The 411,642-nt window shown below is 36.6% G+C and overlaps 1 protein-coding gene across 2 annotated transcripts; it reads left to right on the forward strand.

Annotated features, from left to right (window-relative positions):
• Positions 1-79,424: 79,424 nt before the first annotated feature.
• Positions 79,425-384,532, forward strand: mahj (LisH and WD40 domain-containing protein mahjong). 2 transcript variants are annotated; one of them, XM_090369657.1, is made up of 39 exons: positions 79,425-79,505; positions 115,678-115,828; positions 128,678-128,754; positions 143,919-143,992; positions 161,330-161,443; positions 161,846-161,983; positions 163,165-163,383; positions 164,816-164,911; positions 170,891-171,097; positions 175,816-175,917; positions 180,340-180,498; positions 192,194-192,234; positions 200,936-201,074; positions 202,506-202,715; positions 217,779-217,945; positions 230,466-230,585; positions 231,910-232,012; positions 238,467-238,586; positions 244,998-245,069; positions 258,129-258,210; positions 262,579-262,718; positions 266,122-266,203; positions 272,972-273,096; positions 282,964-283,170; positions 296,342-296,586; positions 300,612-300,687; positions 308,385-308,446; positions 311,766-311,832; positions 319,641-319,712; positions 325,465-325,521; positions 330,982-331,064; positions 331,176-331,260; positions 340,423-340,656; positions 345,971-346,064; positions 351,174-351,272; positions 354,907-354,980; positions 369,155-369,241; positions 374,992-375,088; positions 384,324-384,532. In XM_090369657.1, exons 2-39 carry the CDS (start codon positions 115,731-115,733, stop codon positions 384,440-384,442), a joined length of 4,443 nt encoding a protein of 1,480 aa, XP_090225783.1. In that variant the 5' UTR covers positions 79,425-79,505; positions 115,678-115,730; the 3' UTR covers positions 384,443-384,532. The 2 variants fall into 2 exon arrangements, with proteins under 2 accessions (XP_090225783.1, XP_090225784.1); XM_090369658.1 differs by having other exon boundaries at positions 331,212-331,260.
• The last annotated feature ends 27,110 nt before the right edge of the window (positions 384,533-411,642 follow it).

Genomic DNA, 411,642 nt, shown 5'->3' on the forward strand with positions numbered 1-411,642 from the left:
CAGCTCTCAGTATAGAATGCACTCGTGCATTCTATATCAGCTTTGTGACTTATCATCATTAGTGCTCTGTCAAAGGGAGGCCAAGGTATACGCTCAGCAATTACATCTCCATATTCTCAGGTCTTCCTCTTCATCTCCCCAAATCGACCATCCAGTCTAAATTCATTTCTTAATCTACCTTTGGGGCTCTTCCCTCTCAACTTTTCCCTCTATCACATCCTTCATCAACCCTTCAACCCAGAACACGTCCAATCCAATCCCTCGTCCGCCATCCGATTATTTCACTCAAACTTCTCATTCCCCCTTCTCAAAACCTCATTTCTTACTTTACAGAGTAATCTTATCTTTTCCATCCTCCTCCATATCTTTTAATATCTTCCACTCGCAATGTCCACATTTCTGCTACATAAAGTACCATACTACATATCAGACATCTTACGAATCTTTTATTTAAAGCAATCCCTAATCTCCCACATACTGTTCTTTTTCACACTTTCAAAAGCTTTTTTTTTATCCATTGTTATTCGTTTTCCTCTGTTCTTTGCAGTGGCGCCTCCGTAGCCAGGTGGGCAGGAGCAGCAGTGCGTAGCACACGCTTCTTGATTAGACCGGCGTTCGAGCCCGTGACCACCAAATACGGAGGATGCGGAAAGGTCAGGGAATGACCACCGCATATCCCCGGAGCAATATGGCCTTAGTTGCTAATGCCTCCTAAAAACCAAATAACAAACCATCTGTTCTTTGCTTCTTCACGATTAGGTTTCCGAAATATTAGCATTAACATTAGCTGAGGCATACAATGCAAGAAAGCAAGCTTATTATTATTATTATTAAAATCAGTTTATTTCCCAAGAAACCTTGAGTCACCCCGGGACGGCTCTGTGCCAGAGGGGTGTGAATATTTACAGACTAAGGTGCGAGGAACACAATCTACAATAAACAAGAGTACATGCGTGCTCGACCCGAGACATTTTACAGGATTAAATGTACAATAATGTACAAAATATACAGTAATATACAAAATATATGATTGCATGAAGACAAAAAGTCTTTGTCAAATACAAATAGGCAAGTTAAAAAAAAAAAAAAAAAGCTGCTCTCTGTCCAGGAGCAGGTGAGTATAAGTTCATAATCTTGTAGCAGTTCTTGAGGATTTCCTTCCTGTAGGGCTTGTCTTCACAGAACCTATCAGGGTGGGTCTTAAATTTATTAAAGATCCGAAGACAATTGGCTGGAAACATGTTCCTCAGGGAATTTATGTTTGACAGCGTAACACGTAGAGGGAGACAGGAGTCGGGGTGCTCCCCTCTTGCCCTCCTAGGGCTAGAGATTAATGTGGATACCGATGGAGTATCAATTCGCCTCGTTATAAGCCGTGCAAGCGTGAGGACATTTTTTGTCATGATGATATGTCTCCAGGGAGTGGTGCCCACATTTGCTTATAGGATAGACCTGGAGATAGTTAGGGGGTGACCTACCACCCTGTTCATCCATCTAAGCAACCAGTACTCTAAACTGAGATACTTCTGAAGGTATGAGGCAGGGGCAGATGACCAAATTTCTGAAGCATAGAGAGGAATCGGCGTAATTCATCTCAGGATGTGCCGAACAAGCAGCGCTGGCTGATGCACACCAACGAGCTCTTGACGCACTGCCCAAAGAGCAGCGTACGTCTTCTGCCTCATCCTGGCAAAGTGAGGCTGAAATGTGAGCCCAACATCCCAGGTGAGGCCAAGATCAGTATGAGAGCATTAGCATTTTAGCATTAGCATTAGTAGAGGCATTTGATGCAAGAAAGCAAGCTTATGCAGCATCACCAAAAAAAAAAAAAAAAAAACCCACTTCCACTTTACCCCTCTGTTCGTTCAAAATACCTGTCCAGCTGAGCCTTAAACTTATTTAGGCTATCAACCTCCACCACAAGGGATGGAAGTCTGTTCCACCAACCAACCACCCGCTGGCTAAAGGCAAATTTCCGCACGTCTATCCTACATCTGTCTTTCCTCAATTTGAATTTATGCCCTCTCAGGTGATTATTCTAAGCTAGAGGAAGAATCCCATCAGCATTGAGCATGCTCACACCATTCAAGGCTTTATACACCTCTATCAGATCACCTCGCTGGTGCCTAGTCTCCAGACACTGTAATTTGCAAAACTTAAGCCTTTCTTCGTAAGAGCACCCTTTTGTTCCATTCACTAATCTTGTTGCCCTTCTCTGTACTCGTTCCAGCAGCTCTACATCCTTCTTGAAATGAGGCCTCCACACCTGTATACAGTACTCCAGGCGTGGCCTGACCATCGCCTTATACAACGGAATAATCACCTCCTTATCCCTGCTGGAAACATTCCTGTATATCATTGACAATACTGCATGAGCTACTCTTGCAGCCCGTCTGCACTGCTCAGAGAACTTCATATCCGCCTGAACAACCACCCCCAAGTCCCTTTCATTCTCTACCACTGTCAGTGTAGTACCACAGAGTTGATACGATGCTCTGGGGTTGCTGTTTCCCATGTGTAGTACTTTACATTTGTCAATGTTAAACTTCATTTGCCACCTCTCAGCCCATCTGCTCAACCTATCCAGATCCTGTTGCAGCAGCATAGTGTCAGTAGTGTCCTTGACAACCCTGCCAACCTTTGTATCGTCTGCAAACTTGGACATTAAGCCCGATATACCATCATCAATATCATTTATAAATACAGAAAACAATAATGGACCCAACACTGAGCCCTGATGGACTTCCACTAATAACATCAGTCCACGATGAGCAGTGTCCATTGATTACCACTCTCTGTCTTCTCCCCCTCAACCACCCCTTTATCCATAGCAGCAATTTGCCTCCAATGTCACACTGCTCCAATTTGTGTAGCAGTCTTCCATGTGCAACAGTATCAAAAGCCTTTCTAAGATCCAAGTATATAATATCAAAGTTATTCCCTGCATCCAGTTCTTTTGTGACTGCATCATAGTATCCAATCAAGTTGGTCAGGCAAGACTTCCCCTTAACAAAACCATGCTGTGTCTGAGCTATAACTGAAGTCTTGTCTAAATGATCCTGCAGTGCTTCTTTAACCAGTGCCTCCATTAATTTTCCTGGAACAGAAGTTAAGCTCACAGGTCTATAATTACTTGTGTCAGCCTTTGATCCTCCTTTGTGAATTGGGGTCACATTTGCACATTTCCAGTCTATGGGTACCTCCCCTGAGTACAAGGAAGCTCTCATAATTATGGCTAAGGGTTTGCTTACTTCCTTTGCTGCCTCCTTTAATATAACTGGATAGATCCCATCCACCCCGGGTGCCTTTCTTGTGTTTATCTTCAACAGTTTCTCCTCCACTTTACTCCCAGTTATTTCAAGATTCTGTAACTTACTGCTAGAGTTGAATACACCTCTGGCATTCCGCTCGCTGAATAACTCCTCATGTGTGAATGTCGATGCAAAATATTCATTTAGTTTGTTAGCTACCTGAGCAGGATCATCAACACTTGACCCATCAATATCAAGTAGACCAATCTGATTCATCCCCTTCCTTCTAGAGTTTACATAAGTAAAGAACTCTTTGCTGTTTTTCTTTGCATCCCTTGCCAAGGATTTCTCGTAATCTGACTTCTCGCCTGCCTAACCTCCTTTGTAACTTGGTTGCATATCAACTTGTATCTATCATAGGCTTCTGTGTCATGTGTTAATTTGTATGTATCCCATGCATTTTTCTTCTCTGCCATATGCCTCATTAGTTCATCTGACATCCATTTTGGCCTAAACCTTGAACAATATTTCTTAGTTGGTATGTAAAGCCTAGTAGCTTCCAAGATAAGTTCTTTGAATGCTTCCCATTTTGAATTTGCTGTTGGTAACATCATCAGTTGGTCCCACTGTATAGAATTTAAATACTGTCTCAGTCCATCGTAGTCGCCTTTACGGAAGCAATAACCCTTCCCTTTACCCCTAATGGTAGTTACCTCTTTGAGTAAATCCCACTCCAGCACACTGTGATCACTGTCACCTAGTGGTTCATTTATCTGCAGATTCTTAATGCATGAAGAATCACTGCTGATAATCAAATCAAGAGTATTACTCCCACTAGTTGCCTCCCGAACATGCTGATGTAGAAAACAATCATCCAATAAATCCACAAAAGCCCTGCTAGTGTGTGAGTAACCCGCCCCCAAATTCCAGTCAATATCTGGGAAATTAAAAATCTCCCATTATAAGACTCTCTGATTTACTGGCCCACTATTTCCCTGTACAGTTCCTTATTATACTCATCAGAGTCATTAGGCCTATAGCACACTCCTACTCTCAATTTTGATCTCCCAATGTTTATGTCACACCAAACTGACTCAACACTGCACTGTCCAGCGATGTCGACTGGCTTCACTTCCTTGGTTTTTATGTGTTTCTTAACTAATAGCATAACCCCTCCCCCCTTCCTATCCTTGCTGTAGACGTTGTACTCCCCAAACTGCCGTTCTGCATCCCTTATATCTGTGTGACACCACGTCTCTGATATCCCAACAATATCTGCCTTCGATGTTTTGAGCAATACCTCAAATTCATCAAATTTATTTACTAAACTCCTAGCATTGGTGTACACGCAAGTATACCTGCACCTGTTTCTATTCTTAGCTACCCTAACACAACCCATGTGTTTACTTGTACCGCAATGGCTCCCAGCAGTCTCTGAAATACCATGCATCTTGTGTTTCAGGCTTCTGCTCATTCTCATAGAAGCAGTGCAAGAATCTCTTTCACCTCTGCCAGTGGCTACTGTCAATCTATTGGTCTTTGTCTCCCCCCCCAAGCTAGCAGTTTTCCGACCCACCTAACACTGCCTCGATAGCATCAGCAAATATTCTTGCACCCTTTCTATTTAAGTTTATCCCATCCCTGTAGAAGCAATCTCTCCTGTTAACAAGTACAGTCCAGGCTGAAAAAAATTCTACCCCTTGAGCCTTGCACAATCTTTCCAGGGCCGAATTGATCGACAAGGCTCTCATCATATACTCCCTCCTATCGTGTCTGGGCAGAATTGCAGACACTTTCAACTTCAACCCTAATTCTCGGCTTTTGTTCAACGGTGACCTGTACTTGTTAAGTAATTCTGCCGGTCTCCTACTCTTAATATTATTAGTGCCACCGTGTACAACTATATCACCTTTTGTGCCCTTAAAAAATGATATTCGCTCTACAACGTCCTCAACCTTTGCCCCCGGCAGACATACCCTGGTCCTGTTCCACCTATCTTTTTTACAAAGCATGTTCCCCGTTTCCCTGACAATAGCCACCAACAACTACTAGTTCCTTCGGGACCAGCGCATTCTGCCTTGGGGGTTGTCTCTGTGTCACGCGATGCCCAAGTGCAAGCTCTGGCGTTGATGTGGGCAGCTGAGAGCTTGATGGACCCCTCAATTTAGTTTCTTCGAGGGCATCCACCCTGTCCTTCAAGCTCTCATATAGGCCCACAAGAACGCCGAGTTGTTGCCTGATATCCCCCTTGGCAGTATCATGTCCCGTACCCGATTGCTCTGCAAACATCAAGCAAACAGTGCATTTTATAAGGCTGTGAGTCAGAGGACAACTGGCCCCCTCAGTTCTGCTCTGAGCCCCAGCACTTCCATTAGCTTGAGCCTTTTGCTTTGCTGCTCTGGTCTGAGTCATGATTCTATTAATTTATTAATTAATTATACTTAATTATGTTATGTTATTAATTATGTTAAATATAATTAATTATATTACGTTTGTAATCTAAGTCGTTATATGTATTTATTTAAACGTACAATTCAACTGCTAACGAAGTTCAACTAACGCTATCTAGTACGGTATATAACTATCATATCACAATGGCGGGAAAATTACGAACGGTAGCGGTAGTTACGAACACGTGGAAACCCTTACCGATACTTTTATGCAATTAAAGAGGTCACCTTTTGCACCAGTTCCCCACTAACAAAGATTTGGATATCATTTTTGACTTTCTTCTTGGTTATCGTCAGTTGCGCTGATTTGGAAGGGCTCAGATGCAGCCCTATTGTGGCAAGATAATTTTCCAAGCTCAATATCTGCCTAGAAGCTTGTTGGTTGATATCTTGAATCTGATGATTATGATCTGAGCTCACGTAGAACTTCAGATCGTCGGCATAAGAGACAAAGTTCGGATTCTGAGCAAGGAAAGGCTCCAAAACTGCTGCAAACAGGATAGCTGACAGTACGCTTCCTTGTGGGATGCCTCTTGAGACGTCAATAGTTACTTGAAAGTCATTGTGGGTCACAGACAGATGTCTAGGGAGTAAAATAGACTTCAAAATTTGAAGTAAGGTATCCGGCAGGCCGAAGTAGTGTTTCACTACTTCGGCCTGGCGGATACTGTTTTTTTTTTGGCTGATGCTTATGCAGCATCAGCCAAAAAAAAAAAAATCCTCCCAATTCACCCATCCATTCACTCCAAATGCCTGTCTATCTCAGGCTTAAATTTACTTAGCTATCAACTTCCCCAACAAGAGATGGAAATCTGTTCCAGCAATCAACTACCTACTGGCTAAAGGCAAATTCTTGCCCTCCTAGGGCCAGAGATTAATGTGGATACCGATGTAGCATCAATTCGCCTCGTTATAAGCCGTGCAAGCGTGAGGACATTTTTTGGATACTGATGTTCAATTTGCCCTCTCGATGTTCATCATTGCCCTCTCAGGTTCGTAATCTGAGCAAGAGGAAGAATCGCATCAGAATTGAGCTTGCTCAACCCGTTCAAGGACTTATGAACCTCAATCAGATCGCCTCGCTGGTGCCTAACCTCCAGGCGCTGCAATTTGCAGACCTTAAGCCTTTTTTGGTAAGAGCACCCATTTGTTCCCCTTAACAATCTTGTTGCCCTTCTTTGTACTCGTTCTAGCAACTCTACATCCTTCCTAAAATGAGGCCACCAGACTGACCACCTGTGCACAGTACTCAAGGTATGGCCTGACCATTGCCTTGTACAATGGGATAATCACCTCCTTGTCCCTGCTAGCAAAATTCCTATATATCATTGACAACACTCCATGATCTGCTCTGGCAGCCCATCTGCACTGCTTAGAGAACTTCATATCTGACTGCACAGTTATCTCCAGGTCTTTTTAATGTCCTACACTTGCTCCAAATTCAATACTTAACTGGCACCTTTCTCTATCCACTCTCATAACAGTTTTTTTCAATATTTATTATCATCGTAAATCAACCACAACCCTAATTTTTAATCAATTAAGGAATATCTGTAATCCTTCCTCAGAAGCTGTCACCAATGTCACATTATATGAAATATAACACTCTAAATATTGTTTCCGCCATTCAATTCTCTCTTATCTGCACAGTCCTGACTAATTTTCGTTGAAAACACTACCAAAGAAAATCAATTCCATGATTTTTGACGCATGAAACGTCTTCGGGTTATCCAAAACCGATAAGGTTACCTGAAAGGGCGCGGCCAGCACGGTCCTTCTGCAGCTGAATTGGTGGCTGCAGTGAAGAAGAAATGGACACAAATTATTGCTACTTGTCACAAGGAACTGGTCAAAAGTATTCCATGACGGCTCGATGCTGTCACTGGAACCAAAGCTGGGCTTTTAATTTATTGAAACTCGTTTTCTTGAAAAGTGAGTGTTTAGAATACTTTTGGTAGGGTGACCTATGTGATCAGCAGTACAAGGGTCCATATTTTTATGCACAATATCCTCACAGACTATGAAAAATTTTCACAATGCAATACCATTAATCTCTCATTCTGCAAGGATATCACAACGAATTTCTTTGGCGTTGCACCACAAATAACATCACTTATCACATGAAAGCAACTTGCAATGCTATTTTTGTATAATACCTTCTTCAGACAGTCGTTTCGGTGGTTACACTACATCTGCATAACACCTAATAACACTACGGCGCCTCCGTAGTCAGGTGGACAGGAGCAGCAGTGCGTAACACACGCTTCTTGGTTAGACCGGGGTTCGAGCCCGTGACCACCAAATATGGAGGATGCGGAAAGGTCAGGGAATGACCACCGCATATCCCCGGAGCAATATGGCCTTAGTTGCTATTGCTCCTGAAAGCCAAATAACAACAACAACCTAATAACACTGGCCATGATTTAACTTACAAAGTGAGAGATGAAAAATGGTGGTAAGTACTATTCAGTTGTTGGTGTTCTTGGAAATTACTGGCTGGCGCGCAACTACTCAGGCCAGAATGTCCCAATTCTTGTAATACTCCAGTGCACAGAGAAATATCTGTGCAAATGTGCGTCCATGGACCGATCTCTATGTTGTGAGAAAAGAAAAACTCGGAAAAAACAATCGAGAAAAATCTTCTTTCTCAGTCTGAAATTGGATAACTTCAATGCCGATTGAAGAGGCCTCTGTCTCCAACGGGACTCGAACCTAGGCTTCTCCTGACATGCGGCAGAATCACTATACTGTCACAGACTAATTTTGAAAAATAACGGTTGACTTTATTTAAAACATGAAATGATAAACAATAAAACAGAATAATTTTTCTGAATTAGACTTCCCACGCCATTTCTCGTCCTGTCCGTTAAGTTAAAAATTATCACTAGGTTGTCACGTGCTGCCCTGATAAGTGACTGGCGTTCCATAAACAATGTAGCAATATGCACTGAAACAGCAGTATGGTGGAACTAAGTTTCAAATACCATTTATACTTCCATTACGAGAACTAATTTTACTTTGTAATGTAACTCGTTGCAATAACCTTACAAAACGAAATAAACTTCATCTCCAATAGGAAAAGTTATCTACCTTTTCATTTTCACGACCATTTTTTAAGGCAGCACAAAAGGAAAAAAAAAAAAAACCTTTCCTTAGCGTTCATCTTTATTTTAATGTTCTTAGCATTATTCTGCGCATAGAGTTAGGTAAAATGAGTCAAGTACTTTTGAAGGTCATCAAAAAATAATAAATATATAAATAACAATAATTAATAATAAAATAAACAGAAACTGAGACAGAAAATTGGATAGAATATATAAACAAAACATTACAAAATCTTAACTATGTGGCCATACACTTCAATTTGCCATTAGTAATGGTAAGGGAGCACATAAAGACGATAGAATGTAGTTTATATTCCCTGTCGTGAGGGCATACATAAACACAGCAGTGCGTCTCAAATTTATTTGATAAAGTTAGTTTTGTAAGTTAAAACAGTAATTAACTTTAACTTTTTTCTATGTGCAATAATAAATGTATTAATACAGCAGATATACTTAAACATAGTGATTTATTTATTAACAAAAACTTTGCACCTCCCGCCACCACATGAATTTTAGTTTGCGCCCCAGGTTTCTGGTAATGGCGTTAGCGAATAATAGCTTGACTAAACATTGAATTTTTTTTTATTACTATATTTATCAATCATATTTTTTATATATGATTTTTTTTTATCTTTTTATATATATATTGTACACTTCAATTTGTCTTCATTGATATTGGGCCTAAATAAAAATCAAGTTCCCGATTAGGTATTATTAAACAAGAAAGTAAAACATTAATAATTTTATACGGAAAATTTTCGCTTGCCTTCTTTTTGTTGCTTGTGTTTCTTATCACGATAGTGGAAAAACTAGTCTTTAAAATAAAACAGATTCACTAACATAAATATCGCGCTGTGACTACAACCCACTTGTCAGACGACACACTCGTAAAACACAAATGTTAAAATGAGAAACAGTGCCCCCACTATAATTTACATTAATTGATATTCGTTAATTTTTTATTAAATTATAATTACTAATAAAAATATAATAAATAAAATGATAATTATATCAAAAAGCTGATACCCATTTATTATTATTATCCAAAATCAGTTATTATAATAATTGAATAAAAATTACAATCGTAGTTATAATTTCTTTGGAGAAGAAATTATGAATACGGTTTCTTCTTATTAGAATTAATCGTAGTTATGTATTTAAAATAAATTATAAATTTGCTTTCAGTCTTTTTCTTTAAATTCATTAGGTGCCTATGGCAGGAGCCATATACATCTGATCAGCGGCGTACCCATATCCCATTTATGCCATTGATTTGATCAGAGATGCTCGTAAATATTAATTGGAAAATAAAAACCAAATTTGCTGAGAATAAATTTGATGCACTGTATTATATTATATTTGGTAAAGATCACTCATACGACGCAAAAGGTCACATCAGTAATAGTAGTGGCAAAAATGCACATGCAACTTACAACATCAACGAAAAAAAAAAAAAAAAACACCCACATTATCCATTCCTTCTAATAATTAAATACATTCTCAAATTTATTCAACCTACTCACTTCTGCAACACCAGGTCATTTCGGGTAGCGTAATGGTTAAAATCACCATCCTCCCCACACCGCATGGAAAAGGTACAGTTTCGAATTCTGTTAATGATGGCAAGTAACTTTTACGTGCTTTTTTTTACTCCTTGAGAGTTAGTCGCTCTCAGGCAAGGATAGCAAGGTTTTGTTTTTCTCTCGGAAATTCGGGGTTTTTTCCCCTTCAGCAAAGCAGGCAAACCGACAAGAGAACAGTGTAATTTCTAGACCTCAGATATTCTTATTCTCAGATAGCCCTAATATGACGAGTTTTGTGGGTTTTTTTAACCACAAAACCTGACGTTTCAACAATCATTTATTACTCCCTTCCATTATATCAGATGGTAGTTTGTTCCAAGAGTTAATTACTCTCTGGTTGAAAGCAAGTTTTTCGCACGTCAGTCATGCAACAACATTTTCAATTTAAATTTATGCCATATGTGTCATCTCAGAAAGAATAAGGATGCCATTAGCATTTAGTTTATTTATTCTCCATTTAAATCTGGTATTCTTGCAGAACTGAAAATTCTTATTATAAGGGAGCACCGACTAAACTCTGCGCCTTTCCCGACAGATTCACGTCCTTCCCAAAATGAGATTCCCAGATCTGTTGTTGTAGTACTGAAGGTGAGAAAGAGATGACATCTGATGTCCTCAAAGAGGGGACAATCGTGCATTAGGTGTGACCATGTTTAGTTTTCTCCGCAGTGGCATAATGGGGAATCCCCGATGCCGAAAGTTGACAGCTTGGCATTAAAAGATCCATGCCCCGTTAGAAGAAAGGTGGTGTAGAGCCCCGGTGAGAACCAGTTTGGCTGTTTGGGATACACTTGGGTAATGTCCGAGATGAACTTCCGGGTTATCTCACCTTTAGTGGAGTCCGCCCATCGAGACTGCCAGGTTTGTTGAAGATATTTGGTTAGTCGTTTCTTTTCTGCGTTGCTGTTGTTGGTCGGGTATGTGGTTGAAGCCAATGCAAGTTACGCTGTTCCCTCTTGATAATTGATATAGTATGCCACAGCGGACAATCTCCAGGTCCAAGGGTAGGAGCCCTACAAGGGCCTGCAGTGCGTGTGAGCTGATCGTGCAGCATGCTCTGGAGACGGTGAGTGAGATGCTGTGCTGTATCGTTTCTAGCTTTCTTTTATTGACTGCGGTGGTTGCTTTTTTAAACCAGATCCGTACTGCATAGCTGATGGCTGGGATGAAGAAAGTCTTGTAAAAGAGGTCCAGGGTTCTTTTCCCTAAGCCCCAATCCTTTCGCGAGACTCTTGCTATGAGGGCTGAGTAGTTTTTGATCTTTTTTTGTAGATATACGAGGTGTGGGGTGAATGACAGTTTTTTGTCAAAGTTGATTCCCAGGTATTTTAATTCCGTGGTCAGTTTTATGTTGTTTCCTTCTATTTTTATCTGAGGTGGTCTCCTGATATCAAGAGAGCCTTTTAAAAGTGTTGAGGATGTCTCATCAGGTGATATTCTTAAGTGATTATTTTTTGACGATTCTTGGAGGGTGTCTATGGCCCGGTTTTCAATTGCCTCAAGTTGTGCACGATTGTCCGCCTCCAGCATCAGGACCAGGTCATCTGCGGAGGCTTGAGCATCTGCTCCGTTAAGATCCTGGTTGAGGAAGCCGTCCAACACCAGGTTCCAGAGGAGAGGCCCTCAGGACTGATCCCTGTGGGCACCGCCGGAACACCGATCGGGTGAGTTGGCTATAGGGTGTAGATACTGAGATCGTCTGTCCGAAAGATAGGTTTTAATGCATTGGTATAAGTTGCTGGGAATGTTTGCCTCCCGGAGTCTGCCGAGGACACGGCCACCAAAGTGAGTCAAATGCCCCAGCAAAGTCGATGGAGATAATAAGGAAGTATTTACTATTGCTGTGTGTAGCTGCATTTATTATACGTTTCAGGGCATCCACGGTAGAACATCCTCGTCGAAAACCAAATTGCTTGGGAGAAGGGAGGCCTGCTTCTTGGTAGTGAGCTTGTATCCTGCTGTGTAGAAGGTGTTCATACAATTTACTTAGTACTGGCAGTAGGGCTATGGGTCTGTATGACTCTGGGAGTTCCTGTGGTTTCTTCGGGTTCTTCAGTATTAGTCTAATTCGTGCGGCTCTCCACTCATGGGGAAAATATCCTGCAGATAGGCAGTGGTTATATAAGTTTAATATATTTGTTGGGATATATTCCACGGCCTTTTTTATAATTTCTGGCTCCAGGTAGTCTTTGCCGGGTGTTCGCTTATTTTTGCTGTTGCCAGATGGAGGTCTTCAAGTATGAACGGGTCCTCCCGATGTGCTGGGCAGTAATTAGTCTTTTCTTCACAGAGCTGAAGTTGCTCAGGAGTGTGGTCTGAGGGGAGTTTCTGGAAGGTGGTATTCAGGATATTGTCTATAGATGGTGCCAGGATGTAGTATAGTGGCCATCGGGTGTCTTCGTCGAAGTTATAACTTCTCCTTTTGGTAATTTATTAGTTGCCACTTTGTATACAACCCGCCAGGGGTCCTTATTTCCTGTTGTTGAGACTAGCGCCTCCCATGAACATTTTTTCCGGGTTCTTATCAGGGCTGTGTATTTGTTTCTGACCTCACAGTATTGTTGTCGAAGGACTTCTACCTCTGCCGCCGGCCAGGATCTTCTCGCTCGCTGGAAGCTTTTACGGCGTGTATTTACTTCATTCAGCAGTCTCAGAAGCTCAGGGCACCACCACGGGACTGAATCTGCGGATGGTTTCTTTATTTTTATAGTTATGTTTGAAGCCTCTGTGATTAGACCTACTATAGCACGCTAGTGCTGGTCCGGGGTGAGGTTTGTGTTGTTGAATGCTTCAACAGAGTATGTCGGTGCCTCCTGAAATTGTTCTCAGTTTGCCTTGGCCATAGCAAATCTGTTGAGGATTGTTCTGGGTGTGGGTGGTCTATTGAGAGCACGGTCCATCTGGAAAGTTATTACTCTATGGTCAGAGGTTGTCCAGTCCTCTCTGACCTTCCATGAGGATATGTATCCTGCTGTGGAGCGAGTGGCTAGGCTTATGTTTATTGTCCCCTCCCAAAGAGTACTTGAGAAGGTCGGTAGATTATTTGGCTGATCCAATACTGTGAAGCTGCTATTGGTCAGGAATTCTTCCAAGCGCTGTCCATTGGCAGTTCCTCGTCAGTCGGGAGTTGTACTGTGCCAGGCTGGTGATCTGCAGTTTGTATCTTCACAGACGATTATATTAACATTAGGGAGCTCGTGGAGGACATTTTGCAGGTATTGGGTTGAGGGGAGAATATCTTCGCTGAGTCGGCAGTATAGCGATATGGCATAAAATTCTCCCAATGGAGAGATGATCTGGGCACAGGCAGCCCATTCGTTGCAAAAGTAGGTTATTTTAGTAACCGTGAGGTCAGGGTTGCAAACGACCAGGGCCGCCCAGGGGGTGTTGCCGTTATGTTGTGCAATTTTGTACGTGGGTGGGTATCCTCTCGCCTCTTTCTTGTGCGTGTAAGGTTCCTGGAGGAAGATGATGTCAAGGTTGTCCTTGTCTACCTTTTTCTTTGGTTGTGCATTATGCTGTGCAAATTTCACCGTGTTAGAATCGTTATATTTACATCGAGTTCCCATAATCTGTTCTTTGTTGTTGAGTGCTTTTGGCTTTTAAGTACACGGGACAGTTACTGTCTCTGACAGAGTGGTCTGCTGGTAACTTTAGGGCTTTGCAATTTGCGCACACTGGTGGAGCAGTTTTGTTTGCGCAGGAGTTGTAATTATGGCCTACTTCTGCGCAGTGCCCACAGGTTGGAGAGGTTTGCGGTTGGGTACACGTGTGTGTGGTGTGGCCAAATCGGCAGCACCTAAAACACTTTGGAACGGCCACGTGATCTCTGAAGCGATGACTGCCCCAATTGATGTAGATTCTTGCCTGCTGCGTTAGTACTTTCCACGCTGTGGGGGCTAATTCTACCACCCAGTTAGTTGAGTTATTATTTCTGGGTTCTGTCTGATATCTGGGTTTTATCAGATTCGACGGGTCAGTATCCGGGAATGCTTGCTGCAGGTTTTTGTGATATATTTCCTCTTGCAATTGTGTTGGGGATAGGTCATTTCCTGTGTTAAAGATTACAATGCTTGGTCCTTTTTTCTTGGGAGTTTCTGCTTATAGGCCCAGGGACGGCACTTTCGGGTAATTACAGTCTTTACTTCTTCACTTGTGTGAAGGGTCTCGGTGTTTGTTGGCTTCAGTATGACCAGGTTGGGTCTTGGTAGTAGTAGTGGTATTTTCTTTTTGCTGGGAGCAGCGAGGGTTAGTGGTCGCTCTGTTGTCGTTGTTGTCCTCAGTGCTCGGGCATATGTGGGCGCGCGCTGTGGCATTTGGTTTGCCCCACATTCCATGTATGCTTGGAGGTTTGTATTGGCTCTCTCACTCTCGAGGTAAGTTTCCGTCAAAAGAGTGTCCAGCTTGTTCCACAGGTTCACGATTTGTGTCCTTAGCACTGTGGTTACCCTGTTAGATCGCTCCTTAAATAATGTTTCCAAGGCAGCCTTGAGGAACAGAGACTTCTCGTGAACTGTACCCCCTGGCAAGGAGGGATCAAGGGGAGACTCCGGTGGCTTCTCCTCGCTGGTTTGTTTGGTTTTCTGTTATGTCTTTTGATTCAGTTTGGGAGCGCATCTCCCGCTCCGGATTAGGTGTTGGCTTTCTATACTTGCGTTTTCCTGTTAGCGGGGTTCCTGAATGGGGTTCTGACGTCTCCTGTTGCTGGTCTATGACGACGGGGTCGTCATTTTGGCTCTGATGCGCGGCATCTGTGGGTTTTTTCAACCATATTTGTATGCGATAAATGTCGAATTGACAAGTCGCAATATAACACTTCATAAAAATTTTATGAGGTGCTTCGTGCATTGACTTTTCTAGATACATTTCGTAATGCATATTTTGCCGAACACACAGAAGTGCAGAAATGACTCATGCACGGTTTCTAAATTTAAGCAGCTCTTTGCCCTTTCGAGAACGCAACAAAATTTTCTCACGTACATATTTCGCTTCTATTAAAAGCAATCCTGATACACAAATGTGTGTTCCAAGTTGTGAACAAGTTCAAGGACTGAATTTGTATCTTAAATGTGGCGTCATAGTGAGTTAGAAGAAGAAGAACTTTTTATTGCATACAAAACGCACATGCCGTACACAATACCCTTCACGGCTAAAAGCAAGGGGTTTACAGTAAAGGCTAATACAAGGTTACAAAGTCTAATATAAGGTTACAGAGGTTAATACAATATTATAGTAAAGGCTAATACACTGTGATAAACAAGGATGAGATAAGAGAAAAAAATATTACTAATTATACAAGTGTAGGAAACCGAATGAAAAATTTACCTATGAACATATATACACAACAGATGTTAAATTTACATATGAGCATATATACACAACAGCATGTTATGTTCAATTATTCTCCAGGGAGCAGTCCTTTTACAGTGCTGGATTCATCTGAGCAGGCGCAGACAGTTGGAACATTTAGTGAGGGATCCACGGAGTGATGGACAGGTCCTTGGGAGCAGGTCCTAGTGTCCTGTGAAGTGGTCCTGAGAAGGAAGTGGATGGAGTAAGTTCTGCCTGTATTTTTTATCCAATGCGAACTTGTAGAGGTCGCCATCCAAGGAGTATATGTACTGCAGCATTTGCACGGGTAAGAAGCGATCGGATAACTTTAACCGGTTTGGGGTGGCCTGGAGGACTGGATTGGCCCGAAGGCTTGGGACTGGGATCCTCCAACCGCAGTTAGCCCAGAAGTCTGGTTCCGAAATAATGCCAACCATCATTTTTACAGAAAAGAAGAGTCTTTTCTCATGGATAATGGCAGGAAGACGTCTGATGTTTAGAGCTGCTGCCATCTGGGTGGTCCTTTGTGCAGGGGGAAGCCGGAATTTCCATGTGGCCCACTTCAATAGCCAAAATTCGCCTGCAAAAATCCGTCTTAGATGCGTTGCGGCAGTTGAGGTCCAGACTTCTGCTCCATAAAGAATGACCGGATAGACACATGTCTTGTATACCTGTACCCAACGGCCTGGTCATGGACATGCATAAGTTGTTGCTTAAACATCCACCGGAGTCGACAGAATGTTTTTTGCAGGTGGTCTGTGTGTGGTAGAAAGGAGAGCTTCGGGTCAAAAATAACGCCCAGATCTGTGTGTTGCTGAACAGCAGAAATCGCGGATCCTCTTATATTGGGTTGCACCATCGTTGGGTTACGTTTGAGCGGGAAAGTCAACTGTTTCGACTTCCCAGGATTGATGTGAAGGCCGAAATCGGAGAGGAAGGCCTCGAGGTTCTGGATTTTATGCTCGATTAAGACATTTGTGTAGTCAGCAGTGTCTTCGGGGTTGATAGGAGTGAACAGCTTTATATCATCAGCGAAGGTGATAATATCAGTTCGGCCCGTCACGAAAGGCAGAAGAACAGCTGAGAACAGAATACCAGAGAGGACCCCACCTTGTGGGACTCCAGCTGTAATAGTTCTGGTGTAGCGCCGATTGGCATCGCGAACAATAATAGTCCTATTCCCAAGCATTGACTTATCTCATCAAGATATAGTGAAGCATGCATCACACCATTAACGCGCATTCAGTCTGAATTAGCATGCGTTGAATAGAAGTTATGTTTTCCATGCAATTTAAAATGAGTGATTTTTCTGAGTCGTGAAATTTCGCATTTTGTTTCAAATTAGGGAAAGTGCAACAGAAAACCCATAAAAAAAAAAAGAAACAGCTTTCAGGGATGATGGTACGTGTCGTTCACAGACTTTTCAGTGGTTTGCAAAATTTAAAGAATCTGATCAGAAGTGATCAATGTTCCAAATGACTAGAGAGAAAGAATGGAAATTTTCTCAGAAATCATTTATACTAAAGAGGCAATTTTCAGATAGAACAGTCAAGCCAATCTCAAAAGTTGTTTATTGGGCACATAGTAATCAACATATACAAAGTACAGTCGATTAAATGCTTCTGAAAGGGTGCCTGGGAGAGGTAATCTGTTCGAAGAGACCGATTGGATCATTGATTTTTTTTTTAAGGTACTTTGACTGCAGCGAGATATCTTTCAATGTTATAAGAATATGCTGATCCGAGACTAGAGAGAAAGGCACTACATTTAATCAGGATGGTGCTACTACACACACACTATTTTATAATTCTAAAAGAATTTCTTAACGAGGAATTCTTAAACAAATGGATAGGTTGCTTCTCACCCTGTGAGGGGTCTCCAAAATCTATCGATTTAACCGCTGAAGATGTTTTCTTTGAAAGAAACGGTTTACAGCGCTATAAACCCAGTTCTGTAGAAAGCTGAAACCTTTTATTGCTGAGAAATATATTGAAATTAATATTGTCAATATTAAGAACATGTTGAAATCATTATTTGAAAATTGTTTTGAATAAATATTACTAAAATGTATTTAAATATTTTTTGGAATATTTCATTAGTTATTTTTTATTATCGTGAAAGGGCTCCTGTTTCTCTACTGTACCAGACAGAAGAGGAGAGACAGGTATCCCTCTGGATTTTTGAAAAAAATACAGTGAGTAGCTTAATATTAGTTTTTATTATCATCGTCAGTAAATTTTATTAATAAAGTTTAAATGAAAATATGCATGTAGCAGTCAATTTTTAATATCTTTAAAACTGTCATCGAAGGTGAATGTAACAGATCATGCAGGATCTGTGTTAACATAGAAGCCTAAACGCAAGTGCATCTAGGCACTAATTTCCAGGGCAGAAAAAATTAATATCAATGGATAATGGCGTAACTAGGATGAGGCAGTGGGGCATGTGCCCTCGGCGCCAAATTTGGGGTACCCCTTTTTATGGTTAAAAATGCAAAAATTCGAAAAGAACAGTTTTCAAGGTGCGCCATTTTTTTTATTTGCCTTGGGCGCCATAAACCCTAATTATGCCACTATCAATGGAATATTTCATTCAGTGGAAAAATTAATACAGTATTAATGAATCTTTTCATGTAGTGCAGAGTAGAAGAATTTTCTTGTTTGCATCTAAGTGCGTCAGAGTCTTGACTTGAAACCTACGTAATCTCTGTCAGAGAGGGGATCATACAGATAGATATAATGAATAGTTCAGACCTCGCTCAGTTGGCATGCGAAGACAGAAAAAGACTTCATATTCATTTCTCAAATTGGACCTGAACGCTGTTCCAGTTTATAGCTTAAGCTTTTTTTTTTTTTTTTTTCATTAATATTGTTGTACTTCCCAAAAAAAGAATCCAAAATGATAACATGGTCGTTAGCAATACAAATTAGAGCTATCTACCTTTTTTCAGCTTGCATAAATCAACTAATCATTTGTCCCTCAATGCGCTAAAGTGAAATACGCTTAGCCATTGTCTTTCTGTGACTGATCCAAAACCTTAGTTAATTTGTTATGTTTATTTAATTAATAGCGGTGGCAGATTTCTGATTGTTGAACTAAAGTACGCACAGCACCTTATTGGGCTTGCTAAATTACACGGTTTTTTTTTTTTTTTTTTTTTTTGGCTAATGCTGTAAAATCTGGCTTTCTTGCATCGCATGTCTCTACTAATGCTAATGATTTTCCTTTTGCCATTATGCTGCCATCTACTGCCGCACGCTGATTTTCAGGTTGGTGAATAAACCTTTAAGATATCTTCTACCATCTGGAATTGGTTTCAGGTTTGTATCATACCCTATATCTGTACAATAACATTTTACACTGAAAGGACAGAATTCATGGGACACCTGGATCCTGGTCAATGCTGTCACCCCTCTTGCTAGTGGACGAATCTACCGCTTGGCAGTTATACAGGTACACTGCAGTCACGAAGACGATAATTCGATATCAGTATGGATGAACCTCGTGAGTTAGCATTAGTCGAGGCATACGATGCAAGAAAGCAAGCTCATGCAGCACTACAAACAAAAAAAAAAAAAAAAAAAAAACTTCCCATTTCAGCCATCTATTCACTCCAAATGCTTGTACAGCTCAGCCTTAAATTTATTCAAGCTATCAACTTCCACAACAAACGATGGAAGTCTGTTCCAGCAATCAACTGCCCGCTGGCTAAAGGCAAATATCCGCACATAGATTCTACGACTGGCTTGCCTCAATTTGAATCATTGCCCCCTCAGATTCTTAATCTGAGCAAGAGGAAGAATCGCATCAGCATTGAGCTTGCTCAAACCGTTCAAGGCCTTATACAGCTCAATCAGAACACCTCACATGGCCTAGTCTCTAGGCGCTGGAATTTGCAGAACTTAAGCCTATCTTAGTAACAGCACTACTTTGTTCCCCTCACCAACCTTGTTGCTCTTCTTTGTACTTGTTATAGCAACTCTACATCCCTCCTAAAATGAGGCCTCCAGACCTGTACACACAATATTCCAGGTGTAGCTTGACCGCCTTGTACAACGGGATAACCACCTCCTTGTCCCTGCTAGTAAAATTCCTATTCATCATTGACAAGACTCCATGACCTGCTCTGGTAACCTGTCTGCACTGTCAGCGAACTTCATATGACTGCATAATTACCTCCAGGTCTTTCTCACTCTCCACTTCCCTGAGTGTAGTACCACACAGTTAGTACGTTTCTCTTGGGTTACTGCTACCCATATGCAGTACTTAACATTTTTCAATGTTAAACTTCAGTTGCCACTTCTCAGCCCATTTGCTCAACTTATCTAGATCCAGTTGCAGTAGCATACTGTCTTTACTCTCATTAACAACCCTGCCAACCTTTGTATCATCTGCAAACTTGGATATTAAGTCTGATATACCGTCATCAATATCACTGATGAATACCCAAAACAACAATGGGCCCAGCATCGAATCATGGAGAACTCCACTAATAATATTATTCCAAGAAGAGCGGTGTTCATTTATTACCACTCTCTGTTGTCTCCCATTCAACGATCCTTTATCCTTTGTAGCAACTTACCCTTAATGCCATACCTTTCCAATTTGTACAGCAGTCTTCCATGTGCAAAAGTATCAAAAGCTTTCCTGAAATCCAAGTGTATGATATCAAATTATTTTTTTGCATTAAGTTCCATTGTGACCACATCATAGTATTCAATCAAATTGATCAGACAAGGCCTCCCTTTAACAAAGTTAACCGACTTTGAAAGATGGATGATAGTGGATATCCGACGCATGGGTCACTCTATCGTGGCGGTGGTACAGAAATTGTACTGTCTCCGTTCGACAGTATCAATAGTGTATCGGGAATACTCCAATTTCGGAATAATATCTGGTCGTAGACAACGCTATGGGTCTGTGTTGGGTTGCTTGAGCGGAGCCCAGAGTTTCCCCCATTAGCCGCTTCATTTCTTATTGTAATATGGCATCTCTCTTCTGGCCATTGTTCTGTTGTGTGTAGTGGCCGGACTGACAACCTAGCAGGTGGGGGGGCAGAGACACCAAGTCGCCGCCTCTCCCCAGCCCTGCCACGAGAAGGCGTGCTGGGTTCTACTATCGTCATGCTGAGCACTCCTAAAGTCCTTTAGGAGTGCTCTAGGTAGAGGAAGGAGAAGGAGGGGGGATAGAAATGGGGCAGGTCTAAGGGAATATCGGCCCTAGTTAGAAGGAATGAGTGTTAAGCGACTAGAAAGTTTTCCCCGCTCAGGAGGGTGGGGGAGTAGAGGAAAAGGTGAGATTTGTCGTTGTCGTCATTTAATTATTGTCCATAGGCGTGCCACGTTTTATTTTCATCATTCTGAGCACTCCTAGAGAACTTTAGGGGGGCTCAAGGTAGAGGAAGAAGGGGGATAGAAAGGGGGCAGGTCTAAGGGAAGATCTGTGCTAGATAGAAGAAATAAGTGTTAAGCAAGTAAAAAGATTCCCTCACTCGGGATGGTGGGGGGGTAGGGAAAAGGTGAGTTTTGATGTTGTCCTCGCTTAATTATTGTGCATGAGTTGGCAATTGTAAGGTCCAGTTCGCGCATCCTCTCTTCTAATAGCCTCTCTTCTTTTGAAGGTCTTGGTGGCAAATGTGTTAAAGGGCTTGAAGTTACTTTCTGTTGCAATCAGGTTTTCTTTATTCATTGGCAGTATTACATCCGCCAAGGAGGAGAGCTCCTGTCTGAGGTCTTGATCGTAATAACATTCATCGAGGATGTGGTCAGCTGTTTTTATTTCACCGCAATATCAGTGCGGTGCTTGAGCCAGTCCTAGTTGATGCAGTTTGGCATTTATGCTACCATGTCCCGTCATAAGGAATGTTGTGTGTAGGCCTCGTGCCATCCATAGCTTTTCTTTCTTGGACAACGCTGTGGCTGTAAAGAATGTTGATGTCAAACGACACCAGGGGTTTCCCCCATCTCCGCGTTGCTTTCATTGTAGGTGAACCAGTTCACTGGGAAGGTCATAGATTTAAAAGTGTATGGATATTGTAAATGTGTAATGTCATGTACCATTGTTCCTCTGGCCATTTAGCTGGTAGACCCCTACTGAGGCCCAACGTTGTCCACACTTTGCCCTGTGGAGGCAGACCAGGTACACCAGTATTTTAAGTAGGTATTCTGGCAGGTCCTGCTGCCTACGATCCTGAAATTTCAGCGGGTAGGACCTAAAAAAAATAAATAAATAAAATAAAATATAAATAAAAAATAAAAATATTGATTGCGTTGGGATGTCGCTTGAAATGAATAGGCCGAGATTAGGCGAGACTCTAAATTTGGTCGAGATTAGATTTAATGTGTGGGGCATTCGCTTGTGTGCAGATAGTGGGGGAGCGGAGGCAGAAGACTAGGGGGGTTAAGGCAGAAGGATGGGGACGATAGAGAAGATGTCCCCAGATGATCAGTGGGGCATACCCATGCCCCACCAGGAGAAGAGAGGATCGGCAGGGGAAGGGGGAGCCAGGAGACTGTCTTCCCCTTCCCCACCGGGGAGTGTGGTTTAAAGTGAAACGGGCTAGAGTGCTCGATTCAGGTTGCCAATAAGGCTATTGGCAGCAAGCTGCGTAGTCCAGGCTTAGTGTGTAGCAGTCCCGTCCTAGGATTATGGTCATTCATGTGGCATGGTTCCACGTCCATGTTGTCTTCAGTTAAGTATGGAGTTGTGCGTCGTTTTAGAGTGTCCAGTTAGTTAGTCTCTTGTTGTGGCTTGGATTCTGTTCTCCGGAAGGGTGAGTTTTAGTCCACCTGCCATATTTTGTAGTTAAATCAGTTGAGCGTTTTGTTTGTGGTTGTTCCTTGCCTCAGATTGGTTGTTGTCCAGATCCCTGTGTCGGATTTCTCCTATTCCTCTTGGTTAGGTTGTTTGGCTTGCTTGTTGGGGTTGCAGGGTTCGGCGTCTTGCGAATAGATCCTGTGAATTTTCAGAAAAGGCGATGTATGTCTCCTTGCCTTCTAAGAGACGTTGGTCTTTCGGACAGTATTGTATACTTGTGACTATTTGGAAGCGGAGGTCATCATATTGGTGGCAGTCATACATAAGGTGCTACCAGGTTTCTTGCTCACCGCAGGTACAGTTGGGATCGTCTGTAATTCCGAGTGGGGTCAACTTGGCCTTGATGGCACCATATCCTGTTAATAGGTAGGTCGTGAATAAGCTTAGTGAGTACCAGATTGGTGTCTTCGGCTGAAATCTGTCAATTTTGAGGAGGAATTTTTTGGTGATTTGTCCCTTTCTGGAGGCATCCCAGCGCGCCTGCAGCAGGTGAGTCTGGAGCCTTCATTTTTCTGCAGCGTGGTTGTTTGCAGGGTTTGCATTGAAACCTGGTGTGTGCGCAGGCTGTACCCCTGGCGAGCTCATAGAGCATGCCTATTTCGACCAACGTGTTTATACACTTAACTTAACTTAGATTATGAACTTAAAAATTTTTTTTTTTTTTTTACTTTACTTCTCTTTTCAAAAATATGTTTTGTCTTCTTATTTCTTAGCTATCTTTTTATTTATCAGGTCCACTTTACAGATTTTCTGTTTTAAATGATTTAGGTGGAGATGGGCATTTGCCTGTGAACCAGTATACACACACACGTGCTTCAGGCGCGGGTAGCGGATATAGCATAGTTCTGTGGGTTGAATACAGGATCCTTGGGATGACTGCGGTGCTGGCTTTTTTATACCATGCACCCGCTGCATATGTTGCTATTGGCAGAAGTGCTGCCTTGTAGTACAGCTTCATTGTGCATTGGTTTAATCCCCAGCCTCCCCTGCCGATTCTTTTAACCAGAGCAGTGCAGAAGTGTATGTTCCTTCTCAGGTGGTTGAGGTGTGGTCTGAACGACAGTTGCGTGTCGAGTATGACTCCCAGATATTTGAGTTCTTTGCTAAATCTGATGGTTGTATTGCTTATTTTTATCTGGAGAGGTCTGCGTATATCCAGCGTTCCCTTGAGGAGTATGGCGTTAGTTTTAGTGGGTGAGATTTGGAGCAAGTGAAGTCCAACCCAGTTTTGTAGGTTTTGTATGGCACGGTTTGCCTGGGTCTCCAGCTGTAGTCTGGACTTGACTGCAATTGTCAAGACAAGGTCGTCCGCGAAAGCCTGCGAACGAACTTCCTCCAGGTCCTTGTTCAGGAAATCCATCAGCAAGTTCCACATAGTTGGTCCCAGCACTAAGCTTTGTGGACAGCCTCTGTGGATTTGTCTCTGTATTGCCTTGTAGGGGGTATTGACGATGATCGTTCTGTCGGTGAGGTAGCTCCGGATAACGTTGTACAGGTTGCCAGGGACTCTGGCTTCCCGAAGCCGGCCCAGGACGCTCGGCCACCATAGGGTGTCAAACGCCCTGGCAAAATCTATGGAAATAACCAGAAGGTATTTTTTTTATCCGTCTCCTGTGCTTGTGTGATTAGGCTTTGAAGGTCGTCAACAGTGGAGCGACCTTGTGGGAATCCATATTGGTTGGGTGAAGGTAGGTTTGCTAGTTGGTAGTAGTGTTGGATTCTTGCTAGTAGTAATCTTTCAAAATGTTTACTGCAGCTGGTGAGAAGGGCGATTGGTCTGTATGAAGATGATTGTTTAGGTGGTTTGTTCGGATTTTTGATTATTAGTTTTACATTGGCTATTTTCCAGTCGAGTGGGGAAGATCCGTCTAGCATGCATCGGGTGAACAGTTGGAGTAATAGACAGGATCAATTTCAGTGACCTTCTTAATGATCTCCGGCTCAAGGAGGTCCGGGCTTGGGCATTTTCTAGCAGTTGTAGCTCCATATCGTCAGTTTGATAAGCGTCGTTTCCCGACATGTCCTAATCTGTTCCTTTGTTTCTGGGTCCACATGAGGGCGGAAGGCAGTATCCAGGATGTTATTTGTTGATGTGTCCCATTAACACGTTGCAACACCTTCTGGGGGTGATCGTGGTTGTTATTACCTCCCCCTTGGGAGTTTGTTCGTGACGATTTTATAAACGGTGCCCCAGGGGTCAGTAATCCCCGTGTTAGTCCCAAGTCGTTCCCATGATTCTTTGTTTTTCCGTATGAGAGCAGTATGAGTTCCGTGCCTCTCTATAGAGTTTCCTGTGTGTCTCCACTTCCTGCGTGGGCCAAGTCCGTCTCCCTCTTTGGAAGTTTTTCCTCCTGTTTTGGACTTCTTTCCAGAGTCGTTGCAACTCATGGGTCCACCACGGTATAGCGCCAGGTTTAGGTCGTTTTCTTTTTATTGCAGTGTTGGCAGCATCGGTGATGATATCTGTGATTGTCCTTTGCAATTCGTCTGAGCTTCTGGCGTTTTCTAGGTCCATCGTTCTTCTGTTTTTGTTAACAGTCAGGGTCTCCTTAAATAGATCCCAGTTGCAGTATGGAGCGCATAGCGGTGGAGCATCCGTCCAGCTGTTGGCTGCCTATGGAGGTTCCTATTGAGTTGGAATGTGAGGACCCTGTGGTCGGACGTGGTCCAGGCATCTTGCACCGTCCAATCAGAAATGTTACCTGCTATATTTCGAGTGGCGAGGGAGACATCGATGGTCGCTTCCCATCTTAGATTACAAAATGTTGGCAACTGGTTTCGCCTGTTTAGTACAGCAATGGAAGCGCTTGCAATGTACTTCTCCAGTCGCTGTCCATTACTGGTGCCCTGCCTGTCAGGGATGTAGCTGTACCAGGCCGGGGATCTGTAATTAGCATCCGCTCCGATGATAATTTTTTCTCCTTGGAACGTGTTGGTGACGTGGTCCAGGTATCTGGTGGCTGTAGTGATGTCTTCTCCAGGCCTGCAGTACAGGGAGATTATGTAGAAGGCGCCGATTGCGGTTATAACTTGGGCGCAGGCCACCTAGGCTGTGCATAGATGGGAGACTTTGATGGCTGTTATATCCGGGTTTCTTATGAGAATTGCAGCCCATGGAGTTGTTTCCTCTGTCTGTATTATTTTGCATTTTAGGGGATATCCCCTGACCAGTTTGGAGTGGGTATATTGTTCCTGTAGGATGATGTCAGCATTTACTTCATCTTTCAGCCTGATTTGGTCTGTTTCAGACCTTGCCCTTTGTGCTTTGTGTTGGAAGAATTTGGCAATCGTGGCGTTGTATTGCTTAGGGTGTGGTGCCATAGTCGATTCTGGATTGGTTCAAATTCTTAATTTTTATGTTGATGGGACACTTATTAGCTGCGTCGAGTTTTTGGCCCGTGCAGTTGGCGCATATTGGTTGTTCATCTTTCTTAGGGCAGTCCTTGTAGTCGTAGCCTTTTTCGGCACAGTGGCCAGATGTCTGGACTGTTTGGCTGCAAGTATGGATGGTGTGGCCAAACTTGCAGCACCTATAACATTTGGAGACCACGATGTGTTCGTCAAATCTGTGGCTGCTGCAGTTTACAAAGATCCTTGTTTGCTTGGCAAGGACTTGCCATGCCGTGGGGTTAAGGTCCACGACCTAGTTCTTGGAGTTTCCTGTCATGGGTTTAATATCTCGTTGTGACCAGTTCTTTCATGTTGGTATTTGGGAGGGACCTCTGCAGGTTTCTGAAGTATATCTCAGAGATCAGTTCTTCTGGCGTAATATTGCTATTCAGGTCGTAAATTTTGATGGAGGGTCCTGTTTTCTTCGGTGATTCTGCCTTCAATCCTATAGTTGTTATTTTGGGGTTAGTCATAATCTGGGTGGCTTCTTCGATTGTTTCCGTCTCTATGACGATTGACGATTCCCGGATTCCTCGTTTTTCTGATTGTTTTTATTCTTGTCGATTTCAGATCATCAGATAATTCTTGTATAAAGTGGGTCTTTATACTTTCACTGGAGGTGGCGTCGTCAGCAGTGAGTGGTCGCAGCATAACAATATTGGGAGTTGGCACAAGAGTTTTTTTCTTTTGGCAGGTTGGTTTTTGGTTTGTATATTGTCGTGTACATTGGAGGAATTCCTTAGCGTTTCTGCATACGTGGGTACACGCTGTTGCATTTGTTTCGCACCACATTCAATATATGCCTGGAGCTTGGCTGTTGCTCTTTCGCTCTCAATGTATGTTTCGGTTAGTAGCGTATCTAGTTTTTCCAGAGGTTGATAATTTGCCCTCTGAGAGCTGTAGTTATCCTGTTGGTCTGTTCCTTGAACAGGGTTTCAAGGGCGGCCTTGAGGAACATCGCCTTCTCGGGAACGGTGCCCTCCGGAATGGAAGGGTCCAGAGGGGGTTCCGATTGTTTTTCGTCGCTGGCATCGCTCTGGCTTGGCTTGGCTGGTTATTTTGGATTTCTTGCGGTTTTTTCAGTTCTGTTTGTGAGCATGTCAGCCGCTCCAACTTGAGCACTGTTGGCTTTATATATTTCCTCTTGCCAGTCTGTGGGGCTCAAGTCAGAGGGCTGCCGGTTCATCCTGGTTTTCTGTGATGATGGGGTCATCGTTGGGATTCAGGTACGTAATGTCCTTGGTGTTTTCAGGCTTTGCCTCAACGTTGAATCCGGATTTTCGAGTCTGTCCGGTTTAGCGAGGTTTAGTGGGTTTCCTGATATAGAGCCCGTAGCTCGGTGGAGATTGACACAAGTCGCGTATTTCTAAGTGAAATAGGGGCTGAGCAGTTCGTCAGCAAAAATTTAGGCTGACCCCTACATATTCAGATGGGGGAGCAGCCAACAGTTAAGATTCACCTAATTCCCTGTAACGTTTCTAGGGGTGGCAAGAAACAATGGTGACATCTGATATGCTGTATTATACACTTGGGAAAAGTTTGCATAACACCATGGAAAGTTTATGATGGAGAGGGGGAAACACAAACATCGTCATTATTTGGCAGTTTTGTGCTTAATCGGCGAATTATGGGACGCTGACTTGGTCCAAGGTTACTCACAGTTCGGAAGCACCCCAGTCACGCTCCAGACTTCAGCGCGGCAGCCGCGTTTTATCGGTGCACTTCCCCATGTCCTCGTTGTGAGCCTCATGGTGACCATGCTGTCTCACAAACAAAGGAAATAGTGAAAAACGTTGAAATCTGGGAAATACCCCAGGAATTTCAGAAAACTATGCTCTCCACATGTTGATAACTTATTGTGTGCAGAAAACGTTTAGCTGTATACTGGGAAAAATACACATTTTAGAACTAAAAATCAGGAGCGCGAAATAACGTGTCCATCCATAGATACTCTCAAACCGAGTCCCCGCTGTGGGTGCAAAGTGCAAATGTGTTAAGTGTCTAACGGCACCAGGGGTTCCCCCCATCTCCGCGTTGCTTTCATTGTGAGTGTACCAGTTCACTGGGAAGGCCAGAGATTTAAAAGTGTATGGATCATGTGAGTGTGTTGTGTTATGTACCGTTGTTCTTCTGGCCATTTAGCCGCTGGACCCCAGCTGAGGCCCAACGTTGCCCGCACTTCGCCCCGTGGAGGCAGACCAGGTAACCACTAGTTTAAATTTGCACTCTGGCAGGCCCTGCAACCTAGTTTCCTGGGATTTCAGTGGCTAGGACCTTAAAAAAAAAAAAATTTGCATGGGAATATTGCGCTAGAATTAGAAAAGCCAAAATGGTGGGCGAACAGCGTAATTTAGACACGGTTATTTTTGGCGTGTGGGGCATTCGCTTGCATACAGATAGAGTTGGGTAGGGAGAATGAAGACTGGAGGGATAAAGACAGAAGAATGGGGTCAATAGGGGAGACGACCCCAGGTAGAATCAGTGGGGCATGCCCATACCCCACCAGAGGGAAGAGTGGGGTCGGCAAGGAGGGGAGGAGACAGGAAAGCCATCACCTCCCCCCCACTGGGGTAAGGGAGAAGAAAGGGCCGAACAAGGGAACCGGCTCAGATCACTAACATGGCGTGTATGTAGCAAAGCTGTGGCTTCGTCAGGTCCATGACAGTGTACAGTCCATTAGTTGGTCAGTGTTGGGATAGGATCTCATCCACTGCTGTTCCAATAATCAGGGTGTCAGTGTGGGATGGTGTCACTAAGGGGATATAGGTCTCATCCAGTAAAGTTCTAGTCATTGTTGTCCGCTTCAGTTGACAGAGTTCCAGTGTAGAGTTTAGGGAAGTTGTGGTAATGCTCGTAGTCTGCTGAACAGTTCGTGAGCAAATTTCGAGAGGGCTCTATAGTACTCCTCCTCCGACAGTACAAGGTGTTCCCGATCCTTCGGGTTGAAACACTTTTTTGTTTTAAAGTGACATCTTATATCATCAAAGAGGGGGCATTCATGCATCAGATGTGTCCATGTCTGATTTTCACCGCAGTGGCATAGTGGTGATTCTTTTATTCCGAAGGTCGAAAGTTTGGCATTAAAGGAACCATGTCCCGTTAGAAGGAAGGTGGTGTAGAGCCCCGGTGAGAACCAGGCCGGCTGGTGGGGGTAGACTTGGGTAACGTCCGGGATAAATTTCCGGGTTATGGCGCCTTTAGTTGATTCTGCCCATCGGGACTGCCAGGTTTGCCGGAGATGGTTGATAAGACGTTTTTTCTCTATGTTGCTGTTGTTGGTTGGATCGGTAGTGAAGCCGATGCAGGATACACTTTTACCTCTGGACAGTTGAAAGAGCATGCCACAGCGGACAATTTCCAGGTCCAGGGGGAGTGATCCTGCCAGGGCCTGCAGCGCATGAGAGCTGACAGTGCAGCATGCTCTTGTGATGGTGAGCAAGATGCTACGCTGTATTGATTCTAATTTCCTTTTGTTCACAGCCGTGGTTGCTTTGTTGTACCAAATCCCTGCAGCGTATGAGACGGCAGGGATGAAAAAAGCCTTGTAAAAGAGAGACAGGGTCCGTTTCCGTAGTCCCCAATCTTTTCGTGTGACTCTTGCTATGAGGGCTGAGTAGTTCCTGATCTTTCTCTGGAGATAGATGAGATGTGGGGTAAAGGATAAGTTTTTATCCAATACGATTCCGAGGTATTTTAGTTCTGTAGTTAGTTTAATCGTGGTTCCTTCTATTTTGATTTGTGGTGGCCTTCTCGTGTCGAGAGAACCCTTGAGGATGTCTTGGTTGGTGATATTGTTAGGTGGTTCTGTTTCGCCCACGTTTGCAGGGAGTCAATTGCCCGGTTTGCAGTGGCTTCCAGTTGTGCCCGGCTGTCCTCCTCCAGCATCAGGACGAGGTCGTCTGCAAATGCTTGTGCATCTGCCCCATTGAGATTCTGATTGAGGAAGCCGTCCATCACCAGATTCCAAAGGAGGGGCCCTAGGATTGAACCTTGTGGGCACCCCCGGAAGATAGGCCGAGTAAGTTAAGAGTAGGGAGCACATACTGAGATCCTTCTATCAGATAGGTAGGTTTTGATACAGTGGTACAGATTATTGGAGATATTTGCCTCCCGGAGTCTGCCGAGGACACTTGGCCACCAGAGTGAGTCAAATGCCCCGGCAAAATCGACAGAGATCATTAGGAAGTATTTGCGGTTACAGTTTTTAGCTGCGGTTATTATGCGTTCCAAGGCGTCTACAGTGGAGCAGCCTCTACGAAAGCCAAATTGTTTGGGGGATCGTAGCCCTGCTTCTAGGTAGTGGGTTTCTATTCTGTTGTGGAGTAAGTGTTCAAATAGTTTGCTCAGTACCGGTAATAGTGCTATAGGTCTGTACGACTCCGGAAGTTCCCGTAATTTTGTCGGGTTCTTCAAGATCAGTCGGATCCGTGCAGATCTCCAGTCGTGAAGTTGGTGGATGAGCGTGGCCGTCGATGTCTCGCATTGTTTCAGCCAACCAGAGAGAGGGACAGTGGCACAAATCACCGCTGACTTGAACGAGAAAGGTGCCAGAAACATCTCCACCAAGACCATTAGGCGATCATTAACCGCCAATAGGTTATGGAAGCCGCCCACCCACCAGAGTCCCATTGCTAACACCACAACGCTACACCTGAACTGTGGAAAGAATATCAGCATTCGACCTTGGATGATTGGAGACGGGTCTCCTGGTGCAATGAGTCTCGTTCCAGTTATTTCGAACGGACGGGATGGTGTGTATCTGGCGGAAACCGCAGGAAGCTATGCATCTGTCATGTCAACAAGGAAGTGTTGAGACAGCTGGACGGTCGTTAATGGTCTGGGGCATGTTCAACTTTCATACGTTGCCACCTCTGGTATATCTAGATATATCTCAAAACCGTCCAGGTTATGTTTATCCTTGCAGACCATCGGCATCCTCTCATGGTCATTGTGCACTCACAATGCAATGGTCTCTTCCAGCAGGACAATGTGCCTCCTCACAGAGCCGTGGTGACTAGAAAATCTTTCGAAGAGCATGCCGTAGATTTTACCACCATGGAATGGCCTCCCCATTCACTGGACATGAACCCTGTCGAGCAGCTTTTGGATGCCATGGAAAGGTCCATTCGAGCTTTGGATCCTCCGCCCAGGAATGCGACGAAATTATGGACAGCGGTGCAGGAAGCATGGATGGAAATACCTGTGGAACGCTTTCGTGAACTAGTCGATTGAATGCCTCGCCGTGTGACAGCCCTTTACGGGCAAAAGGGTGGCCTACCCGTTACTAGGTAGGTATCCCATGATTTATGTCCAGTCAGTGTACTTTTGTAAAGGAAGTTTGTGGACACCCAGTATATTTTAACTTTTTTTTTTATCATCCTGCTTCTGAACTGCACTCTTCTCGCAAGGTTTCAAGATTAAAAACAGAAACTTGACTTAGGATTCTACGGTAAACTTGACAGAGCTGGACCGATTTCACGGAGTGCAGCAGGTACAGTGCCCTGAGCTTACTTGAAGAAGCCCTACACTAGTAATAAAAGCATGAAAGTTTCAATTATATGTTGGAACATAAACTAAACAAAGCCCTAATTAGCAGAACGGTGATAAGAGCGAAGCCTTAATCAACTGTATCCAAGTCCCAGCTCTTAGGAAGAGTATATATAAAAAAAAAAAAAAAAAAAAAAAGAAATGAAAAGACGAATACTCTGTTATAATGGAGTTTGGAAAGTTGCCTCATTAAAGAAACAACAAGGACATTCCAATAAGTATATTAAAGTAAAAACAAGAAGACTGAGCAGCAACTGATGTTCTATTAATATTAATAATATACTCTCTTCAATACATCTAAAAGTAATCTTATTTTAAATTAAAAAGTTATTTTTAAAAGTTATTTTTAAATTTAAAAAAAATTTCCACCTTCAACCATCAAATCAAATTCTTACAAAAATTCGTTCTTACCGGCCGAATATTTTCACCTTCGACCTTGCTGTAGCTTTTAGTATATTTTCAAACGTTTCAATAGCAATTTTCGGCACTGCCGCAATAAACTGAATAACACCAAAAAATCATCATTGAGGAACATTAGCCATTCCAACACATTCAGAAATTACAAAACTGTTGTTTTGGTTCTTATTATATTATTATTTTCAGTTTTATGAAAAGTGCATCTTTGCAAATTAAAAATTCGCAGTGTATAATCGGTTGTGCATGCGCCACTTAGCATATGCATATTGATACCAAATAAATAGTCACTATTCTTACCGTGACAATGCGCCCCCCCCTCAACCTTAGAATTTGTCGACTGGGTGCCTTTGCACACTCCTTGGCGTGTCAATGCTCTTATACTAATTTTTTGTACTTTACTCTGCAATCTGAAAGTCGTCCAGCCCATCAACGTCTGTATTTGGCTTTGGCACGTTTTTCGTTGTTCCCCCATCGGCAAGATATTCTTCGTATTACCTAACTACATATTATTCACATTAAAAAAATACTTGAATCGAAATAATTCCTAATTAAAATGCATATGACTCAAAAGCTTTTGAATTTGGCATATATCCTGCGAAATATATACGTATTCTCAACGTAAGGTGATAATCAGCAACATGACTGAGTTCATAGGATAGAGAAACACCTATTTCTTTTTACCGAAGAATTCTTTCTTCCCTAATATGAACGCTTTAAAAAAAATCAGAAAAAAACCCCCGCAGTTCGTTGTTTTAATAAAAACTTAAGGTAGTCTTAGTCACTAATGCAATCAAATACAGACCAAAACTTAAAAAAAGAACCACGTGTGTCGCTCAAATTCAGAGATCGCATATTCACCATACGTAAAATATTGCTAAAAATTTTTGAATTATTACATCAGATAATTTCTCGGTTTCAATAAACTGTAGTAGCTTTTCCATTGTCAGTAGCATTTTTCATACATTTATATTTATTCACTTACTCCAAGAAGCACATATCACGTGGCGGGGAATACAAGGTTACTTAAACTGTACTTCCGCTTCCGGAGATGAAAGGCAGTGCATAGTTATAATTAAGTTTAATCTCGAGAAAAGCTTATGGAAAATATAATACTACTTCAATCACTTAAAATACAGGCAAGAATTTAATTTGGCATGCGAGGGAGATAGTCGCAGACACTTTCCCATTTAATTTTAACACAAAAACAAACAAAATCAATGTTTTCCGCTAGGTATCGCATGTGTGTTGTCTTCAAAATGGCGTAGAACATGTGCTTTAGAGTTCTAGAATAAAGTTTTGGAAGTGATATTATGTGTGACGGATTTTGTTTGTGATTTTGCAAGCTACTGAAGGATAAAATATTAAATAAAAAATCAAGTAATATACTAATAATTAGTAGATAATAAAGGCTTTCACTTAACGTCAATTACTGAAAGAGTGCAAGACCGGTAAAACTGCCACGATCACGGTTAGTATTAACGCTTGGTTTGCTAGCGTTCGTCATTGTAATAGACATTTTAGATCCCAGGTGTATCAATTTCCGGTGTAACGTTACACAGCTGAGTATTAACGTAATTCTTTTTTCGAATGTATTTATTTTATGCAATAAGTTGTTAAATATAAGGTATGTGAGAGATAGCATTCGTAAATATAATTCATGGTAATAATAACCTGTTTTATTTTAAACGAACTTTTGTTTTTGAATGACGTATGTGTGCCTATTTGCTTGCTGTGTGTTATATTTTTTCTCAAGCTGCAGATCGTATATTTTTTGTTTCAATCAGTAATTTTGTTAGAATGTTATGTGATGTAGTCAAGCATTCAGGTTAGCCACTCAAAATATGAACGTTGCTAGTACGAAGGGGGAAATCAGTGGCTATCTGAATGGCCAGTTACTCCCTCTACCGTTTTCTCATTAATGATGGACGGAAGTACCCATAAATTATTTAATTGTAAATATCGTCCGCAGTGTGAAATGCCAGCTGTTTTGTGTCTCCCCCCCTAGCTATTAAGATATCGTTCTACTTTGTCCTGATCATTATTTTCTATACTTGTGATACGATAGTTGTATGCCGTACTAGATAGCGTTAGTTGAACTTCGTTAGCAGTTAAATTGTACGTTTAAATAAATACATATAACGACTTAGATTACAAACGTAATATAATTAATTATATTTAACATAATTAATAACATAACATAATTAATTAATAAATTAATAGAATCATGACTCAGACCAGAGCAGCAAAGCAAAAGGCTCAAGCTAATGGAAGCGCTGTGGCTCAGAGCAGAACTGAGGGGTGCAGTTGTCCTCTGACTCACAGCCTTATAAAATGCACTGTTTGCTTGATGTTTGCAGAGCAATCGGGTACGGGACATGATACTGCCAAGGGGGATGTCTTTGTGTGTGCGCGATGCAAGGAGTGTATCGATATCAGGCAACAACTCTGCATTCTTGTGGGCCTATATGAGAGCTTGAAGGACAGGGTGGATGCCCTCGAAGAAACTAAATTGAGGGGCCCATCAAGCTCTCAGCTGCCCACATCAATGCCAGAGCTTGCACTTGGGCATCCTGTGACACAGAGACAACCCCCAAGGCAGAATGCGCTGGTCCCGAAGGAACTAGTAGTTGTTGGTGACTCTATTGTCAGGGAAACGGGGAACATGCTTTGTAAAAAAGATAGGTGGAACAGGACCAGGGTATGTCTGCCAGGGGCAAAGGTTGATGACGTAGAGCGAATATCATCTTTTAAGGGCACAAAAGGTGATATAGTTGTACACGTTGGCACTAATAATATTAAGAGTAGGAGACCGGCAGAATTACTTAACAAGTACAGGTCACTGTTGAACAAAAGCCGAGAATTAGGGTTGAATTTGAAAGTGTCTGCAATTCTGCCCAGACACGATAGGAGGGAGTATATGATGAGAGCCTTGTCGATCAATTTGGCCCTGGAAAGATTGTGCAAGGCTCAAGGGGTAGAATTTTTTTACAGCCTGGACTGTACTTTTTAACAGGAGAGATTGCTTCTACAGGGATGGGATACACTTAAATAGAAAGGGTGCAAGAATATTTGCTGATGCTATCGAGGCAGTGTTAGGTGGGTCGGAAAACTGCTAGCATGGGGGGAGACAAAGACCAATAGATTGACAGTAGCCACTGGCAGAGGTGAAAGAGATTCTTGCACTGCTTCTATTAGAATGAGCAGAAGCCTGAAAAACAAGATGCATGGTATTTCAGAGACTGCTGGGAGCCATTGCGGTACAAATAAACACATGGGTTGTGTTAGGGTAGCTAAGAATAGAAACAGGTGCAGGTATACTTGCGTGTACACCAATGCTAGGAGTTTAGTAAATAAATTTGATGAATTTGAGGTATTGCTCAAAACATCAAAGGCAGATATTGTTGGGATATCAGAGACGTGGTGTCACACAGATATAAGGGATGCAGAACTGCAATTTGGGGAGTACAACGTCTACAGAAAGGATAGACAGGATAGGAAGGGGGGAGGGGTTATGCTATTAGTTAAGAAACACATAAAAACCAAGGAAGTGAAGCCAGTCGACATCGCTGGACAGTGCAGTGTTGAGTCAGTTTGGTGTGACATAAGCATTGGGAGATCAAAATTGAGAGTAGGAGTGTGCTATAGGCCTAATGACTCTGATGAGTATAATAAGGAACTGTACAGGGAAATAAAGTGGGCCAGTAAATCAGAGAGTCTTATAATGGGAGATTTTAATTTCCCAGATATTGACTGGAATTTGGGGGCTGGTTACTCACACACTAGCAGGGCTTTTGTGGATTTATTGGATGATTGTTTTCTACATCAGCATGTTCGGGAGGCAACTAGAGGGAGTAATACTCTTGATTTGATTATCAGCAGTGATTCTTCATGCATTAAGAATCTGCAGATAAATGAACCACTAGGAGGCAGTGATCACAGTGTGCTGAAGTGGGATTTACTGAAAGAGGTAACTACCATTAGGGGTAAAGGGAAGGGTTATTGCTTCCGTAAAGGCGACTACGATGGACTGAGACAGTATTTAAATTCTATACAGTGGGACCAACTGATGATGTTACCAACAGCAAATTCAAAATGGGAAGCATTCAAAGAACTTATCTTGGAAGCTACTAGGCTTTACATACCAACTAAGAAATATTGTTCAAGGTTTAGGCCAAAATGGATGTCAGATGAACTAATGAGGCATATGGCAGAGAAGAAAAATGCATGGGATACATATAAATTAACACATGACACAGAAGCCTATGATAGATACAAGTTGATATGCAACCAAGTTACAAAGGAGGTTAGGCAGGCGAGGGCAGATTACGAGAAATCCTTGGCAAGGGATGCAAAGAAAAACGGCAAGGAGTTCTTTACTTATGTGAACTCTAGAAGGAAGGGGATGAATCAGATTGGTCCACTTGATATTGATGGGTCAACTGTTGATGATCCTGCTCAGGTAGCTAACAAACTAAATGAATATTTTGCATCGACATTCACACATGAGGAGTTATTCAGCAAGGGGAATGCCAGAGGTGTATTCAACTCTAGCAGTAAGCTACAGAATCTTGAAATAACTGGGAGTAAAGTGGAGGAGAAACTGTTGAAGATAAACACAAGAAAGGCACCCGGGGTGGATGGGATCTATCCAGTTATATTAAAGAAGGCAGCAAAGGAAGTAAGCAAACCCTTAGCCATAATTATGAGAGCTTCCTTGGACTCAGGGGAGGTACCCATAGACTGGAAATGGTCAAATATGACCCCAATTCACAAAGGAGGATCAAAGGCTGACACAAGTAATTATAGACCTGTGAGCTTAACTTCTGTTCCAGGAAAATTAATGGAGGCACTGGTTAAAGAAGCACTGCAGGATCATTTAGACAAGACTTCAGTTATAGCTCAGACACAGCATGGTTTTGTTAAGGGGAAGTCTTGCCTGACCAACTTGATTGGATACTATGATGCAGTCACAAAAGAACTGGATGCAGGGAATAACTTTGATATTATATACTTGGATCTTAGAAAGGCTTTTGATACTGTTGCACATGGAAGACTGCTACACAAATTGGAGCAGTGTGACATTGGAGGCAAATTACTGCTATGGATAAAGGGGTGGTTGAGGGGGAGAAGACAGAGAGTGGTAATCAATGGACACTGCTCATCGTTGACTAATGTTATTAGTGGAGTCCCTCAGGGCTCAGTGTTGGGTCCATTATTGTTTTCTGTATTTATAAATGATATTGATGATGGTATATCAAGCTTAATGTCCAAGTTTGCAGATGATACAAAGGTTGGCAGGGTTGTCAAGGACATTACTGACACTATGCTGCTGCAACAGGATCTGGAAAGGTTGAGCAGATGGGCTGAGAGGTGGCAAATGAAGTTTAACATTGACAAATGTAAAGTACTACACATGGGAAACAGCAACCCCAGAGCAACGTATCAACTCTGTGGTACTACACTGACAGTGGTAGAGAATGAAAGGGACTTGGGGGTGATTGTGCAGGCAGATATGAAGTTCTCTGAGCAGTGCAGACGGGCTGCAAGAGTAGCTCATGGAGTATTGTCAATGATATACAGGAATTTTTCCAGCAGGGATAAGGAGGTGATTATTCCATTGTATAAGGCAATGGTCAGGCCACACCTAGAGTACTGTATACAGGTCTGGAGACCTCATTTCAAGAAGGATGTAGAGCTGCTGGAACGAGTACAGAGAAGGGCAACAAGATTAGTGAATGGAACAAAGGGGTGCTCTTACGAAGAAAGGCTTAAGTTTTGCAAATTACAGTGTCTGGAGACTAGGCACCAGCGAGGTGATCTGATAGAGGTGTATAAAGCCTTGAATGGTTTAAGCATGCTCAATGCTGAAGGGATTCTTCCTCTAGCTCAGAAAAACCACCTGAGAGGGCATAAATTCAAATTGAGGAAAGACAGATGTAGGATAGACGTGCGGAAATTTGCCTTTAGCCAGCGGGTGGTTGGTTGGTGGAACAGACTGCCATCCCTTGTGGTGGAGGTTGATAGCCTAAATAAGTTTAAGGCTCAGCTGGACAGGTATTTTGAACGAACAGAGGGGTGAAGTGGAAGTGGTTTTTTTTTTTTTTTTTTTTGGCTGATGCTGCATAAGCTTGCTTTCTTGCATCAAATGCCTCTACTAATGCTAATGCTAATACTACCCGCACTCGTATATTTTTGTGGGGGTAACCAACTGTAAATAAAACAGCGAAGCAGATGCTCTCCTTTTCAGCAAGACTGTTCGCGGGCCCTCAACCCCGCAATTCACGCGTTGCTAGATCGGGTCTAAGAACATTGCACTTTTTTGTGCTTTTTTTTTTTTGTGTGTGCTTTTAATACTACTGGTAGCTTTGGGGAAATGAGTAGTTATCCAAATGACCAGTTAATCCCTCTGCTGTTTTCACAATTTTGAACCTTTTAATGATTGACTGTACTAACTTTAATTATATAATTAAATATTATTTGCAGTATTTTCCTAGCCTTCAGGATGCTGTCCAATTTATTTCTTTCAGTTTGGGCATTGATTGCCCCCCCCCCCCTTTTTGGGACAATCACAACTAGCTGTAAATTAAACAGTTTAGATGTTGTTCCCAGCAGTAAGGCTATTTCATGGGCCATGCAGATCCCCCTTCCCCCATGTAATTTCTGAATTTGATAGATCTTTCCTAAGAACGTTTTTTCTGCTCTGAATTGTAGATTAGCAGTCAGAGTTTGGTCTGTGCATTATTATTTAACTTGCATTTTGGTAAGTAATATAATGATACATTTATAATCTTTTTAAAGATTACAAATAATCTTAACTTGGTTAGTGTTACCCCTGACAGGCCCACAGGGAAAACATTTAATTGTGGGACTCATTAGTTAGGGATTAGTAGTTGATTCTTTTTGTACCTTCCTAATGGTGTGTTTATTACTGTATGTTCAGCTTTTTTGGCCATTTATATTGTTTTCCACTTTGTGAAAGTTGACTGACCCTGAGAGGTTATGCTGCATTGTTTACATTAATCCATTGTGTTTGTCATGTAGCAAAACACTGATTTTCATCACAGTGAAATGTTTTTCATTATCCAAAAGCTTATCAAAGTTCACCACTTGTCTGTGTAGGAATTGTTATTGAAAACAGACTGGTATGGTTTGTGGCCACGAACAGTAAACCAGTTAATCTCAGAATATTTACATTACAGGAATGTATCATATTAGCAAAAAAAAGCCAAAATGTTATTCTGATAGGTAGTATCATGGCAGTAAAACTGGTATTTCAACAGGAGGGACAAAAAAAAAAAAAAAAAAAAAGCCATAGATCATTACATTTTATAATTCTACAAAAGGGGTAGGATTAATGTAGTTGGACTAGTCATGTAATATCAGCTAGAATAATATACACTAATCCATGGTGATTTGTCCCTCCCAATGGATTTAGCAGACATCAATTTGCAAATGATGTGCAGGTGTTAATATCCAAAGAAGGCTGAAAAATAAAAATGATTATGATAAAATATGGGCATATAAAGCAACATGTTTTAGTTATTTTCGTATTTTAGCCATGCAGAATTTTCATGTAGTACAAGAACCTTGAGAATAAAAGATATGAAAGATTTCATGTTACTGTTCCATGCTTATAATATACATTACATACATCGGCAAAATTAATAGAATTTATTTTTTTTATTGAAATATATTAATTTTGAAGTGTTTTTCGTAAATGTCATAATTTGTCGTGTTGGAGTAATGCCAAGGTTTTGTGCAGTTAATGCCTCCAAACTTAAATTTGGCAGAGATTAATTCTTTTCATGTTTCTTTTTCATATTACCAACATTTTTATGGAAATTTAAGTATAATTAATAAACTTTTATTCATTAAAACTAATGAGTATTTTAAATGCAAAACAAAGTTTTTTTTTCAATTTTTTTTTTTTTAAAAATGGATGGAAATCAGTAAACATTACAATCTATTTGGTAAAAAAAAAAAAAGCAGAATTAAAAAAAAAAAAAAATTCAGATACTTTTTCAAATATTGAAGCTTAATCTAGGCCAGTCAGGCTATTGATATCACACTCTTTACAAAAGGATTAATAATGCTACCAAGTTAGCAATAACTATTGTCTAAGAAATTTTTAAAGGTGTTTCAGTTGGGCTGTAGTTGACCAATATCATGCGGAGAGAGAGTGTAGGATTTCTGTTCAGAGTTACTCTGGGTTTCTTGGTTCTCACAACAGGGCCGAGTAGGCACTGGCCTAGGGGTGCCAATGCCCCCAAACCTTGCCAGAAATTGGTAAAATTAATCATTCTAAAAATTAAAATCTTTACATTAGCAGAAAGGGGTGCCATCAGTCAGTATGGCCAAGGGTTGCCAAATACCCTTGAGTCGGCTCTGCCTCAACATGCAAGTAGCCCGTAAACCATATTTACAAACATAATACACTGGTGCAATATGGCCTAAGGTACTGATGCAATATAACAAAAACAGCTAATATGCCAAAAATTCCTTAGAATAAGTGGAGTATATATGAAAAGAAGTTATTTGGTGAGTACAATGTGTACAGAAAGGACATACAGGATAAGAAGAGAGGAAGGGTTATGCTGTTAGTTAGGAAACACATAAAATATAAGCCAGTGCAATGCTGAGTCAGTTTAGGGTGACATAAGCACTGGAAAGCAAAAATGAGAGTAGGAGTGAGTTATAGGCTTAATGACTGAGTACAAAGAACAACTGTACAGAGAATACAGTGGGCCAGTAAATCAATGTTTTATAATGGAGGATTTTAACTTTGCAGATATTGATAGTGAATTGGTCATTAGCAAAACTTGTGGATTTATTGGATAGCCCTTTTCTACAGTAGCATGTCTGAGAGGCAATCAGAGGGGGTAATGTTCTTGATCTGATTATCAGCAGCGATTATTCATGCATTAAGAATCTGCAGATAAAGGAACCACTAGGTGACAGTGAACAGTGTACTGATGTTGGATTTACTTAAAGATCTAACTACCATCAGAGGTAAAGGGAAGGGTTTTTGCTTTCGTAAAGATGTCTGTTGTGGTCTCAGACAGTATTTAAATTCTATACAGTCAGACAAACTGATGATGGTACCAGCAGCAAACTCTAGATGAGAATCATTCAAGGAATTAATCTTGGAAGCTACTAGGCTTTTCATATCAACTAAGAAATACTGTTCAAGGTCTAAGCATAAATGGCTGTCAGATGAACTAAGATTCATGGCAGACAAGAAAAATTCATAGGATGCATACAAATTATCAGGAGACACTGAAGCCTATGGTAGATATAAGCTAGTCGGTAATCAAGTCACAAAGGAGGTTAGGCAAGTGAAGGCAGATTATGAGAAATCTTTGGCAAAGGATGCAAAGAAAAACAACAAAGGCTTCTTTACTTATATAAACTCTAGAAGGAAAGGGATGAATCAGATTGGTCGTCCACTTGATATCGATTGTTTGACTGTTGATGATTCTGCTCAGGTAGCTGACGAACTGAATGAATATTTTGCATCTGACATGAGGAATTCTGTAAGGAAGTGGAAGAAGTTTATGAAACTGTAACAGGGAGCTAAATGATTTTGTAATAACTGAGAGGGAAGTGTAGGAGAAATTGTTGAAGTTAAATGTAAGAAAGGCACCTTGGGCAGTTGGGATCTGTCCAGTTCAATTAAGGGAGGCAGCAAAGGAAGTAAGAAAACCTTTAGCCATAATTATGAGAGCATCCTTGGATTCAGGGGAAGTCCCCATGAATTGGAGATGTGCAAATGTATCCCCTGGTAGTTTAACTTGTTCCAGGGTAAATAATGGAGTCACTGGTTAAAGAAGCATTGCAGGATCATCTAGACTAGACTGCAATTATAGTTCAGACACAGCATGGGTTTGTAAAGGGGTAATCTTGTCTGACAAATTTGACTGGATACAATGATCTGGTTACAAAGGAACTGTGTGCAAAAAATTATTTTGATATATACTTGGATTTCTGGAAAGCTTTTGATACTGTTGTGCATAAAAGACTGTTTTACAAATTGGAGCAGTATGGCATTAAGAGCAAGTTGCTGCTATGGATAAAGGCATGGTTGAGTGGGAAAAGACAGAGTGGTAATCAGTGGATACTGCTCTTTGTGGAATAATGTTATTAGTGGAGTCCTCCAGGTTTTGTGCCCATTGTTGTTTTCTGTATTTATCAGTGATATTGATGAAGGTATACAGGGTGATTCAGGAGGAATAGTAAATATTTTGGGAGGGTATAGTATTGATTATTCTGAGTGAAAAACTCATAAAAATGTGTCCAATTCTCAATGGACACAGAGATACAGCTGTTTGAAACTGGCACGCACAGCTTACTGAATCAGATGTAACCAAGAAGCAGTTATAACCTGACGCTGTTTGGTGTTAGAAGTGTTGTTAAGAATGCTGCCAATCGTCACACATGCTGAATATGTTGATGTGGTGTTTGTCTTTGGTGTTTGTGGTGGAAGTCTTACTGCAGCTTGTAGAGAATACCAGATTCAAGAGCGTTTACTAGTGTTTACATCAAACTGCATATGACTAGTACAGTTCCCAGCACTCATATTTCTTCCAAACCTGCAAATGAACAAAATGTGGATGAAATAAAACACAATCTTCAGTCAGTAGAACGTAGTCCTACTGCTCTGTTCTGTTTTTCTTGCCAAAGGAAGAAGAGTGAGTTTAAAGAATAACACCGTGATTGGGTTAGGTTTAAATGACTCTTTTATACGCAAGCTTATGTGCAAACCCCTCTGGGGTTTGCACATAAGCTTGCATATAAGAGTAGTACAGGGGGCAATTGTAACTTGTAATCAATTCAATAAATAAATAAGTGAGAAGGAAATAAATAAGGTGCTTGCACCAAAAGAGGTGTTTGTGGTTGTTGTTTGGAGAGGTTGCAGACTCCCAGTGGTAGTTCTGGGTTCAGTTCGGATCCTGTTCTGGGAGTGTCCAGCTGAAGGGTTCCGCTCGGCATGTTCCTGTACTGGAATTTAATCCGGAAGTTGAATAACAAGCTAGTCAGATGGTGCCCTGGCTTCTACTACTGCTGTGTGTAATTTCCTTCAGTATTAACAGAGAACTGTTCTCAAAATCCCGAAATAAGACAGTACTGGAAGAGCTATACAGCAGAGATGCAGAGTTCAACTAAGGAGAAAGAGAGAGATCACTGCACTCCATGGAAGGAATCCCACCGTGAAAGAGAAGGAAGGTAAATCTCCTGAACTGTGTTGTTTTGGAAATGGTACTTAGATAAAGTGGGAGATTATTTTAAAGTAAGGTTGAAGAAACACGAGAAATTAGGAAATGTTTAGTATTGATTTGGTATATTGGTTGAAGTTGTAAAGAAAATTGATATTGCTAAATTAAGAGAAATTACATGGAATTTTTAGCATTAAGTTAGTGACTTTTGGATTGCTGTTGTGAAAGGAATTGATATTGATGATTAAGAGAAATATGAGGAAGTGATTAAGATTTAACTAGTTTAGTGTTTGAAGCTGTAGAGAGAGTTGAGATTGTTAATTGAGAGAAATTTCATGGAAATTATAGCACGTATTAACAGATTAAATGAGAAAAATGAAAAGATTTAGATGTAAATGAATGCCAGTTGCGTATTGTAAGTAGATTTGTATGATAAATGACTTTTGTTTTATATTTGTATCATTGCTCTTTAGAAACTGACAGCTCACATATATATACACAATATATAATATATATACTCGTGTGTGTGGGGGGGGGATATCCCTCAGCTCCTGGAAATTCTCATTTTTTAACGTAGTCAGGTAGCTTGTGGGGCTTAGTGCTTGAAGGGAGCTGCTGTATGAATATCATAACAATAGCCACTGATGGCAATACCTAAGGTATAGGGAAATTAATAAATAAATAAATAACCCCCCATAACTTAGATTTGGTTTCCTCACCAAGCTTAACTCTCAGTTCTTTTCCATCGTTAATATGGATATAGTGCCATAAAAAGTCAAAAAGGAAATAAGATTTTTTGAAGATGAGGGAATAAGGGGGGGGGGGGTTAAACTGCAACTTGTCTACAACTATCTCAGTATAAAGCACCAACCAGCACAGAATCCAAAAGGACGTTTTCTGCCACTAATTAAATATGTACCAAAATTAGATCCAGTTTAAATGATAACACTTGAGTTTCTTAAAAGCTCACTTTATTTGGACAGGTAGTGTGGATGCTTATTTTTTTTGTTTTTAGAATGACTATGTTTAATAATTTTTGCTAGAATATTTATTATTGTAATAAAAGTTTGATTTATAACGTGAATTCAAGTAATTACTTGTTTTTTTCCTTACTTTATTGCACCTAATTGTCATCAAAATTTATTGCAAAAAATGTTTTTTTTTTTTTTTTTAAATACAGGTATCCTGGTTTCATAAATTAAAAATACTGAAATATTGGTATAAAGATTTTGACTGGTATTGTGAGCCCTAGTTAACACGGTATATTACCATCTCCCCCTTTTTTGGAGAGGTCTGGGTTCAGTTCCTGTTGACAACTAGAGGAATTTCTAAAGTCCTCTTCAACAAGGCTGTAATCAGCCAATCTCAGGTTGAGAGTTGGGTTCCTCCTCTTGGTTATTTTTTATTTTTCAGCCATCACAACATGCAAATTAACTCATGAACACATACATACAGAATAAGTAACATGGATTAATGACAAGTTTAAATGCTTTCAAAAGTAATAATTATTTTGTGGTTTGTGGTGACATTTTAAAATCACTTGGCCTATATGTAATGAAACTGCTGGCAGCTTTGCAAAAGCAAGTATATATAGGGTAAGTGGAGAGGCTTTGAAATGCATTCACAGGCTTCACTTTGAAATTAAATTGGAACATAAGAGTACCTGTTTTTATTTGTAATGACCACATGATTTTGCCTTGTTGGGATGATTAAATAAAATTGCTTAACTGTGGCATTCTGAGTAGTCTAGTGCTGCCACCTTTAAATAACTATCATAGGTTATTAACCCTGTATTGAAGTTATTGTAAAAATATTTTATTTATTTTGTTTATAAAAATCCCAAACATGAGAAGCATTAGAACCTATAGCACTTTAGTACTGTGGATGGGTTGAAGGTTGAGAAGACAGACAGGACTTGTTGACATCAGACTGATTTTTGTAGATTAATTTTTTGGAAATACACATGCAGGAAGGTTGTTCCAATAACAGAAATAGGAATGTTAAATGGATAAGAGAAAAAATTAGTCCTGTGAGTTTGGAGTTGGACAATGAATGGATGTTGAATGGTTGAAGTATTTGTTTGGAAATATAGTACACAGATGCCAATTCAGAACAGTGCTGATGTAAGTAGCTATAGAAAACGTATGCAGAAGAAACTGAATGTCTGTGAAACAGATTGGAGTGATATTGCTATTAATTGGATCATTAATTAAACTAATTACCCTCTTTTGAAAACAGTCAAGGAACTTGAGAGAAATTTTGGGGACCATCTCAGATTTGGGAATAATATTCCACAGTAGGGCAGATTTTGGATTCAGATTGTGTCAGTAACTGTTTAGAAGAAGAATAATTCTGAGAGCAAAATAAAAATCCAGTCTTTTGGATGCAGAGGAAGCAATATTTGTGCTGTGCTTATGACCTGAGTTACTGATATAACATAACAGCCAATGTGCCAAAAATTCTCTAGAACAAATGGGGTAGTTATGAACAAACAATATTGGGTATGTGTGAGGAGGAGGTGCTCTCTCTCTCTCTCTTTTAGAGCAAAAGATGTTTGGCATATAAAATGTTTCAGGAAGAAGGTGTTTTTTTTTTTTTTTTTTTTTTTTATAATCACCAAACACAAAATGTATTAAAATCCATTGTACTTAGTACTGTGCATGATTCTGTTTGTTCAATAAAATTTTTAAGTTTGGTGATTTTGTATAAGATTTCTTCAAAAAAAAAAAAAAAAAAATTATATCACACTGGTTACATTAAAAGAGTTGACATTGAAGAAAATTCTACAACTTATCCAAAAAAACAGATAAACCGTACTTAAATTTTATTTCTCTAAAACTGATATTTCATTGAATTGGACTTAAAGACAGTGTGCAGACTAAGAAGTATCATTAGACGAATTTAATGTTTGACAGTTTTGATAGTAAGGGGAGGAAACGATACATAGTTTGAAAATAACTATAGTTATTAAAAAAAAGGAATTTCTCAATTACATGAGTTTGTGTAAGTTATGTTGTTAAGTTGATTTGTAATAATCTCAGTACATACAAGATATTTTTTACTACTTTTCAGGCTTTAACTAAAATCTATCTTCAGGCCTAATGGGTACAAAAGTTTTTTTTTTTTTTTGCATAAATTAATTTGTATAACAAACTTAATATGAATTTAATAAGAACTAATAAAAAAATAATTAAAATGAACAAAAGGAGATAAAGATAATCTTAAATAATAGCAATTAACTTGAGATAAATAAATTGATTTAAAAAAGGAAGAAAAGTAGAGTGAACCCCCTTAGTCTCAAAAACCACAGGATGTTGATAGAATATTTGCTTAAGACCTCTCGTCCCTCAAACTTCTATGAAATAATGACCATTAAATAAATTAGAAAAACTCAGAAGTATCATGGCATACAGAAAAAAAAATTTTAACTTTATTAAAAAACAAAAAAAGAAGCTTACCTAAAAGAGTGCTAATGAAGATGGCTGAAGGAGGCGTGGAACAATAAGAGCTGAAGCACAATAGTGTGCCCCTGGTGATGGATCAATGACAGCAAATTGAAAAGACATCTCAGTGAGAAATAAGGTGGTCTCATCCCTTTATTTTTCCCTTTTTTAATCAGTTTCTTTATTCAAAGTTAATCTTAGTCTTTAGTTTAGTCTTTATTTAAGCTTTATTTATTTATTTAAGCTTGAGCAGAAGTCAACAATTGCAAGATCAGTGTATATTTTAGAGCGATAAGCATACTGTTGTTGATGGATGAGCTGATTTTCTTCAAGAAAACCCATGAGTCTGCTATGAAGAATTTTTGCAAATAATTTTGCAAAAACTGAGTAGAGCTATTGGGCGAAGTTGTTGATAGAGTTACAACAGTTTTCCTTTGGAACAGGGATGATTATTGCTTTTTTGAATTGAGAAGGGAATTTACCAGATTGAAAGGAGAGATATAATATATATTTCAGTGGCGTAAGAATTGAGCTAAGGACCTTTTTCAGCAGATGGAGATATTTCATCAAAGCCAGGGGCTTCCTTTTCTTTCAATTGATTACCTGCCTCTAAAATCTCTTGATTCGAGAGAGAAGCGACAAAAAAAGTTTCTGATTGAGTACTTGGTAGATTCTCTCATTTCGTTGTCTCTGAAGTCAAGTTCGTCTTGAAAGAGGTTATTCACACTTGAAATAAATTGGTTACAGAAGGCAGTAGCTTTTAGCTCGTCATCTGAAATGAGTACCTCGTTTTCAACTGCATCTCCAACGTAGCTCCGTAATTTCAGTTTCCTTCCTGGTAATAGTTTGTTCAAAACTGTCTATTTTTTTTCTTGCTTGTTATGATACCTGTAAGTTGAGAACTATAGTATTTTCTTTTTTCTGACCAAATGCAGTCAGTGACTGTTTCTGTATGTTGTGTATTTAATTTTATCTGCCTCGATTCCTGTTGCTATAGCAATTCTTGCAAGGTTGTCTCTTTTCTTTAACATATTACAAATCTTGTTTGAGATGAATGGGCATATTTTCCCTCTTGTCCTGGTGGCCTTTTTATTTCCTGGACTCCTGATATATGACACCTATTTTTCATAGCTATTTAGGATATGCTTAAAAAAGCAGTTAGTTGCAATTTCAGGATCACTCATAGCAAGCACTCCATCCCACGTTGACTGCTGCAGGTCGTGACAAAGCTGATTGAGAGAGTCTGGAGTGGCAGATTTGAAAGTGTGCATGATTTCTGCTTCATTTATATCATTTTTGATTACCATTAAGATGGTACAATGATCCAAAATAGTTGTATCAAGTATTGCATACGTGAGAGAGCATTCCCCAATTGCGAAGTCAAGAAGGGAATCGTGGGACTCTCCCATTCTAGTCAGGATATCTCCATCAGTAAGAATAGAGAAACCATTTGAAGTAATGACATCTAGGAGGTCTTGCACCTGAGAGGAAGAGCTTTGAAGAATGTTAATATTAAAGTCACCAATCAGTAGAAGGCTTAGGGATTTGCTTGTGAAATGAGATACTGTTGTCAAGAGTTACAAGAAAGCTGTTAACTGAAGCTGAGGGAGGTCGTTATAGACACCTGATCACCAAAGAGGCAACGCGGATAAAAGTGAATTCACAAGCTTGATCAGGCAGATTTGAGATAGGAAAGGCAGAGCATCGCAGATGATTATGAACATAAATAGCAACTCCACCACCTTTTGAATCACCTCTGCAACTTTGAAAAAGAGAGTAGTCTGGAATTTGGATTGACACCTCAGGATCGAACCAGGTCTCAGTAAAAACCATCAGGTCTGGATGCAGATTCCACGATGTCAGTTGAGCGAGGATTTCATCATTGTTTTACAAGACTATGTGCATTCATATAGAATACAGTAATTGCATCTTTTGATGCTGCAGTAAAGCATAAGTTGTTTGCTTAATTGTTGGCCAGTGACAATAGAAAGATGTTTTCGCAAGAGTTAGTGTCATTCAAATTCTTGTAGGTTGAAGAGAAAGATGAATCATTTGTAGACATTATTTTCTGTAGAGATTCCTGAATACCTAAAAAAAAAAAAAAAAAAAAAAAAAAAAAAGCACGGATTGTCATTCATGCTCACTTGTTTCGATAGCTAAGTCACTAGCTGGTAACCTAGGGCCAGGAAGAAGGGATCGTCCATAGAAAGGCCGAATGATAGTTCCCACAGGCTAACAGTGGTCCTTCAGTAATTCATCAAAGTCAGTTTTCTGGCATTGAATGTAGAAAGATCTGTACGACTCGTGTTTAGAAATAATTTTTATTACTTTTGTTTCTATCTGCAGCTGTGTTCTGATGTGCTGCTCTACTTTTCTATCGCAGAGTTGGGGTTAGAGTCTCGAGACAAAAATACCCTTGGTCGAACTTTTGGTTCTGGGTATTGCTCTGATTGTAGGGTTGGTGGCTGTTCCCACAACAGGAGGAGGATGTTGATGTCTGCCTGTGTGATTAAAGGCAGATAGATTCTGCTGTCTTCCGATGAGATCTGTCCGCCGCCTAGAGGAAATGACATCTTCTAGGAGTGGATTTGCAGTTCGATTGACATCCTTAGATGTTTTCTGAGACTGACTGGCGACTGGAGCATATACTGGAGGGTATGGAGGTTGCTTTATAATGGATGCGTAAGTGGCTTCTGCAACAGGAGCAGGGATTGGCTGGAAAGTAGAATTTTCCATGGGTTTCATCCAATTGTATGTAGGACTTAATGATCTGCTGGACTTTTGAATAAGATCTGTCAGATCCAAAATTTTCTGTAGGAAAATATAATTAAATTCACGTAATTGCGTGTTTTCCAATCTGATTTTTTTAGTTTCATCAAGAAGAGAGACCATCATGGATTTGTGAGTGTCCAAGATTTGAAAAATGAGTTTTGTGGTCAGCTCATTTGTATTTTCATCTTGTGAAACTTCTTGGTTAAGGAGGTGAGAGAAGGAGCAATTTATCTGCTCTGATGCCACGTAATGAGGTATGGCCTCGGATGGCCCACTCTGCCGAGTATCCATTGATGATGAGGGACAGTTGAAACACTGAGGTTCACCGTCGGGAGGGCTTGAGGGATCAGCTGGGCTGGAGCCTGAGTTATTTTCATGTTTCATCTGCTTTTTCTTTGATTGCCTGTGATTTATACAACAAGGGCCGTTCCACGAGTCGATCGCTGCCTGTGACAAATGACATCTTTTTACAGTTCACAGTTGACATATCTATGCATTTGATGCAGTACACAAGGCCGCATTCCACATTGCATTGAAGGAAGTCTTTGCATTTCTTTTTGCACAATTGGCAAATAATTTGCACTTGCGGAGCCATTGTAATTAACAATAAGTAGACAGAATTTCTTTTGAGATTAAACAAAAAAAATATACAAAATATGAGATATACAACACAGAATTATTGCTATCTGAAATAATTTTGTACTAAATGTATCCGTGAACTTTGGTTAAAATTCTTCAGAATTCATTACAATTCATTCAAGAGCTAATTTTAAAGATTTGCTTAGTAGATTCCTAATTTAAGCAACAGGCATTCCTAGCAACATTCCTAAATTTAAACAACATTTAAGCAACAGTTCTGGATTTCATACCACTGCAGAAGGCGCCTCCGTAGCCAGGTGGGAAGGAGCAGCAGTGCGTAGCACACGCTTCTTGATTAGACCGGGGTTCGAGCCTGTCACCACCAAATACAGAGGATGCGGAAAGGTCAGGGAATGACCACCGCATATCCCGGAGCAATATGGCCTTAGTTGCTAATGCTCCTAAAATCCAAATAACAAACAAACCACTGCAGATTAACTAGCAGAGGGTCTTTTGAAAGGCACAGTCCTCTTCATAAGAACAATGGCAGGTGACCTTGTGTGCTATTATCGGACAAAAACAGTAAAGTGACTGACCTTGGTTATACTGCGAGGGAGTAATCCTTTCGTTGATACTTCCCAGCTTCTGGGGCACCTGTGGAAACGATCTGAGATGCCTTGTAGAAAGGAAGCATAAATTTCATTCGTTATAGCATGAAAACTATCTTTCCAAAACCTCTTCTTTCTTGATGGATGTGACGAACATAACTCGCTGATTCAGACAGTATAAAAATGTTGGAGCAGATTCGTCAGAAACCATTCATATTGCTCACTTTTGCAGGAGCACAAAGACAGCACAACCATTCGCAATTGCTTCTTCTATTCTGTAGATTCTGAAATCTATGGTGGTCCAATTAAAATAGTTTCCATATAATGAACAGATTTCGAGAGACTTGGGTATGCATTGTTCGCACCTTTAAGTAATAGAGCTGCCGCCATAGAATGCATGAATTAAGAACTAAAGGGATTGCTGTTCCACAATTTAGTGTCCATAACACATTTTCAACTGCCTCTCCCACATACTGTATCAGTTAGTCGCATTGGCGAACTACTTTCTTGTGTTCATAGCTAGTGGGAAAGATTAAGTGCATATTCCTGATGCAGATAATGCACTGTGTTCTACTGTTATGCCCTATTAGAGAATTAGGGAAGAGCGATTTTTCTTTATTCTGGAAATTAGTCTGTACTTTCACAGAAATGAGTCATCCACACTTTCAGTAAATTTCACCTGTCTCTGTTTACATTGTAGGTCCAAGTGGACCCTAGTTTAGATCGGACCATTAAAAAAAGAAATTGCTTTAAAAATTTGAGATTACAGAGGCCATGCAAGGTCTGTAATCTCATATGCCTGTTTATAAGTATGGCCTAGCCTCCATGAGTGGTTGAAGCTTGACAGCTTGGGCAAATTCAGAGGTTAGCTGGAGAGATACTTTATATGCAGAGAGAGTGAAATAGATATTTTATTTAATTTATTTATTGTTTTTATTTTTTTGCTGGTGCAGCAAAAGCCTAGGCCTGCCTTGCAACATATGGCTAATACTAAATGAAATGTGATTCCTGTCAATACCTGGAAAGTTTAAAATCCCCATTAATAGTCATTCTGATTTACCTTAAAACTTTCTTGTACTTGCTCAGTAGTTGCTGAAGATATAATTGATTGTGACCATCCACTGCATGTTGCATCCTCATCAGAAAATCAGGTAACAAACTTCCAAATAACTGAATGTGCTGGCACTGTTTAAGTTTAAATGTTGGTTTAGACTCAGTCTACGTGATGGAGCAGTTGTTTCTAAAGTAAAACCTACCACTTTTTCTTGTTGCTAAACATGTAGTTTTTCATGGTTCTACATAGTTTTACAAGGACCATATACCTGAAAAAAAATTTTTCTTTAAATGCTTAAAAATAAAGGTGTTAGTCTTTTTAAATGGATAAGGGACTTTGGGTTTGTGTATATCATTTTTTCTAGTTATTGATCATGAAACTTGGCTTTTCTTGGGTATTTCTGTCAAGCATTTATTATAATAAATGCTGCTTTCTAGGTGCAGTGCACCTAGTATGATTTTATGATATAATATTTTAAAGTTAATTTTATTTAAAATCAAATTTCGTACGCATTAACTTATTATCAGTTTTTATTGTGGAGAGATTTTCTTCTCTGACTAAAGCACTGAGTATTTGGTGCTAAGGCTTAGGCTTAATTTTCAACTTAGACAAATACCATTATCCATGATTCTACTGAAGTTGCTGATATTCTTTTAAATTGTATAGCATCACCTGAATAAGCGAGTCTGCTGTTTTGAACAGGAGAGCTGTTTTGAACAGCTTCCTTCAATTAAACCTTAATGAAAAGAAGTTTTTTACTTCCATACACTACTTGACTGTTTACTTAGACCAAACACATTTCTGATTTTACTGATCAGCCCAGTGACTGTAAGGTTGAACTGAGAATCCTTTGTTTTAGGATTGCTGGGTTCTGTATCTTGTCAAGGATTGGATTGAGTTTTGACAAAGGCAATGGCAGTCTCAAGATTTCCTAAAGGTGGGGGGTGCTAAAGGAGTTTTCCCCAAAATTGTGATTTTTAAAGGAGGGAGTTAACCCCTGCCTGAAACTGCCATTGAAAGGTCAGTCCAGTGGACTCTTAGTACCGATGCTAAACTATGGACACATTTATCCATTTGTATTTGATCATAATACATATTTGAAGATTGTTCATTTGTGACACCATTATACTGTTTATATTATGTAGTTTTGTTTGTATACACAGTTATCAGCACATGCCATAACTTTTTCTTCTTCTGACTTTTGTTGCTTTGATAAGCTGCTGGTAATGATTAATTTAACTAATAACCAAAATATACTACAGTTTTGTGCCAAAAGCAAACTTAGGATTAGAAGGTGGTAGATGACTTTCATCAACCGGTGAAATACCACCACTTTGCTTATTGGAGGCTTGAAGTGGTGAAACCCATGTTTAGCCTCTAGAGCAAAGTTTCTGGCATACCCCCCTCCCCCATACTTCTCCTTCAACCCATGCACGGTACTAAGTACTATAGGTTTTGATACCTTTTCATGTTTGGGGTTTTCATAAAAAAAAAAAAAATTTTTTTTTTCTCCCACAAAATTCAACAGAAAACAAGTTGGAGGAACACTCAAGGCCACTTATCAATAATTTACTGTATATTTACTAATTATTAATAGAAAAAGTAAAACTGTAGAAATTGGAAGTTATCACAGTCTCTTAATGGACTTAGATTTAATCACCAGTCTACTAAAAATTTAAAAGATACAAATAAAGATATTACTGAAAGATACAGTCGGTAATGATTCAATAAAAATAATATTTTTTGGAAAACATATTTTGATACCATATTATGATATCAAAATATGTTATCCAAAAAGCTAGACATGCCAGAAGACAAAGATGTTGAAAAATGGAGAAGATTGGAAATTGGAAACAACTTAACAGAAGTGGCAAAAGAAGCACTAGGAATAAAAACATCACAAAGATCAAACTAACAAAAATGAATACCTCGTACTAGTAGGAGATTTTAAAGCAAGAGTTGGTGCTCAATCAATAGACAAATGTATAGGATCAGAAGGCGAACCTGTGGTCAACAATAATGGAAGATGCTTGATAGACTTCTGCATTTTTAATAAACTAAAAATTACAAATACTTTTTCTCAGGCACAAGAATATCCATAAATTCACGTGGGAAGCAAGAAACACAAAGTCTATAATAGATTATATTATCATTAATGAAAATTTAAATGACAAAATTAGAGACACTAGAGTATTCAGAGGCAGTGAAATTGACATGATCACCTAGTAGAAACTACTAGGTGATCTACCTAGTAGAAAGCACTTTCAAAATAAAAAGAAATTATCTTAATAAAAAGAAGAAAATACCAACAAAAACTACTAAAAAATTAAAAATACATTTGTTGGAAAATGAAAGCACTAAATTCCTGTATGAAAAAAGTCGATTGAAAGGTAAACTCAAATCAGATGAAAGTGATAATGTTGAGGAAATCTGGCCAAACCTGAAAAAATCAATTCTGGGAACTGCTGAAGAAATTCTTGGATATAAACCTATAAAAAATAAAAACTGGCTAAGAACTTGGAACAAAGAATTGAAACAATCAATGAGGAAAAAAAGACCTATAAACTAAAAAGCTTAGAGCAGAAGTCAGAAAACCAACCAGAAGAATCCGACGAGATGACTGGGATAAATTTGTTAAATCCTTAGAATGTGATGTCACAAGCCCACAGAGAAGAGGTTTTAAAATTTTTAAGAAATTGCAACTAGACACAAATGATCAAATAAAAACCAACTCCATCTCTCAAGCAGAATGGAAGCAATACTATTCCAAACTATGGTATAACCCCAGCACTAGGGAATTGGAAGATGAATCTGTGGTAACCGAAGATGAAGAAAATATAACAATGGAAGAACTAGAGTTAATATTACAAAAATCAAAAAAAACCGAAAAAGCCCAGGCATAGACAATTTGAGTGTAGAACTATTTAAACATGGTGGCACCTTATTAAAAAAATGCACTGTTAAAATTACTTTAACATCATATGGCATAAGCAACAGATACCCAAAGATTGGGAAACAGGAATAGTAATCAATTTACTCCAGAAAGGCTCCAGAAATAACCCAAACAACTACAGAGGGATAACACTGCTATCAACTGCTTCAAAGCTGTACTCTAATATACTAAAGAATAAAATAAATACAGTGAACAATTCTTAGAAGAACAATGTGGGTTCAGAAAAGGGAGAAACACAATACAGCCAGGCCCTCGCGAGTTCGATTAACGCGTGTTTCAGTTACCGCTATTTGAAAAAAATATACCACTGTTCACTTTACACAATGCAAATTTCCAGTTAACGTAATCTTTTTTTATGTGATAGTTGAAAAAGATTTGAATCGTGCGTTAAGCTTACTGTGCATCGGACGGGCAATAAACAAATGTGCCTGCTGCCCGCCTCGGTGTGTTCTGTTAGCCATCGGAAGAAGACGTGTTACTCGTTTGTCTCCCGCTAATAAAGTCAATGCAGACTTGCATTTAAAAATTCAACTTTTTAAATGAGCCAGATGAAAATGTTACCGCAAAGGAGATAACCGTAAAAGAACTTGATGAAATCTTTCGTATCGCAGAGAACCTCAAACAAAAGGTTTGAGGTTCTCTGATGAGTGAGTTGGAAGACACTACCATCTGTATATAATGAAATATAATAACAGTTCCGTTTAGTAGTTAGGTCCAAACAACTTAATAAGAAATGTTGAAACTGTGAACTACCTCTAGCTAGTAGTTCGAGCAGTGTCCGACAGATGTCGAGTATCGCTGTGTTTCCCTTGAACATTTAAAATATTCCACGGCGCACAGTTTGGGAACTGCTGTTTTATGCAATAAACATTTAATTTCATAATTATTTTCATTATATTTTACATTGTATACAGTTAAAAAAATTATTTAAAAGGTATTTTTAAAATTCTTTATAGACATTTCAGAAGGTCAAGGATCAATTATAATTTTTCCTATTGACTTATATTCGATTAATGCGTTTCCGTTTTGTGCGATGCGCTCGCGGAACGAATTAATCGTGTTAATCGGGGCCAGCCTGTAGATGCCATTTTCTCATTACAACAAATTTTGCAGAAAAGAAGAGAATTCAACCTACCAACATTTCTGCTGTTTATTGATAATGAAAACAGGGAAAAACTTTAGCAGATTCTACATGAAGAAAATATCCCAACCCAACTCTGGAAAGCAATGCAAAGCCTATATAAAAACTCAAGTCTGCATAAAATATTCTAATGGCCAACTATCAGACCCAATTAACACCAATAAAGGAGTCAAACAAGGATGTGGACTCACCAAATTTATTTAATATCTACATCAATAAAATTATTAAAGAATGGAAACAAACAATTAACAACGGAATACATTTAAACAACAGGAATAAAATCCAAACTATATTATATGCTGATGATCAAGTTATAATTGTAAAATCCAACAATGAACTACAGATAGCAGCAAATGAACTGAATAAAAAGTATGAGATGAAAATCTCCACCTCAAAAACAAAATCAATGGAATTTTGTGGGAAAAATATACAGAGTCAAAATTGTTATTGATGACAAAATAATAGAACAAATATCTGATTTCACTTATTTTGGAAATTTAATATCAAATGAAGGGAAAGACATCCACACTAAACTACAAAAGTATAATAAAATGAACGGAACGATTAAACACACTTCAGAAAACAAATGACAACTGAAACAAAATTACGACTGCACAACATCACTTCAAAATCAGCCCTCTTCTACAGCTGTGAGACTTGGGTCATAAATAAGAAAGATGCACACAAACTAGAAGCAGCACAAATGAGATTTTTAAGACCATTATTAGGCTTTACAAGACTAGACCACCAAAGAAATTTAGATATCTGTGAGAAATTAAAAGTAGATAACATAGTAAATGATGTAAAACTGTATCAGAAAAAAAGTGGATCAGCCACATAGAAAGAATGAACCCAGAGCGGATCCCAAAATTAGCCTTTAACTACAAATCTACAGGCAAGAGAGATGTGGGTCGATCAAGACCACCTCCAAAAGCTACAACAGAGCAGGTCATGAAAGACCTAAGCTGGACCAAGTTCTTGATGATGAGTAAAAAATTCAGATATTGGACACCCTGGCTTAATCAGGAGATAAAAGAAATGACTGCAATTAAGAATAAAATCTACTTGAAATATTTAAAAACAAAAAGGGAAGAAGAATATAAAAACCAAGTAGTTGCTGCAGTAAAGCAAGACTTTTGGAATAATTATTCTCACCGATTACAACATGACTTTTATGGCATGCAGAAATAAATATGGAGATTTATCAGAGAAAAGATATGAATGAATACATTAACTTGGCTGATTTATTAACATTAGAATTGTAAACATATTTTCAGACTTTTTATAGAGGATAGGAAAATAACACAGCATAGGGAACAAAGTAAAAATTAAAACAGGTTTTATATCTCTGAAATGGAAGTACAAAAACATAGAAAATCTAAAAAAATTGGAAAACAGCATTAATAACAAACATTTCAAATATGAGGGCTCTAAATTATTAGAAGAAATAGTCAAACTTTTTACAGTTATATGTAACACAGAAATGATACCTACCAAATGGAAAAAGAGTATCACAACACCAGTTCTGAAAAAAGGAGAAAATTATAGAGGACTAAATTTATTATGCACTACATTGAAATTATACACAAAAATAGTGTCAGAATATCTTATGAATAATTTGGAATTTCAAGATGAACAACAAGCCTTTAGAAAAAGGAAGGCCATGTAATAATGCAGTATTTATTCCTATGCTTTGATTTGGAAAAAACATTTGATTGGAAGGCATATTAAACATATTAGAAAGAAGAAGAAATAATGAAATTTATATGTAAAATCAGACACTAATCAATAACTGAAAATATGTAAAGAAGTACCAATTAGAAAAGGTATAAGACAAGGTGATTCATTGAATCCAACCCTTTTCATTCTTATTATGAATGAAATTATTAGAGAAATAAATTTAAAAGTTAAGAAAGGAGTTAAAATAGGAAATAAAAAATTAAAAATGATAAATTAGGCAGATGACACAGCACTTTTTGCACAAAAGGTTATTTACAAATATTGCTGCACAGATTTAAACTAATTGCAATATAATATGGAATGCGACAATCGAATTTCATATACAGTAAACCCTCACTAATGCGGATTAATTGGGGGGGAGGTAATCCTGATTAAGTGATAGTCCAGATTAATGAAGCAAAAGATGAAAAACTTAGAAAAAATTTAATGGTATACTTAGTGCTGATGAAAATGAATAAAAAATATCACTGTAGAGCCTTTATTTAAAAACTAAAAAGACAATACATTCATCCATCAATAGAAGACTTAGAAGTTGTACTTGTTTTTGCAGGTTTGAAGAAACTGTCAAATTCTGTCTGAACAGACATCTGCCGCTGATCTTTAATTAGGATCTCCCTAGCAGTTTTTAGGTGTTAATAATACCCCCTGCAATTTTTTATTTGTTGGAGGCCACATCATTATTTATGCATCAGTGCCATCTCTTGCAGAGCTAAGAAGTTTCTTCTTAATTGTGGATTCTTGTAGTTCGTTATCTGATTCTTCTTCCATAGCAGAATCCTCATATCATCTACAGCAATTTCTTCCTCTGTCAGAAGGTGAAATCCAGGATCTCCTTCTAGTTCGCCGACCGGGCTAGCCGAGTGGGTAAAGTACCTGCCCGGCAACCCCAAGGTCGCGGGTTCGATTCCCGCCTCGGGCTTGGATCAAAGTACTGCAAAAACCTTGGGAGGTGCAATATGGCCACAGAAGCCGATGCGCCAACAACTACCAAATCAATCCTTCTAGTTCAAGCCAGTCTTGAATATTTTCTTGCATTACTTCTGTCTCTTCAGCTGCCCTCAAGACAGTCTGAAAGTCTTCTGGCTCTAATCAACTTAGTCAATTCTTTGTAATCTGTCATTTGCAAGAGTTTTTTTACCAGCCATTCACTAAAGTGCCCTTTATAGTGTCCCTCCATGCATTGGCCCAGTTGAAGATAGCAGACTTGATATTGTATGATTTGATATTTTCCAGAGTTCTTCCTGCTCTTGTGTTGTTATCTTTATCCATTCTGTCTTCCAACACTACCATCACCTCATCAGAGAACTTTCTCTTGTAGAGCCTCTTGCAGGCCATAATGATGCCTTGGTCCATGGGCTGTATTCAGGCAGTTGTGTTTGGCAGTAAAGCTAAGCACTTTATTTTACAATCCTTACTGGACATATTTTCAATATCTGGATGTGCGGGGGCATTGTCAAGTATTAGAAGTGCTTTAATCTGAAAATTTCAGTTCTTCTTTCTGGTACCTCTTGACTTTGGGTACGAAGTGATTATGGTACCAATTCTTTGTAATTTCTTGTATGAACCAAGCATTTGTGGGTTGTAGCAGACAACAGGCAATATGTGCATATGGTCTTTTAATGCCCTTGGCATTAAGACTGTATGTGCATATTGCCTATTGGATTCTTAGCCTTGCCGACCACAACAGACTTTAGCCAATGGTGCCTTCTTTGTGCCATCTGCATTGGCACAAAGAAGTGCTGAAAACTTCTTGCTGTTTTGCACAGTCAATTAACGTGCAGTCAGAGTGACTCATCTGCCTTCCTAAATCTCGTGTGTCTTTGAAAGTACTCGACTGTGAACAGTCGAGTACTTTCAAAGACACACGAGCGAGAATTTACTGTATTTTCAAATAAAATTTCAGTCAATAAAACAAAATTGTTAAGAGTTTTTAAGAACCCTTTAAGGGTTACATTGGAATTACAGTAAAAGTCCGAAAATTCATATGCCAAAAATCCGGACCCACCCAAGAATCCGGACTTTTCAAAAAATCACAAACTTTTTAAATTTAGTGGACCTTTGTGTGCGTGCGCCGCATGCATGAGTGCCACAAATGCCCAGCGACAACAAGCAAGCTTGCGGTCGCCATTTTGAAACGAGCAATCAAACCGTGACAATGCTATAATTTTTGTCCTGTTTCTTCCATTTACCATATATAGCATACGTATTTACAAGCCCATAATAATGGCTCCTAAAATAGATAAACTTCGTGGTGTGAAGAGAAAGAAGAACACATTGAAATTATTATTAGCCTGAGGAAGCCTAGGCTTATGCTGCATGAGAAAAAAAAAAAAAAAATTCCCAAGTTACCCTGAGAGAGAGAGAGAGAGAGAGAGAGAGAGAGTGTCAAAAAGTAGAAGGGAATCACCAAGAAAGAGAAGAATGATGATATCCAAATTGAGCGACAAACTTGAAATAATTAAGAAACTAGAAAGTGGTGTGAGCAATACTGTTTTAATGGAAACATATAACATCGGAAAGTCTTCCATTTACGATATAAAAAAGGCAAAGAATTAAATTCTAGAATTCACAGCCTCGTCTGAGCCTTACAATAAAATTGCTGAGAGAAAAAGTTTACATCGGCCAAAATTAGAGAATCTCGATAAAGTGTTGTACGAATGGTTTTTGCTAAAATGATCGGAAGGTACAGCAATTTCTGGGCTGATGCTTATTGCCAAAGCAAGGTCTTTTAAGGAACATTGAATCAGACTGCACATTTAGTGATGGATGGCTTAGGAATTTCAAGACTTGTCATGGTATTAGACAGATATTGCTGGAGAAAGACAGTTGGCTGATACACAAGCAGCAACAAAATATAGTGCAATGGTTGAAAAAATTGTATCTGACTATGACCTTACAGCTGATCAAATTTATAATGCTGATGAAACAGAGGTTTACTGGAAGTGTTTGTCTATAAAACTTTGCTGGAAATCAAGAATGAAATGCAATAGGGTTTAAGCTTAATAAGGAAAGAGTAACCGTCCTTATGTGTGCCAATGCTTCAGGTGAACATAAAATTAAGCTTTTGGCGATTGGTAAATTTCAGCGCCCACAGGCCTTTAAAGGAATTGTGCACTTACCTGTAACCTAGAAAGCCCAAAAGAATGCTTAGACAGACAAAGATATATTGGTTTGTTCATGATTTTGTTCCATCAGTTCATCAGAACTTGAGAAAATTGGGGAAGCCTGCAAATACAAAGTGCCTGCTACTTCTCAACAACTGTAGGGCCCACCTGCATGAATCAAAATTAGCGTCCGATTGCGGAAATATATTTGCATGTTACTTACCACCAAATGTAACACCATTAATTCAACCCATGGATCAATGAGTCATTAGAAACTTTAAATGTCACTATAAAAATGATTTTATGACAAAAATGATGCATACGAACGTTGACCCTTCAGAATTTCAACATAGTATTATAATCAAAGATGCAACATTTTCACTCACAACTGTATGGAATACAGTCAAGCCTGTAACTCTTTTAAGAACGTGGTGAAAGTTATGGCCAAACGTGATGTTTGCAGACCTACAATCTGATCGAAACAAAGATTTTGAAGGATTTCACATAAAGCTGAAGGCATCTGAAATGAAAGAACTGATGGATTTCTGTTAAATTATGTATGAAAGACAATACTCTCCACAAACTTAATGCTGATGACATAGAAGAGTGGGTACACAGTGTAGACGATGTTGAAGTTGCAGTGACTTTCACTGATCAAGAAATTATTCAAAGCACTAATTCCTGATAAGATAGAAGAAAATTATTCAGAAGAATTTGGTGATGAAAACGACAAAGTTAAAGAAGAAAAGATATCTTGGGCTACTGCAGAAAAGTCCATTGGAATAGTTATTAAATTTATGGAACAGAACCATAGCTTCAGTCTTCAGGATGTCATGCATGTGCATATGGTGCATAATAATTTTATCACAATGAAATTACAAAGTCGTAAACCAGATGATATACAAAAGTATTTAAATAAAGCAATAAAAGCATCAAACAGTGCAGCAGATAGAGAAGAAGCTGCAAATGTTCCATCCACAAGCAGTGCAACAGATGCAACAGAAATCGTAGAAAAGAACGAATAAATATTTGTTTTTCGAACTTTGTATTTTATATGAAAATGTTTCATTAATAAACTAAAACAAATAATTAATTTATATAAAATATGTATCTTCTGCTTTCATTTATGTGCTGTATTTTTCTTTTACATTGTTTATTTTTAAACATGATTTCAAGCATTACACGCTTTTTTTTTTTTTTTTTTCATGGTAAAAATTTTTATGTTTACATCTTTGTCAGGTGTTGACTTTTATTTTTCTTTAAAACTGCTCATTTTGATAAATGAAGCATGCTTTATTTGCTAATGAATAATTGTCAAAATTTACCTGGTCATCTCTTCTTTATTCCATCTTAAATTTGAATTTTAAAAGTACTGCCTGAGAATCTGGAAAAACCGGATCGATCCAGTTCCCGAGCAGTCCAGATTTTTGGACATTTACTGTAAAAGGAAAAATAACAGAACAGGTAGTGAAGTTTAAATATTTGGGCATAGAAATTAACAGCAGCAATAGAAATAGTGGACAAAGTCATAAACCAGGTGAACAGTGCTAACAAAATTTCTCGATGCTTACATACACTGCTCAACAAAATGCTTTTTATGAATATTTTATTGTGAACAGTGCTGCCAAAGATGAATATTTGATATGATAGGCATCCTGGTATGCAAATTCTGAGTATTCAGTAGAAATCTATCTACCACCTTACAGAGCCACACATTATACAAATTATTCATGCCTATAAAAATACGGATTGTGGCCACATCACTTCATTCTCCTTTTTTTGGCTTGCTCAGTGGGATAGCCACATGTGAGGTTTGCTTTTGGGAATTGCATTGCATGCTGACAGCCAACTCCTCGCTTGGTGATCTAAGGTTCGTGCTGGCGGAAGAATGGGATTTGTTGCTACAGAATCTTATAGACACCCTTATATGGAGCATGGTTCACCACTCTCATGCCTGTTTAACTGTTGGAGGGGATCATATGCCATACTGATGTCATGTGATCATATTTTTGAACATCTTGTATCAACTTCTGTAATCTGACCTTTTTGGTAAATGTCCTTATAAATGTCCATTTATACCTGTCCAAAGTTTCTCACCATCTCCTCATTTCATCATTATTCCATGGTACATCACTATACCAAATTTTGACCCACTGCATTGCAAGCTGCATGAGTTACACCACATTTTCTACATGTTCTGTTAATTTTGTCAAGCAGTGTAGTACTATTATGGTGGAAGGATGCAATCAGGCTGTAAAGTTGGATGACACGATAAGCTACAAGCTTAATGCAGAAAAGAAGACGATGATAACTAAATAAATTTAAAAGCTTTCAATTTTCATTGATTTAAATAATCAACAGGTTGTTCAGTGACATAGCACAGGTTTGATATTGGCTGCTTTGGGAAGTTGGCGTTATGAATTTATTACTAAGAAACAAAGAAATGGGTATTTTACCCTCTCACACGACTGAAGGGGAGTGGGCAAGTTGTCTCAGTAATAACTGTTCCAGAAACTGTATTCTTTAGTATACCGCTCTTTCCTCCAACCTGGCCAACAACTTTTTGCAGGTGACCGTTGGACCGTGAACGTATTTATTGAGGCCTGGTTCGGGAAATAAGAAAATAGCATATGGCAGGGCTGATTTGTTACTACCTTATTAACCTGTACATCCACTGGATATAATAGATTTGATGGCAATGATCTTTATTTGATAAATTTTTTCTTACCATCAAATTTCACATCAATAATATTATGTTATATTATATTTCAGTAACTGATTCGTAGTAGTCAGTTCAATTTATAAAATAAATGCAGGTGTAAAAGTACATTGAATCATGGCTATTTTCCTTTCTAAAACCGATTGTGTCATTTGTGGATAACATTTACCTAAGTATTAGATGAGTGCATTATAATTACTTATTATTTAAGATATATTACAAAGAAATAAGTAATAGAGCAGTTACTCATCAAGGGAGTAACTATAAAGCATAAATGGGTATGCTGGGTAAAAGAGAGGAGCCATGTATAGGCATGGATGGGGGGAGTAAATGGTCTTGAGAGGCCAAAAAGAATTAACTTGCTCTCTGTGATATTGCTCTATACTGCTATGTTTCTAGATCCTGTTTGTGGCTCTCCTTTTGATTTTCTACTTCTCAGCCTGAGAACATACATCATGTGCTTCCTCCCACACTCAAGAAAAAATTGAATCGTGTGTACCCTGTATGCACGAAAGATGTTTTATGTGAAAACATCCTTGGCTTGGAAAAGGTTAGTGAAATCCATTTGTAGAATAGAATGACATGCAGCTAAAGAACCATTATGATTTTTGTGACCTCATACTTCCTTAGTATGATTGCAACAATACAAATATTTGACCACAACAATACACATCCATCTCGCATTTCTGTTACATTCCATTGTTAAGTGCTGCTAAAGATGTTTTCATATCAAAAAGGCATAATGATGCCTATGCAGGAAGTATGATTGCAACAATACAAATATTGGACCACAACAATATACATCTGTCTCACATTTCGGTACATTCCATTGTTAGGTGCCACTATAGATGTTTTCACATCAAAATCACTCTGTTTGCTTATTAGTAACTTAACAGTAGCATTCAAGAAATTTTTTTTCCCCTAGTTTCTCTATTAAAGATTGAAAAAATTGCATTGAAGAGGTTAAAAATGACAAGGTACAACTAGTGTGTGCAGGTGAAAATATCTTCTTTTTTATATTCCTTGATCAACTTTTGTATTGTGCAGTTTTCAGTGGTACATTCTTTAGTATTCACAGATTTTCTTCAACAAATAACAAATGGTAGCCTTTGGAAAGCCCATGTACTTATCATCTGACCTATGATTCCTGCACATGGAGTTTTTGTTCTCATAATTTTTGTTTTTCTTATGACCACTTTTGAGTAGTTTTTGTTTAGCATTAGTTGTTCCAGAAACTTTTTTTTTTTAGCATGCTGCTCTTCCTTCCACCACATGGTAACCAACTTTTTGCAAGTATCTCCTAGGTCTTGAACATATTTATTGAGGCATGGCTCAGGAAAAAGGATACAATTGAGAAAATAGTGAATTGAAGGACTGATTTTTACTACAATAATAACCTGTACATCCACCGTGTATAATAGATTTGTACGATGACAATGATATGAGGACTTACTTAACAAGTACAGACAATGTTGAAAAAAAGTTGGGAGTTAGAATTGAATTTGAAAGTGTCCTGCAATTCTGCTCAGACACGATAGGAGAGAGTGTATGTTGAGAGCCTGGTGAATCAATATGGTCATGGAGAGAATGTGCAAGACTCGTGCGGTAGAATTTTTCTCAGTGTGATCCGTGCTTATTGACGGAAGAGACTGTTTTTACAAGGATGAGATAGATTTAAATAGGAGTGCAAGAATATTTATTTGATGCTTTTGAGGCAGTGATAGGTAGGTTGGAAAACTGCTAGTTTTGGGGGAATACACAAACTAATAGATTAACTAGAGCTGCAGGTAGAGGTGAAAGTAATTCTTGTATTGCTTCTATTGGAACATGTAACAGCTTGGAAAGCAAGGTGTCTGAGATTTCAAGCCCTGTTGTGGGTCATCATGGAACAGTAAATACATGGGCTGTACTATGGTAACCAAGAGTAAGAACAGGTGCATGTACACTAATGTTAGGAGTATTGTTGATGAATTTGAAATACTGATTAAGTTGTCAAAAGCAGACATTGTAAGAATAGCGGAGACATGGTGTCACTCAGATATAAGTGTTGCTGATTTTGAATATGGGGAGGACAATGTATACAGGAAAGACAGACAGGATGGGGGGCCGACCGGGCTAGCTAGGTGGATAAAGTGCCTGCCTGGCAACCTAAAGGTCGTGGGTTCGAATCCCGCCTCGGGCTTGGATCAGAGTAAAATGTGAAAACTTTGGGAGGTGCATTATGGCCACAGAAGCCGATGCGCCAACAACTAACAAAAAAAAAAAAAAAAAAAATAGGATGGGGTGAAAGTATTCTCTTAGTTAAGAAGCATACTAAATTTAAGACAGTGCATCCAGTTGACATGGTTGTCCAATGTAATGTCTAGTCAGTTTGGTGTAACAAAATCACTGGAAAAATGAATGAGCGTAGGAGTGTGTTAATGCCTAAAGGACTATGGTGAGTACAGTGAACATTTGTTCAGATAAATAGAATGAGCCAGTAAATCAGACTGATTTTTACTACGATAATAACCTGTACATTCACTATGTATAATAGATTTGTACAATGATAATGATATGAGGATGATCTGTAGGTGGTAGATGACTTTCATCAACCGGTTAAATACCACCACTTTGCTTATTGGAGGCTTGAAGTGGTGAAACCCATGTTTAGTCTCTAGAGCAAAGTTTCCGGCATTCCCTTCACCCCCATACTTCTCCTTTAACCCATGCACAGTACTAAGTACTATAGGTTTTGATACCTTTCGTGTTTGGGGTTTTCATAAAAAAAAAAAATCAGAAAACTTTTGAGGGATTTTAACCTTCCAGATGTTGACTGGAATTTGTGGATTGGTCACTTGCACACTAGCAAAACTTTTGTGGATTTATTGGTTCACTGTTTGCTACAGCAGCATGTTAGAGTGCAACAAGAGAAAGCAGTACTTGTGTTCTGGTTATCAGCAGTTGATTCTTCATACATTAAGAATCTGCAGGTAAAAAACACACTGGTGGCAGTGATCACAGTGTACTGTTTTGGAATTTACTTAAAGACAACTACTGTCAGGGATAAAGGGGTAGGCTTTCGCTTTCATTAAGCATGACTACAGTAGGCTCAAATGGTTTTTAAATTCTAGTGATGATGTTATCAACATCAATGCTAGAACCAGCTGATGATGTTACCAACAGAAAATTCTAAATGAGAATCATTCAGAGAAATAATCATAGAAGCTACTAGGCTTTTCATACCAACTAAGAAATACTGTTCAAGGCCTACACCTAAATTTTTGCCAGATGAACTGAAGAGACTTGTGGCAGAGAAGAAAAATGCAGGGGATTCATATCAGGTGATACAGAAGCCTATGGTAGAGTGAAAAATGGTACCTAATTGCAAAAAGTTGAAGGAAAATCACAAGGTGAAAGCTTGTTTAGAACTCTATTCCAAACATGATTGGAAGCATTGGAAATGTCAAGAGCAATTGTGTTTTGCCAAACTTTTTTATTGAATTTGCCCAAAGATGAGTAATGCAAGCAAGATATCACCAGGATATCGACATCGAAAACTGTTGATCAGATGGAATGGTTCAAGGTAGATTTTGAGATTACCTGCAAATATTGAGGAACATTGAAAATTACAATTGAACACATAAGTAAATCGATCTGTTACTAAGAGAGAATATAAGATAAACAACTTGCCATGTACAGCTAAGCATTACCTCACACTAAGATCAAAACTGAAATGTGAAGTGAAGGGAATGATAGAGCTCTTGTATGGCGTGGCGTCTCCATAGCCAGGTTGGCAGGAGCAGCAGTGCATAGCACACGCTTCTTGATTAGACCGGGGTTCGAGCCCGTGACTACCAAATACGGAGGATGCGGAAAGGTCAGGGAATGACCACCGCATATCTCCGTAGCAATGTGGCCTTAGTTGCTAATGCTCCTAATAACCAATATAACATAACAAACTTGTATGGCGGTCAAAGAAAACAGCAGTTACATTTTAATGCTGTTAAATGTAAGTTCCACATTTAGGAAATAATAACCTGAGATAACTTACAAGTTGGGTAGAGCTGAAAAGTGTAAATTAGTCGGTGGTGAGATCTTATTTGGAATATTCTGTTTGTTTGCATGTTGTATTTAAGGAAGTACATTATGATTCTTGAAAGCATCCAGTGACAGGTGACTTGATTGATGAGAACAGCGAAGTAGTAGTAGTAGTGGCGTGTGATGCAAGAAAGCATGTGTATAAGCTTATGCAGCATCAGCCAAAAAAAAAAAAAAAAAAAACACACACACCATTCCCTCCAAATGCCTATCCAATTCCTCCTTAAATTTATTCAACCTATCAACTTCCACAACGACAGATGGAAATTTGTTCCAGCAATTAACCATCCGCTGGCTAAAGGCAAATTTCCGCACATCTATTCTATATCTGTCTTTTCTTAATTTGAATTTATGTCCCCTTAGGTTCGTAATCTGAACAAGTGGAAGGATCCCATCAGAATTCAGCGTGCTCAACCCATTCAAGGCCTTATATACCTCAATCAGATCACCGCACAGGTGCCTAGTTTCCAGCCACTGCAATTTGCAGAACTTAAGCCTCTCTTGGTAAGAGGATCCCTTCATTCCCCTTACCAGTCTTGTTGCCCTTCTCTGTACACGCTCAAGTAAATCTACATCCTTCCTAAAATGAGGCCTCCAGACCTGTACGCAGTACTCAAGGCGTAGCCTGACCATTGCCTTATACAGAGGGATAATCACCTCCTTTTCCCTGCTAGCAAAATTCCTATATATCATTGACAAAACTCTATGACCTGCCCTGGCAGCCTGTCTGCATTGCTCAGAAAACTTCATATCTGCCTGCACAATTATTCCCAGGTCTTTTTCATTTTCTACCACCTTAAGTGTAGTACCACACAGTTTCTCTGGGGTTACTTCTACCCATATGCAGTACTTTGCATAAGTCAAAGTTAAACTTCAGTTGCCACTTCTTAGTCCATCTGCCCAAATTATCTAGATCCTGTTGCAGTAGCACATTGCCATTACCGTCATTAACAACCCTGCCAACCTTTGTATCATCTGCAAACTTCGACATTAAGCCTGATATACCTTCATCAATATCATTGATAAATATACAAAACAACAGTGGACCCAACACCGAACCCTGTGGGACTCCACTAATAACATTAGTCCACGAAGAGCAGCACCCATTGATTACCACCCTCTTGTCTTCTCCCACTTAACCATCCTTTTATCCATTGTAGCAACTTACCTTTAATACCATTCTGCTCCAATTTGTATAATAGTCTCATGTGCAACAGTGTCAAAAGCTTTCCTGAAATCCAAATAGATGATATCAAAATTATTTTTTGCATCCAGTTCCTTTGTAACCACATCATAATATCCTATCAAATTTGTCAGACAAGACTTTCCCTTAACAAACCCATGCTGTATCTGAATTATTGCTGCAGTCTTGTCTAGATGATCCTGCAATGCATCTTTAACCAGTGACTACATCATTTTACCCAGAACAGAAGTTAAACTAACTGGTATGTAATTACTCATGTCACCCTTCGATCCCCCTTTGCACATCTTCAGTCCGTGGGAACCTCCCCTGAGTCCAAGGATGCTCTCATAATTATGGCCAAGGATTTGCTTAGTTGCTTTGCCGCCTCCTTTAATATATAACTGGATAGATCCCATCCACCCCAGGTGCTTTTCTTATGTTTAACTTCAAAAATTTCTTCTCCACTTTGCTCTCAGTTATTACAAAATCATTAAGTACCCTGCTACAATTTGATAACCTTCTGCCATTTCCAAACCTTAATAACTCCTCGTGTGTGAATGTAGATGCAAAATACTCATTCAGTTTGTTTGCTATCTGGGCAGGATCATCAACAGTCGATCCATCGATATCAAGTGGACCAATCAGATTCATCCCCTTCCTTTTAGAGTTTATATAAGTAAAGAAATCCTTCCTGTTTTTCTTAGCATTTTTTGCCAAGGATTTCTTGTAATCTGCCTTCGCTTGCCTAACCTCCTTTGTGACCTGATTACAGACTAGCTTATATCTGCCATAGGCTTCTGAGTCGCTTGATAATTTATATGCATCCCATGCATTTTTCTTCTCTGTCACGAGTCTCATTAGTTCATTTGATAACCATTTAGGTCTAAACCTTGAACAATATTTCTTAAAAAAAAAAAAAAAAAAAAAATAATAGGTATGAAACCTTTAGTAGCTTCCACGATTAATTCCTTGAATGCTTCCCACTTAGGATTTACTGTTGGTAACATCGTCAGTTTATCCCACTGTACAGAATTTAAAAACTTTCTGAAACCACTGTACTCACCTTTACGGAAGCAAAAACCCTTTCCTTTACCCCTGATGGTAATTATATCTTTAAGTAAATCCCACATCAGTACACTGTGATCACTGCCACCTAGTGGTTCCTTTATCTGCAAATTCTTAATACACGAGTGATTACTGTGAAAGTGTCTGTATGAGGAAAAGTGTGAGCTAGAGCTTGGTACCAAAGCATCTTGGAGCAAGGGGAGATTTAATTGAGGTGTGTAAGGACACTGAGGAGCAAATTGAAATGGGACACAAAAACCAGTGGTCAAATATAAACTGGGAAAATTAGTAATCGAACCTCAGGAAGGTTAAGTTTGGTCAGTGTGTTGTGTTTGCAGTGGAATAAATGAAAATAAACCTTCCTGAGTGGTTGGGGTTAACAGTCTGAAATTTAAGAGGCAACTGAATTGGTACCTTCTGGTAGTGGGAAGAGTATGATAATAGGAATACAGGTTATATGGACAGTTTTTTTTATTATTATTTTTTTATTTCTGTCAATATTTACAAAAAAGTAAAATGGAAATTATTGGTTATCTTTATTAAAAAAAGTGCAACAGAATTTATGATATATTTTTTAAAATAATTTTCAGCAATATTCATAATAATGACATTTCAATACAGTGAAATGATTCATGCACCCCGTGAAGTTTTTATTGTATTTATAAATCAAATGGTTCATTGATTGTTATCCACTGGTAGAAAAGAGAATTTCCTACATAAAGACACTTTCAGTTAACTAAATTAAATTGCAATCGATGTTAAAATTTTGGACACACCTCTGAGATGTGTGCTCAAGATAAAAATAGCAGCTTGTTTTGAGAATGGAGATCCAAGGGTAGATCTGAAATACATTGGATTCTGGTTATTTGGGCCACTGGGGCAGCCATTTATTTGGGGCAAATCTTAAAAAACAGAACCCAATCGAGAAAATAGCCAGGGTTTACTTCGCTTAACTGGGACAAAATGCTGTTTAATCGGGGCAGGAGACCGCAGCACTAAAGATTACCCCATGATTGTCTCCAACCGTACTACGTAATTCGTTCGGATTTCTGGAGGTCACAACCATAAAACAATTAGCAGTCACCTTTTATTGGGCTTTTGTGTTAGTGAAATCTGTCATAAACTGATAGTAAACTCGATCTTATCGAATTTGCGATAATACCGACAGCTGGAATACTGTGAGTTATTATGGTAAAATGTGTTTACACTTCTGTGGAATCTTCAATCGTATAAAAAAAATAATTTTCATAATCTTCTCTTCATTCCTATTTTTAAAGCTTAGTAATTTGTTACTCCGTTCTCACTTGCAATTTGTGTGTGCCGTGTTCTTTGTTATTGATTGCTTATCTTTTTACTGTTTTAAATTTTAACCCACCCACAAATGACAGTGAACAGAAATGTCAACTAGTTTAGTTAGTATATACATATTACAGTACGTATTAATTCTTCCAATTATCACGTATATTCTTCCGAATTTCACGTATCATTTAATTTTTTAATTGGTAAGGTGATAAAGAGTAAATTTGCACTTAATATATCTTTACTCTTATAGCCTGTGGATATTATTCCTCCTATTTTTGCTAATTAGAATCACTGTTTAATTGAATTAAAATTCAATTCACAAATGTGATCACAATGACTGGCATTTATTACACATTGTATAGTGGACGGTACTTTACAATGGCGACTCCATCGTAACGTGATTTGATTGTACAGTGAACCAATTGTAAAGGGGGAGCATTGTATTTTTAACTGTTTATGTGAAACTTCGAATAATTGGGGCATCCCCTTAATTGGGCCAAAATGCACTAGTCCCGATGTGTCCCAGATAACCGGAATCGACTGTATTGATATCAGTTGCAATTTTATAACATTTATGATTGAGTGAAATTAATTTTTTGTAGCACTCACCAATCTTTTTGATCAAACTTTGTACATAGCTCTAGCATGCCCTTCATTTAGCATATATACACTGGGTATTTCATACTTTCAGGATTGATTCAGAATCTGAAAACACTGAAATAAAAGTTTATATAAACATATGCCCAAAAATTGCTCTGTTTCTGAATTACAACCTATTTTATATTATAACAGTTATCCACCTTACCTTTAAAAGGCTTTTCATACTCTCTCTCTCTCTCTCTCTCTCTCTCTCTCTCTCTCTCTCTCTCTCTATATATATATATATATATATATAATTATATTTAAATAATGTTGGAAAAGAAATATTACTTAATAAAAATAAAAAGGAGGGTACAGCACACATCATTTTAAACCTTATTCTAATTTGTATGACTATATATATATATATATACACATACATATATATATACACATACGTACATATATATATATATATATATATATATATATACACACACACATACAAACAAACAACAAACAGGGTGTCTCAAAAATATTGGTACAAACTTTTAGGGGAGGTAGGTAACATCTAAAGGAATGTGAATCACATAGGAACCCTTAACTGGAAATGTCTGTAAGTTGGTACACGGCGCTGTTCATCAGTTTGCGAGAGGGAAAATTTCAGGTTTACTTATTCAAGCAGTAGTTGCCGCACGAAGAGCATACATTGATATACGAACTGCGAGCTGGCAGACGTGCACCTAGTGTATGGATTAGCAGATGGCAATGGACGAGCCGCTCAACGAATTTATGGAGAACGCTTTCCAGACAGACATGTACTGGACCACCATTTGTTTGCACGTGTGCATCAAAATTTGTGCGATTATGGGTCATTTAGAAGTAACAGGAGTAGTGCGGGCAGACCACGTTCGACGTGAACTCCCGCCATGGAAGAAAGTGTATTGGATGCTGTCCAGAATAATCCTACTACCAGCACACGTGCTGTTGCCTCTGCCTTAGGAATGTCTCGTTGCAGTGTACAGCGTGTCTGGCACGACGATTTCATCTCCAAAGGGTTCAGTTACTGCTCCCCCAAGTTCATCCTGCACGTGTGGCTTTTGCGCAGTGGTTTCTCCAAGAAAGTGTTCAAGACTTGAATTTTACAGCCTATGTTTTGGTCACAGATGAGGCTTGTTTCACTCGGGAAGGCTTATTCAATCAGCACAATGCTCATGACAACCCACACGGTGTGTGCCCCCCTCCCCATGCGGGAGCCTCCGTAGCCAGGTGGGAAGGAACAGCAGTGCGTAGCACATGCTTCTTGATTAGACCGGGCTTCGAGCCTTTCACCACCAAATACGGAGGATGCAGAAAGGTCAGGGAATGACCACTGCACCGGAGCAATATGGCCTTAGTTGCTAATGCTCCTAAAAACTAAAATAACAACCCCCCCCCCCCATGCGACACAACATCGCTTCGCAATAAATGTGGGGAGGTATGGTCGGTGACTGATTAGTTGGCCCATACCTGTTACCATCCCTCATGAATTCCACTAGGGTTACTTGACGATGTTCCAGCAAATGTGAGATGCAACATTTGGTTTCAACATGACGGGGCACCTGTCCATTATTAAAGGTCTGTTTGTGACCATTTGAACAGGCGTTTTGGGTATCGATGGATTGGCTGTGGTGGACCCGTTGTCTGGTCCCCATGCTCACCTGATTTATCGAGCCTTGATTTCATTCTTTGGGGAGCCCTCAAATCTATCGTGTATGAATCGCCTGTGGAGATGGAAATGGATCTCGTGGCGAAACTCATCTGCACTGCTGCTACTGTCAAAGAAACTCCAGGTGTGTTCAACCGTGTCTGCCAATCCATGCTGCGTCGGTCTCACACATGCATTGCGTCTCATGGTGGAACCTTGGAGCATTTGTTGTAACATCATGAAATGCATCCATCTCGTACTCCATTGTTAATATTATGTCAAATAAATGTTTGCCACTAATGACTGTCTTGTCATTTCTGCTTCTTGTGCCTCTGCTACTACTTTCCCATGACGTTTCCGGTTATGGGTTCTGGGTTCCTATGCGATTCACATTCCTTTAAATGTTACCTCCCTCCCCTAAACGTTTGTACCAATATTTTTGAGACACCCTGTATATATATATATATATATACACGAACACTGGGTTTCCTGAAAAGAAAATTCAAAGATTTATGTGTGAAACAACTCAACTCTATTCTTATTTTTATACGGATATATAATAATAATGGTCCTTGAGGTTGTCACAGACATTCTCTCAGATATGCCAGACATGCTGTACTTGCTACCTGGGAGTCTAAAACACTGATGGAACTGATATTCGGGTGACACTCAAGTCAAGTGGACCCAATTTTGGCAAAGTCCAGATGGTCTGTGACAGCCAGATCCTCTTCTTGCACCTTCACAATGGTGGGACTGTTAGTAATCTTGGGTATAACCTCCATGCACAAGCACACCATGGGTGACCACCCAGGTGTGAACCAACAGAAGCAGGGATCGAGGTGTGACACCCACGTGTATGCGATATCCAAAAATTTCATTACTTCATACAGCATGTCCCCCCTCCCCACTTCTTACTATTGAATACATCATGAATAGTCAAACTAATAGAGTAAGCTTATCTGCAAAAAAGAGCTAAACCTCCCAAACACTTCCTAGTTCATTTCACAAATATACATGGTCTCAATTCTAATCTCAACGATGTCCATTTCCACTTGCAGTCTGCCAAACCTCATGTACAGTCAGTCCTCGTATAACACATGTTTACACTACATGAATTCGATCATACACGATTTATAAATAGGGGAACGATATCTTATATAACACGAACCGAATTCGCTTATGCACGATTCGCCTTTGTGTTTACAAGAAATGGCAGTCGAACGCAGAATCACCTCAATGGAAAGCAACACGATAGGAATGAAGAGAAGATTCTGAAAATGTATTTATGTTTTTTATATCAGTGAAGGGGAAAGACATTTCACCATAATAACCTTAAAACCGACACAATTCCAGCTATCGGTATTATCGCAAATGCAATTCGATCGAGTTTACTACCAGTTTATAACAGATTCCACTGGCAGAAACGCAACTGGAAATTGTTTTTATTGTTTTATGGTAGTAACCCCTAGAAATGTGCTTTAGTAAAATGTGAGGTGTTAATAGTGTATCTCTGCCTTTACGGTGTTGTTTATTCAGTTGCTACACGTGCGCCGCTTTATTTATGTGTATCAAGCTTGCCTCTTCATTTTGTAATTGTGCTTTATTCCCTAAAAATGAGTAAAATTCTTAAAAGGTGTGAACAGGAAGCGTCCTGGTGAAGACACTGCAGATTCGGAGAGAGAAAAAGAAAAGCAATATCGATAAACAGAGGCGGACTTGGTCAAAAATTCTTAGCCGGGAAAATTTGTAGTGGCCTCATACTAGCGTTTATGGCCAAAATCACACCGGCCTCCTGCCCACAGGGGTTTCTCCGGTAAGGCTTATGGCCAGTCGGCCTCTGTCGATAGAGAAAAAATATGAAATTGTGAAACGCTTTGAGCGAAATGAAAAACCATGTGATATTGCATGTGCTACAGGCCTAAATGAGGCAATGCAGAGAAAAAAAACTTTCATAGCAGGAACAACTCAAAGTAGTGTAATTAAAATCCATTAGATTAAGACAAAGAATTGGAAGAGATGGAACAGCTGTCATCTGTTTGGATAGAAAATCAAACAAAAAACAAGTTGGCTTACGATGGAAGCAAAAGCAGTAGCAGTATTTTATTACGACTATTTATTGTATTTGGTAATGTTTTGGTTACAAATGTGTGTTCATTCTTGGGTGGTCGGCACCTAACCCTATTTTTCCCATAGGGCCTGTTGTTTATATTGCACGAGGGTTCTAGGAACACAACTATCGTGCAATACGAGGACTGACTGTACTTCTTTTGACAGAATCTCATTTATCAGTTGATTCAACTACTGTTTGTCTCAGTTGCCCAAAGTGCCTCCGTAGCCAGGTGGGCAGGAGCAGCAGTGCGTAGCACACGCTTCTTGATTAGACTGGGGTTCGAGCCTGTGACCACCAAATACGGAGAATGCGGAAAGGTCAGGGAATGACCACCGCATATCCCTGGAGCAATATGGCCTTAGTTGCTAATGCTTCTAAAAACCAAAATAACAAACATAACTAACAAACAGTTGCCCAAATTATCTGCTGTATGATTCCTTTTGCCTCAAAGGTGGTACTTGTGCATATGTCCATTCCGATATTCCCTGTCAGAGACTTGGTAATTTGGAATCTCCTCTTTTCGAGCTTCTCTGGTTTAAAATCTCTCAACCTCATTCTGTGAAATTCATATGTTGTCTCTACCATTCTCCCAGATCTACTAATCACTTGGAGCTCTTTGACTTCCTCTCTTTGAAGCTTGACTTTCTGCAGTCCAACTTTCCTAGCAGTGAGGTAATTTTTCTTGGCAATTTTAATGTTCACATCTCCAGCTGGCTTCCATTTTCTAGTCACACCAACCCAGCTGGTCGAGATGCTGAGGCTTTTGCAATTTCTAATGACCTTGCACAGATTGTTCATTTACCTATAAGGTGACTGGACAATCTTAACCATATAGCCAACATGCTTGATCTTTTTTTCACAAAAAACCCTTCTAAGTACATGGCCGAAGTGAGTGGTCCTTTAGGCACCTCAGATCGCAAATTGGTGATTGTCTCTTCTCCAATGGAGCCTTTATCTCATTCCCAACCTCTTATTGTTTATCATTACAAGAATATAAAATGTTGCTAATGCTCCTAAAAAAAAAAAAAAAAAAAAACCCAAAAAACCAAAACCAGCCAAGCATTCTGGCCTCTTGCCAAAGCCCATCTCTGCTCCCACCTCAGTCAAAACCAGATGGTTCTGTTGTCACTTCAGCCAATGATAAAGCTGACCTGCTAGAATCCCATTTTTCTTCCAACTCATGTATTAATGATCTTGTTAAAACACCTCCCACCATTCCCAACATGCTCCATTCAATGCCTCCTGTGGTCTTCCGTCAGAAGGATTTTGACGAATCTTGATGCTAAGCAAGCTACAGGTCCTGATGGTATTTCTCCACTTGTTCTCAAAACCTGTGCTCCTGAACTTACTGCTGCTCTCTGCCTCCTTTTTTCACATTCTTATTCCAAAGGTGTTTTTCCTTCTGCTTGAAAATTTGCTCATATCCAGCTAGTTCCTAAAAAGAGTGACAAATCCCTCCCATCCAATTATCGTCCCATTGCAATTACTTCTAAAGTATCTACCAACTCTCTAAACTGCCTAGAAACCTTCCGTCTGGTTAACTATCGCCTGTATGGATTCTGTCAGTGTCAATCCACTGGTGATATTCTGGCTTATATTACCCATTTATGGACAAATTCAGTGGAAAAGTTTGGTCAAACACAAGCAGTTGCTCTTGACATCTCAAAGGCTTTTGATCGTGTTGGGCATAAAGGTCTTCTAAACAAGCTTCCATCTTATGGTTTGCCAACTGTTTTTTGTAATTGGTTATTCAGTTTTCTCTCTGATCACTCACTGAGGCTAATGGTAGATGGCTGTCGGCTGTCTCTCTCTCTCTTCTCCACTAATGCTGGTGTCCCCCAAGGTTCAGTTATTTCCCACACTCTTTTCCTCTTTTATATTAACGACCTTCTTCCATTGACTGGAAATCCTTTCCATAGTTTTGCTGATGATAGCACATTGCATTCCACTTTCCATTTTGAGAAACCTTGCCCTGCTCAATCAGCTTCAACTTCTCAAATATCTGCAACCAATTCCTTAAATGCCAATCTCCAGTGGGACAAAGACAACTTAGTTGATTTCAATCCTTCTAAATCTTGTTTTATATCTCGCAAAAAAGGATTCTTCTGCTCTTATGCTTATCTTTGGTGACACTCAGATTTCTAGGCAAGATGATATATCTCTTTTGGGGATTACCCTGACTTCTAATCTCTCTTGGGACAAGCACATTAACAATACAAATATTGCTTCTTCTGCATTTAAAAAACTTGGTTTTCTCTTTCGCTCTCGGCATTACTTTTTTTACGAACAGCTGTTCATTCTGTACAAATCACAAATCCGCCCTACCATGGTGGAATATTGTTCCCACATCTGGGGCGATGTCCCCAAAACCTCTCTCAGGCTTCTAGATTTCATTCAGAAGAGGGCAGTTAGGTTAATTAATGACTCATCTCTAATGGAGTCTCTCCATTCGCTGTCTCATAGACGTACTGTTTCTGTTGCATGCTTTTTCTACAGATACTTCCATGGGCACTGTTCTTCTGAATTGGCTTTTATAATTCCTGCTCTCTCTTTCAAAACAGTTCGCACACATGCCGCCAACATCCATTTACTGTCCAACTTCAAATTTACAGAACCAACTTTTCATCTTCCTCGTTTATTCATTGAACTGCTGTTTTCTGGAACAACCTTTCTTCATATGTATTTCCTGAAAATTATAGTCCAGAAGTTCAAGTCTAATGTCAACAAATATCCTCTCTTGTCTTCTCAACCTTCAACCCAAGCACGGTACTAAGTACTATAGGTTCTAATACCTCTCGTGTTTGGGGTTTTCATAAAAAAATAAAATAAATAACTTTATTTATCATCAATTTTCTATACAGAGAACGAATAATTTGAGATATGTATACAATTCTCTATACTAATCTTATCGAAAATAAGTAATGTTCTATAATTAAATTCGTTGCAATTCTCTTAGTATATGTTTTAAGAAAATAAACACACATTACTTGATACATTCTGGATGTTTCGCAGACAACTCCCCCTTCCCGGAACTGGTCTACAGATCCCCTGAGGTCCGTGGACCCCAATTTGGGAAATGCCGCTGTAAAGTATTTGTTAATGTGAGATGTTTGTTGGCTGCAGTTGGCTAAGGCCTCCTGGAATTTTAGCTAACTCTATGTTTAATTCTGCAACTGTGTTTTTTTGTTGCCTCTCTTACATGTGATCTGAAATGATCATGCAATAAGAGTTAGCTTTTTAGTTTTGCACATGCTGGAGACAGTATGTGTAGAAGTAAGTTTATATATTCTACACTGTTGATGAGTTATAATATCCTTTACTTGATATGTTTTAAAACTTTTTTTTTATTAGGAACTATATTATTGAAGATTAATTACTATATTTAATAACCACTCTTATACCACAAGAAATTAATAATATAGTTTCTGAACATTACACATTACATTGTACACTATACATTTAAGGTGACATTTCAGACATACCCATTATCAGACCTTGCTGTTGACAGACTGCTGCTTCCTGATGCTACTAGACCCTGATCTGCATCTATGTGATTGTCTGATAGCTTTGGCAAGCAGGAGTTTGTCAGCTGCATGGTCTGATGATGGGTATCGGTAAGATTCCTGAAACATCACCTTTAACGGAGAAGTGGTTTGGGCTATAAGCTTAATAAAGTATTTATTAATTTCATGTAGTGTAAGAGCAGTTATTAACTATAGTATTTAATATTCATGGAAAACAACCATGTAACGTCCTTCCCTACCTATATGTAGAACTATATTATTATTGAAATATTTATTAAAACTTTCTTTAATTTTTTTGCTTTTTTTTTTCCAGGTTATGCGTTTGAAAATTTGAATTTGGCAATGCATGCAGATCAGGAATTTTGAAATGTATGTGGAAATCTACAGTATTTATAAGAAATATGTAAAGAACTTCATTTAAAAAATTAAGTATGTATGATCTACAATGGAAATGTCAAGAACTGAAGAAGTGTGAACAGTTTTAGTAAATCAGTCAATATATATTACTTACCTGTCAGAAAATTAACAGCAGAAATTCTGTGTAAAATTGTTTATAATTTAGATCTCATTTGGAAGACGAAGCTTCCCCCCCCCCCTTATTTTTTTCCCTCTTTTTTTTTCTTTTCTTTTTTTTTTCTTTTTCTTTTTTCTGAAGCTTGGTGTAACTAGACATTTCAATAGTTCTACTTGACTGTCAAACTGAAATCTCTGATAAATATGAAGAATACAGTTAGGAGGATTATCTAAAAGTTAAGTGTAGGTATGTTGAAGTTTTTAGCAATTTTTTTTTTTTTTTTGCTGTTTTTGATGAGAATACTTCTAGAACTCAAAGGATAAAAAAAAAAAAAAAATCTTTATACCTTGAAAGAGCAGGTTCATAATACTACGACTATTTTTAATTATTAATAATTTGTTTTATTTTGAATCTATATTAGTTTTGCATTTCCTAAAATGTTATGTTGTTGTTTTTTTAGTACAGAGATCTGTAAGCAGTTTTTTAATTGATTAATGCAGTGTATTTCAACATGTGCCATCAGCCTGTTATAAAATACACAACTTTTTGTTCAATTGAATTTATTACCTGTTCTTTTCTATTTATATTGGATAGGATATTTTATTGTATAGGATATTTTACTTTCATAGGATATTTTACTTTCACTTCGAAATTTAACTTTTTACATATATATGTATAGTACAGGCACATCTCTAAAAATATTTTCATAGGTAAGGGAACTTTTGGAATATTACTAATTGCTGATATCTGAGATAATTATTAGTATCCCTTGAACCCAAAGAACTGGCCATCACATATCTTGACTGCTGAATGTTCTCCAACCCCATGTCCACATCTTTTTTCTCCCCCCCCCCACTTCACTCTATCATATTACAGCTCTTGAGTGACACTACATGAGAACTAGTAAGGGCACTATATATTGTGATTATTTTTCCATTATTTGCTAAGGGGCAAGATATTATTAGCTATCTGATGTAAAGCTGCTAATAAGGATTAGCCACTTACCCTCGGGGAAACTCAAGTGAGTATCATGAGTCAACTTGGAACTGGTCCATCCCTATATGGACCTGGGTGTCATCTTGACCAAAAACTATCCCTTCATATGACATGGCAACAAATTAACAGCTAAATTCTGCATCCTGATGGCAACTGAGATGGGGCCAAGCGGGTCTATTATTACAAAGTATTGGCTTTTAAAATGGATAAATTGCATATTCCATCTTCCTTCTGCAATACGGACTGTGGATTCTACTAAAACTCTATCTGAAGGCTGTGCTCCTCTTATGCTGTAAAAAGAGGACTGATTTTCACAAGAGATGATTTCTGTGCTGAACTTGGCCTAACATGTGAGAGAATGCTCCAGGAGATTCTTCCTTCTCCCACCATCCCTGAAATTTAAATCTACCCTTCTTTTGCAGTGTAATAGGCTAAAGATTTCGGACAGATTCTGAACTGAAACCACTTGTCAGATGACTCTAGGAAAATGGCTTCCGAATTGGGGTTAAATTTGAAAGTGTCTGCAATTTTGCCTAGACACGATAGGAGGGAGTATATGATGAGAGCCTTGCCAATCAATTTGGCCCAGGAGAGATTGTGCAAGACTCGTGGGGTAGAATTTTTTTCAGCATGGTCTGTGCTTGCTAACAGGAGAGACTGCATCTACAGGGATGGGATACACTTAAATAGAAAGGGTGCTGTCGAGGCAGTGTAAGGGGTGGGTTAGAAACTGCTAGCTTGGTGGGGATTCACAGACAAAGATTAACAGTAGCTGCAGGCAGAGGCGAAAGTGATTCTTGCACTGCTTCTATTAGAATGAGCAGCACCTAGAAAGGTGCTGGGAGATTTCAAAGGCTGCTTGGAGTCATCATCGAATAAGTAAATACACGGGCTGTGTTAGAGTAACTAAGAGTAAGAACAGGTGCATGTATACTTGCATGTACACCACTGCTAGAAGTATAGTAAATGAATTTGAAGTGCTGGTCAAGACATCAAAGGCAGATATTGTTGGAATATCAGAGACATGGTGTCTCACAGATATAATTTGGGGAGTACAATGTGTACAGGAAGGATAGGAAGGGAGGAGGGTTATGCTGTTAGTTAAGAAACACATAAAATCTAAGGAAGTGCATCCAGTTGACATTGATGGACAGTGCAATGTTGAGTCAGTTTGGTGTGACATAAGCACTGGGAAAGGGAAAATAAGAGTAGAAGTGTGTTTTAGGCCTAATGACTCTGACGAGTACAACGAACAATTGTGCAGAGAAATAGTGGGCCAGTAAATTGTAATGGGTGATTTTAACTTTCCAGATATTAACTGGAGCTTGTTGGTTGATCATTCACATGCTAGCAAGACTTTTGTGGATTTACTGAATGATTGTTTTCTACAGCAACATGTTTGAGGAGCAACCAGAGGGAGTAATACTCTTGATCTGATTATCAGCAGTGATTATTCATGCATTAAGAATTTGCAGATAAAGGAACCACTAGGTGGCAGTGATCAGTGTACTGATGTGGGATTTATTTAAAGATGTAAAGGGAAGGGTTTTTTCTTTTGTAAAGGTTACTACAGTGGTCTCAGACAGTTTTTAAATTTTATACAGTGGGGTAAACTGATAATGTTAACAACAGTGACTAAATGGGAAGCCTTCAAAGAATTAACCTTGGAAGCTACTAGGCTTTTCATAACAACTAAGAAATCTGTTCAAAATTTAGACCTAAATGAATGTCAGTTGAACTAATGAGTCTTGTGGCAGAGAAAAAAAAATGCGTGGGATGCATATAAATTATCAGGCGACACAGAAGCCTATGGTAGATATAAGCTAGTCTGTAATCAAGTCGCAAAGGAGGTTAGGCAAGTGAAGGCTGATTATGAGCAATCTTTGGCAAAGGATGCAAAGAAAAACAACAAAGACTTCTTTACTTATATAAACTCTAGAAGGAAGGGGATGAATCAGATTGGTCCACTTGATATCAATGGTTCAACTGTTAATGATCCTACTTAGATAGCTGACAAACTGAATGAGTATTTTGCATCTACATTCACACACGAGGAATTCTGTAAGGAAGGGGAGGACAGACGTTTACTTACTAAACTCTAACAGAGTTTAGTAAGTAAACGTCTGTCTAAATGATTTTGTAATAATGGAGAGCAGCAAAGTGTTGGAGAAATTGTTGAAGTTAAACATAAGAAAGGCACCTGGGGTGATTGGAATCTATCCAGTGAACGAGGGAAGTAAGCAAACCATTAGCCATAATCATGAGAGCATCCTTAGATTCAGTGGAGGTCCCCATGAATTGGAGATGTGTAAATGTATCCCCAATTCACAAAGAGGTTTCAAAGGGTGACACAAATAATTATAGACCTGTTAGTTTAGCTTCTGTTCTGGGAAAAATATTGGAAGTCACTGGTTAAAGAAGCATTGCAGGATCATCTAGACAAGACTAGTAATAGTTCACACAGCACGGGTTTGTTAAGGGGAGGTTTTGTCTGATGAGTTTGATTGGATACTACCATTTGGTCACAAGGTAACTGGATGCAAAAAATTATTTTGATGTCATATACTTGGATTTCGGGAAAACTTTTGATACTGTTGCACATGGAATATTATTGTACAAATTGGAGTGGTATGGCATTAAGAGCAAGTTGCTGCAATGGAAGAAGGGATGACTTAGTGGGAGATGACAGAGAGTGTTAATATATGGACACTGCTCTTCATGGACTAATATTTTTAGTGGAGTTTCCCAGGGTTCGGTGCTGGGCCCATTGTTGTTTTGTGTATTTATTGATGAAGGTGTATCAGGCTTAATGTCCAAGTTTGCAGATGATACAAAGGTTGGCAGGGTTGTTAATGACCCTGCCAACTTGTAGCACACTGTAAAGACAGTGTGCTACAGCAACAGGATCTAGAAAAGTTTGGCAAATGGGCCAAGAAGTGGCAACTGAAGTTTAACATTGACAAATGCAAAGTACTGCATATGGGTAGCGGTAACCCATATGCAGTACTTTGAGAAGAGAAATGTACCAACTGTGTGGTACTACACTCATGAAAGTGGAGAATGAAAAAGACCTGAGGTAAATGTGCAGTCAGATATGAAGTTCTCTGAGCAGTGCAGATGGGCTGCCAGAGCAGGTTAATGAGTTTTGTCAATGATATATAGGAATTTTGCTAGCAGAGACAAGAAGGTAATTATCTCCTTGTATAAGGCAATGGTCGGGCCACTCTTTGAGTACTGCATACAAGTGTGGAGGCCTCATTTTAGGAAGGATGTCGAGTTGCTAGAACGAGTATAAAAAAATGGCAACAAGATTGATGAGAGGAAAAAAGGGGTACTCTTACCAAGAAATGTGCAAATTGCATTGTCTGGAGACTAGGCACTTGCATGGTGATCTGATCGAGGTGTATAAGGCCTTGAATGGTTTGAGCAGGCTTAATGTTGATGGGATTCTTCCGCTTGTTCAGATTATAAACCTGAGGGGGCATGGATGCAAATTGAGGAAAGACAGTTGTAGACTAGATGTGTGGAAGTTTGCCTGGAGCCAGCTAGTAATTGATTGCTGGAACAGACTTCCCTCTGTTGTTGTGGAAGTTGAAAGTTTAAATAAATTTAAGGCTGAACTAGACAAGCATTTGGAGTGACTGGAAAGGGGTTTTTTTTTTTTTTTTTTGGCTGATGCTGTATAAGCTTGCTTTCTTGCATCATATGCCTCTACTAATGCTAAAACAGTTAGTGCAGCATATAAGTGTTCGAGTTTTCTTTATTGATTACACTATTATTATTTTATGAACTATTATGCTACCATTATCAGTCTTGAGTTCAGCTAATTAAAATTTCAACAATTTAAATCTCATTAATGCATAACTTTAAACCAGTTCAACATCTTATAACACTGCAATGTAAGCCCCAGTGATGTGATGAGTAGTTGTACTATATGGTAATACAATAAAGATCATTTATTTATTTATGTATTTATTTATTTATTTATTATAAATAACACTATATTACAAATTTTAAAAAAGGTTCTACAGGAACTCTCCGACTTAGGTAATACTCAACTTTACGTAAGTTTTTGCCAGCCTTGCAAACTTAAAAAAATTGTGCAAATGTATTTTGCATCCCATAGGAATAAAAGGCAGTATCGTGAAAATATTGTAATGTGAGCCCAATAACACATTGTTTTTTTTTTTTTTTTTTTTTTTGTAATTCGTTCCAAGTTTTTGGAAGTTGAAAAATTTGCTATATTACTAAGCTATTTATCTCTAAAAGGTCATATTTATAACGGAAATTGCACTACACTTTCATTGTTATCATATGTTCCTGCTATAAGAATCAATTTGAATGGCTTCGTGATATTTTTCTAAAGCATGTTTGTTGTGGTCACGACCATAAAACAATAAAAACAATTGCACTTTCTGGTTTATTGGGCTTTTCTGTTAGCACAGTCTATTATAAATGGGTAGTAAACTCGATCTTATTGCATTTGCGATAATACTAATAACTGCAATTGTGTGGGTTTTTACGCTATTATGGTGAAATGTGTTCCCCTTCACTGAAATCTTCAATCATATAAAAAACAAAATTTCAGAAATTTCTCTTCATTCCTCTTTATGTATTATAATGATGAAGGGAAAGCGACCAACTGAAAGTGCAAGTGGTGATAGTGCCAGGAAACGAAACAAAATTGATTTAGAAGTGAAGATGAAAATGATTAAGAAGTACGAAGTAGGACAGAGTTTGTCATTGCAAGGAAATTAGATCTCACTGCTTCAACAGTGAATACTATTTTAAAGGACAGTGCGTGTATAAAAGAACATGTCAAAGGATCAATGCACTTAAGATCAACGGTGATCACAAAACAGCTGTTAATAATATGAATGGAAAATTAGTCTAATGCCTGAGTCTAATGACCATTCAAGCAAAAGCAACAAGTATTTATAAAGATATTAAGGATAAGTGGGTGAACCCCAACCCAAGTTTGTGGCAAGCAACGGATGGTTTAATAGGTTCAAGCATCGCTCTGGTTTCCACAACGTTAAATTATGTGGCGAAGTCGCCAGTGCTGATTCTGCAACTGCAGAGAAATTTTGTGATGTGTTGGAAAAAATTATTGATGAAGGCGACTATTCAACATAGCAAATTTTTAACATTGACAAGACTGCTCTGTATTGGAAAAAAAATGCCGGATCGAACATAAATTGCCAAAGAGGAAAAGACTGCCAGGTTTCAAGGCTTCAAAAGATAGGGCCCGGGAGATGTACAAATTAAAACCACTGTCTGTGTACCATTCTGGAAATCCTCGTGCATTTAAGGGTGGCATCAATAAAGCCACCCTTCCCGTGCATTTCTGATCGAACCAGACAGCATGGATAACAGTATCTCTCTTTGAGGATTGGTTTAAATGCCACTTCATTCCCAAGGTTGAAAAATATTGTAAAGACAATGATGTTCCTTTCTTGCTTCTATTAGATAATGCTCCTGGACATCCAATGCATCTAGATGATTTCAATTCAAATGTGAGGGTCATATTTCTACTGCCAAACACTACTTCATTCATCTAACCTATGGATCACGGTGTTATTTTGAATTTAAAAGCATACTATTTACATTGAGACTTTTGGAAATCTTACAATATTTACCATGCCATCTTATACATTAATAAGGCCTGGGTGGAAATTACTAAAAGTTGCTTAAATGGCACATGGAAGAAAATATGCCCATGGCATGTAAAAGGCTTCGAAGGATTTGAAAAAGACAAATCATATGAAGAGGTTACAGATAAGATTGTAAAGGTTGCAAAGGTACTTCATTTGGAGGTTGATGCCAAAGACGTGGAGGAGTTAATAGAGGAAGAAGAGAAGGAATTATCTAACAAAGAACTTATTGACTTGCAGGCAGCGATAGTAGTGAAAGAAGAAAATGCTGACGAAGCTCAGGATGAACCAAATGAGCAGCGATAGTGAAAGAAGAAAATGCTGACGAAGCTCAGGATGAACCAAATGAGAAGTCAAGATGCTTCATCACCAGAGAGATGGCAAGGTTTGAGAAGATGGATCCTGACAGCGAACAAGTCTTAAAAATTAACAGATGGGTGAATGATATGCTTGCTTGCTGCAAAGAAATCTATGGTGAAAAGAAAAAAGTCTTCCCCCCAGTCATTCATTAATATGTTCTTTTGTAAGGTTGAGCGGCCGACCCCTTCTAAATCTCCACAGCCCTCAACCTCCGCAGTGGCATAATTATCAGCTGAAGACGTCGATTCTGGCAATGATGCTTGAGAGGCAAAAAATTACTGACATTACGCCTGTCTCCTCCCTTTTTTGTAATTTTATAATTGCACACTTTTGTAATTTTATAATTGTACACTTTTGTAATTTTTCCTGTGCATGAAATAAAAAATTGAATAAATACAATAATTCTATTTACATGTTCGTCAAACATTTATTTTTTGATTCAATCAATTCAGTGAGCACAGTTGCGAGTGCTGCACAAGCATGGGGGAAATTTCGACTTGCATAGCATTCTGCGGAACGCAACCCTTATGTAAGTCGGGTTGTTCCGATATTTATGTGCATTTCTTAGTGTTTATGAATCTGGGTATGCTGGTTCTGAATATGACCTTAGTTTTTCTGTAGGCATCATTAGTTACCCATAAATTAAAGAAAAGTGAATATGTATAGCAAATTTAATAAGAATTTTTAACTTCTGTATACAGAATAGAATATTAATCTTTACTTCCTTAAACAACAAGCTAAATTTTTTCTTAAAACTGTATGCTTGAACATCTGTTTTTTATAGTCAGTGTGATCATCCTAAACCAAAAACTTTATATAGCTGCCCATCATAGCTTAATCTCACCTTCCATGTTACAACTTTTCCATTAACTGTATTTCCTATTGGAGTCTCGCTGTGCCCTTGACTAACATTGCTTAGATTTGGTCTGAAATAATCCAGGTGAGAGTACAAGTAATGGAGCTTGGTTGATATTCTGTATCTCATTTTTACATAATCTACCATCAGTTTGTCAGCTAGTTTTTTGTAATTTTTGCCTTTAATGCTACCAAGAAAACTATTTACTACAGGGCAAAATTATTTGTTTTTTGGAAACAAGGGATTATTCACTACATTGTGTATGCGCATGCCTGCATGCAACTCAATTTGGGTAGACTTTTCTGTTCTCCTTCATTGCTGATATACTTCCCTACTATCCCAGAGGCACAAAAGCAAAGGAACTTTGTAATCACCATGAAAACCCCAGCATCTTTAAGTACCCACAAATATGGGAACTTTAGATGCCCCCGTGTCCATAGAAACGTGTTAGAGAAGGTAAAATATAAATATTATTAAAATAATTTATTTGGAAATATGATGTAGCACAAGCATGGCATAATTAATAGCTGTAAGAACTAGTTTGGAAGAAAGTGAAATAGGCTAGGAAGCATTATCCAATAACAGTTATGTAGATTAAATGTAAAATGGAAGGTTTGCGATTGACTTTGTTTGTTTATATGGCCTGTTTGAAGGATCAAAACAAAGAAGTTCCCCCCCCCAAAAAAAAAAACAATGAAAGGATTTTCAAATTCATTTATTGCATGTATAATTTGTTCTCTGACTCTACAAATTACTCAGAATTTTTGACTTTCTTTTTTTTTTTTTTTTTTTTTATTAAATTTGACATTCTCTCTATTCTAACTTTCCTAACAGCACAGTAATTTTCCTTAGTGATTTTTAATGTTCACAACTCTAGATGATTTCAGTTTTTTAGTTAACTGATGGAACTGGTCAAGATTCTGAGGCTTTTGCAGTTAATAAGGACTTTACACAATTTGCTTGTTAACCTACCAGAATACCAGATTCTAACCATGCACCCAACACTCCTGATCTTTTCATCACCTGCACCCCTTCAGAATATATAGTGAGTGTCAGCCTTCCTTTAGGTACCTCTGATCACAACTTGGTGATGTTCTTTTCTCCACTGGAAGCTCTTTCGTAGCCATTCTCAGTCTCACGTTGTTTGGCATTACAGAAGTATGAAATGGGATGATCTGTGCAAATTCTGTTCCTGTTTTCTTTGGTCAGATTACAGTTTTAAATCTTGTGATCCTAATTTCTGCTCAGATCTTATCAGTGAAATTATTTTTATAGGAAAGAAATCCTTTATTCCGTATTTCACCCTAAAATCTTGTCCTTTATCTAAACCTTTATTTAACTATAAAAGGGCTAATATTATTCAAGATTAAGAACACAGCATATTGCAATTGTATCCAAATCTCTAGCTCTGTTTTTTACCTACACCAAAGCTTTCAACAATTGTGAAACAATCAGTCTAAACTCTACTTTGAACAGTGCTAATTGTAAAAAATTTACTTTTTGTCCAAGCGGTAGTCGAGCCTTCTCATCTCTTGACAAAGCTATTGGCCATACTTTCTGCCCATGTATACTTTAACCACTCAGTTCCTCAACCAAAGGTAAACTGACTTATTAGCATCCTGTTTTACTACTAACTCTGTTGATGAGCTTGGCAAATTGCCTCCTGCCATACTAAATACATTCAATCTAATGCTTCCCATGATCTTTCAACAGAAGGATGTTAAAAGAATTCTGAACAATGTTAATGTCAAAAAAAGTTCCAGGTCCTGATTAGCATTTCTCTACTTGTTCTCAAAAGCTATGCTCCTGGGCTTGCACCTATTTTGTGTTGACTTTTAACACTTTCTTATTCCACTGGTGTTTTTCCTTCTGCATAGAAATTTGCTCACATTCAGCCAGTTCCTAAAAAGAGTGACAGAACCTTTCCTTCCCATTGCATTTACCTTACACTTTCTAAGTAATGGAAAAACACACCAACCACCAACTTTTTTTGGTGGATCATTTGGATCGAATTGAAATTCTCAAGGATACTCAGCATGGTTTCGTAAAGGGAAAATCATGTTTAACAAATCTGGTTCGCTATTTCGAAAGGGTCACTCACGAGCTGGATTTAGGGAATAATTTCGACATTGTTTATTTAGATTTCAGCAAAGCTTTTGACTCAGTCCCACATGAGCGGTTGCTTTATAAGCTGGAACAGGTTGGAATCACTGGGAAAATCCTTAGATGGATAGAAGGATGGCTTCAGGGCAGGAGGCAGAGGGTTGTGATAAATGGCTATTCCTCAGATTGGGTTGATGTAAGAAGTGGGGTTCCCCAAGGATCAGTATTAGGACCACTGTTGTTTTTAATTTTCATAAACGACATTGATGAAGGGATAGAGGGCGTGATGTCTAAATTTGCAGATGATGTTAAAATTGGGAGAGTAGTTAATGATCACTGTCAAGCTGAGCTTCTTCAGAGAGACCTAGATAGACTTCAGGAATGGTCAGAAAAATGGCAGCTGTGCTTTAATCCAACAAAGTGTAAGGTATTACACCTGGGAAACAGTAATCCCAAAAAAACTTATTCACTTGGTGGAGTTCAACTAAAGCCAGTACTGGAGGAAAGGGACTTGGGTGTTACGATATGGTCAGACATGAAATTCTCTGAGCATTGTAAACAGGTTGCAAGGAAGGCCCATGGTGTCCTATCGATGATCTATCGAACTTTTGCAAGTAGAGATAGGGACGTGATAATCCCATTATATAAGGCTTATGTTAGACCACACTTGGAATACTGTGTTCAAGTATGGAGACCGCACCTAAAGAAAGACATCGAGCTTCTTGAAAGGGTGCAAAGAAGGGTAACTCGCCTGGTGAGATCGGCAAAAGGGCGTCCTTATGAAGAAAGACTTCGAATATGTGGGTTGCAGAGTTTGGAAACTAGACACCTTAGAGGAGATTTGATTGAGGTGTTTAAGGCTCTGAGAGGCATCAGTAAAATGAATGAGGACAAAATTTTCAAGATTATAAATGATGCTAGAACTAGGGGACATAAATTCAAGTTACGGGGGGAAATGTTTAGATTGGATTGCAGGAAGTTCTATTTTAGCCAGCGAGTTATAAATTACTGGAATAAGTTGCCTTCATGGGTGGTAGAGGCCGACAGTTTGGGGAAATTCAAAGGTCATCTGGATAGTACTTTCGGGTAAGGGAAGCACATAGGATGATAGGTTTAATTTCCTTTTTTTTTTATTTTTTATTTATTAATTATTATTATTTAGTTATTTATTTATTTATTTTTGTTTTTATCATTGTTTTGTTCGGATTATTTATTTATTTATTTATTTATTTTTTTTTTTTGGCTGGTGCAGCATAAGCCATAGGCTTTCTTGCACCATGCGGCCGTTACTAATACTAATACTAACTCTTACACTATATTGAAACCTTGCTTCTGATCAGTGATCACCAGCATGGATTCCCCCAGTATTGACACATTGGAGATGTTACTCATCTTTGTACAGATTTTATGGAAAAGTTATTCTTGACATTTGTAAGGCTTTTGATCATGTGAGTGGCATCATCTAAACAAGGTGCCATCTTATGGATTGCTTGCCATCTGTTTCAATCGTAATTGCGTAGCCAGCTTTCTCAGTTATATCAAATAAGGCACAAATAAAAAATAACAAGTAAATAGAAATCAAACATGAACCACAGTCATTCAGATGAAATAGACAGGAGTAAGTAGTACAGGTAGCCCTTGATTTAAGCCGGGGTTAGGTTCATGAGGGGACAGGTGCAAATGGAACCCTTTATATAATGGAGTTAATGGGAAATCACAGGATTAGGTTCCGGGCACCAAAAATTTTAACTACCCATTTCAATATTGAAGTATTTAAAGTTCAGAAATAAACTTTTTTAATTAAAAAAAGTGTTTTATTTTTAACCTAAATAAATACAGTTACATATAATAAATAAAAAATAAATTACAAAACATTTTGACAGTGAAAAACAAATTCGGCGTAATGCTGAATTTTTAGTTGGTTTTTGAATGTCCTGGTTGAGGAGGTTGTCTTTTTTGAAGAAATAGCAAGTTTTGATTGTCTGGATTTCTTCCTCCTTTCTTTAATAATTTCAAAATAACCGGCCAGGGTTGATATGACACCCCCTCTTAACTGTGGCACTGCTCTCTGAGTCGTGATCAATATCTTGCAAGAATCGATTGTAGATCACTTGTCTTCATAATTTTTAGAGGAGGATCTTTTTTCTCTTCCTCCTACTGTTGGCTAAGTTCTACAACTTCAAGGTGTTCATTTGAAAGAGTCTGTGCATGACTTTTCAAGAGCTCAGTTACATTTTAAACTGTAACTTCTTCTAACTCTGCCTCTTGTGCCAACCTGCTGATGTTATCTACAACATTATGTTGTGGATCAAATCCTTCGAAGTCATGCATGAAATCTGGGAGAAGTTTATGCCACACTCCATTTAGACAATTGACAGTCACTTCTTGCCATACATGTTAATGTGATTGATGCCCTTTAAGACATTAAATGACTGTCAATATTCTCTGATGGTAATGTTGGGCTCGCTAAAGCTTTTACCATTTCTGTAAATTTTTGCAGTAGGTAATAATCCATCAGTTTCAAAACTGATGTTGTATTATCTGTGATTGACCCAGTTGTCCTTGATCATGTAAACAGTGCATGATATATAGTATGGTACGATGCCGATAAATTTTGTTTGACGATTTAAACTTTCAATTTATAAAAAAATTTCAAAAATAAATATTCATGACCTTGTGGTTAGTGATCAGTGTAAATCAGACCAGAACAAAATGAGAGTTAACCCTTTCACAAGTGTACACATATACATTTTTCAAGTATAATTCTGTGGAGTACATATGTGCATATTTTTCATGTTTGCACTCTGTGGAGTACATATGTGCAGTTCAAGCCCATGACCACCAAATACGGAGGATGCGGGAAGGTCAGGGAATGACCACTGCATATCCCTGGAGCAATATGGCCTTAGTAGCTAATGCTCCTAAAAACCAAATAACAACATATGTGCATATTTCATGTTTGCACTCTGTGGAGTATGTATATATATTTCAAGTTCTTTGCAGATAATGTATCCATTTATGTACGAATGGCCAATAATTTTCAAATAAGTGTTTTTGAGTAACAGTGAGAAATCTTATCATTGACTATGGTTGTTATTGTTGAAATAATGCAACACCTAGTGTATGCACAGGCAGCTTACTACATGTTTGTACACAAAAACGAATAGATTGCCATTTCTGTAGCTTGTTAGTGGTTAGTATGTACACAGAGCACTGATAAAATTCATACTCACTAGCAAAATTACAGAAACATGAACTAGATTGGGCATAAAAGTGATTGGGGGCTGTTTTCTTAATCAGCAGATAATAGCTTCATATTACCGAGTATTAATTTTTATAGAAAAAATGTATAATTAGAAATAAATTTAAAAAAAAATAAATATATATATAATGTATTAATAACAAGTGGTTGTAGTGAATAGCAACTGCTTGTAAAGAATGATAATTAAAAAATTGGATTGGATTATATGGACATGGGACAAGTTTATTTTACAGGTACCTATTTAATTTTTTCCATTGTTACTACGTCTGATGTGGTCAGCATTTCTCCATTCATACTCAAATCTACTTATATATATATATATATAATTAATAATAATAGGTTGTAATGATAAAATGGAATGTCTAAAAAATAATGAAACATAATAATAATATATAATAATGGATTATGGATCTGGGACACTGCTAGTGATAGCAGAAATGCCCAGCAACCATAAAAATATAGGCATATGGATGAGTGCCAACCTGACAGGTGTTAGATACAATGAAGAAAATTAAAAGTGCCTGAAAAATAAAAGCAGATTACCTAAAAAAATTATATAAATAAAATTAAATGGTAATGGTAATTGCCTATATAGAATATAAACATATATGAAATTAGTGTTAAAATGTAGAAAAATGGAGAATTTGAAAATGTGTCAGATTAGCATAGCTGTTTCTGCATGATGTAATGAATCTAAATCTGATGGGAACTTTGTGGAATTTCGGTATCCGGTGTACGTAAGGAAATTTTAGTATTAGGGTTACCTAATTTAAATTTTTTGCACATAGCCAGTAGCTTCTTAATGATAATTATTATTATTAGCATTAATAATAATGCTACTATTAGATGTCTCAAATTTATAGGTGGAGCTACTTTTACTCTGAATACCTATATTCCATATTCTAGGAATATTTTTTGTCATTTGATTCCCATAATATACTGGAATACACACACACACACTGGTGTTCAAAGAAAGTGCATCACCTAGGAATTTCACATTTCTTACCCTTTTTCGTGATGGTATGTTACATTAATGAATAGAATCACAAATAGAGATATAAACAAAAGATATTTATTAATAGTTAAGGCAAAGCTAAGTAATATTTGACAGATGCTCTCAAAATATTCCAAAATGAGCATTTACAACCTTTATACAACAGTTTTGATAAATATGACAATTATGGCTGAAATGTTATCAGAAGCCCTGAATTTGCTTCAGTTTATCATTTTAAATGGAAAACAATATGAAAAGTTCACCAGGTGTAAACTAATATTTAGTTATTATTATTATTATTATTAGCTATATGGTGCAAGGAAGCCTGAGGCTTATGCTGCACCAGCAAAAAAAAAAAAAAAAATTTCTGAATTACCCCGAGAGAGAGAGAGACCAGTTCAGGACCCTGGGTGTGCCAAGCCCATACTGACCACATGTGAGTCCCTAGGGTTAATTTGAACCGCCTCTGACCCTGATGACAGCAGCACACCATCGAGGCATTGACAAGATCAAGTTCTGAAGATAATCAACTGATAGTTCGTGGTTTCAAACACGGATTATGACTTCCTGAAGTTCACAAAGGGTCTTTGGTTTCTTTCTGGCAACTACAGATTCCACACGATGCCAACAGTTCTCTATAGGATTCGAGTCGGGCTGTTTCCTGTCCAGCTAAGAGTTATAATGGACTGTTCTTCCAACCATTTTTTCACCTGTAACAAATGTAAACACATTATTGTTGACCCTCTAATGCAGAAATGAAGCTAAAGTAACTACAGAAGTGTCTACTTACACTTTTTGCCGGATGACAAGGAGCAGAGTCATCCTGAAAGATGCAGTTACTTGGCAGGTTGAAATGGTCTCTAATGGTTGGCAGCAATTTGCCTTCCAATATAGCCAGGTATCCATTAGCATTTACGGAACCTTTTATAAACTGCAGGTGACCTACTCTGCTATAGTATTCTTCACCACATCTATGGCAAATCGTTTGTCTCCCATCAGAGCCATGCAGGTTGAATTTCTTCTCATCTGAGAAAATAACTGACTTCCATTGCTCGGGGGTCCATTTGACATGCTCCTTACACAAAATTAATCGGATCTTTTTCATTTTTTGTGTGAGGAGGGGCTTCTTCTTAGGACGACAGGCTATAAGTCCATTTTTGAAGAGGTGTCTTCTGACTGTTACTGCACTTGCTATGACTCCTTCTTCCCATTCTCTTTTCTGCTCAGACAAAGCAGCTTTACAATTTTTAAGGCATAAGCACTTCAAAATGCTGCCCTGATTTGGCGTAGAGACTCGTTTGCATCTGGTTCCTTTTTTTCCTGTCAACAGAACCAGTATTCATGAGTTCGGAAAGAAATCTGCTCACTGTTAATTGACTACAAGACACTCTGTAAGCAATATGATGGAAAGAACATCCTTCCTCACATAAAGCAATAGTAGCACTCCTTCTTCGTGGCGTCAACTGCATGTAACTTGCCATCCTGACACAACAATGAATGACTGTAACTCTTGCAGAGTGTGCTTATATAGCTGAAAGTAACAGCTGATGTAATATTACGTCATCACTTACGCATGTCAATCTTTCTGATGAAATCTGTAAGAAATATTGCCATGTACTTACGCTATTCAGAAAATTACAATTTTAAGGGGTGTTACACTTTCTTTGAACACCAGTGTGTGTATATATATATTTGTATATATATATATTTGTGTATATATATATATATATATATATATATATGATGAAATCCATGAATTCTTTGTAAAGCCTGATACATGGGTCCAGTCTTTGATTTGAAATAAAGCACTTTACCCAATGTAGATTGTAAAATCAGAATTTAATTTTTCTCCTGGGTTTAGATGGTGAAATAAACTTGTAATATGCACATTGTTTTTCATGTGTAATTCCTAATGCTCTTCTGCAGTGTGAAGTATAAAGGTAGGTGTGTTTTATGTGTGAAAAAAACACTACATTGTGTGCAAAAACTGGATTTATTAAAATTTTGAGATCTAAAAAAAATATAAACACTTTGAAATTAAATAAACATTTAAAAAAGGGTGTAGGTTACAGCCTATTTCTTTGAGATCTTCATTTGTGTTAAAATGACCAAAAAAATTGCTTTCACTTTTGCCTGCAGTTTTGTGCTGATTTACCGCATCATTATTGTCTGACCTTGGCACTGGTGATCTGATAGGCAAAGTTACCAGAGATGTGGTTGTCACTAGGTCTCAGAAATTTGGTAGCTGTCTGTTTTATACTGGGCATGAGCACAAGTGCTGGAAGAAGCTAATGAATGGTTGTATTGGCATGGAAAAAGCATAATTTAGCTTCCTTTCCTTGCCACAATTTTGAGACTTCTTGGGTTTGGCATGCCTATAGATGTTATTTTGATTAGTTTCCTCTCCTCTTCATCCCAAACTAGTCATCATCACTTCCTCCTGGGACTGTGGTGAGATTTAGGAATAAGGATAATTGGGAGGGGAGGATAAGGTTTTTACTCATTGTTTGATGTGTGTAAACACTGTTTTGGATAGTCTAAACCTCTAAATTCTTTCCTTCTCTTGTTGTGACTGATGGTGAGAATGTCTTTGGGCTTTTGAGAGTGTTGCTTGCCTACCATGCCTTTGCTCGGTGTCACTGGAATCTCTCTCCAATTCTGACATAAACTTACATTTGTACTGTTCAATATGGTACTTCTCGAGAGTGCAAATACTACTTTAGGGAGTCAGCTATGTGTGCGTGCTCATCTGCAGAAGAGAAGAAACCATTCTTCACTTGCCATTCTGGGTAAGGGAAGTGATTTCAAGAATTGCCAAGAGATGCTAAGTCTGGTATGTTTTGGCAATAAAATCACTCTTGGAAATAAAGTTTGATTGTACTTTATAGTAAAAGAAAACAGATTCTGAGAGTCACCTTGTCTTCATCACAGCCCCCCCCCCCCACCAGCAGTTTTAGGGGTTTTAGAATATAAAGGGAACGTTGGGTTTTAGATGCATTTGTGACTTGGGCCATATTATGCTATGATATTATGTTATGTGGGCTGAAAAACCCAGAATAACTTGGGGTGGGAGAGAGTGCTAAGGACATAATTCAAGAAATTATCACCTGAGGTCAGCTAGCTGAGGCCTTGGTTGAAGAAGCCTTTTGAAATTCCTCTAGTCATTGACAGAACTTGAGTGCAACCTCTTCAAGTGTGTGAAAAGTGGAGAAACCACTATGCTATCATGGAGGACATAAAGTAGACAAAGTTTGGAGATATACATGGTTTGCTCAAAAAAATATATACCTTAGTAATAAAGAAACAATATAGCCTAATTTTATTTTATTAGTGTACATCTCCTTCAGTTCAATATATGCAGTATATATATAAAAAATAGGCGGTGTTGTTTCTTTATTTATAGTAACATCATAGTAAGTTACTTAATCATTCTGTTAAATTACTATGATATCATTAAACAGTTTGATGCAGGTTACAGTTTTAACATTATATTCCTAGACTTTAGTAAAATATTTAATACTGTTTCTCATTGAAGCCGCCCTATAAACCAAAACAAACTGGGATTTCTAATAAGATCCTATGCTGGATCACAGTCTGGCTAAAAGATATAGGAGACAAAGTTGTCATAACTTGTCAATCTTCCAAGTGGGCCAGTATAACAGGTGGGGTTCCTCAGGGCTCTGTCTTGAATTCCCTTCTGTTTTTCATCTTAATGAATGATATTAACAAAGGTACCAAGAGAAGCTGTCAAAGCTTGCTAATGATTTGAAGGTGCTTGCTAATGATTTGAAGGTGGAAAGGATGGTTAACAATTTGAGCTAAGCCATGATACTTCAAAAAGGCATGGATCAGTTGCATATATGGTCTGAAAAATTACAGTTGAAATTTACTGCTTTTAAATGTAAGACTATGCATTTAGGAAAACAAAAAATTCTGGAGTCCCATATAAGATGCACTAAAGGAGCTAAAAGTTGTTCAAGACAGAAAAGGACAGGTGTTAACAATTCAACCTAACATGAAACTTTCCATGCAGTGTAAACAAGTGGCTAGGTAGGCATATGGTGCCTCTCTGTTATTTTTATAGGACTTTTGTTAGTAAGAAGGGCATCATTATCTCTCAAGATGTTGGTTATACTGCATTTGGAATATTGAATTCAGGTCTGATGACTGCACCTAAAGAAAGACAACTTTTGTAGAGGGTGTTTAGAGAAGATGGACCAGATTGGTGACAAGGGCAAAGTGATGGACTGCAAAGTCTGACAGTTAGACATCTTATGGGAGATTTAGGTGTGTATAGTGCTAAAGGGAAATAAAATTAATTAAGAGGGTCTGTTCTCCTTGTAGGTGAGACAAGAACCAGCAGACTCAAATATAAAATCTCATGAAATTCACTTATGGGCAATGGGTTATTGAAAACTGGAATAAGTTGCCTCCCAACTTGGTAGAGGCAGTGTGTCTTTCTTAAGATCAAAGCAGAATTGGATAATTATCTTTGGGAATGGGACTAGTATGAATATTCCTTTTTGTTTTATTAGTTTATTTTATATATATATATATATATATATATATATTTTTTTTTTTTTTTTTTGGCTGATGTGATGATTCCGTCACTGATGATTCCTTTTTACCTCAAGGAAAATTTCCTCACTGTTGGGAAAGTTGGACCGGATAAAGTTGAGTTTCAAAGAAAGGATGTCAAAGCCACTTCCTTGAATCATTTGTCCTTATTGATATTAAAAAGAAGTCTTTGTTGTAGTCTCTGAAAAAGCCATTTACAAGTTTCCTTGAGATTGTTATCACTTGAAAATTGATGCCATCTTTCTCATGAAGAAATCACCTGCATGGGCATTTTTCATTCCTGAATTTTTTTCAATTATCGTGATCCACTGTGTTTCTTTTGCATGACTCCTGGTTTGTTTTTAGCATTAGTAGAGGTATGCGCTGCAAGAAAGCAAGCTTATGTAGCAAAAAAAAAAAAAAAATTCCCATTTCACCCATCACCAGCTACAATTCTTGGCAGAAGACCTTAAGTGGATCTGCATTGTGCATGTATAAAATTTCCTACAGATTTTAACCTTGCACTGTTTATAAGAGTTCTCTGAGCATTCTTGACAGTCAGCAAGACATGGACAAGTGTTCATGGAGGATGGCCAGTACTGATTCCTCAAAAATATCACATTTTGCATAACCAGGTCTTCAATTTTTTGGTATAATTCTGTAGTTATCACATCAGTTGATCATCCTGTCCCAAGCAGGCATCTTCTGATGATTATTGATCCCTTAAACTTCTTAGACCAAAATTTTATTTGGTATTCAGTAGGGAAAAGCATCACCATATCCAGTTTTTATGCATTTATCAATAACTTTTGATCCATACCCTTCTTTTGTCAAAATGATGGCCTAATTCTCCATTTTCATGACATCCATGTTTTTTTGTGGGTTGGTTACTTTAAGTTTCTTCTGTCCTCCTATAGTTTGTTATCTTGAACTGTTTTTGTGAAAATAAGATACAGACATTAATAAGGGTGTCGTAAAACAGTTTTTTTATATATTAAGCATATTTAATGGTAGGACAGTTTAAGGTAGATAACTTATTGAATGCTTATTGTAAATGTAATAATAAAGGATGGTCAAAGATGAAGGTCTAAAAAACCTAACCTCTAACTTTTGAAGGTTAAAAGTTAGAGATGTTAGAGAGCATACTTGTGAGGTACATCTTAAATGTATTTGAGAGTCATGTGGATTTACATACTGCTTTGCAGATATGTTTGGGGATGCCTTAGAAGCATATTGTTCCAGGATAACCTAACTGCAGAGGAGGTGGGGTATAGCAGTTAAAGAGTTTATTGGAGGAGGAGGATTAACAATATTTTGTGAGTCTTTAAACTTCTGCACAGCATCAAAATTTAAAATGTTTGATGCTGTGCTGTTGCCTTCACCTTAACTTTGGTCAAGACCAAGGACTATGTTCTTAAAATTGTGCACATGGTTGTTTCCTTTTTGGTTTGTATTGTTATCAGTTACATTAATAAAAAATGCTTCCTCATACATTTTCCTTTTTTTTTTTTTTTTTTTTTTTTTTTATGAAATTCCAAACAGAAATAGTATTAGAATCTATAGTACTTAGTATCATGTGTGGGTTTGAAGGCTGAGAAGAAAAAGAATATATCTATTAACATTATACTTGAATTTCTGTAGATTATAATTTTCATGAAATACATGTGAAAGAAGTTGAAGGGATAAATGAGGAAGAAGAAAAATTGGTTCTGTGATTTCAAAGTTGGACAGTAAATGGATGTTGATTAGTTAGGAAAATGTTCAGACTGGTTTGGAAGAGGGGGAGTTAAAGAAGCCAATTAGAAGAACAGTGCCCATGGAAGTATCTATAGAAAAGGCATGCAGCTGAAATACAGCATCTATGAGACAGAGTAGAGAGACTTTGTAAGAGATGGGTCATTACCCCCCTTTTGAATGGAGTTCAGAAGCTTGAGGGAGGTTACAGAGGCACTGTCCCAGATGTGGCAACAATATTCCATAGTGGGGCAGATTTCAGATTTGTACAGAGTTGAGTAGCCATTTAGAAGAAAAGTAATGTCGAGATTAAATGAAAAAACCCGGTTAATCACTACCAAGAGATTCATCAGATAGCTTTGATAAACAGAAATGGATTAAGTAAATATTTTCTGAGTTTGGCTGCTGTTATAACCAATTTATTTTTATTAATATAGAGAATACAATAAAAAATGCAACTTAACAGGTATTTTAATCAAATTTATCACCTTTTTTAACATAGTATAAAGTAAAATTTATTACCTTTTTTAACATAGTATTTAAAAGCATTCATTATCCTTTACATAGTATAATGGGAAAAAAAAGCAAAAAGTAGCTTTACGCAGAGTAATCAAAATTGAATATTCTTAAATTTTAATGCAAAAAAATGAGTTTTCCCATTTTCAGGACATACAAATTACCACCAGTAGTAAATATTCTTTCGCTTTCAACTGATGAAGCTGGTGCACTTGAATATTTTAAAGCCAGTTTACTAAGAAGAGGTAGTTTGTTTCGCATGTTTTTCCACCACAGAAATGGGCTATTATTTCTAGGCAGTAATGGCAAATTTAAATACTGATTGAATTATTCAGTGCAACACTGAATAACGCTTGTTCTTTTTTTTGAGGATTGCTTCTCTTTTGAACTTACTCTGGGTGACATTTCTTCTGTTCCTTCATTTTGAACACCATCTGTCTTAGCAGCAGCTAAGACAGATGGTGATTAAAGCTCCTCAAGTGTGCTAAGAATTCTACTGAAATTATCATTTTGGACAGCTTTGGACAAAAATAAATTGAGTCAAAATTGTAGGTATTATCATTGAAGTCAAAATTGTAGGGATTCTCTTTTACTAGCTACATTATTGATTTCTTCAAATGAACCCAGGAGTTGGACAATTTTTTCTACAAGACCCACTGGTATGAACTTAATGTTGGAATATCATTATCCACAGCATATGTTGTTAAAGCTTTTTGCTGTTCTTTGTTTCTTTCCCTCATGTAATATGTTGAATTCCAATGAGTGGATACATCTTGAATTAATTTATTCTTCTTTAAATTTAGCTGCTCATGTATTTCCATTAATTTGTTAACTGGTGAAGCAGAATGACTGAAGTACAGCAACACCTTGCTTAGCACGGCTTCAAACAGCATGGGTTTCACTATAACAGTTTTCAATTAAGCTTAAGTTGAAAATTTGCTGTACATAGTAAAACTCATTTAATAGCCTAGACACGTACTCTACATATATATACTGCGTTGTCATAGCCTAAGTACGCGTACATATATGCTGCAGTGCCAACTCTATTGTCTCACATGCATGTGTCAACAGCTCCCTTCAGGCAGTGTGCAACTGTGTTCAGTATTCTTAATTCCATTCTGATGAGACGACATGATAGCTTTTCATTTCACAGTTTATTTTTTACCCCTTTAAATATGATTGAAAATATATCTGCATCTTGGCTAGAAATCACTGCCAACAACATCATTCTGTTTGGCAATGTGTTTTACACCATTTGATAAATGATTTCACTGGTTTTGATTTGCATGTTCAGACAATTGTGGAAGACATTGTGAAGATTAGAAAAGATTTGGGATTCGAAACTTTAGACACTGCCAATATACGTGACTGCATTGATGAGCAAACTGCATATGAAAAAGAGGAAAACTATTCTGAAGTGGCACCAGAAGAATTGGAGAAAGTTTTTTGGGAGGTTGACACGGCCTGTGAGGCGATTATAAATGGAGATCTGGATGTTGAATGTAGCATCCAGATATGGCAGCTCTACAAGATGGGATTCAATGCTACAGAGACTTGTACGCCGAGAAAAAGAAGAGACGACTTCACCAGACTTTATTATTGAAAAACCTAAATAACACAATAAAACTTTTTTCTCATCTCTCATGATGTTACCTTTCATTACTAAAATTTTTTTTAATTTAAAATCCTTTTAATTGGCTATCAAGAACATTGTTTATAGATTTATAGCCAATTAAAAGGAGTTGAAATAAAAAATATTGGACACTGCCATTATACGCGGACTGTTTCTCTGGTACGCATTCAATTAAAACTTATTATAATTATACCTCAATCAGCACGGTTTCACATAGCATGGAACAATTTCTGTACCAATTATCAGTGCTATACCTTCTATGGTAGAGGGTATTGCTGTATTTTACAGTATTCCTATTAATAGTAACAGCAGTCCTTACAGCCTGCTGGGAAAACATGGAGTGTGTATGAAACATGATTGTGACTGTAAACCACTACCAGTGACACCAGCTACCATATTTTCTCTAGAATCTTGCATTTTTGAGATCTTATATTCTTCTAGCACATTGTTTAACCCTTCACTAAACTGTATCCCTGTACGAGAGCCTGAAAATGGAAGAATTCTTAGGACAGCCCTGTGTTGTTCAAACTCATTTGGAGCCAGTGGCCTCTAATACTCAGAAATGGAGAATTATTTGTAATACCTGTCCAAATATCAGTGGTTAAAGAAATATTGGTGGCTCTATCAAGGGATGTTTGAAGTTTTGTTTTTACCTTCTGAAAAATATCTGGAATGATTTTATCAGTGAAATATTTTCTACTTGGAATATTGTAATTTGGGCAAATTTTTTAATGGCCTTTGGAATCTAATGTCATATGTTATAGAATATGATTGAAGGCCAACAGCTATCATTTCTCCAGTTAAATAATGGATCTCTTTGGCCTTGTGGTCATTAATATCCCAAAAGCTCCTTTGTTAATACTGCTTCTATAGTAATTTTCACTTTAGCAGGAGGTTCAATGGTGCTGCTATTTCCTGAACATTCAGCATATGTCCTTTTCAACTAATCTGATGCTTCTGTTTCTTTTTCATTTCTTCTGGATGGAACTTTTTGAGATGATTCATCATATTTGTAGTTGTAAACATTTTGGCTGTTTTACCACCCCTTAATATGATGGTATCACATAAATTACATATGCGAACAGTTTTTCCCTTTGGATTTATTGTAAAATACTTCCATACAATACTTGGTGCCATAATGGTCACTCTGGCAATTACTTAAATCCAGGGCTGTAGTGGAGGGTATACACCATATACTCTGAATTTTTTTAAGATGAATAGCTTATACCTTCTGGTTTTTGAAAGACCTGAAAAAGCAAATATTATTAAAAATACAGTCGGACCTCTATATAACGAAATCGATTGTTCCTTTGAAAAAATTCGTTATACAGAAATTTCATTATAAAGAAATATGACCTTTTCAACAATGAAAAATACAATTCAGAAATATAGTAAAAGATGGGAAATAAATCAGAAATAAGTGGGAATGGTTACGTTTTCTAACATTTTAAAACAATTTATCAATACACATATTAAGAAATGACTACGTATGTGATGCACAAAATATATTAGTACGCTTTTTAAGAATTATGTCATAAAATATTTGGTTATTTTTTGTTGTACACTGGATTCTACTGTACACCGATCATAAAAATGTTTCAATTTGTTTAAACATTAACCACTGAGATATATTTTCTGTTACATTTTCTTCCCACTGAAGGCCTCAATGCAAAGTTTCAAATGCTGCCGTTTCTTGTTTGGAATGTTTAATATCTTCATCCATTTTCATCCAACTCATCGTTGATATTGTCACTAGTTCTTTAAATACGCTCCAAAATTTTGGAGTCACTCAGATATTCAGCTACTATGACGTTATCAACTCCTAAAAATTCGGCAAGAACAATTTCTCCACTGATCAAACCTTGCTTGGAACTCTTCTACTAGTTCATCTCTCTCATCTTTGTTAATTAGCATTTTACCAAAACCTGCTTTTGTGAAACAATTCTTAATTGTTGTTTTCATCACATCTTAACTCCACACTTTCCCCAACTCTGATATGCACATCCACAAATCTATAACAGAATCTATAGGTTGGTTGGTTTCTATTCTCAGTATAATTTTTTTTCAGTATGAGCCTTTGGTAGTGCATTTTCAAACTCTTGATAATTCCTTGGTCCATTGGCTGCAGTCATTGCCGGATTTAAACTTTTTGCCCTAAGCTATAACATGTATGAGGCCCTTTTCTCCCTTACTGTTCATCTGTGACAATATTAAAAAAGGATTTTTTAAGATGGAGTGAGGTCCCTTGGAACATGAGACCCTAAGCTGTAGCTTGTTTAGTTTATATATAAATCTGGCACTGGCTTAAGTTTCGAAATTACCAAGTGAAGGTGGGCAGAGCAGGGCAGTTGTTGATAATCAATGCAATTTTTCTGTTTTTTTTCGTCATCTTTCTATCGAAATTTAAAATCCACTGCTCAAAAATTTCGCTTGTCATTCAAGGTTTTTTGTAGTCCAACTCTAATGACTTTACTCCTTTGAAAGATAGGGGTTGTTTACTTTTTCCTATTAACAAAAGCTTCAGTTTTTCATTAATAGTCATTTGCAACCAAGAGTAATTCTCTCCTTACTATTTTTACCACCTATGCATTTATGACCTTTTAAAAGTCTGTTAAAAGACTTATGACCTTTAAAAGTCTGTGTCTTGTTCGGCAAACATTTAAAAAATAGACCTGTTTCATCAATGTTGAATATGTCTTTAGACTCCGTAATCCTCAATATTTTTCAAAACTCTTTCTTTCCAATGGCTATAGTCTTCGATTGCAACTCCACTTTCATCAGAAATAACTTTTTCGAGTAAGCTATGACACTCTTTAAATTTGTCCAGCCAACCAGAACCGGCTTAATGTTTTGTGCCCCAGAAAATATGCGTACTCTATAGCCTTTTCTTTTATTAATAGTCCTGATATCGGCATGTTTTGGTCTCAAATAAACTTCATCCTCTTAAAACTGCTTCATATACACCTTCCCAAAAGCATAATTTTGAACCTTCTGATGGGGTCCCGTTTCCTCAAACAGTTTGAAAATCGAAACACTGTTTTTCAGAATGGTTGACACTACTGGCAAGGATACCAAATTTTAAAGTGATTTCTTTTTTTTTTTTTTTTAATGCTCTGATCTACACTGTTAAGAACTTCCACTTCATCACACTACACTCAAGGATTTCCTCTTAGACACTGTAAGGTTACTTGAACAGCAGTTAAAACAAAGCTGAAATTAGGGACCACTTGTAGTTACCATGTAAACAGAGACAGGTGAAATTTAGTGAAAGTGTGGATGACTCATTTCTTCGAAACAAAAGATGAATTTCTGAGATAGAGGGAAATCACTCTCTCCTAATTCTATAATAGGATGCTTATGGTAGAAAATAGGTTGATCAGAGCCGATGCCCGTGTCAAGAATATGCCTTAATCTTTGCCAATGGCTGTGGATAGCTGACCAACACGACCTCTCTGTGTAGTAGTGTATAAGTTGTATAGGTTTTGCTTTTTTAGCCATTGCTGACACTCTGCTGGGCAAAGGCCTCTCCCAGAACCTTGCATCTTTTTGTATCCTGCACCGTGGTTGGCTAGTTTCCTCCTGCAGGTTTTACAGTCATCATTAAATTGTAAAATGTTTTTATTTGTGTTAAATTCCACAAATTAAAGCTTGGGTTAAATTCCACAAATTAAAGCTCTTAATTCGTGGAATTTAATGCCTTCAGCTATTAAAACTAAACAGATTAGCTCTTAATTTGTGCTTTCTACAGCATCAGCTCTATTGCCTGAAGGCCAGAGGTGCAAACAATGCGTACCCAGGTCTCTCGAAATCATTTCATTATACAGAAATTTTATTCATTATATGGAAACTATTTTCAATGTAATGACCAAGGGGAAATCAAAAAAATTCGCTACATAGAAAATTTTGCTGTGTGGAAGTTCGTTAAAGAGAGGTCTGACTGTATTTACTGAAAATTAAAAAATAAATTTATTAGAATTTGATTCCTAGGTAATACTGTACTTAGTTTTATGCAACTTCTATGTGACCAAAGCGAATTCGATTAATAAACCTGATATGCACAGCATACTCTCTGCTTTTCGTAACATTCATAGAGTATACCTTCTGCTAATTTTATGACTACAGTACTGCTTAAGTCTTAATAAAATGTAATATGAAAAAATATTAAGAGAAACACATTATGGATTAATAAGATATTGTGTAGCAATGATACATGATTAATCCATAATTAATCCATTATGGATTAATAAGATTAGAAACACATTATGGATTAATAAGGTGTACAAACAAACTGAATACAACATGGGGCAAAGGTAAAGAAAGCCGACATGAGAACCCCAAGAAACTAATCGATAACACACATCATCTGTACATGAGAATGCAGTGAGAAACTGCAGTAGCGGCAAAGCAGTTTGTCGGGTTAGTTTTCTATAATTTTCTGTGGTTCTTGTGTTGGCTTTTGTTCCAAATTTCCAGCATCCCCATCGTAAATTACATTTTTAAGTCCCAAGTTTGACAAAAATAACCATCAGTATGTATTCTAATGCACATGATTAATACTGAACTATTTCTAGCTGGATATAATAGCAACACAAATAATTCCTTTATGTGTGTCCTCTACATGCAAAGAGAGTAAAGAAATGAAAAGAGTGGATGCTTTTGAAGATTAAATCAGGGTGACTCATCAGGTACTAAGAGATTCAACACAAGGCTGATGCCTACTTTCATGCATTTGACTTTAAGGTGGTGTCCCTAGCGATGAAAGACACTCTCTACAGTGGTAAAAGTTATAATTCTGGGCACTTTCAGTTGTTGAAGAAACAGGGAATATATTGTGTAGCAATGATACATAAATCAAAACTATGTTTGCTAAAGTTAATGATTTGCAGAACATTTATTATCTTCTAAGTATAAAAAAAATGATCTTGTTATATACAGGTTGTTTCAAAAATGATGGTCAATAATTTAAAGGTGAAAAGTACAAACTAAAATAAGCAAAAAAGTCCCAGTGAACATCAAGCCACAAATGAACCTTTTTCGAGATAATGCACATTTTTTGTTAAGATCCGCCACTGATTATGGGAGCACTAGTTTAGTAAAAAGCTGTGAATCCTTTGCTAAGGATGGTTTTATTAAACTTAAGATAATACATTTTTAATTTTTGGTTTCAACACCACAGGATTTTAGAGATTGTACATGTTACAGGATGTTCTTTCTAATACCCTTTCCTCAACATCAGGTGTTATGCTTCTGGGCCTATCTGCTCATACTCCATGTGTGAAGCGCCCATGTTCTCTGTGTTCATGTACCCTGATGAATGTGTGCCTGTTGGGCTGCCTTTGGTGGGGAAATGCTTCTTGGTACAAATGTGCAGTCTCAAGTGCACTGCTGTTGGCTTTACCATACATGAAGTGCATGTCCACATACTCTTCGTTGCTGTAACCTCTTTCTATGTTGACTATCCTTTGACAAGTACTAGTATGCCTGCTACATCTCAGAACATTGAGAGAGGGGAAAGGGAGAGAATGAGCATAACCTAACCTAAAGAAACAAGTTGGTGGTGGATCCCAACTAGAATTGTTCAATATCTTGAAAATCACTTAAGGACCCATGTTTACTAGGCTCTTTGCATATTGTAGTCTGTTACAGTTCACCTTTAAATTATTGACCATCACTTTTGAAACACCCTGTATATTAACATTTTACTTTTCCTCTAACTTTTGCTACTTGATAAAGCCCCTCCTTCCATACTTGAACACATTCCATTCTATTTCACGCCTACCTTGGTCTTTCAACAGAAATTCAGTTATCAGTTTCATGGTATCAAAGTTGTTTAGCAACCTTGATAAGATAAATTCTCAATAGAAGCTGGTTGTTGCAGTATACTCTGTCTAGCCGGTTCAGGAATCAGTTGAAAAAATCTTCAGGTAATTCATTTGAACTCAAATCTTCTGGATCAAAATCTTCAGGAAGTTCTTGAATATAATTCATGATGTTGATGGTATAGCTTCTTGATGAAAAGTTGATGTAGAAGGTCGACATTGATTAAAATCTTGAGAAACAGGATCTGATTAAACTCTGCATTTTTTTTTTTTTGTTCTCTATGTATTTGATTTCTTTTGTAGACATAGGAGGCTTCTTCGGTGGCTTTGAAGCTTTTATTCTTGCATAATTCTCTCAATTTTGCTCAGCTGGAGTGTTAGCCGTCTTTGAAATAATCTTATAGGTTGATAACTGAAATTAGATTTGGTATTTTTACAATTCAGTAGTTAGCAAAATCCATTTGTAGAATAGTTTGATGTCATAACCAAAAACTACTGCAAGAAGTGATTGTTGTTTGTTGAGGTGATTATTTTATTGATGCATTCTTAAATCAAAACTGTTTAAATTTTTAAATGGTTTAATCAAACAGCTATTAAAATCTGACAGCCACTAAAGTTATGAACAATGTACCATTTTATGTTCATTCCCACTACTTATGCTACATGAAAGGTTGATGTAAATCAAAATCTTGAGAAGCAGATTTCATTAAACTATTTTTTTGGTTCTCTATGTTTTTGAACCCCTTCTTTTGAGACATGAGAGGTTTCTTTGGTGACTTCGAAGCTGTTGATTCGGTCAAGTAAGTGCCCACTGCTTACTTGACCAAATCAACATTATTGGGAAGTGAAGTCATTTCTGGCTCTTAGTATGAACGATGTAACATTTTATTCTCTGTTGCACATAAAAGACTGCTGTACAAATTGGAGCAATGTGGTATTAAGGGCAAGTTACTGCTATGGATTAAGGGATGGTTAAGTGAAAGAAGACAGAGTTATTATTAATGGGCACTGCTCTTCATGGACTAATGTTATTAGTGGAGTTCCCCAGGGTTCATTGCTGGGTCCATTGTTGTTTTCAATATTTATCAGTGATAGCGAAAGCTTAAAAAATGGTACTCACCTTGAAATTAATCTGCGATGGTTTACTTAGGTAGCGTGGTTAATGTTTACATTGAATTGTTAAATTGAAAAATTAAAAGGGAGGGAAGTAAGTAAAGGTTGACTGAGTTAAATGGGCCCAAGGAAACAGAAGTGTACACATCCAATCCTTGGTTGTCATCGAAATAAAAAAAAGAAGAATAATTAAAAACTATGTAAGTGAAGCCAATAGTCTTTACGAGGACTTTCGTTAGTTAAAGAACGTCTTCAGTTGGCAATGTGTGGGGAGAGAACGCGTATGGTATTTTAAGAATAAAAAATTATACTCTCGTGATGCCTTTTTTGACATGTGGGAACTTTAATCTCGAGAGGTTCCAAATTGGGGAAAGATTGAAGGGGAGTTTAGAATTCAGAATTTGGAGGTTAGAGTGGTGCTTGTACCATTCAATAACTAGAGCTTCATATTGAAGTATTCTGTAGCTGGATTTTAGTTTAATGATGGAAATGGCAGAATCGATGAGCAGGTTGTGGTTGTGAGTCTGGGCATGAGTTGTAAGTTCTGTCACAGTTCTGTCAACCAATCTGTCACAGAACTTACAACTCATGCCCAGACTCACAACCACAACCTGCTCATCGATTCTGCCATTTCCATCATTAAACTAAAATCCAGCTACAGAATACTTCAATATGAAGCTCTAGTTATTGAATGGTACAAGCACCACTCTAACCTCCAAATTCTGAATTCTAAACTCCCCTTCAATCTTTCCCCAATTTGGAACCTCTCGAGATTAAAGTTCCCACATGTCAAAAAAGGCATCACGAGAGTATAATTTTTTATTCTTAAAATACCATACGCGTTCTCTCCCCACACATTGCCAACTGAAGACGTTCTTTAACTAACGAAAGTCCTCGTAAAGACTATTGGCTTCACTTACATAGTTTTTAATTATTCTTCTTTTTTTTTATTTCGATGACAACCAAGGATTGGATGTGTACACTTCTGTTTCCTTGGGCCCATTTAACTCAGTCAACTTTTACTTACTTCCCTCCCTTTTAATTTTTCAATTTAACAATTCAACGTAAACATTAACCACGCTACCTAAGTAAACCATCGCAGATTAATTTCAAGGTGAGTACCGTTTTTTAAGCTTTCGCTATTCTTTTCTAGTCTACTAACACGGTACTTGAAGATTTCTAAAAATTTCGTATTATCAGTGATATTGATGAAGGTATATCAAACTTAATGTCTAAGTTTGCAGATGATACAAAGGTTGGCAGGATGGTTAACAATAGTCATAAGGGTGAGCTACAACAAGATCTGAGAAAATTGGGTCAGTGGGCTGAGAAATGGCAGCTGAAATTTAACCTTAACAAATGCAAGATACTGCACATGGGTAGCAGTAACCCCAGAGTAACTGATCAACTGTATGGTAGTACCACACAGTTGATAGGATTCGTAGCTTGGCATTCATAGTGAGCGAATGCATTTCTAAAGCGCAGGGAGTGCATGGTGCTTAGAGAGGATTTGATTAAGATTGAGAGGTTAGATAATTGCATTTAAAGAATTTATTTAATATATTGTTAACTTTATTTTGATATAAGTTTTTTTTTTCCTGCAATAGTTTGTAAATTTAATTTTTATAATATTATAAATATAATTTTTACTTTCTGTGATATTTAGTAAATTTAATGAAGGTTGTGTCCACCTTGAACACTTTCAAAGAATATCATGACTCACACAGAAATAGTCGATGGCTATTTCCAGGTGAATCATGATTTTATCACTTGCAGAATCTCTGTGGGCATGTATTCCAAGGTCAACCTAGTAGATAATCATAGCTCACCTGGCAATTCTTTTCTTTGTCACTATTGTACAGAGTGTACCGATCTAAAGTTAAAATTTTGTGCATTGCTAGAAGAAGCTGAGTCACTGAAAAAAAAAACAGGTGCTTGCCCTTGAGAATAATGTAACTGGGAGCTCTTCAGGGATTCAAGGCTCTAGCAACCCACCAAATGATGCACACCCGATTCGGGCCCAGAGCAGAATAACCAGGTGCAAATTGCACTTGTTCAGAAGGACTTAGTTCTATTAGGAGACTCCATTGTTAGGGAAACAGGAAATATTTTTTGTAATAAGGATAGGTGGATTAGAACGAAGGTATGTCTGCTGGGAGCAACAATTAATGCTGTCACAAACAGATTGTCAGCTTTTAAGGGTGGTAAAGAAAATATTATTATGCATGTAGCGACTAATGATATTAAGCACACACAATGTGACAATTTGTTAGACAAATACATGACCATGCTGAAGAAATGCTGTGAATTAGGTCGGAATGTCTATGTGATTGCAATTCTGCCCAGGCATGATAGGAGAGATTATATGCTAAAAGCCTTATGGATTAACTCAAGACTTGAAGGACCCTGCAAAGCTTTTGGGGGGAAATTTTGTATCAGCTTGGCCCACACTCGTAGGTAGAAGGAATTTGTTTTGTAGAGACAGGATACATTTAAACAAAGGTGGTACAAGGGTTTTTGTCTGTATTATTGAGGATACCTTAAAGGTTCAGGGAAACTGCTAATTTGTGGGGACAAGGGTAATACAAATATGCATTTATTTGATAATATTGGTCCAAGTAACACTTGCACATACCTCAAGAGTTCTTGTTTGTTTCTGCAATACATCATATTGGCAGGAAAGTTTCAAATGAACGTTCCAGTGATAGGGAAGCTAGCTTAAATAATTTGAATGGGTGTGTCAGGGTAGTTAACTATACAAGAACACTAAGTCTTAATTGTTTATATAGTAATGTCAGAAGTGTCCTCAATAAAATGAGCAAATTCGAACTGCTGGTTAGGATAAGTAATGCTGACATAATAGGGCTTACGGAAATGTGGTGCCACCTGGAGATAGGGGATGATGAGTTTCAGTACGATATGTACAATGTATTTATGAAGGATAAGGCAGACAGAAGGGATGATGGGGTCATGCTTCTTATCAAAAGCAGCCTGAGTGTGGCAAAAGCTTTCCTGTATTCAGACATTTTGCCCGATAGTATAGAATCCATATGGTGTGAGATAGTTGGAAGAAAGGTATAAGTGGGAGTAATCTACAGGCCAAGTGATTGCGAAGATTATGATGAGAGCCTCTACATGCAAATGGAATGGGCAATTAAGCGAGAATGTCTTATTATGGGTGATTTTAATTTGCCTCTAATTGATTGGAGCAAATGTGGAGGAAACTTGAAATGGGGAACAAAATTTTTAAATCAACTAGATGATTGTTATTTGTATCAACATGTCAGGGAAAGTACTAGAGAAAAGAATATTCTAGACCTGATCATCACCCACGAACCAGATACATAATACGGCTAACAGTACAGGAACCAGTAGCAGGAAGTGATCATGGAGTTCTAAGGTGGATGATGAAGAGAGAGGTAGCAGTAGTTAAAGGCAAAGGAATGGGTTATAATTTCAAAGAAAGGAAATTACAATGGCTTAAGGTGCAACATGGCCTCTATTAACTGGATAGATATCTCACAGAGAGTGAATACAATTGAATTATAGTATACCTTTAAAACATTAATCACAGAAACCTTGAATTCTTATATACCATTAAAAAATACTCCATGAGGAGGATTTCAAATTGGATGAATGATGAAATTGCCAGATTACTTGAGCAGAAAAAGACTGTATGGAAAAGTTACAGAGCAATAAAAAGTACTGAAGCCTATATTAGCTATGAATTGATCTGCAATAATGCCACAGAAAAGTTTAGGCTGCCTAAGGCAGATTACAAAAAATCTCTGGTGAAGAGTGGGGATAAGGAATTCTGCACATATATAAATGCAAAGAAGGGAAGGACAAACCAGATCGGACCCTTATGTAATGGATGTGGGATAGCATTAGATACCCCAGTTGATGTTGCAGATGAACTCAATAGTTACTTTGCATTGATATTTACAGAAGAAAAACCCTTCCCATCAATGAGAAATTATGAGAGTGAAGTTGAAAATATGTAATTGATGTTATTGAAATTTGAAATGATTATTTAATGAAAAAATGCTCAAGCCTACAGGTGAGTAAGGCTTCTGGTGTTGATGGCACATACCCTATAATTTTAAGAGATGTTGCAGGTGAGCTCATTGAACCATTGAGGCTAATTATGAGAACATCAATGGACTCAGGAGAGAGGGAAATTTCTAGTGGGAAATCACCGACCGGTTAGTCTAACTTCAGTAGTAGGGAAAATCGTGGAGGCAATGATCAAGGGTGGAATTCAGGATAATTTGGATAGAAATGGAAGTCTGAAGGATACACAGCATGGTTTTGTAAAGGGAAAATCATGTTTAACAAATCTGATTAGCTATTTTTATAGGGTCACCCATGAGCTGGATTTAGGGAATAATTTCAACATTGTTTATTTGGATTTCAGCAAAGCATTTGACTCAGTCCCAAATGAGCGGTTACTTTATAAGCTGGAACAGGTTCGAAACACAGGGAAAATCCTTAGATGGATAGCAGGATGGCTTCAGGACAGGAGGCAGAGGGTTGCGATAAATGATTATTCCTCAGATTGGGTTGATGTAAGAAGTGGGGTTCCCTGAGAATCAGTATTAAGACCACTGTCATTTTTGATTTTCTTAAATGACATTGATGAAGGGATAGAGGGCATAATGTCTAAATTTGCAGATGATGTAAAGGTTGGTAGAGTAGTTAATGATCACTGCCAAGCAGAGCTTCTTCGGAGTGACCCAGATAGACTTCAGAGATGGTCAGAAAAGTGGCAGCTATGCTTTAATCTATCAAAGTGCAAGGTCTTACACCTGGGAAACAGTAACCCCAAAATAATTTATATACTTGGTTTGTTTGTTTGTTTGTTTGTTATTTGGTTTTTAGGAGCATTAGCAACTAAGGCCATATTGCTCCTGGATATGCGGTGGTCATTCCCTGACCTTTCTGCATCCTCCATACTTGGTGGTGACAGGCTTGAACCCCGGTCTAATCAAGAAACGTGTGCTACACACTGCTGCTCCTTCCCACCTGGCTACGGAGGCGCCTTATATATATATATACTTGGTGGAGTTGAACTAAAGTCAGTAGTGGAAGAAAGGAACTTGGGAGTTACGATACGGTTAGATATGAAGTTCTCCGAGCATTATAGACAAGTTGCAAGGAAGGCCCCAGTGTTCTATTGATGATTTATCTAACATTTGTTAGTAGAGATAAGGACGTCATAATTCCATTATATAAGCCTGTTGCTAGACCACACTTGGAATACTGTGTTGAAGTGTGGAGACTGCATATAAAAAAAAAAAAACATTGAGCTTCTTGAAAGAGTCCTGAGATCAGGCAAGACTGGCAAAAGAATGTCTTTATGAGGAAAGACTTCAAATATGTGGGTTGCACATCTTGGAAACTAGGCACCCTAGAGGCGACTTGATTGAGGTGTTTAAGGCTCTGAGAGGCAATAGTAGAATGAATGATTATGAAATTTTCACGATTATAAATTATTCTAGAACCAGAGTACATAAATTCAATTTATGTGTAGAATTGTTTAAATTGGGTTGCAGATAGCTTTATTTTAGCCAGTGAGTTATAAATTACTGGAATAAGTTACCTACATTGGTGGTAGAGGCTGATAGTTTGGGGAAATTCAAAGATCGGCTGAATGGTTATCTATTCAAAGGTCAGCTGGATGGGAGGAGTGAACTGCATAGGTTGTCTGTTTCCTTTTCTCTTATTATTATTATTATTTTTTTTGGCTGGTGCAGCATAAGCCTTAGGCTTCCTTGCACCATATGGCCATTACTAATACTACACTCAGAATAGTGGAAAGTGAAAAAGACCTGGGGGTAATTGTGCAGCCAAATATGAAATCCTCTGAGCAGCAATTGACAGAGAATATTTAGTCATTTGAAAAGAAACAGTTGAAGTCCTTGTCAGTAATACTGATCTAACATTAGATATATGTCTTGTTTTATGATTAGACTAATAGTTTCTCTACAAATTGAATCTGAAATGCAGGATTTGCTTCACTATTATGAAAACCATAGCTGATAAAGTTAGCAGTTTTAACATGTAATTTTTAAAAGTATGATGATTCTTTATCACACATTTTGTCTGGGCTATGTACACACAGAAAGTAGTGCAGATTGTTAGTCCTGGGCAATTGCATTAACCTGCTTACTGACTATGGACATACAGGTTGATCAGCATTTGTTGTTAGTTCCAGGAATATGTAGTTGAAGCTGTCACACATCCCAATCTATACATGTGAATTGAGTGTTTGTACAACTTTGAAAAACTTTTAGTTATATTTTAAAAAAGGTGGATAGTTAATTAACAAAGATGCTGACATAAACAGCAAAAACTACCAGAGAAGAGGCTTGCACTAATTGAGAACATTTAATTTTTGTGCATTCACCATATTGTCCATTCATTCTACCAATCAGCACATAGCAACAACACAATATCTACTGATTCACCCACTGACAATCAGCAAGCTTAAACTAAAATTTATTCCAGTAAGTAGGCATATTAATGCATCCAGCAAAGATCAGTCCTGACACAAGGGATTAATGCACTTTCGTGTAGCTTAATGGGAGCACACATACACAATTATTGTGCATGTGTGTGCTCCCATTGATTTTCATGAAGGTTCCCATTTCTGGAAAGTGGACCATGTGTTCTACATGTAGGAACCCTATTATTTGACAGTAATACATTGAAATTTTACTGTTCTCATATTTTATATATATATTATATTTGATTTGCGTATATAATTATTTTTAGATTTCATCACATGAAATTTATATTGTAATTTTTTTTTCTTTCAGTTCATTTCTAAAGAAGAACATTATTTATATATTACATCAAATGGTATGACAGAATGGCAGCCTTGGATTCAACAACCGAATTAGGGCAGTTGTTAGATTCGTGGGAGAGAGATAATGGCAGTGGTGCGGATCCAATCCCAGTTCTTACAAGGTATATAAGATAAAATTTTGGTTTCATGGCCTTTTTTTTTTTTAATCTGGCAGACATTTATAATATGTGAGCTGTGGGATTTTAGTATAACCCCATTTTTTAAATGCTAATTATTTTCCTGAACAGTAATATGATAAGCACTGTAAGGATAAACCATGTTATTCATAATTTCAAGGATTGCAATCATCCATGCAAACTTTTTGATTATGACTCTATATATGGTTTACATTGTAACTGCAATGATCAGTTGTCTTTTGATTGCAACTTTGTATCCTAGTTTGTGATGTATTTATAGTTTGCACTCTGGCCAGGAGTGGATTGGTATATTGAGACATGAAGAAATTTCCCAGTGCCACCCCCATACATGGACTCCAGTGTCAAAACCTATTGAATATATAGTTGCACAAATTTTAAATTTCATATCTTACTTTATTCTTAAATTTATGAAAAAAAAATGCTGATGGAAAGATACAAATTTATTACAGTTTTTTTTTTTTTTTTTTTTGTTTTGTGGATATATGATGCATCAATTGTTTTAGTCTTGGTGCACTTTTCACTGACTTTGCCACATGTGGTAGCAGGCTTGGCGTAGCCAAGTAGTCAGGAGTGAGAGTGCAGTAACACATGGCGCCTCCGTAGCCAGGTGGGAAGGAGCAGCAGTGAGTAGCACACGCTTCTTGATTAGACCTGGGTTCGAGCCCGTCACCACCAAATACGGAGGATGCGGAAAGGTCAGGAATGACCACCGCATGTTCACGGAGCAATATGGCCTTAGTTGCTAACAACAACAACAACAACAGTAACACATGCTCTTTGAATAGACCATGGTTCAAGTCCCTATTAAATGCGATTAATGATTGTATTCATGATTTATTGTAAACTCCTCTGATCTGGTGGTCTTGCCAAAGTATAAACAAGAACATTTTCTTTGCTATGTTCATAGGCCGATTTTATCACTTCCACTCATCAAGCTCCATTGCATACCTCTTCATCTCAGGAAAAAATAAAAATAAAAAATTCTGTTTATACCTTAGTGTGCTGAAAATACATGTGTAGTTCCTGAAAACTATAATCTTAAAATTTACAGAAATTCAAGTCTAATATCAACAAGTATCTTCAATATTCCCAACCTCCAACCCAAGCACGGTACTAAGTACTATAGGTTCTAATACCTCTCATGTTTGGGGTTTTCATAAAAAAAAAAAAAAAAAAAAAAAAAATGTAAAACTGTCTAGCAAGATGGGTGCCTCGAATGGTGACACTCAATCAGAAGTACTCATAGGCCTTGGAAAGTCAGTATGGCTAATATGGTGGACTTCAGACACACTTGAAAAAGGCTCTCCTGATTCCATGTTTACTCATTGCCATATTCACATTCTTATGGCAGATATTAGCATTAGTAGAGGCATATGATGCAAGAAAGCAAGCTTATGCAGCATCAGCCAAAAAAAAAAAAAAAAAAAACCCTCCAATTTCATCCCTCCATTTGTTCCAAATGCCTGTCCAGCTCAGCCTTAAATTTATTTAGGCTATTAGCTTCCATAACAAAAGATGGAAGCCTGTTCCACCAATTAACTACCCGCTGGCTAAAGGCAAATTTCCGCATATCTATTCTACAACTATCTCTCCTCAGTTTGAAACTGTGCACTCTCAGGTTCTTAGTCTGAGCAAGACGAAGAATCCCATCAGCATTCAGCTTGCTCAACCCATTCAAAGCCTTATACACCTCAATCAGATCACCTCGCAGGTGCCTACTCTCCAGGTGCTGCAGTTTGTAGAACTTAAGCCTTTCTTGGTAAGAGCACCCCTTTGTTCTCCTCACCAATCTTGTTGCCCTTCTTTGTATTGATTCTAGCAACTCTACATCCTTCCTAAAATGAGGCCTCCAGACCTGTACACAGTACTCTATGTGTGGCCTGACCATTGCCTTGTATAACAGGATTATCACCTCCCTGTCCCTGCTAGCAAAATTCCTATATATCATTGACAAGGCTCCATGACCTGCTCTGGCCGCCCATCTGCACTGCTCAGCAAAATTCATATTTGGCTGCACAATAACCCCCAGTTTTTTTTTTCACTTTCCACTTCCCTGAGTGTAGTACCACCCAGTTGGTACATTTCTCTTCTGTTATTGCTACCCATATGCAACATTCGGGAGATGCATAGAAAATTGGACTGTTCACTCCTCTTGGTCGGTAAGCGATCACAATGTAATAACCTTTGACATAATATCTAATGAAAATGCAGCAGCTTTGAGTGGCACTCATGACTTCCCCAGATACAAAACTTGACAAGTCAATTGGAATCCTTTTGATAAACGTCTTAAGGAAAAATTTACAGATGAAAAACTGACAAATATGACAGATCTTACTTTGGACTAACATCTAAAAGAATTGATGGCAGTTCACCGAAATATGTGACGAGATGATTAAGAAGAAACAGAGAAGACAAAATTCGGTTCCTTGGTTGTCCCAGAACCTTTCTACTCTAAGGAATCATACAAAGAGCATAAGATGAGATGTTCAGAGAGCTAAGAGAGATGGTAGACCCGAAGATGAGATAAACCGATTGAATGAAATATAGAAAAATGCGTGAAGGACATATTTCAACAATATTTACAAAGAAAAATGCTCCGCTTGGGAACGCTTAGTTAAACAAACTATGAACCAGGAGCCCTGGGGCTTGATCTACAAGCTGACTCTAGACAAAATTCGTCCGGGGGAATATTCTCCTCTGTACTTAGACCTGATAACTCCGAAACTCTGACATGGGCCGAGACTATGGAAACAATTTTGGATGAATTGATTATGCAGGATGAAACTGTACCAGAAAGTCCGGTACAAACAGGCATTCGTTTAGAACATCTTTCCTACTTCGGCCAAAGCCACGAAGATGATTTTTACAGACACGAGGTAGGTCTTGCTGTTGCGACTTTGCGTGATGGCAAATGCCCCGGACTGGACCTATTAGAAGTTGCCATAGTTAAAAGAATCTAGAGCACCTAATTCTGTTCATCATCAGTTGTCCCCAACTGATGATGAACCTCTTTAATGCCTGCCTACAATATGGATCCATCCCCTCTCCTTGGGAAAAATGCAAATCTTAAATTACTCATTAAGAATCCCAACTAAACAGCAAATCAGGCAAATTCATACCGCCCAATCGCTCTACTTCCGGTCTTCGGAAAAATACTAGAGATGCTGATTGTAGTGAGATTAAGAAAGAAATAAAGAAAGAAACCTAAACTACAGATATCAGTTTGGCTTCACTGCTGGGATGTCTACAGTGGATGCCATTAACCTAGTTATTAATAATGTTTCAGCCTCCAATGAAAAGTATGTCCTCGGCCTCCTTGTGGACTTCAAAGGGACCTTTGACACTGTTTGGTAGCAAAGTGTCCTGGAGAGGTTCCGAGAGGCCGGGGTCTCCGTGCCTATTTATTGTCTCATCACGGATTATTTCCAGAATCGCTCACTTGTGGTCTCCAGTGGATCCTGCTCTGTTGCGAGACCTGTGACTCGCAGTTGCCCTCAGGGATCAGTTCTCGGACCAATATGCTGGAACGTGGTCCTTGATGGGTGGCTGGCTACCGAACATAATTGCATTACTAAGATTGCTTATGCAGACGATTTAATTATCTTTTTTTTTTTTTGTTTCTGGAAACTCCAGACTACAACTTGAAATCCGTGCTAATGAAGTCCTATCAGACCTAGATGAGTGGTGCAGTACACATAAATTAATTATTTCTGTTCCAAAAACAAAACAAATTCTTCTCAAAGGAAAATTAGACCCAAATAGACCTCCAAGTATTAAGATTAAAGAACAATCAATAAAATTAATTAACTCGTACAAATACTTAGGAATTATGTTAGATAACAAACTTCAATTCCTTACCTATGCTAAATATGTACCAAGCAAAATCAAGACTTTGACAGGCAAAATAATCAGACTTACCAAAGGTTCTTGGGGTCTGAAACCTTCCACTCTCAAGCTGTACTACAAATGTATATTTATTTCTATTGTCTGTTATGCTGCTGGCACTTGGGGCCCCAGTATACGCAGAGTCATGGTGTAAAAAATCTTGACTCAAGCCCAGCGTTTCTTCCTGATTGCAACTTCAAGAGCTTGTCGCACGATTTCAGCATCGGTACTACAGGTAATCAACGGTAAACTACCAATTAAATACGAAGTGCTGTACAATTACTTTCAGTATTGTAGAAGGAAGGGTATTGCAGCACAGTTCAACCAGTTTTCTGTTAACCTGGACGTGCCAGTGAAAGAAGACAACACTAGATTAAGAAACCAGTTCCTCCAGGAATGGCAAAACGAATGGACTAATGCCAACACTGGAAGAATTACTACCCTTTTTATACCTCAAGTTGCTGAATTTGACAAAAAAACATTGGCCCTGGTTTAACCCGGGTCTTCACCTAACTTTCCTTCTATCTGGGCATGGCAGCCTAAACTCAAAAGTTATTTACTCTGGGTTTGGCTGCATCTCCTTTTTGTAAATGTGGCTCAGAGGAGACAGTCCAACATATAATCTTAGAATGTCAATATTATGTAGACATTCGATTTGAACTTCAGGCATTGACTGAAGTTTACGATGTAAATAACTTCACCAAGTTTTTTACTTGGTGAAGTTAATGTAAAGAAAATTATCAGACACTGGCTAACTTTGCAGACAAGGCTTTCCACAGAAGGAAAGGACTTGCCGACTGAGAATAATTATGTAATAAGGGTACTACCACTATATATAGTTGCCCCCTTGGTATTAATCGTATTGTTACAGGACCTCTGATGAGGAAATTTATTTGTATTTATTGCCGGAAGGCAATATTAGCGTTTAGAATATATAAGTTGGGTGGACGGTGTCCTGGGACTTCAGCCTGTAATAAGGTTACATAAATTGTATAAATTGTAAATCATAAATTGTATAAATTGTAAGATATATGTCGGACCTCATTGTAACCGAAGTAGTAGGTCCTAACTATCTGTATAGTTGTATGAGTTGTGAAGGTTAATATAGAAATTGGTGTCTTCAACAAATTGTAATAACTGAATTGCAAGTGTTATGGATATACAGTATGGTCGAATGTGCAGCTATACTACATTGAGACATTGTTTGTAATCATTCCTGTGAAGATGCTTTGCTAAACCACAAATTGTAAATAATGTACAGTTACTCTTCAGCGGCAGATAGGGGAAACCCTGGAGCCCCCAGAAAATAATAAAATACTTTGAATACCCATATGCAGTACTTTGCATTTGTCAATGTTAAACTCCAGTCGCCACTTCTCAGCCTATTTTCACAACTTATCTAGATCCAGTTGGAGTAGCATACTGTCATTACTGTCGTTAACAACCCCGCAACCTTAGTATCATCTGCAAACTTGGACATTAAACCTGATATACCTTCATCAATATCATTGATAAATATGCAAAACAACAATGGGCCCAACACTGAATCCTGGGGAACTCCACTAATAACATTTGTCCATGAGGAGCAGTGTCCGTTGATTACCACTCTGTTGTCTTCCACTCAACCATCCCTTTATCCATTGTAGCAGCTTCCCCCTGATGCCATACCTCTCCAATTTGTACAGCAGTCTTCCATGTGCAACAGTATCAAAAGCTTTCCTGAAATCCAAGTATATGATATCAAAATTATTTTTGGCATTCAGTTCCTTTGTGACCACATCATAGTAACCAATCAGATTGGTCAGACAAGACCTCTCTTTGACAAATCCATGCTGTGTCTTAACTATTACTGCAGTCTTGTCTAGATGATCCTGCAATGCTTCTTTAACCAGTGATTCCATTATTTTCCCTGGAACACAAGTTAAACTAACAGGTCTGTATTTACTTGTGTCACCTTTTGAACCTCCTTTGTGAATTGGTGATACATCTGCACACCTCCAGTCCATGGGGACCTCCCGTGAGTCCAAGGAAGCTCTCATAATTATGGCTAAGGGTTTGCTGCCTCCTTTAATATAATTGGATAGATCCCGTCCACCCCTGGTGCCTTCCTTATTTTTAACTTCAACAATTTCTCCTCCACTTTGCTCTCAGTTATTACAAAATCACTTAGCTCCCTGTTAGCGTTTGATAAACATCTGGCACTCTCCTAATTGAATAATGAAGATGCAAAATACTCATTCAGTTTATCCGCTTTCTGAGCATGATCATGAATAGTCAACCCATCTATGTTAAGTGGTCCAATCTGATTCATCCCTTTCCTTCTAGAGTTTACATAAGTAAAGAACTCCTTGCTGTTTTTCTTTGCATCCTTTGCCAAAGATTTCTCATAATCTGCCTTCGCCTGTCTAACCTCCTTTGTGACTTGATTACAGACTAGTTTATACTTGCCATATGCTTCTGTGTCGCCTAATACTTTATATGCATCCCATACATTCTTCTCTGCCACTAGCCTCATTAAGTCATCTGACATCCATTTAAGCCTAAACCTTGAACAGTATTTCTTAGTTGGAATGAGTCCTCTAAAATTAAGTCCCTGAAGGCTTCTCATTTAGAATTCACTTATGGTAACATCATCAGTTGATCTCACTGTACAGAATTTAAAAACTGTCTGAGACCTCTGTAGTCACCTTTACGAAAGCAAGAGCCTTTCCCTTTAGCCTTGATGGTAGTTACATTTTTAAATAATTCCCACATCAATACATTGTGATCACTGTTGCCCAGTGGTTCCTTTATCTGCAGATTCTTAATGCATGAAGAATCACTACTGATAATCAGATTAAGAGTATTACTCCCTCTGGTTGCCTCTCGAACATATAACAATGTGTTGTTATATCTGCTGTAATCGACATTATAATTTATGGTGTGAAATAGTATCTAAGCAGCATAGAATGAATAAATTAAGGTTTATTTCTAAAAATTGGTAACACATAGTAGAACTGCAACACTAACATCTGTTTTTGACAGTTTAAATGAAGAACACTCTAACAGGCACAGATATAACCTGGTTGAAATTCTTCATACTCTGGAATAACAATGCAAATATTGATTCAAAAACTGCTAAATTAGCAAAGGGCTTATTAGGGACTTATTCAAGTAAATTAAAGCTTACAACTTTTCTTTACCTGAAGTTTTTAATATTTCTACTCCTTTTTATCAGAATATTTGCAAATCAAAGGCTTAGACTATTTGGCTGCTTAGAACAAATTTATAAAACTTTCATGAAGAATATTAAAATTTGCTTTATGAATATGAATATATTTATAATAATGTAGAAAATCTTGCAGTGGAAATATATTCTCAAGTAACTCAGATAGAACTGGACAGTGTTGAAATTAGAAAAAAACTTGGCTGCTAAAAAAAAGAAGAAAAAAACATATGGGACGGGCTCGTGAAACTACAAGTAATGAAAGTGAAAACATGGGGCCTGAACAAAAATTTTTCATTGAAGTATTTACATATATTTATGATATAGTTTTGAGAGCTGTTGATAATAGATATCTATTATCAATAGATATTGATAAAGACATTTATTTTAAATAATAAATATGTTTAAAAACCTGGCTTTGTTTGACCCTTGCAGATTTGAATATTTAAACTATGGAAAGCTTGCTGCTTCTAACAAATTTTTTACAGTTTATTTCAACAACTTCAGAAGCTAATTGTGAACCATTTTGTGAAATGTTATCATAATCTAGTTAGTTTGTTTGCTTGTTTGGTTTTTAGGAGCATTAGCAACTAAGGCCATATTGCTCCGGGCATATGCGTCCTCCATATTTGGTGGTCACGGGCTCGAACCCCGGTCTAATCAAGAAGCGTGTGCTACGCACTGCTGCTCCTGCCCAATTGGCTACGGAGGCGCCAATCTAGTTAGTGCTGAAAATATAATTATAGTGCATAACTGTAAAATGTGTGTATCATGTGCATTTGAAATGATATAATTTTTATTCTATTGCATACACAAATTTATATATTGTTTATAAATATTTACTGATATTGGCCTATACCCAAATGAACTGTGAAAGAACATTTTCTAAATTAAAAATTATTAAAAATCTGTTATGATCAACAATGACCCAAAAAAGAAATATTGGAATCGCTTTTAATTGTCAATGGAAGAGAACATAATACCACCTGTGGAAGAAATTATAGAAAAGTTCAGCAGGAGTTCCAAGATACTGAAAATAAATTGTTTATTTAAGTGGTAAGTACAATCTGTTAAGTAATATTTTTATATAATTTTACAGTTCAGTTTTTATTCCCCTCATGTGTAGGCATAGTAGTTATGATTGCTGTTCTTCCATGCAGTGTGGAAAAGTCCTGGATTCCAGTCCTGTGAAGATGGTTGAAATTTTGATAACTTTTTTTTTTCACACTGTGGCCAAGTTAGTTAGTCTCAGGAGAAGGTTGCATGGTTTTTCTTCCAGTAAAACAGGCAAACGGTGACCTTATAACAGATGCAATTTACAGACAATGCACTGAAACCTAGAGTAAGCTACCTTATTGGGATTCAGAAATGTCATGTTTGGGTTCTGAATTTTGTTGTCATTTTTGGGTTCTGAATTTTGTCGTCATTTTTCTGGGTAATAGAATAGTAGAGAAAATAAAATTTCCATTCCATTTTGAGGTGAATATAATATAACTGTACATATGCCTATTTTAGAATACACAATTTACAAAACTGTTGAATACCTGTATCACATACCACAATGTCAAACCAGCAGCAGGCAACATTTTTACCCATGATCCAATAGTTAACATTTTTGTGCGACTCCAGCCTGTTTTACTCATTTTATTAAGTCTGATTTTTCTGTTAATTTTCGAATTTGAAATAATTACAAAAATCTTTAAACCCATGTATTTTTTTTTTATTTTCAGGAAAAATTATTAAAAATTCAGTGTGAAATTGGATATTGGATATTATTATTTTCACCAAAATAACATTTTAAAACATTCTTTTTCACAAGTATTACTAGGAAAAATAAAGTTTTGGAAGGGAAGGCAAAAAAACTGTACAGCTGTCTGTAATTCCAAGAGTGCAACAACTGTGCCATCAATAATGTCTTATAATATAAATTAGAAATCTGTACTAAATAGATATCACAAAAGAAGTCCATGCATTTATTAGGGAAAAATTAGTACCATTTGTTGTTTGATTTACAGTCGAACTTGGTTATAACGAGCACAGAAATAATGAGATCACAGCTGTAATGAGCAAAAAGCCATAATGATTTTAATTTACGTGTATTCCCATACAATTTGCTCACTGTTATAATGAGCGTACTACACAGATATACTGAACAAATTTTGGTAACTATGCAAACATTCTTAATTGCTCAGGTAGTCAAAAAAACCAATTCTTGGAATAGATGAAAATGAAAAGAGCGACTTAGCTTTTATGACTACCTGCATCGGATTAGTGGCCAGTTTATGACCTTGTCCTTCCGGGAATGGGGATTATACAATAGTGCATTGACGTTCTGTTTGTCGCATTACCCTATTTACAGATTTTCTTGTATTCACTAAACCATAAAGTTATTTTGGGACTTCTAAGGACTTTGTATGCATTTCGGGACTTCTAAGAACATTGTATGCATTTCTGGGTTTCTAAGAACTTTGTATGCAGATCACTTTATCATTTTAAAGTAAAATCAGTTAGAAATGAACCCTTCCGTCGGAAACATGTCTACTAACAAAAGAAAGTGTCTCGATTTGCGAAAAAGTCTAAATTATTTGCGAGTTAGAACGTGGTGCAAAAAATATTTAAGTGTGTAAAAAAGTTTTCTTTGTCCTCTTCAAGAGTATCGACATTGTGGAAGAATAAACATGTTTACACGTCGGCACTGGAAAAGAACATAACCGAAAAAAAAAAAAATTTTTTTTTTAGAAAGTACGAGGTTACAAACGTTGATGAAGCATTGCTTCAATGGTTCACTACACAAAGAAGTGCTGGATTTTCAGTATACGGTCTGACATTAAGGGCTTAAACGGAAAAATTTGCTAAACAATTTGGATGTGACTATTTTGTATGTAACAATGATTGGCTGGATCGATTTAAAAACCGACATAACATCATTTATTCAAAAATTAGTGGAGAATCTCGATCTGCAGATCCAATAATGGCAAATGAATGGATTGACCGTGTTTGGGCAGAAATCAGGAAAGATTTCAATGACGAAGACATCTACAATGCCAACGAAACAGGACTTTTTTATAATTTTACACCTGACAATACATTTAAATTCAAAGGGAAAAATGTGTTGGTGAAAAAAATCAGACTCGTTTGACGGTGCTCATGTGCAGATATGACAGGAACTGATTTAAAAAAAAAAACTCTTTGTTATCGGAAAATCGTTAAAACCTAGGTGTTTCAAAAACGTAAGGAAACTTCCTGTGGATTACACTGCAAACAAGAAAGCGTGGATGACTTCGGATATTTTTCCAGCAATACATACAAAATAAATACAAAAAAATACATACAAAAAGAAGAAAAATATTTTTTTGTTAGTTGATAACTGTCCTGCACATCCCCAGATTCAAAATTTGTCCAACATTAAGCTGTGTTTCTGCCTCCCAATGCGACATCAATTTTACAACCAATGGACATAGGTGTAATCAAGAGTTTGAAAGGATTTTATAAAATATTTCTAGTTCTACATCTGATTAGTCAAAGAGAACAGAAACTTACCAAGTCTATATCGATATTGGATGCTATAAATTTATTGAATGATGCATGGAACAATGTTACTTCAACAACCATATCGAATTGCTTCAAGAAATCAAAATTTAATTCAAATGAAATTTCAATCGTAGATAAAGATGATGGAAACGAAGAAAACAACTTACCATTATCCGAGTGGTTGTTACATAACAATGTTGTAGATTTTAATACAGATAACATCGATGAATTTGTGCGAGTCAATGACAGCTTGTTAACTAATGGTCTTCTTACAGAGAGTGACGTTGTAGATGCTATGCTCAACAAAGATTATAAAGACAATGATTGTGATGATGATAAATGAAAGTGAATCAAAAATTGGTGCCGACAATCTCACACGCTCAAGGTGCAATGGACACAGTCAAATTTTTTGAAGGAACTGAGGCAAGTAATGAGACTTTTAATGCATTGTGTTTTTAGGGGAAACTTAAGAAATATCAAAGTGAAATCTTTAAAACAAACATCAATTTTAAGATTCTTAAATAAAGACTAATTGAAATAGTGTTTATTATTAAATAGTATTGTTTTTAATTACAGAGAAATAAATTGTGTTTAGTATTAAGTGTATGGTTTTAAAATTACAGACAAATAAATTGTGTTTAATATTAAGTGTATTGTAGTTTATACAAGCATATTAATACAAATAATATGTAGGTATATTATTTTTTTCTCTCTAATATTTCTTTTGTGTTTTGAATCTTTTTATCAAGTTATTGAGAATTTGTTCATTGTCTAACGGCTCCAGGGGTTTCCCCATCTCCACTATCACTGATACAGCGAATAATGGTTATAACAATGAAATTTTGTCGGTCTCTTGATGCTCGTTATAACTAGGTTTGACTGTATTAGTATATCAGCAGCTAAGGTCTTAATGCACCTATTAGTCTTAGAGTGTACGTAAATAATATTTAACATATTAAGTTTTTAATTACAAAGTAATATTGCATGTGTTACTTTGAAAAAAAAAAAAAATTGGAATTTTCTTCGTGACCTTCAAAAACTCCCAAAATTCAACTTCTGATTAGAGGTTTTAAAAAGGTGGGAGCTCTGTTGATGCTTCATAGCCTTAGTTGCTTTGGCATAAAAACAGTTTTTTATTATAGGCTTCCTCTTAAAAGATGCATTTCTTTCAAGAATTCAAGTCGAACAGATATTATGGAAGCATACCTGAAGTGAAGCTCAGAAATTTTGGTTCTTTCTTGAAAATCTCAGGTATCTGTGGTAATTAAAATTCCATTTAATAGTCTTCAACTGAAAGAGAAATAAAAGAATTTTATTTTACCTTTGACCTTTCACATCTCTAAATGGAACAAACCCTGTTGCATGGTATCTGACAGATACCTCTCTTTCTTTCTTTTTTTTTTATAACAATTTAATTTTTAGTTTTGTTGTTGAATTCAAGTTGTTTTATTAATTAGGATAATATAATTTATTTCACTTTATGTTATTTGAAATTTCTTGAACTATATGCTTTTCTTACTCATGTTTTTTGTTATATCTCCATCTCTCCCAATTTCTAGCTTTTAATCTGTCAAACCTTCTCTCCTTAAAGGAAGAGCAATTTTTCAGACCCATAATGAATTTAAAAAAAGGCCAAATTATAATAATGCCAGTGATGGAGATGTTACCTGTAATTACATATCCCATTTGTGCACCATTCATCCAGCAAACAGGTGCAATTCCAGGGATGAGAGGGGGGGGATGAAGTAATAAGTAAATAAATTTTCTGTTTATGCTCCGGGACGACCAAACAGTCAGAGGAGTTAAAAAGATAGACAGAATACAAGAAACAGCACCGTATTCAGCAATCACGGGCTTGAACCCCGGTCATTCAAGGCGCGTGTACTTATGCACCCGCGCGCCTGACCACTAGGCTACGGCGACCCTCAAGTGAAGTATATTCACTTGCATGGCATTTTTCAGGCACCAAGCAAAAAGTGAACTTCTTGTAACTCTAGTTTGCCAGATGCCATGCAAGCATCCTAGGATTAATATCACAAAAGTTGTGTGTTTAAAATTGCAGCATTTTATTTCCCAGGTTGTATACTGCTTTGGAGGGTTACTTAACATTATTAAATAAACCACTTTTATTTAGACAAACTTATAAAGGGAAGTTATCTTTATTTGTCAGCATCACCATTTTATTATTTCAGAGTTGCAGAACTTGTGGAAAAGGAAACAGAAGCTTATTTGAAGATGGATCCTGATCCATTTGATGACCGCCATCCCAGTAAGTTAGCTTTAGCCTTTAATGTTCCTTTACTCTAAATATTTATCATATAACCACTCGTGAATTAATTTATATCATTTTGACTTTGTTTTTCACAAATACATTTGTTGTTTCTCCACTGCAATATTTTCAGAATATATTTTTAAACACAGAGAGAGTAATTTTTATTGGTATCCTTCAATTACTTCTATCACTAGTGGGCATAACCTTATATGCTGTATTTATAAATAATGCTTCCTATTAGAATGAGTTTGTTCATAAACTTATATACATACAGTTACATATGAATATAGCATATTGTTATTTAACAATATGTTGTTTGGCCAAAAAGCAGTAGAGTGAAATAAGTGCAATGGGATTCGCACGTTGAAGCAAAAGCTTCACTATAAAAATTAATCATAAAAAATATTGATAATTTAATGTTAAATAATATAATCTATATATAAACTATTTTCATTTGAGAAGAAGCCTTTCAAAAATATGTAGGCATTGACCCTAAAAATCATGGTCATCTGAAATCTACTTTAGATTTTTTTAATAAAATTACTTGATGTTATTAATGCCTATCCACTCATAGTAAATGATTTGATTGAAAGTGTAACACCTTATATAATAAATTTTATTACTTGTGTTTCACACTATATAAGTAGCTTGTTCAGGGCCAGCTTTAAGGTAAGGCTGACCTGGGGACTTTAATACCTCCCTCATCAGAGGGAGGGGGCACCATCAGTCAGTGTAGCCTAGGGGTGCCTTATACCCTTGAGCCAGCCCTGGGCTTGTTAATGTGTAATATGTAAAATATGGCCCTTGGACATATTTTACACAATATAATTTAGTCAATATAAGCAGCATGAATAGTCTTTGCTTTTTGAGGCAGTCCATTGAAATTCATTTCAAACTGTCACTTGAAAATACAAATGAAAATCCTAATATACCCTAGGGGAGTGATTACAAAAATACTAGGAGCTAGTCTTCTTTGACTCAAAACGAGTGACAGTGGTCACTTGTTTCGAGAGGTCTGGGTTTTATCTAAATGCTTCTAATTTAGATAATACCTTCTGGGTTTCATCTAAATTTCTAAATGCCTCTTCAGTGGGTGCTATAGTTAGCCAATCTTTAAAGGGGCTAGGAAGGTTTTATCTTGTGAGTTATTCTGGGATTTTTTAGCTTCACAGTAAGCAAGCAAGAAAGTCAGTTTGTGAACACAAGTTTCTACTATTGTTAGACACGATGGTGCAATATGGCCAGAGTTGGTGATGTACTTGAACATTCAAGAACTGCCACTAGCAGCCAAATATCCAGAATACTGATGCTTTGGTTGATACATTGGTGGTCGTGGGGACCTGCAACATAGTTAAATTTTTTAAAAAAAATTAAAACTGCTTGTATATGCCCCTAATTGTGACGTTAGTGAGTCATCTACTTTGCAGGTTATTTCTAGTTAGAGTTAACTACTGCTTAATATAGAGTAAGGTCTGGGTATTTGGATCACTTAGAACTTGTAAGCAATTTAATCCTATTTTAGCTTGCTCGAGAATATGTTTATTATTTATAATAAATAAATTTGTTTATTATTTAAAAGAGTAAATTGTGAAATAATGAAAGAGTAAATGGCCTGAAATTGTTAAAAGAAAACATGAAGAAGAAAAAAGAAAGAAAGAAATAAATAAACAGCGCTCTTGTCTCTGAAAAATTAGAAAATAGAGACTGTTATAAAATGATTCCTTTATCCCTCTGGTTGGTATAAATAAATAAATAAAAAAAAGTATCTAGCTTTGAATTATTGAAAATTTAAATCCAGTTCACTTTTCTACTCGAGGCGCCTCCGTAGCCAGGTGGGCAGGAGCAGCAGTGCTTAGCACACACACTTCTTGATTAGACCGGGGTTCGAGTCCGTGCCCACTAAATATGGAGGATGCGGAAAGGTCAGGGAATGACCACAGCATATCCCCGGAGCAACTTGGCCTTAGTTGCTAATGCTCCTAAAAACCAAATAACAAACAAACAATTTTATCACTTTTGCTAGCATTCAGGTCCCCACCCCCCCAGTGCTATTACCAAGTTAATAGCCTCTGAGGGATATCAGATGACCAAATTTATTATATTTATTTGTTCTTTTATAGGAGTTAATCCTAGGTGAGGCAGGGGCGAAATAGTCAGAATATAATTTTTCTGTTGAGATTTTTAATCTTGTTTTTATTTGTATTTAATATCGCATGGTTTTGTTTACCTCTTAATTGTTGTTTCATTTACTACAGGTGCTTAACTGCATGTGTGTTGTTTTATATACATTGAAGATGGTTGTAAGTTTGTCATCACCTTTTTAATATCCTACAGCTTGTGCCATCCAAATATTATCAATATTATCAGACCTTAGCGCTTGTGGTTTAATGGCCTCAGATGATAACAATTCAATTATCTGATATTAGTTCATTCAAAATCTTTAACTGCATTGCCTACCCTTGCAGCTTTATACCAAACACTTTAAACTTCCTGATGATAAAATGTTTTCAGTAGCTTAAACACAGAACAGTCAAGGGGTTGGAAAATATGAGTTGTATGTGTTGGCAAGCAAAGAAATTCAATTTAATATTGTAGGCTGATAAAAAAAAGAAAAAAATGTTATTGCAGCCCATAATCATAAGATTTTTCTGGTGTTTTGTGTTTGGAGAAATGTTTTAATCATAAAAGAAAGGAATATTCAATGATATAGCAGTTTTTGTCATAATTCACTCGAAGGTAATAAACCATCAGTAAATTCCTCAGGTGGTATAAATTATCATTATATTTCATATTAATTTTTAAATTTTACGATACATTATTTAATACGCTGAAAGACTGTAGACTCGGCGACAATGACAATTTATTCTCACTAGATGTTACCTCATTATATACGAATGTAAACGTTGAATACACATTAGATATTATTTGGGATATGTTAAATAAAAACTCGACACCGATTAATTATACGAAGCTACCTATTAAGGAAATTTTTCACTTAATTAAACTGTTAGTTGAGGCCAACTACATCACCTTTCGAGACAAGGTATACAAACAAATTTTTGGATTACCAATGGGTTTGAGCCTGAGTGGCTTAATGTCAGAGATCTATCTCTCAACGATTGAGCAGATACATTTGACACCTTTTCGAACCCATATCACATACTATGGGAGGTATTTAGATGATGTTCTAGTTATTACCGATAGTAATACTATCCAAGACATTTTACATTTGTTTAATAATATTCATTCTAGACTCAAATTTACATTGGAAAGGGATGATACGGATACTAAGTCATTAAACTTTCTAAATTTCACGCTTACCCGGGACTCGAATAGAATACAATTTAGCATCTATCGAAAACCTACAAACACCGGTATGCTTCTACATTATAATAGCTATCACCCGTTCACCTACAAAAGATCGATTATCTTTAATCAATTTCTTAATGCCTATAAATATTCAACGACGGAATCTGCTTTGGACTCAGAAATACAAATATTAACTAGCAGATTCTTAAACAGGGGTTATTCCATTACCACAATAAACCGAATTAGGGTACAAGCTAAGGATAGGATACAAAATACTACACCAATCAACAATAGTAACATCAAAAAATACTTTATTTCTGTCCCATATGTTGAACAGTGGCACACAAACAGCTTAACAGATTCTTTAAAGATACCGAATTTAAAATTGTAGCTAGGCCAATATGTAAGTTACACACTATATTGAACAATCACTCGGTTCTTTCAGCGTTCGCAACACAAATTAATGATCTGGTATACAACATTTCTTGCAGTGATTGCGACTCGTCTTATCAGGGTTCGACCCGATTTTCTCTTAATATTCGTGTAAATCAACATGAAGCCATAGTTCGTGCTTCTCGTTCAGCAGCGTCAGAATTAGCCTTTCATGCCATTAACGAAAAACATACTTTTTTATTTAACGAAGCCAAAATACTTAACGTTCAACGTAATTATACGCGACTATTAATTGCAGAAACCGTTGAAATTAAATTACACGAGAATTCTGTTAATGTTCAGCGGCCATATTTGATCTCCGATTCGAGGACCTTTACGCGCATGCGCGAAGACAAATAATCTCTATTTAAGTAACAGGTTTAACCCGATTCGGTAATTTTCATTCCTGTGATCACGACATACGGTCGAAAAGCGTTGTCAGCTTCAGGAAGGAAAATCGTTTTGAATATTTTCGTTTGATTCTTTTAATTGCGTTAATTTGATTTTTAATTGTTTTAAATTGATTTGTATTGTGTTAATTTGATTATTTAATTATTTATTTTTTACTCTAATGTACCGGTAAGTTTGCCAATTTTTTCGTTTTTTTTCCGTTTTAATTTCTGGAGGGTATCATACGGAAGGGTTCTACGCACTATATTGAGGTATACTCCTCTTATTATTTTACTAATATTAATTTTTAAAATACTACAAACAAATTATTACTTAATTAATTTTACTTTATCCACTATAATTTGACCCAAATAGTTTGATTTCTATTATTTAGATTAATAGGGGAAAAAAGAAAAAAGAAATTAGTCAATAAAGCAAATTGCAAGTGGGCCCATCCATTTTTGAATACACTTCTCCCAAAGTTAACTTTTTTAATTTCCAGTACTACTTGTAGATTCATAATTGTGTAAATCTTAAGTTGTAGAAAGGTGCCTTAAATGTATTCACTTGCCTTTAAAAAAGATTTTCCACTAGAAGGTTCATATTTATGAAACTGGTCTGTCACCTTAACATTCGTGCATAATGTTGGCCTACATGGATCTGATTATATCCGTTCTCTCTAGTGAGAGAATAAAAGGGGGAGAGCTTAACTTGATCCAAATATATTTAGACTTGACCTTACTTATTACACCATGATAATTACATTTATTATTAGCATTACATTCTGAAACCATGCTGGTTCCTTGGTTATGTGCATAATTTGCCACAATAATTAAGTTATCAAAGTATTGTATTTGATTATATTACATAAGAGAAATAATCAGTGAACCAGTGGTTAAGCAGGCAGTCAAAGTATAACCTCAACTCTAACACCTGAAGCCTAATTTGTTATATTTAATTATATTATCATTATATACTGTGATTTCAATCCTTAACAAAAGAAAAGTAAAAAAATTCAAAATTGTATTGTTAGATTCTTTTAATCAGCAAGTTCATCAATAATACTTCTGTAATCCCCCCAAAGATTTCTTTTGATGAAAATCTCCTTGCTCCACGAGTTTTTAAATAATTTAAATTGAAATCATAATGGCATTCATATGCATATTCTGCTACCTCTGATATTTTTCACATTTCCCTTTTCAACCTGTTGCCAACAAGCCCTGCTGCTCTGATTTTGAACCTCTTATACATCTTGCTTATGCACATTTTTCTGCAATTATAAGTATTTTCATAAATAAATTTTGAATAAATTTAAAAAATAAATATTATTATTATTATAAAACTTTTCTCCTTTTATGGGATTTTTTTCTACCCTGCGATGGATACTTGCACCAGGTGCATGGAGTCGTTGATTGTGTCCAGTTTTTTTTTTTTTTTTTCAGGAGCATTAGCAACTAAGGCCATATTACTTCGGGAATATGCAGTGGTCATTCCCTGACCTTTCCGTATTTGGTGGTCACGGACTCGAACCCCAGTCTAATCAGGAAGCATGTGCTATGCACTGCTGCTCCTGCCCACCTGGCTATGGAGGCGTCTGTGTCCAGTTACTATTATTACTGTTATTACTCTTGGTTGAGGAACTCTCTTACCATCCTAAAGCTGTTCAAGATTGTAGCTTTCTGGAGTTTCATTTATTATTAATATAAGCTTTTTCTCCTCTGTGGGATTTTTTTCTACCCTGTGATGGGTACTGGTACCAAGAGCATGGGGTAGTTGGTTATTATTATTGTTATCGCTGTTTGTAGAGGAACTCTTTTACTGTCTTACAGGTGTTCAGTATCACGGCTTTCTGGAGCTCTGTTTAAGTGTTCTCTGGGAAGCCTGTTTGTTGCCAGGTTCTTATGGAGGCTCTTTAGCACCATGCCTGGTGGTTGACACAGTGACCAGAATGCTCATTACTTGTTCCACATGCCACATCTCTTTGACTTACTGTCTAAGTTCTGTGTACTTCCTGATCTTTTCCTCATAGGTTTTCTGGAGGTGTTGTTAGCTGGGCACCATTATGTCGACCAAGTAGGTAGCCCTTTCCTTCTTGTTGATGATGTCTGGTCTGTTCTGTGGGATCGTCTTGTCCATTATTATGGCATGGTCACCAGAATAGTTTGTGACTAGAGGTCTCTAGTGCAGCCTGAGGTTTGTACTTGTAATACGGTACACTTTCTTTGATCAAGTGATATTTTTGCATTAGCTCATTGTATTATCCTGGTGACGACCTGGTCTTGTCTGTGAATGCACTCCATTTGGGTGATCACCATGCATCCCATGGTGATGTGCTGAATTGTTTCTGGGGCCAGGTGGCCTCATCGTCTATCATCTTTCACTCCAGGATCCCTGGTGATGTATTTTCAATAGTTCCTAGTGTTGATTACCTGGTATTGGATGGCAAACATAAATCCTCCAATCTTGATGCAGGGCTTCCTGTTCCTGAGCCATTTGTTGGATGTTACTTTATTTGTGTCGTCTTGATGGAGGTCATTGTAGTGTCTGCCGTGGAGTGCTGTCTTTGCACACCTTTCTGTCTGTTTCTTGTCTGTTTGAGTAGGATCTCCTTGTTAAGGTTGAGTGTTGTGTGCCATTTGTTTATTTTTCTTATAGTTTGGTAGATTGGTGCTCTGTTTTCCTGGAAGTAATCCCACAGGTTCTTAATTGCCTTCTTGTCTTGTTCAGTGAGGTCAGTCAATCCTCTCCCTTCTTTCCAGGCTATGGTCAGTCTCTCGATAGCTGACTTTAGGTGTTGTTGGCAGCTCTTGGTTATCGTTATCCTGGTCAATCTCATAATTTCTTCCAACTCAGTGTTGGTTCAATCTGTGGTCCTGGTGGAGTATATTAGTACTGGGACTGCATAAATTTTTATGCCTGTGACCACATTCTCACCATTGAGCTTTGATTTTAGCAGACTTCTCAATCTCTGATGGTATTTCTCAGTCAGGCAGGCCTTGATCTCATTGTGTTCTAATTGGTGGGCCTGCATCATTCCCAGATAATTTGTCTTCACTGTTCTTCAGCTGGTACTTACACCTGACTGGATGTCCATGGATCTTGCATTTGTCTAGGCAAAATTTCATTCTTAAGTCAATACTGAACTTTCCAGTAGCTGTTTGAGTTGATTCTCGGTTTCAGCATAGAGTTTGATGTGATCTATGTACATCAGGTGAGAGAGGGTGTACAGATTCTTCCTCCCTTCTTTTAGTGTATATCCATACTTGCTGTTATTGAGCATGATGGACAGTGGATTAAGTGCTAGACAGAACCATAGTGGTCTCAGGGTATCTCCCTGGAAGATTTCTCTTCTGGTGGGTATTGGTCTAGTCGTGATGCTCTTGACCTTGATGGTGGACCTGCATTTTTGCCATGGTTGCTTCTAGGAAGTGTATCAGTGTCAGGTTGACTTTGTAGATATTCAGTGTCTCTATCAGCTAGCTGTTGGACACGGAGTTGAAGGCTTTGCAGTAGCCAATGTAGCCTGTGTACAGGTTGTGGTGCTTGTTGTAGGCTTGCTCCATAACTGCAGCGTGGCCTTGTATTATCTGCTTACATTCCTTCTGCTGCTTGGCCCATGATGTTCTAACCAGTTGCATAACTAAGAAGATATCAGTCCACTCCAAGTGGACTGATATCTTCTTAGTTATGCAACTGGTTAGGATCATGTACATTGTTGGGAGACAGGTGATTGGTCTGTACTTTTGTGTGTTTGTGGTGTCTTTGTCCTTGGCCTTCAGGTAAGTGATTCCTTGAGTCAGAGACTCTGGGATTGTCTCAGGGTGCATTATTATCTGGACAAACTGCTCCACTATGTGGCTATGTGCAGCTGAACTTCTTGTACCAGTAGTTGTGGATGTTATCTTTTCCTGGGGTTTGCCAGTTGTGGGACTTCCTAATTGACTGCTGTACATCTTCCTCCTGAATTTCCTATTCTGTCATCTCTTGTATGTTCTTGGTTTTCTTCCTTTCTAGACTATCCAGGGCACACCGCCGTTATAGCTAACTTTGCCGTTCCACAGGTTTCCCCAGAATTACTTGAGTACCTTCTGGTTGGGGATCTATTACCTTCCTTCTCTAATTGTCCAATTTTCCTGTAGAAGGTGCTCTGGTTTCATCAAATGTACTGTTGTCTGCCTTCTTTTGGCACTCTCCCTGTAATGGCAAAGCCTCTTGCTGAGTGCCAGGAGTTTCTGCTTGTGAGGGTCAAAGTATTCTTCGATCGTCTGGTTCTAGGTCTTGTGTTTACTATGGATGTTTGTCTTTCTTTAGAATGGCCTTCACTTTTCTGATCAGCTTCTTACTTCTGTTACCCCATCGGTATTGGGTCAGTTGGTTTATATTCACTCTTATCTCTTCTATCTTCTGCCGTAAACTTCTTTCCCAGGCTGGTGGTTCTTTGTGTTTTGTGTTATGTATGTTGATCTCTAGTTTTCCTTCCATTAATCCTGGTGGCTGATGCAGTGGCACAGTAAATGGCTGTGAAGATGGTGCAAATGTGTTACTTCATTGTTGTTAGATGGTGCTAGTGTTACTTCATTGTTGTTGAGATAATTTAGTATTATTCACTTATTGAGGTGGTCTGTGACTTGCCACAAGATTCTGTTGGGTCTCTGCATCAGTATAGTGTGGGTTTTTGTGGATCCATTCTCTTGAATTCAGCTAGGGCTTTCTTCCACTCTTCCTCTATTCTGGATATTATGATCTCATCTGTTTCCACTTCAGCTGCTCCAGATTGAAATTCTTGTACTCCTCCTCCAGTTCTGATTCTGTTGTGTCTATATCCGTTGTTGTTGTTTGTAGTTGGTCACTCACATCGTGCCTGGTTTTTTCTTTGCAGGAGCTATCAGGTTCTTCTTAACAATGATCCACTCTTCCACTCTTCCTCTATTCTGGATATTATGATCTCATCTGTTTCCACTTCAGCTGCTCCAGATTGAAATTCTTGTACTCCTCCTCCAGTTCTGATTCTGTTGTGTCTGTATCCGTTGTTTGTAGTTGGTCACTCACATCGTGCCTGGTTTTTTCTTTGCAGGAGCTATCAGGTTCTTCTTAACAATGATCCATCTCTGGTCTACTATTTGTTGTTTGGTGACCTGAACAGTCAGGAATTGTTCCAACCACTTAATGTGTAGTTTCATCCTGTACACTTTTATGCCTGTCTCTAGCTTCGTTACTTTGTAGTATGCTTTCATGATGAACGTGTTCATTTCGATGCTCCATTTCATGCATTGATTTCTTCCCTCCTGAGTGGTCACTAGTGCAGTTGCACAGGAAGTGCTTCCAGTTGATTGGGCTGGATGCTCTTGCCCTTCAGTTCTGATAGCCATAAGGGAGACAATGCCACTCGTTCCACTGTCATCTGTGGAAGACTGTCTCCAACTTTTCGAACCAATCCCTCTGCCTAAGGCCTGAACGTGAGTGACTTTATTCTGTGCCGAACTTGATGCAGTATGTTCAATATTTCTACAACATATATATTTTTCTAGCTATGGAGGTGGACATGTTTTAGCTTTGGCTTTTGCATCCAGTGGTGGGCGGTAGTTATGGGAGTGACACCAGATGGTGCCACTCTCTGCCCCTCAGCTGTAACTTTGACCTTGGGTAGGTATGTCCTATGAAGCGACTTTTGCGATTTTTGTTATTATCATTATTAGCAGATAATAATGCAAGGAAGCAAGCTTATAAAGCATCTGCCAAAAAGAAACCCTCCCATGTCATTTGTCTGCCCCTTGCGATATTTTTTCTGGTTCTTCCTTCAATTTATTCAAACTGCCCACCCCCACAACACCAGATCGAAGTTTGTTCCAACAGTCAACCACCTTCTGGCTGAAAGCAAACCTCCTGACATCTGTCCTGCAACCACACTTCCTCAATTTGAATGTATGCCCCCTCTTGTGTGTAGTCTGAGCAAAAGGAAGAATGCCATCAGTATTGAGCTTGCTCAATCCATTCAAAACCTTAAAAATCTCAATCAGATCACCTTGTGAAGGTGGCTAGTTTTAAGATTCTGCAGTTTGCAGAACTGAAACTTGTCTTGGTAAGACCACCCTTTCATTCCCTTTACCAGTCTTATTTCCTTTCTCTGCACCTGTTCCAGCAGATCTACATCCTTTCTAGATTAAGGCATCCAGACCTGTATGTAGTACTTAAGATGATTAGTCTAACCATTGCATTATACAATGGAATAATCACTTTCTTGTCCCTGCTAGTAGAGTTCCATAGACAAAACTCAATGATTTTTCTTGGCAGCCTATGTGCACTTCTCAAAGAACTTCATTTTTGACTGCACTTCTACTTACCTTAGGACTCGCCTTTTAAAGTTAATCTCTTTCACAATTGTCGAAAAATATAAATTGGCAAAACAGGTTAGAAGGTTTAAAATGATTAGAGCATTTGAAACAGGTCACAATAGGAAATGTGAAGAAATTAAGAGGCAGCAGAACATTAGCATTAGTGGAGGCATATGATGCAAGAAAGCAAGCTTATTCAGCATGAGCCAAAAAAAAAAAAAAAAAAAAAAAAAACACTTCCCATTTCACTCATCCATTCTCTCCAAAAGTTTGTCTACTTTTTCCTTGAATTTATTTAAGGTATCAACTTCCACAATAACAGATGGAAGTTTGTTCCAGCAATCAACTACTCGCTGGCTAAAGGCAAATTTCCGCACATCTATTTGGCAACTGTCTTTCAATTTCAGTTTATGCCCCCTCAGGTTTGTAATCTGAGAAAGAGAAAGAATCTCATCAGCATTGAACCTGCTCAATCCATTCAAGGCCTTATACACCTCAATCAGATCACCTTGCAGGTGCCTAGTCTCCAGAACTTATGCCTTTCTACGTAAGAGCACTGCTTTGTTCCTCTCACCAGTCTTGTTGCCCTTCTCTGTACTCATTCTAGCAACTCTACATCCTTCCTAAAATGGAGCTTCCTGACCTGTATGCAGTACTCAAGGTGTGCCTGACCATTGCCTTATACAAGGAGATAATCACCTCCTTATCCCTGCTCGCAAAATTCCTGTATATCACTGACAAGCCCCCATGACCTACTCTGGCAGCCTTTCTGCACTGCTCAGAAAACTTCATTTCTGACTGCACAATTATCCCCAGGTCTCTTTCATTCTCTACCTCTCTGAGTGTAGTACCACAGTTTCATTTCATTTCCAAACCATTTCTCTTGGGTTACTGCTACTCATATGCAGTAATTTGCATTTGTCAATGTTAAACTTCAGTTGCTACTTCTCAGCCCATCTGCCCAACTTTTCCAGATCCTGTTGCATTAGCATATTTGTCATTATTGCCATTAGCAACCCTTCTAACAACCTTTGTATCATCTGCAAACACCGACATTAAGCCTGATACACATTCATCAATATCATTGATAAATATACAAAACAATAATGGATCCAACACCGAACCCTGGGGGATTCCACTAATAACATTAGTCCCCAAGGAGCAGTGTCCATTGATTACCACTCTGTTGTCTCCCACTCAACTATCCCTTTATCCATTGTATCAGCTTCCCCCTGATGCCATACCTCTCCAATTTGTACAGCAATTTTCCATGTGCAACAGTATCAAAAGCTTTCCTGAAATCCAAGTATATGATATTAAAATTATTTTTTGCATCCTGTTCCTTTGTGACCACATCATAGTATCCAATCAAATTTGTCAGACAAGACTTCCCCTTAACAAACCCATTCTGTGTCTGAATTATTACTGCAGTCTTATCTAGATGATCCTGCAATGCTTCTTTAACCAGTGACTCCATTATTTTCCTTGGAACAGAAGTTAAACTAACAGATCTGTAATTGCTCATGTCACCCTGTGAAACTCCTTTGTGAATTGGAGATACATTTGCACATCTCCAGTTCATGGGGACCTCCCCTGAGTCCAATGATGCTTTCATAATTATGGCTAAGGGTTTGCTTACTTCCTTTGCCGCCTCCTTTAATATAACTGGATAGATCCTATCCACCCCAGATGCCTTTCTTATGTTTAACTTCAACAATTTCTCTTACACTTTGCTCTCAGTTATTAACAAATCATTTGTACATGAGTATGAATGTACTTATGCTTTTAATTTAAAGAATTTCAAAATAATTAAAAGAGGGAGAGAGATTACGTCAAAGGGATATTTAAGGAAGCTACATGTATGAGGAAATTCAATGAAGAAATATAATCACAGCATGATAAATAGTAATGTGGAGAAGGTATTGAAGTATTATGGATGAACTTATTCGATATTGAAATTTAGCATTAAGATGTAAGAATTTTTTTTTTTTTTTTATTATTATTTAAAAAAATTTATTATTTGTGTAAGAAATTTCTTCAACATACATGACATAGTAATGTAATTAAATATAACAGATCATGGTTTAAATGCTTATGGTTAACATCTCTTTCCTTCACTTACCATACAGTACTTAGTATCCTGATCATTTTTTTTTGTGTATGTGTGAACAAGGAGAGGTTTTAGAATACGATGGTAATTTAAATAAACGGTTATTAATCGGTAATTAACTCCAAAGAATTCACTTTGCCTAGAATGCAGCAAAAAAGTTGCTATTTGGACAAAAAAATTTATAGATGAATTTTTACTCTCAGTTGATATAACTTATCATTCTGTTATGCAAATAAAACTTATGATAAATAAGTTTTATTTAGTAGGAGGTATATGATTAAGTTGTGAGGTATATGATGCAAGTCTTCAGTCAAAAAAAAAAAAAAAAAAAATCTACCACTACCCATCTCATCTATCCATCTCCTAAGTTTCTAATTCTTCCTTAAATTTGTTCAGACTACCCACTTCCACAACACCAGATGGTAGTCTTTTCCAACAATCAGTTACTCTCTGACTGAAAGCAAATTTTTGCACATCTATCCTGCTTTTATCATTTTTTCAATTAAGTTTGTCTCTTTATGTGTGTTACCTAAGAAAGAGTAAGGATGCCGTCAGCATTTAGGATAACATAAAACTTCTTTTATATGTTTAAAACCTATTGTAATATACAAGATCATCTTATAATGTCATAATATCTTATGATATTATAATTTTTAAAATGTAAGTGGTAGCATTTAAATTGCCAAGAGCAATTACAGATCATTTCAATTTCATTTACAGGGCATACCCAAATGACAACAGTTTTCTTGAAGACCAGTCCGCATTAATATCGTATTAATATATTTATATCAATCATGTTAAACAGCCATTGTTTTTGTCTTGTCTTTATCTCTATAATTTTATATTTTATCTCATTAGTAATTAGATTATTATTAATCATGTTCAACCGATTTTTTTTCTTGTGTCTTTTATCTCTGTTTCCTTCCATAATTCACTAGAAAGTTTATTGCTAGGAATAATTTGATATTAAAAAAGTTGAATAAATTTAATTTCCTTATTAAAAAATTTGAAAATTACTGAAATTAGAAGCATGAATGTTTATAATAAAGTTCAACAGCATTTTACTTATATAGTGATTAGCTGAATAGTACCATGCTGCATTTTGTTTTTGAATAGCTAAAATACAAATTTTTTTTTTTTGTTGAATTTCCCATACAAATTCAAAAATTGAATTTGTATGGGAAATTCATTTGTATGGGTGATTCAAAACGAAATACATACTTTCAAGATTTTATTAAAGCGCTAATTACATTATAACATGATAGATTCTCAGATACCAAGCAATAGATAAAACTCAGAAATCTTTTTTAATCCTTACCTGAAGTATAAATTTTTATTGTGTTCATCAGTGAGAATTTGTTATTAAATTACATCTCCACAAAGAAAAAGCATTTTGTTTAATACAGTTTGGAAAGACTAATTCAGTGACTAGTGTAAATGACTTTCATACTCTCTACAGAAAGGACACACCACAACATACACCAGTTTACAATTGATCAAAGTAGTTCGAAAGCAAAAACTGTATCTGCAAGGGGAAGAGTTGAGGTTGCCCTGATGGGACAATGCAATATATAAAAGAAATCTTACAAGAAAGCTTGCAAGTCCACTTACAGACATAGTTGTGAGGTTGAATATGCTTAAAACAACAGGTGGGTGTATTCTTCAGAAGCAGTTACTTTTTAAAGCTTACAAGTTTTAGTAAGTGTAGATGTTAAAACTAAATGAAAACTACAAGTGATTCAAATTTTGCTGTGACTTTCAACAGAAAGTGAAAGCAGATGATATGACAACATGGTTTATTTTCAGTGATGAATGCACTTTTAATTTGAGTGGGAAAGTTGATCACAACATTCAGGTAGTGGGCACTGAAAATTCTTAGCAAGTAATGGAGCATTCCAAAAATAAATGTGCTTTGTGCCATTTCACATTATAAAATTTATGGCCCATTCCTTTTTTTATGCAAATGACAATTAATGAGAACATTTAGCAGGACATTGGATAATTTACTTAATTTACTTAAATATCATAAAGACCTGCTTGATTTAGTTTTTCAGAAAGATATGCAAATCTCATCACTTTCGCACAAAAGTCAGATTATGTCACTACCTCAGTAATGGATGCAATGAGGTAGTGAAGAAAAGTTGTGCTTCTGCCCCCCCCCCAGGTCTCTGAACTTAACACCACTTGTCCTCTTTTTATTGAGCTGTGTAAAAGATGCAGTATCTGTACCACCATTCAACATTCTTTCCTGAACTGAAAAACCAGATCACTCAGGCAGTGGAATCAACTACCACAGAAATACTTATTAGTAGAGGTCTGGACAGAAATAGACTACCAAATCAGTGGGTGTCATGTCTGTAAGGTCCATAGAAAACTTCAGAAACTGTCTATTTGCTATATGTCTCAATATAAATATTAATTTTTCATTTCTGTGGTTTTCTGAAACTGTTTACTTTTTGAATTATTTTATTTTGAAAATATAAAGATCAGGAAAGATGGTAATGAAAGAAATTTAGGTACTGAAACCAAAAATTTTTTTTTTTTTTTTGCTTTTATTGCTATTTTCTTAAACATGATTTGTACTTTAGGTCGAGCTCATCCAGATTGTACTTTAGGGCATCTTTTGAAAACACTGTTTAAAAATGATGATTTTATGAATAAGGTAAGTGCTGCAGTAACATAGTGACACAGAATTCAATGTTTTTTTTTTGTTTTTGTTTTTTTAGTTAATTTTTATTAGCAGTGAAATGCATAGGATATGTTAATCCTCTAAATTTCAAAAATTAGACTTTCTCTCTCTCTCTCTCAGCATTATGTTACTTTACTTCTAAACAGCTGCCAACTCTGTAAAAATCACATATCCACCTCACTAGGGAATATTGTTCCCATATCTGATGAATCCCAGAACCCCCTCTTAAACTCCTAGCCTTGCTGAAAAGAGAGCAAAGAAGATCATTAATTAATTATCTATGTCTTACAAACTCTCTCCACTCCCTACTACTCAGATTTTCAGTTTCTGCTTTATAGTGGGGACTGTAGAATAGAAACTCTTTCCATGGGGACTGTTTTCTCTGAATTAGCATCTGACATTATATTTCTATTCCAAACCATTTCAAAATGTTCATCAGATGGTCAGCCATTCACAGTTCTCAGAACCCACTGAACTAATGTTTCCTCTTCATTTATCCCTTATACTTATGGTCTGTGGAATAATTTTCATTCTTATGTATTTCCTGAATTACAATATACAAAAATTCAGTTACAATGTAAAATGCCTTCTCCCCTCCAACCCATACACAGTATTAGAGTGCTACTCTGCATGTTCCAGGAAACTTTCATATTTAGTTACCATTAAAAAATCTATTTATGCACAAACAGTATGTACATGCGTAAAATTCTGGGACACATTCTAGAATCCAAAATAAAGATTGTACAAACATATATCTAAAATCTGTATTTCAGTGTTATTTTGCATGCAAATGATTTACAAGAATCTTTTGAAGTTATCTAAGATGAAGAGAATTGGAGTTGTGAATGTGTCAAAACAGTAGTAAATAAAACATTGATATTCTTGCTTTGTTCAAAAGAATGTGATCCCAAAATTTGCATTCTTTCATTTCTCCACTGTCTAAGAGCAAACATTTCAGTACATCTGCTCCATTTATAAGATTAGTCCTTTACTAGTGTGTGTTCAGTGACAGCATTGCTTCATTTCACGGTAGTAACTTTATTTTCCAATATTGAGTATGCAGATATACACCTCATCTAGTGTCTTGCTGGAGTAAAATTCACTTGAATCAAGGTGATTATACCACAAGCTTTTATATTAGATTACAAAACTGTTAACATTTGTGGCCATTGACATGCATTTAAGGGAAAGTGGTACATTTAGTTGTGCTGCAAGGCTTCTGGGTAACTGAAAGCCCACCATCAAGATGTTGAAGATAGAAGATATGCAGATGAATACCCAATAAATTGGTGTTGCTCTATGGGGTCCCCCCCCCACATCTGTTTATAGTTTTCTTCAGTAATAGCAATTGATCCCTTCATCTGTAGATAGTTCATTTACTTTCAATAGATTACCCTTAATGATAGTTCTGTCCATGACTCCTCCATTAACATGCCCAAGACCTTGGTTTTGTGAGTCAGATATTGTTCACTGAGGAAGTGAACTTTGTATGGGATGGGGAATCATCAAATCATACAAATAGGTGGAAGGATATCCATATAGTGTAATGTTGGGTCATTTCTTCCTGAGGGATCAATTTGGGTAATGGACCATCAAGAGAAATTCTCTGTTAACATCTGGTGTGGTATTCTTGGTGATTTGTTAATAAGACCATGTGTTTTTCAATGACATCTTACCAACACATTTTGGAAGTTGTTTTGCCACATTTACTTGAAAATCTTCCTTTCCAGACAAGACTGACATGTGGTCTATGCACAGTGATGCTCCTTTCCATTTCAGACAGGTGAGGGCTCACCTTGATGCTACTCATCCACTCAGATGGATAGGTCAAGGAAGCCCCGTTGCTTGGCCATTACATAACTACTTCATATTGAGATCATTTAAAGAGCTTGACTTTTGAAACAGAAGTTTCAGATATTGTAGAATTGCAACAATGAATTGAATGTTAGAATGTGGTTGTGAAGCAATTTTTGTGAACCACTGTTTGAGATTGTTCAGCAGTCACTAATTCAACGAGCTGATGTCTGCCTTGACATTAATTTCTGTTTGTTTTAATTTTGTTTTTTCTCTGTGATATTCAGTGGTATGGCATGCAGATATCTTTTCACATTAATAAAAACATAAAAAAAAAAAAAAAAACATAAAAGAACATGTAAGACCATAATGAAAGAAACCTTAAAAATATATTAATGATTCTAAATCACACTCGAGAAACATTCTCATAAGCATTTCACCACCCGTTTGTCAAAAAAACATTTAGATTGCACTAAAATTGAAACATTAATTACTGAAAATCAATAAGTTACATATGTTTTGTATATTTCTGAATGTTTGTTGTTTGTTATTTGGTTTTTAGGATCATTAGCAACTAAGGCCATATTGCTCCGGGAATATGCGGTGGTCATTCCCTTGACCTTTCCGCATCCTCCGTATTTGGTGGTGACGGGCTCGAACCCCGGTCTAATCAAGAAGTGTGTGCTATGCACTGCTGCTGCTGCTCCTTCCCACCTGGCTACGGGGGCACCACATTTCTGAATGTGGTTTGTTAAGATGTTATACAGTACTGCATTTTGAAGACTAAATGAACAAGGAATAGTATGTTATGGATTGAATTTAACTATATAATATTGGTGTAAATACACCATAGTTTACCCATAAGTTTAACTATATAAGTAGTGTAAAGGTATCACTTGATTTTATCTCATATTGTGGCTGCCTTCACAACGAGATACCAGGCTCTATTAGAGTAGTGTTGTCTATTCGAAGTAGTGAAATACCTGGTATCTCGTTGAAGGCAGCCACAATATGAGATAAAATCAAACGATGCCTTTACACTACTTATGTAGTTAAAATTATGGGTAAACTATGGCGTATTTACACCAATATTATATAGTACTGCATTTTATAAAAATAAAATGCACTCTCAAAAATCAGTATAAATATTTTACTTTTGTAATAGGCATTTTTCCATTTTATTTATTGAGTTTAAAGTAAATTAAGTAAAATCAATCAGAAAGTACTACTTTCTGCAATAATTTTCTCTGCAATCTTCCAACTTTTCTTATTAACTCATAATCATGTAATTTATTATGCAGATGAGGATGTTAAAATCTTTGCTACCTCAAATTCAATTCAATCATCTATCATTACACAAAATCTTATCTGTAATACTCTCAAAGAATTTTCTTCATACCTTAACTATTTTAATCTTTCCCGCACTCCTCAAAATCTAGTCACCTTCAATTTTCTCTCAGAAAGAACATCTTTCCTATCACCGCCTTGCTCAGTTGTCAAACTATTCCTCTTCTACCTGACCATAAGGATCTTAGAATTTTCTATGACTCCAAATTCAATTTCTCCACTTATTTAAATTACCTTTCGAAACAACTCAAAAGCTATTTGGTCGGCAAAACTAAAAACCTGAAACAAATCCACTCTACCCATATTATCATCCAGTTCTTCTCTGAAATGATCAAGCCAAAAGTTCTTTATGCTTCTCCTGTCTGGGCTGGTGTTGCCAGTGCAAATTTCAAAAAAAATCTCTTCTCTCTAATACTGGTTTCTCAAAATGGACATTTTTAAAGTCCCACTGTTCTGTCCCAGTCTTTCATGGTTGACTGTCTTAACAATTCTGATTTCTCTCTTTCTTTGCCAAATTGTATAACTCTGTCATTGATTGCCCAGAAAATTAGGAAATTCGTGGCATGGAAAATTCCTAGGAAGTCTTCAAGATCTAATCTTTCCCCTTTATTAACCAGACTCCATTTGACTGAAAAGCACTTTCCCTTCAATACTCTTTTCTTTGTCAACTCATTGAATTTAGACCTTGTCTTAATAATTCAAAACGAAACTCTTCTATCCCAAGCTGCTAAACTAATACAGGTCGACCATCATTAATCCGGCAGCATTGGGACCTGTGGGTTGCCGGATTACTGAGTTTGCCGGATCACCGGTGGTTATTTTAGCACATACAGTTTACCCAACTGCTAACCACCTCATCCTACCACAGGGCCAAAAAATATTTAGCGAATAATTTGATTAGTAATTCTAAAATAAATATTGTAATGTCAGTGTTGTCGTTTTTCGCATATATGTGGCTGACGTGGCCCAGTAGGTTACTTTATTTCTTGAGAAGTCGTTTCGGCCACATACATGTGACGCTATTATGGCATACATAAGAAGGTCATTTGTGATTAGTTTATTGCATGTGCGGCGAGCGCTGCAATAAAACTAATTGCAATAAAATAAACTCTCAAACGTTGCAATAAGTTTGCCAGTATTGTTAGAGATTTTGTGAAAACAAGTTCGTTAGCACACTATATTATCCATCATATTGTGTTGTGTTTTTCTGCAAGTTTGTACAAGTGTGTTGTAAAAAAAAATCTAAAAAGAAATGGCTAAAAGAAAATTACTAAAATAAGAGGAACTGAGAGAAATTGCTGGAATTAACAATTAAGCAGAGTTAAACTTCTCACAGACACACTGCTGTTAAGTTTTTTCAGAAGTTCAACTTTATCTGTTATGGACAACATACAGTGTTTGCCCTTTACATCACAAGAGGCACTTCCTTTATGCATTGGAACCATGGCTGGGGCTAAATGTGAGCAGGTTATAATAATAAATGCAGAAAAACAGGTGGGAATGGCTTGCCAGTGTTTATGAGTTCGCGCCAACAGCTGATGCTGTAACGAACGTCACCAAAACAGTAGCGGCAGGTCAGTGTGCCGACCTGGGAAATTCAAAATTCATTCATGGAAATTATGTCCGAATTAGTGGTGGAACCGGATTACCGATGGCTGGATTAGTGATGGTCAACCTGTACTAACAAAGCTGAACCAAACAAAAAATAACCTTTACGTTGCATCTTTTCTCTCCTTCCACCAGACTGTGCAGTTTAGATATTGATTTAGTCACTTACCTTTTCCATATTATGTCATTCTTTAATTTATCTTTAATTCCATTTAATTTATTAACAGTTTTAAACCAATTTTAAGTATCTTGAGAATGTTGTTTCAGTTATCTTATTTCATTATTATTTAGCAGAGATGGGGGGAACCCCTGGGGCCATTTGACAACTAACACGTCATTATTATTTACTTGTATTATTACTATCAGTTTATTATTATATTCTAAGTTTGTTTTCTATTATCTTGTAAGCCCCTATAGCTGTTTCATTGGTTGTCCCGGGGCATGCTTGTCATTGTCAGTGTAATTCTGGTCATTACAGGTGGTACATCAAGGACAAGGCTACACCGGTCTGTCACTTTGTCTGGTATGCTACTGGACAAACCTCCGACCAGTGATCTATTTTTATGTTGCCTCTCTATATTGTATGGTACTCCTGACAAATAGCTAATAAATGGAATTTATTATTACTTCTATAGTGCAATAGAATTTATTTGATCAAATGATGATTCTTTTAATTTTTTTTTTTGTAATTTGCATTAGAACGTAATTCCTCTACAACAAAATTTTGTCCCCACCAGGGGCAGATTTTGGCCTAGGCAGACTAGGCAACTGCCTAGGGCCTGTAATTTTTTGGGCCCCATAAAACGGTTTTATTATACATTTTTTATAGTATAAATTTTTATAGGCAGATGACTCTTTTTAGCTTTCAACATAATACAAGACCTGTATTTTTATATTTAATAATAGAAGACCTTTTTTAACCCATTCAACTGTGTCTTCCATTACAATTTCTGAAAGGTGGAAACCCTAGGTGGGGCCCGAAATGAGAATCTTGCCTAGGTCCCAATTTTTCCTTAGTCCACCACTGGTCCCCACCCCACCTTCCTCTGAAAAGTTTTCTGTATTTTCTTTCTATTTTTGCCTGTTCATAATGTTGCACTCTCTCATTGCTGTTTTATGTGTAAAAGTGACAGAACTTTCTTTAAATAAAAACTTATATATATTGTAACGGAGATAAACTTTTGAATTTAGTTATAAAACAATTTATTAGCAATTCCTAATACCATTGCCACAATTAAACATTATGCAATTGATGTGCGTATTTTAATTTAAATGTCAGAATTGCATTTTCAAGCCTATATTTATCATTCATGAATCGGAATAATGTCAGTTAGTATTATAGTAAAACAGTGATTGTTGATATTAGGTAGTAATACCCACCACCAAAATGTAAAAACAGCATGACATCAAAAAATCTATTTGTACTAAATAAACAAGCATAAGACAATTTAAAAATAATTTTAAAACTAATGTTATTCAGTCTCTACACTTTACACATAGGACCTCTCAATGTACGAAGATGGTAATTACCGTACTCTCGGCTTATAAGACGCTGTGGCGTAGAAGATGCACCCTAATTTTGGAACAGTAAATTTAAGAAACAAAATTTTTCATAACGCGTCTTTTCACGAAGCAATAACACCAAGATTCAGTTCCTTTAAAGTTGTGTATCCCAATCTCAGCTGCTCGTTTCCGTGCTTCTACTATTATCATTTTAGTTCTTGCTGCCATACCCACTTCTCTAAGTTCCATTATCCAACTACACAAGTTTTCTTCCAAATTTGGCCATCTAGGTAGAATTTTACAAAGGCTGTGCTTTGTTTTATCAGTTTCTTGTAATAAAACTTTCTGCTTCCTCCATTGATGAACCTTCTCAGTAGCGGTGATCTGAAACTTTGTTCTGCTGCTCTGTTCCCCTGTACTTTGACATATTGTACTACTACTTTTAGCTTAAATCCAATAGTATAATTCTGCCTTCTTGATGTGCCTGCCATTGATTAGGTCTTAAATGTATAACTGTAATTCACTTGTTACTCCAACAACAGCCTGGTAATTGCTGAAAAGTGTATTAACGTGGTAGTTAACTATCCGTTAACTACTGTACATTAACTCTCGGTTTTGTGCATGTGTTGTATTGCCACTTTCGGCTTCTAAGATTCAGGGCGCTTTCTTAAGGTATTTATAAGGGAAAAAAGTGTCTTATGAGCCGAAAAATACAGTAGTTAGTTTTATAATTAGTTTTAAATTTGCCTTTATGTTGCTCATATAATACAAATAGAATTCCAGATGTCATGTTGTTATTTTATTAGTATTAGTAATGGCAAATGATGCAAGAAAACAAGCTTATAAAGCATCAACAAAAAAAACTGACATCACCTGTCCATCCCCTTCAATAATTCATCCAATAGTTTACTTCTTCCTTGAATTTATTCAAAGTACCCACTCCCGCAACAATAGATAGAAGTTTGTTCCAACAGTCAACCACCCACTGGCTGAAGGCAAACTTCTTCACATCTATCCTGCAACCATTCTACCTCAATTTGAATTTATGCCTCCTTGTGTGTATTCTGAGCAAGAGGAAAAATGCCATCAGTATTATGCTTGCTTAATCCATTTGAAGCCTTAAAATCTCAATCAGATCACCTTGCAGGTGCCTAGTCTTAAGATGCTGAAATTTGCAGAACTGAAGCTTGCTTTGGTAAGACTACCCTTTCATTCTTTTCACCAATCTCGTTGCCCTTCTGTGCATTCGTTCTTACACCCTTCCTAAAATTAGTTCTCCAGACTTGTATGCAGTACTCAAGATGCGGCCATTGCCTTGTACAATGGGATAATCACCTACTTATCCCTGCCAGCAAAATTCCTGTAAATCATTGACAAAATCCCATGAATTCTAATGGCAACTTGTCTGCACCGCTCAGAGAACATCATATCTGACTACACAATTACCCCTAGGTTTTTATCATTTTCCACTCACCTGAGTATAGTACTTCATAGTTGGTATGTTAATCTGGGATTACTGCTACCCATCTGCAGAACTTTGCATGTAGTATTAGCAGTGCTGGCTCGTGACTGATGTTTGGGGGTGCTACATCTTAAAGTTACATTAAATTGCCTTGGTTATAAGACATGTAGACATACACAGTAATAATAATAAGCAAGTTAAAAATACTACAAAACATTAACTAAACATTTACCATTAACAGACTGGAACTTTTATTTAAAAACAAAATCCATTATTCGGTTTTTATTTGTTGAAAATAGATTAATAACTTTTTCATTCAAGTTTGGTGCACTGTTGAACCCTGGAAGACTCCACTAATAAATTAGTCCACCAAGAGCAATGTTCATATTAATAACCACTCTCTGTATTCTCTACCCATCCCTCTTCTCTCTCTGTCTCTGTAATTTCTGCATTCCATGACTTAATCAATACTTAAAATTCAGCAAATTTATTTACCATGCTCTTAGGTTCAGTGTGCATGCACATATACATGCACCTGCTCTTACTCTTAGCTATCCTAACACAAGCTCCATGCTCCAATAGAAGCAGTGCAAGAATCACTGCTTCTATTGGAACATGGAGCAATAGAAGCAGTGCAAGAATCACTTTCACCTATGCCTACAGCTCTAGTTAATCCATTTATCTGTGTACCCCCATCCCCCCAAGCTAGCAGTTTTCTGGACTGCCTAACACTGCTTATATAATCAGCAGGTATCCTTACATCCCTTCTATTTAAGTGTATCCTATCTCTCTGAAAACAGAGAACATCATATCATTCAAGTTTAGTGCACTGTTGAACATTGGAAGACTCCACTAATAAATTAGTCCACCAAGAGCAGTGGGCTAATTTATTAGTCCTCCACTAATAAATTAGCCCACCTCTCAGCCCATCTGCTCAACTTTTCATTAGTAGAGGCATATTTACTCCAAAAGTTTGTCTAATTCAGCCTTGAATTTGTTTAAGCTATCAACTTCCACAACGACAGATGGAAGTTTGTTCCAGTAATCAACCAGCTGCTGACTAAAGGCAAATTTCTGCACATCTATTCTACCACTGTCTTTCCTCAATTTGAATTTATGCCCCCTCAGGTTGGAATCTGAACAAGAGGAGGAATTCTATCAGCATTGAGCTTGCCCAAACCATTCAAGGCATTATACACCTCAATTAGATCACCTCAGAGGTGCCTAGTCTCCAGACGCTGCAATTTGCAGAACTTAAGCCTATCTTGGACAGAAACCCTTTGTTCCACTCACTAATCGCGTTGCCCTTCTCTGTACTCATTCTAGTAGCTCGGCATCATTTCCTAAAATGAGCAACGGGAGCACCAGGTGTCAGTTTTCTTTGATATGAAAAAGCATACGACACGGCTTGGAGATATGGAATTTTAAAATATATATATAACTTTGGTCTTAGAGGACACATTGCCCTCTTTATCAAAAACTTCCTTACAGACTGGTCTTTCCAAGTCCGTGTAGGATCCACCCTTTCCCGGCCATTCTGCCAAGAAGAGGGAGTTCCACAAGGATCAGTTTTAAGTGTTACGCTTTTTGCAATCAAAGTTAACTCTATAACCAAACAACTTCTCCTACCGTAAACAGTGCCCTCTTTGTAGATGACTTTAGCATCTTTTTGCAGTCATGCAATATGAGGGTCATTGAAAGACAATTGCAGCATGCCATAGACCACATCAATTCTTGGGCAGTGACTAATGGTTTTAGGTTCTCGCCACAGAAGACTGTCTGCGTACACTTTTGTCGCAAACAGAACCTTCACCCTGAACCAGAACTTAAACTCGGACAAGACATCATTCCAGTAGCACCCGAGACAAAATTCTTGGGGCTCATTTTCGACAAGAAGTTGACATTTTTACCTTATATTTGTCAACTGCGGACAAAGTGCACAAGAGGGTTGAATCTCCTACGATCTATTTCCTCCAATAAATGGGGAGCAGACCGCTCCACTTTGCTCAGCCTCTATCGCGCACTTGTCCGATCTAAACTAGACTATGGGTCCCAAGTGTACACATCGGCTAGAAACAGCGTACTTAGATGGCTGGACCCAGTCCACCACCAAGCCATCTGTATTGCTACTGGAGCATTTAGAACATCCGCTGTCCAGAGTTTATATGTTGAAGCATCTGAACCACCACTGTCATTGCGACAAAAGCAATTGTCTTTAAAATATACTGTTAAATTAAAATCCCTGCCAGACAACCCTACGTGGACGTCCGTTTTCAAGCCACAGTAGGAAAACTTATATAACACTCGTCAGACTGCCAATCGGCCTTTTGGTATCCGTGTCCAAGACCTGCTCAGAGAGCTCGACATCATGGTAGACAATGTTGCCCAGTCACCAAGGCAATCACTTCCACCCTGGCATGCTCGCATTCCATCATGCGACTTCTCCCTTAAAAAATGGGGTAAGTCCATAACTCCATCTTCTGTCTACCACCAACTCTACGCTGCCCACTGGACCGAATATTCCGACTTTTTGCCTGTCTTCACTGATGGCTCGAAGTCGGAGTTGTCTGTTGGATGTGCTGCTACCTTTCCAGATCGTTCTATATCTGGAAAGATTCCCCAAGAATGCAGCATATATACAGCTGAGTTGAATGCTATAGTGTTGGCCTTGGATCACATTAAAACCCATAGATATCAAAAGTGTATGGTGTACACTGACTCTCTAAGTACACTGCAGGCTTTATCGGGTATGAGGTATAATCCTCATCCATTTGTGACCTGGATTCAGCAGACGCTACACTCTCTGTTTGAGTGTTATTTCGACATTCATTTCTGCTGGATTCCAAGCTACATTGGGATCGTGGGAAATGAACTGGCAGATGCTGCAGCCAGGTCACCAGAACCCCACAACACTTATTGCCTGTTAGTAGTCCCCTATACAGACTACAGGCAGCTAATACATAATAAATTACTGTCCCGATGGCAACAATCCTGGCATGAGCAAGTCACAAAACAAGCTCTATCAGATAAAGCCTGTAATCCGACATTGGCAGTTTAGTCTGCGCAGGAATTGCAGAGAGGAAGTTGTTTTAGCTTGCCTCCGCAAAGGACACAGTCATCTTACACATGCCTTTTTGCTGAGGGCGGATGACTGTCCTATGTGTGAGAACTGTGACACCTATTTAAGCATACACCACATTTTAACTGAGTGTCCACGTTTTAGACACGAACGTGATTTTTATTTTACCGCTTTTAGTCATCTGGCTGAGCCTTATACACTCAGTCAGATTTATCCGACAATGAAAATGTGTCTGCTGTTTTTAACTTTTTAAAATCAGTAAACCTTTTTACCCGTATTTAAAATTGATTTGTCATTCCGTTGTTCATATGTTTTGTACTTTTACTCATTTTATATCTCGACATGGTGGCCAAACTACTTGGGTCACTGAAGGTTTTAACTTTTTATATATGACCGGTATTTGGTGCATTATAGCCTCAGTTGCTGATGCGCCAATAAAACCCAAACCAAACCTAAAATGAGCCCTCTGGACCTGTATGCAGTACTCAAGGTGTGGCCTGACCATTGCCTTATACAGGAGGATAATCACCTCCTTATCCCTGCTAGCAATATTCCTACATTGACAAGACTCCATGAGCTGCTCTTGAGTGTAGTACCTCACAGTTGGTATGTTACTCTGGGGTTACTGCTACCCATATGCAGTACTTTGCATGTCAATGTTAAATTTCATTTGCCACATCTCAGCTCATCTGCTCAACTTTTCTAGATCGTGTTGCAGTAATGTACTGTCCTTACTGTCATTAACAACCCTACCAACCTTCATATTGTCTGAAAACTTGGACATTAAGCCTGATGTACCTTCATCAGTATCATTGATAAATACAGAAAACAACTAATAACATCAGGCCATGAAGAGAAGTGTCCACTGATTACCACTCTGCCTTCTCCCATTCAACCATCCTTTTATCCATTATAGCAAGCACAGACCATGCTGAGAAAAATTCTGCCCCATGAGCCTTGCACAATCACTCCAGGGCCAAATTAAATATTGACATGACTCAACATGTATTCTCTCCTGTTATGACTGGATAGAATTGCAGACACTTTCAACTTTAATCTTAACTCAGCAACTTTTTTTCCAATGATTGCCCTGTAACTCCAAGTCTCCTACTCTTAATATCATTGGAGCCAATGTGTACAACAGTATCACATTTTGTGCCCTTAAAGCAGGCGTGTAAAACACGTGGCCCGCACTCTTCCTGTGGCCTGCCGAGATTTCTTGAAAATCTTTTTTTTTTTTTAATTAAAAGAAATGGAAAAAAATACTAATCAAGTTTATTTTTATTTTCACATAATTTATTTTGAATTTTACATTTAAGCAATTTTCAATGCAGCGTTTGAAAAAGAGAGAAAAGATAGGACATAATGTTTCATTTTTAAGACTACCTGCAGCTTTGAGTACTACAGACCACAAAGTGTTTGCTCAGTTGTATATATTGTGAATTATATTTTTACCTGTGTGCAATTAATTTTTTTGTGTTTTATTTGTATTAAATTAAAAAGATGCATAATAATAAACATTATGTGAACCCCTAGTACCAGTATAAGTAAGAAAAGAACAATTGAAGAAGAACGCCGTAACTTCCAAGAGAAATGGGAGCTAGATTATTACTGCATCCAGAAAAAGAGCAAAATAGTATGCTTGATATGTAGTAAATCTATTTCAGTCTGCAAAGAATACAATATCAGGAGACATTATGATACACATCATAAAGAAATCTATGATAAATACGTTGAGAAACATCATGAAAGTAAGCTGTTAGAATTGAAATCAATTCTTAAAAAACAGCAAAACATGTTTACCAAACCTTCTGAGAAAAATACAGCAGCTGTAAAAGCAAGTTACTTGTTATCACATTTAATTGCAAGCAAATCAAAACCTTTTACAGAAGGAGATTTTATTAGTGAGTGTTTAATTAAAAATAGCGGAAGTGTTGTGTCCAAAGAAAGTAAAAAGCTTCTAAAGTGTAAGCTTAAGTAGAAACATAGTAGCTAATAGGGTCGATGAAATAGCTGAGTATTTAAGAAATCAGCTCAATTCAGTGATATCCACATTTGAAGCTTATTCTATTGCAATTGATGAAAGTACAGACATTCGAGATATTGCTCAACTGGCCATTTTTATTTGTAGGTTTGATGTGAATTTTAAAGAAGTGAAGAACTTTTAGAAATTATTCCTATGCATGATACAACCACTGGAGCTGATATTTTTGGTCCACTTTTGGAAATTCTGAATAAATATAAATTACCATTGAACAAGTTGGTTTGTCTTGCACCTGCCATGATGGGTATTACTAAGGGTGTCGTTGCAAAACTAAAAGAAACATGCAAACAACATGGTAATAATCATTTCAAACATTTTCATTGCATTATTCACCACAAGTTCCAAGGTTTTAAATATCGGACATGTGCTAAAAAAAAAAAAAAAATCTCCAAAATTATAAATTTTATTTGAGCATGCAGACTTAATCATCAACAATTTGTTTCATTTCTGGAAGACATAGAAAGTGAACACACTGATCTACCCTATTATACAGAAGTTCAATGGATTTCAAGTCATAAAGTCTTAAAATGATTCTTCGAGCTGGTGGATGAAATCGTAATGTTCTTGGAAACAAAGCATCATGAATGTACTGAATTAAAAGATGTACAATGGATAAAGGATCTGGCCTTCTCAGTTGACATTACAATAATCCCAGGGGCTCACATCTGGTGAGTATGGGCTTGGCACACCCAGGGTCCTGAGCTGGATATCATTATTCTTCTCTTTCTTGGTGATTTCTCTCTCTCTCTCTCTCTCTCTCTCTCTCTCTCTCTCTCTCTCTCTCTCTCTCTCTCACTCACTCACTCACTCACTCACTCAGGGTAACTCAGAATTTTTTTTTTGCCTGGTGCAGCAAAAGCCTCGGGCTTCCTTGCACCATATGGCTGATAATAAAGTCATCTTAACCAACTTAATTTAAATTTCAAGGAAAACATCACATTGTTGCAATGTTATTTGATAATATTAATGTTTTCAAAGAAAAATTACTTTCTTGCAAACAAATAGAAAAAGAAAACTTATCTCATTTTAAAAGTTGCCAATCTCTGTTGTTAAAATCACCTGACTTAAAATTTAATGAATATACACACCAAATTAAGTTGTTAGAAATGGAGTTTGATAGAAGATTTTCTGATTTAAAAAACTGTGAATTACAGTTCCGTCTTTTTACTTCGCTATGTTTATTTATATTGAAATTGTTGATGAGAGCTTACAAATGGAATTAACCGAAGTCCGATGTGACTCTTTGCTAAAGCAAAAATATACAGAATTTGGAATTCCAGACTTTTACACTTATTTACCCGCAGGTTAATTTCCAAAAATGTTATCTTTCGCTATGAATATACTGGCTATGTTCGGGAGCACTGATATGCAAAACTTAAGGACCAACACTATTTCTAAAGGTTACAACCACAAAATCAAACGAAACAGCCTGTGGCGATTTTCACAACTGTGGCCGTTCAGTAGAAAGCTGGTGCACGTGCAAAAATTTGAATTGTGATGAGAGGGCTCACATAAACAGATAAAAGCAGCAGTTATATGCAAATTACCGAATGGTGAGCACAATTGTTACAGACGTTCGATTGGTTTCATACAGTGCTACAGACAGTGAAATGCCCAGTAGACAACATCTGGATGACTTTACCCGGGGTCGAATAATGAGGAAGGTCGAGGTGCGAGGAGTGTGGCTGCAGAGTTCGGTATCGCCCATAGCATTGTCTCACATGCATGGTTGGCCTTCAGAATGACCGGTACAGCTGTTCGAAGGACCAGTAGTGGTCATCCACAAAAAACAATGCCCTATTACTGCTATATACTCCTACAGACCAAGAGGGACTGGCACCAGAGAGCGGGATCCATTGCAAACCGACTGCACAGGATATCACGGTTTACTGTGGCCAGGCAATTCCACAAAGATGGACTGTTTGCCTGACGGCCAGTACGCTGTCTCTCTTTAACACCTGCCCATTGGAGACACCATTTACAGTGATGCATCGAACACAAGGACTGGACAGCAGCGCAATGGGGTAAGGTACTCTTTACTGATGAGAGAAGATTCAGTCTCAGCAGCGATTCTGGACTTCAGCTAATCTGATGAGAGGTTGGCACATGGTATCACTCCGCAAGTATCACTGAAAGGGATCAATATGGTGGTTGAGGTGTTCTCGTCTGGGGAAGCATTGTCTTGGATGGATACACAACTCCAGATAGTGGAAGGCAGTACTGTAACCGGTGCACGCTACTGTACTGAGGTAATCCTTCACCATGTGCATCTGTTCTAAGGTGCCATTTGCCCCGAGTTCGTATTTAACGCCACACCCCAGCGCACTGCAGCTGTTGGTATGCTTTTGGGAAGTGAGGACATTGTTCGTATGGATTGGCCTGCCTGTTCCATTAATCTAAATCCCATCAAACACATATGGGACTCTCTATGGAGATGCCTAGTGGCACATCCACACCCACCTGAAGATGGCGCTGACAGAGGAATGTGTGATGTTACCACAAGAACTTATCAGCAACATTGTTCTAAGTATGGACAGGCGGTGCAAAGCCTGCATCGACATTAGGGGTGGCCCTATCTCCTGCCGAGGACCACCTCTTCCCTTTGTTCTATCTTTGGCAGTGATGCATCTGTATCATGGCAGCCAGTGCTATGTTGCCATTTTTGAATAAAGTCCCTCTGTACCATTTTGTTTCCGTTGTTGTGTCGGCGTTGTTTCCTTCATCATTTCTGTACCTTACGAGGTTCCTTTGGTATGCTTTTCCCATATCCAGGCCACTCCTATGAGAAACTACAGGTGAGAATCTGGCTGGTCCTTAAGTTTTGCACACCAGTGTACTTATGCGAGCAACTTTTTTCTTCGATGAAAAATAACAAAACTCGAGAAAGGTCAAGATTTAACCGATCACCATCAATCTTAAAGATTACATCAGCTCAAGACATTCAACCAAATTTTGATGATCTGCTTTGTGGAAAATGATGCCAAGTGTCCTCTAAAAAATGATATAATAATAAATTGTAGTTTTATTGTTTATTTTTTATTGGGGTGTTTTTTTACTAGGACTGTTAAACTATTTATTGAACACAAGTTAATATGGTAATTAAGTAAAAAAAAATCGTTTATATGGGGTGCTAACCCCATATAAACGTGGGAAGAAGGCGAAGATAAAGAAGAAGAATTGTTTATTTTTTATTAAATTTTGTAAAGTATTTTTAATTTAAAAACTAACATATTTTACAAAACGGGTTATCTATATACTAAATACAGTAATTCTAAAAATCGTATTTTGTTTATTTTTTGAGTATTGAAGGCATGTGGCCCTCAGCCTAATGCAAAGTAGCTTATATGGTCCATGTTGCAAAACGAGTTTGACATGCCTGCCTTAAAGGATGATATTTACTGTACAATGTCATCTTCTTTTGGCCTTGGCAGGCATACCCTTTTCCAGTCGTCCTCTTTTGCACAATATATTTCCTGTTTCTCTGACAATAGAGTTGTTGACAATAACCACCTCCTGTGGAACCAGCACAATTCTTGATTGGGAATTGCCGTAAGCTCTGCCATTGAGTTGGGCAGCTGAAAGCTTAATCGCCTCCTCCCGTTTTAATTCTTTTGAGGGTATCTATCCTATTCTTCAAGCATATGTATTACGCTGTCAAGTTTGTTATATGTATTACACTGTCAAGTTTATGTTATATGTATTACACTATACTATTATGTTCGTAGAGTTTTAAATTAGTTATAGCCTTACTAGAAATAAAATTTCTTAGCTACTTATGTGATTGGAATCTTTGAGCTACTTATTTACCACAATTAAAACTCTACAATTCTATTACTATGCACTGCACTACACTACTAGTTACTTGATACTGTGTTCATAGCAAATCACCGATGCAAAAGCTCTATGAATATTAAGTTGTAACTTCCAAAAGTTCTACAAATATTAAGCTGTAACTTACAAAATCTCTAGTTAAGTTTAAAAATAAGTTAACAGATGTGACTGGGACTGTTAAACTATTTATTGAACACAAGTTAATATAGTAATTAAGTAAAAAAAAATCGTAAAATTTTCCAAAAAACTTATTATTTTCCAAGAGCTCAAAATTATTCTACTTCATGGCCTTGAACCCAAACTCTTGTATTACTATCTAATATCAACTATCATCTTATTATAATGCTAGGCGATGCTGTTCTGATTTATGGATGGCAAATATGGACTTGAAAATGTAATTTTCATATTAACATAAAACAGGCATATAATGCAACTTATATTATAGTATATGTATAGCACTCTGCATAATGGAAGACGAGCTACATGATCTATTGTGATGAGTGATGTCACAAACTGTATTATCTTTGTAACAGTTCTTCCATGTATTTTTAAATCTAATCTACTTCAATTTTTTATAGTTTACATTAAATATATATATTTTTTATTTTAGCTTTAACATTATTTTTATTTTCCAACTCATAGCTTGTGAACAATTATATTATGCATCGAGACAACCGAGAATTAAACACTATTGCATGCCGGCTGCTCTTAGATATTTTACCTGGCTTGGAAACATCCGTTGTCTTCCAGGATACAGTATGTATATTTTAAATTTCCATTATGATTTAGTAATAAATCATAAATTGTATTGAGTAATGTGCAAAGAAAATTGCACATTTTTCCAGTTTTTAGTTTTTCCAGTTTTTAGTATATAGTTATAATTTATATTAATAGTGGAGAGAGTTATATGAAGAATTGCTAGTTTTATTGTTACAGATTAAGAATTAGGAAATTTACAAACCTTTTTCATTTTTTAAAGAAGCAGAAGTGTAATTCAATCCTTATAAGTGTCTATTCTTTCTTAAAAGGAGGATGTTCAGGAGGATTGAACTTAAAATATGTAGTAGTTACACCATATGAGATATTTATTATTACTCTTGTGAATAAGAACCAAAATTAAGATATATTTGATTTGATTGTTTACTGCTGTTTTATTAGGAAGGTTTAGTGCAAAGGTTATTTCACTGGGCAGAAAATGCTCCTAATCCTCTCCAGTCATATGCAACAGGTCTACTTGCTGCATCAATGGAAGTGCAGGATATTGCTACGAACTTCAGAGAGCAAAATTCTCATTTGGTAAGTTTCAGTTTTAATGTTTGAATTTGCTCTGTAATGTTATATATATATTGTGAAATACTGAAACACTTCCATGATATGTGAGAAGTATAATGTATGAAGAGTCAATGTCATTAGTGAAGCTTGCTGAGATAAACTCTAACAAAGCATGCCATGTTCAGTTGCCTGTTCACTTCTGCAGGAAGAAGTAAAGATTTTTTTGTCAGATGATATTACTTGCCAGTTCAATTTGTATTATTAAAGAAAAGGAACAAGAGCAGGTTAACATGAAAGCGTAAATTGTAAGGTAGTATCCTTCACATACCATAGGTAAGTTAATTCATAAACTAAGTTTTTCAAAATTCATCATGTTCCGAAAAGTTCTTTCAGTATGATGTTTTCAACGACATTGCTTTGTGCTTTTTCTAGAAATTCTTAGCACACACAACTGGAGTTTTGGGTTGCAGAAAATTTTTGTGGTGTGCTGGAGACCAGAGAAATTTGTAAATTGTGGCAGAGCCACAATGAAATCAGTTTTTTTTTTTTTTTTTTTGAGTGATGCTTGCTTCCTTATATCATTTGCCATCACTAATACTAAATCACTGTTTTTTAAGTAGAAACAGTATCTAGATATGCTTGAATTATTACTAGTGTGTATCAAAAACATAAATAAAAAAAAAAGTCCATGATCAACAGTTTTTCTGAAATTAGATTGTGGGCTTAACATTCTGCTTGCTAAAAGTATGGCTCATGTTGATATCATTTATGTCATGACAATTTTTATACAATTGAAGTTATTTTATTTATTTATTTTTTTTTGTTAGTTGTTGGCGCATCGGCTTCTGTGGCCATAATGCACCCCCCAAAGTTTTTTTTGCATTTTTACACTGATCCAAGCCCGAGGTGGGATTCAAAACCACGACCTTTGGGTTGCCAGGCAGGCACTTTACCCACCTGGCTAGCCTGGTTGGCAATTGAAGTTATTGAGTAATATGCAATTGAAGGTATGAGATCAATATTGGTCTATTATTTTTTTTTTGTCTTTTGGTAAATAGCTGAGCATTAAAGGTGTATCTTTCTGTGCATAACCCGAGTTTGTAATCTTAAAGCATTTTTGAATAATTTTAATGATAGACCAGATGTATGTCATTTTAATGGATAAGTATGTTTTTGGCATAGTTATATAGTTTTTGTTTTGCTAGGTACCAGTAATGCTTCAAAGACTTCATTCACTGAGTAAGCAGTATTTTAATGAAATTAAAGGTGATAGTGATTCCACTTTCATCGATCGACCATTTGCTCATTTAAACAAAGAATCTGAAAGTAGCAAGTCACCAAGGTCACTTTCTTGTGAATTCAAGACGCCAGATAATAATCCCGTTACATTATCTCCAAGGGATCAAAGTCATACACCGATAAAGGTAGCCTATATGAATTATTCTTTTATATACAGTATACAATTTTGATTATAACTTGATCCTAAGTTAATTTTTGGAAAAAAATTAGATGTGAAAAATTGTGTGCATTATTTCAGTTTCAGATCTTAGCTAAGGTTCCTGTTCTGTGCTGATTACTGTAATAAAAACCTTGAAACTTGGGGTTGTTTGGACAGCACAGTCTAGCAAATATATTGATTCAGAACATTTTCCCGAATTGCATGCAACAGCAGATATATAAGATTTTCACTTTGTCCTTTAAAATTCTAAGAAACACTCAGTTGATACTGGTGCAGTTCTCAAGAATACTGCCTTGATTTTTTGGGTGACTGTTCATGGGCATATCTTACAGCTTATACATTTTGCAATGCTTTTTTCTTATAACATCTGTCTTATTGATGTTAAATTCAATGATATTCTGAGTATTACACAAATGAGTTATTGTCAGATGTATTGGCACTTTTACCCCATGTAAACATTCACACACAAGCTAGACTTCTCTACCATTTCATACTTTTAGAGCCTCTTTAAAATATTTTTCCCCTTTTCAAATGTCAGTATTTATGTTCTCCATGTCAGTGAGTTATTGGTTTACCTGAAATTCAGGTAGGTTAAGTACATTTCTTAGCTTAAAGTGTAAACATTTTTTTAAAAAAATTAATCATGGTATTTAAGATGTACAGCAATTTAAAGTGCTTATTGCATAATTTTAAATGACCCTATGTGAGTGGCCTTCACTTCTAAGACATATACACACCTTGATGGTCCCAAACAGAAAGTTTTAATTTACTTAGACTATAATCTAACAGACCCTGTAATTAATTGAACATTTGAACCAGAAGTGTTTGTTTGTCCAAAGATTAAATGAATTCAGTTTATAGTTTTCCTCACTTAATGGTCACTTGCATCATGAATCAGTTTTAAGCTCAACCAATGTGACAAGTTAATCTGGTGCAGATTAATAAAACTAAGTAAGTTCTCTAAAGTAGGCCTGACATAGCCCAGTGGTCAGGTGCGGGAGTGCATAGCACGCGTTCCTTGAGTGGATTGGAGTTCAAGCCCGTGACTACTAAATACGATAAATATTTGTATTGACAATTTATTGTAAACTCTACTGACTTGGTTGTCGTGCCGGAGTATAAAGAAAAAAAAAAAAAAAAAATTTATTTTATTTATATCCAGTATAAAGAGAAAAATATTAGAACTTCTGATTAACCAATTTAGGTAAGCTTTCTAGCTTAAACTTAACTCTGTTCTCTGTGTTTTGTGCTCTGTACTCTGTGCTCTCTGTTCTATAGTTTGTTGTTAAAATTTATGTATTGCCCTAACTCAACAGATGAAAAGAAATGTAAATATGTAATGTAGTGGTGAACATTTGTACAGAGCTCTGCATATCTTTATATTCCGAATTTCACAGGATTTCAAGACTCCTCCAGATGCAAGTCAAAGTTCGTGGACTCCAGAGAAAAATCACATTCTACGGACTCCTGAAAATAGTCAAGATTTTAAACCTGTAAGTGTTTTTACAATTGCTAATGTAGTTTTAAAGTGGAAAGGAAGAATTTAAAAATTAAAACTGTGTTGGTAGCATTCCTTTTATGACTTGATTACATTGGCCTACAGTAATATTGGGCTTTGGCTAATTATGTGTGACCTTCTTGTATGTTAAGTTCAGAAGTGATACCATTGCATACAGGGATTTTGCAAAATGTTTATTTTTATGTTTTTGATTAAAATAAAAATGTAATAAAAATAAAATATTTGAATAAAATACACAATGATAATGCATTTTTTAAATTATTTTATTATTGTAGATTTTTCTAGGATGGTTGCAAAGAGGGAGCTCCTCCTCACATTAGGCATTCTCAACACTTCTATATGGCTCCCATATAGAAGTGTTGAGAATGCCTAATGTGAGATGCTGTTATTAGATAAGTGGACATCAGACTGTTGGAAAGTGTCCTCTATGCTGTTTTAGTCTGTATAGAACAACCTAAGTAAAATTGTTTATTTCTGTTTGTAAGTTTTGGAGTGCAATGTAACAACAAGAAGTTGTGTAAATAAACGTGACATATTCTGTTACACCTGTGGTAGCTTTGTTGGGAAAAAAAAAAAAGGAAAACATACATAATTTGTTAAAGAGGTGTATTTCGCATATTTTACGATAAATATGTGTGGAGCCCATGCTTATTTCGTATGGGCTCCACACAATTTGCAGCACTTGTGTTGAACAGTTGAGGAAGTAGACAAACTTTTGCAGTTCATATGAAGATCTAAATGATTTGGTGAGAGATTTATATCTTTGAAATTCTGCAGAAGGCCTAGAAATTAAAAAACCCCACTATTTCCAGGGAGAATAGATTTTTTTAGCTTCCAGTCTCACGATGTCTGTACCATGTCAGACACTGTGAGAAAGAATTTATTCCATACTTCTCTCAGAAGAGATGAGACAGCAAGCAATTGAGCGAGCTAGAGGTTCACCTGTTTACTGCAGCAGTATTTCTGGATTAGACTACTTTAGGAAATGAGTGGAGTCTGTTCACTGATTCCTCCAAAACTATCCTGAAAGCTGTTCTTCTGAAGGGCATTTATGCTTCTGTTCCAGTTGCACATAGTTTTCTTAAAGGAGAGTAGGAAAACTGCAAATATTTTATTGACAGAGCTAAATATGAAGAACATAATTGGCTTCTTTGTGTAGATTTTCAAGTTGTGTAGATTTCATGTGAAGTTCATTCCTTGCATTCCCACATAATACTTTTCTTTTCTAGAAAATCTTGGTTCTTTAGTGAGGCCAGCAAGTATAAAACAGAAGGAAATAAGATATCTGGTTAGGTAAAACATAAATATGATGGCTTATATGGTGTGTAATGCATAAAAGAAAAACCACAAAGCATTCATTGAAGACCCAAAGACATGGAATTTATTCCAGAAATTTGGCAGATCTGCATAAATGTTTACATTTGTATTAATATTCTTCTCTGTTCTTCACTTTGGTTATGTACATTTTATTATAAAAAAAAAAAGTACTCAAATTTTGATAAATTATATTTTCTCTATTTTAGTAATTTTTTTTTTTTTTTTTTTCAATTTGTGGAAAATTCATATATAATGCAAAAAATGAATGCCAGTTTTGAAATTAGAAAATAGCTTAGAAACCCTGTTGTACAAGTTTCAGTTTGCAGGCCTGTGTTATTCTTTTCTCTGTTTTTTCAGTGTTATTTTTTGATCATTAATTCAAATTAAGGATTTTGGTTGTTTCATTTTAAAACAGTCTTGGTGTTCAGTGTTATACTTATATAATTCAGATTAAAGTTATTTAAAATATGAATTTTCTTAAATAAGTTAAATTCAATGCAACAAGGCATCATAGGTTTAAGAGTTCAAATAATCTATATAATATTGGTGTGAACACACCATAGATCACTCTTAAAGGCAAAAAAATACATTTGTAGTGTAAAAGGGCATCATTTATCTGTATCTCATATTGTGCTCCTCCTTTACAATGAGTTGTCATGTTTTGCACTACCTCAAATAAATAACGATTCACTAAAAGAAAAGACTATTGTTACTTATTCTCAATGAGCACCACCACCCAGACAGCACCGTTTCAAGGCCTGTTGGCCTTTCATCAGTGGGTGGGCGGGTACCCTGGTATTGCAGGGTACCTGAGCGTATCTGCCTACCCACCGATGAAAGACCAACAAGCCGTGAAACGGTGCTGTCTGTGTGGTGGTGCCCATTGAGAATAAGTAACAATAGTCTTTTCTTTTAGTTAATCGTTATTTATTTGAGGTAGTGCAAAATATGGCAACTCATTGTGAAGGAGGAGCACAATATGAGATACAGATAAGTGATACCCTTTTACACTACAAATGTAGTTTTTTGCCTTAAGAGTGATCTATGGTGTGTTCACACCAGTATTATATAGAATTTTCTTAAAAGAAAATTGCCATAATGCAGGATGACTGAAATTGTTTTTGGAAAAATGGGTGACAGAACCTTTATCATCCCTGCAGTTTATATGTATTACTCTTTTAAACACTTTTCTAATACATTGTTCTAGCATTAATATCTGGACACCTGCATATCTTCAAATAACCTTTATTTACAGGAAAAATAATGTGTGCTGAAACCTTTAGCCTTTATGACAGCCACTAATCTCCATGGAACACTCCCCACTAGTTCTTTTTGTAAATGTCTTCAGATATTTTCTGCCATTTGGCCTTCAAAGCAGCAACCAGATTATTTTATTATTTTTTTTTGAGCAGTCTCTCCTCACATGCACCTGACAATCTAGTTCATCCCAGAGGTTCTCTGTAGGATTGAGGTCAGGGGTCTGGGCTGACCAGTCAATCACAATGTGAGCAGTATGGTGTGAAGTGTTGTCCTGCTGATGCAGGTGTGTGCCTTCCCTGATGTGTTGCCACAATGTAAGTAATGCATTACTTACCAGGACATCTAGATATATCTCAGCATTCAGCTTGGAACCATGAAAAACACTGCCTTTACCAATTTACAGGAAAATTTTATCAGGATGATAGAATCTGGCAAGTGGCTTTCTCCAGGCATCTTCAATGCTCAGGCCTGGCTTGTCAGACTGGTAGACAGTGTTCCATGGCTCTTCACTACAAAGCACAACTTTTCATTGGTCATTGGTCCAAGAACAGCAGAATCCTGCACACTGTACTGGTGCTGACATGTGCCCCAATCATTTCACTGAGGGCTTGTGTGTGAATGTGTGCGCGCTGTGGCAATGTCAGCTTGCATTCTGAGAAGATGATTGTTCCATCAGCTTCAGAGTTTTTCGATGTTTTGTAATAGTTTCAGCACTAGTCCACTGCCATTTGCAGATTACATCAATAATTATCAGCCTAGGGATTTTCTGCATTGGAAATCTGTTAACTCTGTCGATTGTGTCATCTTACATTCACAATCCTACTGCTGTCTCCTCAAAGGCCTACGAGCATATTTATAGTTGTCTAATACCTGGTGCTTGGGTAGGATGTGTGACCTATGTAGGATATGACCTCCATATAGAAAAGGCGATAAAAGGGAAAGTGGTGTTTATTTTTTTAAGAATTTAATGAATGTGAAGAAACCTCACTCCTCCCCACACATGGAATTATAAGGACTTTTTCAGGATAACTTTTTTTTCAAGATAACTGGGAAAAAAAAAAAAACTTTTTTGTCTGAACTTAGGTTCTGATTACAGTGTATGATTTCATTAATGGGGGGATACTTAGTAGATACATTAATTCTTGCAGTATTATACAGTGTTTTCCATTTATCACATAATGCATACGCTGAGGTAACGAAGGCATTACTGAAGATGATGTCACTGGATATGGACTGAGAGATTTTTAGCCAGGGAGTTTTATTGTGACATCGGTGGTATTTGAGCAGTAGTATTACATTTATTAGGGAAATATGTATTATGGGTTTCCTTCAAAAGAACCTGTTTATTTTGGAACACTACCTTTCATCCAATCATGTTTCATTGCCAAATGAAACTTATTAATAAATATCCAAACAGGCCTATATCAAACAAGACAAGAAAAATATGGAAAACTCACACCAATAATAAACATACTTCATAAAGCTGCATGAAACACATTAAAAATAGGAGTGAACACTTGTCTATATGAGCAAAAGTGTAATTTTTGTTAAATTCTGTATTTCATTTTCAATAAGTTTTGTTGTATAAAAACTGGGTTACATTTTAATTAGATAACCTTGTATAACTTCTTTTGATCAGTTTGCTATATCTTGAAGGATAGAGGCAGTCTGATTGTGATTATGTGTTCACTAATATTGTTCTATTTATTGATGTCTTTTTTATCATTTGAGATAAATAATTTACAATATAACAACAGACTTTTGATTAGCTTCTTTTGGGTGCTATCTGAAACCTTTGGTAAAGTCAAGATTCAGAATTCCTGATCTAGTCTCAAAATAAATGGCTGAACTTCTTTAAATTTTAATATTAGTATTGGGATATATTTAATAATTTAATATTTGTGATCTATTACAGAGGGCAAGAAATGGAACAAGTTTTTTAGCTTTTGTAGTAATTTATCCTTCTAAGTAATTAAATTTTGCCATTTGTAAAATTGAATTGCATATCATAATTACTTCAGTTTTAAAGTCCTAGATAATGTCTTTCATACTTCATATTAGAAATGCTTATTATCTAAATTTTTAAAACAAGTTATAATACTGAGTAATTTGTATGAGAAGCCATAACATGATAAATAAAGAGTAGACAAGGTATATCATAGTTTTTCTTTATCAAGCTTAATAAATTAACTTATTATTTTAATTTAATAGTGCTGGAGCTTGTCTCTCATATCCATATTTGTGGGTTGATTTGCATATTTTGTGAACTTTAGAGAAATTTAAAAATTTCTCTAGTCATCAACAGGAATCAAAGTCGGACCTCTCCAAATGAATAGCAGATGGAGACTGTAATGCAATCAAGCTACACTGGAGGATATTTGACTGTGTGTTTGTTGGGTTGTATTGTTGTTGATTTTATTGCTTAAGATGCATGAGCATCTTGGGCTGAATTGCATGTGTAATATGTTTGTACAAGTGTTTGTTTTTGAGTCAATTTGCAGGTTGAAAAAAAAATTAGAATAAATAACTCACAGAGAAACCTTCCTCCTGCTATCTGAGATTGGCTAATTACAAAGAAAGAGAACATTGAAACAAAATGTTGTATCGGGGAATGAATTACAACCTGGAGGGTTTTTATTTATTTATTTATTTATTTACATTTTGGGTAGTGGCCAATATACATGCATAGTGCATTTGGTGCAAAATCTACATTTATTTTGCTAAATGATCCTATACATGTATTAAAAATATTTGGTTATATTATTGATCTAAGGTTGCTTCTTCATTGCAAAGGGTTATGCTTTTTGTTATTAAATTATTATCAAAATGAAAATGTAATGTGAGCATTCTGAAAATATACTGCTCAAGTTGTTTTTATAATCTTTGGAAAAAATATTGTAAATTGTCTTAATATGAATCCAATCAAATGAAAGTGAAAATGTCGCATATCAACTCTTCTCCACACTCTCTGAATTTGACATGCAGTAGATCCTTGTGGCCAAAGAATATTGTTAAATGAGACTTTGGGCAGCTGGTGGAGTGTAATTTCCTTTGGTGATGGGGAATCAAAGTGCTTTAATTGATAATTTTGGTGCTTGGTACCTTAGTTTTCTTTTATAGTACTGACACCATGATTCATCACCAGTAAAGATATATATAACAAAAAACTCTTACCTTCAGTGTTGTAATGAAGAAATTATACTGTTGGAAAACAGTTATGCAGTCTTCCCAGTTTTCTTTTTTATTGTTTCTTTTTATTTAATTCAGCTAGTATAATTTAAACAAATACCTGCCTAAATTATTTTATGCTGTAACATCTTTATTGATTTGGGCTAATGTGTGCAGTTAATTATATATTAATATATTTATTTTTTAGAGGAGAGCAGCATCACTCTCTCCTGCTAGAGCAGCTTCTCCATTCAGTAGTATTGGTTCCATTGTTCCCCAGAATGAATGTTCCAATAGCAGCTGGGCAGAAGTTGAAGTATATATGATTGGCTCTTTCCAGATGTTTCCTCTAACACCTGCTATGCAGCAAAAATTTATCTTGCAATATTTGACACCCATGGGAGAATATCAAGAGGTAAAATTCTTTGAGCAACTGGGCATAAATTATATTTTCAGTATTCAATAATTCTGTATAGAATTACTCTCCTGACTGAGAAAATGTTTATAATTTCTTTTTTGTATCTTGAAATTGAAATACCACCTGCTAAATTCACTAACTAGTGAAAGGAAACACTTGTATTTTAAAATTGAAACGACTTTACATTAGATATCAAATTAAAAATCTTACTTTGAAATAAATTTTCACTTTCTGCAATAAAATATACAATTTGTAAAATTGAACTTATCTCTATTATCAGTCATTATTGCACCCTGTTTTTGGCCAATAGGGCTATGCTGATGATTTGTAAGCTCTGACCTAGTGCTGTGCCTGAGTATAAACAGCATTTTTTATTTAGTCTGTGGCATAATTCAAAGGGTTCCTGTACCTATCATTTGCATTTATCTTTTTCCATCCACCCGTACATTAAATAAAGAACAGCGCCTCCGTAGCCAGGGTGAAGGAGCAGCAATGTGTAGCACATGCTTCTTGATTAGACTGGGGTTCGAGCCCGTCACCACCAAATTACGGAGGATGCGGAAAGGTCAGGGAATGACCACCGCATATCCCAGAGCAATATGGCCTTAGTTGCTAATGCTCCTAAAAAAAAAAAAAAAAAACAAATAAAGATCATTTATTTATAATTGTAGATGAGATGTTTGAAAGTTATCCTTTAGTCAAAGAATTATTGACTGTTGTTATTAACTTCCACATATTCTTGTGTAGGTTTGAAGTTTAATTTATGGAAAATTTGGATAATTTATGGAGAGGTAAATGAAAGAAGGAAGGGTGACAATAGTTATTTAATTTTTAAATTTAATTTATATTTGGTTTATTTATTTTTTGGTTAGTGTGACACAAGCTTGTGTAGTATTGTTCCTGTTGCACCCAAGTTTTTTATTGTAAGATCATAAATCAACCTGGCCGATGTAAAAAAATTGTCGAAATATAATGAAAATTGAATATCAGGATAATTTCTTTGCAAAACTACTGCAAAGTTTAGCACAACAGATTCACCTAGACTGTGAGTAGCAGTTATATCTTTTGCTTGTTTTCCCTGATATACACCGAACAGTACACAAATCCTGGCTTGGTGCTCATGACCCAGGCTTTGTAGCCAAAGTGAATTGGCTTACTTCGGATGAACTGTTTACAGCCATGTTTACCAAAATAGGGAATCACTAATTCATCGATAGATGTATAGGTATTGGGCATATTAAATAAATTTTTTGGTTGAGAATATCCATAATAGGGCGTAGTTTGGCCATTTTGCCACCCTGAGCTAAGTTGTTATCCATTGCATGAAATAAATTTTTGAAACTTGTTTTCTTCAAACCTGTTATGTTGCATTGATCCTGAAACTAAAGCATTGTGTACGTCTTCACTTTCTTCCCAAAACAGTTCTTCTTCAGGGTAAAGGAACGTAACCACTGAGCAAAAGAATACCAACGAACACATACAATTTGTTTGTTGGTAATTCAAATCCTCAAACTTTTGTTTGGCTAGCATACATGACCGTATATTTTACAAGTTCTTCGACTAAGGACTTTTTCATAAAAAAGATCGAAAAACTCAATTGAATGTCTTTCTTTTGATAAGGTTAAAGGGGGTGGCATAGTACCCTTCAAGTCAGTTTTGGGAATAACAGGACTAAGATCACCATTTTCCCATTGAAATTTGCCAATTTTTAGCTTTTCTTTTAGGCGAGTTCTTTATTTGGGAAGTAGTTTCTTTAGTTACTTGAATATTAGATTGACGAGAATATTTACTTTTTTTCTGCTGATATACCTTTTCTCCTCATCTAACTCTTCATTCTCTAAAATTCTTTGTTTTGACTTCTTAGAAAACATAAATTTGCCCTCCTCCCATAACTGTCTGCTATTCAAATCGTTTGGGTCATAATCTTCTTCATCATTAGAATTGCTGTCAGTATTCTCACCATCATTATCCAGAGGAGTAATATTGATACCATCAGGCACTACTGTATCATTTTTTAAGTCAAAATTTTCGATTTCTTCCAATAATTCAGCAGTACACAGTGGTTTCTTCCTGAAAAATAAAGTATATTTATTTTCCTGGAAAATCATTACATATTCTATTCAACATAAAACTAGAACAATATCAAAAATGTTTGTAAGCAACTTTGTTCCAACAAAAATGTATAACAAATAGAGAAAATAATTAACTAAAACCAACTTACCAGTAATTGGTTACCAATCTCATTGGTGAGGCAATGAGATTGGTAATCAATGGACACTGCTCATCGTGGACTGATGTTATTAGTGGAGTCCCTCAGGGCTCAGTGTTGGGTCCATTATTGTTTTCTGTATTTATAAATGATATTGATGATGGTATATCGGGCTTAATGTCCAAGTTTGCAGACAATACAAAGGTTGGCAGGGTTGTCAAGGACACTACTGACACTATGCTGCTGCAACAGGATCTGGAAAGGTTGAGCAGATGGGCTGAGAGGTGGCAAATGAAGTTTAACATTGACAAATGTAAAGTACTACACATGGGAAACAGCAACCCCAGAGCAACGTATCAACTCTGTGGTACTACACTGACAGTGGTAGAGAATGAAAGGGACCTGGGGGTGGTTGTGCAGGCAGATATGAAGTTCTCTGAGCAGTGCAGACGGGCTGCAAGAGTAGCTCATGGAGTATTGTCAATGATATACAGGAATTTTTCCAGCAGGGATAAGGAGGTGATTATTCCATTGTATAAGGCGATGGTCAGGCCACACCTAGAGTACTGTATACAGGTCTGGAGGCCTCATTTCAAGAAGGATGTAGAGCTGCTGGAACGAGTACAGAGAAGGGCAACAAGATTAGTGAATGGAACAAAGGGGTGCTCTTACGAAGAAAGGCTTAAGTTTTGCAAATTACAGTGTGTGGAGACTAGGCACCAGCGAGGTGATCTGATAGAGGTGTATAAAGCCTTGAATGGTTTAAGCATGCTCAATGCTGATGGGATTCTTCCTCTAGCTCAGAAAAATCACCTGAGAGGGCATAAATTCAAATTGAGGAAAGACAGATGTAGGATAGACGTGCGGAAATTTGCCTTTAGCCAGCGGGTGGTTGGTTGGTGGAACAGACTTCCATCTCTTGTGGTGGAGGTTGATAGCCTAAATAAGTTTAAGTCTCAGCTGGACAGGTATTTTGAACGAACAGAGGGGTGAAGTGGAAGTGGGTTTTTTTTTTTTTTTTTTTTTTTTTGGCTGATGCTGCATGCTGCATAAGCTTGCTTTCTTGCATCAAATGCCTCTACTAATGCTAATGCTAATATTGTGAAGACATGTCGGGACACGCAAGAAATCATTCCAAATTGCTGCACTTGTAAACACGCATGTACTCTTTGCGGCTAAAATATAACATTACAGCAGACGTAGACCTACATCTCAATTTTCCGTATTAATGTAAGAGCCATCTATTAGTTGGGTGCTGAACTAGAGAGATTTTTAAAAGATGGGTCATTAGCAACCCATCTTTGAAAAAGACTTGGGGGTAATTGTACAGTCAGATATGAATTTTTCAGAACAGTGCAGACAGGCTGCCAGAGCAGCTCATAGGGTCTTGTCAGTGATATACAAGAACTTTGCTAACAGGGATAAGGAGGTATTTATCCCTTTGTATAAGGCAATGGTCAGACTTCATTTTAGGAAGGATGAAGAGCTGCTGAAATTAGTACAGAGAGGAGCAATGAGATTGGTGAGGGAAACAAAGGGTTGCTTTTACCAAGAAAGGCTTAAGGGCTGCAAATTGCAGTCCAGAGACTAGGCACCTACAAGGTGATCTGATTGAGGTGTATAAGGCTTTGAATGGTTTGAGAAAGCTCAGTGCTAATGGGATTCTTCCTCTTGTGAGATTACATGCTTAAGGGGGCATAAATTCAATTTAAGGAAAGGCAGTTGCAGAATAGATCTGCGGAAATTTGTCTTTAGCCAGCAGATTGCGATACAGACTTCATCTGTCGTAGCTTAAATAAATTCAAGGAAGAACTGGACAAACCTTTGGAGAGAATGGATAGGTGAAATGAGAAGTTTTTTTGTTTTTTTTTTTGTTGATGCTGTATAAGCATGCTTTCTTGCATCATATGCCAATAATTCAGCTATTAATTCTTGTTGTACTAATGCTATTAATTCTTGTTTCTTGCATCATTTTACTAATGCTAATACTGATATTTGTAAGTAATGTAGCTCAACAATTATAAGCAATTAAACTAAAGGATTGGTAATGTGCTGAACACCCTCTACAGTTACACTGAATATTTTGTTGACTTGGGCAGATTCTTACTTATGATACACCCCATCCCTCTTAAAAAAAAGGCGCCTCCGTAGCCAGGTGGGAAGGAGCAGCAGTGCGTAGCACACGCTTCTTGATTAGACTGGGGTTCGAGCCCGTCACCACCAAATACGGAGGATGCGGAAAGGTCAGGGAATGACCACCGTATATCCTGGAGCAATATGGCCATAGTTGCTAATGCTCCTAAAAAAAACCAAATAACAAATAACAATAACAATCTTAAAAAAATATACAGTATATAGTACAGTTTAAAGACGTTTAATTTTAATTAATTTGTTCTTTATGGGCCTTCTGAAAATGCAATATTTAAATATATATTAATAATTACATTTACATCTCATTGTTAAATGTATTATTCTTCAATGAATTTTTATTATTATTGTTTTATAGCTATTAAGTATTGTCTTCGAACATAATGCACTGTCCCTTATTCTTCAGTATGTGAATTTAAAGGAAAACCATGATGTGAGATTAGCCTTTGAGGCACTGAAGGTTAGTATTTTGTGTTTTTTTGTATTGCTTAAGACTGCTTCAATAAAAACTTTATTAATTTGAAATGCAAGGTTCCACAAAATGTTAACTTCTAATTAAGTGGTTTTGAGTTATCCATTAAGCATATATATATTATATCTAATAATCACATTGAAAATAAAATAGAGAAAAAAATCAGACAGAATGTTTATGGCAATTAGAGCTGTAAAAGGCATCAGAACATCAGTAATGGGAAGGAATGCAAAAATAAAACTAGAACAAGAATAACAACTCCTATTTCAGATGAGTAGAAAGCTGGTATTATAAAATAACAAATTATGGAAACTGGGATCGGAGAGCAGAAATGAGAAAGAGGATGCACTGCAAAAGACTGAGCTGTCCTCTGATCAGGTGATGGTGGACAACTCAACAGTATTGAGAAGGTTTCTCACAGTGATAGTCAAAGATGGACCAAGTATCACTTAAACCATATTACCTGTATACCACAAATAAAATGCATAGGTTACTGGTCAGATATTTCAGGAATAGCTACTTGTTTGGAAAGAAGAATGGTGTAACAGAGCAGAAACACTGTGTGAAACTCATTTTTGATTGCCTGGAACTGTTTTAGTATCTTATTAGTTACATGCAGCCTCTGGATCAAAGTATTATATTATTAATATATACTTAGTACTATTGGTATGGCATTCAGCCAGTCTAATACCTTGATATTAGATTGGGATTGACAGCATGCCATACCAGTAACCATTCAGTGATCTTTGATGTGAGGAGAGAACAGCTTTATGAACATTCCTGTGGAATGAGTTCTGATACTTGCAAACAATAGATACAAGATAAACTGTTACTTGTTTTTTTCTTCAAAGAAGAAAGCAGTAGCAGCAAGAGTTATGATGGTTGAAGTTATGGATTTAGAAATAAATCAAATTAATGTATATTTTTACTAGGAGGAATTCTAAAATTTGACATATTTATTTCTAACTTCATGTTTTGTAACTCTTATTAGAAGGATTAATCATGTCTTCGTGTTTTGTAACTCTTATTAGAAGGATAAATTGTCTAAAGGACTAAAGTCCTTTAGGCAATTTTCATGTTTTAAATGCTAGCTTTTAAAATTCCAGTTTAAAGAATTGTATTCTAACAATTATATTATTTTGCATAAACCTCTGTACATTTTATTTAATGGAGTAAATATGTTTTATGATTAAGGATAATTCAGAATTTAATTTCAAAACTAATTTAATATTCTGTTAACTACAGAATTGGATTCATGTCTATATTGTCAATCTTTGTTAATTTCTCTTTGTGGATAATTTCACAGAACCCAAAATCCTAGCCCTGAAAACAGATTTTGATATTGAAATCCAAAATATAGCCAATTTTATTAGTTGTTGGGGTTGTTCAGGGTAAAATTGCACCAGTTGTCCTTTACATATATTGGAATTAAAGTACCTGAGAGTTGTGTTTGACAATAAGTTAACCTTCTTCCCACATCTAAACTATCTTGCCAAAAAAGTCAAAAATTATGCAGGCATGATTGCCTGAATCAGTAGATCTGACTGGGGCCCTAAAAAGGCAAATGTTAACACTAATCTATAAAGCTATCTTCTTGCCAGTAATCCCCTATGGAGCTGGTATCTGGTTCACCAGGGCAGCCAAAATAAGATGAAAATAGAATCTATACAAGGATAATGTTGCTCACCACCACCATCACTAGAGCTTGCTGCATGGTCAGCACATCAGATCTGCAGGTTTTGGCTAGCACCCTACCTCTGGACCTTGAGATAATACGCTGAGAATTGTACTCCTTAAAGAGAGGTGTATCCCCACTAACTTCATGGGAATAGTCCCCAACATAGCCAGTCCAATCAACCAAGAAAGGAAATTTATTTCCACACTGCTGACCCAGCAATGGCAAAACAGTTGGGAGCAAATGACTAGGGGGGTAACCAGGAAATTCCTACCCCAGGTATTAATGGTCTATCCCCCAACCCCCCACTGTGCCTTGCCCCTGGACTGTATATCTCTTTTGTTCTGACAGGGCACAGCTCCTTAAAGGCCAAACTTCACAGTTTTGGCCTGGCTGGTGACCCATACTGTTCCTGCAATTTCAGGGAAGCTGGGCTCACATGTTATATAACTGTCCACAATATGACAATCAAAGAAGCACACTACTCAGTAAAATTGGATTTCTCCCAAGAAGATACAAATGTCTATTGACGAAACCTATTATAAAGCACTGGCAGACTATGCTCAGAGAGATTTATCCTCAGTAATACAATCTTGCAGAACACTAAAATAATAATGCCCCCCCCCCCCCCCCCAACAGTGCTATTGGCCACTGGCAGATGAAGGACACAACTTGACATGATCACATGCAGACAAACCTGATTACCATTGAGAAGTAACATGAACCTGACCAAACTGGATGTGACTAGGGACTACATACATGAGTGAGGAATAGGCAACATAAGTATAAATATGCAATCTAGGAGGTTAGGATGAGATCACTAACTAGGAATGAAGGGACTCTGGAAGTGTGAGAGTATGTCCACAAACCTGAGTGTGTATATGAATGGAAGATTGCAAGTGACTAATATGCTCATTTATGTATCAGTAAATGCATGCCAGTTGTTACAAGAAATTGAGTGTGTATAGGGCATGAAAGGTGATATGCAACAATGAAAGTGTGTAGCTGAATGATTGTGTGCTTGAACTATATAAGTGTGTGTGTGTGTGTGTGTGAGATAGGATTTCATACTAGCTTGAGTGATTTTACTCAGACCGGCATGTATTAATAAGAGTATGATTTAACATTGAAAGTATATGGATAACTGCTTGTAAATGAGAGAGCAGAAGTGTGTGATTGATGTTGATGATTGATTGTGCATGTAGCCAAAGTGTTGGTGTGTGGATGGATGTCCCTCTGCATGCATGAATGACTGGCGTAAGTAAGTGTGGATGGAAACATGTGAATATGCTTGTATGGAGTGAATGCATCTTGACTGATAGTTTTTTCTTCTGGCACTTGTGACTTGACCACCTGTGACCTGTGTGTGAATGCTCATGTCCCATCCTTGTGTGAATGTGCTTTTGCCTGTCCTGTCTGTTCTTAACTTGCAAAAATGATTAAAAAAAAGTGTGTGCTGTCTATATTCAGGAGGCTGTGAGGAGTGTTGTGTGCAAGGTCTAGTGCGTGAGCAAATACATGAGTACATCCCTTTGATTGTTATGACTGTGCACCCTTGAATATACATGGGGGAAAAATTATGATGAGAAATTACTTATTGTGGCTGCAAGTTGGATGTATACGTTGGTATGACCAAACTATGGCTATTAAAAAAAGTGTGTAATGTCTGTATGGGTCTCCGGTGTGGGAATAACTGCCCAATAAACTGGGCACTATGAGTCAACAGGCAAACATCCCCACATAAGTCACTCTGTCCCTATGACTTTAACCCTCCTATATGCCTAGGGATTAGTCCCCCTCCCTCCCACCCCACCCAAAAACCTTTTGCCTGGTGGACCCTACCACCAGGTAGTACACTTTATACTGTTCTTATCATTCCCCCTTTGGAAGGTGTGCTCCTTCCACAGGGGTGTTCCTTTTGTCACTTACTCTTCTAATTCCTTGTCAGTCTCCCTACTATCTCCACTATTGTCTTCAACTATACTCCACACTTACACTGTCACCCCCACACTCCTTTCCAGCAAAAACTTCACTTTGGGGGGGGGCTCTCCCTGATAAGCTCAGATGATGCTAAGGTTCACCCTGTCAGAGCTATTACGAGTCCCTACCTACCTGGCCTAGCTCCACAGGTCTCTAGGCTAAGTGGCCAGATGACCAACATGACCTAACACTATACTTCACAAAGTTATGAAGCAAAGTTGGGGGAAATCCCTGGTGTCACTAGACAGAAGACACTATACACTGTCCTTTACATACCAATAAACTGATTAAAATCTCATCTCATATGGGAAAGTGTCTTATTTTAAATCTCGCTTAGTAGTAATCTATGTGATGAGTCTTTCTTGAGTTCAATATTGTATATATTGTTATATCGTAATTTAAAATAGCAAGAGCTTAAAATGCTGAGAATTATGACAGAAAATTGTTATTGTTATATTAATTCTTTATAAACTACAAAAGTCTTATCAGGTTTGTTAATCGGATTAATAATTAATATAAATAACTATGAAATAAAGGAATTAAATTACTGATTTAATTGCTATCATTAGCTGCAACTGATGTATTACTTAGCTTGAAATAAATCAGCATTTTAAAAAGCAAATTTTATTTCAAGTATTCTATAGCATGGTGGTAATCAAGCCATTAATGGATATGGGAAGTTAATGTTTCATTGAATTAATTTATTATTAATTTTTGGACATTTAAATAACATTTACAAAAAATTCTTTTCATAGTACCTTGCTGCATTACTTTGTCACAAGAAGTTTGCAATTGAATTCATTGCTGTAGGAGGTCTTCAGCAACTTTTGCAAGTTTATAGGCCATCAGTTGCAGCAACTGGTGTATCTATATGTTTATATTACTTAGCTTACAGTGAAGATGCCATGGAACGAGTAAGTCTAATATTGTAGTTTTAAGTTAAAAACTTGTAATAAATATGCAATTTGAATTTTTTTTTTATTTAAGTATTTTCTTGATGTATCAACAGGTAAGGGTTGGGTAATAAAGTTGAACTATTAAGACAAATAACTGACTGCAACATTTCAACCAGCATTAGATCTGACTGAGCTACATATAAAAATCTCATTTAATGTGGAAAGTTTTTTTGTATTCAATTTCTAAAGAATTTAGATAATATTACATTTCAGGCACATTTGATTGTTAAATGATGTACTTCAGGAATTAAAACTCCATTACTATACTAAAGTGTTTACCAAAATTTCATGTTTGGATAGCTATGAGGTGGGATTTTTAATGTTAAACTTCTTAAGGTTTTATGGGTGTATAGTGAAAATGGGCTAATCTATCAACATGAAATTTGATACAAAGATTCTTAATATTCTAAGTTTGCTATGGATCTCCTGTTCCAAATTTATAGTTATATTTCTATATGCTGAATGGCAGAGCTATAGAATTGGGCCTAAAACCTTGTCAGGGATTAATAGAACATATGAGGTGGGGCAATAAAGTTTCTAGACTGGTGCTGTTTGTGGTCTTGTTTGATGAGTTTGAAAATAAATAGATGTGGTACATTGTAGTTCAAACTTCAACAGCAGATTGTGGTACAGAGATTGTCCAGTAGGCTGACAGGTTGCAAGTAACAACCAGTTTCATTAGTAGCATTAACAAGGCGCCTCCGTAGCCAGGTGGGAAGGAGCAGCAGTGCGTAACACACGCTTCTTGATTAGACTGGGGTTCGATCCCGTCACCACCAAATACGGAGGAGGTGGAAAGGTCAGGGAATGACCACCGCATATTACCGGAGCAATATGGCCTTAGTTGCTAATGCTCCTAAAAACCAAATAACAAACAAACAAGTAGCATTAACATTCCATGTCATTATTTTGCAATTAAGTAACAAATAAATATCAAATTTTATTTTAAACTGGGAAAACCTGCATATGAAATATGCAGGTTTTCCCAGTTTAATGTGAGAAATATGAGAAACATATGAAATATTAAAAACTGTTTATGACAATTAAATGTTAAGTCATACAGTGTGTTTGAATGGTATAAGTGGTTCAAAGATGGATATGAAGATGTTCACAGTGACCCAAGAAGTGAGTGTCCATCAACTTCTCAAAATGAGGACAGAGGTGCAAAATTTTGGGAAATTGTGGCAAGAGACAATCAGCCACCATTCTGGGAGTTGTTTGACTCACAGAATGGTGGCTGACGAGCTGGATGTGAGTAGGGAGACGTTCATCTAATTCTGCATGAAGATTTAGGGAAAAGAGAGGTCTGTGCAAAATTTGTGCCATCCAACCTTACAGATGAAGCAACAAAGAGTATCATAATGTGAAGACTTCATCCAGACTTGTCAAGACAATCTTAATTTCTTCAACTGTATTGTCACTAAAGATGAGTGTTGGGTGTTTTGGTATGAATCAGAGACAAAATGTCAGAGAATTTAAAATTGGAGACTTCAAAATCATCACCAAGGTCCAAAAAAGTTTTGTCCGCGATGAAGACACTGCTGATTGTGTTTCTTGACAAACGGTATGATTCACAAGGAATTTTTACTTGAAGGGGGAGAGAGTCAGTGCTGTGTTCTGGGTACAGATGTTTCAAAGACTACTGAAGCACATTTCCCAGGTGAGGCTGCAATTTTGAGAGAAAGGCGGCTGCTTCTTGTTGCATGAGTGCCTCACCTATTCCACACTTGTTGTGAAGACATTGCTGACAAAATATGGCATTGTACAGAACCACCATCCGCCCAAATCTCTCGATCTAGCACCATTGAATTTCTTCCTCTTTTCCAACGTGAAAACTTCCCTCAAAAAAGAAAGAGGTTTCAGGATCTTGAGGACATAAAGAAAAACCTAACCACTGTAATTAAGTTATTACATAGGGTAGAGACAATGGGTGCATTACACATCTGGGAATGCACCTGAAAAAACTGATGGAATTTTTCAAGAATTTTTTTCTGAATCTGTATGAGAACATGAATAGGAAGGGTGTATATTTGGTACAGAATTTTTAAATAATTGAATTTTATTATTTATTTATTATTATTTTATTTTTTATTTATTATCATTTTTAATTTTTTGGCTGATACTAATGGTTTGGATTTTTCTAATAATTTTTCATCCCTTAGAAAAAGTTAAGTAGATGGCTTTCAGTACTTTGCCTTGTCAGTGATCTGGAAAAGTCTGTATTTAATTGCCATCACAGACTGGAATTGGAGGCTATAGTCAGCCAGTCTCAGCAGGAAGTGTGAGGTTCTTTTATTTTTCATCCAGAAACATGCAACCAGCTGTGTTCTGCAGACATACATACTGTGTTACCAGAATCATTGTGGCACTTAAGAGAAAAGACAACAGTTGGTTAGAGTTATTTTGGCCTATAATGCAATATATTTTCCTCATAAACTAGTTTCCACTAGTTTGTGTGAATTATATGTGTGAAAAAGTGTCACAGCATTGTACACTCTCAGTCATTTTCTCCATGTTCAAATTTAATGTTTTAAAACAGACAAATAAATAAATTGATTTTATTAGTTACACAAATTTGATTTAAAAAAAATGCATATATAATAAAAGGAAAATCACTTAGAGAACAAATTATATCAGTGTACATTACTAGTGAAAAGTAATGGCAGGGAAGGTGAATCCAAATCCAATCTATAATTACTGTGTGGCTCAAACAGGTGATGTGGATGGCTGATTTTATCATTAGGTAATCTGGCACAGTTTATACCACAGAATTTATCAGGAGTTATTCCAGTTGTACAGATATGATCCACTCTATGAGACTGGGATGTTATTTCGTATAGGTAGTCATCTTCTGCAGGTCATTTTCAAGTTGCATAAGTGCCTGGGCAGGTAAGAAATGATCACATAGTTTCAGATGTTTGTGTTTCAGGATAAGCATGGATTTAGACCCAAAGAATGACAGAGAGTTGTGCAACTAACAGATATTCCATATGTTCAGGGCATTTATCGTGACTGAACATTTTTATAATAGGAATTAAATGTCTGATGTCAGTTAACTTTGGGAGCCTGGGTACATTTAGTTGCTCGACTGTGTCAGTAGTTTCAATTGAGGAGGTTGGCAATGCTTAAGAGTGATGCCCATTTCGGTGTCCAGTATTCACGTGCATGCATTGGTTTCTGAGATGAGGGTGAAGCAGTTGCCCAAATTTCAGCAGCATATAAAATTATGGGATAAACTGTGGTTTGTGGATAGTGGTTTCAGCATTGTTGATATGGAGTAAGTGCTGTTTCAGTCTCCAGTGTAAGTTGTTAAAGTGCTTACAGAGGTATTCCGTGTGAGCATCACATCTCAGCTTCGAATAAATATAAATGCCAAAGTCCTTATGGCTGGTAACAGCTGTGATGAGAGTGCCAAAGACTGATGGTTGAATCATTGTTTGCTGCTGTTTGAGTGAATATGTAATTATTGCTGATATATTTGGGTTAAGATTTTATCAGAAATTCTGCAGAAGGTGCGGTCAAAATCTCAGTGATTGAAGAAGCTGTTTCCATTGGATTTTCTGTAGGTGGGATTAGAGTAAGCAAATTTATATATCATCGGCATATATTATAGCATCATCACAGGGGATACATAAAAGGGATAAGTATGGCTGAGAATAGGAGGCCAGAAAGGACTCCACCTTGTGATATTCCTGCAGTGATTTTCCAGGTATGGTGGGACTTCATTGTGAAGCAGACATTTCTGTTCTTCATTAATGAGGTGAAGAAAGCTAGCAGATCACTATTTATTCTGAAGAATGATTGCAGAAAGTTGAGAAGGATTGTAATATCTAGGCTGTCAAAAGCAGCTTCAATATCAGCATACACAATAGCTAATTCAGATTTAGTTTCAAAGGCCCAAACTGATATGGAGCAAGGGGTGTCTGTTCTGTGCTGGCAAGAGGTTTGATATGGTTGATCTATTTATGACTGTGGAGTGGAATTTTGATTTCAGAGGCATGAGCTGCTGGCTTAATGCTGGAAGGAGTGCTTTTTCCAAGGGTTTAAGGGGGGGGGGGAGGTGAAATAGGTCTGAAATCTTTTGGTCTCATTGGCACTTTAACTTTTTTGCACATTTGTGTGTAGAGTTGTGAGTTGTAGATTGAGAGCAATACATGTAGGATGTAGGGGCTAAGACACAATGATAAAATGAAGTATCTTATCTTGTCCTGCTGTACTTGATGGGCAGAGGGAGTTTATAATATTTATAAGTTGCTGTGTGGTGGTATAAATGATAGACAGGTCATAGGAGCAAACTCAGTGTTGAAGAAATAATTCTGTAGGAGTGGTACTGGTTTGGAATCTGGCATCTGGATCAAGGTTTGAATTAAACATGCTGTGTTTGGTAGAGTACAGTGCTTTTCCTTTAGACAAGGTAGCTTCTGTGTATTGCTTTATTGTTATGCCTTGTGTCAGTTGAAATAGCTCTAACTCTGGAATATAGGATCCTATTTTGAGTGGTGCCAGAGATTTTCTGCTGCCTATGAAGAGACTGCTTATTATCAGAACTATACAGTAAATCTTTGCTCCACTAAGCCTCGGGGAAATGCAGACAGTTTTGGCCGATGCAGAGGGTGATTATATACAGTGGACCCCTGCTTTACTATAATAATTCATTCCGGAGACACCATTGTATCATGAAAATATCGTAATATGAACCAAATAACACATTGTTTATTGATAATTCATTCCAAGTCCTCGGAAGTTGAAATTTTCGCTATATAACTAAGCTATTTATCTCTGTAAAAGGTGATTTTTATAACAGAAATTGTATTAATTTTATATAGAATACTGAATACCGTATTTTCCAGTGTTATACCACGCACCTTTTATCTAAAAATAACTCGCACTGAAATTGTGGTGCGTCTTATACACTGGAATAAACGTTAGAGCATGATACAAATTTAAGAAAAAAGGGGAAAAAAATGCTGATGATGCCGCACATGTTTACTTATTCCCTCCCTCCCAAAAAAAAATGTTTAAAATGATAATTATAAACATTAAAAAAAAATAAAATAAATAAATCGTAATTTTCATTTAACTTACGTTGGAAAAGCTGTGTCAATGGTGGTGTGGTGATTGGAGCTGGAAGAGAATCTTTTACCATAAAGATATCAGGACAACCTTCAGGATCTGGCGTTCTTTCTGATTGCTGCCTCTTGCTACTTATGGTATAAAAACTGTCCAAAGTGGTTTGCTTTTGGCGCTTTCTCTGAAGGTTCTTGAAATAACTGAACACCTGATATTCAAATTTGCAGGTCATCAATTCATTGGTTTCAATATCTGGGTTTTTTCTTACTGTCCTCTTCACAATATCCCATGCAGCAAACATGTCCTTAATTTCTTATTAAACTCAATATCTGGGTTTTTTTCTTACTGTCCTCTTCACAATATCCCACACAGCAAACATGTCCTTAATTTCTTGTGTTGTTGCTACACAGTCATCCTCCTCATGTTCCTCATCTCCACTGTCATGCTTGCCCATCTGCTCTAATTCCTGGAGCTCCTCTGTTACCAACTCCCTTCCGTAGTCTGCAATTAACTCCTCCACATCTGCCGCATCAATCTCTAGGACCAACAACTCACCAAGAGTGATAATTTCCTGCTCTAGAACACCTTCAGCTTCAAATCCTTCAAAATCATGGATGACTGAAGGCCATAAGTTTTTCCAGGTGCATTGAGGCACCAAGCTGAAACTTCATTCCAAGAACTGACAGTCATTTGTACACAGTCTAAGATGTTAAACCTGGTCTTCCAGAATTCCTTTAAGGTGATGGCTCTGTCTCCTGAAGTCTCTTCAAAGCACTTCGCAAGCATCTTCTTTGTGTAAATTTTTTTTAAAGTTGGCAGTCACTTGCTGATCCATTGGCTGAAGGGGTAGTATTGGGTGGGAGAAATTTGACAGTAATGAAGTTAAATTGCTCCCCCAGAGATCAGGCAAGTTGGGTATCATGACCTAGAGCATTATCCAAAATTATCAGTGCCTTTAAAGGAAGTTTGTTTTTTTCTAAGTAACCTTTGACTGAAGGACAAAACACTTCAAATACCCATTCGTTAAAGAGGTGTCTTGTCACCCAGGCTTCTTGTTACACCACCAAAAGACATCCAACCTGCTTTTGATGACCTTTTGCTGTTTAAACACTCTGGGAATTTCTGAGTGGTAAACCAATATTGGGGTAAGCTTAAAATCACCACAGGCATTGGACCCTAATAGCAGATTAAGCCTATCCTTCGTAGGCTTATGACCAAGCAACGAGGCCTCTTCTTTTGTGATGTACTGTATGTTCACAGGCATCCTTTTTCCAAAAGAGGCCCATTTCATCTGTATTAAAAACTTGCTGAGGAAGGTAGCTCTCCTTCTCAACAAGCTCTTGAAACTCCACCTTAAAGTTTTCAGCTGCTTCCTCATCAGCACTGCAAGCCTCTCCATGCTTTGACACTTTTAATATCAGACCTTTTTCTAAAACGGTCAAAAACAATCATACAATCAATCAAACTAATCTTTGCTGGCTTTAAAGTTCCCATATAGCATATCACTAGCTGAAGGTGTTTTAGTCTTTAAGTCCTCAAAAATCTGCTTTGCACGTTCACATATGTATTGTCCAGGAACTGTATCACCCTTCATTTGTTTTTCTTTTATCCACAGCAACAAAAGCCTTTCCATTTCTACAATCAGTTCTCTGCCTTTTTGGTGGACTGTGTTAGATTCTTCACTTACTTTTCTTTTTGTTTCACTATGGTAGAAATGGTTGACTGTGAAAAACTATATCGCACACCAATGAACTAATTTTAGCACCATCATGTTTTTTCACTATTTCTTGTATAATTTTAATTGAAATTTTCTTCTTATTGCGCTCTTTAGGGGCCATATTATGCAATGTTGTATGTTCAAGAATTCAATACAGTAAATTTATGGAAAGTAAGCACAAAAAAAATCACTTTTAACTAAAGGATACAAAACAAAACATGTGCCTAACATGTTTACAAATGCTGCTATTGGCTGAGACAAAGGACCATGTGGTCCGGTCGGAGACAATCATAAGCCATTGTAGAGTGAAATAAGTAGGCACCAGTGATCACTAGTTAGTAGAATCAGCCATTCAAATCATTAAAATGCACTACACTTTCACCCTTTATTGCTATGTTTTGTTATAAGAATGAATTTTTGAATGCATTTGTGATATTTTTCTAAAGCACGTTTCTGGAGGTCACGACCGTAAAACAATTTGCACTTCCAGTTTATTGGACTTTTCTGTTAGTGCAAGCTATTATAAACAGGTAGTACTCGATCTTATTGCATTTGCGATAATACCGATAACTTGAATTCTCTGTGGGTTTTTACCTTACAGTATTATGGTGAAATGTTTATCTTTCACTGAAATCATATAAAAAAACAAAAATAAATTTTCAGAATCTTCTCTTCATTCTTATTTTTTAAGCTCTGTTTAATAGAATTAATTAATTAAAATTCAATTCGCAAACATAATGACAATATCCTGCACTTACTACATATCATATAGTGAAAGGTATTTTATTATGGAGAGTCCATCATAAAGTGATTTGATCGTATAGTGAACCCATTGTAAAGTGGGGGGTCCATTGTATAATGCGCCTCCGTAGCCAGGTGGGAAGGAGCAGCAGTGCATAACACATGCTTCTTGATTAGACCGGGGTTCGATCCCGTCACCACCAAATACGGAGGATGCGGAAAGGTCAGGGAATGACCACCGCATATTCCCAGAGCAATATGGCCTTAGTTGCTAATGCTCCTAAAAACCAAATAACAAACAAACCACTGTATAACCATCTCATGATGAGTTTAACTGTGATTAAATATACTGTGCTGCCTCTAAGCACTTATTGGGATCGAGAAATGTTGAAGAAATTATGACCTTCTCCACAGTATTGCTGTTGTTGAGTTAGTCATAGGCAGTAAAAGAAATGAGCAATCAGGTTGTGATCTTATATGAAGTAAGTTATTAATGGAATGTTGATTCTGCAAACACCTGCACATAGAATAAGGTTCAGATGATAAATGCCTCAGTTGGCTCATCATTGACTATTGTAATATTTGCAGTTGTTCGTTAGCCATTGTATGAGAGTGGTCAGCGGCGGTAGAAGGTTAAAATCACTGCAGATTAGATGAGTAGCAGAGGGGTGTAATATCATCATTGATAGTAGCAATATCTGGTGCTGGAGAGATGTAAATTGTTGCAATATCAATTAAACAGGCATTTAGTTTCACTATCACAAGTATTGCTTTAATAAGGAGTTAATAAGGAGTTGATAACAAATTTAAGGTTGATATTTTTTATGAAGATGGCTACCCCCCACCACTGGAATATCCAGAAGTGGCTGCACAGGCTATTGATTTTTGTTCAGTTTTGAGCCATGTTTCAGATAGCTAAATTACATCTGCATTGTTGGACAAAAGGAGTTGTTACTAAATTTGTACCACTTTATGGATGCAGAGTAGGTCATGTTATAATTTCGTGTAGCTGCCTTGTGGCAGGCAGGATTTTCATAATGTGAAGTTTTACAAAAAATGTTCAGTTCTAAAATCATTTGTACCATTCCTACTGTTATTTTAATACATTTATTATACCTGTATTTTTTAGATCCAACTTGGAGGTAACTTGATTATGGATGTGTGTTAACTCAAAATGCATTGTATAATTTGAAAATAGTTCTTAAGAATTCAATTTTTGTATATGTAACTCGTATCTCGAACTTGCATAGGTTGAGAAATAGTTGTATATGAAGATTTACGTTGTAAACTAAATATTTTCTCAGCCCACTGTTAAATAGGTGCACCAACTTATTCTGATTATAGAAAGTTATCACAATATCTTGAAAAGCTGAGAATTATTTAATAGTTAAAACAGTATTTTAATGTACACTGTACAAGCAGTCTTATGGTTTGGTTTCACTGCTTTCAAAGTAGTTTACTATGCTGTTGGGTAATGTTAAAGATTATGGACTTTTTGCCAAACATAATATTACATAATCTTGACTATGAAAGAACTGTCTTCCTTCTGAGTTAGATCCATATTTTGTGTAATAACAACTGGCTAATTTATTTTTGCAAAAAAATAAAATTATATAAAATTTAGATATGTTACAGGATTTCTGCCAATCCCTTGGTCACATCAAGAAAATTTGATATGACTGTAGCTTCTGTATATAAGCTCTTTCTGCAAACATTGGTGATAAAAGGGGTTAAGCTGGTATATAGAGCAATCTGGTGCAAGATTATCTCCATAGTTGGGGGGAAGGTAAAATATAAAAATATTTTTTTAATAGTTACTGGGGGGCTTCACCCCTGCTCACTTTGCTTGCCCACCCTCCGTGCAACCTTTTCTAAGTAAAATGTAGACGTATATGGAGTAAGTCAAATCTTTTCTACATAAACAACACACCTGTTGAAACGCACTGATTGACATATAATCAGGACATGACCTATGTAATTATTTACCTGTGCATTTGTAGTGACGTAATTGCCCCGCCCATGTGACCTGCATCCCTCTTCTCCCATTGGCTACCCCACCATGTGGCATTCTCAAGGTTGAATAAATATCACTATGTAATTTACTGCGTTTACATAGGTAACCTAGGAAAAGGCCCTTTTCTTCTGGTTGCATAATGCATGAGGAATATTGTTGCATCTGAAACAGCAGGACTAAAATATTTACAAGTTATTTTAATACAAGTTAATCTAACTATACAAATATTTAAAATATTTACAAAATACTAAACTATATCAGGTCCCTTCATCAGCTAATATTACAGTAGAACATCAAATGATGCCGTAACGTTCACCAACCTCATGCATAAGGTTGGTGAATGTTATGAAGGCAGTTGTCTTTCAATGCAATGAATGTTGACACGTGTCCCACATACGCGTTCTACATTGTCAAGTGTCTGCCCAGTAACTATTTTTGTGTTCCTTCCATGTAACATTCACCAACATAGAGGTATGATTGTTAATAGTTTAAAATTTTGTAAATATTTTAGCTTTTTGTAAATATTTGTATAATAATAATAATAATAATACCATTATACTAATATACTAACATTATAATGCACTGATCGAAATCTAATTAGAAAATGACCTATGTAATTATTTACCTGCACATTTGTAGTGACTTAATTGCCCCACCCTCTTCTCCCATTGGCTTGAATAAATATCACTAGGAGGAAAACTTTTAATGTGTAGAGAGAAAATATTCTTTTTAAATAGTCTTAGCCAGTTATCAGTATAAAAGTAACTTCCTGTTCTTGATGGGCATATAAAAGAATAGGAAATCACTTCAAAGAATGCATTATATTATTAAATATTAAGTATTTCATGAAAAAAAAACCTAGGAAAATCTGAAATTGCAGAGCACACACTCAACACATACTGCATGTTGCAAAAACATTAGTGCAGCAATAAATTTATAAAGTCATTGGCATTGTATGAGATGACATGAAGTGAAAGCTAACAGGCCCTATATATTGAAAAATACAGAACTCATGATGGTAGAAATAATGGTAAAAATATAATAATTGGTTGATTTGCTTATAAAGAATATTTAATTAAGTAAAAAATTATTTGTGTATATATCATTATTATTTTTTTTCCGTTTTGAGGTAATCTCACACTAGGATCCATTTGTTGAGGTGACTTTACTAGGCTAAATTTAATTAAGTACTGATAGTGTGGATATATATATAAGTTGCGGTCTTAGTTCAGATTTTGTTGTGATAGTAGCTGGTAGTGATCTGTTTTGTGATCAAGGAATCGATAAACATCCTATAAATATAAATCAGAATTTTGTGTGATATTTTTATAAATCAAATTAGTTCTTTGTTTTCTTGGAATATTACATAAATTTAACTAGTATACTTGATAATGTCATATGTACTCTTAGCACTAGGCTCTTAGTTACCTGAGGCTCATCAAATTATTGTTTACTCCATTCCTCCCTGCTATAATGATATTTGCGGCAAGGTATACAGAGCAGACCGAAAAGAGAAAGCAAGTAGCTTAGATTATCATTCCTTGAACATACTATGTGTAATGGACTTTTGAACAAGGTAGTGGGCTCACATGGGTGCAGAGTAACAGTTAATTCTGTTAAATTTTACCAAATTTGTGATATTTTCATTCTGCTCTGAAATTCTATACCTATATTGTATTGAGGAGAAGTTGTGGATATTTGGCCAGTAAATTGCAAAAAATTTAAATCTTGAAAGGTTAATTTTGAGTTTTTATATCTTTGATGTTTACTGTTCATAAGAAAATAATTAAACTTGTGCAATAGATACTTCTCATTTTGAAAGAATATTGCATAAATGGCAATGATGACAGTGTCATCATCACTGTCATCATTGTTGTGTAACATTATGCACATTGAAGGCATTTAATTTTCTTGCTAAAGTTATTCCCTCTAAGAAGTTGTCAGATGATTAATTAAAAAAATATTTTAATAGAATTTGAACATATTTACTTTGCAAATAAATTAAATATAAGTTAAAGTGTCATAAGCTGATTTTTACAATTTTATTTCAGAAAATATAAATAAAAACTAATTCTTAAAGTATCATATTTATATTCATATATATGTTTTAGGTTTGTCTTCTTCCCCAGCATGTTTTATGTGACTTAGTAAGGTATGTTTTTTATGTTTTTAATTAATACTAATAAGCTAATTTTGGTAAAGCAGCTTTTTATTTGTTTCATTTGAGTATTTATTGAAGAGATTTACCTATTATATGTGCTTGTATATTTATGTTGCGTAATACGGTGTTTACAAATTTATTTGATGATCATTAGTGTGGAAAAATGACTTATCCAGTAAATAGTATGATAATTAATATCATACTATTTAATAAGTTAATCTCAAGTGTAGGTTGCATAGTATTCCTTCCTGGAAATCCTCAGCTGCCTCAGTGCTAATTATAAAACTAACAACCAAAGTGCACTGGCTCATAATACAGAATTAATAAAGCTTATCTCTTGCTAGTTTGATATGATTAGTTTTGAAATTTAAAATTAGCACTTGTCATTAAATGAATAAGGCATTTCATATATATTAATTACAAAGACAGAATATGGTTATTACAGTAGTCTCCAAGACTATTGTCATAAATGAACACTATTGAACCACCAATATAGTACTGAATACTAATACAGCAATTAAGATTATATGTGGCACAGTGTGATTCTGTTATATAAGTACAGAGATACCTTAACATTCAAAATAAAATAAAATCATAAAATTAAAAAATAAAAAAATAAATAAAAAAGCTAATATCACACCTCTAGCAGAGTGAAGGCTTGACTCCCTGCCCAAGAGGGGTGCTCTCACATTCATGACACATGAAATATAGACAGGGAACCCACAAGGGCCACTTTTTCAGGAGAAACATCAGCCACTGTGAATTTTAGAAGGATTATATTTCATTTATTCGCTATTACGCAACAAAGCATTTACAGATGGCTCTATCAGACACAAAACAGAAAGTAACAAATGAACTGAACCAAAAACATTTTCCATGGCCATTACCTGCTTATAATTAAAACAAACCAACACAATAAACAAAATGATAATTTCCTTGTTGACTAAGATTTAAAAAATGTAAATGTGAAAATTAACCTTAAAACCAAATTGTAATAAACAGGAGATTAACATAAAGAAATTATTAAATAATAATAATAATAAATTGTATAAAGCAGCTTGGCAATTAATTAGTGGAATTGCACATTGCTAGATATAACCTTAATTTCTGTATTAGTACTTGCACTATTTTGATGGTTTAATAGCGTTCTTTTTTTACAAAAATTTGTGAGGTCGAAATATTTCTCATAGAAGATGGATGGCATTCTTTACCACACAGGTAACTAAAATTATAAAGTAATACATTTCACCGACTTTAGTAAATGTGATTATTTTTTTATTTTTTTTTTTTATGAAAACCCCAAATACGAAAGTTATTAGAACCTACATGTATGATACTTAGCATTGTGTATGAGTAGTAGGGCGAGAAGATAGAAGATACATCTGATTTGTTGAGTTGCCTAACACTCCTCTAACGGGTGCCTCCATAGCCAGGTGGGAAGGAGCAGCAGTGCGTAGCACATGCTTCTTGATTAGACCAGGGTTCGAGCCCATATATCCCAGAGCAATATGGCCTTAGTTGCTAATGCTCCTAAAAACCAAATAACAAACTCCTCTAACAAGACAAAGTGTCTTCTGTCATGTTAGAGGACTGCTGGGCAGCTCAGTTACAACCTGAAATTTGGAATAACTAGAATGACTAGTAAATGACTCTTGAAGCATGATTTTCATGATATTGAAGTGCATTTCACAAATAGTATAACATAATAGGGTAAAATTGTTAAGATAGACTCAAATGTTAGTCATCTTTCATAAATGTTGAAATCTGTGAAAGCATTGAGATAGTCATATCTTACATTCAAGCACATTGAATTACATTCAGCTTGCATGCTATTCAGTTTTACAATTACTTTGTCAGTAAATTTGAGCTTGGATATAAATCCACTGTGTTTGAAGTATGTTTGGTTTTGAGTTTTGGCTTTCAAGATGTTTTTGAGACATTTTGATGTCGTTTCTGGCATTTAAAACTGATTGAGTGGTGGACTTACAACATTGTAGACCAAAGATCTGTGGCAATAGTTTCCTAGAATGTTTAAACAAATGAATTGATGAATACAAGTCAACTTTGAAAAGTTTATCTGAATAAGCTAGGTTATAAGTTCAACAGATAGTGGAAAATGAAGGCTACAAACATTTAAGGCCTTTCCATCAAAAGAACTGAGTAACACAGAGATAGCATGTGAGAAGCAGCTCAAATTTTGGTGAAGTAGTTTTATTTTCTCTTGATTCTTGCAGTTTTTTATTCTTTTGAAGTGTAAATTCAGTTTATAAGTAATACTGATGGAATGTGTGTTTTTGGAGGAAAGAATTTTCTATTAATGTTAAGAGATCCAGCAGTATATCCACTTTGTGACTAATAATTACTAATAAATTTGTAACTTATCCTTTCTGGATGGTGGATTTACTGGAATAAATTTGATTGAATATGCTTGAACACTGCTCATTCTTGAGCATTGATAATGTTGCATTTCAATAAGATGGTTTACCAGCCCATTACTCATTTACAATAAGAGTTTTTGTTGCACAATCTCTATCTAGATTTGTCATTGGGTTCTCCAAATCAGATCCATCATAGCTTGTTTGTAGCTTTGAATTGCCAGTTTTCAAAATAGTTGAGTTGGCTGTTTGTAATGAAGAAAGCTAGAAAGGTGTGCATACATATTATGCAGTATGGGACCTTGTATTTGTAATCTTAAAATTGGAAAGGACCTAAAATTCCTTTCCAGTTTTCCTTTCCCCACAAATTAATAAGGTGATGCCATTATAAGAGAGCACATAGTGCAAAAGTAGGTTTGTTACAGCTGTAAGAAACGTACAACATATAATTAACTTTGCAGAGCATGTTGGCATTGTTTAAAAAAATTATGTACTGTTCTGCTGACAAAAGTGCATTCTAGTTCTCATTGTTCATCATCAAGCAAGATGTAATCACTTATGTTCAGATGTTGATTTTTCTTATATAGTAATATTTATCTTATATAGTTATTTAATTGGTAACTGTATGATCTGATAATCAAATAGCATTAGCATTAATGGTAAATAAGTATTTATTTTATTTTGTTGATAACATATTTCAGTTTTTATTAGCAAGTTGTAGCTATAATATAACTCCAGTGTTCGTCACCAGCTTGGTGCCTCCGTAGCCAGGTGGGGAGCAGCAGCAGCAGTGCATAGCACACGCTTCTTGATTAGACCGGGGTTCGAGCCCATTACCCAAATATGGAGGATGCGGGAAGGTCAGGGAATGACCACCGCATATCCCAGAGCAATATGGCCTTAGGTGCTAATGCTCCTAAAAACCAAATAACAAACAAACAACAAATGTCGCCAGCTGCCATATATTATTATATATATATATATTTTTTTATGTCTAATATGTTGAAAACTAAATACACAAGGCATAATATGTTATGGATAGAAATTAACTAGGTAATTTTGGTGTAAATACACCATAGTTTACCCATAAGTTTAACTACATACATAGTATAATGGCATCATTTAGATTCTCTCTCATATTGTGGCTACCTTCACAACGAGATACCAGGTATTGCACTATTTCAAATAAATAGCACTCCTCTAGTAGAGGAGACTGCTGTTATTTATTCTCAGTGGGCACCACCACCCAGACGCGTTTTGGAGCTTGTTGACTCACTCATCAGTGGGCGGGCAGGTACCCTGATAATGCAGGCATGCCATTGCGGGCATACCTCCCCACCCACTGATGAGTGAGCCAACAAGCTCCGAAACATGTCTGGGTTGTGGTGCCCACTGAGAATAAATAACAGTAGTCTCCTCTACTAGAGAAGCGTTACTTATTTGAAGTAGTTCAATACCTGGTATCTCGTTGTGTAAAGGTAGCCACAATATGAGATAAAATCTAAACAATGCCGTTACACTATGTATGTAGTTAAACTTATGGGTAAACTATGGTGTATTTACACCAATATTATATAGTTAATTTCTGTCCATAGCATTATGCCTTGTGCATTTAGTTTTCAACATATTATCATTATCTTCACCGTTTGGCATCTCTCATATTGGGGAATTAACTTCGCAACCGTGATGGCATGTCTGCATTATCAGGGTACCTGCCCACCCACTGATGAGTGAGCCAACATGCTCCAAAATGCGTCTGGATTGTGGTGCCCACTGAGAATAAATAACAGTAGTCTCCTCTACTAGAGAAGCGTTACTTATTTGAAGTAGTGCAATACCTGGTATCTCGTTGTGTGAAGGTAGCCACAATATGAGATAAAATCTAAACGATGCCGTTACACTACATATGTAGTTAAACTTTGGTGTATTTACACCGATATTATATAAATTTTTTTATGTCTATATTAAGCTTATATTTTTATGTAAGTCTGCATTATGTTGTGTGTATATAATATAAATGCACATATTGTGTAGCATACATAATAACTTTTAATACATATGCATGAACCTAAAATGCTGTTCGTTCCTCAAATTAGGTGGCTGTTATGGGAGAAAAGAGAGTATTGGTAAATTTAAAAATGCTGTCTTATATAATATCACATTACATTACATTCTTGTATAACAACTGCTAATAATGCATATATTCTTACAAGTACTAGAATTTAAGTACATTTCTAATCCCAATAAATATTTTATTAGGCTTACAAACTGACCTCATACATTCCTAATATTGCTACAAATGTGTGTTCAATATACAATATTATGTTGTATAACAAATTACTGCTACTCTGACTTTGAGTTGCCCAAAACAAAAAAATCAGATGAATAACTGTTGTTATATATACAGGATAAATCAAAAGTAGCTTCGCACATTCAATGTCTTATAAGTTTTTATTTTGTTTATGTGGGTGAAACATACTGGGGGAAAATTAGTTCAAACCCAAAGTTGCAGTGAAATAACAATTACAAAATCTATATGCTTCAGTTATCTGTTTCTTAAAATTTCAAGTCATTTAGCAAGGATAGGTTATATGTTCTTATGTCTTAATATATCCCCACAAAAAGAAGTCAAGTAGTGTGAGGTCCAGTGACTGAGCTGGCCATAGAATTTTACCTGCAAACCCTGGAAAGTGGAGATCCAAACACCCTTGTACATCCTTTTAGTAGTGGAGGGGTTCATCATCTTGTGGAAAAGCACATTATTGCTGGGATCATTCTGAGCAATTTTTAGGATAAAGTATTTTCTAACATATCTCAATGCATGAGACCAGTGAAGAAGAATAGGCCATACACTTTTCTGAAATTTGCAGCACAAAACAGGTTAACTTTGTGACTGTCTCAGGCATGTTCTAAAACCATGTTTGGTTTTTCATTTACCCTGCACTCTTGCATCATGTTTATTTGCCTCACCTGTGACATTGAATATGCACTTGTTGCTAAGCACAAAACATTTAAAAAACTCTTCTGTTATCATAGTAAAATCTTTCTTGGCAATGTTGTATTTCAATAGCATAGAATGTTGATATCTGATCTTTTCAACAGCTGTAATGGCTTGTGCTAACTGTGTGTAACTTTTATAGTTTTAGATGAAACTGCTTATTCCTTGCTCTCCAATCTCTCCCCCCCCCCCGTATATAGTTTATACTAATCCAATATGTTGATTTTTGTGGACTGGAGGTGAAATTCCTCATTTTTTCAACAGTATGAACTTTCTGCTTGTGTCATAGATTTTTTCTTTCATTCAAAATAATGCTTTGTGCTCTTCCTAAACTGGTGTATGTCAGAATTTCTGTTTACATTACCATAGTGCCATAGATGGTCAGTTCAGCAGTTAATAAGAAATGAGCATGAAACCCTAACTTTAACTGTTTTTACCACTGTCAGCACATGTTGATTGTAGTGAACACATTTGCAAACTTAAATTGTGAAGCTGCTTTTGAGTTGCCCTATACTGTATTTAATATCTAGCACATACTTGGGCAAATTTTTTTTTAAGCTGGCAGCATCGAGACATTTGTGAGTGCTTGTAGGCCGCAGTTGTTGTGGATGTAGGATCTATCTGACAGTAATGAGAAAGTCACCTTGTAGTTGGCCTCAACAAAATTTATCAAGACTTTTAGAAGCAATACAGTCAATAAATACAAGAAACATAAATAAACAACTTTATTTTAATGGGATTTATGAAGCTGTTTACAATTATTAATCATCTTATTCCAGTCACGTATTAATTTTGAAGTAGCACCTCACAGAACACAATGAAGGTTGGTGTCTGTCAGGGATGCTCAGTGTTTGTTTTTATTAATGTTCATTACAGAGAATGTTTGTTCACACTTATAGGTGGAACTGAAAATTGACATAATTTTTGTGGCCAAATTTTTCAGGTTACAAAACTTTTTTGGGTCAAGAATGTCATAAAATTCTGTAATATCATTCTGGTTTTGAAGTTCCTGTATGCTGGAGTCACATTTTAAATCAGTGAGCTCAAGCTGAACTTCAGCTGGTGCATTATCAATGCTTGAAGAGAATGGATCGCGCACAATTGATAAATATGATTAAATTTTTTGAAAGTCTAGAAATCTGGTCTCGAATTCTTCAGTTAAGTTTTTGATTGATGTTGTATAACCAACAAATTTTATTTCCAAAATATTTCTTAGAGATGCCATTGTAGGAAAATGAACCAGGTTTTTTTAATTGGCCAGAAAACAAACACAGTTTAAGAAGGAAAGAATTCAAACTGATTATTATATCATGTGCAAATTTCCCCCTTGTAGCTCTTTGTTCAATATATGGAGGTGTGTAACAATATCCACCGTGAAAGCAGAATCTCAGATTCAACCTTCATCTTTTAGCTCGGTGAAATTGCAGTTATTTTTCATTCCTGAAAATAATATAATTTCATCTTTCAGCTCTCATACTCTACGAAGTACATTTCCTAAACTTAACCACCTTACATGACTATGACAAAATACATCGGTATGCTCACACTGAAGATCTTCTAGAAAGTTTATGAACTGTCGGTGATTTTATGAAATTTACAATCTTTATAATAGGTGTGGTTATATGTTCCACATTGGGTACAGTTTTGCATAAGACTCGCTGATGAATAATACAATGAATTGGTATTATTTTGTGTTTCAGATCAGTCTCATTAATTTTGTTTTGAATCAATTTCAATAATCCGTTATTTTTACCGGTCAAATATGGCACACCGTCCGTTGTTACACTAATAATTTTATTCCGGGGTAAATTAAACCTCTTTAGACAATTTTATACTTTTACAAAAATATTTGATCCAGTTATGCAGTCTTATTGATTCCGTGGATAACAACTCCTCGACAATTTCAAAATTGCTGTTACAAGCGTGAATGAAAATTAGTAACTGTGCAGTGCCTTTTGTGTCAGTACTTTCATCGAGAAACGAATTTCAGTTCTGCTGATAGTTGCTCTACCAAGTTATCAGTGATATTTTCGACACGTTGAGCTATAGTACGCCGAGATAAACTTATGTTTTGGAATTTAGACTTTATAGGTGGACATAACATTGTACTAGCTTCTAACATGCATTCCTTAATGAACTCTCCATCTGAAAATGATTTACATGCTTTTGCGATTTTGCTGGCAATGATATAGCTTACTTTTGTCACAGCTTCCTGTTCATTATTTTGTTGAATAAAAACACTTTGCTGTAGAGAATTTCTCAATGAGTTGATCACACATTGCTTTTCTTGCATCATCAGTTAAGTTTTCTCCATGCATAGGGGGTTTAGTCATGTAATGTCTCTTAATGTTATATTCTTTAAAAACCGAAACACTTTCATTGCAAATGAGACACACAGCTTTATTTTTAATGCTTGTGAAAAGATATTTAGTTTTCCATTCCTCATTAAATGTACAACACTCAGCCTTGATTTTTTTGTTTTTTACTCATTTTATGAAATATACAGGGATAACAAAATTGTAAAAAAAAGTCAAAGTATGCCCAACCCAAATTATAAGCTAATAAGATAAGCTTGTCACAAGTTCAAAAGACAAATCCAAATCAAAATATCACAAAATAACTTAAAACATCAATTCAACCCAGAAAACAGTGCATGTATTAGTGTATTAGTATGTATTAGTATGTATTAGTATGTATTAGTACATGTATTAGTATCGCCAACTAGGTGGTAATCCACTCACCTAATCACTGTCAACTTCTCCACACTGATTTTTATAGAAACTTTGTAAATCCACACACAAGAACACTGTTGCTGTGAGCAACAAACTCCATACTACAACTGTCTGACTTGAACTGGAGGTAGAAAGTATGGATTCACGTCCCTGTTGTTCCACATGCACATGATTACTCAGTAATTTTGTCAAAACAGTATTTCTTGGAAGTTCCATCATAGCATTTTGAAGATAGTATTGTTAATAATCTACCACTGTTGATAGTATACAACTATCACTGCTAATTCCATTGTATGATAGTATTATATGATACATGATCATATTCATTATTTTGATAAAGTTACTAGTGAAATGACGGCACGAGACGGGCCGCACAAAAAGTAGACGCTGGCCACATGCCTGTGGGCCGTAGTTTGCCCAGGCCTAATCTAGTGGGCTTGAGGTATTTGAGCTCATACTGTTCGAAAATATAGTAGAATAAGTAGACTGGAGTCTTTTATAACATTTCTTTCTCAACTTTAAATCTGTTAAAAAAGATGTAATGAAATTGCACAGTTGCCAATTTAATTTATTTATTCTTTCGATAGCTATGCCTTATGGCTCTTAGAATGTTCCCATGATTCTAGTCGCTGCCATGCTACAATGTTTTTTGGATTGACTTTTGCATTCAGGGTAATATTAGAATTGTTTGATCGCCAGGATGGACTTCGTAAGCTCTGTAATGTGGTAAGTGTGATACTTATGATTAATACTACATTTTTATTTATTGGCATTATGTTCTCTTGACAGAAGCACAGGAATACTTCAATCAAGAAAACTTAGTTGCCTTTATTTGTTATGAAGTAGACAATAATTTCTAATGGCATTAATGGCAGTCACTTGTCACACCAGACTGACTTAATATCTTGTTTTCGTCCATTGGATATGCTTTTCTTGAATCTACTTGTACTCTATTTGCGATCAAATGAATAATCTCCAACAGGAAAAATAAAGATCTGTTTATTTTTCCTGTATACAGCGTGTTTCAGTTAAAAAGCACTGGAAACCTCCCTTATTTATTTTTAAGTTTAGATTATTCATTGTCTGTACCTTTTTTTTTTTTTTTTTTTTTTTTTTAGTCATATTTGGGCTGAAATTTTTGAATTTGATGTTAAAATTTGTATTTTAACTTATGTATTTGTAAAATCTAAATTGCCATTTAGATTTTACAATTTCTAATTAGCTGCTTTTTTTCTCAGTGGGAAAGTTGTTTCCAGTCCTCAGTTTAGTCTAAAAATATCACTGGTGTACTTTTGAAATGAACATAGAAGCAATTTTATATGAATTAAAAAAAAAAAAAAAATAGAACAATGGTTGAATGTGAGTTTTGCTTTTGTGTGCTTAGCTGTGTACAGTAGCTGGCTATATGAGAACAATTGCATGTTGCATCCCTTTATGTACTCAATGGCAAAAGAAATACTATTTAAATGAGCCATTAAAAAACAATTTTGTATGGAAGGCAGCTATTACATGAAATAGAAGTTTAATGAAAACAAAGCAATGTACAATAATAAATTCAGTTCCAGGAAGGGTGGGGAGGAAAGAAGAATATTATGGCTCTTTGCTATTAAAGATCAGCATCACCAATGTTTGGCATTCTGTGACTGCTACTGCTGTTATTTCTGCAAAATAAAGAATACAATGTAACTAATAACAAAAGTCCTGGATTGAAGTAATTTTGATACAAAACAACAGCCACACACACACACACACACACACACACACACACACACACACACACACACACACACACACACACACACACACACACACTTAAATTTTTTGCATTGTTTACAGCAAAGAATGGACATCAATTGATAATCTAAATGTTACAAATGAGTTTTTTTTTTTTTTTTTGAATAACTTCATTTAAATGTTTAATTATTTCTTTTGTCAATGTTTGCATTGAGAGAACATGTGATGTGCCTTTGTGCAGCCAGCTGTTCTACGTCACTAAAAATGCATATTGAAAAATGAACATCTTATACAACTATTGCATTAGGGTTTTTTTTTGTTTTTTTTTTTATTCAGATAAAATAGCTTCTTTATGTATCTGTTTATTATGCATGTTGGCACAGATTAGAATTTAAAAAATTATCAATTTTTTTTTTGTTTTAGATGAGCACATTGAACATATTTATCTTGGATTCTAATGAACTAGTGACTAGTGATGACCAAGTTTTTGCAAGCCGACAAGCTGCTCGACATGTTTGTGTTGCCTTGAAACGCTACTATGAAGCTCATTTGGCTATCCAAGCAGAACTATTGAGAAGATCTCATTCTCGTAATCAGGGTAGCTCTCCTCAGCCTACTGTTCCCCCCTACAAAGTAAGTATAAATTTTATCAACTCTTTCCGCCACCTTTTCTCTTTATGATAAAATATTAGCAGTATGCAAGTTTCCAGCTTGTAAAAGGTAATTTAATGTTTGTTATATTAATTTGATACACACAAAGACTTCTGTTTGAAGGTTAAAGTGAATTGAATTTGATTGAATTAAAACTCATATAGGTTTGTACTATAGCATCATGTTTATACATAGCCAACTAGTAGTTACAAAATTGGCATCATTTTAGTATATCTCATATTGTGAATGCCTTCACGAGTTGCCACACTATTGCACTACCTCGAATAAGTAACGCTTCACTAATAGATAAGACTTCTTCGTAACCTGAGGCTGTTGCCCTAAACAAATTATGTAATTTTCAATCATTGTACACCATCAGGCATCTCTCATATCGTGGAGTTATACTTCGCAGCTGTGTTGTCATCATTGTAACACCAGGATACCTGCCCACCCACCAATGAAGAGCCAGTAAGCTCTGAAATGTGCCATCTGGGTGGTCATATCTGCTGAGAATAAGTAACAGTAGTCTTCTCTATTAGTGAAGTGTTACTTATTCAAGGTAGTGCAATATCATGACAACTCGCTGTGAAGGCATTCACAATATGAGATATACTAAAATGGTGCCAATTTTGTAACTACTTAGTAGTTGGCTACGTATAAACATGATGCTATAGCACAAACCTATACGTTAATTAACTTCTTCGTAACCTGAGGCTATTGCCCTAAACAAATTATGTAGAAAATAAAACATTAAGACTGAGTTATCTTGTGTATAAAACTAATTAAAATAATTTTATTTAAAAAATAAAAATAAATAATAAATAATTTTACTTTTACTTAGCTAACAAAAGCTATAAGCAGGCATCACTGAAATAAGTACACTAAATTGGAGGGTGTCTTCTATGGAAAAAAAGACAATGAAAAAAATGTTATATAAACATTGATCCAGAAATGCTTTGTTGTCAAACTAGAGCTATTTGAAAATTTTCTATGCAGCAGTAGGATAGTAGATTTAATTTTAAAAGTAACATATGCAGTGTTTATTTATTTACACTGTCACACTGCATGCAGACATTTTGATAATAAGACAGACATTTTAATAATAAAAGAGACTTTTAAAGAAATTTTATTTACATAAAATTTGACTAAAAATGTAGTTTTACAAGACAGAGTGCTTGTGTCATTCCATTGATAGGAGGCAACAACTGTTTTTAGTATTATAATAGAACACAGATTCATAAATCAACTACAACACTGAAAGAATGGTACTTGACTGCATTCACAATGCACCGAATGCATTGTGAATACAATGGCACTAGTTACTGTAAGTAGGTGTTCACCTGCCCTGTGTTTGCAATGCAAGTGAACACCTACTCACAGTAACTGGTGTCACCCATTAGCACACATGGTCGGCTCACTATCGCTGTGAACAGGTCTTTGTTTTGTTACTGAATGGGGAAGGATGTTGACATTAAGAGGCATTTAGTCATCTGCATCTTTACTTTCAATTCCAATTTTCTTAAAACATGTTCCTAACATAAGGTACTTTTGAAATAAAGTACCTTAACTATCCTACTACTGCAGAAAAATTTTTTGAGCAGCTTTAGTTTGTTATTAGTGTACCTATATTACTTGTTGACTCTACCAAGTGTTAATGGCAGAATTCTGCCATTAAAAAGATAGCAGAACCATGAATACAGATAGAGTATGCAGTGCTACTTACATTGCAGTTATAAGTTAGCAGTGTTGGCCCAAGCTGCCAGTATAGTTATATCTGTTAACTTTATCAGTGAAAAGGCATCTTAAATGCCCTCGTGGATAGCATAGTTGATATAGTCACCGTCCTTTTCACGCAAGATGGAAAAGACCTGAGTTTGAATCCTGTCAGTGATGTAAGCAATTTTTATGGGCATTTTTTCAAAATGCAGCTGAGTTGGTCTCATGCCAGGGTAGCACATTTTTTCTTCTATAAATTTGGTTGGTATTTTTGTCCAGAAAACAGGAAAATCAATAGTAATGGAGGCATGTCATGCAAGAAAGCAAGCATATGAGCTTATGTAGTATCAGCCAAAAAAATAAATAATAAATAATTTCACACATCCATTCCCTCTAAAAGTTTGTCCAGTTCCTCATTGAATTTATTTAAGCTATCAGTTTCTACGACAGATGGAAGTTTGTTCCAGCAATTAAGCATCTGCTGGCTCAAGGCAAATTTCTGCACATCTATTCTACAATTGTCTTTCCTCAATTTGAATTTATGCCCCCTCAGGAATCTGAACAAGCAGAAGAATCCCATCAGAATTCAGTGTACTCAACCCATTCAATGCCTTATACACTTCAATCAAATCATCTCACAGGTACCTAGTCTCCAGAAGCTGCAGTTTGCAGAACTTAAGCCTTTCTTGGTAAGAGGACTCCTTCATTCCCTTCACCAATCTTGTTGCCCTTCTCTGTCATGTTCAAGCAACTCTACATCCTTCCTAAAATGAAGCCTCCAGACCAGAATTGACCATAAAACACATGCAGTTTCAGACATAATATATATACAGTGCAGTATGGTTTAAGTTGCTGATGTGCCTACACCCAACAACAGCATCTTAAACATTTCAATGAAAACCACGTTAATATAATTTGTATAGAAAAAATTTTCCAGTTTGCTATAATATCTCTTCTAATTTTACCAACTGTATTTTTTCTTCATTCTACAATTTATTAATTGTGTAATATAAGAAGAGAAGAGGCTTATATTATATATTACAGTAGAGCATCAAAAATCCAAATGTCAATAATCTGAATGAGTCAGAATTTATTTTTTTTTATGCTGATGCCATAAAATAATTACAGTAAGTGCCAGTTATTGTGATCGTGTTTGCGAATTGAATTTTGATTCTATTAAACGGCAATTCTAATAAGCAAAAATCGGAGAAATATTATCCACAAGCTATAAAAATGAAGATATAAAGCACAAATTTACACTTTTATTACCTTACTAATTAACAAAATTAAATGATATGTGAAAATCAAAAAACAAACTGAATGCTGTCCAAATCAACTATTCTTGCTGAAAAGAGTGAGAGATCTGGCAACAAAGAAACAAGTTTGAAAATTGTGCAGCAAAAAATAAGTAATTATTTTCATTAAAGGCCTATACATACACTGTGCTGCCACTTTATTAGGTACACCCCTGATGTGCACACAAATGGTTTGTCCCACAATGTTGCAAGTCACATGAACACAGTTATGGATATAAATGCAGCAGAACAACCTTTCTAGTATCAGTTAAGTGTACAAACCGTAGCAAGAATGGGGGAAAGGAGTGATCTAACGGACTTCGAACGTGGCATGGTAGTAGGTGCAAGACACCTACTACCATGCCACGTTCTGTGCTGGACAAAGCATCTCTGAAACAGCAGTTCTCCTGAACTTTTCACGCAACACAATTTCAAGGGTGTATTGAGAATGGTGCAACTAACAGAAAATATCCTCTCAACGGCACTCCTGTGGAAGAAAATCGCTTGTTGATGAGAGAGGTCAGGAGGATGGCTAGAATTGTGCAAGCTAACATACAGACCACAGTGTTACACATCACGTCAAAATACGACCTTGGTGCACATAATAAAATATCGCAACAGACCACTAGTCGCACTTTGTTGCAAATGGGCTACAATAGTCGAAGGCCACATCGCGTACCTTTGTTATCAACGAAGAACAAGAGATCATGCCCCCTGTGGGCACAGCAACACCAGCACTGGACTATCGAGGATTGGAAAACAGTTGCTTGGTCTGACAAGTCGAAGTTCCTGGTGCATCATGTTGATGGAAGGCTCAGAATTTGGTGAAAACAACATGAATCCATGGACCCGTCATGTCTGACGACTACTGTACAAGGTGGCAGAGGCAGTGTTATGGTGTGGGGAATGTTTTCTTGGCACACGTTGAGTCCATTGATACCCATAGATTCACGTCTGAATGCCACATCGTTGCTGACCAAGTGCATTCGTTCATGTTGACAGTTTACCCTCAGTCAGATGGTTACTTCCAGCAGGATAATGCTCTGGTGCACAAAGCCCGAATCACTATGGAGTGGTTCCAGGAACACGACAATGACTTTTCTTTGCTGCAGTGGCCCGCTCGGTCCACAGATCTCAATCCTATTGAACATCTTTGGGATGAGCTGGAAAGGGCTGTTCGCTGCAGGCCTTTGAGATTCACCTCCGTTGAATCTCAAGGAACCTGCACAACTTTTTCAGCCTCTTGTTCAATCCATGCCTAGACAAATTTAGGCTGTTTTGAAGGCTAAAGGAGGCTCAAACGCTACTAGGTAGGTGTACCTAATAAAGTGGCAGCACAGTGTATGTGTTATTGTGGCTGAAAGTTCCGTTTGTTTTGTTATATATGAATAAAAATACGCAAGTAAAACTTAGTGTTTTTATTTCTAAACTTACTAAGCCTTTTTTTTTTAGTTTCCAGGACAGTATTTTTGATAAGTTTAAAAATCCAAACAAATCGAAAGTCCAAACTACCCCAGTCCCAATTAGTTTGTATTATCGATGCTCTACTGTATATAAAATGTCATCTCTGAAGTGTAAGTTGTTCTGAAGAAGCACCACTTGGTATTGATCATTAATTACTCTACTGATCTTGACACGTTCTGCAAATTTTGATCATGCCCAGTATGCCCTGTAAATCAGTGGTCCCAGAACTGATCCTTACTTAACCCACATTTTCACATTTTATGTTAGTCCAGTCTGAAGAGTAACCATTAATTACAATCCTCTGGGCGCCTCCGTAGCCAGGTGGGAAGGAGCAGCAGTGCGCAGTACACGCTTCTTGAATAGACCGAGGTTCGAGCCCATCACCACCAAATACGGAGGATGCGGAAAGGTCAGGGAACGACCACTGCATATTCACAGAGCAATATGACCTTAGTTGCTAATGCCCCTAAAAACCAAATAACAAACAAACATAACAAACAAAACAACCCTCTGCCTCCTAGCCTACAGCCACTCTGTAATCTATCTAAGAAAAATTCTTAGATGGATTACAGATTGTAATTCCATCATGTTCCAACTTATACAGTAACTTCTCATGCAGGACTGAGTCAAATTCTTTGTTCAAATCCAAGTAAACAATATTGAAACTAATTCCTGCATCCAGTTCATGAGTGACTGTAAAAATAGCTAACCAAGTTGGTTAAACATCATTTTTCTTTTGCAAAACCATGTTATGTGTCCTTCAGAATTGCATTTCTATCTAAATGATCTCATACTGCACTCTTGGAACCACCTTTATTTATTGGCACTTCTCCAATCCAAGGGAATTTCTCATGAGCCAAGTGATGCCCTCATAATTAACATTAATGGATTCATGTACTTTCTTGCCACCTCCCTCAAAATTACTGAGTATATGTCATCAACTCCAGCAGCTTTACTCACCTTCAGATTCAAAAGTTTTTGTAATAAACAATTGTCTGAAATTTCAGTATAGCTAATTTCATGCTTCCCTGCACTCGCAGTTTTCCCTTCATTATGATAGGTCTTCTGTAAATATTGTTGCAAAGTATTACAGCTGTACTATTTATTATATCTGTAATTATTGATGCAACATATGACAGTTTTCAATTCATCTGCAACATCACCTGGGCTATCCAAGAATTTCCCATGCCTTCTACATAAGGATACTATCAGATAAGCAAGCCCATAGCCATAATTATGAGAGCATCCTTGGATTCAAGTGAGGTCCCTCTTGACTGGAGATATGTGAATGTATTCCCAATTCATAAAGAGGGATCAAAAGGCGACACAAATAATTACAGACCTGTTAGCTTAATGTCTGTTCCAGGGAAAATAATGGAAACACTGGTTAAAGAAGTAATGCAGGACCATCTGAACAGGCATGCAATTTTACTGCAATCACAGCATGGATTTAAGGGATGTCTTGTCTAACCAATCTGATAGGTTACTATGATACAGTGACCAAAGAACTGGATGCAAAAAATAATTTTATTATCGTATACGTGGATTTCAGGAAAGCTTTTGATGCTGTTGCACATAAAAGACTGCTGTACAACTGGAGCAGTGCAGCATTAAGAGAAAGTTACTGCTTTGGATAAAGGGATGGTTAAGTGGAAGAACACAGAGAGTAGTTATCAATGGGCACTGCTCTTTGTGGATTAATGTTATTAATGGAGTTCACCAGGGTCAATATTGGGCCCATTGTTGTTTTCAATATTTATCAATGATACTGATGATATACCTTCATCAATATCATCAGCGATATTGATGACGGTGTATCAGGCTTAATGTCTAAGTTTGTTGATGATACAAAGGTTGGCAGAGTGGTTAACAAGTTATCAGGGTGAGTTAATGCAGTAAGGTCTAGGAAAATTGGGTTGATGGGCTGAGAAATGGGGCCCCGAGTGCCAAGCGATAGTGACAAGCGATTTTTCTCTGCGACTCATAAAGTGATCTTTGAAAGTGATATAGTTCTATTTTTTGTTGTGCGATTTTCTTCCGTTTTGTTCACTTAAAGCGGTTCTTCACTTAAAAAGTCTTACGTAAGAACCCAGAAAGGGAATCTACCTTTCTTTTTTGTATTTATATTAAATACTCACACTCTACTAACCTAAATAACCGCTTGGTCACTGGTGGCACCGCTCCTGCCTCCACGTGGCGGGGCCGGTAATCTGGGAGAAGAAAGACCTTCTCCCAGGGCTAAAAGGAGTAAAAATGGATACTCATGATTTCCCACGATTAGAGCCAAAAAGCTCTCAACACGACAGCCACGAAACCGATCATCACTTCTCATTGTCGAAAAGACAAAAAAAGGATGCAAACAAGCAGGAATCTCCATCTTTCCTGATTATTCATTCTCTGTCTTCACAACCTGTCAGCAAGCTCTCTCCTTTCATCATACAACGATGCCTTGTAAATGCAGCAGCATCTCCAAAAATGGTGAAACGTCTTCAGTCCGGTGACTTGCTAATAGAGACCTCTCACCCGAGACACTCAGACCTCCTGTTAAAACTTACATCTTTAAGTGGAATTCCAATTCAAGTCACTCCACATAACACCCTGAATTCTTCCAAGGGAGTGATCAGTGAATGGGACCTATTGAACGTTCCCGAGGAAGAAATAATCCAGGAACTAAAGGATCAAAATGTCACTCAGGCCAAGAGAATTATGATACGAAAAGACGGCACCTTAGTCCCAACACGTAGCATAATTTTAACCTTTAGTTCACCGAACCTACCATCCTCAGTGAAAGCAGGCTATTTAAACTGTCGTGTTCGGCCCTTTATCCCAAACCCTCTGAGATGCTACAAATGTCAGAAATTTGGCCACTCCCAGACAGCATGCCGTGGAGATGCAACATGTCCAAACTGCGGTTGCAAAACGCATACTCAATCGGAATGCAAGGCTCAAACCCCACAATGTCCCAATTGCAAGGGCAATCACCCAGCTTACTCCAAAGATTGCGATCTCTGGAAGTTAGGAAAACAAATACAGAAATACAAGACTGAAAATAAAGTATCTTTTCAAGAAGCTAGAAGACAAGTAAAATTAAGTATTCCAAAAACCACTTATGCTTCGGCTTCCCATAGTTTCAAATCAGTAGCATGTCAGACAGAAGTGGCAGTCTCTCCCAAGAAATCGATCGCCGACTGGGCTCGATTAGTACTAACAACTCAACCTACATCTGAATCACAGTTAGTGGACCAAAGTAATAATACGCCACTCACAGTTCCAACTCAAAACGTAACCCACAGTACAATGACAGAAAAATTGCATAAACCAGATCCTGTGGAGGTGAAACAACCAACAAGCATGGATACTGATGATATGCCAAACCAAGAGGATTTTCTTGAATTGCATGCAGATGGAGATATGGAGGATAAAAATGATTCAGGACGCCCTAATTTTCCCAAAAAAGAAAAATCTAAATCTGACCGTTTCAAACAACCCATGCATAAAAAGCAGACAGATTCAACTTCCTCTTACAAAACCAAATAATGGAACATGTTATCCAATGGAATTGTAGAGGTCTTCGCAGTAACTTAGATGATATACACGAATTAATTCATCACTATAAACCTCTTGCAATGTGCTTACAAGAAACTAATTTGACATCTCTGGTCTCAGTTTCAATCAAAAATTACACTGTATTCAGACAAGACAGGGCTGACTCCAATAACCCTCATGGAGGGGTAGCGATACTCGTGGACTCAAGCATCCCCGCCAGACGTATTCCATTACAAACATCCTTAGAAGCCGTTGCCACGCGTGTTGTTAATGGTATTACTCTAACATTGGTTTCCATTTATCTTCCACCTAGTCATCAATATACTATTCAGGAACTTGAAAATCTTGTCATGCAGTTACCATCTCCGTTTTGTTTACTAGGAGACTTTAATGCACATCACCCGTTATGGGGTTCCCCCACCTCAGACAGACGAGGTAAGCTTATCGAAATGCTCATCGATAGGCAGAATTTAACATTATTGAATACTGGGTCTCCTACATATGTCCACCTACCTACGGGCTCAACATCTGCCATAGACCTTTCCATCTGTTCCCCAATCCTTTTTCCAAGTATAGATTGGATATCTCTAAGTGATCCTTATAGCAGCGACCACTTTCCGTTAATCTGCAAAATTCAAACCTCCTATTCCCTTTCAACAGAAAGTCCAATTAAATGGAAATTTTCAAAGGCTGACTGGGCAAAATATAGATCGCACATCTCATTTGACAACGATATCATTCAGTTCGGTTCCATCAATAGTGTTACTGAGCATATCACAAATCAAATGCTGGCAGCTGCATCCGTCGCAATTCCTCAATATCAAGCAAGTAATAGACGAAAAATAAATTACTGGTGGAACGAAGATTGCAATAATGCAAAAAAAGAGAAAAACAAAGCATGGAATCTTTTCCGCAAATATCCTACCACCTCCAATCTTATTAACTATAAACGGCTCAGAGCTAAAGCTCGCTATGTCAGACGCAAAGCAAGAAAAGAAACGTGGATTAAATTCGCCACATCAGTTAATAAAAATACCGACATCAGATTAATCTGGAGAAAAATAAAATGTTTGAACAATAAATTTCCACCTCTATCCACCCCGATACTAAACTGGAATGGACAAGAACTCTCTAATCCCACAGAAATATCAAATGCACTGGGAATTGTATTTTCTCTGTTGTCTTCTTGTAATGCTTACGATCAGTCTTTCCAAAAACGCAAAACAGTTGCAGAGAAAACCAGACTGAATTACACTGACAATTCTGCTTTATCTTATAATCAACCATTTACCATGTTTGAGCTACAGCAATCTCTTACAAACTCAAGAAACAGTGCTGCTGGCCCTGATGGGATATATTATGTAATGCTCCGAAATCTAGATCAAAGATCACTCTCTTCGCTGCTCATATTTTATAATCGAATCTTTTCTGAACATACCTTCCCAAGCTCCTGGAGTCATTCATATGTACTACCGATTGCAAAACCCGGTAAAGATCATTCTGCTCCTCAAAATTACAGACCGATATCCCTTACCAGCTGTCTCAGCAAAACTCTCGAGAAAATGATACATCGCCGTCTCACTTGGTTCCTTGAGTCTCAAAACTTAATAAATAACAACCAATTCGGTTTCCGGAAAAACCGATCCTCACTTGATCTCATGATCAAAGCCGAGTCAAATATCAGAAATGCTTTCATCAAAAAGGAACATCTCGTCATGGTCTGTCTTGACGTTGAGAAAGCTTTTGACACTACGTGGCGTTTTGGCATCTTAAAGGATCTACATTCTCTTGGCCTGAGAGGTAATTTACCATATTTTATCCAAAATTTCCTTCAACGGAGATCTTTTCAAGTTCGCTATCGGGGAACCCTCTCTAAAATCTTTATCCAAGAAGAAGGAATTCCACAAGGGTCCGTTCTCAGCGCTACCTTGTTTGCAATGAGAATGAATCATATAACTGAATTCATTCCGAAAACTGTGGACTCATACCTTTTCGCAGATGATCTCTCAATTTCTTGTCATTCTCAAAACATGCATTACATTGAACGCCAACTTCAAATATCAATGAATCGCATCCTGACATGGATGACACAAAATGGTTATAGACTGTCCAGCCAGAAATCTACTGCCATTCACTTCTGCTCCAGACGCAATATGCATCCGGACCCCGAGCTGCATTTGAATAACCATCCTCTTCCCATAACTAATTGTATTCGTCTACTAGGATTGTTTTTTGACAATAAGTTAAATTTCCAAAAGCATATTGAACATCTCCGGACTACTTGTCAAAAAAAACTAAACATACTCAGAGTCTTATCAGCCACAACATGGGGAGCAGATCGTTACAGCCTGCTTCATTTATATAGAACCATAATCAGATCACGACTGGACTACGGTGCACCTGTCTTCGACTCTGCTAGGGAGAGTGCTTTATCTCGCCTCAACCCTATTCAACATTCAGCTCTCAGAACAGCACTAGGTGCATTCAGAACATCTCCAGTGCAAAGTTTGTATGTTGAAGCTCATGAACCTCCCCTAAATATCAGGAGAAAGATGTTGCTGCTGAACTATGCAACCAAGATCCAAAGCCAAATGACCCATCCTAATTGGTCAATACTTTATAATCCACATTTTACGACCTTGTATAGAAACAAACCACAGTCAGTTCGGCCTGCTGGTATTAGGCTAAAACAACTAGCAGAAGATTGGGATATTCACTTTAATAAAATCTTACAAGATCCTATAGATCCCAACCCTCCATGGTCTGCTATCATGCCATCTTGTGACAACTATTTCCAACAATGGGGTAAACACTCCCTATCAGATATAAATATCAAACAGCTACACATAGCTCATACTCAATGTTATCCCGACTTCATTAAAATTTATACGGATGGATCGAAGTCTGAAAGTGGAACGGGCGCAGCAGTAGTACTCCCCGATACTATCATTTCTCTATCTCTCCCAAAAGAGTGCAGTAGTTACACTACTGAATTATATGCCATAAAGCTTGCTATAGAACACATTTTCCATATGTCAATTCAAAAGAGCTTAATATACACAGACTCGCAGAGTTCCTTATTAGCCTTGCAAAACAACTCTCCGTCTAATCACCCTCTAATAAAGCTCATTAGAACAGAGTTGATACGTCTGAGAGAGCATCAACAAAAGATTATTTTCTGCTGGATACCTGGCCATACTGGAATACCAGGAAATGAAATTGCGGATGATGCTGCCAAACATCCATCGAGAGCAGCCCCAACGAATTCATTAGTACCATTCATAGATTATAAAATTAAGATCCGAACTATATGTAATGGTCGATGGACTCTGCAATGGCAAGCGCAAATTCATAATAAACTTTTCCAAATTAAACCTGTACCAAAATTATGGGCTTCCAGCCCCATTGCAAACAGACAAGAAGAAGTAATTCTGGCCAGAGCCAGAATAGGCCATACTCATCTAACTCATCTGTTCCTCCTGTCAGGGAATGACCCTCCTCAGTGTAACCATTGCCATACACCACTCACAGTCAAACACATACTTCTGGAATGTACTCTATATAATAATGCTCGATTAGTATCATTCATTTCTCTGGTAAGCTTAAAGGAACCTTTGTCACTTAGCCATATCATAGGCGAAAAATCAAATCTCACAGAATTCTTTTCCTTCTTAAAACAAATAGGTCTGTACAGCCATTTCTAACTGTCTCTACATGAAACAACACAGGCAGTATGAATCACTTTTCTAAGTGCAATATGGCCTAAGTAGCCATTGCACTTAAAACCCCATCAACAACAACAACAACAACTGAGAAATGGCTGAAGTTTTAACATTGACAAATGCAAGGTACTGCATATGGGTAGTAGTAACCCCAGAGTAACTTATCAACTGTGTGGTACTACACTCAAGGTAATGAAGAATGAGAAAGACCTGGAGGTAATTGTGCAGTCAGACATGAAATTCTCTGAGCAGTGCAGACATGCTGCCATGACAGCTCATGGGGTTTTGTTAGTGATATACAGAAACTTTGTTAGCCAGGGATAAGGAAGTGATTATCCCTTTGTTAGGCTTTGTTAGACCATTGTTAGGCTGCATCTTGAGTACTGTATATAGATTTGAAGGCCTCACTTTAAGAAGGATGTAGATCTACTGGAACAGATGCAGAGAAGGGCAACCAGACTGGTGAATGGAACAAAAGGGTGTTTTTACCTAGAAAAGCTTCAGTTCTGCAAATTGCAGCATCTTGAGACTAAGCACCTGTGGGGAGATCTGATTGAGGTGTTTAAAGCCTTGACTGGATTGAGTAAGCGGAGTGTTAATGGCATTCTTCCACTTGCTGAGACTATACACATGCGAGGGCATAAATTCAAGTTGAAGGGTGGTTGCAGGATAGATGTGCAGAAGTTTGCCTTCAGCTAGTGGGTGATTGATTGTTGGAACAGGCTTTTGTATGTTGTGGAACTGGATGGGTTGAATAAATTCAAGGAAGAAGTAGACAAATCCTTGGAGGATACAGATGGGTGAACTGTGGTTTTTTTTTTTTTTTTTTAGTTGATGCTATATAAGCTTGCTTTCTTGCATCATTTCCCACTACTACTACTACTACTACTAATGTAACCGTCAGCTCTATGATGATGTCATCTGGTTCTTGGGTGATGAACAGTTATAGAATATGCTTGCCCTGGTACTTTTCCTAACATGCTTGTACAAATTACAGTAATCTGGATCTAGCTGATTTAAAAATTTTGTTCTCTGTGATGAGTTTCTCTCCCATGTGTCCCAATCATAATATTAAGAGTACATTGAAATTGCTCATAATAAGACATTTACACTTATATCATCTATTCTATCTGCATTTAGGGACTTTTGTCATAATTTTCCGGTTGGTAGCATATGTAGGTGGTAGATGACTTTCATCAACCGGTGAAATACCACCACTTTGCTTATTGGAGGCTTGAAGTGGTGAAACCCATGCTTAGTCTCTAGAGCAAAGTTTCCGGCACCCCCCTCCCCCCATACTTCTCCTTCAACCCATGCACAGTACTAAGTACTATAGGTTTTGATACCTTTCATGTTTGGGGTTTTCATAAAAAAAAAAAAAAAAATATATCCCAACTCTTATTTTACCTTCACATCCAGCTACTTCACACCACACAAGTTCTATGCTGGATATGAATTTAAATTTCAAAATGTAATAAATAACTCTTTGCAAAATTGCCCAAGTTAAAATTACAGTTTAAAGTTAAATTTATAAAATTACAGAAAGAAAATAAATTTATAAGGTGTTTAAACAAATTAAGGAAAAAAATAAGTTTATATACTGATCTCTTGCCTTTCTTCGGTAGTCTTCAGTATAATCCCCCAGAACTGTCCAGCATATGTCTGATCTGTATTTGTGCACATAGTCATTTCTTTTTTGAGAGCTCTATTTTGTTATCAGTTTATTGAATATATAAATCGTGGAATATTTGTTATATTTCAGTTATTAAAATCCAGGAGGGAATAAGTAAAGTACATTATAAAAATGCTGACTTCCTCCTGCTGTCTGAGGCATGTGTTGCATTTTAATTTTTTTTTTTTTTTTTTTTAATTCAGGAAGAAATAAAATGAAATATTGAGTGAATACTTTGTTGTGAGGTATATGCCTCAAGATGGACACAATTATTTTATACATTAGCAATTGATTGAAACAAGATAATTATTTACTTTTCATTTCTACTGCTGTCTTACCTTTCATTGCATTTCAATTTTTTTTCACATTCAGGTGGAAATGAAATATTGAATGAATATTGTGTTGTTGTGAGGTATGTGCAGCAAGGTGTTTTCACCTTGCTGCGCATATATTAATAATTTTATATTACATAATGTTATGGGCAGCAATTATTTTATACATTAGTAATTAATTGAAACAAGATAATTATTTACTTTTCATTTCTATTAATCATATAAAAAGAAAAAATTCAATTAATTTAGGAAATAAAAATCAAACATGTCTGAAATGTAATCAACTACATACATTACCTAACTTATTTACTTGCATATAACTTGCATATAAGGTTACAGCTTGTCACTGTACACACTGTTGACCAACAGTGTGTAGAGACATTGTTGTTCAGATCTGAACAGTGGAGGATGCAGAATCATACCTACTGACCTATCTACAGCAATTAAGCCAGTTTCTGATTTTTTTTTTCCACTCAAAAATTCTTTTTTGAACAGAAATTGTTCTTAAAATAGAATTTGTTACCGGCCAGAATAACTTTTGTTTATAAAGTAATTAACACAGTTAGCTTTACAAGAGGAATACTGTGTTTAACAAACTGTAAGATTTTCCTGACCATATCAGTGGTTTTGCTGTCTTTCAGTTGTTTGGAAAGGTCTAGGTTCAATTTCCATCAGCAAGTGGAGAAACTTTTAAAGTCCTCTTCAATCAAAGCTATGGTTAGCTAATCTCAGGTGGTGGTGGAGTTTTTCCCATGAACCGTTTGAGGTTTTTTTTAGTCCATACAACATGCATCTAAAACGCAACAACAAGACCAGCAGCAGCAGCACCACCACCACCACTTTTTTTTAATCTTAATGCAGTATTTCAAACTTGAATCTTAACATATGCTGTTACAAATTGCTTATTGACATTTGTCTTAGAGAATCTGTTATCAAGATGCAAAAAAATCCAACAGTACTCTCTGCTTCTCATATCAAATGAAGTGCATTTGTTGCTGTAAAAGAAATAAGTTTGTTGTTTTCTATAATCATCTCTTTAATATAATATTTTTGAATTGTTTAGTCTATTTATTCAGTTTGTTTTTTTTTTTTTTTTTTCTAAATAGGTTGGCTCATTTATAATAACTTTTGATAGATTTTATATGCATTTGTTTAGAAGAAAAAGAAAGAAATACAAAATACAGAGCTAACTAGAACAATTTTGTTATAGTGAATATTTTTAGTCATATATTTCATGTTTTTGCTTTAAAAATAAAATTAAATTCTCATTGAATTGCTAATAAATTTTTCTTTTATAGGCAGCTCGTTACACTGCAGAAGCTGTTCAGGAAAATATAGAAACTCTATTAGAACTAATGCCTCTTCGCATGAGATGGGAACCAGTGGATGAGCTTCTTCGACTTGGAGGAATTTCTCTTCTTCTCCAATTAGTAGCAATGTCTCTTGAATGGAATTACTCTGGGAGGTAACTGCCATATTAAAAATAAATAAATAAATAAAAAAGAAGAAAGAAAGAGAGAGAAAAGTGAACTGGTTTTAATACATATTTTTATGAAAAAAAAAATTGCTGACAATCTTCCCTTGTATTTGGACAATGAAAATATTATGGAATCATTTAAATGTTTCAGGCCTTAATGTTTTCCAGAATATATCATATCATAGCTCTGAAGATCATTTAGCAGATTCCCAGTATTTTTACTGCACAAAAATAAATTTTCTCTGAATTGACCCTTCTTTACATTATATCTTACAGAATGAAGTGTAAATGTCCAGTGAACATGATGGTCAGTGAATTGGACCACCATATATAATCCATAATTGGGAAGTGGTGGTGGTGAAGTGCAGAATGTACTTAAACTGCAGTATTGATTGTGGCTAACCTTTTTGAAAAATAAAGTACTATGCTTCTTTAAACTGTGGATACATAAACTCTTCCAGAATATGGAAGAAATTGTAGTCTGGCCTATAAAGAAAGTGGCCCAATCACCTAGTCATGAAATAGACCATATTACACATTCACTTTTGGTCTATAATGTGGAGATTTCTGATCCTTACATGTTAGAATTTGCTTCTCATTTTCTGCTAGACAAATGAGAGAAATATTTCTCTGAAAACATGAAAGTTGAGAAAATCTTTGCCGTTCAAACATGCTTATGATAAAACATTTTGGCTGTTTTATGGTATGTCATTATCACATATAGCAATTGCAGCTTTTCTGGAATTGCTATATGCTATAATCAAATGTCAATCACAGAATCTTTCATTCTGTGATTGACATTTGATTTTGATGAGCCCTTCTGTGACTCAGTTCTCTACCTCAAGGCCTTTTTATGGTTAAATGCAGCTGTCTCATTTAGAAAGGTCTGGGCTCAAATCCTGTTGAGGATAGGAGAAATTTTTAAAGGCATGTCCAATCAAGCTGTAGTTAGCAGATGAGAGTTATTCTAAGTTTTGCAATCTGAACATGTGCAGATTGACCTGGGAATGTACAGACAATAAAAACACAGTAAAGGCCAGTATGAATTACACTATGGCCAAAATAATTGATGCAATTTTCCCAAAAGAGGCAGCCAATTAGCAGACAGATGTAAATACATCAATATTTAATATCTGTTGATTGTCATTTATAATTAATAAGTAATGTTCTTTATGAACTCATGTATTTCCATGCATATAAAATTCTCTATTGCCACAAAAAGTATAAGTATAGATATATATAACATATATATATATATATATATATATAAGCATGAAATATGAAAAAGAAGAAGTGGAAGGAAAAAAAAAAAAAAAAGGGAAAAAACAAGGAAAAACAGTACATGTACCTGAATGCACAAAGTAGCAAAACAGGATACATGTATATAAATAAGTGTCACCAATGAAAGTAAAATAAAATAAAATAAAAGTAAAAATAAATATAGATGGAGAAGTTATTAAACACAAAATGCCGAGCCTAGTTGAAATAAAAAGAGAAAAAGAATGTTAAGAACCTATATAAAAAAAAAAAAAAAATTAAGTAGAATTAAATCTGAATTAATGCCGAATTAACAGGCCAATCATATGTACAAAAGCTGAAAGAAAAAGAGGGGAGGGTAATAGAAATAAAAATTATAAAATAAAAATTAAAGAATTAAAAATAAAAATTGGTACATAGATCAGGTATTTCATCAGGGGGCTACACCTGATCATGTACTAAACACTGTGTTTCTATGCAAACTCATGCTGATGGAGACGCTATAGAAATGAAATGGATATAAAAAATGAAATGGATATAAAAAATTTTTTTTAAAAATTTTTTAAATCTCCAGAAACATGAGTGAGGTAGCCCCATGGGGCTACCTCACTCATGTTTCTGGAGATTTGCACTCATGTTTCTGGAGAAGGAATTCCATAGTGCATAGATTGATGAGTGAGGTAGCCCCATGGGGCTATCTCACTCATGTTTCTGGAGATTTAAAAAATTAAAAAAAAAAATTTTTTTTAATAATTTTTATATCCATTTCATTTTTTATATCCATTTCATTTCTATAGTGTCTCCATCAGCATGAGTTTGCATAGAAACAGTGTTTGGTACATGATCAGGTGTAGCCCCCTGATGAAATACCTGATCTATGTATCAATTTTTATTTTTATTTTTAATTCTTTAATTTTTATTTTATAATTTTTATTTTTATTTTATAATTTTTATTTCTATTACCCTCCCCTCTTTTTCTTTCAGCTTTTGTACATATGATTGGCCTGTTAATTCGGCATTAATTCAGATTTAATTCTACTTAATTTTTTTATATAGGTTCTTAACATTCTTTTTCTCTTTTTTCTTCAACTAGGCTCGGCATTTTGTGTTTAATAACTTCTCCATCTATATTTATTTTTACTTTTATTTTATTTTATTTTATTTTATTTTACTTTCATTGGTGACACTTATATATATAAGCATATACACTTTCTTTGTGCACTCTTCATCTATGAAGAGTGCACATATATACTTATTTTCTCTGTGCACTCTTCATAGATGAAGAGTGCACAGAGAAAATAAGTAACCAGTCAGCAGGTAAAAAGGGGAATAAAAAAAAGTTCAAGTAAGTGCATCAGAGTGAAACTGATAACAACATTGGTGGATATGTTTAAAAAAAGACAACGAAGAGTATTTTGTCAAACTTGACAAGCAGAGAAAACAATTTGAATCAGACAGTCTTCTGTGGCATGAGAAGGAATTCCATAGTGCATAGATAGGGGTCTAAGAGAAAATATGACTGAACCAAACATGTGAGTTGGACTTTGTCAGAGATCCTGAGTAGCAAGGACAGAAAGAGGTAGGATGATAATAAGAGAGAAAGATTAGTTGAAGACTAGAGAGTGGAATAACCTGGTGTCTTTCTTTTCAGACCGTGGAGGACAAAAGCTGAAGCCAGAGACTGGACTGGTTGTATAAATAAAATACAATGATGACAATGAAGAAACTCTGTCTACAAACAGACAATCAGGAAATACTATCTGAACAGAGAGCAGAGAAGTTAAATGGAATTTATAAGCTGTTTAAGTTTATTGGATGATACATGAATATTTGAATGAACCGAGGTGGCATTTTCAGACAAGAAAAAAGCAGACCAAAAGACTCAGATTAGGCCATGGATTTATTGGGGGGGGGGGGGATTTTTACACACACAATCTTGAGCTTTGTTGATGCTGCGTACTAGTGTAAACCTGTTTAGGTTGATTGTGTTCTTACATCAGAACAAAATTATTAACTCACGGCTCCATCATGGCTTACTACAATAGGAAATAAGACTAGTCTCAGACATTGAAAATTGAATGTAAGCTAATCAAATTAAAACCATGCTTTCACAAGAATAATTTTTAAATGGGTAGATTTAGAGAAAAGGTGGGAATAAAAAAAATTGACTTAAATCCTTTTTAATAAAAATTCAGGTGACATTACCAGACTTTTCTGTGAGTAGGAAGGAGTAGTAGGTTGATGAACATCAGAAACAAGTTGAGTTCAGGTAGCAGCAATAAAAAAAACATAATTAAGGTTCATGATTAGGATCAAAAGAAAGAAATATCTGAGGTAACAGAATTCAAGGTATTGGAATACAAGACAAGGTTCAGACCTTAGAAGGAGGTAGAAGTTTACTACAACCAAGAATAGAAATTTCTCTAAAAAAAAAAAAAAAAAAAAAAAACACCAGTAAAATTGAGAGTTGTGAGTTAACTGCTAAATTGAAATCACCTGCACACATAAGAATATCATGAGGTTGAGGAACCAATATTGTCATATGTAATTGATGAGGTGGGGGGGCAGTAATTACTACCAATGGTTGCAGTGGATTTGAATAAATTAGATTGAGCTGAAAATGATTGTTGAACACGGTGATTAGGTATAAACATACACTAACTTCTTTTTACAATCATGACTGCATGAAACCACATTTAAAAAAAAATTGAGGAGATGAGCTCATTCTCCGGAGTGGGCCAAGTTTCAACTTTGGCTATATAACTTTTAGGCATTGTATGAGGTTGATGAGCAAAAGAATTTTGTTATGAATGCTGTGTGTGTGTGTGTGTGTGTGTCTGTGTGTGTGTGTGTGTGTGTGTGTGTGTGTGTGTGTGTGTGTGTGTGCGTGCGCATTTTGCAGAAATAAAACTAAATGGATTGAATTGCATGAAGAAACAACTTGATGAACATGAAACTTCTGGCTGCAATGTCCACCTTTCATAAGCAACTATTGCAAGTATGGACATCAGCAGCAGGCGCCTCCATAGCCAGGTGGGCAGGAGCAGCAGTGCATAGCACACTTTTCTTGATTAGACCGTGGTTCGAGCCCATGCCTATCAAATACAGAGGATGCGGAAAGGTCAGGAAATGACCACCGCATATCCCTGGAGCTCCTTAAAAAAAACCAAATAATAATAACATCACAGCAGTCAGCTGAAGTTTGCTGGTTTCACATTATTCTAACCGAAATAGGTCTTAAGGAGGCTTTCTCAGCTGTTTGTCTGCTGACAGTCAAAGTGATTCTTTCATTCCATGATTTTGACATTTGAGTTTGATGAGTCCTATGACCTAATTCTCTGCCTCAAGGTCTTTTAATGATCAAATATTGCTTTCTGCAACAATATTTGATCATTAAACCTTTTTACTGTATGACCTGTTAGACCATAGCTCCAGGAGACAGTTTTTGTAATAATATGTCATAATATTAGATTAAATGCAGTACGATACATCTGTTATGAGACCAAGTATCTATCCTATTATGACTGATGAATATATGAATAAACACTTGTCAAGTTTAGGCCCAGCATAGCCAAATAGTCAAGTGCAATATTGCATGCACATATAAAAAAGTCCATTCATATATACTTGAATGAAATGGAATTCTTTCTTTCTTTCTACATTGAATTAGGCTTAACAACATTGGTAATGTTGTGACAATTCATGACAAAATAATTACATATTTGATATAATCAGGCCTTATTATTAACAAAATGATAAATTAACAATAATGCACTGAATAACTGAACATGATACAATCTATAATTGGCAAAATTTGAAGAAATACTACTCATATAGTGGATACTGAAGCAAAGGCAGCTATTCACATCTGATTCCTTGCTCAGTTATTCTTAACTTATTCTTCCAATAATATTTCTTGTGAAGGATTCTACTTGTTCTTTAAACAGTTTTTATCAAGCAGTGATGAATAGATATGATGAAAGACCTTTCTTTTAGATTATTGTTTAGTTGTACTGTCAGCTCCAAGCTTCCCTTAGATCTTCAGAAATGAGCTGAGCCCTGAACTTTTTTAATGCAACTCAAGTGTTCCTTTAAGTTTGAATTTTAACTTTAAAAGCAAAAAACCTGTTAGAATAATTATTTATCATGAGTTCTATAAATTTACATGTAAATTAGTCATTTCATTTTCTCCAGTTTTTACTGTATGACTATAATAGTACAAATATACCTTGTACTATTCTCATATACCTTTATTAAATCAATGCATACCCTTGTATTCATCTGACTGTCTCAGGGATAACCACTAGTTGGGAATAAATTGATATTTATTATTCTTGTTATTATTATTTGATAGATTGTTCTGAATAAAGAGAGTGAATGTGGTTTTGTTTGGAGCATTAGCAACTAAGGCCATATTGCTTGGGGATATACGGTGGTCATTCCCTGACCTTTCCGCATCCTCCGTATTTGGTGGTGACGGGCTCGAACCCCGGTCTAATCAAGAAGCCTGTGCTACGCACTGCTGCTCCTTCCCACCTGGCTACGGAAGCGCCTCAATAAAGAGAGCTTTTAAGACAAAGCTTGATTCCATACCTCCCCCCCCCACAATTTCCTCCCTCACACAAAAGATGCTGTTATGTCTGAAAAAGCAGTTGCAATCATTTCAGAAAAATTTTGAATATTTTCAGTGACCTTTCTATCAAATTCCATGTGGATAGGTTAATCCATATTATCCCCCCCTTCCCAAAAACACCTGCTACAGAAATTGGTTAAAACTTCTTGAGTAAGCAAAGATGTTTTTAAACCCTGATATGTTATTTGATAATCGAATTGTAATACAATGCATACATTATCTAACTTGTTTAAATTAAAAAGTGAAGTTGCATGTGCCCCGTGCATATTGACGTTATTGCTTTTTTTCATATAGAGAAATAGAGTAGGCCAGAAAATCAGAATGTATTATAGTCAAGAGCTTAACTTTTGAGATACTGAATGGAACTTGTGGGTTAGTCACTTGCACACACTAACAAAAATTTTTTGGATTTATTGGATGACTGTTTTCTACAGCAGCATGTTCGAGACACACCAGAGGGAGTAATACTCTTGATCTGATTATCAGTAGTGATTATTCCTGTTAAGAATCTGCAAATAAAGGAACCACTAGGGGGCAGTGATCACAGTGTACTGATGTGGAATTTGCTTAAAGATGAATCTACCATCAGCAGTAAAGGAAAGAGTTTTTGTTTTTGTAAAGGTAACTACAACGATCTCTTTTTTAAATTCTAAAGAGTGGGACCAACTGCTGATGTTACCAACAGCAAATTCTAAATGGGAGGCATTCAAGGAATTAATCTTGGAAGCTACTAGGCTTTTCATACCAACTAAGAAATATTGTTCAAGGCTTAAGTAGTTCATCTTGACATCCATTTAGGATGTTCATCTGACATCCTAAATGGATGTCAGATGAACTAAAGAGACTCCTGGCAGAGAAGAAAAATGCATGGGATGCATATAAATTATCAGGTGACACAGATGCCTATTCTAGATATAAGATAGACTATAATCAAGTCAAGAAGAAGATTAGGCAGGCGAAGGCAGATTATGAGAAAGCTTTGGCAAATGATTCAAAGAAAAACAGCAAAGATTTCTTTACTTATATAAACTGTAGAAGGAAGGGGATGAATCAGATTGCTTGAATTGCTATCAACGGTTCGACTGTTGATGATCCTTCTCAGATAGCTGATAATCTGATTGAGTATTTTGCATTTACATTCATACATGAGGAATTCTGTAAGGAAGTGGAGGCCAGAAGTTTATCAAACTCTAGCAGGGAGCTAAATTGTTTTGTAATATCTGCGAGCAAAGTGGAGAAGAAATTGTTGAAGTTAAACATGAGGGCACATGGGTTGGATGGGATCTATCCAGTTAAATTGAAGGAGGTAGCAAAGGAAGAAAGCAAACCCTTACATAATTATGAGAGCTTGGACTCGGGAGGTCCCCATGGACTGGAGATGTGCAAATGTGTCCCTAATTCACAACGGGAGATCACTAGTAATTAAAGACCTGTTAGTTTAACTTCTGTTCTGAGAAAAATAATGAAGTGACTGGTTAAAGAAGCAATGCAGTATCAACTACACAAGACTGCAGTTAAGACACAGCATGGGTTTGTTAAGGAGAAATCTTGTCTGACTAATTTGATTGGATACTGTGATGTGGTCACAAAGAAACTGGATGCAAACAATAATTTGGATATCATATACTTGGATTTAAAGAAAGCATTTGATACTGTTAGACATAGTAGACTGCTGTTCAAATTGGAGAAGTGTGGCATTAAGGTGCAAGTTACTGTTATGGATAAAGGGATAGTTGAGTGGGAGAAGACAGAGTGGTAATCAGTGTACACTGCTCTTTGTGGACTAATATTATTAATGGAGTTCCCCAGGGTTTGGTGCTTGGCTCATTGTTGTTTTGTGTATTTATTATTGATATCGATGAAGCTACATCAAAGACTCAAGTTTGAATAGCAAAGCTTAATAAATGGTACTCACCTTAGATAATCTGCTGCTGTTACATGAAGTAGGGGTGCCTCCACAGCCAGGTGGGAAGGAGCAGCAGTGTGTAGCACATGCTTCTTGATTAGACCGGGGTTCGAGCCCATCACCACAAAATATGGAGGATGCGGAAAGGTCAGGGAATGACCACCGCATATTCCTCGAGCAATATGGCCTTAGTTGCTAATGCTCCTAAAAAAAAAAACAAAAAAACAAAAAAAAAAAAAAACGAACATGAAGTAGGATGGAAGAATGATTTTGAGGCTTAAGCAGTTTTAAGTAATTTAGAATTTAAAAATAAGTTAATTGGTAAGGATAAGGAATTAAAATATGCTCAAGGAAGTAGAAGTGCACAACTTCATCCCTGGTTGTCATTGAAGAATTAATTAAAAACTCTAAAATATGAAACCGGTGAAGCCAAAAGTCATAAACGACTGACTTTCGTTTTTTAACGTCATCAGTTGGCAATACTAAAGTGAGAAGAGAATGCGTGTTTTAAAGACGTCTGTGCTCCCGTGATGCTCTTTTTGACATGCGGGAATCTTAAGTGCATGAGATTCCAGACCGGAGAGAGGTTGGAGGGTAGTTTTTCATTTATGACATTTAGTTTGGTGTGATGGCGGCACCATTCTATAATAAGGGTTTCGTATTGAAAATTTTTTTAACTAGATCTTAATTTTATGATGGTAATGGCAGAATTAACTAAAGGAGTGTGGTTGTGGGAATGTATGTGTAGTGTAAGTTGCCCTGTACTGTATTGCCCTGTTTTAAAGCTGTTATAATGGTAATAAGCCCGTGTGCTAGAAGTTTTTGTTGAACCGTGTTTGGTGGTGGTGCTTCCGATGTAGCAGGCATTGCAATTTTGGTGACATTTAATTAAATATACAATATTATTCATATCATTTATTGGGTATTTATATGTTTCTTTGTATGTATTAAATAGTGACCCTAATTTGTTGTATAAAAAAAATATAAGTGTGATGTCAGTACCTGCGAACACTTGATGGAACTGTCTAGCGAGACTACTGTGATAAGGGAGATTGATGCGTGTTCTCCCTTTTGTGTTGTGTTTGGATAAACTGTTGGTGTTATTCTTAGCAACGGAAATTATGTGTTGGATTAATTGGAACGGATATTTCCTGGACATGAACTTTTTTGTAAGATATTGTAATTCAACTGATAAGTCATCTTGTGAAGAACTGTATTTTATAGCGTTATGAATTTGGTTATAAAGAATGGCTTTTTTTGTACTAAGTGGGGTAAGTGGGTGGTGTGATTCAAAGTGTAGATATTTACCTGTGTGTGTATTTTTCCTAAAAATCTTGGTTCCCAGTTTGGTGCCTGTTTTGTATATTGTGAGGTTAAAGAAATTAATTTGGTTGTTAACTTCTGTTTCGAGTGTATATTTTAATCTATCATGTATTGAGTTGAATTTAATAAAAAGATTATCAATTGTAGTTCTATTTCCTATTAAGAGTATGTTGTCTGCATAATGTATATATATAGTTTAATCCCTGAAGGGTAAGGCTGTAGTACTTGGTTTTCTATGGTTGCTAAATAAAAATAATTTTATTATTATTATTATTATTATTATTAGCCATATGGTCTAAGGAAGCCTGAGGCTTATGCTGCACCAGCTGGAAAAAAAAATTTTTGAATCACCCTGAGAGAGAGAGAGAGAGAGAGAGAGAGAGAGAGAGAGAGAGAGAGAGAGAGTGTGTCAGAAATAGAAGGGAATCACCAAAAAAGAGAAGAATGATGATATGATGATATCCAGCTCAGGACCCTGGGTGTGCCAAGCCCATACTCACCAGATGAGAGCCTCTGTTCCTTAATCTCACAAACAGGCACCAAACTGGAAACCAAGATTTTTAGGAAAAATACGCACACAGGTAAATATCTACACTTTGAATCACACCACCCACTTAGTACAAAAAAAGCCGTTCTTTACAACCAAATTCATAATGCTATAAAATACAGTTCTTCGCAAGACAACTTATCAGTTGAATTACAATATCTTACAAAAAAGTTCATGTCCAGGAAATATCCATTCCAATTAATCCAACACATAATTTCCGTTGCTAAGAATAACACCAACAGTTTATCCAAACACAACACAAAAGGGAGCACGCGCATCACTCTCCCTTATCACAGTAGTCTTGCTAGACAGTTCCGTCAAGTGTTCACAGGCACTGACATCACACTTATATTTTCTTCATACAACAAATTAGGGTCACTATTTAAGACATACAAAGAAACATATAAATACCCAATAAATGATATGAATAATATTGTATATTTAAATAAATGTCACCAAAATTGCAATGCCTGCTACATCGGAAGCACCACCACCAAATATGATTCCACAAAAACTTCTAGCACACGGGCTTATTACCATTATAACAGCTTTAAAACAGGGCAATCCAGTACAGGGCAACTTACACTACACATACATTCCCACAACCACACCCCTTTAGTTGATTCTGCCATTACCATCATAAAATTAAGATCGAGTTACAAAATTTTTCAATACGAAACCCTTATTATAGAATGGTGCCGCCATCACACCAAACTAAATGTCATAAATGTGAAACTACCCTCCAACCTCTCCCCGGTCCTGGAATCTCACGCACTTAAGATTCCCGCATGTCACAAAGAGCATCATGGGAGCATAGACGTCTTTAAAACACACGTTCTCTTCTCACTTTAGTATTGCCAACTGATGACGTTAAAAAACGAAAGTCAGTCATTTATGACTTTTGGCTTCATCAGTTTCATATTTTAAAGTTTTTAATTAATTCTTCAGTGACAACCAGGGACGAAGTTGTGCACTTCTACTTCCTTGAGCATATTTTAATTCCATTTTTAATTCCATATCCTAACCAATTACCTTATTTTTAGATTCTAAATTATTCAAAACCGCTTAAGCCTCAAAATCATTCTTCCATCCTACTTCATGTAACAACAGCAGATTATCTAAGGTGAGTACCGTTTATTAAGCTTTGCTATTTGAACTTGAGTCCTATCATATCGGTACTTTAAGAAATTCTATAGCTTATCTAATTCAAGCTATATCAAGGTTAATGTCCAATTTTTCAGATGATACAAAGGTTGGCAGTGTTGTTAATGCCAGTAAAGACAGTATGTTTTGCAACAGGATCTAGAAAAGGTGGGCAGATGGGCTGAGAAGTGGCAACTGAAGTTTAACATTGACAAATGCAATATATTGCATATTGGTAACAATAACCCCCAGAGTAATGTACTAAGCATGCAGTACTACATTCAGGATAGTGGAGAATGAAAAAGACAGGGTAATCGTGCAGTCAGATATGAAGTTTTCTGAGCAGTACATACAGGCTGCCAGGGCAGCTCCTGGGGTCTTGGCAAAATGGTATACAGGAACTTTGCTAGCAGGGATAAGGTGTTTATCCCTTTGTATGAGGCATTGGTTAGGCTACACCTTGAGTACTGCATACAGTTCTGGAGGCCTCATTTTAGGAAGGATGGAGAGCTCCTGCAATGAGTACAGAGAAGGGCAATGAGATTGGTTAGGGGAAGAAAGGGGTGCGCTTACCAAGAAAAGCTTAAGCTCTTTAAATTGCAACATCTGGAGACTAGTCACCTGTGAGGTAATCTGATTGAGGCATATAAGGCTTTGAATGGTTTGAGAAAGCTCAGTGCTGATGGGATTCTTTGTCTTGCTCAGATTACGCACTTGAGAAAGCATAAATTTAAATTGAGGAAAGGTGGTTGCAGAATAGCTGTGTGAAAATTTGCCCTTAGCCAGCGAGTGGTTGATTGCTGGGACAAACTTTTGGAGTGAGTGAATAAATAGGTGAAATGGGAAGTTTTTTTTTTTTTTTTTTTTTTTTTTTTTTTTGCTGTATAAGCTTGCTTTCTTACATATGCCACTATTAATGCTAATTTTTTTCAGTTCCAGTGGAAAATTTTTGAATCCCTCTTCAACTGGGATTATGGTAAATGGAGTAGCGACTTCCCCAATGTGTTACCCCATATTTCTTTAGCCTACAGCATGCATCTTAGCTGATGCACTTTGTACACTAATGACAGTATGCTGCTGCTGCAGCAGGATCTAGAAAGGTTGAACTGATGGTCTGAGAAGTGGCAACTGAAGTTTAAAATTGACAAATGCAATGCAATGTACTATTGCATATGGGTAGCAATAACCCTAGAATAATGTGCCAAGAGCACAAGAACCACTTGTTCAAACAGAATACACATGTGAACTGGAACACAATGATCAAAATGGTGGATTTGTCAGAAAAAATCCCCAGCAAATCAAACCTGTCTGTCTCTTGTGAGATCCCTCTTTTATTCTCCTAATTCGTTGGTTCATTTCATACATTTCTTCACTCCAATTCCTTTTATCATAATGGGGTTATCTTAAATCATTTTAATGTTTTGGAGTGATGATATAGTATTCTTTATTTGTTCAAATATATAAACTGTATTGGCATTTCATTAATAGTAGATGGGCAAGTTGTAATGACTATAAGTCTAATTTAATTCAAGTTTGAGATTACACTATTTGTATGGTTGCCATTAAACTGTTTCTAAGTGACAAAATGTTTCTATTTCTGTGTTTGTAAAAAGATGATTTTTATAACCTCTAGATTCATAGAAATCTTATTTACAGTAATACATATATTTAATTTTAAAAAAAATTCAACCGTCCATAGGGCTGAAACAGTTCGGAGTGCTTTGGATGTGTTAACCGTATGTTCTGTCACTCCAAGGACTCAGCTTGCACTCTGTGAAAGTGTCCATGTTATGGAAACTCAAAATACTGTTGGTATGAGGTAAGTAAAATAATTTGTTTCATTTGAAGTATTTGTATTTTGTATTCTTGGAGCAAAACTGCTTGTTGTATACAACAATCTCTTGAAAGCTGGAATTGCCATTCTTGTTTAATAACTTCAGAGACAAAACAAAGGAAATTAAAAAAAATGTATGAACTAATTAGAAAAACAACACACTGTGCTTGATAAGTGTTCACTGTAAAGAAATGGCATGTTGTAAAATTAAAATATTGCATGTGATAGATGATTTTATGTTCATGCCCCTTTGTGGGTCTTCAATTGATAGGTCATTGGAATATTTAAATTAAATTAAATTTAAATTTAATTGGAACATATAACTTACATAACTAGGAATCAAAAGGTGCAAAAATAAAGTAAAAATTGTATTTACAGTTAGCAGAATTGTCTACCGATGAAAATTAAGAAAGTTAAGAGAATTGTCCTTATATTATTGGTTGCCCTGTTATCATATGGCTCTTCTCACTGATATTCTCAAGGTTGTTACCTCATCTGTGGCCGTCACCGTTAAATGAATTCTGTTACATGTTGCCTTGTCTTGCATGGTGGAAAACTATTGGTGTACTGTTAAAGTTACATCTGTTGAGCTGTCACATTTTATGTTATTTATTATTTTTGATATTGCTTCTCATGCTGATGCCTCTGTGCATTTTTGAAGTTGTGGAAGAGGAAATACTCTGATCTTCTAAGCACAGGAAGAGGACTGTTCTATGGAGAAAGTGCTTCCCTTTGTTCACGTTTCCTTGTTTGCTATTGCTCTTTCAATATATTGGCTGCTCTGCGGTTGAAGATATAGCATTCTGTCAATGAGTGGAAGGCTATGCTGCTTTCATTTAAGGTACCTATTGTAACTGTGTCTTTAATGCTCCCTCATTCTGATAAATGGAGCTGATATTCATGTTCACTTGGAGTTGATTGTGACAAATTGCAGCAAAGGCTGGTCATTCTGCAAACTCCAAGTCAAGATTAATAACACAAGTGTAGACCAAAGTGTGGCTTGATTCCCAAAGGAATCAAGATTAAAAGTGGGACTCTATTTATTCATTTCCTGAATAATATTAATTAAATCATTTCCTGAATAATATTAATTAAATCATTTCCATTAAATTGATATCCATTTTCTTGAGAGCATAGGAGTTTCCAGGGTGGGGGAGAGTAAATGAATTTAAGAGTAGATATGAGATATTTAAGAGTAGATACTTAAATCGTGTACAACAATATACTGAAACAAGTTTTTGCATATATGTATTATTAATATCTTTTTAAATATTTAATAGAAATTATATTTCATAAGTTTTTATTACAGCATTATATTAGCAGCTGCAGAAGGAGAGATAGTTTCAGACCCAGATGTGCAGCGTTCAGCACTAAATATTATCATCAATTGTGCATGTGGACCTATGTCTAGGGTATGTAATTTTCGAATTTTTTTTTTTTTTTTTATTATTGGATACATATCTATGAATGAATACCATCACAGAAACACAACACAGGTTGACTAGTTTGATAAACCCCTGTTTGAAATACTAGTTCAAGATTAATGGCTGTTCTTCTGTCTACCTTCCTAACTATATACACACTCTTACTTAAGTTGTTTGAAAGTTTTGAATTATTATTTAAGTGATAGCACATCATCTCTTGGGATGAAACACTACCATTTGTGTTACTATTTTGTGCCTTCTGCACCATCTTGCTACTTTCAGTTTCAGTATACAGGCACTCTCCAACTTACATAATACTTGACTTATGGAAATTTGACTTTATGTAAGTTTTTGCTGGCCAGTGCAAACTTTAAAAAAATTCTGGAAACATATTTTGCATTACGTAGGAATAAATGGAGGTATTGTGAAAATATTGTAATGTGAACCCAATAACACATTGTGGGTATTTTTTTTTTTTTTTTTTTGTTAATTCATTCCAAGACCTCAGAAATTGAAATTTTCACTATATAACTAAGCTATTTATCTCTCTAAAAGGTCATTATAATGGAAATTGCACTTCACTTTCATCATTATCATATGTTCCGTTTTAAGAATCAATTTTGAATGCCTTTGTGATATTTTTCTAAAACACATTTCTGGAGGTCACAACCATAAAATAATAAAAAAAATTTGCACTTTCCGGTTTATTGGGCTTTTCTGTTAGCACAATCTATTAAAAATGGGTAGAAAACTCGATCTTATTACATTTGCGATAATGCTGATAACTGGAATTGTGTAGGTTTTTACATTACGGTATTATGGTGAAATGTGCTCCCCTTCACTGAAATCTTCAATCATATAAAAAATATAAATAAATATTCAGAATCTTCAATTCATTCCTATTTACTTATTACAATGATGATGGGAAAGGGACCAATGGAAGTGCAAGTGCTGGCAGTGCTAGAAAACGAAACAAAACTGATTTAGAAATGAAGATGATTAATTAAGAAGTACGAAGCAGGACAAAGTTTGTCTTCTGTTGTACGGAATTAGGTCTCGCTGCTTCAACAGTGAATACTATTTTAAGGGACAGTGTGCGTATAAAATAACATGTTAAAGGATCAATGCATTTAAGATCAACAGTGATCACAAAACAGTGTTCAGGTGCTATATCAAAGACGGAAAAGCTATTAATAATATGGAAAATCAGATTCAGAACTGAGTACCCCTGAGTCTAATGACCCTTCAAGCAAAAGCAAGAAGTATTTATGAAGATATTAAGGATAAGTGCGGTGAACCCCAAACAAAGTTCGTGGCAAGCAATGGGTGGTTTAATAAGTTCAAGCATCACGCTGGGTTCCAAAACATTAAAGTATGCGGTGAAGTCACTAGTGCCAATTCTGCAGCATTTTGTGATGTGTTGGAAAAAACCCCTTCTAAATCTCCACAGCCCTCAACTTCTGCAGTGGCGTGCTTATCAGCTGGAGAGAAACGATGGTCGAAAGGTAAAACTTGCTGACATTATGCCTGTTTCCTCTCTCTTTTTGTAATTTTATAATTTTGAAATTTTTGTAATTTCGTACACTTTTTTAATTTTTCCTGCACATTAGATGAAAACATTGAATAAATAATTCTATTTACATGTTCATCGAACATTTCTTTTTTGTTTCAATCAAATACAGCGCTCATAGTTGCAAGTGCTGCATAAGCATTTAGGGAAATTCCGACTTATGTAAAATTCAACTTGCATAGAGTTCCACAGAACGCAACCCTTACTTAAGTCGGGGAGTGGCTGTAATGGACATTTCTTTCTGCCATTTTTGGCTACTGCTACAGAAATTAGGTTTAATTGGGGTTTTCTCTCATTATTGCATAAAATTGTTCTTTGTCTCAATTATTATTATTTATCTGACAAAGCATGCTAATGTAACTGGCCTGCATGAGTATTAATTTTCATATGTTTGTCAGTTTTATAAACTTGAAAATGGAAGTGATAGTTATTAGTAAGTGATTAGTGAAAATGGAAGTGATAAGTTTAGTAAGCGATTAGTGAAAATTTAAGTAATAAGTGATTAATTATTAAAAAGCATATATGCATAATGTGCCCATTGTCTCCACAATTGTATATCGATCCATATGTAATAACCTGGTTTCTGGTGTGTGGATTTTCATGTTATTTTATATTTGGGCCTTTTAAATGATTTGTCAAGATAAATCTTTTTAACTTGACTTTCAGTGAATGGATTTTCGTGAGATTTTATATTTTTTTCTGTTAGAAAGCCAATTAAATACATTTAATAAGCATTAAAAACTTTTTTTTCAGAAATAAGAAAAAAATAAATAAAATACTGCTCTATGAGACCATCACTGTTATTGTAACAGTTAGTTTCTCTACAGTTGAAGAGTTAGGAACACTTTATTAAGAATATTAAACACAGGACAGCATTCTTAAAAAATTAAATGTTCATAAGCAAATGACATTTGAAATTTAATTAACATATATTAATATATAAATAATGAAAACTAATTTTTGTCAGAATTGTGGGATTAGTTATGATGAATATTTTAGTTTAATATTTTCCTTATAAATGGTTTTATTCTTTCATGGTTAGTCATTATCATATCCAAAGGAATGTGGTAAAAACTTGCTCACAGGTGTTAGAAGAAACCAAAATGAGTTTCTCTATTCTGTGAACTGGTCACATCTCACTGTTCTCCAGGCCTGATAACAGGATTCAGTAAAATCTTGAAACATCATTTGATATGCTTTAAGTACTATCATCACAATGGTTATTTTAAATTCTTATTACAACTTGCTGTTTTCATTAAAATTACTTAAGATTAATATGTGTAATAACAGGATTCCTTCACCTTAATTTATTAACAATGAATAACCATATAGTATCTCCCTTTCAGCAGATAATTGTATTTTTTATTATGACCATTTTTTGTGAAATCAAATGTAGTTGTTTGTGGTTGATTTAATATGGCTCTTGGTTTGTTTGGTTTAATAAAATGGTATTAATCTAATTTAATAAGACATAAGTTGTCTGGGCAACTTATGTCTTATTAAATTAGACCATAAACACAAATTGCAAGAACAAAAGTTGTATTTGGTCAAAAACACCTAAATTTTTACAGCAGTGTTCTATGTTTATCTGCATATGTAAAAATAATATATAAGTGATATATATATATATATATATATATACACACACACACACACACACACACACACACACACACACACACACACACACACACACACACACACACACAGGGTGATTCTCTACCAGTGCGACAAACTTGCAGGAGGTGTAGGGGGCACAAAGACGAATCGGAATCACATAGCATTGCAGGGTCTGTAATGCCTTTGTCATGCGGTAGAGGATGTTGAGCGAGAGGTCGCGTGAACAGCGATCCCGCTGGAAGTCAGCATTTGCGAACCACTTCTCAAGGCAGTAGGATGGACGAGTATTCAAACGTTGAACTGGCCGACATGCACCTCGCGTATGGAGCTGCAGACTGTAACAGGCGCACCGCTCTGCGCTTGTACCAGGAACGTTTCCCACACAGGCGTGCTCCTCATCATACGATTTTTGCACGTCTGCACAGAAGGTTACGTGAGACTGGTTGTTTCACGAGAGGTACCATGAATCGAGAGTGAACGACGAGGATGCTAGACAATGAGGAGAATGTCCTACGTCTTGCAGAAGGCAATCCAAGTACGAGTACTCGAGCAATAGGCCAACGATTGGATATTTCCCAATCCACTGTATGGAGGATACTGTCAACAAACCAAATGAGTTCATACCATCTGCAATGCATTCAATCATTGGAGCCTGCGGATTATCCACTCTGGAGGACTTTTGCTACTTGGTTTCTTCAACAGAAACGGTTCGCAAATACTGACTTCCAGCGGGATCGCTGTTCACGCGACCTCCCATTCAACATCCTCTACCGCATGATGAAGGCATTTCGGACCCTGCAATGCTATGTGATTCTGATTAGTTGTTGTGCCCCCTACACCTCCTGCAAGTTTGTTGCACTGGTAGTGAATCACCCTGTATAGAATGCAGTTAAGTTGAAACTCAGGAATACTTTTGGGAGGGTGGGTTTTATCTTGGATCAGTGTAATACAGCAGACCAATGGTAGTACAATAAAAAGACAGTGTTTATTGGTTTATGGTGGAAAGCTGGTAAGTTGAAACAAGGGAATTGTCTCTGACAAGATAATACAATATGAACCTGTAAATCATAACAAGATGGCACCATAACCATTAAGTCAGGATCTGCTCTTCCATCAATTGATAGTAACTGATAATTTGGCATTATTTGCAGCATAACAAGCTCTACTATACTGTCACTTGGAACTTTACGGCAACTAAGAACGGCATATTTCTCTCATAATTGTTCATCAACTGCACAAGTAAGGCCTGTATGTAAAGAGACCTGTGGCATGCCATCCCATTTAATGTCATACAAAGAAGGCAGTAAGTTCACTGGGCTTGTGAGCACTAGTGGACTACCATGTGATGATATATGCTGATTTGAAGTATGCCTGACGTACCTACATAGTAGCATTTTCAAAACAGATCAGGTTAGGGATAAGGACTTGTAATGTAGAGAACTGTCATTCTCTGTGAATGTATTAATCAGTGCACTAACCCATATTTCACAGAACATTTATCAAGGCAAATATCAAGATGAGATCCTCATGTTTAATTATTTCTGATTATTGATGATCTCTGAGTTTGATTATTTCAAATTACCATCAAGGAACAGCAGCTCCTTTTAATAAATGATAATGCCACTTCTTACTGAGTATGCATCATTGAATGATTGTTAATAATAATTAATCAGAACTGATTTCCATATTTTTGGATTTTAATTTTATAAAGCAGGGTTTCTTAATTTTTTGGTCAAGCAATTTTTTAATGATAATGAATTGAGTGTATCCTCCAATTCCATAGGCAGTTTTTAATTTTTTGGTTAAGCATGAGATTTGCATTAAAAATAAATTATGCATAATAATAAATAAGTACTATTTTGTACATTATATTTGTAATTTGGATATGAAAAATTGAGTGATTAAATAAGGTATAACCTGTATTAATAGATAAATATATTTTTTTAGTTGTTAAATATATTTATACTTTGAATATGAACAATTGACAAATGAAAATGATGAATTCTTCTATGTCTGAATACACCATCTAAAAGGTGTATTTGGACACAGAGGAATAAAAAAGGTTGAGAAGAGAAATGCTACCATAGAGGATGTGTGGGATCAGTGGCGGATTTAGCACTTGAGAGGCCCCAGGCGCAATTCAATTTTGAGGCCCCCCCCTCTGAATATTTTCGGTACCACTACAGTGTGCATTTTACACTCACGTTTTTACTATAGCACGCGCTCTACATTTGGTGTTACGGTTTTAATCATTTTGGTTGTGCAATTCTTTCATACATATTTTAACTAATGTTTAAATGAAAAAATGGCACAACTAAGCATTAATGATAATATGTATTCTACTTCAGATTCACTTAGTTCACGTAGATATTTCATATAATATGTAGGGATATTCGCATAAGAGTTTACTAACTTCTCATATTAAATTATAGTTTTATTCAGTAATAATGATGAGTGTAAAAATTAAAGATGAAACTATTTTATTTTTTTTTTTGAGACCTGAGATTTGAGGCCCCCTCTATTTAATAGGCCCCAGGTGCGCACCTCATGCGACTGTGCGGAAATCCACCACTGTGTGGGATGCAATAGGATGAATTATAACATTACACGTGCCAGTACTACCCCGCCCCACTCCTGGAGTGGCATTTAACAGTTGGGGGGTGATGTTTGAATGATTAACATTCTATTGCAGTTTTTGTGATTATTACTTAAATTTTGAACATGAGTTCCTATTTACTATTGGGGGGGGGGGATATTCAAATATTTTATGCTTTTTCTTACAATTTTCCATTCTAGCATTTAGAGTGCATTTCAGTGTGTGTGTCAGAAAATTGTGGTAAATTGAATACACCATCAAAAGGTGTATTTAGACAAAGAGAACAAAAAAGGTTGAGAAATGCTGCCATAGAGGATGTGTGGGATGCAATAAGGTGAAATATTACATTACACATGCCATGTGTCACTGTAAACTTGCAGTTCCTGAACATATTGTTATAGAACTAAAGAACTGCCCTAATGTTGTCACTGCAGCAGAAGAATTTTATAATATTCTCCCTGTTCAACTGTTCTTAATATCATTTGGAGTGCCTGTTGTATTATCACTTAGGATTTTTTGTTTTTTCTTTTCTTTATCTGGATAATTTGGACTGTATTGCAGATACTGTAAAGTGAAAAATAATTTTCATACATTTAAAATTTTTTTCATATTTATATATATATAGTATATGTTTCTTATATTTATTTATTTACCAGTTAGGGGGAAATGTAGGGCGTGTTATGGGCAGTTCAACTAAAAAGAAATCAACGATGAGAAGTGGAGAAGACTTGCTAAGCAAAATGTGGAATTGTGTTCGGTCAAGTAATGGCATCATGGTATGTTTTATCAAGTGAATTTTGTTTGCATTGTGAAAACACAATGCAAGCAAAATGTGTTTTTTGATTATATTATTTTTTATATGCAATTTAATCAGTATGCAGAGGAATCAGCACAACTATATTAATTTTATTTAACATTTAACAAAATTTTATCCTGGAATGTAGTTTTTGCAGATTAACCTTTGTTTTGTATACTAGTTGATTCTTATATTAGAAAGTGGGTTCAATGTTACAATGTGATTTAAATTAAGGTAGTAGTGGTAAATCATGCAAGGAGGCAAGTTTATACAAAAAAAAAAAAAAATAATAATAAATAACATTGCATCATCTGCTCAACATCTATAATAATTTGACTAACACTTCCTTAAATTTATTCAGATTACCCACTTCTACAACACTAGATGGAAGTTTGTTATAGCAATCAACTTAAAGCCTTAAACACTTTAGTCAGGTGTACTTGCAGGTATGTAATGTACAGATTCTGCAATTTGTAGAATTGAAATCTTTCATGATAAGAGTACCTTTTTGTATCCTTGATTAATCTTGTTACTCTTCTTTGCCCCCCCCCCCATTCCAATAGATCTACATCCTGCCTAAAATGAAGCACCCGGCCCTATATGGTGCTCAAAGTGCAACCTAATGATTGCCTTATACAATGAAAAATCACCTCATTTTATCTGCTGGCAGAATTCCTGTATCATTTATTACAGAATTCCATTAGCTATCTTAGCAGCCTGTCTGCTCTGCTCAGAGAACTTCATGTCAGACTGTCTAGGCACCTCTGGGTCCTTTCATTTTCCACTAACTTGAGTATCGGTAGTATAGTAGTATATGTCTGATGAATGGCAGCACCTGGAAGTCAGTTCAACTCTGCCATGTTTTGCTGTGGTGATAGAGGACATGCCTGTAGGTAGAAAAACAAAAGTAAACATGAAAGAAACCATTTCAAGTTAAATTAGGAATTCAGTTTGAAAGAAATATTGTTTAGAGTTAGATTTTCTTTAAAAATAGACCATTTAGAGATAGATAACCTGAAATAGTTAAGCAAAGGCACCACTCAACTGTTCAAAAGAAATTAAACAAAAAATTTATAAAATTATACAGATACAAAATATACAGAATTATAAAAATATGTAAAATACACAGAATTATAAAAATATACAAATAATTTTACAAAAGAAATTACATATTCAAAAAAAGGTGAATTTAACCATTAAAGTTAATAAACATCCAGTACAACAATTAATGCCCAATCAGTGCAAGACATGAACAGGTGTTCAACACAATAAATTTTGCAAAATAATGACATAAGTTATGTTATTGTCCATGAAAGTTCATATTGTTCAAGTTTTGATTAGAATCAAATAGACATTGAAGGTGGTAAAGAGCAACAAAATCTAAAGAAAACAAAACTAAAAAAAAAAAAAAAACAAAATCTAAAGAAAACAAAACTAAAAAAAAAAAAAAACCAAAATCTAAAGAAAACAAAGATATTATTTAAATATAAACTTAATCACTATTTACAAAATATGAACATGTTTATGAAATGTCAAATTTCATGGAATATGAAGAAAACAGTTGGGATAAATGTTACAACTTAAATAATTTATGCTACCAGACTGATAGCAACAAGTAAATTTTTGGATACATTTCTTAAAATTAAGATTTTAACGAATTTAGGGCAGAAGCTTGGTGAAGTGCTGAAAGAATTTTGGAAATTATAAACGAATTTAAGAAAGTTAAGTATAGGTGTTGATCGATAAATACAAAATAGGTTTATAATTCAGACAATAACTGTCATTGTTTAAGAAAGACAGAGCATGAGAAATTCTGAAAGGACTGAAAGAAAGTAGGAGAGGAAATGAAGACAGATTCCTGACCGAGAGTAACAGGACCAGTGACAGACGGTAACTGTGAATGAAATTCATTGTAAATTGGACAAAAGAAAAGAAGTGAGTAAAATCCTCAACAGACCACAAAGACAAATTTCAGAGTTGGAAAGATGGAAATAGGCAAGTTTTAAATTTAAGGAACCGTGTCCTGTCCCTTTTAAAGGAAAGCTAGAAAACATGTTGGGAGACAACCATTTACGAATGTTTTTATTAACAAATGCAACTTCTGGAATAAATAATTTTGTCATTAAACCTTTTTAGATTCAGACCAGTAAAGTTGCCCAATGGTCATGAAGAATTTTTAAAATTCATTGTTTTTCTTGTGTAGGACTGAAGGACATGTCAATTTGAATTCTGCAGGGAGGCCTTTATGAATGAAATAAGAAGTCCACAGTAAATTAAATATAATCTAAAGGTAGTGAACCAGATAAACTTGTAGGGCAGAGGTAGAGACGGTTCCACATGCCCTAACTAGTACTAGTTGGAAATTGTGCTGGATCAAACCAGGCTTGAATCGAACTGTAAGCAATTGAGTGCGTCTAAACCAGGCTGCAACCTGGTTTAGTCATAAACAACAATGGCTTTATGTAGTGTATGCAAAATTTTATGGTTCAGACCCCAGTCCTGATAGGAAATGCAAACAGTTTGAAATACAAATTTTCTAACTTTGTCAGACAGATGAATTCAGATGGGGAAGAAAGGTAAGGCGATTATCAACCAGTAATCCAAGGAATTTTGTGGTAGTTACAAAAGGGAGAGATTTACCAGTAGGTTGAAATCCCACTAACTTGAGTGGGATACTGCCCAAATGGTATGCTATTCTGGAATTACTGCTACCAATATGCACCTTACATTTATCAATGTTAAACCACAGTTGCTGCTCCACTTCTCACTCCATCTGTCCAGTTTTTGTAACTCATGTTGACCTTTGTATCATATACAAACTTAGACAATAAGCTTGATATGCCTTCATCAATATCATTAATAAATATTAAAAACAGTAAGAGGCCCTGCACTGAACCATAGAACTCCACTAATAACATTAGTCCAAGAAGAGCAGGCTCATTAATAACCACTTTGTCTTATATCATCCTTTCACCCACAGCAGTAATTTTCCAAAATCTTTACTGAAATTTAAATAGCATGTAATACCAATTATTTTTTGCATCCAAAAAAGCTATTATGATGTAGTTCCCCTGTTACTGCATCATAATAACTAATCAGATTTGTCAGATAAGATCTGCACTTAACAAATCCATGCTGGGAATGCTGTATAACTGAATTACAGGTCTGTAATTACTCACTTATCCCTGTAATCCCCCTTTGTGAATAGAGAAGACATTTGCACATCTCCAATCTGTAGGAACCACACCTGAACTCAAGCATGCTCTCACAATGATGGCTAATGTTTTGCCTACTTTTTCTGCTTCTTTTAATATAATTGAAGAGAATTTAATATAATTCTCTCAGCTCCAGGTCCTTTATTAACCACCTCAACAATTTCTCTTCCACTTTCTTCTCAATTATCACAAAATCATTTAGCTCCCATTTATAAGTTGGTATACTTCTTCCTTCACCATCCCAAAAAAGTTCTTTATGCATGAATCTAGATACAAAATATCGATTCAGTTTGAGAGTAACTTGAACATAATCATCAATAGTTATTCCATTCATATCTAGGGGACCAATGTGCTCCAAATGTTTGTCAAGTTCTGCCTTGAATCTATTTAAGCTATCAACTTCTACAATGACAGATGGAAGTTTGTTCCAGCAATCACCTGCTGGCTAAAGGCAAACTTCCGCACATCCATCCTACAACCATCTTTCCTCAATTTGAATTTATGCCCTCTCAGGCGATTATTCTGAGCAAGAGGAAGAATCCCATCAGCATTGAGCATGCTCAAACCATTCAAAGCTTTATACACCTCTATCAGATCACCTCGCTGGTGCCTAGTCTCCAGACACTGTAATTTGCAAAACTTAAGCCTTTCTTCGTAAGAGCAACCCTTTGTTCCATTCACTAATCTTATTGCCCTTCTCTGTACTCTTTCCAACAGCTCTACATCTTTCTTAAAATGAGGCCTCCAGACCTGTAAACAGTACTCAAGGTGTGGTCTGACCATTACATTATACAAGAGGATAATCACCTCCTTATCCCTGCTAGAAAAATTCCTGTATATCATTGACAAGATGCCATGAGCTACTCTTTTATACCATCTACACTGCTCATAAAACTTCATATCTGCCTGCACAATTACCCCTAGGTCCTTTTCATTCTCTACCACTGTCAGTGTGGTACTACAGAGTTGATACGTTACTCTGAGATTACTGCTTCCCATATGTAGTACTTTACATTTGTCAATGTTAAACTTCATTTGCCACCTCTCAGAGGTGGGAAGAGGAACAGCAGTGCGTAGCACACGCTTCTTGATTAGACCGGGGTTCGAGCCCGTGACTACCAAATACGGAGGATGCAGAAAGGTCAGGGAATGACCACCGCATATCCCGGAGCAATATGGCCTTAGTTGCTAATGCTCCTAAAAAAACCAAAATAACAATAAGCCACCTCTCAGCCCATCTGCTCAACTTTTCTAGATCCTGTTGCAGCAGTGTACTGTCATTAACAACCCTGCCAACCTTCGTATCTTCTGCAAACTTGGACATTGAGCCTGATATACCATCATCAATATCATTTATAAATACAGAAAACAACAGTGGACACACTGAACCCTGAGGGACTCCACTAATAACATTTAGTCCACGAAGAGCAGTGTCCATTGATTACCACTCTGTCTTCTCCCACTCAACCATCCCTTTATCCATAGCAGCAATTTGCCTCCAATGCCACACTGCTCCAATTTGTGCAGCAGTCTTCCATGCACAACAGTATCAAAGGCTTTTCTAAGATCCAAATATATGATATCAAAGTTATTCTTTGCATCCAGTTCCTTTGTGACTACATCATAGTATCCAATCAAATTAGTCAGACAAAACTTCCCCTTAACAAACCCATGCTGTGTCCGAGCTATAACTGAAGTCTTGTCTAGATGATCCTGCAATGCTTCTTTAACCATTATCTCCATTAATTTCCCTGGAACAGAAGTTAAACTAACAGGTCTGTAATTACCTGTCTCCCTTTGATCCTCCTTTGTGGATTGGGGTCTCATTTGCACATCTCCAGTCCGTGGGTACCTCCCTTGAGTCCAGGGAAGCTCTCATGATTATGGCTAAGGGTTTGCTTACTTCCTTTGCCACCTCCTTTAATATAACTGGATAGATTCCATCCACCCCAGGTGCCTTTCTTGTGTTTATCTTCAACAATTTCTTCTCCACTTTACTCTCAGTTATTACTAGATTATCTAGCATACTGCCACAGTTGAATACACCTCTGGCATTCCCCTCCCTGAATAACTCCTCAAGTGTGAATGTCGATGCAAAATATTCATTTAGTTTGTTAGCTACCTGAGCAGGATCATCAACAGTTGAACTGTCGATATCAAGTGGACCAATCTGATTCATCCCCTTCCTTCTAGAGTTTACATAAGTAAAGAACTCTTTGCTGTTTTTCTTTGCAATTATAGATCTTTGCAAGATCAGCAATTATAACATATATTTTGTAGATTCTTCTTAATCTTCTTACTGTGAAGATGCCAATCACTATCTATATAGCTGTTCATTATAATCATCACAGTCACTTAGCCTACTCTACTCTCATTTTTGTTTTCCCACATCTTATATCATCCAAACTGACTCAACATTATATTGGCCATTCACATCAACTGGATACAGTGCCTTGGATTCTGTGTGCTTTTAACCAAAAGTAAACCCCGCAACCATCCTCCCCTTTCTGTACAGATTGTACTCACTATATTCAGATTCTTCATCCTTATGTCTTAGTGGTACTGTGGTTCTAATATTCCTGCAGCGTCCATATTTGATGGCATATCCAATACTTCAAATTAATCAAATTTATTTACTTATATTCATGACATTAGTGTACAAACATGTACATGTGCCCCTGTTTTGCTCATAGTAACTGTAGTACAGTCCATATATTTGTTTATGCCATGAGCACTCTCAGTAGGCCTTATTCCTACAGTTGCTTCTTGGGCTGCTGCATGTCCCAATATAAGAAGTTGAAGGATCAGTTTTACTTCTGCTTATGGTTACCATTAAAGTATTAGTTTAAATTATGCAAATTATTTAAATTTATGAAATAATAACTAAAACTTTTTTTTGTGCTTTCATGTATACTCTGTTACCAACTATATTTGTGGTAGCATCTTAAAACACAGAAAATGTTTATATACAAATGTTAAATTCTAATTCTGATATAATTTCTATAGTAACATATAAAATAATATTGCAATTTGATATTCACACTTCACATATAATGTGAAGTGTTAATATCAAATGTGTGTACTTTTTGAATTCTCTCTGTTACGTATAATAAGCCTTATTTTTATAAAAACTATTTATTTATGAAAGATTAGCAATTATAACATATATTTTGCAGATTCTTCTTAATCTTCTTACTGTGAAGACGCCAATCACTGATGCTGATTCTATTCGAGCACTTGCTTGCAAGGTAAGGAAGTCTGATAAAAGTCATTTCTGCAAAAGCACTTGCAATATATATGCTTTTATATATGCTATTACATACCCATTCCATTGAAAATGAGTGAATATTTGTCTGTTTCACCAGCAGAACAATTTTTATTAATATTTTTTCATTAGCACAGCTTTTCATTATTAATGGCACAATGATACAAGAAACAAGCTTATGTAGCAAAGCAGCAAAAAAAAAAAAAAAAAACAACTAGATGTAACCATTGTTACATTCCCTCAATTCCTTTACCTGTTCATTTCAAGTGTTTGTGCAATCTCTTTAAATTTAGGTACAGTTTGCCTTCCACAAGAGTAGGAAAGAATTTATTCCAACAGTCAATCATTCTTTAACAAATTGATTGCCAAGGCTTATTTGGATAAACTGGTCTCCAACGCCAATTTGAGTTAGGCATGTTAAATTATTCAAAACCCAAATTATAATATATATTCATCACCAAAACTCATAATAAAAGCTTATTGTTGTAAAAAAACATCGTGGATTATCTCGTAGTGGGCGTATATAATAGAAAATTTTTTGCAGCAGCCAACTATGAGTTAACTCGACGTGTTGTAACTTGCAGAATTCTCTGTATATGAATCTGTGGTGTGCGTAAATTCACTGCAGTGACACAGACTTTGTCGTGTATGTTGTGTTTAGTACTTTGTTGTGTTTTTTTTTTTTTTTTTTACAAAAAAAAAAAAAATTCTAAAACATGGATAAGAAGAGGACTGAAGAAGAGCTTGAGCTCTGTGCTAATATGAGTGACTCAGAATTTGAAGAGTTTTTTGACAAGTCGTACAGTTCTGGTTCATAGATCGATCTGATTAAATACTCTCGTATTATTCAGCGCTAAGAAAAACCATCAGATGTCCGAAAAAAACTGCATTATATATTATAGAAATATATATGCATAACGCATACATCCTTTATCTACAAGTTACAGGTTTCTCTGAATTTTGGACATTTTTTGGTGGAACCCGTAACTTGACGGAAAAGTTACATTGAATCTTTGATTGGAGAAAAAATTCTAAATGTTCCAAGAAGATTCGGTCTGAATGTAAAATTCATTATTTAGAATTTCAGTTGGCTATACCACCAACTGAAAAAAAACCACGTCCAACTGAGCCGTATTAAGTATGTACGAGAAATAAAAAACGCCGCGGAACACACTATTACTATCCAGTGCGCTAAGAGAAGCTAGCTCTTTTCGTGAAGAAAATATTTTTTTTTTTGTGAATAAATTCTGTTTTCTGATGCTGTGGTTGATTTTTCATTATTTATCCCAGAAGCCAACTGTCCATCAGTTGCACATATTTGCTACGAATATACTCAATATACTTTTAACTGCACCTGAATGGCAAGTCATACCAGTCTGAGTTAACTCGTAGTCAGTGTCCTGGGCCAGATCGCCAAGTACGAATTAACTTCTAGTCAGCATTCAACATGTTAAATAAAGAAAACTTTTTGTCTACACAAAAATTATCTCCTCTCAATTTAAATGTATACACTTTTGTGTATGTCGCATTACTAAGTGTAAAGAACCCCAGCATTTAGTTTACTACTCAACTTTTAAAGCCTGAAATATCTTGATCAGATTGCCCAGGAGATGGCTGGTTTCCAAGGACTTAACACAACCCTAGTTATGCCAAAATCCCACTGACATTAGGACCTTGTACCTAACATCTAGCTTTACGAGGCTGCATGCACAGCCACTACATACCAAGCAGCACCTGTGAAACAAAGGCACAGCACTTGACCTTGAACCTTTGCCTAGTTGTCTTCCAAGTCATTTTCCAAAATGCGTTTTTGCAGTTTGCTAAAAAAAATGACAGACAAAAGAATTGAACAATGAATCAACTTCAAGTGTTTGACAAAACTAAAAAAAAGAACAGCTGAAAGTTATGAGTTATGTCAGGTTTATGGGGAAGATACTATGTCAAGAACTTGCATGTTTGATTGGTATAAGATTTTTAGAAGGAAGAGAGAACGTGGAAGACAATGAACGGCCAGGCTGTCTGGTATCCTTGAAAACTGATGAAAATGTGAACTGGGTAAGGATATTGATTAGAAGTGATAATCTTGTAAACATTACAATGGTTTCATTAGAACTCAAAATGAACAAAGAAACAGACAAATTTTAATTGAAAATTTAGACAGGAAAAAAGCCTGTGCTAAGATGGTGTCAAAAATTTTGAATGAAGATCAAAGAATAAGAAAACACCAAGTTTGTGAAGATGTTTTTAAAAAAAAAATTTTAAATATCCAGGCTTTCTGAATACTATAATTACTTGTGATGAAAGTTGGCTATTCCAATACGACCCAGAAACTAAAAGACAGTCAATGCAATGGAAGACAAAACAATTTCCCAGACTTAAAAAACAGCAAGAATGTCAAAATCACAAATGAAAACCATGCTTCTTGTTGTCTTCAATATTCCTTTAATATGTCTCACCAAATCAGACTGTCATTCAAACGTACTGCATTGAAGTTCTGAATGAAAAAATTTGAAGAATGAGACCTGAATTGTGGAAGAATGGTTGGATGCTCCATCAAGACAATGCACCAGCACACAATGTACCTCCATTTGCCAGTTTCTGGCTAAAAAAACAAATCTCTGTGTGTGAACATGCACTCTACTCTCCAGACATAGTCCCTTGTAACTTTTTCTCTTCTCTAAAGTGTACCTGAGAACCCATTTTCAGTCCATTGAAGACATTCAGAAAAAAAACAACCAAAGTGATAAAAGGGCTTACAGAAGATGACCTCAGAAATGTTTCTGTGCTTAGAAACAATGTACAGAACAATGTGTGCAAGCCCAAGGCAATTATTTTCAAGGGGATAACTCATAAGCTGCAAAATATTTCATTATATTTATTTTATTGCAACTGACTCATACAATAGCCACACCTTGTATATTTGCGATGTCAGGGGGTGTAGTTAGTTGATTTCAATAAAGGGAGTAAGATTTTCACCAGTAGTTATTCTAGATTTTTCAGCCTGTAGACGACGCACAACATAATATGGTGTAAGATTCTAATGAATTATATACAAGGTGTGATCAGAAAGTTTGCAACTTGTTGCAGCATGTTCAGTGATACATTTAGACATTAGTGTGTGAAGTGCATGTTTATTTGTGACCAGTCTGAATTGGCACATTAGCATTAGTAGAGGCATACAATGCAAGAAAGCAAGCTTATGCAGCATCAGCCAAAGAAAACCTCCCATTACACTCCTCCCATTCATTCCAAATGCCTGTCCAGCTCAGCTAAGAGCTGGACAGGCATTTGGATAGGCTATCAACTTCCACAACAAAAGATGGATGTCTGTTCCACCAGTCAACTACCCGCTGCCTAAAGGCAAATTTCCGCACATTTATTCTACAGCTGTCTTTCTTAAATTTGAATCTGTGACCCCTCGGGTTCTTAATCTGAGCAAAAGGAAGAATCCCATCAGCATTCAGCTTGAGCAAGTTATTACAGAATTGTAATAACTTGCTCAAGCCCTATACACCTCAATCAGATTACCTTGCAGGTGCCTACTCTCCAGGCACTGCAATTTGCAGAACTTGAGCCTTTCTTGGTAAGAGCACCCCTTTGTTCCCCTCACCAATCTTGTTTCCCTTCTTTGTACTCATTCTAGCAACTCTAAAATGAGGCCTTCCTAAAATGAGGCCTCCAGACCTGTACACAGTACTCTTGGTGTGGCCTGACCATTGCCTTGTGTAACGGGATAATAACCTCCCTGTCCCTGCTAGCAAAATTCCTATATATCATTGACAAGACTCCATGACCTGCCCTGGCAGCCCATCTTCACTGCTCAGTGAACTTCATATTCGACTGCACGGTTACCCCCAGGTCTTTTTCATTTCCGCTTCCCCGAGTGTAGTACCACACAGTTGGTACATTTCTCTTCGGTTATTGCTACCCATATTCAGTTCTTGGCATTTGTCAATGTTAAACTTCAGTTGCCACTTCTCAGCCCATTTGCCCAACTTATCTAGATCCAGTTGGAGTAACATACTGTCGTTAACAACCCTGCCAACCTTTGTGTCATCTGCAAACTTGGACATTAAACCTGATATACCTTCATCACTATCATTGATAAATATACAAAACAACAATGGGCCCAACACCAAACCCTGGGGAACTCCACTAATAACATTTGTCCACGAAGAGCAGTGTATTAGTATTAGTAATGGCCACATGGTGCAAGAAAGCCTATGGCTTATGCTGCACCAGCCAAAGAAAAAAACCCCAAATAAAACAATGATAACAAAAAAACTAATAATTAATAAAAGAAAAGGAAATTAAACCTATCATCCTATGCATTTCCCTCACCCGAAGATACTATCCAGATAACCTTTGAATTTCCCCAAACTGTCAGCTTCTACCACCCATGTAGGCAACTTATTCCAGTAATTTATAACTCGCTGGCTAAAATAAAACTTCCTACAGTCCAATCTAAACACCTCCCCCCGTAACTTGAATTTATGTCCCCTAGTTCTAGCATAATTTATAATCTTGCTGATTTTGTGTCCATTGATTACCACTCTCTGTCGTCTCCCACTCAACCATCCCTTTATCCATTGTAGCAACTTACCCTTAATGCCATATCTCTCCAATTTTTACAGCAGCCTTCCATGTGCAACAGTATTAAAAGCTTTCTTCAAATACAAGTTTGTAGCCTTAGTCGCTAATGCGCCAATAAAACCCAAGCAACAACAACAACATCAAATACAAGTATATGAATATACCGAATGCCAAAATTATTTTTGGTATTCAGTTCCTTGGTATCCACATCATAATATCCAATCAAATTGGTCAGACAAGACCTCCCTTTAACAAATCCATGCTGTCTTAACTATTACTGCAGTCTTGTCTAGATGATCCTGCAATGCTTCTTTAACCAGTGATTCCATTATTTTCCCTGGAACACAAGTTCTACTAACAGGTCTATAGTTACTTGTGTCACCTTTTGAATCCCCTTTGTGAATTGGTGCACACCTCCAGTCCATGGGGACCTCCCCTAAGTCCAAGGAAGTCTCATAATTATGACTAAGGGTTTGCTTACTTCCTTTGCTGCCTCCTTTAATATAACTGGATAGATCCCATCCACCCCAGGTGCCTTTTTTATGTTTTAACTTCAACAATTTCTCCTCCACTTTGCTCTCAGTTATTACAGAATCACTTAGCTCCCTGTTATAGTTTGATAAACTTCTGGCACTCCCCTCATTGAATAACTCTCCATGTGTGATGTAGATGTAAAATTCTCATTCAGTTTATCATCTACCTGTGCATGATCATCAATAGTCAACTCATCTATATTAAGTGGTCCAATCTGATTCATCCCTTTCCTTCTAGAGTTTACATAAGTAAATAACTCTTTGCTGTTTTTCTTTGCATCCTTTGCCAAGGATTTCTCATAATCTGCCTTCACCTGCTTTGTGACTTGATTACAGACTAGTTTATATCTGCCGTAGGCTTCTGTATCACCTGATACTTTATATGCATCCCATACATTTTTCTTCTCTACCACGAACCTCATTAGTTCATCTGACATCCATTTAGGCCTAAACCTTGAACATTATTTCTTAGTTGGAATGAAAAGCCTAGTAGCCTCCAAAATTAAGTCCCAGAAGGCTTCCCATTTACAATTCACCATTGGTAACATCATTAGTTGATCCTACTGTACAGAATTTAAAAACTATCTGAGACTCCTGTAGTCATATTTTACCTTTACGAAAGCAATAGCCCTTCCCTTTAGCCTTGATGATAGTTACATCTTTAAGTAATTCCCACATCAGTACGTTGTGATCACTCAGTGGTTCCTTTATCTGCAAATTCTTAATGCATGAATAATCGCTACTGATAATCAGATCAAGAGTATTACTCTCTCTGGTTGCCTCTCTAACATGTTGCTGTAGAAAACAGTCATCCAATAAATCCACAAAAATCTTGCTAGTGTGCGAGTGACCAATCCACAAGTACCAGTCATTATCTGGAAAGTTAAAATCCCCCATTATAACATATTCTGATTTTCTGGCCCACTCTATTTCTCTGCACAATTGCTCATTATACTCATCAGATTCATTAGGCCTATAACACACATCTACTCTCATTTTCCACTTCCAAGTGCTTATGTCACACCAAACAGACTCAACATTGCATTGTCCACCAACATCAATTGGATGCGCTTCCTTAGATTTTATGTGTTTCTTAACTAACAGCATAAACCCTCCTCCCTTCGTGTCTTGTCTACTCTCTCTGTACACATTGTACTCCTCAAATTCTGCACTGCTTATGTCTGTGTGATACCACGTCTCTGATATCCCAACAATATCTGTCTTTGATGTCTTGACTAGTACTTCAAACTCATCAAATTTATTGACTATACTCCTATCATTGGTGTACATGTAAGTATACATGCACCTGTTTCTACTCTTAGTTACTCTAACACAGCCCATGTATTTATTTGTTCCACTATGACTCCCAGCAGTCCTGGAAATCTCCATTGCCTTGCTTTCCAGGCTGCTGCTCATTCTAATAGAAGCAGTGCAAGAATCACTTTTGCCTCTGCCTGCAGCCACTGTTAACCTTTTAGTCTGTGTATTTCCCCCCCAAACTAGCAGTTTTCCAACCCACCTAACACTGCACCTCTATAGCATCAGCAAATATTCTTGCACCCTTTCTATTTAAGTGTATCCCATCCCTGTAGAAGCAGTCTCTCCTGTTAACAAGCGCAGACCAGGCTGAAAAAAATTTTATCCTTTTAGCCTTGCACAGTCTCTCCAGGGCCAAATTGATCGACAAGGCTCTCATCATATACTCCCTCCTATCGTGTCTGGGCAGAATTGCAGACACTTTCACATTCAACTCTACTCGCGACTTGTTTTCAACATTGACCTGTACTTGTTGAGTAAATCTGCAGATCTCTTACTCTTAATGTCATTAGTTTCAATGTGTACAACAATATCACCTTTTGTGCCCTTAAATGATTATATCTGCTCTACAACATCATCAACTTTTGCCCCTGATAAACATATCCTGGTCCTGTTCCACCTATCCTTCTTGCATAGTATATTCCCTGTCTCCTCAACAATAGTCACCAACAATAACTAGTTCCTTTGGGACCAGTGCATTCTGCCTTGGAGATTGCCTCTGTTTTGCCTGATGCTCAGGAGTGAGCTCTGCCATTGAGCTGGGCAGCTGAGAGCTTGATAGGCTTCCTCATATTAATTTCTTTGAGGGTATTTACCCTACACCTCAAGCTCTCATAGATGCCCATCAGAACGCTGAGTTGGTGCCTAATTTCTTGACACTCTAGACACCTAGCACACACACACACACACAAAGGCATCCTCCTTGGCTAGATCATGTCCTGTTTTAGAAAGGCCAGCAAACATTTCACATTTTGCACATTTTTTGAGACTGTGATGTGTTGGAGATTTGCCCCCCCCCCCCTCCGTTTCTCCCCCAAGTCACAGCACTCTCACTAGTCTGTGGTTTTTGCTTCGCAGCCCTAGTCTGAGTCATGATTTCCATTAAATACAATTTAATTAACAATGAAATTTAATAATATTTTTGATTAATTGATAATACTATAATAAGCTGACGGATTCCTAATGAGTGCTTCGTATTATGCTATCTAGTTTACTTATACCTTACGCTATCAGTTCACGATACACAATCAATTCCAGTTATTTGGGACACATTGGGACTAGTGAATTTTGGCCCGATTAAGCGGCTGCTCCAATTATCCGAAGTTTCGCGTAAATAGTTAAAAATTCAATGGACCCCCGTTTTACAATTGGTTCACTGTACAATCAAATCACGTTATGATGGACTCACCATAGAAAAGTACCGTTCACTATATGTGATCACAATGACCAGTAATCGCTGGTCATTGTGATGACATTTGTGACTTGAATTTTAATTCTATTAAACAGCGATTCTAATTAGCGAAAATAGGAGGAATATTATCCACATGCTATAAAAGTAAAGCTATATTAAGCACAAATTTATCCTTTATTACCTTACCAATTAAAAAATTAAATGATATGTGAAAATCTGATAATCGGAATAATTAATACATACTGTAATATGACATACTAACTAGTTGACATTTCTGTTCACTGACATTTGTGGAAGAGGGTTAAAATTTTAAACAGTAAAAAGATAAGCAATCAATAACAAAGAACATGGCACATGCAAATAACACGATACACGCAAGTGAGAACGGATGGAGTAACAAGTTACAAAGTTTTAAAAATAGGAATGAAGAGAAGATTCTTAAAATTAATTTTTTTATATGATTGAAGATTTCATGGAAGTGTAAACACATTTCGCCATAATTACTCACAGATTTCCAGCTGTCGGTATTATCACAAATTCAATAGGATCGAGTTTACTATCCATTTATGATAGATTTCGCTAACAGAAAAGCCCAATAAACAGGTGACTGCTAATTGTTTTTATTGTTTTATGGTTGTGACTTCCAGAAATCCGACCGAACCGCCTGGTACCTGCGGAGACAATCATAGGGTAATCTCCAGTGTTGCGGTCTCCTGCCCCGATTAAAGGTCATGTTGTCCCAATTAAGCAAAGTAAACCCTGTCTATTTTCTTGATTGGGTTCTGTTTCTTAAGATTTGCCCCAAATAAACAGCTGCCCCGATAAATCAGTGGCCCAAATAACTGGAATCCACTGTATACGTTATGATATTTCTTATCGACTACAGTATAGCAGCTAGTTCAACAATATTGGTGCCAATGCTGGGGAGTCGTAACTTCCAAAATTCGCTAGTTTTAAATTCAAAATAAGAAGCTAACGAGCGCTACTAAACTTATTTAATATCTCTGTAAAACACAATGTAGTATGTTAATTAACGAAGAATACAGTAAAAATTAAAAATACTTATCCCTTTACAGCCAGCAGCCAAAAATCCACCGACTGTTCTCTTCTATTACAAGAGTGCCCTCTAACATGTTGAATTAAAGGGAGTTTTATGTGTTTTGCCCATTAAAGAGCAAATTTCATGGGTAAATTTATATCAATTTCATTTCAAGAACTAGTAGCAATTCCAAAAGAAACACAAATACCTGGTAAGCTTTGCCATTTCCCCAATATTAGTTTTGTACCTGAAATTTCAATCATCCCTCATAAATAGTAATAACAATGAAAATAAGTGTTGAATGAACGTGCATTATTGAGTATATCATAGTGTCACTGTTGAAGATACCATACACAAAAACTATTTAGTTGTGATTCAGCAATCGATCTTTAGAATGCCGTTTTAAAGAACACTTTCATAGCATTTTTTTTTTTCAGTATTCATCATAGAACTTGTGTGTAGAAATGATGATTGGCAATTTGGCTCAGAAACAAATTCTTGATGCAAGATTCCATTTATGCTAATAAGCACAATCAGGTCTGGAACAAATTGTGGAATTGTCAACTATGTATTAGAAATGGATTTTATTTCAGTTAGCACATGTCATCCAGAGAATTTTTCTTGATATGCATGTCGCTGACATAAAAGCTTTAAAAATTGTCAGATGTTTCACAAAGCTGAACATTTATTAATAATAATAATAATGAGAGCATGAAAAGCTAACAGAGTCCTTGCTATGAAAATAGGTTAGGCAAACAACCAGAAAACTGGCACAGAGGGAAAAAGTCTCTAGGAGCATGTGTAGTAAGAGTTGGACAGGATTCACTTGTAAAGGCATCCCCATGAGTCAGCATGAGAGCAATTTTTCAAGTTGGTTCAGTTCTAAGTCTTTTTGTGAGGTGGGGGGAATTCCTTGATGAGTTTATTTTGTCATTACCCTTACCGATCTTTTCACTGCCTGTTCAGGAGTTAGAGAGATGTCTTCAGTGCTAGATAGGGGTCACATTTTTATCTCCTGGTTCTTGGGGTCTGTGATTGTACTGTGCCTTTGAAGATGTGGACATATTTGTTTGATCACTTTGTCTCTTCTCTGAGTTGGACAAAAATCTGAAGAAAATGGCTTCTTTATAGACATCTTGTGTATTTTCTGGAAAGGTTGAGAGGTGTATGGAATTCCCACCATCGTGTCTCTTTCAGCTGAATGTAATTGTGAATCTGGTGCAGAAACTCTTCAATGTGTGCATATTTTGGCCATCTCAGTTTGTTTTCCGAAATAGAAGAGGAACACAAGAAGCCATCTTAGCTCTATGCACAATTGTAGATAGAAAAATAATCATAAATAAAACTGCACACATAGCTTTTATTGATCTATAAAAAGCATTTGACAGTGTTCTCTGGGAGAAGCTTTTCAGAGTCATGAAGAATGCTCAGTTTGATCGATGAGCCATCAGAAAATTATATGAAAATCAAATGACAAAAATTGCATTTCAGAATAATGAAGTGATAGCCAAGATAAGAAAAGGAGTTAGGCAGGGGGTGTGCATTATCACCATTACTATTTAACTTGTACATTGAGGATGCTCTAGAGGAAGTGAAGTGTAAAACCAAAGGAATAAATATAGGAGTACAGGTGCAGTTCATATGTTTTGCAGATGATATAGCAGCACTAGCGGAAAATGAAGAGGAGTTGAAAAACACAATAGTAGTAATGGAAGAAGTTTTCGTAGAATATGGGTTCAAAATTAACACAAAAAAGACAAAAATAATGGTTACTGGAAAAGAAAAACAGACGAGATAGAAATAGATAGCAAGGAAATTGAACAAGTAAGTTCATTTGTATATCTTGGAAGCAACATACATGAGGATGGCAAAAGCTATTTAGAAATTAAAAGGAGAATTGCTATAGTGAAAGAAGCGCTTAGGAAAAAGAAGTCATTTATTGCAAGCAAGATAAACAAAGAAAAGAGGAGCAGATTCGTGAAAACCTATGTATGGACTATACTGCTGTATGGATGTGAAACGTGGTCAGTAACAGCAACAAACTGGAGGAGACTTGAAGCATTTGAGATGTTTTGCTGGAGAACATTGAGGAAACTCAACTGGAGAGACAAAAAGACATTAGCATTAGCATTAGTAGAGGCATTTGATGCAAGAAAGCAAGCTTATGCAGCATCAGCCAAAAAAAAAAAAAAAGTAACATAAATAAATAAAAATAACCACTTCCACTTCACCCCTCTGTTCGTTCGAAATACCTGTCCAGCTGAGCCTTAAACTTATTTAGGCTATCAACTTCCACGACAAGGGATGGAAGTCTGTTCCACCCACCAACCACCCGCTGGCTAAAGGCAAATTTCCGCACATCTATCCTACATCTGTCTTTCCTCAATTTGAATTTATGCCCTCTCAGGTGATTTTTCTGAGCTAGAGGAAGAATCCCATCAGCATTGAGCATGCTCAAACCATTCAAGGCTTTGTACACCTGTATCAGATCACCCCGCTGGTGCCTAGTTTCCAGACACTGTAATTTGCAAAACTTAAGCCTTTCTTCGTAAGAGAACCCCTTTGTCCCATTCACCAATCTAGTTGCCCTTCTCTGTACTCGTTCCAGCAGCTCTACATCCTTCCTGAAATGAGGCCTCCAGGCCTGTATACAGTACTCTAGGTGTGGCCTGACCATTGCCTTATACAAGGGAATAATCACCTCCTTATCCCTGCTAGAAAAATTTCTATATATCATTGACAATACACCATGAGCTACTCTTGCAGCTCGTCTGCACTGCTCAGAGAACTTCATATCTGCCTGCACCACCACCCCCAGGTCCCTTTCATTCTCTACCACTGTCAGTGTAGTACCACAGAGTTGATACGTTGCTCTGGGGTTGCTGTTTCCCATATGTAGTACTTTACATTTGTCAATGTTAAACTTCATTTGCCACCTCGAAGCCCATCTGCTCAACCTTTCCAAATCCTGTTGCAGCAGCATAGTGAAGACGAATGAAGAAGTCCTCAGAGTAGTTGAGGAACAAAGAACCATCAAGAAAACCATAATAAACAGGAAGATGTGGGTCCTAGAACATCTCTGGAGACACGATGATTGGATAGTAAACATACTAGAAGGACAACTTAAAGGAGACAGAAGCAGAGGATGACCAAGAATCACACCACTTGATGATTTGCTCCAACTCTCAAGAATGAAGTACAAGGAAGCTAAACAAAAAGCCCAAATTCGGGTTGAGTAGAAAAAAAATATCTCTATAGTGACAGGGCTTGGCCCTTAGAATGATGATGATTGATTGAATTAAACTTGTGCTTTTAACTCTTCTAAATAAATGTGTCATCTGTGCTATCAAGTCACAAGTAAACATGGAAGTGGCATAATTTTGGTATTTGTAGTTCATTTGAGGATTTCAATATTTGTAGTTTAGTTGAGCAAATCAAGAAATAAACAACAACAGAAAAAAAAAAAAAAAAACTGCATTGTTATAGAGGTCCAAACAATGAAATTTATCACTGTATAATAAATAAAAAATCTATTAAACCATGGGGAAACGTATACAAAAACCAAGGAATATAATATTGAAGCCTCTGAAAGTTTCTTAGGCTTTTCTTTTGCTTTTGGCACATATTAAATAATATGTGCCACAAACACCAATGCCACTTGAATACTGTTGAACATAGTATTTGTAAAGAGCCTTTTCTGAGCTTCCATGACTAGGCAGCATTAAAATCTTGCTGAATGATATTGTATGCTCTTTGGAGGCATGCACATCAAACTTACAAGAAATTTCCTAATCTTGTCTTTATTATAGCCTATGTTGCTATGTTAAGTTCTTACATGATCTTAGAAGTTTGTCAGTAACCATTAAATGTGACTTGTTTCTTTTTTAATGCACTATTATTACAGGCTATTATTTGTAGTTAAGACACTTTTTGTGGGTGGAGAATTCATTGAATTAATGGACATTCATGGCATTTACCTATTAACTGCTGACCTAACTGGAAAAGCAAATGGCTCCATAATCCATTCTTGAATCATGTGATATCCATACTGGTTTGATATAGTCTTGTAATAAATATAAAGTTCTCAAGTGTTATTAAATATTCCCTTTTCAGAAAATATATTCTAACAAATATTCACTTCCTTTGTAGTCTCTATGTGGATTTACTCGATGTGAAACAGTAAAACAGATTATTAGCAAGCTTCCTCTCTTTACAAGTGGTCAGCTCCAAGGTAAAGTCATTAAATATAATATACTTATTACCATTTTCATTTCTTCTAAATGAGTATATATGTTACCCACATTCACTTTAATATTGAAACTTAAAAATATTTTTTATTATTTTCATTAAGTGGAATGTTTCACACAGGCTATCATATTTCAAGGGAGGACCAAATTTGAGATTGTCTCAAAAATTATGATAATATAAATTTATATAATAATGTAATAAAAACCAATTTTTTTTATTTATTTTAAATGCATTCCTAGTCAGGATCCTTGGATTTGACTTGCTAATAGCACTGGCCTTGAGACTGACTAACTCGAGATACTGAGGAGGAAATCTACGACTATCAACAGCTGGTCTCGAACCCCACACACTCCACTCAGTACAGCCTTGCGCTCTTGCTAATGTGGTTACTGGGGCCCATAAACACCAATCGTAACCTGTGATAGATATACCACTTAAAAATGTTTTTGTACTATTTTCAGTTTTTGTTAGCTCTGTATCATTGTAATTACAGGCAGTTCTCGCTTTAAGAGTTCCCGGGTTTACGAGTTTTTTTTTTTTTTTTTTTTTTTTTTTCCAAGTATCAACAAAATCGAAAATATGAACATTAAAAATGAATGTTAGACATTCATAAATACTGCATTTCAAACCATGTGTGTAGCTATAAGATACAGTGTACTCCGCTTTATGATATTAATCTGTTACCATCGAATCGCAAAAATATCGTAATGTAAACCCAGTAACACATTGTTTTTGGTAATTCATTCCACAACCTCAGAAGTTCAAATTTTTGCTGTATAACTCCCTAAAAGGTCATTTTTATAGTGTAAATTGTATTAGTTACCAATTCAAATCATTAAACGCACTACATTTTCATTGTTATCATATGTTATAAGAACCAATTTTGAATGACTTTGTGATATTTTTCTAAAGCATATTTCTGGAAGTCAAAACCATAAAACAGTAAAAACAATTTTCACTTTCCAGTTTATTGGGCTTTTCTGTTACTACAAGCAATTATAAATGGGTAGTAAACTCCATGTTATTGCATTTGTGAAAATACCGATAGCTGGAATTCTCTGGGTTTTTACGTTATTATGGTGAAATGTGTTTGCCCTTTACTGAAATCTTCAATCGTATAAAAAACAAATTTTCAGAATCTTGTCTTCATTCTTTTTTTTTTTTAAGCTTTGTAAACTTGTTTACTCCGTGCAAATTGTGTTAGTTGCAATTTGTGCATTCTGTTAAAAAATGCTTATGCATGCTATTGAAATTTATAAAGAAAAGAGAAGATTATCTTGGAAATAAACACCTCTTGAAGCATTTCTGAAGAAGACGACAACCAATGAGTGCCGAGCCAATAATGAGTGATCAACAAGTGTGCATTTAGTCGATGATGATGATGAAGAATAAACATTCTTTAACATTTGTAAGTCATAAATTATTTGTCTATTATTATAATTTGTTTGATTTTACAAACTATGTCTTCATTTCTTTGGATAAATCAATCATTGTTTAAATATAAACTAATTAGCTAACTAATTTCATGTTGATAACGTAACCCCTGTTTTTAACATTGTCTATGGGAAATAAATTCCCACTTTACAAGCACGCGCTAGGAACGAATTAACTCATAAAGTCGAGAACTACCTGTACATGATGTTATGAAAGATGATGCTCCATATTTTTTATCAGCTAGCAGTGATTGATTTCTCTTTCAAGTCTGGTGAAACTCTATTTTTGCAGTTTGTGAAAAGCATGATCCATATAAATAATATCAGTAATGATTTTTAACAGTTTTAGCTAATTGATCTGTATAATGATAGCAAACTGGTAGAATTTGTTCTGTATGCTATATTACAGTTTAAGCTCTAATTGGTGGTGGCTTACGTGACAGGACAGTAGCCACATTTGACCTGATACAGTATTTGAATGCCATAAAGAAGGTAACATTTTGAATAGATTGAGATATCAGTATGATATCATGGCTGTAAGCAAAGAAATGTGTGGTAACCATACTACACTTTAATAAAGCTCATAAGTGATATATTTGGATGCAGTTGCTGTCTTGTATGATAGTCTATATGAGTGGGAAACACTGTTTTATATGACCCACAGAATCATAAATGCTGCATGTCTTTTTCTTTCCAGGAATAACAGTTTTGAAATAGAGGATAATGGTCAGTTATAATAGAAACTGCATAGGGAACAATTCTGCTTATACCAGAAAAGTATAAGCAAAGTTGTTTGCTATGTTTCTTCCTGTTTGATTTTCCTTTGTTTCTTTTGCCATGTCCATTAATCCCTTTTAGACAGTTGCTTTTTTACTTTATTGTCTATTGCTAAATGGGCTTACCTTACTACGTTCACGCTCAGCATTTCTTCAATAAAATCTTTTGCAATACTAAACTGCTGTTGTCAATATTTCTGTTGAAATATAGAGATACTGTTGGTTGATGCAAAGATAGTTCTAAAAATATGCACACTGTGCCTGCATGGCCAACTCAGCAGTTGCTCTGCTTGGGGAGCTGGTGTCAATTGTAGTTTGATCCTTGCCAAAAAAGTCATACTAGTTTCACTTTTTACCATAACAAATTTTTGTGTCACAAAATTTTAAAATTCAGGAAGACCAATGCTTGTACATCATGTGGCAAAAAAAGTGTTGATAACTAGATTGAAGTACAGAAGGCCATAGAAGCATTTTGGATGACTTAAAGTGGGAAGATCAGTAACCCTAACTGGTGACACCTTAATCATTGTTTTTTCCGCAATTTTGGATGAAGACAACTGAAGAAATTGCTTTTAGTCTGTATTTTCAAAACAAGCATTTATCAAATACTGAAGAAGTACCGTGGATATGAAAGATTTCTGCCAGATGGATTCCCTGTTACCTTTTGAACTTGAAATTTCTCACAAGTAGTTACAGCATTCTGAACACACAGGAAATGAATTCCTCTGAATTATAGCACTAAGGGAAACATGGATTTAAGATTATGAACTCAAGACCCAGTTGTTTTATTGGAAGCATTCTGCATCACTATGTTGTTATTATTTATATAGTGTATTAGCATCTAAGACCATATTATGCTGTTTACATTGTTTGTATGTGCATGTGTGTTGGCCAATTTGCAAGTTGTGTAGGCTGGAAAACCTATCATAACTCATCATTTATAGGACATCAATCCTAAAAACTTTCCAAAGTTGGAGATGAAAAAGTGAGTAGGGGGGGAGCCTACTCACTCTGCCTTGACTAATTACAATTCTGATTGAAGAGGCTTTTAGAATTCCTAAATAAATAAATGTCCATTTATACTCTGGATTGCTGTGGCCAGAAGAATTTACAATTTCATTGTAACTGTTTTTTTGCAACTGACATAACTGCACAGCAGTCATCAATCGGCTGTGCAGTTTTTGGGGCAGCATACGAAGACTTGATTTTGCAATATGTTACCTCAGGATCACAGTCAGTTTCCATTGGGATCTGAATCCTGTCTTCTCCAAACAAATGACAAAGGACAAAACCATCATACTATTAGAGAAGATGTTACCATGTGCAGTAAAGTTCTGATGGCAGCAATTGAAGTGCCTGCCCCAGGAAACAACCATCAGCTTTGAGATCAGAGCTGCTGCTAAAAATTTTCTAAACCATTCAGAACTTTTGGAAGCAAGGGAGTTCATTTTGCCAACAACATGAAAGCACATGTAGGGCAGTTGAGCAACCTCTTCAATGGACATTTACAACTGGGAAATTCTACTACATCCTGCATGCAATCTGGACATCAGTCCTACAAACTTCCACAGTTGATGACAAAAAAATGAATTCTGATGTATAAAAACTGAAACTGAGTACTGCCATAAGTGCCTGTGCATGCAAGCAATAACTGACTCACAGCAAACAGCTTTTATGTACACAATCAAATACAAATGAAAACTGAATGTGCAGAAGAAATTGTTTGTTTGATTCTGATGATGCTAATATTCGACAGGACAGGACAATTTTTTTAAAGGGCATTATTTTTTTTTTAAATAATTTAATAAATTGCAAGTTTTTTATATAAATAGTAAACATTTTCAAATTTAAATATTGTATTATACCATAAATGTTGTATTATATTGTGTCGTATCATAAGTATTGTACTGTATTATATCATAAATGTTTAGTTAAATCTCAGGACTTAAATAGTAATCTGAGCTCACATTGTAGCTAGACACTAGCTACAATTTGAAGAAATGGTAAACTGCAACCTAGGCTAGGCTGCTGTTTACACATTTACATCAAACCCACTATTAGAGTAATTTTTATTTTAGTTTTAATACTCTTGACTTTGACTGTTCTAAATTATTCTGCACTAAACTTTATATCCACTGTTAGTTCTGATGAGAGAGCCAGTGCTTCAAGATAAGCGTCAAGAGCATGTAAAGTTTTGTAGGCATTGTATTGAATTAATTGAGAGAGTAACTGGAGCACCAGTGACTACAGGCATAGAATCATCAATATATAAAATTAACAAGGTAATTATCATTATTTTATAGATATTAAGGTTCAAAAGTTACTAAAAAAGTGATAGTGTGAGTTTCAAGTTTTTAATTTAATTTTAGTTGAAATATTAATATTCATTGACAAAATAAATGAATTCATACAAACATTCAGGACTGAGAAATGTGAGTAAATGACCTTTTTAGAATTAATTCTTTCTTTCTGATAAGAATTTTACACACACACACACACCAATGAGCCAAAACATTATGACCACTTACCCAATATACCTTCCCCACGTATAGCCAAAACAGCTCATACCCGGTGAGGCATGGGCACTACAAGATTTCTAAATGTGTCTTGTGGTATCTGGTACCAACACATAGTTGTTGGTACTAGATACCACAATAAATGGTACTAGATACCACAAAAACACAAGAAAGGCACCCGGGGTGGATGGGATCTATCCAGTTATATTAAAGGAGGCAGCAAAGGAAGTAAGCAAACCCTTAGCCATAATTATGAGAGCTTCCTTGGACTCAGGGGAGGTACCCATAGACTGGAAATGTGCAAATGTGACCCCAATTCACAAAGGAGGATCAAAGGCTGACACAAGTAATTATAGACCTGTGAGCTTAACTTCTGTTCCAGGAAAATTAATGGAGGCACTGGTTAAAGAAGCACTGCAGGATCATTTAGACAAGACTTCAGTTATAGCTCAGACACAGCATGGTTTTGTTAAGGGGAAGTCTTGCCTGACCAACTTGATTGGATACTATGATGCAGTCACAAAAGAACTGGATGCAGGGAATAACTTTGATATTATATACTTGGATCTTAGAAAGGCTTTTGATACTGTTGCACATGGAAGACTGCTACACAAATTGGAGCAGTGTGACATTGGAGGCAAATTTCTGCTATGGATAAAGGGGTGGTTGAGGAGTAGAAGACAGAGAGTGGTAATCAATGGACACTGCTCATCATGGACTGATGTTATTAGTGGAGTCCCTCAGGGCTCAGTGTTGGGTCCATTATTGTTTTCTGTATTTATAAATGATATTGATGATGGTATATCGGGCTTAATGTCCAAGTTTGCAGACGATACAAAGGTTGGCAGGGTTGTCAAGGACACTACTGACACTATGCTGCTGCAACAAGATCTGGAAAGGTTGAGCAGATGGGCTGAGAGGTGGCAAATGAAGTTTAACATTGACAAATGTAAAGTACTACACATGGGAAACAGCAACCCCAGAGCAACGTATCAACTCTGTGGTACTACACTGACAGTGGTAGAGAATGAAAGGGACTTGGGGGTGGTTGTGCAGGCAGATATGAAGTTCTCTGAGCAGTGCAGACGGGCTGCAAGAGTAGCTCATGGAGTATTGTCAATGATTTACAGGAATTTTTCCAGCAGGGATAAGGAGGTGATTATTCCATTGTATAAGGCGATGGTCAGGCCACACCTAGAGTACTGTATACAGGTCTGGAGGCCTCATTTCAAGAAGGATGTAGAGCTGCTGGAACGAGTACAGAGAAGGGCAACAAGATTAGTGAATGGAACAAAGGGGTGCTCTTACGAAGAAAGGCTTAAGTTTTGCAAATTACAGTGTCTGGAGACTAGGCACCAGCGAGGTGATCTGATAGAGGTGTATAAAGCCTTGAATGGTTTAAGCATGCTCAATGCTGATGGGATTCTTCCTCTAGCTCAGAAAAATCACCTGAGAGGGCATAAATTCAAATTGAGGAAAGACAGATGTAGGATAGACGTGCGGAAATTTGCCTTTAGCCAGCGGGTGGTTGGTTGGTGGAACAGACTTCCATCCCTTGTGGTGGAGGTTGATAGCCTAAATAAGTTTAAGGCTCAGCTGGACAGGTATTTTGAATGAACAGAGGGGTGAAGTGGAAGTGGGTTTTTTTTTTTTTTTTTTTTTGGCTGATGCTGCATAAGCTTGCTTTCTTGCATCAAATGCCTATGCTAATGCTAATGCTAAATCCTTTAACTCCTGTAAGGTCTGTGCTTGAGATGCTGCAGATTGGAGTTGCTGTTCCAACACAAACCACAGATGCTTGATGGGATTGATGTCTGGGGAATTTGGAGGCCAGGGAAATACCTGGAAGTCTTCCTCATGTTCCGTGAACCAGTCTTGAACAATCCAGGCAGTGTGGCATGGTGCATTATCCTGCTGAAAGACAGCACCACCAGAGGGGAAGACCATTACCATGAAAGGGTGTACCTGGTCAGCAGCAATGTTTAGGTAGGTGGTAAATGTCAGTAAATGTTCAGTGTGCCCAGCAAATGGATGACTGGACCCAACATATCCCAGCAGAACATCGCTCAAAGCATGACACTGCCGCCACCGGCTTGTTTTCGTCCCACGGTGCATCCAAGTGGCATCACTTCCCCAGGTAAATGACACACATGTACCCGGCCGTCCACATGTTGCAACAGGAAATGTGATTCATTGGACCAGATGACCTTCTCCCAATCATTCCAGGTCCAGTTTCGATGCTCGTATGCCCATTGTAGGCACTGTTGCCGGTGAACCGTGGTTAGCATGGGCACTTGGAGCGGCCTTTAGCCATGCAGCACCATTTTCAGCAGGGTTCAATGTACTGTGTGTTGTGACACATTACTTCTATCACCATTGTTCCAATTACTGGCGAGTTGTACCCCAGTCACCCTTCTGTTGCCACTTACCATCCGGGAGAGCCTTCGCTCACCTCAAGCGTCGATGAGCCGTGGTTGTCCAATGTCTCGCCAGCGGTTCGTGGGTTCCCCCTCCTCGGACCACTTTTCGTAGGTACTAACCATGGCTGACCGTGAGCATCCCTCCAGCCGTGCTGTTTCAGATATGCTCTGACCCAGTCATGTGGCCATTACAATTTTAGCCTTTGTCAAACTCGCTTTAATCCGCTACCTTTCCCATCTGAAGAACAAGAGTAACACTGATTAACCGAACTCAATATCAGGTGTTTTTTATACCGTGTTCCGACCTGTGCACGTGCCATAGTTCACCTGCAGTTGCTTCGATTTGCATAACGACTTGCTGGTCATAATGTTTTGGTTCATCAGTGTGTATATATATTTTTTTTATTATTTTTTTTTTTTTAATGTAACATATAACATTGTTAACTTCATGCCAGAGCAAATCTAACGATGGAATTTGTTTCATTTCTTGCTTCACAAGAACACCCATTTGTTACTTTTCATATGTGTATGAGAGGTTTGAGCAAACACAGTTTGAATATTGAAAGATAAGTTTGAGCTTCAAAATCATAAAATAGCTAGCTCATTTTTGGACATTTCAGAATTAAAAAAAAAAAAAAAAAAAGTTTTTAGAATTATGATTATTGAATTATATATATAAATTTCTTTATCACAGGCATTATTTGATTTATTTTAGTTTCGTTGCTCAGTATGTGCTAATATTTTTCTAGGCAGAAGTTGTTGCCCAGACAAAAATAGTTTACAATGAAAAGGAATTGTTACAGCTCATTCACCACCATCTTCTAAATAAAGGTAGTGAAGTGTGTTTTCTTGCTTTTTTACTTTAATAGAAATGCTTGTACAATTTTTTCTCACATATTTGCTTTTCAGCCATTACATAAACTCTACTGGTCATTACTAATACAGCTTTTAGTTCTGGGAGGGATATTTACCGGAGAGTAAGTAATGCACATACAATTAGTTATCTTATAAATTTAAACCATTTTGTATCACATGCTTAAATTAATTTGACGGTCTAAATAAACAAGCATAATTAAGTTTAAATTTGCTTATATAGTTACTCCCAGAAATTAGGCACTTCATAATTTATATAAATAATTTTCATTGTGCAAAATCATTAAGATCGTATATCATAACAAGCAAACTCAGAAGTTGGCAGGTTCTGTTCTTGTGAATAGATAGTACTAATGATACCAAAATGTTGTTAGTAATATCTCTTGGCAGAATCTGAGGATAGTATCTTTCAACAAATTTTACTGTTGAAAATATTTAAAAATCCATGAGTAAAATAAAAAAATATATGTCATGCCTCAGAAATGAGGATAGTCTCCTCATTTCTGAGGTATACCATATATATATAGTTGAAATATGAATAGTTGAAACTTGGAGTAATAGGATTGCTCCACTTTTGCCTAATGCTTACCCCCCCCCCCTTTTTTTTTTTTTTTTTTTCCAGGAGAGGGATGGGGAAATAAAAACAATCCATACATTTTTAAAATGTCATCTTCACAAAATAATGGAAGGGTGGATCACATATTGTGCAATTAGTGTAAAAAGTTAAGGACTTTTATTTTCATCCAACTTTAATGTAACATATAACATTGTTAACTTCATGCCAGAGCAAATCTTACAATGGAATTTAAGTTTCATTTCTTGCTTCACAAGAACACCCATTTGTTCCTTTTCATATGTGTATGAGAGGTTTGGGCAAGCACAGGTTAATTTGGATTAAAGGGAGATAAAAAAAAAAACTTTTTTAAATGTTTTATTATGTTATTTGTATTAGAATAGAAAGTTTGTATTAAAATAAATTTCTTTAACATAATGGTATAACCCATACTTGATGAAATTCAAAATGGAAACTTCTCAGAAAAGAACAGACTAACATTTCTTTTTCTATGTGGCCTCTATTGAAATACAGTGGATGTATATACATATCTACTAGCCACTTGGAAAATTTCTGAAAATCATTACTCGTTGCTGACCAGAGGAATTTATTTCAGTAAAGTTAATTTATTGCAATGAACTTAAGGACTTTCAACCAACTTTAATGTAACATATAACATTGTTAACTTTATGCCAGAGCAAATCTGATGATGGAATTTAAGTTAATTTATTGCAATAAACTTACAGCTGTAATTAGCAGTGTTAGATGGTAGTATTCAGGGCTTTTTCTCCTGGAAATTTTTTTTTTCTCTTCATACATTCAAACTGCGTAGGATGCATCATCATCATCATCATCAGCCATTATCAATCCACTACAGGATGAAAGCCTCTCCAGCAACTTTCCAGTTCCTTCTTTTTTATGCAATTGCCATCCATTTACTACCCACAAATTCATGAATTTCGTCTGTCCATCTCCGTCGTTTTCTTCTAGCTCCTCTTGGGTACCATTTTGTTATTCTCTTAGTCCATCTGTCATCATGTCTTCGAGCTATGTGTCCTGCCCAAGACCATTTCAGTTCTTTAGTTTTGATAAGAATGTCCTTTACTTTAGTTTGTGGCCTAATCCATGTGTTTCTCTTCTTATTTAACAGTCTGATTCCCAATATAATTCATTCCATTCTTCGCTCTGTTGTTCTCGGTTTCTCTTCCATTCTTTTGGTGAGTGTCCAAGTTTCACATCCATAAGTCATGGTGGGGAGTATACATTGGTTCATAATTTTACGTTTCATACAAATTGGGATATTGCTTCTCAGTATGTGACTATATTTCCTGAACACTATCCATCCAAAATTTATTCTTCTCTCGACTTCTAGCCATTTATCATTATTACAGTTAATGACTTCTCCCAGATAAGTACATGACTCCACCTTTTCAATTACTGCTCCTTCAATGATTATATCTCTTTCTGTGGCATACTTGTTCATCATTGCTTTTGTTTTAGCCATATTCATCTTTAGTCCAAAATCCTTACTAACTCTGCATAACTGATTAAGATTTTCCTCTAATTCTTTTGGATTGTGGCTGATGACCACAATGTCATCTGCAAATCGTTAATGGTTTAGGTACTCTCTGTTCACATTGACTCCTTTCTGCGACCAGTCTAACCTTCTGAAAGCTTCCTCAAGGGCAGCAGTAAACAACTTCAGAGATAGTGTCTCCTTGTCAAACTCCTTTCCCAATTTTAAATTTGCTACTGTCTTTGTCTAGTCTAATAAAGGAGGTAGCATTCTCATATATTTTCTTCAAAATCATAATATATGGGTATCTATGCCTTGTCTTTCCAGTGCCTGAAACATTGCCTTATGCTGTATGGAGTCAAATGCCTTTTCATAATCCACAAATGTCAGCCATGATGGTGTTTTATATTAATTTGCTTTCTCCATTAGCTGTGATATTATGTGAAGGCGATCCATAGTTGAGAATCCTGTCCTAAAGCTAGCTTGCTCTTTCAGTTGATTCTCATCAAGTATTCTTTCTAATCTGTTAGTAGTAGGATGCATATAGTTAACAAACTCTGTACTGACTTCTATGGCCATAGCTTCCTCAGGGCTTACCTTAAGATAATTAGGTTTTTTTCTGTGAACTTCAATTTTATCTTTTGGAAACAAGAAATTGGTGGCAACAAGGTCTGGAGAGTGAGAGGGGTTGAACTACAGACATTTTATTGTTGTTTAGAAACTATTAGATAGACAAGTGGTGCTTTCTTGAAGGTACAACCCAAACATTTGAACATTGCACTCTTGATAAAGCAGCTTCTCCAAAAGGTATCTGTAACATTTTGCATATTTCTAATGCAGTTTTACAACTTGAAACAAAACTTGATGCATACTCCTTATTCTTTTGAATCAAAATCATTTATTTCAAAAAATCACAGAGCACATTGTACATGCTTAACTAAACAGCATCATGTATACAGAGTGTGCCAATTAAATAACGAGACCTCGTGCACTCTGCATTTAGTATTAATATAAGAGGCCAAAATAGTATATGATTAGATCCACTAGAGTGTGCTCTTCCAACGGGACGCCTCTTTAGGCAGGTGGGCAGGAGTAGCAGTGCATAGCACACGCTTCTTGATTAGACTGGGGTTCGAGCCCGTGAGCCACCAAATATGGAGGATGCAGAAAGGTCAGGGAATGACCACTGCATATCCCCGGAGCAATATGGCCTTAGTTGCTAATGCTCCTGAAAAAAAAAAAAAAAAAAAACCAAACCAAATAACTTTCCAACGAGTGCAAATTTAAACTTGTCTGGTCAGTAGTTCGTGATTTATGACGTAAAGAGTAATAGCAATTTTGTGCATGTCGTCAGAAAATTGAAAACGAAGCCAAGAGCAATTATATTTTATTGTAAATTGGGAATAAATGCTGGGGAAATTTTTGATTTAAAAAAAGTTTATGCTGATGAATGTTTGTCTCGACCAAGAGTGTTCGAATGGTTTTCTTGTTTTCGTAAAGGATGTGAGTCGTTATAGGATGATCCCCGACCTGGCCGACTGATCTCTGTTCAAAAACTGGGAGTTGTCAGAAAGGTTAAGAAAAAAATTGATTGAAGACAGATCAATTTCAGCGAGGTTGCTTGCTTGCTGAGATGATCAGTAGCAATAAGGAATCTGTTTGAGAAATTCTAAAAGATCATCTGGATAAGAAGGCGCCTCTGTAGCCAGGTGGGAAGGAGCGGCAGTGTGTAGCACACGCTTCTTGATTAGACCGGGGTTCAAGCCCGTCACCATCAAATACGGAGGATGCAGTAAGGTCAAGAAATGACCATTGCATATTCCCGGAGCAATATGGCCTTAGTTGCTAATGCTCCTTAAAAAAAAAAAAAAAAAAAAAACAAGATCTGGATAAGAGAAAAGTTTGTTCCTGTTTTGTACCGCATTCGTTGAGTTTCGAGAAAAGAGAGTCAAGTGTTGCATCGTTTGATGGCATTTGTTGACAATGACCCAACATTTTTGAGTAGAATCGTTACCGGTGACGAGAGTTGGTTTTCCCAAAACCAAAACAGCCATGAAAAGGAATGTAATACAGGACGATAGAGGACATCCAGGCTGCAGTGGCTGACCAGCTGAACGTGGTACCAGAAGAGGAGTTCCAGAAGTGTTTTCAAAACTTGTATAAAAGATGTAAACAGTGTGTACACATTGGAAGTGATTACTTCAAAAATATATAACCTTACTTTGCTGTTAGTGTTATTATTTTTTTTTTTATTTATTTTTTTTTTGTAGTAGTGTCAGTCTTGTTATTTAATTGGCACACTGTGTATGATGGATACAACATAGAATGACATGTGACAAGGAAAACTATCATAAAATAAAATTTTTAACCTAAAATTGAGCCAAATCATTTTATTATTATTATTATTATTAAAGGTGCCTCCGTAGCCAGGTGGGCAGGAGCAGTAGTGCGTAGCACAAGCTTCTTGATTAGACCGGGGTTCGAGCCCGTGACCACCAAATACGGAGGATGCAGAAGGTCAGGGAATGACCACCGCATATCCCCGGCCCGGATAAAGGGTTGGCGTCAGGAAGGACATCCGGCCATTAAAAAAAAAAAAAAAAAAAATTCACGCCAAAACAGTAAAAACGCTGACCTCATATATATAATGGGGAAAAAGGCAAGGACAAAAAAAAAAAAAAAAAATTATTATTATTAAAAATATATATTTGATATCATTACAGAAATAAGAACATTTAGTATAACTGTAAACTTAAACATTAGCTTTTCAAAACATTCTTTTAATATACAGCATGTAGGAACTTGCATTAATTTAGGGGCAAAATCAGCTAAAAACTTAAATGCTATACTTTTATTAAAGGTGCAGCCCAGATGCTGTGCACCTCTTGCACTCTCTTAAACCAGCCCTGTTATTATTGCCTTGCTGGAAAAATGTGTACTATTATTGGTATCATCATAACATGACCACTCCTATAACTTGTGGGTTAGCATTCTCTATATACTAGAAAGCATAAGAAATCACATTTCAGATTATAACCATTATGTAGTTGCGAACTTCTGCAAACAACATAGTTTGGGACAACTCAGGGACACTTCTAAGGGGCTTAAAAGGAATTATTCAATTACAGTTTGGCAAATATTCAGATGCAAATCCACTGCAGCCAATAGATTCAGTTCAACACCACTTCCGCAGATGCGCCTTTTTTTTTTTTTTTTTACAAGATAAAGCATCTCCAAGACATCATTCTTTAACATAAGACACCTGTGGAAGAAATGTCTAATGGGAGCTGCAAGCTGAAGAGTGATTTGTGAATTCAATAATTCTTATTAAGCATCTCAGGTATAAGCTGAAGTATTTCTGGGATCTGGACTGAGTGTACTGTAGGTTGACTTTCATATTGCACTGCTTCAATACTCAGAACTCTCTCCCAAGAATCAAGGATGCAATACTTTGATCAGATTGAGGAACAGTATAATAAAATGCTATACTGTTGACACATATCATCTGGGAGAGCCTTCGCTCACCTCAATGAGCCATGGTTGTCCAACGTCTCACCAGCGGTTCGTGAGTTTTCCCTCCTTCGACCACTTTTGATAGGTACTAACCATGGCTGACCATGAGCATCCCACCAGCCATACCGTTTCGGATATGCTCTGACCCAGTCATGTGGCCATTACAATTTAGCCTTTGTCAAACTCGCTTAAATCCGCTGCCTTTCCCATCTGAAGAACAAGAGTAACATTGATTAATGGAGCTCAATATTAAGTGTTTTTTATACTGTGTTCCGACCCACGCATGCGCCGTAGTTCACCTGCAGTTGCTTCGATTTGCATAACAACTCGCTTTGGGCTCAGGCTCTTTGGAAATGACTGCTATATCATAAACTGGTCACAAGAATGCCTTTGAGTTTTTTAATGAATAACGGATTCACCTGTTGTATATGTTATTCAATTAGAAATGACATTAGTTACTTTAGGTTGATTCATGGATAAACATAGTTGGTTCTTAAGAGCCTTAGACCAAGCCATATAACTGTCACTGAAGGCAACAATATTGTCTCCAGGTAACAGTATAGGAAAATCCTAATGCAGAAAACATTATTTTCTGAAACTATTTCAGTACCTACATTGAAATAGTAACCTACTTCTTTACTTTATGATGATGTTTAACATCACACAAACTTCATTGGGAGCAAAAGAAATACTTTTATCCTTAAATGTGGTTCAACGTTGTCCATTTCTATATTTGTTTTTGAAGAAAATCAAAGATGAGATTCAAGAATATTTCATGATAATAATTGTATCTTGTGATTTTCATTTGGTAATGAAACATACCACATGAATTGTGGTGTTTCATTACCAAAATGTATTAATATATATTTTTAAATAGGAAGCTTGCTTTCTCACATTATTTAAAAATTTTAAACTATTCTGTTGGTCCATTTAAGAATTTCATTAACTCAATTTGTGTGAGTGTGAGTTGTTTAACAGACCTAAAATTATTTTCTGTGTACTTTATATCTTTTATATTTATGACAGGCACATGCTTTGTTGTGTTAATAAAACAGTACAGTTGATTATTAATATTATCGTATAATAGTGATAGTAATATTATATTAATGTTTTTAATGTTTAAAAAGGTTGTTTATTTATTCAGGACTTGGAGAATCTGCTAGTGCATTGCAAAGGGAAGCAGGTTTACCTACAGTACCTGGTAAAGGGGCAACTTTACAGGCACCCCCATTCTGGTCAGTTACATGTTCTTCTGCCACTCAAAAGTTGGTAAGTTTCTCTGATCTAAAACAAGCTTTAGTGTGGGTAGTATTTAAGAAGCATCGATATGAGAAATTTGTCATAATTTAAATGTGTGCATGCACAAGCAGGTGCTTAATTATTTGATATATTGCATGGGGGAAAGAAATATTTTTATTATTATAGCACTACAAAAGTGTATAACATTTCATTTTTAAGGACACTAGCTGGTAGTTCTTCACAGTGTGAAGGAAACTAAAAATAATATACTGTTTGTTGAAATGAAAGTACAAAAATGAAGTCCACTGTGGTACATTAATCTTTCCTTCCACAGCAAATAACAGAAATTTTGTAAGTATACAGAAATATCATATTTGTGTTATAATGCTGATAATGCTTTAATTTAACAGGAAAAAAAAAAGGAAATTTCCCCAGTAGATAATAAAGCAAATGCATGAAAGATCATGAAAAATCAACAAATTCTAATTTTTATTGTTAACATCCAAGAACTTAAGCAGAAATTCCAAGGATGCCAGAAACCCATTAGACTAATGGAATAGCGCATCACATTAGTGTAATGGAATGTATACTATTTCTTTGTTCTGACTTCCTTCTTGTTTATAACATGGATGATATGAAATGTATTTTTGCACATCGAGTTTTGTTATGATTGTTTTAGCACATGTGCTCTGCTAACATTACAGAAGTCTTAGTTTTTGGACTTTATCCAAATTAGTGAATAATTAATACAGATATAACTTCAGGGAGAGTTTTTTTTTTTTTTTTTTAAATTAATTAAGGATTTGTTCTGTATAAGCTTTCTTTCTTGCATCATATGCCTCTACTAATGCTAATACTAATTTATCATGGAAATGTTTCCATTAAAAGTCTATGTTACAACCAATGCATTAGTCCATCATGTACTTTGTAAATGCTTGTATGGAATTACACAACAAGGATTGCACTGTAAATTGAAATCAGAGACCAACCTAATATATCTGCCATTGTCAATTTTTCCAGGGAAGCAAGTGATGCAGAAAATAAGTAGCTTTATGTAGTAATAAGAATAGAAATTAATTCAAATAAAATATTAGTTAGCTAAATGTATTAATATATATTTTTAGCTTAATTATTTGATATATTGATATATACAGGGTGTCTCAAAAATATTGGTACAAACATTTAGGGGAGGTAGGTAACATCTAAAGAGACACTCCTAAGGCAGAAGCAACGGCACGTGTGCTGGTAGTAGGATTATTCTGGACGGCATTCAACACACTTTCTTCCATGGCGGGAGTTTGCGTCGAACGTGGTCTGCCCGCACTACTCCTGTAACCTCTAAATGACCCATAATCACAAATTTTGCGATTATGGGTCTTTTGATGAATTTTGATGCACACCTGCAAACAAACGGTGGTCTGGTACATGCCTATCTGGGAAGCATTCTCCATAAATTTGTTGAGTGGCTCATCCATTGCCCTCTACTAATCCATACACTAGGTGCATGTCTGCCAGCTCAGAGTTCGTATACCGATGCATGCTCTTCGTGCGGTGACTACTGCTTGAATGAGTAAACCAGAAATTTTCCCTCTCGCGAACTGATGAATAGCGCAGCGCAGTCTACCAACTTACGGTAATGTTTCTGGTTATGGATTCCTATGCGATTCACATTTCTTTAGATGTTACCTACCTCCCCTAAACGTTTGTACCAATATTTTTGAGAAACCCTGTATAAAAATGTCATGAATTAGGGTTAAATTTGAAAGTGTCTGCATTTCTGCAAAGACATGATAGGAGGGAGTATATGACAAGAGCCTTCTCAATCAATTCAGCCCTGAATTGTGCAAGGCTCATGGGTAGAATTTTTCTCAGCATGGTCTGTGCTTGTTAACAGGAGAGATTGTTTCTACAGGGATGGGATACATTCAAATAGATAGGGTGCAAGAATATTTGCTGATGCTATCAAGGCAGTGTTAGGTGGGTTGGAAAACTGCTAGCTTGGGGGGAATTCTCAGACTAATAGATCAACAGTAGCTGCAGGCAGGGGTGAAAGTGATTCTTGCACTGCTTCTATTGAAATGAGTACCAGCCTGGAAAGCAAGGTGCTGGGGATTTCAAGGACTGCTGGGAGTCATCATGGCACAAGTAAATACATGGGTTGTGTTAGGGTATCTAATAGTAAGAATAGGTTTATGTATACTTGCATGTACACCAATGCTAGGAGTATAGTAAATAAATTTGATGAATTTGAAGTGCTGGTGAAGACATCAAAGGCAGATCGGAGACGTGTCACACAGAGATAAGGAATGCAGATTTGGAATTTGGAGAGTACAATGTCTATCCTTTTTGTACAATGTGTACAAAAAAGGACAGACAGGATAGAAAAGGAGGAGGGGTCATGCTGTTAGTTAAGAAACATAAAATCCAAGGTAGTACATCCAGTTTATATGGATGGGACAGTGCAATGTGTTGAGTCAGTTTGGTGTGACATAAGCACTGGAAAAGGGAAAACGAGAGTAGGAGTGTGTTATAGGCCTAATGATTCTGAAGAGTACAATGAACAACTCTACAGTCTTGCTAATGTCACTCACACATTAGCAAGACTTTTGTGGATTTATTGGATGATTGTTTTCTACAGCAACATGTTCTAGAGGCAACCAGAGGGTTTTTTTTTTTTTTTTTTTTTTGATTTGGTAGTTGTTGGCGCATCGGCTTCTGTGGCCATATTGCACCTCCCAAGGTTTTTTTGCAGTACTTTGATCCAAGCCCGAGGCGGGAATCGAACCCGCGACCTTTGGGTTGCCGGGCAGGTACTTTACCCACTCGGCTAGCCCGGTCGGCGCAACCAGAGGGAGTAATACTCTTGATCTGATTATCAGCAGTGATTATTTATGCCTTAAGAATCTGCAGATAAAGGAACCACTAGGTGGCAGTGATCACAGTGTACTGATGTGGGATTTACTCAAAGATGTAACTACCATCAGGGGAAAAGGGAAGGGTTTTTGCTTTCATAAAGGCGATTACAGTGGTCTCAGACAATTTTTAAATTCTGTAAAGTGGTACCAACTGTTGATGTTACCAACAGAAAATTCTAAATGGGAAGCATTCAAGGAATTAATCTTGGAAACTACTAGACTTTTCATACCTTGGCGCCTCCGTAGCCAGTTGGGCAGGTGCAGCAGTGCGTAGCACATGTTTCTTGATTAGACCGGGGTTCGAGCCCGTGACCACCAAATACGGAGGATGTGGAAAGGTCAGGGAATGACCATCGCATATCCCCGGAGCAATATGGCCTTAGTTGCTAATGCTCCTAAAAACCAAAATAACAAACAAATTTTTCATACCAACTAAGAAATACTGTTCAAGGTTCAGGCCTAAATGGATGTCAGATGAACCAGTGACATTGTTGCTTTCTCTATTTTATCAGTGATATTGATGAAGTTATGTCAGGCTTGATGTCCAAGTTTGCAGACAATACGAAGGTTGATAGGGTTGTGAATGAAGTTTAACATTGACAAATGAAAGTACTGTTAGAATGACTATTAGAAAAACTATTAGAATGAGCAGAAGCCTGAAAAACAAGATGCATGATATTTCAGAGACTGCTGGGAGCCATTGCGGTACAAGTAAACACATGGGTTGTGTTAGGGTAGCTAAGAATAGAAGCAGGTGCAGGTATACTTGCGTGTACACCAATGCTAGGAGTTTAGTAAATAAATTTGATGAATTTGAGGTATTGCTCAAAACATCAAAGGCAGATATTGTTGGGATATCAGAGACGTGGTGTCACACAGATATAAGGGATGCAGAACTGCAATTTGGGGAGTACAACGTCTACAGAAAGGATAGACAGGATAGGAGGGGGGGGGTTATGCTATTAGTTAAGAAACACATAAAAACCAAGGAAGTGAAGCCAGTCGACATCGCTGGACAGTGCAGTGTTGAGTCAGTTTGGTGTGACATAAGCATTGGGAGATCAAAATTGAGAGTAGGAGTGTGCTATAGGCCTAATGACTCTGATGAGTATAATAAGAAACTGTACAGGGAAATAGAGTGGGCCAGTAAATCAGAGAGTCTTATAATGGGGGATTTTAATTTCCCAGATATTGACTGGAATTTGTGGGTTGGTCACTCACACACTAGCAAGGCTTTTGTGGATTTATTGGATGATTGTTTTCTTCATCAGCATGTTCGGGAGGCAACTAGAGGGAGTAATACTCTTGATTTGATTATCAGCAGTGATTCTTCATGCATTAAGAATCTGCAGATAAATGAACCACTAGGTGGCAGTGATCACAGTATGCTGAAGTGGGATTTACTCAAAGAGGTAACTACCATTAGGGGTAAAGGGAAGGGTTATTGCTTCCGTAAAGGCGACTACGATGGACTGAGACAGTATTTAAATTCTATACAGCGGGACCAACTGATGATGTTACCAACAGCAAATTCAAAATGGGAATCATTCAAAGAACTTATCTTGGAAACTACTAGGCTTTACATACCAACTAAGAAATATTGTTCAAGATTTAGGCCAAAATGGATGTCAGATGAACTAATGAGGCATATGGCAGAGAAGAAAAATGCATGGGATACTTACAAATTAACACATGACACAGAAGCCTATGATAGATAAAAGTTGATATGCAACCAAGTTACAAAAGAGGTTAGGCAGGCGAAGGCAGATTACGAGAAATCCTTGACAAGGGATGCAAAGAAAAGCAGCAAAGAGTTCTTTACTTATGTAAACTCTAGAAGGAAGGGGATGAATCAGATTGGTCCACTTGATATTGATGGGTCAACTGTTGATGATCCTGCTCAGGTAGCTAACAAACTAAAGAATATTTTGCATCGACATTCACACATGAGGAGTTATTTAGCGAGGGGAATGCCAGAGGTGTATTCAACTCTAGCAGTAAGCTACAGAATCTTGAAATAACTGGGAGTAAAGTGGAGGAGAAACTGTTGAAGATAAACACAAGAAAGGCACCCGGGGTGGATGGGATCTATCCAGTTATATTAAAGGAGGCAGCAAAGGAAGTAAGCAAACCCTTAGCCATAATTATGAGAGCTTCCTTGGACTCAGGGGAGGTACCCATAGACTGGAAATGTGCAAATGTGACCCCAATTCACAAAGGAGGATCAAAGGCTGACACAAGTAATTATAGACCTGTGAGCTTAACTTCTGTTCCAGGAAAATTAATGGAGGCACTGGTTAAAGAAGCACTGCAGGATCATTTAGACAAGACTTCAGTTATAGCTCGGACACAGCACGGTTTTGTTAAGGGGAAGTCTTGCTTGACCAATTTGATTGGATACTATGATGCAGTCACAAAAGAACTGGATGCAGGGAATAGCTTTGATATTATATACTTGGATTTTAGAAAGGCTTTTGATACTGTTGCACATGGAAGACTACTACACAAATTGGAGCAGTGTGACATTGGAGGCAAATTGCTGCTATGGATAAAGGGGTGGTTGAGGGGGAGAAGACAGAGAGTGGTAATCAATGGACACTGCTCATCGTGGACTAATGTTATTAGTGGAGTCCCTCAGGGCTCATTGTTGAGTCCATTATTGTTTTCTGTATTTATAAATGATATTGATGATGGTATATCGGGCTTAATGTCCAAGTTTGCAGACGATACAAAGGTTGGCAGGGTTGTCAAGGACACTACTGACACTATGCTGCTGCAACAGGATCTGGAAAGGTTGAGCAGATGGGCTGAGAGGTGGCAAATGAAGTTTAACATTGACAAATGTAAAGTACTACACATGGGAAACAGCAACCCCAGAGCAACGTATCAACTCTGTGGTACTACACCGACAGTGGTAGAGAATGAAAGGGACTTGGGGGTGGTTGTGCAGGCAGATATGAAGTTCTCTGAGCAGTGCAGACGGGCTGCAAGAGTAGCTCATGGAGTATTGTCAATGATATACAGGAATTTTTCCAGCAGGGATAAGGAGGTGATTATTCCCTTGTATAAGGCAATAGTCAAGCCACACTTTCAGTACTGTATACAGGTCTGGAGACCTCATTTCAAGAAGGATGTAGAGCTGCTGGAACGAGCAGAGAAGGGCAACAAGATTAGTGAATGGAACAAAGGGGTGCTCTTACAAAGAAAGGCTTAAGTTTTGCAAATTACAGTGTCTGGAGACTAGGCACCAGCGAGGTGATCTGATAGAGGTGTATAAAGCTTTGAATGGTTTGAGCATGCTCAATGCTGATGGGATTCTTCCTCTAGCTCAGAAAAATCACCTGAGAGGGCATAAATTCAAATTGAGGAAAGACAGATGTAGGATAGACGTGCGGAAATTTGCCTTTAGCCAGCGGGTGGTTGGTTGGTGGAACAGACTTCCATCCCTTGTAGTGGAGGTTGATAGCCTAAATAAGTTTAAGGCTCAGCTGGACAGGTATTTTGAACGAACAGAGGGGTGAAGTGGAAGTGGTTTTTTTTTTTTTTTTTTTTTTTTGGCTGATTCTGCATAAGCTTGCTTTCTTGCATCAAATGCCTCTACTAATGCTAATGCTAATAAGTAAACAAAAAAAAAAAAAATCCTTTTTTTTTGTTTTTTTGTTTCTTTTTCTTCAAGGAACTAAGTTAAGTAATAACAATTGTATAAAAAAAAAAAAAAAAAAAAAATTTGGGATAACAATTAAGATTAATAACACAAAGCAATTAATTCAACTAATTGATGTGAACAATCAAGAAAAGAAAACAACATAATGCTTAGAAATACTAATTTCTCTGTTACCACAGCTTTGCTAAAATGCAAATGGTCTGGAACGCATGATATGCATTGTATATGTTGTAAATTGACTTTGTATATTTGAAATTGTATATTGATACCTGACATTGTGTATAGATTGTAAATAGAAGGATTCTATATTTCTACGGTCAAATTCCTCCTCTGTAAGGCTTCGGCTGTTTTGGAGTAATAATAAATAAAAAGCACAATTCAAAAAAAAAAAAAAAAAAATGCTACTGCATGTGGGTAGCAGTAATCCCAGAGTAAAGTACTACACTCAGGGTAGTGGAGAATGAAAAAGATCTGGGGATAATTGTGCAGTTAGATATGAAGTTTTCTAAGTTCTGCAGACTCCTGCACGATTATCTCATGGGGTTTTGCCAATGATATATAGGAATTTTTTTTTTTTTTAGCAGGGATAAGGAGGAGGTTATCCCCTTGTATAAGGCAGGCAATGGTCAGGACACACCTTGAGCACTGCATACGGGTCTGGAGGCCTCATTTTAAGAAAGATGTTGAGCTACTAGAATGAGTACAGAGAAGCACAACAAAATTTGTGAGTTGAACAAAGGGTTGCTGTTACGAAAGTAGGCTTAACTTCTGCAAATTGCAGCATCTGGAGACTAGGCACCTGCGAGGTGATCTGATTGAGATGTACAAGACCTTGAATGGTTTGAGCAAGCTCATTGCTGATGGGATTCTTCCTTATGCTCAGATTCCTCACCTGAGAGGGCATAAATTCAAATTGAGGAAAGACGGTTGTAGAATAAATGTGCAGAAATTTGCCTTCAGCCAGCGGGTGGTTGATTGCTGGAACAACCACATGCCACTTCTAACACTACTACAAACTTCCATCTGTCATTGTGGAAGTGACAGCTTAAATAAATTCAAGGCTGAACTAGACAAACTTTTGGAGTGTGAATGGATGGGTGAAATGGGAAGGGTTTTTTTTTTTTTTTTTGCTAATGCTAAATAATCTTGCTTTCTTGCATCATATGCCTCTAGTAATGCTAATGCTAATTATATATATACAGTATACTGTATTTTATATGTAATATCAGCAATATTCTTAAAGTCCACCAGACAGCTGTGTTACATTGTTCGGCCAGCCAATGAGAGGATTTCCCATCAAAGGGTAATGAAGAAAAATCCTTGCACACATAGAAATTGCCTAGAAAGTAGAATTCAATGAAGAAATAGCTGCTATAATAAAAGATAAGTGCTTGAGCATCTTACCAAAGTCTAAAAAAAAAAAAAATGTTTCCACCAGTAAGAAATGTGTGATGCATATGAAAGCCAGCTCTGAAAGCATGGCAACAATGGCTCAATGTGTCATCAAAATTGTTCTATAAATAAGATCAACCCCAGAGGGAAGGACCAATATCAAAAAGTTTTTTGATATTAATGGCTGAAATAAATGCTGTCTTAGAGAGTAGCCATGTTCACTGAATACAGTATATAAATACCATAGAGAAACAATGGGCAGAAATTCCATTTTTGAAGTTTTTCAAAAATAACTTACAACTTAGCAACCTTCTGGTCAACAGTCAGTCACCAAAATTACATGAGGAACTCACCAAATGTCTGTGAGTTGGAGGGCACCCTCAGAATAGAGGGGGATGGCTGAAAACACAATTTTAAAGGTAATATCCAAGAGCCTAACTGTTCAGCTAAAACACCAATAGAATAGTTCTTTTCTCCTTATATGAACAGAGTGGATGGTGGAGAAGGATGGCTTTAAGCTCCTTTTTTTTGCAAGAGAACAGCTTTCAAACTTCATTATGGGGAGTTGATGAAGAGATATTGTTCAGATGTATTGTGTACTTGTGACAGTTCCCTAAAAACTCCTTGATATCATGGCAGTAGCAGAGCAGACTGTTTACTGTAGAAAATGTCACTAAAACTTGGTTTCTTTTTTGACACCATGACACTGACACACTGACATTTTCTTAACCAAATGTCCCTGCTTTAGCCTTGAGGCAAGCAGTTTGTCTTTATCTTTGGAGAGGGCTAGATTTCTAATGAGGTCATCAGCTCATCTTGAGTAAACAGCTCCTGCTCTAATGTCTCTTTGTCAGGTGTGCTCAGGTCAGCTGAAGTTCGCAGGTCTCCTCCAATCAAATCATCATTGATTCATTCCATTTCATCTTCTGAAGAATCTAGTCCATGCTATGGAAGTATGGAATTGGCATACTGTCATTGTGAGGAATTAGTCTCATCACTGAATCCAGGTTCAGATAAACAACTTTATGCTTATTTTTAGCAGAGAATATAGTGATCTTTTGTCTCCCTCCATATCATGGGTATAGCTAACAGCATTGACTTTTTATTTTTGTTTAACCAGTCATGTAATCCATTCAAACAAATGGTACAAATAACGTGTGATGTCCATGCCTTATTCTGGTCACCTAGAGGACAGCCAAAGTATGGAAATTTTTCTAAATATCTATCATTCCCTAACTAAATCACAAAATTGGGATTATTTAAGAAAGAGTCACACACAGCAGATTTGTCAGAGTGATGTTTACACTTTCTAGGCATGATAATGAATGTTTCATTCATTATCATGCCTTTCTTGAAACAGTTTATAATCAAATCATTAAATTATGAAATAACAAGGATATATAGTTATATTAAAATAATTACATAGACATGATGAATGTATAAACAATAATAATAATAAATAAACAGTAACTATATTGATTTAGGTTGGCAGAAAAGGTATATGAGTGGTAGAATCAGTCTCGTCATGTTCATGTAATTGGTCTCATCACAAAATCTAAAACAGAAACAGATTTGGAATCAGTATTCAGAGATCTGCCCAGTCCACTTGTTTTTTTTTCCAATGAAAAATACTTGTTAACCTATGTTATTATTATTGAAGTGATCGCTTATGTTTTATTGTGAAAAATTATTAATCTGTTATAATAACACAGAACAGAATCTGTATAGATCATAACTAATGCCGGAAGAGCTTTTTTTTTTTTTTTTTAAAGGAACTGAATTTTAGTATGTTAACTATGCATTTGCATGAATGAAAAAGTGGAGTCCCCCAAAAAACTTTTTATATTATTGAATGTGTTCACTTATGTTTTTATTTTTTATATTCCTCTTTAAAAGTGTACTCCTATTTTTTGATTTTTCTGACAGTCTCGTCCAATAGTTTCATCTCATCCAATAATAATTTCATCCCATCATCCGTCTTCCTCAGTTCATTCCCCTTCTGTTCCGTCAGCTGATCGCTTATCGTGTCTTCCTAGTTCAAGTTTAACATCATCTCCACTAGCCAATGGTCATTATTCACCACTTTCATCAGCAGGGCCAATCCGTCTTAATTTAGCTGCAAGCAGAACTCAGGTAAGTAGAATTATTTTACCCTAGCTTGCTTGTTAATATGCATTTTTGATTAGAACAGCATGTAAAAATTCAAATTGTCCAGCATAAGTTTATTTTGGAAAATGTTTGTGAATACAAACATTTTCCTGGAGACTAGGCACCAGCGAGGTGATCTGATAGAGGTGTATAAAGCCTTGAATGGTTTAAGCATGCTCAATGCTGATGGGATTCTTCCTCTAGCTCAGAAAAATCACCTGAGAGGGCATAAATTCAAATTGAGGAAAGACAGATGTAGGATAGACGTGCGGAAATTTGCCTTTAGCCAGCGGGTGGTTGGTTGGTGGAACAGACTTCCATCCCTTGTGGTGGAGGTTGATAGCCTAAATAAGTTTAAGGCTCAGCTGGACAGGTATTTTGAACGAACAGAGGGGTGAAGTGGAAGTGGGTTTTTTTTTTTTTTTGGCTGATGCTGCATAAGCTTGCTTTCTTGCATCAAATGCCTCTACTAATGCTAATGCTACAATTCTCGACTTTACGAGTTAATTCGTTCCTAGCGCGTGCTCGTAAAGCGGGAATTTATTTCCCATAGACATAAGGTTAAAAATAGGGGTTACGTTCTCAACAATGAAATTAGTTAGCTAATTAGTTTATGTTTAAACAATGATTGGTTTATCAGAAGAAATGAAAACAGCCTGTAAAATCAAGCAAATTATAATAATAAAGAAATTATTTGACTTACAAATGTTAAAGAATGTTTATTCTTCATGATCATCGACTAAATGCACAGTCATTGATCACTCATTATTGGCTTGGCACTCATTGATTTGTTGCACAAGGAGTCTTCAGAAATGTTTCAAGAGGTGTTTGTTTCCAAGATAAGCTTCTCTTTTAATTATAAATTTCACGATTGCATGCATAAGCATTTTTTAATGGAACACACAAATTGCAACTAACATGATTCGCGAGGAGTAACAAGTTTACATAGCTTTAAAAAAAAGGAATGAAGAGAAGATTCTGAAAATTTGTTTTTTATACAATTGAAGATTTCAGTAAAGGGGAAACACATTTCACCATAATAACAAAAAAAACCACACAATTCTGGCTATCGGTATTTTTACAAATGCAAGAAGTTCAAGTTTACTACCCGTTTATAATTGCTTGCAGTAACAGAAAAGCCCAATAAACCGGAAAGTGCAAATTGTTTTTATTGTTTTATGGTCGTGACCTCCAGAAATGTGCATTTAAACAAAGGCGTTTAAAATTCTTATAACAGAACATATGATAACGATGAAAGTGTAGTGAATTTTAATTATTTGTAACTAATACAATTTACAAACCACGCTCACGACCTTTTATATGGCTTTAAGGTTACACTCGTGACTTTAAAAATTACATTTTAGAGAAATAAATAGCTTAGTTATACAGCGAAAATTTTAACTTCTGAGATCTTGAAATGAATTACCAAAAAACAATGTGTTATTGGGTTCACATTACAGTATTTTAATGATATGATGGTGTCTCTGGAACTGATTAATATTGTAAAGCGGGGTACACTGTATTGTATAGCTTTAATGGGCTTTTTTCACTCCGTGGTTGAGTTAGTCGGTCTCAGGTGCACGTGGTTTGGAATGCGGTATTTATGAATGTTTAACATTCATTTTTTGCAGTTAATGTTCATATTTTCGATTTTGTTGATACTTGATACTTGGGGAAAAAAACTCGTAAACCCAGGAATTTGTAAAGCAAGAACTGCCTGTATTAGCATTATTGTAATACGAGGGGAAAAGGTAAGTGCTATTTGCACTTACCATTTTCCCCTTGTATGATTGGATTTCTATTGTTTTGGATTGTTTATATTAAACCAAAATATATATATATATATATATTTATTTATAACCCAGTTTTTAGTTTTGAGTAAAAATCATTACTTTTACACTAGTCTTACTGCTTGATATTTAAATACAGTAAAGAATATTATCCTATTTAATGTTCAGGTGAGAAACAGACAAAATCATCTTAATTGTTGATGTGATGTGTTAACTTCTTTATTTGATAGCCAAGTACACAATATCTGGTCAAGAATTTGAAAATTAATACTAAATTAAATCCAACAGAAGAAAAATATGAGTCTTGTTTGTATTTACAATCAGAGTTGAGACCATTCTATGCCATTGCCATTTGTGTGTTCCCTGCATTTTATTAGTTTAAAATGTGGTTTGTACAAGTAAACATGAATTGCTGACTTCAGCCCACGTGAAGAATGGAGTGCAAGAAAATATCAGGTATGATTGGATTTCTTGGAATTAACACTTCACTTCTGGTTTTAGTTATGAAAATGAAACCTTATTGTAGACAGATTTCAGGCAGTGCAAGGCCTAGATGACAATCTGAAACACTTTATGGAAGAGAACAAAAATAGAAGGGGCTATTCTTGTAGAAATTGTAATTTTTTTTTTTTTTTTTTTTTTTTTTTGTAATTTGTAAAACCCCTAGCTGTACAGCTGTGATGGGATATTGTATATCATATATACTATAGTAATTGTACAGTAAACTTGGAAAAACAAAAAATCACTTATTTTAAAATAATAGCTAAATGCCTATTAAATTATACGTAGGTATTTAAATTATACACTGAATGATAATATTATTAGGTATACCAATCTAATTAGTGGATAGATATCTCTTTAGCCTTCATAACAGCCTAGGTTCATTATGACACGGACCTGGACCCATTCATTTTAAAAAGTGTAGCACAGGGATGCTGGCCTATGTTGACTCATTTGCTTCCCACAGTTGTTGCTTATTGGATAGTTGCAAATCTTTGCTCCAACAAACTTGTTCTTCCTCATCTCACAGGTGGTCAATTGGATTGAGATCTGGTGAATGGGAGGCCACCACAATAGTTTGAATTCACTCATATTTCTGGAATCAGTTCTGTACAATTGTGGCATTGGTGCAGGGTATGCGACAACTCGGCGACAGTAAACTCAGCAACAAAAATTATTTTTAAAAGAAAATTATGTACATGTTTTCATTTAGGGTTATTATGAATTTATTAATCGAAATTTGTTAAGTCAAATGTATTAGCGCAATATGTTATTTATTAAGAACACACCTGTTTATTAGAAGAGAATTTATTGCAAAGATGTATACTTAATTTATTAAGCCAAAAATTAGAGAGATAAAAGTAATCAAAATATATATTTTAAAATTAATTAAAATCAATAAATAAGAAAAAATAGTAGAAAAACTAACATCAGTGGCAGCAGAAAGCACAATCCACTACATGTTGCTTATAATCAGCTAAAATAGGATATTTGCCAGTAGCATGGAAACCAGTAGAGTGAAAATGAACTCAATCAAATAAAATAACAAAATAACAATAACAGAAAAATATAGGGGGGGGGGGGTTAAAAAAGAAGAGGGTAGTTGAAGCAAAGTTCCTAAAATAATTTAGAAATAAGCCAATTAAAAAAAATTTAGCAGCACCCCCTAGTAGTTTCACATAATTCGTTTCTGAATTATGTGAAAACTCACTACGATGGAAACGTGGACTAACAACATTATATGACCAAATAAACTGAAAATAATAATTAATAAAATTAAATAAAATAGACTGACCATTATGCCCCATCTTGACAGAGGACCACTAGGTCAATAATAGTCAGGAAATCACTGCATTTCAAACGCTAAACAAATCCATGCAACAATGGAATGATGCTAAGATCAAACCGCCGATGCAATAGATTTGCATAGTGGTGGTCCTTATACAGCGAAAAATAATAAAGCAGAAAGCCTAGTACTCGCATGGCCAAACCACACCACTGACAAAATAATAGTTGAACTGAAAATATATATAGAAACAAATTAGGCTATAGATGGTAGTACAAATGCAGTGTTAGCACATCGTCACGCTACCCCCATGTAAATATAATCCAATTAATCCAAAAAACTAAATAGAGAGATAAAAGTAATCAAAATATATATTTTAAAATTAATTTAAATGATCAGTCTATTTTATTTCATTTTATTAATTATTATTTTCAGTTTATTTGGTCATGTAATGTTGTTAGTCCACGTTTCCATCGTAGTAAGATTTCACATAATTCGGAAACAGGTGCCTACTAGGGGATGCCGCTAAATTTCTTTTAATTGGCTTATTTCTAAATTATTTTAGGAACATTACTTCAACACTACCCTCTTCTTCTTTATCCCTCCCCTTATATTTTTCTGTTATTGTTATTTTGTTATTTTATTTGGTTGAGTTCATTTTCACTCTACTGGTTGCCATGCTATTGGCAAATATCCTATTTTAGCTTAATTTATTAAGTATACATCTTTGAATTTTTTTAATAATCCTGGAAAATAAACTATAAAACTACAAATACTTTACTTTTTTAATCCATATTGTAGTTGCAGGATATACCACGAAGATATTCTATAATATTTTGCCGATTATAGTTGTTGATCTTATTTAAATTTCTGCAGTCAACTTCTTCATAGCATGTTTGTTTCCATGAACGTTCATGACCGGCAGTAATTCTTTCAAAATATATATTGTAAGTTATTTCAATTTTCCTTAATTTATCTGTAATAATTCACAAAGTAGGGTGAGCAATACTACTACCAAAAGTGAACTGTAGTTTGTGATGGCAAGTTTCAGCAAAATTGTTTGTTCTGTTGCTTTCACTTAATGTTCATTGATATGTGGACCAAATATTAGAGGGAAATGTTGGTGCAGCTCTAGTACCATTGTTTCTGAGACATCCTATCTACGTATTGGTAAAACCATTTTAAAATTGGTTCAAACTCTTCTGGTAAATAATTTTCTACACTGGTAATTGCATGAATAGTCTTCTTGGGGAACAAATGCAATAGACGTGATCATTTTTGAATGTAATGCAAAGTTGACATCTATATTGTATCTTCTAGAAGAGGCATAATGCCAAGTGTTTCTGAAGATTTTTAATTAAGTGAAATAAGCAACCATTAATGTTTAGTCTGGAAAAACTGCATGAATAGCTTGAGATGGTTTGCAAGTTTGTAATCCACATTTATGCCAAAGTTCGTGTATATGTTAAATAATTTTATGTTTCAGCTCTTTTATCTGGCAGCAAATGAAACAATATAGGAAAAACTGCACCTCCATCTTTTCCAGCTAGTATGACGAAAATTGGAGGAAAAAGAGAAGAGAGCAAAAAAGTGCCAGCCATTAATAATTCCTTCATATGTTCACTCCACGTTGAGTGATATTCCCTACCAAATACCAGGATGTGCTGCAGGTCAGACTGGTCTCTTCTTGAATCTGCTAGAAGAAAATGCTCAAAATTTGTCAGACTGTACTCATAACAGGAATACTCCTCATGTATAATTATTGCAGTGTGCGATTCTGGATTTGCTGGTGCTCTTATTAAAGTTTTAGGATTGTTAAAAAATTCAAAGATATATACTTAACTATGCAATAAATTCTCTTCTAATAAACACGTGTGTTCTTAATAAATAACATATTGCACTGATATATTTGACTTAAAAAATTTCCATTAATAAATTTTATAATAACCTAAATGAAAATATGTACATAATTTTCTTTTCAAAATAATTTTTGTTGCTGAGTTGACCATGTCCGTTGGTGCATCATCTTGTTGGGAGGATACACTACAGTCATGAAGGGATGATCAGAAGTAATTTCCAGATAACCTGTGTCATCAAAATGTTCCACAGTTACCAAGGGGACCATTGTGCTCCGGTAAAACACTTTCCACACTATCACACTGCCGCCACCACCACCAGGTTCAGCAATGCAGGTTCACCAACCTGCATTGCTGAACCTGGTAGGATAACTCCATGGATTCATGCTGTTTTTGCCATGTTCTGACCCTCTCATCAGTAAGAAACAGTAGAAACTGGGATTCTTCACATCAGCCAATGTTTTCTTGTCCTCCACTGTCCATTATTGGTGTTCCTGAGTCCACAGTAACCTTACCTTTATTGCTGAGAGAAGTGGAACCAGATTTGGTGGTCAGTTGCAATATCTTTATTTTTGATAAGATACGATGAATTGTGCATACTCTTTGGTTGCAATTGTTGTACTCGGTTCCTATTTGATTGACTGTAGGCTTTCTGTTACCCTGTGTAAGGATTACCAGCCTCTGCTGACATCTCACATCAGTGAGCTGCTTCCGGCCACAGGTTTACCATTGGCTAGATATTTGGTTATTGGACCTATCTTGAAACACCCAAGACACAGTAATATGTGGAAACTTCAGCAGGGTTAAAGTTTTTGAGATACTTATACCAATATATCTGGCACTGACTAACATGTCCTATTCAAAGTCACTTAAATTTTTTGTCTTGCCTATTCTTACAGTGAACGCACACATCTTCTATCTGCCTGCTTCTTTATATTGCATGGTATGAACACATGATGTTATTATCAAAGAAGTGCTCCATTTTGTGAAAAGGATAAGTGCCACCTAATAAAGCTGCCACTCAATATACAGGGTGATTCACTACCAGTGCGACAAACTTGCAGGAGGTGTAGGGGGCACAAAGACGAATTGGAATCACATAGCATTGCAGGGTCCGAAATGCTTTCGTCATGCGGGAGGTCGCATGAACAAAGAAGCAAAGAAAAAGAACAGAAACAGCAACTCGTTAGTGTAACAGAAATCATTTTAATGACAAGTTTTACATTGGCAAAAAGCCATGCTACAGAAGGTGTTCGAAAGTTCGACCAGAAGCAGTCACACAGGCTTCACAGTGCCGCTGCATGGAATCCCTAATGTTCTGGAAGATTCCTGGCGTGTCTCGAATCTCCCCGGCAGCTACAGAGATGCGAGTGACGAGGTCTTCAATTGAATCAACGGGGGTCTCATACACTAATGTCTTCATTTGACCCCAGCAGAAGAAGTCCAGGCATGATAGGTCCGGCGATCTAGCAGGCCAATGAACCGGACCACCACGACCTGTACAATGCTGTCCAAATGTAACGTTTAGGTGTTGGCGGATGTCATTGGTGTAATGTGGGGGAGCCCCATCATGCTGGAACCACATTGAGTGGCGCAATGACTGAGGAACATGTGTTTCTTCAATAAGTTCGGCCAGGACTTCCTGTAGAAAGATCAAGTATGCCCTACCGTCCAGACGAGGGGGCAGAAGGTACGGTCCAGTGAGGTGGTCTCCAACAATGCCGGCCCAAACATTGACAGAGAAACGACATTGAGTTGCACGTGTTTGTGTACCATGGGGGTTCTCCAAAACCCACAAATGGGCGTTATGTTGATTGAAGGTTCCCTCTCTTGTGAAACTTGCCTCATCCGTGAACAATACGGACACAGCAAATGCGCTGTCTGCCGCACTCTGTTGAGGAAACCAAGTAGCAAAAGTCCTCCGGAGTGGATAATCCGCAGGCTCCAATGATTGGACGCTTTGCAGATAGTATGAACTCATTTGGTTTGTTGACAGTATCCTCCATGCAGTGGATTAGTAAATACCCAATCGTTGGCCTATCGCTCGAGTACTCGTACTCGAATTGCCTTCTGCAAGACATAGGACATTCTCATTGTCGACATCCTCGTCGTTCGCTCTCGATTCATGGTACCTCTCGTGAAACAACCAGTCTCACGTAACCTTTTGTGCACACGTGCGAAAATCGTATGATGAGGAGCACGCCTGTGTGGGAAACGTTCCTGGTACAAGCGCAGAGCGGCGCACCCATTATAGTCCGCAGCTCCATACGCAAGGTGCATGTCGGCCAGTTCAATGTTTGAATACTCGTCCATCCTACTGCCTCGGGAACCGGTTTGCAAATGCTGACTTCCAGCGAGATCGCTGTTCATGCGACCTCTCGTTCAACGTCCTCTACCGCATGACGTAGGCATTTCGGACCCTGCAATGCTATGTGAAGGCGCCTCCATAGCCAGGTGGGAAGGAGCAGCAGTGCGCAGCACACACTTCTTGATTAGACCGGGGTTCGAGCCCGTCACCACCAAATACGGAGGATGCGGAAAGGTCAGGAAATGACCACCGCATATCCCGGAGCAATATGGCCTTAGTTGCTAATGCTCCTAAAAAAAAAAAAAAAAAACCAAAAAAAAAATGCTATGTGATTCCGATTCATCTTTGTGTCCCCTACACCTCCTGCAAGTTTGTTGCATTGGTAGTGAATCACCCTGTATACTAGGTGAGTAGCCAATGTTACCTATTTAATACTTGATACAACAGACTGGAAATACTTGATACAAGAGACTGTTGAAATAATGGCACATTCAGTGCAGATGTTTTGCAGTGCCGAAAAAAGAGAGTGGCAAGTCACACGGTTACTGTATTTGTTTACGTTCGCCATTTTGAACGTGAATTCTGTACTGATATCACTGATTATTCTACTGTTTTATATTTATTTTAAATTAAAAACCCCTCACCATGGCTCCTAAAGTTAATAAATCAGCCATTTTCAATCCACTGCAGGATGAAGGCCTCTCCAGCAACTTTTCAGTTCCTTCTGTTTTGAGCACTGGCCATCCATTTACTACCCACAAACTCATGAATTTCATCAATCCATCTCCGCCTTTGTCTTCCAGGTTTTCTTCTAGCTCCTCTTGGATAGCATTCTGTTATTTTCTTAGTCCATCTGTCATCATGTCTTCGAGCTATGTGGTCTGCCCAAGACCATTTTATTTCTTTAGTTTTGATAAGAATGTTCTTTACTTGAGTTTGTTGCCTAATCCATGTGTTTCTCTTCTTATCTAACAGTCTGATTCCCAATATGATTCGTTCCATTCTTCGCTGTGTAGTTCTCAGCTTCTCTTCCATTCTTTTGGTGAGTGCCCAAGTTTCACTTCCATAAGTCATGGTGGGGGTATACATTGGTTCATTATTTTACGTTTCAGACAAACTGGGATATTGCTCTTCAGTATGTGACTATATTTCCTGAATGCTATCCATCCAAAATTCATTCTTCTCTTGATTTCCAGCCATTTATCATTATTACAGCTAATAACTTGTCCCAGATAAGTATATGACTCCACCTTTTCAATTACTGCTCCTTCAATCATTATTTCCCTTTCTGTGGCATACTTGTTCATCATTACTTTTGTTTTAGCCATATTCATCTTTAGTCCAAAATCCTTACTAGCTGTGCATAACTGATTAAGATTTTCCTCTAATTCTTTGGGATCATGGCTTATGACCACAATGTCATCTGCAAATCGTAAATGGTTTAGGTACTCTCCGTTCATATTGACTCCTTTCTGCATCCAGTCTAATCTTCTGAAAGCTTCCTCAAGGGCAGCAGTAAACAGCTTCGGAGATATTGTGTCTCCTTGTCGAACTCCTTTCTCAATTTTAAATTTCCTACTGTCTTTGTCTAGTCTAATAAAGGAGGTAGTGTTCTCATTTATTTTCTTCAAAATCATAATATATGGGGTATCAATGCCTTGTGTTTCCAGTGCCCGAAACATTGCCTTATGCTGTATGGAGTCAAATGCCTTTTCATAATCCACAAATGTCAGGCATAATGGTGTTTTATATTCATTTGCTTTCTCCATTAGCTGTGATATTACGTGAAGGTGATCCATAGTTGAGAATCCTGTCCTAAAGCCAGCTTGCTCTTTCGGTTGATTCTCATCAAGTATTCTTTCTAATCTGTTAGTAATGACCCTTGTGAACAACTTGTAGATATGGGATAACAAGCTAATTGGTCTATAATTTCCAATTTATCTCCTTTCGTATGCAGCAAAACTATGATTGCATTATTCCACTGTTTAGGCGTCGCACCTTTTCTAATGCACTTTGTGAAGAGCCTTGCCAGTTTTTGTGTTATGTCTCTTCCTCCCAATTTTAACAACTCTACAGTAACTTCATCTTCCCCCAGGGCTTTCTGATTCTTCATTTTCTTCAGTGCATGTTCTATCTCATCAGGAAGAATATTGGGTATGTCGTATGTGTTGCTACTTTGAAATCCATCTTTCCCACTGCTGGAGTCATTCCCCTGCTCCTTGTATAATTCTCTGTAGTAGTCTTCTGCTATTTGAATTATGCCTTCTCTGCTGTTTATAAGCACACCATCACTATTCTTTAGTTTCGGTATCATTTGTCTTTCTGTATTACTGCTCATGGCTGCTGATTTAAATCCTTTGTGTTCCCTTAATGCTTGTTCTACTTTTCTTGTGTTAAATCTTCTTATGTCCTCTCTGAGTCTCTTTCTAATGGCTTTGCATAACTCAGTATACTCAATTTTCTCCGTGTCAGTGTTTTTCTTGCTTTTCATTTGTCGTCTTTGGTTCATCATGACAAGTGTTTCTTGACCAATTTTTTCTTCTTTGGATTTCTTTTTCCCTATAGGTTTCTTGGGCTTTATCACTTTCAAAAAGTTGTAATATTCCTCGTCGATATCTTGGTCCTCAGCATTCTGCAGAAGCTCATACTTGTTCTTAAGTTCCAGTACATACTGCTTTTTCTCCTCTTCTGTTATCTCAAAGACCTTTGTATTATTTACTCGAGTCAGTTTTTTCCTTTCCTTTCCTACATCTATATCAAGTGTACATCTTACCATTCTGTGATCACTTCCAACATTTACCTTATTCAGGACAGCAACATCATTCACAATATATCTTCTGTTAGTGAGGATGAAGTCGATTTCATTAGTTGTTAATCCATTTGGACTCTTCCATGTCCACTTTCTGTTCACCCTTTTCCTGAAAAAAAGTGTTCATTACTGACAGTCCTTGAGATTCTGCAAATTCCACAAGTCTTTCACCTCTCTCATTTCTTTCACCAATTCCAAAATTTCCTATAGTTCCCCTTTCTGCGCTGTTTTGTCTTTTTCCAACCTTAGCATTGAAGTCTCCCATAATAATAGTGTAGTGGGTTTTCTGCTCATCTAGAAGATTCTCAATTTCGGTGTACATTTCTTCAACCTCTTCATCATCATGGCTCGATGTTGGTGCATAAATCATTATAATCTTCAGCTTGTATCTCTTGGAAATCTTGAGTATTAGTCTTGACACTCTTGGTGATGTACTTTTGAATTCCAAAATGTTGTTTTTAAAATCTTTATGGACCAGAAACCCAACTCCACCTTCACTCCTTTCACTGTTTCCATTGGTGTACAGCAGATTTCCACTTGATAAACTTGATAAGAAGTGATTCATTTCTTCTTCTTGTTTCAGCCAAACCAATGATATTCCAATTCACATTTTCTAATTCCTTTTCCAGCTCTAATATCCTGTCTTCACCGATGAGTGTTCTTACGCTATAACAGGCCAAGTTCAGTTTCCTTGCATGGCAGCCTGGTCGTACCCAGAGATTCTTAGGACCCTCTGCTTCCACTCTGATCCTCTCGCTGCCGTAAGAGGGAGAGTGAAAGCTGCTGGGGACTGAGGGCCATTTGTTTCGTTGTGCTTTCATATGCTGGAGGGTTTGGTCTTTTCCTCTTCACGCTGACCAGGCGTCTTGAAGAGAACCACTCTACACGTTCGTTGCCACCTAAGTGACGTAACAGGGCTTACCATCGAGAAGGTATGCATGAGTGGATTTTAGGGAGGCAGGCCAACTGGACTTCTCCTAAATCTTCTGTAATAGAGAGATATTGGATCCATCAGTGTTTTAGGCTGAGTGTCTGATAACACACAGGATACCTGTTCCCCTCTAAGCCCCTGTATAAACCTCATACAGAACAGTAAAGAACAACAACATTAAAGTTTAGTGACAAACTTGATGTAATCCAAACTATTACATTAGAGTCACCTGGAATGTTAATTCATATACCCATGTGTATTGTGTCTGTAAATTTCATGTGTTCTCTGGTCGATTTGCCATTTGCCTGATTTTCTGGATGAAAAACCCCAGTTTATGGGGAAAAAGCCTTGCTATCTATGCCTGAGATTGACTAACTCAGCCACGGAGTGAAAAAAGCCCATAAAAATTCCTGCTGTCATTGACAGGCTTCGAACCCCGGACCTTTTCCACCTGGTGTAGGACAATACCACTGTGCTACCGCACAGGCTAAACTTAATATAATAAAGAAAATAGGATGGGGGCGTAAGTAGGAGTGTATTAATGGCAAATTAATACACTCCTACAGTGGATTGTCAACACTCCTAATATAACAGCGGATTGTCAAGATGTTAATGTTTTTTATGTACAGTGAATAAAATTGCATTATTAATCTCTCTATATCTTATTTAGCCTCATTATTTTTGCATTAAATATAATAAAAATAAACCTTTCTAGATAAAACGGAAAAATCAAAATAATAGCACCTTGAATCCCCAAACATGCCATTATTCTGAAAGTCTACTGTAGTATTAAATAAGTAAAACTGGCTCTCTTCACTTAGTATTATAGATTCAATACTTAAATCTAACATTGAACCAAATTTTTGCGTCTGCTTTTTTATTTAAAATGGATTTGCAAAAATCCATATGTATTTGTTCTGTCTTATCCCTATAGTGCTTGTTAATTTAATGTCCGTAGTTTTCACTCATTAATGCACTGTATACTTAACAATCATCTACATGGAGTGAATAATTAGGGAAGTGAGATAAATGGTGGTCGAACAAATCAGTAGCTGAGATTTTGTTAGAAAAAGTAAGTGGGAGTTGTTAGTGACTGTAAATGGAAATGGATTTCCATATGCAGTCTTAGGAAGTGTTTAGGAGGCTTGATTTTATTTACAAGTCAGCTCCATTGCATCTGGGTTTCAAATTGGGAACTTTATTAATTTGAGCATAAGTTGAAATACCAAATTATGTGGACTGTAAGCACTTGGGCATTAAACAGATATGAGTGACAAGAACATTAGTTTATTACATGCAGACATTTGTATCAATTAATTTATTGTAAACTCCACTGACCTGGTAGTCGTGCCAGAGCATATACAAGAACATTATAAACTAATGTTCCCTTCACTGCCCAAATGAACTTATTATGACTGATTTGATTGGAATGGCATATATTTTTCTGGAAGTAGTTCCACTGTGGCAAAATAAAATCATTATGGTAGAGCTTAGTTATGATTCTTTTCTCTGTGACAGCTTTCTAGGCAGCTGGGTGGGTCATTGCATACTAATAAAATCATAATGTATATTTGTGCATGCATTGCTAAATTTGATTTTTAATAATTGGGATAAATGGGTAGGAGGTATCATGTAGTTTAGTTACATATTATGTAATTTTTTTTCCTCTATTGCAGCACCAAACTCCAAAAGTCCAAAAAAACTCCTTACTCCAGAAATCTCAGAATTGTTCTGGAAATTACCAACAGACACCTGTGATGAGGCGGCAAGGACTTCTACAAGGAACTTCCACTGGTGGACAATCTTCCTGTTTGCCTGCCTCAATAGTAACTCTTGATTCTATTGTCACCGAGTATTTGAGGAAACAGCACTCTTTGTGTAAAAACCCTGTTGTTACTTGTCCTCCTTTTGATTTGTTTGTGTAAGTTAATCGTTCTCTAATTTATTCACCAAGTCTGTAAGATTAATTTTTACAGTAAAATTTTACTGGTGTCTCCACTAAAAGCATTTTCCCTTTGTTGGATCATTCTTTTTTGTGAGAAATAAATTTAAATAGATCCATATTTGTGTGTAGACTCTATAGAGAGCTCTGCAATAGCTGGAACTGTTATCAAACTTTAAATGCCTGAGTCATCCATATAAATTGATTGCATAGTAATTTCTTATTACTTTAGTAAGGATACATATTTTTAGATATATATATATATATATATATATATATATATGCATTGTAAGGTTCTAAAAATATCCATTTTCAGAGCCTTACAATTAACTTTTAAATCAAAGTAACATAGTGATAAAAGTTCAGAGGTCAAATAGATAAGTGCTGCATACTCTTGAGAAATGATAGATGAAATTGATTATATCTTGGAGTGCAAGTCATGACAGAAGATAAAATGCATTGAATTTTAAGACAACATGGTGTTATAGGAAAAGACATAATAGTATCATAGTGTGGAAATCTATTAATCTGCTAAATACCAAAATTACAATACCATGTTTTTATACTTCTTGTCACAATGGGAAAAAAAACTTCATACCAAAATACTGTGATTGCTACAGGTGGTCTGTGTTCTATTCTGTTCTTTTTGAATGGAATAGAACATGGCAGAGTACAGACCGCCATCTGATATTCGCTGACCAATTGTTTACAGAAATTGTGACCATCTGCTCTTGGCTTCTCATGGATTGATTACACCAGTCTGTATGGTTTTTGATGTCTATAAACTAATAATGTTCTTGTTTATACTCCGGCACAACCACCAGGTCAGTGGAATTTACAATAAATCAATCAATACAAATGTTAATCGTATTTAGCAGTCACAGACTTGACTATGTTACTGCACTCGCACTCCTGACCACTCAGCTACATCAGGCCAAAAATGTTCTTGTTTATATTCCGGCACGACCACCAGAGTTTACAATAAATCAATCAATACAAATTATTAATCGTATTTAGCAGTCATGGGCTCGAACCCCAGTCCACTCAAAGAGCGTATGCTACCACACTCACGCTCCTCACCACTCAGCTATGTCTGGCCTAAAAACATGTTCTTGTTTATACTTCGGCATGACCACCAGGTCAGTGGAGTTTACAATAAATCATCGATACAAATGTTAATCGTATTTAGCAGTTGTGGGCCTGAACCCCAGTCCACTCAAAGAGCTCGTGCTACTGCACTCACACTTCTGACCACTCAGCTACATCAGGCCTGGTTTCTAACTCAGTTTTTTTATGCTGATTTCAGAAATGTTATTTTTTTATTATTTTTTTTTTTTTCTGTCATGTACCGTTTTTCATAAATCATTTAAAATTTGGTGTTGTGAGTTGTTATTATTGAATGTATTAAGTTGGGAATTTGTAAGCTAAATCTTCACATGTTGGCAACACTGCTTTCAGTCATTTGTTTCTTGACTTTGAGAGCTCCATGCATCAATGTTTATCACTGTAAGGTCAGTTTATTTTGGAGGTTATCATATCAAACTTATGCTGAAAAGTGAGTAAAATGTCTTTACACAAGTGTTTGAACAATTCAAAGTTTGTTATTATTTATGGAAGTTATGTAATCCCTCAAGTAAAGACAAGATATTACAGACTTTATAAAAAATATATTGTACTTATTTTGGAGTGAAACTCGGTGACCAAAATAAACAGTGGACTCCACATAATGTTTGCTGAACCTGTGTTGAAGCATTGAGATTGTGGCAGGAGCCTACAAACCACTGTGTTGACTGTTACTTTTGCTTAGTTAATGTAGAGGGATACAGTGTAAAGCAGTGGTTTTTAAACTTTTTTTTAATAACGGCACCCCTACTCAATTTTCTGCCTGTTAGATCCGATTCTCTCTCCCTGTATGTATATATTTGTTTTGTTTGTTATTTGGTTTTTAGGAGCATTAGCAACTAAGGCCATATTGCTCCGGGGATATACGGTGGTCATTCCCTGACCTTTCCGCATCCTCCGTATTTGGAGGTCACGGGCTCGAACCCCGATCTAATCAAGAAGCGTGTGCTGCACACTGCTGCTCCTTCCCACCTGGCTACGGAGGTGCATATATATATATATATGTTATATGATATTTATTACAATAATGTAATTATAAAAATTACATTTCATAATACAAATTATATATATACAGTATATAATTTTATTCTTTATACAGAGGTACTAAGTAAACATCAATTATAGATCACCACAAAATTAAAAAGATACTGTACACCTTTTTATAATGAAATAAACATATAAATTAAAAAATAATAAGTTTAAGTAACTTAAACCCAAATTACGTGGCACCCCTGGAATGTTGTTTCGGCACCCTTAGATGCCGCAGCCCCCCAGTTGAAAACCACTGATGTAAAGAGTAAGAAGGGCACTTGTATCCTAATATTCCATTTGCCATTAGATGAGTCCCACATGGAAATAACCCACTGATTATTCCACTTATATTGGAGAATGTAGCAGCAGAAAGTGCTTAAAATGAAGCTTCTGAAGATTAAACTGAAGTCTACATGGCTGGAGACATTGAGTCCTGCTCTCAACTGTTTTCACAGCATGAACTCAATGATCCAGTAAGAGATTTAAATTTACCATAGGATCTGCAGAACTTCTTGGTTTTAAACTTAGGTCAAAAAATCTTCTAGCAGATGGGATGTTTTTCTCATGGTACAGGCACAGAGAACAATAACTAGTCCCCTGCTTTTCTGAAGACGATTACATGGTTTTCTGCAGTAAATTATAAATGACTTAATGAACTAATTAGAAATTAGTTACAATCTTACACAGTGGAGACTTTTAATTGACTCATCAAAGAGGAGTCATTATTATGGTGCAAGGAAGCCTCAGGCTTCCTTGCACCATAATAATAATACAAAAAAGATAATTTTTTTTTTTTAATACCAGCAGCCTATCCTTCAGAGGCTATTTCTTATAAATGTCAATATGTGAATTTTTCAAAAAAATAAGATGGGTTGATTTTACAAAAAATTTCTTGAAAAATAACTTGCAGCTTTGAACACTAAATATCATATTTGCAGAATTTACTGAAAAAATCTCCGCCATTACTGAAAAAATCTCCAGCGGCATTGGAGATTTTTTTCAGTAAAGTTTGAATGAAAATGTTAATACACTGCTACATTATAAACATTTAAAAACTTATAAAAAAAGAAGTACTGTGGATATGGATGATATTTCATTGTATTGTTAACCGAACAAAAAAAAATCTACAAGAAATATCTAAATCACTAAGTTAAAATTACATAGTAATTCACACTTAACTTAAAAGTTTGAGCTTCAGTTGTGAGGTTTATTGGTTAGCATGTGATTTTTATTGCACTTTTAAGAGTAAATGAAATTAGGCTCTGTATTCAATCACTCTGACAATCTTGTTCTGAAAACATTTTTAACTCAATTTGAGTTTCTCATCAAGTCATAAAAAAAGTGAAATGGCCAATTTTACTGTCCTGTGAACCACTGAGTAACTCATTCCCCTAACCTAGGACACTGAGTACTTACTATTCCACCTATAAGGATACACATCCTGAGGTTAAATTGTCATGTTTTTCTTTTTCCTAGACTTTTGTCACATGGTAACACAGAGGACCAGTGATGCCAGTAAGTGATGTCATTGGTCCTCTAATTAGTAGTAGTAAGATTCTCCAGACCCAAACTCTTTATAGCAGATGAAATGATAATTCACACCAATGTATCAAATGTTGTGTGTATATCATCTAATTAAGCTAAGCTGTCAACTCTTATGTAATGTCATTAAGAACTTGTATCAGGATTTAGCTTCTTGGTTATTGGGTAATGTTTCTTTTTTTTTTTTTAACAATATAAATTTTTTTAAGAAATTTATCAGATAGGTTAAAATTATGTATTGATCATTTATTTGATCAGTGTAGTTTATTTCTTATGTAATTGTCTGTTTTTTCTTTTTTTCTCTGCAGCCCACACCAGTGTCCTGAGCCTCAATATAAAAATACAGCACCATTAAATATCACTGCCAGGTTACAGAAAACAGAGGTATGCATAATTCATTCTCATCTAATTTCAACATTAAATTTATTCTAACAAATTCATATTAATGTAGTATATTATACCGCTATACAAATTTAGAAAGTGATTGTTTGCACTATGGCTCTACATCACACTATAAGAAGTAGCCTTATGCCGTGACTTCTCCTCTTCCAAACGTCTTTGTTGCAGTTATTGTGACATTTGAAGTGACATTTTCTGTTATTGTTGGGTGTGTGACTTCATTTCTATTGCAGAATCCAAGCTTGTGTAACTTCCTATAGATAGCGAAAGTTCTTACATCCATTAACTTTAGTCCATTTCAGACTGCTGACTTCACTGTTTTGTAGAATTGATGTAACCACTCTATTCAGTAATTGTCTATTCTCTTTTGGGCCTATCGAGTAATTTTGTGACAATTGTATTTACTCTCATTATTCTGCTTTCGACAGCTTCATCAAAAACTCATTGTGCAAAGTTCTAGTACTTAATAACATGTAAAAAATGACTGATGTAGCTTTCAACAGTAAAATTTCTTTGAATCTCTGCAAATTAGTACACCAGTTGTTATTGATATTCATTGCATTACACTTTTATAGTTGCTACTTTAATAGCATCAGCAAATATTCTTGCACCCTTTCTATTTAAGTCTATCTTATCCGTGTAGAAACAGCAGAGACTGCTTCTACAGGGATGGGATACACTTAAATAGAAAGGGTGCAAGAATATTTGCTGATGCTATCAAGGCAGTGTTAGGTGGGTCGGAAAACTGCTAGTTTGGGGGATTCACAGACTAAAAAATTAACAGTAGCAGCAGGCAGAGGCGAAAGTGATTCTTGCACTGCTTCTATTGTAATGAGCAGCAGCCTGGAGAGCAGGTTGCTGGGGATTTCAAGAGCTGCTGGGAGTCATCATGGAACAATTAAATATGTAAATAAGTAAATAAGCATGGGCTGTCTTAGGGTAACTAAGAGTAAAAACAGGTGAATGTACACCAATGCTAGGAGTATAGTAAATAAATTTGATGAATTTAAGTTCTGGTGAAGATGTGGTGTCACACAGATAAGGAATGCAGAATTGGAATTTGGAGAGTACAATGTGTACAGAAAGGATAGACAGGATAGAAAAGGAGGAGGGGTCGTGCTGTTAGTTAAGAAACACAAAATCCAAGGAAGTACATCCAGTTGACATTGGTGGAAAGTGCAATGTTGAGTCAATTTGGTGTGACATAAGCACTGGGAAAGGGAAAATGAGAGTAGAAGTGTGTTATAGGCCTAATGACTATGATGAGTACAATGAAAAACTCTAAAGAGAAATAGAGTGGGCAGGTAAATCAGAATGTCTTATAATTGGGGATTTTAACCTTCCAGACATTGGCTGGAACTTGTGGGTTGGTCACTTGAACACTAGCCAGACTTTTGTGGATTTATTGTATGACTGTTTTCTACAGCAACATGTTCGAGAGGCAACCAGAGGGAGTAATACTCTTGATATGATTATCAGCAGTGATTATTCATGCATTAAGAATCTGTAGATAAAGGCACCACTGGGTGGCAGTAATCACAGTCTACTGATGCAGAATTTACTTAAAGATGTAACTAGCATCGAGGGCAAAGGGAAGGGTTTTTGTTTTCGTATGGTCTCAGACAGTTTTTAAATTCTATACAGTGGGATCAACTAATGATCTTTAAAACAGGAAATTCTTAATGGGAAGTCTTCAAGAAATTAATCTTGGAAGCTACTAGGCTCTTCGTACCAACTAAGAAATGCTGTTCAAGATTTAGACTTTAGCTAAATGGATGTCAAATGAACTAATGAGGCTCATGGCAGAGAAGAAAAATGTGTGGGATACATATAAATTATCAGGCGACACAGAAGCCTATGGCAGATATAAGCTAGTCTGTAATCAAGTCACAAAGGAGGTTAGGCAAGCAAATGCTGATTATGAGAAATCCTTGGCAAAGGATGTAAACAAAAACAACAGACTTCTTTACTTATGTAAACTCTAGAAGGAAGAGGGTGAATCAGATTGGTCCACTTGATGTTTGTGGTTTGATTGTTGATGAACCTGCTCAGATAGCTGACAAACTGAATGGGTATTTTGCATCTACATTCACACGTGAGGAATTCTTTAAGGAAGGGGAGGACAGACGTTTACTAAACTCTAACAGGGAGTTAAATGATTTTGTAATAAGGAGAGCAAAGTGGAGGAGAAATTGTCGAAGTTAAACATAAAAAAGGCACTTGGGGCAGATGGAATCTAGCCAGTTACATTGAAGAAGGCAGCGAGGGAAGTAAACAAACCCTTAGCCATAATTATAAGAGCATCCTTAGATTCAGGGTAGGTCCTCATGGATGGGAAATGTGCAAATCTATCCCCAATTCATAAAGGGTTTCAAAGGACGACACAAATAATTATAGATCTGTTAGTTTAATTTCTGTTCCAGGGAAAATAATGGAGTCACTGGTTAAAGAAGTGATGCAGGATCACCTAGAAAAGACTGCAGTAATAGTTTAGACACAGCATGGGTTTATTAAGGGGAAGTCATGTCTGACCAATTTGATTGGATACTGCAATGTGGTCACGAAGGAACTGGATGCAAAAAATAATTTTGATAACTTATACTTGGATTGCAGGAAAGCTTTTGATACTGTTGCACATGGAAGACTGCTGTACAAATTGGAGTGGTATGGCATTAAGGGCAAGTTGCTACAATGGATAAAGGGATGGTTGAGTGGGAGATGGCAGAGAGTGGTAATAAATGGACACTGCTCTACATGGAGTCCTCCAGGGTTTGGTGCTTGGTCCCTTGTGGTTTTGTGTATTTATTATTGATATCAATGAAGGTATGTCAGGCTTGATGTCCAAGTTTGCAGATGATACGAAGGTTGGCAGGGTTGTTAATAATAGTAAAGACAGTATGCTACTGGAACAGGACCTAGAAAAGTTAGGTAGATGGACTGAGAAGTGGCAACTGAAGTTTAATATTGACAAATGCAAAGGACTGCATATGGGTAGCAGTAATTAAAGAGAAACGTACCAGCTGTGTCGTACTACACTCAGGGAAGTGGAGAATGAAAAAGACTTGTGGGTAATTGTGCATTCAGATATGAAGTTCTCTGACCTGGGGGTAATTCCATGACCTGCTCTGGCAGCCCGTCTGCCAGAGCAGGTCATGGAGTTTTGTCAATGATATCTAAGAATTTAGCTAGCAGAGACAAGGTGATTATCCCCTTGTATAAGGCAATGGTCAGGCCACACCTTGAGCCCTGTGTACAAGTCTGGAGGCCTCATTTTAGGAAGGATGTAGAGTTGCTAGAATGAGTACAGAAAAGGGAAAGAAGATTGGTGAAAGGAACAAAGGGGTTCTCTTACCAGGAGAGACTTAAATTCTGTAAGTTGCAGCATCTGGAGACTACGCACCTGCGAGGTGATCTGATTGAGGTGTACAAGGTCTTTAATGGTTTGAGCAGGCTCAATGCTGATGGGATGCTTCCGCTTGCTCAGATTAAAAACCTGAGGGAGCATAGATTCAAATTGAGGAAAGACAGTTGTAGAATAGATGTGTGGAAGTTTGCCTTTAGCCAGCGGGTAGTTGATTGCTGGAACAGACTTCCAACGGATGGGTGAAATGGGATTTTTTTTTTTTTTTTTGGCCGATGCTATATAAGCTTGCTTTCTTGCATTATATGCCTCAGCTAATGCTAATGTTACCAGCAAATTATCAGATTTTAAGTGGGATAAAGTGGGCATTATTATTCATTATTACCCTTTTGTGAGGAGAGGAAAAATTTTTATCAGTGCAGCCTACACTTGTAGGTAGCAGGAATCTGTTTTATGGAGATGGTTTTCATTTGAACAAAGGTGGTGTAAGGATTTTTGCCATTATCATTGAGGATATCTTAAGGGTTCAGGGAAACTGCTAGTTGCAGTGGGGGGGAGAAAAATAATATAGATCCACATTTATCTGATGGTACAGATCAAAGTAATGCTTGCACTCACTTCAAGAATTCTTGTTTTTTTTTGACACAACAGCTGATGTTGGTAAGATGTTCTTTTTACATTTAACATTTCAAATGAGCAGGATGAGAAAGATAAGGAAACAAGCCTAAATAACTTCAAGGGGTGTGTTAGGATAGTAAACCATAGAAGAATACTTAGTCTTAGCTGTGTCTGCAGGAATGTTATCAATAAAATGGCTGGATTTGAACTCCTGGTTAGGGTAACTAATGCTGACATTTCTTCAAATAGGCCTCTGGGGTTGGGTATATTCATACTATGATTTTTTTTTTTTTTTTTTTTTAGTGTTCCTCACCAACCATTGAAGTAAAAACGAAAGACGGAAAACCAAATTCTTAAAATTTTTAATATTTACAATAAATTTATTTACAAACAAAACAAAATACCATATTACTGATGATAGTAATTTTAAAATAAGACAACTGTGATATACAGTAAATATACAAATAGCGAATTTAAAATACAATAAAATATACTAGGTTAAAAGCGCTAAAATACTAACTGAAGCTTTCAAAGGCTTCTGCCTTCTTTCTCAACAGTGTATTTCTATTTTGCAGTGCATGATTAAATACCAGCAGGTATTTGGTTCATGGTGCGTCTCACATAAACGTATACTGTTCCCGTCGGAACTGGAAGTGGCTCGGGAGCATTTCAGGCAAAAACGTTCATCCTCTCCAAGGATTACCGCCTCAAAGAGGGGATGAATGCGTGTGCCCCTATCTCTATTTATATTATTCTCAATAGAACTAATTCGTAAGCTCTCGAGCCACTTGCGGTCCCAAAATCTATGCGCCCGATCGGTGATGACACTAAAAAATTAAAATGAGAAACACTAAAAAATCATAGTAATGCTGACATAATAGGGCTAACAGAAAAGTAGTACCACCTGGAAATTGTGGATGACGACTTGTACTATGGTGTGTATTTAGGAAAGATGGGACTGGTGGTAGTGCTGGTATCATGCTTCTTATCAAAAGCAGCCTGAATGTGAAAAGAGCTTTTGTTGAGTCTGTAGTTGCACAAAATGAGAGATGCCTGATGGTGTGCAAAGTGAATCAGACTAAAATGCTTTTAGGGCTTAAGCCTCAGGCTGTGTGAAAGTTTAACAATGTACAAGTTTGTACAATAGCATCATATTAGTATGCAGCAAACTCTAAAATAGCTGTAAACAGCATCACTTTAGGTGTATCTCATATTGTGAATACCTGAGATGTTACTTATTCTTAGCAATGATATCCACTGAAAATAAGTAACAATAGTCTTCTCCATTGGTAAAGCGTTACTTATTACAGGTAGTTCAATACCACGGCAACTCATTGTGAAGGTATTCACAATATGAGATACACCTAAAATGATGCCTTTCAGCCCGAAGTTTAAGCCCTAAAAGCGTTTTAGTCTGATTCACTTCATACACCATCCACCTCACATATTGTGGAGTTATACTTCATAACGGAATTGCCATCATTGCATCACAGGGTGCCTACCCACCCACCCACTGAATAGCCTTGAAATGGTGCCATCTGGGTGGTGGCGGTATCTGCAGAGAATAAGTAACAATAGTCTTCTCTATTGGTGAAGCATTACTTATTCGAGGTAGTGCAATATCATGGCAACTCGTGAAGGTAGTCACAATATGAGATACCTGCCATTTTCACCAATTTTAGAGTTTGCTGTGTACTAACATGATGCTATTGCACAAACTTGTACATTGTTAAACTTTCACACAGCCTGAGGCTTGTCATTATGAACTTGTACATTTCATAATGACAATTTTCCTTTTGTGTAATACGGCAACGGCACATAGTTACTTATTATTAATTTAAAGAAATGTTCTGTATATTCTGTCTATAAAATATATATGTATTAAAAATTGGAGGTTCTTCTTTTCAAAAGTTGGGCAGGTATATAAATCATTTAACAACACATGAATAATAAATATCATAGTTCTACACACACACACACACACACACACACACACACACACACACACACACACACACACACACACACACACACACACACACACACACACAGGGTGTTTCAAAAGTGATGGTCAGTAATTTAAAGGTGAACTGTACAGACTACAACATGCAAAAAAAAGCCTAGTAAGCATGGGTCCTTAAGTGAATTGTTTTTGAGATATTGCACATTTCTAGTTGAGATACACCACTGACTTGTTTGTTTAGGTTAGGTTATGCTCATTCTCTCCCTTCCCCTCTCTCAATGCTCTGAGCAGGCATACTAGTACTTGTCAAAGGATAGTCAACATGGAAAGAGGTTACAGCAACAAAGAGTATATGGACATGCACTTCATATATGGTAAAGCCAACAGCAGTGCACTCAAGGCTGCACATTTGTACCAAGAAGCATTTCCCCGCCGAAGGCAGCCCAACAGGTGCACATTCATCAGGGTACATCAATGCCTTAGAGAACATGGTGTATGAGCAGGTTGGCCCAAAAGTATAACACGTGATGTTGAGGAAAGGGTGTCAAAAAGAATAGAACAATCCAGGAATTTCAACAAGGGGGGTTGCTCTGCAAGAGCATGTACTGAGTCATAGCAGTGTGTGGCAAATTTTACATTGCCAACTACCGTACCCCTACCATATCCAGCGTATACAAGGTCTCAGCAATACGGGCTACCCTCCTGGAGTGAATTTCTGCCAGTGGATGCAACAACAGTGTGTCCTGAACCCCCAATTTTTAAACAACATTTTGTTCATTGATGAAGCTGAGTTTACTCGTGATGGTATTTTTAATTTTCATAACTGTCATGTTTGATCCGACGAAAACCCTAATGCAGTTCACAAGTCACAACATCAGCAATGTTTCTTGTTGAATGTCTGGGCAGGACTACTAGGAGGCCGTCTAATTGGACCACACTTTCTGCCGAACAGGCTAACAGGAGAGCTGTACCTTCAGTTCCTGTCGAATGTTCTTCCAGACATTCTTGATGATGATAATGTTCCACTTCAGCAACGCCAGAACATGTGGTTTATTCATGATGGTGCACCGGCACATTTTGCTCAAGTTGTGACTTGGTATCTAACTAGAAGGTATGGTCAACGGTGGATAGGTAGAGGTGGGCCTGTAATGTGGCCTCCAGATCACCAGACTTAAATCCCATGGATTTTTGTATCTGAGGTCATGTAAAAAGCTTGGTGTACACTTCTGACAATAACACAGTTGAGGAATTGCAGCGTCGAGTTGAAGGAGCCTTTCAGCAAATCAGAAATGACTCAGGAATGCCTGAAAGGATTCGCAGCTCAATGCAGAGAAGACTACAAAGCTGCATAGGGATGTAAGGACAGCATTTTGAACACCTTTTGTAACATCCCATAACATGTAACATCTGTAAAATCCTATGGTGTTGAAACCAAAAATTAAAAATGTATTATCTTATGTTTAATAAAACCACCCTTAGCAAAGGATTCACAGCTTTTTGCTGAACTAGTGCTCCCATAGTCAGTGGCGGATCTTTTACATAAAATGTGCATTATCTTGAAAACGGTTCGTTTGTGGCCCGATGTTCACTGGGACTTCTTTGCTTATTTTAGTTTGTACTTTTCAACTTTAAATTATTGACCATATTTTTTGAAACACCCTGTATATATATTTATATCTTATTAATCTATGATTATAATATCTTATAAAGTTTATGGTTTTTTTTTTTTTTTTTAATCAGATTCATCCAAGGTTTGGAGGATATGATGGAGCAAGGATGAATAGAAAATTTATTTATAGTAGGTGAGTATAATAGTTATAATTTTCTATTTCCTTTATTTATTTTAAGAAGAGTTAACCCTTGAAGCTTCATGTTGCTTTGTGCTCCTTTTGACTCTTTATGGATAAAAAAAAAAAAACTCGCCTAAATGTACAAAGATGAAGGAAACAGCAAAATGTTTACTGTATTTTAGTTGAAATATAATATGACTTTACAAGTGTGTCTATTAAATGGGACTGTGTGCACAGCTCTACACACTAAGCACCACCTGTGAAACGATGGCACAACAGTTGACCTTGAACCTTTCCCCAGTTATCTGCCAAGTCATGTTCCAATATGCTCATTTGCTTTGCAACGAGGCAGGTTTTTGTTTTGTCTGATAAAATAACAGACAAAAGAATCTAACAAAAAGTCAATCTCAAATTTTTAACAAAAATAAAAAAAACACAATGTTATGATTTGATACATCAAGTTTATAAGAAAGATACCATGTTAAGAGATTGCGTGTTGAATGGCATAAAAGATTTTTAGAAGAAGAGAGAATGTGGAACACAATGATTGACCAGGCTGTCTGGTATCCATGAAAACTGATGAAAATGTGGACATTGATTAGAAGTGACTGACATTTAAGCACTTTATTATGGTTACATCAGAACTCAGTATGAACAAAGAAACAGTTGGACAAAATTTAACTGAAAATTTAGGCATGAGAACAGTGTGTGCTCACATCCTACCTAACCGTAACTGACACAGGTTGTTGAATGAAGATCAAAGAATGAGAAGACTCCAAGTTTGAGATGATGTTTTGAAAAAATTAAAGAAGATCCAGACTCTCTGAGTAGAACTGTAATTACTTGCAATGAAAGTTGGCTGACAAACAGTCCCCTAGACCTAACAAAGCAAGAATGTCAAAATCAAAAATGAAAACCATGCTTCTTGTTTTCTTCAATACTACAGGAATTATTATGACTCAATCACGTCCCAACAAATCAGACTGTCAATCAAACATACAACATTATATTTATAATGAAATATTTCATTATATTTATTTTATTGCAGCAGTTTTGTTATTTAATAGCCACACCTCATATATTGCTTTTGTTAAAAGCCATAAATATTGAATGTGTGGAAGGTAGTTAACCTAGCACAAAAGCCTTAAGCTCTGAAAGACAGCTATATAGTCTTTGCACATTCAGGCATAACCTCTTTCTGTACAGTGTATTGGTGTAGAAGATATTATTTATTTACACATGCAGATGGAAATAAGTATGTGTGCAGAAGTAGGATCCAAAAAATAAATAAAACTGCTAGTGTAACATTAATCTCTTGTTGTGTCATCTCCTCTCTTGATATATACAATTCTTCCATAAATATTTAAAGGACTTTTGTAGCAGTTACTACAAATGAAATAGAAATCTGTTTTTTTTATAGAATTTACTGATATAGTATTAAACAAAAATTCAACGTGTTATTTGAAATGGCAACAGTCACATTTTAAATAGTGCCTTTGCACATTCCTTCATTCTTCCATTTCATTCACTTGTTGCATTGTACACAGTGCTCAGTGGTACTGGCTAATGCCTGACCAGTGATTTCTTCAGACTGTCAGTGTTAGGCTATGGTTGCCTAACACTGACAGTCTGAAGAAATCACTGGTCATATTACAGAAGTGTGACCACTTCTGTAATATGACCTTTTTGGCAATTCTTATACAATCCCTATAAATATTCCTTATACCTGTCCAAAGTTTCTTGCTGCCTCCTCATTTCATCATTATTCTATGGTACATTGCCAAAGCAGTTTAACATGCCATTGGGAAATATACACCTCTATCAGGTCACCCCTTAGGTGTCTAGTCCTCAGTCTCTGTAGTACCCATCTAAGGGCAGCCATTGGTACCCCCAGCCAATCTAGTTGCCCTTCTTTGGATCTCCTCTCTGCAAGTTCTGTCTCTGCTTTTAGGTGAGGCCTCAAGACCTGAATACAGTATTCCAAATAAAATCTTACCATTTTATATAGAAGAATAACATCCTTCTCCCTACCAGAAATTTTTCTGCAAAAATAATGCCTTTGATAATAGTTTTTATTGTATCCTTTTCCAAAATGAATTTGGCTAAATATAAATGTTAAAGCTCATTGACAGAGATTAATCTAGTAGGTCAATGATTTGGTTGCTAGAGCAAAAATCAATACAGTCCATTCCGGTTATTTGGGACACATCGGGACTAGTGCATTTTGACCCAATTAAGCGGCTGCCCCAATTATCCGAAGTTTCACGTAAATAGTTAAAAATACAATGTACCCCCCCCCCCTTTTTACAATTGGTTCACTGTACAATCAAATCATGTTATGATGAACTCAACATAGTAAAGTACCGTTCACTATATGATGTGCAGTAAGCGCCGGTCACTGTGATCACGTTTGTGAATTGAATTTTAATTCTATTAAACAGCGATTCTAATTAGCAAAAATAGGAGGAATATTAAACACAGGCTATAAAAGCAAAGATATATTAAGCAGAAATTTACCCTTTATTACCTTACCAATTAAAAAATTAAATGATACGTGATAATCGGAATAATTAATATATACTGTAATATGTACATATGAACTAGTTGACATTCTGTTCACTGACATTTGTGGGTGGGGGTTAAAATTTAAAACAGTAAAAAGATAAGCAATCAATAACAAAGAACACGGCACACACAATACGCACAAGTGAGAACCGAGTAATGAGTTACAAAGCTTTAAAAATAGGAATGAAGAGAAGATCTGAAAATTAATTTTTTTATATGATTGAAGGTTTCATGGAAGTGTAAACACATTTCACCATAACCCACAGAATTCCAGCTGTCGGTATTATCGCAAATTCAGTAAGATCGAGTTTACTGTCCGTTTATGATAGATTTCACTAACAGAAAGGCCCAATAAACAGGTGACTGCTAATTGTTTTTATTGTTTTATGGTTGTGACCTCCAGAATTTCGACTGAACCACATGGTACCGTCGGAGACAATCGTAGGGTAATCTCCATTGCTACGGTCTCCTGCCCCAATTAAACGGCATGCTGTCCCAATTAAGCGAAGTAAACCCTGGCTATTTTCTCGATTGGTTTCTGTTTTGTTTTTTAAGATTTGCCCCGATTAACCGGTGGCCCAAATAACCGGAATCCACTGTATTTTGTATTCCAAAATTTTATAGTTGTCCCCTAGTTTAACATGCCAATGGGAAATATACACTTCTTATGTATAGATATATAAATTAAGTCAATACAAATGCGTGATTATAACTCTGTTCATTCTCATAATGAATGAAAACTTTACTTTTTGTTTCTTTATTGTAGGTTCCGTCCAGTGAGGACATACAGAGATTCTGAGGGTAGTAGTAGTTTTACCTGCTGTGCCTTTTCTGTAAGTACATACACTTGTGCAGAATAATTTTCACACTCTCACAAAGTTCATCTATAAACATCATTGTTATTCCACACTACTATCGTATAAATATAGTGTTGCCTATCCCTCCAGCTCAGAAAAGTTTTGATTCCATTCCCTTTTTCACATAAAATAATTTATATAAATAATAACAGTGTATGCAATATCAATATTTTATCTTTCTTTTATTCTCTTTTTGTTTAATCATCATGAAACTTAAGAATATGTAAAAGGTCATTCTTAAATCTTATGATGATTAAAAAATACAAGTATGTGTTAATTGTCATAAATGTAAAAGAAATGAAAAATATTAAAACTAATCACTTTTACAGTTCAAAACACTTTGTAAAGAAATTATTTTAAAAATTTCTTTAGTCAAATATGTGAGATTGATTTCCATTTCATATTTTATTGAATTGCAATGTCATTGACAAAATAACAATTCTTAGTTTTTTATCAACCAAGAACTTTTTTTTTGTTTACATTTTCTTTATGACAGAATAGTATGAAATCTTGTTTCACACAAAATTATGTCAAAAAAGGAAGTTAAATATTATAATATAATTAATAAAAGGAGAACCATTTCAAAAACAGGTTATTTCAATATTTTAAACAGCCTAAATATAAACATAATACTTCTTTGTGTTAACTTTTGTAGTCACCTGTCACATGGACTACATCAACGTTTCCCAAACTGTGTTCTGCAGAACACTAGTGTTCTGTGAGATGTGAACAAGTGTTCCGTGAAAAATCTTAATTAATAATTAAAAAATAAATAAAATAAATTTTGCATATTCGTAGCATACTTTTGTATCATTATAATTTTTAACATAATTTTTTTTCAGTTATTAATATACTAGCATAGACTAATAATCAAATAGACCATCAAACACTTTATTTTGAAGGGCTTATGCATAGAGAAGTATACATAGAGGTAATGACATCTACTAAAAAGTAGCAATGTAGTGATCTAATATGCCATTCGTATGTGATTTAGCCTAGAATACACGGGTTGAAGGAGAGGGGGAAGTGAACCAATATCATAACTAAACTCACTTCCTTGTATACACTTTTTTGATAATTATCATTATTTCGAAATATTATTATTAAAATAAATGATCATGGATTTGTGGTTGAAAAAAGGAACTTTAAAACAAGAAGCGAGTACTTCTAGTATTGCAGTTGCAGTCAATGAAAATGAGCGGTCAATGAAAAGTGAGGACGAACCACCGCAACCTTTCGTTCCCCAAAAATCTGAAGTGAAAAAACAGTAACCAACTAATAAAAGACCAAAACGAAAGTATGATGACAGTTATTTGAATTTCGGCTTTACAGGTGTTGGAAATAAAGATGCTCCTGATGCACAGTATGTTGTATGTAATAAAATATTCGCCAACAGTTCTTTGGCTCCTGCTAAACTTGTATTTCGTAAGTGTTCCATAAATATATTGTAAAATGAAAAGTGTACCTAAAAAAGTTTGGGAAACGCTGGACTACATGATAGGTTGATGTGGACAGGTTGTACAGGTGACCCCCGCTTAACGCTGATAATTTGTTCTGGAAAAACAAAGCGCTAAGTGAATCCGCGCTAAGCGAGCACCGCATTCCCACAAGGTAACATATGTATTTGTGAGTTGCGGTCAGTGCCATAGGATATTTCCTAATCAATAATAAACGGTAGTGAAAAGATGCACAAATGTCGGCCAAAATATTTAATATTCAAATATTTGTTTGTATAAAATATTCTGCATTACCTACGTATATAATTGTATGGTAATTACGTATCAAAAGTAAACTTAAATTCCAATTGATTTAATTTAATTGATGAATTTAATCATGAAAAATATGTCGATTTTGGGTTGAACTTTGGCCCTCTTCCAAATAAACTAAAAGGGGTATTAATTTTAAATCCCCCGCAGCGTTACCACCCAATAGTAAAGTCAACCGATCCTTTGCCGCTTTGAAACCTGGCATGTTTTTTCTTCTTTCAATATGAAACTTCTTTTAGGCATTCATTTCCACAAAAGTCCTGCTTCATCTATGTTAAAAACTTGTTGAGAAGTATAACACATAATACCCCTCTTCAATAATTTTAACAAGTTCTTTTTTGAAAGTTTCGGCTCCTTGATCTGCACTAGCAGCTTCTCCCTGGATTTTAAATCTATTCAGCCGGCCCTTACCAGTTTCAAATGGTTCCACTTTTTTTTTTTTTTTTTTTAGGTGAGTTTTCTTCAGATCATCATATTGGCTAATCTCTTTCTCTCTCTCTCTCTTTTTTTTTTTTTTTTTTTTTTAATATTTAACTTAACTGAATTCTGCATTGGAATATTATCTTCAATAAAATTAGTTAGTCTTTCCATTTCAATCCTAATAGCCGGCCTAGTCCTAGTTGCTTGCAGTGGAACAGCTATCTTTCCCACTGCTAAAATTAATTCTTTATTTTTTTTATAATTGTTCTTACAGTTAAACTTGCAAGTCCTAAATTATGGCACACATCCGCTTGTCGTTGACCGGAATCGATTCGCTTCAAAACGTCTAATTTAATTTTCAAATTCAGTCTTTTTCTTACATTTATAGTCTTCGTACTGCACCCAGATGTTGTTGCTTTTTCATTCTTATCGGCCATTATTAACTCTTCGAAAATGTAACTACATTGGTTGCATTAATTATGATACAATGTTCAAGTAAATTGTCCGTTACGCACGATGTCTAATACTGTACTGAGTGATGACTAGACTTCGGATAAATGCATATAACGCAAACATTACAAGCAATATTCTTGATCATTTTTTAAAATGTTGAGCTTGAAACTATGTAACAAGTCACTGTACTGCAATTAAATTAGCGTGCGAGAAAATTTCGCTGAGCGTGGGAAATGTTTTAATGCTGTTTTGCTATTCATTTTCAAGCTATTGACTCCATCAAATGAAACAATTTCGTTAAATATGTCAAAAATGCAATCTGTAAAAGAGCGTTATAGTGATCTGTGACAGCGTTATAGTCAGATACGGGTTATAATATAAGAACAGCATTATAGCAAATCAGCGTAAAGCGAACCACATTATAACGGGGTCCTGCTATAGTTGTTTGTAAAAATACATCCTCAAGTACTGTCACTGGAGAAACCATAATATCTCCTGACAATGGACTGCAAAGTTAACACAGAGAAGTGTTATATTTAAGTTGCTTCAAATATTGCAATAAACTGTGTTTGAAACATTCTTCCTTTTATTAATAATATTATAATATATTGGTCTCATGCACCTTTTATTTAGGAATTAATATCCAAGTAACATAAGTTCTGTTTCCAAACTGAAGTTTTCTTGTGATCTGCTGCTTGGCTGCTTGTTTATGTTCAGTATATCCATTCACTTCTTAATTCAGGGTTGCTAATAGGGCTACCTGCTGTGTGATGATTTCAAAAGGTTCTTGGTCTTTTAAAAATTCTTGTCTTGGCCTTCTTTTACACTGAAAAAAATTCTCATATAAGTCTGGGCTTTAAAGGTCACCTCCCCATTGACCAAGTCAAGTTTTTTATACTGTTTATTCATTTCACTGTGAAAGCAATAAATATTTTGTTTTAATTCTCATTCTTTAGTGTATAATCCTGAAATTTTAAATATTTTATGTCACATCAAAAGCCCAATTACAATACAGTCAGTCCTCGTATAGCACGAAAGTTGTGTTCCTAGAAACCCTCGTGCAATGCAAAATCGTGCAATATGAACAACAGGCCCTATGGGAAATATAGGGTTAGGTGCCGACCACCCAAGATTGAACACACATTTGTAACCAAAACATTACCAAACACAATAAATAATCATAATAAAATACTTACGTATTTTATATTATGCTTTATATTTTATTATACTTACATATAATAAAATACTTTATTACAACTATTACGTAATAAAATACATGTATTGCTAATGCTTTTGCTTCTATCGTAAGCAAACTTTGTTTTTTATTTGATTTTCTATCCAAACAGATGACAGCCGTTCCATCTCTTCCAATTCTTTGTGTCTTTATCTAATGGATTTTAATTACACTTTGAGTTGTTCCTGCTATGAAATTTGTTTTTATTTTCTCTGCATTCTTTGTAATTCTCGGCATTGCCTCATTTAGGTCTGTAGCACATGCAATATCACATGGTCTTTCATTTCACTCAAAGCGTTTCACAATTTCATATTTTTTCTCTATCGACAGAGGCAGACTGGCCATAAGCCTTGCCAGGGAAACCCCGGTTGGCCGGAGGCCGGTGTGATTTTGGCCATAAACGCTTGTATGAGGCGACTATAAATTTTCCCGGGTAAGAATTTTTGACTCAGTCCGCCTCTGTTTATCGATATTGCTTTTCTTTTTCTCTCAGAATCTGTAGTGTCTTCACCAGGATGCTTCCTTTTCACACCTTTTAAGTATTTCACTCATTTTTAGGGAATAAAGCACAATTACAAAATGAGGAGGCACGCTCGAAAGACATAAACAAAACTGCGTGCGTGTAGCAACTGAATAAACAACACCGTAAAGGCAGAGATACACTATTAACACCTCACATTTTACTAACGCACATTTCTAGGGGTTACTACCATAAAACAATAAAAACAATTTCCAGTTGCGTTTCTGCTAGTGGAATCTGTTATAAACTGGTAGTAAACCCGATCTAATTGCATTTGTGATTATGCCGATAGCTGGAATTGTGTGGATTTTTACGTTATTATGGTGAAATGTGTTTCCCCTTCACTGATATAAGAAACATAAATACATTTTCAGAATCTTCTCTTCATTCCTATCGTGTTGCGTTCGGTTGGGGTGATTCTGCGTTCGACTGCTATTTCTTGTAAACACAAAGGCGAATCGTGCATAAGCGAATTCGGTTCGTGTTATATAAGATATCGTTCCCCTATTTATAAATCGTGTATGATCGAATTCGTGTAATGTAAACACGTGTTATACGAGGACTGACTGTACCGTTTTTTATATGACATTTAACTTGCCAAAATTTTAGAAAGTAGCGAACATTCTTCATATTTTCCTAGCATAAATGTTTATTTAAGCTTTTCAAGTTAAGAGCTCATTAAAAATTGATAAATGCATCATAATTTGTGTCTGATAGTTTTTAATTATAATAAATATGTTTAAACAAACTTTGAAAGAACCACTGTATTCCATTTTATTACTCTTTCTATGTGACAGTTTGTAAAGATTTTGACCAGTTAAATTCTTTATGGATTTTCAGTAACTTTTCAAGTAAAGTTATCAAAACGTTTAAACAGTTTTTGACTTTTGCCATTTATCTAGTGTTTGTATATAAAGAGGTCACAATTCTTCAATGATTCCTTCAATTTTTGTATGAAGATAGGGGAAGGAAACAAGTTTTCTTAGACTTTAGTCGATCAAATTGCAGAAACTCATACCCACAATGTTAGCAACCAGAACACTGCCAATCAAAATGCTGGATGATCAAATGACAAACATGTTAAAATGCTGACACACTGAATTGCTGAATAGTGAGAACCTAAAAAAACTTTACTCAACTTTACTAAAAAAACTTTACTCAAAACACCAAAATGTTTGATATGCTAAACACTGTCAAAACATCAACATAAAAATGCCAAAAGTTTCAGTGTTGGCTCTTTGCAATAGCAACATGAGTGGAGAAGATAATTACAGGAGAAGATAGAAACATGTTTTTGCCATGTTTCACTTACATGTCAAAAACATCAATTGGTCAGAATACTGACTGGTCAAAATGCCATTAGAAATGCTGACAGTCTACAACAGGTTAAAATACCAACCAATTGGTCCATGAGGATCTTTTAGATTATCTCAACTTATTAGTAAATCCAGTGGTTCATTATCCTGTGGTACAGGTAGCGTGCTATCTGCACCACATGGGAGGACAAAGGAAAAGTAGAAAAATAAGAAAGCTACAAAATAAGTTCACCACATCCAGCTTTGTAATGTTATATCACTTGAAGCCCAGAGAAATCTCTCACTACCCCTCCATTTTCTTCAGAAGGGCACACTGTGGAAATCATGATGATTTGGATGTATAACCACCTGAATATTATCTTTATTACATGTTTATCTTTTACATAAGCACAATGACATAGCACACCTGAATACTTTTATTATATTTGTATGACACAGTCACCTTCCAAAAAGGACAATTATAATTACCTCTTCAAGGCATTAAGTAGTTTTCTTAAAACCCCTGAGGTTTCTTGGTAACTGTACTGTTAGTGAGGCTGTGGTGTATATTGTAGTGTTGCAAAGGAAAGGTAGTTACAGCAAATCTGTAGGGCAATTTAAAATGAGCAGAATGGGAAGAATAGTTGGACAATCAGAAGTGACTTGTTAACATAGGGGCGCCTCCGTAGCCAGGTGGGAAGGAGCAGCAGTGCGTAGCACACGCTACTTGATTAGACCGGGGTTCGAGCCCGTCACCACCAAATACGGAGGATGCGGAAAGGTCAAGGAATGACCACCGCATATCCCGGAGCAATATGGCCTTAGTTGTTAATGCTCCTAAAAACCAAATAACTAACTAACTGTTAACATAGGTTGATCTTGGATGTCTCCATGATAACGCAGTTTTTGGACACTTTTAAAAGGTCAGCAGCAAGTTATTGGACTATCTGATTGGGATAACCCTATCTGTGCAATGAAGTTACTGATTATATTGCCACTGAAAGAGAATGTGGAAAGGGGTCTCCGTCAGGCCAGGAATCCCACAATGTCAGTTTCATGGGTGTTTTGTGATGTTTGGGGGGGGGGGGGAGGAAACAGTAATAAGGCAAGTGATATGATAAGGTTGCCACTTATTTTTATCCTATAAACAGTAGTAGATAACTTTTTTTTTTTTTTTAAATGATAAAGCTGTTTTAAGGATTGTGAAATCCTTATAAACTGTCTCCTACAAATAAAACAAATGAAAAATATTACATTAAAATAAAATAAATTAGCAATGAGGATAAAAAAAAGATCAAAAATTAATTGATTCTGCTATACTAGGATAAAAAAATAAACTCTTTTGGTTCACATATAATAATAATCACTTAATAATACATCCAGATTTTCATGATGAACGCTTAGATTTATCACCTCATGATATTGTAGAAAAAAGGAACACTATTATGTCATGAAATTGAAGTAGCAAATTAATGCTATAATTAAGGTTACACTTGACAAGGCATGATTCCACTACTTGAGTACTAAAATACCCTAATGTTAAAAATAATAGCTATATATTTATAGCAAAGTCACCTTGTGATAACTAATAAAATTCTTCAAAAATCTTTTCATCAGAAATTTTGTTTAAATTATTAATAACAAATACATTTTATGTAACTGCAGCACAATAGTTTGGTACTATAACCTGTTACCAACCGTCAGCATTTGAATAGTGGGGTTTTTAACAATTTGATGTTCTGACCTTTTTGGCATTTTCACAATTTTATGTGTGACCCTTTTAGAATTTTGGATTGTAGGCATTTTTAACTTGTAATAGTGTTATGAGATAGTTGGCAATTTGAATGTCACCATTTTGGTCTAGTATTTCATTATTTTGATTGTGAATAATTGGAACTAAAACCTTTCTAGACATCATGCATTTGTTATTGTTACTATTTGAATAAATATCTGTTGTCAGTGTGGTCAGAATTCTGTGTTGATTCCTTAAATTTCTATAAACCAAGATTTAATTAAAAATATATATATACAGTTTTAGACCATGCATTTGATTATTATAAATATAATATTTCCCCATTTTGTTTTTATATTTTCAGACCTGTGATCAGTTCCTATTCTTGGGTACATTTTCTGGTGAACTCAAAGTATATAATATGCACACAGGAAGTGTAAGTATTCTTTTTGTGTACAGGGAGAGAGGTTGGGGGAGGAGATTTTGGAAAAGTGATCTTAGGAAAAAGAATAATTATAATTCTTTTTTACTTTTTTTTTATTTTTATTTTTTTATTTGAACATACCAGCTTATTTAATAAATTACCTTCCTCGTTATGTATGATTGGAATTTCAAAAAGGGATCTATTTTAGAAATTCAGTCTCCTCTAGAAAGTTTAAGACATGTTCATTTGTGAAATGAGAAAATAACATTGTGACAAAAAGCTTATAGTAAAATAGATATAGGGCATGATTTGGTTATATTAATTATATGGAAAATTCATGACTGCATGTGCAACTCTTGAATTGACAACTCACTGAAATATTCTTAAAAAATATTGAAAAAAGCTAGAGATGACCTATGAAAGCTTCCCTTTGAACTAGCTGTTAGAAGGAATGCAATAATTAATAATGGATAATGGCATTTCAGCTAAGATTTCTCAATTCGTGGCATCCAAATTCTTATATAATAGTATTGTTACTCATTAGGATATGTCAAAAGTTGTCATGCAGAATGATTTTTATTATCTTTTTAAAATAACAACATGCTTCTGAACAGTAACCTCCAATTTAGGATAGTAATTGTCACATCACCTATTTCAAAAATTAGTGTTTCAATATTTACACTGACACAAGGGACTTTTCAGAGGCCTTTTTTTTAGGAAAGGTGAATCTTAATCCCAGGCAGAAGTTCAGTTTTCCCTAGGCTTTTTTAATCCCATAAATAGACACAACAGCCTTAGAAAACACACATTTTACTGACCTCATAGTTCATAGTAGAACAATGGCTTCTTGAAAGCTCACTGCCCAAAAATCACATCAGGTTCAGGCTATCAGGAAGTCCAGTTAATGAAAAAGTAATTGTTCATTTATAATTATATTATGAAGTTCAGGTCAGAATAAATGAAGTTTTTTTTATTGATTTTCTTTAAAATACAAAAGTGCTTATTTTAGCCTTTCTTAACACTTTTACTGCATGAAGTTTTCATATATACTGATGTTAGCTTTTGGATCGTTGTATGCCCCAACAATGTCCAAATTTGCATAAATAATTGTTTTAATCATCCTTGTCTGATGGCTAAGGAAAATTATTATGTAGTTCACAATCCCTTTGCTCCTAGGTATGCTCTATAATAGCTTCTCAACCTCTAGGTCGTAGAGGATTTTACAGTGATTTAAACAGCTAAAGGAAAAGGCTGTATCTGAAAGAGGAAGGGAAGTCTGGATTGTCCCTGTGTCATTGAAGGAGTAGCAACATGTAAGAGAAGTCTTTCAGCTTTAGCAGGAAACACTTACAGAAATAGCTGAGTCGAATATGCCTCAAAGAATAGTTTGGAATATTCTCCAGAAGTATTTAAATTACTTTCAAAAGTATATAAACTGCAGTTAGTAATGGTGTTAAAATCGATTGGCAAATCATAAGTGATATGAATTTTGCTGTGGCATTCAACAGAAAAGTGACAGAGAGTGAAATCAAGCTTTTTCTGTGATTAAACAATTTTTCACTTCAGCAGGAAAGTCAATTACACCAGCATTCAAGTGTGGAGGACATTGAAAATCACCACCAAATTGTTGCACATAAGTGGGATTCCCCATGAATAAATGTTTCGTGACATTTTACATCAGAAAATTCAGTTTTTTTTTTTTTTTTTGGGAAATAAATGATCGATGGGTACCTGGAAATATTAATTATAATTGGCTTATGCCTCAATTTCATGAAGATTGTGCTGATTTTATCTTCCAATAGGATGATGCAGCTTCTCACTCTCAATAACATGTTACCTCAGAATGGGATGAGGTATCAAAGATGATGATGTGTGAAGTTCCTGTTCCCCCATATCTCTAGATCCAACACTGTGACTTATTTTTGTGGTGGGCTATGCATATGCATAGGATGCCTTGTTTATTCTACCATTGATAGTAAGCATTCCTGAACTGAAACACTGGATCACTAAGGTAGTCAATTACTGCATTCCATTCCATTTTCCATTTATTTGTACACATTATTATATATATATATATATATATATATATATATATATATATATATATATATATATATATATACATACAATACTTACAAAAAGATATATATACAATTTTATATATATTAACATTCTTGTTACACATATACAGGGTGTCTCAGAAATACACGGCATAACTTCAGGAATGAGTTCTTCACATGTAGACAAAAATATTTTATATCAACATAGTTCCGGATTGGTTCCCGAGTTATTAACCGGAATGTCTTATATCTCCCGCAGGTGATTTCTTTCATCACAAGGTACTGACAGAATCTGGTGGTTTCCATTCCGACCATGTACTCAAATCAGGAGCAAGCAGATATGCACTTTATGTACGGTTTGGTGGACGGTAATGCTTTGGAGGCTCGTCCTTTGTACCATGAAAGGTTCCCAGAACGAAGATGTCCAGGCAGGAAAACGTTTGAAGGTATCCATCGCTGCCTTTGTGAACATGGGACCTTTACACCTCATGCTGCTGACAGAGGACAACCAAGATCTACGACTCCTGAAGTAGAGGAGGAGATTTTGGATGTTGTGCATGCCACTCCTGAAATCAGCACACGCTGAACAGCAATGCAAACCGGCTGTTCAACGTTCGACTGTTTGGAGAGTGTTGTGAGAAAACAAACTGTATACTGTATCCTTACTATCTGCAATGGGTACAGGCCTTGTCACCAGCAGATTACCCTGTGCGAGCAATGTTCTGCCAGTGGTTCTTGCAGCAGTGTGGTACGACTCCTCACTTTCCTGCCTTAGTGATATTCACAGATGAAGCAGAGTTCACACAAGATGGAATCCAAAACTTTCACAATTAGCATGTATGGACTGAGGAAAAATCCACATTCAGTTCTTCCATCACATCACCAACAGCGGTTCAGCATCAACATCTGGGTGGGTGTTTTTGGTGCTAAGTTATTTGGGCCTCATGTACTTCCAAACAAACTCACAGGGTAGGCATACAGAAACTTTCTGGAAAACAACAGGACGACATGCCACTGATCATTCATCAACAAGCACACTTCATGCATGATGGCGCTCCCGCACATTTCAGCCACCTAGCCCGCAATTATCTGAATTGAAGGTTTACTGGTCAGTGGATAGGTGGACCAACTGCCTGGCCTCCACACTCACTGATTTAAACCCACTAGATTTCTTCTTGCGGTGCCATTTAAAGTCATTGATGTATTCAACTCCAGTAGCTGATGTGGAAACTCTCTGCAATCGAATTGTGGCAGGTTGTGAGACAATACTAAACATGCCAGGAATTTGGCATCGTCTGTGCGAGTCCATGAGACGTCAATGTGAGGCCTGTATTCAGGCAGAAGCTGGACATTTTGAACAATTACCATAAGGTGATGTGAACAGTTAAGTGTCATAGACAGACCTTCAAAACTCGGAAACCAAGCATTTCTGGAACTATGTTGATATAAAATATTTTTATTGTCTACATATGAGGAACTCATTCCTGAAGTTATGCCATGTATTTTTGAGACACCCTGTATAAGACATTATATTATATTTGATCTCCTGGTGCACTGTGTACATGTATCCCAGAGTCAAGGGTGGCTCCTAGGCAAAAGCGCATCTCCACCTGGTTCATAAATTTTGGCGTAGAACCTCAACAAATCTAGCCTAAAAACGTGCGAGATATTTTACCACTGCCAATATAAGACAGCTGCTGCCCGGTGCCCTTCTCTAAGCCTGGGTTTACATTATGTATTTGTGCCGAATGCAAAAGTCCCACACCCACCGGATGTAGTGCAATACCAGTGGGTGTCGACAAATGAATAACTAGTGGAGAACTTCCACAAATTATTCTCATTGCCACTGAGAAACAGTAATTATTATATTAAACATATATATACAATACTTTTTTTTAAATATGCTCAGAGTCTCTGAATTCCTGAGAACCAAGAAAACAATATATAACATACAATGGACAATTAACAACACTGTCTAGTCTGTCTGCTGGAACTTTCAAACCTGTTGACAAGCACAATGAGATAGCTACTAATTGATTCTCATAAACTTTGTGTTTCACAGAAACCAATCTTTACAGTAACAATTGACAAAAATCAACACAACATTAATTAACATAAATGAATGACACAATAACAGTCCATATAAATCAGCACAATAACAATTAACTTAAATCTTCTGTTTACACATAAACCTTTTTTCTTTTGGTCATTTGTGAAGTCAATTCCCAGAAAAAACTGAAGTTCTTAGCTGAGTCCTCAATATGAAAACTGATCTTGGGAAGGTTTGCAGAGCAGTAAAGTTATTATGGTCTTCAACTAAGATATTTACATTGTTCTCCAATAAGTTTGGACCTGCAGACATTAAATTTACTCTAGGTTGAGAGTACAATGGACAGTTCAGAAGTACATGAATCCACGTTTCATATTCCCCACATGTGCAGTACGGATCAGGCTCCAGGCCATGCTCAAATAACTTAGCCCGGAGGGACCCATGGCCTGTTAGCAGATAAGATTGTCATAGGAAGCCTAAACCACGAAATAACTCTAGGGGTTATTGAGAATTCTACTTGCACAATATACTTTCTTGTTACAAACCCAAATTCGCTCTCGTTCTATCTTTTTTGCCAGACAACAGTAAATTCCTTCCAAAGCCTTTTGCTCTCCCTTTTAAAGTCACTGGCTAGGTCAGTCATAATTCCAAGCATTGTCTTAGACTGTCCTTTTTTTAGGTAGTAAATCAAACCCCGAAAAGCAATATATAAATCTACAGGAATTGTACCACCAAGTATTTGGAGTGCATTGTTTGAAACAGTCCTTGAAATATTATTGATCGTCAGAAGGACTGATCTTTGTGTGGAAATAAGTTTTTTTTTCTCAATTTCAGTTTGTAATTTGAGCAAGAGGAAGAATCACCTCGCATGTGCCTAGTCTCCAGATGCTGCAATTTGCAAAACTTAAGCCTTTCTTCATATGAGTACCCCTTTATTCCTCTCATCAGTCTTGTTACCCTTCTCTATACTCGTTCTAGAAACTCTACATCCTTCCTAAAATGAGGCTTCCAGACCTGTACGCAGTACTCAAGGTGTGGCCTGACCATTGCCTTATACAAGGGGATAATCACCACCTTATCCTTGCTAGCAAAATTCCTGTATATCATTGACAAGACCCCATGGCCTACTCTGGCAGTCGGGGCGCCTCCGTAGCCAGGTGGGAAGGGGCAGTAGTGCGTATCACATGCTTCTTGATTAGACCGGGGTTCGAGCCCGTCACCACCAAATACGGAAGATGCGGAAAGGTCAGGGAATGACCACCGCATATCCCGGAGCAATATGGCCTTAGTTGCTAATGCTCCTAAAAACCAAAACAACAACAACAACTCTGGCAGTCTGTCTGCATTGCTCAGAAACTGTAGCATGGCTCATATCAAGGACCTGTGTGGTCAATAGAAAAATTTCAGCAAATCTTTATCCATCTTTTTATGTCTCAGCAATAATAAATGCCAACTTTCATTTCTATAATTTTCCAAAACTATTTACATGTGTTTGGAGGGGAAAGGGGAGAAGAGAGAGAGAGAGAGAGAGAGAGAGAGAGAGAGAGAGAGAGAGAGAGAGAGAGAGAGAGAGAGAGTTAGTTTAGTGATCTACTTTTCATAAAGTTTTTCACAATTTTATTTTTGCATTTAAACTTTTTTTTTTTATCTTTAGGAAGAAGCTACATATGCTTGCCATGAATCAGAAGTGACCCATTGCGAATCATCAAGGGTATGTTTCTTGGTTCTCTTTTAGATTTGATCCTTGTCCATTGAGGTTTAATTTTAGTGACTGTTTTTTTGTTATGTGCATGCATTAAACATCAATGAGTGAAGAAAAAAATAAAAAAAAAAAAACACTAACAGTGCTGGAGTGCTAGAAAATAAATTTTGATATTTAAAAATTTCCTAATAAAAAAAAAAAAGTATGCTAGTAATAGACAGAAATATGTCTCTTTAGGATTTCACAGCGTATTGTTCCAAAATCTGATAATTTCTGTTTTTACAGAAAAGTTTTACAGATAGGACTGTGAATGAGGTTCCTCTAAGATTGCTCTTGACATAAAAGTCAGTTGAACAGTCCTTGGGAAGAGCAAAAAAGCACCAGGTAATTGCCACTGGAATTAAATTCAGGTTTTGGTTCTGTCCATATGTCAGGCAAGTTTATTAACCTGCAACTCTTTTCACTCAAAGAAGCAATTTGTTAGATTTTAGAAATTCTGAGCAACACTTTAAGCACTTGTTCTGCTCATGAAAAAAGTAGTACGCTAATGAACTAAATTTATTCTTTCCAATATATTTACATCAACAGATATATAAAACATCTTTATTCAGATTAAAAACAAAGAATATTTGAAGTGGAAAAATGTTGATTTGAATAATAATTATTTTTCAAAATTCATTAGACTTTGCCCTTTTCTAATCCAAATGTGTAGAGAAAAGACATTGATGAAAAAAGTATTCTGAGTTCCTGTGTTTATAGGCTTTGAATAAGGTAATCTTTGTGGTCCATATATACCTTGATAAATTAATTAAATATAGTTAACACCAACCATATTTTTGGGGAGGGAAAAAAGCCTGTTTTATTCTGAATAGCACATTATCTACCACAGTATACATCACTACATTTCCAGTGTTGAAACACTTTTCTAGAGAAAAGAACAGGAGGGCATAAGAGTCCTAAAAGGCTACAGCAGTTCTTGAACTTCCATCAGTTATATTTCCAGAAAAAGTGTCTTAAGTTAAAACTGATTATTCCCATAGAAACAATGCACTTGTAGTGCACCTTACAATTTTTGTAATTTAAGACTATCAGGCTATATATAATTGTGACTATAATTACTTTAGTAATCACTTTTCTCTTCACTGCTCTCTGCTACATATTTTTACAGTATGCATCCTCTGTGTTAATGTAGTGAGTATGCCATTTGTTTGGAGAATTCTGGATTCAAGCCCTGTGGGAGACAAAGAATTCTTAAAGACCTCTTTAGGATTAGAGCTTACTAATCTTAGGTGGAAAGAGTAGGGTGCCTCCCCCATTTTAGATTTATTCCTATTTTTTTGCCCTGCACAACATGCAGATCAACCAGTGTGCACACTCTTGTGCAGACGTCATACACCACTAGTTCCACTTGAACTAGTATGTTATGACCAAATGGCTCGAGAGCTTGCGGATTTGTTCCTCTGAGAGCAATACCATTAACAGAGATGGGAATCCGCATTCATCCCCTCTTCAAGGCAGTGGTTCTTGGATGGGATGAGCGGTTCTGCCTGGCACACTCCCGATCCATTTCTGGTTCCAGTGCACATGATGAGAATACTGCCCACGCTCCTGTAGAACCACATGCTGAGAACTGTGAGCCTGCTGATATTTAAGGATGTGCCATGTGATGAACCTCACTGTTGAAAAGGGAGGCAGATGCCTCTGAAAGCTACGGTGTTTTAGCACTTTTATCATCCTGTGTTTTATCTACATTGTTTTATTGTAAATAATTCTTTACAGTTTAAAATTTCATATTTTATTGTGCAGACAGTTACCTTTTTTATTAGTTTTATCCGGTGGAATTTTATCATTCTATTTATTTCGTTTATCTACATCATTATTTTAATATAACATAACACTATTTATAATTTTAATAACGATTGGTGTATGATTGTGCAGTTATTATGAATATGAATATTCCCAACCCCAGAGGCCTATTTGAAGATGTTATGACCAAATTAGTCTGCACTAAGGCGTCCCCAGCCAACCAGTCTCTAAAATGCCCATCATCTGGATACTGATCTTTCCTTTTATCTGCCATTTTTAGGTTGAAATAAATCAAAGGTGCCAAAAGCACATGTCCACAGAGTTAGAGATTAGCATTGGAATGCTTCAGGAAGCAGATTTATGAGGTGATATGTATTTCTTTGTGTGCGGGTCAGACTGTCGTAAATTAATTTTAAAAAGTTAAAAGTATTTTTGTGTTTGAACTATATTACAGTTCGGTTTTTTTTTTTTTTTTTCTCTCTCCCTCTTCTTCTCCTTCCTTATACTGCTTGAAATTTAATAAAGAAAAAGTGCAGGTGGACTGCTATAAGCGTGAGTCAGTTTTTAGAAGAAAACAATAGATGGTAGTAATGGTTTGCAAATGAGTCATTTAAAACTTTTGATAAGTTTATCACAAAAAACAAGTCAGAATCTTGCATCATTCTCCCTTTTTAACATTAATGATAATAAAAGTTTAGTAGAAAAGAAACAAACTATCTCAAACAATGGGTTTATGATGTCAGTGGTAATGGATAATCTTGTCATTGATACTATTCACAAAGGCTGTTAAAAGAAAAGAAGACAAGAATCAAAACCTCAGTATCATTATAACAGAAAAGAAATGTTTGGTTCTTTAGTAGGAGCAAAGTTGTATTTGTTACATGTTAAGATCAAACAACAACAAACAAATAGCAAGTCTTAGTAATAGTAAACAAGAATGCACCTGAACTTTAACACATTTCAGGTACATTTGAGTTTTAATTGAATTTTTTCTTTTATACTAAACAAAAGAAGAGGTAACCCTTCAGAAGTGTGGTATGCTCCGTTTTTCGGAATAAAATAGGTCCCCCCCCAATAACATGGTATTTAGTGTATTTAGTTAATTAAACAAGGATTCTAATTTTTAAATAAACTGAATTAATTTTAATATGTACTAAACATCCCAACATGCTATGCAGGCAAGCAAATTATGGCTAGCCATGAGCACATTCCTAAGTAGCTATTTAGAGGGTCGGAAGGATTCATGATATGATACAGCATCGCTAAAATTATACATAAAAACAATTAATTGAGCATATATCGGAAAAGATATCTGTACAGTGCAAAAATCAGCATTCTACCCGCATAGCAATTTCAGTTCCCTAGTAATAAATAATAAACAAGAATGGGTCTGAAATGTAGCACATTTCAGGTACATTCAATTTTTAATTGAATTTTTTTATTTTCTGCACTTAATAGAAGTGAAATATAAATAACTAATTTTCTTTTACCAATTACTAGTTGATTAAATAATAATATATAAAAGTAATTGAGCACACTTGCTCTGCACATATTGCACAACATAATGATCGCTCATCATTTTTAATGTTATAATCATGGCGCATGAAATATAACACATATCATGCTGCATGATTTAATGTGTTGCTGTTTGTTTAATAAATTACATAGCAACACAACTCAGATTATAATATTCTGTCAATACTTTCATAATATAATTTACTTATTTCTCCCTGAATTTTAATAACAATTGAAATATAATGCATTTCATGTTGCTGTTGTGATTAATGTAAGGGAACAGTAATAATTCATGATTTATAAATTTAGTAAACTGGTTGCAAGATGTACAACATATCATCATTTGGTATATTGTTCTTGCATTCCTAGTATTGTACTGTGATGTCAGTTGTCGCCCAGTGACCTGCCATTGAGCTCATAGAATGCACTGCTCCCTTTGCTCACCATGAACATCCACTTTGCGTAATCCTTTATAGTTCTGTTAACAGAAAGTGGTTTGACCTGTTCAAAAGTATTCTTTGTACACCTTAGCCACAGTGGGCCGTGAATCAACAAGACATGCTATTTCCGATATGGAGGCACCTGATGCACGAGCTCCCACAGTCATGCCCTTTTGAAACTCTGTGATATCTTCATTACATTCCATAACTACTACTTTATCACTTTGATTTGCATGACCATTTGCAAATACCACTGCTCTTATGTAAGAAGCCATTCAGCTTTTTATACTGTGAGCTATGCAGCATAGTCCATTACAGATGGGGTGGTCACAATTTGGTGACGCTGAATGTGCATAAAAGCTACTTGTTCACCAACACATTGCTTGTAAATTGTGAATAAATTTGGTAAATTTCTTTATGAAATTCAAATGTATAAATTCTGCCAATGGTTTAGTATCCATAAGAGTTCATATTACTACGTGTGTATAATATCATGCCAATCCTTGGCAAAATGCAGACCATGGTGATCATAAAACATAGAATTTAAAATTTGCCCTCATATCTGCCAGGCTTACGTGTAAAATACCATCTGTGATCTTGCTCATACTGTGATACTAAGCCAAATTTCTTAATCACTACCGATGGCCAAATTTATCTAGCCTCTCCATTATAATACACTTGAGTGTTTGTATCAAGTATATATTGTATTTTCATTACAACATATTTGACATATAATACTCATGCCCAATTATTTAGGATTTCATTCATCCATTTGTTTATAATAACTAGTCATAAGTCGATGCTGTGATCTCTATTTTCCATCGTGATTTTTCCAATTTTTATTTTTTTTGAATAAGCTAGTTTGGAACAATTTGAATTTGTTTGAATGTGTCAAATTTCTATAAAATTTGTGTAGAAATTAACCAAGCTCTCTGATTAAAATATTTATCAAGGACAAACAGAGGAACTGGATAATTCATTGGCAACGTTGGTAGTACCTATGACTTGTAGATTCTTTCAATATGTTGATTCTGCTCTTTCAATATTCAGTTGTGTGTACTACTTACTCAATGCTTGGGTTTTAGTGTCCATTAAGAGTTCATATTACTATTGTGTGTGTGGAAAGGCATGCCAATCCTTAGCAAAATACAGATCACAGTGATCATAAAACAAAGAATTTACAATTCATTCTTATCTGCCAGGCTTACATGTAAAATACTAGTTGCTAAGCCAAATTTCTTAATCACATGGAAACTGCAAACAAAAAAGCAGAAGTGAAAGACCTGTACACATGTGGTCTTTCATTTATTTTTTATTAAAATAAATTGCCTCTGTTAAATTTACAAATACATTTAATTCAAGAAAGGGTAACACTAATTGTATTACAGTAAACCATCAACTTTATGGACTTCAGTATAACGGACTTTGGATTTAAAATACAAAAAAAAAATGTCTTAAATCTAAACAGAATTTTTATCTAACACAGTTTAGTTCATGTTGCACACCTTGTGAAAGTTAAGCCTTACCAATATTTTTTAATTATTCTTACTATTTTACCAGCATTTCCTCTCTGACTATTAAGAAATAGTTAAAAACTATTCTATTCTGTTCTTTACTAAGAAATAGTTCAGTCTTGCTCATACTGTGATACTAAGCCAATTAAATCTTATATGTTTTTTATTATTTTATATTATTATATGGTTATTAGGATGGCAAGTTGCTTCTCACATCATCTGCCTGGAGGCGGCCTCTCTCAGCATTGTGGACATTTACAGACCTTTTTGAAATGAAGTAAGTTCTTAATACTTTAACTTTTTCTTATATGAGTTTTGAGTTGAATATGCTGTGTATTTTTTTAAACCATGTCTATGGAATATAATTTTTTTGTTATATTCCAAACAGACATTCTTTTGATGAAGATTACTATGTTGAGTTCAGTAAACAGTCCCAAGACAGGGTGATAGGTACAAAGTATGAAACTGCCCATGTAAGTATCTTACTTTTACTGTGATCCTTTTCATGTTAATAAGAAGTTCTTTCAGCTTAGTTATAATGTAATTTAAGTATTATTTAAATTTTAGTCATCTTCATTGCAGTTCATTCCATCTTTGTCCTATGCCAAAATTAACACCCGTAGGTTAATAAATGCACACTTAATCACAACTAAAATGACTGTAAACTAAATACAATGCTTTATGAACTACATAGTTACCATTACTTTACCAAACATATTATTGGGACTTTTCTCTGATTCTATCCAGATACTTGGCATTTTTTTGGATGGTAAGTTTAAAATAAGTGTGAAGCACCATGACTGAAATTTCTGTTCTTTCACAACATGTGGAAAGAGACCTGGACATATTGTGGATGGGAGAAATTTTTATGAGCTTTTATCGTATTCTGGGACAAGAATCCTGTCGTTTTCTCTCAGAAACTGATATTTTCTTTCTACAAAGTAGGCAAAGTAGGAGACAGTTTACGAACATGATATATTGAGACCACAAGGCATTAATTTTCTCAGCAATTATTCTAAATAGGCAGCTAACTTAGAAACAAGTGCAGCATTTTCTTTACATCCCCCCCCCTTTTGATACAATTAGAATTGCTGCAATGTACAGTTTTGGGTAATTGAATACTAACCCTTTATTACCAAGCATGTTGGGACCTTTGTACAGAATAGAATGTGATACAAACGTGTGAACACCGAAATCACATTTATATCCTGGACCCTCCTGTTTTTGGGATATTTACTTTGATTCTGTCAGTGCTAGTAGCCAAATGCAGATGCATTTCTGATACCAATGAGCTCTGTAAAGTGAAATATTTAAAATTCAGTAGCATCTAAAAGGTTCAGAAATTGGCACTGAAACAAATCATCTTTTCACCTGGAAGAAAATTCTTACCCCTTGTGGTAATTAAAATAACAATTTTAATCTCAACTTCAGTTGTGTACATAGAGTTTATCTTATATTATTTTGAACTATTCAGCCACCAGTTTATCTGTAGTTCTTTGTGTAGAAGCATAAAATAAAAATGCTAACACAGAGCCCTAAAATATCAAATTTGAGCAGTCTGTGTGTATGCTACTCTATGGAGAAAATCCAAAATGAGGTAGGAAAGCAAAGCAGTTGGACAATTTTTGTAGCACTGCTGTAACCTCAGTTGAACATAAGTTGAAGTGACTGTGTAAAGCAGGCCCAGGCAAACTATGGCCCGCGGGCCGCATGCGGCCCGCGAGCTTTAATTGTATTTTTGAAAAAGGTTACTTGTTTTATGCCTTTTGCGACGCCTTTTTGAAAAATAACATTGTATATGTAATACGTTATAGAATTTGTCGACTTGTAAATTGTTTTATCATCTCTGATTGCTCAAATTGAGATAGAATTTGAAATTGTTAGCGAACCGGAGCGAGGCAATGGGCGCTTTTATAACGGTATAATTTGCGATTATAAACTAACCGCACGAAACTACGGTAACAGACAACCAGTGATGACGACAACGGAGTGGCGGAGTAATAGGATAGGACTGCTGACCGGCCGCAGTTCCAATCTGTTTTCTCTGACGGTCATCCCCCAGTTAGTTTTTTTTGCGTTATCTTCGGTTATCATCTTGGTGCCAGTAGCGATAAAAATAATATTTAAGCCCTTTTAAAAATGAATAAAAAACGAAAAATTCAACAAGAGCATCGTGTCTTCAATGAAGAGTGGAACACACAATATTTTTTTGCTAACATAAATAACGAGACTATTTGTCTCATCTGCTGGGAGAGTGTCTCACCGTTGAAAGAGTACAATATTAAAAAACATTTCACTACTAAAAATTCTGAATATGGTGCCAATTTAACTCTGGAAGCGAGAAAGAAAACTGCTGATGGATTGATTCAAAATTTATTGGACAACAAAATGTTTACGTGGCTAAGTAAGGAACAAGAAGCTACTGTAGAGGCAAGTTTTGTTATTTCTCATATAATCGCAAAAAGCAGCGAGCCTTTTTCTGATGGAGACTACATCAAAGAATGTATGACTGGAATTATATGTCCTGACATTAAACACAAATTTGAGAATATAAGTTTATCTCGGTGAACCGTAGTAAGAAGAATTGAATGTATCGATACAAATTTGAATGAGCAATTATTATCAGGGTTTTTTTTTTTTTGTTTTTTTTTTTGGTAGTTGTTGGCGCATAGGCTTCTGTGGCCATAATGCACCTCCCAAGGTTTTTGCAGTACTTTGATCCAAGCCCAAGGCGGGATTCGAACCCGCGACCTTTGGGTTGCCCAGGCAGGCACTTTACCCACCCGACTAGCCCGGTCGGCTATTCCTTATCATAGCCAAATTCGATGGCTTAGCTTAGGAAAAGTTCTTCAGCGAGTATGGGATCTTAAAGGGATCATCATTCTATTTTTAAAACTGAAAAATATTATGGACTTTCCCGAATTAACTGATAATAACTGGATTTGTGATTTTGCGTTTACCCTGGACATCATGACACACTTAAATACTTTCAAAACCGTGTTACAAGGGAAAAATTTATACGCCTTAAGGATATGGTAAAAAGTTTGAATGGATTTCAATTAAAACTCCAGTTGTTCCTTCAACATTTAGTGATTAACAAGATAGATCACTTTCCAACCATGAAGTTGTTCAAGATACCAGAAAATAAATTTGAAAAATATTGTGAAATTATCAACTCTTTGAATGGCGACTTTTCACAAAGATTTGGCAACTTCCGAAAATTTGAGACAAGTTTGGCAATAGTGCGCTACGCATTTTCAATAAAAATTGATAGTGCACCGAGTGAACTACAGCTTCAGATTATAGATTTGCAGTGTGATACCGATTAAGGGAATTGCAACGTCATGAGGAAATCTGTAAATTTTACAATACTCTTAATTCGGACAAATTCAATGAACTTAAAGATTTTGCCCGAAAAATATTGGTTATTTTTGGATCAACTTACATATATGAACAAACATTTTCCATCATGAATCTAAATAAAAATTCTTTACGATCAAGCATCACTGATGAACATTTACAAGCAGTTTTAAGAATCTCAACTACAAAATTAACACCCGAAATTAAAAAAATGTTAAAAGATGTAAAACAGTTCCATTCATCTCATTAAATTCTTGGTTGTTAGATATTTTTTTTTTTTATATTTCTTCTTCATGATAACAAATAATATATATCTAAAAATAGTATTTTATGTGTGGCTCACCTTCTTTTCGAATTCATAATGTGGCCCTTCAGCCAAAAAGTTTGCCCAGGCCTGCTGTAAAGCATATGCAGTCCATATGTTCTATTGATACAGCAGCATATTCTTGGTAGCATTTACAATATACAGTATATACACACATCAGGATTTAAATTATCTTCCACTTTGCTTATTGGAGGCTTGAAGTGGTGGAACCCATGTTTAGTCTCTAGAGCTAAGGTCCGGTCAGCCCTTCCCTATCTCTTCAATCATGCAGTATGATTGATGATTTTTGAGGTTATGATGAATGTCGTGGCGAGATCCAATATTCCTTACATTTCGAGGGTACAGCTCTAAAACGGTGTTCGCAGGCCGGCCGCTAGTTAGTACACCAGACTGAACCTATTGGTAACTCTCTAGGAGGCTTCCGGATCAGCTAGTGTATAATCTTGCTACCTCTACTCTGCCAGATAGTGACTGGAGGGAGTCCGAGTAGTGTGTATGTGGGGAGCATTGTCGAGGCCACGTTATGTCAAGGATCTGGGTATATTCTTACCACATGTACACCATATCCAAAAATTTCATTACTTCATACAGCATGTCCCACCCACTTTTTCTTACTATTGAATACACCATGAATTGTCAAAATAATAGAGCAAGCTTATCTGCAAAAAGATCTAAACCTCCCAAGGACTTCCTAATTCATTTCACAAATATACGTGGTCTCAATTCTAATCTCAACGATGTCCATTTCCACTTGCAGTCTTCCAAACCCCATGTACTTTTTCTGACTGAATCTCAGTTATCAGTTGATTCAACCACTGCTCATCTCAGATGTCCAAATTATTTGCTGTATGATTCCTTTCGCCTCAAAGGTGGTACTTGTGCATACGTCCGTTCTGATATTCCCTGTCAGAGACTTGGCAATTTGGAATCTCCTCTCTTTGATCTTCTCTGGCTTAAAATCTCTCTACCTCATTGTGTCAAATTCATCTGTTGTCTCTACCGTTCTCCCAACTCCACTAATCATTTGGAGCTCTTTGACTTCCTCTCTTTGCAACTTGACTTTCTCCAGTCCAACTTTCCTAACAGTGAGGTAATTTTCCTTGGTGATTTTAATGTTCACAACTCCAGCTGGCTTCCATTTTCTAGTCACACCGACCCAGCAGGTCGAGATGCTGAGGCTTTTGCAATTACTAATGACCTAGCACAGATTGTTCATTTACCTACAAGAATACTGGACAATCCTAATCATACAGCCAATACGCTTGATCTTTTTCTCACAAACAACCCTTCTAAGTACAAGGTCGAAGTGAGAGGTCCTTTAGGCACTTCAGATCACAACTTGGTGATTGTCTCTTCTCCAATGGAACCTTTATCTCATGGCTATTCCCAACCTCGTATTGTTTGGCATTACAAGAATGCAAAATGGGATGACCTGCAAAGACTTCTTTTCTTCTTTTCCTTGGTCTGATTACTGTTTCAAAACTTCTGATGTCAACGTTGGCTCAGATCTTGTCAGTGAAATTATTCTTGCAGGAATGGAATCCTTTATCCCACACTCCACTTTAAAATCTCGTCCTTTATCTAAACCTTGGTTTTCCAATAAATGTGCTAAGGCTGTCCAAGAGAAGAATGTTGCATATCGCAATTGGCTTGTTTCTAATTCTTCAGTTTCATTTTCTGCCTACACCAAAGCTCGCAACAATTGTAAAGCAGTTATTAATCAGTCCAAACTAGAGTTTGAACAAGCTAAGAGTAGAAAACTTGCCCTAATGGTAGCCGAGTATTCTGGTCTCTTGCCAAAGCTATTGGCTGCAACTTTTGCCCATCTCTGCACCCACCTCTGTCCAAACCAGATGGTTCAGTTGTCACTTCAGCCAAGGATAAAGCTGACCTGCTAGCATCCCATTTTTCTTCCAGCTCATGTATTAATGATCTTGGTAAAACACCTCCCATCATTCCTAACACGCTCCATTCAATGCCTCCTGTGGTCTTCCATCAAAAGGATATCAGAAGGATTTTGATGAATCTTGATGCTAAGAAAGCTCCAGGTCCTGATGGTATTTCTCCACTTGTTCTCAAAATGTGTGCTCCTGAACTTACTCCTATTCTTTGCTGCCTTTTTTCACTTTCTTATTCCAAAGGTGTTTTTCCTTCTGCTTGGAAATTTGCTCATATCCAGCCAGTTCCTAAAAAGGGTGACAAATCCCTCCCATCCAATTATCGTCCCATTGCAATTACTTCCACTCTTTCTAAAGTAATGGAGAAATCAATTAACCGCCAACTCTTAAACTACCTAGAAACCTTCCGTCTGATCAACGATCGCCAGTATGGATTCCGTCAGTGTCGATCCACTGGTGATATTCTGGCTTATGTTACCCATTTATGGAGTAATTCAATGGAAAGGTTCGGTGAAACACAAGTAGTTGCTCTTGACATCTCAAAGGCTTTTGATCGTGTTTGGCATAAAGGTCTTCTAAACAAGCTTCCATCTTATGGTTTGCCAACTGTTTTTAGTAATTGGTTATCCAGTTTTCTCTCTGATCGCTCACTGAGGGTGATGGTAAATGGCTCTCTATCTTCTAACTTCTCCACTAATGCCGTTGTCCCCCAAGGTTCAGTTCTTTCCCCCACTCTTTTCCTCTTGTATATCAATGACCTTCTTCCATTGACTGGAAATCCTATCCATAGTTTTGCCGATGATAGCACATTGCATTCAACTTTCCATTTTGAGAAACCTTGTCCTGCTCAATCAGCTTCAAGTTCTCGAAAATCTGCTGCCAATTCCTTAAATGCCGATCTTCAGGTAATTCTCCAGTGGGGCAAAGACAACTTAGTTGATTTCAACCCTTCTAAAACTCAGTCTTGTCTTATATCTCGCAAAAAGGATTCTTCTGCTCCTATGCTTAACTTTTGTGACACTCCGATTTCTAGGCAAAATGATATATCTCTTTTGGAGATTACCCTGACTTCTAATCTCTCTCTTGGCACAAGCACATTACAAATATTGCTTCCTCTGCATCTAAAAAACTTGGTTTTCTCTTTCGCTCTCGGCGTTACTTTTCTTCCAAACAGCTGCTCACTCTGTATAAATCGCAAATCCGCCCTGCCATGGAATATTGTTCCCACATCTGGGGTTGTGCCCCCAAAACCTCTCTCAGGCTTCTTGATTCCATTCAGAAGAGGGCAGTTAGGTTAATTAATGATTCATCTCCAACAGAGTCTCTCCACTCGCTTTCTCATAGACGCACTGTTTCTGCTGCATGCCACTTCTACAGATACTTCCATGGGCACTGTTCTTCTGAATTGGCTTCTATAATTCCCGCTCTCTCTTTCAAAAAGTCCGAACACGTGCCGCCACCAGCCAACATCCATTTACAGTCGGTCCTCGTATAACACGTGTTTACATTACACGAATTCGATCATACACGATTTATAAATAGGGGAACGATATCTTATATAACACGAACCGAATTCGCTTATGCACAATTCGCCTTTGTGTTTACAAGAAATGGCAGTCGAACGCGGAATCACCCCAACCGAACGCAACACGATAGGAATGAAGAGAATATTCTGAAAATGTATTTATGTTTTTTATATCAGTGAAGGGGAAACATATTTCACCATAATAACGTAAAAACCAACACAATTCCAGCTATCGATATAATCGCAAATGCAATTAGATGGAGTTTACTACCAGTTTATAACAGATTCCACTAGCAGAAACGCAACTGGAAATTGTTTTTATTGTTTTATGGTAGTAACCCCAGAAATGTGCTTTAGTAAAATGTGGGGTGTTAATAGTGTATCTCGGCCTTTACGGTGTTGTTTATTCAGTTGCTATACGCGAGCAGCTTTGTTTATGTGTATCAAGCGTGCCTCCTCGTTTTGTAATTGCGCTTTATTCCCTAAAAATGAGTAAAATACTTAAAAGGTGTGAAAAGGAAGCGTCCTGGCGAAGACACTGCAGATTCAGAGAGAGAGAAAAAAAAAGCAATATCGATAAACAGAGGCGGACTGGGTCAAAAATTCTTACCCGGGAAAATTTATAGTGGCCTCATACTACGGTTTATGGCCAAAATCACACCGGCCTCCGGCCCACCGGGATTTCCCGGGTAAAGCTTATGGCCAGCCCACCTCTGTCGATAGAGAAAAAAATATGAAATTGTAAAACGCTTTGAGCGAAATGAAAGACCATGTGATATTGCACGTGCTTCAGACCTAAATGAGGCAACGCCGAGAATTACAAAGAATGCTGAGAAAATAAAAACAACTTTCATAGCAGGAACAACTCAAAGTGTAATTAAAATCCATTAGATTAAGACACAAGAATTGGAAGAGATGAAATGGCTGTCATCTGTTTGGATAGAAAATCAAACAAAAAACAAGTTTGCTTACCATAGACGCAAAAGCATTAGCAATATTTTATTACGTAATAGTCATTACGTATTATAAAATACGTAAGTATTTTATTACGACTATTTTATTTAATATAATAATTTTTTTACGAATAACATAGGTATTTTATTCGTAAAAAATACTTTTTTAGCATTAAAAAAATACTAAAAATACTTTATTATAATATAATAAATAATAAAAAATATTTATTATTTATTATATTATAATAAAAATATATATTATATTTTTATTACGTATTTTAATCGTTATAAAATACTTACATATTTTATAACGATTAAAATTACCCGATTATTTATTGTGTTTGGTAATGTTTTGGTTCCAAATGTGTGTTCAATCTTGGGTGGTCGGCACCGAACCCCACTTTTCCCATAGGGCCTGTTGTTTATATTGCACGATTTTGCATTGCACGAGGTTTTCTAGGAACACAACTCTCGTGCTATACGAGGACAGACTGTACTGTCCAACTTCAAACCCACAGAACCAACTTTTCATCTTCCTCATTTATTCATTCAACTGCTGTTTTCTGGAACAACCTTCCCTCATACGTATTTCCTGAAAATTACAATCTACAGAAGTTCAAGTCCAATGTCAACGAATATCTTCTTTCGTCTTTTCAACCTCCAACCCAAGCATGGTACTAAGTACTATAGGTTCTAATACCTCTCTTGTTTGCGGTTCACATAAAAAAAAAAAAAAATTGAATAAAAAAGCAGTGAAAGATACATTGGAAATGGCTGTTCCATTTGAAAGGTAAAAATGTAAACCATGTGATTTTTTCATAATTGGAGGTAATTGACTTCATGCCAAGTGAGAGGTCTGATTTGGAGAGATCTGTGTTTGACTCCTGTTAGACCAGAGGAATTCTTTAAAGACTCTTAAATTGGTTGTAGTCAGCTGATCTCAGGTAAAGGGCATGGGGATTCCCCCCCCATGAGTTACTTTTGGGTATTTACAGTCCATAAACACACATATGCACAGACGTAATATATGATAATAAGATCATAAGTAGAACCATGTGAATTTGCATATTATGACCAAAATAGTTTAAACTAAACAATCAGTTTTCATTAAGAAAAGAGAGAGAGAGAGACTGTAGTGACTTGCTAAGTTCTGAAAATTTCATTAAATAAATTATGTTCATGTTTAATATTTGTTATTTAATTTAAATTGCAAAGCTACAGCAGTATTATTCAGAGTAAAGAAGAAAAAAAAATTTTTCTTTTCTCTGGCCATTTCTATATTTGTCATTAGTCCCATATTTTAATGTCACACACTTTAATGAAAACTGGATAATTCAAACTTATTTAAGAAAAGATAATATTTCTGGTTTCCAGAGCCTCAGATTAACAAGATTTTTACTGTATTTCTTTTTTTTTTTCCCTCAATATTTTTTTTTATATATATTTATTAATCAAAATTTATCCAGTTGCTATTTTTCCAGTTATAATTAACAATATATTAAAAGCTTTTAATGAAAGGCAAATTTCATTATTTATATGCATTCACTTAATGGAATTGTATACATTTTTTTTAGGTATATGATGCAAGTAATGGCAAACTGGTTCTTACGCTGAAAGATCCAGAACTGTCTAATAATTACACAAAAAATCGTGCAACATTTGACCCAACAGATGAGCTTGTTTTATCTGATGGAGTATTGTGGGACATTCACAGTGGTAAACCTATTCATAAATTTGATAAATTTAATCCTCATATCAATGGTGTATTCCATCCAAATGGGCTAGAGATCATATCCAACTCAGAAATTGTATCCTTTGCTGAACATAGAAATTAAAAAAAAAAATTACAATAAAATGGGGAGTTTATGAAACTCAGGTTTAAAAGTTTATAATGTCAAAAATATATGAATGTTTTTCTCCCTCCTGCTAAATAATACTATAAGTACTCTAATTCTGGAATGTCATCTTCATAATACAGGTTTATCTCATTTATTTGTATTGTGTTAGTAATGTCAGAAATACTGCTAATGAATCTGTTGCTAAACCAATGAAAAAAAGTAGTTGAGAATGGCATTGCTTATTTCGGTAATTAAAATTATTGCCTAAAAGAAAATTTCCTATAATTCTGTCTAATATAATTCTGTCTAAAACCCTCCCCCATGCTTAGAATATATGGCCTCTAGTTCTAGTATCATTTAGAACTGAAAATATCTTCATTTATTTTATGTTCTTGGTCAGAGCCATATAGACATCAAACAGTCAGATACCCTCTGAGGTACTTGGTTACCAAGTTTTGAAGTTTTTCATCATATGGGAACCTTTTTGTCATCCTCAACAAGTATGTGGCCCATGGCATGGCATGTCATTACTACAGTCTACCTTTTTTAGTGAATATTGCATTCAAGACAAATTAATTATTACTATCCATTATATGAATAATGGAAGTGCCTAATAATCATATGGAAAAAAGAAGTGTATTTAATGAATAAGCTGCAAATAAAATACAAAATGTGAAAATATTTAATATGATATTTAACATTAAATAACAAATTCAAAGTAACCTTAAACTCATTTAAATTAATCATAACCTTTATAAAATACAGAATATTATAAGAAACATAAAATATATAAAAGTATAAATCACAAAAAATTTTGAAACAAATGACATGCCTTGTTGCAGGAAATATAAAAACTAAAAAGGTATGTAGTCTCTTAATGCAATTTAACATTTATTGAGAGTACTATATGAAGTGAAGCATATATTGTATATGGTAAACATATATTACATGTGTGGTGAAATCTGATTAACCATTAACCATATAATTACATGCCAACAGAAAAACAGTTAGAAAGATATAGGAAAGGCCTGTATTCCAACTGAATCCTTTTCAATTTTTCTCTGATAATAGCAGTTTTAGAGAGCATTTTTTTTGTTTGTAACTTTTGATTTAAATTTAATAGTGTGGTTATTATTTGTGTCTCTGTGATTAATTTTGTGAATTTGTTTGCTGCTTACAAAACCAAAGTTGACTTCTGTAGCTATTGTATTGTATCAGTATAAGAATGTTTGAATTCTACCAGCATTGTAATATACTGGGTGCCTCTGTAGCCAGGTGGGAAGGAGCAGCAGTGCGTGGCACACGCTTCTTGATTAGACCGGGGTTCGAGCCCGTCACCACCAAATACGGAGGATGCGGAAAGGTCAGGGAATGACCACCGCATATCCCCGAGCAATATGGCCTTAGTTGCTAATGCTCCTAAAAACCAAATAACAAATAAATAACAAGCATTGTAATAGTATCAATATACATGCTACTTAGAGGTTTTACCTAGTGTTGTATCAGTATCAGAAGTGTTTTTGTTATAAAGTATAAATTTATTCATGCCGCAGATTACAGCAGCAACACAAAGGGGGCCCAAAGTATCAGAATTCTGTGATTCAAGGGAGAATTTCCACGGGTAGTTCTTTTATAAATCATGATCGTGTTATGTGTGTAACTCTCTGCGAAGCTACCTTTAGCAGGACATGACATGATACAGCCATAGGGGATGTCTTATCTGCAATATTACTGTAGTTGTCAATTTTTAATAGACAAATTATTAGTGTTGTCAGTTTCATCCAGGTAGACAAGGTGATTAAAGAGCTGAAAGAGTTTTCTGGGAACGTGAAAGCTAACCCCTACAGATACCTGGTAATAAGCTTAGCAAATAGTTTATAATCATAATATGTTTGGAAATTGCTAAAATAAGTTAAAAATGAGCATTCCTTTAAAAAGTTACACTAATGTGGTAAACAAATTTAGGGGCAAGAATAGTTGTATGCACTTTTTTTTACATAGTGGGGAATATTTGAGGTTCACCTGTATACAGCTCATTACAGTAATGTAAAGTTACTGCAGTGATCTGTAATTACTACAAAAATATAAAAAATGGACTCTACTGGGTATAGTACCTATACTTTTTTTGCACAGTTCAAATGATATATAGGTGAACCATGGATGACAAAAATCATTTGAACTAAGAAAAATGCTTTTATAAGATTTATAAGGTGTAGAACTAATAATCACTAGCCAACAAAAAAAGAAATTTTTGTCATACTTCTGCAATGAAAATATGTGATTCTGGAGGAAATAAATGCACTGATTCCCAAAATCACCATAAAAAGTCTATCACATCTACATCAAAAGATGTACCAATATTTAATGTTAAAATAAAGGAATTATATATACGTATAACTCAAGTTTGTAATACAAGTGTAAAAAATATTATACATTCTCTATAATTCATTTGACTTCGGGGAAAAAATATCATAAATCATTGTGAAGTTATATTTCAATAATACAGCAATACCCCACATAGCACTGATAATTGGTACCGAAACTATTCTGTGTTATGTGAAACCATACTGATTGAGATATAATTATAATGGGTTTTAATTGAATGCATACCAGAGAAACAGTCTACAAACAAATTATAATAAATCTATAAACAATTTGCACTTGATAGCCAATTAAAAGGATTTGAAATTTAAAAAAATATTGCAAAAATTTTATTAATGAAAAGGTAACATCATGAGACATGAGAAAAAAGCTTTAAAAAAGCGGTTGTTTATTTAGGTATTTCAATAATGAAGTCTGGTGAAGCCATCTCTTTTTCTCAGCGTACGCGTCTTTGTAGCATCGAATCCCGTCTTGTAAAATTTGCCATATCTCGATGCTACATTCAACATTCGGATCTCCATTCTTAATTGCCTCGTGGGCCATGTCACCCCCCCCCCCCCAAAAAAAAAATTTTTCTCCAGTTCTTCTGTTGAAAATTGTTTTGGTGGCACTTCAGTGTTATCCACTTCAGAATCATTTTCCTCTTCTGCATATGCAGTTTGCTCGTCAATTTCAAGGAGAGTTGCATCATCTAAGTCATTTGCATGTGAGTTAATGCAGTCACGTACATTGGCTGTGTCCAGAGTTTTGAATCCCAAGTCTTTTCCGACCTTCACAATGTCTTCGGAAATTATCTGAAATTACGATTCAAAACCAGTGAAATCATTTACCAAATGGGGCAAAATATGCTGCCAAACAGAACGCATGTTGTTGGCAGTGATTTCTAGCCAAGATTTTGTACCTGTCAGGCTATTGAATGAGTTTTAATATGTACAATAAATTTTCAACTTAAACTTAATTGAAAACCATGTTATAGTGAAACCCATGCTGTTTGAAGCTGTGCTAATCGAGGTATTGCTGTATATACTCAGCATACCTGTAATTGTCCTTAAAAATGTTTGCTACTAAGGGATTTTCTCTTGTATTCCTGCTTACTCACAAGGAACCAGCAGTAATCCCCTATCATTACATGAGCCCAGCAACCTTGGTACCGCTTTTCCATCGTGGAAATATCTTGACGAAACTGCTTCCCTTGTACATCACTCGCATCTCCCATTTTTTCAGGGAAAAATTCTAGATGGGATTGAAGAAAATGAATTTTCAATGACATTTGATGGCCCATGTTTTTGTAGTACTTGAGTAAATTAGACACTAACATTTCATAGTTTTCTTCTTTCCTGTTACCCAAAAAACCACATACTACTGCCTTAAATGATCGCCAAGCTGCCAAGTCAACCTCCTTTAACTGGGTTTCAAACACATCATCTTACAGGAGGAGTTTTCTAATTTGGGGTCCTACAAAAATTCCTTCCTTAAGTTTGGCATATGTTAAATTAGGAAACACACTTCTCAAGTATGCAAATCCGTTACCTTCTTTATCTAGTCCCCTCATGAAATTTTTCATCAATCTAAGTTTTATGTGCAGGAGTGGAAGAACTTTGTTTGATTGCACTAAAGGAATATATTTTATATTGCATTGTTCTGGTATGAACTTGTCCCAGTATTGCACAACATAATGTTTTTCTGTCACACGGCTGTCCCACAAACACAAAAAACGACAATATTTTGTGAATCCCCCCCCCCTCTGCAAACCAATAACCTTAAGATCATTGCATATGTTGCAACCTTAATCCTGGTATTTTATGGCATGTAGAACCGTAAACATGCTTTCATGACTTTAAGTCCAACTGAATGAAACACAGGAACTGATGGAAATTCGTTGCTATTATGAAGCAAAACTGCTTTTAAACTTAATTTTGAGGCATCTGTGAATAAATGCCATTCATCTGAGTTATGCACGACACCTAGTTCTTTCAGAAGTCCAATAATGTCTTTGCAAAAACAGTCCTCCGTTTTCAAAATATTTTGAAAACTTTTGATGTCTTATTTGAACCACTGAAATCTTTGTTCCTGCTGTTAGTATATTCCACTGCTGGTAACCTAGAACCTAACAGTTCGGCTTGTTCTTTTTGCAAATTTAAGTCTCAAACCAAATTATTCAACTCATCTTGTTTGATTAAATATACCTCACTACCTGAAAGTCGACGTCTTGTGAAGTGGTAGGAAGGCCGCACCCTCCTACTCTTGAGGGGCTGTTTATGTTTGGAGGATAGATTTCCAACCCTGAGAACATGTCACGATCAGTTAATACTTGGAAAACCTTGGCACAGCCTACAAAAATCCTCACTAAGTGTGCTCTCTTCAGATTATAAATTGTTGCATCAGAATTTGAAGCTAAGAACCATAGGTTCTTAGCTTCAAACAAGAAAACAGAGGCCAGAATCAATTGCTAAAATTAAAAGAATTAGCATATATCTGTTAAAATAAATCAGTATGTCATACATTACTGGCTAGATTATGCAAAATTGGCATATTTTGTAAAACATAACTCCCTCTATATTTAAGAACTGTGATGTGATATGAAACTATCATGGCGATTTTCAAAATCTATGCATAAAAATTGGTTAAAAACAGCATTTAAGTTCTTAGAGATAAAAATTGTGTTGGCTAGTAGAGCAGGAAGGTTGAAATCTCCATCTCGAAAGAGTATGCTTGAAATTTTGTTATTCCGCCCATGTAACGTACTATTGTGTTTAAATTGACAGTTTAACAGTATTTAAAAATAAATATATACTGATGACCACATGCATTCCTATTGTGTTTGCTAAGAAATACTTTCAACTTTGGCAATTTTCCTGTGTGTGTTCTTTCTTTTTCTTGTTATAACTTAACTAATATTTAGTGGGACCTCCGGACCTTCCATCTGCTGCACACAGTACCTGCCTTAGACCAGTGTCAGATTACTTTCAATCATACAGGGGATGTAATTTATGGAGGTAAGGATAATTTTATTATTTAATATAATGAAGCCCGTCATGACCACTGTATTTGGTGGATCAAATTTTTTTATTATGATTATTATTATTTTAGGATATGGAATTTCCAGCATATTATGTTTGTATAACTCCATGATAATTTGCTAATGAAAATGCAGTTATGTTGACGATTTTCATATTTTGTCTGTTATCAAAGTGAATTTAATTTGAAAACTTTGAAGGCTTAACATTGAAAGTTTTCGGCACTATGTGGTTTTTAATATTATGCTGGACATTGTTCTAATAATTGAGAATGACTGAAACAGACACTGTTCTATGTTTTACAATTAGTATAATAGTATAAGTTCAAATATGAATAACATGTATGTGCAATGTTCAAAACATGATTGACAAAAGTTAATTGTGTTTTTGACATTACCTTGAAGTGGCAAATGATGGGGGAAAGCAAGCTTACACTGCATCAGCAAAAAAAAAAAAAAAAAAAACCCACTTCCAATTTCACCTGTCAATCCCCTCTAATGGTTTAGCTAGTTATACCTTGAACTCCGTGAGAGGCTTCTGTAGCCAAGTGGTCAGGCGCGGGAGTGCAGTAGCACACACTCTTTGAATAGACCGGGGTTCAAGCCCCTGACTGCTGAATAGGGTCGATCTGCCAACCCGCACTGGACCAGCGTGGCAGGTTATGGTCCATTTCCCTCAGCATGAATTGCTGAGGATGCTTCCATTCTACAGTGGGTTGATAATGGCTGCACTTTACCTTTTTTTTTTTTTTTTTACCTTGAATTTATTCAAATTACCCACCTTCCACAACATAAGACGGGAGTTTGTCCCAACAATTGCCCACTCTCTGGCTGAAAGGCAAATTTCCACACATCCAACCTGCAAGCATAAGGATTCTATCAGCATTGAGCTTATTCAATTCATTCAAGGTCTTAAACACCTCAATGAGATCTCACAGGTGCCTAGTCTCCAGATGCTGCAATTTGCAAAATTAAACTTTTCTTGGTAAAAGCACCCTTTTCTAGTATACCTCACCAGTATTTTTGGTCTTCTCTGCACCCATTCCAACAGATCTACTTCCTTCCTAAAATGAGTACTCAGACCTGTTTGTAATATTCAAGGTGTGCTTCACCATTTTCTTATACAAATGGATAATCACCTTCTATAGCTGCTGGCAAATTTCCTGTATATCATTGATATACTGTGAAGACACCCTATGAGGTGTCTTCAGCCATTCTGCACTGCTCAGAAAACTTCATATCTCACTACACAGTTACTCCCAATTTTTTTTTTTTTTTTTTTTTTCATTCTCTGGTACCACACTGCTGGTACGTTAATCTGGGATTGCTGCTCTCTATATGAAGTACCTTCCATATGTCAATATTAAACTTCAGTTGCCACTTCTCAGCCCATCTGCCTAATTTGTCTAGATCTTGTTGCAGTAACATACTTGGATTACTGTAATTACTGTCCTGCTAACCTCTGTATCATCTGCAAACTTAGACATTAAGCCTGATTCATCAATATCATTAATAAATATAAAATACAACAATGGGCCCAGCACTGAACCCTGGGGGACTCACTAATAAAATTAATCCAAGAATAGGAGTGCTCATTGATAATCACTCTGTCTTCTCTCACTCAACCATCCCATTACCCATAGCAACAACTTTCCCTGGATGCCACACTGTTCCAATTTATATAGCAGTCTTTTATGTGCAAAAGTATCAAAAGCTTTTCTGAAATCTAAGTATGTGATGCCAAAATTATTTTTGCATCCAGCTGCTTTGTTACTGTGTTATATAATCAGATTGATGAGACAAGATCACACATTAACAAATCCATGCTGTGACTGCAGTATAACTGCATTCCTGTGTAGGTGGTCTTGCACTACTTCGTTTTTAACTAGTGACTCCATTTTTTTTTTCCCAGAACAGAAGTAAACCTAACAGGTCTCTAATTACTCACGTCTCCCTTTGCCCCCACCCCCTTTGCAAATTGGGAATGCATTTGCATATATCCAGTCCATAGGGACTTCTCCTGAGATGCTCTCATAATCATGGCTGAAGGTTTGCTTACCTCTTTTTCTGCCTTCTTTAACCTCTTCAATCCATTACGGCACATTTTTCCAGAAAATGTTCCGTAATGGATTGACTTTTATTTTACGGACTAAAAGTATGCATCATGCGAATACTCGTATAGTTTTTTTGTGTTTTTTTTATTAATTTTTTTGTAGAAAATACATAGGAGTAATTAACCCATTTGAGCTATCCTGAGTTATCTCGTGTACGCCAAAAAGTATGCAAATTATACAGATTTTTTTAATAATAAAGACACAGAAAAAGTCTTAATTACTCATTATATAAATAAAAATTTAAAAAATCAAGTAGAACACACAAGCAGTAACCTCCCGCCACAAGCAATAATCGTGAACTCACCACATTCTGACTGACACACATCCACCACAAGCTGACAGGCTAGATAAATGTTGCTTACGGGCAGCAGTTCAAGAGGGCGCCCAAATATTTTTCGATATTGTTTTTGTGAATTATTTTCGTGGATTTCAATATTCTGCATTTAGCATGGCAAATTATATTTTGCTTACTGGCGGCACAGGAACACGTGCTACTGTTCTAACGTTGCTATACAATATAAGTAAAATGAAAGCCAGTCATCTGCTGCCAGGCATAAGAAAATCCTGAGAAATTTCGGGATTTACCTGACTAATTCAAAATTAGCCAGATATTTCATGATACATCTGGATATTTTGAGATATTTCGTGTAGTTCCAAATAACTTTTAAAACTAAAAATGAGATATCTCGGGATAATCCATGAAGGGATTAATATAACTGGATATATCCCATCCATCACAGGTGCCTTTTTTACATTTAGCTTCAACAATTTCTCCTCCACTTTCCTCTCAGTTATCACAAAATCATTCAGCTCCCCACCAGAATTTCACTCACTTCTTGCATCCGTATCCCAAAAAATTACAAATGTGTGAATGTAGATGCAAAATACCCATTCAATTGTCAGCAACCTGAACAGGATCATCAACAGTTAACCATTCATATCCAGTGAACCAACATGATTCAACTACTTCCTTCTGCTGTTTACATAAGTAAATAAGTCTTTGCTGCTTTTCTTTGCCAGAGACTTCTTGTAATCTGCCTTAGCATGCCTAATCTCCTTTGTGACTTGATTGCAGACTAGTTTATATATACTGTAGGCTTCTGTATCACCTAATAATTTATATGATACCATGTTTTTTTGTTTTTTTTTTTTCCTTCTTGTTTTCAAAACTAAGTTTTTGGAGAACCATGTAAGGTCACAAGATCAGATAGGGGATCAAAAAACAGGAGCTCCAGAAATGCTTCCAAAATTGGCATTAATGTTGGATTTACAGTAATAAGTCTCAAAGGAATCGCTTTTTGGGTAGGAGTGACAGTGTAAAATACTGAATAAGCGACAACTTTTTTTATTAATATAATCTGAGAACTTTTTGATCCACATAATACAAATAATACAGTAAACCCTTGATTTAATGGCTAGAAAAAATATTTGATTACCGTCAGAGTTTATGCTGAGTATGTTCGTGTTATAGAGAAAACTGGGAGTTTGTGAATCACAGCAGCTGATAACAAGCATCTTAATCTGTTTATGAGTGGATATGCTCACTATTATGTTGCTAAATTAAGTTTTGTCACCTCAAAAAAATGCACACACATAAAAGCTTTTTTCTATTGTTTAATTTTATTTCAGTGGTTCTAAAATGAACATATACAGAGTAACTGTTTAAATTGTCAATTATATAGGGTACTAATGGTGTCAAAAAAAATCTTTAGAGTTAACAGACATTCAGCAATGATTGACACTAGCACTCTTTCCCTTAATTAGTCTATAAAAATTATGGTTTTACTGTACAATCATAATGCAAACGAGAAGCATGTTATGCATTAGATAGATCATCAGTTCTCAGACTTTTTCGTCAGTGGGCTGTTATTGATGAAAATATGGCTATAGAAATTGCAAATTGGGTTAATGCTGTGATATCACTGATCCATTTTTCTCCATACTTGGAATTGATCATCAAAAATTTTACCACAAAATTCGGTTAACAGGAAATATCTGTGAAAGTGCTACACATTTAATATTAACTAGTTTACACTGTAATTAGAAGTGGCGGCCCATGACTGACGTATGGGGGTGCTGCTTCTTAAAGTTACATTAAATTGCCTTGATTATAAGACAAGTAGACATAGATAGTAATAATAATAATAAGCAAGTTAAAAATACTACAAAACATTAACTGGACACTTACCATTAACAGACTTGGGTAATCTTGAAATTTTATTTAAAAATAAAATCCATTCTTTGATTTTTATTTGTCAAAAATAGATTAATAATTTTTTCATTCAAGTTTGGTGCACTTCTCGCTCCACAGTTCCTTTGCATCATTTTGTCACCTCTAAAAAATGCATATTGGCAACCTGCCAACTAGGCATTGACTGAACCACTGGGACAAAAATGTGGAACTTTATAGTACACAGTTCCACCTACGATTATAGTTATAGATAAGTTGAGAACGATTTTGTGTTTTTATTCGTTTATTATTGAAATAATTATTTGAAATAGAGGATGAGTATACTATATGCGGGATCTGTTAATAAAAATATTCATTTTGCTGCATTGTTCTTCACAATATTTCATATAACTCCGTTGACTGTATATTTAGATTTAAAAGGCTGGGGGTGCTGCAGTTCCACAGTGCCTACCAATGAGCCACCCCTGGTAATCAGTACATAAGTCTTATGATTCTATAAAATTTGAAAAAAGATTTTCTTCACATTTATACATAACATCATATAAAAACAGCTGTGGGCCACATACAAAAAGCTCACAGGCTGCAGCCGCCTGCAAGCCACACTTTGTGTGAACCCCTGCATTAAATTATCAGACCACATTCAGAAGAGAATTTGGTGGCATTTTCTACAAACTGCATTGATAGAGTACCTTTACAAAAAAAAAAAATAAATAAATAAAATTGCAGATAAAATGTGGAATAACTGAATACCTTAAAATTTATATCATTATCTTTATAACTTTAGCTGTGCTAGAAGAAGAAACAGAGATTGATGAAGATCAACTAAAAAGTCCATATGGATCATCCTTCCGTACTTTTGATGCAACAGATTATTCTAGTATAGGTACGAACTTAAAAATTAACTGTAAAATAATTTTTCATACATTCATAAGCAGTCTTGTAACTGTGGGATATTGTAGGAGTACACAACATGCAATATATATATTTTATTTAAGAGATGATTAAATAAGTTTTATTCATATGTGTTATTTGCTGAAAGTCCTTGAAATTTAAATTTATTTTATTTCCACCAGTAATTGCCATATCAAGGTCTTATCAGTTTTATGTAATTGCCGAGAAACTTGTTTACAAAAAAGTGGCATATGATTTATTTGTAAATTAATTTGTAAAAATACGTTTACTAAATATAGTGTAAGGCATCACTTTTATGCAATAAGCCCAAACTCTTTGTGAAAATTTGGTTTAAAATATTGGATAGAATAAAATATCTTGGATCGACAGAATCACCAACATTGAAGTCTTGAAAAGAGCAGGAAGAAAACATGAATTGTTGAGCTTAGTGAAGAGAAGGAAAACTGCCTACCTGGCACACATCCTTAGAAATGGGAAATATAAATTGCTTCAAGTAATAATATAGGGAAAGAGAGGAGTTGGGAGGAGGAAACTTTCTTGACTGAAAAACATCTGCAACTGTACTGGCAAATCAGCTAAGGATCTTTTTCATCTTGCTCAAGACAGAGAAGTACAGCATAATGATCAACCTCCAATAGGAAACTGCATCAAAAGAATACTTGGGGAATAAAATGTAACTTTCTGGCCGAGTAATAAATGCTTAAATTATAAACCTGAATGTGTATTATTTCACTGAATAATAATTGCAATTGAAAGTGGTGATGACTGCTAACAATTTGAGCCAGGGCATGATGCCTCAAAAAACTTGAATCAGTTCCATATATGGTCCGAAGAATGGCAACTAAAGTGTATTTGCTTTTGAATAATAAGGCTATGTATTTATGGAACAGAAATCCTGAAGTCACATATAAGCTATGGGGAAAGGAGCTAAAAGTGGCTTAAGACAAAAAAACTTCAACTCAGTCGGATTTGAAATTTTCCATGACATGTAAACAGGTGGCTAGGAATGGACGTTGATGTCCTTTCTATGATATATGGTATCTTTGCGGGTATCATTATCCTTCTATACAAGATGATGGTTATCTGCATTTGGGGTATTGCATTCAGGTATGGAGACCACGCCTAAAAAACAATTTATGGAGAGAGTTCAACAAAGAGCAACCAGATTAGTGAGGGGTGCAAATTGATGCACATATGAAGAACAGCTTAGTAGATGTGGATTGCAAAGCTTGACAACTAGATATCTAAGGGGAGCTCTGATTGAGGTGTGTAAAGCTTGAAGGGGTTGAGTAAAATGGATGAGGAAGGTCTATTCCACCCAGACAAGAACTGGGAACAAATATAAAATCTTGGAATAACAGAAGGCTGGCTCTCACAAAGTTTACCTATAGGCAGTGGGTTGTCACATATTGGAATAAGTTGCCTCTCAATGTGCAAGAAGCCATGAGTCTGGCTAAACTCAAAGCAGAACTGAATGGTTACCTTGTGGGAATGGGAATAGTACAAATATTATTTTATTTTATTGGTTGATACAGAAAGAGCTCACTTCCTTATATCATTTGGTCTTACTAATACTAATTAAATTTTTTAGTGTTTGAAAAAAAGAGTTAGATTAATGTATTTGGAAATTCTTGGGTATTTTCATATGTGATGTATTCATATGCCTAGAAGACACTTTTTTTCTTAAGTTACATTTTTATAATATAGTTTACCACAAAATACCTAACCACACAAATCCAGCAATTGGGAATTAACACTGCATCTAGCCTTGGATGTAAACATGATATGTAGTCACTACACATTGGAAAAACTTTTAACTAAGGTAATTGACACATCAAACTATCACATGTAATCTAATGGTATTGCTGACTCTTAGTCAGTAGAAACAAAAGAAAATTTAAGGCAGTATTGAAGGAATAGCATTCAAGGAATAAATCCTTCAAAAATATTTTTACAGCAAATACAGTACTGCTGACAAATACATGAATATTGCTTCAAAATGATACATTGACAAAAAAAAGTGTAAAAGAGAGGTGAACTTAACAATACAAGGTTATTTCCTAGAGAGAAGATTCAGTTGTGGACTACCAGAACTTTTATTGTGTTGGTTTGCAAACAAGTGTTTTAGGAAGTCTTATTTGAACTACTTTTTGATTCAGCTCAGACTTTAGATGAACCCTGTATGGCCTGTGACAAATGGGTCCAGTTAAATGAATATAAATGTAATGATTTAACACTGAAAATAACATAAGTATGATAATTTTGTTTACTGTTACTTTTGATTGCTCTGCTTCTCTGTAACGTGCCTTATCTGCCTTACTTAATTGATAAACCTTCCTAGCCTTTTGACTGTAATAGGAAAGATTGTATCATTATGTAACGTTGTTCACTTATTGCTTGTTTGCTATAGTTCTCTGTATATTTTGATACCCTCTCCAAGAATTGCACTCTATTCTTCTGGAATAGCACTGTTCACTCCAAACACCTTGGGAGAGTTATCCATTAGGCACCCAAAGGCACCCAAACACCTCCTAATGGAGGTGTTTGGGTGCCTTAGAGGCCCTGTTGAAAAAAATGTTTTACCATAATCTCTTCAATTCAGTTTTCCAATGAACTTCAATTCACAGTATGTGACTTCAGAGTTGTGTTCTTTGATTTAAATAAACTTTTAACTGATACTGTAATTAATGAGAAAACAGCTGAATTGCCAGCCAAACCAGAAATGCTCCAAAGCAGTTCCAGTTTATGACAAAGAAAAATTTTGAAAGCTGTCTGTTTATTGCCCCAAAATTATTTTTTTTGTCCGTGAGTAATTTACATATGTGTTAATTTTTTGTATTTGATTGTATTGCCACAAGTTTCCCATGTTTGCAGCTGTAAAATGCTATGGTCATTTGGTGCTATAGGTGGAAAATATATGGAAGTGATCACTTCACCATTTTCTGCATATTACAAAAATATACACTTAAAATTATCTTGCTTGGTGGTGTTATTGAAAAGGGGAGGAATGCCAATCAAGGGTTCTAATTAGCCAACATTTATTGAAGTGTCATTTATAAAACATCTCTTTAGGAACTATCATTTCCTGAGAGGAAATTGCTTTGATCTGCACAGTGCTTGGTAGTATCAGTCAGCAGTGCTGTTTTCAGTTTAGTTTTGGTTTATATATTGTTTATATGCATTTTGTGTCTGAGTGGTTGATTTCCAAGACATGAAAGAGGCAGTGATTTCCCAGATACTCTCTAGCAGTAAGGTTCCAGGATTTTGTTTGCCCATTTGAGAGAACGAGAGATAGAAATATGCTGGAATGACATTGTTATTTTCCTGCAGATTGATATTCTAATATTCCACATATTTAAGCTGGTAATAAATAGAATGACTAAACATAATTGACTGACTTCTCTCTAAGCAGGTAATGTTATTGAAAATTTTATTGTTTCCTGATTTTGTTTGTATTCAACAAAAATCTGCCTGTTGTGTGAGTGCAATTAAAAATACCAAAAATTTTATTTAGAATAATAGTTCTCAACTCAGCATTTCATTTTTTGTAAATTGCTGTTTTAATTTTATCCAAGATTAAAATAATATGCGTTTCTCTTTTACAGCTACTATAGACATAAAAAAGAACATATTTGACTTAGCCACAGATCAGTCAGATTGCTTTCTAGCTATAGTGGAAGTAAGTTGCATTTATTAATATTTTATTCAAAGTTTTATTTCACCCATTCATAAAGTTTATGAAATAACACACTGGTATTTAAATGGTTTGCTCTATGGCTGTAAGGTTTTGTGGGGATTTGGCATTGACCTCGGTATGCACACATGCTAAGTGAGAACTGGCTCAACCACTTCACTCATGTGCAACAGCTGATTGATTGCAGAATATTGCAGTTTGAACAGTGTGCTAACGTCAGGTTCTTCTTTAAACTTGAGAAAAGTGCTATAGAGATGCTGCAAGCATTACAAAAAGTTAGGCCTGACTTAGCCAAGCAGTCAGGAGCAAGAGTGCACTAGCAGTGCTCTGTGTGGACCAGAGTTAAAGCCCATGACTAATAAATATGATTAATGATTGTATTCATGATTTATTGTAAACTCCTTTGATGTGGTGGTCATGCCAGTGTATAAGCAAAAACATTTTTTATGGACATGATGCTTTGAAGAAAACAGCAGTTTGTAATTGGTTTAAAAGCAGACTGGAAACACTGGAAGATCAACCTTGCAGTGGACACCCTTTGACATCACAAAACAATGGAAATTGTGCAAAATGGTAAGCGAATGACTGTTGTTGAGATTGCTTATGAAGTTAGACTGTCTATAGGCTCAGTATACACAATCCTGACGTAAGATTTAGGTTTATATTCATGTGCATGGAAAGTTTGTTCCATGTTTGCTGTCAGACAATCATATGGCCTACAGGAAAACCATTGCAGATGATCTGTTTGAAAAATCTACAGAGGATTCGAGCTTCCTAAGATAAGTGGTCACTAGGGATGAGAGTTGGGTGTTTGCTTACAACTCTGAGACTAAGGTGGAATCATCTGAATGGCACAGGAAAGTATCCCCACAGCCCAAGAAGTCTAGTGCAACAGAATCCAACATCAAAGTCTTGCTGATCTTTTTTTTTTTTTTTTTTTTTTAACAGAGAGCATAGTGCACCATGAATACATGACTAGGGAAAGAGGTATTACTTCTGCTTACTACATTGTTTTGATATGTTTGCATGAGAATGTGAGTCAAAGGCAACCTCAAAAATGTAAGGATGGCTGGATCCTACACCATGACAATGCGCCCAGTCACACAGCGATGCCAATTCAGTAGTTCTTGGCTGCGAAAAAAAAAAATCACATTGTGCAGCAGCCTCCCTACTTTCCCAACCTTGTACCAACTGAGTTCTGGCTGTTGCCTAAGCTGAAAATGGGCTTCGGGGTCATCATTTTGCTACAATGGATGAGCATCAAAGGTAACACTGAAGTGGCCCTATGTGCACTAAAAAAAAAAAAAAAACAATTTTAAAGAATGTTTCAAAGCTTGGGACGATCGATGGACCAAGAGAGAGTGTGTGCATGCAGAAGGAAGGTACTTTGAAGGTGATTAGGTTAGTAAGTCCAACTGGTCACTGAATAAACTTTTATAGTAAAATTCTGGGAACTTTTTGAATGTACCTCATATATGGAATATGGCTTAAGTGGTAATTTAGGTTTAAGAAATTTATAAAATAGTTGCTTTTGCAGATAATATTTCACACTAAAATAATTTTTAAAAAAATAATCTGTTTAAAATCTTAATCCCTTCAGTTAGAAATAATTAGACAATTTGGCTTGAAAATTAGTTGCATAAAAACAGAAGTTAGAATAGTTGGGAGAGAGACAAGGAAAATTTAATGTGTGGACTAAATAATTAAAAATGAGAACAAGTTTAGTAATATTATATATTTGAGAATAGTCTGTGTGTCATGGGGGTTTTTAGTTCACTCAAATTAAAAACGATCTGACTTTTTAAGAACCATTTTCTTTCGATTTAGCAGAAGAAATACCAGATATTTTTGTCAAGCAACCTTCACCAGTGGCTGACTACAGCCTTAGTGAGAAGAAAGCTCAAAAATATCTCTGTTCTCCCCAGTTCAGATTTACTCAATCCTTTAATTTTGAATTTTTGGTTCATAAAGGTTGTAGGGTCAAGCTGATAGCAAGTGTTAAGGAGTATTTACTTTTTTTTTTTTTTTTTTTTTTTTGAGAGTGAGTCTTCTATAGTAAATATGTGTACAGGTAACCCTCGTATAACACGGTTATTAGGTTCCTGTAAAATGTTGTGTTGTGCGAAACAGTGTTATACGGGACTAAGAAAAAGTACAAAAAGGGGAGTTAGGTTCCAAAAGCTAACAAAAATACACTATTTCATTAACAAAATGTTAGCTAAAATACACCATTCTAGATTTTGTGTATCTTCTGCTCTCTTTAAAAAAATCAGTAATCTGGGTTTGTTTGCTTTTGCTTGATAAATCTTTGTGAATTTCATCGTATGGAACTAAGCATTTTCGAAGCTCCCTCTTGAACTTTGGGCTATTTTCATTCAAGAATCTGCATTCAAAAAATAAGATTCTAATTGCTCGGCTAACTTTATGCCTTCCCCTATGCTTTTTAATATAAAATTTATTTGGAAATTTAGAATTTTCATCTGCGATATCATCATTTGAATTGATTTGATTTTACCTCCAATGCCATTTGCACCAAATGCACTATGCCGGCTTCTTTTTCTACCAGTAATTCTCGAACATCTTCAATAATCATATATTTTTTTATTTTTTAGGAGCATCAGCGACTAAGGCCATGTTACTCTGTGTATATTGTCTATAAATTGCGTGTGTCCTGAGGTCGATTTTCTGTTTTGCTGGACAAAAATCCTGAGTTTCTGGGAGAAAAAACCATGCTACCCTCACCTAAGCCCGACTAACTCAACGACATTGTGAAAAAGACCCATAAAAATTCCTCCCTTCATCGACGGGATTCAAACTCAGGTCTTTTCCAACCGGTGTGGGGAGGAGGATAAAGCTATGATTCTGATACAGTCCACAATTGAGAAATGTTTCCATGCCTCCATTACTTCAATAGATTCGGAATCAATTTTTTTCTAAAATCCATTGTAACAGTTTTCTGATGGAATGAGTTTTAAAGGTGGATATAATGTCTTGATCTAACGGCTGAATGAAAGAAGTTGTATTAACCCAGTACAACTGTGGCAGTAGGCACATAGCTTCAACGTTTTGATGACTTAAATCTTTTGGATGACCTGGTGTGCTATCCAATAGTAATAAAACTTTGAAATCTAGATTTTTTCCACAAGTTCAAACAAGTACAAGTTCAATAGCACAGAACATAACACAGGAATTTCCCAACAAAATAAAATACACTGATTTCTCAATGGGTTTTTTTTTTTTTTTTTTTTGACTAGTGAGTCAACAGCAGGGATTCAAAAAGCATGGAAACATTGAAAAATTACATCCAACATAATAATAGTGCAGGGTTTTCCCCGCACAACAGCTCAAAAATACCCTGTTTTGTGAGGTTTACCGAAATTCTCTAACCATGTTAGAGCGGAACCATGTTTATAAGTACTGTGTCGTGCAAGGATTGCCGCAATTTATCAATTGTGTTAGAACGAAACCGTTTTGTAGAAGTACCGTGTTATATGGGGGTTGCCTGTATTTACATTTTCAAAAAAGGTTATTTGTTTATATAGGAATTGTCTTGAAATCTTCCAGTAGATGCTGCTGTCTCTTGTCTGTCTTTTCAAGTAATAGCAGATCAGTGTATTATAGACAGCAGTATAAAAAATACAGATAGCTTTGCAAATCAAAAGAAGATTACATGTGTTAGCCTTGTTCAATTTGATTTTTGAGCTTAGAAAAGCCAAAAAAATTCTCTGATTATTGAACTAGAAGTTGATGAATTTGAATCATTTGTTACATAAATATATGTGAAGGGTATTACTTCAAAAAATAAATACAGTAGACTCTCACAATAATGACACCTTCAGGGATTCAAGATGCTGTTATTTTGATTTTTGCGTTATCTAGAAAGTTTTATTTTTAATATAATTAATGCAGAAATAATGAGGCTAAATAAGAAATAGAGAGATTAAGAATGCAATTTTCTTAACTGCACATAAGAAACAAAGATGTTGACGATCCAGTGTTATATTCTGCCATTAATACAGTCCTGCTTACCCCCCTTCTATTTTCTCTATATCGAGTTTAATCTGAGCGGTAGTACAGTGGTATCATCACGGTCCTCCCCACACCAGGGAGGACCGTGAAATAGTAGCCATTTTGTTCCAAGAATTTCGTGTTACTTCATTTTCCTCCAAAATATTAAAACAATAATTTCATTTGATAATGAGAGTTATGACCCATAAAATCATCCAAGACAAAATTAAAATAAATATGGACTGCTAATGAGCATCTGAGTTTTAAAAAAAAAAAAAAAATTATACACAAACTGACATCTAGATTTATTCAGTAAACATATAACATGTCTTATGCTGTTAAAAGAATGACTTGGCCACAAGTATAATTCTATTTTATTATTATTATTTTTAGTAATAGTAGTAGTACTGGGAAATGATGCAAGTAAACAAGATTATACAACATCAGCCAAAAAAAAAAAAAAAAAAATAATAATAATAATAAAAAGTTACCTCATCTGTCCATTCCCCCTAATAATGGCCATTTTTTTGTGTATGTATTCCAAGAAAAAGAATACCGCCATTATTAAGTTTACTCAATCCATTTAAAGCCTTAGACATTTCAATTACAGCTCTTTGCAAGCACTGCAGTGTGCAGAACTAAAGTCCTTTGAATACCCCCTTGTGTTCTTGACTAATCTGATTGCTCTTATTTGCATCTGTTCCAAGAGATCCACATCTTTCATAAAATGAGGTTTCCAGACCTGTATTCATTACTCAAGATGTGGCCTAACCTTATGCAGTGAGATAATTACCTCCTCTGTGCTGGTGAAGTTCTATCTAATGATATCCCGATATATACAACTACTCCAGGTCTCTTTTGTTCTTCACTATCTTGACTACGGTACCACTAATTGGTGTTACTCTGGGATTATGACTGCCCATGTGCAAAACCTTGCATTTACCAATACTAAACCTCGATTGCTACTTCTTGGCCCATATGGCTATTTTTTCTAGGTCTTGCTGCAATAGTGCATCTTGATTCCTGTCATTAACCACCCCGCCTACATTTGTATCATCTTCAAACTTAAGACAATATGCTTGCCTTCATCAATATTGTTAATAAATATTGTAATGAGTAAAGGCCTCAATGCTGAACCCTGAGGAAATCCACTAATAACAGTCCAAGAAGAGCAATGCTCATTTGTAACCATCCTCTGTCATCTGCCATTCAACTATCCCTTTATCCATAGCAGTAACTTACCCGTAATGCCACACTGCTTCAATTTATACAGCTGCCTTTCATGTAAAACAGTGTCAAAAGCTCTTCTAAAATTTAAATATATGATGTCAAAATTGGTATTGACATCTGGTTCCTTTGTTACTACTTCATAGTAGCTAATCACATTGGTCAGTCAGGATTCCTCCTTAAAAAACCCATGCTGTGATTTCTGTTTAATTCCATTCCCGTTAAGATGACCTTGCAGTACTTCTTTAACCACTGACTCCTTTATTTTCCCTGGAACAGAAGCCAAGCTTAAAGGTCTATAATTACTCACATTGCGCTTTGATCCACCTTTAAGAATAGGAGACTCTGGCATACATTTAGGTCTAAACCTTAAACAGTATCTCTTAATTAGTGTAAAAAGCTTAGTAGCTTCTATGATTACTTCCCTGAAGGCCTCATTTAGAATTTCCATTGGTAACATCATCAGTTGGTCCCACTTAAATTAAACCATCTAAGACCACTGTAGTTGCCTTCACAAAAGTAAAATTCCTTCCCCTCACCCCTGATAGTAATTATCCGTTAAGTATATCCCACAATAATAGATTGTGATCACTTCCACCCAGTAGTTCCTTTATCTAGATATTCTTAGTGTATGATGAACCATTGCTAATAATCAGATCGAGAATATTGCTTTCCCGTATTCCCTAACATGCTGCTGTAGAAAACAGTCATCCAGTGAATCCAGAAAATTTCTGCTATTGTGTGAATGCCCAACCCACAAGTTCCAGTCAATATATAGAATAGTCAAGTCCCCCATTTTAAGACATTCCAGTCTGCTGGCCCACTCTATCTGCCTGTGTAGTTGTTATACTCATTACAGTCATTTTGCCTATAGCAGACTCATATTCTTGCTTTAGTTTTCCCAGTGCTTATGTCACACCAAATATGGATTCAACTTTGTACTGGATACCCACATCATCGCACTGTCTTAGATACTATATGCTTCTTAACCAAGAGCATTACTTTTCCTCCCCCCCCCCTTCTGTCCTGCTTGTTTTTCCTGTACTATACTCACCACATTCAAATTTCACATTGCTTATATCTGAGCTTTTAAAGGTAGACCTGCAATTAGGTGGAAGGATGGGATCAGTTTTGGGCATGACATTTTGCGATGCCACTCATATAGCACATGATCGATGCAGTTGGAAGAATTTGTTGGTGGCCACAACAGCTCCTCAGGGAACTATGTGACTGGAAGAAGAAGAAGATATCTGAGCTGCACCATGTTTCCAATATTCCTTACTATGTTTGCCTTTTGTTGACTTAACCAGTACTCCAAATTCATCAATTTTGTTCAATAGTGTCAGCAAATTCTTGCATCCCTTTTATTTAAGCCATTTCATCCCTGTACAAACAGTCTCTCCTGTTTACAAGCCCAGACGACCATGATGGGAAAAATTCTACTCCATTTTAGTTCTGTGCTTTGGGAACAAAGACCGCAAGGCTTCTTTATTGTTTGAATTCTGTAACCAGATTTTATCTTTTGGTGTCCTCCATAACAGTATACTGGCTTCACTACTTGTTACTCATATAGCAATGCCTGGATTTGAATCCCATCAGGGACCAGAGTAATCCTTAAAGGAAAGTTATCATCACTATATTGTTTTCCAGACAATACAACATACAAATTGGTATATGAAGCACACTTGTGCAGACATAGTACTTACTTGGTAAACTGGAGTACCATAGGAACTTGCACACTATATCCTGAGTAGGGTATGGTGTGCAAGTTCTTATAGTGTGCATCAGAAATTTCCAACAACATGAATCTTTTTGGGATGAAAAAAACTGGTTTTTCAAAATAAAGGGAACCATACAACTCGTCTGACATTAACTAACTTGGTTAGTATATTTCTGTAAAATTTTACATACTTAATATTCATGCTTTGTTTGTAATTATATTAATATCTTAAAATGCTATTATGTTTTGCCAGTGTTTTCTTTTTCAATAAACTCCAGAAAAACAGTCAGTATTTTCTTTGAGTTTCGTGTAAAAACGTAGTTTTATAGTTTATAACCATCATATAAGTGCTTTTTTTGTGGAAAAATAAAACACCTGATACTGAAGAGTTTAATGAACAAGCAGTTTTGTTTATAGTGGAAAAATTGACTGATATTCTAGAAAACTTAAGTATTCGTGGATGAATTATACATATTTTTATTTAAAAATTACAAAAGAGTTTACCTCAGTACTTCTTCATAGGATGAACTTCTGTGCTCAACTCTCCAAATAAGGCTGATTTAAAAATGATTTAAAATACATAAAAGCTTCTTTAAAAATTATTTAATGTGTTCATCACTCTTAGTACATGAATGATATGATGTGCCAGAATCACAGCCGAAAGCCCCAACCCCAGACCCATCAAACCCTCCATGAAACCTCCAGTGACTGAAGACATTATGTCAAATATATAAAAATATATCAAGGAATAAAATTTGATAAATAAAAATGTGACGAAAATAATTTATGAAACTTTCTTTCCTTAAGGGAACCAAGCTTTTCAAATTCCGTTGTGTTCACAGGTTGGAATATTAATGTGCGATATGTGTGTGTTCACTACGATATTTTTATAGCTTACAGCAGGCCCTCGTTATAATGCGGTTTGCTCTACGCTGATTTGCTATAATGCTGTTCTTATATTATAACCCATATCTCACCCTATCGCTGTCACAACTCACTATAATGCTCTCTTACCAGCGTACAGATTGAATTTTTGGCATGTTTAACGAAAAAATTTCATCTCATGTAGTTGATAGCTTGAAAATGAACAGCAAAGTTTCCCACGCTCAGTGAAATTTTCTCCCATGCTAATTTAATTGCACTATGGTGACTTGTTACGTAGTTCCGAGAATAACATCTTAAAAAATTATCAAGTATATTGCTTGTAATATTTGTGTTATATGCATTTATCCGAAGTCTAGTCATCGCTCGGTACAGTGTTAGACATCGTCTGTGACAGACAGTTTACTCGAACATTGTATCATAATTAATGCAACGCAGTTACATTTTCGAAGATTAATAATGGTGGATAAGAATTAAAAAGGAACAATGTCTGGATGTGGTACGAAGCCTACTAAGGTAAGAAAAATACTGAATTTGAAAATTATATTTTGAAGCAAATCGATTCTGTTCATAAGAAAAATACTGAATTTGAAAATCAAATTATACGTTTTGAAGCAAATCGATTCCGTTGTATTAAACAAGTGGATGTGTGCAATAATTTAGGACTGGTAGGGTTGGTCAACTATAAGAACAATTATAAAAAAAAAAGAATTAATTTTAGCAGCGGGAAACACAGTTGTTCCACTGCAAGCAGCTAGGCCATATATTATAATTGAAATGGAGAGACTTCTAAATAATTTTATTGAAGATAATATCCAATGCACAATTCCGTTTAGTTAAATATTATTAAATAAAAAGTGATTAGCCTATATGATGATCTGAAGAAAGCTCACCTTAAAAAAAAAAAAAAAAAACATGCCATGCTTTACAGTGGTAAAGGATCAGTTGACTTTATTGTTGGGTGGTAACGCTGCAGGGATTTTAAAGTAAAACCCCTTTTAGTTTACTAAGAAGACGGCTAAAGTACAACCCAAAATCGACCAAAGTTACGATAGCTCGATAGCCCAGGGCCATCAGATTAATAAATTCATGATTTTAATTGGCATTTTAAGTTTAATTTTGATACATAATGTAGTTACCTACCACATAATTATATACGTTTTCATGGAGAATATTTTATATTTGTAAATCGCGGTCTATCCTATGGCATAGACCACGATTTACATATGTTACATTACGGGAATATGATGCTTGCTTAGCACTGATTCACTTAGTGCTCTGTTTTTCAGGAACAAATTATCAGCGTTAAGTGGGGGGGAGTCACCTGTACTCGTTAATATGCATGCATGTAAAAGCCCACGAATCCAAAATGAGAAACAGATGTTGTATGTTAATCGAGTTATTGTGTAGTCTAAGGTTTCCACAATTAGTAATTTTGTATAATTGTGTTGTATGTTTAAAACTTTAGCTTCATTGAACAGGAAAGTGTTTTAAATTTTATGCTCACAAGGAGGGAGACAGTTTACAGTTTAAGATATACCTTAAACCTACTAATACCGTAATGTTCTTACATTACGTTATTAGAAGGTTTAAGATGACTAGTTGTTGTAGGTGACTCTATTGTCAGGGAAACGGGCAACATGTTATGCAAAAAGGATAGATGGAACAGGACCAGGGTATGTCTGCCAGGGGCAAAAGTTGATGACATTGTAAGGCAGATATCCTTTAAGGGCACAAAGGGTGATATTGTTGTACACATTGGCACTAATGATATTAAGACTAGGAGACCAGCAGAATTACTTAGCAAGTACAAGACAATGCTGAAAAAAAGCCGTGAGTTAGGGTTGAATTTGAAAGTGTTTGCAATTCTGCCCAGACATGATAGGAGGGCAGGAGTATATGATGAGAGCCTTGTCGATCAATTCGGCCCTGGAGAGATTGTGCAAGGCTCGAGGAGTAGAATTTTTCTCAGCTTGTTAACAGGAGAGACTGCTTCTACAGGGGTGAGATACACTTAAATAGAAAGGATGCAAGAATATTTGCTGATGCTATTGAGGCAGAGTTAGGTGGGTCAGAAAGCTGCTAGCTTGGGAGGATACACAGACTAATAGATTAACAGTAGCCGCTGGCAGACGTAAAAGTGATTCTTGCTCTACTTCTATTGAAATGCAATTGAGCAGCAGCCTGGAAAGCAAGGCAATGGGAATTACCAGGACTGCTAGGAGCCATAGTGGAACAAGTAAATACATGGGCTGTGTTAGGGCAACTAAGAGTAGAAACAGGTGCATGTATACTTCCATGTACACCAATGCTAGGAGCATAGTTAATAAATTCAATGAGCTTGAAGTGCTAGTCAAGACATCAAAGGCAGATATTGTTGGGATATGAGAGACATGGTGTCACACAGACATAAGCAGTGCAGAACTGGAATTTGGGGAGTACAATGTGTACAGAAAGGATGGACAGGACAGGAAAGGAGGAGGGGTTACACTGTTAGTTAAGAAACACACAAATTCTAAGGAAGTGCATCCAATTGATGTTGGTGGACAATGCAATGTTCAGTCTGTTTGGTGTGACATAAGCACTGGGAAAGGAAAAATGAGAGTAGGTGTCTGTTATAGGCCTAATGAATCTGATTAGTATAATGAGCAATTGTGCTGAGAAATAGAGTGGGCCAGTAAATTAGTGTCTTATAATGGAGGATTTTAATTTCCCGGATATTGACTCTAATTTGTGGGTTGGTTTCACACACTAGGAAGGCTTTTGTGGATTTATTGCATGATTGTTTTCTACAGCAGCATGTTTGGGAGGCAACTAGAGGGAGTAATACTCTTGATCTGATTATCAGTAATGATTCTTCATGCATCAAGAATCTGCAGATAAAGGAACCACTAGGTGGCAGTGATCACAGTGTGCTGAAGTAGGATTTACTCAGAGGTAACTACCATCAAGAGTAAAGGGAAGGGTTTTTGCTCTTGTAAATGTGACTACGGTGGTCTGAGACAGTATTTAAATTCTATACGGTGGAACCAGCTGATGATGTTACCAACAGCAAATTCAAAATGGGAAACATTCAAAGAATTAATCTAGGAAACTGCTAGGCTTTTCATACCAACAAAGAAATATTGTTCAAGATTTAGGCCTAAATGGATGTCAGATGAACTAATTAGACATGTGACAGAGAAGAAATATGCATGGGATAAATATAAATTAACATGTGACACAGAAGCCTATGATAGATATAAGCTGGTCTGTAACCAAATTACAAAGGAGGTTAGGCAGGCGAAGCCAGATTACGAGAAATCTTTGGCAAAGGATGCAAAGAAAAACAGCAAAGAGTTCTTTACTTATGTTAACTCTAGAAGGAAGGTGGTGAATCAGATTGATCCACTTGATATCAATGGTTCAACTGTTGATGATCCTGCTCAGGTAGCTAACAAACTAAATGAATATTTTGCATCGACATTCACACATGAGGAGTTATTCAGGGAGGGGAATGCCTGAGGTGTATTAAACTCTGGCAGTAAGCTAGATAGTCTTGTAATAACTGAGAGTAAAGTGGAGGAGAAATTGTTGAAGATAAACACAAGAAAGGGGATAACTGGATAGATTCCATCTGCACCTAGGGTGGATGGAATCTATCCAGTTATATTAAAGGAGGCGGCAAAGTAAGTAAGCAAACCCTTAGCCATAATTATAAGAGCTTCCCTGGACTCAGGGGAAGTACCCATGAACTAGAAATGTAAAAATGTGACCCCAATCCACAAAGGAGGATCAAAGGGAGACACAGGTAATTACAGACCTGTTGGTTTAACTTCTGTTCCAGAGAAATTAATGGAGGCATTGGTTAAAGAAGCATTGCAGAATCATCTAGACAAGACTTCAAGTATAGCTCAGACACAGCATGGGTTTGTTAAGGGGAACTCTTGTCTGGCTAATTTGATTGGATACTATGATGTAGTCACAAAGGAACTGGATGCAAAGAATAACTTTGATGTCATTTTTTTTTTTATCTTAGAAAAGCCTTTGATACATGGAAGACTGCTGCACAAATTGGAGCAGTGTGGCATTGCAGGCAAATTGCTGCTATGGATAAAGGGATGGTTGAGTGGGAGAAGACAGAGTGATAATCAATGGGCACTGCTCTTTGTGGACTAATGTTATTAGTGGAATTCCTCGAGGTTCAGTGTTGTTTTCTGTATTTATAAATGATATTGATGATGTTATATCAGGCTTAATGTCCAAGTTTGCAGATGATACAAAGGTTGGCAGGGTTTTTAATGACACTAATGAGTACACTGCTGCAACAGGATCTAGGAAAGTTGAGCAGATGGGCTGAGAGGTGGCAAATGAAGTTTGACATTTACAAATGTAAAGTACTACATGTGGGAAGCAGTAATCCCAGAGTAACGTATCAACTCTGTGGTACTACTGACAGTGGCAGAGAATGAAAAGGACCTGGGGGTAATTGTGCAGGCAGATATGAAGTTTTCTGAGCAGTGCAGACGGTCTGCAAGAGTAGCTCATGGTGACTTGTCAATGATATACAGGAATTTTTCTAGCAGCGATAAGGAGGTGATTATCCCCTTGTATAAGGCAATGGTCAGACCACATCTTGAGTACTGTATACAGGTTTGGAGGCCTCATTTTAAGAAGGATATAGAGCTGTTGGAACGAGTGCAGAGAAGGGCAACAAGATTAGTGAATGGAACAAAGGGTTACTCTTATGAAGAAAGGCTTAAGTTTTGCAAATTACAGTGTCTGGAGACTAGGCACCTGCGAGGTGATCTGATTGAGGTGTATAAAGCCTTGAATGGTTTCAGCATGCTCAATGCTGATGGGATTCTTCCTCTTGCTCAGAATAATTGCCTGATAAATTCAAATTGAGGAAAAGATGGTTGTAGGATAGATGTGCGGAAGTTTGCCTTTAGCCAGCGGGTGGTTGATTGCTGGAACAAACTTCCATCTGTCGTAGAAGTTGATAGCTTAAATAGATTCAAGGCAGAACTTGACAAACATTTAGAGCGAGTGGATGGGTGAAATAAGGGGTTTTTGTTTTTTGATTTTTTTTTTTGGCTGATGCTATATAAGCTTGCTTTCTTGCATCATGTGCCTTTGCTAATGCTAATCATAACAGTTACCATCCTTTACCTACAAATGATCCATTATATTTAATCAGTTTATTAACGTTTACAAATACACTACAGCATAGACCACATTACATATTGAGGAACTGACGAGCAGATTTTTAAATTGGGTATATCCTCTTACCACTATTAACCGTATAAGACTACAGGCTAAAGACAGGGTGGACAGCACTTAACACAATAACAGAATTAGTAAAAAAACACTTACAATTCCATATGTTGAACAATGGTAAGGGCAACTTAATATTCTTCTCAGGGATAGAGAATTCAAAATAATAACGAAACCAACACAAAAATTACACTCCATATTGAAAAATTGTTTCATCCTTCCCTCTTCTCCCATAGAAACTCGTGGCCTAGTATATAGCATTTCATGCGGAGATTGTGATTCCATTTATGTAGGAGCGACAAGATGTCTTTTGGGCACAAGACTAAAACAACATGCTGAGTTGGTTAGAGCATTATGAACCATGGCATTAGAATTGTCCTTCTATGCCATAAATGAGAATCACCTTTCCTGTTCAATGAAGCTAAGGTTTTAAACATACAACACAATTATACAAAATTTCTACATAATAACTCGATTAATATACAACGTCTGCTTCTCATTTCAGATTCATGGGCTTCTGCACGCATGCATATTAATGAGTAATCTTCTATAAAAATATCGTAGTGAACACACACATTGCGCATTAGTATTCAGACCTGTAAACAGGACGGAAGTTGAAATGCTTGGTCCCCTTAAGGAAGGGAAGTTTCATAAATTATTTTCATTGTTGCGTTTTTATTTAGCAAATTTTATTCCATGATATATATTTTATTGGAGTCTATTTTTATATATTTGACATAATATCTTCAGTCACTTGATTTTTCGTGGAGTGTTTGGTGGGTCGGGTAGGGGCTTTTGGCTGTGATCCCCCTACGTCGAATCGTTCATGTAATAAGAGTAGTGGACACATTAAATAATTTTTAAAGACATTTTTATGCATTTTAAATCGGTCAAGTTGAGTGTAGAAGTCATCCTATGAAGAAGTACTGAGGTAAACTCTTTTGTAATTTTTAAGTATTAGTAAAACATAGAGTACATTGAACCGTAGTTTCTCTTAGGTTCATAGTAATCTCATACATATTTTTATATATCGATGCAATTAGGTTTTTTTTTTCCCTACTAATAGAATCAAGTTGCAAGAGATGGTTTGAGCAGTACTGAAAGTATCTGTCGCCTCTATGAGGTTGGTCGCCTTAGAGAAGATGATGATGAGGTAACTTGGCAGTTCTCTTTTTCTTCCTGTGTTTGTGTTATTGTTATTGTTGAATGACTCCATATATAAATACTCCATAAATGAAGTATATAAATATATTGAAATAAATATAGTGGAATATAAATGGAATCTTCTTTCATCCTATTTTGTCAGAACTTTATAAGTCATTATTAGCACCTAATGTCATTGCTTTTTATAACGTCATCTAAAATGTAGTGGAAACATGGCACACCTGAACAATTCAATTACAGACATGTAAGGTTAATCTGCTGATCAAGTATGCCTTGTATTGTTCAAAAGTAGTAGTAGTAGTGGCATGTGATGCAAGAAAGCAAGTGTATGAGCTTATGCAGCATTAGCCAAAAAAAAAAAAAAAAATCACCCCATTCCTTCCAAATGCCTGTCCAGTTCCTCCTTAAATTTATTTAACCTATCAACTTCCACAACAACAGATGGAAGTTTGTTCCAGCAATTAACCACCCGCTGGCTAAAGGCAAATTTCCGCACATCTAGTCTACATCTGTCTTTTCTTAATTTGAATTTATGCGCCCTTAGGTTCATAATATGAACAAGTGGAAGGATCCCATCAGAATTCAGCGTGCTCAACCCATTCAAGGCCTTATACACCTCAATCACATCACCACGCAGGTGCCTAGTCTCCAGCCACTGCAATTTGCAGAACTTAAGCCTCTCTTGGTAAGAGGATCCCTTCCTTCCCCTCACCAATCTTGTTGCCCTTCTCTGTACATGCTCAAGCAAATCTACATCCTTCCTAAAATGAGGCCTCCAGACCTGTACGCAGTACTCTAAGGCGTGGCCTGACCATTGCCTTATGCAGAGGGACAATCACCTCCTTTTCCCTGCTAGCAAAATTCCTATATATCATTGACAAAACCCCATGACCTGCCCTGGCAGCCTGTCTGCATTTCTCAGAAAACTTCATATCTGACTGCACAATTACTCCCAGGTCTTTTTCATTTTCTATCACCTTAAGTGTAGTACCACACAGTTGGTACGTTTCTCTGGGGTTACTTCTACCCATATGCAGTACTTTGCATTTGTCAAGGTTGAACTTCAGTTGCCACTTCTTAGCCCATCTGCCCAAATTTTCTAGATCCTGTTGCAGTAGCACACTGCCATTACTGTCATTAACAACCCTTTGTATCATCTCCAACCTTTGTATCATCTGCAAACTTCGACACTAAGCCTGATATACCTTCATCAATATCATTGATAAATATACAAAACAACAGTGGACCCAACACCGAACCCTGTGGGACTCCACTAATAACATTAGTCCACGAAGAGCAGCACCCATTGATTACCACCCTCTATCTTCTCCCACTCAACCATCCTTTTATCCATTGTAGCAACTTACCCTTAATACCATTCTGCTCCAATTTGTACAATAGTGTTCCATGCGTGTCATGGAAGTGTCAAAAGCTTCCCTGAATCCAAATATATGATGTCAAAATTATTTTTTGCATCCAGTTCTTTTGTAACCACTTCATAATATCCTATCAAATTTGTCAGACAAGACTTTCCCTTAACAAACCCATGCTGTGTCTCAATTATTGTTGCAGTCTTGTCTAGATGATCCTGCAATGCATCTTTAACCAGTGACTCCATTATTTTACCCAGAACAGAAGTTAAACTAACTGGTCTGTAATTACTCGTGTCACCCTTCGATCCCCTTTGTGAATTGGGGATACATTTGCACATCTCCAGTCCGTGGGGATCTCCCCTGAGTCCAAGGATGCTCTCATAATTATGGCTATGGGTTTGCTTAGTTGCTTTGCTGCTTCCTTTAATATAACTGGATAGATCCCATCTACCCCAGGTGCCTTTCTTATGTTTAACTTCAACAATTTCTCCTCCACTTTGCTCTCAGTTATTACAAAATCATTAAGCATCCTGCTACAATTTGATAACCTTCTGCCATTTTCAAACCTTAATAACTCCTCATGTGTGAATGTAGATGCAAAATACTCATTCAGTTTGCTATCTGAGCAGGATCATCAACAGTCGAACCATCGAGATCAAGTGGACCAATCAGATTCATCCACGTCCTTTTAGAGTTTATATAAGTAAAGAAATCCTTGCTGTTTTTCTTAGCATCCTTTGCCAAAGATTTCTCATAATCTGCCTTCGCCTACCTAACCTCCTTTGTGACTGATTACAGACTAGCTTATATCTGCTATAGGCTTCTGAGTCGCTTAATAATTTATATGCATCCCATGCATTTCTCTTCTCTGTCACGAGTCTCATTAGTTCATTAGATAACCATTTAGGCCTAAACCTTGAACAATATTTCTTAATAGGTATGAAACTTTTAGTAGCTTCCACGATTAATTCCTTGAATGCTTCCCACTTAGAATTTACTATTGGTAACATCGTCAGTTTATCTCACTGTACAGAATTTAAAAACTGTCTGAGACCACTGTACTCACCTTTATGGAAGCAAAAACACTCTCCTTTACCCCTGATGGTAATTATATCTTTAAGTAAATCCCACATCAGTACACTGTGATCACTGCCACCTAGTGGTTCCTTTATCTGCAAATTCTTAATACACAAATGATCACAGCTGATAACCAGATCAAGAGTATTACCCTCTCTGGTTGCCTCTCGAACATGCTGCTGCTGCAGAAAACAATCATCCAATAAATCCACAAAGTCTTACTAGTGTGTGAGTGACCAACCCACAAGTTCCAGTCAATATCTGGGAAGTTAAAATTCCCCATTATAAGACATTCTGATTTACTAGCCCACTATTTCTCTGTACAATTGTTCATTGTACTCATTCGAGTCATTAGGCCTATAACACACTCCTACTCTTATTTTTGCAGTGCTTATGTCACACCAAACTGACTCAACAGTGCACTGTTCATCTATATCAACTGGATGCACTTCTTTTGATTTTATGTTTTTCTTAATTAACAGCATGACACCCTTACTATCCTGTCTATCCTTTCTGTACACATTGTACTCCCCAAATTCCAATTCTGCATTCCTAATATCAGTGTGACACCACGTCTCTGATATCCCAACAATATTCGCCTTTGATGTCTTGACCAACACTTCAAATTCATCAAATTTATTTACTATACTTCTAACATTGGTATACATGCAAGCATATGTGCGCCTATGCCTATTCCTAGTTACCCTGACACATCCCATATACCCACCTGTTTCATGATGACTGCCATCAGTCCCTGAAACCCCCAGCACCCCTCGCTCCAGGTCACTACTTATTCTAATAGAAGTTGTGGAAGAATCACCTTCACCTCTGCTTGCGGCTACTTTTAACCTTTTAGTCTGTGAATCCCCCCAAGCTAGCAGTTTTCCACCCCACCTAACACTGCCTCGATAGCATCAGCAAATATTCTTGCACCCTTTCTATTTAAGTGTATCCCATCCTTGTAGAAGCAGTCTCTCCTGTTAACAAGTGCAGGCCACACTGAAAAAAATTTTCCCCCTTGAGCCTTGCACATTTCCTCCAGGGCCGAATTGATTGACAAGGCTCTCATCATGCACTCCCTCCTATCGTGTCTGGGCAGAATTGCAGACACTTTAAAATTTAACCCTGACTCCTGACTTTTTTGCAACATTGACCTGTACTTGTTAAGTAAATCTGCAGATCTCCTACTCTTAATGTCATTGGTGCCAACGTGTACAACAATATCACCTTTTGTGCCTTTAAAAGATGATATATGGTTTACAACCTCGTCAACTTTTGCCCCTGGCAGACATACCCTGGTCCTGTTCCATCTATCCTTTTTAAACAATATATTCCCCATCTCTCTGACAATAGAATCACCAACAATAACTAGTTCCTTTGGGACCAGTGCATTCTGCCTTGGAGATTGCCACTGTGTTGCCTAATGCCCAGGAGTGAGCTCTGGCGTTGAGTTGGGCAGCTGAGAGCTTGATGCGCTCCACATATTGATTTCTTTGAGGGCATCTACCATAAACACCTCAAGCTCTCATAGACGCCCAGTAGAATGCTGTGTTGATGTCTAATTTCTAGACACTCCCTGCACCTGGCACACTCAAAGACATCCTCCTTGGCTAGATCATGTTCTGTTCCAGAGAGTTCGGCAAACATTTCACAAGTTGCACATTTTTTTAGGCTGTGATGTGTTGGAGAATTGCCCCCCCCTCAGTTCATCCCCTGAGTCACAGCACTTCCTCCACTTTTGCCTGTTGCTTTGCTGCTCTAGTCTGGGCATATTTTAAATTAATAAGATCAATAAATTTAATTAATTAATTGTCATATTACGCTATCTAATAGAATCCTAAATGCAGTGATGCGTATTGCGCTATTTAATTATACGTTAGAGCTACCTACTTACCACAATTAAAAATTTGAATTTCCTACTACTCTATACAAAAACAATGGCTGCAAGATTCAAACGAAATAACGGTTTTACGTATAAAGTAGTAATCTACAAAAACTCTTTATCTAAATTAAAAATAAAAATAACCAGCGTAAGTATAGCTGTAAGACTATGTAAAAAGTACAATAAAAAATAACAATTAGGTAAATAAAAAGGCAGACACTTTTGCTTTTTCAGAGCCTGTAATTCACAGCAGGCGCCTCCGTAGCCAGGTGGGAAGGAGCAGCAGTGCGTAGCACATGCTTCTTGATTAGACCGGGGTTCGAGCCCGTCACCACCAAATACGGAGTATGCGGAAAGGTCAAGGAATGACCACCGCATATCCCGGAGCAATATGGCCTTAGTTGCTAATGCTCCTAAAAACCAAAAAAAAAAAAAAAAAAAAAAAAAAAAAAAATTCACAGCTGTTATTTTTAAAGAGAGTCAGTGCCCTCTCTTTAAAAATTTAAGGCCCTCTCTTTAAAGTCTTATTGAGTGACTCCCTCTTGTAGAACAGATCATACACACAAGAACTCATGGGTGGAGACTAGGGGAGGGTAGTTTGCCTAAGAATTTCCTCATTGTCCCCACTACAGAACACTTATAGCACCAGCCATTGATCACTCCCCCCCAGCCCTGCACAATTGGCACTGTATCTAAGAAATGGTGGCATTTTCATTGTATTGCTTTGGGCATATACACCTCAATCAGATCAGGTGATCTGATTGAGGTGTATGAGGCCTTGATTGGTTTGAGCAGGCTCAATGCTGATGGGATTCTTCCTCTTGCTTAGATTACAAATCTAAGGGGCCATAAATTCAAATTGAGGAAAGACAGTTGTAGAATAGATGGGCAGAAATTTGCCTTTAGCCAGGTGGTAGTTGATTGCTGGAACAAACTTCCATCCGTTGTTGCGGAAGTTGATACCTTAAATAAATTCAAGAAAGAACTAGACAAAGTTTTGGAGTGAATGGATGGATGAAATGGGAAGTTTTTTTTTTTTTTTTTTTTTTTCTTTTGCTAATGCTGTTTAAGCTTGCTTTCTTGCATCATATGCCTCTACTAATGCTAATTTTAGAAAAATATCATAAACATTGTACTGCAGCACATACACTTCTCCATATAGTGAAACAATTTCTCCATTCACTAACATTTAAGGAACTACTGCTTCTGTACTACTATCTTTATCTTCTTTTATATCTAGCTTATGCATTTTCTACTCGTATGCAGATGTACAATTTTTTAACTACTTTTTCAACAACTCTTTAAAATTAAAGTAATCTAGTTTGTTTTACATTGTACAGTAAAATATTCACTTTTTGTGTGACATCTCAGTTATAAATTGAAGTTGATCATGGGTTTATTAAATAGGATGGGGAAGAAGAAGAGGAGGAATCGGAGGATATGGATGATGATGAAAGTGATGACGATGATGATGATGCCGATGACGATGATGCTGACAATGAAGGTACATATACAAATAGTGTTTGTGGTGTGCATGATTAAAGTTATCAGTTCCATACAATAATTTTTAATGATGCATATTTAAAATACACTATGCAAGTTAATATAGAAATGTATTAACATTTTTAATAAACCAACAATGCAAAAAACAGAAAATTTTGGGTTTTTTTTTTTTTTTGCTTTAACGTTTTTCTATTTTGTTTTTAAAAAATATTGTGTATCAGCATTGTGCCTCCAAATAAAATAAAATAATTGTAAAACCGATATCATGAGTTCAAATAAACCATAACAAATATACAAAGTGTTGCAATAAAGTTCCAGGACTGGTGCTGTTGCAATATTGTTAAATGAGCCTGAAAATAAATGGAAGTGGTAAATTGTATTTTAAAATTCTTCCAGCAGATGGTAGTACAGATATTGTCTAGTAGGCTGACATATTGTAAGTAACAACCAGTTTCATTAGTAGCATTAATGTTCTGTGTCATGATTTTGCAATGGAGCAATGAATGAATATCAAATTTTCCTTTAAACTGGGAAAATCTGCAACAGAAAAATATTTTTATTGTAGAAGTGGATGTATACAATGACCCAAAAGGTGGGCATCCATCAGCCTCTCAAAATGAGGACAGAGTTGCAAAAGTTCATGAAATTGTGGCAAAAGGTCATCATATGACCCTCAGAATGGTTGATGACTTGAATATGAATAAGGAGATGATTCATCAAATTCTGCATGAAGATTTAGGGAAAAGGAAGGTTTGTGCAAAATTCGTGCTGCCCAGCCTCACAGATGAGCAGAAGCAACAAAGTGTCATCCTGCAAAGACTTCATCCATGCTTGTTAAGACAATCCTAATTTCCTTGACTGTATTTTCATTGGAGATGAGCACTGCATGTTCTGGTGCTTTGTATCTGAATTGTACTTGTCAGTACAACCTAGAGACAAAGCATCAGAACATGCAGTAGACTTCAAAATTATCACCAAGGTCCAAAATGTTTCATTTACAGAAGTCCAGCATTAAGACAATTCTGATCCTCCCCCCCCCCTTTTGTTTTTCAACAAAAGAGTGAAAAACAAAAGGGTGTGATTCAGAAGTAATTTTTACCTGAAAGGGAGGGGAGAGAGTCAATACTGCATTCTATGTACAGGTGCTTTGAAGACTATTGAAGTGCATTTCCCAGGTGAGGTAGCAATTTCAAGAGAAAGGCTGCTGGTTCTTGTTGCACGACAGTTCCTCTGCCAATTCCACACTTATTGTGAAGACAAAATCTGATGGTTGAGACATACTCGTATATCAACCATCCAACTTGCTCTCCTGATCTAGAAACAGTGAACTTCTTCCTCTTTTCCAAAGTGAAAACTGCCTCCAAAAGAAAGAGATTTCGGGACGTTGAGGACATAAAGAAAAATGTAACTTCTAAACCGAACATCATCTCTTTGGACGCTTTCATTAATTCTTTTTAGAAACTTTTAGAATGGTATAATAAGTCTATTCAATAAGATGGTAATTACTTTGAATAAAAATAAAACCATTTTTGACCTCCTTCACTTTGTGTTCTTTTTATAGCACCATTCTGGGAATTTTATTGGCATGCCTTGTATCTGTGTAATAAATGCAGTGGGCGCTTTTTTTTTTTTTTTTTTTACCATCTGCTCTAATTGTGCATCCCATGTTATGACAGTGGAAATTCAGTTGGCCCACTAGTGTGCCAAAAGGTTTACCAAACCCAGCTGTGTTTAAATCCTGCTCCATTTTTAGCGTTTACCCATCTTTCTGATTGAGTCATTTGTTAATCAGAGAGAAATAATTTTATTTGAATATGATATTCTTGTGAGCAAATTTTTGTATTAACTTTTTATTCTCTTTCTTTTAACATGAAATATGTCAGGAATCCATCACCAGTTAATGGAAGTTTATGGTGAAGACATTATGAGTAAGCAGATAATAGCAAAATGGTGTGCAAAATTTCATAATAGAAGAGTTAGCACAGAGGATTGCGAAAGGAGTAGAGCTTAATGACAGTAAGACCTGCATACAACATTGCACTCACATAAAATGAAATTCACAACAACAGAAGGATTATGGCAAATGTACTGCAACAACTTTCAGCATTATGGAAAGTGAACTATAACATTTGGTATTATGGGCAAGATGGATTAAGGAACATCTGAGGGACAGGAAGCATGGGGTTGTTATAAACAGTCATTCTTCAGAGTAGTGGACAAGGTTATAAGTGGGGTCCCTCAAGGTTTAGTATTAGGAGCACTATTATTCTGATCTTCTTGAATGATATATAGACAAGAGGATAAAGGGTATGATGTTGAAGTTTGCATATAATATAAAGGTTGGGAGGGTGATTAACAGGGCAGTTTTTTTTGACTGTTTCTTCAGAATGATCTAGACATTTCATGGATAGTCATATAAATGGCAGTTATGTTTTGATGCTGCCAAATACAAGGTTCTACATTTTGGAAATAACCTAAGAATAATTTATACACTGGGTGAGTCATGTGTTGTGTCTTATGTAGGGTGGCTCTTGAACGTTATTTCAACTTGGCTGTGGTAACAAAGTTCTGGAACATCACAGTGTACCACAACTTTTCTGTAGTACATTTTGATGTTACAGAACTCTGTAAAATGGCCAGAAATGAATGTAGTGCTGTGTGTGTGTGTGTGTGTGTGTGTGTGTGTGTGTGTGTGTGTGTGTGTGTGTGTGTGTGTGTGTGTGTGTGTGTGTGTGTGTGTGTGTGTGTGTTGCTTCTAGCCACTTTGCTAACAGGAAGGCTACTTCCCAGTACCCATTCATGCCATGGGGAGGAAGGCCACAACTATACTCACAATATCCTTAGTGGACTAACTAAAACCTAAAAATTAACCTGCACTAGATCAACCAAGTGCCAGAAATACAAGAGAAAAAATGTAGAATAAAGATCAGAAAGGAAGAACTAGAAGCCAGAAGAGAGAAAAGGCTAAAGTTATCAAGAATCCCACACTGTGGGCACAGTGCCTACAATATCTTCATTAGGAATCAGTAACTGTTGATGTTGCAGAGTTCGATATGACAAGAACAGATTATGAGGTAAGAGCCAAAGCAGCAGGAATCAAGGTAGAAGCAGAAGCAGTGATGGGTTGAAGTAGTGAAAGTTACCTTGAAAAGGCTTGCTGGACAAAGGCTTGCAGATGTTAGAAATAACCTAATGGATTACAGAAGAGCAAGTTCAGATCTGGGTTTTGAAACTCCAGTTATAGAAGAAGGGGTTTATCAAGTTCTGCATAACAGAGATAGAAGAAGAAAACATGTTCCCAATCCTCAATATGCCACATAAGCAAAAAAGAAACCAGTAAGGTTGAAAACAAACTTTGAGTTTAGAGACCAATGAACAGTGATTAAGTACATAGTGTATAAGCCTAGGAAGAACCACTTATAAAATTATATTTGAATTACACAGTTAACATGGGGCAAAAATTTTTGAGTAACTGATCCTTTGGAAGTTAATGACCACAAATTTTGCCAGTGCTGTAGACAAAGATCTCAAAGATGAGTCTGCTTGGACTTGGCATCCACATGAGTTAAAAGCAAGAAAGCACCTTAAAAGCAAGAAAGTCTACAGAAATCCCATGACAAAGATAGAAATTGAGACCATGAAAAATCAAATGAAGATCCAGTGGAGGACACCCATTAAGAATTTGAAGAGTAGGTGTCAAAGAGTTGTTCTACATACATGATCAGCATGGAATCAATTATTGAATGGAATATAATTTGCTTTCGAAGGTAGCTTTCTGTGCATGTCAAAACAAAGCAACAGTGTTGTAGGTACATGTAGGCACAAAGACAGCTTTATACAATATATACAACCATGAACGTGGACCCCAGGACTATTTGGATATTCTTAGTAAATTAAAGTGTATTTCTTGACTTAATAGGGAAATAACTTGAGTGTTTCTTAAAGTTAATTTTGTTGTTGAAAACAATGCCTAGGCATTTATGAACAGTTACAGTAGCCAGAGTTGCATACTTTGACTAAGGGTGGGGTGAGAAATATTGAGTTTCCCTTCAACAACATCTTAGAAATTTTAGACCAGGTCTAAAATTGGCCACTAATGCATGACAGCATTAGTGGCCAATTTAGTTAAAGGTTGAGAATTACCCTCACCCTCAATAAGTATAGTCAAATCATTCTCATAAATCAGTTTAACAATTAGAAACATTAGGAAAAGATTGAAGGAACCACTCATCTAGAACAAGGTTCCAGGCAAGCTGACCAAGCACAGAACCCTGAAGGCAGCCCCTAAAAGTAACATAAAAGAAAGAATGTGACCCAGAGCAAACAGTAACTTCTATATTAGGTGGGACAAACTGAAGAGTATAAATGAGGAAAGAGACTTGGTTGTTTTAATGCAATCAGACATGAAGATTAGCATACAGTTTAAGCAGGCAGCCAAGTAGGTCAGTATCTTATCAATGATTTGCCGTTACCTTTGCATCTAGGAAGGAAAATATACCATATTTCCCCATGTATAAGACACACCTTAATTTTGGGGCCCGAAATTTGAAAAAAAAATGTATTACATAAAGTTATTGAACTCAAGTTTTATTCATCTTAAAATTCATACAACTCCTCATTACTGTCAAAACTCCCATCCATTAGCTTGTCCTCATCTGTGTCTGATGACGAATCACTGTCTTCATATATTGCCTCGTCCTCAGTTCCATCTATGGATTGTTTTCTCAGTTGGAGGAGGACCAAACTTACGTTCAGCAGCACGATTTCCATTCACTTTTGCAAACTGGATCACTTTTAACTTGAATTCAGCACTGTACAAAAATCTTTTCTGAGCCATTTCTGGGCAGAATGTGGCAAAACGTAACTTAATATACTGGTAACAAGTGCGAAACAATGAGCGCAAAGACAACAAGCGCAAAAAAGCAGGAAATGCAAGTAAAATCTACAACCACTGTATAAGATGCACCCAGTTTTTAGACCCCAAATTTTTCGAAAAAGGTTGCGTCTTATACATGGGGAAATACGGTAGTTCTTTTATACAGATCAATGGTGAGACCACATTTGGAATATTGTATCCAGATTTGCAGGCCATTTTTAAGAAAAGATTTCAGCTTCTTGAAAGGGTCCAAAGATTGGTGATACATGGTGAGAACCACAGTGGGGTATCTGTATGAGGAGAGATTACAAAGATTTAGGTTACAGAGACTGGAAATGAAGCTTCTCAATGTGGGGACCCGATTGATGTGTATAAGGCACTAAGAGGGAATGCAGATTGAATGACAGTGAATTTTATATTAAAATAGAAAACAAAAACCAGTGGCATGAACTATTTGGGAAGATTAACAGACCAGATCGAAGGAAGTTTTGTCAGCATATTGTTGACCACTGCAGTAGTAAACTACTTTCCTTGATGGTTGAGGTGGATAGTCTGGTGAGGTTTAAGGGGCAACTAGAGTTTTACCTTCTGTCAGTTGGAAGAGTATAAAGGGGATACAGGCCTTCTTTTTTTTAATGCTACAAAAGAATCACAAAAAAAAAAAAAAAAAACTTGCTGGCTTCTTTTGGCCTTTACTTATATTAAGATTAAATCTGTCACATTGAAACAGTGTGATTCAGGAATGAAATGTTTAGCAACGTGTGTGCATGTTGGGGTGCCTTGAATACTAGTGGAAGACCTTAAGAAATAACAAAACAAATGGTTTATGTACTGTCATTTCTGAAATTAAATTCTCTTAGTGGTTAAGAATTTCTCACGTGCATTGTCACACAGAATAGACATGAATTCATTGGCATACTTGGAAACCGTGCACTAACTTGAATTGTCCCAGTTCTTCACAGTCAGAAAAGTTCAAGATTGCAAAGTTCACAACAGAGTGATAGCTAAGTTTTGGGACCACAAAAGCATTTTCCTTATTTTATACAAATAGGCATAACAGTGAATGTAGTGACATTGTGCAGCACTGAAACATTCATGCACATTGTCAACTCATTCATTGTTGTGCATGTTTGCATATCAAGAAAACATCTTGACCCCTAAACTGTAGCCATTACTTTGCTAGTGGACTACATAATCTTAAACCTTTTCTGATTCTGATACTAAAGCAATGTGTTCAAGGCCATATTTCATATTGATAATGATATGAAAACAGCAATGAGATAGTTACTGATTGTAAAGAACCTGGAGTTCTATCAAAGTAAATAAAGTTCCAGGATATGATAAGTGTCTCCATCTTTACTGAAACTCAAAAAGCCATAGGCTGTAAATACCTTGTTATTGTTGATATTATGAATTATAATAATTAGCCTCCTGTATGATTGTAAGTTTATTTTCTGACTGCCCCGTATACAAATAAAACATATGAATGCAAGTTTTTTTTTTTTTTTGTCTGGCTATTACTCTAAGAGTAAGGTAAGCGAGAGTAAGGTGGTCATGATTAAGAGTTGAAGATTGCAAGTTCTCACTCTCTGGGTCATTCTAGACAGTGGGAATAGCTGTTTTAGAGAAGTGATTGTCCAGGAGAACAAATTCTTATGTTACCCATTTATGGACAAATTGCTCACTGAGGGTGATGGTAGATGGCTCTCTATCTTCTAACTTCTTCACTAATGCCGGTGTCCCCCAAGGTTCAGTTCTTTTCCCCACTCTTTTCCTCTTGTATATTGCCTTCTTCCATTGACTGGAAATCCTATCCATAGTTTTGCCGATGATAGCACATCGCATTCCACTTTCCATTTAGAGAAGCCTTGCCCTGTTCAATCAGCTTCAACTTCTCGAATATCCGCTACTAATTCCTTAAATGCCGATTTTCAGGTAATTCTCCAGTGGGGCAAAGACAACTTAGTTGATTTCAACCCTTCTAAAACTCAGTCTTGTCTTATATCTCGCAAAAAGGATTCTTCTGCTCCTATGCTTATCTTTAGTGACACTCCGATTTCTAGGCAAAATGATATATCTCTTTTGGGGATTACCCTGACTTCTAATCTCTCTTGGCACAAGCACATTACAAATATTGCTTCCTCTGCATCTAAAAAACTTGGTTTTCTCTTTCGCTCTTGGCGTTACTTTTCTTCCAAACAGCTGCTCACTCTGTACAAATTGCAAATCTGCCCTACCATGAAATATTGTCCCCACATCTGGGGCGGTGCCCCCAAAACCTCTCTCAGGCTTCTAGATTCCATTCAGAAGAGGGCAGTTAGGTTAATTAATGACTCCTCTCTAAAAGTCTCTCCACTCTCTGTCTCATAGACGTACTGTTTCTGCTGCATGCCTTTTCTACAGATACTTTCACAGGCACTGCTCTTCTGAATTGGCTTCTATAATTCCCACTCTCTCTTTCAAAACAGTCCGAACACATGCCACCAACATCCATTTACTGTCCAACTTCAAACTCACAGAGCCAACTTTTCATCTTCCTCGTTTATTCATTCAGCTGCTGTTTTCTGGAACAACCTTCCTTCATACATATTTCCTTAAAAGTACAGTAAACCCCCGCTATTCTCGGTATCTGTATTCGCGGTTTCACGTATTCGCGATCGCTGATTTAATATAAAATGAAACCTAAAAAAATGTGAATTTTAAAGCACCATGAATATTTTCCGCCATAAAAAAACATGGGCGTGGCTAAAATGATCTTTCCCGATCAAAACAGCGCTCAGTGGGTGGGGGAGGGGGTGACAAAATCGCGAGCGTAGATGTTTCTCGCTAATCTTTGTTCAGTATGTGTTATGCGCTTGTCATGGAAGGTTTCTTCGTTTGCTTTTAATTTATATACTTATAAATTGAATAAATTTATAAATTGATATGCTTACAAAAGTGATAAATCTACTGTTTTGCAGTGTAAAACAGACTTTTTCGAGTGTTAACAGAAGAAAGTGAGGCACCTCCGTAGCCAGGTGGGAAGGAGCAGTAGTGCGTAGCACACGCTTCTTGATTAGACCGGGGTTCGAGCCCGTCACCACCAAATACGGAGGATGCGGAAAGGTCAGGGAATGACCACCGCATATCCCGGAACAATATGGCTTTAGTTGCTAATGCTCCTAAAAACCAAATAACAAACAATAACAAACAGAAGAAAGTGACTTTATTTTGGACAAGTTCTTTCTAACCCGTACAAAAAATATGGCTACGAATAACAAGGGAAATGTGAAAAGATCAAAGAAGGTGATGACATTAGCGAATAAAATTGAGTTATTAGATAAAATTTCTAATGGTGAAAGTGTCTCCTCAGTGGCAAAACATTATAAAATCAATGAGTCAACGGTATGATCAATCAAGAAATCGAAAGAAAAAATCCGCCGTAGTGTCCATGAAAACGTGCTAATTGTTCAAAAATTTGCTCTGTAACTCGCGATGTTAAATTAGAAAAAATGGAAAAGGCTTTAAATCTGTGGATAGAAGACCGAACTCAAAATAAAATTCCGTTAAGTTCACTCATCATTCGTGAAAAGACAAAACTCCTTTATCAACACTTTAGTGAAACTGGTGATAGCACTGGTGGGATAAGTGTTTTAGCTAGCAAAGGCGCTGGTTTGAAATTTCTAATAAATATTACATTTAATATTAAATTGTTTCTTATTTTCTTTTCGATGCCATATGCTTGCATTTCACTATGTACTGTCTATGTACATAGTCATATTATGAAGGCACATCTAATACATACATAAACAAAATTTTAGACTAGTTTTTCTTATATATTTCATACTTTGGAACGGAACCCCTTTATTACTATGGGAGCCATAACTCAGTATTCGCGTTTTCGGTATTTGCAATATTTCTCAGGAACGTAACCCCTGCGAATAGCGGGGTTTACTGTACAGTCTACAGGAGTTCAAATCTAATGTCGACAAATATCTTCTTTCGTCTTCTCAAACTCCAGCCCAAGCACGGTACTAAGTACTATAGGTTCTAACACCTCTATTTTGGGTTTCCTTAAAAAAAAAAATTAAGGTCAGAACCAACATTAAGAAACTGCTATAGAAGTAATTAATATCTTCCTTTAGGTAGTTTATCAGAGTCCATTGTTGATTACTACTTTTAAAGTTTATTAGTGTGCCCAATTACTTAGACAAAATTAGTTACATGAAGATTAATAAGCAGTTTTATTGGAACCTCTAAGGACACCCTTCAATAGAAATTTAAAATAATAGAAAATATCTTTCTGAGTTTAAATATCAATTTAAAACATCTCTCATAATAGCTTTCATAAAGTATTCAACTTTCTTTTTTTAATTGTAAGGTGAGCAAGAAAATGAAGAAAATGAAAATGAAGAGGAGGATAGGGAAGAAGATATGACCTTGTCAGATGATGATGAATCAGATGATGACGATGTTCTCTTTTCCCTCAACACATTTTAATGCTAGAAGGGAAAACTAAAATGCATATATATGGTGCCTGTACAGACTGTGATGGCCATCAGTGCTAAAAACTGATTAAGTACATAAAACCTGACCACAATGTACATACAGTATATAAATATATGTATTATATATATATATATACATACTTGAACACATGAAAGTATATATATATCTGTGTATATGAAAGTGAGCATGTGATTGAGTCTGTAGATTACATAGTGCTACGTTTTTAAACAGGATGTGTATTTTATTGAAAGACATTTTGTTACCCTTATTGCTGCATGCTGTCATGCAGTTCTGTGGGATATTTGTCCCATTAATATGTATGGAATTTTACAGTTCCCTGTCCAATGCTTGTGTATCAAATTTCTTTTGACAGATTAAAGTGTCTATATGCCAAATGCTTCTCCCAGTTTAGATTATGTAAATTCATTAAATCATTAGCTAGACAAGTGTCACACAAACGTTTTTGGCTTTTGTTTTAATAGATCCATAAATTAAAACTCATTTTTTAGTTGTTCTCAATAATAAAACATTGTGATTGATAAACAAAGATATTTCTAATCCATCGTCAAAATCTGCCCTTCTATGTTTCAAAGTGCATAAATTTAAAAAATAGTTAAAAATATGCCCATATGCAGTCTGAATGGTATATTATAATCAGAGATGTATTGCTAAAAAAAAATAGTACTGGAACTCTCGCTGTCCAGAAGACTATATGATAACACCATATCGACTGTACAGTAACTGAATCAGACTTCAGACTCATGGTTCATAGAACCAGTTCCAGCATTCAGCTCATGGTGAATCAAAATGCAGCATTCGCACACATCACAGTATATCTCATTCATTGGATCTCTTTATCTAACACATTATGCTTTAGTAAGAAATGTTCATTTCATCGCGAAATTCATATTTTTGTTTTTAAATAAATTTTTAAAGAAATCTATTAATTTTAAAGATTATTATTAATATATATTTTCCCTTTGATTATGCCATTGTTTCATAATATTAGGTGTATAAATTTAATGATTTTCTGTTATGACATTTAGAAAAAAATACCGGAACATTGTTGCGGTGCATTCCAGCCAGAGTACACCACTGATTATAATCCCTTATCTTGGCTTCCCGGAATGTTTAAAAAAAAATAAATAAATAAAAAGTTTCAACTTGTATCTCAGAATTAGTGGGCGGTGAACTTGTGTTTTTGTTACGCAACTCATTCCTGTCTTACACAGAGCTGTTCCAGGGGTCCACGAGCACATTTTTATTAATTCAGCACCACCAAAGCTAGATTTGCTCTTACTGAATAAATTAATGAAGTTAATGAAGTGCATACCAAACTAAGTATTCATTTATAATAACATCTTTCCAGAACTTTTTCATTAATTGTTGTAAATTAGTGTAAATTCATAATTGACAAAAAATACTTAAATGAAAAAAAAAACATTAAATATTGTAGTTGAATTTGACTTCACTCACAACATTCTCCCATAAGCTTCATAAAACATCTTTGACACCTTACTCCCTTATTGTGTAACAAAATATTTCAGATGAAGTCACATTATATAACCCATTAGGAAAACAATAGAAAACAGCATTACAATACTGAGAACTCCTGAATATGACAAAAGATGAATGCCTTCCTATCCGTATATCAGAAAAAACTGTAGTTGAATTTTTCAGAAAATGAAAATTTATTCCTTCTTGTTATTAAATGCATATCACATATTTGTTAATGTAATTCATTAATAGAAAATTGCATTCAGTGTTGCTTGTTCATTTAAAATAAACTACTTTGCACACTAATTGAAAATATTTTTAAAGTTGAAGTAGTGCCGTACCAAGAAATGTGTTATTAATGTGCTGCACATGCTTAGGATAAATGGTTAGAACACCATTTTAAGAAATGAATGTTTTTAAGATTACTTATTTAGTTTATTTTTTTTTTTTTATTCTGAAAGTTAAATAAATTAGTGTCAGTTCATTCAAGACTTATCAAGTAATATTATTAATACATATCTACAGCTTGATTTACTAGCACATTGTATTTCACTAGGCCTAAATAGTGCTACAAAGTTTTATCAGATTAATTTAAAGAAATTATTTGCGAAAAATGCTGCACGCACACACCAATTTGGGTCTCGTTAATTTAATTTAAAATAAACTCACTTTATCTCAGCCCTCCTTACAATGTGACTACTAGCATAGTGTGCTTGTTCTTTATTTATTATATACAGGGTGTATTGTGACAGGGTGTATTCCATCTTGTTTCCAAGTTACAGCCATTTTGGCTGTAACTTGGAAACAAGATGAAATCAGACCCTTCTAGCAGCTATCTGCTTACATTTATAGGAAATACTTAAAATGACCACTGTGCATCTGAATATAAGCCTGCAAATGCCTCATCATAGACCTCCTCACCAGCTCAAATGTTCCAGGTATCTGTCAGATTTGTTATTCTAGTGCAGACGAGTCTCCCACCATTTCAAACCCATTTTCTAAATGAACCAGTTTCTTCAGGGTGTTCATGTATTCACTGAAAGGTCTTATTTGGCACCTAATGATTAGGGAAGTTTTCTGCATTCAGACATCTTGCCTTGGCTGCATTGCACTAGCAAATACATACATGAGATGCATATCTGCCATCTCTTAATTTCAATAAGCCTCCATTATCTCAGCAAATGCATAGTATCAAAATGTTAATAACGAGCTCCAAATGTAGAACCCTTGTTAGTAGAACTGACTGAAATCTCTCAAAGAACACTATGCTATCTTGTTTATGTAATTATCAGCAAAGCCTTCTAAAAGATATTAAGCATTATTTGTTTGTTTGTTTTTTTGGTTTTGAGGAGCATTAGCAACTAAGGCCATATTGCTCCGGGATATGCGATGGTCATTCCCTGACCTTTCCGCATTCTCCGTATTTGGTGGTGACGGGCTCGAACCCCAGTCTAATCAAGAAGCGTGTGCTATGCACTGCTGCTCCTTCCCACCTGGCTAGCATTATTTGTAAGCAGTTGAATGAAGTCAGCTATACTAACTCAGTTTGTGTAAAGAATTGCTGGAACACAAAAATGGCTGTAACTCGGAAACAAGGCGAAATCAGACCTATGTTTACATGAACTTTTTTTATTATTTTTAGTTCCTAAATCCATCCCTAAAGTGGGTCCTATATGTTATGATACACCTGTATAAAAATAGTGAATTAAATTTATCGCAAATAAGATGCAGAGTTGTTCAAAATGGGGAAAACATAAAATGATTATTACAGACTAAATACAAGATCAGTAATTGTATAAGTTGCTTTTCAAAAAACTTGTATTGCATTCAATAAGGATGCCATGAATAAATCTGTGTCTCTGCAGTAATTAAATTCCTTGTGGGATGTTAATGCCTGCCTTCTTAATTGATGTGGTTATTATTCTTTGTGCGATACTACATTCTGTAGATAGTACATTGACATTATCCTAAACAAATTCCCACAAGTTGGATCACACCTCAGCATGCACAGAATTAAACTTTCTCATTCCAAGAAAAACTTGAAATGTAATAGAAGTAATCCAGTGAAATAAAAGGCATTATAGTGCTAACAAATTAATGTTTTATTCTTTGTAAATTAGCTAGTGAAAGGGTCCAAAGGCTTGCTCCAAATGTAGCACCCTTGTTAGTAGAACTGGCTGAAATCGCTCAAAGAACACTATGCTATCTCATTTATGTAACTATCAGCAAAGACCTATGAGATATTGAGCATCAATTGAGTGAATAATTCTTCTGCCCATCCTCTGTGGTAAATCATGAATATTGTTCATGATTTACCACAAAACATGAAGCACCGGCTGGCGGTTCCCTCTTTTGAAGTAGATAACATGTTATGTAAGTATTTCTCATTACAGTTATTTTCTGATCAAATATTGGTGGTTGAAATGTGTTCAAAAACTTGTATTTGAACCCTTAGCAGTTATGGAAATAAATTTTCATGAGCTGTGACACAGCCTCATGGCTAGCACTTTCATTTTAAAATATTTCAAATTTTTTATTGGTTAGCAGTAATATATAGATTCTAAAAATAAAATGTAATTTTCATATTGCTAATGGTTATTTTTAAAAAAACTGAGCCCAAGTGCAGTTTTTAGTGGAATCTTCAGAAGCAATATAGCATTACTGGAGTTCGATATTTCTGATTTATTACTAATACTATAAATTTATTCAAATGAAATACGATGATTGTGAATGCTTGTAATGTAAGTGTAGTATATATTTTTAATAATTAATATGTTTGACTAACTTCAAGTAAATTTATGGAAAGTGCTTTCTATTTAGTCGTGCAGTATCAAGGCAACTTGTGGAAAAGTGGCTCTACAATGAAATGAATCACCTTAAAGTAGCAAACTTAGTTTTCTCATTGCTATGTAAAGAATGGAACTACGTTTTGCTTGTACAATAATATAATATAATTATATTTAAGCAATGGATCCCAGTACTTGCAGGCCCATTTACTCTTGTACAATAATGTTTTGTTGCTCTCATAGCATAAGGCTTTTGCCCTAAATTTATTTCAGTTTAGTTTATTTTACCTGTTACACCATCTCACATATTGTGGATGCTTAGTCTCGCTGGTGCCTAGTCTGGTGTACCTCGCTGGTGCCTAGTCTGGAGACTAGGCACCAGCGAGGTGATATGATAGAGGTGTATAAAGCCTTGAATGGTTTAAGCATGCTCAATGCTGATGGGATTCTTCCTCTAGCTCAGAGGAATCACCTGAGAGGGCATAAATTCAAATTGAGGAAAGACAGATGTAGGATAGACGTGCGGAAATTTGCCTTTAGCCAGCGGGTGGTTGGTTGGTGGAACAGACTTCCATCCCTTGTGGTGGAGGTTGATAGCCTAAATAAGTTTAAGGCTCAGCTGGACAGGTATTTTGAACGAACAGAGGGGTGAAGTGGAAGTGGGCTTTTTTTTTTTTTTTGGCTGATGCTGCATAAGCTTGCTTTCTTGCATCAAATGCCTCTACTAATGCTAATAACACCAACAAAGAAAACAAAAAAAACTTACTTAACTGCTGATGAGATCCAAATAAAAAATGAAGCAGTGTGTAGCGACATACACTAACTAATCGCAATGTACTTCTTCATTGTAGTAGTGCAATACTGAGACAATTTATGATGAAGTACCTCCACAATAAGAGATTGATATGCTAAGTTTAGCAAATCTAGTTTTCTCATTGCTGCGTATGGAATGAGACCATGTCCTAGTTCTACAGTAACATTAATTTTAATTGTTTTTTATGAAAACTTGGAAAACAATATAGCTGGGCATGAATATTTTTCATTCATTTTTCTAAAAATATCAACAGTATGTTGGCATAGCAGATCTAAAATTTCATATTGGCTAAGTGCAGTAGTTATTTTAAAAAGGTGTTTTTTTTTTTTTTTGTTTTTTTTAATCATTTTTAACCTTTCAGCTATCGTGAAGGATCAAAGTGAACCCTTGCTTTTTAATAGTTTTGTGGAAAATCATGTTTAACTATCCTGGTTAACTAGTTTGACAGATTCACTCTTGAACTGGATATAGGAAATAAATATGGCATTGTTTATTTGGATTTTGACCAAGAACATGACAGCCCCCCTAGAGAGATTAATATATAAATGAAATATGTTTAGTATAAAAAGAAGATCCTTAGATTGTGGTATGGTTGCAGTGCAGAAGGTGGAAGGTTGTGATTAATGATAACTCTTCAGATTGTGATAACATCAGAAGTGGGATTCCCAATGATTGGTTGAGGGTTGGTTGTTTCTGATTTTCTTAAAAGACTGACGAAGAAAAGAGGGTGTAATGTCAAAATTTGCAGATTATATTCAAGTTAGGAGAGTGGTTAATGATCAATGCCCGCCATTGCTCCTTAAGTACAACTTGGATGGGCTTCAAGGATGGTCAGAAAAGTGACAGCAAAATACACTGTCTCGTGGAATGGGAAGGGGCGGTTTGAACTAAAAACACCAAAGGAAGAAAGGGATTTGGAAATTACAAATGGACATGAAGTTCTATGAGCAGTGTATACAGTCATACTGTCTAGAAATGCAAGGACAGTGGATACTGTCCTTGCATTTCCCCATGTATTGTGATGTCAACTGTCACACTGACTTGCCATTGAGATGCCTTTTCTAATAAGGGGGCGCCTCCGTAGCCAGGTGGGAAGGAGCAGCAGTGCGTAGCACACACTTCTTGATTAGACCGGGGTTCGAGCCCGTCACCACCAAATACGGAGGATGAGGAAAGGTCAGGGAATGACCACCGCATATCCCGGAGCAATATGGCCTTAGTTGCTAATGCTCCTAAAAAAAAAAAAAACCAAAATCTAATAAGGAAACACCTGATGCATGAGCTCCCACAATCATGCCCTTTTGAAACTGCCTGTATACACGGTGTTTCAAAAGTGATGGTCAATGATTTAAAGGTGAACTGTACAGACTACAATATGCAAAAAAAGCCTAGTAAACATGGGTCCTTAAGTGAATCATTTTTGACATATTGCACATTTCTAGTTGGGATCCACCACTGACTTGTTTGTTTAGGTTAGTTTATACTCATTCTCTCCCTTTCCCCTCTCTCAATGCCCTGAGATGTAGAAGGCATACTAGTACTTGTCAAAGGATAGTCAACATGGAAAGAGGTTACAGTAACGACAAGTATGCGGACATGCACTTCATCTATGGTAAAGCCAACGGCAGTGCAACATTTTTATCTTGGTATAAACATGCACTCAAGGCTGCACATATGTACCAAGAAGCATTTTCCCGCCGAAAGCAGCCCAACAGGCGCACATTGATCAGAGTATGTCAACGCCTTAGAGAACATGGGTGCTTTGCACATGGAAGTACAAAGAAGCTTGAACTAGAAAGAAGCTAGGAACTTGAATTTATAAATAGGATGGAATGACCAAAATATAAAATAACTGTTGGACATCTACTTTTATATGATACTGTGAATAATTGCCTCTTTTAATACCGATAATTACATTCGATAAATAATACTGTAAATGATTTGCACTTCTGTAAATATGGTATTGTAAAAATTGCCATTCCTGCATTTTTGTACACCCTTCTAGCCGGTCGGCTGTGTAAAAGGGGTGAAAGCAATCACTTGCTATAATAATAATAAACGGATTTATTAATAATAATAATAACAGTGTGTCCTGAACCCACAATTTTTAAACATTTTGTTCACTGACGACGAAGCTGAGTTTACTCGTGATGGTATTTTTAATTTTCATAACTGTCACGTTTGGTCCGACGAAAATCCTAATGCAATTCACGAGTCACGACATCAGCAATGTTTCTCGTTGAATGTCTGGGCAGGACTACTAGGAGACTGTCTAATTGGACCACACTTTCTGCCAAACAGGCTAACAGGAGAGCTGTACCTTCAGTTTCTGCAGTCTTCTTCCAGACCTTGATGATAATGTTGTGACTCGGTATCTAACTAGAAGGTATGGTCGACGGTGGATAGGTAGAGGTGGGCCTGTAATGTGGTCTTCCCAGATCACTAGACTTAAATCCTATGGATTTTTGTATCTGGGATCATGTAAAAAGCTTGGTGTACACTTCTGACATTAACACAGTTCAGGAATTGCACCGTCAGGTTGAAGGAGCCTTTCAGCAAATCAGAAATGACCCAGGAATGCCTGAGAGGATTCGCACTCAATGCAGAGAAGACTACAAAGCTGCGTTCGGATGCAAGGACACCATTTTGAACACCTTTTGTAACATGTAACATCTGTAAAATCCTGTGGTGTTGAAACCAAAAATTTAAAAACGTATTATCTTATGTTTAATAAAACCACGCTTAGCAAAGGATTCACAGCTTTTTGCTAAACTAGTGCTTCCATAGTCAGTGGCAGATCTTATGTGCATTATCTCGAAAACTGTTCATTTGCGGCTCGATGTTCACTGGGACTTTTTTGCTTATTTTAGTTTGTACTTTTCACCTTTAAATTATTGACCATCATTTTTGAAACACCCTGTATTTGTAAAGACCACACAGCTGTCATCTTAGACTAACCAACTTGATCATCTGTTTAAAAAAAAGTAATAAAAATAAAGTCCAATGAAGTTTCTCCTATCCTGACATGAAGGATATGAACCGAATTTCTGCCTTTCCCTTGCTGCGGTGGAAACAGTGCTGTTGAAGCTGCTTTGCTAACCCCTTAATTTTTAATATTTTGCTGTTATTTATTTTCTTAAACATGACTGCTATTTCAAATTCTGTTGTGAAATGATTGCTGAACAGTACAGAGCAGCCCTACTAACAATAGGACCCATTTGTCCACGAACCAGCTTTGATCCTCTTTAATAGATTACTGAACTTCTATTTTCCTTTCCTTTTTTTTTTTTTTTTTTCTTTTTTGGTCGAAGCGAGTTAGAATTCAAGGTTCTTTTCCTAGAAGATTGTAAGTCATGTAAAACCTCTCGCTTGTTGGACAGTATTATTCTGTATTTTTATGGGTAATAAAAAGATTATTAACACATTTTAAAAATACTTATTCCTTTGTGACCAAAATTTCTATCATACTAAAGATTACAGTTGTATGCATGACAATCCTCATGAAACAATGACAGCATAGACTTATGCCCAAACTAGATAGTACAGTGGAGTTTTAAAGGCCTGGCAGAAAAGGAGACTGGTTTTAAACTGTTGATGACGTGATGAAATCTTATGGTTTTTTATTTTTTTACAACATGGCTGAGTTGGTCAGTCTCCGGCGAGGGTTGCATGGTTTTTCCTCTGGGTTATTTGTATTTTTCATCTAGCAAACAGGAAAATCAACCACAGATTTAGTTGTTTTGGTGCTGAACACACATGCAACATATGAAATGGGATTGTTGGTGGCACCCTATTTGGTTCACAACTGCTGCCAGAGAGACCGTTTGTACGCCACGAATTCTGATGTATTTTTAAGCGCAACTTTTCACAGAGCTAACTGGACAGCCTGCGTTTATTGGATCAACATGTCCTGTAGTTCTAGTGTGATGGGAGTGCAAGGATATTCTGGATCACATGCGTTCTGTGTTGTTAGATTGAACTTGGTCTCTGGTATTGTGGTTTCTACAATCCTTTATTTATTTCTTCCCTAGACTCTGTTTTTGGGGACATAAAGGGATTGGTGTTAGGCGAAAGATTGGCATCATGTCATGCGTGACTTAGTATCGGAAGTTTATCTAGTAATAGTTTCAAAGATTGCATGTGTCACTATATATATATTCCCATAGGCTTAAAAACCCTTGTGTATAAATTGTTAAATTATCTCACAATAAGACATTATTTTACACTTTGTTCGTAATTCCTTCCTAGCGTAACTACGCTGAATGTGATATTACGAACAATGTTGGCCATTATAATCCACAACCCAGCCTCTCAGAGATGTGAAGCTTATTTTGTTTGCAACAGTCCTCCACCAGGCATTATTCTGTGTTGTGATTTTACGCAATTTCATGTATAAATAAAATTAACAGCACCGGCATTTGCAAAACAGTACAAACCTTGAGACGCTTCTATGGACTCCTTTGTGTTCAATGGATCCCTGGGGTTCCATAGAACACACGCTGGCATTCCAATCAGTAGAACAGTCTAAAAACAATCAGTCTGATTTTTTTCACTGATTTTTTCTGTTTAGGTCGATTTCTTTATTGAATTCGTATATTTTTCGAAGAGCATCTTTCTAAATCTGGCAGGTCCATTGCTTTTTTAAAGTCCAGCCAATATATTTCCCTTCTGCCTTGTATCCTCGATGATTTGTGGAGAAATATTCATAAAGTGTCGGATTTTTGACAATTCTGAATTTTTGCTTTCCAATATTCTGCTAAACTTTTTCAAAAAATTCCGATATTCTGCTGATTTCAAAAGAGTCCGATATTCTGCTGTACTTTTCAAAAAAAAAAAAATCAAGTCCTTTTTCTCCTTGACGGATTTGCTTTTTATATTGTAACTAGGTTCATCCTTTGGTATATCTATATGTAAATAAATATATTAATTGATTTAAGAAATAATCAATTTATATTGTATGTTAACATCGAAGTCACGAATTATAGGCAATCTCAAGCTGATATATTTATTCAGATCACTGAACATTTTCTTATTAGTGATATAATTGGCTGCGATGGCGCTGATTGTACTCAAAGCAGACGAAACTTTTTATTTTCAATGTGTATGAAGTGTATTTTCTGTGTATGAAGAAAGGAATTAAATGCGTATGTGGCGAATTTTTTTCTTTGGTCATCTTCCCCTAATGAAACTCCTGCTCGTTACTTGTAATGTAAGATTATTTTTATTATGAGATTTTAATTATCTATTATTTAATTATTGATAATGAAATTATCGCTGCTGGTGTACTATTGTTTACATTAGGGTTCCCAGACGTTTCCGGAGACAGTTCCCCGAATTTTACTGTCTCTCCCCTGATTTTAATATATAATTTATATATTCATAATAAATGAAATTATTAATAAATTCATACTTTCATTTTAATATTATTAATAATCATCATTTAATTCCCTCCCAGGAAATATATAACTATGCATATATTTTAAGCCGTTTTGTTCCCGGATTTAGCAATTTAAAAAACGGTAACCCTAATTTACATGCATCTTTCTGTACACATTGGATGTTATTATATTAGCCATATGGTTCAAGGAAGCCTGAAGTTTATGCTGCACCAGCAAAAAAAAAATTCTGAATTACCCTGAGAGAGAGAGAGAGAGAGAGAGAGAGAGAGAGAGAGAAGTAGAAAGGAATCACCAAGAAAGAGAAGAATGATGATATCCAGCTTTGGGTATGCCAAGCCCAAACTCACCAGATGTGAGTCCCTGAGGTTATCGACAATTCTTTTTCTATAAGGTAATTCGTTGAAATTGTGCTTTACTACAAATAATTGGACCTCGCTTATCAGTGAAAGCGGCGTTGATAGCTGAATGACAAGCAGAGTTGTTCACTTTAAAAATTTGCATATTGCAATCTGTGCCGTAACTAGGGTTGTGGCGCCCCTTGAACATACGGAATTGGATTTTTTGCATTTTTTAACCATAAAAATAGCGCCTCCCAAATATGGCTCACAGGGCACATGCCGCACCTGCCTCACCCTAGTAACGCCACTGATTGCAATTAATATATGTGTAAACACGTCATAATTAGAGTTTAGACGTTAAAATAATAAATAAAAATAAAATTTCAGTGTTCTCCGATGAAGCGGTCAATGTCGCAAATAAAGCAGGACCTCCTTTATCCCATTCGAAGTCCCCGGTCACTCAGAACCTTTGGGGGTTATCTCTCTTTTTTGTAATAAATATTTGTAGCATTGCTTGTAAAGAACTCCGCACCTCATTGTGTTAACATGTTTTTTTTTTTTTTTTAATTTCCAAAAAAATATTATTATTTATGATTTCTAATAATAATCAAAGCTCGAAATGGACCAGAGCCCACCGTTTTGTGGGCTCTAGTCCACCAACCCCTGGCTTGTTGCCAGGAAGGGAGTTGTACACAGCAATGTGCCTTTTGTACATAATAGAGGGTTCTACTGTTCCTGTTCGTCGCCGCATCGCTAATGTCGTGTCCATACTTGAACAATTTTATTACCGAGATTCCGTTTCGTAAACTTTTTTTCATTTTTATCTCCTTCTAATAATATTCATTAAACTTACTACTATTAAGTGCTGTTTATACTCGGGTGGTTCATTTTGCTGAAACAATCCCCCATCTGATGTGGAAGTGAATAGCTTGAATAATTTCAAGGAAGAACTAGATAAACTATTGAAGGGGACAGATAGGTGAAATAGGAAGTTTTTTTTTTTGGTCTAATGTTGTATAAGCTTGCTTTCTTGCATCATATGCCGCTATTAATACTAATACTCTGCGCACAACCACATTAGCCAAAAATTGCTAATTGTAAACTCTTTGTAAAATGGCCAACATTACAAATATTCGTGTGTTGTTTAAAAGTTATGATATTCTAAATATAAACTTGGTTAGATAATTCTTTATTTTTAACCTTTGAATTTTATTATTTCGAAATCAACTGCCCAAAAAACGATTATATTTTCCTGAACTTTATTGAAAGAAGCATCAGCAAACGTCGGTCTCTGAAAATTTTTGAATAATGATTCACGCACGCACTCACACACGCACGCACTTACGCACGTCTCTTGCTTTTAACACCTCGGTTTATACGCTTCATGAACCTTTGGCAAGTTAGTCTAAAAGACTTTAATGACTCACATCTTGGATCGAATTCATATGTAAATGAGCACTAGAACAAATGGCTTCCTTCTATGCAAAGATTTTCTTTAGTCTCTTAACTCATTCTTTATTTTGCTAATTATTAAGTACTACATAAAATACTTAATGGGAGGAGAGAGACTCCCGAGTTCAAATAGTTAACTTTTGTTTCCAAGCCTGAAATAAAAAAATTCACAGAATAAAAGATAAACGATTCCCGCTGCCTCCTGGTACTCACTTTAAGTAGTAAACCTAAATGCTTCGGATAGCAAAGCCAACTATGACCTCCTGAGATAATATACAAACGGAGTTTGCGTGTCTAGACTAGAGTTTAACCCTGCACTCCATTGTTTAGATCCAAATACAGTATATCTAAACATTTTTATGGAAGTACTGGCTTAAATAAACATTGGACACTTTTTTTTTTCCTATTAATTTTATTTTATATCCGTTCTTATGTAAAAGTAACTTCACTCCCATGTTTAAAAGCTTTAGCAATGCTTTTAAACATGGCAGGCAGGGTGTTAGGCTCGCTGTCAACATCGAAATAGAAAGGCCTATTTCTTAGAAACAAAAGGGGGAAACCGTTAAGAGGGGCGGGCTGTCCCGGGGGGTACACTGCACCCGGGCGCCTGAAAACCTGAAACGTTTAGCCGAAATATTCTGAACATATATTAAGGATATCGTAGTTCAATGGTAACATGAACATTCCCTATATTTTATCACTACGTTAAAAACTACTGGCGAATTTATTTGTAGTTTTGCTGATCAGGAAGTACGTGTGATAACTTAACATTAATATTTACACCGATGAGCCAAAACATTATGACCACCTACCTAATATGATGTTGGTCCTCCACGTGCAGCCAGAACAGCTCGTAGCCGGCGTGGCATGGACGTTACAAGATTTCTAAATGTGTCTTGTGGTATCTGGTGCCAACATGTAACCAGCAGATCCTTTAACTCCTGTAAAGTCCATGGTTGGGACGCCGCAGATCGGAGTTGCTGTTCCAACACAAATCACAGATGCTCGATGGGATTGATGTCTGGGGAATTTGGAGGCCAGGGCAATAACTGGAAGTCTTCCTCGTGTTCCGCGAACCAGTCTTGAACAATCCTGGCAGTGTGGCCTGGTGCATTATCCCGCTGAAAGATGGCACCACCAGAGGGGAAGACTGTTGCCATCAAAGGATGCATCTGGTCAGCAATGATGTTCTGGTAGGTGGTAGATGTCAGAGTGCCGGGCACATGGATGACTGGACCCATGGTATCCCAGCAGAACATCGCCCAAAGCATGACACCGGCTTGGTTTCGTCACACTGTGCATTCAGGCACCATCATGTCCCCAGGTAAACGACGCACACGTGCCTGGCTATCCACATGGTACAACAGGAAACGTGATTCATCGGACCAGACGACCTTCAAGGTCCAGTTTCGATGCTCGCGTGCCCATTGTAGGTGCTGTCGCCGGTGAACCGTGGTTAGCATGGGCACTGGGAGTGACCTGTGGCTATGCAACCCCATTTTAAGCAGGGTTCGATGTACTGTGTGTTGTGGCACGTTACTCCCATCACCAGCATTCCAATTACCGGCGAGCTGCTCCACAGTCCGGGACAGCCTTCGCTCACCTCGAGCATCGATGAACCGTGGTCATCCAACACCTTGCCGGCGGTTCGTGGGTTCCCCTCCTTGGACCACTTTTGGTAGGTACTAACCACGGCTGGCCGTGAGCATCCCACCAGCCGTGCATTTTCGGATATGCTCTGACCCAGTCGTCTGGCCATTACAATTTGGCCTTTGTCAAACTCGCTTAAGTGCACTGCCTTTCCCATCCGAAGAACAAGAGTAACACTGATTAACGGAGCTCAGTATCAGGTGTTTTTTATACTGTGTCCTGACCCGCGCACGTGCCGTAGTTCACCTGTAGTTGCTTCGATTTGCATAACGACTTGCTGGTCATAATGTTTTGGCTCATCGGTGTATTTTTTAATATACAGATTATGTATATTTTTAAATATGTTTATTTTTTTTAATATGATATTTTTATATTGGCAAAATAAAAATGATATGCTGTAGATGGGAAGCAGAGCGTATTAATACATTATGCTATTTGCTTAATGACCTTATCAACTTAGGCTGAAACAGAGTATAGTACTATATGTGTTCCTTACTTTCGAAAACTTTGCCTATTAAAACGAATTGTTATATTTCGCTTTTCGGATGATGCTAATAAAAAGTCTAGGTTCGAATTGTATTGGTAACGGACAAGGCCAAGGCATGTCCTAGAATTCATAGGTTCCGGTGCAAGAATTAAAAGTTTTTACCATCCAATCCATCTTGCCATCTAAGCAAAAACAGCCTTGGTTATCTTCAAATTTATAGTACTAATTTCTCAGCGTGGAGAAGCTAATGGGTTTCAAATGGAGAGAGCAAGAATTAAAAAAACAAGTTAGGTAATGCATTGAGATTATCGGATAACGTATCTCAGTTACCCGATAATCTCAGAGGTTTAAATCTCCTATACTGTACTCACGAAGTGTATATCAAAATTTCACTACGTGATTGATGGCGATTAAATGGGATTTCTGAAGCAGTTCTTTTAAAGGGGAAAGGAGATGGGTGCTCAGAGGAAATGGTTAAACTGTCGACATGAAATTTGATTTTAAAAAAAAAAGTAAAGTTATTCTAAATAAGTCTGGAGAGTGTTTTAAAGACGGAACTGCTGTTCCACATTTATAGCAGTATTTTTGTAAGGAAAATATTGATAAAGGGGAGAGTATGCAGTCAGAATTTGACTTACAACTTCCTCAGGTACCAACAAACTCTGAAAATTCGGTGTCAGTCCCACTGTTCCTTCTTGAACATTCAAAACTATATATAGATGGAATTGATCATAAATAGTCGTAAATCCATCCTTGGAACTAACGGGTGTATGTTCATACACCTGAAAATTTGGCTTTGATCCGACTTTTTTTTTAATGGAAGCAGAGCGTATTAATACATTATGCCATTTGTTGAATGGCCCATACACTCCAAAACATACTGTCATTAATATTGTATGCAAACAGCACTCGCGGTTAGCAGATTGTTTATAATCGTCGGCTTCTCCCATCGTATAAAAGGTCTAGGTTCAAATTACGCTAGTGTTTTATTGCCTTTTTTCAATGTGGCCGAGTTAATTGGTATCAGGCGAGGGAGGGAGCGACAGCTTTATCTCCAAGGAATTCGGTTTCGTCCAGCAAATGGGCAAACCAACCGAAAAACCCACACAATATATACTAACACTTAGTTGCCTTGACGCTTAACACGCACACTCTTTTGTATATAGAGATATTCGATATTTTATACATAAAAAAAAAAAATCATTGTGGAATTTCCATCGGGCAAATTTAAATTAAATTTAGGATGACCCAAATAGCATGAAATTATGAAAATATGCTATGGAAGGTGAGCTGTTACATGTGATGAAATTATGAAAATATGCTATGGAAGGTGAGTTGTTACATGTGGACATGGCTGATATGGCGAAGAAAATAGGCACAAGTGGCGAAACAAACCGCCATACTACCAGATCCGACACAGGGGATGGCGATTGATACGGTATGGTTCTTAAAGGTTTACGTGGACCTTTCGAAGAATGTGCCTAAGAAGATAAAAAAAACTTCCCTTAAATAATTTTGTTGATCAGATCGATCAGCGATTCTTCAACAGTTCCTTGAAAAATTTACTTCGATTACGATGGCTAAGGGCCTCCACCTTTCCTGCTTTTTAAGAAACCTTTTCTAATAGGCATAAATGTAATAGCGTTTCATGTCCTATATTATACGTCAAATTAAACAAACTTAAATAAAATAAATCGGACAAAATTTCAGAGCCAATTTGTATTTCCATTCTACACTGCTCAACAAAATTAACAGAACACTTAGAACACATGGTGTAACTTGTACAGCTTGCTATAAAGCTGGACAAAATTTGGTATGGCCGTGTACCATAGAGTAATGATGAAATGAGAAGACAGCGAGAACTTTCGAACAGCTATAAGGGAGAGGTAGAATAGATGTGCGGAAATTTGCCTTTAGCTAGCGGATGGTTGATTGCTGGAACAAACTTCCATCTATCGTTGTGGAAGTTGGTAGCTTAAATAAATTCAAAGAACGGGACAAACTTTGGAAGCGAATGAATGAGTGAAATGAGAATTTTTTTATTTTTTTAATTTTTGGCTGATGCTGTATAAGCTTAATTTATTGCATCATATGCCTCTACTAATGTTAATGCTAAACGGACATTATAGGGTTTCTATAAGAATTACCAACAAAGGTAACATTACAGAAGTCGATACAAGATGCTTGAAAATATGGTCACATGACATCACTACAGCGTATGATCGCCTCCAACAGCTCAACAAGCCTGTCAGTGGTTAACCATGCTCGATATAAGGATGCCTATATAAGGGTACCTTAGCTCACCAAGTGATCGAGGGGTTGGGCCGACCGGGCTAGCCGAGTGGGTAAAGTACCTGGCCGGCAACCCAAAGGTCGCGGGTTCGATTCCCGCCTCGGGCTTGGATCAAAGTACTGCAAAAACCTTGGGAGATGCAATATGGCCACAGCAGCCGATGCGCCAACAACTACCAAATCAAATCGAGGGGTTGGCTGTCGGCGTGCACTGCGACGCTGAAAAGGGTACCCCACACAAATTCGATCGAATTTAATTCCGTTGATAGTGATGGCCACGGCAGTCGTTGAATATCTTCAGTTTCAAGATATTCCCCAACCACTTGAGCTTTATGTGCAATGGCGTCGTTGTGCATGAAAAGAAAAAATCTGAGCCAACCGCACCCCCAAAAGTTGAATTAGGGTTCGAGGATCTGTTCTCAGTACCTCTGCGCAATTACGGTACCCCTATCAAAAACACGAAGGGGGTGCGGCAGTTTATCATTATAGTGTATAGTGTGTCCGTGTCTCACGGCACCAGGGGTTCCCCCATCTCTGCGTTGCTTTTATTGTGGGTGTAACAGTTCACTGTAAAGGCCAGAGATTTAAAATTGTATGAGTGTAATGTTGTGTATCGTTGTTCTTCTGGCCATTTAGCCGCTAGATCCCTGCTGGGGCCCAACGTTGTCCACACTATGCCTCGTGGAGGCAGACCAGGTACACTAGTACTGAAATATTTACTTTGGCAGGTCCTGCCACGCCGGCGCCTCCGTAGCCAGGTGGGAAGGAGCACCAGTGCGTAGCACATGCTTCTTGATTAGACCGGGGTTCGAGCCCGTCACCACCAAATACGGAGGATGCGGAAAGGTCAGGGAATGACCACCGCATATCTCGGAGCAATATGGCCTTAGTTGCTAATGCTCCTAAAATCCAAATAACAAACAAACAAACAGGTCCTGCCACCTAATTTCCTGAGATTTCAGTGGCTAGGACCTAAAAAAATATATATATATATAATAATATAAAATAAAATTTTCGCTCGGTGGGGGTTAAGAAAATTGAGTAGAAAGGCCAAATGAGTTTAGTGTGAACGCAATTAAGTTTAGTCATTATTAAATTTTAAGTTATGTGGGGTATACACTAACGTATTAGGTAGAGTGGGGGAGACAGAAGGCTGGGGGGAAAAGACAGAAATATGGGGACGATAGAGAAGGCGACCCCAGATAATCAGTGGGGCAGGCCCATGCCTCACCAGGCGAAGAGGGGAGTGGAAAGGAGGTGAGGGGACGGAAAATACCGTCTCATACCTCATACCCCTCCCCCTGCCGGGGGAGAGGGGAAAAGATAGGACCATGCGAGGGAGCATGGTTTGAGAGCCAAGATGGCCAGCAGCAAGCTGCGGTTGGTCTTCAGTGGTATTGATGTTCCTATTTGGGATATCACTCATGGGACCAGGTCCCGTCCAGTTTAGTAAAGTCAGTTCTTGTCCTTTATTAAGTAGGTTCAGTTGTTGTTCCTGGTTGTCATGTATAGGGTTCAGTTTATCATTAGTCGACTCCACACGCGAACACCGTAAACATCCCTTTCTCTGATGTTTGAGGGATGGTACCGCATTCCTCGTTGCCGCCATTTGAAATAACGTCAAGAATCTGTTTTTAGGCTAAAACCGGACTCATCAAAGAATATAACTGTATCCCATTTGTCAGGACTCCAATTCACACGTTCATGGCACCAGTTTCGACGAGCTTTGCGGTGGTTTGGGGTTAATGGGATATAAACCACTGGCTTCCTTGCATATAGTCCACTTGAATTGAGCCTTCTTAACACAGTCCGGTTGGAAATGTTTTCACCTGTGGCCTTAGCAACCTCCAGAGACAGTTTATGGCAGGACGTAGGGTTTCGTCTTGCTGTTAGAGCCAGATAGCGGTCTGTTCTGGTTTATATGGCCCTTGGGCAGCTCTTTTTGTAATGGTTCCTCTCTCCTGAAACTGCTTCCATAGTATACATAGTGTTAGGGTTAGGCGCCACCTGTGGTTTCTCACATCTGAGCCATATGTACCCTGTGAAGAAATACAGTACTACTATAAATGCCATAAAAGTGTTCTGTGTTGAATATGTATTATTGTGTTAGGTTCTGTTGTTGTGTTCCGGCCAAATGCCAGAACACAACAGAACCCAACACCATAGTGCCGAGACACTACGTGACACGTTAAGCGAACGTGCCAGCGACTGCCCGGCTTCAAGTCGTCCAATGGTCTACCATCACAAAGAATCATCTCAATAACGGCGATTTGCCATCCTGAGTACTGGAGATGAGCAAGTCAAAAAACGGGAATGAAATGACGTGGTCGCAACCCGTGTTTTTATAGGCATGAAAAATTTTGCATAATGTGCGGCTCTATAAGGTGGCGGATAGATTTCTATTGTATACTCGGAATTTGCACGCCAGGATGCATGTTAAAGCAAATATTCGACTTCGGCGATACTGTTCATAATAAAATACAGTATTCATGAAAAACATTTTGTTCTGTTAATTTTTTCGAGTAGTGTAGTTTACTTGTATATCACATATATATCACATTTGTACTTGTATATGTGATATACAAGTAAACATACACTACATTTGTATATCACATATACTTGTATATGTGATATACAAATATATCACGTATATAAGTTGTATATGTTGTGTACTTGTATATCTTAATTTTTCCATTGGATTTCCTTATGATTTCGTAACTGCTGCTGTGTCTGCTCTAACCACCGGAAGCACAATTTTATCCTGACCCGGAGTAGAGATATTAGCCTGCACACTTGCCTTTTGTAAACGCCGAACTCCGCTTGTGAATTCTGTACTGCATTGGAAACTGTTACTATGTACTGTTTCCATGTGTAAGATAGGTTGGCAAGTAAAATAATGATATTAGGGTCCGTAGTCTAACGAAGGACCCTTATAATGTCACTCGGTTGTCTGTCTGTCCGTCCGTCTGTCACAGCCGTCTCTGGAACCACTCAACCTATTGATTTGAAACTTTGCATGGGTTTGTACATCATGTGGGCCAATATAACACCATATTGATCGTTATTGACAAAAATGTATCTGGGAAATGGGGGGGGGGTTAAAATTGGTTGGTTATTTGGTTTTTAGGAGCATTAGCAACTAAGGCCATATTGCTCCGGGATATGCGGTGGTCATTCTCTGACCTTTCCACATCCTCCGTATTTGGTGGTGACGGGCTCGAACCCCGGTCTAATCAAGAAGCGTATGCTACTCACTGCTGCTCTTTCCCACCTGGCTGCGGAGGCGCAGGGGGTAAAATGTGGGTAGGTACAAAAATGTTGGCGACAACCTATAGCTTATTATTATACACTGTTGGAAAGAGCTCAACGATTAGGTTTAAAATATAATTTTTAAATATTTTTTTAAATTAAAAATGGCGGCGCGGACAGGAAAATTTGAATAATTTTCGTGTCACCCACCTCTATTTCCATCGCTAATGGAGCTGCTAACTTGTCACCCCAGTTGGATATCGAAACTCCTGGGGGGGGGGGATATATAAGATTACCACTAACAAACTCCCCAGAGGAGAAGTTATCCCATCAACCATAACACCAACAGGAAGTATGACAAACACCTGCACCAGCTCGATAAATAATATTCCTGATGCAATCTTTAAGCAGCCAGCAATGGTAACAACCCCACAGCAGCTCTTGAAGAAGAAGAAGAACTCTTTATTGCATACAGAACGCACATGCCGTACACAATACCCTTCACGGCTACAAGCCAGGGGTTATGCAGAGAAAATGATGACTACAGCAATCAGTTATGCAGAGAAAAAATGATGACCTCTTGCTATGCAGAGAAAATGATGACTACAGCACGAACACAACGGAACCACCATTTACTTTGGAGGAACTTAACTTAACAGCAGCAAGAATTGGGACACGTAAGTCACCTGGTCTGGACAAACTCGAGCCAGAAATTGTTAAAAAAAACTAATTGAATATACCCCACACCCTATCTTTGACCTCTTCAACCACTGTTTCCAAGTAGGATATTTCCCAAGTGCATGGAAAGTAACAAGTGTACGCTTGATCCTAAAAAATTCAAACAAGCTGCCAGATAGACCAGACTCCTACTGCCCAATTGCTCTTCTCTCCTGCCTTAGCAAACTTTTTGAACATCTCCTACAGAACAACAACTTATTATGTCAACGCCAATCTCCAGTCACAAAACCAGTATGGCTTCAGGAATTGACGGTCAGCTGTGGACGCCCTGGATAACATCGTCACAGCCGCCAAAAGCTCTACCAAGAAACATTTCCTTGCAATCTCAATTGATTTCGCCGGGGCGTTTGACTCACTCTAGTGGTCAAGCGTCGTGGGTAGCCACAAGCCTGCCCCAACATCTTTTCATCCACAGCTATCTCTCGAACCGCAGCATAACTGTCAGAACACCACACAACCAGATCACCCGACCAATCTACAGGGGCTGCCTACAGTGGTCCGTGCTCTTCGGGAACATCGTTCTAGACGAATTCCTCTCTACCAACCTAGCAAACGTCAATACTCAGGCGTATGCAGATGACCTGGTCCTTACCCTGGTAGCCGATAACAGAGTACAGCTTGAAAATATAGGAAATAGAGCACTTGATACCCTACAGAACTGGGCTAATGAGCACAACCTCCAGATCTCACCGGACAAAACCTTCTCCATACTTCTTAAAGGAAGGCTGGATATCCGGAGACCTCCACAACTAAAAATACAGGGCAGGACTGTCAAGCTTGCCACCGAAATGAAGTATCTAGGCATAATCCTGGACAAGAACCTATCCTTTACCCCTCATCTGACGTATCTACGTAAAAAGATCCGTAACTACACCTCACTAGTAAACAGAGTCTCTTGCCGCGACTGGGGATTGAAGAAACTAACTCTTTTCCTATATTACGGAGCCATTTTCATACCAATAATCACATACGCAGTAGGAATCTGGTACACGAAGGCCATAACAGCAGTCAACTACAGAAAGCTTGAAATAATACAACGAGAAATGCAACTGACCATCATCAGGGCAGTGTGCACAGTCAGCACCCACGCCATTCAGGTGCTGGCCGGTGTGCTACCTCTGGACCTTGAGGTCGTCAGATGCGGGGTGCTATATCACCTCTCTAAGGGCAAAGCAGTATCAATCATGGATTACACAACTAACTAACATAGCTAAAGCAGAGAAAAAACTCCTAGCCCACTACCTACAACAAACCTGGCCATCCAGGTGGACCAACTCCTCTAAAGGAGAGATTGCGAGAAAGTTCATTCCCGACACTACTAGGGTTTATCCAGAAATGCCGAAATGGTTCTCCCCCGGCCTCCCTGCCACGTTCTTCTTAACTGGCCATGGGCCCATCAAAGGGAAATTACAAGCACTAGGCATTATTGATAACGCCTATGCCACTGTGGCTCCCCGGAAAGCTGGAACCACTGAATGTATGACTGTGAGCTCTATGAGGACTTAAGATGTACTCTCTTCACCAAAATCCACTATCTTCCAAAAGACTGGGAACAGCACGACCTTGATAACACCAAAGACTACATTGCCTTCACGCACTTTGCTCAAGAATTGTTCACCCGACGCAGGGCGCTTCCACGAATACAAACTTGAAAACTGTACAGTACCATCCACAACTCACGACGCAGCTTTGAATCACTGACTGGAGCCTCGACTGAGAGAGAAGTTCCATTAATGCACAGCAGAAGATAAGGAAACCGACACACTCAAACCCCATCAAGTGCCATCTGGCGATTCGAACTAGGTGCCTAACCTAGTTCCCTATAAATCCCCTTCCCTAGGCCAGGGGGGAGGATACAGGTTTCTGTCTCTCCCCTCTCCAGCCTCCCCCTTCTTCTCCTGATGGGGCATAGGCCTGCCCCACTGACTTTTTGGGTTTTTGGGATCGCCTTCTCTATCGTCCCCATACTTCTGTCTTCCCCCCAGTCTTCAGTTTCCCCTCCCCACTATACCTAAACTGTCAGCGTACACTCCACACAATATCAAAATTCAACGTCCAAAATTAAACCGCATTAATATAAACCTCTTTCGGCCTTACTTTTCCAGCGCTTTTTGCCCCCATTTTTTATTTATTTAATTTAAATTTTTTTTTTTTTTTTTTTTAACGTCTTAGCCACTGAAATCTCAGAAAATTAGGTGGCAGGACCTGCCAGAGTGAAAATTTAAAATTACTGGGTGCCTGGTCTGCCTCCACGAGGCATAGTGTGGACAACGCTGGGCCCCAGTAGGGGGTCTAGCAGCTAAATGGCCAGAAGAACAACGATACATAACACTACACTTATAAAATCCATACACTTTTAAATTCTCTAGACTTTACAGTGAACTGTTTTTTTTTTTTTTTTTTTGTTTTTTTTTTATGTGAACCCCAAGCACGAGAGGTATTAGAACCTATAGTACTTAGTACCGTGCTTGGGTTGGAGGTTGAGAAGACGAAAGAAGATATTTGTTGACATTGGACTTGAACTTCTGTAGATTGTAATTTTCAGGAAATACGTATGAAGGAAGGTTGTTCCAGAAAACGGCAGTTGAATGAATAAACGAGGAAGATGAAAAGTTGGTTCTGTGAGTCTGAAGTTGGACAGTAAATGGATGTTGACTGGTAGCGGCACGTATTCGGACTGTTTTGAAAGAGAGAGCTGGAATTATAGAAGTCAATTCAGAAGAACAGTGCCCATAGAAGTATCTGTAGAAGAGGCATGCAGCAGAAACAGTACGTCCATGAGACAGCTAGTGGAGAGACTCTGTTAGAGATGAATCATTAATTAACCTAACTGCCCTCTTCTGAATGGAATCAAGAAGCCTGAGAGAGGTTTTGGGGGGCACCACTCCAGATGTGGGAACAATATTCCATGGCAGGGTGGATTTGCGATTTATACAGAGTGAGCGAAAGCGAAAACGCCGAGAGCGAAAGAGAAAAACAACTTTATTCATTGTCACACCTATAATGAAAGCAACGCGGAGATGGGGGGGGGGGAACCCCTGGTGCCGTTATATCCGCTACACACCTTCAGGTAAACCTGTCCGGTATGCTTGCGCAGGCACGCCAGTACAGATCTACCGGAGCGTGTAGATGATAAAACTGCACAGTTATTTTGACCTGCACAGGCAACCGGAGGAAATATGAAAAATCATTCGATTTGCCTGAACCGGAGTGGCCTGTGCAGGTAAACCGGAGCGTTGAGCGACTTGGCAGGCGCATTGCCAGATTGGGGATTTCCTTATTCGACTATCATTAATAATTACATCAATTCTATGGGGAAAAAAATTCACTAATAATTTTGTCGCCGATTAATAAAAAATTTGCCTGGATTAGAAGTAAATTTTAACTTTTAATATTAGTATCAATAAATATAATTTATAATAACAGCAATAATAAAATTCATTACTATATTATTTTATTAAATTTTAATAAATCTGTGGGATTTTTCTGAGAATTACTGCAATTCACTTAACAAGTTCACATGTGAATAAACTTCTCTTTTTTTCAACCATCCTTTGCACCATATATTACGTTTGATTTTACTTTTAAAACACTTCATTGCAAATAATAATACAACTATTGCTAAAACGTCGTCTGTCGATGCCATGGTCAGCCGACTGAATGAATGGTGACAGGTTTACCGGAGGGTGTGGATGCTCTACGAGCGTCCGGTAGACTTGTACTGGCGGCGTGCCTGCGCAGGCATACCTGACAGGTTTCCTGAAGGTGTGTAGCGGCCATTAGACACGAACACACTATACTAATTAGCTATGCGTTATTCGATGCCTATCAAAGGAAAACTATTCCGATTTAAATCTATCATTTACTTTTTGTGTTAAAATTTAAAAAAAAAAAAAAAAAAAAATTTTTTTTTGCACTTCGATAGCACGCTTTTCTGTACTAAGTAACTCTCCTTTTGGTGACAAAAAGGTTGCTAAATAGTTAATAATTCTATGAAGGTCATTTATAAATTTTTCGATGAGAAGTATTTTTTAACAATTTTAAAAGCTGGAGTTGTCCCGGCAAGGAAGTACTCAGAGAGCCAATGTTGAGGCGGTGGTGGTGGGGAGGAGCCTGCGCGGAGTCTTGCACGGCCCTCACCTGCCAGTCGCTTCTCCCCAAAAGCTTTAATCGCTTCTCCAGGAAGAAGTCGGAGTCGCTTCTCCCACCCTTGTCATTCACAACAACTGGAAAGACTCAAATAAACAACTTTTTCGTTAGTTCCTCAGTTGTACTCCAAGCCAGGGTACTAGAAACTTTTTTCAGTTACTATAAAGCTCTCTATTTGAACTACTACACTAACGACCATTCGTGACTACGGACCCTTCATCCTGAGTGCCCGGCACTCAATAATTGACTGATTTATTTCTCTCTGTTTTCTATATTGTGACTGTAGAATGGAATATTTATTCCTTGCAAACTTTTGTATATAGAGGATTATCAAGAAAAGACGCAACAGTTTTGAATGCCTGTATTTTTTGATGTATTACGCTGACATTGGTAAATAGTTTGGTGTCTTTTAACATGTAAGATATGGAAGTTTATTATTCGAGCAAAAACGCATTCACTATGTGATCTCCGTGCTTTCAGGACCTTTCGTAGATGTAGATTGAAGTTTATCTTAAATACAGCCAATGTTTCTTCAGAGAAGCCCTCCACAACAGTTGTGATTTCATCTTTCATTCCTTCAACAGTATGTGGATTATATCTGTAACACCATTCAGAAATCCCCACAGGAAATAATCACACGAATTCAGATCCGGCGAGTACAGTAGTTAAAGTCTTTCAGTCCCATATCGTCCGGGATATCTATTAAAGATGGTCATATCATTACACTTAACCTTAAGAAAATGAATTATCAGAGTACTGTATAATTATTCCTGTGGGGATTCACCAGGGGCAGTTTTTACGCGAATAATCTCTATGCCGTTGAAGATCTGAAGAAATACTTGCTACAGTAATGGTAAGCTTCAATTGACTTTTACGAGTGGCCTTGGATGCACACGGATTACATTATGTTTTTTTTTTTTTTTTGGCTTGAATATTAAATTTTCACGTATCTTGAATAATAAATCCTCTTTAATAGAAAGTTTTAGAGAATGTTATCAATGCGAACTGTTCTTTTTAGACTAATTTATTAAAGGAGTTCCCCTGGTTCAGGATTGGGGCCATTATTGTTTTCTATATTTATAAATGATATTGATGAAGGTCAGGCTTAATATCTAAGTTTGCGGATAATTTGCAGGATGGTTAATCACAGTAATCAGATTATGCTACTGAAACAAGATCTAGAAAAATTAGGTATACGGGCTGAGAAGTTTAATGTTGACGAATGCAAGGTACTTCATACTGATAACAGTAATCCCAGATTAACGTACCAACTGTGTGGTACCAAATTCACAATAGTGGAGAGTGAAAAAGACTTGGGGGCAGTTGTGCAGTCAGGTATGAGGTTCTCTAAGAAGTGGACAGGTTGCCAGGACAGCCCATGGGGTTTTGTCAATGATATACAGGAATTTTTCCAACAGCGATATGGAGGTGATCATCCCATTGTATAAGGCGATGGTTAAGATATATCTTGAGTACTGGACAGGTCTGAAAGTTTCATTTGCGGAAAGACATGAATCTGTTGGAAGTTGGAACGGTTTGCTGAGAAGAGCAACGAGATTAGTGAGGGGTGCAAAAAAGGTGCTCTTAACTCCTGTAGACTAGACAACTGCAAGGAAATCTGATTGAGGTGTTTAAGACTTTGAATGGATTGAGTAATCAGTGCTGATGGAATCCTTCCCGCTCAGATTACACACATAAGGGGGCATAAATTTAAGAGGATGGATGATTTGCAGGATAGATGTGCAGAAACTTGCCCTCAACCAGCGTGTAGTTGATTGTTGGAGCAAACTCCAATCTGGTATTGGAACAAACACCAGATTGGAGTTGAAGGGATTGGGAATGGTTTGAATAAATTAAAGGAAGGACTAGACAATCTGTTAGAGAGGATGGACAGGTGGTATGTGTTGAAGTGTTGGTAGGTTTTTTTTTTTTTTTGTGGCAGATGATGTATGAACTTGTTTCCTTGCATTTGCCACTACTAATGCTAATACTAATAACAGCATAATAACAGGACTAATATCATCAAAAATGTAGGCATTTAAAACTGTTGCCTAGTCATTATGGCTTTGTACAAAAAAGTGTTGTTATGGTACAGGATCAAACCATTACAGAGGTCATATATGGTCAGTGTTTGAGCTAGTCAGGGAAAAGTGGAAGGAGCACATCATGACCACAAAAAAAAAAAAAAAAAATCTTACATACGTCCAGTAAAATAAACATAATCTGTTACAAATTTGTTACAAATCAAATTTGTTACCATTTGTTACAAATCAACTGCCAAATATTGTATATTATAATTTTTCAAGTATTAAAGTATTAAATAATTATCGAATATGTTAG

This window comes from Mastigoproctus giganteus, chromosome 3, assembly GCF_048544385.1.
Source record: "Mastigoproctus giganteus isolate SK-2022 chromosome 3, ASM4854438v1, whole genome shotgun sequence".
Taxonomy (NCBI): Eukaryota; Metazoa; Arthropoda; class Arachnida; order Uropygi; family Thelyphonidae; genus Mastigoproctus; species Mastigoproctus giganteus.

What these genes read in the sequence shown, in the direction of transcription:
- mahj (XM_090369657.1), top strand. Translation starts at nt 115,731, where the DNA reads ATGGCAGCCTTGGATTCAACAACCGAATTAGGGCAGTTGTTAGATTCG. An exon ending in TCATATCCAACTCAGAAATT is followed by an intron (nt 340,657 to 345,970) that starts GTATCCTTTGCT and finishes ACTAATATTTAG; the next exon opens with TGGGACCTCCGGACCTTCCA. An exon ending in AACAGATTATTCTAGTATAG is followed by an intron (nt 351,273 to 354,906) that starts GTACGAACTTAA and finishes TCTCTTTTACAG; the next exon opens with CTACTATAGACATAAAAAAG.